This window comes from Centropristis striata, chromosome 9, assembly GCF_030273125.1.
Source record: "Centropristis striata isolate RG_2023a ecotype Rhode Island chromosome 9, C.striata_1.0, whole genome shotgun sequence".
NCBI classification, from domain to species: domain Eukaryota; kingdom Metazoa; phylum Chordata; class Actinopteri; order Perciformes; family Serranidae; genus Centropristis; species Centropristis striata.
Window position 1 is genome coordinate 24274573 of NC_081525.1, and position 476957 is coordinate 24751529.

The window sequence follows — 476957 nt, forward strand, 5'->3', positions numbered from 1 at the left end:
AAACATATAAGTGATTACACCCTGCATGTTTATCTTCTGCACTCTTGAACACTCTTTCAGCTGTGCAACATTATAATACCCGTCTTTATTAATTGATGAGCAGAGAGAGGATTAGGATTAGGTGCCTGTAATGTGCATTGTGTATTATAATCTGTCCGATGCATTAGTCATGGCCTTACCTAATAGAGAATAATGCAAATCCAGGGAAGCACCACTGCTGAGAGTAGAGCCGAAGGTAGACAAAAGGCAAAGCAGAATGAGATCACAGTGGAGCTCAAGTCTTCTTCACCCAAGGAGAGGGATGGAAGTTGTTAGAAGAAATGCCAGTTGACTAAACGGGCGTGAGCAGAAGGGAGAGGGGGAGCAGCCGCACGGACAAACTATCAGGCTTGAAGCGACTGTAATCAAGTCCTCGAGATCCCGTTGGCTATAGAGTTGAACTTATTCTGTGTTTGTCATACATTATAACCTAGAAGAAAAGGAGACAAAGGGGGGGAAAAAAAGAGGTTAAAAGTTTAGTTATTTTTCTGAAGTGGAGAGAAGGCAAATGGCTCATTTTTAAAGTGATGCTGCCTATTCTTGGCACCCTTGCAAGGATAGCGTGAGTCAGTTGCACGTGGTAAATAAGGCAACCTTGCACACTGGATGGCAGCTGAGAACACCCCCCCTCCTCCTGCTCCTCCTTCCAGCGTCCTTTTCACAAGCAGTTTTCTGAACATGCAGTGGAGTACACAATGTTTCCATGTTCCCCACATGAATACAATTTCAAAAACAGACTTATCCGATTCAGAACACACTGGTCACTTTAACTGATCCACTATCCTCGTTGTATTCAGGAAGAAAACTGGAATTCAGCATTTTATTCCAATACGCTGTCAACCAAAAGGATACAGCATGGATAGCTAATCCCATGCCTTGATACTACTCCCTTACAACAGCCTCCATTTAACGCTTTAAATCTTCACACCTGCTGATGCGTCCCACCAAGCCGAGCAAGACAGTTTAATCCGCCTCATGCCTTGAGCTCCGTCTCCACTCTCTCTGATGCAAGGCCACTCGGACTCTATCTTAAGTGACAAGCCCCTTTGACAAGCTCCTCCTTATAGGAACCCTAGCATTCAAGCACTGACCTATAAGCAAAATTCAGGAGGGAACAACTTGTGACAAGCGTTTCCATAGCCAGTCACTGTGAGATACAATGATGGTCTGTTATCTGTTGCTATGAATTGTGATTGGCCTTCATGGTTCTCCATATACCGTGTAACTCTAGCCCCACCCACATTTGCATGTCCCATCCAATAGAGATCTCTCTCCATCAAGATATTTTATTTTGCCATTAAAAGAGTTTGGCTCTTTGGGCTTTACGGCTAGTGGAATCCAAACAAAAAACACACAGAAATGGTACCAATCAAATGCTCAAAGCAAAAGTTAACAAAACTGACGCAAGTCCATGCCTAACCACCTCACCACGAGGCCATCTGTAGCCTGAAGCTCAGAAAATAAATTACACTGCAGGCCCAACAGTTTTATCACTTGCCAAATGGGGAGAGAGGACAAGACAGACCACAACAGCTGCCCATAGTTTGAAATTGAATCCACACTCCATGTGACAAGGCTTTCCTGGGTAGCCCAGCTTTGTGTCAGTGTTCTGTATCCAACTTGCATGCAATTCTACCTCATTAGAAAAAGCTGTGATTTACTCAACTGCTGCGCTTATAATGTTCTTGCGACTCTAGCTGCTGTCAGTGGCACATTCAGTTGGAACATGTGAATCATTGTGCAAGAATTTTTCAGTAAAAACCTCTAGCTATTGCGCAGTAATGTTAGTACTCATCAGTGCTTAAATACCATAAAACAGGTAAACGCAAGCCTCTACTCCTCAAAGAAACATGTGACATTCAACCTTGTCAGGAAAACAGCAAAGATATATAAAGAAAGACTTAATTTTATCCTTTAGAAGAGAATTATCTAGAACTGCTTCAGGTGTAGTACTTCAGCTGCTTTTAGCATGATACAGACAATGTGAAAGACACCCAGGCTTAAACTGTGTGCCCTTTGTATACTGCTGTATAACAGTCTCATCCACAGTCTGATGGTTTGAAGGAAGAGTATTAATACATTCTTGCAAACCCGAGGCCATAGTCTGAACAGCACTTTCATACTAAAATAATAGTTTATGTAACATTTATCTTCAGCTGAAATGTTTTTTTCCACTGTCATCACCAGAGTTTGAATTAACCAATTATTTTTGCTGCCCTAAAATATGCCTTTTCATTAAATAATTCCTACAACAACGACTATGTTTGTGTAAAAGATCCCAAGAAACTGGTTAAACAAGTAAATTAGAATGCTAGTTAGGTCCCAAACGTGAACTTTACATCACCCTTCTCTTCCCAGATTACGCAAAGCAGGTGACTTGTATGCAAAGCAGGTGACTTGTATGCCAGTCACCTTTAATCTGATATTCATAATCACCCACATAGCACAAATACATGTGTGCACTGCGTCAGATCGGCAAAACAACGAAAACACTCAATGCCCTACTAAACTCAAAACCACAGTGTGAATTTAATAATGATAAATCAAGTATCAGAGGGAAAACAGGAGGAATTAGGTTGAGACTGGATTACTTAGTCTCTCAGACTGCTTTTATTCTGGGGTTTTTGGGCATTGAACTGTTTACTTGATATTTTTTGACAAAGCATGGACAGCACAATGCAAAGGGACAATATAGACAAAAAACCTACATGGAGCTATGAAATTAATCACTTTACTGCTAAAAAGTAGTTGAGTTTTGTTTCCTTTCAGGGTATTCCCTAGCGAAAGATAATAATGTGCAGTGTGAAAGTTAAACTCACGTAAATCCCGTACTGCATGACTGTTTGGGGCTTGGCAAAGACACGTGAAGAGCAGATGTGTAAAACTACCAAGCGAAGACTGCTGGGATGTGTGCCAGAGGTTTTTTTTTTAGCTAAATGCTCAAGCATGGTGGCACATGCTAGAATATGGTCTTTTGTATTGCACTTTACAGCACAGAAAGCTATAATTCACCCTGTGTTTGTGTGTGGACAGAGGAACACTGACCCAGTTTTGAATTGTTATGCAATATCTGGCAGAAGGCTCCTTGTGAAAGCTCAAAAGCTCAACTCCTCTACATGTTTGGGTCCACCACACTCGCCTGTTGCCCTGCTCCCCTCTCTTTTCTCCACCTAAAACTTAACCCAGCAGTCTGCCAGGAAAGCCACGCCCTCAGCTTTCTGGATAATTCTTCAATAAAGTTGCCGCTTTAAATCACAGCAGTGATTAAATAATAATCTTCTGTAAACTGATAAGACAATCTCACACCATGGTCAGTGTTTCTCTGGGAATCAGTTAATGCCAATTCAGGAATGAAGTCTGGCTACATGAAGACACCCATCTTAAACATAGCACACTCTGACTAAGTATTAAATTGTTTCCTTCTCAGGAAATTGTTACCGTTTCCTCAATATGGGGAAAACAAGATTTGTATACAAACACTAGAGTAGGAACTGGGAAATAATGTTTTATGTAAAAGCCAGGCAGACTGTGAGCTGTAGAAGTGGACATTGGTGCATACGCTTGAAAACCAGGCAACAAAGGAGAGAGCACAAAGGCACCAATGAGAACAAGTGAGATTGTTCACAACTTTGTCACAGAGGGTAGCCCTGAATGTATTTTCTCTCTCCATTTTTCCATCTCATTAGTCAGTCACAAGAGCGCAGGCCTGACACTGAACAATCAATGCTTGTTAGATACCCTCCAGTGGTGAAGAGAGGCACTGCTGGATATTTCACCCAGTTTTACTGTGTGGAAATTTACAGCTTAAATTTAATGCATCTTGAACAAGGGAATCCAATAAGGGTGTGAAATTAGGAGGCAATAAACATTGTATAGGTTGTGCCTCTATACAAATACAAAAATCGATCTAAGCACTAACAGAATTAAGATACTATAACACCTTCAATTCAATAGTCTGTAGCAAATGAAAAAGAGGAAGGTCTCACATGTTGAGAAATCAGAAAACACCCACATTAAACAGCAACTCAGTTTGTTACCACTAATGGAAGTAAAAAGGAGAATGTTTCAGCATGACCATCCAGACACTAAGAATGCTTTATTACTATGCTATCTAGAAAAGTGCTATATAAATTGTATGCATTACTCATATTGAATACGCCATAAAGAGCCTGTTAAATGTTTAGTCCCGTTTAATAAAATCACTAATCTACAGTATGGCATTTGGACATTCTCCACGTGGTTGTAATAACCAGGTTACAAGCACAGTAGGTCAGATACTACCATGGTATAAAGCAACGTGGAGCTAAAGCACTTTTAGGAAATCTTAACCGTTAAGAATCGGCAAGACAATTTTCATTTACGAGACAATCGATACAGTGCAGCCAATAGTGCTCAACGTCGACAGAAACATTCAATATCCTGTCAAGACTGGTCACAGCCCATAAAGCCTGGCACAATAAGGAGGGTGAGCAAAGGACAGGATGTACCCATGCTACGTTACCCACCCTGCCATCCCCCAGTTGGTAAGTCTTACAATTGGCCATACAATATCTCGTGTTGTCTATTCGCTGCAAAGTAATGCCATTCATCTGCCTGCCTCCTCCTCTGGTGGAGTAAAGGACTTTCAATGTCCATTTTCAAGCTTTTCCAGTACCTTACGATGGTTGTAAATGGCATGTTTTAGATGAGTACTTCGATACTAAAATCTAAAGGCTAGGAGCAAAAGTAAGCTCACAAAAATCATCAACTGGCAGCTGGTGGAACTACACACTACCCAAACTAGGAGGAAAGCCCCACAAATAGGCCTACTTCAGGACCCCTCACATCCACTATGAATTTGAAAAACTCCCTTCAGTAAGAAGATACAGGGTAAAGCAACAAGAAACATCTCAGAAACAAGAAGACGCAGGCGAGACCCAGGCAGAGCGGTCTTCATTTTAGATAGGCTATTCAGTTTATTTATTTATTTATTTACCTTTGAAAATGCGGTTATCTATAGTCAGAATGCAAGAGAAATACACTAAGAATTTCCAGCATTTACAAGCACTTAATTCAAAATCCAAGCACTTTTCAAACCTTGAAATTCAACATTAAAATTCAAGCATTTTCAAGGATTTCAAGCACCCGTACGAGCCCTGAATGTACCAGGCCATAATGTGTGGCGCTGTGCCAGAAGTCATATAGCTGGGCTGTACAGACATCCCGCCACCACAATCTGGGTCAGCAACCAGAGGCCCCCGCCCCCCGCAAAAGACTCCGATTAAGTCGACTTTTACACGGATTAATACAAAAGCAGAAACACTATCTTAATAGCGAAGTAAGGTTACGTTGGAGAGAGATGGAGAGGTCTGGCAGGCTCGGAAGCTAGTTAGCTTTCTAGCTAGACAACCTGCTGCTTAGCCAGGATGGGGACCATGAGACAGCCATACCGGCTGAATGGATTAAACTGGACCAAGGTGAATACACTCGGTCGTTTGCCCGTGTCAAAGGCAAAAACCATTCACGATGTTGCTAGCTTGCAATATGATCAAAATGCCCGTGTCTTTATGGTTAAGGATCGCAGTATGCGGAAAGCGGTTTGTGACATTGTCCGCGCCAGCAACGCTACAATAGGCATTTCCAGCAGCTTCCACCCAACCAGAGCAAAGACAGCCCCTACCATTCATTATCAGCGCATACTAAATGTGAAGGAATATCTAATGGGTTTTTAACAACAACAACAACAGATTTAACGGTTTCTCTACATTCCAACAGCCACTTGACAAAGACATCAGCATTTCCTCTTTGATGAAAAAAAAAATCTTACCTGAGGCGTTTGACAGCAAACGATATTAGACATATTTAATGCGAATTCAGAGTTTGGTTGGTTCGGGTTAAAGCAAAGACGCAACGCGGCTACAGGCACGGCTCGTCGGGCTGGTAGTAAATGTCCGTTCCCTCTCTGTAGGAAAAGCTCGTCCGCTCTCAGTCTAGTCTGAACTAGCTCTGGCAGAATGACCGCTTGGTGACGGGAAAGCGCGCTCCCGCAAAAAAAAAAGCTGTACGACCGCCACGCCGCCTGTGACGCAACCAGCAGTGGGCGGACACCCACTCCGCTGAAAGTGATGAAATCCAGGGTGTAGCACAGTACACGAGTGGGAGATAATACACTTTACTCGGGTCTTTTACTTGAGTAAAAAAAAATCAGCAATACACAAGTATTCAAGTATGGCATACCTTCTTAATCATTTTGAGAAACCCACTACAGTCATCTCAGAGTTGCTTTTAAAAAAAATATTATTATTGCTGTTGTTTTTATTTTGTTGTTGTTGTTATTAATATTATTACTATTAATATTGTTATTTGGGGGTTTTGTTGTTGTTTTTTCCCCTTCAATTCACTTGACTTATTTTCTGGCACATTCGAGGCAAAGATATTTTCTCTGTACTGTTATATAATTTAAAGTTAATTTGTCCACAATTTAGAAATGTCTTCTGTGTTCAGCTGTGGTTGTTTGTGTGTTGGGTTTTGACAAGGGTGTGTGGTGTTCCATAAAACAATTTTATTTTGTCTGTGTACTGTTAACTGTTTTATTCATAGTTAACAATTGGGGAAAAAAATACTTGGGAAAAAAAAAGTATTAAGTATTATCAAAATATAGGCTACTTAAAGTAGCTACCCAAAGTAAGACTCATTATGCAGAATCGCCCATTTCAGAATGATATATTACTGAATGAGTGATGCTTTAAATGTTTGAATCACTTAAGTGTTTCAGCAGGTAAAGGTGGGGCTGATTGTAAGAAGTATAAAATAGCATCAAATGGAAATACTGAAGTAAAGTACAAGTACCTGAAAATTATACAATACTTGAGTAAATGTAGCTAATTCTATTGATGATATGCAATTCATAGTAAATGTGTAGTGTAGCCCACTCAGTCAGTTGTGGAAGAAGTACATTATGCTATTTAAGTAGCCTATGGGATTTAATCCTTTACTTCTTCATTAAAAGCTCTGCATTCATTATTTTATTGAAGTAATGGCCCCTATGCATATTATCTTATTATGCAGTTTATCACTGGATTGATTTTACCAATGTATATACAGAACTTTTAATCAGCATGTTATTGTTGTACTGGAAAAGGTGGAGCTGGTTTTGCATTCATTACTAAAGCAAAACAATGCAAAAAATGAATTAAATAGATACATATAGCTGTCAAACAATTAAATAGTGACAAAGTGGTATAAAGTAGGCAAAATGTAAATTCAGTAGAGTTCAGTAAATGTACTCTGTTACATTCAATCATGGCATACTGTTTCATCTGATAGTATAAATTATTCATTTTTTGATTTTGACTTTGGTGTAAACCCTAATGATTTTCCTTCATGTTGGTTATTGTTTGTCTCATGGTGATCACAAATGGGTTTTTTTCCTTTATCCAGTCACGGGGGGGAGTTAGTTTTCCACAGGGGAAAATATTCCATTAGAAATAAAAATGCTGCGTTAAGACAAGAAGCCTGTTGGCAGTAAAATGTAATACTACCCATTGCAAAATAGAAGTAAGGGAAGGAATTAAGGAAAATATATAAGAAAATCAAACTAAAATAGATCATGAAATGAAGATGCACAGAGCAAAACTTATTTTTTATGTGATGCAGTCATCAACAGTGAGGTAAGTGAGCTATGAAACAGCGCCCCCGTCTGCATACTATGACTATGCAGCTTGCTTAAAGACACCTCATGTCCTTAAGCAAGCTACAAAATCCTAGTATGGGTGGACTCTTGTTAAGCTAAATCCGAGTCCACCAAGTTTTCGGTTTAACCTGGGGCCTTAAAGTACTTCTCTGCCTGTTGCTTGTCATGTTTGTATATAGATTTCTTTTTAACATTTAGTGTTTCCTGTCTTCTGAATGCATTAGCCATTCAATTTACGCTGCCATGTTTCCACATTTACTTTCCATTTGTCATATTCCCCTCTGCATGTATCTGTTAGTCATGACAGCGCACTGGCATAAGTCGTTTGATGTCCATTAAGAAGGAACATCCTGGCTCAACACTCTCCACTACTGCACATACGTCATCCAGAAGAACCCATTCACCTTGCTGGACTGAATGGAGCTTAGCACTACCTCAGCAGGTCAGTAATTAGATTATAGAATAAGAATCGCTTCAGCACCAATGTGTCAGCCTCATTATACATGCATGGAGAGTGTGTGTGTGTATGTCTTTATTTGTCTGCACGAGAAGTTGTTTGGCACTGTGAAACAGCACAAGAGCATTTAGCCATAGCCTCAAAAGCACCCTGCCCATTGTGTTTAAAACTACAGTGTTAACAATTAAAGCCAGGGGTCCTGTCAGCGCAGATTAGGTTTATCAACACGATGTTATCTCTTCATAACAGGTTTTGTGCTGGTATTATTACCCCTTCCATTCATGTGGGGTTGACATTCCTGACAAGGTGAAAGAAGTTATTGCTGGCTCATGGGCAAGAAAATAAATGGCTGTTTTCCAAGGATGGTCACCTGCATCATATTTCACCCCTATTTCTTTTTTCTAGCTGTGTGTGTCTATGTGTGCCTGGATTGCAGAGGGAGAGCCACCATATAGACGGGCCAGGAAACAAACCAGCTTTAAGGTCATATCACCAACAAGGATGTTTCCAACAAAACAAACAAGGTAAGATACAGTGAGTGAAATCACTGATGCATCACTGTGCACGTGATTACCAAACACATGCTTATGAAAATGTTAATATAAAAACCTGTAGCTGGTATATTTTGTGGCTTGAATTCACATATTGTAATGCAGAGTACAATCCTTGAATCAGCATAACTTCCTCATTTCAAGGTGTCTTTCATTCACTAATCATAAGTTCTGTCTTTGCAAAAAGCTCCTTTGGGCCATCTGACTTCAGCATTCTCCTGACTGTCAGCAAAAGTGAATGAAGATCTCTGGCAAGCAGTCAGTGCATCTCCTCAGCACAATGTCTGGAGTCTCAGACTGAGAAGTGGTGATTACAGCTGATGGAGTGCAGCCAACCAGCCACGGCCTGACTTAGTTTGTTAAGTAGGTGTTTTTAGGAATTGGACTGGGACCAAAACGTGGGTAAAAAGCAGAGGAAATTAACAAATGAAAAACTGGTATCTAAAGTGATTTTGCCGTATACCTTTTCGGTTGAGACTTGAGGCAAAGAGGTGTGGAGTCAACTGTGATCAATTCTGAGGGGTTGGTATTATTGAATTGCTATAATTTAAGTGGGCATTGTGTTCTTCTTCTTTCATTTATATGAGTGGACAGAATACCATGAACACCTTGAAATATAGTGCAATCTACAGTAGCCACTCACACCCACACATAAATGCATCTGAAGTAGTTTCCAGAGGATTTAGACATTATAAACTTCACAAAAAATATATAATTTGCCTTATTGTCAGTATTACTCCTCCACAACAATCAGTATGACTTTGTTTTATCATATAGTACAATCAAGAGATAGCACATGGAAGGTGACTTATTGTCAAATACTAAATCAACAACAACAAACATTATGTGGGAGTGTGTGTGTGTGTGTGTGTTGGCTTTGTCTGATTCCAACACAAAGGATACGGCCCTTATTTTGCTGTGTCATCTTGAAAACTCTGGCGCCCCCTTCATTCTCTCATTCTACAGAGATTTGTTCAGTGAGGCAGCAGAAATGTGTTCTGACAAGGACACTATGAATATTTTAGGTATCTGGACCTAGCTGTAACACGTGGCTGCTACTGCTGTGTGCACAGAGTTGAGGCAAGCAGAAGTCTTGTGAAGAATTTAGAGTGACACGGCAGTGTTGAAAAACTTGCTTATATTCTTTTAAAGAAACAACTTTAATGCTGCAGTGATGGCCTTATCAGCTATTTATTGATTTTTTATTTCGTAAAGCTTGTTCTTTTCCAGTCCACAGAAAGTCACTATAGTGATTTCATTTTGCAGCAATTAATTTACTGATATCCTGTACTTTATCCTCAGTCTTCTGTCACTGTGGTAAATACAGCAGCAAAACTCTACGTGCATTTTGGAGTCATTTAACTGAACCCTCACCCTGGAGCACTGCAAACTAGAACAATGCCACGTGAGTGTGGAGTTACACAGTCCTCTGATAAGGTGCTGATAAACAGTGAAACTCATTAAGTTAATCTTCTCATGACAGACCTCGACGAAACAGAGTCAGAGGGTTTTCAGTGGGGCTGGTTAAAAGGTGAAGAGAACGCCATATCTTTTTAGTTTAGTGTCATTCTAGTTGTGGCCTGAGGTCTGAGACAACACATTACTTAGGCAACCTTAGATAATCTGTTATTTCCCAAGAATTCAGCCTTTAATGTTCTGTTAACACAGAATGGACACTCCTCTGTTTTCACCCTGAAAGTTCTTATAAACATGCACTTCCTTCCTGAAGGACTGACCCTTAAATTTGAGATGTCAGATGGACATACTGGTTCATAAACAACGATTGAGACAAAGGCTAAGTCCTAACACACATTGGTTAGAATTAAAATTATTCCTCTACTATCCAATAGTTAATAGTTAATAATAATATATAATAGTTAATAGTTAATCACACAAAAACACTGTTGTAACTCAGTCAAGCCATGTCAGCATGTGAATAAGACTGAATAAGCTAATATGGTGTTATGTGATCCATGCTCAAGCAGCTCTATTTTACCATATTTAGCTAAAATAAAATAATTAAAGGGACAGTTCATCCCCAAAATGAAAATACATACTTTTTCTTACCTGTAGTGCTTTTTATTAATCTGGATTGTTTTACTGAGATATCGACCTAGAGATGTCTGTTTTCTCTCCAATATAATGGAACTATGGCATTTGGATTGGAGGTGTACAGAGACGTCATTATCTGTATCTGTACCTTTATCTGAATCTTATTGATTTTTGTGGCTTCTAAGCATCAGAAATCGATCTAATGTTGGCATATAGCTAATTATAAAAACATATTTCCATATTCTCATATTGTACTTTTCATCACTCTGTAAACATGCAGCTGCAGCACAGACCTGTCAATCATGGCAATCCCCCCCGAAAATAAGAATGCAAATTCAGATGGAAATCATTTGTTTCTGTCACTTTATATTTGTCTGCCCAAATAATGTATTCAGATTCAGATTCATCCATAAATCGGACTATGTTGCTTAAGAAAAATGTTTTAATTAAAAACTCACCAGAAATGTCTCCTTCCAGAAATCATGACCCAGTTACTCAAGACTGCCTTTCTATGTGAAACTGCTCAAAAGAATTTTGGTTGATTATCCTAACTAGCCAGATTTGTCAAATGTTTCAAACATGTTACACACACAAAAAGAACCTAGAAAAAGCAAACATCAAAACAGGTAAGGGGATTTAAAGTAACTTTTTTAAAAATGACAACATTTTCCATACTGCTTTTTCAAAGGTGCATAGAAGTGAGTGTGACAAAAAAGGAGCTGTTAATTGAAACATTGCCACTTTACAACCTGCAACCAATCAAACTGCTTCTGTGTGATAAGTTACAGGTAACACCTTCTACTATAACTGATAATTGTGACTATGCAGACCCACAAAGGCAGATTATCTCCAAACACCCTCTCTGGTCTTTCCCACAGATCTGTGCCAGGCTCTCCTCTCGTCCCCAAAGGAGGGAGTCATAAGAGGGTCACAAGAGTGCCACAAGAGTTTCGCTTTTCTATCCCCTGTAAGTACACAAAATCTCTTTTCAAACCCTCCTGTGGTCTGACCCACTCTTGGGAAGTGGGTCATTTCAGTGAGAATGGAGCACAAGTACACACAAAGCTAGATTTTCGTGTAATAAAAGATTAGATAAGTGGCACACTGAACTGCTCTCCTAACCTAGTGTTGCACTGATCTTCCTGGAAGACACACTGGCTTTCTGTAAATGTACTAGTGGCTGTAATTAACTCAGAAACAACAGTCCGTGTTTTGATTAAAATATTGGATTAGCTTCATTCTGTTATTTATTCCTCTCGTCTGCCAGAACACACCTGTTGTCAGATTCTGTTTCTAGTTATCTTTTTCAAAATAACCACACTGTGATATTACTCCACTGCAAGTAAAAGTCCTGCATTCAAAACTTACCCAAGTAAAAGTACAAACGTATCAGTATCGAAATGTACTTAGAGTATCAAAAGTAAAAGTACTTATTATGCAGAATGAACCCACTCATATTGTTTAATATATATTCTAAGTACATTATTAGATTATTTGTTTAGATGCATTTATGTAAGTAACATTTTAATTTTGTAAAGATAGGGCTCATTTTAACTATTTAATATAGGCCTACTCTTATGAGGTTTAAAATATCTAATCATTTTAACTTTATCATGCATTTATGTTAAATCTTGATCTGAAAAGTAACTAAACATGTCAGCTAAATGAAGTGGAGTAAAAAGTACAAAGTTACATTAAATGGAAATACTCAAGTAAAGTACACATACCTCAAAACTGCATTTAAGTACAGTACTTGAGTAAATGTACATAGTTACATTCCACCACTGCTCAAGACACATCATCAGTAAACAAACAAAACCACTCTGAATAAGAATAGTAAAAACATTTTTTTGTCTCACCTGCTTTTCAAAAATGTCAAAGTATCACACGTACAATTTACAACTGCCTCCTGGACACAGGACCGGTATTTAAGAGCAGCAAGAAACAAAGAGGATCAATAGCTAGTTCAAATGTGCAATGATTCTAAAGAATATCATGTCAACATCTAATGATTGTTTTGTTGTGCTGGAAATCTGTATACAGATGTGAGCGTGTGTGCAAATGATTGGATGTTACGCAACTCATTAAGACAACACATGATCTCTCTTACTGCTCTTGCTGGTGACCTTAGATGGCACCAGTTTAAAAACATGCAAATCTGCAGTCTTGCATGCGACGATGTGTTTAGTCTTTGAAAATGTTTCTGTTTCTCTCCGTTTGTCTGTCTCTATTCATCCTTCTGGTTTAGCTGATAATTCTTCGATGCTTAGATGCTCATTTCTTTGAAACATTTAAATAACTCCAATCATCCCTTTTTCCTCTTTTATATCTCTAGCCAGTATTTTAATCTGATGCTGTCTCTTTTTTCCTTGTGACTGTTAAAACAGGATTATCTCAACTGAACTCATAAAACCTCATACATATTACACAGAGCCAGGAGCTCTGTGATCCAGGGAATTTCACAAGAAATAACATTAAATTTGAAAAGCTCAAAATCACATGGAGGCCTCAAGTCAATACTGCAGGAGAAAATGCAATGTATCATCAAGAAAAGCACATGTTCACAACCAGAAATTAATCTGTTGATATAAATTATTTATGATAAAATACACATCACAGGACTGCAGTTTCTGTATTCCTAAATGTAGGGCAGATTCCTCTGGGGTTTATGTTATCTCCAGGGCAAGTAGCTGAAAACAAAAATAAAGAGGCAAACATGGCAGCTCCTCTCCTCTTCTTAAATTGGAAACCTAATCCAACCTTCAGGCTCTGATCATCTCTTGATCTTTTCTCTCTTTGTTTACAGTCATAATAGTCATCTGAATGAATGGCAAGCTTAATTATTGATTAAAGATACACCCACATATTCCCATTCTCTAACATCCTCAGTGTAAAAATATAGTATTACTTGAATTAATAAGTTAAGTGCATCATTAGATCTTGAATTAAGTTAAAGCCAGCTGAACCTCACCCTGATATGCTGAATTGAAATCCATGCTACAAACCCTTTATACCCTGTGTTGTTTAATTCCCTTGTGTCTTTCTTAACAACATTTTAATCTCACATAGCTTTTTCTTAACGCTCTCCACCCATAGTGACAGCAGGGTGCTGAGAAATACTGCCAGCAGTACCTAATTAGTTGTGTACCAACGGCCAGCTCATCACACTGGGCTTTCCATAATGAGCTAGTTAGCAGCATATCCCCTTTGAGGAATAGTACAATGATACACATTAGTGTTGTGCACCGCTGGCAATGAAAGCAAGAAACCTGTTTTTAAAGTCATGGTGGACAGAAAACTTTATGAAAACCAGTCAGCTGTTTATAATGTTGTTTTAATTTGCTTTAAAAAAGAAAAGAAAAAGAATTACCTATACTAAAAGTATTCAGATTCAGAAGTAAAAGAAGTAATACCACACTGTAAAATTACTCCACTACAAGAAAAAGTCCTGCATTCAAAACTTACTTAAGTAAAAGTACAAAAATATCAGCATCAAAATGTAGTTGAAATATCAAAAGTAAAAGTATTGTTATAACTGTTATATATATTATTGGATTATTATAGATGCATTTATGTAAGTAGGATTTTAATTTTCTCAAGATAGGGCTCATTTTAATTTCTTATTATACTGTGATGAGGTTTAATTTAATAAAAATGTGTAATGATCTTAAATTGATCATGTTTTTCATGTTAAATCTTGACCTGAAAAGTCATTAAAGCGATTGGCTAAATGTAGTGGAGTAAAAAGTCCAATATTTGCCTCAAAATGTAGTGGAGAAGTATTGAGTTACATAAAATAGAAATATCCAAGTAAAGTACCTCAAAATTGTACTTGAATAAATATACTTATTCACATTCCACCACAGACTATACAATATAGTGAACATGCATTGAGAGAATCCGAATTGTCACTGCATACACGGTTAATCATTATTCTGTTCACACAGTTCAAAGGGAATTTTCCACTGTTAAAGTGAATCGCTTCCCTGGAGTGCCAACAACTGTGGCTTAAAGCAGGGCTGCTGATGTTGCAATGGGATTTTTCTGTGTTTGTCCTGCTGAGTGGGTTATCCCTCAAGCAGGTGGACATGAAATGTGGCCTAGAAAACATCATAGGTCAAACTTCAATAAGTGGAAACAGGGGCACACGACGCAAGCACATGTTGCGTGCACATGCATGTGGTCAAACACACACAGTGGCTGCTGGCTATCAGTGATATTCTGTTTAAGCGGTTTAACTTTTAACCAGTGTGCCTCCAGAGAGGAAGCCTTACATCACTTTGACCCCAGTCACATTTATCTAGTTACAGCTGGACTTATTGGCAGCACATCTCCAGTGTCACAGTAGCATTTTTTTTTTTTTTATCCCAGAAAGGCAGTTACTTTACACAGAAACCACCACCAGCTACACAGTGTTGTTTATACAGATTGATTGGAGAAGATACACAGTACATTGCATTACCCTATCATACTGACAAGAGAAACTGCTGTAGTGGCACATTAGAATCTAATTTGTACCTGAGATTCACCCTTATCAGCTCAGCTGTCTGGGTCGAGGGGCTTAACTCAGAATTAATCAAGAGCCCACAATGAACTGGAACATTTTCAATTTTCTACTGATTGACCGAAGAAATGACTGGACACAGAGTCACAATTCTAGTTAAATGTTAAAGCTTCACAATTGAGTGGTAGAATAAGTAGGTCTGGTTTGCATTTCCTTTACTGGGCAGGTGACCTGGTTTCTTTCTCTTCAAAGTGAATTTGGGCTGCAGCCTTCATCGGGACTGTACATTTTGATTGAAAGCTACCTTTTTTTTCTCCCTACCTTTTGTTTTAACAGTTCTTATTATGCTATCTATATACATACATAATTTAACTAAGTAAAGTACTAAACTAAAGTACAATTTTGAGGTACTTCACTTGAGTATTTCCAATTCATGTAACTTTATACAATCAATCAGATCAAAATCAAAATTACTTTATTTATCCCGAGGGGAAATTCAGTTAGTCTGGTAGAATCTCTGTTAGAATGAGACAGCCTGATGGCTGTAGGAGCGAAGGATCCTTTGAATCTCTCCGTCCTGCAACCGAGAGAGACGTCTACTTCATTACATTTTGCGGCAAATATTTAACATGAAAACATGATCAATTTACGAACATTAGACATTTTTATAAATTAAACCACATAACGAAATACTAAGTACTAATTACTGAATTTCCCCTTGGGGATGAATAAAGTAATTTTATTTTTATGTTATCCCTAAAGTTAGAAAAGAAAAATATTCAATTAGAGGGTCAACCCAAAACAACATGGGACCCTTTAGTACATTTGTTTGTCACATATTTCTGAACAATGCTTTTTGCTTCAAATAAAAATATGTTGAAATAATGATAAAAAAAAAAAAGAGCCCTACTTTTAATAATATCAATAATAATAATCCAATAATATATTTGGAATATATAAAAAAAATCTGCATCATGAGTACTTTTACTATGTACATTTTGTACTTTAACTTCAGTGAGTTTTGAATGTAGGACTTTTTACTCTTCTTACTATTCCTTAAGTAAGGGATCTGAATACTTTTTCTACCACTGATTGGTACTGATAAATTATCATCCAATAATGGGAAATGTATATTTTTACGTTTTGTTCCAATAATATAGCTGATAAATGATCATACAAAATATGAATTACAGTAGGTGTAGGTTGCTTGTCAGCAGTACTGAATATTTAATACATTGACATTTGACAATGTTTGTGAAGTTTTTTTATATAGTCTTTTTCAAGTCTTTTCCATACTGTATGCATTACAGTTTCAGAGCTCTTTGAAGATGTAGCCAGTGTAAGTAAGCAGAGTTAGCATTCTGTCTGAGAACTGTGGAGGTAAAAACTGCCACTGATGTTTCCTGTTTAAATTTGGCAGCCCAAACAGAAATAGAGACAGTAACCTTGATCATTCTTTGAGTCTGTTCTCTCTGTTCATTCAAGTGTACAATGACGAGACCATGTGTTTATCTTGTGGAAAATGTGCAGATCGTCCTTTGTGCTGCTGTTATTCCAGCAGCTTCTGTTTTATCCTTGTTGCCTATGATGTGTTTTGTTATGGCACCAACTGCAAATGTCAGCAGGCATATTCCACCATGGCAGACCATAATATTTACTTTAGAAATTGGATCATAACAAATCCATGACTGTCTCGCTCCACATCACATAAAAAATGCATAATTGAACATGGCACAACACTGTACATAACATTGCATTAAGGAAAATTACATATTCATGAATAATTATATAAGAATTTGCACAATATTATATAAGAAACATTGCTTCTATTATATAATACATAATTGTGTTATTTGTCTGTAAAAATTGCAACAACTGGCTTGTGGGAAAGGTGAATTTACTCCTTTCATACTTTTATTGCTTCAAAGAAATTAATTGATACTTTTATCATTATAACACTTTTATGTTTATATATCTGTCTTCAATATCCAAAGGTTATTAATAATGGCTGAAAGAGCAGACATTACAAGTAGCATGCAAGTATGAGACACAGAGTTATCTGATAATATTGTGACATTAAAAAGTGGAAATGTATTGTGCAGATCAAGTAAATAAAATTGTTGCTTAAGAGAGCCATGGGCAATATTTTTTTCATTCAAAGCAATCAGTAAGAGGACAGCAGATAAATTGTAGTGTCGAGACAGCAACGTGAGGTGCTTCTTAAGAGGAATTTACAGCCTTTTTTTTTTTTACAGATGTATTAATAATGCAATAGCCTCAGATGGAGCAGCTTCTTTAAAAACAGTCCTGTATTGTGACTGGCTTCCACGTGTATCTTGTTGTTTTTGCTCAATGTCACATTCCAGCATATTTTGCCCATGATCTTGTTTTGTCAATAACAGCAACTCACATTCTCATAATCCATTCCTTTTCCTAAAGGTCTCTTCAATCTGTTTTCATGTTAAATAGAATGAAGACAGACAAACAGTCCTGACTGTGAGGCTGAGGACAGAGTTGAGGTCAACTGGAGCGAGCATGTTTTCTAGGTCAGTGTTGCCATGCTTTCCGTGTTAATTAAAGTGGGTTAATACAATAGTATTTGATTTTCCATCACACTCAGCCAGTTTAATACATTTAAGCTAAGAGAAAAATCAAGAAAAACACTTTTTGCATTTGTTGAGCTAAAATGGAACTTTTTAGTTTCAGACTGCACAACAGATGCAGCATTGATGACAGCAGGCTGCAGAGTAATGGCCCTTTCTATGAATCCAGGATGGATTCATAGAAAATATATGAAATAGAAACAAACTTTGGATTCCATTCAAAGCTCACAAAAGGCACATTTAATTTAATCATTGAATATTTGGGTAATCTTCTTCTTTTTATCCTCACTATGCACATAGGTGCATAGCTATGGCCTGAGATAAACACACATCTAGAAGAAATTGTGGAGCCGAGAAAACAGTATTGGACCACAAATTCAATAATAGTGATTGTAAACCCAAAAATGATGAGATGACATAATCTAGTGTTAGACCTTTGTGCTTCATGCAGGGAAGAAACAAAACATCACCAATGAAAGATCTGGAAAAATATTGTAACGTTTCTCATGAATGTGTTCGAATGATTTACGAAATACGAGCATTCTGTAAAATGGTAGTAACCGTGACAACACGCCCTTAAAGTTGTATAACGGAAGTGGTTGTGTTGTGCAACAAAACTACTTTAGGAATAAGTAACAGGGTTTGTGTTAAAATCACTACTGTACAGTATGTAACTACCAACAAGATCTCCAAGCTAAATGACAGAATAGACCGTTTGTTAATGCCACCCATAATGACACATATGAGTGTTTGTCAAAAGTGGCTCACAGTACAGTGGAACGTTTTAAAAAATAGCAAACATGTCATTATACATACATGTATGGTTTGCAGTTGTAAAAAAGGCTGCAGTTTCTGTGAATTTATGTAGCAAAACTACCTAAACTAAGTTTAAGGCAAAAAACTTCCTGGTTTGGCGTTATAAAAGACGAAAAAAAGGTGAATAAATGTACGTAAATGCCAGAAGTGAAGTAGTAGTAAGGGTGACGTCACTACTATTTTATTCAGTCTATGGTCACTATCGTAAGTTACATAAAAAACATGATTCACAAAACGTGAGCCACAGACGTTACGTAAGTAACGTAAATTACGTTAAAAATAATCCCCTCTCTCCAATCCCAAGTGGCATCCGCCATTTAAACTGCAAATCACCGTCACAACTACTACGTCTGCAAGATGACGGTGGAGCATGGTCTAAAACGTGATGTTATATTTTGCTGACTGTACAAACGACCTATATTGATGTTAACTACTGTATGCAGTTATGTAGGTGACATAGACGGTGACGTATCTACATATGACAGCTAATTTTCAGGTTAACTTAAATGAATAATGTTGACTTTTGGTTTTACAGGGGACACAAGTACCTGTCTGCTTGGTCAAAGTCCTGTGTTTGTAGGACCCAGCCACCGACCAAACGGATCTCCCTGGTCTTGTACCTCGCCTTACTTCTTCACATTCTGCTTTACTCATCATATTCACTACGGCTACTGTCTATCAAAACAGTCAGAATAAGCTGTGCCTCCTGGCTCACAGTTGCGTGGGTTATCTCTGAGTTAGAGTGCATTATTTTGTGGGTATAACTACGAACAGTGAATGGGAACAACCTGAACAATACATCCCCATAGGAAGAACAGCATAGTAACGACTCTATTAGACATGCTGAACGTGCACAAGAGTAAAAAGAGTAAAATACAAAACTTTTTTTTTTTTCATCACTGGAATGCTGCTTTAGCAACACAAAATTCCTTCCTGTAAAGAGCGTGTGGGTGGTTGGGGGTGTGTATGGTGGGAAGGTGTGACACGAGAGAAAGAGGAAGGGAGGGCAGTGAGATCATTGGAGTAGAAAGAGTGATGGAGGACATACTGACACTGATGGACAATCAGTAAAGTAAGTCATCTGAAATCTTCCATAGGTGACAGATTAATAACGTGAGCAAAAACATATATCATTGAAGAGAAGGATAAAGATGAGGAATAAATAGAATGTAAATAGGCATGACAGATAGATATTCTTTCTTTACTTGTCAGTGCTCCTCCTGTCACGTGTATCGCAGTCTGTAGGCACATGCTTCAACATACATGCTCAGCCAGTTCAGAAATAAATCCCATGCCTTTTCACAGATGACCAAGGTCACTGAGATTATATATAGCACAGCACCTCTACCTGGAAAGGAATATAAATTGGCGTCACTGTGGGAATGTTATTGTTGGGGCGCAGTCTGCCTTTGTTGTCAGTTCTTTATTTCAGCGATGATTCATTTTTCTCAGAATTGTTTAATTTAGAAAAGTGATAACAAAACAAGAGATATCATAAGTCACCTGCTTCAATAGAATGTGAACATGGATACACGTGGATTACAGTAAATACACACACACACACACACACACACACACACACACACACACACACACACACACACACACACACACACACACAGTAGCAGCACCCAGCCTGATTAGAAAAACCTTGATGTGACCTTGTCGATACGCCTCTCCTCACATATTAATCTGCTCACTAGCCTATGTCACAGTGTTACCATGGTGAAGTATATTAGTAACTTGAAACCTGTACACGTGAGTTTCTGTGGTACCACTGAGGTAGACAGGATTGGAATATAAATTTGTCTCGCAAATACAGTAGCCTACGTTGTGGTCGAAGTGGCAGATTTCTTCCATGTGTTTTCCAACATGTGATTGTATTGTTTTGTTTTTGGCGTGCTTCTATTCGTTCCTGTGTGAGTGTGTGTGAAATGAGTGTCCGAATAATTATGTGCGTTTCTTTGTTAATTTATTTCCCCCTAGAAACACCCTTATTTATCTGGAATTGGTCAGGCACACATTTTAACACCAGATGCACCAGAAATAAAGACAGTAATAATGTTAGGAATTTGGAGAACTAAGGAAGGACATATCACAGAACCACTATTTATATACAAAAAAATTTATTAAGAATATTATAACCAATCTGCTGCATCCCTGCCAAAAACCATATCAATAATATATAATTTAATATCCCTACCAGGTATTTTGGTTCTATAACAGATATTGTTTCATGATCCAGTGCATAACTGTAGAGACTCCAGTCCAATGTAGACTAAATAAAATGGCACCATGGCTAGAAACATGTTAATACTAAACTATTTAAGTGGAAAGACTTTTTCTTTTTCTTCCATTTTTTTAAGGCCCCATGGGAGTTTTCCATTAACTTTATGGATTTTTTTGGTGACACAATTTCCAAAACAGACCAGAGCAGCAATCTTTAACTAGCACAGAAGTTAATGGTTTCCTACAAATATGCAGGTGAGCCAATGTTACAAAACAGGTCAAAATTTCAAAGTTGTGTGTCACATTTTTGGAACTACCAACAGGTGCAGTTGTGTCAACTAGCAAGCATATAGAGGTTAGCATGAGCAGCGAGCTAACATGTTTAGCTGTTAAAGACAGCCACTACAATTATGAAAGCACAGCATAGTTAGTATTAAATTCACTAACATATTGCTGATAGTTACTGCACTAGATTGAGTTATTTGGAAATATGTTGGGCCATAAATGTAATGTATTTATAAGCATACTGCAACATTAGATATTAAAGCTAATTAGCTATATAATACTAGGTAGATTTAGCTTGTTATTTTGCTAGTTAACAAGCTTTCATACTTTACAGGACATACAATTACAAGCAGGCATAGTATAAAAAGAACTCTCGCATTTTATGTCTGTCCAAAACAAATTTTATACAGTCTATGGTCCAAACTAACTGTCATCAGTTTCCTGGTTGTAATCACGAGAACTAGCAACCTAAGTTTTATTTTTACAGTAAATGGTTACAACAGAAGCCGTTTTGTAGCATGAGCTAGCATGAGCTAGCGTATATGCAAAAAGATAGCATGTTTGGTGGTAAGAGACACTCATTTTTTACATAATTATAATGTGGTGACCAATTCTTCTCTTTTGTCAGCAATACTTACATTTTAATATTTTACATGTTATATGACAAATGAGGAACTGTGGATAGTGTTATGAGCATATAGCTTACTTTGATACCCAATTTGCTTTTATGAATGTATATAGTTTTGACTGACAGGGATACATATTTCTCTGTTTTTGTATCATATGAGGATCTATATTATTGCTAATAACTCTAAATATATAATAAATATCTAAATATTTGAAGTTGTTCCACTTCGTTTTTTTAGGCCTATCTGTCATTCTCCTTACGGTTCTTCATCAACAATGGATGTGTAACTAACTGGAAAAGGTATGCAAGCAACTCCCAATTTGTTTTAAATCTTTCGCTTTTTGCTTTAATGTTCATAGTTGTCTTTACTTTATGTTATTTTATTTGTTTTTTTCTTTGTAGTGTGTGATTTATCTTTTTAGTTATTAATACATTTCCTTTATTTTTTGGCTGACTGCAGTTTCCTTTCTTCTTCAGATTCTTTCACCCTGGTTTCACCCTCATCCCCTAGACCAGTCAGGGATGTAATAGCAGGATCTTCAAGACACGTAACTCAAAGTTTTACAAACAATTCTGTGGTCAAAAGTATTTTATTAGTAGGAGTCCACGATATACACGGTAAAGTATAAAAATGAGGCACTACATAATAAGCAATGATTCTGTGGAGAGGCTGTAGGAAAATATGTGGTGGGACTGATGTCAACTTTGGTTCCACTTGACTGAGCAGATGTTCCATGCTGGAGCTTGTTTATTAAATTTCTGTTCAACTGTAAAAAGCCTGTTTCTTCAAACACGCAAACGTAGCATTTTCTCCAATACTCTTATGTAAGATAAACATCCACGAGTCAGCTTCCTCAAGGCCATGGGAAGTGAGACTTACTGATGGAACTCGTCTATTTTTTGACTGATGTTTCCTTGTGGGGGTGGTAGTTTCGAGACATTATGTTTCTCTACATACAGACACAAATGTGTTTGCACACAAGTGCCCTCTGTCAGAAGAAGACTTAGTGGGCTGTGAAAGACTTTATTGTCAGAAAATCCACTGTGATTGCGGTAGAAGTTACTTCAGCGGGAAAAGGTCAAGGAAATGTTTTGAGAAAAGGGCTGTATGGGAAGAGATAAAGTCTGCTTTCCCATAATATTCTAGGGCACATGTGTTTGTCTCCTTCTTGTTTTTATATCTTCTGTGTGTGAATGGATGTGGGCTGCCTACATACAGGTGCGTGGGTGTATGTAAAAAAGGAGAGAAAAAGGGACAGCACCATCGTCAACCAGGCTGATAAAGAAAGATACAGTGTATTTATTGCATAATACAGCCATTTGTAGTGCATGTCCTCGCATCCTCTTTTCTCTCTGAGCCGTTACTTTATTCTCTTCAACTTAAATCCCCTCTCAGTCTTCTTCATCCCTCCGTCGATTCCACCACTTCTCTCCAATTTTATTATTTATGGCACGGCCCTTTATTGTTTAAAGTATTTGGCCAGTTTTTGCCTGATTCCCCGCTGTTCTTTTGTCCCATGATTTCCACAGAAACATGCACGCAAGACATGGAAAAAAGTCAGCTGTGAAAAAGTGGAGTGACATCAGTAATAAGGGTAAGAGCAAGGAAGGGAATGGGAAAGAGACAGAAAGATGAATGGAGAAGAGTAACAGAAACTATCCAACAGTGCATCTATTTCTCTTATTTTCCTAGTCTTTACTATTTATTGTGTGCTTCAGACAGATTAGCAAACAGACAATAGCCAGTTGCCACAGTTCGATTGATCCCAGAGAGGTAAAGTGGAAGCTGTAATCACATAGTCATATGACTGCATGACCCACATTTCCCTTCATACATACATGTTGCAGTAGTATGTAACATGGACAGTATCATATCCTCCTAACAGCTTTGGCATTACTGTGTATCCATTTCTGCTGTGGGATTAAACTCAGTGGATTTGTGTGTGATTTTTTTGGACAAATCCACTGTCCCCAGAAAGCAGCAGTGACTGATCATTACACATGCCTTGCTTCTGTAAATTACTGTTACTTCTTTACGTCTTTATTTTTAATGCTTTTGACTAAAATGATGATAAACATAAACATCTATTTGTAGGTCAAATCATCACTCACATCACTCACCATCCCGTGTAAACATCTTACATCATTTTAAAACCACAGTAGAGTCAATATGAAAATATGGTGTATTTTTTTTTTAATTGAATCATCTGATTAACTATTTCAGCTCTCTTATGAAATAATCAAAGCAAGGTCACAGCCATGTAAAACGCATATACATTGTAGGTAATTATTGTTATTGATAATTAAAACCTGTACCCATGAGTTGTTGATGGTCATGTTGCAATTCTCAACACCAACATCTGGTGTCAATATTCATTTTTTAAAATTATATTAATGTGACAAAAGTGAAAATTTCACTAGTGGATTTTTTTCCACCAGTAAATAATAATAATAAAAAAAATGACCTCTCACTTGTTTAGAGAACATTTGTTTGAATATGAAACTTTTAACAAACTAATATAGAGAGAAAACTATAACCAAGCCAGAACTTGCTTTTCTGAAATAATAAAAAAATTCAATTGTAGGAGAACAACAGTTGCCACACATTGTTGCCATAGCAACAAAGCTCCCACCTTAGGTTTCAGCCAAAAAAAGTTGGCTTATTTTCCTATCTCTGATTAAATCAGTGGTTTTTATATTTATGCATCAAGCAGGCTTAACTAGACTGGTCTGACCTGACAATCTAAGAACAATCTAAGCCCAAGACTCGTCTTAAACTAAGTTTATGCAACTGGCCCCTGTTTGCAATAGTTTCATAATTTTATAATTATGACCATGGCAACCAAGGTAGTAACAGCCACTTAATTGGGGCAAACAGGTGCCTTTTAACATGTAAAGGAGCCTTGACAGCCCACTGTATGTCACAAGCCAGGACTCTGCTAAACCACAGTTTGCTCTGACTCTGCACCCTTATCCTCTCTTTTACTTTCTGATACGCCCAAACAAGTACATGCGCTTACACACGTATGCACATAGTTCTCTCAGAGTCTGTGATCCCGCTGAGTGAAAAACAAAAGCCTGAATTAACGCTTAATTATGTCATCGCCATTTACAAAAGCTTGGAAGGGAGGAATGTGCAGACCAAATAACGCTGGAGGAAAGAGAGTGACAGAGAGAGGTGTAGTCTGCCCGAATCCAGTTGGATCTGATTCTGACAGACGGAGAGGCTGTCACCTCATCTGTCTTTTACATTGTAAACCTGCCTACACAGAGTGAAGACTGTCTTAACTTTTCAGAAGTCAGATGTTCTGAATTCTTATACTTTAAGGAGTGTAACATTTCCACTGAATTAAATGTCCATTCACTTTTTAAAGCTTTTTCCTTGATGTACATATCTACTGCTCTCTGCTTCTAGGTTTGTTCATTCCTTTGTTTCATCATTTATAAACTCCTGATAAAAATAGCCAAGGAACAAAGAAATGTTTCATCACTGCTTGTGTGTGTGACTGACGTCTGAGTAGGTGAGGGAGAGAGAGGATGAGAAAGTAAAGAGAATGGGGACAATTGTTTGTTCACACAAACGCTGGTATTCGCGTGGTTACCCATGTCTATACTGTACAGTGTGTGTTTATGAAAGCGAGAGACCCAGAGTGGGGGAGAGAGAGAGATAAAAAGAAAGAATGGAGAGGGATTACAAAGGATATGTTGGTGTGTGTGTGCACAACCAGTGAGCCTCATTGGCCAGATGAGTTGTGCTCCCTACAAAAGAGTGACTTTAGTGAGATGAGAGGCAGTAAACCCAGGGATTAGGTCTGTTGGGCAATAGAGCACCAGGCCTCAGGGCGGGCTTTCTGGTTGGCTTACTGGAGGGATGGAGCCCATGTGTCATATGGATCATGTTTGGGAAACAGAGGGGCTGGTGTTTGTGAGCTACAGTCTGCGAGGCTGCCCTCATGAGCCAGTAATTTGCAATTTACCAGCTATAAAAAACTAAAACATGGGCAGAAACACACACTCACACAAGGGAAAAATACACTGCCTAATGTGATTCCATGGGCATGTGCAGAGGGATTATTTTACAAAATGATCACAAACAAATGCAAAGCAGCCCACACAAAGAACAAACTCACCTTTTCTGGCAGTTTCTTGTCTGTTTTGCCATTGTGGGTATTTTTGAAAACAGTCAAGAGGAAAAGAGGGAGGGAGGGCAGAGAATGAAAGATGATGTGACTGAATGCTAGAGGCAGAGTGCAGTGCAGGCAGGAGAAAGTTATTGATGTGAAACTGTATTGTGGCCTGAGTTTCTCACTCTCTGCCTTCTGTCATTACCTCAGCTCTCTTCCTCCTGAGAGGCTTTTGCACACCTCTCTTGAGTGAAAAATTACACTTTTTTATTCCCTAGAAATACAGAACAGCATTTATTTGACAAAATAAATATTCTGTAAATTTTGGTATGCTATATTAAATGTTGTACTCCTATTGATTACTCTTTAAAAGACAAAAGACAAGTGCATATAGTTGAAAAACTCATTTGTAAGTGCCTGCTGGTTGGCTGATGTTGGATGTGTTACCTTTCTCTGAAAAACAATAAAATTATTCTCCAGGGAAGGAGAAGTGTTCTTAAGATAAAGTAAATATCTTACCTCTTCACTCTTTCCCTTTATTATTCACTTTTGAGACCATTTACCTGCACAAGTTTAAATCTGTATCATACCTCCTTGTTAGTCATTGAAGAATTCTTGTCCCACCATCTTTCTAAAACTAAAACTTCAAAACAACATAGGGTATGTGAAGATAGTGGTGGTCTTGCAACTATAATTAGGGCCTCGGGGCAATCGCACCGAGCACAGTGCTCGGGGCAAAGCCAAAAAACACAACACAACGACAAAAAATTAGCGAAAAAGAACAATAATTGGAGATTTTTAAACGTCTACTTCTCCGGCATAATTTCACCTAGAGACTCCATTTAAACTTTAAACAGTAGACACAAGTCTTGTGTATCGGCGTATTAATCCACATTTTGATTGGTCATATAGTTTTTTTATCAATCCCTGTTCAATGACCATGATAATTTTTGGAGAAATTCTGAGATTATAATGGGTGTGTATTGCACGGAATGTTCATGTCACAGTGTGTGACATCATCGCCAGAGTGTAGAGGGAGAGGTAAAACTGTCAAAAAATAAATTTGAAAACTGCGCTCCAGGCCGCAAATTCCGCAAATTCCAGGAAGTTCAGGAAGAACTCAGGACGCTCAAAGTGAAGTCGGATCAATGATAGGTATTATGGTTTTGCCAAAAATGCTTTCTGTTCGAGGCCACAAATTCCATTCCTCTGCTGTCACTGAGCCGGAACAGGTGCCAGTTAATTCTGTTGATTGCTTTGATCTGATTGCCTTTGATCTTTGATGTGATTACAGTTACAGATACACAGACACACACATGCGCGTAATAGCGGACACTCCTCACACATGCATACACATGCTTCAAACACACAGGTAACTTTATGCGATTTTCACTACACACACACACACACACACACACACACACACACACACACACACACACACACACATTTTGAGGTTAAAGGGCATAGTTTGAAATCTCTGAAGAATCTCATCATAGTGTACACATACCGGCAGTAGCTCCCGTGTCCCTTTCAGAATTTCTGCAGAGGAAATTTTCTAGTTGATATATCATGTCTGTATTATCCAAATACTACAAGTAGAAGAAGGAGTCTCATGTGAGAGCTGGGTTGAAACTTGTTGCGCAGTGGAAAAGGAAGTTATGCAACTATAATGTCGAGACCATTGGATTATTTGATTTTGTCAGGTTTGGTAAGTCTTTGGAGAACTGCCTCAGGTCAGCATGCCCGCCAAGCGAGCAAGCCTTTCCAGAAGCTTAAAAAAGAAAACAACACGTCCTGGAGCATTTTTCTTCTGTATGAAAAGATGTTTAAAAAGAAGGTGGCCATGTTTTCCATCAGTATACCTACATTAACAGCCACGGGCAGAGGTCTTTCTATACTGAGTAGCAATTAGTTGGTAAAACCGAAGCAGAAGTGTGTACAATTCATATTTCATAAAAGACATGAATGTATATAAACATATATTAAAACCTAAAACCAGTCAAACAAGACAGTTATTTCTGATGCTTATTGTGGAACCAGTTGAGGAGCTGGTGAGATGACAACATGTGATGCATGCTACCATGATGCTACCACTCAACTAAGTAAATCATTTGATAGGTTGTCTTCGGATTCAGTTGTGGTAGCTTGGTGGTTGCCTTGGGGTAGTGTTTACAGCTGCATCTCAGTAGATTAGAATATGATGGAAAAGTCCATTTCCACTAGTTCAAGTCAAATAGCCCCAACCAAGTATTGAGTGCATATAGATGGATAAACTTTTCAGAGGCCAACATTTCCATATTAAACACACTTTTAAAAATTGGTCTTTTGTTATATTCAAATGTTTTGAGACACTGAATTTTAGGTCTTCATTAAATGTAAGCCATAATCATTATAATTAGAATACATTTTTTTTTAAAAAAAAGAAATGAAATGTTTCATTCTGTGTGTAATGGATCTATATAATGTGTTATTTCCACCTTTTGAATTAAATTACTGACATAAATAAACTTTTCCATGATATTCTAATTTATTTAGATGTACCGGTATGTCTTGTAATTACAGAGTAAATCTATTGTACAACTCAATTTCTCATTTTAAAGAGATTATTCTGAGAAATTAATGTGAAAAAACAATTTTCTCTTCTAATTTGATAACATTCTACCAGTTAAATTGAATACCCTACTGTAATGATTGATTGTCCTCTTTCTCCTTAATCATTTACACTTTTCTCCTCTAAAGGTCATTGAGGTTCATTTTAAAGTTTATCTGTTGAACTGGTTTGTTATGTGGAAACAAATGTACCGCCTTTGACTGAACTCAAACACCTCCCGCATCTGATAATCATAAGTGATGAATCACATCACTTCTGCAGAATTTAATCTGGTTTCTGATTATAGAGTAATGTTCGGCTTGTGTGTGTTTGTTTGTTGGCACATCTTTTTTTCAATGCTTCCTGCATTACTACTGTACATCACCACCTTAATTCCAGAGAGTCAGTTTTAATTAACAGTATTTCAACACATCTACTGCTGATTGTCTTTGGATGAGTGCGTCATTCAGTAGAAAGCAATGACACTGTAACTATAATAATATTAAACGAGTGTGTGAGAATGTGAGTGATTGTGTTAACAATCCCTTTATTATTATTTTTTCTTGTATAAACTTGTTAGGAACAGGATGTACCTCCAAGCTGTTATATCAGCTACGAAAAGACGTGATTTATTTATGTTGAGAAATGTGTTGTGTAATCACTGCCTGCATGCTAGATTTGTCATGGTGCATTTTCAAAAAGCTTTTGCCTCCCTATTTGTTTGCCATGCAAAATTCTCATCAGATGATGCTCCCTTCCTACATCATTTGAGTGTGCCTCGGTTTGTGAGGTTTGGATTCTTATTTGAATGTTTCCGTACAACTTTCCATCCACCTCCTCCAGCAAAGACCTGGTGAAATTACCTTTGAAAATAGCCAGACACTTCACTTGCCAATGCTAATCACTCTACAGAGCCATGCACTTTGAAATAAACTAAGGCGATGATTTTAATGCGATCTACAGCTTCACCTTTATTTCGAATATTTCTTTAAAATTGCCCTAATGTTATTATCCATTCTAAATTGCCATGTATTCAGTTTTACAGCCCTGCAAAAACAGCTAAATCAAATATTGGTGGAACACTAGCTCCCCCTACTGTCATAACATTTGAAAATATTTAATATGGTACACAGTTTTGTAGTAGCATTTACATTGTAGCCTAGATTTATGTTAAAGGATCAGATACAATGTTTGGTGCACCTGCCAAAGGGAGGCTTTTTAAAGTTAAGAAAAGAGAACAAAATACATGCACAAATACATACACAAAAAAATCTACAATACCACAGATTATATACATCCACAAAGGTTTATCCAAAAATATCACACTCACATACACAAACATACATCACAAATACATGCGCAAAACATAATAACAGTCAGAAACCTGCCTTGTGCCTTCAGATAGGCAGTCTCTTAGACCTCTTCTGGAATTTGTAATACACAGGAGAACCTTGCAACTTAAATGCTACTTAGCATTAACTACATTGCATTAACATCCATCATATCTCAAAAAGCAATTATCATAATTTACTAAAGCAGTTGTTGTTTTGTCTGTTTTTTTGAAGAAAAAAGATTATATGTACAAAGAAAACTTCCCAGCCAAAGAGGCCTTTTCATTTTTACATCTTACACCATGAAAAGCTATGTAAATAACAGAATTGGTTATGGTTTAGGGTTATGGGTTAGTTATGCCTTTGTTTCAGGGCTCTGGTACAGACCTTTTCACAGCTGACATTTTGACTTGAAATATGGCTACGTTCCCTTTAGCCATAATTTAGTGTGGCATTTAGCATGCATAATAAATGGCTCTACCTGGAAGGAGCTGTTGTTAATTTTGTTTACAACACCTGTGTTTTCCCTCTGAATAGTCTCAATATCTGCTGTGAAAAAAATGGCCAATGCTTAACGCTTTCAATAAACCTGAGGTCGATCAAATCTTACTTGCTAAGTGGATGTTAGAAAATCTGAGGATGTACCCAACTGGTCAGTAGTACACCCCTACAACCAGTTACTGTTTGTGGAGTCTCTTCTCCAGTCAAACGAGCTAGAACAGGCTCGAACAAGATTAGTTGGAGACCAGGATTACTGAAAAGTCAACAGGAAATGACAATTGAGTTTTTAAGTCCAACAGATGTGGTGGGCTGGATAATTTGGGTAACTGAGGACAAAGATCATCAGTGAAAACAGAACAAAGTGAAAAGTGACTCAATGGTTTCATCATACAACGACTGGATTTCAACAGTATTGTCACCTGCAGTGGTGGGATATACTTATATTGACTCACATACTGTACTTGATTACAATTTTGTGAACACGTCTTACACCACTAGTCGCCAGTCTGCAGTACTGCTACTGTCTAACCAACTACATCCACTTTATTAACTTTAAAACAGTGGAAAAGGTACTTTTATCCTTTCATTTTAGTTTTAGTTTTTAGTAAAAGTACCAATAAAAAAGTAAATAATAGTCCATTGCAAGTAAAAATCTTGCATTCAAAATCCTGCTAAATTACATCATTGTTATCAGCAAATTAGTTAAGTATCAAAAGTAAAACTACTGCATGCATTAAATTTCCCATGTGACTGATATATTATTCTAACAGTATCAGAATGTTATTTCTGATGCATCAGTGTGTGAGCAGCATTTTACAAAGGTGGAGCTAGTTTTAGCTCTTTTATATAAAATAAGCTACCCTTCAAAAGATCACAACATAAATCTGAGGGGTTGTAATATAATGAATGTAACACATCATTTTTAAAAAACTTTTCTGGAATGTTTGTTTTCTTCGTGCGATATTGGATAATTTGAACAGTCAACTATGTTAGAAGATTACTTTGGTGGAACTGATACACAGATCTGAAAGAACTGCACTGTTTTAATTTTAATGTGCTTTATATTATTAACTAATCACATTTTATTTTCAGATCTTAATTTAAGTAAGCAGTAAGTACAGCAATCAGATAAATGCATAATGGGGTAAAAACAAACAAACAACAACAACAAAAAACATTCCCTTCTGAAATGTAGTCCAGTGGGAAAAGAAAACAATTCAGTGAAGTACAATTAGAGCAAAACAGTACTTAATTACAGTACCTGAGTAAATGAACCTTAATTACTTTCCATCACTGCTTTTGAAGGACAAAATATGTTTTTCCCCCAGACGAATAGCACAAAGAAACCTTGCATGGATTAAACTGCAGTCTTTTTGATTGGGGTTCAAATATAAAAGACTAAATATTTCTCCATGTGTCTCTTATCAGTGTTGTCCACATTTACAACTATATAGAATAACTGGGGAAAAACAAGCTTTTTACCCTTTAATGTATCATGATGAATTGTAATTATTATTATTGTTGTTGTTGTTGTTGTTGTTATTATTATTGTTATTATTATTTGTTATTAGCAAATGTTATTTTGTCTTTTGCACACTGAATAAAATTCCTAAATAATTATGAGGTCAAACTATAGCCGCTGGGTGGCGGTAGTACAGAGCTCAAAATCACCAGAGAGCTGCATTTTCATTGTACTTGTCTCATACCGGCTTGTCTCACACAGAAGTTCAGAATGTCTGTCCGAGTTTTATGACTAACGTCATTTCGACATTAATTGTCCTTTTAATAATTTGCATGTAATCACTTCAGATTCTTCATTTATTCTGAAACACTAAAATCTATGAGAGCTACAACGCGTGCGGCACTTGCGTTTAAATCAGTGCATTAAAACCCATTTATGACGGTATATTTCTGATCATGGAAACTCTGCAGCTCTTTGTATAACGCCGTAACGTGTCTAAGGTAAAGTAAAACACGCACACGGTCCCTGGAAGTTGCCCAAAACATCTCGTCCAATCAGAGCCGCGCTGTTCTGCATGGGTAGTCTGTGCCTTGGATACTTTGTGGCCAGCTGAGAGGTGGTCTTTGTATGACAGAGCTGAACAAGGACTCCTGACTCTGCAGACAACAGACGACAGACACTGCTGCAGCTGCTGGGACGCAGAAGTTCAGTTCACAGAGAAGTGAGAGGCTGCGACTGCTGCGCACAGAAACTACAGAAGTTGAAGACGTGCACGAAAACTGTTTTTTTGTTGTTGTTTTTTGCTGATGTTGCGCCTTTTGTAAATTGTTCAGTCCAGTTTTGAGAGCCCGATGTCTCAACCTTTATCTCAAGACTCACCCTGAGGTTTCAACTGGCGAGAACTTAAACACCCAAGAAGTTTGCCTGAGAAGCATCTTGGATCTGAAATGGGCAGCACATTGGTGTGGCTGTCCCTGGCGCTGTCAGTGGCCTTTTCCGCCGGGCAAGACACGGGGACCGGGGCCACAAAGGAGGACATCCCGGAGGGGGCATCCACCCTGGCATTCGTCTTTGATGTAACCGGCTCCATGTACGACGACCTGGTCCAGGTCATCGAGGGCGCGTCCAAGATTTTGGAAACATCCCTGAACAGACCGCAGAAAAGTCTGTACAACTTTGCCCTGGTGCCCTTCCATGATCCAGGTAATGTAATGGAAGTATGTGGAGTGAAAGTGTAAGTCTGTAGTGATCACCTTTTGTTTTACGCATGCCTCTCTTGACTTTTTTTTTGTAAAAATGTTGGCACACTTTAGGGATTATTCTAGGTTTACTCTCTGCTGTGACAACAAAAGCACACAGAAATGTGAGAAATGTAATAGTTTGCTCACAATCCGCCCTTTGAATGCCTAATGTTCCTCACACCTCCAGAGGAGGGACTCTGGGGATTTTGTCTCCGCACACAGATGTTCAGCCTGGCGGTCACTATCATTAGCATTCCGCCAGAAATGGTGTATGGCTTTAGCTTTGCAATGCAACTTGATGATTGTCATCACCCCTGGGTGCTCTCTCATTCTCAATGTTATTAAGGCCTTGACAAAATGTCATTGGCTATTTAATAGTAACCCTGGCTTGTAGGTTAACTGTGCAGGCCTTTTAAAAATTAAAACGTTTTTAATAATTAGTGTAAAATATTCAGGATTTGGTTCAGATTTGAGACCTCCTGGTCAGTGGTAGCCTATTGTAAGATGGTAATGCAAAGCAATTGGAGAGCATACATCCAGTGTTTAACATCACTATGCCAAGTAAAATGTACCTTTACCGTCACAACCACAGCTTTACTAAAGTCAACCTTTGAAGTTTTGGTGATGTAGTGTAAGGATTTTAAAGTCCCTGTAATTACTATTTTCTGAGAGGGAGGAGAGGTCACTTACCTGCTTGCAAAAGCACCATCAAAGGCTGCCGTGATGCCATGTCATGGGGGTTTGTGTGCTGATTTGGAGGTGAGACATGCTAGATGTCCACTTGTGAAAAATGCTCCATCAACAGCAAGAGCAAAGGGGACATGCTTGAGTGTAGATTGCAAGGTCAACACAGACAGACAGCAGAAAGGGAAAATGAGAGTGTGTTGCACTCGCCTGTACGCATTTTTGATTAGAACCTACTCCAATGATTTCTTAACAGTTTTCCAGTATTTGTGTATCTTGCCAAAACATGATTTAAGACATTTTATATGTGCTTTCCTCTCCCTAAATCATGATATATGCATTTAAAATATACTCAGTTTAGCTTGAATTCACTTTGAAGCTGCAAAGAGAAAGTAGCCGACATGATGAATCAACAGAGGTGATCTGAGTGGTGAAGAGACAGATTACTTTTCCAGATGTTTGTTCTCTTCTGCAAAATTTCAGCATGTCACAAATTCTTATGAAGCTTGACTCCTCAATCATAGATTCTGTGCCTAGAATAATAATTATTTTCAAGGAAGAAGTATGCTCCGTATACACAGGCGGAACAAATGATAGATTCATTATTGGGTGCTTCAAGGGGGGGGTAGACGTTTTAGATCATTAGCAGATGATAAAAGAGCTGTGATGCATTGTATCTTGGACAAAGCAAAAGTGAAAGAATACTTGATTACAACCTGTGTCCAACTTTAAGGCTTGATTCATCACAATGTTATAACTACTTTCACTAGGAAATAATGATATGATTCTCCTCTTATAGGGAACTGAAGCTGCAACAGCTTGATTCCGAAATTCTACACTGACCTCTCTTTGTCTTTGTGTTTGTCCCTCACCACCAAGTGACGTTCGCTTGCTTCTTAAAATGTTTACGAGGATGTCAGAATGTGTTCTCCCAAACCCCCAGGGGAATAGAGGAATGGTTAGCGCAGCTTACTGCAAGCAGGGGTAACTAAACATTTCCCCAAATGTTCTACCCTTGCCTCACTTTTTGTCCTTCTCCGACAATATCCCAGTGCCTCGGAGAGAATCACTTTTGTTTTCATAAGAATTTTTATTTTGGGTTTGTTTCATTCTGACACAGATCAGTTTTCTTCATCCGACCCAGTGCAATAAACGTGACTCCCCTGTTTGATTTGGCTCCTTTTAAATCAGAGGCTGGAGCTTCCCCTTTATTTACACTGCAATCTGACACGGTAAACATTAGAGACTGTGTTTGTGTGTCTGTGTTTCTCTCTGCCTGTGTGTGTGTGTGTGTGTGTGTGTGTGTGTGTGTGTGTGTGTGTTTGAAGCGAGAGTGTCAGGAGGATGCCTGGATATTGGGGTCAGGCTTGTGTGGGAAGATCAGTCAGGAAGCCTCCCCCCTTTCCTCCATCCTGCAGGGACAGAAAGAAAGAAAGCAAGAGGATACTTCACAAGTCATTTTACTGAGGCACACGGGTTGTGTATTTAGCACTGTAGTCTGAAAACACTCCACTGAAACAGTGGCGGGGGGTGAATTTTCATACCCTGGGTACTTTTAAAAAAATGGCATTCACTTTATTGGATAATTCACAGTAAAATACCACCCTGGACTGAAATAACAGCTGTGAACATCCCTCTTCTGTAGCTACAATCCAGTGAGCAATGACTAATCTTTCATTAAGTAACCTAGTCTTAAACTGCGAAGTCAAAGGTGTATTGCAAATAGACTCTCTGGACTCATGGAACATTTATATGAGATTTTTACAGTCAAATAAACTTTATTTCACAACACTCCTACCATTACCAAGCCAGGAAATGCAGCATGTATCCCAATAATTAATGTTTAATTGTGCAGTTTCCAAATTAACCATATAAAAAGACTCAAAAAGTATGAAGAATGTGCTCTGAGGAGTTGACGTGAGCATGTGCATCTGTGGGTCCACAGATCTGTTTTCAGTGTCCTCTGAGTTTCTACGTTCTTCGTGGCTCTGCTGACGTCCTTACACACACATGCTTGTCCTTGTAAATACTGCCTTGCTGTGAGAGGGTGTGTTTGTGAGTCTTGTACATGCTTTTGTCAGTGTTTAATTAGCTGAGTTTAAGATGGGTCAGAACCTATACAGTCTATGGTCAGAACCCGTTGCCTTGGGTCAGTGACACTTTCTTGTTGCAATAGTTGTACACTCCAGCATAATTTGATTTGAGATACAGAAATGACTGTAAGGTTATAATTCTGACTCAGTGCTTTAATTTGAGGGTCTTTGCATCTACATCAAAAGTGGCACATTTTATCCCTTTTTCCATAGTGGTTAGCAGGGTAGTCCTTGCATTTTAAACATTAGAAAGAAAAGGGCAAGTTAACATACAATTAAATAAAAGTCACCATACTTAATATTTGGTTGGAAAACCTTTGCAGCCTTAGCCAGCAGATATCTGGATAACACATAACGGATGTCTGGGCCAAGACTTCCTTTTCTGTTTTCTGCAACTTGTTTTAGGACCAGATAACCAGACATGTCGGTTAATCTCTTGAAAGTGGCTGTGCACGGAATTCAGAGCATATCGATTACCTGTTCACAGCTCTCAACATGGTGGAGGCTGAGCTAGCAGCAATGCCAACAGCCCTGAAATGGCAACAGGAGACAGAGCTAACAGTTTAACCTGAGGGGGAAACCTGCGGATGGCTGCTACACTTCCACAACAATGCCACTGGTCAGGAAGGCGTTATCATCAATAACTGGAGAGTGGACGCAGACAGGGACTCGCATGGCCGGACAAGCAGTTAATAAAGAAGAAATAAACTCAGATTTAAACACACACAAATGGAGTGTGATTCTCTGACCAGGACACCATTATTCCACTATATTAGAAAGTAAAAAATGTATCTAATACAAAGATAAATTAACATTAGCTGATGCGTTCTGCCTCTTTTGCCCTCCACACCAACCTGCTCAAACTTGATTGGTCAGTAGTAGTTGGATTAAATGGAAACCAGAACATTTCTGATATCAAAATCTTGCCCTGTTGCCTACAGATTCTGGATTCAGATACCTTTTTATGGAGGATTATTGTAGTAGCAATTGTTTAATTCAAATCCAAATCCTGTGCTGGAAAACAGAGCCGAACCCGAAAAATTTATTTCTGTTCAAATCCTGGATGTGTTAAAAAAAAAATGCACAAGAAATGGTTCCAGACAGACAGAGGCTGGGTCATAGACTGGCTCCCAGAATGATATCTGATTAACATCAACACATCCACATCAATTTTGACCTTCAATCACTGACTGTTTTGCTTCTGTTTGGTGTCTCGTGTTTGTTACAGCTGAGTTCTGTAGATTGGTTACACTGAGTTGATGGCCAGCCTTGCTGCAATTTTCCAGCCAGTTAATTTAAGTTAGAGAGCGATGGACCAAAGCTTTGGGCATGGAATGATGAGAGGAGATGACGGGATCCCTTCTACCTCCACTGCATGATCAAAGGCACTCATCTCAGAGCTACCTTTGTTGGTGCTCAGCTTCCTTTTCCACCATCCCCTTTTCCCTTTGTTTCCTTCTTTCCAGAGCAGCAGTTTTTTGTCTGAACCGCCCCGCCCGTGTGAGATTACAAGGAGCCTGCGTTTAGCTGGACAGAGTCAATAATGATGCTATTAGGCAGGAATGCCAAAAGAGAGAGGTGGAGGTTTTGGGAGAATTAGAGGAGGAGAGAGGAGTGTGGCGGACTACAATGCGTGTCTGTGTGTTTCATGTTTAAGTAGAGCCGACCTGGAATATTAAAATGGCCTTTAATTTTTGGGACAGTACATGCACCCTCTGAAGTGCCCAGAGGTGCTTTACAGTTTAAACTATTGCATTTGTAATCCGTGCTCAGAGGTGATCCCCCTTTCATCTTGGAAGGCAGCACATACCTGAAGGCTGCTACACTTTGTCCATTCTGTTCCATGTTACCAGTTGTATGTTAAGGCTATTATGAATAAAGGATGTGCAGTCACAGGTAGTTGACCTTTGGATGCAGTGGTTCACATGAATGACCCATGTGTCAAACATGTCTGGTACCTTGTCCTCTCCATCATGTTTGATTTCTATCTTGAGGTCCTGAGGGTTTCTGTGCCCTGATTGTGACCTTCAGGGTTCTTTGACATCACTGTCTGGGCCCTCATCAATATCCTCTTGACCTTTTGTACGTGGGACAGACTGCAGCAGTGAAAAACTTGAGAAACAGAATGGGAACCTTAGATGACATATAGCTGTCGGGGTCAAGACATTATGATTCATGGCTGGAAGGGAAGTGTCTTTTCAGGCCAGTTTACTGTGTTACGAATGCATGCTTTGCTGCATATCTGAGATGTTTTTTCCCTGTTCCGGGGCAGACATGTTTACCCGACCTATCCCTAACTCTTGCCATGTGTCCACAACATAAGCAGCCAGTCACTCCAAGTCCATTTATCCAGGAGAAATGAGGACCTGAGGCAAGTCAGGTGATTTTGATTCAGCTGCTCATTGCTAGCTATACCAGCTGCAGACATACATACACTAAGTTGTATGTTAGTATTCGCCAGTCAGCATTTTCTGTGCTTTATTACTCATAATAATAAGCAACAACCTCAGCACTTTTACTGTTGCAGCTTTTTTATGAGGACTGTTCACAAATCAGCGTTTTTATAGTCAGTTTAGACTCTACAGATCGATGTCTAGACATTATTATTAAGGAAGCATTTTTCCCAAAGGACTTTTTTTTTTAGCACAGATTCATTTGATTTCATTGTTTTACGTCATACTGCTGGGCTCTGGAGGACTCATTTGGAACACATTTGATTTACGTTCGTACAGATCTTGTGCCAGAGTTGAACATTCCCATGGTTTGGTGTGGCATGACCTCATTTTCCTTACTGTGTAAGCTGTTTATGTACATTTTAGTTAAAACACATGTAGGGTTTTAGCAGCCTTGCTGGTGTGTTCAGAGCTACATTTACTCTCAAAACATTAATACTACAGTGATGTGCTTCTGCCCATAGAAACAGACACATGCAGTCTTCACCACATGTAGGGAATCCACTGATCTGGATGATCCTCGAACACATGTCATGTACGGTAGGGTTACAGCCTTGGTACAGATTTGAATCCTTGGGATCACTACTCAATATCATTATATTAACAGTGATCAAAATGTGTTCAGTCGCTCATTGTGACAAACCCACAAAGAATTGTCTCCAGTCTTTGTAGTTCTTCTTGCCATTAAAGAGCTCTTTAGTGTCTTTCAGCTCTTTCTTAGACAGTTTTCCTTGACAATTTTTTTTAAAAAAAGAATGGAGCTTAGAGAGAGCAAACCTCCACTAAAGCCTATGGAGCATTAATATGCTCCTGGAATGGTCCCATTTCCTGAAAAATTTGGAAAATTGTTTTGCTCATGAGCTTTAAGTTCTATTGTAGAAACAACATGAACGCCACAAAGAAAATGTTCTGTTTTTTACTGCTCAGTATGTAAAAAAAAAAAATGTTGATTGCAGTTTTCAGTATTTGCACGATGATGATAGTTTCTTCATCTCCGTTCATGATAATCAGACCAGTAATTTTAACATAATCATGCTGACAAACAGACAAACTCAACTGAAAAGATTACCTCTTGGTAGAGTTAATAAACCCACTGGAGTCTGCCATTGTAGCTCTAAATGGCAGGCACACGCAACATGAACATAATGGAGCATTTTTTTATTTCCCTCAGCGGTTAATCAAGAACAAAACAGGAAGTGTGAATATTGGACTTACATATGTCACTTGGCCAGAGACACGACTCCAAATGAATACTTATGTTGTTCATCGTCTCTGTTGAATAAGTAAATAGGAAACAGTTTGCTAACACTTTATAAGGTGATAATGTGTCAGTGTTGCTGCCAAAACAGTTAATTATTGTTGCCTTAATTAAATTATGTCTACCAGGCCAGCATGACTATACTGGAAAATACAAAGCAGGGCATTACGTGCTTGTAAAAGTTTAATGATCTTATTATCGCAGGACGATAGGTTTACAGCCATACATGAGCAGGACGTTGGCAATGTTTTCAGCAGTGGTGGAAAGTAACTAAGTACATTTACTCAAGTACTGTACAATTTTGAGGTTATTTTTTTACTTGAGTATTTCCATTTTATGTAACTTTATGCTTCTACTCCACTACATTTTGAGGCAAATATTGTACTTTTTACACCACTACATTTAGCTGTCAGCTTTACTTACTTTTCAGGCTGAGATTTAACCTAAAAAATACAGTTAAAGTGAGTTTTAATTAAACCTCATAACAGCATATTAGGTTGTTAAAATGAGCCCTATCTTGATGAAAAAAAAATGCTGGTTTCATAAATGCATCATAATATTAATCAAATAATATATTTGGAATATATAAAATAATCTGAGTGGTTGCATTCTGCATAATGAGTACTTTTACTTTTGATACATTAAGTACACTTTGATGCTGATAATTTTGTACTTTTACTTCAGTACGTTTTGAATGCAGGGCTTTTACTTGTAGTGGAGTAATTTCACAGTGTGGTAGTAGTACTTTTACTTAAGTAAACTCTGGTTTTCAGTATGCTTTCTGAAATTAAATTATTGGGTATGTAACTGTGGGCCATGTGCTGTGCTTGATGCATCTTGTCTCCTCACAGTTGCCTTTAACAGGTTTGTTATTTGTGTCTCAAGCTCTCCAACATTTACAGAAAGGCTGAACAACTGGTGGCATGTCCATGTGTCTGCACCAGAGGACAAGACATAAAGATAGAAGCAGGGAATAGACACAGAGATGCAAAACAACAAGGCATCTAAGAATGTTGATTGACATGGAGGACTGTGTGGTTTTTAATTGTGGCAAATGTGTCAGCCAAGACAAGTGTTTTGGGAATCTGAATTATAGGCTGCAAGGCTGAAGGTGAGGCTGCCCTCTGCCCCCTGCCTCTAAAGGCTATGCACTGGGGGAAGTCATGTATCATGAAGACCACCTCAGAACAGTGTTTCTCAACATTTTATTTACCATAGCACACTTGTTATGTTTCCTGAAAAATCCCAGGTCAGTGGGCACACCATAAAGCTCTCAGACATTACAAAATTATACACACATTTGTGTTCATTGCCCTTCATCATTTTGTATGAAACCTGGGCTTGTTTTGACGAAACAAGCCAAGCACATGCTGAGCTCATGGTCAGCAAAAGCCTAAGATAATCTACTTTTCCATCTAAATTTTCCATCAATTTTCTTTTTTATTTCACAAGAGACCTGGGCAGCTCTGAAGGCGCTCTTGTGGCAAACCGGTTGGAAATCAGTGCCTCAGACATCTGAGTGTGCATCTGTGTGTGGTCGGGTAATGCTGATCTGCTCAGCACGCACAATTAGAATTTCCTCAGTAAAACAAAAGAGGCACACAAAACAGAAAACACCACCCAATAACGTTTGAGCGCACAGCAAACAGTTTGTCATGGGCTCTACAGTTTGTGGTTGTAATATTGAGGTTGTTGCCTTTTATTTTAAAGCATTGTACTGAATTTATTTAACCATATTCATGCAATTAAAAAGCCACATTTAATTGTAAAGGTCATCTTTTTTTAGAGTGAATCATAGAGTCAGCTTCAGCCAAGTCTCAGGGATTTGGCCTGTATTTCTACAATGGAGACCATATGTAGAAACGTCACAACGTTCTCTGTGTGTTTGCCAGTTTTTGCCCTTTCAGTGAGAGGCATTTAGTGGCTTAACAGAGACAAGACAACCTGATGCCTCTGTAAGCCACAGCTTTGTCCTTTTCATCCTCTTCTCCAGCCCTCCGTCTCATTCTTAATGTGTTGCCAAGGCAATAGATTGAGCATCTGTCTTGCCTCTTGATGCATTATGAGTCAGGGAGATGTTTCACAACACAACCCATACAGGGTCGGGGCCAGTTTTGTAAGCAGTTTTAGCGATGCCAAGGAGTCACAACAAAGACGTCCACCATTTGTTTTTAGATGTCACTGGCAAGAGATCATTACAAGCAAAAGACAATAAAATTAAATCAGAAAATTACATTCTGAAATAGCATAGAAAGGTAAACGAATATGCTCTAGATGGATTTATGTGAAGATTACTTTGTCCAGACCGTTCACAGACCGAGGTCAAGAGCACGGTTGGCTCTGTGAACGGTCAAAAGTCAACCTTGAAGACAGGGTCAGACAGGGTCTCAGAAAAATATAACTCATTCCTTCTTGTGGGGCTTTTCTTTGAATACCGCAGAAGAGCACATATCTCTCATCTCTACCCCAGTCTCTGAATCAGTTTTATTTATACAGATAAAAAAATCACAAATTTGTCTCAATACCAGGGCTCAACAGTAGCAGTTGCCGTGTTACATGAGGAACTATTTCGACAAGTTGCCAGACATTTCTTGACCTTTGTTTGCTAATTAGCAACCACTTCCATAAAAACAAAAAAAATTGGGACATCAAATCACCCCAAATTAATATTTATTAATATTTGTTGCATAAGTGATATTTAAATATTGCTGTTATTCTCCTGTTCAGCTGTTTTAGAGACAATGAAGATTGACTGTGGGGTAAAAAGTAACCAGTCAACATCACAAACCAATGTGCAAATTAATTTAACTGACAAAGAACCAGATGACCTGAACAACATTCGTGACGGGACATTTTCATTATTTAGTTGACATACTGTATGTTTTATGACTGCATAGTATTACTCAAAGTGTAAGGTGACCAAAGATGGCAACCGTATTTTCAGTTTCAGCAACCTAGAGCTGACGCCTGTTTGCAACCTGGCAACCACTTTTAAAAGTGAGCGTTGATCCCTGTGTACTTAAGACAGTTATTTTGAATACGTGCTATGTACTCTTAGGCCATACACAGCATGGACAAATAATTTGTGAATGTTGTGTCCCAACATGAAAAAAATCTTTCTCTACATCTCTTTTGTCGCATTCAGACATAATGTAGTTATTAAGACAATAAAGAAGAAAGTGACACTTCTTGTTTTGAGCAATAAAAGATTCACTTACTTTTGCCCTCATCTTCCTTCCACTGTCGTCTGCGTTCTTCCCTCTGGCTGCTTTTCAGACACAAAGTCTAGGCGGTCACCCCACCACGCAGACAAGATTACATTCAGTTCTCTCTTTCATGTTTTTCTTTGTAGAAATTCTCAATTCCACACGTCAAATTCAGTCATATAGAGCTTGCGGTGAGAATTAGACGACCGCCAGCATGTGATAATGTTTACATGGATCCTTAAGAAAAGTAATCCTCATTGGGTTGCCTCTGACCCCACCTTTTCTCAGGCCAGATGTAAATGGAGCATCAAAAAAATGTGAAATAAGAAGTTGAAATCATCATTCAATTCCCTTACTTCACCGCCTATTATGCATTTATGAGATCTAGGTCATTTTTATGAAGATCACGGAGCGATAATGGCACGCAGATGGCCCGTGTTGACAGATATTTTGCACTCTTTGGTCGACCACAACAGTTATTTCTTCAGATAATTCTTGTGGGCTACCGCTGTCAGGGACTTTAAAAAGGATGATGGGGGTTTAAATGTATGTACAGGCCAAAACAGTTCAGTTACAGTATAATATGATCTTATAAAGTAATACAACATTAGTTTGAACAGAAATACGTCTCAACAGTTTAACGTTAAATACTGCACTTTACAGGTCATTATATACTATTTGGCATATCAAATGAACAGTATCATGTTGACTTACAATTATCTCAGTTCTTTTATGTGATTACTTAAATGCTATTTCTGCCTTTCTGGAAAGAGACAAGACAGGAAAAATAGGAGAAAATAAGGCTACATTTACTATTGTTGATACCTACAGCAGCATTTCTTTCTCCAGCATTTCATTGGTTTATTACTTTACCACACACACACACACACACACACACACACACACACACACACACACACACACACACACACACACACACACACACACACATTAAAATACACAAATATATACACGGTCACAACTCAGCTTAGGGCTAGAGAGACCACACATGAGTTATAACTACAAATATGTTTATTTTACATAACTTATAGGAGATTAGTGTGATGATAAAATAAATGTAACAAAATCAAACAGGGTGGAATTCAGGGGGAGAGAAAGACTGGCTGCCGCCAGCTTATAAAGGCTGTGGTTGAATAAGTCTTCACCTAACCACTTTTCCTTGACCTCGATGGAAAACGTCCTGAGATTAAAGAATGATTAGAAGGAGAATTCATATGGATTTATAACTAGACAACTATGGTGGCTGAGAAACTGACTGCACTTATACTCGGCTACTTCATTTTGCGACAGCGGATGTAATTCACATGGGTCTGCTGTGGTGAAACTTCTACTAATATTTCTGAAGGTGGACTTCTAAAACCGCATTTTAGATACTTTGCCTTAGTGGTGGGTTATATATTGAATATACTCTATGTATAGCACCTACGTGGGATTTCTTAAATTACTATATCGACTATTAATTGTCATGTCGTTTTTCAAGCCTTTAGCATGACGTTACAACCCAGTTTGGAACCAGTTTTCTCGGCGAGTGTGTCCAATGTGTGAGGTGTGTGTTTTTGTATCTGCAGAGGCCATCTCAGAGAGGTTGTACAGGCTGCACAGGCAGCCAAATACGACTCATATTTATTATTTATTTCGACTGTCCTCCACCACCATCTTTTTTTTTTATTTTTTTTTTTTAACCTTTATTTAACCAGGTCGGTCCCACTGAGACACAAAGACCTCTTTTTTCAGGGGAAGCCTGGCCAAGACAGCTTGCTGATTTAGAAGTAATGATTGACGGCGAGTTTAAATGGCAGGTGCCACATTTGGGGTGCGTGAAACAGGGAGTTCATGTCCCATGTGAAAACAAAAGTAAACGTTTTATGTAACTACCGGCATTTACGTACATTTATTTACTGTTTAAACGGTCTATTGTAACGCCCTAACTAGGATTTCTTTTGCCCTAAACCTAGGTCAGTCGTTTTGTTGCATAAGTTAATCAAAGCTGAAGCCTTTTTTATAACGGCAAACTGTACATGTAGGTATAATGACGTGTGCTTTTTTTTAGAGCGATTTGCGGTACTGTGAGCCGCAAAACGCTCATATGGGTCATTTTGACGAATGCCCATATGTGTCATTATGGGTGGTATTGACAGACGGTCTATGCTGTTGTTGAGCTGGAAATCTTGTTGTACTTAAACATATACAAAGAAAGAGTTCATTAGCAAAATTATTTTTCCACTGTTTCCACAGAGTACAGGGAATATATCAAACTGGTTTTTGATTGTTTCAATATTAATATGTATATATATATATATATATATATATATATATATATATCCAGTATATATATCATTTTTTATCGTTTTTTTTATTGTGCACTCAAAAATCATTCAAATCAAAATGGTTTATTCATTTCAAGAATAGCTTTTATCCGGGGGGTTTTCAAAAGAAATCTTCATCTTCAAGGTCGCCATGTTTTTCTGGTTGCCTGAATGGCCGCACCACAGAAACACAAAGTCCTATAAATGACAATCATAAATTTACACACACACGCACTCGTGGCACACACTTAATTAAAGAGTTACGCTCAGGTTGCATCCTCTTCTGCGTTCTGTCTCCGGCACCAGTTAAGTCAGACGGATGACTGGTGCAGAGTTCAGAGCTGTCATCTGTCTCTGGAACACGCTCCCCATCACGCTGTGCATCTGGGAGGGATTACATGCCTGTATGTGTGGTGTGCGCATCGGTCGGGTCTCACTATATGTTTATGTGTAAAAGGCTCTGTGTCATCATTTGAGCTCATGAGTGCCATTATCAGCGATCTGTGGTTTTGTGGTGCATCGTCCTGAGACACATCCAATCGCGTCAAATGAAGTGAAACAAAAGAGGCAGCGGTGCAGCTAGCAGATTTTAGCTGCCTGGTGGTCCTGCTCACTCTCTGCTGGTTGTGGGGAGAAGTTTCCATCACAAGTTCAGTTTGTGGTGGTTTGAAATCAGGCCCGTCTTTAGCTCCGTCACTCCGGGCTAAACCTCAGTCATTAGACAGCAGCTGGTGAAGTCAGGCAGGGTAAAAGATGCAGTTTAAAAGAGCCAGGGAGAGGAAGAAAAGAGGGAGACACATAGGGAGACACTGTTTCTTCACAAAATGTAGTGAAGAACAGGGTCAAGAGAAAAGAAGATACAAGAATGAGTGTGGATTTTGCAGCCTAGTGACTGACAAGTTTCCTTCAATCCAGAGGAAAAAGTCAAAGTAGAGATTTGATCTTTGATGCATTACAGAAAAATAAACAACCCTGATTCAGAAAAAGTTGTGCCATCTTGTAAAACTAAATTTTTTTTGACATATATTCAATTGAAATTTGTACAAATTGCATTTTATGCTGAAACTAAAAGACTTTTAGTTTTGTAAATATGTATATACTCTGAATTTGATGCATTCTGTGTTTCTTTACGTTTTACACACAGTGTTTCCAGTGTATATTTATTTTTTCAATTTTGTAGCAGTGACCACAGTGCTCTCTCGCCACGGGGACAAGCAAATGGAGATATTATTATAAAAACCGTAACTGCGCGAGCACTCTGTCAGCATTACTCCAGTTTCTGAGTGAGGTTGTTAGAGCAAATGACTAGCTAACTGGAAGTTACTGGAAGAGAACAAAGCAAACTGCGGCCCGTCAACCTCCACCTGTTTTCCTGGTGCATGTATTTACTAAGCGTTACGGTAAAAACGTGTTACACCCACCTTCAAAGTAAAAGCAAACACATGTAGCTTTCAAAATAAGAGCATATGGATGTGTTTACAGAGTCCACCTATACAGTCTATGAGTCCACCACATAATTTACAAGAAGACCCAAGAACCCTTATTCTCCTTTACAATAATTCATTAAAATATGCAATGATTAAGATGGAATAGTGGCATTAGAATCTGTGAAAAAAGGGCAGAGTCCCAACATCATAGTCTCAGAAAATTCTGTGGGAAACACTGGTTCTAAAGCTTGTTTTGCAGTCGAGTGTCATTTTTTATACTTTCTAAATTGCTGACACAGTGGCCCAGCTTTTTCTTTTTTAAATACTTTATGTGATGAATTCTTCTCAGACCTCTTACTGCTAGGATAGGGAAACAATAGTTAACTGTGGATGCGTTGGGCTCAGTGTGATGAAAGAACACATTTTTTGATTTAGCACCACTACAAGTGTAGTTATTGTTCTGGAGCAGTGAGGACATGGTTTTGTCACTGTCAACACCAGAAAAAAACGAGACTATATTTGAAATAAATGGAGATTATTATCCTGTGAGAGGGATAATAGCCACTTCCTCTACATTGTGCTTTCCCATTTTAAATAGGCAACACATATGATGAAAACAAAAACACAAGGCAGCAATTTCCTGTTTGGGAAAATCTTTCAGGCTGATTTCACCACTGTGTAAAGTGGTGAGTAAGTAAAGCTGGCCAATTTGAACTAATTTAATTAGGGATTTATATGTCTATCAAAAAGGCAGAAAGAAGATTTAAAAGGAAACGAAGGAATAAAATGTTAATAGTTAAAAAACAATGGAAGAAAATGAGAGTTAGTAATTGCAAAAGAATGTTAACAATTAAGTGCCGCACATTTTTGTTTGCATACAGCATACTCAGACCTTTTTAGTTTTGTTGCCCATTTCCAAGACAGAGCATATGTGTGCACTCTATTAAAAGTGATGGCTGCTCATACTGAGGTAATTACAGAGCAACATGTTGTTAACTTTTTTACCTGCAGTGTATTTGTTTGTATTTATCTGTGCATTTAAATGTCAAGAGTGTAAATGGACTTGCGTGCCTTACCTACCTCATATGCAGACATGTTTACTCCTTTGTATGCAGTATGTATGGTGCTGCACGCTTTCCTCAATGAGGCACACTAATAGCGCCATGTGCTGTTTCACATGTGTTTTCTCAGTGGGGCTGATTAAGTGAATTATGCCTCATAGCTGACGGTCAGGATGACAGCCACTCTCTTTCTGGCAGATTTTACCCTGAGTCAGCAGAATGACAGAAAGCAGTGTGTGTTTACGGCCTCTGTTGCTGTTAAGTGCTGTAACAGCAACATGTTGTGTAACCTGTTGGATTTTGTTGGACAGGGAAAGACATAGACCCTGCTTTATCTGACCATTGTTTGAGTAAATCACATAGAAATACAGTCTCTCATTAAATCAGGTTGAAACACTAGGCACGTATTGTTAATAAAAATCGTAAACCATGAATGAACTGGTGCCTGTAAATAAGAAAAAGAACAGTGTGTTGCTGCTTGTATTGAAGAACAGAAGGTTCAGTTTAGGAGTTCCTCAGGTCGCTGTTAGTCTTTATGTTCACAGCACTGCTATTCTGGAGCTTTGTGATTAAGCTTTTATAAACCAGAGTAATTGTGAGTTTGGAACATTCTAGTCTTTAGTCTAGTCTTCTTTGCCTTCAGGAATGAAAAAATGACAGTAAATGTGATCACTGTCGCCACTATATAAACTCCCCACTACGGCATAAGGTCTTGGAGGCAGAGAGCATACAAAGAGCATAACTTTCCCAAAGTGCCAGATCATATCATGGTTACAATTTTGAAGAAATGTCAGGACAGTGTCTCCTCCGATCGTCTGCCATGTACTGTAGCAGCTTGTGAAGCTCTCCTGTCTTAAGTGTTGCTGCCAAAATTCAAAATTTATTTGGTTGGAGACATTAACGGCTGTGACCTTTCAGAGCATTGGCCTTGGAATTCCTTGCTGCTGATGTTGTAAGGAAAGAGAAGCTCACTCCACAATGAATGCGTGAGTGATTCCCAGCAAATTACTTTAAGGCTGAATGTCAGTAGAGGTAAAACTGGGTTTGCCATTGGACAGTTGCCCAGTTTGTTCCATCCCATTAGACTTTCTGTGCGTGTTTAAGCTCACACGTGATCTGCAGATGCATGCTTTTACAGCCAGCATAATGGGTGAATGTTGTAAGAGTATCGAGGTGAAGTAATTTGTTTTTGATCGTTTGTTTCAAGTTAACTTGTGTGAAACAGGATGAGATGCAGGTCGACATTTTGATTTGTTTGTTTCGGTCATTTTCTCTCCTTTGTTGTTCTTCCTTGTCAGACGGTCGAGCATTCTTTCACTGTGAGTTCACTCTCTTGGCCATGTTTATGCCACTTATGTGTTCCTTGTGATCACAGAGAAAGCATTAAAACTATTTCCTGTGTGGCAGCCAAAAGTCTGAGTTAAAATTTCTCTGATATGTGTAATCATGTAAGAGGAGTAAGCATCCTATGTCCTCAAACATGTTTTATTTATAATATTCCGTGGTAAATGGAGAAAAAAAACATTTTCCCGCTAATTTATCCAAAAGGAATTTGTCCATTGCCTAAAAAAGTTTCCATTAGTTTGACTCTTTACACCTGTAGAGAAAATTTATTTTGGGAAATTAAGCTGTAAAGATTTCCCTTTCCTGATTAACCACAATTCATGAGCTACTCATAAGCAAGGCACTTAACCCCTAACAGCTCTAATGGATTGTGGAACAGAAAAGCTCCAAGGCGTGAATGTTTTTTAACTGTTAGACTTTGATACTGGCACAGAAAAGGAGTATGCATACTCTGGTTTTTAAAGTGTGATTAAAGAAAGAGAATATACTTAAAGTCTGGTAAAGTAAAAGCAGAGATTTGTATGAAAACATATTTTACAAGGTACAAAATAATAGCTGAACATGTAAAAAAAAAAGACTTAAAACTATATATGAATGAATTTTAAACTGTTTTTCTCCATTTCTGTGTTTAGGATTTCTTGAGTGTGTCTAAACTCATGGCTTGATGACACACTGGAGCTTCCTTATCATAACTCCTCCCCCCCATACTTTATAAGTATCTTTACCAACGGTGGCTAACGCTGATACATTTACTTATAACGTTTGCTAAAGCTTGTGTCAACAGTCAGAGAAATGGAAGATTACAATGTCTGAAGTGATATCCTAATTCTTTAGCATTTTATGAACCTAAAAATAAACCATTATCATCTACGGGTGGTCGCGAGAACAGAGAGAGCAGGTCTTTGCACTGCAGAACACCTAAACAGAAACACATGATTTATTTGCCGTAGTTTGAAGAAAGAACATTTTGAGAGAGACAGAGAGCCAGTGTGACAGCAGCAGAAAGTCAGCGGAGAAGTTGAATATCAGATACCAGGTTTCATCTTCGGTGGACACGCCCCCAACCTTTTAGTACAGAGAATACTGCAATTTTTCCCCTATATTTTAGAACCAAATTTTTTTTACATGTTGCAAATTTTTTCAGATTCAAATTTGGCTGGGTGTTTACTAACTAACACATTTTTCTGTGGTGTGGAAAACTAAGAACAGCAGTATTAGCGTTATCTTGATATGTCAAAGGCAGAGATTGTTACACAAGTAGAGTTTGAAGTGTTAGGTTTTTGTCATGTCACACTGTTCAGAGGTCATGAGTGTTATGAGAGCTATGGCTTTCACAGTGCTGGTGCAAGCAAGGTGGCTTTTGCCAGAATGGGCTAAAGAATACTTAAAACAGCCATGGGAACTTCTCCCATAAGGAAAGAGATGTCAGCTTTTCCATCTCTGAAAAGTTTGGCTCGCGATCATGTTCCGTTCAGTGAAGCCAGACACATTTCCATGTTAGTTTTAAAAAGCGTCTCTGATCATCGCAAATGTTCCTTCACTCCACCTTGAGGATTTACGAGGATGCCAAAATCTGGGTCATTGGGAAAAAGGCATCTTTCTCCTTTTGTGTTTTTTATTATAGAAATTGGAAAATAGTTGTTGAGTGAAGTGCTGAGTTGAAAGTGGCTGCGAAGAAAACAAAAATGCTTCTGATTATTCTTTGTATATGGGGTAAAGTTTTGTCAAACTCAACAGCGTTATTGTTTTACTTAAAAAGAAATTACTTGAGACGGAAGGAGAATAGAAAGTTATTGATGATATAAATGTTTAAAGAGTGTCAGCACTAAATTCAGGGCCTGGCCTCAAGACAAAGTTAAAGACTGTTGTAAAACAGTTCAAACTGTATCCTTTTTCAAAAGTCAGGGATCTGTTGTAATTGCCCTCTCTTCAACAAGGGAAACCTTGTTTTCCAATCTGCTTGCATGTGCAAAACTGCAGTGTGTGTGTGTGTGTGTGTGTGTGTGTGTGTGTGTGTACCTATGTGTGTGTGCTCTTTGCAGCCCCTCATCAGGCTCATTCCACAGCACAGCTGCAGTGGCTGAAGTCACACAGTTTGACTCGAGAAGGGGCTTAGCAGCTCATTAACGTATAGAACAAAGTAAGCTGAGAAACAGCAGCGACTACCGACCCTGGTGCTCTACTTTCATGGCACAGTGAAAGATGGCCTCACTTTGGCCAAATCCTAAGCACACATTGACATAATAATATTGCAATAACTGAATGAAAAAGTATTTCTGCTGCATTGAAAAGAAAAAGCTAATGACGCAAGGAATGGCCAAGAAGATTAGTCAATGAATCACTTATCACCTTTGTCTGCTCTGTCTTTTAGTATTTCAAGTCCTAATTATGGTTCAAGATGTGTAGTTAATAGCAGGTTTGATGTATGAGTAACAGAAGAAATGTTAAGCCTTTTGATCTCATGTTTTCCCAGTATTATTATATCACATTTTAAGACAATAATCCCAATCTTCATTGTAGTTCCTTTCATGTTTTTCCTTTATCATCTATCAGTCTATACGTGCCTTCCTCACGTGTCACCCTCTTCCTTTCTCTGTTAGTTAAATATATCTCCTTTCCTGAAGTTTTTTTTCTTCTCCTCACTGTAGTTTATATTGTGACATTTTAATCTGGACATCCGTACACATCTGCCAAAAGCAATATTTGGCTAAAGACAAGAATTTAGGAAACAGAAAAAGGTTTCAGTTATTCATCTGATGCAGACTTCAGCCTGTGGCCCTATTAATCACAGAGCCTCTTTCTGTTGTGTCTTTGCAGAGATTGGACCCGTAACAATCACAACAGACCCCAAGAAGTTCCAGTACGAGCTGAGAGAGCTGTACGTTCAGGTGGGTTCAGAGATCACATTCATCAAACTGAGGAAACGGCAGCAGTAGCCTGGATGCTAAAGCAGTAGCATAAGGTCATCTGGCCTTGATAAAAGCCACAGACTGTGGTCATACCAAACGTCTGGGTAGGTTTGCTGATTAAGACCAAGCCTCGTCGGTCAGTCTATGTTGGTCGATAAAAGAAGCTTCAAACATTGATTTATTTTTTGTTACTTTTACAAGAGACTGGGACAATTACTGTTCCCAGTTTGAGTTTCATCCTTCATATAATGCAGCTAAGGGTTCTAACACTCATGGCTTTGTTCACATGTTGACCTTACTGTTGCAAACGAAAAAACATCTTAATCCCATATTTATTTGCCTTTCTGCACCATTACAAACAATTGTAAACAAAAGCATACAATGGCTAGACAGTTAAACATAGTTCTGCCAAGTTGAAATTTCTGTGTAATCACTTGGAGAGAGAAAGGAAATGGTGCAAAAACCCTGTTGTGCACGTCTTGAGCAAAGAAGAAAAAGCTGGTACTCTGTCTAATTATGACAGAGAGACACAGAAGGAGATAAGGAGATTCAGAGGTCTGTCCTTTGAAGAAAAAGATTTTAGCAAATGTCTGTGCATCCTTGGCATGTGCTACAGTTAATCTGGTGTGCAAGCATGTTGTGTGTAGAATTGAAGAGATCCAGTTTCCTCTCACTTGCTGCTTCATTCGTGAGTCTGTTTTTCCTCCCCTCACCTCTTCACCTGTGCAACCCCTGAAGAGGTTCTGAATGGAAAAGATACCTTTTGGAATTGACATTTTTCTTGCAATTAAAATTCTCCTGACATAAACACCACAATGCTTAAGAGTGAAGATGTCAGGCAGCTTAATGTTTTTAAGCCACAAGAAGGAAAGTGCACTGAGGGGTTATCAGGCTTACGGTTGGCAGCAGTAGAGGAGTGGGGGAGTGGATTTTTGTCCAGAGGGGAGATGTTGGGGTTCAGTAGAGACAGAGGATTCCTGTCTCTTCACCTTCCGCCCCCCTTGGCCTAAAATCATGGGTCACTCCATTCCAGATGTTACTCTTCGGGGTGATGCGTCCTAGTCAGCTATTGAACCCCACAGACAGACAGAAATGTTTCTATTGGAATGCTGCAAAGGACATTTGTCTTTGACACCACCAACAAGAGGGAGTGAATAGTGGATGATGTGAAAGTCTGATTGAACACAAACCGTCTCACATTGTCTTTGACTGTCTTGGTAGCTGCTGTCTGTACGGCATATCCTTAAAAGCTACATCGTTTATAGATGTGGCATTTCTTCCACCAGCAATTTTCATCTTTTGCAAGACATAACAATGAGACTATTTATGTATTGCTGATTGGAAAGTCTGATATTAAGGCATTCACTCAAATGCAGTTTTAATTAAAATTGTAACAGACAACAAACCATTACAGAGTTTTGGGAGTTTGCAAGAGAATGTATGTGTTGGTTTGTGCTCAGCCACATGCCTTCTGGCTGTAATGTTGAACGTCTCCATGTGATCACAGCTAGGAGCCGACACTGCATTGATAATTATTACATACACTTAGTGGCCACTTTATTGGGTACTCTGTACAATCCCATGCAGTCCAATACAACTGTACTGCCATAAAATCTACTTGTACGATGCCTAAAATGTTTAGATTATGTTGACATTGTTATTGTACTGGTATAGAATAGCCATGAATTACATTGGACCGCATACCATAACTAACTCTAATAACTAAATTAACAGAACTGTATTGGTTGCTCACAAATTCACACAGAGATGTGTATATTCTCACCATTTGCTGATGATACCCTTCTGTTTCTCAGGGAGGCGGGGACTGTCCTGAGATGAGCATTGGTGCCATTAAAATTGCCTTGGAGATCTCCTTGCCGGGTTCGTTTATTTACGTCTTCACAGATGCCCGTTCCAAAGATTACAAGCTGACCCATGAAGTTCTGCAGCTCATTCAGCAGAAACAGTCACAGGTTTGGATGTAACAAGAATATACAGTATATTATATAGTGGTTAAGAGATCGAATTTATATATATATGTGTGTGTGTGTGTGTGTGTGTGTGTGTGTGTGTGTTTTTGTAGGTTGTGTTTGTGCTGACGGGGGACTGTGATGACAGGAGTCACATCGGCTACAAGGCTTATGAGGAGATCGCCTCCACCAGCTCTGGGCAGGTCTTCCATCTAGACAAGAAACAGGTCAATGAGGTAAGAGCATTACTGAACGGAAATTTGGAGCTGCATTTTTGTACAACTTTCTGGTAAAAGACGTGCTTTGGTCGCAGTATTCAGATCATCTTTGCTTGGCCTGGTTTCTGCCCCTAAGCTGTGTAAATTAAATACCAGTAGAAGGTTTTACAGCCCCTCTCGTTTTGCTGTGCCCACATTCAAGTCTGGACTCCAGATCAAATGTGCAGGAAACATTTAATTGATTGATGCGTACCGTAGCTCTTTTTAAGCTTTCCAAGAAGTGTAAATCAGCAGTCTTGGACCGGGCAGTGAGTCAAAGCCTGAAGTTTGAATAGTATGGCTGTTTTATTACTGTAAGATAAGTCCTTTCTCGGGGAGGAAAGGATTCTCGATTTTGATCAGTTTTCTATAAAACTGCGTGAGTCTTCTCGCTCTTTGTCTGTTTTCTAAGTAATACTCCCATTACTAATCATTATCTATTTTTTTACTGTCTCTGTCTCTCTGTTACATTTGTTCATCAGCAGCATCATTTCAACTAAAACACTGGCAGGATATTCAACATGTCTTTTACAATTTATGCCAAATTGTAAAAGCAAGAAATATCATTTTATGACTAGTTTTGAGAAACACCATGGTTTGTATTGTTTGCAGAACTTATTCTGAATGTGTTATGGCTTTAATGTGCAATGGATAATCATCCATGGGAATGGATGAACATTCATGACAAATCCAAAAGCTGTGCATTTTCATTGTATTTCTGCACATTTAAGTGAAACAATTATTTTTCCCTGTGCACCCAGCTTTACGTCAGCCTTTAAATGTACTACTCTCACGTCACAAATGCTTGTTTTACATATGTAGGGTTAAATAGTGTCTGGGTCTGGGTCTTACACAGTAGCTGTTGTGTTCTCCATAGGGACAGGGGGGAAACACGGGGCAGGACACGGGGGATTGTTAGAAACTTCCTGATGTAGGCTTTGCACATGTTGAGGGGATGACCTTATGTGGAGCTGAGAGGGTAAATGTGTGTGTGTGCGTGTGTGTGTGTGTGTGTGTGTGTGTGTGTGTGTGTTAGTAGGTAGATTATTCATATTTAAGAAAAGAGTAAACTAATTTTCTTTTATAATTTTAGGCCTGGTTCTCATCTATACTTCTATAGAGACAGAGAAAATGTCCATGCTATAAATTACGTATAATCTTCACATTTCCTTCCCATCTCTCCAGGTTCTGAAATGGGTTGAGGAGGCAGTGCAGTCATCCAAGGTCCACCTACTCTCCACTGATCACTACAATGGGGCCAGCAACACTTGGCAGATGCCCTTTGACCCCAGCCTGAAGGAAGTCACTGTGGCCCTCAGTGGCCCAGCACCTAACATTGAGATTAAAAACCCCCAGGGTATGATAAGTGTTACCATACATAAACAGTGTCAGTGGGATTTATCAATCAGGGTTTTTTTTTTACAGATGGGTGACAGAACAGAGAAAAACATGAGTGAACAACGTAGCAATTGCAGATGCTTCTAAACAGGGTACCAGGGCTCATTGAATGGTTTGATGAGCATGAAAATGATTTTAATCATATGTTTTGGTCGCAACAATCACCAGATTTCGACCCATCTGAACATCTATAAGAGATTTGTAATACAGTGCTCGAAACCACATCATAAAACACCAGATGAGGGAATAAATATCTGTTGGAAAAATGATCTGCCATTGCTCCAGTAAAATAAATCAGACTTAAAGAGTCTTTGACGAGCAGCATGGAACCTGTTGTAGCTGGTCGTGGTTGGCCCACATCTTACAAATGCTGAATTTCCACTCCATGGTACAGCTTGGCACAGCTCAACTCGACTCACTTTCGGTACCAGGTACTTTTCTGGATTTCATTTTCCACTGCAGATAATACTCCCTCATTGTAGGCAGGATTCTCAGCTGATTATCATAGGTTTGCCACATGAAACTGCTATCACAGCATCTGGAGCACAACACAAACACACAAACACAGTGTGTTCTCTGGCATGATTCCTTTAATTTGCAACCAAACAAAGGAACATCTGCACCTCGTCAGTTGACCACAGCACAATTTTGTGGGCTGCCATTTTTTTAAAATATAGGTTGAGTGAGTTAAATAATTGTGGTCTTGGCTGTTTAGAAATGGCAGGTCCATGTCACTCTAGTGACAGTTGTCTCTGGCTCGCTCAGAACCTCAACTGAGGTGGTACAATAAAAGTACCTGGTACTAGGTACTATCCACCACTTTACTAATAGGTAACCAAAAAAAATAGGTTCCAAGCAAATTGGGTCAAGTTCAACTTTGTGTACCGTATTATGCAGTAAAAATGCAGCATAAGCCACTTTAGGTTTTCTTGTTTATTTGGGGTTTTTTTGCGCATGACTGACTTGAAAGAAATAGTGTTCGTTTTAGTTTGTCCAGTCTTTGTAGGCCATTTTTCACAGACAGGACAGACCACAACATAGCAATAATTACAGTAAATCCCTATTACAATGCAGTAAAAAAAATCCCTGTGAATATAATTAAACCAAAAAAAATAGTTAACATTAGTGGTTATCCCTTGGTCTGTTATGATATTTGGTTAGATATTGATACAAACATTGATAATGGAGAATCAAGGTATATTTAGTGTAGCTTTAGTGGATTGTAAACTCTGTGTTTCAACCTTTTTTTTTCAAGGTTCCACAATCATGCAGGAAAAGTTGGAAGAGGTAGAGCATTCAGTTGATTCCAACATCATCTGGGGTCCACTAATTTAGCACATGTTGTTTTATTTACCTACAGTGTGCTGCTTAATGCTAAAACCATATCCTGCCTCTTTATATGTTGGCAACGAACATTCAGTATTTTAAATGTAACTTGAATCCATGAATCAAGAAATTAATTTGTATCAGTCGAAGCTGCAGAAAAGGTGAATAATTGTCTCAGTGTTCATGTTTGGCCTCCAGGGAAGCTGGTGGGGAAGAGTGACGGCCTGACTGAGCTCCTGCACATTCCCAACTCTGCCAAAGTTGTCAACATCAAGGACCCACAGCCTGGGATGTGGACTATCAAGGTAAACAATTCATTCTTTAAGGGAATGGGTGTAAAATTACAGGCTTCTCCTAACAATTCCCAGAGCAGAGCTGTCTTTCAAAAAGACTTACTGCAAATAGTTCAGTAGGATAACCTTGAAATGAGGTCACAGCTCACACCCCAGGAGGGAGCTGTGCCCTTGAGGAAGGTTCTTAAGATGAATTACTGCAGTAATATATCAGCATGTTGAGATACAGTGATATGTAATCAATTTAACATGCATGACGTCTGGTGAAAGCATCTCCAAGCAAACAAAAACATGATCAGAAAGACACATTTGAGCACTGAGATGATTCTTAAGACAGTCCTGGTAGATGAAGATAAATTATCTTCAAGGCCGCTGCTGTCAACACACGCTGCCACATTTCTGTTTGGGGCACCCTCGCTGTTGTTTTCCCCTTCGCAGAGTTCAAGCTGTTGGCACCCTGCTGTCGAGGTAATGCAAAAGAGGTCACACATTTCACTGCCTGCACTGTCACTGCCAGATGTTGGGAAATGACAAGCATTTTTACCTGAGTGATTTGTTGACGGGTGGCCCCTGTATTCTCTGTAGACTCCTTCTGGGACACTTTCCCTCATCCCTGCATAGCTGTGTTATGTGTTAGTGCACCATTTGATTTACAGGCGAAGAGATTAGATGAAAAACTGTGTCATCTCTGTGTTTCCTCTCAAAGAAAAGTACAGTTGGAGATGAGGATGCCTTAAGGACTGCATTTTCCATGATTTGTTTTGGCATTCCAGACTCTTTATTTTTGTACAACATGAAGCTTTGCTGATATGACTACAGTGTATGCCCCAGATAGTCAGCTATTCGATCTAAGGAGCCTGATTTGACTGCCAACTTATTGTCGCAGTGGTTGAAAAAGAGGTTATGAAACAATCAATAAGTTCTACAACATAAACGGCAGAAAAGGTCGTGTGTCAGTACCAAAAATTACAGCACGTATAGGTACACATCGCGGCACGCGTTTCACGGCACATATGAACGTATTGAGGTATTCTAAAAATAGCCCCCACGTATGGTACGTGGTTGTAAAAAGGCTGCAGTTTCTGTGGATTAATGTTTTAAAACCACTGGCCTAGGTTTAGGGCAAAAAACTTCTGGTAAGGCATTACAAGTTTATAAGTTTAAACAGTAAATAAAACGTAAATGCCGAAAATGAAGTAGTTAGAAGGGTCACGTGACTACTGTAAGGTACGTTCAAAACGTGATTCACGTAACTTACGTAAACAACGTAACCTAAGTTTAAAAATTGTTAACTTTTGTGTTCACACGGGATGCGAACCCCGCTCTCCTGGGTGAAAACCCACCATATAAACTTTGCTTGGCTGTCAATCACTACTACGTCAGCAAGATGAAGGCGGACACAGATGGTGAAATCAGAGACATAGCTTGTTTTTCGCTGCCTGTACACGCAACCTATATTGACGTTTTTGACAGGAGAACAGGCTGGAAACAATCAACCATACCATTCTTTATGGGGGTGTTGATGTCAGTTTTTTATATAGAATTGCTTGGTCTTTCACAATAAATAAAGATATATATTCTATTTCGGTTTAAATACTAGCCTATTAATAATACTGGATAAAATATTATATATAGCTTGTGCTTTTATGCTTGGATTAAGGCTAAACAACAATGGCAAAAGTCTACTGTTTCAAGCGCTAAATACTTTTTGAACGTTCTCTATTAAAATCAGCAGGGGGAGGCATGCAGAATACAGCTGACAGCCACAAACAACAAACTGCAGCTCGCTTTGTCTCTCTGCTTGACACCATCGTCACTTTTTTGGCCCTTTCCCTTCTTCACATGGATTGCAGCAATGAGAAGAATACAATTAGACGGAAAAGTTTAATTTACAACCAGAAAAAACATGCCGCCTGTCTATTTCTCCGCTCCATGTCAGTACTATGGACAGCGCTGCACCTACACACACACAGACACACACAGACACACACACACACACACACACACACACACACACCACACACGCATACAAACACACACACGCACACACACAAAACAAACAGGCTGTCCATTTTGAAAAAAAAAAAATACAACAACTAAGCAATAGGCACATGTATCTTAGCTAGCGATTATGTTCTTTTGGTATTTTTATATAGATACATTAAGCCTAAACTGCTTCCTTTCTTTTTCTAGCCATATATTTGAATACTTCTGTAATCACCTTTCAGAAAGCAGTAATAACATTATGACTCATTATGAGATATCAAAGTTAAAATCTGTTGTGGAGCATACATTGAATCAGTAATGCATTTTTGTTTTTGGACTAAATTTGATTTACTGTATAGGATGAAACAAGCCCTTTCCAGCTGTGTCTGCACTTAACCCACAGGTTAATCTCATGCTGTGGTCTGTCACTAAACACTGGCGTAAGGAGCCCCTTTTCTGTTCACACAGAAACACTGGCAGGAGCTCAACATTTCTTACCGTTGCATTGCTGGCTGTCTTTTTCTTCTTCGAGAAAACACTCCCCAGTATACTGTATTACCTCTGGCAGAGCTTCAGCTTTTGAGTGATTGTTTTCTCTATTAGTTAAATGAAACTTTGGGGTTAAAAGGTACTCAAAGGTAAAAGGTTATGAATCATTGTGTTCTGTTTAATATCAGACTAAACACCATGTCAGAAGTTGTTGATTGAGGTTCTTTTGCTTTCAGACTTCAGCAAATTAATATGGTGAGTTGTTTCATGGACAAGTGATGAGGGAAACTAAACAGGCATAAAAAAGAGAGACATTGCATCCTCCTGTCGTATTTACGGAAGAGGATTGGGGCCAGGTAGGAGTGAAAAATTATGAAAGGAGGATTTTTTTTCATCATGCAGTTTGAGAAAAAAGTTGAAATATACGATTTTGAGAAAAAAGTCGAAATGACGAGAATAAAGTCAACTTTTGTGTTTTTTGGAAAGTTATTCACAGATTAGTTTCTGTGTCAATAAGTCATCAGAGGAACATTGTTATAGAGAAACAGCACATCTATCCAAACAGTTTGGTAGACTGCAAGCTACAAGCTGATTTTCATCAATGTTATAAAATGAGCAATAACAACAATATTTAAGGATGTACTAGTACTAAGATTCCCCGTACACATAAATGATGTTAATGTTTTAAGCCACTCTGCTTTTATGTAATTTATGTGATTTTTTTAGACATATATTAGACTAATGAGGAAAATCAGATTGTAGCTTGCAGTTACCAAACTCAAAAAGTCGACTTTATTCTCAACATTGCATTCATTTTTCCCCTCCTCTCATTATTTTTTCTCCTACCTGGCCCTAATCCTCTTCCCTACGTATTTCTGTCCTGTGTTTGCCTCTCAGTTTGCTACCTGTCTGATCTGTCTTCATGAATCTCCTCGTGCATCTTTCTCTCAACATGTTTACTCCTCTAATTAGCTCCCTCAGAGAAGCACAGGGGGATCTTCTGTTCTCTCTCTTTTTAGTCCCAATACATCTTGTTTTTCCCATTTCTCTGCTTTTCCCACATCAGTTTCCCCACTTTACTTAAAATATATCTCTCTGTCATCTACAGCCATGTTTCCCAGGACATCGAAAGAAATGTGGATAAATACTTTAGGGGGGATTTCACTGTTCTGTCATGCTGGGTTTCAGTAAGGCTAATGGTCCGTGACACTGCAGTGGAAGAGCTGGGCCATAGATTGTGTGTGAAAAGGAATTTGATCCATTTTAATCTGCCTTTAATTGGATGTGGTGGAGTGTAGAAGGTGGGCTCACCCTAATATCACCCTCTGATTCTTCAGTTTTGCCCAGTTTGACATCCAACCTTAAATTCACTCTGTGCTAAATTTTCTACAACTATTACTGAGACTTGTTGTCAAATACTGTATTGGCAGTTAGTGCAGAAGAAATCATGTAATTTTCTGTGTTGCACAAAGAGTAAATGATACCACTTGTAAACAGTCAGACAGTTATCCTGTTGTCAGTTTTGAATGTGAAAACAGTCACCTCTGTTAGCTTTTAAAAAAGATCTTTGTTAGTGAACAGTTTTTGTATTTGTGCTTTCTGGGACAATAGTGTGTGTTAACACATGTTTAACTATATGAGTCATCCAGGTGAGACGCTGCAGTGACCTCAGCATTGATGAGTTCATTTTTGCTTAATGCGGAATTTTATAACCCATGATAATAGTTTAGATAGCCTGTAATTTTAACAGCAAGCAAACAGTTCAAAGGAAGGTGATTTGGCTTTGTGTCTGCTTTTTTTGCTTCTCTCTCTTCTGACATCATCTGTCTGATCTGCTAAACACACAAAAAAACATCATATCATTTAAATAATGGAAATAGAAAGAAGCAGGATGGCAATTTTAAATGACTTGCAGAGCTTTCTCCTGCCAAGTCTATAATAACACAAAGAAAAAACAATGTTTTTTAACTTCAGCATCTTTAAGTGAACCCCATCTTGTTCACTTGCCACTTCACATGCTGCCAATGTTTTACAGATTAGAGCAAAAAAACACTCAACTTTGATTGTTCATTGCTATGATATACTTTTCACATATGATGTGCTTTTCAGTGACCTTTTCCCAGCCACACAAGAGCTGATTGAGCTGAGTGAGGGTGTATCTGAGCCCTGTTCTGGTCAATCTGTCCGGGTGGGTGTAAAATTAGCAAATGAGTAGCTTTAATGACAGGAACTCTTCTTGTGTTGGGTAAGAGCATGACCTTTAAGGGACCTCTCCCCTAATTATGGCCTCGTTTACAACCAACTAATGACCTGGCATAATTCCATGGTGACCATTAGGCCAGGTTTGATGACCATGACTTGTATTGTTTTTCATGATGGCAGGCATTAGCATTTAAATCCGGGATCCCCCTTTGTCCCGGTACCACCACATTGTTTGAGCAACTTAACCTCTAGCTTTGTTACGTGTCTGCCAAAATGTGCTGCTCTATCTTGCGCTGTGCTTTTCTCTTCACGGAATTCAAACTTATGTCAGGTTGAGCTCAGTAATTGTAAAATACAGTAAATCCACACATTCTCTTTCATTTAAGGCAATTGCAAATGACAGTGTAGGTTTGCATGCCTCACTCTGCATTATGAGTCAATGTCTGTGACACCTTCAAGGTGTTTCTCCTAAGATGAGGAGTTTCCAACTCTAACCAACCTGTATATCATTGTAATTACTCTGTCTCTATTTGTGCAAGGCTTCAAAAGACCACACGAGGCACGCTTTGATTATAGTGGTCGTGTTTGTTTAATTAAAGTATGAATGTCAGACTGAATGGGTCATCTCTGGATCGTGGATGTTTTATAAGCTCTGGTGTTAGGCATTCGAAAGTCAGCCATGACGTACTTAGAGTGGGCTTGTCTTTACATGCAGGGATGGCTGGCATACAAAAGGCTGTTACCCAACAGCTCCACTGCTGTGTCTGTCATTTAGGCCACTCAGTGCTGCCTTTGATGCAGATACTCTTCTTTCTTTTTTGTCTTGAGATATACAGTAGAGAACGTATCACCTTCAAGTGTCAGCCTGGGTTTTTACCAAATCAGTTTGCAGCAAATGTCTACTACTACTTATTAAACTATCAAAATAATAAAGATGTGACTGTAAAGAGTGCTTGTTTTATATACTGTAGATGCTGACCCTTCACTGTATCATGAAGATATACAGAAAGATGTTTTTACCATGCAGTCCTGGACATATATCTGTAACCTACATTCCCCCTTTCTTTGATACAGACCTCTAGTGAAGGAAGACACTCCGTCCGTATCTCAGGTCTCAGCACCATTGACTTCCGAGCCGGGTTTTCCAGAAAGCCCACCCTGGACTTCAAAAAGACCTCCAGCAGACCAGTTCAAGGTCAGTGAGGTCATCCTTGACAAATAGTTAAAAAAAAAAGGACTCCACAGCTGTGGTTTGCTTTTTTTCACCTGTTGTATCCACTTACATCTTTTAGCTTCGGGACATTAAACTACACAGTGAATGTTATACCTTCTCTCCAGGCATTTCCACTCACATCCTTCTGAACACCACTGGGCTTTCACCTCCTGCTCGGGCAGACAGGCTTGAGCTCCTGTCAATCAACGGCAAAGTGATCAAAACTTTGCCGATCCGGTACTACCCTGATCGCGAGCCATTCGGCCTCTGGAACATCACAGAGTTCATTCCACCCAACGAGGCCTTCTTCCTGCGGGTGACAGGATATGATCGGGATGGTTTCCCGTTCCAGAGAGTCTCCAGCGTTTCCTTCTCCAGCATTATACCTGGTCAGTGGTGCAGGTTTTCGCCCAAATTAAGATAAAGATGTGAAGAATTTCTTTGTTTGCTGATTTCCTTAAGCTCTCTTTTAGATGCCCCTAAGGTGCTGATGCCAGCCACAAGTCATGGTTACTACCTCCAGAGAGGGGCTGTCCACTGCCAGGTGGAGAGCCTGATCCCCTTCACTTTGCGCTTCAGCAGGGATGGGAGGCGACTTGGAGTGGACCAGCTCTTCAGGTGAGCAGGGCTTGGGATGGCTATATGTGTCAGTTCAGATTAAGGTCGTTAGAAGTATTTAATTATCACATGTTTAAAAAGACCTGTTCATCGAAAGTCCCAAAGTCCCTAAAAAAAAACCCAGATCTACAATCAGATTTTCAACCCAAGGCTGCACAGATGAAACAATGGGGAAGAAAACTGTTTATTGGTATGTTTTCAGTTACATTGTCTGTATCACCACTGTGTGCAGGTTATTAAAAATGTTCATATTTTGTGAGACTTTTTCCTGTGGTCTTGAGACATACATTTTGGTATTGAGACGACCTTAGTTCAGGGTCTGTCTTTAAAATTCAATCTGTGCTGTAAAGTGCATACCACTGCCAAAACTGAATAACTGTCAATGTATGCTAGATCCATATGATGTCCTTTCAATATAAGGTCATTTTTGTCCATGTCTCATTTCCCACCTGTTCAAAGTAAGCAGATTAACACATTTTAAGGCCTTATCTGAACTGTGAAATGGGATACATCTGTTAAAGTCATTGTCACCTTTTATGCGTTTCAGAATATTATTTCAGCAAAATATAGTTGGTCAGAAATGTATTTGTTCAGCAGCTTTATGGGTTGTTCTCCTCTACCTGACCAGATTTTGAAATGAGCTCCACAGATGCACTGTGTTGTTGGATAGGGACGATCATGAAGAGTCAGCTTCCTCTCCTCTCAGCAGAGAGTTTGTTGATGATATGATAATCTGTTTAGTCATTGCTTGATAAAGAAGTCATGCCTTTGACCAATGACTAATAGATGCACATTTCGTAAAAAGCTATTGATACCCTCTGAGAGAGATAGCTCTCCAGCAGGCAAAAAGACAAACAGAACTGATCCAAACTGTGCTTCCTTCCAGCTCTGTTGGAGGTTAAAAAACTTGCATATTGTGTTTCCATCTCTGCACTCCTTTGTGACTTATTCCAACAGGATTTCCACCAGATCAAGGGATATAGTAGTTAGTAGCAGGTCGGATGGATTCAGCATTATTCTCAACAAATAGTGAAGATAAAGATATTGAATGTTCTCCCTTTTGATTCTAGTGAGTCCGACAATGCATCATGGGAAATAGGCCAGGTTACCCTGAAGGATGAAGGTTTCTACGAGTGTATTGCTATCAGCAGCGCTGGGACGGGAAGAGCTCGCACCTTCTTGGATGTTTCCGGTAAGCATGCATACCAAGAATCATTCAGGATGATAACAGGCAATTTTTCAGCTTATTTGGTTATACACTTTGTTGGAGGAAAGTATAAAATAATGTACGCATTTAATCCATTTGTGTGTGTTTAAAAAGTTGAAAGCAGTCATGATGATTCTTGGCCTAAGTTGAGCAAAATGTGTATGTATGTATGTATGTATGTGTGTGCGTGTGTGCGTGCGTGTGTGCGTGTGTGTGTGTGTGTGTGTGTGGAATATGCAGAACAAAAACTGAAGCTGTGTGTGTGTATGTGTGTTTAATCACAAAATGAAGTACCTATAGTCAAGTTCCAGTCAAACTGGAAGAGGTAAAGGTAACTAATCAAGATAAAAACCACGGCCACGGCACTAACAAGTCGTCCTCGAAAGCTCTGGCAAATCAGAATGGATAGGTGATGGTTTTGAAAAAGACACATGCAGGGATACGTGCAGGCCTTATCAGAAATAATGGTGGAGTTCTGCAATGGGAATGGCCAATAGGGGGACACAAAAATTATTGTTTCCGAGGCGTATGAGTTATCCCCTTTTTGGAAAGATGGGCACAAGTAGCCGACCAATGAGAATTTGTGTAGGAGGAGTTTTGCATGGTATAAAAAGTGTAACTCAACTGTAAGTTCAGTCAATCCAGGTCCGGACGATTGACTTGGGTTTATGTCTTCTGCACAAGAATAAACTCTACTGCATCAAACTCTGATACACTTCTTATGCTTGCATTTTGTAAGTTTTTGTAAAGTGTTTTGGGAAAGAAGTGGTGCTTTATGTTTGTGAGGCAATTGGTCCAGTGCCATCATCTGGCCCAGGCTTGGTCCACTGAACTTTTGCCACGAAAACCTCTAATGCAATAATTCCATTAAAATCATAATTACAAGCAGGCACACAAAATGCTGAGGTCCTCAGGTGTCCGCACAAAACATCTTTGTTGAGTACTACAGTGACATTAGTAACAAATGATGAACTAGAATCAACTGAAGCAAAATTAATTTGCAGAATATGAAATAAATTATATATTAAGACATTATTACAACATGTCAGAAAGACTCGCTACTTTACATAGACAGCAGTGTTGACTTTTGTCAATGGACTGTAAAACTGTAATTTATGTTAATTAACAGTGTATGGAGAGCTTCCCTCCATCAGTACATGTAATGAGCCAGGACTGTCGGACAGGAATGCTTAGGGGCTGGCAAACATTAGACTGTCAACACATGTAATTGGTGTGTGATGGATGTTTGCAGGGCGGAGAGCAATTTAAAGTCCAACTGAAATTTAATTGCAGTTTTGTCTGCTACAGTACAGCATACATACTGCATCTGTCCTGTGTTCTCCTCAGAAACAAAAAAAAATTATATATTTTTTGTTTCACCATCTAACCCACCTTATGTTTGTATTTATTTAAGGGAATGCTGTTTTTAGGTGTCTGTCTACATAGTTGGCTTCTTACTCGTCACTCTGTCTGCCCGTGACATATTTGTTTACTTTGTTTCTTCTTCTTTACAGTGTAATATTGGCACTCTGGCTGCTGTCAATCAAACACAGATATGCATATTGACCATTTCATTCTTTTTGATAATAAATGTTAACAACATTTTTGAAAAAATCCAATCCAATCCAATTTTATTTATATACCGCTTTAAAACAACCGCAGAGGGCCAAAGTGCTGTACACAGCGATAAATAAAACAACACAATAAAATAAAAATGAAATACATAACAAATTACATAAAATTCAATAAGATACACATAAAAGCAGCATCTACGGTGTCGAACGCCAAGGAGAAAAGCATGTTGATGTTATTTTTCACAACAGAAAGGTATAGATAATCCCTTGGATTTTTTGGACTTTAATGTGCTGTATCATGTTTAGAAACACTTACTGTACTAAGACACAAAATACCTTCAGTGAAATGGTGCAGCAACATGAAGTTTATGTCATGCTTAATAGGATTACAAACACGCTCACTCACACCAACTCATACACTTACTTATGGACATATGTTCGGTATCCAGGCGCCAGTTGATGTGGGTTGAATTTCACAGGGTTCAAGGTCTCTCTGGTTTCACGCAGAGAACCTGCATGATGGCAGAATTAATGTAGCTTTAAGGAAAATTTGACCCTAAAGTGATGTTGTAATCCATGCCTCATGGCGATCATGTCATGGAGTTTATGGTATGGTTTGTGTGCCTCATTTGTAGAGCAATGGACTGAAAATGCAATGTAATAAGAGAATACATACAAAGCTGTGAATAAATTCAAGGCTATGCACCAGGAACACAGTTTAGTGATAGTTTAGGTGGATATACTGAGGTTTGGGTGTATGGTCTCAGTACAACAGCAGAGCTTAAACAGAAATACTCACTGGTCACCACTGTAATAAATGCATAATAATTTACAGTCTACAGAGTTTGTAATATATGTAATAAATTACTTAAATGTTGATTTTGTGATCATCATGATGTCAAAGATTTGAGTGCAGACAAACCCAGTGGGATTATACAATGATTTATACCTCTTGCTTCACCACTGGGCAAAGCAAAAATTAATTTCTGCCTTTTCCAAAAATTCTCTGTAGTGCGTTTATTTTTCAATCTGAGCCCTTTCCATTATGAAACCCCAGAGCTGACACCACGTGAGTCCCAATTCAGTCAGTAAAGGTCTCCTTTTCCAAATCTGCAATCCAAAAAACTTACTGCTTCGTGAAATTCACTAGAGCTCCATCAACATGATGAATGCCAAGCAGAGAGGAAGAAGGAGGAGTGCAGAGAAAAAGAGAGTGCGAGGTAGTTGAAAGACGCTTTGTGAAACAGTAGAAGGAGAGAGGCAGCCAGGCAGGGATCTGTGTAATGTTTGAGTGTAACTCATTACTGTAACTCACCCACCATGTTCTCAGTCCAAAGGTGGAGAGGAGACTTAGTCTGTCCATCTTTTACCTCTTATGACGTCTCTAAAATTAGGTGAAATTAATCCTGCTCAGCCACAACTATAGCCTTTGTCCCTGGGCCAGTTATATTCTGAACAGGATGACAGGCCTCGGCATTTAACACTTAAACACAAAGAAACACACACACACACATAATACTCATTCAGCTGCCAAATTTATGTCATCCTAATCCCAAGGAGCTGTGCTGAAATCCCCAGCATCCTCCTTGTGTCAGAGCCAAAGCCTCTGCTACCTCTCTTCGCCCTCGTCTTCTCAGTCTCTCCACTTTTCCCTGCTTAGCTTTGGCTCACCCATGGAAAAAAAATATATTAAAGGCACACTGAGACATGGAGTTGAGAGAAGAGACAGAGATACAGAAAGAAAAGGATGAATGAACATCAGTCCAAATATTACATTAAATTATTACATTAGATTTTACTTGCACACAGCGAAGATCAGCTTCATGCACAGTTAAAAAAAACACACCCAAATGTACACTGTAGGCAACAGCAGTGCATCATATGAGGGTTAGAAATATAGGGTTTAATAACAATGTCAAACAACAGAGTTCATAAAAAATAAAATAAGTAAATAAATAACATAATAGATAAATAAATTAATAAAAATGTATAAATATCATACCAGCACCAATAGTAATTCCACCTATTTGACAGAATACTCATCAAATTCAAATCCCACCTCTCATTCACCCCCTAACTACCCCATCACACCCAGGACTGCTGTCGTTTCTCCTGCAAGACAGGAAATTAAAGGTTGCCAGATTTCTCAAACTCTTTACCTTTTTCTTGAATGATAAATTTCATTCTCACAAGATGAATTATATCCACCAGTTCAGAGAGCCAAAGTTTCAAAATTTGGACTTCTTGAAAATGTCACCCAAGATTTTGCAGCATGGCTGAAACCGGAGCAAGGAAACATACACGGCTCAGTGCATTTTTTGCAAAAGTTTTAAAAACTTAGCAGATTGGGAATCAAGACATTGGAATCCCACATGCAGCGTGACAAACACAAAATCACAAAAAAATCCACCAATAAACACTATACTCGTCTCCACTATGAGACAAAAAAGTCCAGTTTTATTTTTCAATAAAGATTTAGCAGAATTGTCATTTATCCTAAGTAATTGATGGTCTTGCTGATTGACATTAAAACATCTTAAATCTAGCTGCCTAAAGTGGTAGAAACCCCATAAATTGACCTTTCAAACGGTTGTGAACAGTTATGCCCTCAGGTTGGGCACAACTGTTCAAATTCACGTAGAAATCAAAGTTTGGCATGAAGATAGATATATTAGAGTAAAAAAAAAACTGTTTAGACTAAAAATCTGTTCTGGTCTGCTACTTTCCCCCCATGACTGGAAAATATTACTTCTCTACAAGTGTCAGCAAGAAAGTAACCACTTGTTCTGAATTCCTGTTTAGCTTTCTTTATGATGTAAAGTTCCTGGCAGCTGCCAACAACATTATGCCCTCATCCTGCAGAGCCGCCTCCAGCCATCACGACCGAGGGTAATGTGACCGCGTCTCCTGGCTCCCGTGCTGTCCTCACCTGCCACGTCGTCAGCACGGTCAGCTTCAACCTCACCTGGCTGAGAGGAGGTCATGATGCCCGTTTGGACCCACATGTGCACATCTTGAGCAACCTCTCGCTGCAGGTGTCTGCTGTGAGCCCAGATCATTCGGGCTGGTATGAGTGCATCGCTATAAACGAAGGAGGGGTGATGGCAGAGCGAACCTACCTCACTGTGCAAGGTGAGGAGTGTGTTTATATCTGCATGTGTTTTATATGATTCTGTGGTCAGAGAAGTGTGAGTAGTGACATTGAAAACATGTTATGTTGAAATACATGAAGGCGTGCTGTGGCTTCCAAAAGTTGGGGCTACCAGGCGAAAGTTGAATTTTGTTGCTGGTGTTTGCTTATAAGACTTTTCTTGTGCGTGATTTACACCGTGGGGGAACAGGACTCTTGGCAAACACAACCCCCTTCACAAATACATGATCTTCTCCAAAGTGCCCCCGGCCTTCTTCCCTCCCCAGCTCCCTATAATTCACCCTAATGCTTTATGGGATGTGTGAAAATTATTTATGCCTGACTCTCGGCAGCGCTAAAGTAGAGTTTTCCATCTCCAGACAGCTCTCATAGTCCTGTTTCTAACACTTAACTTGACACTGAATCAGGAACACTTTGTTGTATAGAGTATCGCTGGCTATCTGGCCAGCACCACAGAGCATCGGCCCGCGCCAGGCCAGGAAATGCCGATGTAATACAGCCACTAAAACCTGTCATTAGCAGATGATTTCAGCCATATCCCATTGACGTGAATCCAGGAGGTATAGAGGGTTGAAAGAACAGCAAAGAAGCTTTGTTTTACATAATCCAATCCAAACGAACATTCAGTATTTACTTTGTTATACAACCATCAGTCCCAGAAGAAGTTAATTCGAAGACCATATGCTACTTACTGTCGCCTAAATTCCCCCTTGCATGTGTCTTGCCAGGTCTTGATGCTTTGAAGCAAAAACATGTTATTCTTTCTCTTTTAGAATAAAAAATAAATGGTTCCACTTCACCTTAAGCATACTTTTCTTCTTGACCTGAATCTGAGAAACTGAAAAGTTCACTGTGATTGTAACAGTTTTCTTCACAATGTAAACCTCAATGACACAGATTGAAAGGTTGCAGGTTTAATACCAGTGCTGCAGACAGGTTTGGAGGGGAACTCTGTCATTTGGCTTGTCTTTCTGAGTGATAAGTTGCACAGCTGAGCCCAAATATTTTTCCCTGGTTTAACTGGATATTTTTCTCTTGACATATCTCCTCACCTGTTTGGCATTTTTCAAATCATCCTGTCACAACTTTCTTTGTTATTCTTTCCTTGAACCAATTTCTCACTTCTTCTTCATTATTACTTTTTTGGCCTTATTTCTTTCTCTCTCTAAAACAGCTGTCAGCAAGCCCTTGGGGTTTCCTAATTACCCCCTGGTCAGTTCCATCCTAGTTATTAGTCTCACTTTGAAGTGAGTGAAGTCTGTTGACGTCTTACAACACTTGGACGTAACACAGTGGAGCTTAGGGCATGACAACACGGCAACAGAAATAGGATGAAAATGTTGAGATTTTAGCTGTTTACCTGTTGTTTTAGTGTGGAGGGAAATCTTGTGGAGGGAGCAAAAACTACCTGAAAACACTATTTTGGATGCACACTAAGGGGAAAAGAGTCAGAGAAGAGAGGGTATTCGGATAGAAGAAAGGATGCATTGTGAGTGGGAGTGAATGTAGAGGAACTAGGAGGGAGACAGGGAAAGATGGAGCAGGTGATGAAGGGAGTGCTAAAGACAGGCTTCTTCCTGACATATTTAGGCTGCTGCTGCTGAGTCAGGGTAGAAAAATGTGCCTTAATCCTTAAAACAGAGGTGTCCCTGCCCCCCTCAGGGCCGGGTGGTCTTGTGTTTTGGAAGAAGCACGTGAGGAAATGAGCCTGACTTGGCTGTAGATAAAGTTATTCTGACACCTTTTCTTTTGACCTTGTCTGGGTCGTACAATCAACACAGTACAGCCTGAGGCACCGCTGAGATTAAGATCAATATGGTGGCATGTTGAGGTATTTCAATTTGTTTCAAGTCAAATCTGTAATAAATCAAAAGTATTGCCTGTAAATTTACTGTCAGCATCTGGTAAATGCCCTGTATTTCTTTCAAAATCACGTCATCACTGATTGAAGTTGAAACATCAGTGCAAAACTATACATTCCTTCACACCTACTGTACTCAGGTGTGTCAACCTTCTGACCCTGTGACTACTGGCCTTCTGTTACCACAGCGCTTACTCAGCCAACCTAAAAGACACTGTCTTACTTTGGTTTATAGCTGGCTTGAAAGCAATAACAAGTTTGACTTACAGTCTTACTTTTCGTTAAAGGAATAAATACTTCAAAATAAATCCCTGCCTGGCATCTGAGATGGACACAAATTGGAGTTTTGCTCTGTTTCTCCATTATGGTGACTTTTTCTCGCACTGTATTTTCTTCACTTTGGAAAGGTCAGGGACTCTGGAGAGAATTCTAGCGATGGGAATGGAATAGAGAAAACACGCCCTTGAAGAGATGAATTACAGTGCACATCATGAATCAATTGGAAAATCTTTTCAGATTCCACAGCTTCTCCATGTCTGGATTCAATATTCATCCCTGTTTTACCAATAAAGAGGAAATGAGGATGAAAGATACGCCTTGAAACATTATTAGTTGTAGTAACAGCCATCACTCTTTCTGCTACAGTGACAATAAAAGTTTATGCTCTGTTACTTCTTGTGGTCGAGCCTAAATTCATTCAGGGTAATGGAAGAAGTTCTTGACTTACATATAAAGGTCTAAAACATTAAAGAAATACATTAAGTGCACTGATATGTCACAATATATATGTTTAAAGATTTTAATGTGACATTTCTCAAAGCCGAGGACTATTTCATGATATATTTTTACATCGAGAAAAGAATCCCCAATTCACCTTTATACAAATTTAAACTGTAACCTTCACTTTCACATCTTCTTTCTGTGTCTGTTTCAATTCAATCATTACAGTAGATTAAGTTAATTGAGTGGCTAAATTTGACAGCATATTGGTTGAATGATTGATCTGGCAAATTTGTATTTTTTAATCTCTTTTGTCTAGAGGTGCCCAGGGCTTCAGTAGAGCCTCGGAATCAAACCTTCACAGTAGGAGATGAAATGCGGATCAGATGCTCGGCCAGTGGGTACCCGCCACCACGTCTGGTCTGGACCCACAACGACATGTTCATCATGGCATCAAGCAGGTGAATTCTCCTTTCACATGAGACATCTATGGACCCTGTCTTACACCTAGTGCAGGTGTCATTGCTAGTTTTGCAATTGCAATTTTTCTTCAATGCTATCTCCTCCCACATCTGGTTCATCCCAAGGAGCTTTGGTGGTTTCCTGCTGTTCCCGTAGATCCTCTGCTCGTGTGTGCACAGAAAACCACTCACTTCTTCAAGTTGCCACTTAAATATCAGTGCACCATGCAATACACTGATTGGCTTAATTCATGTTACACCCAAACACCTATGCTTGATTAAGAGACTAAATATAGTCTGTTTGTCCCTTTTTAAAGTAGCTGTTCACTTCAGATCACAAGCTCTGGTTTCACTGGTTTTACTTCTTTTCTCTCTCTTTTTGATCATGTTGGAATGTCCTAAAAATGTATAAATGTGTATCTTGTGTGTGTTAAGACACAGGATGACTCCTGATGGGACACTGGTCATAAGAAACATGGAGAAAAAGGATGGAGGAGTGTATGGCTGCCTGGCCAGCAACCAGGCTGGGACAGACACAGTGACCTCCATCCTCACTTACATTGGTGAGTGCCACAGAGTAACTGCATCCATCCATCCATCCATCCATCCATCCATCCATCCATCCATCCATCCATCCATCCATCCATCCAGTTATCCATCTATCCATCCATCCATCCATCCATGCATCCATCCATCTTTAGCTACACCAACTCATGTCAATCCCAGCTGACACTGGGCAAGAGTACACCACGGACAGATTTCCAGTCAATCACAGAACTGACACATACAGACAGACAACCATTCACACCCACATCCACATCTTCAGCTAATTATTAGTCGCCAGTTAACCTAAACCACGTGCCTTGGTAATGTGTGAGAAAACTGGAGCAAATGGAGAAAAAAAAACAGGCCAGAGGGCACATTCAGTCAGATGGAAGTAAATAAAACCGACAATTACATAAACTGCGATATGCAAATCCAAACAGCATGTTTTGCATTTCTCAGTTTGCTCTCTGTATCATACTGATCTGTCTATTGTCCAACAACTCTGCTTCCCTAGAATCTCCTGTGGTGACAGTGGCTTTGAGTGATATTCTCATTGGCATTGGAGAAACCACAGTGATGGCTTGTTCTGCATCTGGAGTCCCACAGCCTGACATCTTGTGGTATAAAGGTAACACCTGATAAAAGAAACAACATTTGCTCATTCTGAACAAGTGAACAAACACGCATGCAAGCTAAAAATAACATCCCAATCGAATTATAGAAACATTTATCACACAAAAAGAATTTTGAAAGTTTGGTTTTCTAATGTTTGCTCATATGCATAAAAAAACAACAACAAGCAGACCACCCTCGGCTGTTGCCTTTGTCCTGATTGCTAGGCGATGTCCAGCTGCACTCATCAGCCTTCTTGGACGTGGATGTGTTAGGAGGTACACTGACAATAAAAGAAACCCAGGATATCGATGCTGGAGGTTACTCCTGTGTGGCTGTCAATGCAGCTGGGACCTCATCAGGAAAGATCTCTCTCGATGTAGGAGGTGAGAGTGCCACCTGTACACTACTCAGTATAATGAACACAATAAATAGGAAGATTACTACTTGTAAAGCCTTAGTATAGATGTGAATGAGTTTGGTCGTGATAGAGCAATTGCTTGTTTCTTGTGTTGTAAGGTAACTGTGTCACGTATGCATCTTTGAGCTTTAAAGTCTAAACGGTGAATGAACTGACTGTTTTGGCTCACAGTATACACTAGTGTGTGATGTCTGCTTATAATGATACAAAGGCTGCTTTGGTGCTGTTACTGAACGATGCTGTTGCCAGGCAAGGGACACAACATGTCTGGTTTACACCTAAACAGGGTTACATAGGGGTGTGTCAACATCCATGTGTGGTTAATTGTGCAAGCAAGACCTCTGCACATGCACAAAATATAAAAATGACTGACATTTATGACTGAGTGTAGTTAATACACAGAAATTCATAAATCTTTTGTAAATACGACATTTGCATATTTTTTACTGTTTTGAATCTACTCATAGGTAACTCAATAATGTTGAATATTAAATAAATAAAAAAGATATTACAAAATAAATAATCATATGAATACATTTTGTAAAAAATGTAAATGAACTAACATTTTGTGAAATAAGACTTCTTTTACATTTCAATTTTAATAATTTCATCAATTATTTTCATGACAACTTAATTTTATTGGATTTCATTTTCATTTCATTACAGACATCTTTATTTCATATTGACCTTCTTTTTTTAAAGTTGAATAAAAAAAACATTTTTTTGATTTGATTTGATTTGATTGATTTGATTTAACTAAATTATAGCATGTCATCGGTTTGAAGGTGAGAAGGTCGGGACACCACTGTCATGAAAAGTGATTAAGAAATAAAAAGTGGAATAAAATAGAAGTATTATTGGGGAAAATCAGACTTGTGAAAAATATTCAAATCACAAAAATATATATAAAAAGATTTTTTAAATAAAAAATGATTGAAATATTGTTTATTTATTTTTGAAAGATATTATAGAACAGCTCCATATACATAGTGCATCTGGTCCTAAAATGAGCAGTGAACAGTCCGAGCTGACATGATGGACAGCTTGATTGTCTGCAGAATTCAATACAGATGGATGGCTCTCCCCTAAACCTTTTAACCTTTTCCATCTTCAACCCTGATCGTTCCAGCCGCACCCAAGTTCACCCGAGAGCCATCAGACGTGGCGTCAGACATCGGCTCCAATGTCACCCTGCTGTGCCTTGCCAAGGGGCACCCCGAACCACAGGTCACCTGGAGCAGAGAGGATGGACTTCCAGTTTTCAACAGGCCGCGCGCACACGGCACTATTACACAGAGCACGTCAGCTTTACACATCACCAGTGAGTTATTTTAGTCGGATATGTTCATACACATTAAACATGATAATGCCCCACATTTATGCTACATAAATACTTATTTTTCTCTGTCAGACCTGTGGGTGGAGGATGAGGCGGTGTATATCTGTGAGGCTCACAACCACTTTGGCAGAATCCATACCCAGGCCACAATCACTGTGACTGGACTGGGTAAGTGCTACATTTGCTCCTCTCTGTAACTCTCTTTGTCTCTCTTAACCTTGTGAAGCCCAATCAGTTTCAGGGTGTTTTTTGCTCCTGCCACATTTCACTCACTGTGACCTCATTTTTCATTGCAATATATAAAACCTTCTCCTCCATGGCTAGAACTCAAAAACATCCTTTTTTCAGTATAAAATGGTTAAAATGTCATAAATCATAAACACACAAGTTGAACTTCTTTGATCATTTATTTAACACACTTGTTTTATTTTTCAGTATCTAAAAGTGTTATTTATATTCAAGAAAAAATAGAAATGAACTCCACTTGCTATACATGTTGATTTTTTTAAAAACCTTTACAACCTCATCTTACAACCTCTTTTGTTAACTCTGATATCTGTTTTGTCACTTACACTTTATGTAAATGGTTAAGACAGCTTAGATTTGTTTATTGTTCTTAACAGAAGCGTCCATCAGACATGATTCATTCAGGTGCTGTCAGAAATTTAAAAATGAGACAATAATGTCTTCTACACTAGTAGAATAGTAATATATAGTAATAATTTTGGCTGTTCAGAGGGTTGTAATTGTGTTTGCAATTGGGCATTTCTCTGTGATTTATTATTGATTGATTCATTAACTTTATTATCCATAAGTGGAAATTCATTATGGTTTGTGATAAATGTGATAACTTTAGCAGGAGGTGAAGGAATACAGAAGTGTAGCTGAACTGTGAAAAGGCTCAGATTGGGCTGTCTGACACTTCAAAGTCTTGTGGAGCACAAATTGCATTTACACACTCACACATGCCTGCATTACTTTTTGCTGAATATGCATTTTTCTGCGTGTGTCTAATCAAACATCATATCTACGCACCATGTCCAGTACATTTTCTAAAAAAACATACAGTACCTTTGAGTGCCTACATCTGTCTGTATGTCCTTGTGGATGTGTGTGCGTGCGTGTACGTCTCTGTTTCAGTCTTTACATGTGAGTGTGAGTTCATTAGCACATTTCAGTGGGTGTGTTTGAACACATGGGCCTTGTTAACCACTGTTTCTGTTTCACCGTTTTCTTTACAGTGGAAACACACTGAGCTCTTATATGTGGGCCAAAGGTTAGAAACCACAGAACCACCCAGATGACATGTATTACTGCCCCACTGCCCCATTTCCACACTGACAATATTATCTCATGAGACGAACACACCCAGTGCAGAAGCAATTTTTAAGTAGCTTCTCTGGACAATGTTTGGAGAAGAGCATAATGAAGTTTGCATGCATGTGTGTGTGTGTGTGTGTGTGTGTGTGTGTGTGTGTGTGTTTAAGAGGTTGAGTTCCCAGGCCGGTCAGGGCGGTCGTCAAATTCCCCTTTGACAACACCCTGGTGTCTATCACAGCTGATGACATCAGCATTGTCCTGGTGGACACAGCCAAATCATTTAGACAAATGTGATGTCATCAAGTGTGTGTGTTTGCGTATGTGTTGTGTATAGGTGCGCATATGTGAGAGAAAAAGGGTGTGTGTTAATGCTTTTAGCAGCTGTGGAAAATGTATACTATATATGCTGTATTGTTAGTTTGTTTATAGCAACCAAGAGTTCCTTATTCATCACACAGCACACACACAAACACTAACACATGTGCTTCCTTTGAGTTTTGCTGGAGGTAAAGACCTTTGATCGTCAGTATATTATTTTTGTCTGAAAATCAATACAAACACACTTTTTTGTCCAATGTGTTGACACACTACATTTGAAACATTTGTCATATTTTCTCCATTTTTTGATTGTCTGGGACATGGGAATGTAGTGATTGGTTGGGTTCTTTTGGCTGTATGTACTTGACCAGTGTGTGTGTGTGTGTGTGTGTGCGTGTGCGTGTGCGTGTGCGTGTGCGTGTGTGTGTGTGTGTGTGTGTGAATATGAATCTACTATTTTTGTTTTTTGACACACAATTGCACTTAGGGATGTGCACCTGATTACAAAAAAAATCACAAAAACAAATATTCACAAACCTATCCATATGTATGTACAATTTATATACAACTGCAACTGCACGTATGGATGTGCACATGATTACAAAAATAAATTAAAGAGTCAACTATTCACAAACCTATCCATATGCTTATATACAATTGCACGTAGGGTTGTGCACATGATTATAAATCACAAAACAAATATTCACATACCTGTTCGTATGCTTATATACAATTGCATGTGAGTAAACAACTTAAATAAAGTAACAGTAAAATAATACTAACATGAATCTACTTAATCGTTTTCTAGAATACCTTCCTGCTATTCTCTGAGCCTCCTTTCATTTTTGTTTGCATTGTATCTGCAGTCTCGCCTGTCATTGCCGTGAGTCCGGCGGTACTCAGTGTGATCGAGGACCAGCAGGTGACTTTGCCCTGTGTGCTATTGGCGGGAAATCCGCTACCTGAGAGGCAGTGGCTACATAACTACGGCTTGGTGAGGACAAAGAAAGGACATTCTTTTAAAGGTCTTCCATTTCTTTTTTTTAAATAGCCATGATATCATTTGAACCTTTCATTTCAGGTGACCTCAGACCAGTATGTGACAGTGAGGAGGGATGGCAGTCTGCATATTGAGAGAGTCCAGCTTGACGATGCGGGCGACTACACCTGTTTGGCTGAAAACGTTATTGGAGCAACCAACCATACCACAACTGTCAACGTCTATGGTAATGTACAAAAACTTACATAGAAGGCAACTATAAACATGCATATGCACCACAATGAGGAAACATGCAGTGGTTTAGTCTTTATGGTACCTTGTGGAGTTTTTGGACCCATATTCTGTGTTGTATCGGCAAAAATTGTGAAAGTATTGTGATATTTCTGCGAACTGTACAGAGCCATAATTCAAATGTCTAGTTGATGCTAATGTTAGGTTTGTATATCATATCATTATTATTATTATGTTTTTATGCCATTTTTGTCTTCCTCTGTAAACATCTAATCAGTTGTTAGTAAGCCCTTCTTGTCTCATTACGCCTGACGGGATCATGAATTCAGTCATGTGCTGACTAATGTCTAATTATGTCTGTATCCTCTTGGTACAAAAAATTATTTTCTTGAAAAAATCACAAGGCAATACTCAGCAAGTATCCAGAATAAAAAACAAGCTTTAACCAGTCTGTTGTGTGCCACATTTTTGTCCTTTGTTGTGGCTCAAAAACTGACACCCTAGAATAATTACATACCATATATGTTATCAGCCACTAAAGTTAATTAGTTTCGCCTCACAACTAGAAGGTCCTTCGATTCCCGCCAGGACGCTGTGGGAGTTGCAGTCCCCACCTCCATGTCTCCAGCGCCCGTGGGGCAAAACGGCCTTACTGTGTGGAGTTTTCATGTTCTCCCCGTGTCCCCCTAGGTTCCCCTTACAGGGACCTCTCACAAAAACGTGCATTGATCCTGGTCGCTATAGTGCGACTGATGGTGCACTTTTCTAGATGACAGGGACAAGGAGAGCATCAATTACTGCCACATACCAGCAGTTGGTGCCAATATAAAAAGCAATATTGTAACAATAAAATGAAGCAATGTGCCTAAACAGAAAATCCATAGACAATGCTCTTGTTGAATCAGCAACATTTTACATTGTGTCTCTGTACTAAGCATTTATAAGCAGTAAAACAGTTCCTTTTACCAGTTCCTGTCATTGTACCAGGACACTTAATGGCACTGAGCCATGGTTAGTGTTATTCATCAATTGTGTGCTTTTTCTCTGAGGAGTAAGAACATCTTTACAGTACAAAAAAGGCCTATTGTAAATGTTTTATTAGATATAATAAAGACTCCCCCCCTGTTTTTCCTTTATCCTTGTATTCTGTTAACTCCTCCATTTCTCACTGCCTTGCTCAGTATATTTCTCTTACACTGCATGAACCTCATGAATAGGATTATCTTGGAGGTTGCATTAAAACCAGGAGCAGCTGAGGGTAATGGCACAGTGTGGAGCACAGTGAGAGGGGAAAATGTGTTCTCCATTTATACAAAAGTCAGCCATTGCCAGATTCTACCAACTTAAATAGGAATCGTCCGCAGCATGTGCATAAAAGCGCTGGCTGGCTCATGAAATGAGGTCAGTCCATTTCAGCTGTACATACACAAAGCACTGGACATTTACACTGTGTAGGTCAGTGTACAGTTAAATTACAATAAACTATGAGAAATACTTTCCATAGAGCCTACATAATGAAAACATGCAAACACTGCAGATAGAAGACCACCATGCAATACTGGTTTGGTTTGTGTACAACGTGTGTGATTTTGTTGTTTAGTTAAACCACATTTTTCATTCCCAAGAAGATGCTCCAAGCCTCCCAGGGCTGATCTTTTCCGCAGATTCCTGGGGTCGTAACAAACAACAAAAACAAGACAGTGAAGGAGGAAGGGAAAGGAAAGGAAGAAAAAAATAAGGGGACACACATATAGGGACACTATATATTGAGACAACTAAATGCACAACACATACAGATCACAAAATCCAAATAATTACTTGATGACTGTATGTATGAGCAAAAAAACATTTAAGACTAACTGTATCTTTTTTTTCCTTTTATTTCCAGTGATTCCTACCATTCAGTACGGTCCTCAGGTGTTTAGCACAATTGAAGGCACTCCCATCACTCTGCCATGCCGTGCCAGTGGAGTACCCACCCCTGACATTACCTGGGCCAAGGTATGTATTGGCATTACCCGGTTCAGTACAAAGTACGGCAAAGTAAGAGCCAGTTATTGTTTGCATGCTCGCTTGTTCTCTTGCCTTTGAAGAGACCATCATTTTCTCTACATAAATAGCAATGAAAATTAATAGAAATAGAAATGTGGGCTATTTTTATTCCTGCAGTGTTGCTGTGCAGCTTTGGGCCGAGATAAGCTAAACTTGAATGAGTCCAGATGTTGATGCACTCTTTTCAGCTACAAGGGAGCAGGTCCTTGTGTTGTTTTGTGTTTATTTCTTAGTACAATACTCACTCTGTTGATGTGCTCTGGCAAAGACAATAGTACAGGATGGGAAAATGCTTTTGTGAGGGTACATGTGTGTGCCTCATGTGCTGCTCCGTGAAATCAGCTCTACCTGTGTCCGGTGGCCTGTACAGTGTGCTCAGTCTTTACATGTGCACGTTTGTGTATTAGTGTGTACTATAAGCCTGTGTGTGTGTCTGGACAGTTCTTCCCTCTTTTCCATCTTTTACACTAGTTTCTCTGAGTTGTAAAAGCGATGCTGTTAAAGTGAACAGGGCTACAGGGACATATGAAACTAGACCCTGCTAAGTTTTGCACCAGCTGTGAAGATGTGATTCCCTCTGATTCCTTTTCTGTTCTCTATAACATCAATCAAGTAAAGTCAGGTTCAGACCCAAAAGCCCAGTCCAGAGACAACACAGTCCTGATGCATTGACATCACATTTGATTCGTGATTTGGTCTATTTTATATTAACCTTTTTTTATCCAACAGCAGCAAAGAAAATCAAATCATAAATTTAAAAACGCTTAGAAGGTCAAACCACACATCCTAACTCTTTCTTGGACACCAATTCAACTGTTAATAATATCTTCTGAGTTAACGAAACAAACTGTGGCCCCTGCCCTTTCCCTGCTGTGATTTGTTTTGTAGGGTGGGGAGCTGCTGTACTTGGGTGGTCCGGCCTTCTCCCTGGATTCTGATGGCAGCCTCCTCATCACCTCCCCCTCTGGAAATGAGACCGGAGAGTTCATCTGCACAGCTACCAATGCTGCCGGCTACGCCTCGAGGAAGGTCCAGGTCACCGTCTATGGTAAACCTCATCACCAGATAAAGACTGAATAAAGTTTGTAAAAAGAAAAAGAAGCTCTTTTTATGTAGGATTAAACAACAACAATTAGTATAATTACTATGATAATTGCCAAGAAGTCTAGCAGCTGGAAAACGGCATAACAATAGATAACATTTTTTTCACGCTGTCTGACCTTAAATCAGACTAAACTTTTCCTGTTTGGGGTCAGTTAAGATTTTCAAAAGAATTTGTTTTTACAACTTTTTTCAAAGTCACAAGTTTCCATACACTAAGATTACTATGCCTTTAAACAATTTGGGAAAGCCCAGATGATGATGTCATGGCTTTGGAATCTTTTGATAGGTTAGTTGACAACATTTGAATTAACTGGAAGCACACTTGTAGATGTATTTTAAGGCACACCTCAAACACACTGCTTTCATTATTTTGTCTTATTGTTCACAACTAAATTGTACAGTAGATTAGTTCGGGTGGCAGTAGCTCAGACCTTTGGGACTTGTAAACCTGAGGGTGTGGACTTATAGCTAGAAACATGCTCCTTTGCCACTTCGGGCATCATTAAGTACAGTATGTCTTCTTTTCAAAGCCAGTCTTAAGGCAAACCTTCTAAATGATCTAATACAATATGCATTCGCCGGCCCCCCTTCTATAGCAAATATGAATAGGCAAATGTGCTCAGTGAGTTGCTGTGCACAAAATAATGTGCTCAGCAACTCACTGGCTCCCCTTTTCTCACAGTTCAACGTATGCTGGCAGTGATGGAGGAGTGGAAGGAGATTTTCAAAAAATGTGCCACATCCTGCTTTTTACGCTTTAATTCAACTGGTATTCAGCAAAGTATAAATTGCATTAATATGGGTGAGAGCTATAGAGGCAATAAATGTATTATCTGCAGCCCATTTATCAGTAATTTCTACCAACCATTATTTTTGTAGGTAGAAAATTGGTTTTCTAACTTGGTGGGCAGCAGGCTGTATGAATTGGTTCTTTTGTCCAGTCCGTCCTAGATCCAATGCTGGTGGCGCCGGAGGCCCAGCAGAGCCACTGAGAATGTCAGTCATTGAGGGTGAGGATGCCATTTTGCCATGTGAGGTCTACAGTGTCCCACCTCCCACCATCAGCTGGGCCAAGGAGATGCAGCTTATCTCCCCGTTCTCTCCTAGGTAAAACTCAGACAGAACCGTACACAATACTGATGTTGATGATACAATTTCACTTAAAATCTCCTCTGTTTTTTTCAGACACACACCTTGCCTCTGTGAAATTCACACCAAGAATAGTATTGTTCATTAATTATAAATAAACATTTGATATATAATCATATTATCCTTGGTGTAACCTCAAAGTTAGATTTGTAGCTCTGAAGCACTAAGAGAACATTCATGCTGTCTACGTTGCCGCACTCTGTCTCTGGACCGTTCATATCCTCAGGGTGCAGTTTGTGGTTTTATAAGATGACTGAGTAATCATACTCTTCTCTGTGATTTGTTGTACCTACTGTGCGCCTGCCACAGCAGCTGTAATTGTGGTTGATTGTGGATTAGTAAGAATTACTTGCGTATCTGTTTACAAAAAATTTACTGAATAAGTCATTGAGTGGAGAGGGAAAAAACAGTGAGTGTGTGTGCTTGTTTTTGTACTTGGAAGCTTTCCAAGACTAATTTTCACTCAGACTTTCACTTAACGGTTTAGTTTATTGCTGTTTCTGTGTGTGTATGTGTTCCTCTCAGGCACACTCAGCTTCCCTCAGGCTCGATGAAGATCTTGGAGACCAGAGTGTCAGACGGTGGACTTTATGTGTGTGTTGCCTCCAATATTGCTGGAAACTTAACACAATCCATTGAGCTGAGTGTTTCGGGTGAGATCACAAATACTAACAAATATTTAATAATGATGCTATCACGGGCAATACAACAATTCCTGTTTGTATGAGTCTACTATGTAAGTTAGTACAATTTGAGATGCAATCCAGTGGTGAAAAGTAAGTAAATACATTTACGCAAGTACTGTACTGAAGTACAGTATTGAGGTACGTGTACTTTACATGAGTATTTCCATTTTATGTTACTTTATACTTCTAATCCACTATATTTTGAGGCAGATGTTGTACTTTTTACTCAACTTCATTTAGCTGCCAGCTTTAGTTCCTTTTTTTTAACATAAAAAGACATGTTTAGTTTAAAGTGATTAGACTTAAAATGATGCCCTATATTTATAAAAAATAAAACAACAAAAAAGCATCAATACAAATAATGTAATAATATATTTAGAATATGTAAAACAGTCTGAGTTGATCCATTCTGCATAACGAGTACTTTTACTTTTGATACTTTAAGTACATTTTGATGCTAATACTCGTGGTTTTACTAAGTAAATTTTGAATGCAGGACTTTTACTTGTAGTGGAGTAATTTCACAATATCGTATCAGTACTTTTACTTTAGTAAGGGATCTGAATACTTCTTCCACCACTGATGTTATCACATGATAAAACATGTGACTATTTCAATCAAAGCTGCTGACTGAAGTCACGTTTTCTTCCTGTAGCTGTCGTGCGATAGATGCTACCAGATACAACTGAACATCGAAAAATTAAACAGTGAAAACTAGCCATTAATGCCATTTGCAATCACACAAAATATCTGCTGAATTACAGCAGAACACACACTATAGAACCGATTTTGACGTACCTGCTTGATAAATAACTGAAGCTTATTAATTGTTCTGTTCTGCAGTGCCCCCCAGTATCCAGGCTGGCCCCAGGGTAATGAAGGTGCAGGTGGGTCACCCTGTGGAGCTGCCCTGTGTGGTGAGAGGGGTCCCAGAGCCCACCCTCACCTGGACAAAGGATGCTAAGAGATACCAGGTATCACCTGATGGCAGTCTGGCATTGAGAAATGTTGGGCTGGCTGACGAAGGAACCTACACCTGCACAGCCACAAACGCTGCAGGCAGAGATGAGGCTCAAATTCAGCTTCATGTGCAAGGTTGGTTTCCGTCAACACTTTTTTTTATATTTGTCTTTTGTTTTTTAAAAAAACATCAACAATCAATCATGAATAACGCTTTTTATTACTTGTCATGGTAGTGTTTATTAAACAACCCTAATTCAAAGTTATTAAAAAACATTACTGTATTGTTTAGGCATATGCACAAAAAAAATGTTCAAGTGCCAAAGTAAGCTGTTTGTTTGTTCAGTTGAGTTTAGAATTCTTTCGTTGAATGAAGGCTGTTTAATACGGCGTAATTTTTGCAAGATGCAAACTAAAACTGTTGCAGATGCTTTGTATTGTGTAAAGGTGTATGTTGCAGTGTGTATTTATCATTGATAATGCGTTTGTGGGTTTTCAGTGCCCCCTGTGGTCGAGGTATTGGAGCCCCCCTTCAATAGTCCCCTGCAGGAGAGAGTTGCGAACCAGCGTATTGCATTCCCCTGTCCTGCCAAAGGTAATGGAAAACTTCCACCAAGCCCCTGATTTATGAAGAAGATGATTTATCATTGTGTTTCCGTGTGGAGGATATAAAACGTACTTATACTCCTTATAAAAGTGCCGTTTAGTGAAAAGTTGGTTTTACTGAAAGTATACACTATGCTTTGCAAATAATCATGATTATATCAAGTATAACGCACCATTCTTATCCTGCCTCTCTTTTACAGGTCTTCCTAAGCCAGTAATTCGCTGGTTGCGAAATGGCCAGGAACTGACGGGAAGTGAGCCCGGTGTGTCCATCCTGGAGGACGGTACGCTGCTGATTCTGGCCTCTGTGTCACCGCTGGACAACGGAGAGTATGTCTGTGCTGCGGTCAATGATGCTGGATCCACTGAGAGGAAGTACCAGCTCAAAGTTAATGGTGATTAACCTGGTCTCCGTGTTTCTGACCTGTGACTTTATAAATCACTGAAACATCCATTTGACTCTGTGAAAACTAATGCTTAAACCTCGGTCATCATCTTTCACATTCCCACAGTGCCTCCAGTTTTTCGTGATGGAGAAACGCCAGGCAACGTGTCACTGGTCCTGAGCCAGTCCACCAGCTTGGTGTGTGATGTCATAGGAAGTCCAACCCCTGTCATCACCTGGTACAAGGATGGGACTCCTGTACGTGAAATCCCATGAGTAAACTGTTTTTTTTATACAAAAATATTCACAGATGATTCTTCTGTTGAAGGACCACTGGGTAAGATTTAGTGGCATCTAGCTGTGTTTCAGATTCCTCTCCGCTCACCCCTCCCTTTCCAAGCATGAAGAGAATCTACGATGGTTCATTTCAGTATAAAAACATTAAAAAAGTACTATTCTAGAAACATGGCGGTACAACATGGGAGACTCCATGGAATATTGTAAACTATTGAAAACTCAACAATTCTTGATTATTACTAATGAAAATACATTTCTGCCACTAGATACTCTTAAATCATAACACTGTTCCTTTAAATGTTAATAAACGCATCAAAGACACAATCAGAAATTAAGTAACATGCTGCATTATAATTTCCATAACCTATACTTAAACTGTGGTCTTATAAGTCATCTACAAAGATTGCATCACAAAACTTTGCATGCATAAAAGTAATGAGAAACTATAACGACTTTCCCTTCATTTATTAAGTGCTCGTAAAGACTCTGATCACAGGGTACACTGTCCAAGAGAACAGACCTGAAACCACCTTGGATCCTGTGTGTATGAGTGTGTGTGACCAGACAGGCCAGCCATGGTGGCAGCATGGTCAAAGCTATAATGGCTGAATAATTATGATAAATTGATGCGAGAACAGAGAGTTAGCACACACTTTGCTGTAACATCCCAGTTAGCTGGCGGCTTTTTGTTCCCTTGGCTGCCTAACAAATTATTCCTGCAAGGCACAGATGGGAAAATCAGAGCACTTACTTTAATCTGCAAATTATGAGCAATCTGTTTTTGGTTTGAAGCAACAATTTAAAACTTTTCATGTTTTGTAAAATTATATTTCCCAGCTGAATAGATCATTTGCTCTCAGACAGCAGGTTTTTTTTTTAATTCTGTCTGATTTGTAAGCTTTTTATTATCTTAAATCCTTTTATCATGATGTCGTACAATTAGCCCTGTAATTAATGTCAGGCATCATTTCCCAACTTGTAACTTATACTGTTGTTTTTGCTTTTGTGTTTGATTCAATTTATTCATATTGATCGACAGGTAATTGCTAGTAACAGCATCCAGTTTCTTGACATGGGAAAAACCCTGCGACTACTGAATGCAGCAACAACACATGCAGGCAGCTACAGCTGTAAAGCCATCAACATCGCAGGCAGCACAGAAAAGGACTTCTTCCTGGATATACTGGGTGAGTAAGGCCAGTGAGCAATTGCCTTTGGAAACTCCCAAGAATTATGGGGAAAGAGTTGTGTGGACATACAGAACTTGAAATTAATTCCACATTAATGGAAACCTTTTAAACCCTTTGAACCCTTTTAATACATAAATGCAGCCACATGTGCAGGACCTAAGCCTTCCCGTTTAATCAGTTTCTTGGTAAGTCAGCTAATATGCAATGATCCTCTTTCTCTGTGTCTCAGTCCCACCGACCTTTGTAGGATCAGACTCTCCTCGAGATGTCTCTGCCATTGTCAAACAGGAGATCATTTTGGAGTGCAAGGTGCAAGGAGCGCCCTTTCCCACAATCCACTGGTACAAGGACAGGAAGTAAGCACTTTGGAATAAAAGTATATTTACTATTATGAGAAGAATGATCAAACAAATTGAATAAACTGAGTTAAACTTCTGTTTCTAGGCTGGTGTTTCTTGGTGATCCCAACCTAGAGGTCACCAACAGGGGGCAAGTTCTGAGGATTAAAAGTGCCCGTCTTGGGGACAAGGCCCGCTACCAGTGTAGTGTCATGAATACAGCTGGCAAACAATCCAAGGACTTCAATCTCAGTGTGTATGGTGAGTGTGGATTGTGACGGATCCTACCCAGTCAGACACTATATGCAAGGCCTGCTCTTTATACTGTAAATCTGTAAGTATGTTCACAAACCTAACACCGTGTCCTAAGAGCATGCAAGCCTCTGGTTATTGCGTAGCTTAACATCAGATTTTTTTCTTTCCAAACTGAACCCATAAGTGTGCCCTTCTGTTGCATCTTGTAAACAAGCCATGTACCTATGAGCTGTTTGCTCAAGATCAGACTGGAGCCATAATCATGTCAAAGATGACAATACTTTCTGTCTTCCTTTATTTGTAGCCTACTTTTTTAAACAGAAAACACACGTTTTATATTGTGATACTTACTAGAAATGACATACATATTAATGATGGTAATTTACCAAAAGTTATTTACCCTAGAAGAAACTTTTCGCTCCCTGGCAATTTTACCCCTTCTAGCTGCCACATTATTTAGATTTTTGTAGTAAAATGAGGAGGTATTGTATGGCTATTTCCTCATTTCAACTTCATGATTCAGTCGTTTTTCGTCTTTTGTGGCATTTTCAACACAAGCTACGGGAATAAATATACAAAATTTCAGCTCAAAGTAGTCAAAGCATTATTTGCACTACCTCTTTGTCAACAACTTACTGTTACCTCACACCTAACTTGAAGTATTGCAAAGCATACCGCACAACGTGCACTTTAAAGACTATTTATACCTCTACCTGCTTCTCTCTTGCAAACCTGTATGTACATACCTGTATATGCTTTGTTATTTGCACATATTGTTCTTTTTCTATACTATTTTTTAAAATTCTATTTATCTTACTGTCTTCTCTGGCATCTGACTGACAGCAAAGGAAAATGTTCATTGTGCAAGGAAATGTGTTTTTATTGTGTATATGACAATAAACTTTGAATTGAATTGAATTGCAATATGAATGCAATCAAATTGGTTGGTCTTTGGTTCTGACACAATGTAACATAACTGAGCACATTTTGTACCATTCTTCCAGTGCCCCCCTCCATCAAAGGTGGCAACATAACCACAGAAGTCACAGCCCTGCTGGACACAGTGGTAACATTGGAGTGCGAGGCTCGTGGAGTGCCTCTTCCCACCATCACCTGGTACCGAAAGGGAGAGGCCATCTTGTCCAACCGACAGGTTCAGTACGTTGAGCGAGGCCACTACCTGAAGATCTCTCGGGCGCAGGCGTCAGATGCCGGCCAGTACACCTGCAAGGTGACCAGTGTCGCTGGGAGCACTGAGAAGAGCTATGAACTGGACGTCTACTGTAAGAACCTGATCACCATCACACATTTTCTACACACATTTTCTTTTTTACTTAACTGTGCTTTATGTCAGCTTGAAAAAAAACTTTTAGAAACTCAACTTAACTGAAAATCCAGCTCACATTTTGACATTAAATCAGGTTTTTAACGGAGGAGCTCTCCAAACATAAGTTCCCATTGTCTCTGCATTTGCAATCCTTCTCATATGTTCTGAGCTCTGAAGCTTATTATTGTATTAATCTGAGCTTTAAGGCATTTGGTTTCACTCACAAGGCATAAAGACATCTGCAGCAATAAAGAATAATTTCAAACAGCTGTGGAAGGTCGGCAAACAATTTAATGTAAAAAATAAAATCCTTGATCATTGAGAAGCACAGAAATGGATACAGAGCAGAGGACCTGATGCATAAAGCTATTTTACATGTTGTTGGCTGATGAAAGCCAAAGAGTGTGAGATGTAAACAAGTCACCAGTCAAGTATAAAAGTCCTCAAAGCTTTAACCCTTTGTTCTTTTCTTTTTTTATGCATCTTTCCCCCCCAGTGCCTCCTACCATTGCAGGGGGTGATGATGGGCCAACTGAGAGGAAAGTGGTCCTCAGTAAGCCTCTGATTCTGGAGTGTGAGGCTGGGGGGCACCCTCCCCCCTCCCTCACATGGCTGAAGGATGGAGTTCCTGTGCGTGACGGTGAAAGTGTCCGTCTTCTCGAGCAGGGGAGTAAAATAGAAATTCTCTCAGCTACGGTGTCAGACTCAGGGCGTTACGTGTGCGTGGCTACAAGCATCGCTGGAGAGAAGGAGGTCAAATACGACGTCAGAGTTTTAGGTATAGAAACACACAAAAACAGCTTTTAACTAGACACTAACCTGCACACACTCAAGACTCATGTTTTCTATCTCTATGTATTAAAATAATATAACTTTTCTAGGAGGTTGGCTTTTTTGTGTGCATGCAACTTGTAGCTATATAATCATTTTAAAACCTTGGCATGACCTCATTCTTCTTTCCACAAAAACTGCTTTGATGCACCTTAAATTCTAGTTAGTTTATGACTCAAAATGTAAATGAAAATAAAGAAGAATTTGTCTACATGCATAGTATATTAACATCAGTCCAGCATTTAGTTCACCACATCTACCAAAGACAGATCAAAGTTCAAAAGATTTGATTCAGCCTTCACCAGGTAAAAAGACATGGGAAAGAAAAGACTTCAGAGATGTTGCTGCTGTGGCCCGGATATATGTAGAGGACTTATCTTGTTCCATGTTACCGAAGCCATACTGTAATGTGTAGAACTATGTGGCGTCAGCTGTCATCATAAATCAGAAACTATCCCTATATCACTCTCAAAATGGTGTAGTAAGACTTAATCATGTTAGTAAAAACCTAATTTGCTTTCATTCATTTCTACCTCTAACTATTTCACATTGCTTATCAGTATTTGTCAGAGGAACAAGCAGTGGTTTCGTCTGGGTATGAAACAGGTGGAGATGTCTAAATTTGTCTTTAAACACTTTTGTAACCACATTGTAGACAGGAAGTACCCTCTCCAGTTTCAAATGTCTATGAGCAAACCTAGTCACTCCAACAACTGTAGCCTGTCATGTTTAGTTTATTCTTCAACAACTCGTGCCAGTTGAAAAAGCATTGTACCGTTGTCGGCAGGATTCGAACCTGCGCGGGGAGACCCCAATGGATTTCTAGTCCATCGCCTTAACCACTCGGCCACGACAACTCATGAAGCAGAAATCCGAGCTGATACTGTTTTTTGCTGCTGAGTCGGTTGCTATCGGCACCATGTGTGCATTCCACATGGGAAACACACACCTGCCATTTCACTGTGGCTTTGCATGTCTGATTGATAAACTCACAAGAGCTCTTCACAAAGAAAATTTTGTTTCAAAGCAAGAGACCACAGGCAGAAGTTTTTATCTTTGCATTGCATATATCATTTTTATTGATCTTTTCTGATATTATTATTATTCTAAGCAGCAGAAATAGAAGAAGAATAGATCAGATATAACAGTTCCAAACCTGTAACATTAGAATTGATTTAAACAAGTTTAACCCAGCCTTTAATTCATTTGACGTGGTTTTCCAGTCTTTTTATACATACTTTATTTTTCATTTTGTTATACATTTTACAAAGGAAGTAACATACACAGACAAAAGCTGAGAAATAAATAACAGCAAGTAAAAAGATCAGATTCTCTTAGTGTTTTTTGTAAGAGAAGGGAAGGGGTCAAACCCAGGACCTGTTGTATTTCAGTCTATTTCTGTTTCCTCCATATGTCCTCCGGCCACAGCAGTCAGAGTTGTTACAGTATGCATGCACATATTCACAGCCACATCTTCCTACCTTTATATACACACATCTACATATATACATTATTATGAATTCTATGAGTTACCCATTTACTCCAGTTGTTAGTAAATTTGTCCATTTGTAATTTTAGGGAGAAAGTTAGCTTTTCCATATTGTATTTCTTTTACAATTCCAATCCATTCCCCTATGGTTGGGGGTTCTTTAGTCTTTAGCTTTTTTGATGGCTGTCAACATTATATTGATCAAATACTTAAATTATTTGAGGGTGAGATATTCCCTAGGCATACTGTGCAGAAATCATATTTATTCAGAACCCATTGTTAAATTGATCTTTCCTACTATTTCCACCAAGTAAGGTTGGTTTTCAGTCTAACATTGAAGGAAATATCCATTTTAAAATTCTGTATGTATTTATTGTGATTTCCCAAAGTCAAATACATTGAAATGTTACTTTAAATGTCACAAACATTTATTTTTTAAAATCTCAGTTCCACCTTTCATCGATGGAGCTGATGATGTGACAGACAGCACGGTGATAATCAACAGCCCTCTGGAGCTGGAGTGTCACGCCACAGGAACACCTGCACCTGTCATCACGTACGGTCTCCATTTCATGCAAACAAATTCAAATCCATATGCATACACACTGATTTTCACTGTAAAAACTATTTTTTTCAGGTGGTATAAAGATGGGAAACCAGTCAGACAGGGTGAGGGGTTGCGGGTGGCAGCCAGTGGTCGACGGCTGATCGTTTCCCGTGCTCAAGTCTCTGACACGGCTCGTTTTCAGTGTGTGGCCACTAATGAAGCAGGAGACCACGAGAGGGACTTCAATGTAGTTGTCCATGGTAAAATATCAAAATTTTTGTTTTGCAATAATATGTTGTTTTAAACAAATTAATGTAGTGGATAGTTTTGCATGAACTATAATTGTAATTAATTTAATTTGTGCTTTAAATGCAAGCCACATGGACAGTCCCACTTTGGGTAATTTCCGCCTTCTTGTTATGTCTTTTTTTTCCCCAATTTCCTGTAAATTGTTTATAAGAGAATAACTTCATCCTATTCATCTCTCCAGTTCCTCCATCCATTCATGCCACCGGGCCTGCTGAACGATCAGTGGTTCTCCACAAGCCCACCAGTCTGGAGTGCATTTCCAGCGGCATCCCTCCTCCCAGCATTACCTGGCTTAAAGACGGCCGACCTGTTGACACAACACAGGGGCATATCAAGGTTTGTTTCCTGATTGACTGAATATTAATACGTTGATTTGGCATGACACAGCACAGGAGTAGGCATAACTATAGGCCAAGCCCATATGAAGACTGATGCTGCTGAAATGCACCAAACACTGTAAGTTGTTCAAAACATCACAAAATTTACTGAATTTAAAAAAAAAGCCCAGACACACTGTTATGTTTCATGGTGGATTTTAATGTTTTTTTGGGTCATTGAAATGCAACACTAAAGCTGTGTGCAGGAACATTAATTTAAATGCACAATATGTAATTTTCTGCTGATAGGATTAAAAGAGTAACAAAAGACAGAGTTTGGTTATATTTTGAAGTAGTGTGGGATGACGGGAATTTTTGTTTTCACCACCATTGCCATCATTGCAGTCAGTTTCTCCCGGTTAAGATTCCTTCAGGTTTTTTTTGATTAGCCGAAATTATTCACAGACGTCTCCTCATCTCCAAAACACGCAGACCTGGTGATTAAAACACTCAATAAAGCAGTTTCACATTAAAAATCAGAGTTTCTTTGATGCTGTTCAGTTTGTTGATGGATGTGCTAGGGCCGAGCTGCTGCTAACATTTGCTGAGCTTAAGATCCAGATAACTAAAGTCCCTCATCCGGTTGAAATGTAGTGTTAAATACCACCAAGATCTAAAGAAATGTATCGTAAAAATGTGGCTTAAAACTGGATAAAAAGCAAATTTATGACAGATTCTGGCAGCCAACCAGAACGCTGATGCATGTGCAAAGAGGATATGATGCCATTGGCAGGTGTTCAAGGTCTAGTCATTCATAGACATTTTAATACAAAAAACATGTTATACTTTTAAGTAAAAGTTTTGTTTTTTTGTTTTAACTGGAATTCAATTACAGTTGAATCTTCTGCATATTGGGTTAAATGCTTAGATACTTAAAGACACAGAAATTAATCGAAGTCACGCTTGTAGTGGCCACAAACTAACAAATTCTTTATGTAGAATTTACTTTAATGCTCACAATTTAACATGAAAAGTAGTTACCATTCTCAATTCTCTGTGTCCTGTTTGTGTCTTTGTCTTTCACAGCTGGAGTCGGCAGGAAGACTGCTAAAGGTCACAGAGGCGAGACTAGAAGATTCTGGGAAATACACCTGCCTGGCCACCAATGCAGCTGGTGAAGCCCAACAGCACATACGGCTCAGTGTCCATGGTAACTTAAAGATACACACAGCACTATCTGTGCATGTTTCTGTCCCTTGTCTCACTCATCTCCTGGTTTCTATCATATACACTTCCCTCCACGTTCTGTGTTTAGGGACTAGGTGGAGACAGGAGAGTATCATCTGATAAATTATTGTTCTTGTGTGTAATACTCAGAGCCTCCCAGCATCCCCCACTCTGGAGAGATCATCAACCAGACCATCCTGTCAGGCTTTCCCACTGAGCTTGAGTGCAAGGCCACAGGCAGCCCATTACCTGGTAAGACGCCTCACAAACTTCCTCCTCTGTCCTGCTGCGCTCACTCGCAGGCTCCAGGGCGTCGTTTCCTCTGACTGCTGACTTGGAAATAACTGTACTGCTGCTTTTCTTATCTTTAACCATTAATGCAACAGCGGAAAATTGATCTCAGATGACTCCCTACAGGCAGCTTTACTCTTTTCCCACTGCCTCTTGTTCCAGTGTACAAGTTCAGTACAGATAAGAAGCCACATTCCAGTGTAACTGAACACTATTTTTTGGGGGGACGTTTCTCAATTTGACAGCAGGTGTTTCATTCCAACAATCTGATATCTTTGCGACCATGTTACATGTGAAAATGTTTTATTAGATTTTAAGCTCCAATGTTACTCAGCTACTTTGCGTTGTCTGTCTTTACAGGATTCAAAAATTATTGCCAAACCATGCAAAGAAAAACATGAATATTATTTTACATTGACTATGTCTTCATGCACTTATATTCCAGTTTTTCCAAAACCAAAAGACAATATTCGTACAAAGCTGTTTGCATGGCTAATGAAATTAATATTACACTGTAAGTGCATACCACAAGCCTACTACACAAGATATTCACAGCTAATAACATTTCACAATCACTGATTATTTGTGTGTAATAACTATTAACTAGAAAATTTCCTCTGGGGAAATTTTGAAAGGGCCACGGGGGCTACTGCCGGTGTGTTTAAACAATGATGAGATTCTTCAGAGATTTCAAACTATGCCCTTTAACCTCAAAATGTGTGTGTGTGTGTGTGTGTGTGTGTGTGTGTGTGTAACTAAAATCACATAAAGTTACCTGTGTGTGTGTGTGTGTGTGTGTGTGTGTGCACACGTGTGTGTTTGAAGCATATGTATGCATGTGTGAGGAGTGTGCGTGCTAACGCGCATGTGTGTGTGTATCTGTAACTGTAATCACATCAAAGATCAAAGGCAATCATCGTTTCTATGTATAAATTATTTCTGTAGAGTGGAATTTGCAGCCTGGAGCGCAGTTTTCAAATGTATTTTTTGACAGTTTTTTCTCTCCCTCTACACTCTGGCGATGATGTCACACACTGTGACACGAACATTCCGTGCAACACACACCCATTATAATCTCAGAATTTCTCAAAAAATGATCATGGTCATTGAACAGGGATTGATAAAAAACTATATGACCTATCGAAATGTGGATTAATACACCAATGCACAAGACTTGTGTCTACTGTTTAAAGTTTAAATGGAGTCTCTAGGTGAAATTATGCCGGAGAAGTAGACGTTTAAAGATCTCCAATTATTGTTCTTTTTCGCTCATTTTTTTTCGTCCGTCCCATTCATTTCAATGAAAAATTTTGGGCAGTTTTTCGCGACGTAAGTTGCGAAAAACTGCCCAAAATTCGTATTCTGTAGAGAAAAGTAATAGCACACCGATCCCGATCAAACCGCATGTTTTGATATATAATTTGTCCTGTAACTCTTCAAGTTGTAGGACTAGTAGCAGGACAAAATTGCGTCCGGAAGAGGAAGAAGAAGAAATCCACAGTATAACAGTAGTGCTCGGGGCTTCGTCCCATACAGCTATTGCTGTATGGGACCAGTGCTCGGTGCGATTGCCCCGAGGCCCTAATAATAAAAATCACTTCCCTGCACTCTCTGTCATCTTTTGAGCTGAAACTATCTTCAACCCAGAGTAACACATTTTTGAAAAAAATATGTTGTTAGCCAATATGTGTATAATCAGTTGATTGTATAACATGTATTAGATGCTTAAGAATTACCCTCAAATAACTGATTCAACATTTCTCCAATATCAAGGGTTCGTACGGGTGGTTGAAATCCTTGAAAATGCTTGAATTTTAATGTTGAATTTCAAGGTTTTAAAAGTGCTTGGATTTTGGATTAAGTGCTTATAAATGCTTGAAATTCTTACTGTATTTCTCTTGCAATCTGACTATAGATAACCGCATTTTCAATGGAGAAATATATATAAACTGAATAGCCTAAGACCGCTCTGCCTGGGTTTCGCCTGCGTCTTCTTGTTTCTGAGATGTTTCTTATTGCTCTACCCTGTATCTTCTTACTGAAGGAAGTTTTTCAAATTCATAGTGGATGTGAGGGCTCCTGAAGTAGGCCTATTTGTGGGGCTTTCCTCCTAGTTTGGGTAGTGTGTAGTTCCACCAGCTGCCAGTTGATGATTTTTTTGCGCTTACTTTGCTCCTAGCCCCTAGATTCCCATACCAGTATGTTTTATTAGCAAACTACTTTTAGTTGTTGAAAGTGTAATACCATTGCTAGTGGTATGGTTAAGTGAAATTACCCATCATCATGATTACCCATAATCATCTCAAACATGCCATTACAACGAAAAGTGCTTGAATTTGACCACTGAAAAATTGTACAAACCCTGAATGTCATACCCTTCAATAAATCAAACTCTCCAGCTATGAAAACAATGACTGTGCCAAAGGCTACTTTTAATTAGGTTATCCCATTTTGGAGGGGGAAAAAAACAGACAAGACTCATTGAGAGAGAGACAGAGAGAGACAGAGAGAGATTATTGCAAAACCATGCAAAGAAACGCATGGATATTGTTTGTCATTGACTATGTTTTCATGCACTTATATTCTAGGTTTTACAAAACCAAAAGGCAATATTCCTGCTAAGCTGTTTGCATGGCTAATTAAATTAATATTCCACTTTAGGTGCAGCCATGTATACTCCAATTCTAAGCTGTGTTTGGAATGGGTAGATGCCCTAACATGGTGTTTATCAGGTCAAAAGTGGATTGGCTGGAGCTGCTTGTGCTATTTTTCCTCAAAATAAGATATTTGTACATTTTCACCGCAGTGGCAGACTTTTTTGACCTCTGTGAACACAGCCTCCCTCTAAAATTCCTGTGTGTGTGTGTGTGTGTGTGTGTGTGTGTGTGTGTGTGTGTGTGTGTGTGTGTGTAAAGTTGTATTCAGTGTCTTTATGGAAATGTTAGAACCCCACATGGTCGAATAGAACATTTTGTGACTTGTTTATGAGGCACTTAATGTTAACAGAGTCAAAATACTCTGATCTGCTTATGTGTTAAACTCAGGGTCTTTAAGGTCACCCGGGAGGGTTTGCTTACTTTTTTGATTTTTAAGACAAAACATGACACAGCCTTTTGTTTTTATCCATCACATATCTTGAACAAATGTACACAAGGTCTGAGATCTGTCCCAACTCTAAACTCAAAGCTAAACAAGACTTAAAACTTTTAAGTTTTCTTCACTCAATTTTGTGTCATTTCACTCTAACTGCATTCCAACCTTAGTTTTTTAAAATGTATCATTCATACCTTAATTTTGATTTTATTCCATCATGTTCAATTTTTGATTTATTTTCCGCTCTGATATCATTCGTTTTGCTTTATATAAAGCATTTTAAATTACCTTTGTGCTTCAGCTATCACTTGGTACAAAGATGGCAGACCGTTGACAAGTGCGGCTGGGGTGACGATGCTGAAGCGCGGCCAGGTGCTGGAGATCGAACGGGCTCAACTGTCTGATACTGGAATATACAGATGTGTGGCGGTCAACCTGGCTGGAGTTGCTGAGATATCTCACAGCCTGCAGGTGTATGGTGAGTGACTGTGAGATAATTATTAAACTGAACTTGCTGATGCTTAATGAGATCAGTCAAGTAGATATCATAATATTGTTTCTCTATAATTAGGAAAGTGACAAGGTTAAGATATGCTTCAGTTATCCACCATATCACCTTCCTGACAGCAGCATTTTAGTTCTTCTGTATTTTACTGAATGGCATACATTTATTCAATAATTTCCATTTCCTTCCTTGCAGTGCCTCCGGCCATTTCCAGCCGAGGTGGTACAGTAACAGTTGTGGTGAACGAAGCTGCCAGGCTGGAGTGTGAGGCCACCGGAGTTCCTCTGCCCAGCCTCACGTGGCTCAAAGACGGTAGCCCGGTGACAAGTGTATCACATGGCATACAGGTGTGTGCAAATTTTTCTGATCATAACAATTTGAACATTATACGCCCTAGAGGTGGTGGAAAAAATCGATGCAGTATAGTATTGCAATATTTTGCGTGTCAATTTTATATCAATTCATGGCCGCCAAGTATCAATATTTAGCGCTCCGATGGGCCGTCAGTATTTTTGCCGTTTTTTCTCGGAGGCCATAGCAGGCTCACTTTAAGAATATATTGGATATACTGGTATCATATGAAACTAGAAGATCTAAGGAATCTATAGGCAGGATGTGCTTTGTGTCGGGAAATTGTTGAAATAACACTGCAAAGTTAGGCTTTTTGTATGTTTTGTTCAAAAAAATTCAGAACAGTCAAGGTTTAAGTTGATCAAAGTTTAAGAAAATGCTGCAGTTGTTGTTGTGTTTGATATCAGTTAAGTTTAATTTGACTGAATACATTGTTGGTCAGTCTGTGGGTTTGACTCTATCCTTCTGCTCGCTCCCTCAGATCAAACACATTAAATTTATTGTCTGCCCCACACACCTGCCTTAAGACCCGAGCATTTGATTCCATAGCACCCAAACTTTGAACGCTCTGCCTGCACCCTTACGGTCTGCGGTGTCTGTGGATTCTTTTAAATGTCAGATTAAGACATATCTGTTTAGACAGGCATTTAGTTGACTATATGTACCTGGTCAACTAGACGTCTAGGTTTTAATTATGTTTTCATGTTGTACTGGGTTTTTCTGTGTTTGCCTGTATGTTGTCTTATGCCCTTGTAAAGCACTTAGTGACTTTTTGCCTGTGAAAAGCGCTTAATAAATACAATTTACTTTAATTTAATTGCAATAATATCATATCGTGACTCAAGTATTGGGATAAAGTCATACCGTGGGGCCTCTGCTGATTCCCACCTCTAATATGCCTTAAATTTTCTGAAACATGTGTCAAAGCGTCATGGTATTATTCTGAAGGTTTCTTGATGGCTGTGTTTGTGTGTGTTTGTGTGTGTGCAGTGATCTGGTCCCTGACCTGTTTCTGTCTCCCTCTCAGGTGTTGTCTGGAGGCAGAGTGCTGACCCTGAACAGTGCACTGGTTAGTGATACAGGCAGGTACACCTGTGTGGCTGTCAACGCCGGAGGAGAGCAACACAGAGAGTATGACCTGAGAGTTTATGGTGAGTAAACCAGCTTTTTTCAGTAGTTGTTGTATGCATGTATTATTAAAACAACACACACTCCATCTCTCCTTCGTCAGTATTTTGTCATGAAAATATTAGATTAGATTAGATTAGAATATACTTTATTGATCCCACAAGGGGGAAATTCACTTGTCACAGCAGCAAAAACAGAAGCAAAAGGTGTAAATATAAATTACAGGAGGGAAAAGGTAGTAGTTTGATTAAAAAATGAAAAATATAAATACAAGAAAATGTATAATGGCAGGTTTTAGCTCCAGCTAAGAGTCAATGAATCCATTATTCAATTGACAAAAAATAAACTGGTTACTATTTTGAGAATTTTCAAGAGTTTCTAATTCCAGCCTTTCAAACGTGATGATTTTTGCTTTTATTTGTCTTGTATGAAAGTTAAAAAATATATATTTTTTAATGTCAACCTCAGCTTGCAGAGATTTTCCGCTTTTCTCTGACTTACAAAACAATTATTCTTTTATTTGAGAAAATAACCAGCAGACAAATCAACAATGACAATCAGTCTTATGTTTTGAATTTTCAGCATGTTGTTTACTTGAGGATCACAGACTTCTCTTTAAGATTCAAAAAGCTGTTTTTGTCGATCACATTCAGTAGTGATAAAAATTGTATTCGGTTAGGAGCTCCAAACGATCATAAAAACACACCTAACATACACTTTGCCAACAATGATATAATTTTCATCACCATAATGACCCAGACTTTTAAAAAAGCTACCTGACACATAAAGTCAAGCGATAGATGAAAAGTTTTTTAAAATATTGGGATGCTTTGAAATGCGTGAGAACTTTCGTTTTAAAATAGTTGTAAAACATAAGCTTCATTAGGCAAGTTGCTGACAGGTGTTGAAAGGAAATTTATGTTTACTTCTTCTCAGGAATTCCCGTTCATAACTTTAATGTCTTTTCCTTATTCCTCTTCTAGTTTTAATGGCTCTGGCCAGCTGTAGTATGTCTTTCAACAGAGCACCAAATTTGGCCCGAAACATGAATTAAAATACTGAAACAATATTTGAGAAAGGCCTCGAGCAAAACATGTGTATGGAGAGGAAGTTTGATTTGACCAAGTTTAGCATTTCAATAAACCTTGTCAGTTTCCCGCACAGAGCTGAGCTTGATGGCAGATCAGTTGTTATACAAGTCTGATCAAAGTCACTGTGGTGAAAGGAGACAAGGAGTTTACATGTGAAGTCTGTGCTTGTGTGTGTCTGTCCCTCTATGTCTGTTTGAACATATGTATGCAGAATACAAACATCCACATGACGAGCGTTTCCGCAGAAAGATCAAAAAGAGCTTGTCGAGAGAAATAAAGGCAGATTTGTTGGGGTAATTGCAACCATTCTTCTGCAGCTTCCTGTGTCTGGCCAAATGCTGAGCTGAGGGCCTGTTTGTGTCTTTCCCCGATGACCATAATGCAGGGCAAATGGGGTCATTTTCTAGACCATGCCAGATTCTGTCTCATGAAAACTGATAAACGGAAGCTAGGATGGAACAAAACTGCCACTGAAAGTAAATGTTATATTCAGGAGTCCACTCTGCTGTTAGACTGACAGAGGCATTGTGATAAATGGGGCGGAGACCTCCAGATGTTTGCTGCTGAGTTGTTGCACAAAGTTGTCAATCTGTCAATCTCTCTGACTTATAAATGGATCCCAGAAATGATGTAGGAAATCTAATTAGCCACTTTCAGGAACAACCCATCCTTGTGATGTCACTTAGAGAGTCACAGGGGAACAAAAACATTCTTGTGGGACTTTTTTGCTCTTAGATCATTATGCATGTTTGCAATTTCCATGGAGATTAGGTTTCATGAACATCTTGGAAATGAAGCTACTCTGATTGATAATACCACAAAAGAAAATGTTGAACTGGTTTGATGATGCTGTCATGGCCCAAAATAGAATTAGTTCCTAAAGAGCACCAGATGCCCAATTTAACAGAGCCCGTGCATCTCAGGAAGCAATTATTCTGTTTGCATATGAGGTAATATGAAGAGTTTACAGCATTTAGAACGGCCTAGCGGGCAAACTTTCAAGGTCAATTAATGTAAAAGAGCGTTTGAATAGTGCGCATTATAAAGGGTGTCATTTTGTAAACACACTTCTCTTTAATCTGTCAGAGGGACATTTTCAGTAGCTTGTCTTCATGTCTGCCACAGTACCACCTAACATCAAAGGTGAGGAGGTGAATGCCACGGTGATGCTCAGCCGGCCAGTGGAGCTGCACTGCCAGAGCGATGCGATCCCTCCACCGACTCTGTCCTGGCGCAAAGATGGCCGTCCACTCTTCAGGAAGCCGGGTCTGACTGTCTCAGCGGATGGGAGTGTGCTCAAGGTACAGCAGGGTTACAGACTAAATAATAAATATGTTTCTCTTAAACTCTATGAGAGGTGACAGTGTTTTTTATATAACTTTAGGTACCTTCTCCTAATCAAAACCTTTTTTACATAAATATCCTGTTTTTTGGCTTTAGAGTTTGTCCGTGTATTGTAACCAATCTCATGGTTTGTGTATATATCTAATATATATATATATATATATATTTATGTCAGATTGATAGTGCCCAGGTGCAGGATTCAGGCAGGTATTCCTGTGAAGCCACCAATGTTGCCGGCAAAACAGAGAAGAACTATAACCTAAATGTCTGGGGTGAGTTTTTCTTAATTTTTGGCTTCTATTTTTATTGTTATTCTGTTAAAAGGTTTGTTACTGTGTTTGTTTGTTATGTTAATGAGATCTTGAGGTTGATTTTTTCATTCATTCATTATCCTTAACCGCTTATCCGCACTCGGGTCGTGGGGGGCTAAACCCAGCTGACAGTGGGCGAGGTCGCCAGAGTATCACAGGGCTAGAGACAGACAACCACGCTCTCATTCACTCCTATGATCAATTTAGAGTCACCAATTAAACCAAAGTGCATGTTTTTGGACTGTGGAAGGAAGCCTGAGTACCTGGTGAGAACCATGCTGACACGGGGAGAACGTACAAACTCCACAGAGAAGCCACAGGCCGGAGTTGAACCAGCCTTGAACCTCTTGCTGTGAGGCAAGAGTGCTAGCCCCAACACCATCGTGTAGCCCTGAAACACTGAAGTTTAATAAATTGTATGCAGACAGCTGATAAAGTTGAACCAACTCTAATAAAGACTGCATGGGCCTGTTCTAAGTTCCATGGTTGATGTGTTTTTATATCAATGAGCTCATATTTAAAAAAAGATTGTTAGATTGTTAGAAAAGTTAGAAACATTCTCTATGGGTACCTTTTTAAATTTTGCTCATTCTTAACTGAAATGCACCAGCATGTTACTTGAATGAGACGTGAGCGCCTCCTTTTGGTGTCCTGTTATCATTACAGTTTCTCCCAGCATCCGAGGCTCAGAGGAGGTGTCTCCTCGCACTGTGACTGAAGGAAGTCTCGTCACTCTGGTGTGTGAGTCCAGTGGCATACCGCCCCCCAGCCTAACCTGGAGGAAGGATGGTAAGTGTGTGTTTATTTGTAATGACACATAAGAGAAAAAACAAATATACTATATGAAAATTGTAGGATGCACTGAACCCTGTGTTGGTGACGTGTTTGAGCACCATATCTAACCCTTTGTGTGTGTGTGTGTGTGTGTGTGTGTGTGTGTGTGCGTGTGTGTCTCAGGCTCTGAGCTCAAGTCGGACCAGCGGCTCAGGGTTTTGTCAGGAGGTCGTCAGCTGCAGATCTCAAGCGCTGAGAGGACAGATACCGCCTCCTACACCTGCACAGCCTCCAGCACGGCCGGCACCACTTCCAAGGAGTACAGCTTGCAGGTTTATGGTACGTATGTGCCTCCAGATCTTTAAAAGTCTAGTGATCAAAGTAATTTCAGTTGTTGTTCTGCCTTTTAAGGGGACTGCCCTTTCAAATTTCTTTCCCTCTGGAAATTTTGGTTCCAGATTGCTCCAAGTTACAAAAACAGTTGCAAAAACAATCACAATATAGGATAATATAAGGAAAACAACTAACAAAATAGGTAACAATAACAATATATAATATAAATATAAATATAACAATATAAAAAAATAAAATAAAGTGTCAAACAAGTAAAGTGGGTAGAGTGCAGATGACATGGCAGGATGTTCTATACAGATATATTGCACATGATGTATTGCACATGATAATGACCATAATATAGTCAGTGGTGTTGAAAATGGTATTGCACATGATGTTAATTAGTCAGTCCGATATATTAGCTTTACTCCCTACAGAAAGGAGGAGTTATACAGTTTGATTGTCAGACAGTTTGCCACAGGAAGAAAAGACCTCCTGTGGCATTCTCTGGTGATCTTTGGTAACCTCAGTCCTGGGTGGACACGTTCATTCTTACCCCTTTCCTTTGTGATGCTATGACTTATAAATAACTTTATATGTAGTATTTTGGACCAGGGCTTAATTTGAGGGGTCTGATGCCTACTTTTACCCCCCAAAAAAGCTTGTTCCAAATGCATGTCATTATATGTTTAAAATGACAAAACAACATGCGGATAACTATATCTATTTACACTTGGCTGACAGTTTGAGTGAAAGGTATATTATCTATGCAGCAAAGAGAGCACATGCACCAACTCACCTGCTTCTCTCACTTCAGTCCGCCCTTCCATCAGACGCAGCGATGGCGACTCCGATGACGTTGCTGTAACAAAAGGAGGCGATGTGACGCTACAATGTGCTGCAGAGGGCGTGCCACGACCAGCCATCACCTGGCTGAAAGACGGGCGGCCTATCACGGGCCAGCACGGAGCCAAGGTCCTGAACGAGGGGAGGCTGTTGCAGATTAAAGATGCAAAGGTGTCAGACACAGGTCGCTACACCTGTATCGCTGTTAATGTGGCAGGACAGGCCGACAGCAAGCATGACATCAGTGTACATGGTATGCATTATCAATTGGTTTTTAAGTTGTTGGTTTTGTGGGAGTTACAGGCCTTCTCAAGGTCTTACATTTTCTTTCTCTCCTCCTCTTGTTCAGTCCCACCTAGTATAATTGGTCAGGTGCAGTTGCCAGAAAATGTGAGTGTTGTAGTGAAGAACCCAGTTGCTCTGAGTTGCGAGGCTTCAGGCATCCCTCTTCCTGCCATCACCTGGCTGAAGGATGGTCAGCCAATCAAAGCTACGAGCTCAGTGCGCGTCCTCTCAGGTGAGTTCCTCTTTGACTTTCTGAGCTTAATAAATTCATTTCATTTTTCATTTCACCTTCATTTATTCAGGGAGGGCCAATTGAGAGCAAGCTCTCATTTCCAATGGCGCCCTGATTACAGTACAAATACAATTCAACACATTACACTACATATCCATAATAATATATACTCAACAGAAGCACAATAAATTCAATGAGCACATGCACATTCAGAAATCATAAGATCAATAAGAATGTCTTGAAAATGATTAAAAGGAATCAGTGTATCCAACTGAAGCTCTTCTCTCTAAAATTCTTTCTTAGTTTAGGGTGCACTTCATAAAAGAACAGAGTCAAGGAAAGCAAGCCACCACAACTACATTTTCAACAGTGTAACTTGAACTGTTTTGCTTTCTATCTGGGTTTCAGAGGCCAAGCAGTTGTAATACATCACCATTAATAAGATGTAATAGGATCATCGCAACAGAGGCCAAAGACAACAGAACCGAAAATTGCGAAAGGAGACAAACAAAATTACTTTGAAATGTGTTTTTAAACATTCAACAAGATGTATTGGGTTCTTCAAATTTAAAACTGTGACCCATGAATTTCCTAAATAGCTTGTGCAGAACTAAAAGTACGATTCTGTGCTCAGTTGACCCATTGGCAATTGATGACGGCAATTACTTGGGACCAAAATAAATGCCATAGTTTAGATGTTGATGTGCAAAAAGTAGTAGAAAAGGTTAATTTAGGGCTCATTGTGTCAATGTTTGTCACTTGTTTTCTCAGGTAATTCTCAAGAATCCTGTTAAAATATAGATGTTTTTAAAGACAGATGCAATAAGTCTTTACCCTTATGAAATGGGTTCACAAAAGGGATCACAGCTGTGAGTCTCAAACAAATTATATGAGGGGTAATTTACTTTCAACAGATTTGTAATGACGTCCATGGGATGTTTTCATTTGAAAAAAGGGCTGGTTTGTGCTGACATAGCCTTTGAAAACATTCCACGATGACAATAAATAAATGACAAGAATTGGCCCATTAAATCTCTCTAGGGGGACGGAGCCTGCGTCTAATGCATGCTGCAGTGGAGGATGCTGGGAGGTACACCTGTATTGTGTCTAACAGCGCTGGAGAGGAAAGGAAAAGCTTTGACCTGGACATCCTGGGTAAAGATATCAGAAACCTTTCATTTAACATGAATCTGAGAAAAGAGAAAGATGTGATGAAAATGTATCTTACTGTTAAAGCTTTTTTAACGAATGGGGAGACAGTGAGAACCGTGTAATTGATTTTCAGTCTAATTCAACAGTTCCACCAAGCATTGTGGACGAGGGAACTGTAGTGGATACTAAAGTCAAGGAGAAACACAACATCACTCTCACCTGTGAGGCGTCAGGTAATGGATCTCTGCATTGATATCTAACCACATGTTCTGCTGATTAATATTATCTTCATCAATCCTTAATCTAAATGACATTAAAGATAATCTATAAAAGCACCTAAAATTTTACAGGTAACCCTGTGCCAGAGATTAAATGGCTCAAGGATGGACAGCTGTTGGTGCCTGACAGACGCCATCAAGTTTTGTCTCACGGCCGTTTCCTCCAAATTTCCGGGGCTCAAGTTGCAGACACTGGCAGGTACAGCTGCCTGGCATCCAACAGTGCAGGGGATCGCAGCCGGCACTTCAACCTCAATGTCCTGGGTACAGCCATGATTCGTTTTAATCTTTTCTAGAATGAAACTATTTGAGATGAATTAGGTCGTGTTCTAGATTTAATTTCTCTGTTCTTCCCTCCTTTTCTGCTAGTTTCTCCCACCATTGCTGGGTCAGGTCCTGACATTTCTTCAGAAGAAGTGACGGTAACTCTAAGCAGCCCCACCTCTCTGGTGTGTGAAGTCCAATCCTACCCTCCTGCTCTGATCACCTGGCTCAAGGACGGCACTCCGTTTGAGTCCAGTCGCAACGTCCGAGTCCTTCCAGGTTTGGGATCACATGCACACAACAACACATTCTAACTAAATGAATACAGTCGTATGGTACATCTCTTGTCATTCATCACCCATGCTTTCACAGGTGGGCGCACCCTGCAGATTCTCAATGCTAAAGTAGAGGATGCTGGGAGATATACATGTGTGGCTACCAATGAAGCTGGAGAGACGCTGAAGCACTATGAGGTCAAGGTTTATGGTGAGATTTTGGCATCTTTGAAAACAAGCTATATCTTTCCTTAACAGAAAATAAATGAGAGTACAGCTTTTCGTATTGCAAATCTTAACTCTAGCACATTTCATATACTTATATGAACAAGTAATCTTTTTTTTTTTTGTGCAACATATTAGCAAAGAAATGTAAAAACATACTTTTTAACCACAACTTGCTCAGTTAAAACACAGTTAGACAATGCTAAATAAAAGAACCAAGGACCAAATTGAATGTTCAATGAAATGGATCAAAGACCTTCAGAAAAATAGGATGATATTGGATATTGGATTGATATTTGATTTATCAAAGAAAAACACAGAGCACTGAGGTTTCCCTCATTTATGGTGACGACGAGTACATTTACAAACAGTACAGAAATACAAATTCAAAATACAGATAACAGACAAGATAAATAAAGTAAAAATGCTGTTTAAAGTTACCAAAAACAGTTGAAGACAGTTGCAGGAAAGTCTGCAATCAAGCTACGGAATTGAAAAAATGTTATGGGCGTATTAATCCTCAGTGTGAGTTGAAGATCATTCCAGGTTGCGGGGGCATTAAAGCAAAAGGCTGACTTCCCAAGTTAAGTCAGAGTATAAATACTCAACAGATTATATTATCATGTCACAGTGATGCAATAATGATAATCTGACACATCTTTCTTGTCTCCAGTTCCCCCTCAGATCAATAAGAATGATATCCCAGGGGAAGGACTGGCCCCCAAAGAGGTCAAGATCAAGGTAAACAGCACACTGACCCTGGAGTGTGCAGCTCAGGCCTTTCCTACCCCGGCTCTGCAGTGGTACAAGGATGGACAGGTAGAAATCTCATTTAATTCCATTGGGGATTATGGGAGAAAATAACCCTGTAAAAGCTGCAGCTACATTTTTCTTCTCCGTAGATCCTGCGGGCAGATGACCACGTGTCCGTTACAGCCAACGGTCGCATTGTTCAGATCAAGCATGCTCAGGTGTCAGACACTGGCCGCTACACCTGCGTTGCCACTAATATAGCTGGAGAGGATGAGAAGGACTTTGATGTAAATATACAAGGTGAACTGGGTTGACTGATGCAGATGTGTTAACTGAGACTATTTGTGCATTTCATGGGTTCAAAGAGTATTCTTGTTGTTGAGTGTGTTTTTATTATAATACTAAAACTGCATATTGAAACTGGTAAATAGCTGCAAACTTACTTTCTGCGTATAATGCCATTTATGTTAAAGTCAGCAGCCTCTGAGAAAAATGTAGATAAATGTTTACGTTTCCAACAACATTTTGAAATCAAAATTCCCAAAAGTGCTCAAAGATGAGCTCAAACATTTCTCCTCTTTTTCTTTCACCCTTTTCAGTTCCACCTAATTTCAACAGGCCTGGTGGAGTTGGGGACACCACGTCTTCCACGGGCTTTGGAGGGGATGTTCGAGATGTGATTCTCAACAATCCTATCTCTCTCTACTGTGAGACCAATGCTGTCCCCCCTCCAACACTCACCTGGTACAAAGATGGACAACTGCTGACCTCCAATGACAAGGTTCTGATCTTGCCAGGTGAGATAGACAAAGAAAAGAGAGAAAGAGAGGGAGCAAAACAGAGAATGACTTCATACTAACCTTTGCCTTTTTTATACTCAGGTGGGCGAGTGTTACAGATTCCCAGATCCCAGGCTGAAGACTCTGGCAGGTACACGTGTGTGGCTGTCAACGAAGCAGGAGAAGACTCCATTCAGTATGATGTGAGAGTATTATGTGAGTAAAATATTTTTACATTGTGGTACAATTATCAGTCAGTTAAATAGATTTTTTTAATGCAGAACAGTTTGAACCACTCTTTGTACATGCTCATTTTCATTCTATGTTTTCATGTATTGATTGTTAATTATTTTAATTTAATTTATGCTTCTTGAATGTTGTGGTACATGCTTTTATCTTTCTGTTCTCCGCTATAATTATAATTTACCAATTCTTTGTATGTGAAAACCTACTTTCTAATAAAAATAGTCTCTGATTTCTGATTCTCATTTTGTATTCCCATCAGTGCCCCCGACCATACGGGGAACAGACGGCGATTTGCCTGATGAGGTCACAGTCTTAGTCAACAAAACTACCCAACTGGAGTGTCATGTGGATGGAAACCCTGCTCCCAAGATCACCTGGTTTAAGGACAGCCAGCCACTCAGCTCTGATGGGACACATAGAGTTCTGTCCAACGGGCGAACACTTCAGGTAACAACCATCAGTGGTGGAAGAAGTATCCAGATCCATTACATTAGTAAAAGTACTATTACTATTACTGTTAAATTACTCCCCTACAAGTAAAAGTCCTGCATTCAAAACTTACTTCAGTAAAAGTACAAAAGTAAGAGCAAAATGTACTTAAAGTATCAAAAGTAAAAGTATTATAAATACATTTTCTAAATAACTTATTGGATTATCATTATTATTGACGCATTTATGTCAGCAGCATTTTAGTTTTCTCAAAATAGGGCTCATTTTAACTACTTAATATACTGTTATGAGGTTTAATTTAAATGTCTAACCACTTTAAATGGATCATGTTTTTATGTTTGTATCATGTAGGATTACTCCACTACAGTAAAAGTCCTACTTACAAAACTTACTTCAGTTAAAGTACAAAAGTATCAGCATCAAAATGTACTTAAAGAATCAAAAGTAAAAGTACTCGTTATGCTGAATGGCCCCACAGATTGTTTTATATATTCCAAATATATTATTGGATCATTATTATAATTATTATTGATGCATTTATTTAAGCAGCATTTTAATTTGGTAAAGATGGGGCTCATTTTACCTACTTAATATGCTGTTATGAGGTTAAATAATAATATTTTTTTTAAAAGTTTAATCAATTTAAATGTATCATGTTTTTTATGTTAAATCTTGACCTGAAAAGTAACTAAAGCAGTTGGCTAAATTTAGTGCCGTTCAATATTTGCCTCAAAATGTACTGGAGTAGAAGTATAAAGTTACAGAAAATAGAAATACTCAAGTAAAGTACAAGTGCCTCAAAATTATACTTAAATACAGTACTGGAATAAATGTACTTAGTTACCTTCCACCACGGACAACCAGGAAGCACAAATTCTCATCAATGTCCATCGCCAAGTTATCATGATATGTCTCAAAAGTGTTCCCTTCCTGATTGTACCGGCGATATCAAGTCCATGCGAGTTTAGGACAGACATTGGGATTGAGTCTTTCATGCCATAACCATTTTTTTGCATTAAACTAGTTAAAGTTATTTTTAATGTACCACTTACCTTTTTAAAAGCCACAGAAAAGAGGCCCATGCAATAAATGCTACATTTATGAAGCTTATCCTGTAAAAAAAAAAAACACATATACAGTACACTGTAAATATGGCTCCATCACTGGTATACTCAGCTATGTGCAGTAGATCTGTGTTCTCATTGGATCCGATATGTCTCTTATCTTTCCCAAACATCAGGTGTTGACTGCTCAAGTATCAGACACGGGTCGTTTTGTTTGTGTGGCCGACAATGTGGCTGGAAGTGCAGAAAAATCCTTTAACCTTAATGTTCACGGTGAGCCACATGCAAGACGGTAAATCCCTTTTTTTTTTTGCATTAAAACTGTTTGCTAAACTGAATGTTCATTTTCCTTTTAGTGCCTCCCACCATCATCGGCCTGAGTCCTGAGACTGTGACTGTGGTGGTGAACAACTTTGTGTCTCTCTCCTGTGAAGCTACTGGTTTCCCTCCTCCCACACTGAGCTGGCTAAATGACAGGGGCCCCATTCAGGCCAACGCTAATGCACTCATCATGCCAGGTATATATAATGAACACTGAGCAGTGTGTGACAACTGCTGCTAATTTGCATTAAAACATCATTTATTTGTGCCTTCAGGTGGTCGTACGCTACAGATTCTGAAAGCAAAAGTATCCGATGGAGGAAAGTACAGCTGTGTGGCCATGAACGCAGCAGGAGAGGCTTATAAACACATCTATCTCACTGTCTTCGGTCAGTTCACATTCACTGTGTTTAATGTACACTGCGCACCTGACTTTACATCATAAACTGACAGTAAATGTTCCCCTTTCTCCTCTTAGTTCCTCCAAGTATCAGAGACAATAGTGGGGACTCTCCTGTGGTGGTAAACGTGCTTGTTGGGAAATCAGTAACTCTGGAGTGCGAGTCTAATGCTGTACCTCCTCCCACCATCACCTGGTACAAGAACGGCAGAGTGGTGTCAGAATCAGCAAACCTTCTCATCCGGGCAGGCGGACAGATGCTTGTGATCAAAGGCTCAGAGGTAAAAAATTAATGGATGCCATGTTGCTTGCTGTTGTTCTCTAATGTGTGTTGTTTTTTGCATCTTCCTCACATGTCTTCTCTGTTCTTTAGGTCTCTGATACGGGACAATATGTTTGCAAGGCCACTAATGTTGCTGGACAAGTGGACAAGAACTTCCACTTGAATATTTATGGTAGCTCATTGTAGATATTCATTGATTAAAAATCTGGAAATTCAACACATTGTTGAAACAATTCTCAAAACCTACAAACTATATTAAAGAAAAAATTCTCTGTCTCTTTTTCTCTTCAGTACCTCCCGGTATCGATGGCCCAGCAGAGGAGAGTGTTGTGGAAACGATTAGTAACCCAGTCACCTTTGCTTGTGATGCGACTGGCATCCCTCCTCCCAGCCTCGCTTGGTTGAAGAATGGGCGATCCATAGGTAACACAACACAATTTATTATCACATTTATGTCAAATCACCTGTTGTTTCTCAACACAAGAAAAAAGCATAATTAAGGGTGGATGAGGCAAAGGGAAAGGGGTAAAATTGAATCCCTCTCAATTTTAAAAAAAGAGGCTGAAGACCCAGTTCCTTACGGAACATCTACACACATAATTGACACACAGAACAAAAATAAATAAAATAAATTTACAACATCTGCACTCACTACTGAAGAGTACTTGTGTCCTAAAAACAATTACGTCCTAAAAGCTTATTCTTGTGTTGTCTCTTGATTTCATCCTTTCTTGTGTTATATGATCTCTGAAATATACTTCGCTTTGGATAAAAGCATCTGCTAAATGACATTGTAGATTGTAGATCTTACATCACTAGTTTCTCATTGTAATTGAATATATAACAAACATGTGAACGTCATATTTCCTAGAGAACTCAGAGTCTCTGGAGATGCACATCTTCTCAGGAGGAAGCAAGCTGCAGATTGCACGGTCACAACTTTCTGACAGCGGCACTTATACGTGTGTGGCCTCTAATGTGGAGGGCAAGGCCCAGAAAAGCTACCACCTCACCATACAAGGTATGTGTACATGCATAGCCTCAGTTTATAAATGATTTGTAACCATTTTCTAGAAACACGTGTCAAAAGAAAGAAATGCAAAAGCTTATTTGTTTCCAGAGAATATTGCAGCATATTCTTATCAGGTTGTATGTGTCAGCTGTATTCTATCAAGCAAATACCATGTATTAAAAGGGTTGTGCTAAAACTAGTTACTCTCTCTTAGTCCCTCCCAGTATCTCTGGATCTGAGCTACCCAGTGAGATGGGCGTCCTGCTAAATGAAAGCATCCAGCTGGTCTGTCGAGCCAGGGGAACCCCAACTCCAACAATCCAGTGGCTGAAGGATGGAGAAGTCATCAACAATATAGGAAACAAGGGGCTCAGGTAATAATTGCTGAAAGAAATAAATCAGAAAATATGGGATTTCGCAGTAGTGAGATCAGTCCAATGATAACTGATGTTATAATGATGATGTGGTGCTGCCTATGTGTTCAGGATCAGTCCAGATGGCAGCACACTCACTGTTATTGGAGCTCACACCACTGATAGTGGCAAGTACACCTGCGTGGCCACCAACACTGCAGGAGAGGAGGACAGGATTTTCAATCTGAATGTATATGGTGGGTATATTATTTTTTTATTACATGTATCCTCCAATACATCACTTTTCCTTGATATTCGCCTATGGAGCTCTTTTTCATGTCACTGACTTTCTTCTCTGTGTCTTTTCAGTACCTCCTTTGATAGATGGCAACAGTGAGATAATTGAGCAGCTGACTGCAGTTCTGGACAGTTCTGTCAACATTGAGTGTGTTGCTGTAGGCTCTCCCCCACCGCAGCTCAACTGGCTGAGAAATGGCTTGCCTCTGCCAGTGTCCTCCCACATACGGCTCCTTTCTGCTGGACAGGTGCTCCGGTAGGTCAGTGGACAGGGCTCAAGAAGAGTTTGTAACACACGTTGCTGCACATAAAACAAATTTGTGTGCATCTTATGTGTGAGAAAATGCTGTTTAGTATTTTCCCTTGTTGCCAAGTTGAAATTACTGCAAATAGTTAGGTTGTAATAGTGTAATACTGAGATATTATTGTATTTCATTATTTGTAAAATTTGCAATGACAGCTTTGTGTTTTCACTTGTGCAGTTATGTTTTTCATGAATTAATTCTCTGTTAAAAACCTGCTGAATCCTGCAGGTTTTCCTTCCATTAATTCTGTCTAGAATAAAACAATTTAATTGTAACGGACTGCATTGCAAAACCAAAATTTGTTTACATCTTTAGGGAGAATTCAAATGTAACAGGATACTTATATTTTGTACCTTTTGCATCTGTCAGGATTACACGAACCCAGGTGTCAGACAGTGGCACCTATACCTGCGTAGCATCGAACAGAGCAGGAGTGGACAACAGACAATATAACCTCCAGGTGCATGGTGAGTCTGAAAACATTACTTGCTTGTAAAATAGGAGGAAAACTCACCAAACACCATTCAAAGGGAACTGTTCACAGGAAAATAAATCGACTGTATCTTTTATTTCTCTTCTCAGTCCCTCCCAGTCTGGATGGAGCAGGCAGCACGGAGGATGTGACTGTGGTCAGAGGAAACTTGGCTTCTTTGCTGTGTATTGCTGATGGGACCCCGAGCCCGACTCTGTCTTGGCTCAAAGAAGGTGTCCCTCTATATCCTGACCCCCACCTCAAATTCCTCAATCTGAATACCACTGTGCAAATCATCCAGGCCCAGGTCAACGATACAGGACGCTACACCTGTGTGGCTAACAACACAGCTGGACAAGGTAGCCGCCACTTCAACCTGAAAGTGCTGGGTGAGTAAAAGCAGATTGTAGTTCTTATTCTCCAGCTTCTGATTTTAACTCATGGATGAGAAAATAAATATTGTTTGGTTTATGTTTTGTTATTCAGACCCTCCACGCATCAAGGGCTCTGGAGTCCCAGCAGAAGTATCCGTTGTGGTTAATAATGTCCTGGAGCTTCAGTGTGAGGCCTCAGGTATTCCTGCACCCTCACTGACTTGGCTGAAGGATGGACGCCCGCTCCCTCAGACAGACAGTCTGCGCCTCCTCCGGGGAGGAGAGGTGCTCCGTGTGGCCTCAACGCAGGTCAGTGACCAGAGATCGTTACAGTGAAAGTTAATATGTTTCTCTCTCTTCTGTAAAATCTAAAACTGTAGTTTCTTTGCATCATTTACATAATAAAAGACATATTGAGATTTACTGTTTTTTTACACTTTACTCAGTTGGAAGACACAGGCAGATACAGCTGTTTAGCCAACAGTCCAGCAGGAGATGATGACAAGGAGTTCCTGGTTCGAGTGCATGGTGGGTAGCACAGATTTGTAATACATATTGCAGTGTGCACTGTATTTTATTATGAACATTGTGGAATCAATCTATGACTTGAAGGTAATTAACTCAATTCCAAAAAGGTTGGGACATTGTCTTAAATGTAAATAAAACAGATTGCAAGAATTTGCTGATCCCATGTGACATATATTCAACTGAAAACTGTAAAAAAAAAAAAAAAAAAAAAAAAAAGACAGTATACATTTTGTTCAAACTGATATATTATTTTGAAAGTATACACTTTCTTTCATATACAAAAAATGGATGATTCAGTCGATCTCTACTTAGTAATGAAATAATTTTTACTGATTTCTTTTTATATCTTTCTAGACACTTAATAAATAATAGATGAGATGAGATTGAGCTATAAAATCCATGTCAATGTTGTTCTCTTTTTGGTTTTCCTGTAACAGTTCCCCCTAACATTGCGGGGGAGAGCTCACCTCAGGACGTGTCGGTGCTGCAGAACCGACAGGTGACTCTGGAGTGCAAATCAGATGCTGTTCCACCTCCAACTCTGACCTGGCTCAAAGAGGGCCAACCTTTGCAGGTCAGAAAACAAACTTACTAACAAACAACTATCCACACAATTATGAATTCTCCTTAAACGTATTTACAAGTTACTTCCTTTCTTTGTGTAGGCCTCCGCTCGTGTTCGTATTCTGTCTGGTGGTCGATACTTACAGATCAACATGGCTGAGCTCAGCGACAGAGCTCAGTATACCTGTGTGGCCAGCAACATCGCTGGCAAGACCACGCGACAGTTTAACCTGGCTGTCAATGGTACAGTTAACTATGTGCTAATAAAAATACTTTTCTAAAATGTTATCTTTTTTCAAATTCAAAACTAATTGGTATTAGTGATAAAGCTGAATTTACCACCTAGCTACAAATTAGTAAAAAAATAAAATAAAATTTAAAAAAACATGCAATAATAATAATAACTTTATTCATATAGCACTTTTTAAAACATTCAACAGGAATACTGTATAAAAGTTTTTGGGCCCTGACAGCTGAAAGCAAGGTTTTCTTTAGTTTTAAGTCTAGATCAGGGGAATGTTAGCAGAGTTTTTTCTTGTATGACCTGAGCTCACGTCGTGCTTTAAAACTAGTGAGTAGTGGTGAGTAAAACCTTCAAATCAATCCTGTAGTTAACTGGAAGCCAATACGGTAGTCAGTAGTAGTCAATTCTTGAGAAAATAAAATGCATTAATAACTCTCTCCATGTCAGAGAATGATAGCAATGATCCAATTTTTTCAAACATGTCAACATCTTTCCCCTCAGTGGCTCCGACTATCAAGGAAGGCTCACAGACAGTGTCAGTGCACATCAACAAGCCTGCAGTGCTTGAGTGCATCGTAAGTGGAGTGCCACCGCCTCGAGTAACCTGGAGGAAACATGGTGCCATATTGGCAGGAAACAACCCCAGGTAAATCCGCAAGTCAAAGAACCATGCTGTGTTTTTGCTGAAATCTCAAATGAGTAATATTGTCATCATACAACAGTAATAATATATTGTGTTAAAGCAGCTGTATGCAGTTTTTTTGAAAGTCTCCTCATGTGCTAGATTTCCTAAACAGAGCCAAGAGGTGCAGTAGTCTAGTTGAATTGTAATATTTATATATATATATATATATATATATATATATATATATATATATATATATATATATATATATATATATATATATATTATACTATATATATATATATATATATATATATATATATATTACAATATGCATATATTAAATTTACTGTATATGCTTTAAATAATAGAAGTACATTTTTATATTTAAGCACAACTCAATTTTTGGCATTTCCTCTGTGCTGTACCTTATCCTGTTTGTATAAATGTGTGCAGGTACACATTTGCAGAGGATGGGTCATTACACATCCACTCTGCTCAGGTGACTGACACTGGTCGCTACCTGTGTATGGCAACAAATCAGGCTGGGACACAACGCAAGAGAGTGGACCTGCAAGTATATGGTGGGTGGTAAATACATGCATTCAAAACACATGAATATTTTAACACTGTCTGAGTCGCCCAGTATTTTTATGGTCCTCGGTTCTCATCTTTCAGTCCCTCCTTCCATCACGGACAGCCGCACTAATGTGACGGTTACAGTCAACGTTCAGACCACCCTGTCTTGCGAGGCCACCGGCATTCCCAAACCCACCGTCAGCTGGATGAAAAACGGTCGAGCCATCAATACTGACCAGAACCAGAATATGTACAGGTTGATCCAGGTTTTCTCCCTCTCTGTTTTCTAATTTGAGGTTAAAAACTCACAAAGAATAAACAGAATCTTCAGAGATATTTTATAAATAATCGGCTTAGACTAATAGCTTTGGAAAACATTGTTAAAGTAACTATGCTAGAAATATACACTACCGCTCAAACGTTTTGGGTTACTTAGAAATATCTTTATTTTTGATGAAACATACAGTCTAGACATTGTTAATGTGGTAAATGACTATAAAAGCTAGAAAATTTCTTATGAAATATATATTATATATTGTCAGCAACCATCACCCCTGTGTTCCAGTGGCACATTGTGTTAATCCACGTTTATAGTGTTGAAAGGCTCATTAGTCATTAAAACACCTGTGCATTATGTTAGCACAGCTGAAAACTTTTTTGTGCTGATTTGAGAAGCAATAAAATGATCCTTCTCTTGGCTAGTTGAGTATCTAGAGGTAAAGTTGGAGATTTGTACAGGTTAAAATAATTATCTCTACCCTTGTCAATGTCTTTACTATATTTTCGATTCATTTCATGAATAGAACTGTTTTGTTTTCATGGGAAACAACAGACTTTTTGGGGGACCCCAAACTTTTGAGCGCTAGTGTGTATCTAATTTATTTTGCCATTTCTTTTGGGTGGACATCACAGTAAAACTAATTCCAACATTTTTGTTATTTCCAGATTACTATCATCAGGCTCCCTGGTAGTTATAGCACCAACAGTGGAGGACACAGCACTGTATGAATGTGTGGTCTCTAATGAGGCAGGGGAGGACTCCAGATCCATCGACCTCACTGTCCATGGTGAGCAACATAGCATCGTTTTACAAACTGAGTTGATCTTTCTGTTGTAAACAATAAATACAACAAATACTTTTCTAACATGTTCTGATGTATGTCCCTCTAGTTCCTCCATCTATAGCAGATGAACCCACAGAGCTCATTGTAACCAGACTGTCCCCGGTGGTCATCGCCTGCACTGCATCTGGTGTCCCAGAGCCCACAATCCACTGGAGCAAAGACGGCATGAAGCTCCCTAATGAGGGACAGGGCTTCAACATCCTGCCAACAGGTCAGAATCATTGTCATGAAAAATGTATGCGACTTTTATTGGGTACAGCTTTACAAACTGCCTCCAAAAATACTTAAAATGTGGTTACTGCATTAGATTTATTCATTATTTGGTGTGTGTGCACAGGTCCAGTAGAGATCATCTCAGCTGAGCTCAGTCATGCAGGACGCTACTCATGCACAGCCAAGAATGCTGCAGGCTCCACTCACCGCCATGTGCAGCTCACAGTGCAGGGTAAGAAACTCCCCAGAAACAATATATTTAGAGACACACTGCTGTGTAGAAAGCAACACGCCAAAAATATTAATTGGTCACAACTTAATTGCTTTTTATATGATACTTGTGGATTCTAATTAAGTTCAAATGCTGCTTTCATTAGTAATACATGTTCAGTGTATGAATTTTACATTTGTCTATAACTACAGTACATTTTAATTATTTTTTCTTTTTGATCTTTCTGAGCATCATTCTATTCCCATCCCTCTCCTCAGAGATCCCAGTGATCCAGTCTCATCCCTCCACCCTGGATGTGATCCTGAATAACCCCATCACTCTGCCCTGCAGGGCCACAGGCTCGCCCAGACCCACTATCACCTGGCAGAAGGAGGGCATTAATATACACACCACAGGTAGTTAATCCTGTTTTCATACAGTGTGTGTGTGTGTGTGTGTGTGTGTGTGTGTGTGTGTGTGTGTGTCAGTTATTATAAATAATCAGTCATAACATCATGTCTCTTGCTTCACGCCAGGTGGAAGTTTCACAGTACTGCCTAATGGAAGTCTGCAGATCTCAAAGGCCTCTGTGTCGGACTCTGGGACGTATATATGTGTGGCTCAAAACCCTGCAGGCACTGCGCTGAGCAAGACTAAACTCAGAGTACAAGGTGGAGCACACACTTAGGTCAAAGTAACTTGAATAACAGATGCATTATGTAATGTATAGCTTTTGTGTAGAGAGCTGTGAGAAGAATTCTACAATACTAAATACTAACACTAAATACTTATACTAGATTGTAATACACAAGCCCTGAATTAAATGCTAAGAATGAAAGCTCTAGGATATAATTTGTCTTAACATGATACTATGAACATTTCTAGCAGATCAGACTGTCCTGTCTTCCAAGTACCAACCTGCACTTCCTTCAAACATTTAAATTCATGTTTGTCGACATAATTGTTTATTTTGCTTATGATGTCAATACATATTTAATTTTTGTTAATAATTAATGCCTGTTGTGTCCTGTAGTCCCTCCTGTGATCAGCTCAGAGACTCAGAAGTACCTGGCACCTGTGGACTCCTCTGTGACGCTACAGTGCCAAGCTGATGGTTCCCCTCCCCCGTCTGTCTCATGGCATAAAGACGGGCAGCCGCTGACGGAATCTGTGCGCCAGCGGGTGCTCAGTTCAGGATCTCTTCAGATCGCTTTCATCCAGCCAAGTGATACTGGACGATACACTTGCACTGCTGCAAATGCAGCGGGCACTGTCAGCCATGAGATGAGCCTCACTGTGCAGAGTAAGTTTCAGTCAATGTTTTAAACCAAGACAAAGACAAAGACTTTTCTATTTTTTGGTGGACAGCATATTCCCAAACTTCATTTATGTGTTTATTTTGTATTTCTATTTTTTTAATCTGTGTTTTTATTTTATAGTTATTACGTGAAATCCATTGTTTGTCTTTTTTTTCATTCTTTTCCTTCCATGACCAAGAAATCTATGTTTCATTGTCTTAAAATTAATGTGACAATGACTTCCTTTGCAGTTCCACCTTCCATTCGTGGTGGAGAGCTGGACATAGCAGTGGTGGAAAACAGTCAGGCTCAGCTGGTGTGTGTGGCGGAGGGCGTCCCTCAGCCCAGCCTGTCCTGGGAGAAGGACGGTAATCCTCTCAGTGAAAGCACTGGGGAGTACACAATCCTGCCCTCCGGAGAGCTGGTCATAGACATCGCTCAGGTAAGGGAAACAAATGAATACACAGGAAACATATATTTATGTTTGTCGATGTCTGTAGATTACTGGGAAGTAAATTGTCTTGCATTAAATTCAGCTCAGGTGGCTAAAGTGACTTGCCTTGCATCAAAATGGCGCATTTAAATACTTTCTCCTCATCTCCTGTCCCTCTGTACCAGCCCAATGATGCAGGTAGTTACACGTGTGTTGCCACAAATACAGTCGGACAGGACAGTCGGACAACGACCCTGGCCGTTCATACTCACCCCGTCTTCACTGAGCTGCTCGGAGATGTTGCCCTCAACAAGGGAGAGCGCCTCCTGCTGGCCTGTGGAGTCAGTGGAATCCCCACACCCAGAATCACATGGGCCTTCAACAACAACATCATCCCAGGTACAGAGCAAGGTCCACATTGATCAGAAAAATGTTTTATTATCTAGGGAAAAATCAAATAGCTCTCTAAATCCATCTGAGCAACTCTTATTGTCAATTACTGCCTTTTAGTTCACTACGACCACATGAACGGCCACAGTGAGCTAGTGATAGAGCGAGTGAGCAAAGACGACTCTGGCACCTACACCTGCGTGGCAGAAAACAGCGTGGGGACCATCAAGTCACTGGGCTTTGTCTACGTCAAAGGTAAACCACGCTGCCATGAAACTATTTCACTCAGCTTTTACTTATGTAGCTGTCAACATTTTAAGCCCACTATATTTAGAATTCTGAATGTTTAACAAATGCTTTTTAACATATTTAATGTAGTTGTAAGCAGATATAAATGTTTATTAATGTATTTGTTAACACCTATAGCTGATGCTGGTGTTTAATCAGATAATGATTAAAATATGTTTTTATAAGATATAGTGTCAAGAAATATTGTCATAAACATCTAAAATGTTCTTAAAGCTGCATACAGATATATTATAGTGTGTTATAAAACATTTATTTAAATGCTGATGTGCTGTTTATAAATGCTAACCATGCTGATTTTTAGGTAAAGTTTTACCAGATAAATTTAAACTCAACCCAAGTTGGTGTCTCCATAATGTTAACTTCTTTTTTGTTTTCCAGAGCCTCCTATCATTGATGGGGACCTCCACTCCAACCGTATTGAACCTCTGGGTGGAAACGCCATCCTGAACTGCGAGGTTCGGGGAGACCCCCTGCCCACCATCCGCTGGAGCAAAGGTGGAATAAACATCCAGATCAGCAACCGCATCCGTCAGCTGGACAACGGCTCTCTGGCCATCTATGGCACAGTGGTAGGAAAAAAGATGAGACTAAGACCTCTTGTGTGAAGTACCCAGTACATAAAGTTGATAAAAAAAAGTTATAGTTTGAGGTCTCAGGTGGCTCAGTGGTCAAAGACCATACTTCTAAACAGACCATAAAACAAACAAATAAACAGCCTGCTCACTGCAGGACTCCAGTGTTCATTTATTTATACCTTGGTGGTCACATTTTAAGCACAATTGCTCTTCATCAGACTAAAGTGAACTGCAGTTGTGCTCCAAACATCACCACTGAGGCATAAATAAGTCAACACTGAAACACTGAATTTTTTAAAATTATATATACGTTTTAGCACTTTTTGTGAACTTATCGTGATCATGAACTGTGCTTTCATTAAATATTCTACAGAGTGAAGATGCAGGCAACTACATGTGTGTGGCAACAAACGATGCTGGAGTGGTGGAAAGGAGTGTTACACTAACCTTACAGAGTAAGTATCTATATTATCTGTGTCAGTCTGATTTGGCATAAAATATGGCATTTGTTACATGAACAAAATGTGAAAGTTATTTTAACTTACAGTAGAGAACTTTGCCTGAGTCCTATTTATTGCAAAGTTAGATTACCCTTACAAGGAATTGTATTTTTCCTTTCCTTTGGTGCATCAACAAGAAACACAAACATAGAAAAGAAAAAAATACAACAAAAATATTTAAATAACACAGTAGAAATACTACAATATCTATAATCTAATTGTGTAAAATGGAAGAGTTAGACAGGGATGTGCAATAATTTATCATAGGGGATGTGTCGAGGTTCACAGTATTTAGAATATGTAATGTACAGAGAAAATAGTCTAAAAAGAAGTACGTATATAGATAAATATGAAAATTTAAGGGTCCTGAACAAACTATTTCACTCAACTTAATTTTACTTATGAATTTTAAGTCCACCATTCTGAACATTTAACAAATGCTTTATAATACATTTTGACATAGTTGTAAGCAGATATAAATGTTTATTAATTAATTTGTTAACAACTATTACTCCTCCTGTGGGCAAAGTGGATGTTGGTGTTTAATCATATAATGACTGAATAAATAAAATATGTCTTTATAAGATATACTGTCAACAAAGATTGTTGTAAACACCTAAAATGTTGCAGCTGAAAGCAAATTGCAGCAAATCCCCATCTCTGCAGATAATATTTATTTATTGTGTGCTCCTTGTGGCAAGTAAACTAATTTGGACGTGATAAATCAGTGGAATTGCCCTTTAAATGTTTACTCACACAGATATGCCCTTCTACCAGGTGCACCCTCCATCACAGTGGAGCCAGTGGAGACAGTGGTGGATGCTGGCACCACAGTTGTGCTCAACTGTCAGGCGGAGGGTGAGCCTACCCCCATGATAGAGTGGTCCCGCCAGGGGCGCCCCCTGCTGGGCAACGACCGCTTCTCTGCCCTGTCCGACAGCTCGCTCAGGATCAGCAGTGCCCAGAAGGAGGACACAGCTGAATATGAGTGTGTGGCCAGAAACCTGCTGGGATCAGTGCTGGTCAGGGTCACTCTTACTGTACGAGGTGAGCTGGACATTGTGGGGGATTATTTTTGTTCTGCCAGATTTTTCAATCAAATTCAATTTTAAAAGTATTCATCCTCTTCCAAGCCTAGCCAAGCTCTAGCCAAATGGTCTAAGACATGCTCTGTTAATGATCAATTATTTGTTTTCCAGTTCATGGGGGCTTCTCAGAGTGGGCAGAGTGGGGTCCTTGCAGTGTGTCCTGTGGTATCGGGTCACAGAAGAGGCTGAGACAGTGTAATAATCCTTTACCTGCCAATGGAGGACGCCACTGTGCAGGATCGGACACAGAGACACGTAGTTGTCAGGGAAAGCCTTGTCCAGGTGAGAGCGCTTGTAAAAATCAACCTAATATCAGTACTTGTGGAGTGCAAATGTAACAAAATCTCTACCTTTGTCCCTCTTCAGTGGATGGGAACTGGTCAGAGTGGTCTCTCTGGGAGGAGTGTTCTCGTACCTGTGGTCAGGGCAACAGAACCAGAGTCCGGACCTGCAGTAGCCCTCCGGCTCAGCATGGAGGCAGGCCATGTGAGGGAAAGGCAGTGGAGGTCATCATGTGCAGTGTCAGACCTTGCCCAGGTGATTGACCAAATACCTTTTTCTATTAATCCAGTGAAAGACTGTCAGCTGCGTGAATAGGTGATATGAGGAGGTGTGTCTAATCTCAACTCTATGTCCCATACAAGCAGTTGTATAAAGTCACACTTTTCTCAACTTGTAAATATTAAAGTCAGTATTTAATTTAAATCATTTTTCAATGCTATTTATCTCAATTGTACACTGCCTTAAATAAACTACACATTTACTGTCAACAAAATTATTGGAGACTTTATTGTTCACCTTGATTTTAACATTGTCTCAATAAACAAGCCTCCATTGTGCAGGATTAGGGACCGAAACACTAGTGGAATAACTATTTACATCCTTTACTCACGCAAAAGTAGCAATAACACAGTGTAAAAACAGTCCTTGTTTATGTAAATGTATGTGAATATTATTATTTATTATATTACTGAATTATTTTTTAGTCTATAATTCTAAATGTATCATTTTAATGTTTTAGCCAGTTAAAGGTTGTTTTTTTTTGTATGTAAAATTATTATCAGTTAAGTAACTTATAAATAAATGTAAAGAAATGAAAAATGCAATATTTTTCGAAAAAGATTTTTGAGGTCAAAGTATAAATCAACAAATCAAACATTGGCTTGAATAAACTTCTGTCTGTATACGCTCCTGCAGTGGCAGGTAATTGGGGGTCTTGGCTACCATGGAGCCCATGCAGTGAGACCTGTGGGAAGGGTATGCAGTCCAGAATCCGCCTGTGCAACAACCCTCCTCCAGCATTCGATGGGCCACAGTGTGAGGGCACAGACACCCAGACACAAGTGTGCAAGGAGAGACCATGTCCTGGTGAGTGCTCAGGGATTCAACTTTATGATGAATCAGATTGAAAAAAAGTCCAAGTGACTGATGCTCCTGCTTTTTCTTTTCTTGTGCTCTCCAGTTGATGGGAAGTGGTCGTCCTGGGTGAGCTGGGCAGCCTGCAGTGTTTCATGTGGAGGCGGGACTAGACAGAGGACACGCCTCTGTTCCAGCCCCGCCCCTCTGCACGGTGGCAGGCAGTGTGAAGGCAACGACGTGCTCATTGACTTCTGTAACAGCGACCCCTGCCCCAGTGAGTCACAGAAACTTTTATTCTGTTAGATTTCACAAATGCGGCCAAAAACAAATCCTCCATTTGTGTATATTTATCTATATAAGTATTCATAAAACTGTCTTGTTTCTTCCCACTAACGTACCAGCACTTTTGGCTTTCACTTTTCTGTCTCCGTCTTTGAACTTTTGACTTTGTTTCTCTCAGTCAGTGGTAACTGGGGCCCGTGGAGCAGCTGGGGCAGCTGCAGCAAGACATGTAACGGAGGTCAGATGAGGCGCTACAGGACATGTGACAACCCCCGACCTGCCAATGGTGGGAGAGCATGTGCAGGTGCAGATACACAGATACAGAGATGCAGCACGGCCAACTGTCCTGGTGAGTCAGCATGTTGGAGACTGTCAGGGGAAACTGTGTCAGAGGTCAACAGCACTCTCAGCACTGTGTCGAGAGGTTCCTTCACGTGCAAAATGCTCTTGAAATGGAAAAATTCTAGACTCAACATGGGACAAGAGAAAGAAAAAGAAAAATGTCTTCTTTTCTGTGTGTTCCATCATTGGGCAAACAGTTTAACATAACTTTTTAAGAAGTTGACTTACTTACTTACCACAAAGACTTAATTATGAGGCAACTGGGAGACTCTGCCTCTGACTCTACGTCTGTTTTTCAATGATTTGTGTCTCTGTTTGTACTTACTGTATGTTTTTTGCGGTATATCATTGTAGTTGATGGTAACTGGGGTTCATGGCAGCCGTGGGGTGAATGCTCCGCTACCTGTGGAGGTGGACAGAGGACACGTGTCCGTCTCTGTAACAGTCCGTCTTCTAGCAATGGTGGTCGACTTTGTCCTGGAGACTCCTCTCAGCTGTCCAGGTGTAACAGCCACGCCTGCCCAGGTGAGACATTTTTCCGAATATACTGTATATTGTAGATTTGTGCTGTTGATTTCAGCTCTTGAAGCGTTCTTAAATACCTTGTCTTCTTTTTTTTTTAAGGTGGACCCCAGAAAGCACGAGGAAGCATCATAGGGAACATCAACGATATTGAGTTTGGCATCGCCATCCTCAATGCCACCATCGCAGACAGCAAGTCTGGCGGCAGAATCATCAAGGCCACTATTACTAATGTACCGAGGACATTAGGTCGGTTTTCCAACAGTTTCATACTTTATTTTACTTTTATACTTCTCGGTGAAATGTGCTCCAAATATTACCTTCCTCTAGTGCAACTAGTACATAAAAAAGTGCTCTTCTTTCGCCTTTAATTTCAAGGTCCTGCAATGAGAAAGCTCATCTCACTCCTGAACCCGATATACTGGACAACTGCACAGGAAGTAGGCGAGGCTGTTAATGGCTTTACGCTAACAGGAAGCATCTTCAGGCGGGAGACACAGGTGGAATTTGCCACAGGTAAGACAGAACAGGCCTTTTAGTGTTTGTTTTATTATTACAAATAATATAAATACGCAGTTAATGAGGTAGCGATCATGATTTTGTCTGGAACCTGATAAATGTTTGTGGTGTATTGTTGTTAGGTGAGATCCTGAGGATGACCCACATTGCCAGAGGCCTGGACTCTGATGGAGCGTTGTTATTGGACATTGTAGTGAACGGACACATCCTGCAGCTGCCCTCACATGCTGAAATCAGCATCAAGGTAAATAAATAAGCTAAACAGGTGATTAGACTTTGTGCTCTACTGGTAGGTATATTTATTACTAAGTTTAAACCAGATAATATCATAAAATCTAAGGGAAACCAATAAAACAAAACATTTTGAGCCTCAGTTTTATCCAGTTTTCTACAAATAACATATCCATAAGATCACTGCAGATCATTTTACAAACTACTACTTTGAAGTTGCCTCACATGTACACTTTGTCGGATTCAGGACTACACAGAGGATTACATCCAGACCGGCCCGGGCCAGCTGTACGCTCTGTCCACCCGCATGTTCAGCATCGACAGGGAGAGTGTGCCCTACTCGTGGAACCACACCATCTCTTATGACGTGTCCAAGGGCAAGATGCCCTACCTGGTGGAAACGCTGCACGCCACAGCTATCAGTGCTCACTACCACCCCCTGGAGGAGATGTTGGAGTATAGCATCCAAGCTAGTATTGCCAAGGGTGAGATGATGGGAATAATGTTTCTGTTCTCTTAGTTCTGTATTGTTTCCTCTGTTGGTCTCGTCAGCCTTTATATATGATGTTTCTTTTTTTACCCTGCATGTTTTTGTCTCACCTGTATCTAAATTAATGCTGAAATGTTCACATGATTCCAGGAGAGCGCAGTAATCAGTGTCCTCAGGGATTCACTTTGGTGTCTGCTGGGCCCTACTGTGCAGGTGATGTTTTTGTATCCTAACATATTGGGCTGTTTGTGACTCAGTGAGAATAAGATGAACAACATTATAGTCTATGGTTGGTTAATAATCGTGATATGTTAAGTTAAAAATGGGGGAAAAAAGTTGAAGGCAGACTGTTAAATCTGCAAAATAAATTGACAAAATTTCACCCCCAAAAACAACAACCAGGGAAGTGCTCAGCTAGTTTTCTGATAGCTGATATATTTGATATATTCATCCAATGGCCCAATCCTAATGCCTAGCATTACTTTCTCATTGTGGCTTAATTGGGATGCATCTAATATCTAATTATAATGATTTATTTATCTAAACCTATTAAGGTGTATAAGGGGTCATAATATTAATATGTCGCTATCTAAAGTCCAGTCCATGTTCAACTATGTCCCATAAGTTGTTGCAGCAATTTTTTGGTTGATAACATTTGTTGCACACATTTGTTGCTAAATAATGCAGTTTTATTCAAAAAACCCTCCAGAATATAACATCAATATGCCAAGACCTTTGGAACAACATAGAAGAATCCATGCTGTGATTTGGGTTCAAAAACTTAAATCATTTTGGAGATTTCTGTAGTTTCAGCGATTGGATGACGAGCACTTCTGTTCGTTAAACTGCTGAGAAACCCCCTTATTGTCAATATACCTAGGAAAGCTGAACACACTCTGAATGCTCTAGTTCTCTGGTTTGTGGTTCATGAGGCTGTGATTATCCTCGACGTCACAGCAGTTTATTTTATACAGTGAGGTCAAGACTCAAGAAACGCTACAATGAACTGCTTTCCAGTGATACCCAGTTTATGTAATTCAAAGCCCGTTAAGGGGCCCCAGTCTAAATACTAAGTAGTTAATGTATCATTTATGTGCTGCAGATGAGAACGAGTGTGAGGTCAGGAACCCCTGTTCTCACGCCTGCCACAACGCCATGGGCACCTACTACTGCTCCTGTCCCCGAGGCCTCACCATCTCAGCTGATGGCCGGACCTGTCAGGGTACAACTCACGTCTGATTCAGTGCTGCAGCAATATTGTTACACACACAGATCATTGTTTAAATGTCTCACTGCCCTTCATTCTCGTAGACATTGATGAGTGTTCACTGGGTGGGAACGTTTGCCACGATGGACAGGACTGTGAGAACACGATTGGCTCTTATCGCTGCCTCATGCGCTGTGGGCGTGGCTTCAGGAGAACAGCTGACGGTCTCAGCTGCACGGGTACATCAACAAGCTTCTATTCATCAGCCGAGCATTTTTTGTGACTGTTGCTCAAAGCTTTTTTACAATTGTCGTCTTTGTTGGTCAGATGTGAACGAGTGCCAGGAGTCTAATCCATGCAATCAACACTGTCTGAACACGATTGGCAGCTACCGATGTGCCTGTGAGCCTGGCTTTCAACTCAGGAACCGACGCTGTATAGGTAAAACATCTAAACCTCTCCATAGTGTTTAAAATCATTCATGATAAAAAAAATATACTATTTGGGGCTTCTCTTATATTGAATGGCCCTCTATTTATCAATAATTTGCTTTCTCTGTGTTTTTTCCTTTTTTTTGTTTATGTGATTTTAATTTAAAGCACTTTGTACGAAAAGGTACTAAACAAATAAAATGTATCATTATATAGCTGACTTGCTTGAAAAAAAAAACAGCCACATTATTTATTTGAAGGAACTGGACTTAACCTCTTTTGTTCTCTCTCTCATCTTTCCAGACATAAATGAGTGCAGACAGAGGGTTTGTCGATCGGATCAGCAGTGTAAAAACACACGAGGTGGTTACACCTGTATCGACCTGTGCCCCAATGGTATGACTAAAGGTGCCAATGGGACATGTGTAGGTGAGTGTTCAAAAACATACAGTATTTATTGTTAACACCAGACAGCTTTCGCTGAAGTACAAACTTTTTAAACGGTACAGATTGGGAGAGATTTTAATTCTGATTTACTTCTACTTCTACTTTGTGCTGCAGACATCGATGAGTGCAGAGACGGCACTCATCAGTGCAGATACAATCAGATCTGTGAGAACACCAGAGGCAGTTACCACTGTACCTGCCCACGTGGCTACAGATCTCAGGGAGTCGGGCGGCCCTGTGTCGGTACGTGCATACTTTATGTCCCTCATAAATCCAAATTTTTACTCTACATTCTTCATTTGCAGTGATCAGGCAGGTGATGCTTCCATTTTCTAGTGTGTGATACTGTTTGGCTAAGCATATTTACCAAAGCATACAGCATGTTAAGCCATTAAAAAGTGTAAAACATTTTGCACTGCTCTTTCCCGCTACTTCCCAACAGCTTGCTCGCTTCTGCCAGCGTACTTCTCTCTTTGTGTCAGTGATTTGCTCCTGTTTAAAGTCTAAAATAACTCTGCTGTCATCTGCAATATAGCTCAGATGTAATTTGCTGCCAGTGCTTGCTTACATCTCTAAAATGCTGCAATTAAAACTGCTGACTAACTCATAACATGCAAATATTTAATGCATGGTTTCAGGTCCTCTAAAGCTCTACGCTGATGAAACATCGTTTTACCTACACAGAGAATAGGAGAAAGAGTAGGAATGGGCTACACAGGAAGGGAAACTGAAGATTAATGTCTCCCTATTTGACACATAAACTATAAAAAAGACCAGCACCATGACCTTCCAGCTCTGTTTGTCACTCTGTTTCCTTTCACTCTTCCAATTTTCAAACTATTTCCTTTATGTTTGGATCTGGCTATTTCCTGGAGTTGCTTTGTAATGGCATACATTCACTTTTCCCTTTATGAGATCTTTAACATCGTACACTGATGTCTGTCTTTGTGAAATACTCATTTGGCATGAATTGGATTTCGTACCTGATATCAAATGTGAATTATATTTGATAAAAATTTACTCAGGTAAATTTGACACTAGATTCAGATTCTGTTCTTCAAAGCATTACTTGTATTTGAAATGAGAGAAGATAACCTCAGTCTCTCATTAAAATTAGACAAATGTATTTTTAGTCTCAATACATTTCTGTCTGGGACATGAAAATGTATTGTTGTACAGTGGGGTCATTGACATGTACCCTTTTCTCCCCCCTCATTCTCATCTACCTCCTCTATTTTCATGGCCCACATCACCTCATTTGTTCTTTTCATTCCTCTAAATATCACCTTTTACCTGTCCTGCATTCTTTTTGCACCTTTTTCTCCTTCCTTCCTATCACTCTGTCCTCTTGTCTTATCCTGCTGCTGGTCTTTCTTTGTGCTGAGGGCAGACATAAATGAGTGTGAGCGGCTGCCACAGCCCTGTGCCCACCTGTGCATCAACACGCCCGGCAGCTTCAAGTGCACCTGCCCGCCGGGCCGCCAGCTGCTCGGGGATGGCAAATCCTGTGCTGGTCTGGAGCGTCTGCCCAGCTATGAAAGTTACTCATTTGGCTTCCGAACATCACAGTCCTCTCCTGAGGGCAGTTCCTACCAGCGGCTGTACCACAACTTGGCCTCTCAGAGCTTCCACTCCTACACAGCCACCACAAGGGGGCGAACCAGGAGCCGGAGCCGAAGAGAGATTCCCATGCATTCCTCACTGCAGGGCTCTCCTGCTTGTCCACAGGGGTTTGAGTCCAGAGGTGGCTCCTGCTTAGGTAACAATAGAGGGCAGGCAGGGTTGAGATGAGGGAGAGGATGAAAGTTGTTAATAGAGAAACTCTCTTTGCTTTGCTGCTTGTAGGTTGGCTGTAAATAAGAGACTGTGAGCTGTAAAAATGTGTTTTTATACATAGTTTATGTTCTCTGACTTGCTCTCCATCGTTGTGTTGCTGTTTGTGTATGTGTTTGTGACACCGACAGACATTAATGAGTGTGAGTTGAGGGATGCCTGCCAGCACGAATGTATGAACACACCGGGGAGCCACAGGTGTCTCTGTCCTGCTGGTTACCGCCTCATGACCAATGGCAAGACCTGTCAAGGTGAGAACCACAAGCTACCCCCCGTTCCCTTCCATCACCATCAGTTCATTTTAATAAAGCTTGTACTTTAATGACGATAAGCTGTTTTCTCTCCCTTCAGATGTAGACGAGTGCCTGGAGCAGAACATCCAGTGCGGAGTGAACCAGATGTGCTTTAACATGAGAGGAAGTTACCAGTGTATCGACACACCCTGTCCACCAAACTACCAGAGGGATCCAGCTACAGGGTACAGCTTCACAGATCAAATGTGACCTCTAACTATTTGTTCAATTTAGGGGTTTTGCAGTTATGGAACGATATTTGGAACACATTTATGATTTAAAACTTTAAAAGTACTGTGTATTAACATGTATTATTCGCTTGCCAACGTGTGAACAGTCTGTAACTTTCCCAACTTTTTCACTTACCTACTGTTTTCTACTCTGGACTATTTTGCCTGGATGTGACATTTATGGACGGCCCCTAATGTTTTTCCTTTCTTCAGCTCCCCTATGACAGTGTGCAACATTAGCTTGTTTACTCGCTAACATTATCTTTCACAAAATACTATCCGGAGTGGATATGTTAGTGGGCTAGCTTGCCAGATTACTTCACCAGCCAACAATAAATGATGCAGCGGTACAAAGCAAAACAGCTTTCTACTAGTCAAGGGTGATGTAAGGCAGAGAAGGCCAATTAGCTTATCGTAAGCTAAGGTAAGGTTAGCCATCTAGATCAGGGGTCTCAAACTCGCGTCCCGCGGGCCAATTGCGGCCCTCGTGACGATATTTTGTGGCCCCCACCTTGATATGAAAGTTTAATGTGAGTTTTATATGAATGGCACTTTACCATGTTGTGTGTGGAAGGTCCCTTTATTTACTTTTTTTGGTAATTTTATGTCTTTTTTAAAATAATTTTGTCTTTTAAAAAAATATAATTTTGTGTCTTTTTTAATAATTTTGTGTCTTTTTTAAATAATTTTGTGTGTTTTTTCGTAATTCTGTGTCTTTTTTGGGCAATTTTGTGTCTTTTTTAGTAATTTTGTGTCTTCTTTGGTAATTTTGTGTCTTTTTAAAATAATTTAGTGTTTTTTCAAGTCATTTTGTGTCTTTTTCTGTCATTTTGTGTCTTTTTTTGGTCATTTTGATACTGGCTCCAGTGGCTCCCAGGTAATTTGAGTTTGAGACCCCTGATCTAGATGCTTCATCATCAGTATCTGGGATTGGTTGCCTTGTAACATTAGCTTATAAAAATCAATCAAAATACAGACGAATCCCAGGGCAGGCAAGCTTCTAAACAGCAAACTAAAAACTGGTTTCTATGTAAATTGTTCCTTTACTTCCAAGAAGCTTTTTTTGAGAAATACGTTTCTGTCTACAAGAAATAAAAGGTCTGAACCCAAAAAGTCTACGTAATATTTTCTTTTTAATTCAAAAACCCTTAAAGACACGAGGTACACACTTGCAATTTTTAAAGTGAAGTTACTCTATCTATCTTAGACAATATTTATTATTAATCTGCACATTTTTCCCTCTGTATCCCTAACTGAAATCTGCTGCCTTTGTGTCCCTAGGTTTTGCCTGAAGAACTGCCCACCAAACGACCTGGAGTGCGCGCTGAGTCCTTACGCCCTGGAGTACAAGCTGCTGTCTCTTCCCTTTGGCATTGCAGCCAATCAGGACCTGATCAGACTGGTGGCGTACACACAGGATGGAGTGATGCACCCGAGGACCAGCTTCCTCGTGGTGGACGAGGACGTCACGTTACCTTTTGCCCTGCGGGACGAGAACCTGAAGGGAGTGCTGTTCACCACACGGGCGCTACGAGAGCCCCACACGTACCGCATGAAGGTCCGTGCCCTCTCCTACAGCGAAGATGGAGGCATCGAGTACCAGACGACCTTCATCGTTTACATCGCCGTCTCTGCCTACCCCTACTGAGAGCACTTTAAATGACACAGATGAAAGGTGCGGTGATAAATTGCATCCTAAATGAGTGAATGGGTGTGGTTTTTGGAAAGGCAGCCACATCAGTAAACAAACTGAAAGAAGACTCTCTCAGTGTGAGAGAGGCCAGTGAGTGCTTACAGTCCTGAAGACGAGAGGAAGTAGATTTAAAGTGGATACAAAGCATGCCACTGGAGGCTAACAGGTGGCTTGGATGAAACTGGCTATTTATTAGCTTTAATACCTGGAATCATCACCTCAGTCTGTCAGGACTTTATCAGTGAAATGTTTGATATTTTGCCTTGTTATTTTCCCCTGACCCTTCAGATTTATTTATAAGATCAATAAGATTTTGCTCCTGAAAGCCGAGGCGTCCACCAAAAGTAGGCTTCAACCCTACTCAAGTAATCTTAGCTAGCCTTTTATTTACATCTACCTATTATTAACTTATTGGGAAGTGCTTGAACAAGAAAAAATGGACAGTTCCCACCTTTGTTTAGTCCTTGTGTCATCAGTCACCAAAGTGGAGTTGTGACTGTTCAGATACGGTGCTCATTTCTACGACAGAAAACGTGACTGTCACATATTCTGCATCCTCAGGTAGCAGCCTCTCATACACACAAGTGCATCACATAGAAACCCTTTCTGATTATTACACTGATTACATCATTAATGTGCCATGTACTGCTCCATCCAACAGTTGATGCCAAGATGTATTTTATTTTTATGACTTGTACATATGTTTTTTTCTCATAATGTATTGCCATACTGTACTTACTGTATCCATTTTGTAATAAAAATGTAATAAATGAATATACACTAAAGCTATAAGCTTAATGTATGTCTGCAGTTCTACGGCATCAAACAGCCCTGATCCTTATTTAGCATGTCAAATTTATAAAGGTTATAAGAATTACACTGAAGAATATAAGGGCCAACTTAAGGGTAAAATATGCATAAATTCATAATATTGGCAACCATCTTTGTGCATCCGCAGACTTACCTCCATGCCACATTTCAGAGGGCAAATTTTTGTGGATCCACCAACAGACAGAGCGAGCTACAGAGCTGCTGGTGTATATATATGTATGTATATATACAGTATATGTATGTATGTATATATATATATATATATATGTGTTTAGAAATGTATGTATATATATATGTATATATATATATTTCTTCATTTTTCTTCCTAAAAAACATGTAGCTGTTCAGGAAGAACTCAGGACGCTCAAAGTGAGTCGGATCAATGATGGGTATTATTGCTTTGCCAAAAATGCTTTCTGTTCGAGGCCAGAAATTCCAGTCCGTCCACCTCTGGCTGCTGTCACTGTTCCGGTACATTGGCAGTTGGTGGCAGTTAATAATGTTGATTGCTCTGCTCTGATTGCCTTTGATCTTTGCTCTGACACACACACACACACACACACAGAGGTAACTTTATGTGATTTTAGTTACACACACATACACACACACACAGAGGTAACTTTATGCGATTTTCGTTATACACACACACACACACAAATACGCGCGTAAGCGCGCACACTCCTCCAGATACATGTAACACATACACACGCACACACAAACATTACTTGAAAAGGAATGCTTGTTGTAGGTGTGCTCCTTGTATATTATATAGTATCATAACATTACTAGTATTAATTGTTTGAAATCTCTGAGGAATCTCATCATAGTGTACACACACCGGCAGTAGCCCCTGTGGCCCTTTCAGAATTTCCCCAGAGGAAATTTTCTAGTTATTTTTATTAGATATTTTTGACCAGAACAACTTGACACACTGAGCTGCATCTCAAATGAATCTTCTGGTCTACAGCTTTCCGATGATCTGCTATCTCCCCCTAAACATCCACTGTCCACAACAACCAATTCTAAAAAAAAAAGGACCCCGAATGTTAAGTGACTAGTTTATAAAATTGTAAATATTTCAACCCTTTTTTTTGGTTTGTCGTCATGGGGTATTCAGTGTAGATTTGAGAGAAAAAAAATTTAACATTTAAATGATGCTTTGCACAATTCTTTGTGGAGGAACTGTCATTTGAAAGAACAAATAATTCGACAAAGAATTTCTTTAGTTGTGTTCAACCCTGGGATGCATTATAATAGAACTATGCATATGGAAGTTGGACATTAATGGACCCTGACTTGTATTGACCACACTTTGTGCCAGTTCATGTAAAATATCAAAGGTCAAGACAAATTTATGATCAGCATTCATACCTTTTTATTTTTGTCGAAAAAGCACAAACATAAAAAAGGAATATCGAGTAAGGCAGTTTGTACATCAGTTTGGTAAGTTCCCTCGTCTTCTCGCCGTCGGCTGAGAAGAGCATCTCCGACTAGAAATACATGAAGAAGAAATCAGGCTGTTCTTTTAATTTCCATGTAAAACTAGACTTTACTGCATTAGAAAAAGGAATCTAATGTCTGGATGCATCATCACTGATGACAGTATTCAAACATGAAAAGCCATGTCTAAATATCAACTGGTGAGAACTCGTGAGTAAAACACAACTGTGACTTTTGTGTTTTAGAAAAAATAACATCCATTGAGACATTTCACTCAAGTGTTTGACTGTTAATAAGCAGAAAAAAAACATTGTGCTGGAGATCACTACAGAACTTTTTTTCTGTTCATATACTGTTTATAGTTATAACTTCACCACTTTGTCTTAAAAATTCTTCTCTAATACACAAGGGCAAATAACTCATCAATGTATGCTACAATATTTCCATGAAATCAAAAATAAATCATTTGGCAACAGACGTAATCTACCCTGTAAGGCAGATTAAACTTTTACACTTCCAGTTTTCCTCCTTATTTTTCATAAAATGTTTAACCGCATATGTGGTAATAACACTGTGGCCTTCTACTGCCAGATGACACCATGAATGGAGGATTTGTTTTTGTATATTTAAACCCAGATTCAATACAAAAATCACTTGTTTTTCCAGAAGACACAACACGTACAAAAGACAGGTATGAAATGCTTGAGAAAAAACTGGGATCATGCAAACAATATATATATATTTTTTTCTTTTTAAATCACAAAAACTTTTTTTTAGAGAGAGAAACAATAATTATTATCTTAGTCTCTCCTGCACACTGATAGTCAAACCTTTTTAAGCAGTGTTTTTTAATTCTGATCAAGTAGTGATTTGGCCTTGAAGCGAATAGAATTATGTTGAAACAAAATGTTAAATCCTAGATTTTTTTTCTGTTAAATACCAAAATAAAACAGTCTGAGAAAGGATTCTCTTTGTCATTTTCCTGAAAGTACAGAACAAAATGCAGCTCCTGTAAATAGTACCAGCAGAGCCACAGAGGGTGCATGAAAATCAGCCACACAGGATGTGAGGAGCTGTAAAATGGGATTAATAGAAGTGGTGGTGGTGGTGGAGATGCATCGTGGGTAATAATCCTTAACTGGGGCAGCATGAGAGGATGGCTGGATGACACCAACCCCCCCCATCCTCCTCCCTCCTCCACTCCACAGAGGAAATGACGACCCCCGTGAGCAAATCCACCACCCTCCATCTGTGACTGTGCTTTTCAGGAGACTCCCGCTGCTAAAGCGTTAAAGGGAGAGGCAATGAGAGGATTTACTGAGAATCAGGCTTTTATTCCATCAGGAAGTCTCTGCGGAGGAGATGACACGAGAGAATGATGGGAAAACAAATAGTGATGAGAGTTTTCCTGAGAGAAGCAAAGCTGAAACCCTCCGTGTGGAAGTCTGTGGAGGACAGTGTGTGGATACAGCAGTGGCTCCCAGCCCAAGATGATCCAGTAAATCACAAGAAAAGATTATTTAGAGAGGTTTTTTTGTAGCATGAATATGTTTTCTGTGTTTTTCCAAGATGCATCTCCTACACTGGGAACCACTGGTGTGTAGAATGAGCACAAGCTGTATTGAAATGACATGGACTGTAATACCAGGGGTGTGAAGTTATCTGTAGCACCCTGTGAGGAACGTGTTTTAGCCGATTGAGATCATGCATGAGGAGAAAGAAGAAAAACACTTTTTTAACCCAATCCGACCCAGATTTGATTTAGTTTGTTTTGTAGTAGGATCAGGATCACATTGGGTTAAAAAACTCTTTCCTTTTAGTCTCGATGCCATCTGTTAGATTACATAAACAGTATGCGTCAGTGATGTGGAGTGAACGGAGCCTCTTTTAGACCGTCTTCCTCGCTGTTAGTACCCTGACAATGCTGCCCACTCCTCCGGCTGCCAGAGCCTGCAGAGAAAAGACATGGTCAGAATATTGTTATTAGTACTGAAACTGAGTCTCTTTTTAACACTGACGGCTCATCCTGCATGCAGAGCTGTGGCCACAGTTAAACCGTGGCCTCAAACTACAGACCCCAGACATGATGCGGTTTGAGAAACATTCATACGTTACTTCAGGGATAACTGTACATCATCGTCCATCTGTCAACATTTATGGTTAGAGTAAAAGTTTGCCTGAGTCCAGACCGTACAACCTGTCCAATCCACTGAAATAATTTTTCTGGCATTGTGACATGAAACTGCGGTTTCTCGGTTGAAAAGCAATTGATTCAAGGAGTCTGGCTGGGGCTGACGATTGCCCATCACCACCATGGGCAGGAATAATGCCACTGTCAAGCTGTTGTGAAGCATGTTTACATAGACAGCATGGAAAAAGAAACCTATTTATAATCCTACATCTAATAGAAAACAATGTCACTTTACTTTTCAAAAATTTGAAGGAACCATGTCTTCAGACGTCAGGCTTAGATTGTCATTGAGGTGTTTTAATTGAATTAATGCTAAGCACCATCATTTCAACTTCTATCTCTAGTAAAGCCACTCTTATATAGAAATCATAAGTTTATCTCCAGTGCTTTTAGGCAACATTTCTCCATCTCTCTTTCCTTGTCACATTCTGATTATGTCAGACATTGAGGTGTCAATATTTACCTTTTCATGCCACTGCAGTAGGACCGCACTGCTGTTTTCTGACGGCCTCTCGAAGCCTTTGTAGATATATTTCATCAGCAGGTCCACACCGTTCTTGTCAAGGGACTGCACCGCTTTCTCAATGTCGCTGCTCTTGAAGGCGCTGAGCACCTTCAGCACCAAACCCTCGGCACGATCCTGAAAAAGAAAAAGTTCAGTTAATCACCAGCCTGGTTCATCTCTCCGCTGTAAAGGAAAAATCTGAACAAATGTTTTTTTATTAAAGTCATCCTTCAGCAGGATAAAAGCAACAACAATGTGGCAAATATCTGAGCCATTATTAACCTTAAGAAAACCAAACACACCTTGACGTTCTGGTTCTTTGTGTTGATAGGTGGGTTCTTGAGGACTGCATGTAAAGCCTCTGTGAGATTTCCTGTGCAGGAAGGGTTAAGGGTGCAACACAGCAGAGCAGGGACACACATCCTGATCACAACACTGGTTACAAGCCCCAATATGATACATGAGCACAGTGTGAAGCCTTCACTATTCTGTGTTTTTAGCTCCTGACTGCAATCCAGTCAGACCTCTCAGTCCAAACTGTTGCTGAAATGCCGCAACAGTTGGTATTGTTTCAACCGTGTGTGTGTGTGTGTGTGTGTGTGTGTGTGTGTGTGTCGTCATGGCAACATGTGGTGCTGGGGACACCTGATGTGGTGAGAACACAGAATCACAGAAGCAGGTCTGTGTTCAGATTCTGTCATCACATATAGTGACAAAAGTATCCAGTTCAATTTCGTGTTGTGCTGGTGTGTTTCTATCACAGTATGGTCTGTAGATTTCTAACACTAAATATGATCCTGAACGATACTCTCGTGTCGGTTTGTAAATATAAAAAGTTGTTTCATCTTTCCTTCTGTCCTTACTGGATGTGAAGACGTACTATCATATTAAAGCAACTCACACATAACTGTTCAGGCAAAATGCATGCTATAATGAGATTATTCCTCTGAAGTTTGTCAAATCCAGTGTCTTCCACAGTTACAGTTCTTATAGTACAAAATTCCCTTTGCTCAGCTCAAAGCACAAAGAGTGAAATTTGTTCTCTTTACTGTCAGTATGGAGCAGTGAATCATGCAGGATTGTAAATGAAGACATGTCTGTTTTTTTTATGTTCATAATTAGAATATTGTTATTGCCAGGCTTAAAAAACATTAATCTATTTTTCTTATCACTTGTAGTGCTATTTATACATCTAGATTGTTCTGGTGCAAGTTGCCAAGTGTTGGAGATATCCCCTTTCTTATAATGAATAACTGGGTCATGATATCTGGAGACACTGCTGTTGAGTTTTCTAAATGTATACGAGTACCACACTTAAAGTGACATGTAGTTAACTTTGTATTTGCAAGCATCTCCAACACAAGACAGAATAAATTGATAAACATAACTGCAGCTAAGAGATAAATTGTGTAATTTTGATTTTGGGGGTGAACTGTCACTTTAATGCTCCTGCACTGCAACATGAAGTGGGAGGTAACTGCCTTATTCAATGAGGAAATGCTGCACTTGAATGCCTTATAAGGTCTACAGGACCGAAACTGCTGACTTTACAGAAACACTTCAAAGCCTCTTTAAAACTCATACCCAAAATGCTGAGAAAGAGGAAAAAGTATTTTTAAGCACGAGTCAAACCTCTGCTTCTGCAAAACTCAACTAAAGTAAGCCGACCTGCAGAAACACAATGAAGTTGTACAAATATTCAAAGACACAGCGGATACTAGATGGATTTTAAAATTAAAATGTGAACAAATGCATACTAGCTTGCAGTTAATATACATAATAAAAGCCTGTCCTGTCTTGGAGCAGAAATCCCTGGAATGTGACAGACAGGCAAGTCTGGACAGTGACTGGCCTACATGCAAAATTCCCCATTCATACAAGCAGCATACTGGATATATGCGGAGGAAATATGCGGATAAATCAAAAACACACACTGGCTATGGCTTGTTTTTCCTCTGCAGATCAGGTATGCTAACAGACACACGGGCTAGCTAATCAAGCAGAGGATATTGTCTGATGAGGGAGTCCACCTCTGCCTCGTCGGGACCCAGCTGGTTTTCTCCTCCGTCCTCCTCGTCCACAAATTTGTTCTCGTCGTATTCGTCCACGTCCACTCGCCTGAAGCGGGCCGCCGTGGTGTTCTTCGACATGTCGGCGGCGGGTTTTGGGTCTAATTCTAACCGAAAAGGACAACAGTTCAAGCTCAAGTCCGGCCTGTGTTTTTTTTTTTTTCTAACGGTGCTTTTCTTCTTTGACACGGCTGTCACCAGCAGGCAGCTTCCTGACTTCTTCCCTTTCCCTCTGGGTGGTTTATGCTTCCGCGGACACGACGTCGCCCCCTGTGGACACAACGTGAAACTGCAGGTGGTTGTGTGTAGTTCTTACTTTAAGCCGCTAGAGGGCGACAAAACATAAGTAATGTAGTTTCAACAACTGCCCTAAAAATCTTGTTTCTCTCGAAAGTTTTGTTTATTGTCATTTTCATGGATCAGCAGTTCAGTTTCGATGTTTCACAGCCAATTTACAGACGGGTAAATCTACATGGGTAAATATACAGGGAGACAGAGTAATAGTGATCGTAATATTTAGTTTAAAAAAATAAATAAATAAAATAAAAAGACATACAATGAAAATAATTACAATAACAATAACCAAATAAAAAATAGAGATAAAAAAAGAAAAGGAAAAATAACATATTTTTAATATCACTATTGCTATATAGTAAAAGATAAAAGGAGATTAACAATTCCATACTTTTCAAAAAGGAAAAGCATAATTGTTAAATGTATACCCTGGGTTAACATTTCCTAAAACAACAAGGACATGAAGAACAAAACTGCAATGAAAATCTTGAAGATCTCAGGTGCTAATTGGGCTAATATACATTTGTGATAGATAGAAATTGCAAATAAATAAACTGAATGTAAACAAGAATGTGGTATGTGCAAGATGAGAACTAATATAGATTACAATGTCTCAAGTGTTTCAACAATCTCTGCTTCTCCATTTACAGAACATCTTCTGTTTGGCAGCAAATGCTACAGCCAGCCCTTTATTAAAGTCGTGATTGTTCAGACATTCAAACGGGTAAATCTCACTGAGATCATGAAATCCTCGAGTAAACCTGTGCACAAAGAAACTCATAAACAGTATAAAGCATAGATGAAATGATTTGTAGTCTACAAATGATATAAGGTTTGACACTTAATAATGCACACACTCTCACATACACAGGGGCACGCTAGTATTTTGGTTATCTGGGTTTATCACACACTTAAAGTGTCCTTCTGAGGAGCATTTCCAGTGGAGAAAAGGTGATTAAGTGTTTTCAGAGTGTCCTCCTAGTGGACAGTGTTCCCACAGTCATGAACCCTGGCAAAGGTCCTGTGGACAATTTTCCATGTAATAAAACTTAACGGCAAATGTGATTTCTGTGCTTTCGTATCTGTTGATTTAATGTATTGATGCATGAATTTCTTAACTTCTAATATCACATATATTTCCTCATTTTTTTCTGTGACCTGTCTCTACCTTCTTATTGAGTTGATAATTCATTAAGAATACATTTTTTGATACTTTGGAATTTTTTTATGGCTCCTTGGGAAAAATTCATGGAATAGTTTTTAAATGTTGTCCATGAAAATATCTGGGAACCCTCAGTGAAGAAACTGAGGTGTAGTGTACTAATGGATGGAGAGCTCAATAGTCCGCCTTTATAGACCAATTATTTGTGTACAAACCATTACAATGCGTAACAATGGCAATAAGAATACTGATTACTAACTAATAAAAAATAGACTACTTTCTTACAGGAGTTTTTCTTTATTTTACTGTTGAAATGCTGTCTCGATATTATAATGACTTGTCGCTCAGGGATAGGCAAGTATAAAAAATGGATATGTAAAAGTGTTTTAAAAAATTGTACAAAAAAGTCAAAAAATCAAGTTTTAGTCTATTACAGGTAAACCATATAATACATTGATCTGAAATAATTCATATCAGAGTATTTCAATTATGTTTATTGTGATACTTTATACATTTACATTTACAGTGTATGTACTTTACAGTGCTTACAGTATTTAATGTACAGTATCTAATTTACAGTGTATGTACAGTATTGACTTTACAGAGCAATACAATACAACACAATTACTGTGTTCTAGTTTCATTAACATTTCCCAAAAAAGGGGGTGGAAAGACTTTTATTGGCACCTTTTTGGTTTTGGCAGCCCAAAAACAGAAAACAATTTACAAAACAGATTACAACTCTTCCTGTGACTAAAGTTTTCTTGTTATTTAAGCTTACTTCTGCTTTCTTATGCAACCGATCCACTGCATGCAGCTGGTGCTTTTTTTTAGTTGTTTTTGCCCCTACAGACAACCAGAGTCCCCCACTGATTTCCTCCAATTGCTGCTCTGATAAAAGCTGAGTTTTCTTTGCTGGAATCCAAACAGATGATTTTTGTTAGTTTGTGTGCGTTATTGCTGAATCATTTCATCCACTGAGCGTTTCACTGCTGTGTCACAAGTATTTATTTAAACCCAGACCCTAATGGGTAGACCACCACGTCAGCTCTGTGATGTCAGGGTCTCCCTGCGTCACATAAAGCTGCATTTTTGTCTTCTGCAGGAAGTAAGACACACTTTCCATGCACACACTCATCTTTACTGGAGCGACAATCTGGAATGAACACAAACAGACATATCCGGCTGTCAGACCGCGAGACAAACGGGTGAAAGTTTTGGCATGTTGTAATCTTTTCTCCCTCAACCTCACATGAGCTCATGTTAAACTCTGGCAGGGAGGCATGTGATGTTGCTATGGGTAACAGGCACAACATGTGTGTATATCCTGACCTGACCAATAGAAACTACTTTGTTACAAACTAACTTTTTCTGGGAAGTGGAATTTTTAATTTCCTTATCTGGCCTGTCTAGACTACTGGCCCTTTGCCTCAGGAGGAGAGAGGATAACCTTTAATGTATTTCCCATCGTGGACCTCCCATTCCTCCTAACGCAAGCATGCGCATGCATGGAAAAACACACACACACACACACACACACACACACACACACACCACACACACAACCTTGCGTGCATTGGTCATGAGTGTCCTGATTGCGGGCTTTGAGGAGCGCCCCAACCCGTCTGTGCTATGTGAATGACTCAGCACATCAAAAGGCAAGGAAACAGGCACATACATGACCTTCACGTGAATGTGAAAATTAACGAGCCCTGGAAAGTTTCAAGATGGAGGCTGCTTCCCCCTCCTGCTGTATGGTGCACGCTGGCACAGACAGGCGCTGCAGAGGGGATGAAAGCAGAGAAAAATGGCCTCTGAGAAGAACTTTGTGTTCTGCAGATTTCAGTGTCAGATGAGCAGGGCGCCGGGCCAGGTGCTTCCGTGCCAGAGAAAAGGACTAACACCAAAGCAAAGTATCCTAAGCACTTAATTAGTACTTTCATAGGAGAGGAATATTGCTCTTGGATGATGATTTAATTGGGGAATGTAATGAATTAGCTGGAACTGCGTTGGAGCAGGTCTTCAGGCTGGGAGCGACTGTGGGTGGCTTCCTCCTCTCTGGTGTGTTGTTTAGCAACGTCACGTTCAGATTTAGAGCTTTTTTGAGATTATTTAATGACATTATCAGTCATCACACAATTCCTGAATGAATATAAAGCAAGCTGGTAATGATTTGGACATAATAACTGATAAAAAGGGACAGAAATACATTTTTTTCTATCCATGCATTATGGTTTTGTTTCCACAGACTTTGAGATTTAGCTCTTTACATCACAATGCACCATTTAATGTGCCGTTCTGAAGCCACTTTTATAAAACTCATACAGTCTGCATTAACAAAGCATTAATCTCACCACAAAACACTTCATACAGGTCTCAAAATAAGCTCACTCGACTAGAACACTTGCAACAGTTTTTTCTTCAGAAAGTCACTTAATAAACATGTAAAAACTCTAACAGGTAGCATAACATTAATAATGAACCTTTATTTTTGTAGTTTGAATAACTAAAAAACTATGTATTAATAATAATAAAAGTAATTCAAAAGTAAAAAAACAAATACGTCCTGAGGAAATAAAAAACGAAATGATCCAACTAAAAAAACTTTGGACTTCTTTCACATGCTTGTTTAATTAATCACTGATAATTAAAAAAAATAGACAAATAAATTAAACTAACAGATTTTCTTACTTACCTCTGGCTCATAATTAGGCTCTATTGTTGCATTTTATACATTATGATTTTCTTTACATTTTTAACGTCTTGTTTTCATAATCAGTTCTTGTTTGCTGCACATTCAGTCAGTATTATCAAAGAGGAACTCAAGTCACTCACTAGGATGGGTCAAGGTCAAAGAAATGCCTGATCCTGAACTTCCCGTAATGTGGCGGGACCCTGCCTTAAGAAAGCTCCCCTCTGGAGCCAGCCAACTATTTTCAAAGGCAGAGGAGTACCCTGTACTAGTAAAATGATCCTTAAGTGTGAAATGCTAATATGAAAGTATGCTTGTTTTTTCATGTTTGGGGGGACACAAATAAGCAGGTTGTCTGGAGGGACCCCAAGAAATATTTTCTTTTCTGGATCACTTTATGCAACTGACTGCAACACTTACTTTTGAAGTTTGGTTGCAAACCAAAACGCCTTTAATGTTTTAATATATGGTAATATGAAAGTAAGTTAATTTGGAAAGTTTCACATGCGTCAGAGTAAAAATAATGTCAACATGCTCTGAGCAGGAATTGAACTTTAAGCCTGAGCGATGTTAAAAAGCAATTAATCAGATTTTTTTTCTTCCATTGAACCCCCCCACCCCCAGTTTTACTGGAAGAAGTTTTATGATGTTAATTTTCTGAGATAAAATCACTGAGGGTCTGAATATCCAAGTCAGGCAGGAAGACAAACAGTGGGATCCCTGTTCTCTGCCTTGAACTACAGTCCAACACAAACTAAAGCCTACCTTTCATAAGGTTATATTATCTTACAAAATACAATAATATATATACAGACCCATCCTTCCTCTGAAACTTTAAAAATCTATGGACCAAACAAAAGGAAACCAAACCCGCTGGAGCCGTAGTGTTGTTTCAGGAGGGGTCTCACGGATAACAAAAGGGTGTCAAATGTTTAAAGAGAAAACATAAAACACAACATAAGTTCTCTCTTTTATTATTGTCCTTTTTTTACAATGCACATAAACATTATGTATGTCATGCTTTGCCAGTTATTATACAAACAGTTAATTATCACAGGAGTATTTTTGTCTTGATTCCTTAGAACTGACCGCTTAGCATCTTACAGGTTTGTAAACATTGTTAAAGATCATAAAAAAGTAATTTGACAAAAAATATTAGAAAATAAAATAGCTACAGCTCATGTATGCATTCTAAATTAACTAACAATTTGCTACAAATAAAAATAAAAGAGTGACATGAAAGCTCACAGTTTGACAAGAAGTCAAATAAAATAATGATTGCTTGTTTTGCTGCTTTGAGTATAAACGTTCAACATTTTGGGAATGTGCTTATTTGTTTTTTTTGCAAAATCACCTTAACGGAATAATCGGTACCAATCTCATGTCTGTCTTTGCATATAAAGCTTCAGCTGGTTCGCTCAGCTTAGCTTAAAGGCTGATCACATGATCACAGCGGAGGCACGGTGGGAAAGGAACCGCCCCCCTCAGGTGCAATCACTTCACCTTAATGAGAGGCTTTACATGCTTTGTTCTTCTTTTTTTAGTTGCGTGTGTGTCCCAGCTTAAACAACACACAAATAGAGACACAAACAGAGAAAAAAAAATGCTCTTCATTCTGAGTTTGAACCTCTGGGTCTCTGAAACTACTCCAGCTGTTAGATTGAGGACTGCAGAAACGTGTAGGCTCTCTATATGGGACAGACAGATATGAGGGGTATTGAATAAATGAAAGCGAATTTAAAACTTTCCAAACACAAGACAATGCTGTGAACTGCAGGAAACATGAACATGCAAAACTTAACAAAAATAATCAGAAAAAAAAGAAAAAAAATCTGCATAAATGCAAGTTGCAAAAGTTCTTGGGTGGGGAATTTCTGCAGAAATACTGCAGAACACTTGTTTCTTTTAAACCAGCAGGGCTGAAACACAAGCATATAGGGGTTGGAAGTGCTTCAGTGTAAAATTCCACTGCTCTGTGTGCAGCCTGTGGGCCCCTGCAGGTATAGGTGTAGTGTGTCAGATTCCAGGCCTCCACTGCTGCAGGGGGGTCTTGTGCTCACACCCGCCACCTCCACCCAGCCTGTCCTGAGCACCACCATCATAAAGGGGCGTCGGAGGCGTCTTGCAGCAGTTTGATTTGCGAGAGGAGGAAATGGCCCGTGAAAAACAATCTGCCTGTAGCCTGAAACAACATGATCAGGAAAATAAACACACCTAGAGATAGAGAGGGAGAGGAAGCACGCCGTTTCTATGGCATCAAGTTTTGTTTTTTCCAAAATGGTGGCTTTTATACGAGACACTCCCTACCTTCCCTGTAGGTGAGTAAGCATCATTGAGATGTTTGAGGTATCCAGAGAGGGTGCACTTGGCGTGTGTAGGAGTTGCCATTAAACAAAAACCAATGGTTACAAGCTCCTCGTCCATGTTTTCAAACTACATGTTTAGACGAAACATGGTGATTTGCATATCTTGTCAATATGGAAAGTTGAGCTGACAAAGAGTTACAGCTACAGGTGAGGTTTCTTACATTGCATTCACACAGCTGAGCTCTGAGTAACATTTAGAAAAAGGAAAAATGCAAATGCATCTTTTATCTAGGCAGCATGAACTGAACTCAAGAGGCATCAACATGTTCTGGGAATGTTGCAGCTGGAGTAAAAAGTTCTCATGATGCATTTAAGTGAATTAAATTATCTCAAGAGCATTTCATTCACACATTAAGAACTAAAAGATTGCTAAGGATTCTCAGTAAATGTCAAAAACAAAAGAAAGGATCCACAAACAATGTCCTGTTTCTGATGGAGCCAGATTTTAGCAATCCAGTCACACTGCAGTGTTTAAAGTGTTGATTTTCAACATCCAGTCTTTCTAACAGCCAGCAGAAAATATTGGGACATCAGCAGTTTGTGGTCACAGCAACACACCAACAGCTTCCCCAGCAGTCACAGTCCTGCAAATAACCCAGGTGATTCAACTATGTTGAATATGAATGCAATCATAAGGCATTTACCAGTAAACGTGAAGGTTCTTTACAAAATGAAAGGTAGGAGAAGAGAAAAGATCAACATGATAGCTTTTTCCAAAAAGAAAATGCTATACTTTAAGACTGAATCTATAAAAAATAAAAACAAATCCCTAAAGTCCACTTTTCCAAAGACTCAGATCGGGCTACTGGTTATCATTTTCCATCGCGCTCCAGGTTCTTTTCAGAAACTTCTTTTTTGGGATCGCACTGAGGGAGAAGGGAATCGAGAGGCCCGAGGGGCTATCCTTCCGGGACGCGATGCAATCCTTGATAGCTTCTTTAATCACCTGCAGGCAGAAAATTACATTGATTAAATCAAAAATTCCATACTGAATATTGTGTCATCACTGACAAAAAATGTTACCTGAAATCAGTTAAGTTATACTTTAAAATTCAGATGGTTCTATCAAATATAATTTACCTAAAAAGAGGTCTTTTGGTTCACATATCAGCCAGCGATGTTGAGATATTTAGGACCAAATTATCTATTATTATCTAGAACAAAGTAGCGGACTAACATGATTAGAAAGTGGTTATTGACTTCACTTAACTATCTCAAAGATCTGTTTCATTCTGGTTGGCAGCACCAATGGTAATAAGCAGTCATTGCAATGTGTTTGTTGGCAGACTATTGAGGCTGAAAACCAGGCTGGTGAATTTATTTAATATATCTTCATTAAGCAGGTTATGATTTATGGAAAGAGACATTGCTGTTGAGTTTTTCAAATGTATTTTTTTGGCGCTTTGTCATCTAGTTGTATTATATTTGAGATATTGCAAAATCTCTACAGCCGATACCTTCAACACTAAACAGTTTGGTGCAAGTTGCACAAAAAGTGTTTATTTACAGCACTTTGTTGCAGCTGTGGTTGTTTTAAATTGCTTTACAAATAAAGTTGACTTGACTTGAATTGACTTGACTTGAGGTTACTGTGACTTTAAGAGAGTTTTTTGGGCCACGGGCTTTGAAGTAAGTTTCCAGTATTTGAGGCTCACTGCAGGACCGAGCTAATTGGTTTCCTTACGCAGTTATAGTTATTGATTAGAGGAAATCAACATTGAACACTCGTGTATGAACAGAACTGTGGAATAAAGATTTTTGTTTTGCCGTTTTTCCATCTGTGGAAGCTTTTTCCTCGTCAAGTAGCTTAACACGTGTAAAACCAACGTCTTCTGAGATTCAACCACTACAGTTATCAACAGATTCTTCTAGTTCATATGACACCAGTATCATTTTCTTTTGAATTAACTGCATTCATTTTTGCAATGACTTTTGAAATATTTAACACATTGAAAAACGTACACGTTAATTTTGACAGCACTAGTTAAATCATTCGGCTTTAGATGTGATTAAACAGAGATTTAAAAAAAAAAAACACTCTTTGAGATTGAAATATATAAAGATCTGTATGCACAACTCAGTTTGAAGTCTTGTGCTGTGGGTTACGTTGAATCAATACTGCATAAATTACCAATGTTTAGTGTTTCAGGCCAGATCTTCTCATATGTTGATAAAATGTAATGGATGAAACATCCAGCTGACCTGAGCTCACCTTCCGGTGAATTAAAAGAAAAAGTTGAATCAGATTTACTGAGCAGGGAAGTGACTCAGACACGTGAGTGAAAGTCAGTGTGACCTCTCACAGTAACACACCTACTGTAAACTAGTCTGAACATGTACTATCCGGTTTGAGGCGAGCCAGGGGGATTGGAAAACTTTGATGTTGCACAACAAACTGATATTTGTGTGGTGACAACACAAAAATGTAAAACTTCCCCACTGACAACACTGAAGGATGGTGGGTTTGGATACAAATTAGTCAGCTGATTTAACAAAGTCCTGAATTAGTTTTTAGGAACTGCAGACATCACTATTGTTTCCTGTTGTTTTATATAAGAAGTGTTTGCATCCCTGCATATAAACATCCTGCTGTGAAGTTGTGAGGACAGAACTGACCTCCAGGTTGTTGAGAGTGTTGAACTCCATGAGGTCGTGGAGTCGGGTGAAGGCCTCGTTGGAGTACTGGAAGTTAAAAGTGGAGAATGGGGACTCGGGGTCATCAAAGATGTCAAAATCAGCCAACTCCTTCTCCATCTCAGTCTCTCTGGGGACACCTGAGAGTAAATTAATAAGCAAGAACAACAGTTAATGTAACTTTTCTAAAGTGATGATGATGTCATCCTATAGTTTGTCTGTTTGTCAGGGAAATGGACATTCAAATATCCATATTTTCCCACCACTATTTGGACCTCTCCTCCATGATGGTTTAAAAGATAAGGTCTGAAGTTAATTCTTCACCTTGAAAACAACAACATAATTGGGTTCGACTGATTGATTGATCATTTTGAGGTGAAGAAAGCACCTTAAAAACATAACTTACAAGCCAACATGAATAGAAAAGTTTAAGAAAAAAAAAAAGGATCTGTGCAAACCCCATGTGCTGAGGAATCTCACAAGTTGTAATCAAAAGCTAAGTCAAGAGCTTCAAATTTTACATTACCTTTTGGTGAAGACTATATAAATTCTTCCTTTTTCCCATTTAGCCAAAACAAAAAATTACAATATTATAGTGCTTTGTTGAGAAAAAAAAATATTGTACTTGCAACCCCCCTATCCATATAAAAAATTTTGAGAAATGAGTCTTACATCTATTTCTGTATTGTTTTATTGTCCACTTATTATTTTGTATACTCATTAATAAGGTTATGAATGAACTTTCCTGCTAAATATTCAAAATAGCTTCCTCTTTTCACATCTGATTCAACATGTACTTTTTGAGTAAAATTGAGAAAAGATGAATGAGCAGGGGGAAGTTATTGTTTGGAATTCCATGCATACGATAGTAAGTCGACTCCGTAACCTCCACAAACGGGAAGTCCATTTATGGTATATTTCCTCAGATGTCTTTTGGGTTTGAGTGCAAAAGCTCATGTAACGTCCATAAACGGACTTCGGAAGTATGTGGGACGATGACCTACTGAATGTAAAGCGGCAGCAGTTGAGCTAAGGTGGAGATGTGTAGATAGTGTGTCTTTGTGTGGCTCATGATATATTTCCTGTTTACGCACAAAGCTCTCCCACTAGAGCGAGAGATTCCCAACCAGCACCTGGCTCCTTCTGGAGCCATAATTCACCCGAGCAGCTCTTAAAACACTGAACACACTGTGGTCCACATCTGTGTGTGTGCGCACACACTCACTCACTCAGTAAACTGCAGGTATGCCTAAAGACAGACACACCATTTCCACTACAAGCCCACACAGAACCTTCTTTTTTTTACTGGGGTCACTCGGATGAGGGGCCCGACTTCTGACTGAAAAACTGCCTGACCGACAATGGTTAAATTACAGTGTGCAATTTCAGGGAAGAGATGCCTCATGTGCCATGACGGGAAAAGAGTATTATTATAATGATACAAAGAGCCCTGGCATAATTTCCTCCTCACACATTGTGTGGAAACCTCCCAATTTGCACATTCTTACCAGGTGCCTTGAATTTCCTGAAGTTGATGTTTACAAGGACAAAGTGGATGATAGTCGGGCAGTTCTTTTCTCCTTTTTTTGGTTTGAACACGTAGCATTCCTTCAGGCCCTCGCGGTCGAAGACTTTGGGGTCGATTTTGGGGAATGGAAGCTTGTTCATTCGAGCCCACTTTTCTGCCAACAAGAGCTCCTGTGACACACATTTACAGATTTATTGTTTATTGTTGTTTGCACTTAAAAACATACAATCATACAGAAAGAACAAGAAACAATTCAAATGTGCAAGAAAGATCAAACAGCCCAAAAGGCTTATAAGCGACCCTACCTATTAAACCAATAAATAACTATACTTTACTTAAATTACATAGCTAGATGAAAATAAAAAATAAAGTTTCTTATGTTATTCCACAGCACCACACCTTGATAGACAAATAAGAATTTAGCAACAAGAAAGGAATATGTAAGTCATTTTTTTCTTCTTGTAAGATGTGCATGATAATGAGAATTAAACTCAAATTAACTATCAATAAAATTAGGTAGAGATGCAGAAAGGCAAATGACCAGGGCAGGAATTTCACGAGGGCCACGTGGCCTTGATGCCCCGCCCGAACTGCCCCAGTTGGTTTTGTGGTTTTCCAGTCTGCCTCTTTCCTGTCAACACAGCTTTGACACCTGCAACTTTTGAGAAAAAAGCTTCTTTTGATGATATTCATCATCAGCGGTGGGTTTGATTGAAGCCTGGCATGAACCACTCGGACGGGCTATATCGACACAAATCTATCATTGGCCAAGCAAGGAGACTTCATCAAACGCACTAATCTGTCCCGCCATAGTCTCATGTGCTGCGCTAACGTCACATTTCAAGCTGTTCAAGTTTTTTTTACATGATTTATAATATAAAGTTATTTTGCCGTGTTGCCGAGTGTCTGTCACCCGTCGGTCAGTCAAACCCCGACCCACCTCTCGGTCCTCCTCCGAGACATGCGAGCATTCACACACTTACACACTCACTCGTCCCCACATGATCGCTCCGTGTCTCACTGCCTTTGCGCGCCGAACTAAATACTATCAACCTGTCCGGGCGGACAGAGGTCCAAATTAGAGTTAAAGTTGTTTTAATCACACTAAACTGTGACTTACTGTTTTGAATAAGTTCCTGTCGCTAAACGCATGCAGCTTTCAAAATAAGAGCGCAGTGTGTTAACAGAATTTACAAGAAGACTGTCAAAATAAGATGCCTTAAATAAAATAAACAAGAACCTTTATTCTCCTTTAAAAATAATTCTTAAAATATGCAATGATTAAGATCAGTGTATAAGATGGGATAGTGGCATTAGAATGTGTGAGAGGCACCAAATGTGGGCTTTTAGGGAAAAATTCTAGCCAGCTATTTTTCCACAGTGGCTGGCTACTCCATGTCCTAGTGGAAAGCATGTTGACAGCAATTAAAAATGACAGAGTATAGGATAACAAAGATTCTATAATACGGTATCTCCCAACTGTGAAAAATGTTATGTGAGGTGTTTGCTCTCATTTAGCACTCAAAGAGCACCAGATTTATGCATTTTACTTTACAAGGAGATGTTTCTTTACCTGCTTGACAGTTTTAACCGAGACTCCAATCTTCCTCAGAAGCGTCATTACCAGTCCTTAAATTAGTTTCAATATGAACGTGGACTTCAAAAACATTGTTTTATTATATGGCCTTGGTGCCCTGGCTTTGTGCCCTCAAGAAATTGACAACACAAAAAGCCAAGTGGCCTTGCCCCTAAAATGACGAAATTCCAGGCCTGCTTTGTACATATAAGAAACCCTGTGTGATAGTTATTAACCTCATAAATTGTAAGTAGGTGCAATTGTTTAAATAATGGTTTAGTTGGGCTGAATAAGAAGAGTTGGTGGCAGTTCTTACAAAAGATTTCTGAAATCTATGGATTGCTTTTTGCTCATTCATGACTGTTAAAGAGTTCAGGCTCTGACCTTGAATGGGGGGCTGGAGTCGCTGGGTCGTGCAGAAAAGTCGAAGGAGATGATGAGGTTGACGGTGCGTTGTGGCCGCAAGATGAGAGGGTAGGGAAGGTTGTAGGTGAGGCCGCTGTCCACTATATGGATCTTCTTGCTTTTCACATCCAGAGGTTCATAAATACGATCAAACTCATCTGGGTCTGAGAAAATCATATTAACTCAAATAAATTATGCAGGAACATGACTGAGAACAATTTTTTGTCTGCTGACAAATTTTATCCCACGTGACTGACCAATTGAACTGTGAAATGACTCACCATTCAGTGTGTGTGTGTGTGTGTGTGTGTGTGTGTGTGTGTGTGTGTGTGTTTTTCAGTGGAAGTAGGGCTGGGTTTCATTTGAAAAGTTTTCAAACCACACCTGTGTTTCAGCCACATTTGCAAAGCAAGCATTTTTCAACACATTGTTTAATTTTTCCAGCCCCGCAACTTAACTGTTCTGGTTCATTCACTGCTATTTGCACCAAAATAAACTTAAAAAACAAACTAATATTTCCTTCAGGAGTTGGTGGAGACCAAAGTGAAGCTAAAAGGACACAACTCTAAATGAATGCCTATGCTGCTGCTAGACATCTGTTATGTTAGACAGATGTGTTAATAGGCAGTTGTTTGTTTTGTCAGGACGCTGACTGCTAAATTTTAATATGTTAGTGCTTTGTTTACAAGTTTGTGTTCTCCTTAAAACTTCCAGGCAGGATTAACAATAAGCTGGAGAATCAAAACCAGAATATGTCAAATTATGTTGTGCACTTAATACCACCCTTCTTACCTGTGACAGCGTCCACCTCCTCCTCAGGCGTGGCGGCGTGGCACAGGACCTCACCAATCGGTGAGAAGGGCATGCTGGTGTTCAGGTTCAGGCCCAGCATGAAATTATGCACCTGGCCACACAGTGAGACGTATTGTGTAGAGAAAAATGTTGTTGTGAATTTGAATATAGGAACAGGGGAAATAAAAATACTGCTTTGAAATAAACATATCTGGTTACCTTCCCGGCCCGGCCCTCTCTTGTGTTAAATAATGCTGAGTCACTGAAGAGCGACGTGAACATTCGTTGAACCCAGCTAGCCTGAGCGGTGCGACTGTACTCGTCTTCTGCTTCCTGGTTCTCCGTCCCACCTGAGCACCATCAAATCAGAATTTAACTGTTGCCCCGAAAATTTTTGCAAAACAGTGGTGGTAAAAACTGTTGAATGTGTGAATAGTGTAATATAGAAAGTTGTTTCTGGTGCACAATTAGTCATGATAATTAAATATTATGATCCAAATGTGATTGTTGTGGTAGTCTACAGTCTATGTTCTGGCCTTGCCCAAAGCTTGGAACATATATTTTTTCAGCCTTGCACAATACATGATTGTTTTTGCAAAACTTGTCTGTGCAGTGCACCTGCCACAAAGTTTCACAAAAAAGTAGTTCTGTAATACAAAGAAAATGACACTCATGTTATCATATCCTTTCTCATGCATTATTTTTCTCTTCCTCTTTCTTTTTAACTATAATTTACCAGAAAACTGTCTCACACATGCCAAGAAAAAGCAATAACTTCCTATTATCCATGTCAGCCAGATTACAGGAATTCTCATGAAAGATTTTGGCAGAGGCCTTCTCGTTAGCCCAGTCATCAGACAATATGTGTACATTACAAAGCAAAAAAGTTGACAGGTGACAGTTGCAAGTGACAGCTCGTATGTTGGGTCTTTTTTCTTCTCTGACAGAAACACCAGTCGCTGTTCTGATGTAGCTGAGTCACGCTCACAGCAACATACAGCAACATAACCACAGCCACCAGGAAGAAAAAAAAGTGTTAGGGTGTCGACTTTCCCTCAAACCCGACAATGTGTCAAGATCTTTACTGACACCAGTCAAAGTCGCATCTCTGTTACACCACTACATATTCAATTATACTGAACAATAAGGTGTCTGTTTGTAAGCTCCTAGTATGAATCATGAGTATCTCACTTTTAAGTGGCTCGTCGTCATTGTCCAGACTGTCTTCTCCGACGATGTGCTGCGGTTTGATCTGCTCTGTAAAACACAAGATAGATTCACTCATCAGGTTACAGCTTCAAAAGGCACTTCTTAATCTAATTAATACCACATATTAGCACTGAACCTAACAGCAGGCTTTTGTTGGGTTGAGTGACATTATCAAATTCTCCGTCTATTGTTTATATCTATCAAAATAACCCTCAGAGAAATGCAATACAGCTGATAAACTGATGCATGCTTTAACTGGGTGGAGAAGTTTTCACACTTTTTCACACACAATGCATTGTCTGAGTGTGTCTGAATCTTTAAAGGTCACCCCAAACAAATGCATTCAACCAAAACAAACATCCGATGAGTTGTCAGAATATTCGCAGGAAGCTGATACCTTCCCACTGTTGTGGTAACATCACAAAAACACACACTCATGCCACGCAACAAATCAGGAGTGATTATTTTAGCTTGGCTATTTTTAAAGATCTGGGGATTCCGACAGGTGTCAAAGTGTGTGGGAATAATTTTGGCATGAGACAAAAAGGCAAAAAAATACACACAACAATAGGATCTCAGGCATGACTGAATGTCAATGGAAGGGTAGATCATGCAGGGTGCATCATCATTACAAGTTATTTTATCAGTAAATAATAACACACTGAAGACAATGACATTATGTGGGAAAATGAACTCCTTCACTACACAAAGTACCCATGACTAAGTACATATTTCAGATGATGTTTCAAGATCCATCATTTTAAGTGTATCGTCACATATACTGCAGGAGTGATACTCATTGTACTGTACCTGAAATAATAATTGATACATTTCCAAGCCAGAAATAGAAAAACAGTCGCATTAAACCACATTTAGTGGTTGCAACTTAATTTAAATTAGACCAACCAAAATACACAAGACTAATATCTGGAAGATCTAAAAGTGTTTGATCAAATAGAATGAAAGGAAATGCAAATTTATGTTTTCAAAGAAGACAATAAAAAACAGTTGTCAAGTTCTGTCTCCTCTTTTCAATTATTCCTTTTAATAAAATATTTGAGTCTTTTTTTCACATGTACTTAGTCCTTCTAGTAAAGCAGTATTGTAATTCTAATTATTTTTGCAATAATTTATATTATTGTCACATTATTTTGGATGTCTTTATTTCCAAACCTAATCCATTTTCCTATTTTCTATTAATCTAATCTCTCTTCACAGATTGTTATTATTATTCCATATTCCAGAGTTATTATTATTTTTCCTTTCATAGACTACCTACTAGTACACGCTGATACCGTTACCTAGTTATTAATTTATCTATCCAGAGCTTTCAGTCTTATCACATGATCTCCTCAGCAGGTCGAGAATTAACCTTCAGTCACACAATTGAAGCAAACATGGTTCACAAATGCTTTTTTTGAACATCTATATTTCTATAAGAGATGAGCAAAAACTGCATTAGCTGTGGAAGATCATGAAGCGTAACTGAAAGCCAAAAAACAAATGTATTTAATTGATTATTATAAGCATTATCTAAAGGTTACTTATCAGAACAGTGTAACTCAGGATAAAACACAAAGACAGACAGATTACCTAGCTCCTCCTCCATGGTGCTGCCTCCGACCGTGTCTTTGACTCCCAGCACTCTGTTGAACAGGATGGAGAAGGCGCTGCCCCAAACACCTGACGGTGAAAACAGACCTTTAGTAGATTCACTAAGGCAAACTGCTCTGACTGTTTCAAACGTAAACGTGTTTCTCACCCATCAGAAAATGAAGAGGGTTCTCCTCGTGTTTCTTGACAGCTGTTCCCATGAAGAACTTGCTTCCAAACAAGTCGGGGGTCATGAAGGTGCCGTATTTTGCCATCCCAATTTCATACGGACTGAACTCCACCCAGTCTGTGGGTTGAAAACCTCAGTGTTAATGTCACAGAAATGTTGGGAACCAATAGGATCATCATAGTCATCAAGTACCTGTCAAAAGACGCCATGGCCTACGAATACTATTATCACCAATACGAGACTTAAGAAAAAATCTTTGTTTGGTACAAATCTTCACAAAAAACACACACCATGATCATTATTTATAAAACAAAATGCATAACATCTATTCTTAATTTTAATATAATATTAATAAACAGTGCTTAACAAATTTACTAGCCAATGGTTTATGCCCCAGTGACCTAAATTAACAGCATTAGTAATTACCGAAATCCTTTTTTTTATGTTTCTGTAATGGTTAATACACCAGAATGTAGAAGCTCTTCAACTGAAATTTTAATTTCAATGCTTAAATATAAATATTATTGTTTATCATGAATTTTCAAATTTACTGTTTCACAAAAAAAAAATGTTTAAAAAATAAATAAAGAACATAATTTTTTCTTGATTAAGATGTCAAATTAATTATCTAATTGCATTCCTGAACAGAAAAAATAGTTTGTTTTGTTGAATGTTGTGCTTTATGATTAATTTCTGACTTCTCAGAGAAGCACAGTGAGCTGGCTCAAATTTGGGAATAAAGAGAGTTCAGTTTGTTATTTACCAAATAAATATCAATAAAATTTTTAGTATTAAACATACTTTGAAATATTTTAAAAATATTTGTTTTCTCATTTTAATGACAGGCATTCAAATAGATTTGTTAAGCACTGTGTATATATAATGATGATGATGCAAAAATGATCACTCCCCCATTATGAGTCATATTGCAAAAGCCGTCAAAATAATCACAATATGTTCTAGGCCTGTAGTCAAGACCAACTTAATTGAGTCCACGTTATGTCCAAGACCAGGTCCAGTCAAGTCCAATTCAAGATCAAGTCCTATGGCAGTCGAGTCCAAGTCATGACTATAACAGGCAATAATGTCTTTCCAGTGGTGATATAAGGATTAAGAAAGGACAGTGTGCTGTAAACAAACAATCTGTAAACAAAATCTATCTTCTCACATCAAAGTTGGCAGAATCAGCCAGGCAAGCAACAACTGATCCTGAATCAACAACCAGGAACAATCTGATCAATAGATGAACCTGAGTCCAACCAGGAAAGAGACCAAGACAAGTGCAAGACTTACTAAAGCCCTGATATTCACATTGGGAGAAACCACAGGTAGGGTCACAACAGGGTTATTGAGGCCTTGGCTACATTTCTCTCTGTACAAACTACTCATATGACATTAAACAGCAACAGGCTGTCACATATACAAACACTCAGGCATGCAGCACAAATAGTTGTACAAAACGCACACAAACAAACAGACGTGTGCACATACAATAGAAATACAATAACCTCTGTAACCTTCTAGGCAGTAATTGCCCCTTAAATGTGAAGAGAATGTCACAGCGTTACTTTACTTAAGCTTTTGACAATGTGGTATTTTCCATTGAGCCATGTCATAAAGAAACTGGGAATTATAGGTAAGAGGAGAGTCTAGAAAACACTGAAAAACAAGTTTTGTCTATTTTAGTCACACTTTAGTGTCTACTTTGAAAAGGCCAGTATTTTAAATTTAGATCTGATGCTAGATTAGGATTGAATGTGGCCACACCCTGATTCATATCAAAGTGACACTGCACATTATTGGTATTTCACCACATAAGCCAGAAATAATAATTAGCATACCAGTTTTCTATTGTCGTCATAATTGATTGGCACAAGTCTTCTTCACCCTAATGCAATACTGTCATGAAAGATCTCATTAAAGAGTATTGTAATCACTGTTTTCTTTGGCTTCAGGAGCTTTTATCAGTGACTGAAGCAGTTTAAAACGTAATGTTTGTCCTTCTTTGCAACATTTCAATATTAAAAACAACCATTAGATTTTGTGTGTAATGTCATCCAATAAATGATATGAAGATTCAATTTGACTTGCATTCTTGTGTTTATTGTTTAAAGTAAAGGCCAGATAGTGTATTTTCGCTGGAACTACATTTTCTATTCAAATTTTAGTTCCATGTGAAGCATAGTGTATCTTACTACACAGGCTGCTTCAGCAATGAGGAAGTACCGTACGGCATGGGAGTAACCCAGAGGCTATTATGGCCTTGTGCACAATACTCAGTTCCTCGATATAGCACAGTTCCTATCCGCCACCACAGAGCCGTCACCAGATGACAGCCCACCCCATTGTGACACATCCTAGGTTGGCAGAGCAGCATTATAAGGAAATAAATACCTCTTGGTTGCTTTGCATGTGGCCAAACTCATCTGATTCTCTCTAGCAACTCATTGCATATGAAAAATAGCTGTGTGACGGACATGGTGTACTTGCAACACACCATTGAACATAAAGGTGCATGCAGATATTTTAAGAAAGACACACATTTACCTGCAAACATGAGCTCAGACACATCTGGCTTGACATGCAGACATGTGAAGAGAGGAAGAGGACTCTGGGCCTGGTTTATTTTCTCCTGGATACTACTCAGTTTGATGTCCATCCTCTGGTGAGAGAGAGCACAGTCTTTGAGTCATTTACACCCACAGTCTGCAGGTCGTTGTCATCAATGTGTGCATGAAATTATTGAGAAAGACAAAGAGAGGAAGAGAGGAAATTAAACATAGGGGACTTCAAGGGAGAGGATGACTGATGCAGTGCCGAGTAATAAGGAGATGGAGAAAAGAGGAATTCCATTAAAAATAAAACAAACAGCGGCGGTCAGGCGGCTCTTACCGCAGGTATAAGCGTCTCTCCTATGAGCATACCAAAGATATCAGTAAAAGTAACAGGCTGCCCTGAAGCCTTTTTCGACCAGAGGGCCTGGATGTAGCTGGTGATGTGTTGAGGAAGCAACAGCTTCAGTGGGTTACTGCTCACTCTCTTCATCAGCTCAGGGTTGATGTCCTTTGGGCCTTTATTTGGAAATTCTGGGTGGGAGTAGAGAGAGGCCATGTACCTGCAGGGAAAAACATACAAAGTTACAAGTGAGATTGTAATGAAATTTCAGGGTAATGTAAAATGTTGTCATATCAGTCAACACCCATGTAAAGTCCCCTTCCAGTTATGTTAAATAGAAATGCTTGGCTATGATTACAGAATTTTTATTGTTTGTTACAAACGAAAGCACTTTTCTTTCTCCCTCAGCTGTACATGTTTATGATTCCAGACTCAGATTAGGAGTCTATTGTGCACGAACATCAGCAACTAGCACTCATGTCAGAATGATAGGTGGAGTTAGGATCTTTGTAACTGTCAGTGGCTGACAAACCAGAGTGGTTGTGAAATGTACAATAATATCTTCAGCGATGTTTGTGTGTATTCGCTCTCTGTCTGCACCGGAGGTTTTGAGTGTCCTTTAGGGTTTTTCATTGCCAAATGAAGTGATGACGTATTGACTCTAGCTTGTCTGGGGGAAGTTTCAGATTATAGTGAAGTGCCCAGAGGTCTCCCCCTTCAATAGAGGAATGTGAAAACACCTCTCAAGTGACAAACTTTGCCCAGATAGTATACAGTAAAGTCAAGGTCAGATCATTTTATGGTTACGAAAATATAAGAAAATCACTTTTTTGAGTGGAGGCGGACTTTAAAAGACATCCCTCTGCTCTCTACAAGGTTTATGAAAGCAGTACTGCACTTCTAAAGAACTTTAATCCAAAGAGTCTACAACTATGAAGATGGAGACAGAAACAAGCCAGAGGTGCTCCTCTGATGACAGCGTCGTACCAGCAGAGGAAGACAGGAACGTTTGCCAGAGAAGGGAGGAGACAACATCAAAACAAAGTCAGAAACAAGAAGAGGCTAAAGAGACATAAAAGTGATAGCAAAGAGATAAAATGAGAGAAAGAGTCAGAGTAGGAGAGGGTATTAAGAGAGAAAAGGAGAAATAAAAACTGACCATGTAGATCCGGAGAGGCCGGCAACATATGTGGCACAATCCAGGACCCCAGACTCAAACAGGGCTTTCATAACACCTGAGAAGCCGACCATGGCTCGGAAACCGCCTCCTGAGCCCGCTATGGCGATCACCGGCACCTGCAATACACACGCAAACACAGAAAAGGGCACGGTCATGATGTGAGGAAGAAGACAAAGGCATGCTTAATCGCATAATTACATACTACACAGTTCAGAGTGTGAGTCTCGCATTCATTCTCATTCTTTCAAGTTGAGTAACTTCCCTCTTGTGCCTCTATACGGTGAGGGCGCCAGTTGCGTCATACATTTGCAACATTTTTTTAATTTCTCCCTTGAGAATTTCAACTATTTCATAATTGTCATTGTGCAATATTGCTTCCTTTCTGCATTTTGTGTCTAACGCAGTCATTTGTGAATATTCTGACAGACATATTTCCACAAGAGACATCCTGGAGAGGGAGTTGAGGGATGTTGGAGCATGGTGGAAGGCAGTAGCTGGTTATCTCATTCCTCTGGAGCTTCCAAAAAATGCTGAGGACATGAGCAGGCCTGGCTGGAGATTACAGCCAGCGCCAAGGGCGTCTAGCCAAAACCACACAGGCGAGAAAATGAAACTTCACTAAAGCTGAGAGTAAGGGTGCAGAACTTGCAGGTTTGTGAGACTTACTGTATGGTTTGTGAGAAATGTTATTTAAAAAGCTGAGAACACGATTTGTGAGGGGGAAAAAATGCACCATAGTTCTGAATTTACCAAGTCAGCACATCTGATTATATTACATTAGAACAACAGACCTCAAGGATTTGAGTGTTTTTCATTTTCCTTTTTCTTTATCTTCACTAGTAAGTGTGCTACAGATCACAACAGTGAGTCTGTTCACATATTACATGTACAATGTTCAGAGACTACAGCAGCTATAGACAGGGTTGGGGAGAAGGGTAACAAATGTAACAAGTTTACATATTTTAAAATGAAAAGTAACTGTATTCTGTTATGGTTGGTGGTAATTTGAGTTCAGTTACCGTCTCTAAAAATATATTACTTGACAAGATTACTTATACCCCCCTGCTAAGGAGGTTATGTTTTCTGGTTCAGTTTGTCTGCAGGATTACAAAAAAGACTACTGGCCTGATTTTCACAAAACTTGATGGGAGGATGTAGCATGGGCCACAGAGGAACCCATTACATTTTGGAGTAGATCTAAATTACGGGGCGGATACATAAATTGTTTTTCACTTTTGTTAATACTGCGAGATAGGGCACAGCCTTGTTGGAGCTCTGCTGTCCCTGAGTGTCCTTCTAGTTTATTTTTGTTTTATTTTCTCTAAAATTCATATGAAGCACACATTTCCCACAGAAGTAGCAGCAAATATCTTTAGTCTAAACCTAACACTACCTTGGTAAGTGGGTATTAAAAGGTTAAAAAGACGCTGAAAGGTAACTTCTTCTAGTTTCTGCAAATGTGCTTGTAGCTATGGCATATGACTAAAACAAAGCTGAAACCTTAAGAAACAGAGTAGGAAAGTAATTGGCTTCATCAGCATACAGCAGCCTCTCATTGTTCATCACACATGTAATATATCGCCCACATATTTACATAAATGACTGAAAACAGTTCACATGTTAATCTCTGTCAAAACTTGACATTGTTGCTCTGTTCCCACCTCTTCTGGAGAGCTGGGGAGGAAACGAGGCTTCTCCATGTCTAGCAGCTTCTTGATGCCCAGCATCACTCTCTCTCTGCGTGTCTGTCTGAACTGCTTCTCTTTGTCACACAGGGCCAGGCTGAACCGCAGGTCCAGTTTGGTACTGCAGCAACAAACGACAGATATTAGATTTCATAAAATCTGATAGTGGGATGACAAACAGTTACTCATATTTTATATTTTCTTCTGACAGGCAGATAGAGGATATATCTTTCTGTGTACATAACATGCTTGACCGATGTTGAAATTGAGCTTCATGTCAGATAAGATCTGCCTCTGAGAGGTCCGGTAAAAAACATGCATCCAGAGACTAACAGTCATGACCTCTCACCATTTACTGCTCACTGTCTCATTATTACAAACTCTTCAAACACGTATGGCATTCACAGATCCTCCCACTAACCCCTTTGCAGTGATGTTACCGAAACTATGATGCATTTAAACCCTTTATCAGCGTACACAACTATCCTGTTTTACTTAGTCACGCTGCTTTTAGTTCTTAATTTACTTTCTGCATGCCTTCAGGTGAATTCCTCTGGATTCCTGTGATGCATTTGTAATTGGGCCTTCACTCACACATAACCCTTATGAGGGAAATAAAATAAAATGCTATGAGAATACTGAGACAATTTGTAATTTTGAAGAGGATACATACCAGATCTCGAGCGACATCTCTAAGAATACTTTGGTTGCCTGTCAAAACAAAGAAATATGAGGTTATTGTCCAATAAAGGAGCAGATGATTGTGGTTGGTCTGTCAATAGGCAGTCACAAACAAAATCCATGTAAGTGAAAAGGAAAATGACAGGAAGTGTTCATTTAAGGCCCGATAGTACAGGCAAAAAGATAATTTATCATGCACTTGTCAACTGTGAGATTTGGAGCTATTTTGCTTCCATAACCTGTCACCGAGCATGAAATCTTTACTTCAGTAGCACTTGCATAAAATAAACATTCCAGTTTATTTCCTATCTACAGTATATTCTGAATGTTTTTACAGAGGGGCTTGTTAATATAGCTTTCATAGCCTGATTCATAAAGCATTTTATTCCTAAAATCAAGGCAATTGATTGTAAATGAGTCTGATTTATTTTTATATTCCCTCTGTAAAAAACCTTTAACTCTAATTTGTCAACAAAGAGAAACACAAATTCTGAAACAGATTTTATCTAATGTTCAGATTTCTGTTCTGGAAATGTATGAAAATTAGCACATGCCATAACAAAAGAGCATGCCTCATTTGCATATTCAAACATAACATTTCAGAAAACGTATAATACAAAATATAATTGTTTTAATGTAAGTGCTCAACGGTTGTTTCATGGTGATATCTATTTTTATCTTATTCACCTGAAGTGTCTCACCCTAAAACATTTTTTGTAAATATTTCATTGCATTATTCAAACAGAAATGTAATTAAACGCTTTTTTTAAGTGTATCTTTTCATTAATCTATTATAATTAACTACCGAAAAGGAGGCTCTTTCAACAAACACTCATCTCTGTACACCAGTCTACAATATGCTATATTGTATTTTATGTAATATTAAATTTCTTTGTGATCAATCTTCACATATTACAATTCTTTGGAAAATTTGGTTTATAACAAATATTTAAAAGAAGCTCCTGTAAGTTTCAGCAGCCCTCGAATGTCTTACTTTGCCTATGAGGAAAGACTCCGTCTTTTTCTGGCCTATGTGGATCTTGGAGATGTCATAGGTGGTGGTCCCAAGCGTCTCATCCATCACATAATTGGCATCCATTAATGTTAACTGTGTAAGATAAACATCAGTTAGATGGTTGAATACATTTCAAAAGCTGCATGTTAGTTATTCAGGTCTGTGTTTAAGTCCAATCGAGTTTTATGAACTTATGAAAAACTGAAACGATGATCAAAATAGACTTGCAGAAAAGGCTGAAGCTACTATAATGATACTATTTATCTCATCACTACTCTCCTGCTTGTCTTCCTGTACTGGTAAAGATTGTGCTATAAAATAAAATTAACCTCCAGGATGTTGTGCTGGTTGGGGTCTAAAATGAAGTGAAAGGTCTCGTTCCATTTCGGGTTGATGTCATTGTCTATGTGCTTAGTCCTCTTTCTGCTCTCCGGGGCCGTTGGGATGAAGAGCTCCACATACGGATCTGGGGTGTCCACTGCAGACACACACACACACACACACACACACACACACACACACACACACACACATTCATCAGTATTACTGAATAGTACATACAAACATAAGTACATCTGTGTTTTTTGTGTGTGAAAAGTTTGCGTTGATCTGAAAATGATCTCGGTGAACATTTTCTCTGCACAGAAACAATTCCAGGGAAAAAAGCACAAACACATATAGCATGCAAAATATGTTTGGCTTAAGTCCGTAGAATTAGGGGAAAATCTGATTGCAATTATTTTGACTGCTAATTGTTATTTTTGTACCAAAGATTAAACCAAAGATTTTTTTCTTTGTAGAATACAAAGTGTAGGCCAGGACATCTCAGCAGCAACACAATAATTAATTCAGAATGGTATTTTTCAACACATATTTTGCTTTTAACAAATATTGCGTCTCCTGTGATTTGGAAACTGCACTCCCCCATATTGCAATTTTGATAGAATTCTAAATAATGATTGAATAATATCCCTAGGTTAATGGTTAGAATGACATGACTTCAGGGGTAGGGATGGGGGATATTTTTGAGACTCACACAAATCACCGAGCGCTCCCTTAGTGACGCTCTCAGCTCCAACCACCGTCACTGTGAATTTGTGAGAAAACTGCTGCTCCACCTGCAATACAACATTCAGTTCAGTTCATTGTCTCATGGGAAAATCCCACTGAACACAATGATTACAAAGATTTAAATAACACGGGTGAGGAAGGAGCAAGACCCGTACTGCATGGTCTGGTTGTGAAACATGATGTGGGCAAGTCTACTGCAGATTGACGTGTCAATCAGTGAGAACATCTGGGGTTTTGGCAGGTTGACACAGGCTGTCACATCTGATGTGAGTTATCGAGTTCAGGGTTCCAAAAGGTGCTCGCACTGATCAAAAATGACTTTCTCCTTGTATTTGGATTATTGGGGTAACAATGAGATTTCCTTTTTGTTTTTATTTCATAATTTGTAGTTATTTAATTGCTTCCATTACTACTGAGTAATTAGAATAAGTTAGTATACAGGCATTGTTTGGAGGTAATTCATCTTTATACAGTGTGTGCTTTGTTCTTCATAGATATCAATCGCTGAACCCTCATGTTGGATTAAGGACAGGATTTGTTTTGGATTTTTGTGTTGTTGTTTTTTGCTGCGTCAGCCTCACAGGCAACTGTCCAGCTTCTTAAAAAATCTCAGCATCTGTTAATGTTGACTGCAGTCAAAGGTGTGGCCATTCATAAGGGACACAAGTGACCTTAAAAGACTGAAGTTTGTTTGTGATTGCCTGTTACAACACCCTAAGCTATGCAGGAGAGATCCTTTGGTTTCAACTATGCATTTACATGTCTTCAAAACAGAAAGTGTTGTTAGACTTTTAACAGATATAAACTGTTCTTCAGGGCTGTGAATGCAGCTATCAGATTATCATACCAGATTGTCATCTGCTAATCTTTGCTGCTTCAAGCAACATGCATTAACCCTTTTTTCACCTGCTGCAGTGATTAAGGAAAAAGGCCTTGCTGTTGAGATCTGGTTTGGAGCAATAAGTGTGAAATGTATGTTCCTGCTCTGGTGAAAAACCAATAAGTCCTGCTCTCTGAGGATTTGTACCTTGACTGAAACCACTGGAGATGCACAAAGATCATTGATAAATTCAAAGTTTAATTTTTAATTTTTAAAGAAGTTCTTAACCTGTAGTTTCTTCACACCGGTAATAAAGGCTTAGATGTAGGAATCAAAGATGGATGATTCAATACTTCACAGTTCTGACCAAACCTAAGTCATTTTGTTGGGTTAACAATAGTGATGTCAAAGAACAGTTCTGTCCCTTCAATTTCCTGCATAGCGCATCAAAAAACTATCAACAAAAAAAACAACATAGTATCGAGCATTTTGCAGAATAACTCAAATTACATTTGTGGACACAAATATAAAAGCTTTTATAGAACCAAGACCTATAGCTGTTTACTCTGCAGTTCAATTACAAAATGCATGCATTAGACTGTTATATTTTATAAAGAAATGGAAAAGGGTTTGGGGGCAGCTATGCAACCTTTACTGCATGAGGGTGAGGCTGTGTTTTTCTATTGGCTGTATCAGAGTGTGCAGAGGCTGTGCTTGTTAAGTCAATGTCTTAGTATTATCGGCTACATTTTAATATCTAAATACTGTCTTCCAATAATTTATCAGCCCAGTATATATCATCCATCCCTAGAAACCACTAAAATATCTTTCTCTTTTTCAACTTGGCTTGGTTTTACTGTACATATCAATACTTACAATTATATTGTTAGCCATTGTGTGTTCTCAGTTGAGTTAATATTAGGAAAACCTTCGTCACGATAGAGACTTTAACTCAGGGGAACATCTCAATCCAGAACTGGAGCATTTGGAACCTGGAGGATGAAACAAAAACATTTAATACCAGTACAAATGCAGGGGTAAAGCTTTAAAGGACAGATATTAAACCTTTTTTTCCCCTGGGTTTCAACACGCATGCATATTACTGTAACTTCTCACATAACAGCCACAGCTGCTTTAGAAATATATATCAGTGAGGCCTTTTGCATCTTGTCCAGAGCAAGGGGAAGTGTGCAGAGCCACAGACTCATGATAGCACGACTGGGCCAATAGCAACCATTTATGTGTGCATGAGTGTAGAGAGGACGATGGAAATAAAAAGAAATGTATTTTTGAAGCCAAAGGCGACTGACATGACTGAACAAAGACGGTGTGTGTGCAGCATACTGTTCAATCTGATGTATAGACAGGTGTGAGATTATTTTTAAACAACATTAAGGCTTTCTCTTTACGATAGCTGAGCATACATGCGTTGATAAGAAATTTGCATAGAGGATGTCTGTGTGTATGAAAGCGAGTGTGTGTGTGTGTGTGTGTACTGGTGATAGCACATCAAGGTCAGTGAGCCTTTTCTCAGCTGTTCACCAAAGCGTATCATTACTGAGAGGACTGAGAGCACGTAGGGAGTCTGTGTGTTCACAGCACTGGTCACGTAGTTTGCATCAGTGGTCCAACTTTTGCAAGTGCCAGTTCACTCTGCCCTTGTTCGTGTACAATGAGTGCATGCTGGCTGCTGAGTCCTGTGTGTGTGTGTGTGTGTGTGTGTGTGTGTGTGTGTGTGTGTGTGTTTGTGTGTTTGCCAACAAAACACACAACCTTCACAGCAACTACATTTTCATACAAGGACGCAACAAGTGATAAAGACGCAAAACAGCTCAGTAAATTATAGGTTTTAAAGGCATAGAGTGAATCTTCTGCTGTATAACTGTAGTCCTACCTGAGACATAAAGGGTAAAGTTAAAAATATTCTATCAATAATGTGTATTTCCCAAAAGAAACACAACAGGGAAAAGTCATTACAGGGTAACTCTTATCTGAATTACAGGCTTCATACAGACTTGTTATTAGGCCACTATGAACAGGTTTTGCCTGATTCTTAGTAGTTAGGCAGAATAAGGTCAGATCTGACAACGCCTGATGGTATGAGTTTGCAACATGATAGTATTGCCTAAGATAATGTAGGACAATAGAGGAAAGCTATGAATCTGCAATGATGTAATCATGAAACATGGGAAATAAATAATTAGCAATATTAAGACTTTTATAGGCATCTACAAGCTGCATCCTTGCACTTTAATCTGCCACATTTAGCGCTTAAAACGGAGCAATAATGCTTTACTAATACAACGGCAATAATAAAGTGGCAAAAAGGCGTTCTTTTGGTTTCCTTATCCTAGCTGCGTAAAGTGAACTGCTCACGAAGACGCAGGTTTAAACCACCACTAGCAGCAGTTACTGATACTGAACTTCCTCTTCAAACTCCTGCCCTACCTGCATACAAACAAACGACAGGCTACACTGTAAAAGAAGATAATTGGCAACGTACCTTAAGAGAGCAAATCCTGAAAAATATGTCATGATGATCGAGAGTGTGGTGCCACCACTGCAGGCTGAAGGAGGAGGTGCTTGTGAACACTCGGCAGTCAGAGAATCACCGCCTGCGATGTCAGAGTTTTAAATGGGAAATTTTACAAACACGAAATACACGTATATGACTAAAAATAACTGTCACCTAAAAGTGTTAGTTTAATGATAAAAAATAAATCCAAACAAAGGAAAGAGTTACGGAAAACTTTGGCGAGTCATATTTGACTCATCGGATAAAGCTGAAGCTGACTTCTGTCCTCTCCAACTCTCCAATTGCGCATCAGTGCGCACTGCCACACGGGGGCGGTAAAGACTGACTATGCTGACGGAACAAACTTTTTTTTTGTTAATTACTTATAAATTTGACTGTGGAGTGACGCTTAAGATAAGCATATTAGTAAAATATTCCCTTTGAGATGAGTCTAGACATTATCAGACCCTATTTTCAGCCAAACATTGACAAGAAGACCATTTGTGTTTGACACAATAATTGTTTAATAAAGTGATTACTTCTCCGTGCAATATTACCATAAATTGTTTTCAAGAAGCACTGTTTTTATATAATAATAATAATAATAATAATAATAATAAAAAACCTGGATATGATGCCAACATAGACCCTTGTCTCTTTCATACGTCTGTATGTAAAATATAGACATTCGTCTAATCATTTTCATTTCATTACCTGTTCTTTTTGAGAAAATTTCAGCAGGTAATTTCTAATTAATCAGATAGTTCTACTACGGTAAATATATTTATTTCCATATGTTTGCTCCTTAAGAGTTTAGATTTCTTAAGTTATTTGAAATGATATCATTATCTTGGATTAGTCATCCTCTTTTTGAAATGTCTATATAATTAACATATACATATTAACATATGTAGTGGAAATGTATGTTTAATATCGTAAGAAAGGGGTTCGAATCCGATCCGAGGTCTTTTTGCTAATGTCTTCCCCTCTGTATCCCCTCGTCCAGTCTCTATGTTTCTAACAAATAAAGCATGACAAATGCCGGGAAATAAATATTTAATAAAATAAATAAATAAATAAAAAAGTAACTTATCATAAAATATATATTTTTAATATAATAAAATACATTTCTGTAAACTAATACAGCATTGAACTTGCTGTTTGCATAGAAATAAATATAGTTTTAGATAAATAAATAAAAAGTTGGAACTGTGGAAAGTTTTTGTTAATAATGAATTTGAATATCTCTGTCGGGAAGGAAAGGGAAAACGGGCTCAGGAACACGTTGCCAGTAAAATCAGATTGGTGCCAAAATACACAAGAAAAATTTCATTCATACTGACAAATTTAGGTTGTGAAAGAAAAGATATTCCTTAGTACTCAGGTATGAGTATGAGGCTATTCATAATCTGTATCGTATAGTAGCGTGGTGAGGTGACGTCACCCTCTCTATAAAGGTGCTCCCATGAGCAGGTCTGGACATTCAAACTTCCAGCCTCAGAGCGACTCCACAGCGGCGGAAGAAAAGGAGAGAGAGAGAGAGAGAAGGGAAGAAAAAACGAGATCAGACAAAAGTCTTTGGAGTATGAACAGATTTACATTTGCGGTTTTCCTCTTGGCACTGGGTGTTCTTGTCTGCGAAGGAGGTGAGTAGAAGAAACAGAACTTTAGATCTAACAGCTTTAACAAAATATAGCCCGCTTTTGTGTGTCTAAGGTTTTGTTTTTATATTTGTATAATTTGTGTAGGCCTACCTTTATATCAGAAGTTATAAATCACGATGTGTGGCCTGGTTATAAAAGAATATTATAAGCTATAAAGCTATAACGTTAAATAATGCCATTACAGTGTGACTTCATTGGCTTAGTCTAGCCTATTATATTATAGGACGAACATTGAAATGTTTTTTTTTATATACTTTGAAGCATTTTGTTGTCACAGTTTGTATCTGTTAGTAACCGCCCAACATTTTCTGTCACAGGTAACCCATGTTGCTCATACCCGTGCCAGAACAGGGGCTTTTGCACTGCGCTTGGAAACGATAATTACGAGTGTGATTGCACACGAACAGGATATTATGGACAAAACTGCACCACACGTAAGTCTAAATGACCCAAATCATGAGTAAAAAAAATCTGGTAGATTGTTGGAGTGATTTGATCAATAATTAACTTTTCCTTCTTGGCTTTTTACAGCTGAATTCCTCACCTGGGTCAAAATATCCTTGAAGCCTACACCCAACACAGTCCACTACCTGCTCACCCACTTCAAGGGCTTCTGGAACATCATCAACAACATCTCATTTCTGAGGGATGCCATCATGAGATATGTGCTGACATGTAAGTGTCTCTATCTGAAGGCAAAATGAGAAGATGGCTTGGTTCCATAAAACATTGAACAACTTGTAAAGCAGCTTTTAGAGAAGCATTTGTAGCATTTATACTAATAATGAAATGCTTCCTTTTAATCTCTCTATCTCCAGCTCGAGCCCACTTGATTGATAGTCCTCCAACTTTTAATGCGGACTATGATTACCTAAACTGGGAGGCCTATTCCAACATTTCCTACTACACGCGCACCCTCCCCCCTGTGTCAGAGGATTGCCCAACCCCTATGGGAGCAGTAGGTGAGTACGCTCTCCCTGTTTGTGGAGAAACAAGTTTTCTCAGATTCTTGAATACTGAGCAAGAGTGGCTAGGTCTCATTACATCACGAGCAGTGCACACATTGAATAATCCCTTCTGCTGGATTCAGAAAGAAAAAAAAAAGATTTACAAAAAACCTGCCCCAGCAAGCCAAAGCTGAACCACATTGAACATGTCTTAGGAATTTACAATGACACATTACCTCAGTTTTCCTACAAGTAAAAGTAAATTATAACATTTCAACCACAGTAATGTATTTCATCCTAATCAAATTGGCCCTGTTCTGTGTCATAGTGTTGTATTCTTACTGTAATGTCCTTAATTGTTTCCCCAGGTAAAAAGGAGCTACCTGATGCAAAACTTTTGGCTGAGAAGCTTCTGATGAGAAGACAGTTCATCCCAGACCCTCAAGGAACCAGCCTGATGTTTGCATTCTTTGCACAGCATTTCACCCACCAGTTCTTTAAATCTGATATGAAGAATGGACCAGCTTTTACTGTCGCTAAAGGCCATGGGGTAAGCACAGGAGATTTCAAACCTGATCACATTTTAGAAGTAAAAAGAGAGAAACATTAATCATTTGTATTAATGCTGTTTTTGCTTTCAGGTGGACCTCAACCACATTTATGGAGATAACCTGGAGAGACAACACAAGCTCAGACTCAGACAGGATGGCAAGCTTAAATTTAAGGTATGAGAAGAGAAAGATTGATAGTAGTTTAAACAGCTGAATTTTTTTTTTCAAGTGTCTAACAATTGCTTCCTCTCTTGCATAACTGCAGATGGTGAATGGAGAGGTGTACCCCCCAACTGTACAGGAAGTAGGCGTTGACATGCACTACCCTCCTCACGTTCCCGACTCTGAACGATTCGCAGTAGGCCATGAGGCATTCGGCCTGGTCCCCGGGCTGCTGATGTACGCCACCATCTGGCTTCGTGAACACAACCGGGTGTGTGATGTGTTGAAGGAGGTCCACCCCGACTGGGACGACGAGAGGCTCTTCCAGACCACACGGCTCATCCTGATTGGTGAGTTAATGCAGAGATAAATAAAAAAAACAGTTGTTGTGTTGCAGCTTGATATTCAAAACATTAATAAGAAAGGCGTGTGGCGCCATAGTATGAATATAGTTACAGTGGGAGTTATGCAAAGAGGAAGCTGTACTTTTTATTTGGTTAATCATCAACGAGTAACCCTGTTGTCTCTCAGTGAAGCATTTGACCTCTACTGTGAGAAACGGGAAATGTTCAGCTTTTCAGGACTTCACTGTATGTTAACAGACTGTTACTCATCTCCAAAATGCTTTAAAGATCCCCTTTAAACATGTTTTAAGACATAAAAAGACTACTAGAATAAAAAAAATTCCTTCCTCTTCCTAATTGGAAAATAAAACATCTATGAATGTGTGGAAGTTTTCTATTAAAAAGTTTAAAAGATGTCTCCTAATTCACTAAAAGTTTATTGCAATTCAAGTGTATGTGCAATTCAAGTTTCTTCAAAACATTTTTTAAGTGAAACATCTGCATCAAATAAATCATGTAAACACTCTTCTTTTAGGAGAGACCATCAAGATTGTGATCGAGGACTACGTGCAGCACCTGAGCGGCTATTACTTCAAGCTCAAGTTTGACCCCGAGCTGCTGTTCAACCAGCGTTTCCAGTACCAGAACCGCATTGCATCCGAGTTCAACACCCTGTACCACTGGCACCCTCTGATGCCTGATTCCTTCCACATCGAGGAGAGAGATTACAACTATAAACAGTTTGTCTTCAACACCTCCGTAATTACTGAGCACGGCATCGGTAACCTAGTGGAGTCTTTTACCAATCAGATTGCCGGACGGGTGAGAATTTTAGCAGCATTTAGATTTAAATTTGCATCATGACATTTGTTTTAAAGATGATAAACTGACTTTCCATCTTGTTCATTTTTTTAGGTTGCTGGTGGCCGGAATGTGCCGGGGCCGATCATGTATGTGGCCATTAAGTCCATTGAAAACAGCAGAAAAATGCACTACCAGTCTCTTAACGCCTACAGGAAACGGTTCTCCATGAAGCCCTACAGCTCCTTTGAAGACATGACAGGTGAGACAAAGTCACAAAACTTCATTCTTGAAGTCGGAAAGAATGACGTCAGAACATTAGTGAAAAGCTTATTATCAACTAAATGAAATGTTGCCTCAAGCCAAATTATTACTCCCTTCACAGCATTGACAGAAACTGATTGCAGGAATTAAGTGAGCAACACACCCAAATGCTACTGACCTTAAGATCAAAGTCACAGATTACTTATTATCAAAGAAATGCTGTGGACTTAGCTGTAGTCCCCAACAGTTTAGGAGGTAAGGAATTTATTTCCGTGACTCTTAGAACCAGTGTTCATTTCATCTTGAGATAATGTAAGCAGATTGTCATCACAGAGAGCACAACATAAACAGATGAGAGAGGCCTCCTGCTTCAGAGAAGAAGATTTAAATTTCACAAGGAAAGAGCATTTAATGTTGATTAAAAACTAAGTGTGATGTACGAGGAGAGAAAACTATCATCGTGTGTGTGCTTGTATGAGAGACAAGAAGAGAGATGGATTTTATCTACTACTTGCCGGATTTTAATTAGTCAAAACATTAAGCTCATATTTAGACTAGCAGCAAGCTTTGCAGCTGCTGCACCAGTGAGAGAAGCCAGCTAACTAAAAATATGTCCTCCTTTGTGTTATGCAGGAGAGAAAGAAATGGCCGCACTGCTCGAGGAGTTTTACGGACACGTCGATGCTGTGGAGCTCTACCCGGGTTTGTTGGTGGAGAAGCCCAGGACTAATGCCATCTTTGGGGAGACCATGGTGGAGATGGGGGCCCCTTTCTCCCTCAAAGGCTTAATGGGAAACGCTATCTGCTCCCCGGAGTACTGGAAGCCAAGCACATTCGGAGGCCGCGTGGGCTTCGACATCATCAACACCGCCTCCCTACAGAAGCTCGTCTGCAATAATGTCCGTGGCCCCTGTCCCGTGGCGTCCTTTCACGTGCCCGATGTTAAAGACACGGGGTCCACCACCATCAACTCAAGCACAGCCCACTCACGCGGCAGTGACATCAACCCCACGGTCATTTTGAAAAAGAGGACTACTGAGCTCTAATTTTTTAAAATTTAACTTTATAAGGTCATTCTTTTTTATGGATTTATTTATATATTTATTTTTGTATTTATTTTATTCTATTTATAAAATAACATTAAAAAGTGCAAAATAGATTTTTTTTTTAATATGCAGTTTTGCACATTTTTGTCTGATTATCAAGAAAACAGTCTGTGGTTGTGTTTTATTTATTGAAAGATTTGTTGTATGATAAGTTATTGTTACAGTAATGACCTCAGACACTGCCACTTGATACTTGAAGGTTAGTTTACAGTTTCAACTACATAGTAGTGTACAGTACATTCCTATTGTCCCTTCTCTTCCATTCATGTTCTAAATTGTACGATTGTCCCAGGACACCACAGTAATCTGTTTTTGTATCAGAGAAACAGTAACATCACTATGTTCATATCCTATTTAAATATTGTTTTACTGATTTTTGTTCCACTTCAGTCTGTTTACTGGCTTGGGTATTTTGAACGACATTAATAACTACGCTGCACTGTTGTTTAGAATTTCATTGTCATTCTATGGAAATTGTTACATTCAGCCCTGTACTGTAAATAACCAGTTTTGTAGTTCTGTTCTGCCTATTGACTTGCAAAGTTGACACTAATAAATGCCTCCATGAAATGGAGCACATTTCTCAGAAATCAGCTGACATTGTTATTATTTTTACTTTGTGACTCCAATTGTGGTCTTGGATAAACTCTCTGATGCTACAGGAAGAATCAAGTTTTTCTGGTTTAATGAACCGATGCAATCCAAAACAATGCTATCCAACTACTGGATGAGAGGAAAGCACACAGCAGTTCTACAATGTTATTTAGCATACACTTTTAGCTAAAGCAAGGTACATTTGAGAGTTAACATAACACAGTTTGGATTGAATGCACACTCTGAAAAATATCTTTTTTTTGTACAAAACAAAAAAATATTTAAGATTGGAGGTATATGGCAATGGCAAAAATAGTTTAAAAAATAAATAAAACAAAGGCGGCCTGTTACCGTTCCTCTCTCTCTGCCAGTCAGTAACACACTACTGTTAAGAACTCACACACTTTGCAAACCCCACATCCCTCAGATATTTTAATGTAGGTGTGACAAAAGATGAATACATAAATCAATTGCACATCTTCAACGTTTGCCTTTCCAAATTTGTTTTCTGCCTTTCTATGGTAACCGAGAGCAGAAGAAACTGTAGTCTGCCATCAGAATATTTGTACCCTTTCAAAGGTTATTGCATGTTTAAATGAAAAGAAATACCGGGGGGGATTGGGGGTTGAAAGCAATTTGAAAGCATTTTCAAAATCACCTAGTAATTACTGTTATAAATCTAGATATGTATTCCTGATTTACAGATAGAATAAGGAGTTATAAGTTGCACATTTAATGACTATTGTTGGTGTTTACTGGAATTACTCAATTATTTCTTTACAGTTAATATACAATTAATTGATTACAGAATTGTAATTTACCACTGACAAAAATAATGCACATAGTACATAATTGCAATCTGGTTTTATTATGTAAAATAAGCTGAATACTGTTTAGATTGATTGATAGGGACTGCACAATGACTGAATGTGGCTTTTCTCTGAGGAGTCTGCATGTTCTCCTTGTGTCTGCATGGGTTTCTTGCTGGTTTCATCTCACAGTTTCACAGTCCAAAAATGTGCAGGTTAGATCAGTTGCTCTCAGGTGTGACTACTCAATATTCTACTCAAATCTGATCTGCCCTGTACAACGACATCTATTGAAGGTCTGTCCATCCTGGGAGGGGGATCCCTCCTCTGTCACTCTCCCTGAGGTTTCTTCTTCTTTTTCCCATGTTAAAAGGTTGTTTTTTTTAGACGTTTTTCCTTGGGGGGTCTAAGGACACACGGTGTCATACTATGTACAGTCTGTAAAGCCCTTTGAGGCAAATTTGTGATATTGGGCTATATAAATAAAATTGACTTGACTTGACTTTAGACCTTCAAACCTTCAACAATGTGCAATGCATTTGCCTAAATGCCAAAATGTTGCGTGCATATGATAAGCTGATCCATTCCCATGTTCATGTTTGGAGTTATTGGCACCCTCTATCAGTCGTTATTATGAATGATGCTGAAAGCATTAGGGAGGGTGGGAGCAGTGGTGGTTGGGTCAAACAAACCCCAGACTTTCACCCAAGAGAATGGGTTTTTTGTCCCATGTGAAATAAAAGTAAATGATGTGATTCAAACTTGACTTAACTTTTGTGCATCACGTTTTTTCGGAACAATGTCTTCCAGTAGTCACGTCGTCATTGTTACTACTTCACTTCCAGCATTTACATGCATTTATTAATGCATAACCAGAAAGCTTTTTGTCCTAAACCTTGAGAAGTGGTTTTGTAGCATAAATTCAACAAAACTTTTTTACAACAGTGAAACCGCACGATGTCCTGCAACCGGTAGGGTCTCAATTTTTAGAAACGCTCCAGTACATATTATATATATTATATATATTATATATATTTTGCCTTATGCACTGTGTCTAATTTGAACACACCAGGTTGACTGGGTTGGTGACTGACTGGCAACCTGTCCAGGGCGTAACCTGACTCTAGCCCAATGTCAGCTGGATTGGCACCAGCATTTAAAGATAAGCTGGTATAGTGAATGGATGGGTAGATAGAAAGAAGTTCTGGAGAAAGACACTGAAAAGACCTTAAGTTAAGAACATCTTGTCTACTACTCTCCACAAGGTCCTATGCTCAAGATTTATAGCTGTAGTCATGTACACTTACTGTACATATAAACATATTATCTAAAGGTTTGAAAGTGCAACAACAGACTATGTTGCACCAAAGGTCAAATAAACAACAAATAAATTATCTATGCAATCAGATAAATGTCATTACTTATTTTTCATGAGCCATTGTTTTAATCTTAACCTGAGATTTCACTTTTCTGCACATCAGTTAAAACATGTCGACGCTTGTCAGGCTGGAGGGGGGCTGCCTGCTGTCAGATGAGACGTGATCTGAATCAGCTGAAGAGGAACAGATCAGGAATTTCTCACCGGTACCTTCCCTTTTCCTTTGAAGTTATTGTAAGTCAGTTAAGTAGAGGAAAGATTTTGAATTGTTGTTATTCCTAAGGCAAAGTAACAGGTCCTTGAGTAATATTGCTACTGTACATTCCCAGCAACAGTTTCTGTGTACTGTTTCTGTTTTGATAGTTCTTTGTGTGCGTGATTTTCTATTACTAACATAACGCGTACATCGCGTGTCAATGAGGAAGTGATGCTTGTAGTAGAGGCTGTGGTATTAAGCACATCCCTAAAATTTTCCATTGCTTGATACACATGTTGCCGGGAAAAGATGCAGGGGGATAAAAATACCATTTTACTGTATATGAGGTGTGAAGTTTAGCACAGGGTCCAAAGGCATACAGGAAAACTTGCCTCAGCAGTATAGGCTGGCAGTGCTACAGAGGAATAAAGTTATTGTTTGAGGGTGCCCAATCCAAAACGAACATAGTGGAAGGAATGTCGACGTGACTGTCGGCACGGCGTGGTGAGCCAGGCCGCAGGGCATCATCCCATCTAAACACAGACAATGACAAGCTAAATTTTCCCATCCATTCACACATTTCTCATAACCGATACAGAGAGCACATTTACCATCTCCCCTCACACTGGACGATTCAAGCTTTAAACCACACACACAGAAGCGTGGAAATTACATTAATTAAGTCATGTGCATCCGTTGTCATCTTAACTGAACCTGATAAACGGTTCCTCTTCCAACTCATAATCTTTGTCCCGCTATTCAAAGGACCAGGCGTAGGATTGCCCGTCAGAGGGATTGGCCCATCACGGCATGAAAATGACCTAATTGTGTGTGCAAATTATTTGTTTTCCCCGCCGTCAGTTGCCCGAGGGTGGGTATTATTATTCCATTGCGCATCAATGTGTGGCGTACTCAGGTCCCGGTCTATGAGATTGAGCAGGAAAGCACATCTTGCTTTGTGTGGGTGTAATGAGCGTGAGCAGGCCTTGGGCCCTGGTGTGGAAGTAGATCAGGAGTCTTCAGTGTGTGTTTTCCCCCTGACCGATTCTGGACCTCTCTGGATCTAGACCCAGTGTGGAGGCTGTGATCCAAGAATGGAGTTACGTGACGCCTTGCATGTGGCTGGAACTGGGGTCAACTGGGAGCTGGCGCCGACCAACCCCTCACGTGAAGCACTGGCAATGACGCCCGGAAAGCCACTTGTCGCTTCCATAGATTTCAATGACATAATCACAGATGTAGATTGTCGAAGAGTTTTTCTGCAGTTCATTTTAACACAACAGTATATCTATTTGTAGTTGTGTTCACACATAATTCTAATGTTTAAACAGATATCTTGAGTTGACCCAATAATGCACAGTTTTTAATTTAAAAAAATATCAAACGCAGCAAAACCAGATACGTTGTCTCTTCTTCATCTCATGGATGTATTAAAGAACTGGATACTGGACCCAAAGATGGCGCCTATTCAGTCCAATGACAATTGCTCATCTGTTGTATATGCCAAAATATACAACAGTTGAGCGGGAGGCTTCCTGCGTTACGCAGCCTACTGTATATGCAGTGAAGTGTTTCAAGCTCTGAGTTTGCATTGTTATGACGCCATAGATGCTTTTTTCCTTGGCTGGGAGAAAGTTTTACAAAGGTAAAACCAAACATTCACAATAAAAAGATAGATCATTGAACTTGCTTGTAGTTAAAGGTGTCCTGTCAACAGTTTTATAGACTTTCTCTCTTTTACTAATTTGGTCTGTGCGGGAATGCTTTAATGCGGCAGAATATCTTTGCTGTAATACCACGAGTGGCCACTGGGACAAACTGGCACCAATGTTGTGTTGCAGCGCCCTATCCACTTCTTATTATCCATCCATGATTCATCTTACATGTCAAAACCTTTGGCCTTCACATTACCCACAGTGCAACTCAACTGCCTACAGTTTGGGAGGAGTGTTTATACAAAGCAGCCAATGTTAGCTTCAAGCTGAGAACAGTAGCGGGCTATAGAGTTACATGCATAGTGGCTTTTCAAAATAAACTTCTGTGTTCATTGGAAATGGTAAACTAGCAATTAAACCACTATCCATAGAGATAGTGTGGGATGACTCCGAATAGCAAAATTGTCTCTTGGTTTCAAATGTCGAAGTCCAGTTAATGTATTAATCGACTGATCATTTGGGCTCAACGTGAATTCATTGTTTTCAATGAGCGAGATGTTTTGTTGCTGTTAGGGAAACTCAACTGCCAGGGGGGAAATCTCCATTTGTCATTGTCAATGATGTCACTTTCAAAATGATGATAGTTTCACTTGACTCTTGACACAGTCACACTAATAACATTTTTTTCATACTTCCATGAGCATGTGATAGTTTAAGTCATAGTGTCTGCTGTAAGGAAAAGTGTCTGAGCTGTTGGTCCAGTAAGATTCCTTCCCATAGCCAGCTGTCTGATGAGTGAATTTCTGTGGAAGGTTACTCTGTGACCAGCCACTGCTTTAATGGTGAACCTAGTCATTATAAAATTATTCTAATGAGCAGAAAGATAAATCAGGAACTTTCTACCTTGCAGGCCACTGCAAGGTAGAAAGGGAAGGGCAAGAGATTAAAAAAAAAACTACACATACAACAAATTATTGTGCAAGTAAAAAGAAGAGAAGATGATTCATCTGCATCTGCAGGTGTGTTTACACCCATTTGTCTTTGGATTTTGGCATGCTTAAGATGACATTCCCGGCAAGATAAGGTGAAAATGATGTCATACTGAAACCTGATCAATAAATCCTGCACCAGTAACTCTAACTTTTAAATATAACTGTAAAGCCTTTTGGCTCAGGGCAAGGTTATTTCTTATCACTATTCTTGACAAACAAGGAAGTTCAAATTCAAGGACATAAAGAAATTATTTAAAGAAACAAAGAACGAAAGAAAGGGAGACAAATTATAGGCATGTTAGTCCAAAGTAAGTAAGAAAGAACAGATCTGTCTCTATTGCCTTCACTCTTGCCAACCTTCTGCGAGGAGGAATGCTTGGCACCTAATTGTTTCCACTTCCAATCGACCCACATGCCTGACGTGTACATTACAGGTCCCTTAGACATAAACCACAGTATCTCTATGACCGATCCTTTTAAGGTCACATGGGGGGTTGGAAGCCCTCACCATCAACAACTCTGTCACAGGATGAGAAAACAACAAAATAAAAGCATAAAAACAGCTGTTAAACGGCCCGTGATCACACAAACATGCTGTCATATCATATCAACGACACATACTCAGCCATGGCACATACTTACTCACCCATCAGACATACAGACACACCAGACGCATCACTGGTATACATCATACAGGACCATTTGAGGTAAGCAGACTGAGCAGATGACATCACACACCAAACATGTTGATCTGTGTTTATCTTACTCCACTCTCGGATCTGTACTTAACCTGATAAGACTCAATGACAGAGTTTTACGCATAACACCTTCACCCTCAGTAGTCATATTATGATTCATCATACACGTTAAAAGAAAGGCTCACATTTTTACACACCTAACGATTAACCACCCATGTCAACATGTACATTAAAAGAGTTATTGGTTGATGTAATCATTCAATGGAGGGGGCAGAAAGTCTGCAACGTTTGGCTGAATCTCATGTAAGACTTCAGCAAGTTACACAAATCAATAAAGTTATCGTCTTTTTAGCATGAAATTTCCTCTTTCCACTTCAATAAACAAGTTTCCTTGCTGAGTCAGTGCAGAGGGATAGAAATGTTGGGAATTAAGGATGCCTCTTTTATGAATAAATCATACCTTATACAGGTCGTCAAATATGTAAATAAAAGGGCGTTATCATAAATGCTATCTCTTCCATAAGGATATCAAATATGTAAGGATGAACCTGAGTGGCACTTGGGTGGATCTCACGGTTCAAAAGTGTGGTAAGACGGCTATCAGAAATATTAATAATTATCATAAATAATTATTAATTATAAGAAATTATATGACTTGATTTGCTCTAAGTCATAGCTCCACTACCACTCTGTAAAACAGAGAAATATATAGCCAATTCACCTAAATCAGCCTCATAAAGTTACTAACCTATCAATTTGGAACACTGATTAATAATTATGAATATAATTACAATTAAATTACCATATTTATATTTAGTAGTGGTTGAAGGAATTGTGAATTCTTTCCATGGAAGAGGTTAGAATATTGTTCATAGTGTACAACATTAAATAGAGAGCATTTGTATATTCCACAATATAATCACAACAAATATACTTAAAAACACACATATAAATCAAATCATTAATTACAGGTCAAATCCTTTGTACTTACAGTCCTTGCGGATTGCATATCTACGCCCAGTAGCATTACTCACAGTCAAGTTGAACAAGGGGGAGAAATCCTTTTCGATGGAGGGCATGGAAGGAAGTTTGATTCCAGGTTGATTTTCAATCATTTGTTTTCTTGCAAATTAAGTTGCTGTTTCGTCCTTCTTGTTGAGGTGAAGATTTCTCTGGCAGTTGCAATGAACTTTGCGTTCATTAATGCAACCTTGGTGCGCAGGGAAGATAAGAGTTGCAGTTGTTCAGAATTACTTCTGGTCTCACCCTCAGATGCAGAGGATCTCTGCAGGGGGTTGACGAAGAAGGTGGGGGCTGGTAAATCCAAGGTCTCTTCCTGGGTGGAGGTCTTGTTGCTTCAGCCAGCAGTGATGAAATAGGTAGTGGTAAATGAACCCCTATAAAAATGGCTACTCCTCAAGAGAAGGCACAATGTTTATCAAGGTTTATTGAACCAAAATCTACTCCTTATTTTGTAATATGTGTAATTTCCACATATTTTTCTGTTAATTTGATTTTGTAATAATTTTTTAAGTTGTAAAGAGACTTTATGGACACCCTGTGTATCACATAATATCGAACTATTCCTTCAAGCCCATTGAGTTACTAATTACTTTGGAGAACATTTTTTATACAATAATTGTAAGAGAGTATGATAATGCATTGCTCTCCATAAAGTTACCGACTAAAGGTGTTGTACTGTGTGGACAGCAAATTACGTGAGTTAAATTCTTCTGTCAAATCAATCATTGCGACATGTGAACAGTGAAATGGGGAATATTTATCTTTGATAGCTGAATACAGTAAAGTCAAGTTATAAGTTAAGTTTGATTGCAGGATTTTTAACTGACAGTGTTTCCTTCCATTTTTTTTTTCCATTGAAGATTGGACAGGATTTATCATCAGTGAATAGGAAGCTATGTGACATACTAGGGAGAAAAGCAGAGTCTTTCAAAGAAAAGCTTTGAACTGATGAAATAAATTAAGAAGAATAATCCAGTCCTGGCACGATTGTGGTTTCTAGAAAGTGAGTAGCATGTCTTCATGCAACTTATGAAGCAATCGGAAGTATGACTACAGAATACTTTTGAAATTGGCCACAAAAATGAGCATTGTTGTCATGCCCACAGTACTTTACTGACACTGTCTGCCCAAGGGGAAAAAAAGCATCAGTGTTTCAGCAAGTGCCCCAAAATGACATATTTATATGTTCAAAGTCAAAGGAAGCTCGAGTAAAATGGTCAACAATGTATTTCATTTATTCCCCTCCAAAATATCCGATCTTGCGATATAACATCCGTTTGTTAGCAACTACACAGCATTATTAAAGTTTTTATACTTATGTTTTGGTACTCACAGCACTTGATTAAGGTTAAGGAAAGATCACGGTCTAGTTACAAAATCTGCAGTGACTTGAAGCACGAGACACAGTCTTACATTATCAATGTAGTGCTTCATTCACTCAAAAAAAAGTTGCCTCTGAGTAACAGCATCAGTTTTTCAGCAAGTGCCCCAAAATGACAAATTTATATGTTCAAGTGTTTAAGACTCAACCTAAGCAAAGCTTCTGATGTCATTGGAAATGATGCACTTGCTTACGAACACGAAAATGAGAGCAAAAACCTCAAATAAAATTTTTCACAGTTGGGTGATACTGTATTATAGAATCTTTATTGATATCCTACTGTGACATTTTTGTAATCACTGCAGGTCATTTTCTTCACTGGGATTCTTTTTCTCTCTATTCCAAGGGCACTTTATGGTGTTTTCTAACTGAGCATCTAATTGTGCTTTTCTTCTACGGGTACAGGCATACTATTAATCCGCTTTTTGCTTCGTTGCGGATTTTAGTACCACTCGATGTAGCTGTTCGTCATAGCGACGCCACATGAAAACAACACCTCTTTCGCATTCTCCGTTTGTCGGCTACCAAAGAGAGACACCATGGCACTAGAAGGGCACTCATTAAGGCACACTATCTTTTTTTTTTTGCAGAGCTGGCAGAGCGGTCGCCCGCTGATGGTCAGAGGTTCGATCCCTGACTGTGGCAGCCTACATGTCGAAGTATCCCTGGGCAAGATGGTTGCACTGTTGGAGGATAGCCTTGGCCACCAGTATGAATGTGTAGGTGAATGGGTGAATGAGCGCAGTCTGTAGTCTAACGCACTTTGGATAAAATCGCTATATAAGTGCAGTCCATTTACCATAAATCAAATCAATTAATGCAACTAATCCTGGTGTTGTCATAGAATCCCTCAATAATTTTGCTTTCAAAAGAAAAATATATTTTGCTTTATCTTGTAAATCTCTGGGGGACTAGCAAGCACTTGGCAGAAGCTTATAGGTATCCAAACAAAACATAGAAAAGCTCTCTCTCATACAGAGACACATCCAGACACACACTCATTGATGCCAGTAGTGTCATTCATTCTGAAAGGGACGATGACCTCTCTGTCACACAGACTGGTATCGGTGTGTCTCAAGTGACTAACAGCATGTTATAATTCACTGTTGAAATGTCAGTTATTTCATCTGGTGTCTTGAAAGTGTTCCCATGTTAGTAATAGGGTGTCTCCAACTCTCATACCTTGACACACCTTGTCTCATCTATTTTCTCAGCCCTTTCACTAATTTGTCTCTGAGACAAATTATGGTTTATTCAAATATCTGCTGTTTCTCTCTTAGCTAACAGCTGGAAGCGGAGGATAAAAGGTCAAGTGCAGCTGCTTTAAGTCATAAAACACTACAGTTTAAATGATAGCAAAACACAAGCAGCGACTACAGATTTCCAACATAACCAATTATTATAACGACAACCATGTGATTCGCATTTGTACCAATTCAGTGGCTGGCTAGAAAATCTGTCAGTACTTTTCCCTTTCAAAGTATAAAACACATGTTTTTCCATTTCATGTCTTCCAGGATGAAAGACGAAATGACGTGTTTGCGTTTGTTGGAAAGCTTCATGAATCAGACTCCACAGGGATCCAGGACTTGGCAGGACAGCGACCGGACACCCGGAGACTCAGCACATTACGCAAAGCCATGCTTAATTGGTGTCCACAATCGGCACGTAACTTGATGGAGAATGTGTGTGTATGTGTGTGTGATATATTTGTGAATATCTAGCAGCTCTTTACTTCACATTCATTAAGCTCTCTTAGACTAACATTCTTTGTTCTTAATTTTTTTTTTTTTTTTACTGCTGTAGATGCTTAAGCTTGAGCTAGTTCTGACTCTTTTTTTATACTGTTGTTAATCTAGAGCAATGCATCATATTCTATTAGATCAACATGTTTATAGTGTTGCTATCCTGTGAGAACCATGTATCCCTTTAAGGTCAGCTTTACATGGCGGCAGAAACACAGCCCTGGCTTCAGTGTTGTGAAGTTATTATTGAAGTCACTTTTCTTCCATGCGTCATGTTTTTACGTTACCAACGTCATATGTCACTTTCAGTACTCACTTTGTCCTCAAAACAACTTCACTCCCGACCATGACGTGCATTATAAAACATAATTTATAACGCAAAATAAGGAACTTTTTTGCCCTTAACTTAGATAAGTAGTTTTGTAGCATAACCTGAAGGAAACTGCGGCTTTTTTACTAAACTTAACCGCTTAGTTTTCAGTGACCGGCCATTGAATGGGCTGATAACGACCTGCTGAACCTACTAGCAGGTGGAGCAGGCCCCTTCTTGCCCATACTTCAGGGAATGAGAACTACTGATGTGCATCATGTGATAACGTTTCATTTCGGTGTACCCGAAAAATCTTGAAATTTGGACAGAAAAGGTTTGAAAATTGTAATCTAAAAAGTAACTAAAGCTATCAGACAAATGTAATAGAGTTTAAAGTTTAAAGTTACATAAAAATTTGATTCTTCATGTAATGTACAAGTACCTCGAATTTGTGCTTACTTGCGCAGTATTTGTAAGTAAGAACTTGATTAATGTACTAAGTTGCATTACAGCCCTGTTGATGAGTTTCTGGAGTATTTAGGTGTGTGTGTGTGTGTGTGTGTGTGTGCATTCACATCCTTCCGGACATGACTAAGAAACAACTATATTAATCTTGTCAATACAGTTTCTAAAGAGTCCCATTGAGTAATCCAACAATACTGGTAATTATGGCTCATTGTTTAAACCCTCTCATTAAATGAAAGCCATCAAAGTCCTCTATTATCATCTTTATGTGTTTTTCCATTTAAAGGTTGAATTTCTCGCTTATCAGGACTTGTATTTCTCGCTTATCAGGACTACGTGACATATCAGGGTGAAAGAAAAGTTGTTCTGAGGAAACCTTTGACTTTAACGGATGACTTAATTTTCACAGAAGTATAATCATGTTTAGTCATGATTGTGATTTCAAGAAAATTAGTAGCATGTCTTTATGCGAATTATGATGCAATCGAAAGGATGACAATAGAATACTGTTGTAAATTGGAAATATGAACATTGTTGTCATGATAGTCATGATAGCAATACTTTACAGAGACTGACCGCCCAAGGAAAAAAACAGCATCAGTCTTTAAGCAAGTGCCCCAAAATGACATATTTATATGTTCAAAGTCTCATTAATGTACCCGGGAAATCCAAGTAAGATGTTCATCAACAATGTATTTCATTTGTTTCCCTCCAAAATATCTGATGTTGCAATACAACATCTGTTCGTTAACTACAGCATGATTAAAGTTTTTATGCTTTTGGTACTCACAGCACTTGATTGAGGTTAGGGAAAGATCATGGTCTAGTTACAAAATCTGCAGTGAAGCACAAGACACAATCTGACGACATGAATAAAGCATTTCATTCACTCAAAAAAAAGTTGCCTTTGAGTAAAACTCAGATAGCGAATAAACAACTTAGCGATATATAAACAATATTTCCCAGCAGAATCACTGTTTCCTCTCAATGCCTTCTAATTTTACCTTTAAGGGAGTGAAGTGAGTCAGACTTATCTACCTTTATTCTTTTATAGTATCCATTTGCCCTTAATCCCACTCTGTACCAGTTTATAGGATACAGCCTTTCCTACACTGCTACCGATCTTTCTTAAAAATACAAAAAGTCTAGCGATGTTGGTAACAGTGCAAAAAGTAAACTTTTTAGATTAGATTCTCATTGACTTAAGAACTGTGTGAGAATCTACAAGCAGATTATTGCTGTTTCTTATTTGTGCTACTCACACACACATTGAATCTGTGGGCAAATCGAAGTTTATCTTATCTCAAACTCTTTACAAGTTCTAACCTACATCCCTGACTCATGTGGCCTCTTTAAAAAGTTGTTTATACCAAAGGAATTGAATGAAGCAGTGGTGGGTGAAGTATTCAGGTTTTTTTGCTGACGTAAATGTAACACCGCCCCACTGGAAAATTCTCATTTCAAAATGTTACTTCTGTAAAAGTTTGAGTGTCTGCAGTAAAATGTGAAAGAAGCATCAAAAGTAAAAAGTACAAGAGTGTTTTGGAGGGGAATTCTGTGTCATGGGCTTCTACTTTCTTTATCACACTTTAACAAGAGGAAATAGAAAATAGAAATGTTGGTGGTTGTAGTGTTGATGACATTTTACTTGTTTACAATGATCAGCTAAAATACCATAGAGAGAGATATTATAATATTTTACAGTCCTTTGTGTTAGTGATACAAATTGTTAAATTACTATTAAAAACAAGGAAATTATAGAACTCACTATAATCTGTTTTGCCTTTTTAAAACAAAAGTGGGCTTTATTCCAAGTGAGGATGATGATGATTATGATGATGATGATAATGATAATGATAATGATAATGATAATGATAATAATAATAATAATAATAATAATTGTTATTATTATTATTATTATTAGTAGTAGTAGTAGTAGTAGTTCCAGAGGGTGGGAGCTGAAGGCAAAAAATAAAAAGGGCACAACATTCATCATGCATGATGAAATAGTCCTCATCCTTGATTATTATTAGCATTAAGTTAAAAGGAGATCCAGATCAAAGTAATCAATGAAATGGTACTGAACCAAACTGAACCATCTAGGGGGGTCCAGGGGCATGCCCACCCCAGGAGAAAATTTGTAAATTTTTAAGTAAAATGTATCAATCTTGTGCACTTTGAGAGCTAAATGAGAGCAAAAACCTCTCATAACATTTTTCACAGTTGGGTGATACTGTATTATAGAATCTTTATTGATATCCTAGTGTGACATTTTTGTAATCACTGCACATCATTTTCATCACTGGGATTCTTTTTCTCTCTATTGAAGGAGCCCTTTATCATGTTTTCTATCTTGGCATCTAATTGGGTTTTTCTACAACGGGTACAGGCATACTATTAATTTGCCTTTTGCTTCGTTGCGGATTTTAGTACCACTCAATGTAGCTGTTTGGCATAGCGACGCCACATGAAAGCAACGCTTCTTTCGCATTCACCGTTCATCGGCTACCAAATAGAGGCACCATGGCACTAGAAGGGCACTAGAAGGGCACTCATTAAGGCACATTATCATATTTTTTTTTGCACTAGAGGGCACATGATGATAATTTATTATATAAAGGGGCACCCGAGAGGGCACCCAATCATTTTTTGCACGTGTAAAGGACAGCCAATAAGGCACTTCCTCTTGATTTCACCACTCTTGAGGGCACTTTAGCGCGCTTGGCACTTTAGCGCTCAACCATGGAGGCACAAGGGGGGGAGCGGTCCGCCACTGTCAGAGGACCTTGGGTTTCGGGATGGTGTGTAGGGGTGGAGGAGGTCAGTGAGATATGGAGGGATTTGTAGATCAGGAGGAAAAGTTTGTGTATTCAATACATGGTTCGATCCTTGACCGTCGCAGCCTACAGGTCGAAGTATCCTTGAGCAAGATACTGAAATTGCCCCAAATTGCTCCCGATGCTGTGTTCATCGGTGTGTGAATGAATTCCCAATGGTGGCAGGCGGGACCGTTTAGGGTAGCCTCTACCACCAGTATGAATGTGTGTGTGAAAGGGTGAATGAGCGCAGTCTGTAGTGTAAAGCGCTTTGAGTGGTCGCAAAGTGACTAGAAAAGCGCTATATAAGTGCAGGTCCATTTACCCCTGACAGGACTCCATTTGATGAACTGATAATGAACTCTATAAACGCTGCGTGATGGTTATAACAAAAAAGCAATAAATAAAGGGCTGAAAAGAGGTTTAAAATTAGATGCATTTGGCTTGAGTGTTTTCCACAGAAATCTGTTCAAAACAGGGAAGTTGGAACACTGACAACTGCATATTCTTGATGACATGATAGGACGACCATGTGTGTGACTCCTCGGGTAACTAGTTACCTGTCACATTATCTCCACAGACAGAACCTGCCAAAGTTTCCATGACATGTGTAATCCTTGCATGGTGTTGTCACAACACGCCAGGTGACAACTGACAGAGACCTCAAAGCATGTCATTACTGCAAAATATACTTCCTCATGTTGCCTTGGATTTTAACAGAAGGATGTGTCTGTGTTGTCATACAAGCATGTGAATGGAACTCACACTAAGCGTAGCAAAGTCAACTATGTCCTTGGAAGATTTACCAAAATAATGGTACAACAATGTCACACCTGTAACAGAGCACAAAACTGTAAACAAACAACAAACTGAAGAATAAGAAGAAGATACACAGTTGCCCATGAAGTTGGTACAAAATATTTTTTTTACCCCTTTCCACGAAATGATTGTGACAATGTGATTTATTCTCGACAGATAAAGTGTATATCTTCTCAAAACTTTATTAATCAATCTCTTCCAAACATATCACAATTTAAAAAACCCACAGTTAACAGAGAATTGTGTCTGAAACCAAAATTATTCCAACTTTATGGGCAGGGAAAAAATAAATCAAAGTTTAAATTGTCAAAATGAAACATAAACATGTGATTTACTGTACAGAGTTTTTTAATTGGAAAAGGGTTCCCCTTGCATCTCTCAGCAGCTGCTGGAACATTGATTTGTTTGCACAATTACAGGCTGAAAATTAATTATTGAGCTCAAGTCCCTTCTTTTCCCTTGGAGGATCTAGCATGTGGTACTTTTATATTTTCATATTTACTGAATAATAGTTATGGGATTATAATGACACATTTCATGTTTCATTTCACATTGTACATGTAAAATGTACAAACCCTTGTCAAAATATCCCATGAAAAGATTCAGAGGAAACTAGCAATATGTTTGTTTGTCTCCAATACTAAGTCCACTGGCTCGGACTGAAAACAATCATCTTGAAAACAACCTCTCTTCTACTGTATATGATTAAAAAATGCCTATTAATTTCCTAAAAACCCTGGGTATTGTAGTTTTTAGCAAATGTTACTCTGACAGTAGTAAATAGTGCATTTGTTGGGGACTATTTAAAGCTGCGGATTAATACACATGGTGCACTAATATAGTCGGAGAGTATATGTGGGATCAATTCAAAATGAACTCACGCTCATATTTAAGAAACATGTCACCCAGTGCACAGTGGGACTCATTGATGTGTGTTTTTTAAAGATTTTGGACAAAAATTGCACACAGGAATTAGCCGTGCTGATCTTTGGATAGTTAGTTGGATCAGTTGATTGTTGGTCTGTTGACAATAAGTAAAAATACAGAGCATTACCAGCCTAGGGTATCTAAGGTTAAGTTATGTTTGTCTATTTAGACAACACGTACAGTGGTTTCCGAAGCAGCTCCTAGTGATTGAGTCAATGACATAATGCTTATAAAAGCATATAAGAAAGCACTTTGCACGCTTGAAGTGGATGAGTCATGTTAGACTAGAAACAGCATGTAAACACGTTTAGTCTGAAGAGGGAGTGAAGAAAAGAGGAGTGGTGGGCGGTAAAGGGAATGAGGAAGAACTATACCTGAGAAAGGACAACTGATTTGTCACCAGAAACTACTATAATCAGAAACATGACAGTTGCACCGATGTTATCTCTACTGATGTTCAATTTGGTATCGGGGCTCCCAGGTAGACAGACAGGCAGACAGGCAGACAGACAGACAGGCAGACAGACAGACAGGCAGACAGACAGTGACATGTGCTCCACCGTCACAGCTTGATGACAGACAACTCTGGGGTGCTTACTAATTTCTAATGACCCAATGATACATTTTACAGAATTCATTGTAACTTTCCATTTTAACTACTGTTTCGCTTTCTATTCCTATTTGTTTACAGTCAATCTTTATGCTTCATACCGTATGCACATTACAAGATGCTCATACGGGCCTAAATGTATCTTATCTAACACTTTATTTCACTGGCTATTTTAATTGATAGATTTTTGTTCATTTTCCCCCTGCGATATCTGCAAATTGTAAACATTGATTGCTGTATGTTGCTATGTTTTACCTGCTGATTTAAATCATCTACCCCCTGTGAAGTGCCTATCAATATTTACAATTTCGTTTGAACACATATTTGAGTCATGATAAGTAAAAATTATAATAAATTAAAAATCACCATGCACAGAACAAAACTATAGTAATATCCCACCCCCCTCTCTCGTACACACACACACATACACACACACACACACACACACACACACACGCACACACTCTTGCTCCCTGATATCAGCTTCTCCTGCAGCTCCTCCTAGTGGCAGCTTTGATTACATGTACTACAACACTATGTAATGTTTTTAAAGTGTGCGTCACTTTTTCCCTCTGAACTTGAAACAATCAATAGGGGCTCACGGTTTCAAACAGAAATACCAGCATTACTGTGGGATGACTAATATTTATGAATGGGGTTGCGATAGAACCAACAGTGGCTGGAGAGGGGGGGGGGGGACTGCGACGCATCACTCCCTCCCTCCCACTCTTACGCACTACTCGCTGAACCAGCTTTTGTATTACGCAATACTAAAACAGACAAACACGCATACAGACTGAATCAGGGGTCTTCGTGGGATATTTAACCACTAAACCACAACTTTTTTTTTTAAATAATAGAACCCATATTTTCCCGTCCCAGATGACTTTCTCTTATTTCTCAGTCAGGGATGGTCATGAAAGTGATGAATAAAAGAGGAAAATTACTGACCAATGCTGGGTGTTTCCATTCAACAGCGGCTGTTTTGAAGTCCATACAGTCAGCATATACTTTGCATTACAGACATACATACATTACATAAGAATGTCTTCAGAATGACACATTAAAGACAGGCATCAGGAAAACAGGAAACGTGTCTGAATTCCAATTGCAGGGCATAGAAAACATTTATCATTTGCTCTTGCAAATTATTACTGGCAAGAAAATAACAGATCTAAAGAGACCTTAAATACCACTGAGAATAGACTTTATGGAGTTATGAGAACGTGGTTAAAGAGAGTCCTTTTGATTATGATTTATTTCAGATGTGCAAGAAAAAAATAGCCGAACATTTTTATTCTGTTATGTGAGCATATAGACAGTAAAATATGTAAATGGATGAATCCAACTTACTTTTATCAGCAATAAGGCTCCAGGCGTCACGTGACTCGTCTTCTTTATGTCATTGTTTTGGCAGGAAAAGTTTGCCATGCAATTTGTGTCAAAGGACATTGCACGCTAATTGCAAACCTGTTGGATTCAACATTACTGACACCTATAATTCCCCCTGGAATGATTTTTACAAACAGCCAGAACAAATAATGTTGCAGACCGGTGACCTAATCATTTAAGACTATATCCACCAAAAATAAACATGGAAAAAAACATGATAATAGTTGCGTTTCAAACAAAGGAATATGTCATGTTACTGATTGATAGTTTTTATTCATTTTTAACTGCCCATGTAGTTGAGGTGAAAAATAATCTTGAAGCAAAATGCAACTCTAAAAAACTGACTGAAAATACTTTTACCAAAACAATTCAAGACTTTAGACCTTCCTCTATTCAAGTGTATTTATTGATTTTGTATGAATGCGTAGGCAGTTTTTGATTCATTTTGCTAATAAAAATCTAGACATATTATTGATAAAAAAATTACAAAAGCATGAAATATAAATTAAAATAAATAGGCCGAACAGATCAGGCCCAAAATTGCAACAACTCTTGTTTTAAAAGCTGTTTACAAATTGCAATCTCCACAGTATGAATGTATGAATTTGAACTCTCTCTCTCTCTCTTCATTTTTTAAACAATTTTAAGAGAGTGAAACTAACTGGTAATAAAAGTAATTGTAAATTACAATATGAATGCTTTCCCTTAGCTTCATAAAAGAAATACAGTATGGATTAATTTCATGTTGTGATATTTTGTCATTTCGCTTCAACTTTGTTTGCAGGACATTCGTGCCATTTCACACGCAGGGAGAGCATTTAGGAAAGAAAAACCTTTACCCACAATGAATCACTGAAGACACAAAGGTCATTTTCTAATTTTCTCCGTAAGATCAGACGAGTGTCCGTGCATTTCCAGTGCTCACAACAGACACTGAGGCAGACACACACACGCATAGAGACATAACATTCAGACAAAAAACATCCTTTTCTGTGTGAAACCATATGGGTCTATCATGCCATTGATTCACCCTCGTCTTCATTGCCTGTTTCAGTTTATCCATTTCAAACCTGTCCCCAGTCCATTGACACTTCCTAACAATTTCCATGTGTTTGCTCCAGAGTTGACATGCACCCAGTGCCTTTGGCATTCACTTTACTTTTACTGTAAGTGTAGCCTGGCAAAAGCAAAGTATGGGGGTGTTGGGTTCATCCACTTTTAAAGGGTTGCTTCACTGCATGCAGTTGTGGTTTAACTCGTCCAGGTTGTGAGATACCTGTGACAAAGATATCTCACACCCCCTCAGTATAGTTGATAATTTATTTATTCTTTCTTATCCACAGCCATGGGGTCACAGGGTTAATTTACCCTTTAATGAATCAGAGTAAATTAAAAAAGATCAAAGAAGCTGCTTGGTATGGTGTCAACACGCAATCAACAGAACCTGCAGGGAGAGAGAGAAAGGGAGGGAAAGACGCCCTGGGCAGAATTGACCTGAATTAATCAGAAAAATTAGTGTACCAAAGAAGTGATGTGAGGAATGTGGTGAAAAGAATGTGTGGAGGTGGAGGACTTGTAGAACCCTTTCCACACCTGTGTACACCTGGCTGCAGGAAGTGGGTGTGGTTTGGGAAAATTTTGTGGAAGACACGTTGTCCGAAAGTAGCTCTTTATTTGCTCGCTCTGTAATCCAGACGGGAAGAACCACGCCTCCGGAGTGGAGTTAGGAGAAAAACTCCTGGTGTTCCTCACTGGGAAATGAAATCTCCTGAGTCAGAGCTGCAGAAATGTGTTGGCTGTGGGCCTAAAAATAAAGAATGCTGGACTTTCAAACTGCCTCACAAAACAGCTGTCATAACATTGGAAGACTCTCAATTCTTGAGCGTAAGGGTGATTAAAATGTCAGAAGGAAAACCACATCTAAGTCAGCATGGCCACAGGAAAATTACAGAACTGTAAAAGTTTTCCTTTTTAAATACCAAAAAACCAAACACAAACTCATCAGGCATGTCTGTCATTGATGCTGGAAAGGTGCAGTGTGAGTGTTAGAGAGAGGGGTCAATGAAAGGGCAGCTATGCATATACTTGCACTTGGGTGAATTGTAAAGAGATTACATCTTATTTGTCAGGAGTAAATGCCAAAATAAATATGCTATTCAAGAAGTTTGTTATTCTAAGAAATGTCAGTGGTTTCCTTTTTTGGTTTGAACATTCTTCACTCCGACAGTCGCAATTAATCCATGACATGTATAAAAAGAAAAAACCTGTTAGAATTACATCTATATAAACCCGAATGAATGATCTGAGGTAGTATGAAAGTCAAAAAGAGAATGACATTGTGACCTACATGGCCATCACCTGATAAGATCTGTATGACTGGGCCGCCTGTGATTTCCTCCTGTTAGCATTACTAAGTCAGTGATGAAAGCCATTGCCTAATTTAGCTGCTCCCAACACCATCACCTCATTTATGGTATGCACGCATGACTGAGTCACCTGATGAATATCAGACAAAAAGGACCCGCCTATTCTACCTGCAGTGTAACACGTGAGAGAGACTGAGGATCTATTAAAACACAGTGCAGCAACATTCTCTTCACTTTCTCTTTTTATTTCTCTTAATTCTCTGTTAACAGAAAAACATGATTAACCATCCAAATATGCTCTTGTTTTTATTATTATTTTTAACAAGGAAAAAAAACAATATTCACAAACAAATAGACAACAATTAACCCCCCCTGGCGGCAAATTTTCAAATTTGTTCTTATGAAGGTGTGTTGTATGATTCTCTCTCACTTAATCATAATTATTTATTAGCATTAGTAATGCTCTCTTAACACTATATAAGGGCAGGTAATGTGCTGTGAGCAAATACTCTGGCACCTGTCCAATTATTGAAGAGAGGCCACCAAAAAAGGCTTTAAGAAAAAGCAGCAGTGAAATTTGCATACTATTAAAAAAAACTCCAGACCTGGCGGAACAGGAAAATCAAAAATCCAGCTAAAACTTCTAATAATCTAATATATAAATGTATTAATCTACACTCAACAGTTACTTCATTATGTACAGTCTAATGTGATCCAGTACAACAGCTCTGCCATGAATTCAACTTCTACGAAGCCTAAAGCATTTCATCATGATATTTTGTTTTTATAACATTTCTCACAGTCCCAACAGTTTTGAAATCGGGAATTCTGGTCCATTCACGCATGTCAATCAGGTGGCAAAAAACATCATCACCTCTGCAAACTATAACCTCAATAACATGTAGTTAAATTAAAACCTCCCTGACCGTGCCAATCCAAACTTCTCTTTGTAAAGGCAGTATTTATGGCAGAGCTGTTGTACTGGATCCCATTAGATTGTAGTGTACAGTGACTGGAAGACTTTAAATTTGATTAGATCATAGTCATGGGATTGAACAAGTTTTTACTTCTTCCCACCCCTTTTCAAATATATTGTGGCATTTTTATAGAGTGCTTGGTGGACTTATCAGTACAGGAGTCACTAGGGCTGACTCCTGTTGATGCATTATTATTATTGTATTGTTGTTGCATATTTGAAATAAATCATTCATTCATTCATGCGCTTTTTTAAATGTTCCCATCAAATTTGTATACTGGGAAAACAAGAATTCATATCACAACCACGTAAGACTGTGGATCTGAACAAAAATAATAGGACATTTGCTCACATACTGCTTCCTGCATGAGACCCATCTTTTCTTATGAATGTAACTCAGCAGCTCTGTAGATTTACCTTGTGTAGCTCAAGGCATTCTAAAGAAAACAGTAACATTCTCCAACCTCAGTGTGGAAGTTTGGCCAGCAGTGACTGGTTGTAATTTTTGGCTTTCTGCAATGAGGAAACTCTATACCCTGAGTTCCACATAGAAAGACGTCATGGAGCATATGGTTCATATCAATCTACATAATCTGTACGTTTAAGTACTTATGGGGACGCTGACGCACACTTATTCACACACACCTCATTTACTGTAAATTTCTCCTGCCCCCCTTTATCAGTTGCCCCAACTGCTAATCTGAGTTTTTAGACCTAAATACTTTGAGCTATTGAGATTGGTTACCATGGTTGTTTGAGTTTATTGTCTCTGTACTCTCCAGGCCCTGCGTGGAGGGGACATGCTGGTAGACGTAAATGCATATTTAGAAACCAAACAGAGACATACTGGTGTTGGTGAGTCATAAAGAAATAGAGAATAAGAAGGTCTCTGAGTTCAACATCTCTTTTCTTTCCCTCAGATTTTGCATACTTTGCACATTTGGCTCAGTCTACATTGCCTGCAGCATGGTGTTCCATTAAGCTGAACTTGAACTTGAAGCTTGAACTACTAAACTTTTCTCTCTTTTATTAAAGTTTTCACATGGAGAGAGAGAGGAAGAGAGCAAACAGCAACTTTATATATATATATCTATATATATATAGATATATATAGATATATATATATATATTTAAAGTTGAAATAAAACAACAAGAAATCCGGGAAGGTGCAATGTGTAATACTGTATCCACTGCAAAAAAAGCATTATATATTGTATATTTAAGGGCACAGCACCAACAACATTAACTTAAAATTTAAGTAGTTAAATTAGGTGATTTGGTACATTTATGTAGAGATGTAGACATTTGGAGAGGCAAGAAAAATAATGAAATCATTATCCTCTACTGATCTACTGTAATGTTATACAATCTGTGGGAGTTAATAATGACAATAAAACATGTCCAAATAATGATTGAACATGTAATTATGTCCTAATCTTTACATTAAAGCCTCAAGAACCGGTAAAGGGGGACAGGAAATTATATCAGATGTATAAAGCATTAAAACAATTAGTTCAGAAAACATTGGCATGATTTTCAGGCTCATGTGCAGTGAACTGCTGAACTCCATGCAAGCTCTCCCAGCAAAAGACCCAGAATAACCCATGGTACGTTAGCTCTGTGGTCACCAGTGGGGGCAAATCATTCTAGACGTGCCCCTGTCCTTAAAAGTGATCAATAAAGTCTTAAAATCAATTCTAAATCAAACATGGAGCCAATGAGGAGAAGCCAGGAAAAGGGGTGATCTCTGTTTAAACCTGTGGAACTGTCAACCCTTTAAAGATCACCAGCTTAAAAAGTTTTATAAATCTCTTTGTAGAACATAATTACTCTAGGCCTTGATCACGAAGGCACAAGGCTGCCCTCTAGCTTTAAAAAAGAGGTCTAGTTTAAAGAACAGGTGATCTAGTTTCACCCTGTTGTCTAGTCAAAAGAAGTGATCCAACGATCCATGATCATGTAACAGAGCAACCCTGAATGGGACACAGTCACACAATCCTCTGTATCCACGGAGACACTGAAATGCATCCACCATGCAAGACTTCCTTTAAGAAGGGTTTCTTCTTAGTAAGACTGCTTTGGGCCATGTAGACCCCGGTGGCTTAACAAGTACATCAGTTCTTTGCTGTTTGAACATATTATCATGTGAGTGTGGTTAGATACGTAGCAAGGCTAAAATTGGACTTTAAGCAGTCGCTGACGGACTGTTTTAGAACAGAAGGTGCTAAATAATCTGCTGTATCCATTTTTAGCAACCTATAGGACTGAAAAGAATGAAACCTCAGCTGACACGCATTCACTGTGTGCCTGAATAAAAAAGACTAGTAATCCTTTAAGCCAATAAATGCAGGATGCAGTCACAGAGACTCTGGACAGAAGTCAAACACCGTTGCATGAGCTGTCCCCAGAAATTATCCTGTGGGTGTGGAGAGCATTGACCCTTCCTATTTGCACTGCAGTGATTCAGCATCAACTAAAGGAAACCTCACAATGGGGCATGAAGAAAGACAAAGAATTAGGAGTGACTGAGGTATTTCTTTTCACTCTGCAACGTGTGGGAACATATATCCTGAAATTTATCGGCTCAATGTATTGTTGTTCTAAGATGAAACCTAAGAATTAGTAATATACATAACTTTCTACAGGAAAAAATAAAACTGTGCATCCATGAGCATAATAAAACACTCTGACTCACAGGAAGATGTCACACACACACACCCTTATATATAATTAAAAGAATACACACCTTGTGGGTGTCGGCAGTGATAAGACTAATCCAATACTTTGTCTCTAATATAACAGAAGTGGTGTAATGTAACTAAATACTTACGTACAGTATGTAATTACAATTTGGGTAGAGTATTCACATTATAGGTCTACTTCGCTGCATTTCAGATTTTTATTCCACTACATTTATTTGACATACTTTTCAGATCAGTTTACAAAATGTGCATTTTTACCCAATCATACATGATATTATATGAATGTATTAATATAGATTGTGCATTGCTTTTATGCTCACAAAAAACATCTTATATAAATATATACACTTTATTTTTTAAATTAAATTTTAAGCTACTTATGAGGAAATATAAACAGAATTACTTTGAGAGGAAAGGAGAGACTACAGTGTGACTATTGTGTTACAAATCATCAAGAAGCACATGATAAAGCATCATTAGACATCCCCTGCCTTCAGCTACCAGTGAGTTGTTGTCTTTTTTTTTTTCCATAAATTTCCCATCATGTGCTTATTTTCATGTGAAGTGCTGTGCCTGGAAGAACTTTGAATTCCAGACAAGATGACTTTATTTGAGGGTTTATCTCACGTATAAAGTGTTTGAATTAACTCTAGAGCTGTTGCTATCATATGCAACACAACAGCTCTTGTGTACTGCTCTTGAATAGAGTATTACACAAGATTATCGGCTGCCTGATCAAGTGATTTATTAGACAGAGGTTTTGAAAAATAAAAAAAGAGCTGTGTTCTTTCTCTCTTGCCTCTTTATCTCTCTCTCTTTCTCCTCATTGTGTGCCATCAGGCCTTTATCAAGAGGCTTCTAATTCCTGGAGTGAAATCCTCTTAAGCTCCATGCTCTATTTCTGTTTAGTCTATAGGGTCTTTTTTGAAATCTCCATTAGACCAAGCTCATTGGCTGGAAAAGACGCACGCATGCACACAAAAACACACACCATCCAGCAACAGATAGCTCAGTGAAGTGATCGAGTGTAGACCAGTGCAAGGTTAGAGACAAAGGGAGGACTTCACTGTGACTGTGGGAGGTAAGAAAAACTCTATTGATAACTCTTAATATATATGAAATGGAGTGGATTCAGCTAAGCTTGTATTTGAAATGTGTAGAAATGGAAGTTTAGTTTTGAATGGACGAATAAGTTTTCAATCTGTATGTTTTTTCCATTCATTTAAGACATATTTTGGGGGGCTTTCTTGAGTTTTTTTGTATATAATTTGCCATTTACACTATGTTATAACATTAGGGAACATGAAGAGAGGTTTTTACCGATTCTTTTTTTTATTTCCGTATTTGTTTAAATGTCAAACCTTCTGCACAACATGAGAACAAGAGATTCTTTCTTTTGGTAATGAATTTAGTCATGGGTCTGTGTCTAATTAAAGGTCAGCTATTTACAAGAGTTTCTGTCTCTTGCTCACACACATACATTACACACAAACATAAGTTAGAACACTAATACGTGACTTCATTCACTCATGCTAGAACTAATCGTGGCAAATCTCTGCTTGATTGTACTGGATTTGTGGGTAAGAAAGGTGGCCACAAAGATCATGAGCCACGGCACGCAGAAAGGAAGACACTAATTAAAGCACTGGGATAGACCTTTTCATCCAATGAGATATAACCTCTTCATACGTCACACACATCAACTGGTGCAAAACCTACAGACATTACAAAGCCGTGTTAGGCCGAGAACGTACTGATGAGTTACTATGGCATTGTATGCATTTTAAACAATTGCATGAAATCTTATCTTAAATCATATATCTATATTCATTTATTTCAGTTTTACTTATTTTAATGTAGCATCAATTGTGTTATATATATATATATATATACATATATATACTATTTTCATTAGATTATTAAAACAATGCTGGAGGCCTTTGGTTTCGATCATCTGTTCCATCTTAAAAGCCTTTGGGGCCAACAACAAGCCAGAGAGTGATCTGTTGCCGCTCAGTAATCCTCTTACACTGCATTAATTTAATTAAATATCATGGGACTTACTTTTTAGCCTGTAGGTTTGTCACACTGCAAGGTTTTAATCCGTAGTGATACAATTATTGAGTAAAAGTTACAGGCCATTAATAATTAATTAATTCCAACATCTAAGGCCCCACATCATGCAAACCATAACCACATCATATGAGCTAACCCCTTCCACTTTTTAATTTTTTTTATCTTACAGGTAGCTTACCAGAAAAATGTCTGACAAACTGATGGATTTGGAAGAGACCGCAACCCATACAGGTGAGTCGAAGTGGCGCTTTCAAACATAATATAACTTATTATTGTTATTAATTAGTTATTCATTTATTGTAAGTTTAACTCTGACACTGTGAGGTGACCTTGAGGGATATGAAAGGCACCTGTAAATAAAATGTTTAATAATAATAATAATAATAATAATTATCATTATTATTATTATAACAAAGTAACTGAATATTTTTTACCACTTGGTGACGTTTCTTTGTGCGATCTATCTTGGTCAATAAAGGTTTCAGTAATTAGTCATGAAGAAGCCTTCATTAGGATTAACTTTATAAACAGTAAAGCAAATACATTGATGACAGATCAACTGGCTCTAAACACAAAACAGGAACACCAGCGCATTGTAGAGTGGAGATCTGTTGAGCTTCATCATTTTAACTGGCGCTCTAATCCTGTTTTTGTTACGCAACAATGTGCTTCCTTAAGGGCTGAGACGAAGCTTTAATCCCCAAATTAAAACACGTCACAATACCCACCAATGACTCATAGCTGCACATTTTCCTTTTGCAAATCACCCTGAAATCCCACAAATCATTGATTATTATTAACCTGCACTGGAAAGATGTCGCTTCAAAAATGAGAATATATTAAAATAAAAATGTATATAAGGTATCATTTTCTGCTTGTAATAAGTGCAAAGAAACTGCCAGCGGAACAAATGACAATTCACCTGTTAGGTTTAATAACTTTGAATAGAAATCAGATAAATGGTAAGACTTGGTAAGATTTTCCTTTTTGCAGTGTATGATATTAAATTAATAGTTATAGATATACAACTACGAATATGACAATAATAAATTAAGTTTCATAGCATTCATTTACAGCTTTCAAGAAGTTTAAAAAGATGTGGGTAAATGAGAGCCCCTTCTGCTATTAGTTACATATCTTTTTTTTTTTAAATTAATATTATTCTGACCTGACCAGTTATTATGTTTACTGCAAAATGTGAAATATGACTAGAAGCTGAATATGTGTGTGGCGTATTTCTTGTAGTTGCGATGTCCTGCTTTTTTTTTTTTTTTTTACTGCACTATTATAACATGATCTTAAAAACGTTAATTCATGAAAACATTCTTTAAACAGACAATTGTCTTTACTATAAAGAATTTTGAACTATTACATGGAATGAAATGATAAAGAGGAGAATTAAAACATAGTGACAATTTAAGAAAAGGCTTTCAGATCACTACTCCTTAAAACTGAATATATGATGCTATTTTCCTTCTTCATAGGTCCAAAAGGAGTCATCAATGACTGGAGGAGGTTTAAGCTGGAAAGTATGGACCAGGACAACTTGCCACCTGCAAAAAGGGAACTGCTGAGACAAATGTCATCCCCGAGCCGGCCGAAAGAGGACTCCAGATCAAACGTAAACCGCAAGGTCCAACCTTACAGACTTTTACTTTTACTTTGCTCTTGATAGTAATCTTTGGACACTTATGAAACAGCTATATCTGGAAATGGATTTCCACTTTAACATTAGCACAGGTTCATGCAACAAAAGGAAGTCAAATGAGAGATTCTTTGGGTTCTTTTAGAAAACTCTTGCTCACTGAAAGGATTAATTTGCAAAACCAATATAAATGCTAACTATTGTTTACATTTTTTTTTTCAGATGAGCGTCCAAGAGTATGAGCTGCTTAAAGAGGAGGATGAGGGATGTCTAAAGAAATACAGAAAGCGGTGCATGCAGGAGATGCATGATAAACTCAGCTTTGGGCCCAAGTTTGAAGGAGTACATGACCTGGACAGTGGAGAGGCCTTCCTAGAAGTCATCGAAAAGGAGCACTACAGCACAGTGGTGGTTGTCCACATCTACAAGATTGGGGTCAAAGGTTGTGAGGAACTCAACAACTGCCTTGACTGCCTGGCCACAGAGTACCCCACTGTAAAGTTCTGCAGGATTGATGCTGTTTCATCCGGGGCTGCTGAGCGTTTCTCGGATGAGGTTTTGCCTACGCTGCTGGTGTACAAGGCCGGGGAACTACTAGGGAACTTCCTGGCCTGCACGCAGCACTTAAACGAGGAGTTTTTCGCCACTGATGTGGAGGCCTTCCTCAACAGCTATGGCCTGCTGCCAGAAAAAGAGCTGCCTGATGTTGAAGATGAAGAGGAACACGAAGTAGAGTAAACAAAGAGTTTCGCTGCTGATGAAGAAAGAAAGCTGTCTTGGAGTTATTCTTTTGGGCTACTGCAAATAGATTAACTTCCATTAGCTCACTAGTGTGGAAGGATCATTCTCTAAAGGAGATATTTTTACATCAAGTTGGTGAAGAACCCCTGATGCCCCAGATATGGGTGCTCTTAACTATGAGTATGGGTCACAGTACAGAGGGGAGAAACAACATTTATTTACGAAAATATATCACAAATTTCCTCACCACCAACTAAACAAAAGCCAAAACCAGCTTACTGTAATTTAAAATAATTGCACTGTTTTATTGTATAATGATAGACAATATTATATACTGTATGTACTTGTAAAAATGTATCAATGCAAAGATTTTTTGTAGCATTTGTTTGGGTTGATCTGTACACAAGTAATTTATAAATACAGGGTTTGTACAAAGTGACATCCTCAAATGTGATACAATATTTAAACACATGTATACTTCAGGTCACTGTGGTGTTTTCTGCCAAGATTTAAAAAACAACTTTAAACAGTTAAATAGGAAAGAGACTCCTAATACCTAAGAGGCCAAAGCACTCTGGATGTGGAAACATTTTTGTGTAAACATGTCTTCCATCTGTCCAGTACAACATTTCCTACGCTTGCTTCTTAAGCCAATGTGGTGGGAGGTGTATATTGTGTCTGGAAAAAACATCCACGAGTATCTGGTATTTCGCTGTCATCATCAACATCATCTTCAATGTCTGTATATTTTATAGTGTGAAAGTGGGAGAAAGTCATGGATGTGTACAGAAAAAGTAAATAAGTCTTGGATTTTCTTAGTGTGATATGACACATCACGACAGTCAATATCATCCTTATATAACTATACATGTTGTCAGGAATACATAATAATAAAATTACACAAAACAAAAAGCTTGCATTTCTTTTTTATTGATTTATTATACTAGAAGCATAGATATAAAGCATATATATGACTAGAAGTGACACAAGACGCTATAGGTCAAGAGTGTAATCATCACTTTTTACATTCTGGCTTTTCCTTAATTATCAAACGAACAGGGTAAAATGTGTTAATTGACTGATCCTTAGTCTCACCCAGTGGCGGACTCAGGGGGGGGGGGGGCAGGAGGAGCGACCGCCCCCCTTATGCCTCCATGGTTGAAAAAGCGCGCTAAAGTGCCCTCCAGAGTGGTGAAAATGAGAGGAAGTGTCTTAATGGCTGCCCTTTACACGTGAAAAAAATGAATGGGTGCCCTCTAGGGTGCCCCTTCATATAATAAATTATGATGATGTGCCCTCTTTTGCAAAAAAAATTGATAATGTGCCTTAATGAGTGCCCTTTTGGTGTCATGGTGACTCTCTTTGGTAGCCGACGAACGGAAAATGCGAAAGAGGTGTTGTTTTCACGTGGCGTCGCTATGACTAACAGCTACATCGAGTGGTACTAAAATCCGCAACAAAGCAAAAAGCAGATTAAAAGTATGCCTGTACCCGTAGAAGAAAAGCGCAATTAGATGCTCAGTTAGAAAACACCATAAAGTGCCCTTGGAATAGAGAGAAAAAGAATCCCAGTGAAGAAAATGATCTGCAGTGGTTACAAAAATGTCACAGTAGGATATCAATAAAGACTCTATAATACTGAAAAATGTTATGTGAGGTTTTGGCTCTCATTTAGTTCTCAAAGTGCACAAGATTGATGCATTTTACTTAAAAATGTACACATTTTCTCCCGGGGGGGGTATGTCCCTGGACCCCCCTAGATGGTTCAGTTTGGTTCAGTACCATATCATTAATTACTTTGATCTGGATCTCCTTTAACTTAATGCTAATCGAAATCAAGGATGAGGACTATTTCATCATACATGATGCATCATAGCTTTTTGCGCTGCTGGGGCCTTTTTATTTTTTCGCCCCTGCCCATCAAACAGTCTGAGTCCGCCAATGGTCTCACCCCTTTTCACTCTGTACTCCAATAACAGCTGACCAAGCTTGTGCTGCCTATCATTTTCTTCAGATGTTGAAGCGGGGAATGAAAACGTCCTAATTGGCTGCATTCCAGTGCAACAAGTACATATACCGTGTTACCAGACAAGTGGACAGTACTGTATGTACAACTGATTTAATGAGACTCCAGCTGTTACGACTGTTTAAACGTCAACTTTCTGAAAGAGCCAGGTTAGCCGTTCTCCCTGTTTCCAGTCTTTGTGGTAAACTAAGCCAGTGGCGTCCCTAGGCTTAATTTAATTAGCCCCGAATATTAATTTTCCCCCCAAAAAATAAATAATATTATTTTATTTTTTTTAAGATCACTTATGTTGATGCTTCGATAAAACAGTGTTTTTGGACAGATTTGAGTAACAATTAATTATTTTTTTTTTTAAAAAGCCACTACTTTGGCTTTGGCACACAAGTGGTTAACACCTCCAGGTCGCACGTGACATCATTCACCTAAAACAGCGACGTCAGGCAGTAGGCGCACTTGACAACAGCAAGCTGTTCAGCTGAAGTGTAACAAGATATCATGTCACCAAAAAAGAGTTCCATGTTTCCCCGCCCCCCCCAAAGTTGGTCAGCAATCAAAGAGGTAATGGGAATAGAAATATAATAAATAATATAATAATAAAAAATAATAAAATAGAAATTATGTAAAAATGTATAATTTCGAAAACAGTGTTGCAGCTGGAACTACTAGAGGGAAGTAGCTAACGTTAGCTAGCTAGCAGCTAGTTGAAATTACATGGGAAAAAAACGATATTTTATTATTAGCATCTGTCTGTAAATGCAATTGTAGTGTGTGAGAATTGTGTACCTAAAAAGAATTAAGCTTGGGCTTCTTCTAGACTCTAGAAGAAGTCCAAGCTTAATAATTTTTAGGTACACAATCTATGAATCTAGAGGGGAAAGTAGCTAATGTTAATGTTAGGCTTTCACGTCGAACTATCGTGTTTATTTTCTTTTTCATGCATGATAGCAGCTACATTACATTACATTACATGTCATTTAGCAGATGCTTTTGTCCAAAGCGACTTACAGGGATCCTGCACAGCCTGCTTCTTTTACTGTAGCTGCTAATGTGTTAAATGGAAAAACAATGTGTTGTTATGTTAGAGTTCGTTTTTTTTTTTTTGCAGAACGGATGAGAGGAGAGTAAAATCCTTTTGACTATTTATTTAAGACAATAATGAAAGCGTAAATGATGTACATCGACCTTCTCTGTTCAGAAATCACAGGCTGCAAAGCAGTTAGCTGTAACCACCTCCCAGAAAAAGGATCCCTAACTTACTTTTACACAGAGTTTTATAATATGAATGTGCAATTATCTGATTGGTCAAAAACTGTTGGGGCAGCACCATGGTTTAGACTCGGCCCGCCCATTACGTAGGCACGCAGGCTAGTCCTAGCCTCTTGGTGCTTCAGCTTCCGGTCAGCGCCCTGTGGAAGGAAAAAAGCTAACAGCACACTATTGTATCTTGTCTAGTGTTCGTCAGTATCAATCTCCACCTGGGCCCGTGGCCTTGAATTGGAGCACAAAGAGTGCTTCAGTTTTTTATCTGCTTGCCCTCAAAATATGTGGCGATGTGCAAAGCGTTATCAGTGTGTCCTTTCTTTCGATACTCCTTATTTCTGTGTGCTGTGCCTGGCATACAAATGTGTTTTATAAATGTGTCTAAGCAGCATTCTTGCTAAAAGTCATAATGTGATTATTGCTATTTTTTATTAATCCCTAACAATCCCTCCTTTTACACCTCTTTGAGGTGTAACAAACCAATTTTGTCCCTAGTGGAGGGAAAAGTTATAACTCCCTCCTTTTACACCTTTTAAGGTGTAACAAACCAATTTTGTCCCTAGTGGAGGGAAAGTTATAACTCCCTCCTTTTACACCTTTTAAGGTGTAACAAACCAATTTTTCTGTAGGGACTGTCGGGGATTTGTTTTTTAGTTGGCAAGCATATCTAAGTTTTAACTTATTTACAAAAAGTAGTTGAGAATGAGTGAGAGAGAGGGAGAGAGAAGGAGAGAGAGAATGAGAGAGAGGGAGAGAGAAGGAGAGAGAGAATGAGAGAGAGGGAGAGAGAAGGAGAGAGAGAATGAGAGAGAGGGAGAGAGAAGGAGAGAGAGAGAAGGAGAGAGGGAGAGAGAAGGAGAGAGAGAGGGGGAGAGAGAAGGAGAGAGAGAGAGAAGGAGAGAGAGAATGAGAGAGAGGGAGAGAGAAGGAGAGAGAGAGAAGGAGAGAGGGAGAGAGAAGGAGAGAGAGAGAGAGAGAGGGAGAGAGAAGGAGAGAAGGAGAGAGAGAGAGAAGGAGAGAGAGAGAGAGAGAGAGAGAAACTCAGCTGATCCTTTGTATTCTCTGTTCAAGCCATCCGTTGTGACTTGGAGCTTCTAACCTTCTCATTGATGACCAGCTGGTATCTCTCTACACACTCTTATAAATAAAACATTGGGTTAACAAAAACAAAAAACAAAAAATATGTGTTAACGTTTTCCACTAGAATATTTAAGTTAAGCCAACTGCTGGATATTACATTAATTCAAAGCAATGTTTTGAGTATTGTGAATTACCTTTTCTAAGTAACAGAAGTTTTAACACAGGTATGTCCAGGCGGATACCACATGTGCCATTTGACCTTTTTCAGGTACCAGACTGGAAAATTAATACTATTTCACTTATTTATCACTATGATTATTAATTCCATCCAAATACAACTGTTTTTGAGGCCTCTATACATTCTCACATTCAGCCCCTTGAGGGTTCACAGGTTATTACGCACCGTTTGTGTGGTTTGGTTGAAGTGGTGAAATTAGCAGCAGCACTAAAGTGGACATGGCCTGTTTTCAAATTTTTGTTACATGCTCATATAATTGCTTGGGGATTTAACCATGTTTCATTTGGGTGACAATGCTTGGTAGAGGTTTTTAGCTGAGTTTCTCCCCAACATTTTGGTGTGCTTCATGTTAGGATTGGTGCTTCCTAGCAGACGCAGATCATCTGTATTGTGCATGCATCTCATGCTGCCACTGTACGGGGGATTTTCAGTTTGAAGAGGTTAAAAAAAAACTGAATTTGGAAAAAAATAAAATACAACCAAATTTAGGAAAAATAAAACGGCCCCTACATAAAACGACTGGTTTGCAACATGTCAAATAAACAAGCCAAAATGGAGGCCTAGCCTCTTAGCAAGCAGTGGCTATTACTGGAGCCAGTTGGCAACATTAGCTAGACATGATTAGACTATGACTCAGATGAGAAGAACCTACACAAGTCATGATATTATATTGAATCAATAGGCATAATTTGTGTGTCATCCAAACTTAATAAATAACAATTACAAGTAAAAAGCACATTGGTGTAATCTTCTTCTTCATCTATTTAGGTACAACACGTCTTAACTATGACAGCACTCACGCCACCTGAGCTGGCTGTCAATATATCTAACACCATACGATGTTGGAGGATAGGGCAGTAAGTTGATGTCTGGAAGCATTCAAGGCTGTGACTGTTAGGCTAACAAATTTCATAAGTTCCCATCTATTAATTTGAAACTAAGGTGCAAAACTCCTCCCAGTCCTGCTGGGAGAATGAAAACTTGAGTCACTGGCCACTGAGTCAGAGCTAGTTGTCTTACTGTGCTGTGAGAACCATACTACTGTCTCAGGCCTAAAAAAAAAAAAAAAAAAAAAAACTACAGTGGAGAAAAACACATTGGCTACACTAGTGAAGTGGAAAACTAGTGAAGTGGAAAGTTACATTTTCTCTGCACAGCATTATAATTATCCAAATATAACAATATCCCCTGTTGACATGATCTCATCATGTCAATCAAACGCAGGTAGGACTGTCTCTGATTTGTGTTACAGCTCTGTAGTGACGCTCAGCCGAACAGGCCCCCAAACTGCAGGCCAGCACCACCCCGAGACACAACACAAACAGATTTTTGATTTGATATCACAATCAACACAAACTGTATGTATGCACAAATGTGTAAGCTGTTACTTCGTTGCAGTTGAGCAGCAAGCTTTCTTCATTGCACAGGCGTTTGGAAATCCATAAACAGCTTTAATGTGTGACTATAAAATAATAATAATAATTAAAAATAATTCTTCATTACTCCACTTATTATAATTCTAAATTAAACATTTTCTCTGGTAAAACCTACGTGATGTAAATACATTCTTTATGTAGCCTTCAGCATATTCACCTACTGTAATTCCTCCCAAAAACCCAATCTCCCAAACTTTCCCAATTTCAAAACTATGCAACTTCAACTGTATGCAACTGCTGGCCCGATACCACCAAACAACACAAACCCCACCCACATCCTCCAAGCATACTTCATGCCAACCATAAAGTCTGCTTTAAGAGCAAAAATGGCTTCTGGTGATTTTACTCTATCGATCAGTCACTAATCTACTGTTTATCTTCCTATCAGTTATATTTCTAAAAAATATTAGGCCTATAAATTAGTGTTGCACTACCATTAATTATTCTACTGGGCTTTTTAAAATTAATGGGTGTAAACCCAAACTAAACATTACAACAAATTACTAACAAATTCAGCAGTTTTCAAATGATCATTAGTTTTGTTTGTGAATTATCAAGCTAGTTTTTTTTTTTTTTTTTTTTTTCTGATAATATTGAAGGTAGCCTTTATTTTAGTTAAGTTATTGTTAAGACTCCTATTATTTAAGTGAATCACAGAAAAGTCCTTCATTTTTAAACTAAATTTCCCCTTGGAAAATACTCACAGTTTATTTTCTAACTCATAAAGTTTGTAATCTTTGAAAATCAGAAGGCTTAAAATCTGTGTATTCACACATTATCCTATACCTGATTTAATGAAGTGGGACTTTCTTCTATAGTTACTTAGCTATATAATTGGATGTCCAGTTCAAAGCTGTTTCTTACATCTACATCTTAGAGAGGCTTCTGAGTAGTGTGGGGGGGCATGAAGTGAACAGGCTGCTATGCCTGCTCTGTGTAAGACAGAGGAGTGTTATCTTGTGGCTTCCTCTGTATCTCTTGAAAAAGTTAGTCTTGTATCTGCTCATAAAAAGTGCTGACAATTGTCTCTTCACTTACCATTCCTGCCATTTATCAACGTTTTTTTAGACATTAGACATTTTAAAATGTTTGTACACGTGCTATCAGAGGTTTGTGAATGGCGCAGTGCCCAAGTGAGGGGACCCAGTCAAGAATCTTCTACACAGGAGCTTGATGTCCCTGTGCGCTTGACTGCTGGGAGTTCTCTCAGTCTTACTCACTTGTTTTAATTCACCAATCCTCCATAACACCATACACTAAAATTCCCTTCTTTCTATTCCAGTGCCCAAAAATACAAAGCTACTTGAGATCTGTGATCAATGTAGGAATTCTCGATCAGTCTAAAACTTCTCGATACACTTCATTCACACAGTAAAAATATCTTTCAAGTAGTGAAACCCTCCCCACATTCACATGAAAAATAACAAACTTGTCGTTGTGTCCTCACAAGAGCTTAATCTCTCCCGCTCCACAGGAGATTCTCTCTTCTGCTGTTTATGAAGGAAAATAGTTAATCGCATGGTATCTCCACACAAGGCATCTATAACACATATAGTATGTTCTATAGTTTTGGTAGACAACCTGTGCAGAGGCAATTCATTTATAAGATGAATTTTATGTCTTTATATTTCCAATTGTATCATTCTAGGACATTTGTTCACCCTCCCCTTATGTGAGTCTATGTGTTTTCAAACTTTACATGTGATCACACTCCCGTTAATTTTAACAGTTTTATGCAATTACTATCATACATTTTGGCGGTCAGAGAATATCCTTAATCAAACAATTTTATTTTTTGTTGTGCCCAATGTGCAGAAATGTCAGATAGTGAAGGGGTTTTCTGCTCTCCTTTTATTTGGGGTGTAAGTCTGGTGGGGTAAGCCCCCTACTTCTACCTCTCCTAGGGCGATGTGTCAGGGGACAAGTTCTGCTCCAATGGCCTGGCTGCCCACAAAGAAAGCATGCGTTCGACCAGCCCGGTCTTGGCCTTACCCCTCTAGCAGGAGGCTGCAGTGGTTCCAGAGGTTGGACTGGTGCTTGCCCTGGATCAGTTTGGGGCAAGGGGGGCGTAGGGTAGCTGTCATGTACCAGGGGACCAGGTGTGGCGGTCTGTAGCTCACCTGCCTTTTTTCTGTCCATGATTTATCTAAATCTGAGTTGCTTCGTCTGTCAGCTTCCTCCACTGCCCCTGCTTTAAACTCCTGTAATGTGTTAAACTCCTTTAACGTGAGTTCAGAAGGATCTAGGCTGCCTTTCTCTGTCTCTGTCTCTGCCATTTCCACCTCGCCTGCTAGTTTCTTGTGTGTGTGTTTATGTATGACGTAAGGTCAGAGTGTCTTGTGAAGGGCTGTGTGTGTGTGTGTGTGTCTTCCTGCTATCTGCTATCTGTCTTCTCTCCCTGCTTGTGTGTGTGTATGTGTGCAGAGTCTGATGTCCTCACAAAGCCTGTCAGGAGAAATATCAATGTTAACACACCACAGTATGCATTTTAGGTTCTCTACAGTGGCCAGTCAGTGTGTATGGGGTTCAACCGAGCCACTTGACCCAAACACCACTGTTTTGCCAATAGCCAACCAGTTTGTATGGAATTCACCTGAGCAACTGTTTTTATGAACAATCACAATGTAACCAACACGGTGCAAGCATAAAGCCTGCCTTGTGATCGTTCAGACACTATTGGTAGCTAATAGACATGAAATTTATTGATTGTATGTTAACCCTAGCAGGTAGAACATAACTTTCAACAAATTTTGCAAAAGCATATATATAATTATTATTAGTAGTATTAGTATTATTATTAACACATTATTACTTAAACAGAAAACACAATAAATTCAAATAAAAAATGGTGACTTCAGGTGACCATTAAATTAACTCAAACCAAGAATGGTGACTTCAGGTGACCATTAAATACACTTAAACCAAGAATGGTGACTTCAGGTGACCATTAAATACACTTAAACCAAGAATGGTGACTTCAGGTGACCATTAAATACACTTAAACCAAGAATGGTGACTTCAGGTGACCATTAAATACACTTAAACCAAGAATGGTGACTTCAGGTGACCATTATATAAACTCAAACAAAAAATGGTGACTTCAGGTGACCATTAAATTAACTCAAACCAAGAATGGTGACTTCAGGTGACCATTAAATACACTTAAACAAAAAATGGTGACTTCAGGTGACCATTAAATTAACTCAAACCAAGAATGGTGACTTCAGGTGACCATTAAATACACTTAAACAAAAAATGGTGACTTCAGGTGACCATTAAATTAACTCAAACCAAGAATGGTGACTTCAGGTGACCATTAAATACACAAACAAAAAATGGTGACTTCAGGTGACCATTAAATAAACTCAAACCAAGAATGGTGACTTCAGGTGACCATTAAATTAACTCAAACCAAGAATGGTGAACCCATACTCTTCCATTATTGTCATTCAATCTTCATCATTAACTTATAAGTATTATTTCATTTTTATCATCCTTCAGTTACCTCCTTTTCACTCACATAAATTTAGAATAATCAATTCACAGGAATTTGATTCTTTTAGAACAACAGGTTTCCTGCTTACCTTTTATCTGAGGATCCTCAGTGAGTGAATGGAGGGTCGCCGGAGAACGATGTCCGGTCCCAGACAGAAAACTCCAGTCCGGATTTCCCAATTCTCCTCTCAGGTCCTTTACTGCACTGTAATCCCGGGTTTCGGCACCAATTGTTAGAGTTCGTTTTTTTTTTTTTGCAGAACGGATGAGAGGAGAGTAAAATCCTTTTGACTATTTATTTAAGACAATAATGAAAGCGTAAATGATGTACATCGACCTTCTCTGTTCAGAAATCACAGGCTGCAAAGCAGTTAGCTGTAACCACCTCCCAGAAAAAGGATCCCTAACTTACTTTTACACAGAGTTTTATAATATGAATGTGCAATTATCTGATTGGTCAAAAACTGTTGGGGCAGCACCATGGTTTAGACTCGGCCCGCCCATTACGTAGGCACGCAGGCCAGTCCTAGCCTCTTGGTGCTTCAGCTTCCGGTCAGCGCCCTGTGGAAGGAAAAAAGCTAACAGCACACTATTGTATCTTGTCTAGTGTTCGTCAGTATCAATCTCCACCTGGGCCCGTGGCCTTGAATTGGAGCACAAAGAGTGCTTCAGTTTTTTATCTGCTTGCCCTCAAAATATGTGGCGATGTGCAAAGCGTTATCAGTGTGTCCTTTCTTTCGATACTCCTTATTTCTGTGTGCTGTGCCTGGCATACAAATGTGTTTTATAAATGTGTCTAAGCAGCATTCTTGCTAAAAGTCATAATGTGATTATTGCTATTTTTTATTAATCCCTAACAGTTACCTAACTAGCTAATGTCAGTACATGGGTGCAAATTAATTCAAAATGGGTCATTCATTTGATGATCTGTGGTTAATGGATTGCATCGTTTTCACCTTTTTCACCGGTGATATGACAGGTTAGCAGTGCACCCCGTACTTAACCAAGCATTTGTCTATGAATGCAAGTGTAGTGTGAATTGTGTGTTCGGCTTGCGCATCGGCTTGACTCTTAAGGGCTGAACCCCGGATGTGTCAAAATCCTAGAAACGCCCCTGAACTAAGCTAACCATCTGCTGGCTGTAGCTTCATATTCAGTGTAAAATCAGGGAATAGTACTAATCTTCTCAACTTAATCTTGGCAAGAAAGCTAATAATCACTCTCCCTAAAATGCTAAACTATTACTTAAAATGTGAGTCCTTCTTAAAGACACAGAATTGCAAACCCCACCTCCTCCTCTATCCCCACCATAATCTTAAGATTGTCCCACAAGATTCAGACGAGAATGAGGCTCCATCATGTAACTGCTGACTAGGCTGCAGGAGGGGGTCCTTACATAACCCCTGTGTCTCCAAGGGCCTGCCTTACACTTTCTTTAGGGATATGTCCCTATATCAAGTAATTTACAACTGAAAAGACTACCTTTTTTTTTAATACATTTAGAGAAGAGTTGTTTAACACACACATGCAGGAAAAAATCGTACCCATAATATAGTGTATTCTAAGACACCAACAAAAAGAAACTTGCAAAATTCATGCATGCAAGGTTTCGTGCCACTACAGAAGGAGTCTCCTCTCCTGCTGAAGCAGGCCGTCACATGTTAAATAACCTCATCTGTTAGTTTTGCAGCATAACTTGACTCTACTGTGACCCCAATGAGCTGCAGGCATGCCAAAACCACAAGCAAATTAAGATTTTTAAGACTTGCCGTACTAACCCACAGTCTGATATGTCGTGAATTAAATTAAGTTGTCTCTTATCTGGAACTGCCAAACACATTACCACACAAAAACATCCACTGCTACTGTAGGATGCAGAGTTTTACAGTAAAGGTAGACCATTATAAATGCTTATTGAAAGTATGAGCCAGTTCATCTTTGTCCTATTAAAGGGCACAAATTATGCTCATTTTTAGGTTCAAACAACACACATTATTAGGGCCTCGGGGCAATCGCACTGAGCACTGGTCCCATACAGCAATAGCTGTAGGGACCAGTGCTCGGGGTGAAGCCGGATTTCTTCTTCTTCCTCTTCCGGACGCAATTTCGTCCCGCTACTAGTCCTACAACTTGAAGAGTTGCAGGACAAATTATATATCAAAATATGCGGTTTGATCGGGATCGGTGTGCTATTACTTTTCTCTACAGAATACAAATTTTTCGTGACGTAAGTCCCAAAATTTTGCATTGAAATGAATGGGACGACCAACAAAAAATTTGCGAAAAAGAACAACAATTGGAGATTTTTAAACATCTACTTCTCCGGCATAATTTCACCTAGAGACTCCATTTAAACTTTAAACAGTAGACACAAGTCTTGTGTATTGGTGTATTAATCCACGTTTCGATAGGTCATATAGTTTTTTATCAATTCCTGTTCAATGACCATGATCATTTTTGGAGAAATTCTGAGATTATAATGGGTGTGTATTGCACGGAATGTTCGTGTCACAGTGTGTGACATCATTGCCAGAGTGTAGAGGGAGAGAAAAAATTGTCAAAAAATAAATTTGAAAACATCGCTCCAGGCCGCAAATTCCACTAATTTATATAGACATGCTTCAAACACACGCACGTGCACGCACGCACGCACGCACACACACAGTAACTTTATGTGATTTTAATTACACACACACACACACACACACACACACACACATTTTGAAGTTAAAGGGCATAGTTTGACATCTCTGAAGAATCTCATCATAGTGTACACACAACGGCAGTAGCCCCCGTGGCCCTTTTCTAGTTTTTTCTCTACTGTCTGTCCGAAATACTAAATTTTGCACCACCCGAGATGACTGTGATTGGTTTAATGAAATACAAACAAGCTGATGCGTATCATATATCACAGATATATAGGTGCAGCCAGATGGTCTGGCTATGCAAGTGAAGCATTAAGTTAACTTTTACTAATTTAGCATCTGACTACTTAGCTAGCTACCTTGCTATTGCATCTCTGTGGATAAAGAGATAAATTCTCCAAGCGGACTTCCGGACTTCGTGCTGCCGCCCAGCATACTGCGAGCATATTACTACTACTTGAGTACTGTGAAAGCATTGTGGGATTAGCAAGATAGCTACCTAGCTAACCAGCCAGTCATATGCTATAGTTTGCTAACCATGGTTTCATGCAACACTGGTTACAGAAAATTCATCTGGCAGACAGCAGTGTGCTTTCATGTGCTTTAAATTATACTCAACTAATTAATGACCGGCTAGTTAGCCAGCTAGTTGCTAATTCCATCAAACTTTGAGCTTCCAGTCACAAGGACACACAGTAGGTCAGGGTCAGGACAAGGCAAGCAGCAGACATTTTAAATGTACCTATATATAGTATCGTTGTGACATCACAACCTTACGTAAGTCTGTGCAGCTCATTTAAATGCGGTTTCTGAATATGGGCCGTTAAAAACAAATATATATAATACATTATATTAAAAAAGAATATGTGGAAAGCTTACTTTTTACAATTTGGGTGATTTAAACCTGGTTAATTCATATTTCTTAACATACCTGACAGTCCAGACAGGAGATGTTTAAATGTTGTCAGCTTCCTTTTCTCTTCAACTGGTGCAGCCTCATTTTTACCATGCTGCACAGACAGAGAGCAGCATTGAATGCTTCATCAAAGAGTCTTAATTGGTAATGCGTAGTGCAGACCTTTTCTGAGATAATCAGGCCAATCCTTTTACAGGATTAAGGTGGTAGCTTTACTAGTAACCTGATGCTATTCTGAGTACTTTTACACCTCTTTAGGTCCAAAGACCAACATAGGGTTATAGTCTTTTAAATGTCACTGTTAAATTGAATAATATGTTATACTGAGTATGCCAGCTTTATACTTTTGCAAAACACCTTAAAGCATATTCCAAGGAGATACTTTTGTGTGGTTTCATGGACGTATTTTCAATCATCTCTGACATGTTGCCTGCAAAGGAGCTCTTGATGTCTAATTACTCAAAATGCAAGAGCTAGTCAACTGCGACACGCTAACACATATTTCTCCAGGGATGTACATGTGTCTGTGTTTTCACAGCATTGCATCTGGCACGGGTTGCATAGCCTCTAGCTGGTGGTAACACCTCATATTCTCACAGTAGCGTGTCTAAGATTTATCAAAACCTTTCGGTTACCTCCCACCGGAGCTTTCTGAAGAGTGTGAGGTTGTCCTGAGGTGCCTAAACATGTCAGTCAGACTGGCTGCTGCTGACCCAGACTGCAGTACTTTATGCAAGAGTGGAAGCCAGCTAGACAAAACACCCGCATCGTTTTCACTTTTCAGAGACTGACGGTGCAGATGCGCCGCCACTGGCCCACAACGTTTTCCATCAACTACAGCAGCTTCTGCCCAGGAATATGCCTCTGAGCTTTATACACTTTTCACAGAAATGTATAGTACCGCAAGTGTGGCATTCTTTCAACAGGAACCAGGGGTCAGTGAGTTGAACAGAAGCTGTTGTGAGTCCAAGCAAGGGTTGAGAGATGATTCACTACAACACGGCATGACTCATCTGTAAGCTCAGAATAAACAATAAACAATTAAGAAGTGAGAAGGCGTATTTTGCATCAATATTCTTTAGAATATAATACAGCCTTTCTTTAACACGCAGGGTTGCTGAACAATCAGCATAATGTTGCTGAGCAAAATTCAGAACAACTTTTGCATATTTCAGGTTTTTTCAAGTGAACTTCTTCTTGGAAGAGGCCACAAAGCATGATTTGACTCATCCATCCCCTCAAACTAATGTTTACTTCAATGTTTACCCCTGCAAAGACCACCTGATCCTGCCTCCAAATTTCTGACGTTTTGCTTCCCTCTTTTGTTTATACTGCTGCGCTAATTGGAGAACTTTTGTGATTTTTTGGTGTTTGGACTCTTGGAAAGCCCAGCTGTCACGCTCTAGTTCACCCACATAAAAAACAATTTCACTGAGGTGATGTCATGACACGGCAACGGAGACCTGGTTTGAGGCGCGCATGGCCCCTGTGACCAAATATGGACAGCGGATGTGGGTCAGATGACATAACTGTGCTCACTAGCTTTCATCATAACTTTAAACCTATTTTAAGTAACTTTGTTTAGGTATTAAGTAAGTTACTCATGACTCATGTGGTGAAGTCATGTAAATGTTATCTTTTGACTCATTTACTCAAGATTAAACTTGTATGTATTTAAAAGAAAACATCTACTTCTCATATGAATGGGATGAGTTGATGCAATGCAACCACTACACAAAATACTATCTTGTTATTACTTAAACAAAGGTGGAGTGAGCAAACAGTTAAAGATAACAGAGGGAGGATGGAAGAGATAAGAATCGGGGGTTTGTGGATGAGAAATGAAACTGTAACTGTGGCAGACAATAAATTACAGAGCACATACCACCCCCACATCACAGTCCGTGTTTGGGTTGGTCTTACTGATGTTTCTCACGCTATAGGGTGACTAAACTAAGAGGTTGAATGAAAACAGATAAGAAGCTCCATCTGATTGGAACAAGATTTATGTGTTACCTCCTTTCATTTCTCTAAAACATCTGTTTTCTCTTATCTTCAAACAATCTATGAATAATATCCTTGAATAATACATGAAATATCAAAATAATTTTCTCTTAGGTGCAGGTGAACGTATGTAGGCCTTTATATTGTATATATGTAGCCCTATATATTACATTTTTTAACATACACTTGAAACCCACCTATCCAGCCAATCATCTGGGTTTATATACATTAATGTATATAAACCCAGATTATATATTTCTTATACTTATGTCACTGTTGTTCAATTTTACATTTTTTTTGTCTTATTTTTCTACAATTTTACCCTTCTTTTTTATTTTATACCTCTTTGTGTTTTTTTATCTATTTTAATTTTTTGCTTTTTATTATTATAATTATTTTGTCTTGTTTTGTCTTTTAATCTAATTTTTATTTTGTTTGGTTTTATCATAATTACTCTTCCTATAGCTCTTAGTTTTTTTATTACATTTGCCAATGCATTTATTACATGCCAAATACATTTACTGACTTGAAGCTGAATTTTTGCTCTAAAAGCCTAAATTTGGTGCCTCTCGCACATTCTAATGCTACTATTCCATCTTAATCATTGCATTTTTTTTTTACGAATTATTGTGAAGGAAAATAAGGGTTCTGTTTTATTTAAGGAATCATATTTTGACAGTTTTCTTGCAAATTATGTGGTGGACTCTGCTAACACACCCATGTGCTCTTATTTTGAAAGCTACATGTGTTTGCTTTTATTTTGAAGGCAGATCTAATACGTTCCTACCGTAACACCTTATGGTGTGTTGAATTTACACTTAAAGTCGGAAGTTGTAGTTCGGAACAACGTCGAAAATTCTGACATTCGTCTAGACCTTGAACTCAAGAGGTTTATCTTTTTTAATAATCACATGTTTGTTATTACATGAACAATGCAGGAATGGCAGAAGGGAGAGGTGGATGAATAAAAATGTCTTATTCATTACACATCCAAACTTCTTCTGAACTTCAATCACACTGATGGTGTCAGGTCACTGCTGCATTTGTTTGTCAGTTTTCTAAGCAACTTTTCAGCATGAATCACTCCCACAAACGCAGGGGTGTTGATTGCAGGGTGTCCGTGTCCGTGTTTCTGGGTTTCACTCTTATGACAAGTGCTGGCAATAACCCACATGGCTGAGTCAGATTGGGTCGTTTGCATAGCAATGTTGCTATAGGTTACTGTACATCTTGGTATCCAGGCGTGACAGCCAAGTGTAATAAAAATAGTTCTGCTGCCTGGAGCAAATGTCTGCTTTAACATTTCACAGGTTCGTGCCATCAGTCTTTTGTCTCTTAGAAGTATTACCATGGTTATGAACCAATAAACCACTGATGTACTTGTCAAAACTGGTCCAGACAGGGTCTAAATACCTACTAGGTATATGTCACCAGGGACGCAGTTAATAAATGACTGAAACTTAAACTGTGGAAGTAAATAAAGCCCAGCTAAGAGTGAACTCAAAGTATGTCAATATAACTAAACCTTTAAAGTTGTCGTACACATCCAAAGAAAATATGTTTTGATTAATTTAAAAAAACATTTAAGATTTTTTTTACTGTATATGTTATCTGCTTTTGTATGACTCTTTAAAGGGTTTGAAGAAAAGGTCCATCATTACAAAACCCTTCAATGACAAAATGTGTGCTGTAAATGAGAGAATATGTGGCATATGTTCAAAGCCAAAATTTTAAAAAGTACAAATCCCTAAAGCCACCAAAAGAAATACTACAGGTCACAAAAAAATTACCTTTTGTTTAGAAATTGAAATGCCAAATATTATCTGTGAATTATATCCACCTAACTTATGGTGAAAATTGTGTTACAACATTTTTTTACCTTCAAAATTTAAGACATTTAGTGAAACAATTGTCAGAAAAAAAGCTTTTAAAACTACCCTGTATCTGTTGTATGTGTAAATTTAGAACATGAGCTTTTCTTAAACCACATGAATTTCCAGAAAAAATCTCAAGGATATGACCCTGCCGTTTTCAAGGGCAGCTACGGTGCCACATGGTTCTAATATCATTAGCATAAAGTGATCACCAGTGGTGTTGTGGATGAGGTGGGTGTACTACATGCAGATGGTTAGGTTACTGAGGAGGAAGTGGGTTTACTCTCCTAAATATTCCATTGGCTTTTTGGCTGATATGTGGGTAGATTGTAAACCTACCATACCCTCCACCATACCACTGATCATCAAGATTCTGATCTTTTAATTACATTGTCGTTGATGCTGCTGTAGTGTGCGCTGTTTTTGGAGCGTATTGTAATATAATTGAAATTAATCAGAGGTCAGTCTGCTTTGTCATCTATGGACTTCCCAAGAGTGCACAACTTCTTCCCCAAAACAATCCTGAGCTGAATAACATCCTCCTTCTAAGTAACACTCATAATGATACCACACACACACACACACACACACACACACACACACACACACACACAGTCGTCTTTTAGTGTGTTGGTGCCATCTGCTGTCCATCTTTGACTGAGGTCATCACTAGAGGTCAATACAGATTCAGAGGAATAAAATTAATAAATAAATGGTTTTAATTCCAAATGATAGGCTATTTAACTATCCAGTTAAAAAAATAATAATAATCAAAAATAAACTAAGTAACTACTCATTCTATCCTGTAAAATTATTTTTTTCAAGAAACATAGATTGAAAGATCATTCCAGGCCTTGGAAACAGAACTTAAAAAATCTCCTTAAACTTACAAGCTTTCTTTTAAATAACAAAAAGCTATCTACTTTTTATATACATATATGTACAACACTTTTCCAAGTGTCATGAATATTGGAAAAACATCTCCACATACTAAAGCCTACAAATTGAACTATTTAAATTATTTTACAACCTCTACTTACAACCTCTTCTGTCCTTCCTCTCTGCTCTGTGTAAACAGCCTGTAGTTCAGTCCAATTTTCAGTAAATATTTGTCATGTGACTGTCAGCAAAATCAATCAAATAATGAGTTATTCCAAATAGTTTATTTTAAATGAGACATGTAGAATAAAGTGATTTTTTTGTTATGAATATCACAATTTTAAGCTTTGTTTTGGTAAATGGTCCGTAGAAAGTCCAAACTCCGATGATAGTAACAATTTGTACAGTTTCTTTCTACTATAAATGGAAGAAAAATAGAAAATATACTTCAAAATGCTTTCTCTTTTTGTGACTTGTGAATTTTAAAAAATGTATAAGGATATTCCACTGTACATGTGTTTGTAAGCCTATGTTGTGGTTCGCCAAGCAAAAAGTTAAAATAAAGTTAGCTCATCACAGAATCTGGACTTGATGGCCCCACGTGTTTGTTTTTGAAGTTTAAGTGTGAGAACTACAACTCCCATGATGCTCTGGGAGCACGGACAACTCAAATCGCAAACTGCGCATGCTCAAACAGTTTGTTGTCGGAAAAATGGCGGCACTGCTGCTGCAGGAGTTGGAGGCTTCAGAGATAACCAAGTTACCAAAAACCATTCAAAACAAGCTTGAGAGGATTCTTTCGGATCAGCAATATGAAATTGATTCTTTGAAAGCACAACAAGAACAATTTCGGGTCGACAGCGGTAAGATAATTCGTAGTATTGTGTTCGCTAGTATTGCTAACTGTTTTGCTTTGCTCATCATGCTCGCATGCCGGTCAACAGGATACGTTAAAGTTAATAACGTCGCTTTGGACGTACTAACATATCAGCCTCACATTGTTTATTATTCCACGTGTCTTTTAATTACTTTGGAAATCTGTAGTAACGCTAATGCTAGGCAACACTGTAGGCTAACAGGTGCCACATTTTGACGCTAAAGCTAGCGTTAGCTAACCTACTGAGCTAAGGGTAATGTCAACAAAATGTCACTGAACAGTAGACTAAACTGCATTATGAGTTTATACTTGACATTTTTTTTTCCATTTTAACATTTTACGTTTGTGTTTCTGCTGGCTGTCTTCTCACAGAACAAGACTTCTTTGAAAAGGTGAAACAACTGACTCAGTGTCAGGAGGATTTTTTGTCCCTGACTCAAGAACACTATAAACTCAAAGAGGAGTCTAATAAGCAAGGTAAGCATGAATGTTACGCCCTAGTCTAGGGGTGCCTAGGACATAACATGAGAACGCCCCATCTCCTCCAACCCCAAGCAGCTCCAAGTATATATTGTTATATAATTAGTATATATTAGTATATATTGTCTTAGTATATATTGAATACATATATACTGCTAGTCTTCAGGGTGGACTAAAGTCAAAATAACAAACAATGATTCTGTCTAGGAAATAAGAACTAAAGCGTGGCCGGTTGGGATAAGAGGAGGATGAGGAAATGCCTACTGCCTGGCACACTCCTATTTGCAATTCAAAGACTTGTTTGTTTTTCTCAAAAAAGAGAAGCAAAAATACAGGTCACACACAGCAGTCTGCAAAAATGGCCGCAGTCATAACAGTGAATGTATTGCAATATTATATACAGATTTAATTTCAGCATGATATCTGTGTTCTTCAAATCTCCCCTTTTAGAGGAGGAAGTTAAAAGTCTGCGTGACAAAAACAAAGAATATGAATCCACTCAAGAAAAGCTGTCCTCAGAGCAGGTAAGGAGAACAAAATGAATAATCCCACAATTGGTTTCAGTCATATTACTATTTGGTTATATTCTCTTTCATGTCTCATGGAATTTATAATAATTAACACAAACTATGTTCATTGTAGTAATGACTTACTTGTCACAAATCGGGATATTTTATCAGTCCCAGAAATAGATGATGTCTACCCTTATTCAACCTGTCTCCTTATTTAGTGCAGCATTTCTGTGTATTCCAGATGTTAATACATGCCAGCATTTGTTGTATTCCATTTGATATGAACAAGCCTCTGTCTATACTAAATACTTTGAATGAAACAAATATGTTGAACTCCAGTTCTTGAACTGGTTGGGGTTATATTGAGCTCATCACATTTTCAAATATAATCAGCAAATTAATAGTGCTTGATTTGTAAGTGATACCAGCAGTCACTGTTGTTTAAATAATGTTTGTGGGTGGTGTTTAGACTTTGCTGTCAAAAGCCAAAGAGGAACTGGAGGCAGAAAAGCGAGAACTTTTGCGGACACTGGAGAGAAGATCCTTGGAAGTTGAACATTTAAATGGTATGGACAGTTAAATTAGTCAGAAGATATATGTCAAAACTTTTATTTCTGTTGTACATACTAAGCTTCACTTGAACATGGCACTAATGTTATTTCTGTTGCTCCACCAGACGACTTCAGGCAACTCAATGATAAATTGGTGGAAGTCAACACCTCTAAGATGACTCTGCAGATGAAGCTGGATGAACTTGAATCAGCTGAAGTCAACATAAAAGTGAGCTATATTGCTATATTTGCACTGATTAAATAATATGTCAATATCACATTTGTTTCTAGAGACAAGTGACTTTTTTAAATACTTTTATTTTACTGCACATTTATCTTAAAGAAAAGTAACTGAATAAAGTTGTGTTGTTTTATTGGTGCAGTACAAAGAGAAGCGTATGGAACAAGAGAAGGAGCTGATGAATGGCCAAGCATCTTGGCTGAATGAGGAACTGAAGGCTAAGAGTGAGGAACTGCTGTCCATGTCCCGACAGAAGGGAAATGAGATCCTGGAACTGAAGTGCAACCTGGAAAACAAGGAAGATGAGGCATGCCTCTTTTTTTATTAAAATATGTATGGTTATAAAGCTGAATGACATGGAGAAAAAAAATTGTTGGCAGTAACAATGAATGCAGTGATAACAATAGCATGACAATATAAACATCTATGTTATATCTTGAGCTGGGTGAGATGTGCTTTCACAATCTTAATGTCTTGAGTTTATTTAAGCACCCTTTTCAGTCATGAATGATTACAGTCGACTCCTTTGGTTATTATAAATATGTTTTTTGCTTGTGACTTTCAGTTGAACAGACTCCAAGACCAAGTGGCCAGTTTGAAGACTTCAAATGAGCACCTTCAGAAACAGAATGAAGACATAATTGGCAAACTCAAAGAAGTATGTGTGTGGTATTTCTAACAGCCTATCCCAAGTTTAATCCTGTCTTGGTTTACATAGAAACAAGAATCCATTATCCTCATATAATAAATATCCTGCAACAAGCTAAATAGTATTATAGCACCTGGTGTGATGTTTAATCACTGCAGCGGTTCTTTGCTCATTGCAGGCCAAGGAACAACAAGCCACCATGGAGGAAAAATTCAGAAACGAGCTGAATGCCAACATTAAGCTCTCTAATCTATACAAGGTATGTATATGTATGTTTCTAATGTAGCCAGGGGCAGCTGCAGCTCAGTTGGTAGAGGGGTCACCCGCTGATCAGAAGGCCGGTGGTTCGATCCCTGACCATGGCAGCCTACATGTCTGTAGGTGGCACCGTTGTAGGATAGCCTCAGCCACCAGTATGAATGTGTGTGTGAACGGGTGAATGAGCGCAGTCTGTAGTGTAAAGCGTTTTGGATAAAAGCGCTATATAAGTGCAGTCCATTTATATATTCATCTGTCTGTTTATTCCAAGAAATGTCAGTCCATGAATTTTTTTCACATTTTCAGTATATGCCGGTTATAGTCCATTTGCCAACATTTTGTCAACTCTAACTATGTTGTTCTGGTGGCAGGGAGCAGCAGGAGATTCTGAGGCAAAAAGTGAAGAGCTGAGTCAGGCAGTGGAGGAGCTGCATAAGCTGCTGAAGGATGCTGGAGAAGGTGCAAAGTTATAACAGATTGACAACCACTACCTTTCCATTACTTAGTACTTGTGTTCTTCCTAAATGGAGAGAGTCTGAATATGCTAAGAAGAAATTGTACTTCAATTTGGAGTTTCCTGTTGGTGTTCCCTGACATTTGCTCTGTTTACTGCCGCAGCCAACAAGGCCCTTGAGGAGAAGTTGCAGGAGATGAATGGTGCCACAGACAAGAGTGTTGCTGAGCTAAAGGAGAGAATCCAGGGTCTTGAGAAAGAGCTGGACAATGCAAATGAGCTGCTATCAAGTTCTAAATTTAGAGGTGCGTTTAGTTGATACCAGTACTTCATTGCATATAAAATAAGCCAAACTCAAGCCTGGTAGGGATTTTCTTTATGTAACCTGTGCTCTTTCTACTACTCCCTGAATGTCCAGGCCCTATTGGTACCACACCTGTGCTCACAGAAGAGCAAATGACAACAATGTCTCCAACAGCAGTCGCTGTATCCAAGATAAAGCCCGGCATGAAGCTGACTGAGGTATGTGTAACTTAATTTCAACAACCAATATCTTTATTTAGAAACTCAAACTAGGGTTTGAAAAAAGGCTGTTGTTGTTGTTTTTTAATACGGATGAGATGCAGTGGGTTTCCAATTTAACTTGATAAAATGAAGTCTATAGACCATATTACAGTTAAGCTTATGTTTGTTTTTAAACATCTCATTGTTTGATATATGCACCACAGAGGACTGTTGCAGTTCTTTCACAATGATTTGAAGACTTGCTTGTCATAATTGCTCAGTATTGAACGAACAGTGGCCAGAGTATGCAATGCATATATTTCCCTTTTGGAGTGTCTTTTTGTGATACAAGATGTGATTCGTATTTTCAGTTGTACACAGCATATGTGGAGAGTCAGGAGCAGCTGCAGCTGGAGCGATTGGAGAACAAGCGGGTCAACAAGTACCTGGATGACATTGTGCAGGAAGTCGAAGCAAAAGGCCCAATCCTAAAACGGCAGAGGGACGAACATGAGCGCATGCAGAAGTCAGTGGCCAGTCTTTCTGCCAAGCTGGAGCAGGCTGTTAAGGTAGGTTTAGTTGTATGTTCACTGGATTTAATTTTTTTCCATTTATTTACATTTCTGTTTTCCTACCACCATTTATTTGTTTGTGCTTCATGTATGTGTATTTACTTCAGGAGGTGCACCGTCTGCAGAAGGAAGCAGATGAAGCTAACAAGCGGTCCTCTGTTCTTGAAAGGGACAACCAGAGGTGTGAACTGCAGCTGGGAGACATGGCTCAGCAGGTGGGTGCTCACTCGACTCCAAAAGGATTCTCCTGGTTATTTTGACAAGAATTACAATGTTATCAGATTTCTTCAAATTCTTATTTTTTGACCCATCCTTGCTTTGTTTTATTTTTCCTGTCAGGTGCGTGTGCTGTTGATCGAGCTGGAAGAGGCTCGTGGAAACCATGTACTTCATGAGGAGGAGGTGAGCTCAGCCGACATCAGCAGCACATCAGAGGTGATCAGCCAACACCTGGTGACCTTCCGCGGTGTAGAGGAGCTGCAGAAGCAGAATCAGCGTCTTCTGGTGGCTCTCAGGGAGCTCGGTGAAACCCAGGAGAAGGAGGAGTTTGAGGCCACTGGCAATAGGTATGTTAGAATGGAAGCATATTTCTTTTTGTCTTGTCAAAAAAAACAATTGGTCAGATAACTGTTTTGTTGTTGTTGTTTGATGTCTTACTATCCATTGGCATCGAAACTGGGGGAAAGGAATGCTAAAGAACAAGAGTGCCAAGCATTAAAAACCTTTTAAAATTGCATCTCAACCTACATTTTAGATTGGTAGTCCCATCGTTAAAGTAACCAAAGATGTCAAACTATCAGCTAATAAAGATGATCTGTTACTAGGGCTGGGCGATATGGCAAAAAAAAATGAGCATGATATATTTTGTCATATCGTCCGATCTTTTTTTTAATTGTTTTTAAACTGCCAGTTTTAAAGCAACTGTACTGAAAACTAAAGAAACTATAGATTAGTTCAATATTTTATTAACATACGAAGTAAATAACAAAGCAAGAGATGACGGAGCACACACAGCCCAAAAACAGAGATAAATAAGATCACATTGCAGCAAGTGGGAAATTATATTAAAAGATATGTCATGTTGTGAACACTAATTACTCCTTCTATACACCACAGACCTATGTATTTTTTTTGCCTCAATGTGGTCCTAACATGGTAATCATTTAGCTAAAGAAAAGTTGTTGAAAAATTTGGGCTGTGTTGATCCATCTTTTAGTCTTTTTTTAGCCTTATTATAATAATATAATACATGTAGCATACGCCATGTTATAGCATTTTCAAGAAGTTAAAATGTTTTTGTCATGTCACACCTTTATCTCACATCTTGACATTTGTTACAAGGTCAAAGCCAAAGTTTTAAAACACATTTTAAATTTTATGGGCTAAATACAATACATAGGCTTTTAATACAATGGAGCCTGAGTCTGAATGGCTTAAATCAATTAGTTTCCTGAGTTTTTACAAAAATCGACTGGATTTTTATTTGTTTTACAGGGTCACTAAATGCAAAAGAAATATCAAAACAAATGTTTGCTTCCTGCCAAGTAAACACACAGAACAAAAACCATTTGTTTACACAAGTTTTGAATATTTCATTGCGCTGCTAGATCATAACAACACCTGAATATATATAAAAAGCGTAAACTTATTTGATTTAAAGATAGGAGGTACACTGTGGACATTGTTCTGTGAAGTACAGTTCTAAATATATCTGGTTGTATGTATATAAACAATATTACTTGAAAAAGCATAACTTAACATCTGTGTGTCACCTTCATGTCACCAACAAAACTTCCTCACATCCACATCAGCTCTATAACTATCTCACTTTCAGCACTTGCATCCATTTATTCAACTTTTTCATAACTATCCTTTGTAATGCCTGACTGTTACAGGCGTGGTGAGCTGGAGCAAAGTTTGGAGAAAGCCCAGTCGGAGCTAGACTCCCTGAAGGAACAGCGTGGCCAACAAATTAAGATGACTGAGTCCATTGTGAGGCAGAGGGACATGTACCGCATGCTGCTGGCTCAGGCAACTGGAGTCAACTTCCCACAACAAGGTAACAGCCAACAGATAAACCAACTTAAATCCTGTTTAATTTATGACAATGATCAATTTAAAGTAGTTCGGTTTTAGTCAGATGACATAGGCTTATAGTGTTGTGAGGATATTTCCTGTTTGGCTGAACATCCGAATGTTTTTCCTTAAGGTACACCACCCGAGGAGTTCTCCCTGACCTCCACCCCCCGACGCTCACCTGCAGCCATTCCCACCACAGGAACACCCACTGCACTTGTCTCCATGGCAGCAGAGTCTACTGAAGCCTTGGAGGCCAAGGCAGCTTTGCGACAGGTGAGCAATCGTCTATATAAGACACCTTCAAGCCTATGACTCTTACCAAGGCTACAGTCTGTGCACCCCATAGTGCATGTCAAGTAGTGCCCAACACGTGTTTCATAGGAATTAGTTACAGGCAATTTTTGCTTGATGGTTAATTTACTGCAAAGTACTCCCATGGCACTGAACATAGAAAGGATCAATATTTAATGTCATTGTCACTCACTTTACTGACATTTTCCATGTCTGCCACTAGATGGCAATGTGTCTTTATTGACCGATCTGCACTTACTTAAATGATATGGCCCAATGATTTTTTGATCCTAGAGAATTTATTGGACTGAAAATGGTTCTTGTGTCATTATTAGAAAATGTAATTCAGTGGTTCGATAGGGATGTGATTGGCACTAGTCAGACCCAGATTTCACTGAGGACCACCACTAGTTAACTTTTGACAAAGCATGGATTTCTCAGACAACAAAAACAAACCATTGTTGATATTAAATAAAAATGTCTGGTTGCATTTGCAGTTGCAGGAAGTGTTCTCCACCTATAAGAAGGAGCGTATGGAGAGCGACAAGGGAATGACGGAGCAGAACGAGAAACTCCAGGAGCAGCTCTCCGATCTCCACTCCCAGAATGCAAAGATATCCACCCAGTTAGAGTTTGCCTCCAAGAGGTAAGTTATTTTGAAAACCTTCTGGTTTTCTCAGCACTTCATATGTTTGAAGAATACACAGGAGAGCACAAAGGCAGCTAAAAAGAATGTCTGTCTCCCAACAATATCAGGTATGAGATGCTGCAGGACAACGTCGAGCGCTACAGGAAAGAGATTGCTTCCCTCAGTGAAAAAGGACAGAAGATGGCTGCTTCCACACAAAAGCATGAGCAGACCATCCACACTTTGAACGAAGATTTGAGAGCTGCCAAAGAGAAACTCAACATGGCCGAGGTTTGTCTTTCCTCCAGCAAGCTTCTCCTTTTTCATGGTGATGCTTGTGCTAAAGTTTGTTTTCTTTATCATTACGGTGAGGGGTATTACAGTCGTGCTTGATTTGAATTTGTGACTGAGCCACCTTATCTCCTCCTGTGTCTTAGGGCCGTGCTGAGACCCTGCGTAAGGAGAGGGACATGCTGAAGCTGGTGGAATCCAGGCTGAATCAGGAGAAGGAATCGATCATGGGCCAACAACAGAGTCAGAACCTGCTGCTGACCAACCTCCAGGCCATTCAGGTAATCTAAGAGTATGCAATTTGTCTGTCATTGTCTTCTGGAGACATAAACACAGTTCTAAATGATAACTGCTGTTTTATTCTAGGCCACCCTCGAGCGTTCAGAGACCGATACACGTCAGCGTCTAAACAGCCAGTTGGAGAAGCAGGAAAGGGAGATCTCCCAGCTGCAGAAGAGGCTGGAGCAAGAAGTTGAACAGCGCCACCTGCTCAGCAGAAACCAGGAAGTAAGCACAAAGTTGAATGTCCATCTTGTCTTCTGCTGGTATACAAAAGTGTTCCACCTCAATAATGTCTGCCACAGTCATGTCCAAAGGTGTTGTGGTCTACTAGTAATTCAGCTTTAAAGAACAATTTACTGCCCAGTTTAATCTTGGGCACACCCCCTTTACAAAGGATAAACATACGTTCAGACCCAGAATAACGATATTCAAGAATTCATCTGTTGCTTACTTCTCTTCTACATATTTTATGCATAGATTCAGCTGATGGAGGCGAAGAGGCAGCTGGAGCTACAGATAACATTACACCAGAAGACCAAGGAGCTGCTGAATGCTGCTGAGTTGGAGCTCAACACCCTCAGGCTGCAGCTCGGCAGCGGCGAAGCACGCCACATCCTAAGCACTCCAACCACTCCCATTATCAGAGGTTGACACAAGCACACAACTGCATTCCGGCAAACGTATAATACACAACAGCACCACACGCGGAGGAACCCATCCATGTACAGACAAATGTATAGCAGTTCCACTGGTTGTCATCTTAGCATGTGACCTCAAATTGAAACAAAACTATTTCTAGGTAAACATCACTGAAAGTTAAATTGTTTATGGCTTTTCTTAAAGTCACTCTGTGTAATGAGTGTTAACAACAATCACCATTTACATGCTGATTAACGGTTTTTGTAGGTTAATTACACAAATAAATTGCTCAGATTTAGTTGAGTCAATTCACCCCGTTTTAAACTTGACCTACTTCCTATTTTAGTATCTAGAATACAAGGATGCTTTGGTGTAGCTCATGTTCTGCCAGTTTATGTGAAACAGGATCCAGTAAAGGAGTAAAAGAGCCATTTTTTAGACATTATAAAAAGTCTGAGCCACTCTTTCAAATGTTTGTGGGTTTTAAGATCAGACTGTTAACAATTAGCCTGGGTATACCCATACTGCCTTGCACGCTCGATTTCATTTCGAACCTGCATGCAGTCTGGAAACTATGGCCGTTTCTTAGCCCTGTTTTAGGGATCCAATCACAGAACGGGGAGGGACGGCAAGACGATGACTCATACTACTAGACAGATGGAAGCTTGTATTTTTGTAGTTTTCTTACAGATCCAACATGGCTGCAGCAGACGCGAAACTCTCTTTCAATCTAGCTGTAGACAGTGTTTTAGATAGTTTAGAGCCAAAGTGTATTTTAAAAGAAGAACAACGTTTGACTTTACACTCCTGTTTCACCACGAAAAAGGATGTTTTAGCCTTGCTTCCGACAGGATTTGGTAAAAGCCTAATCTACCAACTAGCTCCGCTACCGCTCACTACTGTAACACCGGTGATCTCGCTACGAGCCGGGGGACAGCGGAGCCGCTGAGAGAGCTTGTCTATTGCCCATAAAATCAGTAGATGTGTGTGGCTGAATGACATGAGGGGGAAATAAGGCGTAAAAATAAATAATCTTGCAGAAAGCGAGAACTGGAGAAGCAAAGCAGCAAGCAACACTCTCTCACACACACACACCAACACTGCCGGTAGACTGTGAGCAGCCAGAGGCAGAACATGTTGCAGAAAAACGTTGCAGAAGCAGAATTGAGCATTTTAGTCTCAAAGTAGAGATGGGATAGTCTGGCTATGTAAACATCAATTTCTGTCACTCTACATACGTCATCTGGTATAACTGATACGATTGGCTAGGAGCTACGTACAGACGCTTATGATAGACATTCGTAGCGCCCAATAAACTGCTCTGGACGATCATAAACCACGGCCCGTCTACGGAGAAATGAATTGCTGGTGTCCAGACTATCATCATTTGTGATATAGTCTGCCGTTAGCCAGGCTAGTTAACAATGTAATTACTACACAATCCATCCTCCTTTCCTAAAATCACATACTAATTGTGCTGGTTATTAAATTTTATCTTTTTTCTTCTACCCCTAATTCTTCGTGCTTTCAGGACTGCCGGGTTCTGATCAGGAAAGAGAGGACTTACAGGGCCGCCTGCGGCTGGCTGAAACCCGGGCCGAGGAGCTGACAGAGAGCCTCAGGGCATGCACGTCCAGCGTGGAGCAGTACAGAGCCATGGCTCAGAGCCTGGAGGAGTCGTTGGACAAAGAGAAGCAGGTGCAAGACAAACCCAATGCTTATCAGTGTGTTCCTCTTCATAAAAACATTGACCGCAACCACAAAAACATTTGTTTCAAAATAAAACCTATTAATACTTGTATGAGCAATTACATGGTAAGCACATAAACATATGTTCCATTTACACACACCAGATCATGAAAGCATACAGTTTATATACAAAAACAGAGTGTATTCCCCCACATTATCAGCACAAACAACTTTAAAATGCAATGTTTCATTTTCAACAAAGTGAGGGCTGACATGCAGAAATCCATTGACATCACTATTGCATGAATTAATTTTTATATTCACCTGCCTACCTTCAGACCACACAAGGTTTGTCAGAAGTTGGTAGCATTGCTTTTGCCAGTGAAGCAAATTACTTCCATGTTTTACTATTTGTTTCTTTCTTCATCACAAATGTCACAACATTTTTTGTTACTAGAATCCTGATTTTCCTAATTACACACTTTTGTGCATTAGTATTTTTAATTTAAAACAAGCCAAACAAACATTTGGAAATGTTTAAACTTTTGGTGAAGACAATTGTTGTATTAAATGTTCATATTTGACCAGGTAACAGAGCAGGCACGCTCATCCATTGAAGCTCGTATGAAGGAGGCTGAGAAGCAGCATCACAGGCTGGAGGAGAAGGTTCTGGAAGCAGAGAAAGAGAAACAGAATTTGGAGGAGCAGAAGAGGAGAGCCCTGGCCTCCCTGGAGGAACAGGTATATTACAATTTTACATCATGAGGCATGTCTGGTACGCATATTGAGACACAATGCAGAGGATTACAGTTGACTATAATGTCACCCTACCTTCTGGTGTTTAGTTTTATTCGACATTGTACACGTAAGGACCTGTTAATTTTCTTGCTGTGTGTCTGTTAGCTGAACAGTCTTAAGAAAAGTCTCAGCAGTGCTCAGGCAGATCACCAGGCAGTGCTGCAGCAAGTGGCAGTAGCTGAAGCCCAGCAGAAGCAGGCTATACAAGACAGCCAGGAGCAGGTAAGCAAGTATTATAAAATTAAATGTAGAGAAATGTGAAAAACCTATTTATTGGATTGGATGTTTCAGTTAAGCTGACACAATCACCTGTTAATTTTATTAAAATGAAGTGAAGGTAGTTTGGTACTAACAAAAATGGTGAATTTTAATTATATGCAATGATTGTGTCAAACTTGTTTTCCCATTTCCAAGGCTAAGCTGGCAGCCGAAGCACAAGATAAGTATGAGCGGGAGCTGATGCTTCATGCAGCCGACGTGGAGGCCCTGCAGGCTGCTAAGGCTCAGGCCCTGCAGGCTGTGGAGCTCAGACTCCAACTGGATGAGAGAGCCCAGAGGGTCAGCGCTGAGCTGCTGGAGGCCAGGGTCTCTTGGGAGGAGCAGGAAAAGATCTTTAAGGTGATTTCATGGATGTTTAGGTGATGGCAGGAATGTGGAGTTTACAAAATCACAGGGACATCCATTAAAACCCAGAATAGACCTTTTAAATGGATTGGGTCACATTTCAAGGTCTCATGGTTATTTTTTCTCCAACAACTTACTCACAGTAAAAATAAGCAAATACGCGTTTGATCCTAATTTCTGTCCTCGTATTATAGGAGGAGATGTCGAAGATGGAGACCCGCCATGAGGAGATGCAGAGGCAGAACACACTCCTGCATGAGCAGATCCAGACGATGAGCAGCAAGATGGCTGAGAAGTTGCAACGTGCTGCCAGTGAGAGCCCCATGAACATCTCCCTAACTGAGGAGGGCAGATCTCAAGACCAAGTCCTTGAGATTCTTAGGTAATGCATGTTCGTGTAAATCACACAATGCTTTCTTGCTCTCCAGGAGTCTTGCATATATAATCTGTAGGAAAAAATAAGATAAAAGGTAAGTCATCACAATCCCTACTAGTGTGCTTGTTTGACCAATTATACTATCTATGGTCTCGTTCCTGTCATTCTATGTGTTTCACTGTTTCTGACATCCTTATTTGTTCACCATCCCAGATTTGTGCGTCGGGAGAAGGAGATTGCAGAGTCTCGATTTGAGGTTGCCCAAGGGGACAGTTTGCGTTATCGTCTGAGGGTGGAGCACCTGGAGCGAGAGCTGAAGGAGGTGCAGGACGGCTTGAGTGCTGCAAAGGAGAGGATGCAGGTCTGTTTCTAATTATTATTATTTTTTGTGAACTCCTGTCCACTAAAAATCCTATGTGTGGGATTTCTTTATCAGTCAGTTTGAGTTGAATGTTCGTAGGATAATTGTGAATCTCTTTGACATTTTAATTAATCTCTGTAAAGAAATCTATTTATTCACATTCCTCTAAGCAGGTCAAGGTGCTATCAAGAACTTTTTACTTAATGAAACGCTCTTAGTGATACCTTTTATAGATAACAAATGTGACTTAAAGACCAATGCTAATTCTATTCAAGGTGACAGCTAAGACCCTGGCTCAGCATGATGAGCTGATGAAGAAGACGGAAACGATGAGCATCCTGATGGAGTCCAACAAGATGCTGAGAGAGGAGAAGGACAAAATGGAGCAAGAACTGCAGCAAACCCAAGCTAAGGTATCACTTGGTTTAATAAAAGTGTAGTGTACCTCATTTTGCTGAATTTAAGACACGGTACCCAACCCTAATACACTCTGAGTGAACCTCAAAATCCAGACCATTTCAGCTGATCTTCTGTGTGTTACAGATACAAAAGCTGGAGTCAGACATCATGCCACTGAAGCAGGCCAACTCTGAGCTGAGTGAGAAGAGCGGCATGCTGCAGGCGGAGAAGAAGATCCTGGAAGAGGAGATCAAGCGCTGGAAAGCTCGGACCCAGGTCAGTGAAAAAGCAAGAAAGAAAATATTTAATAATAAGGGCAATTGTAAGAAGGGCAAATCTGTCATTAGAAAAGCAGATTATCTTGTGATGACTGTTTAATTGTTGTTTTATAATTTCACACCACTTATGCAGCACCATTTCTCATGTTCTTTAGAATTTGGTGAGCCAGCAAAAAGATTCAGATCCAGAAGAATACAAACGTTTGCACTCTGAGAAAGAGGCACATGTCAAACGCATTCAGCAGCTCACTGAGGAGACCACCAGACTGAAGGCAGAAGCTGTCAGGTAAGGGGTATTAAAAAAATGTGATAATTTAATTTTTATTGACCAGCAGATGAAGCTTTCACCTTTTCTTCTTTTTTTTAATTCAGTCCTACAGATTCTTTTCTTGGCACTTTAGCAATCTCTCAATTTCTCTCTACAGGACAAATAATCTAAACACAAGCCAGATACAGAGCTTGCGAGACAATTTGAGTAAGATAACTGATGAAAGGAATAAGCTGAATAAGGATGTGGAGACCAAGAACCAGGAACTCCAGGAAAAGGTGCGAACTATCACCCAGGTCAAGAAGATCGGACGCCGCTACAAGACTCAGTATGATGAACTCAAGGTGCAACATGATAGGGTAAGAGCCACTCCATTTTAAACATTTGCCTTAAACAAACTCTGTTGTTCTGGTTTGAGAAAATTAATCTTTCACACTGTGTTTACTCTAGTTGGTAGCTGAGGCTGCAGCAGGCCCAGCCCAAGAAGAGGAGGCTCGTCAAGCCACGGTTCAGGAGCTGCAGAGTCTCAGAGATGCAATGACTCAGGCTGAAGCCAGGAACAGAGAGCTGGAAGGACAGCTTGAGAACATCAACCAGGTTGAACAACAAGTCACAACCAAAACCTTTGACTGAACCGCCTACTGTAGTCTATCAGGCAGGACATTAATTGGTATCATGTCTTTCTGGCCTGTGGCAGGTGGTTGCAGAGCGTGAGACTGAAGGGCGTAATGCCCAGGAACAGTCCACCAGGCTGCAGGCAGAGCTGACCCGGTTGAGGCAGGAGCTGCAGGATAAAGCTACTCAGGAGGACACGCTGAGACAGCAGATGACTGACAAGGATGACAAGACCAGAAAGGTCATGCTTAATGCCAAGCAGAAGATCGGCCAGCTCAAGGGTGAGTGTTGCCAACATAATACCGCCAATGGACCTATGATAAATTCCTTAATTATGGATTTTATTTGAATCTCACACCTAAATGATTCATGTCCAGGCTCTAATGACCAGCTTCAGAAGGAAAACGAGGAGCTAAAGCAACAACGTGAGGAGCTGGAGGTGCGAGTGAGCGCTCTCAAGTCTCAATACGAGGGCCGCCTGAGTCGACAAGAGAGAGAACTGAGAGACCTGCGAGGACAGCAGGAGAGGCAAGAGCAGAGAGATGAGCCACCTGAGGCAGGACCCAGCAAGGTAAAGATCTGCTTTAAAACTCTCAAAATGTTTACAGAAAATACTCTATTAGCTGAAGCTCAACATGTTGCAGTGGTTTATTTACTAAAAAACCTGACGTCAAGAAAAGACATCTTTTGCAGTGTTGTACACAACAACTGTAGATGTTGTTTGTGAAGAGTGTGCTATGTCTACAAATGGTTGCAGCAGTATGAAATTTTCATGGTATGATAGCTGTCTCAGGAAATATCACGGTTTCGTAGTATCATGTTATTGGGTATTGCACAATTTGTATTATTATCATCAATTACAATGACCTTTTAAAAGAATAAAAACGGAAAATATTTTGAGTGGGTACGATGACTTTAAACCATTTTTAATGAATGTATATGCAAAAAGTCTACTTTTTTTATTTTCTTATTTTCATTTTCAATACCGTAGATAAGCAAATGTCCACGGTATGACAACTGTCAATTGTTATACTATGTATAAAGCAATACCAGTATGTTGCTGCAACCCCTAGTGTCATCATATGGGACAAGTGCTCCTCTGTCGGCAATGTCTTATATACATAATTAATAAGTTGATTAGATAGAATCAGAGCAGCATGTCAATCTACATTGTGACAAGTTTGTTGAAACTACAATATCATGACTCTCAGCATCTTGTTGGTGTCCATCATGTCTTTTGTCTTTCTATCCTGATGTTCAGACCCAGGAGCAGCAGAGGAGCACAGAGCAGAGACAGATCAGTCTGAAGACGACACCAGCTGCAGACAGGGGCAGGTATGATGCACAACCATACGTTTCTAAAAATGTACTTATGTAGAGTTATTATTCACATCCTGATCGTTGTCTCTTGCTCTTTGTCAGTGCCAGCACATCTGAGCCTCCAACTGCCAACATTAAACCAACGCCTGTGGCTACAGGGAGCAAGCAACCTGTCAATCCAGGAAACAAACCCACTCCGAGAGCAAGCATCAGGCCAATGATTACCCCAGCCACTGTACCCACCCCGACACCCACAGCTACTGTCATGCCCACCACACAGGTGGAGACCCAGGAAGGTAAGACATTAGCTCCCAATGTAGGAAACTGCCACAGGAGTGTTGGCCCTAAAGAGGGATAAGACCTTTTTCTTTTCATGTTTTAGATCTTAATAATTCAGCTTTCCGCTAACTTAAACTCCTCTACAGCCATGCAGTCGACTGAAGGCCCACCAGTGGAGCATGTGACTGTGTACGGCAGTGCCAGCGGCTCGGTGCGCTCAGCCAGCCCCAACGTTCAGACAACATTAGCGAGCCCCATGCTGACTGTACAGCAGACACAGACACAGGCCACAGCGTTTGTCCAACCGACTCAGCAGCAGAGCATGACCCATGCCGAGCCAGCCAATCAGGAGCCACCAACCGTGGTCATTGAGGCAACACCTAGCTCGCAGGTGGAATGGCCCTCAACATCCTCCACCTCCTCTGTGTTTGGGACTGGTGAGAAACTTTTTGAACATTTAGATGACTGTAGGTTTGTTGTGATTTGGATTTTTACATTTTAAAGAGACGAAGCAGAGGTATATGTGCATATTATAAAGAACTAATATCATGATCCTGTTTTGCAAATTTTGGTGAGAAAAAAAAAATCAGTGTGGTGTTGGTAAAGTACAGACGCTCAATTTAAGAATTGTGTTGTACAAGTTGGTAAACAAATACACTCACTCATAAAATCTATTCATACAAGGGTTTGTTTTGTTTTTTTAAAGAAAACATGCCTTCACATCGGCCAGTGTGGTTTGGGGTTCAGAGGGTTTCACCACTGTTTAGACATATAGTGATATTAAAAGAATATTTTAAACTCTGTAGGGAGTCTAAATAATATTCATGCCCTATGTCTAGTTTCAGCAACACCAGGCACCTCCTCCATGTCCAAGAGGCCTCGTGAGGAGGAAGAGAGCGCCACCATGGTCCCTGACACAGAGTCCACCCAGGAGGAAACCCCTCGGGCTCCTATATCCAAGAAGCTCCGCATTGTCCAAAGAGTGGGTCCCGAGGTGAGGAGGGGGGTTACAAAGACAATTTTATAGGCGTTTTTGTTGTTTTTAAATGATCTGAAAATCACGTAGATGTTGTGTGTTCTCCTCAGGAGGAGGTGGTTGTGGAGGACAGTGCTGAGGCTGAGGGGGTGGTGCCAACAGACAGTCAAGACGGTGCAGAAGCAAGCCAGGTAGGCCATCACTTAAAGTCATGGTTTCCACGGCTTCTTGAAAGTTTGGGGATTTTCGGGGGGCTGGATCAAGGCCTTTAAAGGTTTTTAAAACTGAAATAAATGGACCTGGGTCATTGAAATTGCTTTGATTTGTATATTTTATGCAAGAATGAAAATTTGTAATACAGTGTAACGGGCAGGATTAATGGGGTAATTACTTGTTGGTACGGCATATATCACACCTTTCTTATGGAAAATGTTAGTTTGTCCAAATTAGAAGAATGCATGTTGTTCATAGTGTCCATTTTTCTGCCCTGCAGACAGAGGAGTTTCCAGTACTGGAAGAAGGAGATGAGGGAGCAGCCTCACAGTCCATTATGACAGATCAAGAGGTCACCCTGACCCAAAGTGAAAACCCTGAGAGGATGCAGTTGGAAGTCATCGTCATAGTTACAGACACAGAGAGTGAGGATGACCAGGAAGAGGAGGAGGAAGAGGAAGAAGAGCAGGTAGGGAGTTTCTGTCAAGTGTTTGAAAGCTGAATGTAAAGTGGCATTACACACCAGTCAGAATTTGTCTTTAAAATTAAAAAAAAATTGTTTCCCTGCCAATTATGATTTAATCACTGCCCAATGTAGGACTACGATGAGGAGGAAGAAGAGGAAGAAGAAGGGGAGGAGGAGGAGGATGAAGAAGATGAGGAGGAAGATGACGGCGAGATGGGGGAGGAAGGAGAGGACAGCAACGATGGCAGTGGAGAAGACAACGAGGCTTATGAAGGAGATGACACAGAGGTCTGATTACCTATGACACACAATCTTGTTACAGTTACAACTTTGACCTTTTTATACATCTGCACATACACCCACCGCTTTCACATCCAGCGCACCACGTTAAACCTTCCCACGCTTACAGTCTGTGCGAGCTGGAAAAGGTACATGAAGCTCACTCAGTTTTTCCACGCTGTTTTCATTTCACTGTCACATGCGTTTATGCCTCTGTGTCGTAACCTTCTGTCTGTGTGAAAGCTGAGTGTGTGTTGACTTTAGTTGTTTACTTTTTGACTCTTGGTTGCGCATGTTCAGTGGGATGAGTCACTGTCTGCAAAAGGACAGTTAACGGTCTTTCACTTTTGACCTACACGTTTGAAAGTTGTTTGTAGTGGGCAATCTGTAAACCACTGTCCTGTGAGTATGGGTAGGGGTTTTACATTAAATAATGTATTGATAACTTGTGAAGACAGTTGTTAGAAGAAAAAGGGCCAATGTTTTATTACTAAGCCTTTAAAATCGAATTGGTATATGTCATTATGAGACACTTTGGACAAGGAATGGTAGTAATTAACATTTAACCGACAATAAGTATTAATAGATCAAAATTCTATCAGTTAAACATTGTATTATTAGAAAATACATTTTAAAACACTGAAATATACTGACACGCAAATTACTGTGCTACTTTTATAGTCAAATTATATCTTACATATATATTTAAGGAACATATCCCATCTATAGTCCCCAAACACAAAATCATCTTAATAAAGATGTTGATCTTTTTAGAAATAATTTTATTTGTTGCAGTGTTGTATTTAAAATATTCTATCTTGTTTGTTTGTGAGCTTTAAAAGGTTTTGTTTTGTTTTGTTTTTTGAAGCAGCAGCACTTATAAGACCCTCTAATTTGTAAACAAGAAAAACTCAAAGACACACTGAGTCCAAAGAATAATAAAGACATGTGGAATGTAATTAAGCAGTTAAACAAGGTGTACAGATAGATCATAAACTACTGGTTTTGTCCAATTTGAAATTGTTAGAATATATAGGTTTGCCTGCTGTCCGTGTGGGTTTTGCGTGGGTCATTTTAAACAAATACATATGGAAGTATATGGGTGTTTTTACTCTTTTTTTTTTTTTCTTTTTTTGGCCTTTTCTGAAGGGCATCTTTGTTCCATATAGAGAGGAAATTAATAATAATCTGTATGTGGTGCTCTGCCAATACATCCTGGCATCTATAGTGTTTTCCCATAACTGGCTTCCACCAATCCTCCCAAATGGTTTTTCCTTTTTACTTATCTCCACATTTCCTCTTTTTCTCACTTTACTTTTTTATTTTTCCCCTGTTGAACTTCTTTAAATTCCCCTTATGGTTTTCTCTTTCACCCATTCTCTTTATTGTTCCCTTGTGTTCTTTTGTTTCTCAGGGAGCTGATGTAATGGACCCGGGCACAGAGACAGAGGAGAGTCTGGGGGCGTCTGACTCCACCCAGAGACCCGCAGATTCCCAGACATCCAGCTGTAAGATCCAGGAAACCATGTCAAGCGCACATACGTAGATCCACCTCAGACTCTCCACATGCGCTCACAAACTGTCCCGCCATCCAATTAGTTATCTGACATATTACGATGACTGAGAAAGATGTAATATGTTGTTGTCTGTCTGAAGGAAAGCGTGGTATATGTGTTTCCAAAAAAAAAAAAAGTAATTTCCAGGAAGGTCTCATTAAGGATGCTTTACTTTCAGAATGAAGCTGATGTTTGTTATTTTTGGCCCCATATAGCTAGGGATCAACATAAAAGTCAGCTTGAGTTATTAGACCAGTGAGGGGCTCATGATTGAAAAAGTTAGGCAACCAGCCAGATTGTCAAATTATTATTTTTTTCAAATTAAATGGACCTCTGTTTATTTGAGCGTTTTCAACTGTTGTTTCAGTCGAGGGCAGTACGATGGAGTCCTTCTCTACAGAACAACCAATCACAAGCTCTGGTACACGGATGCCCCAGTCGCCACGGAGACCAACACACCAGATGCCCCCTCGCCTGAACATCACCCCGACATCAGATCTGGGACCACCTGCTCAGGTTCAGGTATGAAGGAAGAATAATCTGGAGTTTACTTTAGATAAAGACTATTGTTTAGGGGTTTTTTTTAGTGTCATTTTTATGCAAATGTACTCTTTCACTGTATTGAATGTCATCTCTGTGTGTAAATCATGTAAAACTCTAATCAGTTTTGTAAAATGCAACTTCACAGCGTATCCCAGTCCGCCGTCAGTCGGTGGGCAGAGTCCCTCAGCTCACCTCCGGAGTGCCGAGCAGTTCTGTAAGTCCTTTATAACATTTACAGTCATCGCATAGTTTATACAAATGTTCATATGAAAGTTCTGTGTCTGTGTTTCTTTGTGTGTGCATGTTTGTATCCAACACTTTTCTGCCGTCTCTCCCTCTGCAGCAGCACTTCTATGACGATGATGACAGGATGGTTCCCAACACTCCCACTCTGGTGGTGCACCGCTCTGATGGGTTTGACCAGGCCATCCAGTAAGTCTCACATACACGGACACAGATAAGAAAGTCAGATTGTCCAGGAACCATATAAATGAATTCTGTGTTTATTACACATACATGATAATATATGATTATTGCTGGATATTATTGATATTATATAGTGTCTGGTTATAATTGTTTTCAGGGTAAATTCTATGCTTTGTAGGTTTCCTTTTTGAATATATAGCTTTTAGTTTATGCAGAAACATGTAGCTAAAACATCTAACTTTTAGATAGCTTTAAAACCTTCATACTGACCTCTACATTATTTTCAAGGACATGTTCCTTTTGTTTTTATAGACGCATTAGTGAATATTAGTTATATAAACAGGAAATGTGTTATGGCGCTCAAACACTTGTTTTTGTTTTGTTAGTTCTCCTCAAGTGGCAGGTGTGCCTCGCTTCAGGTTTGGTGCTTCTGACGAAGTGCCACAGACCAGCTCGTCCTCGCACTCTGACCTGGGACAGCTCGCGTCTCAAGGAGGTATTCCAACACTCACGCCTCTTTTTCTTTCTTTTTTTACCACTGCAACATATAAGTCCTTCACTTCTATGAAAACGGCATAATCATGGCTAGAAGTAGGGTAAACTCAAAAATGTCTTTCGTGCAGTATTAATACACATATATATACAGTAATAATGCTATGAATCATGAGAACAGAATACATGTAAGAATTTCTTTGATACCTTATTTTAAGAAATTAAATGACTTGGAATCTATATACAACATTTTCCAAGTGCCCACAAGTGTAACCAATATTTTAAAATAAAAGGGGTCTCCTCATTATATACATAATGGACAATTTACATGTTTACAACCTCTACGTAACCTATTTTCTCCTCTCCTCTGCTCTGAAAGAAGCCTGCAGTTCAGTTGTTGAAGGTTTTTTGTTTTTTGTTTTTATTTACACAAAGTGAAAGCCTTTTTTTCTTGTCATTTTTAGGTCTTGGGATGTTTGAAAGCCCCTTGTTCCTCGCAAGTCATGAGGAGGAGTCTGGTGGGCGCAGCGTTCCCACTACACCATCACAAGTTGGAGCACCAGGTATCTGCTTCTGTCTCAGTCAGTCTGATGTAAAATTATCTGTCCTGTTTATCTATAGACCTTTTCATCAGCATACTTACTTTCTGTTTGTGATCTGTAGGCTGCATGGATAGTGTCAGATTTGGTAGTGCTATCATATGATTAAACTAAATCACTGAGTATGTTTTTTTTTTATGTTTTTCTCTTCCAGTAACTATCTTCTCAGAGGCAGCACAGTCTGACACCACTGAGCACGCATCCCAGTCTGTTCCCATGGTGAGCACGTCCACATCAGGCCTGGTCGTGCCAGGAGCAGCCGGCACAGGGGAGGACCGAGACGACGTCTTCCTGGAGCCAGACAGTGATAGGTGAGGCTCCTCTCTGCTGTTGGCCAATCTATCATGTGCTTTTTTCCCCCCTTTTGGCTGCTGTTGGAATTCACACGTCTGGCCATTAACAAGCCCACCCCTCTCCTTTCACTGCAGTTTTCATTATTTGTTGACATGTAGGCTTTATGTCAGAAATGTTCTTTATTCATAAAATATCTGTTGCTCTGCTCCACTTTTTGAATCAATAGCTGAATCAAATATGAAACTTGATTGTATAAGTTAGCAGTTGTCTTCTATATATGTTTTTACAGGTCATTTTAAGACTGCATGACTATTGCTCAAGATGTGTTTAAAAGGTCATATAAAATGCAATAAATCACAGGTACAGTTTAGCAGCTCCACCCCATCTTTCTGCTTCAACAGACCCCCACCTTTGTCATAGTGTTACTTCACCATATACTAACTAAACAGAATCCATTCCTTAAACACTTACATGTACATATAAATAAATTTAAATGTGGCACAAATCGTGATAGACTGCAACACAAAAAAATACAATATATAATAAAGAATAAGAAGTCGAAAAAATGTGCATAAATTTAATTTACACTTAGATAAATAAATAATAAACTAATAATGGTTAGTTATAAAAACTACAATACAATATTGGTGGAATTCAGTACACGCTAGTTTAACTAAGAACATTTATTCAACTACTGTATTTCAGGATAGATTTTTGCTACTTTTATTTTTGCATTTCCATCTAATTTAAAAGTGTATTTTGCAGGAGTTTCTCCAAACATTAATACCGTATCTTCATCACCACATACTGTATATAGTATAATCATATACCGGTGAAAAGACAGGAAGCTATGACAGTATTCAAAAACAGATACAGAAGGTTCTGTGGATATTTCTCAAATATGGTTTTAAATATTGATTGCCAGAAAGTTCTTTGTTTCAGGCATCTGTGAAGGGTGGCTAGTTCTTTCCTGCATGGGTCACACATAAGATGAAATTGCTGTTTACTTTGCTCAGATCTTATGCATGTTGTGTGTTTATTTCAGGACCAGTGGAGAAGTTTCTGTAGACCTGGTGGTGTCACAGGGAGATATGGAGGAGCCAGGCCAGCAGTCTGACAAGGCCAGCCTCCCCTCCGCCAACCAGGAGCCCTCCTCCAGCTCTGCAGGTGCAGTGCAGCTACATGCAGTGCAGATCCCGCCTCTGAAGGAGAATTTATCTCAGTATGTATGTAAATAGTGTTCATTTCTGATTGCTGTTTTTTTTTTTTTTTAAATCTAGATACAAGTAGTGCTCAACCGAAACCCTCTAGACCTGGACCCAGCAGACAGCTGCAGCGCTGGCCAGAGCACCGCGGTGGCCGCATGAAGAGAGGAGGTAACACATGAGGGCACACGCACAAACTGGGCGGTCATGAAACTAATATTGCTCATGAGCTTGAAATGGTTCCAGACCTAAAGTGGCTTTGGGTTTATTTAGTCAGTGGCTCATTTTCAACTTGTGAGAGCTGGACAAAATAACATACTTTTATTGGAGTTAGCCACATAAGAAGGCTTTAACAAATGGATTATACACTTTTGTTCATGATATGTTGTAAATGAAAGCAATAGTAGTCAATTTAAAAAAAGAATGGAATAAAATAAAAACATCAGCAACGCAGTAAAAAGCTGCATCCACAGTGAGAGGTCCGGTTTTCTCTCAGAAAAGTGACACCCCTTGTTTGACAGTACAAGTACTGTCTGCTCAAACAGCCAGCACACTAACTGTGATATTGACATCCATTGTTGGAAGTCCAGTCGGGGACCTTTCTTGTACATTATGCCACGTCTCTTCAGCATAAAGCCAGATAGTATCACACTCAGCCAGTTCATTTATCTTTGATTCGAATAAGCAGCAGACTTCCAAACACACGTTTAAAACAACACTTCCATGTTTATTTAAAATCAGATCACACATTAGATTTCCAGTTTTGTTTCAGACAGAAAAAAGAAAAGAAAATATAATTGTTGTTTGATGAATGAAATTACTTACTGAAACTAACTTATTTTTCACGTTTCTTGGCAGCTATTTATGTTACGTTATGTTGTAACTATATAAAAATGTCAATCCTATGTTATAACTATTGCGATATTGTGGAAAAAAAAGAGAGCGGCACTCATTACAGCAATATTTATGTCAATTGTTCTGATCGAACCACAGGTGTGAGATGTGATAACATGGAGTGTACAACCATAGGCTTTACCTAGTGGTTGTTTCATATAGTCTATTTATTTATTCTTTATCCGGATATGAAATGACCTATATCAAGCTCAAAGATTTTACCCCTGGTGCTCACAAGTCATTTGTTTCATTTTAATTACCCGTCTTAACATTTAATACACGTTGGTGCATTATAATTAATTTATATCTTTTAAATCTTTCTTTAAACAAAAGTATTTTCTGTCCCAACAGGCCAGGGGTTTCCTTCTCGGGGTGTACACGGGAGACGATTCGCAAGATGAAGAACTCGTCAGAAAACGTGACAATGAGAACTTAAAAACATATTTTCCAATCAGTGTGTTCAATTGCTGTAATCAGCCTTGATAATGTTCCTGATACTGTTTTAAAGCTTTCAGTTTTGTTTTTTATTGTTCTTGTAAAGTACCTTTTTGTAATCAGTCCATGCTGAAGCAGTGTGTTGTATGAAGAATGTAATAAACTTGAAAACTAAGGGGGAAAAGCCTTTGTTTCATCAGATGTTCTTTGAGCATTTGAAGAAGTTGTTGCTTTGAGGTGATGTGTTGACTGAAGGAGGAGGAGGAGGAGCAACGACGGGACGTTCACCATTCATCCTCACATTGTAGGATTTGGCTGCAGAAGAAGCAGAACGGTTCATTTAGCATTTTAATATATTCAGGATAATACTTTTTATCCGTCTGCATGCCAGTTTCCATTTTAGTAAACATGAATTTGGAGCGAGCAGAATCTCATGCATCTTCAAACAGTCCTGACCTCAGAGTTTTCAGGACATTAACTTGGACAGCTTCTGGCTGCAGCAGGACATAAATTTAAAGGGCTCAAGTGTTTTTTGAATGACATAAACGACTAGACGGTAAAACCCTCCCAACATGACACATTACTGCGGGTTTTAAACTATTTTACTCAGGAATTATAGAATTCTTTTAGATGATGGTTATTAAAATCAAAATGGAATCTTCTACTGTGCTTACTTCTTAAGAAACTTAAGCTGTAGGTGAATGGAAACTACCCTAAATGACCTTTGCATCTGCCAAATGCCCCACCCCTCCCTGCACACACCCTCACACACATGGTCCTCGTTATGCATGACATGCATAAGACAGACATGTTGTGAATGTATAACAAAAGTGTTAGTGCAGACCGAAAAGTGAAGGATGTTTTGCTCTTTTGAAGATGAGCAATTAAATATTTTTGAAGGAAGCCATCTTTAAACTACAATTACTACTTAACAACCTCCATCTTTTATTTCACTCACTAGGGTGTGAGATGAGCTAAGCCAAAATAAAACCAAAATTTTCCTCTTAAGTAATGACTAATTTACTAAATTTTGGCCTTGATGTGCAAAACGCAGAGCTTGTAACTTGTTTTCCAAAATATTTCCCTAACACTAAAGTGATTTTAAAATAAAACTGAATCCACTCTAAACCTCTTCAAAGGACAGATAAGACTATAATTTACAGGGAACAAATGCAACAGATCTTTTTACAGTCTGAAAAACAATACTGTGAAATGAAAAAGTAAAATATAAAAAAAAACCACTTCAATCACTTCAAACATTTTGCTTTTTTGTGTGTGCAAAGTTTCTGAATTGATGTGATGGTTTGAAGGAAAGCAAAAGTAACTCTGTGAAATAGTTATGTCATTAAAGCCTTTAGGCTCGTGATTCATAATTAATGCATATTTTGATATTCATATTGCTTTGAGGTGTACGGCAGGTACCAGGGCGCTAGAAATGCAAATTTGAACCAAATCCAACAGGAGCAGTTTTATTTTGCACTTTTCTGCCTTTTGTTGTGGGACAACATATGGATCCACTTCTTCAATATTTTCTGCATAAAATATTTTCTTACGGCTATCCATTTCATGCATTTTTATTCTCCCTCTGGTATGGGTGTCTAAAAAACTAAAGCCCTTTTGAAGATTTGTGCCTTTACTAACTTTGGCCGCCACAACCTTTGAAATCCAAATTCTACCCCTGGTTAGTAGCAGTTATTTTCCAGTAGTGATTAAGCTGCTGATAATTTTCTCAATCATCTGGTCTATAAAATGTCAAAAGATAATAAAAGATGTCCATCCTAGTTTCTAAAAGTCCCACATGCTGTCTTTAAATGTCCTTTTTTGTTTGTCGAAAACCAAATCTGTTTCAAAATTAAATAAAAGCAGGATATCTCCATATTTTACAGTCTGAAAGTCTGACATTTTTGCATGAAATTACTTTTATGATTTATCAGTTACCAAATTATAAACTCCAATGAAGACATGACTTACATCTTGAGAAGACGTAGTACTTATATCCCTCTGGTTCTCTGTTGTTTGGGACGGACACAGCGGCTGTGATGGTGGTGGGGAAACCTCTCCAAGATGTCCGGATGTTGACAGCCGGCCCGAGAGTAGACACTGGAAACAACAGAGTAAAGAAGTTAAATTCAACAGTTGCAGTCCCACAAACAGTGCACAGACAACTTATTTCCACTTATTTAAAAACTGGACGTCCCTGCCCCTCTCACCTCCACACATGCAGGACTCACTTTTTCAGAGTACGTGTTGTAACTCAAATAAAACATGTTTACATGAGTTACAGCAAATCTGTTAAAAGGCTCAGCAAAAACCCAGTACACCCATCATGGCTACATTTACACAGGATCACTCAATTGAGGAAAGTAAAATGCAAGCTGTCTTACTGTCCTCTCCTGTGTGCTCAGCTGCTGTAGAATAAACCACAACTAGAAAATTTCCTCTGGGGAAATTCTGAAAGGGCCACGGGGGGTACTGCCGGTGTGTGTACACTATGATGAGATTCTTCAGAGATTTCAAACTATGCCCTTTAACCTCCTCACACATGCGTGCGTGCGCGCGCATGTGGGAGGAGTGTAGGCATGTGTGTGTGTGTGTGTGTGTGTGTGTGTATCTGTAATCACATCAAAGATCAAAGGCAATCAGATCAAAGCAATCAACAGAATTAACTGACACCTGCCAATGTCCCAGAAGAGTGACAACAGCCAGAGGTGGACAGATTTTCTGGCCTCGAACAGAAAGCATTTTTGGCAAAACCATAATACCTATCATTGATCCGACTTCACCTTGAGCGCCCTGAGTTCTTCCTGAACGTCTGTGAACGTATGTTTTTTTTAAAGAAAAATGAAAAAATAGCTTTGTTAGAGCGATCTAAAAAAACTGTTATAATTCCCTTTTTCAGAAATCTTCCTGCGTTTTTAATATGGGAGCCAATGAGGCTGTTGTTGTGTGTTGGTGGCGCATCTGTGCGTCCTACGCCCAAACTATTTACTACTATTTCTCAAAAAATTATCATGGTCATTGAACAGGGATTGATAAAAAACTATATGACCTATCGAAACGTGGATTAATACACCAATACACAAGACTTGTGTCTACTGTTTAAAGTTTAAATGGAGTCTCTAGGTGAAATTATCCTGGAGAAGTAGACATTTAAAAATCTCCAATTATTGTTCTTTTTCGCTCATTTTTTTCGGCCGTCCCATTCATTTCAATGCAAAATTTTGGGCAGTTTTTCACGACTTGCGTCGCAAAAAATTCATATTCTGTAGAGAAAAGTAATAGCACACCGATCCCGATCAAACCGCACGTTTTGATATATAATTTGTCGTGCAACTCTTCAAGTTGTAGGACTAGTAGCGGGACAAAATTGTGTCTGGAAGAGGAAGAAGAAAAAATCCACAGTATAACAGTAGTTATACTGTTACTCGCCCCGAGCACTGGTCCCTACAGCTATTGCTGTATGGGACCAGTGCTCGGTGCGATTGCCCCTAATTAATAAAAGAAAAGTTCCTGTGCACACTGGGGTACTTAAATTAATGCTATTTTATTAATAAATTACATTAAAAACATAGATAATGAAGCAAAAATGTTTAACATCTTTGTTTTTAAAGTAATTTTTATTTATTAATAAAAGTGTGTCTATTCAAGTAGACCTATCCTGGTATGTACTGGAACTTTTATTAATTTATTGTTTATTGGGGGGTTTCAGTTCTCCTGTCCTACATATTTTGTTTTCTTTTGTTTTTTGAGTACCTGCTTGTCGAACCATTCGGTTCCGGATTGTGTAAACGGCGTACTGGACTTTCCTTCGGCATGTTGGACTGGTGCCAGACTGGTATGAATATTTCTGGACCAGTCCACCTGGAAGAAGCAGACAGGAGCCAGTTTCAGAATGCATTCAGTAATTCAACACATACATTAGCATACAACATACATAGCATGACATACAGTGCAAGATTGATTAAATATAGACATTTCTCCAGGTAGATGCGTAAACACAAGAGCATGCGTGTGAATGAATATGAGTTTATGTATGATACCCGTGTAGGGATGGCAGGTATCCCACAAGTCTTCATTCAGATTTATGAACTGAGTTTATGCAAACCTCTTCTATGAAAAGAACTCCAAATTCTTTCAACCACAGCTAAATATTAATATGGTAATTTGATTATATTTTATTTAGTTAATTAGTAATCAGTTTCCAACTTGATAGTTTAGTAACTTTAAGACTGTGATGGTGACTGGGATGTTGCCCCAAGGAACTTTAATTTATCTAAAGTATTCATGTTAATTTTGTCAATTTGTCACATACTTGACAACCCGTGAGAGGCAATTTGTATCTGTAATCAGATAGAGTAATTTCTTAGTATTAGTATAATGTTCCCCTGACTTGAATTTATCAGCTAACAGTTAATAATAGCCTACCAACTGCTATTTACACTATCAACTATTTGATTTACTGTTACTTTATTTTTTTGTATGTTATATAACTGCAGTATTGCCACTAAAATAATGATAAAGATAATACATTTGATTTGAAAATCACTTTAAGAGGTGCTCTAAGAAAAGAAACGTAAAAACAATAACTGTAAAAACAATTTTGATAACGATATCAAAAGAATTTCTTAGATTGCAATTTTAAAAAAGGAACTAAAAAGATGAAGCATGACTGTGTGACGGCAGTTCATCACCTCTCTTGAAGAAGTAAACTGCCTCCCTCCTGCTCTGGTACTGAGGCACAGACAGAGCAGCTGTGATGTGACCTCGGAGTCCGTCAAAGCCTGTTTCGACGACCTTTGGATAGCTGGGGTCCAAGACGTCATTTTCAAATCTCCAGTACTGGGATCCCTGCAAAAATAACAACCCGGAAAAAATAAACCTCAGGCAACTAAAATACACCTGTCCAGCTCTTAACTTCTGAGAGGAAACGTCAGATCAGAGAAGAGCCGAGGTTGTATATTCAGCAGCAGGAATGCATCTCGTGTGCAGAAGGTCTCATCCATGAAATCCCTCAAAAATTCAGCTTGGTCAGTTGCATGAATTGGTTTTGGATCAGATACTCATCTGACGTATCTCAATGTACCTTGAAGATGTATGTTTTGCCCTGGCAGTTGCAGCGGGTGAACACAGTGTCGATGGGGGACGGGATGCCCCACACCTGTGTGATGCCACGGGCTGGACCAGCAACCATATTTCTGTCCAGAACCCAGAAGTAGTGTCCTGAAAACAGTCACATAGTAAGTGTGGTCCACTGTGCAATATAATTTAAATGATACGACTAAAAACTTCAAATTATATTTAATTTTTAGATTTTGTGGACTGTTTATTTTATTTAAGATCATTTACTAAAACACCAAAGTCCCAATAACATTTTTTAAAATACTCTATTACAAGTAAAAGTCCTGCGAAATTAAATCGTATCATCAGCAAATTGTACTTAAAACATCAAAAGTAAAAGTACTCTTTATTGCAGAAAATCAGCCCCTGTCACTGATAGATTATTCTATATTATTACATTACAGACATCTTTACATTTTTAATACTGATACATTAATATGTAAGTAGCATTTTATTGTTTTAGCTTGTCCTGGTGCAGCTAGTTTTAACATTTTATAAAGACTTTATATAGATATTTTATATATTTTTTATTATATATGTTTGGGATTTTTTTTTGTTTGTTTTGTTTAAGACTTTATATTCAGTTGTTTCCAACCTTTAGGCCTGGCCCCCAAGAAAAGATCACAACATAAATTGTGAGATGAATATTGCATAATTTTACCTCGGGCTCGTTTAAATGGAAATCCCCTTTTCATGGAACTACTAACAACTCAAGTTTTTACACAGTTATTGTATTTTGGAAATTCATCATAGTTTGTTGGGTTTTTAAATGTAAAATCTGAATTTCAAGTGTAAACTGCAGTTGTGAGATAAATTTAATTATGTGAAAAAAAAGTACAAGATTTCCCTCTGAAATGTTGGTGAGGTAGACATATTAAGACTTTATTTCATCTAAATAACTGGTTGAAAATGTGTGAACAGATTTATAAATTTTATTTATAAGAGTAAATATGGAGAGAAGTATTGACTTACGGATGGGTCTATGTATGTGTAGATCCACTGATTATTATGGTATTTTAATGTTTAAAGAAACATTTATAAAAGAGAATTAAATGGTGGCCGTTTGTTCTTTCTCAGTAAATGAAAAGAAAAATGTGAGTTCTTGAATACTTAATTCATTTCCATCACTTCTCTCTTGTATGTCCATTAACTGGTATTTGGCTTATCACATGATACAATCATTAGATTAATTATTAGATGTAATGATGATCTGCCTGGCTGGCACTCACCTCTGAAAACCACCATTGTGCCGTTCCTCAGCGTGGTGACTCCACTCACTGGCCGCCCACTGCACAGATTTGTATCATTGTTGTCATCTGAGAAAAAAAAAATACAGTTTGTGAGAAAAAAGACCATCTGTTTGGATAAACAAGCCATAAGAACAGAAAGCATGCAGTCACAGACTGAGTTCCTGGGTGTTAAATATAATTTTGTGCTCCAGGAGCTGTTTCCATTCTTTAAAGTGTCCTTAAAGCTTTATTTACAATTTCAAAGGAGTGATTCATTTACAGTCTGGGAAAACAGCCACCTCCGTCACTTCATACAGTGGAGTGTATGAAGCCCATTTCAGCCTGAGGCATAATGACAAAACAACCGGGCTCATAAAGCAGCCGAGAGCAGTAATCATAAATATAAAGGCCTCCATTTCTGCATTAATGTTAGACTTTGTGAAATCATTTAGATTACAGCAAAGCCAAGAACAACATTTTGATACTTGCACTGCAATTTCCCTTTGTAGATGAACCCATTTGTGCCCAAAGACTATATTTACAGCAGTATGATGAGAAAAAAATGCCTGAACATATATTGTGATTGGTCTAAAGTCTTAAAATCAGTTACTTTGGGTACGTATCTACGGTGCAACTTTTACATTTTTAGTTCAAATTAAAAATCTCACTTTTATTATTCGTCAAAGTCACTTTAAAAAGTCACTTTTTAAATTTGTCTTAATTGTGCTTTAGTAGTTTCTGAGATACAGCCATTTTCCTATAATAATATATGGGAAGAGTTCATCTGCAAAAACACTTGATTTAATTTTTAAATCCTAAATGAATTGTTGTTTTTCTTTTGTTGTTATTGTTGTTGTTGTTTTGCTGGAGTCCAGGCAATATCAATTTGACTTCTGTTGGGTTGTTTCAATGAAACATCTCTAAAGCTAAAGGTTCTCTAAAGTTTCGGCAATCCTAACCACTGCACCACCGTGTAGCCCCTACTGTTTTTTACTAAATTATAATTAAATATGTAGAAGAAACAGAATTCCCATGTGCCAAAAGAATAATTATAACCTAGTATGATAAGAAAAAGGATTTTTTCCACCAAACAGTTCGACTGACTTTGGAAATGTATTGTGCTTTGTGCAAACCCAGAGAACACTTCCACCAAAGGAAATCAAAATTTCAGTAGTGGGCACAAATGGGTTAACAGAATGAATCATTGAGTTTTTTTGTTTTCTCTGGATGTTTAGAATCTCAAACAATGACATAAACCTTTCTCACCTGCTTGGTAGTCTCTAGTGTCCTCTATCGCCTCAGGTTTGGAGCTGGGTTTAGCCGGAGTGGGTTTAGCCGGAGTGGGTTTAGCCGGAGTGGGTGTAGCTGGCAATGGCTCGTATGGGTCAGGCTTGTCCTGGGGTTTAGATGTGGCTTCAGGTGCTGTGGGTTTGGTCGGGTCTGGGGTGACATTTAGCGTATCAGCAGTGGTTTCTCCTGCTGTAACGTCATCCTGCACTGCGTCTGTGGATGAGGGACTATGGGTCGTCAGCTCCATTCCTGCAGGAGAGTCACTGACGGAAGGATCTTGAAGGTCTTCCAGAGGAGATGGAGGGCTGGTTGTGACGGTGTCTGAGCTGTTCTCAGTAACATCTGGTTCAGGGTTTTCAGTGGTTTTCTCTGGGATCGGTTTCAGGTTCATCATCGAGGCAGTGATGGTTGTGACCTGAGAGTTTTCCAGGACTGTGGAGGATTCCTGGGGAGGTCTGGTGGCTATTGGGGCTGCAGAGGATGCTGTGTTGGAGGGTAGGGTTGCAACTTCTGGTTCATCAGAGAAAGCTACAGCCACATCCTCAATCTGCTCTACCCCCCCAGTCTCTGGGGTGTCACCTCTCGGAGGATGCTCAGTTTGGGCTGCTGATGTTGGCTGGCTGGAGACGTGATCAGCTGATGTTGTGGGCTGAGGGAGAGTCGTTCCTGTGTCAGATGAGCTGGAGGCATCACTGGCATCTGAAGGAGAGCAAGAAGCATGTTAATACTGACAGGAGAGCCACGAAAGTAGCTAAACCAGAAATATATGAAGCTGATGATTGGGCTGACATTATTTATATATTTACAATGGACAGAATTACATTTACGTTTTATATTGAATTGCAACAGGGCAAGTTTTTTTTTTAAATTGTAAAGTTGGCTTGTGTACATCACATCTGTATGGCCATCATTTTTCATCATCATGTAAATTATCTGTTAATTTACTTTTTATTTCCTACAACAAAGGGCTCGGATAGAACAGGATAATAAGTCCTATGAGAATTATTATATTGTCTCCATGGATCTTAGTATAACTCAAAGAGATGATAAAAAAAATGTTAATGAGTTGTCAATTTAAAGTGACAGCTTTGAAAAATAAAAACTTTAATAAATGAGCAGAAATGTAATGTTTTATACACTGAAAGCTTTGATAAGCATGTAATGGATCATCTTCCTTCAATCTCCTAGCATGGTTGAATGATGATTTTTTTTCTTGCCTTCTTCAGCCATACATGAACCATTTCTCGAAGACATCATTGGTTTCAGCAGATAGTTTGCCGTTCTTGCCCTAGGAGACTAATATTTGGTGCAGAGGTCAAGTGTTTTACGTTCGGTGTGTGTGAATGCATTAACATGTGGATTCATGTGCGTATGTGGTTGCAGCCATAGTGAATATGTCCTTCTTTATATAGTCTGCCACCCTCCAATTTGTTCTCTATAGACATCACATACCTGTGCTTTCTGTTGGGGCTTCTTCAGTAAAGGGGGGGTAAAGGGTGGAGGGGTTGTCTTTGGCCTGCGTTGTTGCGTCATCTGAGAGAGTCGTCTGTGTCTGAGGGAGGACTGTGGATGTCTCTTTACTGAACTCCAGAGCGTCTGGATCCTGTGTGGGTTCAGCAGACATTTGATCCAGCAGGTCAGCTGTAGATGATCCGTAGCCGCTGGTGCTCTCTGGGATTGGACTTGCCTCCAGCTGCCCGTCTTCATTGTTGGAAAATTCATCTTTGGGAAAAACCTGGCTGTTCATATCTAGAGGAATATGACAAGCGGGAAAAGGTGCACACCTTAGTGTCAAACTCGTAACTTTACTTTGGTGGAAAAACATTTAGTTAGATTTATTATCCATGCATGTCACTGCTCACCATCACTGAGATCGTCTTGTGGATATGATGTTGGAGTGACCAGTGGAATCAAATTGTCATCTGTGGGCAAATAAGGCAAAATCAAATATACTTTTTAATTAATTGCAATTGTTAAGACACTATCTTTGTTTTTCCTGCATTTGTTTTCTCGAGCGTGCACATCGCTGACTCTAAATGTGTTGACATTCCAGACGGAAATGTCACCACATGTCTTCCTCCTGAGAGAGAAGTAACACGGACGCAAGAGCATCTCCACCCACAAAACTATTCCAAGCCAGCTACCAAATTAAAACCTCCAAGAAAATGTTCTGTCATCCTTTCTTGGCTTCGTTTAGTGCTTTCCTCTCTTGTGACTGAGCCTGTGCCCGTAACCCTCCTACACACTCATGACAACACTGTGTCCTTGTGTTTCTTTTGGCCGGCGGGGCTTGTGCTCTTGGCTTGTTCTGGTGAGACTTGGCCACCAAAGCAAACCACAGCAACAGAGGCACAGTGTGGCTGTCAACCGTAAACCTCTTCCTGCGGGCCTTCTAACATATGCTGTATTTAATCCACAGAATTCAGCTCATAAATATCATTTCAAGTGTTATAGTGTATAGATTTGTTAGATTAGACCACCATATATGAACTGATATAGAATGAAACATTAAGATATTTTTCCTAAACTATAAAGCCTTTTGTTAAAAGTCATGACTTTTTAAATGCATGAATCTGAAAACTTTTCAGAGGCCCCTGGCAGAATGCCACAGACCCCTTGAGGTCACTGAACAACACTTACACCAAAATTTTTTTATTTTATTTTATATTTATTTATATTTTATATTTTATATTTTATTTATTTTATTCCTTGTCGAGCGAGACTAATATCAACAAAGATCTGATATATCTGTATGTATTGGTATCAGCGTCTATGTTGAGCGATATGAACTGGTATGAAAACATTTTTAGAAAACACATAATGCAGAAAATGGAGAAATGGTGTCCAGCAGAGCATTGGACAGATAAAATGTTCTTTCCTTTATCACCTAAAGACAGTTTAACGCGTGTAGGACTGCCTCTTCATGGATAATTATAAGGTTGGTAATGTAATATATTGTATAATAAGGTTAAATATGCTGAAGGAAAGTTATTTATTTAAGCAAGCAGTCTCCTGAGCACCGCTACAGAGTCACATTGGTGCAAAATTAGCACAAAATCCACATTAAAAGAGGGTCTTTCTTTATTCTATCTCATAAAAATCCTTTTATCCACTGCCCTATCAGTAAAAGGTGAATTTTCCCCTCTAAAATCAGTATCAGCTTTAAAAAATCCCATATCATTTGGGCCCTACTTCCTTGAGTGTAGTTAGAAAAGGATAGTCACCTGCATCGTTTCCTTCGCTGAATGTAGAAGGTGTTGCTTCAATCACAGTCGGCTCTATTATAAATAATAATGAATAAAAGTTAGAGAGTTAACTGTAAAAAAAAAATGCCTTAACTCCTAATTGAGTGAAAATATAGAAAAAAACAATCTTTTATCTAAGTCAAATATACCTTTGGGTTTGTTATCATTTAAATTATCGCATGAATTAGTCTTCACTGGTGCTGTTTCACTGGCTGCTCCATTGATTTCTTCTGTGGTAGTTAACCGAGACAGAAATTATTGTCAAATTTAACCCAATGCAGCAATGCAGATTACTGCATGCATTGCATGCTGATCCACATGCGGGTGGACATGCTGTGTCAGACTGATCCTGGCTTTTTTGCACTTTACCATTCATGCAAATGTTTTACTTTAAGATTATAACTGTTGCATGACAGTGAAACTGAGAGAGGTGAGGGCTGACTGTAACATGCAGCCATGCTGTCACACAACCTATATTTGCTGATCATGTTTCAAATGACCACCAAATATCAACAGAAGACACATTATGTGGTGCTACTGATAACTGTGGAGGAAATCATGCTGACTTTATTAGACATTTCTTACCTTCTGCATCACAGTGCATCTTGTAATCAGTACAACACTGTTTGTACTTAATGCAGTCAGAGTCGCAGCTACACAGCCGGCCTCTTTTGAAGCCTTCTCCACATCTTCCTTTACATGAATTTTCTGTTGCACACAAACACAACAAACATGTACAATAAGACTGAACGGTGTTGATTATATCAGACGGATTTCATTATTACATTTTTCATGTGGAACATTCAGCCAGTGTTGCTCCCGTAAAGAATGGGGATTGGTAAATGTCAGCACAAACTTGGAAAATAAGTAATTGAAACACTAAAAAACACATTTGATGGTTCATTAAATAGCTGGAAGTTTTAGAAAGAACCCATAGAAGAGAACAAGAGAAGGAGCTCATTTGCAAAAAGTGATAACTCTATTTTGATTTATTTTCCTTAGTCTTTTTATTTTTTTCTGCGAATATCCAGGGAATATTAAACAAACTGCTGTTGGGTTGTTTTTCAAATTAATCAGAAATAAATTAATGTGCACGAGTTTAGAGTCAACTTTTTTTCCCCGTTATGTGTGTGCAGGTATATGCAGCTGTACTGTATTTCTGTATATATGTATGTATGTATGCATGTATACCGTACAGTATATATACATGTATGTGCACATCATACTAGCAGAGTTTATTTCACCTTTTCTCATTCATGTTATTTTCTTTCTTTTACATTTACTGTTATTTTTCTTGTAGTAGTATTATTATGTTTTCACTATAAAACATATAAACTATGCAGGGATGCTTTAAGTATTAAAAACATCATATGTAAGGAAATTTATGACAACTCCTGCAATATAGTATTTTAACACACACACACACACACACACACACACACACACACACACATACACACACACACACACACACATATTTGATGAGTATAAAAATGCCATAAGTAAAACTAGATGTTCGGATTTTAGAGATTGTAGGTTGAAATAAGATTAAAAAAAGATATGACTTTATTTATCCCGCCGTGGGGAAATTTATTTGTCACTGCAAACTCACTTGTGGTGCACTGGGCTTCAAAGTCTTTGCAACACTCTCCATAAAGCAGGCAGCCATAGTCACACTGGCACATGTAACCCCTGTAGTACTCAGCACCACATCGACCTTTACAGCTCGCTGTTTATGAAAAAGAGCACATGGAACCAGAAAAAAGTCAGAGGGACATAAGGTCCAATAACATCGTAAGGACATAGTGTGTAAATAATACAACTGTGCCAGATATTGATCTCTGAGGTAGTGACAAATACAAAACATACAGGCATTCCCCCTCTGGTAAATAATTATTCACAGAGTGAAGAAGTACAAGAACAGAAAAACACTCCAGGAAAATACCTTCATTATAAATAAAAAAACATTCTGGCAATCAGAATAGTGAATAACACATTTCAGTTCAAATCAAATGTCACACAAATGATACTCACTCTGAGCAGCACTGAGTGTCAAGGCACACACCAGCAAAATAACAGCACAAAGTATAGTGGAAGTCATCCTTGTGTAGATCTGAAACCCAGCATGAGACACACAAAGAATAAATAAAGAGTGCATTCATCCTGACAGATGAATGAGGGAGTGAAAAGGTGACCTACCTCGTTTGAGCCTCAGTCAGAATCCTGCTGGAGGTTAGACTCGGCTGCTTTTAAAGGGCTCAGAGAGACCGGCTGACTTCCTGTTAATTGGCGGATCCGGTCTAATTAAAAGTGTGATGATCTCACAGGGAGGGAGGATCCTACCGTTCAGACCAGACCAGACCAGACCAGACCATAAGGTCCAGACATCATGATCCCCCCACAAACAGCTGGAAGCACATCAACACACATCTGTGCCAGACAGCGGTCTGACTTCACACACTTCCGAGCAACAGAGGAGGAAAAAAAAGTGGTAGTGACTTGCTGTTCAGTCACAAACTGTTCAACTGGACACCTTGACATCCTCACAGACTGGGTTTGTCAAATCAAAACCATATGGACAGTCAAGTTCACTTTAACAGTCAGCTGGGTGGTTTATTATCCAGTATTTAAAAGAAAAGCAGTAAAAAGGAAAAAGATATATGAACGCTTGCAAAGGTAGAAGAAGTTTCAGATGATTTTCTTCATCTTCATCTATCTTGCATTTAAAATTTAGTAAAAAAGTATGTATTATCATCAAAATACACTTAAAGTATAAAACATTTTTAGTATTCATTATACAGACTGAGCCCCATCAGTGTTTTATTATAAATTAATGTGATAATAAAGCCTTACTTTTATATTCTAGCTGAAGAAGTGGAGATCATGGTTCCTGCTTTCTATACTTTTGAGCCTTAATGATGCATGATATGATATAAACTGATCATATGTTTTTTTTTAATGTTAATTCATAGTTGGAAAAGTAAAGCTTTGTAATTAATGTATTGGAGTAGAAGTTTACAAAGTAGAAGTTTAAAGTAGCATAGAATAGGAATACTGACTATTTACAAGTACTTTAATTGCATATTTAAGCACAATATTTTGAATTTTCTTATTTTACTTCTATAATTAAGTTTTGAAGGTAAGATTTAAAAAAACATTTTTTTAGAAACCGTAAGGCTTTAAAAAAATTCCCACCTCCATTAAATTACATTTAAAAAAAATGCAAATTCAAAAGTCATGTCATCCACCAAAAATAATTTAATGAACAAAGGATATTGTTGGCAAGCAACAGTAATCAAGCAATTGTATAAAATAAAATAAAATAAAATAAAATAAAGAGAGAATGTTTCTTTAAATGTTACTTTTCTTTTAAAATCAATTAAAGACAAACTATTGACTGTAATTAAATGTAAGGTCTGTGTCATCAATGAACAGATGTTTTCTGTTATGGTATATAATCAGTGAGTTTACATGCACTATAGTAACCTGGTAACTGTTGCCTTAATGCATTAATCCTCCAGTGTGTGTGTGTGTGTGTTTGTGTGTGTGTCTGTCTGTCTGTCTGTCTGTCTGTCTGTCTGTATCTAATAATTTACATTATTTCTACTAGATATAATGTTTACAGATCTACTATCGATACTTTTTCATCACAGGGGAACAACAGGCAGGATCCGTCAGAGTCTAATTACTGTGTTGATGTATTTTAATAATTTAGGGCTTGTCTGCACTGTGGGTATTTTGTGGTTGGAAGTGCTGATGGATCATATCATGCCTGTGGTATTTTCCCATCATGTCATGGTCCAATTAGAGGAAAGGGGCTCATTAGTGCGCTTGTGTCAAGGCAATAACGATAACAGGATCTGGTAGATATGACTGGGTCGAACAAACAGTCAAGAAAAACCCAGACGCCACTGCAGCACCATGAAAAGAGGAAGTATCAAGCCCTTGAGATCTTAAATTTAAAAACACTCACCCAGAGACAACTCATGCCACTGAGAGGTTGACTGGGTCAAGCTGGAAGTGTAGTAAGTAGAGTGATAGCGCCCCCTTGTGTTTGCAGGGAGTTTATTACAGTTATCCTCAGTCGCTTTGGTGCATTTCTCACATCACTATTTACATTTGCACAACAGTTAATGCATTTCTCAAAACAATTAGTACAAACTGCAAAACCTAGTTGATAACCTGCAAAAGCGTGTCACTCGCTCAAAAAATCAAAACTTGCTAAAAAAAAACGGATAGGTCTTCCTCAAAAGCAAGTATTCATGTCAATGAAAGTGTCAGTGTCATCAAGATGAAAAGTGCTGACACCATTGTTTATGAACAAGATAGTCAAATGTCTCTGTCATTTTTTCATTATGACAGTTTACTCTGTAAATGTTTTCCAATGCAAAAGAGTCAGATCTTGGTGATGCTACCTGAAAATGCTCAAGACAGCACTTTATACTAATTGCACAGCCGTTTGAAAACGACTGTAAAGTTACACATTACTGTATTTGGTGAGGTTACTGAGTACAACACACTGAATATGTATATATGTGCTCTTTGCAATTCTATTTTGTTCACAGCATTGTTCAATAGAAAAAATACACCGTTATTTACAACAAACATAAACTCCCTTTGGGTAGAGCTGTGCACAACTGTAAACAATATTGCAGTGTATATTGGAGCTGAACATTCAACATACATAGTACTGTATATCATTCATGCACATCCAGATGTTCCTCTCTGTCTGGCCACACCTTCATCTACATCACAGCCAATATCATCTCTTGCAATGCAGCGAGGAAAATATCTCCTCGAGTGGCGAATCCACCCACCCCCCCACAACCTCACCCTTCTTCTACGAGGCTGACCTTCCACACACTATGTCCTGCTTGGTTCATATATGCTTGTAAAGTGTTTATGGGTTTATGGGATTCAGCTCTGAGTGATTGTAGAGAAGTGGCTTATCATTGGTTGCAACTAATGCGTCACACAGCCCTTCTCATCAGTGAAAGCTGTGGTTCATCTGAGAGACATTGTTCAATTTAGGAGGCATTTTCAGGAAAAAAAAAAAAAAAAGGATTTAAAACAATGTATGAAATATGTTTGACAGATGTTGACAACTAGTTCAACATTTTTGTGTGTAATGACTCAAGCAATGAAATGAGGACTATTAGTTGGAATGACTATCCAGCATTCACAAGTATAGTTAATTTTGACTGACATGACATAAGCAAATAATAAAGTTATAAAACAGCAGAGAATGTATGAAAGCAATTGATGCATGTCCAAAAACATTTGCAATTTGTTGGGAGGGATGATGCTACTATGATGTGCACAAATGACTAAATGTTCTGGAGGTTGAACTAACTGTTGTGCGAATGTTAATAGTGATGTGAAAAATGCACCAAAGCAATTGAGAAAAACTGTAATTTCTGCAGTAGTTTGACATCTAACAGCTCAAGAGAAAAGACTTTCTGCACTCAGTCTCTTTGCAAAACTTTTAACTGTCAAGCTTGTAGTCCAAATTAAAGTTGACAACTGGAAGTTTTTTTTTAAAGATTATTTCTTTGGCATTTTTATGCTTTATTGAAAGTGATAGAGTGAAAGGGGGTGATAGAGGGGAAGACATGCGGCAAAGGGAGCTCAGGCCGGATTCGAACCTGCCTCCGCCGCAGAAAGGACTCAGCCTTAGTGGTAAGCGCTCTACCAGTGTGAGCCACCAGGATGCCCCACAACTGGAAGTTTTGCACCTGTCTGGAAGATATTCCCCCCTTAAAAGATAACTGACTTGATGGTCTCCTGCTCCTATTAGTTCAGACAATTTAGAAAGTGAACGTGCTGTGATGTCGCCCAGAGGCAGACTGGAGGTTATAGAAACCAGAGCGTGAATGTGGTAGAAAAGGTATGAATAAATGTATGATTTGTGCATTGTCCATGTTCATGGTTTGGTATTTTGAGAGGCCCTTAGAGTCCTTCACTGTCAGCATGCAGTATGTGAGGAGGCCCTTTGTGCTGGAGGCTGTAAATGTTCCAGACTCCCATGGTAAATATTCTGGATCGAGGGTTACACAACATTGTTTTGCCTCTTCCAAGGTGGTGTGATTGTATGTGGTTCTGTATATGATGTGGGACGAACTATATAGAGCTGAATGAATTTAATGTTACCTTTAGTTTATGTTGTATCAACAGAATATAGGACTGATATTAAAATAAGGACAACTGTGGTTCGCGACCTGAAGTACAAGTTTTGCTCCTCAGTGAATGAATGACTGACAGCATGCTCCTTGAGTGGGGAAATCCTTAAAATATGTGTAAAATGTTTATCTCTAGTCATGCATCTTATCGTTGTAGTTTTTCTGCACAATCTGAAAAATATAAGCAGCATTAATGTTCAATCTTTAAATGTACCATCTGACCATCTTTTTCTTCATGTATAATGATATAATTAACAGAACATAACATTATTAACACAACAGATAAGTACAATTATCTTTTTGCATTTCTCCAACGGACATATCTGTATATAGCCTCCCACTGTATGTAGCTATTTCACTTTATCTTATCTTATTGTTAGTTTGGTCTTTTCCTATTTTATTTGTATTTTCATATTTTTTCTTCTTTTTTTTAAATTTAATTCATCGCTCAATCAGGATTTCCCTGGTGTGTGATCAGTAGAGTTCTTATCACTCTTTCTATCTTATAATTTCTGATTAATCTTGATATTTTCTTTTCTTTTATATATGCTATTTCAGCTGACTGTTGCTGCATTGCTCTCTTAATTTTGGATGTATCTTAGTTTGCTTTAGTTTGATTTGCACATTTTTCAATCTGTCAGTTCATGTTTTTTTTATAGTGTTTTATTTTTAGTTTGGGAGCAGGTCTAATGGCGGCTGGCTTCCTTTTTTCTTTCTTGTACAGTATTTTATGCCTTTACATTATAAAAAAGTATTACGATATTAAATGACACAGTAGAATATCAATCTACTGAGGCAAGAAGAAGAAGACTATTTTTCCTTACTATGAATGCTAAACAGGACATATAATAAGTAACGCATACTTTAAGGAAGACTTACTGCATACATGGCAAGTAACAAAGAATTCATTGTGGAAATTTGCATTTTTTGTAGGTTTGTTTATTCTTTGTTGCAGGCCAGTGAATATCAGTAAAACTGCTGTTTGTTTAGATAAGAAATCTCAAAGTTTATTGATTTTCCTATATCATTCATATTTATTGTACACTCAAGGGAAAATCATTCACAATGATTTTAGTTAATTCATATTTCTATTGGCTTTCATCTGTTATTGCAAATGAACTTTTCTCTTCTACAATCATGCAGAAAATAAAAAGGTATCATTGACCATGGGTGTTAACTTTAGCTTTCAACTCAAAAAGTGTCCTGATGCTTCACAGACATGAGCAGCAGTGTCCCTGATCACCTCCCTGCAGGGAAACAAGCCCACAGAGAGGCACCTGACACAGAGGGACAGCCAGCAGAAGGCAGTAATATCACCAAGACGAGACACAAAGCACTTATTATCACAGACGGATGTCGTACACACCGGATCTCCCAGGGAGATGAGAGGACCCCCTGCAGGGAGAGTCAGCTTCTTTTTCTGGATCTAAAACTGCGCCTGTGCTTTGTCAGCAGTGGCGGAGGCCATCTTCTGTCTTGGCAGCTTTAATCAGCCAGCCTGTTCAGAGAGCTCGACAAGAGGCAGAAACACGGAGACACACAGGAGGAGGAGAGGTGATGCAGAGCTTGTGGGTGTTCACATTGGGACTTATTTAGTAGATATATTTTGCTCTTGCCATTGTTCAAGTTTAGTAGAGGATCAGAAACTTTCTGGCTGGGTGCAATTCTGCAAAAAAGAACAAGCTGATTTGTTCAAAGAAGGATATTTTTTAAAAGCCTGCTATTATCAGAGGACAAGAGTTTGTCTAAAGCTCTAGTCTTTTGCAGTTTAATTCCTATTCCATTTAAAAAATAATAATTTAAGCATGCCACATTAGGCAGTCAAAAAATCGGTAATCACACAGCTACACTGCCAATTATTTGGTTCTTACCAAGATTAAAAAACTTAGATTTAGAAGTGTTAGATCATTTATCTTGTTTTAAGAGTCAATTTCCTTTTTTTAAGTGTTCAACATGCTTATTTCTAGATCTAAGTGAAATGATCTGTCCATGCAGCAAGATAATTTCCCTCAGATTTTGTGTTTTTATCTTGTTTTTAGTCACCCCTTTTTGCAGTGTATGAAATGACCAATCCACTGAAAGCCCTTCATCTGGTATCTGCAAAATCTAGATGAAATAATGAAAATGCTGTCGCAACAAATTGTCTACAGTGTGCTGATGTGATGAATGAAACATGATTACAAAAGACCTTTAGAGGGAGACAAATGAGAGCGTATCGGCCAGGGCATGAAGCAACACTCAGGCAGGGTAAGAATAGAAACACCAACAGGTGACAGACACTGATGAGACATAATTAAATTCGAGGCTCATTTAGTTTTATCTGAGAGATTTTTACCGTTGATTAAAGGCTTATCCTGCATTTCGCTTGTGCAAGCAGATGGAAGAAAAGGACACTGCCAGCAGACTGTTTACATAAAGAAAGAGCTTGTATACAACCACACAGCTTGTAATTCACCCTCTTGTATGTCATCTGACACTAAACATATGGATAACTAATACTCTGCATGATCTAAATGTTGTTTTGTTTATGTCTTAAGGGAATTTAAACCATCACAGACTATAATGTTGTCTTCCTGGCTGCAGTTCAATGCAAGACTGAAGGTGGGAGTGATGATAATCTAATCTAACCATCTCAGGTACTTCACAGGAAATGCATTCTAACTATAACCTTGTGCGGTGCAACCTCGCCGACTTTGACATTATGTTCTGCTGCACCCCGTCTTAATTTTAATATTGCATCACTAAGCACCATATTGAGCATCAACACCTCCAGCAGAGGCCTCTCACCGCTCACGTCTTTGATGTGTAAGAGCACCTGAAAGGACATGTGAAGCAGAAGCTGTGAGTCATAACAGCTGTGTCTGTGACAGGGCTCCCAGCGCCACCAGTTGCATGATAGAAAATGGCCATATTTTTAAATATCATTGGAAAAAAGCAACTTATGAGCTGCAACCTCAGTCTAAAACCACTTTAAATAAATTCACTACCTGGTTGTTGGCTGTGAGAACATAATACAACACAATTTCATACATTTGCAAAGAATTGAGCTCCTATAAGTCTAATACATACAAAATAGCATAAAACACAACTGACCCATTTTAAAGGCTTGCTTTTATTTGATAGTCTTTATTCAATGTTGATTTTCTTTTACAGTATTCAGTGATTCACAGTAAAGCTGAAGCTCTTAGTTGATACACATAAAATAATCTTCAGTTATTTTGGTAATCAATTGATCGCAATTTTTCCATGCAAAAAGTGCAGGAAATGTTGGTTCAGCCTCTAAAATATGGAGATTTCATGCATTTTTCTGTTTAATATCATATTAATCTGAATATCTTTGCATTTTGGACTGACAAAAAAGGACATTAAAAGACATAATTTTGCACTTTAAGAAGCTGGGATGGACCAAACGATTAATCAAGAACCTAACTGATGTCTTTATTCATAAAAATAATCATCAGTTGCAGCCTGAATCCACAGATGTTAAAATCACTTCCACTTTTCTGACCAGTTTCCTTGTTCAGACCTATAATCAATCCTCAGTTTTTCCCCTGTGACAAGTCATTAAGGAAAGGCTCCATGTGTGAAGTACAGCACTTTCTTGGTTAAGACCAGAAAATAACTGCACCTCCAGGACTTCTGTCAGCATCTCAACCATCTTATCTGATTACCATGAGGAGGTTAATCCAAAGGTACATATTTTCCTGTCACTCACTCCCTGAAATATATCCTGTGCAAGTATGATTGACATGCTGCCTTATAATCATTTAATCTGCAATTCTATCACATGCATACATTTTGTGATTTGCAGGTCAAAAACATTATTTTAATGTAATTTAAATAACCAGATTTCATGCAAATAAAAAAAAAAAACACTGCTTACTATAGGATGTGTGTAAATGACATATTTCTGCTTGAAAGTGAGCCATCAAGGATGACTATTATTTCTTTGCTAGAAATGCTTTGCTTTAATGTATGCTGTAACCTTTTTGGCCTACACAAATCATTATTCAGATTCACTATGACATTATTATTATTATTATACTAGAATTTTTTTTTACCGCAGCCATGTTATGAGCCACGTAGTGAGGCACATTTCTTAGTTATCACACTGGGACAGCGGGGACCCTGGAGCTATAACAGTGACTGAAGGAAAGGCCTGTCCCAAAGACACAAAACAATTTAACAAAGAGATTGTGTTGTGGTTAAAGATGACAGCTGTTGTGACTGTATGCAAAAGGTTGTGTATATGCATGTCTTTCTGTATTTGTGGTAAATAACGTGGTATATTTAGTGGATGTACAGAAGTCAATATGACAGATCAGCATTGATTGGAAAGTAACAAGGGGGAAAAGCTCTGTTCCTCTGCTTGGTTATACTTTCCTGATGTTGCCTTTTTTTTCCCACCCCTAAAATCTCACTGAACCAACAGTAGGTCAGTCATTACACTCATGAGCCAAACAATGTGCAAATCCACAGAAAAATGTAGAAATGTTTAAATTCTAGAGCTAAATTTTCCAAATACAGTATGCCAGGCTACATTGAAAAAATGTACAGACGGAAATATAAAAGATATATATTTAAATTTGACAAAAAAAGTTAAGAAAAAAACATGCAGTCTTGAGTTTGAATAAGTGTACAAATAAATATTTATTTATTTCTCAGCTAAACAGCCTCTTAATAAATGCAGGTGAACTCACTGACTATACCACAACATTAAATATTTGTTCATCGATGAAAAGAAACCTCAAAATACAAAGAGTCTGAATCAGGCTAAAAACAACTATGCAAGCAATTTGTTATAAATAAAACAGTTGCAGGATAAAGCAGACTGTCTGCATGTGCATACAAGCATGTTTCTTCATTCATATTTAGCCTCAGTCTGTGAATTAGTGTTGGGTATAAATACATATGACAGGTGGAGACAATTAAAACCCATTCAATCATCATCAAGTAGTTTCACTGAGAGGCTGGAACAGGCTGATACTGCCAGACAGTGTCGAGTTTAAAAAAAAGGGGGTTACAGAAGTTATTAAATGACTAAACTTTGCTTGTTCTTTGTGCCTAATCTTCTTCCAGAGAGGGAGGATATAGAAGCCACGTCCTTCAGCTCCCTCTCATTTCTTTTTACACGGTCTGTATTTTGTGGGCGTTGCCTCTGAGACAACTACCCAATCGGCTGCTCGAATACTCTCCAAGTCCCGCCTTTTTATGGTTGCTATGCCTACTACGCGTTTCTTCCTGACTGACGGATTCGGTGGCCAATCAGCATCGAGCAAGGCGGGAGTTTGCGAGCACACTGAAAACTGCCTGGTGAATTTCTACTACTACAGTCAAACCGCTCAGGGTGCATACAAGTGTCGGACCGTGGCTGCTGGAAGCACTGGGGATGGAAAATGTACTATAAACGCAGTTGGAAAAGTCTAAACAGGTAATGAGTCATTCACTCTCTTTTTTTATTCCCTTCTGTTACGTGAATATAATTCAGAAATTGTTGCGAAAGACTGAGCTAATGCTAGGTTAAAAATATCGAGTTGGTCATGCATGGCTGTGACATTGTTGAATTGAAACTGGCAGCACTAGTAGACACGTTTGTTTGTTTGACACATGAACGGAGGGAAATTTAGCTAACACCGGGGGAGAAACTTAGCGACAGACAAGTAAATGTGCAATCTGAAAATATATTGCATTTTAAACTTTCATAGATATTTTTCATTCTCACAAACTAAGGTATCTTTCTATGGAGGGATCCTGAATTAGCATCATCTGCAAAGGTTGGACAGGGTTGTATTGGACTGAATTTTGGTATTAGTCCTACTGACACACATCAGCCAGGGTATTTCATTAATTCCTTTTCCTGCTTGTTGGTGGATTTTAGTCCGTCATGGGGTATTTTACTAGAGAAGTTTATACAATCTTATGAACCTATGACTTGGGCTCTACCAAGACATGTTTTGGAGGCTAATACAGATATTTTATAAACATGTTCTATTGTGACCAAGGTATGTACTAGGTTAGGCATTTTACAGTTTGCAAAAACTTGTCAGTGCTTTCTTGTGGATTGTTTATATTGACCTCATATATTTGCAGTCCTGTGCTGCAATGTTTGGCAGCACTAGTATATAGATTATATTAGCTATGATATAAATATGATTTAAACTTAGATTATTTTAATGCTCATAAACTAATATATCTTTCCATAGCGGGATCCTGCCAAGGTTGGGCAGGATTTTATTGGACTGAATTTTGGTATTTGTCCTACTGACACACATTAATTTGGCATTCTGGCTCCCAGTCAGAGGGTATTTCTGTCATCTGATGCTAACTTAAAGTCATTTTTGTCAGTGGGTGTGAGACTAAATTATACTAGTCAAATAGTCCTACTGGGGATTTTTACTAGAGACGTTTATACAATTCATCTTATATTGTGACCAAGATATGTACTAGGGTGGGCATTTCACAGTTTACTAAGACTTGTCAGTGCTTTCTTGTGGACTGTTTATAAATGACGTCAAACACATCTTTTAATTTCTGTGCTGCAATGTTATGCTTATCGGCCAACACATGCCCATTACTGATGTATCTGTGATAAGGTGGCATTGGCTGATAATATCAGATGTAACAGTCAGTACTAGCTGCCTTGAATGTTGCTTGGGAAAAAGTAAAAGCACTGAATATTTAACTCAGCAAGCCCACAAACAGAATCAGAACCAGTTCTGGGTTTACTGCTGGAGATCACAGATCAGAGACCCAGAGTTGGGTTTCTAGGTTAGATGGAGAAAAAGCAGCTCATGCCTATAAATATTCCGTCCAAGATATCCTATGTGAACTTTTAGAGATATGGCCGGTATGTGATGCCTTCATTGGAAAAAAGTACTCATCCTTGAGACATCCTGCTCCAAACTCTTGCAAACAAATCTACTCAGGAAAGATCAGATTAAACAGAGCTTTTGATAAGAAGTTGTTTGACTTTAACATGATAATTCAGTTTGATCCTGTCTTGAATGGAAATGTGCTATCTTACTGTGTTTTATTCTAGTGACTACCCTGGTGCCTTTTTCTATCATGCAGTATCATTATCTTTATCAGATAGGCCCCTTTTTGTTTTAAAAGACACAATATGTAAGCCATAAAGATAGACCCGCTCTTAAAAATACAAAACAGGAGTGAAGCCTGGCAACACTATCAGGTTGGACTAGTTGGCCTTTTAAAATGATGAAATAACACTTAACAACCACTTAATTTGTTAAAGTTTTCACAGTATATATCAATAATATGTGTAAACATTGTATTGTAAATGTGTTTATGTCTCAAATCTTCATGGTAAAATGATGCATATTGGGGCTTCACTGTGGCGTACTTGTCTGTGACCTCAACATCCTTGATTTCCTCCCTACATTTCCTGTCTTGCTCTATTGTATGTTTTCAAATGCAATAAATATGTGATAAAAATGTATCTTTAAAAAAAAATAGATTATCTATGATGTCAGTCAGTAGTATAACTCCACTTTGCTGGATTCTATTAATATTTTACAGGGTGAAATATCCCTAAAAGTAGTATTGATCGTTTTGGTGAGTTTAGGGTTTTGAGGTAGGCACATGCTTCATTGCATCTCTTTCTGGAGGTGCAACCACTGTCTGTCTACACCAAAGCAACCAGACTGGAATTCCCCTTTTAACTGCCTGATAGTTTAATGTACAAACCGCTATAACACACACCAAAGTATTTACATCTTCACACTGCAGCACAGCTTTCTTCTTGTGCTACAATAGACTGTCTGCTGGTGTTGGGTTTTTTTTCCCGCTGCCTCTGAGAGTAAATGGCAGGAGTTGAGAGTTGAGTGCTGCCAGGTCTTTGCGATATCAAAGACGTAAACATCGCTCTCCCTTGTGCCTTGACTTCAACAGGAGCTAGACCTTTTCTGTTCTGAATGCTCAGAAAGTGAGTCAGGACGAGTGGGATGAAGAGAAAGGAGACAGGCTGAAGAGAAGGTGTTCACTATCATCAAATGAATAAAAGGGCACCGGTGTTTGGTTGAAGAGTTATGTTTTTCTCACCTCTTCAGTTTACAACCTTGGCAGGTCATGGGTGCTGGGTAGTTCTTGGCGATCGATATTCATTCAAGACTGTTTTCTTGTGTTTGTCTGCTGAGGCTTGTTATAATGTGTATCTAAATGTATGATAATACCACAGCTTATATCTCAAACTAGAAGGACTTGTATATTGGCTTGAATAACAATGCTTTGCTATATTATTTTTGTTCATTTTCATTTAGCTTTTTGCTGGGTTACCTCTGCTGCAGAGGTTATGGGTTCGTTTTGCTCTGTTTGTTTGTCAGTGGAATTGCAGAAAAACTGCTGGCCAGATATTCATGAAACTTGGTGAAATGTTGTAGGATGAGTTGATGAAGAACCCATTACATTTTTGAGCAGTTCTGAATCACAGGGTGGATAAACAAACATTGTTTTTCACTCTAGTTAACATTGTGAGTTGGTGGCCGTGGACTTGGCAGAGGTCTGCACACTCTATGTGCTCTTCTAGTTGATTATTCCTTATTGCTGATGAGATACAGAAATGTGAGCTTCAGTGAGAATTAACCCCAAATATTTAAAGCTTTGAAGGGGCTGGGGAGTACGGTAACTTCTCATTCAGCTGAAGCTTTGAAGCGTTCAGGTCAGCCCTATAAATATCTAAGCAAATATTAGATGGACTGCTATGAAATTTTCTACATTCATAGTATAAAGAAGATGAAGCTTAATGAGTTTTATCCCCTGATCTTTCCTCCAGCTCTATTGTGAGGTTGACATTTGTGTTTCAGAGTTAAATATTTCAACCAATATTGGATGGATGACCATAAAATATGGTGTAGACATGTATGGTCTTAAAAGTTTTGTGACCTTCTGAATTTTGATCTTGTGCGACCATCCAGTCAAAGGTTAATTTTGTCTAATACAATGGTTTAGCTTTTGTTGAAGTTGGTGAACATCTTGCAAGACAAAGCACCATAAACCTTAAAATCTAGCAGTTAATCTTAAATGTAAAGATCTACACTCAGTTGGAGCTTGCACATTATATTGGCTGACTGAAGGAGCTCCGGGCGGGACGCTATTGTCACTTTACCAAAGATTATAATGAATGTTTTATGGTAACACATTGCATTGTTCTACTAATAGGTCAACAGTGACCCCACATTGGGTGACATGTTTACTGGATTTACAGTAATGCCAAGACATTGGTGGAGTAATGAAAATGTAGATGGGAGTCTGTAAGAGTGCTTAACATCCAATATAAAGCTTGGGTATTTTCAATTGCCAGTGTTAAAACATTTTATTTTAAATGTGCAAAGTGGAGGTCATTTTGAATTTCAAACACAGGATTTGACAGCTGGTGTTACACTGTCAGATTGACTGTCTGTTTGATATTTATACAATGACTCATTGGTGTGTTTTTCTTGAATGGTGAACTTGTTGTATTCTGCAAGATATATTGGTACGATCACAGCAAATGAGTAGAAAAGCTTTCTAAAACCATAAGAAGAAAGGACACTTGTGAGTCACTCCAGTTTAGATATGCAGTTACAGTTAGGCAGTCAGAGAAAGAGGCTAGCCATCTGATGTCATGGTAAAAAACACCAAAACCAAAACCTGAACCTTGCTTTCTACAGTCACAACCAATTAATAAACCACTAACACTTCTGTAAAGCCTGATGCTCTTTGAGTCTGAGTTTTACATCTCCAGGCACGAGCAATTGCAGCTCACAGAAAAAAGGGGAAAGACAAGGAGAGAAAAAAAAGTAAGCGAATATGAATAGCTCCCCAACATTCATGTGCACACTGCATAGTTAAGCAGCCGGACTCTTCACCTTCTCTGATGTCTCCTCTTTCCCACTCTTGACCCATAAGGATCTAATTACTTTTACTTATTGGGACCCTGCCTCCCCCATCCCCTCCCCTGCAACACATTGTATGGTGCCAATGACAAATATTAATTATACATGTGCAGCCTCATATGTAGGCTAGAGTGCTGCAAGGCCTTCCTCTGCTTTGCCAAGCAGGGCAGAAGCCAGGGGCAGGGAATATGAGGCAGGAAACAGTAAAGCTAACCTGTTACAAAATGAAAACACAAACAAAACTCTTTCAATTTAGAGCTCTGGAATTTGCAGAGCAATACATTTCGAGTGTAATGATGATTACACATCTAAAAGTTGAGGTGACAACAGCTAGTGCCCTGCTGTGAAATTGTCTACCTTGCTAAAAACTACAATGTGCGCCTGAGGTTGTGATTAGGCCCAGCCAAGTTCTCCTCATGGCAGATGGGAGGATCCTGGGGCAGACTGGACCTGGATCTATTTCTGGGTTACTGGATCATTTTAGGAATAATGACACACATCACACACAAATCACACACACATAATGATCTACACATCATCGGTATCGACAGAAAAGGCTTTAATATGAAATATTGGCCAGACTTTTCTGCCAAAATGACAGGCCGGTAAGATGATGCGTGATGCTAGTTAGGCTTGGGCATTATACGTTTTTTTTTAATGCTGTCATAGATTTCACCGGGGTCTACAGTATATGACGGTATTTGTTTGTGTAAAAGAAAATATGGCCCAAAAAAGAAGCTTTGTGTGTGTCCCATAACGGGCACAGATTTTAGTTTTAGTCCTGTAAGTTGCCATGTTTTTCAGCTAAACTGTCTAGATACTGATCTCTAGTGGTGACTGCTGTGCATTACACATAGAGAGCATGGCTACCAGTTTAAATAAATTGAATAAGCAGCCTCTCCATTTTTTTTGGAAGGTAATGAAAATCCTACCGTCTGGATTTCTGAATACCCTGGTATACCGTAATACCAGAATATCGCCCAAGCCTTGTTACAGTGAATGTGTACATTTTGACAAAGCATTGTATTTTGTGTTTGCACCTGCCAGTGGGCCGTATGAACACTATTCGACTGTGTTGTATACAATATCAACATACTCTTATGCTTTTAGAATATCCCTGGAATGCTGCGGTCTAGAGTCTTACTTAAAATTGCTTCTATACTGTTGTAGCTTTCCAATGAGCATGCCTGTGCATCACAGTGCTGAGGCTATACTGTAGATGCATTGTTGCAAAACGAGACAAAGAAATGAAAATAGGAAATAATTGGCCAAAATGAGTTGAAAAATATAGCCAGAAAACAAATATTGTGCATCCCTAGTTCATTTTGTGCTCTGCTGTACTCAAAGGAAAACAGTGATTAGTAGCGGTGAAAGAAAATTATTTGAATTTGCTTAATGGCAGCATGGAGGGTGAATTCAATTTGAGTTTATTTTCATTAAAAAGGAATCAGCCTCAGCCAGGAGGAGGGAAACCTTGAATATAATGACATATTTATTCATGTAAAGTTTTGACTACATAATGATGTTCATGATTTAGTTCATTTGGTTCAAAATGCTGCTTTTTTACTGTTTGCTATTCACTATTATTATTCAAAGAAAAAATATCAGATAACCACAGCTGAAACAATTAAGTTCAGAGACACTATAAAGCTACAGCATTTCAGCTCAATCTTACTTCTTTAAAAGTAAGTTATTTAAGAGAAGACAACTAAAAACATTTTTACCAGAACCCTGCCTGGTTTCATTCCTCACCCTAACTAGTTCAATCTTTAGATTCTGTGTCAGGAATGATTTGCACAAAACAACTTCAATTGGAGGTTTTTATTTCAAATAATTAACTTAAGACCTACCTCAACCAATAACCTGTTCTAACTGTTTTGGTAAAATAATGTAAAAAATAAAATATATTAACACAAATAAAATAAAGAAAATAGAGAAACTACCTAAGGAACAAAGCCTGATTCAGATTCTGTAGCCTATTTAGTGCACAGCTTCATGTCCTATCAGAACACCTAATTTTTCTTGGCTTCCTGAAAAACAACTCAAGTGCTCTTCATAAGGGACCTCCTTGGGTTCAGGCCCATTTATGGATAGTCTTGCTTGAGAAACAGCAAAAAAACAGCCACAGACAAATCAGAATTAAAATAGGCTACTTTCCCCACTCGTTTTTTTTAATTTTTTTTATTTAAAGTCTAAACTTCTCTGTTTCCACCTCACCTGTTGTTTCAGCAGCTGCCTGTCTTACAGGAGCATTTTGTCTGCTGTCCTCCTCTATTTCTCCCTGAGCACCACTGTTTGATGCCTATAGAACATTCAGATAAATTAACGTTTATGAGCCATTTGACTGTTCAACTTTGTTTCAGACTGATACCTCCTCATGCTGCTCCTTGTCCTCTTGACGAGTCCGTTTTTGCCGTTAAAAAAAACTTTCAATACTCATCTGGATTAAAGCAGGAAACATTCAGAAAAACTACTGATAACTACAACAATAATATTATTCATAATAACTTAAAAAATGTGGTCTATTCTTTTTGATTTGACTGTGGGCATAGTAGTCTACTCTATCCCCTCAAATATTAGGGCTGTAAAGTCCTAAATTCTTTAAATATATCACTTTATTATCATTTTAAACCCTTTTAGGTGAGAAAGTAGCCATTTAGATCCCCAGTGCGTCGTTAATTTGTCTAAATACCAGCTGTTTACAATTTTGTTCGGACGAATTCGGCGCTACTCAAGCTAGCCGTCGTGAGCAACGCACTTCCGGTTACATTCACAAAAATAAAACGCCCGTTGCCCTTTATAACGTTAGAATTTGTGCTTTTACTTTGAAAACAGGAAGCGAACCTACCCTCGATGTAGCTAGCTTGAAGCAGCCGCTTTGACTGCTCTCGTCCATAGACTGTATATAAATAATGGTTTGTGGACTGCCCGTTGGAAGCCTCGAGTTCAGCGTTACACTCGTCGCCATCTTGCGTCGCCATCATGTTTCCGATAAGCAGAGCAGACCATAATTGGACTGTGGCGGAGCGCGAGGGATCTGACGACACTGACTACACGCCTCTCTACACCGGCAACCCGACTGAGAGAAGCCGCTGCTAATTCATGTTAGCATTAACTGGAGCATTAACTGGGATGTTAGTTTTGGCTAGCAAAAAAACAAAAACAAAATGTGTCTTTCTTACCTCAGAAAACTGAGCAGCGACTCCTTGGAGTGTCTGTTAGTCCAACCAAACACTGAACAAGACATTTTACTGAACAAAACTTTCAAATAAACTGTCATTAAGTGAAAATATAGTGTGAAAGGGTCAAAGTTATGAGACCAAACCGCTAAACGTCCTCTTTTCTATCTATATAACGTTATATATAACTTTATTGACACGTTGCCGTGGATACGCTCTGCTTCTCTCCTGGTGACGGCTCGCCTTGTCAGTGACCTGTCAATCAAAGCTAGAAAAGCCCCAAATCATACGATTCTTTATCTTCTATTTTCTTCTAAATGGGGCCATTATCGGAACTATTGACATCAAATTGTCTTGAAGAAGATTTTTTACTAGCGATTGAGACCGTAATGTTGTCCCTGAAATTTTTTTCTGAGGTAATAAATCAAGTGAGAAGTTTTCAAATTTAGCACTGAAATGAATGGGCAGATTTCTTTTGCAGCCAAACTTAGCACCCCCTACTGGAATTTTCGGTGAATTGCAGGCTTTATGCACTTCCTGGTGGCTTCCATGCTCAGGCACAGAGATTGCCGCCTGCTCTCGTCCCGTTAACGGCATTTAAGGAAACCATTAAATATGCCTTAACGTTACCGGAGAGTCTTGACAGCTCTAAGACCGGCCCGGTTCACTGTAAAACATTTATTTATTGATGTGAATGGTGTGTTTTCTGTGTGTTGGCTAACGTTACAGACGTTACAGTTTTTTTAATCCCCTAGAGAGGAAAAAAAAAACCAATGATTTTGTGGCGGTCGGTCTCTATTCTGTGGCGGTGCGCCACAGAATGGTCTATGTGTGGGAAACACTGAAGTTCATTAATCAATGGACAGAAAATGAATCTGCAACAAGTTGTTTTAGCTTCTCAAAAGGATTTGCTGCTTTTCTCTCTCTGACCTCATTGTAAATCGCAAACCAACAAAACAAGTCATTTCCATACAAGTTGTACTCTGAAAATTATGGTGTATATTTTTGTGTGTTTGGGGATTTTTGTAAAGCAAAGATTTCAGTTTCATTTATTAACGTCTGACAAGGCAGGTGCAGCCTTTCAGTGAATCCTGAAAATACAGAAAATATAAAACAGGAAGTAAAACACATAAACCCTTAATGTTAAGAAAACAAATGGCAGATTAATCAATAAGGACAGCACTTATTGTTATGGTTATGCTTGTGTATTTCAAATGCTGTCTGATCTTTTTTGATATAACAAATGTCATATAAAAGGAGTTGGGGGAATTAATGATCATTAACAGAAAATGATCTACAAGTGTTTTGATAATTAGTTGATAATTTAAGTTCAAGCTCTTCTCCAATGTGAGAATCACTTTTTTTGTGCTGTTTTTCATTATTTAAATTGAATACTTTAGAGTTTTGGAGTGTTAGCCAGACAAAACCAGCAGCATTTTTAAAGATACTTTTCAAATAAACCCTGACGTTATAGTAAACCGTATAATTTGGGGATTTGGACTGTTACAATTTGATGATGTAAGATAGCCATTTTTCACCCTTTTTTGATGATTAAGTGTAAAAAAAAAATCAGCACATTATAATAGCTAAAACACTTGTAAGTTGCCGTCCTCATTATATTGTTGCTTGGCTTAATAGCGACATGGAAAGTTGTTGGCAGTGATTCCAAGGTTTTTCAAGTATAAAAATGAGAGGGAGTCTGGTTAATAGGTTACTAAATATAGAAGACCAAGAGATGTAAATGTGTCCTCAGTGTCTCCTCAGATGCAATAAACTGCAGTGTTGTTAGACTCGTTCTTAATCCACAGCTGCAGACATGCTCATCTGTAGCTGTGTGTGGACGTCGACGTGTGTTGTGGGAGTGTCTGCTGTCACGCTGTGTGCGCTCTCACACAGCTGGTCATGCCAGAGCTTGGAAGTGATGCCCGCCTGGCACGTTGTCATAGAGTGGACTGGACTGGGGCTGCATGCTGCAGTGACAAAAGCACATTCAGGCCAGGACAATGGGGAGCTGACAGCCTGGGTTGTGTTTATCACTCTGCTCCCCTCTCTCTCTCTCACTGCCCTCCTGTCTATTGTGTTTGCTGTTTCACTGTTTCTCCCATTCGTTCTCAAGCACTGAAGGCTCGAGCACGCGCTCACCCAGCAGCCTGTATATCGCTTTAAGAGAATAAGCTCTGCGCAGTGTTGCAGAAGCTGCTTTAGTCATTAAATACAGGGTGTAATTCTGTCATCAAGTTGGCGCTGATGTGATTGTTGGTTCCAGGATGTCATTGTTGAAGTGCAGGCTCTGTTTTAGTGTTTTAGTGCTTTTGTTGATGCACTCATCTCTGTGGGCTGTGCCGACAGTTTGTGAGTGCTGCTGAATTATCTGTTGATGATTGTAGCAATCATCTTTCTCTTCGTAATAGACACAAAATGAATCACCACCACGGTACTGCTTATCGAGTCGGATCAGGGTCTGATGCAGACAGCTGATATTTTGACTATAAGTGTATTGACTGACGCTGCGGTTTCTTTGTGAAATTTCTGACACCTTAAAAACAAAAATATTGATCAATTCCTCAGAGTCGCAAGTTGATTTGTTCCAATTGCAGTCCAACAACCCAAAACCAAAATGCTTGACCTCTGCAGAGATCATACAAAAACCTTTCAAAGCTTTCAATGGATCTCACTTTACGATGATATTTATATAAAGAATATTTGGTATTTTCACCTGATAAATGACTTGAATGATTAATCAATGAACGTGAAATTGTTATAACTGAACTAGATTGACATTTTTTTAACGTTCATTTTTCCGTTTTCACATTCTTAAATGTGACTCTTTGCTGATATACTTGGTCATGTATGATACTAAAGTGATTATTGTTTGGTTTTAGACTGATGGAACAAACAGGAAATTTGAGGATGCCACAATGGTGTGCTGGGATATTATAATGGGGCTTTATATTGACCAAAAAAGCAATCCATTAATCAAGAGAATACTCAAAGTGATATTAATAAAAATATTCCTTTTTGTGCTCAAAGAGTTTATGATCTCCCTCCGTGTGTGACCTATGACTTGTTACCTAACGTGACCTAAATGTGAACTTTTGGTCACGTGATGAGCTCCTTTCATTGCATGAAAACCATGGGTTACATTGAAAGCACAGAATAAATTGAAAGTTGACCCTTTGAGTGTCACCATATGTTGTCTCCAAAGGTCAAGCATTTCACCGCTGCTGGTCCTCCTGGAGTTCATATGTCTGTCCTGAGAATCAATGGTGATGATGCAGACAGGTGGATTTAGCCGTTAAAAGAGAAATGTATAGAGAATAAGCATGCAGAAATAATCTTTTTGTCGTGCTCCTTTTGTGTCAAATCTCTTCTGACTAATGGAAGGAAAACGCAATTGAATGACATGAGTGCAGATCAGCTGAAAGCCTTTATTGGAGCTTGACTGATCGTTTCAACCCACATAGGTTTTATATTCACGAAATAAACTACTAAACATCCACAGTGAAGTCTTGCACTAAATTACCAGCCACAGCAGTGAGTCATCCCATGCTGGTATATATGTGGCAGAGGAGTGCAGAAGGCTGTCTGGTGGCAGTGAAGGGGAAATTAGGCCTGACACAAAATGATCTCTCCTCCACGCTTCGCCAAATCAGGTTTAAAACTAATACTGAGGGACAGACGAGTCGATCTGCAGTGCAGTAGTCTTCTCTGTAAGCCTCCAGCTGCACCATAAATTCAGTCTGTTTGCCCTTGTCCTACCTCTTAGTGCCTCAAACCTGCAGTTGAGAAGTAGAAATCTGACTGCATTGTTGCTGTGGTTTTAAATGGTAATGACTTTCAGGATTTGAGAAGCATGTTTGGACACTAGGGGCTGCAACATTTTAATTTCCCATTAATCTTCTGTTGATTATTTTTGTGATTCATTTACTTAAATAGTGAACTATGCCTATCACAGTTTCCCAGGGCCAAGGGAAATTACTGACATGACTGGTTTGTCAAAAGTATTGATACTTTTTCAAGGCTGCATGTTTAAAATGATTCTGTCTAAAGAAATTATACATTCAATAGTATCAAAAGTACCGAAGCTATTAACGAAAGCAGATGTACAGTCAGAATTTCAACCTGAGGCTGTATAGATGAAACAACGGAGAAGCAAACCAACTGGTCCTCAACCTGTGGCCGTAGTGTTGTTCTCTGCACAAACCCACCACGGTGCTGGAGGCAGAGCAAAACAAAACAAACTAGGACTGCAAGCAGTACTGAACGGGCCCTCGCAGAGTGGAGCCGTCGGAGGAGGGCACGTCGGGGTAGGGCACGTCGGGGGAGTCCCTATGCGTCCCAAATGGCGTGTCTCCTACCACTGTGCTCGGGGTATGTGTAAAACATAATACTTGCTGTAGCCAGCTGGGGGCGCTATGACTGTGTGTCAATATTGACATGTGGGTGTGTCCAGGGCTGGCCCCTCATCATGTGTGAGAAATTTGGGACAGATTGGACAATGTATGGTCAAGTTATACAGTCTTGTGTTTCATGGCGAGACGCCATATTTTGCCGCCATGCCACGCCCACATAGTGTGACCGTCGGTAAAGTTTTATACAACTTTTGATCCCAAAGGCTTTGTGATGGTGCTGACCAAGTTTGAAGAGAATTGGATAAAATCTGTAGGAGGAGTTTGTTAAAGTATGTGACCTGGAAATGGCCAAGAACGATGACAAGTGCGATATTTAAATGAAGATGGCGGACTTCCTGTAGGGTTTTAGGTATGGGTCCAAGAGGCTTTTTGGTGCGTCTCCACATGAAACACGTGTGTACCAAATTTCGTGTTTCTACGTGAAACCTACTGCTGGGGCTAGGCGTAAAAGATGTTACTTGCTGTTGCCAGCAGGGGGCGCTATGACTGTGTGTCAATATTGACACGTGGGTGTGTTCCGGGCTGGACCCTAATCACGTGTGTGAAATTTGGGACAGATTGGACAATGTATGGTCAAGTTATACAGTCTCGTGTGTTATGGCGAGACGCCATATTTTGCCGCCAGGCCACGCCCACATAGTGTGACCATCGGTAAAGCTTTATACAACTTTTGATCCCAAAGGCCTTGTGAGGCTACTGTCCAAGTTTGAAGAGAATTGGATGAAATCTGTAGGAGGAGTTCGTTAAAGTATGCGACGTGGAAATGGCCCAAAACAGCAGGAAACGCCATTTTCGATCCAAGATGGCCGACTTCCTGTACGTTTTAGGGTATGGCTTCTTGAGACTTTTTGGTGCGTCTGGTCATGATATATGTATGCACCAAATTGCATGTCTCTACGACATTCCTGTGCGAGGGGCTGAATTTTCTTGACTTTCAAGGGGGCGCTGTTGAGTCATTTTGCCACGCCCATTCCCGGGACCACTAGAATATGTAAATTTCAGCGGAGATTTATGTATATTCCAAAAATGGTGAGTTTTTGAATATGATAAAGCCCCCAAAAAGGCGATTCCAATTCCAGGATAATAATAATAAGAATAGACGGACCAATTACAATAGGGTCCTCGCACCGTTAGTGCTCGGTCCCTAACTAGGCCTGTAAACAGGACTGAACGGGACCGAGCCGAGTGGAGCAGTCGGGGGAGGCGATGTCAGCGGAGGCCACGTCGGGTACGGTGCAGTGGTCTCAGTCCCTATGCGTACCAAATAGTGTGTCTCCTACCACTGTGCCCGGGGCAGGTGTAAAACATGTTACTTGCTGTTGCCAGCAGGGGACGCTATGAGTGTGTGTCAATATTGACATGTGGGTGTGTTCAGTGCTGGACTGTCATCACGTGTGTGAAATTTGGGACAGATTGGACAATGTATAGTCAAGTTATCCAGTCTGGTGTTAAATGGTGAGACACCATATTTGTTACCATGCCACGCCCACATAGTGTGACCGTCGGGAAAGATTTGAATAACTTTTGATCCCAAAGGCCGTGTGATGGTACGGACCAAGTTTGAAGTTGATTGGGTAAAATCTGTAGGAGGAGTTCGTTAAAGTATGCGAGCTGGAAATGGGGAGAAAAGCTGAATATTGCGATATTCAAACCAAGATGGCCGACTTCCTGTTGGGTTTGAGGTATGGCTCCAAGAGGCTTTTTGGTGCATCTCCACATGATTCATATGTGTACCAAATTTCGTGTCTCTACGTGAAGCCTACTGCTAGGGCTAAGTATAAAACATGTGACTTCCTGTAGCCAGCGGGGGGCGCTATGACTGTGTGTCAATATTGAGTCATGGGTGTGTTTTGGGCTGGACCCTAATCGCATGTGAGAAATTTGGGACAGATTGGACAATGTATGGTCAAGTTATCCAGTCTGATGTTAGATGGCGAGACGCCATATTTTGCCGCCATGCCACGGCCACATAGTGTGAAGGTCAGTAAAGGTGTTGATAAGTTGTGTTCCCCAAGGCCTTGTGATGGTACTGACCAAGTTTGAAGTCAATGGGATTAAATCTGTTGGAGGAGTTATGTAAAGTATGCAACGTGGTCATTTGATGAAAGGGTGCGTGGATAAAGCATAAGGGGCGGGGCTTTATGAAATATTGTTATGTAGAAGTGTTAAGGGCTGGACTCTGATGAAGCATGACAAGTTTGGAGCAGATGGGACAAAGTATGTAAAAGTTATAAAGATCTGTTGTTTTTTGGCGAGACGGCATATTTTGCCGCCATGCCACGCCCACATAGTGTGACCAGCGGTAAAGCTTTCAATAACTTTTGATCCCAAAGGCCTTGTGATTATACTGACCAAGTTTGAAGAGAATTGGGTGAAATCTGTAGGAGGAGTTCGTTAAAGTATGTGACATGGAAATGGGCAAAAACAGCAGGAAACGCCATTTTTTATCCAAGATGGCCGACTTCCTGTACGTTTTAGGGTATGGGTTCTTGAGACTTTTTGGTGCGTCTTCCCATGATACACATATGTACCAACTTGTGTGTGTCTACGTGAAAAAAACCTATATTGTAAGGCTGTTTTGAAAATTTTCAGGGGGCGCTAGTGAGTCATTTTGCAAGGTCCTTTCCCTTGAATACCAGAATACGTGAATTTCATGGGAGATATATGTGTATTCCAAAAATGAGGAGTTTTTGAATATGTTTAAGGCTCCATATTAGCGATTTACTTTTGGTATGAATAATAATAATAGACGGATGAAAAACAATAGGGTCCTCGCACCTTCGGTGCTCGGTCCCTAAATATAACAAAAAATGTGTGACTTCTTTTTCATTTTGCTGTGGTATCGGTAGAGGTATCAAGTAAGTGGGTATTATATTTAAGTTTCTGTTGGTATCATGACAATCTTAGTCCAAAAAAAAGATGTTCAAAATACAACAGGCAAATCCTCACAACATAGAATTGGTTGAATTGCTGGAGCATTTAACTTTTTATTTAGCACCTTCACCAAACTAGATTTTTTAATTTTTTTAACACTTATAAGACAAAAAAGCATCAGCCTGAGCTCTGCTTTGTGTTTAGAGCTAATAAGTAAATCTAAGCATGCAAATAAGCTAAACTATGACAAACATCATAAATATTATTGTCTCTTAACATCAGCATGTTAGCATTGTCACATTGTATTTAGTTTATTGGATTTAGTGCATCCTCACAGAGCCATTTCATTGGCTGTAGGCTAATAGGATACTTACTTAGACTCGGTGCACACATTACAGCGCAAGTCATTCATTGCTAGATTCAGACTGATGTTGTTTTCACCCCCCACCTATGGCCATGTTGGTCGTAAACTGAGGTGTGATCGGGTGAATTGTTGGTTCAATACTGCTGAGGCAGTAGAATGCAATTGTGCTATTGACCAACAGAAATATGGTCTAAAGTAAATGGCCTAGTATGTTTCTGTTATTTAAAGGGTGCATTATTCAGAAAGTCAGATGTTCACTCTACTTTTTATATACACAGGGACACTCACAAGCGCTCCTCCTCTTCAGTTAAAGAGGTTATTGGTGCATTTGTTCATATGCAGTCAAATAGAGTTGTTTATAGGACGGATGATTGGGGAGATGGTGGAGGAAGAAAACCTGCTTATTTGCCAAATGCTCAATTAAAATAGCAGTGTACTTATGCTGGCCCAGCTGGCTAGTAAAGGAATTGGGAGATGATACTGACTAAATACAACCCCCTGACTTTGCATCCACATTCTGCACTCTTGAACTAGCAATAGTGGCGTAGGACACACCCTAAAAGCCGTGCTATGCAATTTAGTCCATGTGGTATAGAGCGCTTAAATAGGGACCTTGATCAGTCATTAAGACTGTTAATTTGTTTTCTAGCTATCAAGTAATCAACAAATTGTTTTTCTCGTGGACACTAGTTTGAAGCCTAAACTGAAAAATCTACCAAACTATTATACTCCGTCTTTGATGTTTTATATTTTATATTCCTCTCTTCAACCTGGCCTTGAATGTGTTGCTTGCTTTTTTGGGAAGCATTTTTATCTATCTTACTAATGCCACAGCCACTATGTAACTTCACTTTTTGTCTCATCTTTCATCTCGTCCTTCACTTGTTTGAAGGCTTGTTTATGTTTACCTTTCTTATTCTGCAATTTGACAGTGCTTGTTTTATCTCTCTGAGTCTCACCATCCACCCACCTTACTTCACTCCGCTCTATTTTTCACCTCCACCTGTCCTTTTTCTTTTTTGTTCAATTCCTCTGTGTCATTTTCTGTCTCCCTCCTGCTTTGCTTCCTGAGCTTGTGACAAATGTGCCTGTTCGGAGGTTAGTGAAGCATCTTTATTCCACATTCGGCTGTGTCATTACATTTAACCCAGTTACATTTTTATTTTGCTCTTTGAGCCTGAGGAGGAGGCACTTTCACCAACAGTGAAAGGAGAGACACTGGGTGTAATTCCTGTCCGGCCTCTCTCATCTCTTCTCTCATGCAAGAGAAGGGAGGGAGGAAGGGCAGGTGGAGGTGGTAAGAAGGCAGGAGTGTGTGTTGACCTCCCCATCCTTCCTCCCTGCCTCCCTCCCTTCCTTCAGAGAGACATCTGTTAGTAGATCGCTCTCTGGCAAAAGAAAGAAGAAATAAAAAGCAAGTGCTTATGGGTGAAGAGGATGCACCATTTATTTCCTGCAGGAATTAAATGGGATGTGGATGTTGTTTGTCTGCGTTAGAGAGTGTCTCGCTCTTCCCCATCTGCTTTTCTTGAGTCACATTTTTTTCTTGTTGTGAGGCAGCGTGAGGGTGGCAGCAAGCAGGAGAAGGGGTTAGAGTGTCACTGTTGATAAGGCTGATTGGCTTGTATCTTTGACTGACCGACTGTCTGTCTGTTGACGATGCGATCCTCACCTCAAACCTCAAACTTTCAGTTTCTTTTTATACTTTACTGTCTGTGCTGCTGCTGTCTCTCTGCTTGTGTGACTCTCTGACCTGTCACACATGATCATGATCATCTAGATTAAAAATAAGGGTTGATCTAGCATTATTTAATGTAAACAGATTAAACAGGATTACAAGAAATGGGTAGTATGTCTTTTTTGCATTTAATGTCTCAGAATAGCTCCTCTTTTTTGTAAAAGCAAATTGAATATGATTTGGCAAAACATAGATTATGTTCTGGATTTTTAGCAATGCTTGTGGTAGGGGTGGACGATCTGGCCCTAAAAGAATATCAAGATATTCCAGTGTATTTTTGCAATAATGATATTCTTGACGATATTAGAAAATACTGAAAACATATATAGAAAATATGATTTGTTTAGTATGTATAAAAATATAAAAATCTTACAACAAAATAGCAATAGACCAAAAATCAAAAATGTAGTGTAAAATGCAAATCTCAACAGTTGTACTCTTGACTCTTGAGTATTAGCAATTAACAGCAGAAAACCATCTAAGGGTTCCGGGGGCATGCCCCCCCCCCCAGGAGAAAATTTTAAGTAAAATGCATCAATCTTGAGCACTTTGAGGGCTAAATGTGAGCGGGAATTGGGGAGGGCAGCTTGGTAAATTCAGTGTGTGTGTGCGTGTGTGTGCGTGAGTGCGTGTGTGCGTGCGTGTGTGTGTGTCGATGCGCCCGCATGTCTCGGAGGAGGACGGAGAGGTGGGGGTCTGGGTTTTGACTGACTGACCGGTGACAGACTGCTGAGCAACGGCAACACAATGCAAAGAAATCTTTATATTATGAAAAGTGTAAATACACTTTCAGTAGCTTGAAATGTGACGTTATCGGGCCGCCACAGTCTGGGTAATTAATGGGAAACCTTTACACCACTAAGTCAAGAAGTATGAATGTTGCCAATATTGCGATATGCATTTTTTTAATCATATAAAAAATATACCGGTATTATCTTGAACCATACGATATGGCACACCCCTAGCTTGTGGTAGAGCTGAAGAATGAATCAAAATTTATTAAAATCGCAACATAGACTCTCCTTGCACGGCAGCAGGATTCACAGGAATATGTGTCAACCATTCTGATATAAGTATTGTGGTGCTTGCTCCTCCCAAAAGAAGCACACCATGATCATTTTATATATTAGATATATATTTATATTTATTTTATATATCGATTTAAAAAATATATTGATATATTTTTAAATGTGATATGGAATTATACCATATCGCATGTATTGATTTAGTTCAATTTTTTTTCTTTATATATATATAAATACTGCCCTTACTAGGGTTTGTCATATTTAGTTCTTTGGTAATGTTCGTTATTCTTTTATAATATAAATATATTTATTTCAGAAAAAGATTGGTCTATTTTATTTCATAGGCTATTTTTATTTAAGATTGTATTATTTAAATGTAAACGTTATGGAGCTTTGATTTTAAAAAAAAAGTTCACTTAAATAAACGGTTTCAATAAAACTAATTGTGACATGTCATATTTGGCTTTGACCTTGACTGAACATTTGATCTCACTTTGCGATAAAAATATTGGGATGTATATCGTATATCGATATTCAGCCTAAATATATCTGGATATGACTTTTGGTCCATATCGCCCAGCCCTATTATATATATCAGTCAAAATAATTATATTATATTATTATTATATGATATATTATTATATTATAACAATTATATATATTTCAGAATTATTTAGCCCGAGCCAGTGGTGGGGTTGTAGGAACGGCAATGTTGAGCACCTTGGTCCAGACTGAAATATCTAAACTCAATAACAACTGGGGTTGAATTGTAAAAACTTGGGTGATCCATTGACTTTTAATTAGTAAGTCAATACTCATTTAGCAGCCAACATGGCTGTAGACTCTTATTCTTGTTCCGCCCCGAGGAGGATCCTGTTAGGTCGAAACCAGTTGACATTTTAAATGATATAGGAGACTAAATATAGACTATTTAATTTACCCTTTACTTGCTTCTTGCTCTGCCTAAGAGTGCTTGAAGACTCTTTTTTTTCAGTGACCATTTTTTCATCTCCAAAAGCAGCTTAAGATTCCCTGGATTTAATGCATGAGGAACTGTTCGAGCACATCTTAGTCTCTGCTGCTTTTTGGATTTGGATCCTCACCTTTCTGTTGTCACAAATCTGCACCTTTGCTATCTATAGATAATGAAAAAGTTTGATGATAATGTGGAAACCAGCTATTACAGTTGTAGATCTTTGTGTAGAAGTCTAGTCCTCCCTGGTCCCAGTTTACTGCGTTGATGACCAGACATTTTCTAAGAATCCTGGGTCTCTTACAACATCTTTCTTGCCTTTTCTCAGAGTACAATTTAGAAAAAAGGCAATTACTTTCTGTCTTTTAAGTGCTAACATGCAGCATTGAAACTAATATGAATTAATCTGTCTGTCAGTCTGTGCCCTGATTACACTGAAATGTTAATTTGCACTCACAAAAATGTTGCAACTGTTGGCTGAAACTCTCTTATTGGAACAATAATAATTTATTTTCTCATTTATCTGAAAGTAATATATCAGCCACCAATTTGTAAAGAGCCTGTCTCTTATAGGAGACACTGTGGGACTGAGGCCACGCTAAATCAACCCGTATATATATCTGGTTCTCAAAGTTTATTATTTGTGTCTGCAGTAGGTTGAGATTTGCTGCTGTGATTGCACCATATGTGCACACCAAGATCCCAGCGTTTAATTTCTGAATAAAAAATGATCTTGAGCTAGAGGAATCAAGGTCACAGTGTGTCCCACTTCCTCTCCGGGCTTTGTTTGTCTCGGAGCTGATTTCAGCTGAATGTTTAGTTGGAACCAGATGGAGAATGCTGGATGTCAGCTACTTCTATACATCCCACCGTGGCTGCCCTCCGCATGGGGTCCCACTGCACACCTCTCGCCTCGTCTTTGTGTTTCTGGATTGTGCTGTGTCAAAACAGTGAGGATTAAAGCAATAATTAGCCTCGATACGTTTCAATATGGCGCGCCAGGCTGACACAAGGAGAAAACAAGAGGTTTCTCTCATCCCTCACCGTCCCTGGTGTGTCTGTCCTCCTCCCTTTCCCCTCGCTCTGCTCCCCTGACAACCATCTGGTGGTTTGGTCAGGATAGCTCTCCCCCTGCATGGGTATTTCACCATGAAAATCTTCCCAAACAGCATTTATTGGCAATAAACTGATGACCAATCTCTTCACCTATCGCTGTGTTAATTTGATTTTTAACCTTTAATTTGTTTTATTTAAGGCTGTGTACATTTTTTATTTTCTGTAGAATTTGGCAATATATATATATATATATATATATATATTTGTGTGTGTGATGTCTCGCTGACCATGTGGCTTGCGCATGGCACGAAGGTGTGCATCCTCGATTTAGACATTTTTAGAAAATTTTAGAATTAATTTTTCAAAATATCATTATTTACGTAGGACGCGACATTGCGCTGTTTCTGATCAGACGCCTTTTAGGGGAGCTCTGCCCCATTGTGTGATAGGCCTACACCTGGTCAGTAACCCAATTCGCTCTGGATTTCCACGCCTGACTCAACTCATCTGTAAGTCTATTTAGCCTATCTGTCTTTAGGAGTTTTAAAGTGCGCTACAAGGTTTGATTTTCCAATAACATTCAAATAGTTTCCAGCGAATATCAATGTTCAATGTGTATGTGCTGGATGGTGTGCGTACCTTATGAAAAGTAAGTGTTTCATGGAGTTGCAGATGTTGTAGTTTGGCATGTAATGTCTGAATACATACTTCCTATGGGCACTGCACTAGTATACTCAATTTAAAACTGTACAAAGACAATATATTTCATGTTCAAAATGATAAACGTTAATTTAATGAAAACATGAATCTCTTAAAGATCCAAGTTTGCTCATATCACACTTTCCACTAAATAAATTGTCTGAATCTCATATAATAGTTAAATGTAACCAGAGGTTCAACCAATCAGCCTATTTTAGTGCTAAAACTGTATTGAATATGGCATAAAAACATCACACATGCGACATGCACTTATATTTAAAAAATGTACTTTTTTATTTTGTTTCTTATAATTTTTCGGTATTTTATGTTAAAAGTACTTCAGGTTGTGCTTTGCTAGCATGTACAATAATCATCATCAAACTATCAACTAATTGGATCAAACATCCTTGTCAACGTGTAAAAAACAACAACTTTAGTAACAATTTTAGTTCACATTTCACATCAGAATGTGCTTCAGCTTCATTGTTGCTGTAATATTCCACTTAAAATCAATAAACAGTAATAAAGAGTTATCACTGGGCTCTCCTCTGTAATATTTTTGTCCTTCATCTTACTCCTGCGTCGAACTAACCTGCTCTGCCAAACAGAATGCTGTCTGTAGGGGCCTTCAGTCCCACCACTGAGCTAATTAACAAGGTGTGAGGGGGTGTGTGTGTGTGTGTGTGTGTGTGTGTAATAAGTCATGCTGTGTTTGTTTGTGTGTGTTGCTCCTGCCTAATGCCAGGTCACCAGGTCTGGGCTGAGTCTGTGCCAATGCAATGGGCTCATCGTCAATGAGCACACACGCACACACACACACACACACAAGCACACGCACAGAGTCAGCAGAATAACAGATAACAGAAACCCTGTGTGAGGGCAGCCCTAGGGAAACACGTGCATTATACATTCTCTTGGAAAGGGCAGGAACAAATTCCCGTGCTTTTGCATGAGTATGTGTCCGTGTGTGTCCGTGTGTGTCCGTGTGTGTGTGTGTCCGTCCGTGTGTGTGTGTTGGTTGGTTGGTTTCTGCGTGTGTGAGTGGGGGGTCAGATGGTGTATGCTCAGCTCCTGCTTCTGTGGATTCCCTCCTGAACATCAGCCAATTAAAAAGGTTGTGTCATGAAAATGCTGCAGTCATGACAACTCAAACTAAGGAGGCATGTTTGTTTTGTGACTTTGCAGTTTGGAGTCAGATTTTCAATAGCTTAAATTGAAAAAAAAAAGAACTTGATAAAATCACAAAAAAATCCTCTTTATCCTAATAATAACTCCTAGCTGTTGTGAAATTCATTGAAAATGGCTTATGATTGTCTCCAGAATTGTCTTGCAATGTTATCAAAAAGTGGAGCACATATGTCAACACAAGTTTGTGTACTGCACAAATTAATCTATCCTCTGCTACTTGAAGTAAAAGGCCAGCTCATGAAATCTGTCACATTTTTTGTCTAGAAACACTTCATTTCAAGTGGGTTTTTCCATAGAAAACAGTCTTCTGGCACACAGAAATGTACTCAAGTTTTCGATTTGTTTGTGACAGAAGATAAGTTAGCTTGAACCATAATGGTAATAACACCACAGCAGTAATCGCTTGGTAGCTAAAGGATAAATGAGAACCTCAGCCCTCCATATAATAATAATAATAACATTTTGGTGGAATTAAATGTAATAAATATGCAGATTTTGCTGGCTTTCAGGCTATCGATTACCCCCATTTCCAGTCTTTTTGCTTAGCTAATTTAACCAGCAGACAGCATTGTTTTACTGCACAAGAGTGGTATCTTGTATAACTTGACAAGAAATCAAATAAGCATATTTCCCAAAAATGTTCTTTTAACAATATTTTTGAGGTTTTTCAATTATAAGAACACATTACACATTAATGAAATGGTCAGTCTCGACAGCAAATATACCATCAAAGAATAATAAAAACATAGTAATTTAAACTGAAGATAATGTACTTTACATCAATTACAGTGTACTCAAATCTTGTAGATCATATTTGCTATTACACTCTATGAGCTTATTGTTCCTGCACCACCCCAATCGTTTGCTGATATATATATATATATAGTATAGTAAAGTAAATGCCATCTTTTCCAGCATATACATCATAGTTTTTGAACAGCATATAAACAAAATAGATGCTAGATGGAAATGAATGTGTGTGTTATTATTCAGTCAGCCAAAATAGGAAAATGATGGCCACAGTGAGCGGATCACCTGCAGTGTGTGACAGAAGGTGACTCAGCCAATCAGAGAAGAGCACTGCAGCCTCCAGATTCACAAGCTGTGATCATCTCCTCGGAGGCTACATCCACCTCCTCTGCCTCGTTCCCTCCATCGATTTATCTCTTCTCTCCTGTCTTCCCTCACCTCACCTTCCTCCCCCATCTCCCCTGTCACTCCTCCTCCCCCTCCTCCTCCTTGCTGCTTCCTTCCTCAGCTCCCTCCATCCTCCGAGTTTATCGTTTGAAGTCGTTTGCTTGGCTCTCCTTTGTCCTCCCTCAGGACTTCCCTTCCTGCACTGAAGGTGTCTCTGGAGGTTTTTTATAAAGTCAGGACTCTCTGGAAGCTTGTTTATGTGTAATTTGCAGGGACTTTCATGCTGTAGTTTACTGTGCGGAGAAAGGGCTGAACATAAACATTTTACAAGCAACCCAAAATGCATTTTCCAGGTTATTCTCCCAAGCACTTGAACTGTGATGCAGAGAAAATGGAGCCCGGGTAGATTTAAAAAAAAAAGAAAATGAATGTCCCCTTCTGCTCTAATACTTCTTTCTCTCCACCTCCTTCATAGATCGCTGTGAGTCTCTGAATGAAGATGGCCGTCTTTAAGAACAACTTCTGGGTAAGTGTCTCGATAACTAAAAGAAATGAGACAATGAATTGATGCATATTATGCAGTCTGACACATGCCTGTGATGGCTAAATTGATCAGGCTCTTACCTGCTTAGCTACATATTGCTTATTCCTCTGTTAGAGCTGAATCACAGCCATGAGTCACTGAGCTTTTAGATATTATTTTATTATATTCTCAGCCAAGCAGCTAAGCTCCTGGCTCCCTGCTGCTCGTCAGGTACACACAGGAAGGCCGCCTCTCCCTCCTCCGCTCACTTGCAAATAACAGAGATCGATTTTGTATTCAGCAATCTGCGTATTTTCTGCTACATGGAGAGCAAAGCCATTCACATTATTCTTGTAGGCAGAGATGAAGCCACTTTCTGTAGAGTTAATTATGTAAGAGGCTTTTTTCTAAAGTGGTTTCAAAGGCTTTTAACTTGCTATTAGTAACGATCATTATCTTATCTTATTTCAGGGAAATTCAGAAAGCACAGTTGTTTTATACTTATTTCATAAAACTCTGTGGCTCCTAATACGTGTAACATTTTTCTCATTAAGGGCAACATGCAACCTGAGTCTGAGTACCATTACCATAACAATACTTGTTTTGATACCTTAGTTTGGGGGAACATGAATTTGTTTTAACAAGAAAACCTTATGTGGTGACTGGGGCTGTGAGCTTGGTTGAAAGTTGTAGAAAAAGCCAAGCCAAGTGCATCTTGTGTAAAGAGAGGGTGGCATTTGTTTTGGTCCAACCTTTTTTTTAATGCCCCCAAACTGGCACCAGTCATGTTGTCCGTTGGTCTGTATGTTCCATTCTGGTGAACGTGATGTCCCTGCTATGTCTGAAAGGGAATTTCTTAAAATGTAGCGCAAATGTCCACTTGGACTCAAGGAAGGTCAAAGGTCAAGGTCACTGTGACCTCACAGAATAAGTTTGAAGCAGATCCTCAAGAATTGATCCACTAATTATGCACAAAATTTCATACATTAGGATAAAACTATGACGTGATTATGTTTTATAGCCAAGAGGTCAAAGGTCAACTTCAAGTTACATCACAATGTTCTGCAAAAACACTTTCTGGTCATTATCAACAGCATGACGCGAGAACAGCAAGTGAAACATTTTGTTGGATGCCGACTTGATGACACACTTTGAAGCCGTGCTGGTTGTATAGAACTTCTGTGCTGCTAGGTTGGACATGTGTGCGAAGCATCCACGTTTTAGAATTTGTAGCTTCTTTGCAGCAACATCCGTATTTGAAGCCTTGTCTACTGTCATGAGTCTGAACAGACAACTTGACTGGTCGGCGGAGGCATATAACCGTGAGGAGGTGACTTTATACTTTATTTATAAGGAGTAATATCTGATGAAAAAAGATGTAAATAACCCTAAAGGTTTAGAGACAGAAAATTTGACCGCTAGTTAGGCCTGGGCAATTATATGACTGCGATCATTTTCAGGTCGATTACAGCATAATTCTCGATCAAAAAGGTCAGAAATGTGCTTGACAACAGCGAATCAGTCGACCTTTTCCTGCTCCATGACTGTTTGTAAGTTGCCGGAGAAGTAAACAGAAAGACCGAACGTGGTGAGGGTAGCGAAATAGATGTCAGCCATGACTTGGAGCAATAAACGAAGGAGGCACAGGTGAATGTTGAGAAAGACCAAAGGAAATTACAATCTATCCGCCGCTGTATCGAAAGAAAACTTCACAGCACAGCAAATCACATACAGGTATGGTGCTTTCAATAGCGTCAGAATGGCTATGGTGCGTGGGACATATGAAAACTTACAGCAAAACAAGGCATTACTGAATGGAACTTAGTTCAATAAACAAGTTAGCAAACTATTACTAAGATCGGACGATATGAAAAAATAAATCATGAAACATTTTTTTCCTTATTTTCCAGCCCTACCGCTAGTCAGTTTGATTTTATTCGCCTCAAACAGCTAATGTACCAACTGTAAAGATGTTACCTGTATCTTCTGTAGCTTACCACCAACTCACCCACTGTATATGTTGGCATTAGTTTACCTGTGTATGTGTGTTTGTGTTCAGCTCAGCCTCCCACTGACCTGAGAACTCTTTCTGTTATTGATCTCCAGTTTCTTTTTCTTTTGTCTCTGTGTGTTTATAAAGTACGGAGCCCCCCAGGGGACACGGGGAAAAAAAAAGATGGGTGAAAAAAAAAAAAAATGATGGGTGAAAAAAAAAAAAAGGACGGACTTTTGCGAGATCCTGAGATACTTTTGCGAGATCCCGAGATAGTTTTGCGAGATCCCGAGATACTTTCGCGAGATCCCGAGATACTTTCGCGAGATCCCGAGATACTTTTGCGAGATCCCGAGATACTGACGAAAGAAGAGGAGCAATGGAGGAGCGATATTCGCCTATTTTCCGGCCTTCTAACTGGAATAGCGTCACGAAAACCGCACCAATTTCCCCCAGGATGGTTTTATTTTGTACAGAAAACTAAGACTGACATTTCACAGGCTTGATCAACTCCCCAAAATCAGCGAGTCTGGCGAAAGATTAAAGTAACCGGGCCGAATATACGTCCTAGTGCCCAACGGCAGCCAGAGTGCTTAGGGACCGTCGCAAAAGTGCAACGTCTTTCTTTTCTATTTTTAATAACTCACTGGAAATTCATCTAATAAACACCAAACGACTTCTGATGTGTTCATGAACTCACTGTGGACTTCCCACACCCTTTATTTTCAATACACACCTTTTCAATTCCTTTTATTCAGTGTGTACAATATTTAAGCCTTTTATTTTGTAATAGCTCTCTTGTTTTTATAGATATCAACACCAAACCACTTCTGATGTTTTCATGAATTCATTGTGGATTCCCCACATCCTTTATTGTCGTAAAACAAACACTTTAAATTTCAGATACCATTCCTTCCAGTGTGTCACCAATCATAAGACATCTGTAAGACAATGAATAAAAATGTAATTTACGTATTTAATTACTGTGCAGCCCAATTTATATATGACTATGTTCAACAAAAGACAAAGACTGCTCTTAGTATTTTAACTCCTCACTATTGCTTGCTATAGTTGTTCTCGATTTTCTGTTTTGGAAAGCATCACAAGCTGATGGTCAAGTACAGATGCATACTTGTGGCTGTAGTAATCAAATTTTTGTTTATTCACTTTGGTTTAACAGCTTGCAATTAATGCTAAACTACCTGAAAGGTTGTATGTGTCATGCTTGAATGACAATTTGCATGCTTGACCTGAATTAACAGCAGCAATTTTGAAGAAAAAGAACAGTGAAGTCAAAATAAAAAATGAGAAATGTAAAGAAATGAATGATGTCTAAGAATCTTGTAAGGGTTTTAAAGGAAAGCAAGAAGCTGTGGAAGCTTCATAATGAGTTCATGAACACATCAGAAGTGTTTTGAAGTCGATATGTAGAAAAACAAGTGAGTTATTAAAAAATAAAAGCCTTAAGTATGAATAGAATATACATGCTTATTGCTCCTTATATCTAAACAACTTGTAAAGGTTTTGCTTGAAACTAAAGGGTTGTGACTGATTCAAACAGCTATCAAATAAGAAAGGCCTTATATATGAAAGAACTATACACACATATTACTTGTGCCTTTAAAAAAGGGGGTTTATTGAAAATAAAGGGTTGTGGGAAATCCACAATGAGTTCATGAACACATCAGAAGTGGTTTAGTGTTGATATCTATAAAATCAAGTGAGCTATTACAAAATAAAAGCATAAGATATGAAATAATTATATATACTGATTACTTATGCCTTTTAAAAAAATTGAAAGAGTTTTTAATGACAATAAAGGGTTGTGGGAAATCCACAATGAATTCATGAACACATCAGAAGTGGTTTGGTGTTGATATCTATAAAAACAAGAGAGCTATTACAAAATAAAAGGCTTAAATATTGTACACACTGGTCTTCATCCCGGACATATTTGAGTCTAAATGTGTCTTTCTATTGACAGTGTGTATTTTGCCTTTAAATTTTGCCTCACGATCTGTCTGAACATTCATTGTGACTGTGACGATGCATTCAGTGTCAGCTTACCAATACATGGCACTTGTGGATACTCTAAGGACATATTTTGATTAGTACTCAGATGGTATTCAGGTTTGATACTCTGATGCTCTAGTCTCTTTGTCTGTGTAAAGTCAAAATTTTGTAAACACAAAAGCTCAAAATCATAATTTGGCATAAACTTTATACCAGGTGTTCCTGCGGCTCTCCAGTTTTCTGACATATTAATATTCTATGACTGTAAAATCAAAAATTACCATAGTGTTGAATCAACAACTCTCCAGTGCACTGTCAACAAAAGACTGATCATTACAAGCCTAACAGTGTTAGGATTTACAATACTGTGATAGAATGCTTTACAAGTGTACCTAATAAACTGCTAACTCATTATGAGCAACACTAGTTAATTATGCCATTATTTAGGTTAATATGTGCAGTAATTAATAGCCTCATTAGCAGCTTTCCACAGATGTGTAAAGTGGAGGAGGGAAATCTTTCTTCCACCACCCCAACACCACCTTCATACCCCAGTGACTTTGTCAGGTCTCTTCCTCTTGCTGTTTTTTACTTCTCTATTCTCACTTTCTTCTCTCTGCTCCGTCCCGGCACACCTGGTACATCTATTTCAGGTGTGCCCTACTTCCTCTGCCTTGCCTCATCAGACTTAGAAAAGTCCTCAGTAATATTTTAGCAAGGGAACTATAAATTCATTAATCCAGACACAGAAATGAGATTCAAGTAGGACAATGAGCACATTGACCTGGAGAATATTAGAACATTTAAGGTTCTTATATAAGATTATTATTCATCCTGTATCCAGGTTTTTGTACCTGAGGCAAAGATGAGATCATTCCCTTTTGCATCTGTAAATGTCAGATATCGAGTGATATCTCAAGCATAAATTCAGCTTTAATCCAAATGGTGGACAATCTCTTCTTTGAGTTCTAGCATCTAAAAAAAGAAGCTGGTGAGATAACTGGAGGTGTTTATAATTATAGGCCGTTACATTAAACAAGACAATGGTACTCAAAACTCAAGTACAAGTGCATTTTTTCATCGATGAAGAAAATTGTGAGCTCAGGAGTTAAAGATGTTGGTGTATTTGTGCAGCCGTGCACTGTAAACATCCATCTTTGATCCATGGATATTGCAGTCTTTGTGCCGTGGGCAGAGTAGCAGACAGGCAGGTCTGCAGGCACAGATGCAAGCAGAAAAAAGCAAGAAAATGAGAGCAAACTGGCAGGGAGGCAAGCAGCAAGACAGAGTCATGCAGCAGAATTTCAGCCAGGCAGGACGACGAGGTCGGAGAACTGCTGTGTGTCTGTATCACAGAGAACATTTCAGGCTTTGTCACAGAACCTCTGAGATACAGCTACATTTCCTAATAGTTTAATATGTTATTTGTGTGCCTGCATGTGTTTACATATTCACAACGGTGTTTCCCACCCAGCCTGCCGTTAGACATAAATTGCGTTTTAATACAAATCAACCCTTCAGTTAATTAGACAACACAGGCTCTTGGGGACACGTCGCACACACACAGAGCCTCGTCTTGTTTGGCTCAAGAACATTCACAGACGTTCACAAAGCCCCTTCATAGCCCGCTGTCCTTTCCCATTAACTATATAAGAGCGGCGGTCATGGCTCACAGGGGGACCATCGGCTATAATTAAGTACATCCGTAGTAATTTAAGGCTCCGTTAAGTCTCAGGAATAGAATTATTTAAAGGATGGGTGCTGCTTAGGTATTCTTGAAATTAAGAGTTTTCAGAAATAGCAGAAAGAATTTATGCAACACAGTTTCCTCATGAGAGGTGATGGAAAAGTTGGTCAAAAGGTAAAAAAAAATTGTCATCTGTACTTGCTGATATGATATCTTAAAGTTTACTGTGGGGCAATAAGTTTGGGGAACTTTATTTGCCTGGAAATGTGGGAATATGCACTGCCAAACACTGTTCCTGTTTGGTCAATAAAGGCAACATGATATACAGTATAAACAATGCAAACAACAAATATAAACAACAAATATGAAGTCAACAGCAGCACACGGTTAAGATTTATTATTTTCCTGCGGGCTCCCTATAGGATAATCCTGTCCTAGTCAGCAAACTGAACTTTATGTACTGGTACCTTTTGATAGGCCAGATTTTATTGTTTTTTAGCAAACAAACGTAACTTTAAGATGATCTCATCTACTCAACTGTTAAATCTGGGATATCTTTTTTATTTTAAAGAAATGAAGGAAACACACACTGATAAACTATTTTGTGGTTATTTATTAAATATTTGGAACTGAATTTAAAGCTTCGCCTGAATTGAAAACGTCACATTTTAGATTTAAAGTACAAATAAAGTTATCTGAAACAGTAGATAATAAATAAGTTGCATTTCTTGCAAACAGTTTTTCCTCAGTGTTTACATTTGACTTCTTTTTGTTCGGTGACTTCTCTCTTAAAGCCAAAATGTGTCCAAATGACGGACATGACATTTTTCTTGGGTATAAGCTGCTTGAGTTGCTCAGTTGGCTCCATGTTTGAGTTCTCCTCCATGTTGCTTCCATGCTGCATATTGGAAAATAATCGTAATAATCATCATGGGCAAGATTACCTCGGTTACAGTTTCTTAATGTCTGTTTTGTTTTCATTTTCAATAAAACGCCCAGTCCTATTGTGCCATCAGATGTGAGCCAAACTGCAATTTTTGTCTACTGTTGGCATGTAAAACTAATGAAGACAGTTAAAAAAAACAAAAAACATAGTAGATATAGTTTGTTTTTTCTACATTTTTTTCTTTAGTTGTGAGCAGTGCCTTTATTTCTGCCCAACAACAGAACACTCAAAACTATACTGTACTATTGACTTCCACAGAAATGCTGTGAGATTTTTTGGGGGGCTCACGTTTTAAATAATACAATAAACGGAATAACTTGTCAGCTGAGTACCACTGTGCATTTGTGCCTGAAATGCTTCACTGCAGTAGACAGTAGCCTCATTCAGGTGGGATTTCAGTTTGGGGAAATGAACACGAGACAGGTTGAAAATGTTTGGATTCATTATTAAAGTGACCTGTAGACGGCTCTTCAGTAATATTCCCATTTCTCCTCTCAGTATATAGACACTGTATTCGCTCTCTGCTGTAACGAACAGACCATGAAAATTCCTAATTGTGCGTCTGCATGATATTCAAGGGGGATTTCAGTGAACTAAGAATAACTGAAGAGATCAGCAAGCTGTTCTGTTTTTTGAGGCTGTACAGTATACAGTATTGTTTTCTCCTTTAATTTCTTGGAAACCACTGCCTCTTTGCCCGCAGATAGAACCACACACAAACAACGCCCAGTGGGTTTTTATTATTGCCTGCTCTCAGTTTAATGATGCCAGCGTTGTTGCCCTACCGTCACTTTGAGTCATGGGGTTTTTCTCGCGGGTTTAAGAACAGTAAAAAAAAAATTGCAACTTTTTCTCCTTCCCATGTGTCCCTCTATCTGTTCTCTAAATTTTTCTCCCCTTCTCCTCTGTGCTTTATGTCCGCACTTTGTGTTCTTTCATATTCTTTCCTCACAGATCTGTTCTGCGCCAAAATAGATTAAGAGCCCAGATAGAAATCGATATAAGAGTTACTATATTTGTGTTCATGCTCCAGTGTGTGTGAAAGGAAGAGGAAGTAAAACAAGTGAAATAGATACTTTCAGTCTGAAATCACTGAAGAGAGCTCAGGGTTGGTACAAAATTATTAACCATCAGAGATTTCACCACATGATGAATTAACTTAATTTTAAAATATATATTTAATGCAATGGATCATTCTTGTGTGGATAAACTATGTCCTGATATATTGCAATGTCATTACAGTTAATCACCTTAAAAAATTGCATGTTCTTTCAACAATCATGACATTTAGATCATAGATATAAAATGATATTTTTCTGTGCCACAATTCATAATGATGCTCTTGTTTTGTCATGTGTTTAATGAATCCAGCGCACCCCAGCTTTTTCTCTGTGGCGGTGCACCTTTGCCTATTTTTGCTGAGTTACCGTCTGTAATATGTGAATATATCTTTATGTTTTTTGCAGTGCACTTCAACATATCTGATACATTTTTTTGTCAATTTTCTTTATATATTTATATATATATAAATTTATGTGTGTTATTTATGTTCCCAAATTCAATGATTAATCTTTTTTAAATAATTGTTATGTCAATATTGACCAAAATTATAATTTTTAATAATCAAGCAGTTTTAGCATATACCATGAGAGAAGTGCATCCTTTCAGGAATTATTGTTATGTCCTGCTCCTCCTCTACAACACAGCAGCATCTTAGACCAGCAGAGGTCAAATTCTGAGACCGGCCCACACAGCAAATTACGTCCAGAGCCATCAATGATGACAGGCTGCTGCTACCTGCTCCTGATGTTATTGACACCTCTCTGCTGTGGGACTGTTCGGTCTGCTCGACCTGCCCAGTCAGCAGAAAAACTTTCTGTGAGTCAGCGAAACTCGCAGCAGCACTGACAGACCGGTCGGCCGGCTGGCTGGCTGAATGGCTCGGTGATTTACTGTCTGATGGTGGAAGGTTTTCAGCTTCACTTTTGACGGCTGCCTGATTTATTACAGCTACATTGTGCGGCTAACAGCTGTATCTTACGCAATCTGTATTTATTTTTGTCAAAATTGTGACAGAGAGTACATTAGCTGCCATTTAGCTATATTAATGTCAGCCTTATAGAGACTAATTCACCCAGGTAAAAGCACGAGAATAAAAGTAAAATAAATACCTTTTAAATAACGGACAGAAATTGAAGTGACAGAACTGCAAATTAAATGGGTAGGGGTAGAGTGAATGTTGGACCAAAAACAAAAGTAGCACATTTTCAGTTTACCTTACAAATGAAGCAACATACATGTATTTTGCCCTTACAGTTAATCAGTTATACACCTTTTTTTGGGTCTCACTCTACCCAGGCATGTGGGTTTTAGACATTAAAGCCAGCAAAGTAGTGAATATTTTCATTAGATGATTTATAATTCTGTATTCATTGCACAGGGCAACATTTATATTTAGTTACATTAGTTATATTCCTGAATATAATGTTTGTCTTAACACCCAATTACATTTTATAGATTTAGTTTTAATCTGGCATGACTGAAATTTTTTTTCAAAAAGTTTTTTAGGTGCTGGCAGAGTGCAGGACCAATATCTTTTGTTGAATTTAACATTTATTTTTGCAGGATATAAAAGACTTAAGAGAGCAAACCAGGAGAAGATAAAAGCTTTACTGGGAGTGAACTTTGTGTTTAGCTTTTATCTTATTCAGAAATTCAAATGTCTGAAGTACAGTTAGAGCTGAATGTCTACAACAGTCATGTTAAACAAATTAGATACAGAATGAGCAGCTGTCCAGAATGGAGTACAAAGGCCTGTGCTGTTTATATATTGCATTTCATATTTTATACTAGCTATAGACTGTTGCTGCCTTTACATGTTAGTCGTTAATAAACAACCGTCCCTCTCTGATGGACTTGCTGAAAGATGATCTTGTTAGCGATTGGCTCAAGAGACTGGCAGAGGAGCTGATACACACACCCAGGGGCTGGGCAATTAATCGAAAATGAATCAAAACCAACATTCAGAACCTCTAACCAACGTAATCTTGCCAATGACAATTATTTCAATCCTTTTCCGACATGGAAACCACATGCAGGAGAACTCAAACACAGATTTCAGTTCCAAATATTCAATAAATAACCACAAAATAGTTCATCAGTGTGTGTTTCCTTAGTTTCTTGAAAATCTCAAAGATATGCACTCTTTCATTAGAAAAATACCCCAGCTTTAATACAAGGTCGCCAATAAAGTTGGAATAAAATTATTTTTTTTTACCTCTTTCCATGATATGATTGTGACAATGGGATTTATTCTTGACAGATAAAGTGTATATCTTCTCAAAACTTTATTAATCAATCTCTTCCGAACATATCACAATGAAAATGAAACCACAATTCACAGAGGATTGTGTTTGAAAACCAAATTATTCCAACTTTATGGGCAACCATAAGTTTAGTTGAGCATATTTACAGTAGAGACCATGCCAGTGAACTATGAAGGCAAAAAAACAAAAACATAATCTGCGTTATTTGTAATCAAGGTAAAATGTTAAATTAATGGTGATATTGATACTGGCCAGCCCTACACACACCTCCACTTTGTTGTATGGATCTATGGGTCAGGCAGGTACATGTTTTACATATAAGTATAAAAGGAAAAACCTCAGAGTCACTGAGCTCATTCGCCTACATGCAGCATATAAAGCAGAATTCCAGCTTTGTATTTTGTCGTTTGTTCTGCTGAGTACCTTAGTTTCATGTGACAGAGCAGGAATGTCCTGAGACACTGGATCCAGTCTCAGACAGAGACTGTAAGGGCAGATTGGACAAATAGCCAGAATTGAAGGCACAGCTCTAGATATATGGCTGGAGAATCAAGCATTGTAGTATAAGTAAGCCTGAGCCAAGCTGAGCAACACTCACTTTCCTGGTCACACATATGTTGAAACTGAACAAGAAAAAAAACACACACAAAGCAAAAAAATAAATCTTAAAGAAGCAACTTTTCCCACTAGGAATAGACAGTGGTGGGAAAAGTACTCTGCTGTTTTACTTTAGTAAAATTAATTAAGTGCAACAGGCGGCACTCAAACTTTTACATAAGTAAGTAAGGACATCATTGCTAACATCATAATGTACTTCAATTATCAAAAGAAGAAGTTATCATTATGTAGAATATATTATATATATATATATTATATTATATTATATTAGTGGTTGTATTATTGATGTATTAATGTGCAAATCCCCTTTTTAAAGTTGCAGCTGGTAGGTGGAGCTACATTATATTCTGCCAGGTAACTTGTGAACTTCACCAAGGGATCATTAAAGTCTTATCTTAATGATACATACCATAATGTGTTTGTTGATTATGCTTTTTATTATTAACCTGAATCTGCAAATTAACTAAAGGTATCATCCTGTCATTAAACCTTTTTATTTATACTGGCATTGAGTCGATTACAAAAAAGAAAAGAAAAAAAGGTCAAAACAGCAACAAAGGGATTTACAGATAGAGACAATGCTATATACTTATACTTTTTTAACAGTTATCAAAACTTTCCAATTAAGGAAATACATTTGATGGATAAATACATTTGCATAGTTAATTTAAAAAGTCTTACAAATGTGCAAGTAGTTACGTAGATAATTACATCAATTAAAATAATAAGTAACAGAGGTTGGGAGGTTTAAGATCACTTTTTAAAAAATGTCCCAAAGGTATAAGTAAATATATTTTAAAGAGGACCTCATGCCTCTTCAGGGGCTAAAACATAAAACATTGAACTCCTTGACGTTATCTTTACAGTTTAATCTAACTTGAGTTAGTTTTACAATTGTGAGGAAGTCTGTTTTCGTCCTTTTCAAAATAAAAGCGTCCGTTATCAAAACAGGCTTTTGCATAGTCCTGTATATATATCTTTTATTTTGCCCATGTATGCAGATCACTCAGATCACAGTGTAGTCTGCATCATCGAAGCATATTAAATGATGAATGAGTTGATAAAATTAAAAACCATTCGGTGAAATCTACAAACATCGTCATCTTCTGTTGCAGTCGGCTGATTTCCTTTTGCACACACTGTCCTTCAAAACCAAATTGATAAACAGGCCGTGCAGGTTTTCTTGAACATCCAACATTTATTCCCTCAGGATGTTTGAGAAGAGACCTGCAACCTGTTCTCTAATTTGATTTTGATATGCTTGTGCTTGTTTCACGCTGGTCCGCACCTCTCTTTGTGTGTGTTCTCACAGAATGAAAGTACATGCTGTCTTAATCCATCAGGTAAAGTCTCCTGTTTCAGTATGTTCTTTTTGTACTTGCAGCACCACTTTTACAGCATCCTTTTTTATTTAGGTTACATTTGTCTTATTTAATTTAAACAAGGCACTCAATACCCCAAATGTGTTAAAAAAAGTTGATTTTTTTTTTTTGGATACTTTAGGAGAAATGTCTCTGAAAACAAGTCATTTTTTCAAGTTTGAAAATCAGACACAACCAACAACTGACAGCTCAGTGAGTAATGTGTTTATCCAGTCAGGTGTAGGAGGGGTTCATGCTGGTTTCTGTGTGAAAGAGACAGCTGTCAATCAACTATTATTCAGTCTTTTTGAAAGCCCATTGTCTTCATAGCACAATGAGGAAAGCAAAAATAGTGGGCTGGTGTTGGTGCACTTAGCTCTAGACCTTTATGTATAGCTGAGCCTAGAACCTGTTTTTGTGGATAAAATGTTTGCAACCGTTAGGGGTGGGCGATATGGCCCTAAAAGATTATCACGATATTTCAGAGTATTTTCGCGATAACGATATTCTTGACGATATCAAAAATACTGAAAAATATATAGAAAATTATTTTTTAGTCCGTATAAATAAATAAAAATTGTACAACAAAATGAAAATCAATCATAAATCTAAATGTAGTGTAAATTGCAAATCTCAACAGTTGCCAAATACAAAAAAATTACTTACTTCAGTATTAGCGAATAATAATAAAAAATAACCTTCTAGGGGGTTTGGGGGCCCCCGGGAGAAAATTTTGTACATTTTATAGTACAATGTGATCAATCTCGTCCACTTTGAGAGCTAAATGTGAGCAAACACCTCACAAACACATCATTGCCTATTTTAATTAATTATTGTAAAGGAGAATAAAGGTTCTTCTATGTTTTATTTAAGGCATCTTATTTTGACAGTCTTCTTGTAATTTCTGTGGTGGATTCTGTGCTCTTATTTTGAAAGCTGCATTTGTGAAGCGACAGGAAGTAATAGTAGCTTTTTGTGATTAAAACAACTTTAATTGTTAGCTAATGTTAGCTTGCGGCTAACGAACGGCACAATGCAACAGTGTGTTTGGACCGTTTGGACCTCTGACAGGACAGGTTGACAGTATTTAGATCGGCTCACGCAGACGCACAGAGAGAGAGAGGGGACGGGACTGATACCTTACAGACAGGTAGGTGCTTGTTTTGAAGCGCAGTGGGAGGGCAGCTCGGTATATTCAGTGCGTGCGTGCGCATGTCTCGGAGGAGGACAGAGAGGTGGGTCGGGGCTTAGACTGACTGACGGGTGACAGACACTCTGCTGAGCAGAGACACAACGCAAAATAACTTTATGTTATGAATAGTGTAGATATACTTTCAGTAGCTTGAAATGTGACATTAGAGCAGCACAAGAGACTCTGGCGGGCCGCCAAGGTCTAGGTAATTAATAGGAAATCCTTACGCCACTTTGTCAAGAAGTAGGGCATGTTGCCAATATCGTGATATGCATTTTTTTTACCCATAAAAAAATATACCGGTATTATCGTGAACGATACGATATGGCACACCCCTAGCAACCGTACATTTAGTTCATGTGGAAACTTCAGCTGAGATCTCTTGTCTGTGGTCGACTACACAACCCAGACATTCAAGGCAAACATGCAGATGAAGATGTGATATTTGTTGTAGTGAAGCAGCTGGGATGCAGGCCCTGCAGCACAGTTCAGCCCAGGTTTTCTCGCGGTCTGTAATTAGTTTCCTTCAGGCCTGAGGGGAAGTCTGAAGATGTGTCTAATTAGAATCAAGTAAGAGCGGTTAGATCGGCAAAACTCTGGAGAGGCATAAAACACACAGGCGTACACTCAGACAATAAATATAGTGATTGAGGTGGAAAACTGTGGCAGTTGACACAGATCGTTTAGAATTGACACAGATCGTTTAGAATTGTTTGAGAAGCAAGTTGATGTTGGGGTTCGACAGATGGCGGCTTGTTGGCCAAATGTGGTTTTGATCCAAATTATTTAGCTATTACCTGAACTCTTACTGGCCATCTAAACAAAATGTTTAAGTCTATTCTTATTGAACAAGTTTTGATTAAAAAAAAAAAAAAAAAAAAAAAAAAGATTCAATGGAGCACCTGCAAAAGAGAGTCATTATCTCAGAAAAAAACTTTAAAAGAGTTCAATTTCCTCAAGTCTCTGCTGGAGCTTTTTCTAAGGTATGGCATTGGAAACACAATGGTTTCTTTAAATCAGAATAAAATGTCCCTATAGTGATTGTGTTCTGTGCCGTGTGAAAGGCTGTTTCATCATGCTATGGACAGCTCCTGCTGCTAAAATTTGTTGTAATAAACATAACAGATGAAAAATAAACCCAACAATATGCATTACTTTTGTCCAAACAATAAAATAATTGGCTTATATTATTTTCATACCAACTATTGCTAATCATAACAACATTTTTTTTTCTCCGCAAAAGGCTCACAGGCTTTGCACTGAAAAGATTAAGAGTTTGCTATAATGGTTAATTATTTTTATTTTTTTTTAGCTTTTGCACGATTCTGAGAGCAATTGAGGACCTCACTAACCCATCAAACATAGTCTAATTTTTCATCTTGTGTCATATATTAAGGTATATTATGAAATGTAAGGTTAAAATGAACTACTGCACTACTTATTTTGCCAAATGATGGAAAATATGCTGAGTAGCTAATAGATTTTCTTCACTCAATATAATTGTACTATGAGAATGTATTTTACTCCAGAAAGACTGAATAAGATTAATCCAAATATTCCTGACAGCTGTGTTAAATGCAATGTCGAAAAGAGCACCTTATTACATTGTCTGTGGGATTGTCCTGAGATACGGAAGTTCTGGAATGAAGTTATAAAATGCATTTCTCAGATGACCTTGAATCCAGTACCTGACTGCCCCATACTTTATATTCTTAATTTGTACCCAAAGGGTTGTATGTTAAACAACAGAGAGAGAAAATTAACTGACTTATGTTTAATACAGGCTAGACGCTTGATTTTTCTTTGTTTGAAAGATGTCAAGAGCCCTTCTGTTGGTCGCTGTCAGCATGTCTTGTCCTTGAAAAGTTAACATACATACACACACATTGAAAAAGAAATCTGCCAAATTCAAAGAGATTTGGAATCCCTTTCTTGCATGGAAACTTTGGAAACCTGAAGGTGATATGTCCCTAATTGTTGATATCTTAACCATGTGATGCTAAGCTGTGTATGAATATGCAATGTTGTTGGGGGTGGGGGGAGTGGATTCCTTTTTTAGTTTGACTTTGATGCTTTGTCAAATGTATTAAAATGTAAAAAAAATGTTAACTGTTAAAACTCAATAAATACACGTCTATAAAAAAAAAAAATACATATTGTAATCTGTTGAGTAGATGGTTAAACATTCACTAACCATTGGGCAGAAAAGTAAATTTTTTACCCTCCTACTGCAGAGGCAAATGTATAACTCAAAGATAAGTCATATATATATATATATATATATATATATATATATATATATGTTGCAGAAAATACAACATTTCATTGTTTTATTGAGGTAGAATTGCAACACGTTAGTTTGCAGTGACCGCAGTGTGCTGAAAGAACTGACCCTTGGCTGAACCGAGTTGTTGACCCACGTTAATATGTTTTTTCCTTTGCCAAGCCTTGAATTAGCATTTCCAAGTGTTTTTGCTTGGATGTGAAAAATACTGCAAATGTTATTGTTTTGCTTTTGAGATTAGAGTGTGAAGAGCAGCACACCTGTTTTTAAAGCTCAAAGTGTAATGGCCCTGACCACCACAATAATAAACAGTTTGAGGAACCAGCGATTCTCGCCTCTTCACAGAGCAGTGCTGGCATTTGATTTACTGAGATAAAATGATAATTTCCCTGCTGCTCACCATCCCCCTTAACAAATTTCTGCAGATCCCCCACAGCTCTCAGCAGTCTTCAAAAGTCTTCATGAGAAAGTTGTCCGTGTACAGATTTTACACCTCCCCGTACACCCCCCCTCCATTCCTCTCCTCTGCTCTCCCATCATTCCCATCATTGTCATGTTAATGGGCTCCATCGTGCGCGACCAAAACGGTCAACTTAATTGATGAAAAAGAGATCACCAAGAGGGGAGAGAAGAGGGGGTTTGCATATATCAGACATGAGGGATTTTCACCCACTGAAGGCTTAAGGAATACATTAGGGCACTTGAAGACACTTGTAGGAGACTATCTGTCACTTGGTTTGCAGCTCCCATGTAATCAACTATCGACGGTTTGGCATGACTCAACATGCACAAGTACCAGCTCACAGCCGATTGCTCAATCAAGAACATACACACTTAAACACGTGCGAGTGCAGTTGTGTATCGGAGACGAGGGACTTGTTTGTTGCACCTGCCAGTCTGAGACGTGTCCTCATACAATGAGTCGTATTATGAAAGCTGTTTGGACTGTTCTGCCCCCTCAAATCTTTGACCAGAGTCAATATGTTTATTCTATTTATTTGGGTTATTCATACATCTGCAAAAAAACTACAAAACTTACAAAAATTACAAATTGCACCTTTAACTTTAATGACCTAAAAGTATATCATTTCTATTTGGAAAAAAAGAAAAGAAGTAAAAAGAAAGTAGGGGCAGTGGGCAAGGAATTTAATTGTGTGTAAAAATGTTCCTAAATACTGTGTATCTACTGCAGTAAGCCTTCTCAACACAAACATCTTTAAAACCAGGTCACAAATAAATAATTTAATGTCTAAGAAAACAAGGGACTGTAGTGTTTAGCAAACATTTCTAAAAATGAAGTAAATTTATGGTGGAATATTTTCACGTTTATATTAATAAACATTTGGTGACATTTCAGTATTTCCAGCAGCAGCACAGCGTTTGTGAAAATTATTTCAAAACAAACTTCACACACATAATCCTTCACAGGATCAGTAAGTGAAAATTGTATTTATTATGTAACAAATGAATGATGAATATGACAGAGACTCAGAGAGCGCTGAATATTGTAATTCTGTAATTCTGTAATTCCAGCCCACATTTCCCAGTACTTGATTTACCAGTCCTCACCTCAAGTTAATTGACAAAGCTGGAAATGTTTGCCATAGAATAACAGAGCTGCTTATGGGAGAATTGTCGGTATGTGAAAGCTACGAGACTCATAATAAAACTAAGAGAGCACATTCTGAAAATGTGCCGCTTTCTAGAGCCAGAATATATAAGAAGGAAGTGGTTTGTACAACGTGCTGTCTGACCATATGAGAGATCTAAAGTGTTGATGGTTGCTCCGAAAAGCCACACCAGAGGACGGGGTGAAAAGATGATAAATAAAGTCTCTCCTGGAAGACATTCATTGTGTTACACTTGGTTGTACTCACAAAAAGTGACAGAAATAGTTGTAGAAAGAGGCGTGTGAAGTGAGTGCCAATGTTGGACTCTCCCCAAACCCCCTCCCTCCCAATCTGACGTCAGGAAGGTGTTGGGGGAAGGGGGTTTCAGAACGAAGCTATTTGACCATCTGACGAACACTTCAGATGAATGTATTCTGGCAGCTTTAGGCATGTCAGAACTGGAAACTTGACAGTGGCATGAAGTAGCGATGGGATGTTGACAATTATCTAATCGTTATGTCATAGGGCTGGGCGATATGGACCAAAAGTCATATCCCGATATATTTAGGCTGAATATCGATAAACGATATATATCCCGATATTATTATCGCATTAAGTGAGAGCAAATGTTCAAAGCCAAATATGACATGTCACAAGTAGTCTTATTGAAACCGTTTATTTAAGTGAACATAAATACTGTATAACAGGAATACCTTTTTTAAATCAAAGCTCCATAAAGTGCACATTTAAATAAATAAAAATATATCTTCAACAAAAATAGCCAATGAAATTAAATAGGCCAATCTTTTACTGAAATAAATATATGTATATGAGAAAAGAATAACGAACATTACAAAATAACTAAATATGACAAACCCTAGTAAGGGCAGCATTTATATATAAAGAAATAAACATTTTATTAACTATATTGATATATGCAATATGGTCTAATTCCATATCGCATTTTAAAATATATCGATATATTTTTTATATCGATATATTGCCCAGCCCTAGTTTGTCATGATGATAAAGTCTTTTAAGCAGGTATAATAAGTAAATATTAGAGCATCTGCAAAACTAAATACATGCTGGACAGGTAAAATTCTGCTGCAATAAAGACTGAGCACAGAGACAGGTTTATATTTGCATTTTTAAATATTCAGCAAGACTTCCCACTGACTCTTATCATTATCAAATACATTTTGCAAAAACATTTGAGCACTTTGATCCATGCACAAGCTCTATTTGCATTCAGCCGACAGACTAGCCTGCAAGCAACAGGTGCTGTGTCTCGGTGTGCAGAGGCAGGTGTGTGTGTTTTTTGAAGGCTGGCAGCTCACCTTTCTGTGGCAGGGTAGAGTTTCAAACAAAAGGCGTCTGCCAACTGCCCCTGCCCGTGGACAACCCTGTCCTGCCTGCAGAATGCCCATTGTTTATGAAACGCTGTGTCAAAGCTTTCAACTATTGTGTAACAACAGAAAACCCTATCCTTCTGTGAAGAAGGGGAGAAAATAGAAATAAATGTGATTGGACATGGATGAGATAGAAAACAGCTGATATTGGGGGTTTTTCATGCTGTTTTTAGTGTAATTGAGCCGAACAATAACTCTGTAAATTAAGCTGAAAGTAGCAGCTGACGTTTCTGTTCAGGATGATGTAACTTAACTTAAAAAGGCTGCAACATAAGCAGCAAAATTGTTCGACTTTTTTAAATGTCACACCACAATGACAGACATTACATCTTATTAATACTGCTCACTCTCCAGGGGAACCAATACTCTGACCGGGTGCAGCCTCATCTATTTTTCTCATGTTTCTGTTTAACTTCTGCACCGCTGCTTATATGGTAATGTAACGTGTCTCCATCTAACAGCATTCAGATGCTTTATATTTTCTGTTAACTGTAGCTGCCGTGTATGACAAAATTACTTCAACTTACATTACAGACTGTAAATTCTATCATTTATTTTTTTTTGCCTTACTACACATTGATGCAAATTACAGTTGCCAGTGATTATCTTAACTGCACATTCAGACACATGTCATATACCACTTATATATTTAAATATGTTTATTTATTGATGTTCATACTACAATCTGCAATATCTGTAAAAATGCAAAGTACTCCCAGGAAAACAAACAAACACAAAAATGTATGTATTTACTGTATAGAATGTTTAAAGAATCTATTATTAGGGCCTCGGGGCAATCGCACCGAGCACTACTGTTATACTGTGGATTTCTTCTTATTCCTCTTCCGGACGCAATTTCGACCCGCTACTAGTCCTACAACTTAAAGAGTTGCAGGACAAATTATATATCAAAACGTGCGGTCTGATCGGGATCGGTGTGCTATTACTTTTCTCTACAGAATACAAATTTTGCTCAAACTGCTCAAAATTTTGCATTGAAATGAATGGGACGGCCGACAAAAAATGAGCGAAAAAGAACAATCATTGGAGATTTTTAAACGTCTACTTCTCCGGCATAATTTCACCTAGAGACTCCATTTAAACTTTAAACAGTAGACACAAGTCTTGTGTATCGGTGTATTAATCCACGTTTCGATAGGTCATATAGATTTTTGTCAATCCCTGTTCAATGACCATGATAATTTTTGGAGAAATTCTGAGATTATAATGGGTGTGTATTGCACGGAATGTTCGTGTCAGAGTGTGTGATGTCATCGCTCAGAGTGTAGAGGGAGAGGTAAAACTGTCAAAAAATAAATTTTAAAACTGCGCTCCAGGCCGCAAATTTCACTCTACAGAAATAATTTATACATAGAAACGTAGGGAAATTTGTCTTCTCACTCACAATCCTCTGGTAAAGCTGTCAGAGTTATAGTTTGGGCGTAAGACGCACAGATGCGGCACCAACACCACCAACAGCCTCATTGGGTCCCATATTAAAAACGCAGGGAGATATTTGAAAAAGGGATATGGAACAGTTTTTTTAGATCGCTCTAACAAAGCTATTTTTTTTCATTTTTCTGGAAAAAAAAACATATGTATTACATTACATTACATTACATGTCATTTAGCAGACGCTTTTGTCCAAAGCGACTTACAATAAGTGCATTCAACCTAATGGTACTAGACATAGACCATAGGAATCGAGTAAGTACATAACTTTAAGAGCTAACTGTCATTGCTACAGGAGTGCTATATGTTAAAGAAGAAAAGAATAGAAAAGAAGAAGAAGAAGAGCAATTTTTTTTTTTTTTTTAAATATATATATGTGTTAGGTGACCATGGCTTAACCGAGGTATTGTTGGAAGAAATATGTCTACAAAAAATATGTAGACATTCAGGAAGAACTCAGGACGCTCAAAGTGAAGTCGAATCAATGATAGGTATTTTGGTTTTGCCAAAAATGCTTTCTGTTCGAGGCCAGAAATTCCAGTCCACCTCTGGCTGCTGTCACTCTTTCGGAACTTTAACAGGTGGTATCAGTTAATTCAGTTGATTGCTTTGATCTGATTGCCTTTGATCTTTGATGTGATTACAGTTACAGATACACACACACACACACACACACACACATGCGCGTAAGCACGCACACTCCTCACACATGCATACACCTGCTTCAAACACGCACACACACAGGTAACTTTATGTGATTTTAATTACACACACACACACACACACACACAGGTAACTTTATGCGATTTTCGCTACACACACACACACACACACACACACACAAATGCGCGCACACTCCTCCACATGTTTCTCTCTCTCTCTCTCTCTCTCACACACACACACACACACACACACACACACACACACACACACACACACACACACACACACACACACACACACACACACTTTGAGGTTAAAGGGCATAGTTTGAAATCTTTGAAGAATCTCATCATAGTGTACACACACCGGCAGTAGCCCCCGTGGCCCTTTCAAAATTTCCCCAGAGGAAATTTTCTAGTTCTTTATATTCTTTATTCTGTCTTATATATAAATGTGCCTGTATTTTGAGCTGCTGTGACAACTAAATGTCCCCACTGCCAGATAAATAAAGTCATCTTTTATGTTTTATGTTTCAAATCAAGTATTTAAGTAAAAAATACAGATATTTTCCATTCAGAAAATACATGACATACAGGGACTAAATTAATTGATTAATGTCACAGCAGTACTTTTGAATTTGAGGTCCAGTATTTTTATGATCAAACGTCTGACAAAGGGATGGTTGAATATTGATGTGTTAACAAGACAATCTTTAAAATAATTCATAAATAAGTCAACTAATCAAAGTCTGTGTATTTCTACATTGTATTTGTCACACTGAAATATGATAGACCCCAGGAAGAATAGCTACTGCTTTGCAAAAGCTAATGGGGATCTAAATAAAAACAAACAAACAAACAAAGTAATCATTACATGAATTGATTAAAACGAATTGTTCGATGCAGCCCTGCCTCCGAGGAGCAGATAGTTTGTTTTATCTAATAAAGCTGTATGAGAAGAATGACATTCCTGCCACCACACTGATATATTTGCAGTGAATTAAATTAAACCTTTGGTGCTCACAACATTGAAAAATGACATCAACTCAAAACTAGAAACATTGTGCACATAATCCTCAAGATAATCCAACATCTTTCATTTCTACGTCTCAAACCAGACTCTTCTCCTCTGTAGCGCCCCGGTGGTGGAACGAACTTCCAAACTCCATCTGTTCCGCTGAGTCCTTCTCAATCTTTAAGAAGAGACTGAAGACCCAACTCTTTACTGAACACCTTCACTCTTGATCTACACTGATGACTAGACAACTGAATGATCTTGCGACCTATAAAACACTTGTGTCATAATGGACTCAAACTTAACTCTTGCTATGTTTCTTGACTTCATTCTTGCTTGTGTTGTATTACTCTCAATTGTACGTCGCTTTGGATAAAAGAGTCTGCTAAATGACATTGTAGAATTGTAGAATTAAATATGTGTCATGTTTTTCTGTGTGTTTTGGGGGAGCTGACCTTTTGAAAACAGCAGATTTGACATTTGTCTCAGAAGATGTAAATATTACCATAACCTGGTCATTTGCTATTTATTATGGGAAAAACAATATGCGGTCAGGCAGTTTGTATGCACATCCTGACCAGTTTGACATTTTTTAAATTGCTTGTTTTGTTTGACAAACAACTCCAAACTAAAAGATATTCAGTTTATTATCAAATGAGAGAAAGACGAAAGAAAAACATCACGAGACAAGAAGCTGGATCTGGAGATTGTTTGGCCTCATTATTTGAAAAATAACATAATTGATTACCTTAAGATTTATCGACTAATTGATTAGTCCACTAATCCTAATCTGCACGTGGGATTAAAACTTTATGATGATTGAATGAATGCAGTGTTGCAACACTAGCAGATCTCCAGTGGGACAGAAATATATATATATATATATATATATATATATATATATATATATATATATATATATACACACAGTACAGGCCAAAAGTTTGGACACACACCTACTCATTCAATGCATTTTTCTTTATTTTCATGATTATTTACATTGTAGATTCTCACTGAATGCATCAAAACTATGAATGAACACATATGGAATTATGTACTTAACAAAAAAGTGTGAAGTAACTGAAAACATGTCTTGTATTTTAGATTCCTCAAAGTAACCACCCTTTGCTTACTAGAATATAAGACATGTTTTCAGTGATTTCACACTTTTTTGTTAAGTACATATATATATATATATATATATATATATATATATATATATATATATACATGTTACCTTTTAAAAAATAAAAAGGTGTTTACAAGGTGCATTGATAGACAAAGCAGAATGAAAGATGATGAAAGATAAGAATGCTAAAAGATAAATGCAATAAAAATACAAAAGTAAATAAAAACAAATGCAGATAAAAAGATCAGTAACTATATTTGGAAAAAAACTTCTTGGAAAATGAGCATCTGATGGCAGCAGTGATGCTTTAGTGGCTCACTTGGTGTTTTCTACAGTCCAGCGAATGCTCCTTTTGTTTTGCATGCTCACTGTGAAAAGTGTGAGAGTGTGTGTGTGTGTGTGTGTGTGAGAGAGAGAGAGAGAGAGAGTGTCTGTGTGTGTGTGTGTGTGTGTGTGTGTGTGTGTGTGGTTTTGAGTGACCCTTCCTTGGCATTCCAGCCATTCCCCTGGTACCTGGGAACTGGTCTGTTCTCCTCCGACGGGGTATTTTTAGGTCCTGAGAAGCAGCTGCCTATGTCTCTGTCTGCACAGACGGCCCAGCTGTCTGACTGAAAAATGTGGCGAGGCTCAAAAAACGACATGTCTAACATCTATTTGTGACAGTGCTGCTTCAGTCAGGCTCTTTTTCGGATTATGATGGTTTAAGTTAACGCAGGTGCATGTGATTAAGATGTGATGGCTGTGAGGTGGTGCTGTAGTCTGTGTAAATCTGCTTTCCTGCAAACTCGACAACCTTTCTGTCAGCAACAACCCAGAGATGTGGTTTTCTCACATTTTCGAGTCATGTTGGCTTTTTTTCTTTCGACACATGTACAGCGAAGAGTGAGGTAATTTCCCTTTGCTCTGCAGCAGTAATTGCACTTTAGAGTGAAATGTCAGCAAAAAACATGTTGTGTTGAGTTTCATCACAGCCATTGTTTATACCAAAACCACAAAATGCCAAATGCTGCAAAGAGAAAGTAAAAAGTAGAGTGCCAGTATTGATGTTATGCATCAGATACCCACGGTGAGGCAAACATGTTGACACTGAATAAATACGACATTGAAAAGCCTCCATAAACCCCAGAATGAGTTTGTTCTACATACACAGGGACTTGTACCTATCAGCATACAGGTAACCAGTGTCAGTTAACTGGTCCTAATGTTGATATTCTAATGAGAATCATCTATACTGTGAAAGACGGTTTGTTTTTATGAGTAATAAGGTCCACTTAAAAGCACTATTTCATGCAAAACAATTTAGTTTTTCACGTAAGAGTTGTCTTTATTTTTATTATCTGGAGTCTTCTTCACATGTTTGTAGATCGGATGCAAATGAAATGATCAAATTCATTTTCAAAATGGGAACAAACAATTGTTTGTAATATCATCTTGTAAATTAGTGGCATATGTTTAGTGTATCTGGGTAGAGTAATACATAATTCACCAAACAGGACCTAAAGTGAGACACAAATACACAAGCACAAGATGATGTTGAGTTCCTAATGAATAACAATAAATCAAGTTTGTTAGAGGGTTGGTTTTAGTAGGTTTAAGTAGACATAGTGCTGTTTAGTGTTAAATGCTCTGTATGTGGCTGATAGTGAAATATTTCCTGGGAGCCTCTGGTGAGTCTGACTGTCTGTGTTTTTGAGGAGTATCAGTGGCAAAATGTAATAAGGTTTAAACTCCAAACAACTGTGATATTGCTGTACTGGAGCTTGAGCTGACATCACTCTCGTTAACTTTCTAATGTTGGTTTGGTGTTCCTCTTTTGGGTGCTAACAGACTGTGTGTCTGTGTCTGTGTGTGTCTGTGTGTATTTCTACCTTGGCAGGGGGAGAAAAATGCCGGCTTTGACGTGCTGTACCACAACATGAAGCATGGCCAGCTGGCAACCAAGGAGCTAGCCGAATTTGTCCGTGAGAGGTAAGGTTTGTGTGTATTTGTGAATATCTGTGTGGGAGGTGGCGCTAGTGATGGGACTCGGGTGGAGAAATTTTACATTCCTGACTCTGTATACTTGGAAGGAAGGGTGAGGGGCTGAGCCAAGGTTGGGTGAAATGTTTAGAGATGATAAATGAACTGTGTTGGATTTCATCTCTCGCTGTGTGTTTCAAAATCCTGTCAGAGAACACTTTAACAAGTCTTTCTTTGTTTAAGCTGCTCAAGTCGTCCCTCTGTGCTCTGATCTCTGACCCCTGTCCTCACTACTGTGCTATCTCCTAAACACCCACACACAAGTCTGAAAACGTGGATCATCCTTGAGCCCAGAGGTTTAGATTTTTATCTCCGTTTGCAACTGCTGGGCTTAAATAATCTAAATTATTTTACCAAATTGAAAAGGACCTTTTACTTGTACCTTTTAAATGTGAAGTGTATGTGAGCTGAGCAGCCAAACAAGGATATGGTGGAACTAAATAACCTCATTAACTGATCTTACATTTTACTTATCATGCTTTATAATTAAAGGTGGAGTCAGTTATTTAAATCCAATACATTATTTGTCTGCCCCTCAACTGGTAACTTGAAGCTGGCTCCAAAAGGGACGCAATCCCCATAGACAACTTTACAGCAGAAATACAACCAATCCTTATAGACCTTACCTTGCATAGTAAATGGATTTTTGTTATATCATAAGATCATACAAGATCCTGAGATCGCAAATCCAACTTGTCAGGCTTCAAGTAATGCATTTGTGTCCAAACAGCCAGTTGTTCAGCCAATCAGCATGCTGTGAGGAGCGACTGGCAGCTACAGGCATGATTTAGGTGTGTGTGTGAGGACTGGTAGTGACGTAGACGCCAATTGACCAGTGGTGTCCAACGATGGCTTCTTCTTGGGTCTATGTTAGTAATCTTTCTCCAGAACATCTGAATCTACCTTTAACTAGCTATACTACAAGAGCCATACTTGTGGGGTGACAATATAAAACTTGTGATTTACACACTATAAAATATCTGCAACAAATATTAACCGTAGAATCAAATTAAATCGTATTGTTCTTACACGTTATCGAATCGGTTTGTAATAAAGGTATACCGTTTTTGAATCGTATCGTAACCTGTGTATCTAAATGCGAATCGAATCATTTATCACAGAGAGATATGCAACCCTAATACCTGGATAATAAGTTGGACTTGTCCTTAAACACAGATTCTCTCTACAAAAAGGGGCAGAGCCGCCTCTTTTTTTTTTTTAATGGAAGCTCAGATCTCTGGACATCTGTAGTAAGATGCTGCAGATGTATAATCAGTCTGTGGTGGTAGTGTGTTGTTTTATGCTGCAGTCTGCTGGGGAGGCAGCATCAGACACAGAGATGCAAGGCAGTTGGACAGACTGGTCTAAAGAGCTGGTTCTGTGGTTGGAGCACGGTTGGACACACTGGAGGAGGTGGTGGAGAGATGCACTGTCAAGATGTTCGAGTCCATCCTGAAATACGCTACACCTCATCCGCTACACAAAACCTTAATGGACCAAAAAACCAGCAGTGGACGGCTCCTCCCTCTCCGTTGCAGGACGGAGAGATTCAAAAGATCCTTCACTCCTACAGCCCATCAGGCTGTCTCATTCTACAAGAGTTAACAGACTAACTGAATTTCTCCTCTGGGATAAATAAAGTAATTTTGATTTGATTTGATTTTTGATTTGATGCTTCCTTTTTATTTCCATGCTTTTTTCATGGATCCTGCACTGATGATGATGTTGACTTTTTTTTGCCTGGGAGCTGTTAGCTTTAGCCTCAGTCTTGTAGCACAACATTAAATGCATAGAGACCTGTGAGACCCTTTTACAAGATTTTTAATTTTAATTAAATTAGCTAGCTGGTAACTGCTGATACAATCTGCCAGCAACAAGTGTCCTTTCTGTCTGCAAAATCGACATTATCTGGCTAGAAACGGGGAGCCTGCTTTTATGTACCTCAGTCTGACATCAAGGACACATTATTTAAAAAAATAAAACAAAGTAGTTGTAAATCTGCCACAGTTACAATTGTAAATGCATTAATGTTGTGGAGAACTAAAAGCTGGACAGGCTTCCCAGTAAAACCTAAAGGGGGGCAGTCAATTACCTAATTAAAGTTGTCGTCTCAAAGTGGGTAGTTTATTCCATTAAATACTCTGTCCTCTAATTAGTGATTATCAGTGAGTAAATTGAGGGTAGTAATGAGGTTCCCACAGGAGTTTTTGCTCTCACAGCTGGAAGTTAACACGCACACTGAGCGCTCTGTCAGACCAGAGATATAATCCTGACATTGATACAGAGCGCCTGTGCACATTCCTCGCAGGGGGAAATTCACTTATCTGTTCGGACAGCAGCAGACAACAAATCAGCAGTCAGGAAATGAAATAGGGCCACTGTGGGTGAAATAGCTTGTGATCCCGCAGGACGGAGGAAAGGCAATTGTTTTGATAGATTTCCTCCATCTTTCTCCCCCGCCACTTGCCTTAAAGGTCGTTTTGATATAAGACACCGTATAAAACACTCAGTTAAAGTACCGCAACAACTCCAACCACTTCCTCAAGGTTCCTCACTGCATGTTCTTTTCACTATGGTCAGTTTAATGGAGACATATTGCTGCTTCTTGTTAGTGGAACACAATTGATAAAAGAGACGCAGTACATCAGGCTGAAACAATGACTATAGGTCTAAACAATCAGTTAATCAATACATGTACCGATAAAAATGAATCTGTAACCATTTGGCTGATAAGTCAATGGTTTTAGTTTGATTTCAAGTCAAAATGCATTGAATCATTCCCTAGTTCCAGCTTTTTTTGTCTTTTATGATAACTCAATATTTTGTTTTGTTTTTTAACATTAATCAGACAAACCAAGACTTTGAAGATGTCACTTTAGGCTTAAGTAAATTGTGATTGACATGTTTCTCTATTTTATAGAAGTAATGTTTATTTTAGCGAGAAAATAATGGATACACCTTCTAATAATTAGTTTCATATTAAAATAAGTTATTTTGTCAACAAAGAGGTGGAACAGCTGAGCTGACATGTGTTTAATGCAGCGACAACCACCAGTGACAAACAAAGTGGCCCTTAATTATACATATCTTTAATGTTGAAATTAGCTATAGAGACCAAACCTTTTTTCTTTTAATCCCAGATGGGGTGTATTTCTGCTGTAAAGTTGGCCATGAGTCTCTTTCGGAGTCGGCCTCAAGTGGCCAGTTGAGGAACTGCATTTTTTGGCGCATCCAATTGGCTTCACTTTTCAGCTCCGGAGGTTGCCGTTTGGAGCTAATTTGGCAGAAAAGGAATAGAAGTCGGTGAGGGTGAGTCAGAACAGTAGAGTTGCGGACCCCAGTGAGAAACAATGAGCTGGAAGTTGATAATACTATAAAGATTGAAACTAAGCTGAGAAAAAGCTGCAGATTTGAGTGATAAAATCAGTCATTATAGCCACTTTGAATAAACTCGTAGTTTGGAGTCAGTGTGCAGGTGTTTCTCCTTTTTTCTATCAGGACAAAAAAAAAAATTAAGAGCCTGCTTTGGGCTTAATTGATTAAAATAAAAAATAAGTGTTCTTGAAAATGAGAAAAATATAAACCGTAAAGCATATGAAAAAACAATAAATATAATTGGAAAGAAAAAAAATAGTTGTTAGCCTTTCTTGTGATGCAAGTTGAGTTACGACACAATGTCAGCATCACTGCTCGAGACCGATGGTCTGTTTGTTCATGACTTCCAGTAGCAGGTTGTTCTATTCACCCGCAGGATATTTGGATCAATGCTCCTTCTCTTCAGGGTCTACAGATGGTTATTAAAGTTTTATACCCAGCCTTGCAAAACAAGTCCATTCATCATTTAAATGTGGCTTATTGCAACACTTACCCCGCACTGATGAAAATGAACCTTTATCTGGCGGACTCTGATGGTGGATGCCCGGAGTTTGGGCCAAAGTGAGCTCCAGATAGAGAACATAACTTATGAGGCCATTAGCAGAGGCAATAGCCTCATGAGGAAGTGCTGTTGGAGTACATTACTTCCTCCAGTCCAAAAGTTATTTAGAAGAATTTACATTTTAAAGAATGCACACAACATTACTCTTCCTGTTGTGCTTCTGGCAACTTAAGTAGAGAAACAAAAAGAAGATAAAAAAGAGGTGCATTTTCTGGCACACACACATTTACATATACATGTGCCACATGCATTCACAACATTTGTGTATCCCTGATTTTAAGGTTTCTCTTTCACAACCCGATATTGCAGTCACTGTATTGCTGTATTGCTTATTCTGCTAATGATGATGTGTGTGTTTGCTTCTGCAGTGCTGCTATAGAGGAGACTTACTCCAAATCGATGAGCAAACTGGCCAAGATGGCGAGCAACGGCAGTCCACTGGGGTGAGTGACGCCATGTAAACACAGGACACTACAGCTTCAACTTCAGCGCCTTATGGTGATTTATGCTGTTGGAAGGTGTTTGTTTCTATAAATATACAAGTAATGGTCATATGGCTGCATATGAGATATGTATGAGTACCATCTGCGTCACCAAATGTTCAGCTTTATGATTAAAGCTATGCCGTCTCATCTATTTGGCTTATAATGTCAAATATATATTATATGACTTAAAACGTATATATCTATTCATGAATTGTTTGATAAAACAAGAAATACTGCTAATCGATTCCTGTAAGTGACGGCATAGCAAACGACAAAGAGCACATTTTAATCATTAAAGGCTCTGGAAAAAAATGTATTTCCTGTCCTGCATCATCACACACATTTCCGCTGGAGTTAGAACATTTTTAGTTCTCGCACTTGAGAAATTAAAAATCAAAAGTTCTGAAGAAGAGCATGACGCTCTAAACGTCACCTCAGCGGTAAAATAACAGAACGTTCATGGGAGCATTATTTAGTGTGCAAACTGTATTTCTTCTGTCCTAGTATTTATTGTCTGGATAGGTTTTTTTGGTTAAAGAAAACTTTTGTTGTTGTACCTTAGTTTGTTGAAGAATATTGGATTAGAAAATAGTCTCAAGTTAGACTAGATTTCTTGCAGTGCTGATTTAAGTGGCTGTATGGTATAAAATATTGCCTTAAGCTACTGTACTCATTATGGAGTCAGTTATAAATATACCAAGGTTTTATGTCAGTGTGGGAAAATTAGAAAAGCACACACTAATTTGTCTTTTTTAAAGAAATATCTAGCCAAAAAAAATGTTTTTTGCTCTTAAGGAGTATTTAATTGCTAATGACCCCAAAACATACATGCATGACGATTTCTCTGTCTTTTATGCGGTCTTCTGTCCTGGCTTTTATCGGACGGGGGTGTTTTTTGTAAAATTCAGTTTTTGGACTTTTCTAATTGGTTAAGTGGGCAGAGCTCCGTCCACACCCATCCAATCCTAACAAAGCAGTTTTTGAAAGTTAAAGTCTTAATAAATCATACCAAAGGATCTTTTTCCTACTTCAATTGGAAGGAAAACACTTCAGATACAAAATGGGTGATAAATTAAAGGAAACGCAACATAAAGTGTCACAGAAAGGATTCATTGGAGGAGGGCTTTAAGAATAGTTTGAGACTCTCTGTCTCTCCTTTTTTATTGGTTGAGTCTAAATGAACAAATGTAAGAATATTGCACTGAAGCTTTGTTTAACAATGTTTTGTCCAATAGAATAGTGTAACTCTTAAATGAAGAGAGAGTTTGAACCAAGCAGTCTCGTATGCATGCTTGATGCTTTTGTTTATATTTTGTAGGACTTTTGCTCCCATGTGGGACGTGTTCAGAGTGTCTTCAGACAAACTGGCCCTCTGCCACCTCGAGCTGATGAGGAAGATGAATGATCTCATCCGGGACATCAACAAGTACGCGGATGAGCAGGTCAAAATTCACCGCAAGGTATGTGCCTCTGATGAGGATGCATTGCTCCTGTCCTGAGAGAGAACTGACTGATTTTTGAGCCTCTGTGAGTTTCTCTGAGGATAGACTTTTACATTTTCTCATTGCTTCATCGAGATCTCTGTCATCCTGATCTAATTTATCTCACAGAGAATCCCATTACTGTCTTCTCCCTCCATGGTAATTACTGCATTTCCCCTTAAAGTACAATGATGATCTGTACAGGATGTCCATATGTTTTTTTTCTTTTTTTCGATGTGTCTGTGGGCTTATCACCTAGACAAAGGAGGAGATGGTGGGGACAGTGGAGGCGGTGCAGGCGCTGCAGGCTCAGAGCGGCCACCTTCAGAAGTCAAAGGAGGGTTACCACGCCAAGTGTTTGGAGCTGGACCGGCTCAGAAAGGAAGGAGCTCCACAGAAAGAGCTGGAGAAAGTGAGCTACCACTACCTTTTTTTTCCTTTTGTTTTTATCATTCTTTTTATTTCAGTTCAGTATGGACATTACAGCGTGAACATTTCTGGAACATTTTTACATTAAATGAAGTAACTTCACATACAGCAAAAGTACAAAAGACAAACGAAAAACATCACATTCAAATGGAGGGGGGTGACCACTGCTTTCTATACCAATATCACTTTCCTATACTTTTACTTATCAATTAATCACAACAATATGCAGTGGAGTACGTCTCTACTTATTCTAACGGTGCGTTCAGACCGGACGCGTAGCGAATATTTCGCGCGACAAGATTACATACAAAGTCAATGCAAACACGCGAATAGACGCGAATTTTTGCCGGCGGCGCGAATCGCGAGTTTCGCGCGACGCGAATTAAACAACGCGAATTCGCGTGAGTTCAATAAATTCAACTTTGGCGAAATATTCGCGTGACGCTGTGTCGGGACAGCCTATCAGCGTTGAGATTCTGGACGACAGTGTCCGAGATAGCTACATACATGAGAGAGAGGAGAAAAGAGGCAGGAAGGAGGAGTGGGTCGGCAGGAGGGACAGGAAAAAGGTGGAAGTACTCTGCGGTCCTCTCTCCGTGCTGAGTGCGCCTCCGGATGATGTCACTCGCCCAGACACGACGGCGTGTTTTCCGACGTATCTCGGACTTCCAGAGCAGGTACAGGGACGCTATGCTTGTCATGGTTGATGACAGAATGAAATGGAGGGAATTATTTGGCGCTAAATAGTCTCTTGGGCGAAAATTCGCGAGTTATTTACTCGCGCGAGTGACGCGAGTAAATTCAACGCGACGCGAAAATTCGCTACGCGTCCGGTCTGAACACACGGTAAGGGTAGTGTGATGTGTGCCTCAACATAATCCAGAAAAGTTCCCCATATTTTATTGTAGTTTTTTGCTGATCCTTTCAAAGAGTATCTTATATTTTCAAGTTTGAGAAAATAAAGTTCATTATTGATCCAGTGTGTAAATGTTGGGGGTTTGCAGTCCTTCAATTTGATCAAAAACAGCCGCCTGGCCAGAAGCGTGAGAAAAGCAATGCTATTTGCTAGTGCCCTATTTAGACCTAGATGATCAGGTGTAACACCATATAGCCCAATTAAAGGGCATGGTGAGATTTGCTGTCCCAGGAAGCCTGACATTGTGCTAAAGATGGATGACCAATAATGGTCTAGCTTTGGGCATGACCAGAACATGTGATATGTGATGCTGGGTTGCACTTACATCGATCACATAATGGGTCTATATCAGAAAACCGTTTAGATAGTTTGAGTTTAGTCCAATGGATGCGATGCAGAGTCTTGAACTGTATTAACCCATGTCTTGCACAGATTGATGAGCTATAAACTCTGCTCAAAGTGGTCTCCCAAAATTTGTCATCGAAAGATTCCCCAAGCACACCTTTGCATTGAGATGTTTTGATGTTAGAAGTGAATGAAGGCGAAAGTGCTGTCCCACTTCCTTTATTATCAAGATTGTTTTCAGAGTTCAGACAGAACAGCAGCTAATTAACTGTCCTTTTGTAAGAAAATGAAAGGGTTGCTTCACAGTTATTAGGCAAAAAGACATGTTTTCTCACTTACCTGTTGTTGTGTCTAGCCATGCAGATAGTTTTTGTTTTATTTGTTTAGAATTTCTCTCTCTGAGTTTCTGCCTTCACCTTGGTAAAATGAAAGTGAGTAATTTTCAGAGTCAAATGTCTAAGCAGGAAGTAGCAAAGGATCACACTGCTCACTCTTTCTTTCTTTCTTTTTTGGATTAAATTGGCAAAATCTTGTCCAACAGTGTCCAACTGAGGGTCAGCTGGGTCGCATTCTTTATATATATAGCTGTTTTAAAGTTCATAACTTTCATAAATGCTGAGATATTACCAAAGAAATAGTTCCTACGAGCATTTCTGAAGGCATTTTTTTGTAGTGTGGGAGGACGTATCATTATAAAAATATAATAGGTTTGTTTTTAGGAGGTCTAAGAGTCAGTGTTGTACATGATGTAATAAAAATCCATAATTCACAATAGCTGATAATATAGGAATAACAATAATTTGACAAAACAATCTCAACTCGAGATCCACTTGTTTGGAAGCGTTTACTCTGCTGTCATAGAGACGGATCTGCTTACAGCACTGTTTCACAATTTAATCTGTACAGTAAATAAATCAAATTTTCCTGAGCAATGTGAGGCTACCAATAACCCTTGTGTAGTCCTAATATCCTATGCACTCACCTTGTTTCAAGGGTAAAAAATGACTCGCCATGACTAACTTAACTCCTAAAATAAAGCAGAATTGTTGTATTTAGAACCCCAAATCCATTTTCCCACAAAGAAACAACCTGTCTTTCATCAAAAACTGTGAATATCTGGATTTTATCTCTTCACAGTTCAGAAAAACTGAAGGGGAAAAATGGCTTGAACTTTGGCATTATAGTTATACAGATTAGCGGCAAAATACTACCCATTTCCCCGAAGTTCAAGGTGTTTAAACGACAACAATAAATAGAATAGAAAAGTCAAGGAAACACAACACTTTACAAAACTTTCACATCCAAGGTTGTACACCTTTCCTCCATAGTTGAGGTTTTAATGTGAAAAGATACCATGAATCTAATGACTTCGAAAGTCGTTTAGTCTGCAAACTTGAGAGATGCATTGACACAGAGAGATAAGAGTTTTTATACCAATACTTTGATTTGATGATTTTTGTAGAAATCATAAATTTAAAAAACAGAAATGTATAAATTTGTAATAACAGTATTAGGGATGGGAATACTTAATGGATGATAAATTAATAGTCGTTAAGAATTTGGTCGATCACATGGAATTTTTTTTATCAATCTGTGTATTTTTTTATTTTAATTTTATCTATGACTGTGTATCAGTACTCACTGAACTGAAACACGGCCGAGCGTTCAGTTCTGCAGCTACAGTTTGCAAACTGAAAGTTGCAATAACAATTATAAAACACACAGAAACACAAGAGTATTAATTTGAGCAAAACTAGCTTACTGTATCAAACCTTGCTAGCATGAATTATTAAGTTTAATTATATCCAGAACTTATTTAAACGCAAAACACACTTAAATATGCAAGATTACTGTGAAAACTAACCTCATGTCTCTTTGAGGGCTAAAACAAACCATTGAACTGCTTGACTTTATATTTACAGTTTAATCTCACTTGAGTTAGTTTTAAGATTGACAGGATCAAATCTCTCTTCGCCCTTTCAAAATAAAAGTGTCTGTTATCAAAACAGGCTTTTGCACAGTACTATCTAATATATTTTATTTTGCCCATGTATGGATATCGATTAATCGATTAATTGATCAATAACATTATAGATTTTCGAGTTGGCAGGTTTCTCCCAAACGCCCATCCCTAAACAGTATATATAAGTGCAGAGCTACTTCATGTGTGTCCCAGTTTGTCATGTGGACATGATGAACCGGACAGAGTCCGTTTCCTGCCTCAGTATCTTTGTAAGCTCTGGGAAGTCCTTGTTCTTTTTCTATATCTTGTGACCCTAAAATCCATCATATGCCTCCTCATATGCGTTTCTTGTGGTGCCCTCATGGGACAAAAGTGTTGGTTCATATTGGATTTAAATTAATTAGATGCATCCTGTCTTGACAATTGTGGAAAACAACATTTCCTAACTGCTCAGCTCTGTGAATAAATTGCAGCTGTTGTTTTGTAGGTACGGAGTGAATAGTGAATGGAGTTTTTGTAATCATAGGACAGATATGATTCTCATTCACTCGCCGAGCGATTCATTTTTATTCCAGGTTTGTGAATGAGAGTCAGTAGCTAAAGGCCATCATTTTTTTCTTTTCCTTTTCTCTCTCACTAGGCGGAGCTGAAGTCTAAGAAAGCGGCTGAGTCATTTGCATTGTGCATCGAGAAGTACAACCGCGTGGGAGGAGAGTTTGAGCAGAAGATGAGCGAGTCCTCTCAGGTCAGCTCTGACCCCAGCGGGGCCGAGGGCCACTTTTTTCTGTCTCTCTCCCACCCTGTGATGTGGTGTTTTTATGTATTTCTTCTTCTCTTGGGCTTTATCATTCTGTTTATCTCCCTGACTCACCCTCTCTGTAAACTCCCACCGCACAAGAACTGCAGCTTATCCTTTCATTTATTATCCTATCATGCCTTCCCCAAAAATGGAAACCTCGTCCCCCGACTCCTAAACAGCAACCCACTCGCACACGCACACACATCCTGCCCCCTGCTCATTACCTTTAATCACTGCCTCCACACTTCCATGGTTACTGCTGCTGTTTCCATGGAAATCTTCAACAAACCCCAATGAGTGTCTCTGTGTTTTACATTTGAAATGATGACTGAAATCCTTGTGACCAATTATCTCTTGTAATAGCTTTGAGGGGGAAGTTTCGGTCATTAGTAAGAAGGTTTATGTGGTTCCCAAGGAGAAAAATGTGTCAAAAGATCAAAGAAGAAATGGAGGGAAAATCAAACACAAATACATCAGTAAATAAGAGACCAAGATGCTTTTTTTTCCTCAAACATAAAACAAGCAGAGATCACAAGATAAATTCTCTAAGGGCACTTTTACAGCTTGCAGTTTGGTTGATTTGGTTCGGATCAAGGGAGAATAAAAGACACATTGTTTTGGTTTTGGTTTTTACAAAGAGCTGTAAACATGAAGTCATACAGGCTGGTAGCTCATTAATTGGACTGCTTTGGCAACATGGACCCATGAAGGGCGGTACCAAATGGCTTTCTTTTTTCTTTTTTTCTTTTCCTTTTTACATTTGCAGCCTCTATTGAGGTTTTCGAATGAAACTTAAAATGTTTGTCATTATATTTTATGATGTTATCACTCAAAACTGCCAAGTTTTGGCAAATGATTTTTTAAGTAATTTGCTATTTATTTACTATAATTTACTGCTACTTAATAGTGTTAGAGCCAAAGAACATTATATTGTGGTTCTACACTCACCGGCCACTTTATTAGCTACAAGGTGTACCTAATAAAGTGGCTGTTGTGGTCTTCTGCTGCTGCAGCCCATCTGCTTCATGGTTGGACATGTTGTGGTTCAGAGATGGTCATCTGCAGACCTTGGATGTAACAAGTGGTTATTTGCGTTACTGTCGCCTTTCTATCATCTTGAACCAGTCTGGAAATTCTCCTCTGACCTCTGGCATCAACACGAGAACTGCCGCTCAGTGGATATTTTCTCTTTTTGGGACAATTCTCTGTAAACAATAGAGATGGTTGTTGATCAGCAGTTTATGAAATACTCAGATCAACAGCCATGCCACGTTGAAAGTTACTTAAATCAACTTTCTTCCTCATTCTGATTTTCCACTTCAGCAGCTCGCCTTCACCCATTCTACATGCTTAAATGCACTGAGTTGCTGCCATGTGATTGGCTGATTAGATATTTGCGTTAACAAGCAGTTGAACCTAAGTACACAATAAAGTGTATAGATGTAACTTATGGTGTTAGATTACTGTTTGGGAAGTATGCGTATGCCAATAGTACGCGTTTAAGGTAGATGTCTAAATTCATCTGTTGCTCAAAGCTCAGTCTTGACTTTCTTAAGTAGGACTAATATGCTATGACTTCTGATTAAGTGAAGACTTTGTCAAACTAAAATACATGGCTAATCTCACTACATTGAAGAGCTGAGATGCAGTGGCAGCGCTCCATACATCTGTTAACTCCTCTTTAAAATAAGTATTTATTTCTGTTAAACAGTCTCACTTATATTATTGTAATCTCAGAGCAAAATTAAGAGTTATCCAAAACTACAGACCAGTCTAAAATATCTCTGTAACTGGCCCCTGGAGTGGCGGCACATGGCAGATGGTAATGAAGTGCCCTGCTGAAGGCTGACAGCAGTTGCGAAGAGTCAGTGGAGAATGTTTTATGTTTGCACTCTTTGCCCAGTTAATTGGAGAACAGAAACTGGCAACACTCTGCTCACAAACTCACTTCTCCGACAAAAGCCAATGGCACTATATCAAGACAATTCCCCTGAACCAGACAGCGACAAATGAGTTGGCTGAATTAAAAGCAGGATCAAACTTAAATAGTAAATCCTCTTGAATTATCGCTGGTTTAAAGACCTGGCAACCCGGTGCCTCTTCTGCTGGCTGGATGTCTCTCTTTAGCTGCTGCTCAAATCTCCTTCAAAGGCTGGTTTCACTTTATTGCATTCATGTGGAGGTTAAAGATTCGGTTTTATCTGATTCTGGTTCATCCTATGTCTTTTCTTCCTTCATTTTCTCTTTATAAAGGGACAAAAATCTGACAGAAATAAATCATAACTATAGATCATCTTGGAAATTGGGCCAGGGGAGTAAACTCTCTACTTATTACAACGCCTACTTTATGCCTCCTTGCATGGTTGCTATCACAGTCAAAAATATGTGTCCACAGACAGACATAAACTGTCTCCAGGGCCACATTTTGCCATGATGACACACACACACACACACACACACGCACGCATGCACGCCATCCACATGCTGGTCACAACCACAGCAACAAATAATAAAGCACAACAACAAATAAGCAATAACTTTAAACCAGACAAACCAGACAAAAAACTAAGTAAAAAGACAGCCTCATATCAACAAACATATCCAGTATATCACCAGGTCTAACAACATATTTATAATTAGACATAAACAAGACGCAAATCCTTGTTCTCAGTCTAATTTAATTTAATTTATAGCGCTATTTTCTTACTGGGAAATTACCCACGTCTCAGCATAATTACTGGGAAAGTTGCATTGCTTTCCTGTAGCTTTGATGTGGTTTTCAAAGTATTTAATGAGAACAAAAAGGTCAATGAAAGATTTCAACCCACAGAGGAAGAGAAATTAACCAGCAGTGGAGTTTTGAGGTTTTCACATGGTAACATTTATTTGTGTGTGTACATTTTTGTGAGTGCAGAAGTTTCAGGAAATCGAGGAGACCCACCTGCGGCAGATGAAACAGCTGATCAAAGGTTACTCCCACTCCATAGAGGACACACATGTTCAAGTGGGACAGGTATGTTGTAGCCAAACTACCAAATACATTTATTTTCATTAATCTGTATATTTCTATAAGATGTTTTTTTCTCATATTAAGATTAAAGTATATGGGAAAGCATCCCTGCCAGTGTGTTATTCTTTATGACACAAGAATAGAACTAATGTTAATAGTGAATCATGTACCATCATTACAAACATTACAACATGTTCAGAGGGATACAACGGAAGCTATTTTTGGGGGACTGGATCATTTTCGAATTATTTTTTATTTTTTTTAAGAGAAAACAAACATGAAAAAAATATTCTCCACAAAAAAACAGAAAAAAAAACATTCTAAAATCCTTTGCAAAATTTAAACAAAAAAAGAAATTACAAAAAAAAATAGTTATAGTAGTTATTCAATTTCTTGTTCATTTTAAATTTGTCTTGATAATAACCAAAATCATGAGCAAGAAAACCATGGAAAATGGCTAGATATCAGCTCTTAAATTAAACTCTTATGAGCTATTTTTGTTGTTATCATTATATTTGTCCAATCAAATGTACCTGTAGTTGTACCAGGCATTAACATGAACCAGAAAATTAAGAAAACAAGGGTGGTCTAATCATTTTTTCCATGATTGTATGTATATAAATAAAATGTTATATACATATTTTACTTTAAAAAGTTTTCACGTGTAGCTTTGATAACAAAACAATGTTTTTTATGTCACCTTTTCTGATATTACAAACAATCATTGTTGTTCTTCCCGGTTGCAGGTCCATGAGGAGTTCAAGCAGAATGTGGAAAATATCGGCATTGATAATCTCGTCCAGAAATTTGCAGAGCTGAAGGGCACGGGCAAAGACAGGCCAGGTGCAGTTCAGCTCACCAGGATGAATGTTTGGCTTGTTTCCAGCAGGAGTGAAATAAACACACAACTTCAGCGGCTTACATAACAATAAAAATATGTAAACACCCACACTAAAACCAGTATTGCGGAAGCAGAAATAATTGATAGTTACAAAATACAACAGATTTGACTTTACATGCATTTTTTAGTGTGTTTTCTGAATGTCATCTGCAGCTCTGGTTGGTTTTGAGGAGTACATGACAGCTTTGGCACCAGAAGGTGGGAAGAAGAGTCGAGCAAAAGCCTTCAGGATCCCTGGGCTCGGCAAGAGAGACAAGGAGCCAGACTCCACGTGAGTGTGTGCACAGACACACACACATGTTGTACTCCACAAGCTCCTGAAAATGTACTTTTGTCTTTAACACAGGCTTCAGTCTGAGATACTACTGAATAGTGAAACCAAAATACATGTGTGTTTGTTTGTATTTGCAGAGACTCGGCAGTGACGGAGACACCAGTGAGTATCAGATATATTTCACACCGAAACACTGCAGCTCCCAAACCACTTACTCAATTATCAGTCCTGTCTGACTCCTGCAGACACTTCTGCACTGTGAGAAGAGTGTATTTAAAAAAGAAATTTGGATGAGGGTGGAAAGAGAATGAGTGTGTCTGTTTGTAGAGAGGTGAGCAGGAAATCATGAGTATGTGATAATGACATAACTGACGGTGTGGGGTTTCCCAGGTTTATTTCCGGTACTTCTGAGAAGAGGTTTCTGAGATACTTTGGCAGCAACAGTGTGTGTGTGTGTGTGTGTGTGTGTGTGTGTGTGTGTGTGTGTGTGTTTGGGTGTGTGCGTTTGTATGTGAAAGGGCTATGGATGCTGCCATCTAACAGACTGATGTTGAAACGGAGAGTAAACAGCAGATCACAGAGCCACTGGTGCTGCTATTTGACACTTTCAGGACATCAGGGTTTGGACCGTAGTGTGACAGGTACTCGTAATGTTAGCAGAGGCCACTTTTAAACATGTTGCATAACAATATATCCACATAGACTCTTCTTCTACATTCAACACTACTAGAAAGTTTACCAAGAAAACTAGCTTTAGATCATAATGGAGTGCCAATTTGTGTTTTCCACAAATGTATTATTTTGAAAGGATGTTGACTAAATAGGATAAAATAAGAACTTTATGCAAAGGAACCACTTCAAGCTGCATTTATTGATTTTGGGCTAGCTTAGAAGATGTTGGATAAATTTATCTACATGTTTGGCCTTTTGCAATTATTTACAATAGCAGGACAAAATCATTTGTGACTAGCAAACCATTGTGTTTGACCCTTCGTCAAATACATTCTACCTCGGAAAGTGGTTTGAGTAAAACAATTACAATAGGTGATTGGATCTTGGTGATTGTTTACACTGACCACATGTGATGCGATCACACACATTTAAGTGTAAACAGGATCTTTGTCAGATTTGATTCCCCTGTATCAGTGTTAACAATTGCTTTCTAGCAGACCAAATTATCATCTCTTCGGAATCTATCTGGAAAATATCTGTTTTTTCAGCTGCTGAATTTTCTTCTATGTTCAAAGCTGTCTGCTATTTTGTGTTGAGCAAGTAGCGTACAGTGAGATTTTAGAAAATTTTTAAATGAAACTGCAGCCCATAAACAATGCTATTCAATGCTAGAGCAGTGAGAGTCAACCAGAACAGTAAAGCTGCAGGCAGACACATAAACAACGAGATGAAACTCAATATAAAACCCCGTAAAGCCGAGAGGAGCTGCAGATTCAGGTGATAATTCTGTGGAGGTTCCTCACTATGAGGAACCTCTTTGACATTGTTTTTGCATTGTCATTTGTATCATTATTATTAGGTGTTTAACGGTTCGCAAAAGTAAAGGTTCAGTTCATACCTTGGTTTAGGAGTCTGGGAGGTTCTGTGAAACTGTGCAAAAAAACCCTGAATGCATAAATGTACGGTTCTTTTAATTAATTCTGGACAGAAAGTGGTGTCAAAGTGTCACTGACGGACACAATCCTCCTGCTGGAGACTGAGGTCACATTTTGCCCTCTGGCAACTTTGCTAAACTATTTTCATCATAAATAATGAACTCTTCTGTATTATAACAATACTAAACACTTTCCCAAAAAGCAACAGGTCACAATAGGGTAGGCCCATTATGCTATGAAATAGCTGAAAATGGCATAAAAAACAGAATAATACAAATTAAAAATGATCCATTAGGAATAGTGTTTCACTTTGTTCCACCTTGATTATGTTATGTACACATCTGGATGATGCCGTTGAATTTGTGTTAGCATGTTATATGTGTTTCCATTTGGACACCCTAAAACGGTGGGGCAGTGTCGACCCTCTGCCCTCATTACACACAATTCTTTCTCCGTTGTAGCAGACCAGGAGCCCACAGGCGATTGTTACAGCTCTGTTGTTTCATTAGCGATTGCCGTAGCACGACTGACTCGTTTTGCTAAACTAAGCATATGTTGCTAATAGCGTGCGGATAAAGGACTTCCGCTTGAGAAACTTTTCACATTACATACATTCATCGACATACCGTATGTACTGCTTGCACCAGACCTTCACCCCCTGACAGTTAATTAATTGTATATAAAGCTGCCCTAAATCTATGCAAGGTACTGTACAGGTTATAAAACACAGATCACATAATAATCCAGCCTACCAACTGCTTTTTTTAAAAGAAGGCGGTCCATCTCTAACCACTCCAGTGTGCATTATATCTGATAAAAAAGAAATGAATGGCTGCAGTTACACTAGCCATGTCACTTGACCTGCTAAAATACGTTTACTGAAATCAGATCTTATCAAACACCATCTGTTTATGTCCACACTCGGTCTAAAAATAGCTGCTCCTACGTTGGCTGGAGGGTAACTCAGGCCTCCCTCATGTCTTATTTTCAAGATCGTATGACTGCAGCTGACATGTATCCAGACATCCTGGCTTGGAGAAATCATTTAAATCCAACTGAAAGCACACCTGTAGCTGTATCACACAGCTTTGTTTGGCCTGGTGGAAATAACAGTTATTGTAGTTAGTCATTAACTCAAACCTTCAATGAACTGAAGCCTCTTAGTAGTACATGTTGGCTGCAGAGAGTTGCACAGTATGACAAAGCACTTCTATGAGGCTGAAGTGCCATTTGTCTCCTTGTTGCTGACCCAGCTGGTGTCTGACTCCCCTCTCTTTCTCCTGTGTGTGCGTGTGTGTGTGTGTCTGTGTGTGTGTGCGTGCGTCCGTGTGTTCATATAGAATTCACCCCTGGAAGTAGACGACGAGGGATTTGTCATCCGACCTGACAGCACACACAATGATATCCTTTTGTTTGCAAACACATGTCCCATCAGGATAATTCACCAGAGAGCAAAACTAACAACGCTACAATCAAAGACTGTTTTATTCCAAGAAAAATACTCAGAAAGTTTTGATTTCAAATCCAAAAGTTTTGCTTGCTGTTGGGCTGAATATTCTTGGCGAGACTTGCGCCAAAGGATGTAACGGCCAGTCAGAGAGCAACCATTGATGGTAAACAGGAGAGGAAGTTTCGAAGCCCACAGAGTAGACGGAGCAGGAGTAAACAAACCTGCTAGAGGCACAGGTGTAAAAACAACAACCTGAGCCTTCCTTTAATGCACAATATGTATTTTTCTGCAGCTAGCTGTCTCTCAATCAAAACAATTACAATAAATTAATTTTTAATGTTGTGAAGTACCATGAGAGTCCACTTCTCCTGGTTTGGATCCCTTCTGTGTTCATTGTTCAGGTGAGGTTTCCAAAGAGGTTTCCTCCTCTCCAAAACAACAGACCAGGTCATTGAAACCTGTAAAAACACTAAATAAAGTAGTTTCACCTTAAAAATGTATGTTTCTTCGACGCTGTCTGGTAGACACAGGATGTCCCAGAGGGGCTGTGATCGAGCTGCCGCTAACGTTTGCTCATTTTGTTTCTCTTTAGATCCAGACATTGGATGACCAGGGTTAAAATATAGTCATTAAAAAACAACCTGTATTCAAAAAGTATGTAGTAATATTTTGGCTTAAAACTTGATGAAAAGTACATTTTTATTACAACATCTGGGAGACAAACAGAGGACATGATGCCACATATGTGCGACTTAATGAAACAGACTGTTACCTTGATTAAAATTACGGATTTCTTCAAGTTAAAAAAATGTTGGAAAAAATGTGGGTACACATAATGTAAATACAACTCAACAAAATGTAATTTTTTTAGGATCTTGCTTCACAAAAGTTGCATATTATACCTTTATGGTCACTTTATTTGGAAACGCCTACAATACACATTCCAGTTCATAAAGATGTCTGAAATATGTCACAACTAACTCCCAAATTAAAACCTCATGAGATCACTGAATAGAGTCTGAAAAGGCTCCTTGCTGAGATGGAGGCATTTTAAATGAAGCGTGATCAGAAGGTCGGAGGTGAGAGCCGCGTTTAACCGATTTATTCCACATTCATGGCCTCATTAACTGTAGAGCTCCAGGCAATTATAGAGGTCTCTGCCTTATTTGTTAGCACAAATGGCTAAATGCATCCCCCTCATTACGTACAGATGAGATAAACGCCTGCATGGGATACGGATGAATTGTAACCTAACACTCCACGTCTTGACCCCCGATCCATTTATCAGTTGCAGCTCTCAGTCCTGACAGCTCAGAGATAACAACGCTTCCTGACTTTGTAGTCCCCTCATCGAGTCCCTCGCCTGCTCAGAATAGATGGTTCACATTCATCAAATGCCCTCATGCAGCATACAGTATGTTCCTCAGCTTCTCTGAATCTTCTAATAAGCACAAACACACCTCACATGACGCACCGCAACACTGCACTCTGCTTGTTTGAACTTTTCTCTCTGATATCCTGATTTAATCAGTGAATCAAAATTACTCTCTTTGCTCTTCAAGAAAGCCACAGTATTTGTCCAAATAGTAATATTCACAGATGAACACAGGTAATAAAGCTTGCACCTGCTGGTTTGAAATGTTCTCTCATACATTTTTCAGTCTCTTAATCCTTTTTTTTTCTTCTGCAATATTTTTACAGTTGCTTTGTAATTTTGTAAAATCTGACACAGTCCATGAAATTTACATTCACTTTACTAATAAATACTTGCTGCAAATTCAGCATTAGGTTAAAAGGTAATAAATCAAATCACTTTGGCTCTTTGCATTTATTCTCCACAGTGAAACAATCTAAAATAATGTAACATAATCCAAAACGTGTCCTTTCTTTGCCTCTCTAAGTGCCAATAACATTTTATTTTCTCGATTATGGAAGAATTATCCTATCTTTATTCAAGAGCGTAGATTTTCAGTTTGAGAGCATAATTTGTCTTTCTCGTGCTCAGATTTGTTCTCCTCATGCTCACATTTTGCGCTCGCACTCAGATTTCTGCTGCTTTCTTTCAAAATGTGTGCGTGCACTTAAAAATCACATGCTTGTGCTCACATTTCTTCTTCTTGGACACAAACATTTTGCTCGCACTCAAATATGTCCTGTGCGCGCTCAAATCTAAAGTCTACGCGCTCAGATCTCAACTCTGCGCTCTCAAAACTTTTGTGCTCGCACCCAGAACACGCACGTCCTCTCAGGTTGAGGTGTCTGCTCAGAATTAACCTGGTCCCGCCCTGCGCTGTGTTTTGCGCAATTTACCATATTAGCCAGCTATTTGAATCGTCACCTATTTAAGACGCAGCATATTTATGTAGAATTAATCTTAAGTAGTCCTAAAAAGAGTTATCGTAGTTTAGATTATATATATATATATTTTTATAACAACAGCAACATTTAGCAATGAACTTACTTGAGGTCTTTGGCCATCCATCTCGTCTCCCATTCATTCGCTGCCGCGCTCCAAATACCGCTCAAAGTCTCCTTCTTGTGAAAGCATTACCAACATTAGCCTAATTACGCGCTCCCTGGCTTTGACCCCGTAAATAGGACGGTGATACACTGCATTACACGCACAAATGTTATCCTCAAATCATTATCATCATCATAGCGTATTTTTCATTATACCTTTTTAATCACGTAGCCAAGTCTATTTACCCATCATCTCTTGTTAAACGTTTCAATAAGAGAAGCAGCTGGTTACACGGATTGTATTACTGTTACATTAATTTATCAATTAAAAATTTAAATCATAATAAGACATGTAGCAAGAGTGCAGCGGACGGGATGCGAACCGGCTTCCCATGGTTTAAAATGCAACAGATGGTAGCATCCTTCCCCACTGGACTATCGTGACACCACTGTATGATGAAAAATAAAAAACAATAAATGTATATATATAAATAATAATTAAAAAAAAATATATATATATAATCTAAACTACGATAACTCTTTTTAGGACTACTTAAGATTAATTCTACATAAATATGCTGCGTCTTAAATAGGTGACGATTCAAATAGCTGGCTAATATGGTAAATTGGTGTATTTTAAGAGAGAAGCAGTTTTACAAACAGACCATATACCCGCCCCAACGGAGCGCTCAAAAAGGCGAGGGAACGCACCCAAGACGGGGCCACAATCTAGCTGTCTCCCTATTGGCTGGTGAAACACACTATTTTAAGCGCAGGGCGGGACATCGTTCAGTCTGAGCAGACACCTCAACCTGAGAGGACGTGCGTGTTCTGAGTGCGAGCACAAAAGTTTTGAGAGCGCAGAGTTGAGATCTGAGCGCGTAGACTTTAGATTTGAGCGCGCACAGGACATATTTGAGTGCGAGCAAAATGTTTGTGTCCAAGAAGAAGAAATGTGAGCACAAGCATGTGATTTTTAAGTGCACGCACACATTTTGAAAGAAAGCAGCAGAAATCTGAGTGCGAGCGCAAAATGTGAGCATGAGGAGAACAAATCTGAGCACGAGAAAGACAAATTATGCTCTCAAACTGAAAATCTACGCTCTTGAATAAAGATAGGATAATTCTTCCATACTCGATGACTTCTCGTCCAACAACACCACTTGTCATCCAATGTACTGTATGAGCTTTTTCCCCTTGACCATCCCTTCTCTCTGCACGCTGCTCTGAGGAGAAAGAAAACAACTTTTACTCCAGTGACTCGGACTTCGATGACGAGGAGCCCAAGAAGTTCCACATCCAGATCAGACCGGTCGCCAGCAGCGGTCGCAGTAACCCCGCCGCCACAGAGAAAGAGCTGAAAGCCACGGTCGGGGCGCTCACTCTGCCGCCAAACAGAGGCATCCGGCAACAGGTTGTGTTTGTTTCGGTGTTTCTGTCATGATCTGCTTATTTGTCAGGAGCACTCTGAAGACATTTTTACCAAGATGCAGAAATCTAAAACTGTGTGGTAAATATTCTTAACGCAGGTTCCTCTTACTCAAGTATTCACGGTAGGGATGGGAATAATCAGTTGATGATTAATGGTCATTAAGAATTTGATCGATTACGTGGAATTTTTAATTGATATGTGAATTTTTTAATTTTATCTCTGACTGCGTATCAGTACTAACTGAACTGAAACACAGCCGAGTGTTCAGTTCTGCGGCAATACGTGAATAAGCCAATGAGCTGAGAATTAAGTTGGATGAAGCTACAGTTTCCAAATTGAAAGTTGCAATAACAATTATAAAACACACAGAAACACAAGAGTATTAATTTGAGCAAAACTAGCTTACTCTATCAAACCTTACTAGCATGAATTACTAGATTTAATTTAATCCAAAACGTATTTAAACACTAAACAAAGATTACTGTGAAAACTAGCCTCATGCCTCTTTGGGGGCTAAAACATAAAACATGAACTCCTTGACATCATCTCAACAGAATAATCTCACCTGAGTTACTTTTATGATCGACAGGAAGTCTCTTTTCATCCTTTCAAAATAAAAGCGAACATTATCAAAACAGGCTTTTGCATAGTACTGTACATGTATGCATTTTTTAAAACATACTGGAGTATGTTTAATAACATAGCGATGAATTGATTGTTAACGTAATAGATGCTCGAGTTGGCAGGGTACTTCCAAACATCCATCCCTAATTCCCTCATCTAGATCCATTCTCTAAAGAGGCTCTGGATATAGTTCACTAGATGGACCTCATTTTAAGAATATTTACCTCAAATACTGCATCCTCGAGGTTAAGAATGAATTACCATGCTCAAATCTAAAACTGATGACCAAAATGTCCTTAAAAATTGTAAAGTATTCCAGAATAATCCAGAAGCCAGCAAAATTCTGTAACATTGTTCTTATTGTAGTTGAGTCACTGAGAGACGGATTTATTCATTGTTGACAGTAAGAAAAATATAAAATAACACCTCCTTACACGTCCACTGTATTGACCAAATCTGTCCTCCTTGCTTCACTTTCAGGTGTCCATGAAGCGACATCTCTCCAGTAAGTTAAGTCAAATGTGTCTGAATCAGTTTTTAAGCATAGTTTTCATGTGCAACAAATCTCTGTCCTGCACCATAAAATAATATGACATATACAGTATGTTGTAGTCTGTCTACTGTTTGTAAGAGTACAGACATCTGTAAGCTGTTGTGTCTCTGCAGGAAACTCGAGTACAGCAGGAGGTCGCACAGAAGAGGGTGAAGGTGCCTCTCACAGGGGTGAGTCTGATATCTATCTATCTAGCTGCCAAGCTTTTCTGTTTATATATTTCCTAATAGAGGCGAAACATTTAGTTAGTTAACAGTTTAGTTAAAGTAAGAGTTTCATCATTACCCACATTCATAAAGACAGTCAGTAAAAACACTATATTATGACATAAACATGAACTACACCACAGAATTAAAAAAAAGACTAAAATGGACAATAAAACATAAATTTAACTTACAAATGCACCAAAATATATTTATTATAGCTAAAACTATTATCTCTAAATACAAAACTGCAAATCTATTATTATCCACATATAGAGGATTTGTGATCTCTTATATCTCAATAGTCAATAGAGTAATCAAGCAACAGAAGATGATATATATTTGATTTGTCACCTTGGGCTCTGGGAAGTTGTAATGGAATTTTTTTCAGTGTTTTTCCTAGGGTTTTGCAAGACTTAGGTCCACATATTTGGGAGTTGGGTGTCCACCCTCAAGAAAATTGTATGTGTTTTCAATAAAAAAGAGGAAATGCATTATTATTATTATTATAACCACATCTGTGAACCAAACCCAAAATGCTTTTACAAAACTTTGCTGAAACTGTTTACTGGGGACCAACTACAATCATTAGATCTGGAAATAGTAATTTAGTTACTTTTGATGCTCTCCACATTCATTTTACACTCAAACAGTCTTGTAAAGGTTCTGTTGTTTTAAAGACGAACAGATGATTTGATTATGAAATGAATAATAATCAGAAACAGTTGTTAGTTGCAGCCTTAATTTTCTACCAATTTACAGTGCAACAACTAATTATTATCATCCAGCATCTGTCATGTTACCTATCATGGAGATTTGAAGTTTATATCCTTTTATTTGTTTGTTGTTGTAATTCGAAAAGGATGAAAATCATTTCTCACACACACAACCACCTCTGTAGGATTAAAGTGATTATTCTCTGTGCAGAGCCTCTCTACCTCCGGCCTGTTTAGCCCCCGTGTTTCTCCTCCAGGCAGCAAATCTCTTCGTTGGCTGACCTTGCATGAACAGCCACCCTCCATTAGTCACACCCGGCCCTCTGCTCGTGCTCCACAGCATGTTTTATCACCGACGGGTTCGTTAGCCAGCAGAAGGTTAGGCCAGAGGCTACAACCTGCTGCTTCACAGCAGCGGGGAGTCGGTCTCTCCCTCTTCAGTCCAGAGATGGCAGGATTAACGATAAGCGTCTAATTAAATCGGTTGTTCTGCAGTGGCAGCAGCAGTGCTGGCTGGAGCTGAGTGAGACCGGGCTAATTGCTGGTATTTATCTCATAGAAGGTAATGGCTGATGGGTTTTCCCTCGTGGCGCCCTATCTCAGTCGATCTCAGCCTCCCATCAATGCTGTGACGAAGTACATCGAGCTGCTGATTAGTCCTGATTAGGGAACATCCTCTGCAGTGAGTCATGGATCTCATTGTGTGTGTGTGTGTGTGTGTGTGTGTGTGTGTGTGTGTGTTGTCTCGTTACAGATGGAGAGCAAGAGGGCCTACGCAGGTCCACCTCCAGTCCCGATCACAGCAGGTGAGACAGCTCTGCCCTTCACATGTCCTATCTGTCTCTGAGCGGGGGGGGGGGAGAGAGACAGAGAGATTTGGAGGTTAAATTGCGTCAACAGTGGCCTTTTCAGTGGTTTGAAGCTCTTCAGGTTCCTCCTCACAGTCACCATCCCTGTTTTATTTTTGTCTGTCTGCCGTCTTACCTCCATCACTTCACTTCTCTCACTGTTCTTTCCTCTGTCTTCAATTACTCTGCAGCTCAGACAGACCACCATTTTTTTTAACTTGATTTTAGTTGTTCTTAAAGGAAAACCAAACCAGAAAATAGACCAGTAGATGCAGTAGATGGAATATGTGGTCAAAAGTCTGTTGACTGTCCTAAACATATGTGGTCTTATTGCAAAATCATTCATCTGTTGCAATAACTGGCTGCAGAAAATTTCCTCCCATTCAGCCACAATAACATGACTGATTTAAACACTGATGTTGAGCGATAAGGTTTGGCTTGTAGTCAGCATTCCAGCATTCCTTGTTAAAGTATGTTGATACCAGCACACATTTTCTTTTGCACTCACAGTTTCAGTTGAAGCGCTTGATCTTGAGAGAGAATTCAGTTTCGTTCAAACTTTGGCTCTTTTCTCAGCTCCATACAGCTGGCCAGTCACGGTGTGAAATGGGAGTGAATGTCAGATTATTGGTTCGATTGAAAGTTACAGAAATGGTCGGACACAGAGGGAGAAAGACAACCTACACATAAAAAGAAAAAAAACCCTCAGGATTCAGGGTTTAATTGCTGTTTTATTCCCATTCCCTACAATCTTCACAGTCCCCCAATTTCCTCTTCTCTCACTTTCACCCACTCTTCTGTTATCACTCAATCACGTCTCCTCCTCATCACTCCTCCGCTCTCCCTGATCTTCTTCCTTTATTCCCTTCACGTTTCTCCACCAGGTTGAGTTCAACAGCGTCGGGTTCAGACAGTCTGTTCGGACCTCCGCTGGAGTCGGCCTTCAAGTCCAAAAGCTTTGATGGTCGGGAACAACTCAGAGAGCAGAGTGCTTTTGGTGCCTCTGAATGTAAGTTAACTGTTCTTTTGTTAAAAGATATTTTCTTTGTTTATGTCTTGGTCCAAATATAAGACGACATCCCCTTTTTCTAGCTGCTGTTGGTAATGAAAATAAACACTATCGGACTAGTCCAGGTGGATAAAATCCTCATCCTTGAAGTCTTATCTTTTAAGAGAAACAGGGGGAAAAAAACCTTAATCCCACATTTCTGTAGCGTATCCAGGTTTGTTCTCACGCTCTCAGCATTTAGCATTTTTATTAGACTTTTTTCCTCTTTTTCTTTTATAAACAAGATTCAAGACTTCCAAGATTCAGACTATTTACAGGGCAAGTGCACAGCAGAACAAAATGACATTGCATACCGTTCACGAATGTAATGAAAAATTGCCAATTAATTTAAAGTAAAGTGTTAATTATGTCAATCACGTACTGTACACAATCCAAGCCAACAGAGTAAAAATAGAATTGAGCTGCACACATGGGTTAAAATTGTAATTGTAATTGTAATTATAGAATAAAATCTCAACCAAGCAGCAACCTCAGTGCCTTTTAAAGTGAGTAGTCAATGAGGAAGTGCCTGAAACCTGCATTCTTTCTAATGGCCAGCAGCGGTGACTACACTGGTTGCAAAAAGAAGACGATTTGTATCGAAGTAAATAGGATTATGACCCTACTCCTCACTTTATTTGTTACATCAGTAAACATTTTCATAATGAGTTTATGGTCTCAATCGTTAGTTTTCTTCAAAACAACGAGATGTTTACTTTGTAAATTATGCTCCCATTTAGAGTGAAATAGACGATAAAACAGGGTATGCATCATGGCGTGGCTTCCGTATGACTGACAGGTCGCTTAGTCACAGTTTGTTCACTTAAGAATGTATTGTTCAGTGTTTGGTTGGACCCAATGACCTTCCAAGGCACAAAAACAAAACCACCGGGTTACAAGGTGGTGACTGCGTCCACTGCCATCATACAGTCTATGACAATAAAAATTGGATAAAACGGCAATGACACAGAGGCTCCCCACCCCGACACACCCACATGTTCAGTGGCTGTGTTTTAAATTGTAGTTCAATGAATAAATATTAGGCCACAATCAGAAAGGGCACATAAATAAACACAAACACTACGTAGTTGCAGCCAAGTCGATTGGCTTTCTTATTTAATCAAAAGTGAACCCCCAAATCTGAACAGATGAATGGTCGGATGAGAAGAACTTAATCTCCTCCAAATAAAGACAGGAAATCACATTGAGTGGATGTAGATTTTCATTCTCTCATAATAAGCTATAAAGTTTTCTTGGTCTCTTGTGGCTGTTTCAGAGCAACCCAAAACACTGAAGATGAAATGATGGAATTAAATATTACCTCCAAAGCCCATGAAATATTTTCTTTTCTTTTCTTTTTTTTTACATTTGTCCTATGATCCTATTAAGGCCTTTTAAAGTGAACTAGCTGAAGTCTGCATCAATGGAACAGTCTTTAATCCTCCGTCCCCTCGTCCCAAAACTCATCAGATAGCTTTGAACCAATTTCCCAACTCAGAGCCTGCTGTAGATGAAAAGAACAGATTGGGATATCAGATGTTTACAGGTGGTGATGTGAGGAACGCAGTCATAGGAAGTGTGTCGGAGGTTACGTGTCAAACTGCACAACAGACTGCTTAACAACATTTTTAACCTGCAGGAAACAAAAGGAAAGACTGTGAGGGAGGTTGTAGCTGGATGAAAGAGGCAAAAGAGTTCTCTGCTTGTGATCCTTTGAACTGTGTTTGTGAGGTTTTGCTCCAATTAAAGAGAGAACACCTGCCTTATGAATATGTAAATGAATAGTCCTTGAATTTAATATGACCTCCACTTTTCCATCAGTAATTACATTTATTGTTGTCCCAGTAGTAATTTTATTTTATTTTGAATTACAATTTTGGGTTACAGCAATTATTTATACATGTGTATATATATAAAAGATTATCAAGGTTAAATTATTATTTGTGCTGATTCCATTTCAAAGGGATGCTCTCATACTGTCTTTTGTCATAAATCTAGTGACTCTTTTCCTTCACAGCAGAGTGTTTTCACACATTTGTGCTGAATTACTGACTGAAATATGTTGAATATTTATCAGATTCACCAAAATGATGAATATGTATTTAGGTTTGTGTTTTTTCAGTAGATTGTGGCGGTGCACTACAATTTATTTAATCCCATTTATTTTGGTCTAATTTATTTTTATTAGTTATATATTCAATATTTATGTTGTTGTTTAGGTTATATTTAATAGTATTATTTTATTTATATTTGATGTCTATTTTATGAATTATCTATTTTTTCATTTATTGATTACATCACATATTATTTATATTATTCAATATATTAGTTTATTATTCATTCATTATATTTAGAGTTCAAGAAAAGTAAAGAAATACTTTTTATGTTGTTTTAAGTTCAATTAATGCACAATGTTTCCAGTAAGTCAATAACCACAATCTTAATATTGACCAAAACAATCGTAATCAGGATTTTTGCAGTAATGGAGCAGCCCTCCCTGCTGGTATCAGTCCCCTCAAATCTTGTACTGATACTCTGTAATGTGTTTGTCTTGTGTGTCAGATGCTGCGTTCTCATCCGACTCCTCCTCGCCAGAGAACGTGGAAGACTCTGGCCTTGACTCACCTTCCCATCAGCCCCTGGGGCCCTCCCCTGAGCCGGTGGGCTGGGCGGCCTGGCCTCCTGTGTCACAGAGTAAAGAGCAGACACAGACACTGGGACGACCTGCGGACCCTTTCCTCTCTGCTTTGCGTGACCCGTCCCCTGGTCGGAGTCCTCATCCGCAGGACGACCCCGCCAGCGTCTGGTCCGTCGCCTCCTCACGTCCCTCTCGTGTCCCCCCAGATATGGACCCCTCGTCCATGCGGTTCCCTGCTTTCCCCCAGTCCCTCCCGCCGCCTGAGATGGAGTCATCGGTGTGGAACTGCAAACACATCCCCCCCGAGGACCCTTTCCTAGCTGCGTTTGAGAGGACTGTCACCCAGGAGACTTTAAACCTGTCTGACGCCTGGGCGCGCCCACCGCCTCGCCCCACCCAGGAGGGCAGGGGGATGGAGGTGCGAGGTGATCCATTCACCATCGCACTTGCAGACACTAAGACACTCCCAACCTCCTCCTCCTCCTCGTCTTCATCATCCTCTCATCGTAAAGACAGAGACAGGAAACGAGACCGGAGCCTCCCACCTCCTGTTACTTCTGATGACCCGTTTGCGATCACGATGATTGGCAGCCCAACGCACCAGTCATCGCTGGCTGCAGCAGCCGGGTTGATCCCTCCTCTTAGCAGCAGTGGTGGCATTGGCGCTGGTGGGGGTGCTGGTGGATCAACAAACAATAGGCTGGTACTGGATGCTAATTCAGGCTCTTTGCCCACAGCTCAGACCAAGAAGGAGCTGATGCACTGGAACTCTGTCCACAACCCGTTTAATGAAAGTGTCTCTGGAGGGCTGAGCAGCTCCAAAACACAGGAAGGAGGAGGGAAAGGAGAGGGAGGAGGAGAGAGGAGAAAACTTCGATCATCAGACAGCGAGCCACGCAGGAACGCCCCTCCACTCACGAGGCATTCAGGACCACAGGAGGATCTGTGTTTTTCCACAGATAAAGATCAAGACTGCCTGGATCTGAACACTCAGATATTATGCAGCGTCAGCTCACACAAGGGTACTGGTCTCTTTTTGTCTTTTTTGGCCAATAACATGTTTTCTTCCCAATCATTTATTTTGATAATTTAACAAACATTATCAGAAGATAAAGTCCAGAGAAAAGAAGGGTGGCACGATTAGTAACACAATTATTAGGAATAAATACATATAAATGAAAAAAAACAACCACAGTACAGATAGTACGTCTGGATGTTCAGAGGATCCCGTGTTCTCAGAAAGATATCCTACTTATTTTTTTCAAAATAAAGTGCGCTCTGCCGGTTGTGATGTTCAGAATTAGTTTAAACAAATGAAATGCTCAGCTCCAAGCCAGATGCATTTCTTCTATATATATTATATATGATATATAATATTTTATAAAGAGAATATATATATATATATATATATATACTGCAGCGCAGACTCATAGAAGAGCAAGGGGATCACAGAGACACACAGCTGCCTGTAGTATTCCTGTAATATTCCTATGATCATTCAGTAGCATCCGTGCTGCTTAAAAATCTGCCGCCACTGTGGAAATGTGTGTGTAATAATTTAGCAGAGACATGAGCTTTCTGCAACAATGTCCTTTGGGAGGTGTATATGTGTGTGTGTTTGTTTGTGTGGAGGCAATTAACAAATCACAGACTGGACACATACTTTTATATTGATCAGGAGCCAAACTACCAACGGTTAAATTGGGATACATTGTCATTATTATTGCATTCGAGCAGTTTAATAGAGATTTCTACCTGAAACCTAATCTCTCCATCAAGACAAGCTTAATCATAAATTTAAGGCTTATTCAGCAAAACCTTTTTCTTTTTTCGATAATAGATTTTTTGAAATGCATATTGCCGGCTGATGACAGAAAACTATCCTATTAGCTAGGATAGTTTATGGTGATTAGTCAACTATGCATCTATTTAATCACATGCTGTCAGAGTGAGGATGATGGGCTAATTTTAGAGCTGAAACCATTAATTAATTAATTAATTAATTAGTAAATGGACAGAAACTATTTTTATAATTGATTAATCGTCAAAGTAAGTTTATTGGCAGAAATGCCCACAATTATCTGTCTCTACCTTTATAAAATGGATTTGTTGCTTTTTTGTGTCCTGCATGAAAGCAAACTAGATATTTTTGTGTTTTGGATTCCTGGTGATTTGAACCTTAAGGAAAATATGATATTGCCACTTTTTTGGGACATGTAGACAAAATGGCCATGGAATCATATTATAAAAATGACCATAATAAAAATGCATACATTATAAAAATGCCCATTTCATCATTCAAGCATATCTCTTTCTCAGTAGAGACATAACAATTTAAAGTATTTACACTTAATGCCCATGCTTCTAATTTTGCCACCCTGTTATTTTTTTGTGCTGACCAAAATAATAAAAACATTATAAGTTGTCTGTACACCACAAAGTCTCATTAGCAAGTATATCAAATGAATAAAAATCTGACTTTAAAAGAGCCAAAGAAATCCGACACATCAGATCAAAATAATGTCATAACATCATGAAGTCACACAAATTAACAAAACACTATCATAAATGTGAGGCAGGATTTTTTTTGTTCTCTGTGAAGAATATTCAGACAGGATGCATAGTCCCTTAATTAATCCAAGACAAATTAAATGTTATTAATTTTGTGCCAGTTTGTATTTGGCAGCGCTCTCGTTCAGCTCGTCGCCGGCTGTTCTGAACACGACTTCTGACTGATTTCAGTGGATGTCTGTTTCCTATAATCTTGTTTGACTGTGTGATTTCAGATTTGGCTTTTAGTCACTTTGTGTGTCTCTTTGTGTTTGTAAGGGTCCAAGCACAACTTCAGACAGGACACAACTGAAGTGGTCACAGCTGCTCCTCAGAGAGCGACCAGAGCCAAGAGGACTTCAGGCCGACTCAGCGGCTGTGAGAGAGTGAGTCAACCACTCAGCTGATTTTAGAAATTCATTTTCTCTTAATATTGTGTTGCTTCTTCCTGTGACCAGCGACCCTACAGCTCGCTATGTTGGTTAGTCCACAATCTCCCTGCACTTTGGCAGCCACAAGTTTTGGGATTGCAGAGGGCCGGACCATTACTCTGAACTTAACTCTGCTCAATATTTATTTAATCGCTTTATAAAATGCAGTAAATTATATGGTTTTAATCTGCTACTGGTAAGAATACATGTAATTGTAAGACTATGTTAATGTGGAGTAACTCAAATGTAGCAGTGAAAAACATTTAAAAACTCCAATCATTATCTCACTTTTCCATTTATTTAAAACACCACATACATATAGAGCATGTTTGTTGTGCAGTAAACCAGCAATTTATTATCTTTATGTATAAAGCAATAAGTGTTTTTCACAAGGTAACAAGGTAACTCAGTGTTTTTTTAGCACTGTAATTATTACCTTTTGTGATTGTTCTTATCAAAATTATAAATATCATACATGCATATGCATGTAAAGTAGATAAAAGATAACAGTCCCTATTTTGTGTCAGTGGATGATCCAGTAGGGACATCATCAATATAAAGCTATTGTTGCAAATAATAATAATGATAATCATAATAATAATAATAAACCTTATTTGTATAGCACATGTCACACATGAAATGCAGTACAGCATGCTTTATAAGGAAATTGTCTGACATATACAGAAAATAGGGTTAGAATGCCAACATTTGTGGAAAATAGGATTGAAAATAAAACACTTGATAACAGTATTAATAAGATGAAAATAGAAAAGACAGAATGCATTAGATGGAGAATAAAACCCACTGAATAATAATGATAACTTTAAAATTATTAAACCAGTACCCATTTTTGCAGCATGCAAATATACATCAATAAACACTGCAGCAGCATCAAACCGTCTCTATTCTCTTCTGCTCTTTTCTTTTCTACATCAGTGGTGAAGATTTAAATTTTTAAGACAAAAACTCACAAGGTGCCCTATTTTAAAAAAAATGAGATTTCTGAGACTATAAATACCCACAGCAGAACCTACTTTTGTTTCAGTCCCGGTCTCTGTGTTCCTCCCCGCTGCCGGAGCCCAGCCCTTCTCTCACCTCCTCCTCCTCCTCCAGCCCCAGTGAGTGGGGCCCTCAGGCCAACGACTGGCCGGGTCAGAACCGAGCGCCCAGTCCTGCCAGGGTGGGACAAGCCTCACCGCTGCCCTACCAGCACCAGGACCACCAACAAAGACAGCGCAAGTCTCATATATTATATTTAAAACAGGATGTTTGAAAGTGTCGGCATTATTTATGTTGACGTCAGTATTCAGCAGCGAGGGAGACGGATACACTTAGAGAAATCCTTTGGGAATTTGGGAAAAATCACTTATTCATGTTCTTGCAGGGAGTTAGGTAAAAGATTGACTCTACTCTCATGTCTATTCAGTAAATATGAAACTTCAGCCAGGAGACAGTTAACTTAGCATAAAGACAAGAAGTAGGAGGAAACCAAAACCAAAGAAAAAATCCAGCTCATTATTCCCTGGAAAAAATTGTGTTTTTTTTTTTTGTATGAATGAAACAAACAAGATATATAACGTACTAGCTGTACCCCTTATCCAGGTATTTGTGCTCAGCATTTTACGTGTGACTCTCACAAGCATGTGCTGTATGTGTGCTGTAGGTGTAACCAGTAAAAAGATACATTCTGCAGCACATCTGTTCAGCAAATGGTCTTCATACACGTTATGTGTTCAATGTAGTATGGGTGTAAGTCTTCGGGGTATTTTCCAAAACATTTCTTTAAACTCACTACACTTTATTAACGGCAGAATTATTTTCTTTGTCATCTGCAGTGCACCTGTCCCGAGGTCCCAGTCCTATTTCCCTCAGCACCCAGGAGGCGTGGCCGGTGGCAGCAGCCATAACAGAATATATCAATGCCTACTTCAAAGGCGGACAACACAACCGGTTTGCATGATGCTACTAATAAAAAATAAATTACTCCAAAAATTTGACTTTTAAATTTAAAACTTTTCACACATCAAAGTCTGTTCAGTTGTACTGTATAAGGTCTGTATAAATGATGTCACGTGTGTTTGGAGCTGAAACTACAGTAGAAGATGGAAAATGAAAAAACATCTGGAAGTCAGAAAACTGAAGCCTGATTTGACATAACAAATCATTGTGATAAACTGACTGCGTAAAATTTGGAGGCGCTCCTCTTTAATGCCTTTTTTTTTTTTGTCTGAGGGCTTGTTCACAGAATTACAATGACCTTAATGAGATCAATTTGAACTTGTTTTGTGTTTCCTTTTTTCTTCAGCTGTCTGGTGAAGATCACAGGCGACCTGACGATGTCCTTCCCTGCTGGCATCACACGGATTTTCACAGCCAACCCCAACGTTCCCGTGCTCAGCTTCAGGCTGGTCAACATCTCAAGGATCGATCACTTCCTGCCAAATCAGAAGCTGCTCTACAGGTCAGCCGCCTCCTGCATGTCAAACTTGTTTCTGACTGTGCTGCGATCCTCACCGTCCTGTCTCTGTGTCTCTGCAGTGATCCGTCTCAGAGCGACCCAGACACCAGAGACTTCTGGTTCAACATGCAGGCTCTGCAGCTCTTCCTGCAGAGGGAGGCTGAACTCAACCCTCAGGCCTCGTACTACAACGTCGCCCTGCTAAAGTATCAGGTCAGGAGTTAAAATGCTCATCCTCCATTTTTTATATTTTTTGCACATTTTAACCACTGAAATATAGTTCCTCCCAGTCAGACACACAGTTTAATTCAGGTATTCTTCTTGAAGACCCCATCCAATGAAAATTAAGTGTTAAATGTCGTGATTCTGTGTCCATTTTTTTATGCTACAAGACAAGTCCTGAGAGAAGTAAGCAGTCAACATGTTGAGAGCCATGTAGAGGCAATCAATATGCTCTCAATTCTGCCAACAGCCACTTTAGAATGGAATAGAATAGAATAGAATAGAATAGAATAGAATAGAATAGAATAGAATAGAATAGAATGGAATGGAATGGAATAGAGTAGAATAGAATAGAATAGAATATCTTCATTTGTCATTATGAAATTCATGACAAATTAATTGCAATACTCAGTGCAGGGGTACACAAATATGTACTATGTATAAAAACACAGTATAAAACATAAATAAAACAGATAAAAGAGATTAAAAAAGATAAAAGGGATAAAAATTATGTTTATTTATAAACATTCAGTACTGATGGTTTATTTTACACGGCTGTAATTATTTTATTGGAAACTTTATGCTTCATATCTGTTTTCTATTTCCTTGTAGACAAGTTTCACATTTCTGCCGTGCTATGACTGGATGACTTTGTGCTACTGTTCATTAGAAATGTATTAACTGAACACTATGTCACTGCGTTACTGTAACTAAAACGTTTTATAAATGCCAAAGAAATCTTGGTATTCTTTTAAGATGTAACCAACTATGATGATTGGTACTAAGAAATGGTAAAAACAAGTATTTTCTCGAAAGTTTTTCGCCAGTTATCAGGAAATTATCCCATTCAGTTGAATTTAGTCAATTAATATTACCTTAACCCTCCTGTTATGTTTGTTTGTTCCGGAACAGCAATAACGCGAGCCATGTTTAATTATCCGAAAATGTCAGATACTAAAAAATCCCAATAAACATTGTTTATATTTTATTAATAACTCCATTACTAACCATTTCAATCAATATTTAGTGCATTGGTGTTCTTTACCTCTCAAAGATCATGGTTCAATGAGGATAATTCACTCTTTATTTATAAAAATTGGATGTTAAAACTTTTTTTATGTACAATGGAAAGACCTACATATAAAATGCATGACAATGATTTTTTCCTATATTTTATTTTACACTTTTAATTTTCTTCTTTTTGTGAAAAAATACTTTTAACTTTTTTTATTTTTTTTATTTTTAAACTTTGAAATGGGTCAATTTGACCCGCAACATAACAGGAGGGTTAAGATGCCACCAAGGCTGATCTGGACTATTTATATTTCTTTGTTTTATATATAAATTTTAAAAGTCTCCATTGTTTTTTCAGGTGTCATCTCAGGACCCGGGTCGGGCTCCCCTCCTTCTGTCTGCAGAGTGTCAGCGCAGCGGCACCGTGACCCGCGTGTCACTGGATTACCACTGCTGCCCCGCCACCGCGCCCTCCACCCAGCTCGCCGCTGTCCAGGTGCTGCTGCCGTTAGACCACACCGCCACAGACCTGCAGTGCCAGCCGCCCGCCTCCTGGTGAGAGACGATGTGATAATGGACAGATAATGAGCAGCTTCTGGTGACTGTTGGCTGTCAGTGGCCTGTAACCGGTTTCACAGGAGTCTGCCCTGTTATTTACCTGATTATTATAATCAACAAGGTTATTGTAACGCACAAATACAATTATGAATGAACCACTTAATCAGAATATTTGAACAGAAGGCCACTAAACCACACAGGTGTTATCACAGCAGTGTGTATTTTACACACTGTGTGCACTTAAGGGCTCCATCTGAAGGTTATTTTCATTATTGATATATCTGTATATCTTTTTTTTTTATTATTACTTGCTCAATAAAATGTCAGAAAATTTAAATGATATGATAAAGTAAATGAAAAAAAATAAATAGGGGAATAAATTCAAAGGTAAATGAATAAATATGCTAATTAAAACATAATTTCAATTCATGTCACATTTTATAAAATTATTTATGCCTTTTCTCTAAGTATTATAGTAAGTACATTAAATGGCATATTAGCTTTTTTATTTAATTTTTTTATTCTTTTTTCGATTTTGGCAGCTTCAGTCCTCCATATTTTACATTGTACAATAAAATGAACTGTTTGTTGTTGCTCTAAAAATCACATATATGTTTTGAGTATCCACTAATAATCTGTGGTAAAGTGTCATTTAGGAGTTTGAGGATGACTGTGCTGATAACAGGAGAAAGGTGGAGGAGCAGGTTCGGCCTCGCTGACTCTTTATTTTGCTCTTCAGGAACGCTGAGGAGAGACGGCTGCTGTGGAAACTGCCCAACCTCTCCCCGACCAACCACAGCAAAGGTCAGAGCTCTGCTGATGCTTCTGCCACTCTCTTCTCTTATTTCTTTTACTTTTCATTGAATGAGGAAAGTTTAATAAGAAGCAGGAGAGGCAAACTTCAACACAAAGGTGCACATATAAAACAAGCTGTCAGTTAGACGTCAAGGTGTGAGTGTCTATCATAAGCCGCCATCTGATTCTCATATTTGCCTCCTCATTGAAATTAGAATTATTTTCTACTTCATTTCCTTCTTGTCGGGTTCGCATCTCCATATTGTGTCAGACAAAGGTAGAAATGAGTAATTAAGATCTCTGCACTCCACATCCTCTTCCTTTTTAAACTAAAGTCTGAAGCCATATCATTACCTTTTAGCAGCAGCATTAGCATTTGAACGTGGCAGCTGCACTCATCAACTGACACAAAGACGGGCATAAAATGTCTTTTATTTTGCGTCGAATTGATTGTTGCTCATATTTCACAAAGTCAATGGTGCGCAGATAAGAGGCGGCGTATAAAAGAATCTTTCAGGGCTCTAATTTAAGATGGAAAGTCTAAAATTAAATCAAACGTGAACTTAAAGTTTCCTTCACCTGTGTCAGACACCCACATTTCCCCCTTTTTTAAATTCTTATTCAACTTTTTTTCATCTAATGATATATTATTTGTGTGAAACTGCAACCCTGGAGAACAAAGAATAAGACTTTTTATAGTCGTCAGTGATGGATGGGATGTTAAAATGTTTAGATTTCAAGACATCGCTCATTTGAGTAAATTTGAAGGTGACCATTCTCACTCCTCCCTGTCCCTTCTGAAAAATACGGTTTTCCTGTTTCTTTATCACTAAACTGTTACTTGACATGAGTGTCTGTCAGTGTTGAGTAAGTAATACATTTGTTTTACTAACAGTAACAAGGACAGCAATTATAATTATAATTATAATTATAATAACATAGATGTGCTAGCATTAATTAAAAAAAGGCTGATGAATAAAAAACACATTGCTGCTGATCTGTTGCCCATGTGAATCCATACAAGACAGACAATTCTGTAATTGAGGAGATTTAGGGTTCGTTTCTCCGTTTCTATGTTCAGTTGAGTTTGCATTCGTACTATCACCATTTGGAAAAGACGCAAATGACAACCTTTCTTGTCCTCTCTGCTCATTGTAAACAGTTCAGTAAAAGTTTTGCTGAATTTTTGTTATGTGACTGTTTGTCTAAGCTGAGTCATTCGTGGCTTTCCATTTGCGCCCTGGAGGGCAGAATTTAATGTTTTTTACAGGATGTGATTAGTACGAACAGTTTATTTTTGGAGAAATCTTAAACTTAAACTGTCGGAAATTTCAAAATCTAATGATAATTTCTGTTTTCAGTTGTTGGCAGTGATGAATGATGTCATTTTTAAGATTAAAACAACACAAAAAATGTGTCCAGCACTTAACAATAGGACACAACAGTTTTAATTTCAGTAAAGTGCATGAAGAACCTTCATCTTTACGTGACCCACTGTGTTTATGGTCTTTATCATTACTGTTGACTGTTGCTCATGTATCTGTGTCTTTCTGTCTGCCGGCGGTGTCCCAGGCTCAGGGACTCTGTGTGCCAGCTGGCAGTGCCTGGAGGTCCCCCGCGGCCCTCCACCCAGCCTGGCTGTTCAGTTTGTGGGCTCAGGGGCCTCGCTGTCAGGCATGGACGTGGAGCTGGTGGGCAGTCGGTACCGCATGTCACTGGTCAAGAAGAGATTCGCCACAGGTGACACTAACTCACACACTATTAAATAATTAAACACGTATAATATCTAATATAAAGCAAAAAATGCAAACATTTTGTCTCCAGCTCCTAAAATGTCAGGATTTTGTACTTTTTTCAGGTTTATGTGATTTTACATTGAATATTGATTAGGATTTAGGTGTGTCTGCAGGGTTTTAAAAAGTATTAAAATTTGATTTGAGATGCTTAGTCATAGTCAGGCACTAAGTATTCATTTCTCAAACACCATTTTCCAAAGTGTTTCAGATTTTCTTGGTATACTATACGGCTTTGAACATACTATACTATTACCATTATCATAGTACTTTTCAACATCAGTCTTGGACAAACTACACTGACTTTCTTCAACATACTATAATATGGCAGGGTTTATTTTACACTATTAACGTGATCAATGTGCTATTCTGCAGTGTTTTTAGGCATTTTTGGGCAAACAACTGTATGACAATTTTTCAATTTTAAAATGCCTAAAAATGCTTAAAATTGGTCAATGATAGTCTGTTGATGCATATTGGAGCATACTATGCTCAGAAATTACAGAAAAACACCATATTATGCAAATTCCAAAAACTGAAAAAGAAGTTGTAGTATAGTACGTTGATTTCTGTTAAAAATTGTCAAATGTAAAAATGCCTAAAAATGGGTCAATTGTAGTCTGTTGATGCATATTAGATCATAATATGGCTAGAAATTACAGAGAAAAAAAAATGATTATGGGATGTCCAAAAATGACCCCTCAAAAAAGGCATACAATAGTATGTTGATTTTTTTTTTTCAAAAATGGTCAAATTTTAAAAAGCCTTAAAATGCTTACAAATGGTGCAATTATACTCTGTTGATAAATGTAGCAAAAAAACACCATATTATGGGATGTCCAAAATGACCAAATTTTAAAATGCCTAAATATGTTCAAAATGGGTCGATTATACTCTGTTGATACATATTAGATCATAATATGGCCAGAAATTACAGAAAAACATCATATTATGCAATGTCCAAAAACTGGGGAAAAAAGTCATACTACAGTATGGCGATTTTTGTCAAAAATGGTCAAATTGTAAAATGCTAGAAATGGCCCAATTATAGTATGTTGATACATGTAGTAGTATAGTTTGTTGGCTTCACTAAATAATTATAGTTACTGGAAGCTTTTTACCCATATTTACTGTGTCTACTGTAGGTTGACCATGAATCATATTTTTGTCTTACAGGAAAGTACATGGCTGGCTGCTCCTTGTGAATCGTGTAAAGGACCATCACTGCAGGTTCAGAGAACTTTGCACTTTTTTCCAGTTGAGAGCCAGACAGACAAGAGATGATTCGTGGTCAGACTGATAGCTCAGCCTTGAAGGACGATGTGCACTTACTTCTGACAGTGTCCTGCTGTTTTAGGACCAAGCCTTTTCTTCTTTTCCTCTAATTTAAGTTGTGTGTGTTGTTCACTCAGTCCTGCCTTTAGCAGGAGGAAAGCTCTTTTTCTATTGAATCTCCTCTGTTCTGTGTTCTGAGACTGAAAACTGAGCTAGATGTCAGAACTTTTCTTGAATTACAGAGGAAAGGAAAATGAAATTTGTCTGAAAGAGTTGCCATGGAAACTAGGATTTTTAAATTATGAAAATATTGAATGGGATAAATCTCTGAAGCAACTCAAAAGATCGAACAAGTCAATTGTAAGCAAAGATCTCCTACCAAACCTTAAAAAAATTAAATGTTTGTAAATCTGCTGTTTGTTGCAAATAGAGGTTTTGTGATGTTGGTGTTTGATAAAAAAATGAATGTGCTCAAACGTTTTGGTTTACACCAGTTTATTACACATTGTGACCAAGTACAAAATACAGCTGAACTATGCAGTTTATTACAGACCATCATCTGTCCTTAGGATAGTTAAAGTGTAGTCAAGAACAGGTTTAAAAATGCACAAAAATAAGGATTCAGTATACTTGTAAGAAGAACCAAATCTAGTTCAATAAAAAATAATCCTCCGACAAAAATCTAAAACAGCCTTACAAAACATTACAAAGTACACACAGAAATTACATTTTTCTCCAAAGCACTTGAAGGCAAATTACTGTGACAGGCACAAGTTACAAAAGCCTTAAATAACTCAAACTCAAGGATTCTTATCGCTACAACAAAATCATCGGGGGGGGAGGGGGATCAACCAAACCAATTTCAACACAAAGCTGATGTCAAAATCAAATCAGAATAGTTCATATAAATAGAAATTTCTCTTGTGACAGTTTCATAGTGGGCGCAGTAACGCCAGTAATAATTGAATTTCACACACTGAACAATTGAGATTGGAAACAAATTCATCACACACGCCAGTCTAATCGATAACACATCAAAGCATTTTCTTCTGATACAATGTGACCAACAAGGTACAGTGTGAGGAGAGATCAGGCCACAGAGCACACACTTTCTACATCATACAAAGATATATATATATATATATATAATTTATTATGGACAAACCCCCCAAATAACGCACTGTATTTTTCTATATTTTTTTAATCTAATCCATACGGAACATAAGACTTTAATCTGTAACAGCATGAGGTCAAAGTATCTGAAGTCGGGGAGCGTGTGCCGGCTCAGATGCCAACGAGATCCTCTTTCTGTCTAAGAGTTTTGGTTTTACAGGTCCGTCGCTCTAATGTGTATTGACTGATCTTGCTTGGATGAAATGTACAATTTTTTTTAAAATCAGAAAATGAGGCTCAATGAGACATAACAGTTTCCAGTTGAACATCCCATCTCCATTTAGTCGATTACTCTGGATTTATTGCTGCGGCAGCTGAGTGAACCGCCACAGGCACACGAGTCGCTGAATTACAGAATGTATCCGTACAGCTCACAGAGGAGCGATCACAGGATTGAAACCATTTGTTGAGAACTATATACATGAAAGGAAACAGGAGTGGGAGACACAAACAGTGGCTACATTTTTCTTTAATACTTGCCTCGTGCCATCTGAGCCGCACAGCATAGAAATCTATTGAGGTAAACATCTTACACAGCCAAGGTAACGTACTCTTTCCCTGGCTGCGGTGAGACTATGAGGCTGGTGGGAACGACTGAAGGAAAGGTCCTTTGGGTCATTAGGTTGCATGTTGTTGTTTACTTTTATTGTTGTGTGTTTGCTGCGAGCTGCAGCAGAGGCAACAAGGAGTATACACACCTACACCTAATAATCAATGTTAAAGGTGCTTTGAATGTCTGAGGTTTGGAGACGATACATTCATACTGCGGTAGAGGCACAGCTGAGGGACAGATAGACATCTGTAGTGGTGGTTTCAAGGTTAGCGATCTAAGGCACTCAAATGACACTATGGCACAGCTAGTTAAGAAAAAGAAGGGAAGAATCACAAACACCACACACCACCACTCAATGTTACACATCCAATAAAAAGGTACTGCACAAAGTCATTCACAGTTGCAACAAAAACGGAAATTAAATCAGACCTGTGTTACACCCCTGTGAGTAAAAAAACAAAACAAAAAGAGACGCAAGTTTCCTGGGAGAAAGATCACCGTCCTTACAAACGCTAATGAGGGGGGGACTGACATTGCTACTTTCTTCTCTATGTACATTGCACACGCTGACTGCAGGAGGACGCAGTGTGCTCGGCCCAAAAAAGCTGCTGCATCCCAAAGGGCCACTTTAGGGTCACCCTTACAGAGAGAGATGCTGGTCCTTGGCTTTCAGTCCGGCCCGTTTCATCACTGGACTCACATCTCCTGCAAAGGGTGGCTCATTTCAATCCTCTCCCTCTTTACAGCTGGTTCACTCGGCCCTCTGGACGCATCAGCATCACTGCCCAGGTCACTCATGTCATCAGAGAAGGACGCGTCTATTGACACAGGGAGAGAGAGGGGACTGTTAGAGTTTACTTTGATATCAGCAGTGACCCAAAACCCAGACACTGTATGCAGACATACCTAGGACATTTTTTATGTTTTGGGTTTTTTGATATATACTATGAAATTCTGTAAATAATGAAGGCTTACCTTTTTCCATTAGTGACGGCATCATAGAGGTCAGGTCACTGAACTGTGATTTAAGAAATTAGAGAGTATTAGCCCACACAATGTCAGTGTTTTGAGCAAACTGAGCAGTTGTAAATATCTTCTTTCTTACCTCTCCCATGACAGCAATAGGAGTTTCTCCGGTGGCCTGAGCCACACGGTGTTCCACCAGGTAAAACATGTACTCATCATACAGCAGGCGAATCAGGTGGAAAGAGCCAAAACTGGCTGCACTACGCAGGGTCAGGTCTCTGATCACCATGGAGCTACAGAAAGGAAAAGAAAAAAAATCATATAATGCCATTTGTAGTTATTTTAAGGAATTTAAAGTGTACACAGTCTTGTGTACTGCTTCCCCCTCACACCTGTAGAAGGACCATTTGAGCAGGAACTGGCGTGCAGCTTTGGGGAAGCTGGGGCTGCCCTGGTGAGGCTTCAGGACCTGAGAGACCACGTTGTCGAGCCAGGTAGCCCACTGGTCCAGAGAGCTCTGCTGCTGCAGGGTGACCTTAAAGTCCTGCTCCAGACGCTGAACCACGCTCTCGTCACACTGACACACCCAGGACGCCTGCTCCTGTTAGACACAACAAACACACCCAACCACAGTGAGCAAGACACACACGACATGTCGACACGAGTTAACAGTCTGCCCCATCTGACATTTTGAAGTCTTGAAGAAACAGGGAAGCTGTCAGACATGTTTACCTGGACGTTGGCAAAGTCCACTCGGTTGAGGTCAGAGAGCATCTGGTTGATCTGGGAGGTGTTCTGGAGGACGGCACGGGCCGCCTGGGCCAGGTGGTTCAGACTAGTGTAACGTCTCAGCGTCTGGGCAAACGCACTGACCACCGCCACCTACATCACAGAACCACACAGTCCATCAACACCCTCAGATATCATGTTACTATGTTTTTATTTGTTATTATTATACCCAAATTATGTCAAACAGAGTGGAGTAGTTTGTTGTGATGGTTTTTAATCGACCTCTTTGTACAATTGTGTGAAGTTCAAATGTGTGTTGCAAAATGTTTACAGTATGTGCAGCACAAAAACCAAAAGCAGTTTTGCCGAATTAAGTATTTGCATGTGGGACTTCAAGCATTACTACTTGTGGAGTAATTACTAAAGGACCAAGTTACTAAGTTATATATGATGGCAAGTTACCATCAAGGGCTTTATAATAAATAAAAGCAAAACAAAACAAGTAAAACTAGAATATAAGACAAAACAGAGGATATGTTAAGACTTCTGGCACTGTCATGTTTGTTGTGTGACCAGATAGTGCAACAATTCATAAATTTAAAAGATTTACTCATATTCCAGTCAGAAATTAACATTGTGTTAGCATGATGCTATATCTTCCACCTACATGAACATAAACAATGTGTAATGCAGAGATGCAATCACTAGATGTGGCAGGGACTGGGCACAGTAACACATGTCACTCATAGATCACAAAGCAGTCACATGAGATGATTACAGGTGACTGTAAAGACTGGAGGTGTGAGGAGATTTGCTTGTTACCTTTGTGCGGATAATCTCTTGAGGAAAATTAGTCATGGCGTTGGTGAGCCAGCCCTCCAGACTCTTGGCAAAGTTACGGATCGCTTGAGTTAGAGTGCCTGAAGAAACAGAACAGCCTGGATTACAAACTGACAAAATCCCATGGTATCCTTAAAACTTTATTAAACACCTAATCATTTGTAATTTGTAATCATTAATTTAATGGCAGGGCTGATAGGTGAATATTTGACTGTTGTTACCATGGCATTAATATATACATGCCCAACACTGGACTTTAATTGCATAAAAAGTAAAATAAGAAATAAGATATTGTTCTATGCTTAGGCCACCTTGTTACTTTTATTTGCACTGAAACTTTAAATGAGGTCAATAAAAATCTTGGCTAATGTGTTAACAAGTCACTGTTGACTCATACAAAAGAGGTGAAAAAACAGCCTGGACTACAAACGGACTTTACTACATTTAACTACGCACAAAGCTTCGTAAGTAAAGTTGTGGAAAAAAAGAGCCAACTGCAATATAGATCAAGAACTGTATAAACTGTAAAACTGGGTGTGGTGTCACTGTATTGTGGGTGCAAAGAGGAAATCCTGTGAGAATGAGAATTAAATTGTGCTGTTTTGGCATTACTTCATATCTATTTAAGTGAGGTGATTCCGTCGTTTTCGGACCATAGATAAACCCATCATGTGTCATTTTCTGGGGTCTAGGTGTCTCTCAATCAAAACAATAACAAAAGAAAAATGGATACTTGCAGTATGTTTCTCTCATTTAGAATTCCTTTTGACTTTTCTGTTATGGAGCCAAATTATCTGCAAAAGTCTGTTTCCTCCAAATCAAATGGACTTACTTATATAAAACACTGAATAACGCAGTTTCTTCTTAAATATCTGTTTCTCTGATTCTGTTCTGCATGCCAGCAGAGCAGCTGGAGTTAAGCTGCCACTAATGATGGTTCAGCTTGTTTCTCAAATAACTAAATGTGGCTTAAAACTGGATAAAAAAAGTAGTTTTTCTGGCAGACAACCACCATGTATGTGCAAGGGAATATGATGGCATTGACAGGTAACCAAGGGGAGCAAGTCCTTGATTACAATTACAGATTTCTCTGGTTAAAGAATTGTTGGAAACATCTGGGATAATCCAAGTACCAAAATATATAACAGGTCTTTTTGTTTAATGCAAAAATGTATCATATACTTTTAAAATCATAATGAATAAAAACATCAGTGGTACTGACTTGGGACAGGACGCAGCACATCAGGGATTAGGATCTCGACCAGAGCCTGGTAGAGGATGTGATCACAGCTCCTCATCCATAGTCTGACTGGTTCATATTTACACAGAGCCACAAGCTTCTCTCTGGGAATCACACCCTCCATGTCATCATCACTGCACACAGACGGGAGGGAAAAAAATACATACACCAAATTATAAATGCAGCTGTCTTTCAAATAAAAACTCAGCCAAACATTTGCGCTCTTCCGAGAAATATAAACTATATATACTGTGGTGATGTGAGCCACCAAGTGCTAATTTGTTGCCAGCTGCTCTCTTTGTATGTATTTATACAAATCCTGCATAATTAGCCATGTACTGTGGTTTAAACTCACCTGTTTCATAATCAATTTTTCCTTCAATATGGGTTTGTCTTCTGTGGAGTTTTTTTGTTGTTTATATATTGTTATTTTCCTGTTCTCTCTAACTCTATATTTTCTAAATGTCAGCATCAGGAAGGTGCTTTATAAATGAAGTTTACTTACTAACTTACTACTTATTTACTTAGAAACAACACAGTGGACAAAAAATTAAATAAAACAAATATGCATCCAAATTATAGTCTTTTTCCACACAACAGCAGAATCATGCCATGTCTAAACCCAAGCATAAAGTAGAACTTGAATATTTGTTTGAGGAATAAAACTAATTTCGTACACATTTTAATCCTCTACATGCGTACCCTTATTCAAACATAAGTTTCACATTATAACAATATATTGTTACAATAACAATGGGCTTACTTATAACATTATGACTTGAAACAATAAATGCCTCACTCAGAAGTCATCCTCAAGTAAACATAACACTACTTTAGAAAAAGATTTAGATCGTGGCTGGCCACGGTTTTCCATGTGGAGGCTCATTAATGCACTAAATATTTCTCAGGGAGAATGCAAAAGTACCTTTTTGTCACCTATATATTTGTCTGCTTCGTAAAAATCACACTTAATGTCATAGTAAGATGTTTGTTTTAGTGATCTGACCTATTGGGGATGGTGGTATTTTCGTCACTAGATGGCGGTGTTGAATACCAAAAGGTCTGCCAGAGTTTCTCAATGTAGTGGAACTGGAGGTTCATCACCACATCCAAAGTAGCCTGCAGGAGAGCAGCGAGCAAGGGAGGGGGAAAGAGAATGAGGGGGAGGGAGAAGAGAGGGAGGAAGGGGGGACAAAACATACAGAGCTGAACCATGGCAACCAGACACACAACAAAGTTTCTACAGGCAGGCAAGCAGCCTCTCGCTCACTCCAGGCCCTCCTGGTTAGACAATGAGCCAGCTCAAACACAGCTCCCTGCACATTAATCATCAGGAGGATCTTAAAGGCCACATTTAGGCTTCATCTGGAGCTTTTTTTTTTGATGATTTCACAGAGTATTTTTTTTAATCTTGGTTTCCTTTACAAAGCAGATTAATCTCATAGATTTATGCATGCATTCGCGTCCTTTTAGTAGCGAGGCGCTGACCTGAACTAACCCATGTGATTTCCTCTTTCCTGTTCATATGTATGAGGCTCTTAGAGAGCAGAGTAAACTGCACACAAGTGAACACTGCAAGAGCGCAAAGGAAACACTGCTGAGCTGGTGATCTAAAATGATAAACTATAGTTTCAGGGCTTGGTCAGAGGAAAAGCAGTAACCTGGTTCTAAAAAGAGAAAACTCAACACATATCAAAGTAAAACATAAAAGCCAGTGCTGCAGAAGTAGTTGAAGGCATTTACCAGAGGAAACATCAGCCTGATTCCACATGAAACAGAAGTCAAACTCTTTTGTTTTTGGTCTCAAACTGTTCAGTATATCTCTGCGTTGAGCTTCTATCAAGTACGAGCGTATGATTCACACCGTGCCCAGAGATTCTCTTCTTTCTCTATCTGGCAGGACATGCACTTGCCGCTGGATCTTGTTACACAGCAGTGTAGGCTTCAATCACATGATATGTTTTTGCTTCCTCTCCAGCCGTTGCCATGGCAACCTTGTTTACGGTTGCCCCAAGCAACAGGTCAAACACAGAACTCCAAAACAAAAAGGAGAATTCCCCATCCCCTCTAAACAAGAGCGATTTGCCTCCACAGTTTTGCGCCACACAGGAAAAACAACTTGCCTAAGAAAAAAAAAAGTGTGGAGGAGAAATAACACATGTTCACATGCACGGTCACAGACAGACGAGTGGCCTGAGGCACAGATTCCCAAATCTTGAACCTTCACATCTGTGCGTACACATGACAACTACTGTGGTTTAAAGTGTGATTTATTACTCATAAAGTATTATTAAACACCTAATCATTTGTGCTTACACATTAATTTAATGGTAGGACTGATACCTGAATATTTGGCAGTTGTTACCATGACATTAATAAATACACTTGCCTGACAGAGGATAAAAAGCCCTGCTCAAAAACTAAAGTAAAATTAGAAATACGATTTTGTTTTATGCTTACGACAACTTTTTGGTGTTGTAACTTTAAATGATGTCAATAAAACTCTTGGCTAATGTGTTAACAGGTCACTGTTGGCTCACAAAAAAAGTGAAATGCATAAACATTAAACACGCAGGGCAATGAGAGCTGTGAGAGTGACAGAAATACGCTGGCAGACAAAGACAGGAGCCCATGTGCCTGTCCACAGACAAGGCAACACAAAGGCCCAAGGGGAGGCCACCACAAAGACACCAAGATGTCCACCCAGCGCGCTGAAAGGTTAATTGGCATGTCTTGAAAGCTGCACAGAGATGAAAAGACGGCTGGAACAAAGGGAGCGTGGTGAGGCTGGACAAGGGGAGGGCAGGGATAATATGATAAAGCCAGAGCTTCGCTGCTTTAATCACAGTCTCTCTCCTGCCTGTAAAGCCCCCAAATTTTAATGTTCAATATTATTTCAACTCATTGCTAGTCTGTTTCATCCTGGAGGGTTATTCTTCTGCCTTCTCAGATTCATTGTCCTACCGAGAGAGTATGAATTAGGCCCTGCAGCGTGTGAAATGTCATTACGCAATACACTGTTTCGCCATAGCTCTTTCTTCATACGTTTTCCTAATACAGTTCTTCATAGATGTTTCTGTCAAGGACACCTGTTCACTGCTGTCATTTGCTTTCATTGTGCCTCCTGTTTCAGGATGTGTAGCTGCCTTTTTACACCACGATAGGGCTAGCACTATTCTAGGTTTTTCTTTTTGTCAAGAAATCTCATAAAAAGTACAAAACAAACAATAATAATATTTTTTGAGTGACATACTATTTACTTTTCTTTAAAATGTCCACAGTACCAGGCCAGTGTGTCTCTGCTTAAAGTAAATCTTTAAAAATAGAAAACAAATTCAGAGCTTGATCGTTTTAACCCTTGTATGACCTTTAAAATAAGCAGCTCTGATGTCCTCAGAGGGCAAAAATGTCTGTGTCAAAAATGTCATAAATTATATTACTCTCCAGTTTTTTACTACCAAATATTAATTTATTTTCCCATTTTTAACCCTTTAAATGCTAGTGTGTTTACATTATGCCACTGGTGTTTTGTATTTAAAAATTGCGCGGAATGTGTTATTATTTTCTGTATCCTAAATGCTAGGGGTAATTTGTTTTCACAGTCTAGGTTATGGCAATGATTGACAACAACATTGGTTTTGATACATTGTATGAAACACTGCAGTGCTTCATAACACAGCAGCCATAACCCTTGTGGAAGCCAGGGAAAATAGCAAGTATTGGCCCCATAGGGCAACCATGGCTCTAGATTAAAAGCATGATATGGTAGAATGCTTGATTTTATGCTGTAATGACTGTTATTTATAAATTGTGGTTTTATTGGGTTTCAGTGGGGACATTTTTGCCCTTAAGGGTCCAAGTGTCTGTATTTTGGATACAAAGTTTTTAAAGCATTATTATGGGGGCTGAAATTGAATTTTTTTTAAATAAACAAAAAAAGGGACAAAAACAAAACTCACACCCTTGCCAAAATGTATAACATATGCCTTAAATTGCAAATGCAAAAAAATTAAAAAGCTAAGTGTCCTTTAGTTTTAGGCGTTATTTGTCTTTCAGAGGTAGACCTCGGTTGCATCTCAAATTAATCTTAAGGCTCACAGCTTTCAGATGGTTTACACCACTTCAATGTGGCATCCACTGGTGACCTGTTGACCTTGTTCCATTTATATTCACACGTCAAAGTGGCGTTAGTTACAAACTTTCAATAGAGATGTACCTCGCAGTGGTCTCTGTAGAGTGTCTGCAGCTTCTTGATATCATTCATGTTGATGCGCTCAGGCAAAGGCTGGGTGCCCAAGTCAGGGGAGGGAAATGGAGGCAAGATGTGGGACGTATCTGCATAAAGCAAAAAGGTAGACAGGTGTCACTCATTTCACTCATACTGACACACAGACACAAAGGCTAATACATTCTGCAGACAGAAACTATACAAAACCGTTTGGGTAGATCATTATGTTTCAAAACAGAAACACTTATCCTATAATTGTCTCAACAGACAAAATGCCTGACATTTAATTTTATCATTGTGACAGTTATTACAGGTGTTTATAATTAATGTTTGAGTAAAGTCAACATGTAGCTAAATGTGATTCAACTCTGATTTACTTACGGAAAAAAATCATTATGAAAAATGAGATCAGAATGAGCTCAGAAGATAGAGGTACAAAGTGACTTACAAACACTTGTCTGATCTTAAGTGTCAAACATTTGTAGACAAATAGTTGTCGTGGCAACCACACAGCTCATGTCCTTACCTATGTACTGCTGGTGGTGTTGACTCTGAGCAGCCACGGACTGCTCTGGAGTGCTGTTACAGTGCTGTGAGCTCCCACACAGGCTGTCAGACATACCGTCCACCTTCTGTAGAGGTTTGAACCTACACACACAGTAGAAGACGGGACATTTATGTTAGGTCTTTAAGGGTGAGGGAAGCAGGAATAAGTAAAAATGTACCGTATGTGCCACTGAGTTTTCATTCCAATTAAAAACCTGCAAGATAACTCCCAGGTAAGCACACCTTCAACAAAAGCTATTTACTGAAATATCAACGGGGAGTGTTAAACCAAAAAATAACATCTGCAAATGGTTTGTGTTGTTATTCTGGTTTACTAATATTATTATACCCACAGGGGTAAAATGTTTTGCCTATGAGATGCGTTTGCCTCAGTTGGTGGGTGTGTCTGGTGTGAAAAGTGATACCGACTGTACATAGTTAAAACACAACACAGCAGTGACATACACACACACACACACACACACACACATTACAGAAAGTACTGTAGAGAAAATTAAATCAGACTCAAAACCAATTTTCCACCGCCTACTCTGATTGAAAGTTTAAAGTCTGTTATACCTCTGAGACAACATGTGGTCAGTAGAGTGCTTTGTTGTACCTCTAGCCACATCTTACAGTGATGTCATGGTGTACTGACACACCCTGGAGTACACTTTTGCATCACTGCAGCAAGGTAAGAAGTTAAACCGATGAGGTCAGCAAAGGCAAACATTTTTTAGCTACTCTTTATACATACGTGAAAACCTTTGTTGCCAATGTTCTATGAGAATGCATGCTTTCACACACCAGTAGTGTAAGGAATGAACAAAACAAAAATGCAAAATAATATAATGCAAATTTGCAACTGTTGCTCCTTTGACCGTTAACAGCATGTGGCTGATGTAAGTTGTTGTATAGTCTCAAGCTACTGTAGGCTTTTTATTTTATTTTTTTCTTAACAGTTTTCAAGTTTCCTTTTCCCGTGCACGCCATGTTTACCTTTTAGCGTTGTGAAGGCTAAAAAAAAAGTAAATATCTTGTAACCATTTGGTCATAACCATAAGTTATATATATATTAGGGGTGCACCGATCGATCTGCACCAATTTCCTTAATTTTGCTTATCTGCCTTGATAATAACCCCCCACCGGCAAAGCAGTTCTCCCCACTTTGTTGCTAAATTTAGCAACTTTTCAGAACCTCTAAGCAACTATTTTTCAAGAAAGTGACTGGAGACAAATCCAGCCACTCCTTCTTAATATTCTTAACGAGCCGGAGGCCGGCTTGTTAAGAGTCGCCGTTAGCGGCAGTTAGCTCTGTAGCAGTACAGTGTGTATGTGTTGCTGCTGCTGCTGCTGCTGCTGCTGCTGCAGGAGGTGTTCACTTAGCGATCTCTGATTGTTTACAACAAGCACCGGACACTATGTGCACAGTAAGTGATGCTGTTAATTCACAATCACTATGTTTATGATCAGCGGAGACTCTGTGCATAATTAGCCATGCTACTTTCAGCTGCTGACACTGTGCACAGTTAGCGACAGCGAAAACCATACGTCACCTCCGGAGTCTCTAAATCCCTCTGGGGGCTAATTTGTCCTGCCGAGGAAAACACCCTCTCCTCTGTTTGTTTCTTCTTCTACAGCTTGACATCTAGCCAGTAATACAACTTTTTTTTCTTCCAGATATGATGAACTATTAAATTTTTTATGATTTAATGACTATTCAAATATTCGAAAATCGATGCCCATCCCTAGTTAGGGCCACAGGGCAATCGCACCGAGCACTGTTGTTATACTGTGGATTTTTTCTTCTTCCTCTTCCGGACACATTTTCGTCCTGCTACTAGTCCTGCAACTTGAAGAGGAACTATATATCAAAATGTGCGGTTTGATCAGGATCGGTGTGCTATTACTTTTCTCTACGGAATACGATTTTTTTGCGACATAAGTTACGAAAAACTGCCCAAAATTTTGCATTGAAGTGAATGTGACAGGGAAAAGAACAATATTTGGAGATTTTCAAACGTCTACTTCCCTGGCATAATTTCACCCAGAGACTCCATTTAAACTTTAAACAGTAGACACAAGTCTTGTGTATTGGTGTATTAATCTATGTTTGGATAGGTCATACAGTTTTTTATCAATCCCTGTTCAATGACCATGATCGTTTTTGGAGAAATTCTGAGATTATAATGGGTGTTTATTGCATGAAATGTTCGTGTCACACTGTGTGACATCATCGCCAGAGTGTAGACGGAGAGAAAAAAATGGTCAAAAAATAAATTTGAAAACTGCGCTCCAGGCCGCAAATTCCACTCTACAGAAATAATTTATACATAGAAACGTAGGAATATTTGTCTTCCCACTCACAATCATCTAGTAAAGCTGTCAGAGTTATAGTTTGGGCGTAGGACGCACGTTATTGTTTTTTAATAAAATAAGATTCAAACATTGAAGGTGTATGCTGCGAGTTATAAAAAAATCGGTATCGGCCAAAATCGATATTGGCAGATTCAAAATCGGTGATCGGCCAGAAAATTGCAGTCGGTGCACCCCTAATATATATACATATATATAATGTAGCCTTTTTAAAGAAGAATTTTAAAATGTGACAGTTGTTAGAACATAAAACAAAGTCTTTGATCTTAGAAATCAAGACTCAATTGTTAGAGTCTAACAATGGCATAGCCTTCAGTGCTGAAAATAAATAAATAAATAATGTTACGTAATCGTGACCTTAAAATTGTAAGTCTAATCAAATCATACATTTGGAGAATTGTGACACCTTTACTGATGGTAGCAATGAGTCATTGAATTGACTTGTGTTTCCATAACAAAAAACACGAATACATTGTGGCAGCAAAGAAAGTAGGCCTGTTGAGGAAAAACATTCATACAAACAATAGCAAGAAAATAAAATGAAAAGGGCAAAGAACTTGTAGAGGAAATAGATAAAGATAAAGCGCCCAGTAATGGTGAAGACAGTGAGGCAGCTGTCAAGGGGTAAATGGCATGCAAAATATTGTCATGGGACAAAATAACTAACAACATGGCTGAATGGAAAATTGCTTTAAGTTGTGAGAATTGTGACAAAGGAAAAAAATAGTTAAAAATTGCAGACAGAGAGAGAGTGCTGACCTCTGTTTCTGGTGGACAGGCTGCTGCCTCATGGCCATGTACTGGGTGTCTTCCTGCAACCGGTTCAGCGGTGAGTCTGGCTTCACCCGGATGCCATAGTAATGATACTTAGAGTTGCCTCTGGTAGATTCATGAGAGAAAAGCCAGAAACCAGTGAGGAGGAGAAGCCTTGCCATCAGTGTAATCACTATCATTATCCTCTTCCATCAGCTAGTCTCCGATGCCTATAAGCATCGTCATACTCGTCACATCTATAATGATTACAAGATTACGGTTATCAGCATCTTCAGTAGAGAAAAAACAAGCTGTTCCTGTTTGTACCTTGTGCCGAGGCGGCGGGTTCTAAGGCCCATGAAGACCGAGCGGATGAGCTTGCCGAAGGAGGCTGCGTTGACCGGATCCAGTTTCTGTTCCTGACAGTGCCTTAAGTAATGGTTATACAGGGAGCACCGGGGCAGGCTCACTCCCTCCGCTGTCTCGTAGTTGTCCAGCAGCCACTGCAGCTAAAAACACAGAAGAAGACACAGTTGAACAATCAATGAGCCTAAGTGAACAAACTCTTCTCTGTGATTGTTACCTGGCCAGAAATGAAGAGGAGCAGTGCATCTTATTAGCACATCAAAAGACAGATAACACACACACACACACACACACACACACATAACCACCTCTTTTACAAAGAGACCATTGCACTTTCGCTGTAGCGATGCTGAGGCTTTTATATTCTTGACTGAAGCAGTAAGTGACTACAGCATAAGGAATGGCTGATTGAGTGAACACTCAAACATCTGAAGTGCTATTCATCTCCAAGAATTTCAATATTGTGGAGGACAAAGTCATAGCTATGTCTTTGACAGCACAGTCCTAAAGAGTTTGAAGCCCAAATTAGACATTTTCAAATCAGAGCTAAAGCAGATACTTCAGAAACTAATGATTGTGAGATTGCATCTTAGGGTTAAAAGTTGGCATGTAGGATAAGAAATTGAAACAACAAATGCCCTAAGTGAGTAATGGATGGGAATACTACATGAATATTATTTAAATTTCATTATAATTGACTGACAGCCTATACACCAATCCAGTACTGATATCGGGCTAATACTGACTCAAACAGCTGGATTGGGTATCGGTAAGGGCTCAGATGAAAAAAAAATGAGTGGCCAACAACAGATGTGATTTAAGGCAATGCAATGGTGGGATAAGCCCTACTCATGGCAGTTCAAGAAAGGTTTCTTGAACTGTCATAGGCTAAGAATTCAGAATCATCCATATGCATCAAATCCATTTTTTGTGCACATTTTTTCGCCTATACATACATTTATTTACATTGCATTGTGTGTGTTCTTATTGTGCAAATAAAGCTTTTTTCAAAGCGTTCTCATTTGTTAGATGACATTTCTTGGTGCAAGCTAATTTTCAGGCAATTTTTAAGAAATTCTGCTATTAAAAAGTCATGGGGACATGTCCCCTGCATCACCAGTATAAATGACACCTATGGTAATTGGTGACAATTCAACTCAATCCTATGTTTATATACTATATTAATTACATACTAGAATTTTAATACCCGTTTAAGGTTTAATACATTTCTTCCTGCATTTTAAAGGTTTACACTTAAATTGTAATTCCTGTTAATTGTGACGATTTTTTTCCGTTGCTGGTGCACAATTTGATATTTTAATATCAATTAATAATTCAGTACATTTATTTCTATGTAATTATTTGTTACATTTTGTCTGATAAAGTAATGATGATGTCGCCTTACACATGAAAGAATGTTCCTAGTCAGCACCTTAATAATAAACACTGGTGCCTGCCCAAACCCAAAGCCCAGGTGTTACTATTGGTTTGAGGACTAAAAAAAAAAAGTGTCGGTGCATCCCTGCTACCAACAAAAGGAAAAGTTATACTGCAATAAACTTCCGTGACAGGCATGTCTTGGTGTACTTAGAAGTAAGCATAAATCATTTAATTTTAGTCCATGCACAGGGCGCTAATAAATGTGTATACAAGATGCATTATTAAGCAAAAAGTGATAGCAAATGCAAGTTCAGATGAAGGATGAAAACTAATTGAGACAATTATGCATGTCAGTGGGATAGTGCGAAGTAAAGCTAGCAGTAGGTAGTGTGTTAATCTTTGCATAACACAAGTCGAACACACTGCCTAAAGGTGAAGCTTTTGTTGTTGTTTTTTGTTTTGTTGTTTTTTTCTCTTATGTCCTTTTCAAAGAAAGTTCCTGGTTGACTTACATGGCTGTTGAGCAGGCTGCTTTTGTGACTTGCAATTCCTTCAGACTTTTGGAGGTTTTCAATCGCCATTTCAAGCTAAAGAAAGAAGAAGCATGCAAACAAAAAGAGAAAAAAAGGACAGAAAAGAGGGAGGAGACGGGAGAATGAGAGAAGGGGACAGAAATAAGCAGAGGTATATGAAGAAAAACACACACAAAAATAAAACAGATAAAGGAAATAAGACTGTTAGCGAGCAGCCAGATCTCTGCATTTCCATTAAAATCAGTCAGTGTTGCGGCCAAATCCATTATTGGTTGACAAAAGCATGCAAATCAAGGGACTCATTGGGTTAAGCTGCTCAGTGTAGGTTTGCGGTCAGACACTCTAATGTATGCAAATAGGAACCACAAAAAGGGGCACAGGTCATGTCAAGTTTGAGGACAATAGGTCAGCAATGCCTAACCCCAACCCACCCCCAAAATTTTTATAAGAAATAATATTTGTAAAAAACAAAAAATCTGAGTAAGTTGTACCTACAACATAAGCAGAGTGTCATGGCATAAAATACACTGGCATATTATTCTGTCTTTGGACCACAAAAAATTATGGAGTCCAACTGGCGGGCAAAGTGAATGACAAAACCAGGGACATTCTGTTGAGCCGTAGAAGAAAATCAAGTCAAAAAAGAAAAGATATGTGGTATTGCAGCCAAACTGGAGACACAGAAAAAAAGGAAAAAGAAGCAGGCAGTGTTCCAAGCTTTAAGAAGGCTCCAGAGGGCTCATGGCCAAATGGTAATGAGCCCCAGGGGTTGCTTTGTTTCGCAGGGCGCTCAAGTGCCTGTGAAAACCTCTGAAACAAGGCAGTGCTGAATTATTTAAGCCAGTGTCCCGATTCTACAGGCTCTCTGTCCTGTACTTCTCTGCTCTCTGTGTGTTACTGCAGAGCCAGGAGGCCCCAACTCAGGTTGCCGTAAACGCTGTGTCTCCCCCTGCCTCCCAGGCTCGTCTGGGAGGCTTTCCAGTCTGGACACAGGCTCAGGTAGCAGTGATGACAGTTAGCACCAGTGTGCATCTTACAACACCATATGGTAGCGGGGATCTCTGCTCAGTAAGCCAGGTTGTACTGGTAACAATGTTTTTGCTTACTTTAGAGAAAAACTTTTTGGCCACATAGCAGTTGAGAAAAGACAAACAATCTCCACGGTATATTTTGTCAGTCACTCAGTCTTTGTTGGCTGTAAACCTCTGATTTACACTTTGTTGTTTTTTACTGACACGTTAATCCCACTCTATTGGAAAAAATTGCTCCAGAGTACCACAGAAACATCGGTATGGGTGTTGCTCACCATAGCTGAGGAGGAGCGCGATGAGTGTGATATGTGGTTGCGGCTTCCTTCCATACTTCCTCCATGAATCAGGTAGGTGCTTCCGCTGGAGATGATGTGGCTGCTGCCCACGTCCATAGCGATGCCCACCATGCCATGAGGGGGCACCCCGCCACTGGCAGAGGAGACCACTGTGGTGACATGAGCTCCACCGGCCTGCGAGTCAAAGTAAGTTCCCCCACTGCTCTGCCCGTATAACTGAGCCTCTGGGTTGTAAGAGTAGGCTGTTCGTCTGTGGAGAGATCGCGGCAATTAGCAAACAGATATCTTTCCATGATTATTCTAAAGTAAAATTTCATGACAATTGATAACTTTTAGGAGACAGATGAAGAGCATTTATAATATGATTTTCTTTGTGCTCAGATACAGGGATAGAGTACTGTTGATACATTACATAATCTTGTTTACATGGACAAATATAATACTGATTTCATCCGAATATTTGGCTATGCTGGAGTCAAATAAAATATCAAACTGTGTGAAGAAAATCAACTTGGCTTCATTAGCTTTAAAGGGGTTTTGATTAGAGCCTCTTTAAAAGCAGTTGGGTGTTAAAATGATGAGAAAGGTGTTCTGGAAAGTCTTGTTTTTTCATGCTTTTCATCAAACACCTATTCATTCATAATTCATAATAAATTCTGCATTTAGAGTGCAGCTAAAAATGATGGATAGTGCTGTCTGTTAAATTTGAAAAGCAAAATGTTTTATAGCACTTAAGCATCTTATATCAAGTGTCAATTTTTAACTATGTTACATGTTGTGAACAAAAATGACTTGCTAATATCACACAAATGAAGGCAATATGAAGGCTTACATAAGTAAACCAAGTCATATGAATATCAAAACTTTATTTCATAGTGTACTTAGAGTACACAATGAAAAACATGCATCACATTCATTTATTATAATTGTGGAATAATGTAACATTGCTTACATAGTTCCATTGGTGTAAACTGCGTCTCCACTATCTCCTACATATTGGACCTGTGATGGGTAGACATGTTGCACCTGTTGAACCTACACACAGACAACAGGAAATCAAAGCAGGGAAACTAAGTTAAACTGCAACTACATTTACATTTAGTCATTTAGTAGACCCTTTTATTCAAAGCGACTTACATGAAGAAAAAAGCAAACAATCAAGGTATAAAAGCAAACAATCAAGGTATATAATAATATAACTAGTATTGGAAGAGTTACTGATTCTTTTTAAATCATAAAAGTACCACGTGAAATTAAATTATTTGCTTGTTCGTGTAGGCATGTGCACACCTATTACAGTGTGTACATAAAGTGCAGTGAAAAAGTCTGTAAACCCCTTGGTTTTTGCATTAACATCTGTCCAAAACAAAAGCCTTAAAATATAATTTCAACATTAAAAACACTACATACTGTATACAGACCAAGTAACTTTGTGTAGGGGTTCTATAAAGTGCTTAATAAGTGTTATTTTAAAAAGGGGAACAGGAGTGATATAAAGTGATGTTTGAAGTTTGAACGGGAAGAAAAGTTGCTAAAAAATGATTTGATTAAAATGCACATTTTCCCAAGGACATAATTGTGGTTTAATAAAGACAAGCTTGATGTGACAAACATCACAACTGGTAATGATATACTGATGCAGAAGAAATGGTGATGAACTGTCCATCTGCGATTGGCTACTGCTGTGGCATTTAACATTAACCTAATAAGACTGGTAACTTAGACAAGCTAATAGCAGACACTCAGGTCAACTCCTGAATTTCACTCTAGATATCACACAGTCACAGTGTCATATTGGGAATTGGTTTAAGCCTGGGCTTTGCAGCAAGTTCACACTAACCATGGGACCAATGGAGGACTGTTAACATAAACATCATCACAAAAGGAGCAGCTGTAAAGCGAAGCAAAATCCTCCACATCACACACATTTATAAATGACCAACCATTGAGGCAAATTGTTATTTAAAAGGCAACCAAAAGCTGTAGAGAGGTTATTTTCACGTTATTCATGTATGCAAGCAGTGGGCCAGGCTCAGCCAGAGAAAGACACTTTCGCACACCCATGAGAGGCACAGGAAGCAGGAGAAACAGTTTGGCACATGCTCGGGACGAATGAGTGGGCTGCCATGTTTGGGATTTTCACTCTGTGTTGAACACAAACATGGTTTGGTAACTGTTTAACTTATGTACTAAGGCCATACCCAGGATGCCCAAGTAATTAATCAAACTAAAAGTAAAATTATGACTAGAATGAGAAAATCTTGTAAGTAATATTTGTAAGTGACACAAAAAACAGGCTGTATGATTATTTTTTACGTATTTAATCTTTTTCTAACTTTATTGTAAAAGAACACACAGTATAGGTCTCCAGCTCAGTCACAAAAGTAAAAATAAGTTAATCTAAAATAATTGTAAAACACCAAGGGGTGTACAAGAATTTTCACAGCACTGTATAAGTATGTACAGCACTGTGTACCTGCTGAGCGACCTGTTGAACCCTGGGTACTGAAAGCTGCTGTACTTGTCCTCCCTTCTGAGCTGAGCCTGTAGCTTGAACCAGCACCCTCTGTGTGGATACAAGACATAACTTAATTACATAGGTATGCACGTACAATCACACACATAATTTTAAACATATGACAGTTGAAACAAGACGGGCAAATATTTAAAATAAAAAAAAAATCACCCTCAAGACTTTAAGCTAGTGCTGATAGATTTATGCCAGTAATATGAATATAAATGATAGCACAAACCCTTCGGTCACACACCTACTGTCAGCACAGGACAGTGGTGCGTGACAAGCACAACTCTGTATTTCTCAGTGTATTCCTCTGATTGTGCCTTTTCTTTTCATACACCATGCATGAGTTTTTTCAAAAACCAGTATTTTATGTTTGACAGTTTGACAAAACTGTTGAGACATAACAGACTTTCCTCATTTGTCCTGTCATTACAGAGGCAGCAGAGTAGTACAATACCTGCTGAGAGGCTGGGACAGGCTGGACCACAGGGGCCTGAGCTGATGATGACGTTCGCAGCGCTGACACGCTGGTCGTGGTGTCTGACCCTCCCTCTGAGCTCTGCATACTGGGGAGAAGTAAAGAAGCAGAAAAGAGAAAAGTCATGAGTAGGGGGCAATTTAATACTAGACTGAAGAATGCAGGTAACACTGAATCTTAAAAAGAAAACACTAAGAGCATTTCACATTTATACAAATGGACAGCCATACTAAACAAATGCTCATCCTCCCTTCTTTCTTGGAGCTACCAGGGCTTTCATTGTGCCCCAGGGGGTTTCTGGCTCTACCAAGTCAAGCGGAGTCAGTGAAGCTTTCAGAGCCCCAGAGACTGCCCACCTTTGGCCTTAATCACTGGCAAAATAAGCAGCCCAACAGTTTTACACGGACACTCCTGGTCCTGCTGACAGATCAGACCCAGGTGGAAAAGTTACAGTACAGGAGTTCAAGTTACCAACAGGACTGAACTGCCTCCTGAGGACCAAAGGCACTGCCGCCACTCAGCTTTCCACTTGGTGACAATGTGCACAGCATAGCAAAGGGGAACTAAAAATGGAGTAATACAAAGGCTCTCTTTAAAAAAAAAAAAAAAAAAGGACAGAGAGGGAAAGAGCGGGAGTAAGGCAGGGACAAGAGAAGAATGGAACTGCAAGGGGGAGTAAGTAGATAAAAAAACAACTTCCCCACTCTCTCAGAAAAAAAAACGAAGGGGGAAAATGAGAAAAATGGCAGTGGGGCTCCAGCCCCTGCCAGGGTCCTGATGATATCCAGCGATTGTTTCGTACGAGAGCTGTTCTCTGAGGGCTCCAATAATCCAGCTGATATGAGGAAATTCCTCAATGCTTTGTAAACGTTTGTCAGTTACTATGGTGAGGAATCCATGACGACCACCCCCAACTCAACCCCCTGCTCCTTTCCCAGTTCACTCCTCTCTTTTCCCCCTTTATAAAGCTCTTGCAGAGGAACTTTTGAGTGTGACCGCAAAGAGAAGAGGGGGAGGAAGATTAGAATAAGGGAGAGGGAGATACGGCGCTGTTGGGGGGTGGGATGAATAGATGAGCAAGAGCAGCAGGAAACGTCAGTAGGTGAACAAGAGAATGGTTTTTACCATAAGCATTACAGGACAGCAAGACACAACCTGCTCTAGACATGCTGTGATTACATATTGTCATAACACAAGGCATGCTCTACAATGTTATTTTAATTCATTGGAATAGATCTGACGAACACCACTTAGGCTGTAGTAATCTGGAGGCTGAGCTATTAGTTACAAGCAACAGGTGCAGCCATCCTTGTGTTTTGGCTTTCTTGAGACCCAACATAAACTTTCTTATGGGGCTGCACCATTAAACCATTTAAACTTTTTGCGATTAAAGCCTTTGCTTACACAAGAATTAAGAAGACTTTCCTGCATCCTTTGCATCAAAGCAAGTGCTCTGAATTCATCAACAAATAACTAGGCTGTATCATATCAAGTGACAAAATGAACTTAGACAGCAACAAATCTAACATGTGACATTAGAGAGGAGAAGAACAACAAAGGAAAAAATGAGTCACAATCAAGGAAACCCCAGTGATCTAGAGGAAGAGGAAATCAACTCACCCAAGCCAGAGTTTCAATGAAACATTGTACTTACACCAAAATTGGATTCACATCCTCATTTGTGGAACATTTTCAGGGTTAAAGACTATGCTGATACAGGATAGCACCACTCATTTACAACCACCTAATTGCTACCACTAAATACAACATGATGAAGCTATCACAGATGCTACCGCAAAATCTACCACCCATAACCAAGCCGTTTCCACAGTCAAAAGAAGATTGCAAGGGCAAGTGTGCAATCTCTGCACGAGAAAATAGTGATTATCCTTTTATCCAGAATAGTGCAAGAAAACTTGATTTAGCTGCATCACACTACATGTTGATTAATAGGAGAAGAGACTCTGGCACTTTTAGTTTTTATTTCTGTATAGCTATCCTCCAATCACAGCTTCCTATGTTAGTTGATGTAAAATACAAAATACAACATTGTGAAATATTAAAATTTTGACCTTAAAAATACCTGAAAGAGTCAAGGAAACCAAACAGATTGGACCTATAACAGGTTGAATTTGTTAAATGACCAATAGCACACAGTGTCACAAAACAAATGTCTGGAAACTAACCAGCTTTAAAAAACAGTAAGGTGGGGGGATACTTAGGGTAGTAGGGCAGTACTGGATGTTACATTAAAATCAGAGTGTTCCTTTAAGATAGAAAAACAACAGATTTGGGTGTGCCACCACTGGCATTTTCCATGTGAGATTTTGCCACAGGCAAAGACGCTGCCTGCCTACATGACTAACAGACTGAGAGGAGGAGGTTTATGTTGAAATTCCTGATATGTGTCAGTCTTCACACACACATGGTCCTAAACACCATTCCGAGTTTACCATGAGCAGCCCTTTTAGTCCATCTTAAATGAATTTGGTTGCACAGGGCACTATTAGCACTTATATGCAATGGCTTTCATATTCCATATTCCATTTCTTGTATGTCAAAGTACCAAAAGACTATTATCAGAATGATGTTAACAAGGAGGGAAGATTTTAAAAGCCGCTGCAATGCTCAAGCATCATTCTAAAGCAAGGAATTTGTCTATGGAGTGTCACTTGAGTTATAAATATACTTGCAACAACCTTGTCATTTATCTTAGACTTGTCATTTTCTCCAGAGGAAGTGACACAGGCCTAAGGGCTTCTTAATGCCATTGATTAGTGAGCGACATGGCAGGGTGGCAGGGGATCACAAAAGAGAGCCCTGACCTGCACGTTCTGATTCATTAAATCTCAATTAAAGCGCTGGCTTTAATAGATATGGTGAAGTGTGCCAAATTATTGAGTTGGAGGGGGAGAGACAGGAGTAAAGGCAGAGAGGAGTCTTTCTGCTTAGTGTTCAGGGAAGGTTAAAAGCCACACAAATTCCCCACCCGCAGCTCTGAAAGGCACAAAGGTAGGACACAGCAGGAGACTAGCAGTAGAAAACTGCTACTCTGGATAGGCTGTTGTCTGGGGCCAAACCTTTCTGTCTCCAACCCAGAGGTAACTTCACACATACAAGTTCGTTTTCAAGTCTGGTCTATGGGCCTGGTTTTATTCATGCAAATCCCAGATGAGCACTTAACAACATTGCAACAACAGCCACTCCTTTTAAGAGTTACCTGAGTTTTAAAATATAAAAGGAAATAAAAAAGACAAATTTTAAAGAACCCAAAAGCCTCACAAAACCACATTAATGCTATAGTCTACAGTGCAGACAAGATTTGAACATATGTCACTGACAGATCTAACTTAAACAGGGCTCAATCAGAGAAAAACACATACAGATGTTCAATTAAAAGCAGGAGCCCACAGTCTTGGCTCATGTTTGAACTGGCCCACATTGTTTGCAGAGCAACAACGGTTGCTAGTGGCAACACCGTCCACTCCCGTTTCCAGGAGCCTGTTGCTATGCAACCAACAGAATACTTCCCAAACCAAACAATGCCATCCCCCCACCTGATCCCTCTATCTCACGCTAAGTAGAAACTTACAACAATAAATACTATGTAAGCTATTAATTTCAGACACCAGGGGACATAGAGGGAGACTTACTCCTGTGTTGTAGTTATATAAAATGTGCAGACTTTATGCTGGTTAAGACTTGATTAAAGAGGATGGGATGAAGTGCTCTGTTTTGTAACTATTCTGTGCTAAAAAGAAAGAGGAATGTTTAAGTCATCCATGAGACAACAGTCTATTCTTCAAGGTTGCTTTACACTCATGCCACCCAAAAACAAGACTTCCAAGTCGAGTCTTTCCAAAGTTTCTTGGGCAGAAGAGATAAAACAGCTTGGGCAAAGCAATACTTTTTTCAGGGTAAAACAAAAGAAAGTAAAAGCAGGCACTGGTTGCTTTTAAAGCAGCAGCTATGGATAAAATGTATTCAGCAATATGCTGATCTTTCCCTCTATCACACCTTCAATATGTACAGGGAGGGAGCAACAGGGTCTCGCTGCTGAGGCTCTAATATGTGTGCTCTAATTTAAGAATTACATTTTTATTTTTCAATTTGGGTGTTTTTCTTTGATTTAATTTAAAAAAAACCTATAAGATCACAGAGACACGCGCTCACACAAAGAGCGAATTAAGATATGATAAGAGATTTCCACAACAGAGGCTGTTCTTCAAGCCTGTCTCATTAATTCATGGCTAATCCAATCAAAGCAGCTCTTGGGGTCTGCAGATGGCAGAGAGAGAGAGAGAGAGAGAGAGAGAGAGAGAGAGAGAGAGAGAGAGAGAGAGAGAGAGAGAGAGAGAGAGAGAGAGAGAGAGAGAGAGAGAGAGAGAGAGAGAGAGAGAGAGAGAGAGAGAGAGAGACAGAGAGAGAAGAAATAGGAGGCCCAGACCACTGTCTCTGATCCAAGCTCCCCCCTCCCCTCTCAAGCTCACCTCCCCACACTGGTCATCAGCACAACCTGTCCAGTCCGTCACCATGTGCGCTGCAGGCCCGACAGCCACAGAGAGAAAGATCAAACCGTTTCCATGGAGATTGTGTGTTCGCCCATGCTCTACACTAGCAACTTCCTCCCCCAACGCCCTTCTAACCCTTTCCAGATTTCCACTGCCCCCACCTCCACCCACCCCCAGCCCTCAAGCCCTCATCCTTAACATTTAACATCATGAGATGAAGAATGAGTATTTGAAACTGAACATTTTGAGAAGTTCAACTGGAAAACACAACAAAGAGGAGCAGGGAAGGAATAGGCGAGACGGTCACAACTGGAAATGTAATCAGGCTATACTCATACGTGTGGGCATCTCTCTTTTTCACAAGTATTTATGTAATGTGATCCAAGGTTGTCATACTGATGACACAAAGGAGGGGGCTTAAGTCACATCATATCATATCATATATATATATATTTTTTAATCCTTCCTTAAAGCCTCTTCAGCCAATTTGAATATAATCACAGACAGATTCAAAGCACATAGTATGGGCAGTGTAGAAAACTTACACTCTGGCCTACACTGGTACTTTTATTATGTACACAAGTCAAATGCTGGTTAATGCAAATATCTTATCAGCCAATCACATGGCAGCAACTCATTGCATTTAGCCATGTAGACATGGTCAAGAATGAGGAACAAAGGGGATTTTAGTGACTTTGATGGTTGTTGGTGCCAGACGGGCTGGTCTGAGAATTTACGAAACTGCTGATCTACTGGGATTTGGGATCACGCATAACCATCTCTAGGATTTACAGAGAATGGTCAGAAAAAGAGAAAATATATCCACCACTTGTTACATCCAAGGTATGCAGAAGACCATCAAACACTGCACTGCAACACGTCTTTGATCTTAATTGAAGGCATTCATTCTGTTATTCTACAATATTGGAAAAAAAAAAACACAAATAAAAAACAAATATCCTAATCCCAAAATGATAAACCAAATACCTGCCCAATGAAAAAAAATTGAAAAATGTTATATTTAAGTCCAGCACTACAAAGCTGCTGGATCTAGATCTGCATCAAAATTGAATCAGTTATTTCTTGGCCCACTGCCTACATTTTAACCTGGCCTCTAATATTATTAAACCTGACAACAACTTAATAAGATTTCCTGCCAACCATTAGACAAATAAAAAGACTGCAAGTTTGCCTTCTTGCCGTAAGTAATTCTGCGGTCTCTTTGATTGCATTAAATCAAAACCAATCACCAATACTGACAACTTTGAATGGTTAAGTATCCTAAAGCTTTAGTCTAGTCCAGGCTTGTATCCTGTTCTTTGGAAGTAAAACGGTTCTCACTCCAGCACAAAACCCTTGCATGAACATTATTTAAATCTGCTTTCACTTGCTCTTTTAAACAGGTGTGTTTCTAACCTGTGGAGTTTTATTTCCCAGGGAACAACATTCTGCAAAGATGATCTCAGATGCTGGCAGCGTGCTGCCTCAATCTTGACCGAAGAACCTGAGATAACCATTTTGTTGCACTTAAGGAGGCTGCCTTTTTGGCAAGTGTTCTCTCCACACAAATATGACTCTGAAAATCTTTGTACTGTATGTACAGTATGCTTTCAGAGCCGCTACTTGACACAAACAATGAGTCATCAGTTAATGCCAGAAATTTGAGACAAATCCAAGTGTCTGTTGTTGTCACACTTGAATCTTGCACCACATTGAATACTTGCTAACAGACTCAGATTTAAGTATTTGTTAACTTTTTGAGGCAACAAAAGCCTGTACAAGAAATAATATTAAGATATCAAACATGGGTTAACATTTGGCAGGTTATACCAGAATAGATGTTTTAAACACAAACAATTTGACTTGTCACAGAAGGAAAAGCACAGTTGGAATTGATAATGTTAACAATGTCTCAGTTCATTTAATTGTCCCAGTAAGCTATTTCAGTGAGCCAGCATGTACAATACCAGAACCTCCCCGTCATGGAATGCAACCACTATTAATGTAAATAAATACACCTGTGCTTTACCTGCTGTGACATGTCAAAATGTGTTGGTGGATGAATTTTACACAAGAGGCAGGTCTTCAACTGTGTTTTTCTAATTAAATAATACTACCACTGTAGCCACACTTGCAACATTTGAATCTCATTGTGTTTAATACAGTGCTGTCTTGACACTGATGATTCAACATGGTGCAATGTTACTGCAGAAACTTAAGAGTCAAAACTCATCCTTAAGCCATTTTATTTTAGTCAACTGGTGAGCAAAGTAAATCCATTGCAATCAAACTCTCATACAGAAACTGAACAAGGTCTGGATTTTAAATCATCTATTCCTCAGCCAGCAGCCAGATCCAGTGACATGCTGTAGATATTAAAAAATATGAGTTACATAATAACAGCAGCATTCACACCCTAATATAGCAAATCCTATTCAGTGTCATTTCCAGAACATTAACCATTAAATTACTTCAGGATCTGACAAGTGTTCCTGCTTTGCAATTTGCATTAAGATGGAAATCACACATCATACAGTAAAAAAGTGGTGACAGCATACAGTTGTGAGATTGTGTCTTTTGGTTTACAAATCGGTTCTCTTTAAGTTCAGATTTTTCAAAACCTCACCTAGTTGTTCTTTGTTCCTATTGACAGAATTTAAAAAAAAAACTGCCAGATTGATTGACAGCTTTGTCAGTTGCAACACTGCACTGCAAGCCCTACTACAGCAGTTACAATACGCAACACGCTTCAGTAGGACAACACAAACGCTATAAACTTTTACAGGAAAACAATTAGCATACAATGCTGCTTCTATGAACATTGCAAAATTAACATTTCCTCTCATTTGAATGCTAGTGAACAGGAAAAGAGGGTTCTCAAAGATCAGGAATTGGACCTCAGGACTGCACTATATAAGGTAAACACAATTTAAGTGAAACTGGGTTGTTTCAACCTGTGACAATGGTGCCCTCTGCACCAAATCTCCTAATTAAAGAGCGTCTAAAAAAGCTATGCTCAAGACCCAGCTAATTCAATCTAAAATACTGCTCCTTTGCAAATCTGGTCAAATCTTTCTCCACTAAACCTAGGCATGGTTCTGGTAATTACTTTGTAGCAGGTTTACACTGACAGAAGTTCTTTTTTAAGCCAAATAAACATCTCTTAACAAACTAGCATAAAACTCCACAAAAGAAAGAAAAGTGAGGAGAGGATGGGGGGCTGCTGCTATCCCTGCCTGAAAGAGAGAGGGAGGGGGGGTCCGCCATTGTAATGCAAATGTCACTGCCTTGTCTGCTGTTTGTGGCAGGAAATTTAATTAGCAGTTGTGTAGCTACGATACAAACAGGTGGAATGTTAAGAATGCTACTGATGACACACAGACAGACAGAAGAGACAGACTGAAAAACATTTCATTTCACAACGAGTTTCAACTTGTTGCCACCGCGAGAGGGCCAATCAGTGGCAACATTTTTTTGGTATATGACAAGATTTGTTTCTTTGTATCCTAGCAGCGTAAGCCTACAATGATTTCCAAAATCTTTGTAGCTGGAAGATGTGATGTGAGAGTCACAAGGACACTTAAACTATTTTTCTTTCAACAGATTCTTATAAACCGGTAACAGCAAATCACTTGAAATGAAAAGCCCTTCACAAATAAGTGAATTATGGAGCTTAAGAAATTGTAACATTTCATGTGAACAAATGGCACTATTAATTTCCACTTAACAAGCCCCACAAGGCATTCTCCTCTCACTTTTTCGGCTTTGCTCTGTGATTTCCTGACATGCCTTTGGAGTTATGGGATAACCCATTAAATCTGTGTTAATATCCTACAATGAAATGTGCAAAAGCAAGGCATTTCAGTTAGCACAGCAGGAGGTAAATGTAACTTGATATGAATATGATCAAAACTGTAAACAGCAGTTACAAAACCAATGGCAGTGACTGGGTACATGGTTATATCTGTAGCAGGCTATTGGATTGAGAACTTCTCCCCGGGGCAATAGTAGGCCTCATCAAGATAAGCTAAATACAGCATGAGCAAACACACATTCACAAGCACATCCACACAGCACACTCATCCATGTGTACACACACACACACACACACACACACACACACACACACACACACACACACACACACACACACACACACACACACACACACACACAGAACATGTGACCAAAAGCTGTTTCAGGTCACCCGCTGCCCAAGAGACCACTGCAGCTGTCCTATTGATAGCTGGACTGTACTACACACATGGGTCCATTTAACACTCAAAATGGCACACGGTTAACAGTGGACAGACACAGCTATGCACAATCATACATGCAAATCCACAGATGGCTCAAAAGAAGGATAGAGGAGAGGAGGTTAGGCCTAAAGAAGGGGCAACATTTCCTGCAAATCACAGGGCAGTGTGGCACTCGCAGCTGAAAAGGACCAAAGCACGACCACGAAAGCAGGCTGCACGCTAGACCAAAGGCAAGTGAAACTCGGGATACAGGCATGAGTAATTTAAAACAGAAACATAAAATAAATAGTATAATTTTACCTCCTCTTTCGAACTTACATTGTCATTAATAATTCCCAACACAAGCCAGTAAGAAGTTTCTTAATAATTGTCCAACCACCAACTGCTTTCCACTTTGTTTAAGTCGCTTCTCTGAACACCATTTCTTTCTAACCTGCCTCTGCAAGCCAAAGCTATTCACTCTTACCACAAAGAGAGAGATGAAAATAACCTGATTAAAAACACTGACTTTTAAAAGAATAACATTTCGCCCCCTGGCCCACTCCATCCCCTTTCTTTCCATGACTTGGGTGTATTTGTATATCAAGTTGCCATGTAAACATAACAGTGTCACGCTCAAATTGGGAGGTGGGGATGGTGGGGGTTACACACAGAGTTTCGGCGCTGTCATCTCTTTATTTTCTTTGTGGCTGCGGCGAGTTGTCTGACCAGTCAAAGTTAAGATTCTTTCCCTGAGACTTACTTTAAAACAAGCAGAGTCTTCTGTTAATGCACATTCAATTCTTCCCTCAAAAATTACTCAGACCATACTCAGACCTGCATTTTGACCCCTTTTCACATAAAAGGATACAAAATAATACAAATCCTAAAATCAATCATTCAGCTCTCTTCTTTCACAACACGAATGCTTTATATCCATGCATATTTGAAAGTTTAGAACTCAATTAATTAGTAGCAAGCAGAGAGGGTTTTAATTAGATACATTTTCATGCTGTAAACAATTCTTCCTCATGCTTCAATAGCAAGAAACATTACAAATGACCGAGCACCTGACAGCTGTCTCTGAAAAGGTAGTCCATAAAATGTGTTCTCTTAGTATTTCTCAGGGGACATAAGGAGACAGAATCCCAAAAGGAGGGTTTGCAACAGCCACAGCCACACCGTAAAGCTAATGAAAATGGGGATTCAAAATCATTGTTGGGGGTGCGTTCTCTTTCTTACAAGAGTACAGATTGATATGAGCCTTCAGCTCTGAAAAGGGGTCCAACAGAAACCTTAATGAGACATACCACTTAACAATGCGTCTGAGAACAACTTTGCCTTTGGGTATAAAATCAATAAATCTGGAAAGATTAGTAGATGGAGCCAAATTACTAGTGATGAAATGAGTGAGAGGATATAAATCAGATCCAGTTATTAATTCAGCTTAATATAAAATGTAACTTAAGTATAGTGTATAAAATGTATCTTAATTAGTGCCCTGTTTTTTTAAAACACAGAAAACAGTACTTCAATCACTTAATCTTTCACCCAAGACTGTAAAAACAAGACGGAGCTGTATAAAAAAAAAGAAAAAAGAACCATCATAGCACCACCTAGCTGTAACATATCCAGTAATTCAAAGTATGTCTGATATATTACAACACCAAAACTTTGTGAAGTACCAACTTTGTTCCATTTAGATAGCAAACGTTGTATAATCTGATTGACAGAGATGAGTTCATCTTGTGAGTTTACTATCTCTCTCCTGAGATAGAGACCAGTGGAAGCAACAGGCTTGGTAACGTTATAACGTCGCCGGTGTTAGTTCATGAATCTGGCCTCGACTGCTTAATATTTTAATACCATTTATGATATTCCTTGTGAGTGAAAGTCACACCGAAGGAGTCGGCAAACTGTCGGCTGAAATTTAAGTTATCCCCCTGTTGAGTTCACGCTTGCTCGCAGCAGACGTTTGTTGCAGTTGGAGCACCAGGACCAACGCTGCTAAAGCTAAGCTAGCCACATTTCCACCTGCTTGAATACGACTCTCGCTAAAGACACCGACAGTTAAGTTTGTCCGTGTCGTGACGAACACGACAGAGTCGCCGTCAACATCACGACAAATGGTTGATCTCACAGCTGAACTCGCACTCACCGCTACTGGTTGTTAGCATTAGCTGTAGCCTTACCATCCATCCTGCTGGGATTGAACTGGAAGTGCGTTCACAGCTCCACACACACTACGCGACGGAGCAACAAGTGTAAAGTGATATTGAATCAATTTTGAGCTGGAGTAGCGTTGCCGCTGTGTATAACGTCAAGCAAAGTGTAGCAAAACAAGAAGTAGAGGTGAAACAGATATTTTTCCAGGTACTAAAAGCTGGTGCCAGCCTAAACTATACGTTAGTTGAATTGAAAGTGGAAAGCCGTTCTCAACTTGGGGCGGATGCCACAAACAAGGGAAAGTTGTGTTGTGGAAAAGACTGCAAGGAACGCACTCGACCCCAGAGCATTTTTCCTCCAAATTAAGAATACTTGAGCAGCTAAATTCTGTGAAAATAATAGTCACCTTTGCCTTGAGAAAAGTTCTGCCTGGCTCTGCTCTCTCCCTCTCTCCTCTCGCTCGGTGACTCCAGATGCTGCTGCTGCTGCTGTTGCTGAGTGTTGCGCCCGTTGGTAAGTAACTGTCTCCACGGCTACAGTCACTATGGCGCGACAGGGTCTCGAGGCAACTGTTGCTACCCTCGAATGCCTACGTCAGGGCCCTCACTATGCTAGGGAGGGGCCAAAGGGAACAGAGCCCCGCCCACTTCAGTAGAGCTGTAAATCAGGAGTGAACCACTAGGAGGCGGTCTCAGCCAGGGAACTGGTGAAAGTACACTTTATTTATAAAATCTGTTCATTATTGTACTATATAACTCAGGGATGGGCAACTTAAATGCTGGAGGGGGCCACAATTTTTCATCGACACTACCACAGGGGGGGCCACGTATAGAACAGTGCACTGAACCAGATATGATGAAACTGCAATTTTAAATATGTTTACAGTGCAGTAACTTAACAGTATAAATAAAAAAATAAAAAAAATAACCGCTTACTGAGATTTCTTTTTTTGCCAGTGCAAGAACAGCAGACCAACATTAATTGCAATAAGTAATTGTGTGCATTTTTAAAATGCACTTTTGAGATTTCATGCTCAAATGCATGTAGTTCTACTGAGGGCCACTTCAAGTGAGGGTTCCGGGCCTCCAGTTGCCCATCCCTGATATAATTAGTATCAACAGTTATGTAATAGTTATGTAAAGCTGGCGTTTCTTTATTTACATGTTAATGTAAACATGTTAATGGATTAAAATAATATATTATAGTATTTGGTGGGAATTAAATATTTAACATCTGGATACAGACTGTATTGGGAGTCCCCATTACTTGTGACACAAAAGTCAAATACAGTATAAAACTATATCAAAATATGTTATGTGAATTGTGCATAAAATGCGTAATAAATGGATTTGTCAGAACTATATCCACATATTTTGAAAAAATGCAGTCTTAGTATTGCCATATTTTTTAAATACAAAAAATGCAGTGGTTTTACATGTTTTTCAAATCACCATTGGTGGAGAGTTACTAAGTACATTTAGTCAGTTACTGTACTTAATATTTTTATTTAATGCTTCTTTATACTTTTACTCCAATACATTTCGTATATAGTTAAGGAGTTACCAATTTTTGATAGGGAATATTGTCTAGATTTCCTATATCGCAGCTGATATATGTTTTTGTGGATTGTACACCAATTTTAATATGACTATGCAAAGGACAGAAGGTTGCTTTCTTAAACAAACAGAAACAACATGAATATTAAACATTATTAAACATAAAAATGCCAATGTATTACATTGTCAACTACATCACCATAATATTATTTTATATACCCACTCTCTTGATATACATCTATATTACAACACTTTAACACAGCTCCAATAAAAGAAGCAAATATCTGAAATATTCTAAAAACTTAACAAAACTGCTGTCTCATTTTTTTTTTAAAAAGATACATTGTACATATATTGTGTTCTTTGTTTCTATTTTTTCCTTCAACATATTGATTTATTTCTACTAATGAATAAAGCTCCCAGCATTATTCTTCCATTTACATTTAGTTTGAATAATTTTGTTCTCATACATGTATATATGTTAATGCATGCAATGTAATGTACTTTTCCTCTTGTAAAAAGGTACAACCAGTCATTGCATTTCAGATCTTTAGCACATGGTGGCAGCATATGTCTATGGTGTGACCAGGATTGTGACACAAAATTGTAACAGTTTGTGATATGAATAGATTACTTATCATGTCTTCTTGATAGACAAAAGACAAACGCTTTACTGAGAAACCTTATATGCTTCCTTTTGATCTTTTTGTTGATTCGTCCATACAAAACATTAGTCAGATTACATAAAGTATTATGAGTTTACCAAGGGTTTACACAGTACATTGGGATATATGTTCGCCAGTGGTCTGAAGACATATAAATTTAAGGATTCCTGTTACATTCCTATTTAAAACAGCGTAAACATTCTTTACACAGCCTACTGTGATGTTATGTTGGTCAAAAATATTTTACATAAAAGGTAAACTAAAGTATCTGTTACCAGTACCGGTTCACCCAATACACACACTACGCACATTGTGTAGGGCCCCCCAAACTAATAGTGGCCCTGTGAAAAAACAAAACAAAACATAATATTCATTATTATGACAATGGTGCTAAATAGGCTAAATAATAATCTAAATCACCTACATTTGAAGTATATGAAAGTAAAACAAGTGCAGCCAATTTGATTGAGCTGAATTAATAGTAGCCTTATCTATATTCTTATGCTTAAGTTTCTTACAAGCAGCACAGACTCCAGTGCAGGAGTCAGTGCAGGCACAGATGAGATGCAGCCGCCTCAGGCAGTACAAGGGGGGGATGAGTGGAAGCACTGGGTGTCAGGTGCAACTGTTTGGGGTTCAGTTAGGAGGGCCCCTTCGCAGAATTTTGCCTAGGGCCCCATGGAGGTCTGAACCGGCTCTGTCTGTTACAGAAATACTTCATAAGGTAATTCGATAAAAGAAACTTAGCAGAATGCTGGTTGGTAGCTGAGTCTATATAATGGTTGTTTTTGTTTGTTTGTTTGAAACATTGATGGTTGTCACTTATAGATGGACAATCAACACCAATACATGCTACCGGGATCTATGGATGATATGTTGCTTTCTTTGCTTGAGGGAGAATGAAATATTAAACATTTAGGCACGTTGTTTTGGACCCATTTCCACAGTCTTGAACACATGCCTGGTCCGGGCCATAAAATAAAATTTCCCCCGTTTTTAAATCCTAGCCCTAGAATAAATTACATTTCCTTTTGCTCTGTCTCTTTGCTGTGTCCCTTTGGGCTATGATCCATGTGATGCAGGATGAACGTCAAGTGGCAGCGTTGTCTGAAGCTATAAAAATGACAGTTGTCTCGAACAGGTGTCACAGTGCAGAGTCTGCCAGTAGGAGAAGCACTCACAAGTTGCTCTGACACTCACAAGCAGTCTATTAACACCAAAGAGCCTCTTCTCTTGGTAAGTAATCCTACTTTCAGGTATTATTACCATTTATCTTATTAGCATCAGTATTGTTGACTTCATCTGTTGAGGTATTATTTGTGTGTGGCAGTTACAGTTACTAGAGTTCTGATTAAAACTGTAAAAAAATATATACTAAGCTAAACTTAAGGTGTACCACCGCGAAGCCGTTTAACTTGAATTTAAAGTGTCACATCTTGCTTATCATCACAGGGGAGTTTAACGTTTCAACGACTAACAACTAATATCACTTTCTCCCGTTCGTTTTCTACATGAAATGTTAGCCATTTTTGTTTAAAACCGGGAAACATAACCAGCCGGGACACATCCAATAGCAACGCCGCAGCAGCTGCACCAACGGCGGGTCTCCAGAGAGGAAACCCCGCCCCTTGGTTAGCTAGCATCGGCTCCACTAACGTTAGCCCCAAACTCACTTGGTTGTCATCTTTAAATCTTTAAAACCCAAAAATAGTATGATGTTTCCTGCTCATAAACTATGCTAAATGGGTATGTACTGGATAGTTTAATTTGAACATCTCATTCTTCCCAATGCAAATTATATTATTTGGCTAGCACTCAGCAACAACATGTCCCATGAGCCTTTGCCTTTAGCACGCTGCCAAAGCCTTCTGGGAGCTGTAGTTTTATTTGGTAGTTTTTTGGACGCTAACACTACAGTCATGGAAAAAATTATTAGACCACCCTTGTTTCTTCAATTTCTTGATTTTATTTGGATTATTTATTTGGACAAATATAATGATAATTACAACAACAAAAAATTGTCCATTAGAGTTTAATTTAAGAGATGATATCTAGCATTTTTCAATGGTTTTCTTAATAACCTAAATCAATATCAAGAAAACCATGGAAAATGCCAAGAAATTGAAGAAAACAATGGTCTAATATTTTTTTTCCATGTCTGTATAATCCTTTGAAATTCGACTGTCCAAGTAAGTTTGTCTCCTGTATATATGCATTTATTTCTTTGAGGATGAATATTTTATTAATTTATCTAAATATTTATTTTGTTGTTTATAAATGTATTTATCTAAACTTTATTTATTTATTTATACTTTGTCAGAATAAATATTAGATATCTGTATTTGTTTAAGTTTATTTGTGTGTCTGATTTGAAGTGTCAGATTTCATTATAAGCATGTTGGCAGACTATAACTGACACAACTGCAGTGTCAGCCATTTTCCAGCTGTCGCTATCTTGATCCTTGGTGGCAGTTGAATATTTAACATCTGGATACAGACTTTAGTGGCATTCCCCATTATTAGTGTCACAAAACGTCACACACGGCATACAACTGCATCAAAATATGGCATTTCAAGTGTGCATAAAGTAAAAGATAAATGGATTTTGTCAGAAATATCTTCACAGATTTTGAAAGGATGCAGTCTTACTATTGTTATATCTTTAAATACATTTGTTGTGGTTTTACATTTACAAGTACATTTACTCAATTACTGGACTTGAATATTTTTTATTTACTGCTTCTTTATGCCTTCTACTCCAATATATTTAACATGTAAGTTTGAAGTTACTAGAGCCTGACCAATATGGGATTTTTGAGACAGATACAGATACCAATTTAAAGGGGGAAAGATTGACCAGATTACCTATATGGCAGCTGATATGATTCATTTCTGTGGATTGTGCACCAATTCTGCACCTATATGACTATGCAAAGGACAGAAGGTTGCTTTCTTAAATACACAGAAACAACAAGAAAATAAACATCATTATACATATGCCTGGTTTGTACAATGTATTACATTGTCAACTACATCACCATCGTTGTAGAAGTAGTCCCACACTTTTCGCTCTCACGTTTGAGCCATCTGTAGGTGATAGAGGATAGAACATTTTATTGTATCATTTCTAAATCACCCCAAGCATCATTTACCGTATTATACTCTAATAACTAATAACTAATAGTCCCTCTACTACTTGCTCGACTAGTAACTTTACACATGATTTTACATTCAAAACACATGATCAATGTGGTGCTTTATATGAATTAAATCACCAAACCGTATATAAAACACAATTAGCAGCAAAATTTGTTGTAACATATGATAACATCAACATGCTCTTAAAATGCTCTGGCATTAATTAAATAATCCAGTAATAGGCTATAAAATGACTTATTATAAAACACTGAAAAGAAGCCATTTTTTGTCATTTAAATACATTTTGCTGCAAATAAGTATATATGTATAGTAGATAAGGAGCATAGATGATAAATCTTTTTCCACCACTTCAAATCACACATCCTTGTCAATTTACTTCAGTGCTCGGGGACATAATCTTGGTTGTGGTATTTCTTATGTGAAATCACACTATTTTGTACATGTAATCATGAACAAATAACACAGGGACGGTTTAATGTTCGAGACTGATAAGAAATCCCTCCGTATCTCTTATATGTCTGGTAGTAGTGTAAATGTTCAATTTTTTATCAGTGGAGTTTGATATTTGATTAAACAGGGAAAGTCACTCCACAGCACTGCGTCAGCAGAGTGTGGGATGAGAGAGGAAGTCACTGACCGACAGTAACCTCAGTCAGTGCAGGGTGCATCAGCACTAAACACATCCTGCAGCATTTCAGCGTTTGCGCATGAGTACACCAGATCAGCCGGCTCTGCATGTCATGTGATGCTGTGGTGTGGTGGATCTGCGTTTTCGTCTCTCATGGCAATTGGCTGAGACTGATCTTTCTATATAGTAGTGATGTGAGCATCAAAACACGTGGGATAATTTTTAGACTGATATTAAAAAGTGTGCCACATGAAGAAAAAAAAAAAAGATCTTCAAATAACACTTAATAAACTGATGTTGTGCACACAGAGACACATTTTTTTCATTGCAAAGTGTATGTTAATGTGTTTCTAGACATCTGAAGGTTCAACGTTAAGCTTTAATTTTCTCTATACAATACAGGACTGGACAATGAAATTAAGGTGTAGTCCCATCCATACATTCAGATAACGAAATGATTATAAAATAATAAAATAGAATAAAGTATTTTAAAGTAGCAGTAAATAAAAATAATATATATATATATATATATATATATATATATATATATATATTATGTTTGTGGATATTTTCTTGTGAGATTAAATGCAGATTTGAGGAGCAAATGTTCTTTCTGTCTGTTCCACTTGACATATTGAACAGTGGAGGTGGGAGTTTAGGGGAAATAGTGTGAAGGAAATTCCCTTCTGTCTGGTTATTTTTCAACTACTAGTGTTGCTGAGTATTTGCTTCATTCATTTTTTTTTCTGTGTAAATCATCAATGTCTATTTATTCTCATTTGTGGTGACCCACAGAGTTAAAAGTGTAGAAACAAAATGTCTTCATAGGTGTGAGTCTCCACCCACACTTCTCAGAGGCAGGCACGTTTACAGTGGGTCATGACCTGTTTTGCATTGTACATTGTCACTCCTTTATTGTCATAGTTGTAGAGAAGTTAAGTATTTGCCAAGAGCAAACATTTTTTGGTATGTTTTAAGTTGAGTTCCTCCTTATTCACTTGTTCTTCCCTAGAGCGGTTGTCTTTGTTTTAGCACCCTGTATATCAGGTTATGTCTTAAAAGAACTAGAAGAACAGGATTGGCTTGTCAAGCTGAATAATTGGATAATTGACAGCTTTTATTTTCAACAAGAGGGCTAAAATTAGGTTTGCAAACAATGTTATGAGAAATGGTGTCAGAGTGTTGAGAAATTCAGTCCATCAGTGGTGGTTTCTTAGTTGTTTAGGTAAATCTAAAAATAATACAATGCAGTAAGCAAGGTTTTTATTCATTTATTAGAAGCTTTGAACCCATGTGAAAATGTTACAAGTGCAAGTAAAATAATTTAAGTTAAATTAGCAAATTGCACTTATAGTATCAAAAGTACTCAATACAGTTAATGGCCCCTGTGATTGTTACATTATTAAATATTATATCATTAGGTTATCATCACTAATACATGAATGCTGCTGTAGTTGGTTGACCTAATATGTAACTTTATTTATACAAGCCCAAATCTCCCAATCATTCAGTTTAGCATGATTTAAGACAAGAAGAAACAGAAAAAAACCTCACATTTAAAAAGCTGGAAACATGATATGTTGCTTGAGAATCGTCCAAAAACAATTCACCAAATAGCTGCTATATGAATGAATGTATATTCTGTTAATCAACTAATTTATTAACCTTTTCACCTCTAATTATACAGCTGTCTAATTTAATCTATCACACTGCATCATATTTTATGAGCTCATTGCATGTATTGTGCATTTACATTTTATATTTTAATTTGTGAGGCAAGCTGTGAAATAGATGTGGTGGAAGAAAATAGTGAATTCCACCACAGCTGTTTCAAAGGTTTGGAAGAGTGGAAAAACAATTAATAATTGTTTTTAAAAAAAAGGCGCAACATTTGCTTTTTCCAGCTTCTCCAGTATAACAATTTGCTGCTTTTGTCCGTTTTATGTAACTGTAAATTGAGTATTATTTAAGTTTTGCACAGTTGGTTGGATAAAACAAGCAGTTTAAAGATGCCACCTTGAACTCTTAGAAACTAAGATGGATATTTTTGCACATTCTTCAAGACAAAATTATGAGTTGATTGGTTTAAAAAAAACAATATGCAGATGATTTAACAATGAAAATAATCATTATTTACATCTTTAAAATGTTGAAAATGGCCGAAAATAAAGGAAGATAAGAATAAGGAGGAAGATGATTATTAATGTAGGTCACAGGATGTGGGCGGATGTGTGCATTGTGCACAAGAATAATTTCAGTAAGTGGAAAGTCATAAAGTCACAGCTACAAAGGTGATCTGGCCTCAGAAACCTTTGCTTCCAGTTTGTCCGATAGTAACCCAGCAGCACTGCAACGTGTCTTTTGAATGTGTGTGTGCAATATCTCAGTAGGGGGATGGTGTGTGAGTTTCACAGCATCATCTGGTGTGTGTGTGTGTGTGTGTGTGTGTGTGTGTGTGTGTGTGTGTGTGTGTGTGTGTGTGTGTGTGTGTGTGTGTGTGTGTGTGTGTGTGTGTGTGTGTGTGTGTGTGTGTGTGTGTGTGTGTGTGTGTGTGTGTGTGTGTGTGTGTGTGTGTGTGTGTGTGTGTGTGTGTGTGTGTGTGTGTGTGTGTGTGTCCCCTCAGAGACACTTCCCCCACCTTATTCATGGCTTGCGTGGCCGTATATGGAGCACGGATCTTGTGGTGTGAGCAGTTTTAACCAATCAGGTTGGTTTGGGATGGAAGAGGAGGGGGGAGTGTGTCTGGAGGAAGCTGGCTGGTCTGGTCTGGGTGGGGTTTTTTAGGGGGAGGGACCAATTGAGCCGGCTGGTGTTTGAAAATGAATGATATGCTTCTCAAGTTGTAGAAACACTGGGCTGCTGGCGTATTTGTGTGAGTGTTTAGCGGCAAAAAGCATTTTACTGAAAGAGGAAAAAGGAAGAGTGGACGATCTCAGAGAAAAACAGAAATTCAAACCGGGAAAAATTAATTGTCAGCAATGCAATGTAAGTACCTCAATTTAAATGTTTTATTTAACACAGTTGAGGTGTTCCTCTTACCTTGGACTCCAACTGTCTCTCAGACTGATCAGTTTTGGAAAGAAACCGCTATTAAGCAAAAAGCTTTCTTTTATGTGTATGATACTACAGATTTTATATGAATTAAGAGCAGTTTTATCCTCTGGTTGTATGCTACATAATATCTGCTTTCCCTTGTTAACATTTGGCTTAACCGTTCCCTTTACAGTTTTAATTAAATAGCCTAATTTTAAGCCTGATTTGAGCACAGATGTCACATACTAATACAATATATAATTTTTTTAAGTAGAGGTGAAACGTAAAGCTCTCTATAACATGTGGTCATCTGCTCTATATAAAAGGGTGTAACCCAAGCAGCCGGTCTGTGTGAATTTGCCAGATGTCAAGTAATGTCACAGGGAGGACTTTCCACCCTTTCTTTTTTTTAAATGTCTGCAATAGCTTACAAATATTTGATCAAAAAGCTTGACATGTTATCTGTATAGTGAGGATGCTGAAGATTACGCCCAGTCATAAAGCGATCTCCTGGGGACTGTTCAGAGACAGCAGCTGGCCGAGGATGCAGATCATTCAGAGGATGTACTGATAGAAACCCAGTTCATCTCTCTTCTTCTCTTGTTTTGGGCGGCAGCATTAGGTTGAGACAGTCTAGTGGCTGTTGTCTTGGACAAGGGGAGAGTTTGCATTGTAAGAGAAAGACAAAACAGAAGGGAGGGGTGGGGGTTTATTTGAGCTGTTTGACGGGGATTAACCTAACTGAAGTTTGGAGGCATGTTGGTATTGTGTTGGGGAGAGCCCCTTGTTAGGATTCATGGTTTTGGCTGAGGATGGGGTTGTGATAGTTGTCTGCTTTCTATATTAAGAAGAAAAATCTACATTAATCAGCATGTAAAGTGTTATCTTTCCAACTGTTGCATTTTCCCTTTCTGGATGGAACAGCTGTTGTTACGCAGACTCTGCTCTACATTTATAATCCTCTCCTGATTGTGTACTGCAGTTGCAATAATGATGTCAGTTTGCGCAGTGCTAAATCAGATAATTCATCCTGGGCATTAACTGTGCTGGCACATGATGAAGAAACTTAACAAAACCAGGCAAGAAAGGATGAAAGAATGTCTACCTGGTGTTAAAAGGAATATCAAAGGGTTGAAATGATTAGGTAGTTAATTTGAATCAACAACTATTTGTTTGAGGCAAAACATTTGCTTTTTTCAGCTTCTTCAATGGGAAGATTTGCTGGTTTTCTCTCTTCTCTATCAGATATCTTTTAGTTTCTGTTGACTATGATCCAGCAAAACTAGACTACACCACTTTGGGTTGTAGGAAACTGGGTTATTTTAACACAAATCAAAATTATATCAAAATCCGTAGAATATTCAAATCACAGGAGGCCCAATATTTATTCACAGTCAAAATAATTTAGATTTTTTTCCAAACTGTTCAGCCCAATTTAATTTTTGTTTACTGAAATTTAATAGACAAAACTATTAAAGTGAAGGGGAAGCCCACAAACATATCCCATGGGGTATTTCAGGGAACCGCAGCATTAGGGGAAATGTGTTCTGATAAATCTGAAAGTGATAGTCCACCACAGCAGTCAGGGTTTATTTTTGGGCAAATTGTGGATAACCCTTGATGACAAATGCTTGATGTTGTAAGGTACTTGTCAATGCCTGACGAAAAGCAGATGGTCATCACACCAGAGCTAAATCACAAGAATGCATCTCAAGTTTTAAATCGTGATCTAAATGTGACGAGGTCATGTGATGAAAGCTCATCAGACTTAAATGGACACAGTGTTGAGAGGGAAGGAAAAGGGGGTTAGCAAGAAATAGCCTTGGGTTATTTGCAGTGTGATGTTTGACGTTATGTTCATCTAGATTGATGTTACAAGTGACTGAACCCTTTCTCAACATCAGTGTCGCACCCCTCACTCTTCCCATCCCTTCACCCCCCCCCCCCGCGGGTTGAAGACCACAACAATGACAGAGCATAAGAGGAGGAGGGGGGTAGATATTTTAAAGATGTCTGCCCAAACCACACCCCAGCCCACTCCATAACTGCCTGCAACCACTCTCAACATACCTCCCTTTCTTACTGCTGGACACAAAAATGCACTAACAGCTGTGTCCTTGATGAATCTGAAGCTGTATTGGAAGGAAAATAAAATGGCAGTGGTGAGATCACCCTGTCACATCTGTCTCCTTGGCTGAGAGACCTTCAGGACTCATTAACAAAGACTCCTTGGGGTCAGCTGGCTGCGTGCCACATGACTTTACAGAATTGATTTTCCTTTTACAATACGTGATGATGGTTTGTGGCGATGGCTGCTGATTCCTCAAAGTCCAGAATTTCAGGAATGCTGGCAACTTTGTTCATCTCATTTTACTCACACATGGAGAATGCCATTTTATCAGTTATTGTTGTTATGTATTTGAAGGCGTGGTTTGACTGCCTGATGGAAAATATTTTCGTTCCTGCTCTCTGACCTCTCTGGAGCCCAATTGTCCATGACAGGCGAGTCATGATAGGCTGCTGCCACAATAGGCAGACGAAGCCGCTGGTATGTGTTTTCAGCCCCCTTAAATAAACAGTCCGGCAGTGGCAGCAGCTCGGACTTGTGATTTACTGAACAGAGGGGCTTGAATGAGCGGGAGCGTCATGGAGGTGTGGGTTTCACGGTAGTGGTGATGGTTTCATTGTTTAGGAGGCTTTGATGTTGTTTCCTGTGATGAGGTAATGGCAGAAAACGATTATCCCTCGAACACTTTTGAAATGGGTTTACGATTACTAATACGGGAGAAAAAGAGAAGGGCACTGAGAGAGCGCAGACCTCAGCCAAGGCCTAATCTCGCAATGTAAAAAAATAAAAATTGTGTATCCACCCTGTGATTCAGGTCCTTCCAACAAGCTCCATGAAAACTGGGCCAGTAGTTTTTCCGTAATCCTGAGGGAAAATACAAACTGAAACCAAAAATATAACCTCCTTAAAAGTCAGGTCCTCCATGGCATTTATGCCCTCAGATGTAGAGAGAGATATAGTTTATTAATATGCCCTTATTGGATTTTGAAGGTGGAGCAATCTGGAAACATTGGTGTTTTGTTGACCAAGCCGAGCAATAAAAAAGGCAATCCATTATTAGCAGCAAGACAATGTTATCTTTGGCAAGACTTTCCACTTTGCCAGCTCCATATGTTCCCCACGCTGTTGCCATACAACCAAATTTTGTCAACAGAGCAGTCGTAGAATACACAAATACAAAGTTTGTTTATCTGCTCATAAAGTCAGCCATAAAGGCTGATAAAATGTCAGCTTGATATGCATTTGTGCATATGTCAGCTCCTCCTCTTTCTGTATGAATTCAGTCACTACATGTCGTCAATATCTAGAATCTAAAACAAGAATTGGCATGTAAATGTAAGCTTGACTACAACTGCTAGAAAAAGTCCTGTGACCTGCTGCCAACAACACTCAGGTGTGAGTCTTGTGAGTACTAGAAGCTGCCGGCTCTCACACATTGGTGTTACGCTCTCACAATTAGACCAAAGGAGCTATTTTTGTTTCTTTTTAAGTCATAAGTTACCTTCTCCAAAGTGTGTGTGTGTCTTTTTTTCACATCAAGAAAAAGGCACCCTAACCCTAAAATAATGACCCCAGTTGTAAATTCTTACAGTATTTTCAATCGAAAACTAATGTTTCAGGAGCATATTATTCAGTAGGATGCAGACAAATATTTTAGGTTCTAGTTGTATTATCCTCTGAATCTAGTGACATTATAGATATAATGAATCAGTTTTTCTCAGAAGATTTGGATGCATGCCACAAAGAGGATTCACCATTATACAAACAATGAATTAGCAAAAATCTGCCAAAACAAATTGTAACTCAGTGTATTAAATCAGAGCTAAAAGTTGATTGAAAATTTGTCAGCAGCTATTTTGATAATTGTCTTCTGGTGACAGACATTTACTTTCTTTACTGTTTTCTACCAATGTAAACTGCATATATTTAGGTTTTACGCTTTTGGTTGGATAAAAGAAGGCATTTGAAGACTGTATTTTGGGTTTTTGTAGGACCGTACTGATCCAACTTTTTCTGTCCAGATACTGACACCTAGGCTTTGGGTATCGGTCAGTATGGGTTTTTACATTAACGAACTGTTTAGCTCACTGTGTGGAAGTTTCTAGGATCATTCTTTTATGTGTAAGCAACATTCAGCTTGACTTAAACATTAAACAAAAAAAATGCAAAAAATTAATACATGGATATAAATTCACTGAAGTGTAAATGCAGCATAAGTTTAACAGTAAATAAAATTCCAGTACATAACCTATATAAACATAGAATTTAATTAAATAGATCTGCTCATTTTTATTTATTTTTTTATTATTCAAGTCAGTATTTGCCTGATGTCAGTGTCAGATCAGTGCATCCTTAGGTTTTATCATTGAGAAAATAAATCAATGGACTCATTGATAGTGAAAATAAGTCTGAGTTGAAGCCCTATATTAAATAAAACCACCATTTCATAGCTCAGAATGAATAGCCCTCGATATGGGCATTATTTAAAAGTTCTAAAGGTCGTTCTGTTCCTGAGGAGGGTTTTTGTGAAACAGTTTTTGCTCTTCTGCCTGAACGAGTATTGGGATATGTTTACACTCCATTGCTTATGTACATATGGCTTATGTCTAGTCATCTATGACAAGACATTACTTGTTGCGGATGCTTGTGTGTGATGTGTTTGTAAAATATACAGTTTAGCTAACGAGCCCTCCCACTCCTCTCCCCTCCCAGTGACCGTGTGTGAGCCCACCGCCATGTCCGAAGCCGTGGTGATGGAGCCTCCCAGAGCAGGCGGCTTCCTGGAGTCCTCGTGCAGTGTAGGAGACAGCGCAGCCTCCCTTGATGATGGCATCGTGGATACAGCAAAGTACGTCCACACAAACACAACTTGACACCACTGTCTCAAGAGCCTCAGTTCCCAAATTGATTGTTAGAAGACGAATCTGAAGGGTCAAACAATGAACAAGTTAGAGACAAAGAACAAACACATGTTTCTGTTAAGTTATTCCTGTTTATATTTTAAAGTTGTTAATTTTTGTGCTTAACTCTCTTTCAACCTCTAAAATGATTCCAATGAACCAATTTCAGAATGTTAAAATCAACCTTTGCCTGAGCTGCTCACAGAAATATGTTGGTGAGAGTTTGAGTTGTTTATGCATTTGTTTTAAAGGATCATGAGCTGAAAATGTTGGGAAGTTTGGAGTGAGGTGTCAGGGACTGCAAAACCACTAGCTTGATCACTAGTTGATGATGCTTTTTGCACAAGCATCTTATCAGATTTGAGACGCAGAAGAAAGCCAAATTTACCACCCATGTTGAGCTTCAGCGGTAATTCACATAATGTCAGTAATCGTGTAGTCTCATTGTGTCTGGGATTACATTCCTGTCAAAGTAATCATAGTGGTTTTATCCCTTTTGAAGCTTTATTTAATGCAATAATAATATAAACTTTACTTGAGACTATTATTGTGAGTATTTATACAGTTGACATGAAGGTTTAATCTCTACTCTCAGGGTGATGATGATGATGCGTGTGTTCGAAGTCAGTTTTCCTCGCATGACTCAGAGCAATTTCAGATTTCGGCCTCTGGTTTTCCCCTGAGTCCACTCTCCTGTGTTTAGTAACATGTACTTTCCTTTCCCTGTCTACAGTGAGTCTTCAGAGGAAGAGTCTGCGGGGGAAAGGGAAGAGGAGATTGGTGCACATGATGAAGTCGTCAGCCGCACCAAGACTACAGAGGTCCCTGCTGAAAAGACCTCAAACACGCAAACAGGTGAAGAAAAGCCACCAGAGTTTAACTTTCATGTGTTTACTCTTTCCTTGTCCCTCCCTGAACTCTAACACTCGAGAGAGAGGTGCAGCCGGTTAAAATTTTGATAAGCAATATACAGAGAAGGGTTGTAAAATTCTGGTGATATACAGGTGCATCTCAATAAATTAGAATATCATAGAAAAGTTTATTTATGTAAGTAATTAGATTCAAAAAGTGGAAATAACACATATAGACCCATTAAACACAGAATGAAACATGTCATGGCTTAATTTATTTAATTTCTTCTAATTTAGTGATTATGGCTTATATTTAATGAAGACCTAAAATTCGGTGTCTCAAAAAAAAAAAAATATTATAAAAGACCAATTTTTAAAAGTATGTTTAATATGGAAATGTTTGCCTCTGAAAAGTATATCCATCTATATGCACTCAATACTTGGTCGGGGCTATTTGACTTGAACTACTGGAAATGGACTTTTCCATGATATTTTATTGTATTGAGATGCACCTGTACAAGGCGAGATTTCAATTTTAAATATTAAAATTATGCAAAAAATACTAAATTCAAAACCTTCCCTTGGAAATTTTCACAAAATTTACCATAGATTTTCAGACACTTTGCGACTCTATTACAGAAACACCAAAGGGCTATATTCTAAGTTGGATGCAGTCTCTGTGTTGGCTCTGATCGCTGAAGTCAGCATTAGTGAACTTGTTTTTTCTCTGACCTTTATCCCTGAGGAAGTGGGCCAAGCTAAAGTGAGCGGACTCCACATTCTTTGGCAGAACAAACTCAACTTCCCTTTTCCGGCCGACTTTTTCCAGTCCGCACTGTGACATTCCTTCCTGTCTGAGTCACTGAGGGAGAAACCCTGGCATATGCACTTCTTATTCCATGATATTATATTGGTTTCACTTTGACTATGATGTTACGGGTAATTTCATAATTATCATTAAAATAAAGGCAGTGCAGAATCTTAGTATATTGCTTTGGTTTCATAAGTTTATACACTGAAATCATCTTTTCTGTTAATCTCAAAGCTTATCTTGAACTATGACTCTACATGTCTGCTGCTGAGTCCATAAGAAAAGATTCCTCCTGCCCTCTTATCTGCTCCTGATAACCAGCTGTTAGTGTTTGGTCATATACCACCATCATTTAGATTATCCGTCTGCAAAATGACACCATTGTGATATTGAAAACATCCTGCTGCTGTTGGGTCATGACACACTTTTCTTATCGAGTGTAGATTCACAAGATGCTTTTTTAATCAGTGATTAAAAATAATCTGCTGTTTACTGCAATCTGGATTTTATTTTTGTAGCTCAGGCCATCTGCTGTATCGCAAACAATATTATTTCAGTAACTAAAGTTATGTTGAGGTCTCTGAATGGTCTGACATTGCAACAAATAGGTCAAGCCGGGGAAGAAACACGGCTGCAAGATGATCATGTTCTGAACCACTTTATTTCAAGAGAGAAACAGAGTTTCAGAACTAAAAAAAAGTTGCTGAGAGTCTCTCACTGCACAACTGTGGCTTCTACAGTGACCCAAAGTTGAACCAGGAAGTTGTTGCTCAAATTAGGGGGTTTTACTTTACTGTTGGTGTTTTTTATTTTCACTTTTAAGCAAGTTGAACCTGATTCATATTTTTTTAATTGATTCTCAAAAATTACTTTGCTGCGTGTTAACAGAGTATTAAACCCCATGTTGTTTTCTTCTTTAACAATAATTTTAAATAATTGAAGATGTTCTTAATGCGTTCCATCTATCATAAATTTTGATGGAAACATGTATGTCATTTATACTAACAATGACAAAACACTTAATTTAGAGTGGTTTTAAATGCACTTAAAAACTATTTATATGACAAATTGGATAAAAATGTGTTTCATGTGAGAACATTTCTTTCTCCAAAGCAGCCCATTGGTTTGGTTTAATGGTCAGATAATACTGACTTTACTGTTTCAAAGGAAACTACATCCAGCCAAACTGAAGTGATGATCAACTAATGAAGATTAAGGGAACAAGCAGAAAGTTTAGCTCTGAATATTTCTCAGAAAAAATTTTAATCTCTTAACAAACAAGCTTATTTTTCTGGTTGTCTTTTCCTTCCAGTGAACTCTCAGCGTCCAAACTCCCTGGCGGTACCAGCAGCAGGGGAGCCCGGCCTGTGGACGTCACAGGGTGATGCTGAGGTGAAACTGAGGATAGGGGATTCTGGTCTGGCTGCTGAGACCCCTCTGACCATCAACCAGATGTTCACCTCAGCCGTGGAGCGCTTTGGGGACTACACAGCTCTGAGCTGGAAGGAAGGAGAGCAGCAGAAGAGCATCAACTACAAAGAATACTACCAGACCTGCCGCACTGCTGCCAAGAGCTTCCTTAAGGTAGTTTTTGTATTTATTGACTTTACTTTTATAAAAGGATCAAAGTAACATCTATATGGTTAGAGCAGTACAACTACTCTTATTACATCATTGCAATCATCTTTGGGAGAAATTCATGCCCATGGTTTTTGTCAATGGAGCCAAATTTTCATGTTACCTCACAGAACCGCCCTCATCTGTTAGTTTATTTGTATTATTGTGTGACTTTTAAAGGGTTTGTTTGAAATGACCAAAGTCACATAGAACTAACTGTTCGAGGCAGCAGTAGAACAGCAACTCCCATGTTCTGCAAGGTAAAATTACTGTTTTTGTCAAGGGAGTCTGGTAGCTTTAACAAGAGCATTGAATGGCTTAATTCCGACCCGCACAAACTTAAACAGTCAAGCAGAGAAAATAAAAAATAAAATATGGGAAAATGTTGCATTGGAATCTGGGAAATCACAATAGACATTTTTTTACAAAATTATATAGAAATGCCTAAACACACAGTGGCTGGTGGTAAATGTGTTTCTTATAGTACAGATTAATTTATATGTGTGTAAGTGTACTATTTCAGTACAGTTAGTTAGTGTTAACGAAACCCAGAACGATTTAGCATTCCAGTCTAGTGCTGGAAAAATCAGTGTTGCTCAATTAAAGAAATTCCCTCATTTCATAATATATAAAAGTTCTCAATTACACGTCTTTATCCTACATTAAAGGTGAGGAGAGAATTATCTACAAAGTGTTTGCTCCCTTTTGTTTCTATTCACCCTGGGCAACATTTCTCCTCTAGTATAAAAAGGTCTTAGATTTCTATTTAGTTTTGAACAATCGACTTCTGTTGTCGCTGTTGTTGAAACGAGTCTAGACAACACACGCCGCATCACAAAGGAGTCGGGGTGAAATGTGAGTGAGGCGGCTCACTGTTCGTACAGGACAGAGCACATTATTGTATTGTTGTGAAACTCAACACAGTAAGTCAGCACGTAGACTCAGCAGAGAGTCATAAAGACATACACGTGTCTCACTGTGCTCAGAAAATCACGTTGCATATGTCAATGTTCAGGTTCAGTTTGTCGTGCTTCAAACTCTGCATTTTATTACAATGACCTTTTGAGTTATTTAAAAAAGCTTGTCGTATCGGTTCTTGTTGTGGCAGTCGCTTGTGTACATTCTGCTGTGTATGTTTCCATAGTAACAGCTGCTGTGGCAATGTGCCTTCGGCCACCCTGAGCACTGATTCGTCTGTCTATCAGCTGATGTGCTGCAGGCGGTTCAAAACTGTCTCCAAGTCTTTCAAGAATAAGGACAAACTTTGTTTTAAACATATTTCAGTGCATCTATGATGATATAACCTTAAATGAGGAAAGAATAAAAATTTTTTGTTCAAAACCTGCGGAGGACAGTGTAAAGTTTCACCTCAAAACAATAAACTATATCGACATTTACTGTCAGAAAGGCTTCACCTACACAACAGCACCTCCTAACCCTTTATTTATCCAAGCTGTCTTAAAAAAATAAGGGGGGGGGGCATTTACCATTATTATTATTTTCTTTGATTTATATTTATATATGTTTATTATTTTATTTTAAATGTTTATTTTTTTGCATATTTTTAAAAGAAGTTTATTAATTATTTAATTTATTTGTTGTATTATTTAATTTATATATTATATTATGTTATTTAAATAAAACATTTTCCCTGACTATTTTATGTTAATGTTTACATTTTTTTTCAATTTCTCTGCAAAAACTGCCCCCCAAAATATTTTTAAAATAAAATGAAAAGAGCCTAGAATATAAATAAATTAAATGTATTTGCAGGATATGATACCAATGTTAATCCTAAAACCTTCAACAAAGTGTTACTTCATTTATGCTCAAAGTACGTTTTGTTCTTCTACAGCTTGGTTTGGAGCGATACCACGGTGTTGGCATCCTGGGCTTCAACTCCGCTGAGTGGTTCATCTCTGATATTGCAGCGATTCTGGCAGGGTGAGTTTCATCTTTTTCTCCGAGTTTGTCAAAGATTCACAACACTAATTACTTTCTACGCTCTCGCTTACGAGGAACGGAGCCACACTACGATAGTACTGAAACATAAACAACATTGTTTATATTATCTTCGCCAACTTGTTTGGTTGGCTAAAAATATTTATTGATCCTTGTCCAGAATCGCAGACTCCACCTTTAATTGTGAGTCGTTATGTATGTTACGTGTGCATGTCTTTCATACCTGAGTGGTGTGATCCAAGACTTGAAATGTGAGCTAGCTAGATCGTAACCTTCTGTTGTCATTCAGCTCAGCATGCAGTTTCGATGCTGAAAGACAAAGTGATTAATAGATTATAGCATATTGTCTATCAGGAAGCTTATGAACTGCAGACAAACACACTATAATGCCCTTTTACAAAGGGGACAAGAGATTAAAGTCACTGAAGTAAAACACAGCTGGTATCAGGAAAAATAACACTTGCATTTAGGAACAAAATGCAAAACAAACTACGTAGCCCATTCTGCATGTCGAGCTCTAGATACAAGTAAGGTTGGATGGAGCCTGTCTTCTGCAAATCAAACCTTCATTCAGCTAAAAGGGACCGAGAAATTGACTCCATCGGAGAAACCAAAAAACATTTTATTTTGAGCTGAATTCATTGATTGGTTTCAACTGAGCATCTGTGAAAGGGCAATGGGGATTTTTCACACCCTCCGCCCAGCTACTTACTGCATTTCCCAGAGGGCTGATTACAAAAGTGGACTGAGGAAAATGAGTTGGTTTTACAGAAGATCACTACAGCACTTTAGGTTCTCCTAAAACTGCATTACACTGATACTGTTTTCAGGTTCCCCACGTTCCCACGCCTGCTGTGTGCTGCGTGCTGACGCATGAAAGCAAGACTGTAGTGAAACTATGTTTTACTTGTCAAACTTGTCCTGATGACCCAGATCATAGGTTTAGTTTATGAGCTTGGTAGTAGTCTGAAGTTAACTGAAAGTCATGCTACTGGAGAGCCAAACAATGCTGCCAGGTCAGGCAGTTTCTATCGTCCCATCTCGCTTGGAGCAGTACCGTTAAATAAACACGAGACAAACACTTCTTCTGCTGATGAATGTTAATCAGTATAAACTACTCTACTAGAGATCTGTCAAAAATAACCCAGCACAGATGCATTTAGGATGATTTTGAGACATGTAAGATTTTCCATAATTTCACAAAAGCAGAGTTTCATCTGAATAAAAAGTCTGCCTGTCTTTTTGCCTGCTGCAGTGGGTTTGCTGTTGGCATCTACACTACCAACTCTCCTGAGGCATGCCAGTATGTAGCAGAAAACTGCAAGGCCAATATCATTGTGGTGGAGAATCACAAACAGCTGCAGAAGATCCTCCAGGTGAGAATGAGCCAACTATGAATTAAAGTTATGAATAGGAAAGCATGAAAAGGGGAAGGTTAAGTTACAAGCAAGTGGGTTTTTACTTTGCTCCATTTTGTTGCCTCCATTTATTATTGTGTTAACCATAATTAAAGATACAAAGAAACATGACTTGGTGGCATATTTCTGAAATGAAAGGAGATCGAGTGCCAAAAGGAGAAATGCTTTTTGCAACTTTGCATTGCAACTTTTCTATTCCCTTTGTATAGATCTAAGGGCTGCACAATATTAGTGTTCAGTATCATGATATTAACAAATGTCAGTGTGTGAAATACATACTTTTATATGTAGACTTTCACACTTTCTGCCTTCAATCATGCAGAGCAGTACAGCTGTACCTATCGAATGAACCTCACTCACATACATGCAAATTTTGACTAACAAGACTCTGAGGAGTCCTTGCAAACAGGTTGCCTGCGTTCTTACCAGAGCCCTTCCTGTGTCGTCTCTTAGTGTGTACACACTTCATACTAAAAACCTGTTTATAATTAGTATGGTATATGGTAATTACTACAATTAGCATGGATTTGGGACACAACTATATAGATAGAGATATATGCATTTTAATTTTGGTTTTAACACTGACTGTTTAATAAGCCCCTGATCAATGCAGTATTTGTGTTGACTTTAAATAATTAAATATTAAAGCCAGTAGTGTAGAAATTACCCACATCGTCTTGTTGGCTGTATTTATGTACTTATCTAATTGTATTCTGTTTGTTTACAGGTCGAAGACAAGCTGCCACACTTGAAAGCCATTATCCAGTACAAAGATGCACTAAAAGAGAAGAGACCAAACCTGTACACAGTGAGTACACAATCTGAACACATGAAGACATGTATTTAGTACAGGATGCATCATCTAAGCGGTATTGTGTGTGTACTGCAGTGGTCGGAGTTCATGGAGCTCGGACGCGACGAGCCCGACGCACCCCTCGATGCGATCATCTCCAGCCAGAAACCCAACCAATGCTGCACGCTCATCTACACCTCAGGGACCACGGGCCAGCCCAAAGGAGTCATGCTCAGCCACGATAATGTGAGTGACAAGTTGGCCTCCTGAAACACCTGTTTCATAATGGGTGCAGAAGTGGCTGATGGAATGTACTTTATAGTGAATTTACAAAGCACTAAACTCACACTGCTTGTTCAGCAGGTTTCTATTCAGGTATGGCTTAGCAAAATACCTCAAATAATTAAAATGACTCCTCCTATCAGCATGTGTTGAAGACATCCACGTGAATAGATAGAATGTTGCTAAATGCATTTCCTCAAGAACTGTACTTAAGTACAATTTTCCGGTATTTGTTTTTCCATTTTACGTCTATTCTACTACATCTCAGAGGGAAATATTGTACTTTTTGCTACATTACATTTATTTGATAGCTTTAGCTGTTTTGCAGATTAAGGTTATTATTAGAGAATATAAATCAAATTATGATATTATCATCAGTTAAACTACCTAACAATATATTAAGTAATTTTAACTAGTCCCACCTAACTGCAACACAAGTGGTTCTTCTTTATAAATATTTTTATTGAGCCAAAGAGGATTATCCATTAAGTATATTTTTGTGTCAATGCTCATTTCCATTCATGTGAAAGACAAAAAATATATTTGTGTGTGTACACAGATATGAAGCAGATTATGTAAAAGACATGGGATTGGACTTTAAAAAATTTAAATAAGGGGGAAAAAATAAAAACAAGACCTAAATGTTTACTTGTTATTTAAATAAATTGATTAAATAAAACAAATCATGAAACTTTTTAAGTTTAAAGTTACAACTTAACTTACATTAAGGTTTCTAGCAACATTGATTTTATACTTCTGTAAAAAGAAATTCTGTATAAGAACTTTTTGAAGTACTTTCTAGTATATTTTGATGCTGGTTCACATGTCATTATACTAAAGATTTTGATATAAGTAAAAGATCTGAGTAGCTCTTCCACCACTGGCTGTAGTCTGATGAACTTGGCACCTGGCTGTCTAAAACAATTAAAACTTATTCTTGTCAAAGTTCACTTATAGGAGGTGTAAAACACTGTTGTCATAAACATTCCCTGTCTCTATGTGACCTCCCAAACATAAAACAATCCAGAAACCTCATATTAACTGTATTCTTCTCTCCTCTTCAGATAACATGGACCGCGCTCTCCACCAGCCGTCACGTGCGTCTGTCAGACGCCACTCAGTTTCAGGAGTGCGTGGTCAGCTACCTGCCGCTCAGCCACATCGCTGCTCAGATGGTCGACATCTGGTGCACCATGAAGGTCGGAGGGGCAACACACTTCGCTCAGCCGGATGCACTGAAGGTGAGACATCAGACGTCTTCATACGTGTTGAATAATGCATACAAACACATAAAATTTATGGCACATTATTTACTTATTTACATTGATTTAACAAACAATCTGAAAAGATCTGCAGCTGTCACAATTATACTCATTTAATGCAGTAGATCTTTGATATATTTAGTTAATAATTGCAATAATAATATACATAATAATGAATTGTGAATTCTTTTTTAATCTCTTTATATCTCTAGAAAAATACGTATTTCTTCACAAGAAATGGCTAAAAACTATGTTTTGTAGAGAACTAGAGCAAAAATGGTGGAAAAATTGTCTTAATATTTTACTTTAAGTTAATTTTTGCCCCAACTTATATTTTATACCTAAGCCTCAACTTTATTATTAACATATTTACCTCTGTTCCTCAAAAGTTAAACAGGATACACTTAAAATTCCATTTAATTTTAATGTGATTTGTTTAGATTTTATTACTTCTTTATTTGTTTATTTTATGCCTTGGATTTAAACATTTTAAGCAAATTATTTAAAGTAATTATTGAAGTATTGTTGGAGGGAGCTAAGAATTTTTATTGCCAACAACTGTTTCTCTGTAATATTTGTAAAAAGGAGTATTTCATAACATGCCCTTTCATGGCAATTACAAGATTTTGGTGTAAAAACCACGTTTAGTCCGCTGAGCTCGTTAGTCTTTCCTTCCAAGGGCTTCTTTCATTTCATAGTAATCGCCATCACCCCGACAGATTCATTGACACGAGTGTGTAATATAAGTAGGAGGCGCAGATTAACAGTTCCAGTAACAGCTAAAGGGATTTCCTGAGGGCGGATACACCAGAGTGAGATAAATGGATATGAAGAAGCTCCTTTTTCTTTTTCATGTAAAAGTTTTCGTTGTGAAGGCAGATTATAATTTTTCTGCTCATTTACATGCCATGCGAGCTGTAAACTGCACGTGATATTTGTCTTTAACACTCTTTCTTTCTTTATAATCAGGGCTCTCTGGTAAACACTTTGAAGGAAGTACGTCCCACGGCCTTCATGGGCGTCCCACGTGTCTGGGAGAAGATGCAGGAGAAGATGAAATCGGTCGGGGCCAAGTCTACAACTGTACGCAGGAAAATTGCCGCCTGGGCCAAAGATGTCGGCCTGCAAACTAATCTGACCAAGATGAACCAGTACGTGCACGTTATGAAATTACAACTTTATTTAGACTTAAGCTCAAGTCACTCGCAGTTCCTGTTTCCATGCTTTGCTTTTGCCTTTTTTTTACCAAAATGTTATTTTTGGTAAGTTTTTACTTCCCTCTTATAATGTAATTACAGGAAATGAGACTCTCTGGATGCCGAGATAACCAGAAATGACACATGCTTAACCAATGTTCCTATGTGTTGGATGCTGGATTTATGTTAGCCTCGAGTCATTACCCAACCAGCTTTAGGAGTCTCCAGTGCAGCTCTGCACTTTTTTTTACTGTCAGATTATACTCATGCTCATAAACAGTTCTTTTATAGATTATTGTTGCTACTCCCTTCTAGAAAGTTCAAATAGGAGAAGACCAGTAAACAGAAGGGTAAATTGATTTTTTTGGCCTCATTATGGCACTGTATGGAAAGGGAAAGGATCACCAAAGTTATTACAATTCATCCTCAAGGGAACATGAACTCCTGCACCAAATTTTATGGCAATCCGTCCAATAATTGTTGAGATATTTTCCTCAAATTCACAAATGTCAACCTCATGGTGGCGCTGGAGGAAAAGTCAGGGGATCATTACAGTCAGCAGGGTTAATCCTCTCAAGCACAGAAATGTCCGTACAAGATTTCATAGCCATTGATGCAGTAGTTGTTGAGATATTTCAGACTGGCTGACACTCACACTTGCTGTTTTTTTTGTCTCTCCTCAGAAGCGGAGCAGCCGGTCGCACACCACTCAGCTATCAGCTGGCCAAAAAGCTTGTGTTCAAAAAGGTGCGTAAGGCTCTGGGCCTGGACCGCTGCAACAAGTGCTACACCGGCGCCGCTCCCATCACCAAAGACACCCTGGAGTTCTTCCTCAGCCTGGACATCCCGCTGTACGAGCTGTACGGCATGAGCGAGAGCACCGGACCTCACACAGTCTCCATCCCCAATGCCTTCAAGCTCACCAGGTACATTTTTCTTTTTACTTCAGTCTGATTTGACATTTGAATTTCTTTGGCATTGACAAATCAGAGCAGACGTGCTTGATGGTGAAGTATAAACATGTTGTTTTGTCCTGCAGTTGTGGTATAGAGATCCCAGGGTGCAAGACGAAGCTGCACAACCCAGACAACGAGGGAAACGGTGAAATTTGCTTCTGGGGACGTCACGTCTTCATGGGTTACCTCAACATGCCTGACAAGACGGAGGAGGCTCTGGATGCAGAGGGCTGGCTGCACTCAGGTGACCTGGGCAAACACGACGAGAAGGGATTCCTCTTCATCACCGGAAGAATCAAAGGTACTTTATTTATATTCCTTTGTAGAGCTCAATAACACTCAAAATAGGTGGATTTGTACTGAATTCTCCTTTAAAAAATGTCCAGTTACAGGAGATTGATTCTCTGTAAGCTTAAGGAACATTTTTCTTTATCAGCGATCAGTTAAGCGTGTCTGCTGCTTAACCCGTGTGTGTCTTTGTGTTTGATTTTTAGAGCTGATCATCACAGCAGGAGGGGAGAACATCCCTCCTGTTCCCATCGAGGATGCGGTGAAGGAGGCTGTGCCGCTGATTAGCAACGCCATGCTGATCGGAGACAAGAGGAAGTTTCTGTCTATGCTGCTCACCATTAAGGTGAGTCTGAGAAACTGAGACCTGGACCTGGAAAAGGATTAAAGAGCATGCAAAAGACTGGAAAAAAATAGTCAGCACATTAGATAATGCTCCATTGAACATACAGTATATTTGAGGTTGTTTTGAGCTTCAAGATCTGCAAGATGCATGAAGCTGCTGATTCAGGACTAAAACTGTGTGTCTGTGCAAAAACAGAAATATGCATATATCATCATAGAAGCAGTTGTACATGCAGCTTTATGATTTTTTGTTTTATAAATCTTCACTCCTACAGTTAGCAATACATTGGTGTGTAGACTTATCTCTAGTTAACAGAAAAATATGCCCAGTCCACCTCTAGAGTGATCTTAAATAAATTACATTTACATGCACAAAATATGCAGTTTTTTGCCCTAAAAAAAAGTAGAATATTTATTTTCATCAGCCATGTAAACAGCTTTATAGGAATATATTACTGTTAAATGCAGGCGTGCGACATGTTTATCACGTCAAAATATGCTAATATTAATTTATATAGATCATACGGAAACAGAAACAGACTTTGCATAGTGCTCCACAATTCAGGACAAAATTATCATTGACAGGGAAAATTTAAACTTGGTTGTAAATACAATGATCAAAATCATCACAACTAATTTAAAGTCAAGTTTATAAACACACCTTTGACATTTTGCAGGACACTGTAGACTCCCATCTTCACTGAATGTCAATTTTCAAACAACCTAAATGGGGCTTATGGCTCTCAACTTGCATTTCATGTCCAGTTATGTGGAAAACTTGGCATATGCATGTTGTTTTTTTGTGTCATTTATAAATCTGGCACCTTATGTCGACTGATTATGTTTGTGCACTTAAATCACAGTTGAAATAGAGGACAGCTAGGCACCATAATGAGCAGGGAAACTCTACCAGTGCAGATAACACAGGCTGTTGAACACAGTGAAGGATATCAGATGCAGGCTGAAGATGCAACACTGTGTCCTTATCTGAACCTTGTAAACATCTTATCTATATGCCTTTTTATCTAATCTCAGAGTCTATATTTGCGTCTTAACTGATAAAAAAAAATAAAAGAGCAACAGTAAGTGGAAAGTGACATTTCTTTTTACATGCTGCCATCAAGTGGATGTAATGAAAACTGTAATTTGAAATGTCTTAATGCTTTCAGCTGCATAAAAAAAGAAAATTTAAATATTATGCAATAAAATGTAACCTTTTATATGTCTTTCTCTTTAGTGCCAGGTAAACACAGAGTCAGGAGACCCAGAGGACGAGCTGACACCAGAAGCTGTTGAGCTCTGTAAGAAGCTGGGCAGCAACTCCACTCGAGTCTCTGAGATCGCAGGAGGCCGAGACCGGGCGGTCCACACGGCCATCCAGGAGGGAATCAACCAAGTCAATGAGAAGGCAAACTCCAACGCTCAGCGCATCCAGAAGTGGATCATTCTGGATCAGGATTTCTCCGTCACAGGAGGAGAACTGGGTGAGTTCAGCTGACTGTCATTTCATACATCTTAAGCCTCCAATGTGTGGAGTTCATAATGTAGAGTCTAATTGTTTCCTAAGACACGTATGTAAGGAAAGGGCATTAGGTAACTCAGAGTCATCAGCCTTTTTAGATTGAGTGTCACATGGTGCACGTTTTTTAAAAATTAAGTATTAATTTAAAATGACTTAATGAATAATTAAGCCATTTTATGTGCAAAAAACCTAAACATTTCCTCAAATTCCAGTCTCTCTAATGTGAAGATGTGATGTAATTATACTCAGAATATCTCTAGTTTTGGAAAAGAACAAGCCATTTTTAACACATCGCTTAGATATCATTTTAATATAATATTTTTTTGCTGACTTTTTATGGACAAAATTAATTCACAATTGTAATTGGTATTAAGAAGTTGCAGCTTTAAAAATAAGCAAAAATTGCATTTAACAATAAAGAAAAAAGACGAAGGAACACTGTCCTTGGGTTTATCACAAACATGGACATGAAGGGAATGAAAAATTGTAATCTGAAAAGTTAAAACTGTCAGACAAATGTAGTGCAGTAAAAACTTCAATATTTCCCCCTGAGATGTAGTGGAGTAGATGTTTAAAGTAGAAAAAAGAGAAGGAAATACTTCTGTAAAGTACAGATATTTCAAATGTAAACTTAAGTATAGTACTTGAGTAAATGTAGTGATTTACATTTCACCTTTAATTATTTGATCTGAATTTAAAGTTAAACCTCAGAAACAACGCCCTCTGGCGGCGGTTAGGAGCTCTACAGGACAAAGCAACTGCATTTAGACTAAATTATCTTGCATAGTTTGAACTAGTTTTAAGAAGCCACGTCTTTCTTCAAAGTGTTTTAACGATATGAATTCTCTACTCATTCCTCAGGCCCGACCATGAAGCTGAAGCGGCCAGTGGTGCTGAAGATGTACAAAGAGCAGATTGAGAACTTTTATAAGGAGCTGGCGACTCCAACAACTCCAGACGCCCCGCTGCCTGCCAAATAAAGAGCTGCTCCTCCTCCACATGCACGGGGAGTCGCCCCACATCCTTCATCCAACAACCATTTTCTCTCTTGTGAAAAAATGTTTTGATTGCCTTACGTTTTGGTCGTTCTGTGCTGGTTTACATTTGTGTGGATGTTGTACAAAAAGGAAGCAGAAATAAGAAGCCATTGTAAAATAGCTTTATGATTTTGAAGATGTTATCAATAAGCTGAAGTCAACTATTTATTTGGATTACTGGGAGGAACAGTAATATCGGATAGATGAAGTAGCAGCAGCTGTATGTAAGAAGTAATTTTGTATTTTTCTTTTAATTTATTTTGGGTTTTGCCAAAGTTTACATGGGCCAAATGAGCTTCATCAAATGAAGAAACATTTCTAGGAGAGATTTGTAATTCACCAATCATATCCAAATGTTAACTGGCCTTTTACATGTATTTGGTGCTTTATTTTTCTTGTTTTTGTCAGCTGGGTTTGAAAATAAAACATTTATTTTGTACATGTTTCAATAAGTCAGATGTTTTCTGCAAACGTAGTTGCAGTTTGAAAGGTGTGTTGAAATTTATCTAATGACGGAGCATCCAAATATCATTTTTCATGCTGTAAAAATGCGTAATTGAAGCCATATCTCTTGCCTTTTGTAATCGTAATGCAGACCATTACACACCTGCCTGGTTCTGTTGAATTGTCTCCCAACAGCCTTCTGTGTGCAGACCTGCTGTGATTTTTGTGCATTATTGTAAATATGTTCTGCCTTCATCATCACTTGTTTTTACTTTACAGTTTTTTGCAGCCCAGAAATCTCATGCATCATTTTTTTGTGCTCAAACATGATGGGGGGGGGGGGATTGTACATAACTTAATTATATGTAGCTTTATGGCGAATATATCAACTGGTCTGTTAATGCATCACACATATAAATGTTCAAATGCTCGAGGTTTTGACCCGGAGGCTACATGTCTTTAGCCTCCTTGGAGACATTTCACACATCTTCAAAGAAAAGGAAGTTTGAAAATGACGCACAGAGAGCGTGTTGCACTCCAAAGAGCTGATCTTGTACATGGTTATTGTGTATATTTATATAATGAACATATTGTACGTATTTGTAGCATTCAAGTGAAGGGGGTTTGGTGGTTCTGATTCGCTCAAAGAAAACTGAAGTTCAGGGGAAACAAAGCAGAGCAATTTCAATGTTTGTGTATCAAGAAATCAAGGAAATGACGGTGATTCAGCGAGCCTGGATTCACCCGACCTGAACGAACTGTTATTGTTGTTGTTGTGAACAATATCAGGGTTTAAAGATTGACATCTGCATGAAGCTGCAGGAGAAAAAGGAAGCCTGTTTCTGTCTACTGACATGAATGTTTGTGTGTTTGATGTGTTACGGAATAAAAGTTGATTAAGCTGAAGCTGAACTGTTCTGTCTCTTGCTTGTAAGTTTCATTTTGTGTGCTTGCTTGCAAAAGCACACTAACTACTATTCACCGGGCTTATTTCTTATTCTTCCGTGTCATTTTTCGGTCGACTACTCCTCCCAGAGTTTTGGCCACACATACACAAAAAAGGTATCAAACCGACCGGCTCGCCCATGACAAGTGTGATATGCTTTTCTAAGGGTTTCGACAAATGGTTTTCAAATTATTGGGCAAAAACACATCAAAAAATCCCCCCAATGTAACCCTATGGAGAGTCTAGAGTGGTGATGTCATCAAGCAGAGTGTAGAGGGAGAGAAGAAATTGTCAAAAAATACATTTGAAAACTGCGCTCCAGGCTGCAAATTTCACTCTACAGAAATAATTAATACATAGAAACGTAGGCAAATTTGTCCTCTCACTCACAATCATCTGGTAAAGCTGTCAGACTTATAGTTTGGGCGTAGGACGCACCGAAGCGCCACCAACATGCACCAACTAACTACCAAAGCATTTGTATTTGTAACCCAGCCCATGTGTGGGATGGGCCTCTCCACACCCTGGAACTCTGCGTTGTGTTGTTTATGATGATGTAGGGCGGAGGAGGGACCAGTCGGACATGGGTGGTCGTTATATTTGCGGCTCAACTATAGCACATGACACAGAAATGCAGTGCCACCCACCTTCCTACAAGTGCTGATTGCACATTTTCGTGCTTTATTTCTTACAGTATTCAACGGTAGATAAGGTGTCAACGCACAGCATAACATAGGCCTGCATCAGACAGAATTCTCACATTAACAGCAAGTGGTATGGGATTAGAACACTGACAAAAATCGCGCACTTGTAATGAGACCCGCGCGATCGCAAATCAAACATCCGCGGGCGCATATTGTTTTTTCGAGCCGTACTGCTCTAACTCAACAGACATGGTGTTTTTTCATAAAACACGAGAACTTATAACTTGACCATACATTGTCCAATCTGCCTCAAACTTGTCATGCATGATGATGGTTCATCACTGACCAGTTCTACATAACAATATTTCATAAAGTCCCGCCCCTTTTGATTAGCCACGCCCCCTTTATTAACTAATGAACCGTTTGTCCTAGATACTTGTTTGAGGTGTCTGTGAACTCAGGACAGAGTCCCTGTTTAACTGCTGATTTAAGCCACGAGAATGACGGTCCAGAGGCAAGCACACAATCAAAATTTCTTTAGAAATGTTTTAGTTTTTTCTACATTTATCATTTCATTATTTTACTAAATCTCTTAAAACCATGTCAACGCTGGCAACAAACTAAAGCAGAATACTACAAATAATTAGTTCTATAGTTTTTGAGACATTCAGGGACACCACAAATTATTGATATTCAACTATAACTCATTATTGATGAGGACCAAATTAACCTTTTTTGATTCATCTTTGAACTGATGTAGTTATGTTGTGGCCACATGTAAAATAAGTACACTTTCAGGAAGCAGAAGGTTTAAAATGAAGCCTCATATATGCATGTTGGCCTCACAGTTCTCAGGTCCACAAAAGTTTCTGCTTTAAAATAAAATAAAACCCACTTAAAGTTCATAACCTGTCGTAACATTAACACCTGAGAGCAGGAAAGGCTAATATGCAGTGGGGGAAGATGGAGGATTTAATATTTCCTCACTGTGACCGACCTAAAGCTAACCGACATCACTATTGTTAACAAAACAAAAACAAAGAACAGCTCTGACTCTTAATTCTCATTTCTTTTTTCTGGTAAAGCACAACCCTGATTCCAAAAAGGTTTCTGTGAATGTAATAATTTGCTGATCCTTTGTGACATCTTCCATTTGAAATAAAGGCAATAGATTAATTTCAAGTTGATATGTTGTTTACTGTCAGTGTCCCAACTTCTTCGGAATCAGGGTTTTGAAATACAAAAATTAAAGTACTCATTACGGGCATTATTGGGTTATAATAAGTCATATATGTTTTCATAACTTTATTGTTATAAATGGTAATGGTGGAGCTGGACAGGATGTGAATTTACCTCCAAGTATCAATAACGTTTTATATGAATCTATAACAGGGGTAGGCAACCTGCGGCTCCGGAGCCACGTGTGGCCCTTCAGGCTGTCTGCAATGGCTCCCTGTGGCTGTCACACATATGATATGAAACTAAATGGTTATTCCTTTACATTTTAATTCAAATTTATCATTGGTTTAGGCCCATAGCAATTTCTATTCTTCAGTTGTAAAAATGTGTAGCTTATATATGGCAATAACATTTTTTTAAAATGTGCATCATGGCTTAAGAAAGTCTACTTAAACTCTAAATTTTTCCAACTTCAGGTCTAGTTTTGAGTTTCCCTAGCTGGGCTAAGTTTAAATTCCAAATCTCCTGAGATATTTCTTCAGTGGGTAGCCTCTCATTTAGACTCAGGTCGTCACTGCTTTCTAACAAAATCCTATTAATAAATTCTCAATATGACCGATCAGTAATGTTAGTAGGCTAATATAGATGACTTCGGCTGTTTTAGCTTCATTCAGAAAAAGGTTTGCGGCTACATTTCGAAGATTTTTTCTTCTTTTTCTTCCTTTGTTAGTGAAGGTTGCCAACCCCTGATCTATAATAAAATAATATAAACTATGTTTATTATAGTTCGCATTATAAGTCTGAATCTGCAAACTTAAGTTCCCTTATTGATGTAGTGGAGTAAAAGTATAGAGTGACAAAATGAAAATCCTCCAGTACAAGTATTTTTAAATTGTACTTGAGGATAAGTGCAGTACATGAATGAGTGCTGTTCTCATCACTGCAGACATATGATGTAAAGACAAAAAATATATGACTTCAAATGTATTTACTGAGAATACTTAAAGTGTGTGTGTGTGTGTGTGTGTTGCTTCGATTCTGATACAGGTCTCACAGTTGGAGAATTATCTTCGGACTGTTGTTGTATATTTGCTGACGGTACAACGTAAAAAAATACCAAAATAATAGTGTTTATTGCTAAAATACAGCAGTCAACACACAAAAAACTTCAGTTTGATTCTTTAGTTGCTCAGAGAAATAAAAAGTTACTTACCTCCCAGCACGCCTGCTGAGTTTTTCACCAACAATACAAAAGTGAGAAAAGACTTACAGATCGTTTTCACAGCAAACATTCTGGCCATAAGTAATGTTGGGAGTTACACATGTCAACATGTCTGCTGCGAAACATATTGACTTAATTAAAGACAGGTATGTGAAGCCAGTGGAGCCAATTTGAGTTTGAGGCAATTTGAATGAGTGAAAACTCAAAAACTCAGTTCATTTGTACCCATTTGTTATACTTTATCATTTCAGTGTAATCACTCAAAATTTCACCATAATGCTAAAAAAAAAAGATAACACGGATAACAAGGAAGTGCAAGTTATTGTTGTAAAAAAAATGGGGTAAGTGTAGTAAATTTATCGACAAATTGCATGCCTAGATTACAACTAAAACAACCTCACAGAGAATTCTTCTGTCCATCTTTTTCAGTGCTGCCCTAACCAGTGGACCTGCGAAGACACGCTGATCACAGCATCTATCGTTATTTGTATCATTTTCCTGATGGTGTCAGGGTTTCTTCTTTACTCAGCTTACATTAGGGGGTTGTTGTGTTCAAAATAAAAAATGTTAAAAAAAAAGATCACCATATCATGGTGCAAAAAAGCCCAACATCTGCCTACAAACCCCCAAACAGAGTTTGCATAGAAGGTTAATTTGTTCAAAATAAAAACTGTGAAAAAAGTTCATTGTATCGTCATACAGAGATGGTGGGTCATATGTGATTTTATGTGGTAATACAGGAAAGAAGTTCATCCTATCTGCTGTTGTTCATCAGTGTTGTTGAGTTTAATAAATGTTTATATACATGTATTCATTTTGCTAGTCTGCCCCCTACTTCTCAAAACAACACATTTTTTAGAAATATAATAGAGGTAAGACGCACTGTGTCCATGTTATTTGTAAATTGAATGTACTTATTCCCTTTTTCCCCCATAAAATTTAACTCCCATTATTTATTTTAGATTTAATTTAATCTTAACTGCACCGAGAGGCCTTCCAAGATTTTTATTGTACCGTTGTATAATGACAGAAACTGGTTGAGACATTAAAATGAATTATCTTAACTAAATTTATTGATCAAAATTTTTTGCAAATTGCCCATTTTATTTTCCCAGTACCCAAAGTCACAACCTGAAATAGCTCTTTCTGTTTAAACCAAGAAAAAAACAGTAATGTTAACATTTGAGGAGCTGGAACCAGTGAATTCTTGCCTTTTTCCTTTAGAAAATACTTAAACAATGACTTGATTTAGCTTGTTTTAGCTTTAACTGCAATATTGACGGATTTTGCAGTATGGTACATTTTCTGAAAAGCTCATTAAGAAACGGTTTATAGAAGAAAAAAATATATAAAGCAGGATTTTTTTGGTTTATCCTGAAATTTAAAACCTGCATCACGACCAGTTTTGTTTGGAAGTCAGTGTGAATTTGCAGCATCGGCACATAAGTTGGTATGAACACTTTTGGTAAAAACTGACACTAGTTTTTCATCAATGCAGAACTGCGTCACAGAGCACAATTTATTGATCAGCCTTCTCCAATAAACGTCCCTCCCTATAGACGTTTCCTCGATAGATGGTCAATGCATCATGAGCATTACTGCGTGTCCTTTTAACCCCGCAGACTGCACTGACCGCCACATGAACTCCTCATGAACTCTGCACACGCAGCCGTGACCGGGTCACGCGGTGGTCAAAGACGAAGGGACACACGCCGGGGACAACAGTACTTAATGACTTTATTAATAATATGATTTCAAAATAAAAAATAACATTAAAATAACATGTTTTGTCCTTGTTAACAACTTGCATCATATGGCCACATGGTGGCATTGTAATGCCAAGTTTTTTATTTTCAAAAAATACCAAATTGTTCTGCACATCCAGTTCATTTGTTCTGCTTGGACCACATATATGGAACACATTTCGGACTCCACCCTCCCCCCCAGTTTAAAAAAAATCAAACCTTTATAAATACAGGCAACCCTGTCCCCTTGTCACAGACACATTATGACGACCACTGACACAGGAAACATCCCGTCTGCACATGCCCCCTCCCACCCCCCTCCACATATTTGCAACCATTTGCTTTATATTTTTGCCTTTTCCTCGTCCGCTAAAGATCCACACAGTAGATATTCTACCTTTGCTGTATTATACACGTATTATATATAATATAGTCTCAGCTGAAATTCTCCACTCCCCCTAGACCTGCACAGAGTTGCAAAGTCAGTGGGGCCGGAAGTGTTTCACCAACCAAGTCGCCACAATAAATGTCGGCATTTTTACGTTCCCTGCAAACCACAGATGGGTTGAATTTCAACATTTCTGCACCACAAATATGTTGAATATAAACGTTTCTGTATCTAACACTTTAAAAGCACTTTGGTTAGGGTTAGGCACCAAAACCATGTGGTTAAGGTTTGGTAAAAAAGAACAGGGATTAGCTTGAAAAACACAAATTCCAGGCAAAACAATGGTATGTGAACACAAGTCTCCCAGTCCTGGTGGGTTGGTTGGTGCCATCCACCTGCTCCTGTGTCTTATCACATTGCTTCTCACCAGACAAAACAGGAAAATGTTAAAGTCTGACCCATCTGTGGTTTACAGAAATGTAAAATGGCAACATTTTTTGCTGGTTTCTCTCCATTCTTTATTCCCATTAATATCTTCAATGATGCTCAACATAGAAACACCTTTTCCAGGCAATGTAACGGTTTTACAAGTCTTGGTTAGGATCACCAATTGTAATTATTCAACTAAGTTTCTGAGAAATCATGTTTTATTCTTTATTTTGTCTTGGTGAGTGGCTCTAAATGCTACATGAGCCATATCGGTCGATACCGCGGAGAAAGAGCCAGTCGGCGGCACAGATCCTGAAATTAATTCCAAGTGGTTTGTTTGCAGCTTTATTGGCTAATGTTAGAAAAATCGGTTTTCTTAACAGCTTTAGTTTTTGCTGCTGCAGAACTTTAAGCTTGCTGATTTGATGTTTCTTCCTGCAACGCTCCTAGTTAACCAACTAGGGCTGTACCAAATGTCTTTTTTTTACGTTTTGGATCAGCTGGGAGTGAGAAGGTGGGACATGGGTGACGTCACGTCCCTGTTTTATACAGTCTGTGGATTTAATCTATCTTTTTTCAAAAACCTATGACTTCTGAACTTTACAACACTGTGGAGTTACTGGACATGTTTGATCACATGAGGTGTAAACAATCCTCCGCAGCCACCACTGGAATCTAATGCTAAAAATAGTATAATAATAATATTATTAGTGTTGCTGGATTTTTATCTGCAACTGTGCAGAAATACCGGGTTTTAACAGAGTGAAAAGACATTTAAAAAAAAAAAGAAGGGAATAGAATTTGAATGTCAACGTTATGAATGAAGCTTCAAACTATTTGGTACAGCCCTAAATAAACATATACATTTTAAACATGTTTGAATCATTTGGACTCAATGGTTATCAGGAGTTCATGTTGATCAAAGCGGTAAAAGCCAAAAGGGGGGGGGGGGGGGGTACCAGCGGCGCTTGCAACAGCTCCGACCCACTTCACAACTCTGCTGTTTCCTATGACGTGTTTCTTCAGGCTCAAGTTCTCTTAACATAATAAAAATTAGGTGACCGTTTTTGTTTGGGTAAAGACTGAAACACTCAAATCATAACCGGACTTGACAAAAAATAAACGTTGTTTAGCTCGACAGAGTCTGGTCCAGTTTTTCCTACTGGAAGCAAAGGGTGATAAAGTTTAGCTCATCCAGCAAACATTTTCCTACACCTGCTTCTTGGCGTTCAGCTGTCATCAGAATCATGACACACAGAAACATACAGGGAACATCCCCCCATAACGCCTAAAATAGATCCAACGGGCATGTTTGTTTGTGAATAATAGTGACAAATCATGCCAAAAATGAAGACAATTAAATAAGAAACAAACAAACAAACAAAAAGGTTGGCAAAGAAAAACAAATCAAATTCATATCGTATTGCATGTAAATATTGTATAAAATCCTTAAAAATACAGTTCAGGTAACTACTTAAGTACTGAAGTCATCACAGCCAAAAGTGCAGAGGTCCATAAATAAAACATTGACTGTGGGCAGACAGTGGGGCTTCTCTCAACGAGTCCCCAACGTAACCTCCCCTTCTCAACCACCACAACAAGGGACTGAATGAGTGCCTGGTCAAAGGTCAGAGTTCATGAACGAGGACTTAAAAGTTCCCACATCGATGCACAGAAGAGAGGACAGGAAGGTTGGTTTTTAAAATCTCTCCCATCGCTGACAGACACACTCGCAGTTGCACAAACGTCACACTCACACAAAGTTGCAAAGTTCATTCTCAGTAATCACGGCCTGAAGTTCTGTTGACAGAGGCACACCTAGAAGATGAGGGTGGGACGGGGGGGAAGAAGTGAGGGCAGGAGAGGGCTGGGGGGGTTACTGCAGGGCACATAAGGCGGCAGGAATCCAGGTTTTGTCTTTATCTTTTTTTTTTTTTTTTTTTTAGACACATTTTCTGTGCTCAGACGGCGTTTACAGTAAGGGCTAGAGGAAGAGTGTACATGTCGCTGAGCCAGGCAGGCAACAGAAGAAGAGAGAGAGAAGTATTAAAGCTATCGAAGTGTCAGAATAAAAACACTGTCGGCAGGAAGAAAACAGAGGAGGGGAGGGAGGGAGCTCAGTGAAGGTTTGTACCACAGTGGGCTGGTGTCGGTGTCAGTGTCAGTGTGTGAGTGTGTGTGTGTGTGTGTGTGTGTGTGTGTGTAAAGCCTAGAGGGGCCACAGGAACTAACACACCAGGGGCCTGAATCAAGAATCAAGTTCACCTCATTTTGGCTTTCTTTGGGCTTTCTGGCTTCACAAAACTTAAAAAGCACTGTTGATCCTGGAAACTGGTCTCACAAAGCTGGCTGCTGGATCTGTTAACCCACGATTTACCCAAAGTGGGTCACAGTTTGTTTACATCAAAGAGGCACAACAAGAATAATCACATTATTACTAGAATAGTGTGTTCACACCAAATGCAAAGCAAATTTTTCACACTATAGCCTATCAGTAAGATTCTCCTGCGTAGCATCGTCCTGATCAGTCTAAAGTCCATTCAGTAAACAAGTGTTTTTAAAGTTGTTTGCTTGCATCTTGCAAACAGACCTGAAAAATTATGAATATAAATTGCTTTACAACTCTGCATCATGCTGCAGTTATTTCAGCATACTTTGGATCAGTTTATCACAGTAAAATCAAAGACAAAATCAGTTTAGTTTGGGTTCACACTGTGTTAGTGGTGCCGTAGCAGCAGTCATCCAGATAAAGTTCCTGGAGAAGGCGTTAAAATTCACTGAGCTGTGTGTACCTCTGAGTGATGTTATGAACCCAGACGTGTTTGGTTTTCAAACTAACCTGAGACTTCCACAAGAGGTACAAAGCAGCAATAGTGGTTATTTTGTTCACAGTTGGTGACGGGAAGAATGGGTGGCCTTGCTTACACCGGCTAAAATTTCACTTCACATTTGGTGTGAACAGCATAAGATAAAACTTTTAAATCTCAGGGGAACTTTTGTCAGTGCAGTAAAAAGTAACATTCTGCGAGGTTTAAAAAAAAAAAAAAATAAGATGTATAAAAAGAACAACAAAAGTAGGCAACATACAGTAACTGTGACAATATTTACACATAAAAAAGTGAACACAATGGTGAAAAATGCAAAAATCAAATGTTAAAAGTAATCAGACTCTAGCCAATAGTGGACATTATTATATATCGGTTTCATTAAATTGTACATAGACTTGTTATAAAGGTGATCTTAAGTAACAAGGAACTGATTATTGATACTTGTGCTTCTATCTTTCTTCAAATTCAAAGTAACTGCAGCATAAAGCTGGAGGCTAACTGCAAACATTAAAAGGTTTTGATGTGATCCTCTAAAGTGAAACTTCAGTGAAGCAGTACTGATTTAGTGATCCTGCTCTGTGAGACCGGTCAGCCTGGTTTAAAGGGAATATTGTGGTCTTTTTCAACCTGGACCCTAATTCCATACATGTTTTGTGGCTAATAGACTAATGGGGACAACATTTTTTGAAATTGGTCCAGTATTCAGCTGCAGATGTAACCCTCCAAGGCAAATACGCACCATCAGTGTACATGCACTTAAAGTGTTTGTTTTTGCAGCTGAAAGGCTCAGATTTGTATTATAATTTTGACAACATTATTGGAAAAGACCCTACACAGAGACCTTAAAGCATTTCCTTCTTCACCTTTCGTTTCTAGAAAAGTCAAGAAATTTTAAAAAAATGTTCCCCATTAGTCACTTTGACACAAAAAAAAAAAGGAAAATAGGATCCAGATTAGTAAATACCGACGTTTTCCTTTAATGATATTTGTGTAACCTACTGATCTTGCTTCTTGATGCAGGCCCCCTGAGAGAGACATTTCAGATATTTGGGGAAAAGAAAACATGAGGAAGGTTTTCTTTAGCTTATTTTTCTGCCTACATGCCCTTTGTTGATGATCTTTAAGTGCCTGGTAACTCAGTATCAAAACACTCAGATATTTCAAACCGATTGAAGAGGGAACCCCGACCCCTTTCAACGACAACCGTCCCACGAAACACACGACACAGCTGAGCAATTTAACGTGACCACACAGTCACCTGACGCTTCCTTTTTTAAAACACTGAACCTAATCTCAGAAAGCAAGAACATAAAAACATGACCACCGCCGGGGAAGAAAAAACGGTGGTCTTAAGATTTCTTGAGGGCTTGATGAACAGAAATGTCATTGATAAAAGGCCTACAAAGACACTGGAGGAGGAGAAGCAGGGATGGAAGCCATTAAGACAATACTGGATATTCAGGCATCCCTATTAACACTTGTTTCCCCGAGGGGGGTATTGGGGGGGTTTCAATCTGTGTGACCATGGCTAACAGAGCGCACACCCCCCCCTCACACTGCAAGTTGCAGAAAAAGGCACTAGAGTGGGGCTGTTGCTAGCCGTAGAAAAGTAAAAGCGATATACATTCATAGCTCACAGGTTATTTAACCGCAGTCTGGGAATAAATACACAAAATGCACTTGTAGAAAAATAAAACGTAAAAAAGCGTGGCCCCTATTTTTTCTTTTTCCTTATTTTTGGATACTGGGAGAGAAGTATGGCTACTTTTTCACGGCTTTTTTTTTTCTTTTTAAACCCCCCTCCCCAAACCCGACCCCACCACTTAGAAGGCAATTCAGGAGTGATCCTCCACTGCTCTGGCCGCGAGCAGTCGAGCCCTTTCATGCACGCCAATATGAGAATAAGGGAAGAGGAGGAGGAGGGATGGAGTGAGGGGGCTTCAGGGGGAAGAGGGGGGGCTGTTGGTAGGAGGTCAAGGCTCAGCTTTCAGTGCAAGGAGGGGAAACTCAACAGAACACGTGTTTTCAAATGTTTCGACAACAGAGAAACCTCATCCAAAACAGAGTCTCACACACACACACACACACACACACACACACACACACACACACACACACACACACACACACACACACACACACACACACACACACACAGACACACACACACACAGACAGACACACACACACACAGACACACACACACACACACACACACACACACACACACACAGACACACACACACACACACACACACACACACACACACACACACACACACACACACTTCCCAGTGTCCTCGTGTACAGCCTTAAAGGGTAAGTTCAGGTTTTTTGAAGCGGAGTTATGAGGTACTTCTCGATAATGACTGTATTACTGACAGTAGATGGCGGTCAGCACGCCCCAAGTTTGGAGAAGCAGGCAGGAGTGCAGACACACTACGATGCGTCTCCACCTCCCCCCTTGATGTCATTTGGAGCGAAAGTCCACGTATCAGTGAGACACAGTATCAAGTTCCTGCCCCTAAAACAGTAGCCCGACCCAATCAGAGCACAACCAGACCTGTCAATCATAAAGTTACACGCCCAGCAAATAACTAATTAAATTCAAACCTATCTGAAAAAACAAACACTGGAACAAAGATCTGCCTTAAATGATAGAAAACAAAATGTTATTTTTGTGTACTTTTGAGTTTTTAGTTTGGCTCGTACCATTAAGGGAGCAGGATTTATCACATATATTGCAGCCAGCAGGGGGAGATGGAGATGTTTTGGGCGTCCATCTTTATATATATATAGTCTATGCTGTGTAAGGGGGCAACAGTAAAACACATTTTAAAAACATTTTAGTTGCAGTTTATGATACATTTAGAATATTTTTACTGCTTTATGTGCCGCCAAGACAGCCCTTTCCAAAGAGAAGCCGTTTATTTTTCTTTAGGTGGCTTAAATATGCCTAGCTGCTGCCCCCATGCACAGCGTACATCGCTGAGCTTCTGTGTCGGTACTCCTGCCTACTTCTCCAACATGGGGGCGTGCTGACCTCCATCTACTGTCAGTAATACACTGACTATGGATGAATCCTTGAACAACCCCGCTTCAGCACTTCTGAATCCCTTTAAGTATCAGGACCTGGGAGACAAACGTGTGCATGAACCTGGGCACCACTTTCCTATTTAGCATTTATAAGCACTGTGAAGATTTATAACACTCTAATTTGGATATAAGGACCATTTCAAGTGTTTTATTAAGGTACAGTAGGTTTGTATGTTACCATATTGTCAGTCAGTGTATGAACGAACGGCCATGTCGGAGGAGTTGTAGTATACTTGTATACTACATGTATACTTATAGCTGCTTGCAACTACATTACAGTGTGTTATAAACCGTTAATTCATAATTTACACGCTGCTTATGAATGCTTAACAGGGAACGGGCCTTAAAAGTAAATTATGACATGAATCTGTATTTGTTTGTTGTGTGTGAGAAGGAGGGAAACCGGCTGTTGTTTGTGCTCGAGCTTCACGAACAAAGAGAAGTCGGTTACCACAAAGACAACATCTCCTCTTAAACCTCAGCATGTGCACACACACACACACACACACACACACACACACACACACACACACACACACACACACACACACACACACACACACACACACACACACACACACACACACACACACACACACACACACACACACACACACACACACACACACACACACACACAAGTCAAAGAGTATGTCGAGAGAGAAATGAGCTCCAGCTGACAGCAGGGGGAAGGGGACTGAAGTGTTCTGCCAAGTAAGGAGTGTGCGTGTGAAGGGGGAGGTGGTGGAGGAGGAGGAGGAGGGGAAGTATTGGGTTTGTAAAGGCGGGAGTGCAGGAGGGTGAAGGAGGGAGTGTGGGGTGCATACCACAGCTCTGCACAGACCCCCCAAAAAAGAAAGATGTGTAGTGAAAATCCTGCCTGTAGACGGAGTTCAACCACTCCGCTCCTCCTCCTCCACCACCTCCCCCCCTCCACACCTCCTCCTTCCTCCCTAGCATCACGTGAAGGTGTCTTCATGTGTGCTTGCGTTTGTTCGTGTGTTTCTGTTTGTGTGGTAGTTGTTCGATGGTTCATTCGGGCCTGTGAGACAGCTAGCTGCGACGTGATGTGGCTGCTCGTCCCCTCCTTATAAAAAAAAAAAAAAAGAGGAGGCGAGGTGGTGGCGGCGAGTCTACCTCCGTCGCTGCCGCCATCCACAGGCCGGTTTCCCCACGCCGGTCTCCACTGCCTGTCACGTGGCCGTTGCCTCCAGGTAGCTCTGTAGTTTGCGGACGGTGGACTCGTCCAGTGAAAAGAGGTCAAAGTCAAAGGTGGTGTTGGTCACGTTGAAGTGACCCGTCTCCTCGATCAGGTTCACAATCTGGAAGAGATCAAATGGCACCTTTTTTTCTTCTGATCACATAATTCTGAAAATAACTCTTTTCTCAATTGGGACGTTTACTTGGTTCACTGAGTGAAATTATTATCACCATTTTATTATCACATAGAATGTAATTTAAAATTTTTCATTTCACGATCGTACCGGCAAAAATATGACAGATAATTCTGGTCTGAATTGTCCTGAATGGTTTTCTGTTATTATAATAAATTCTTTCCAATTCTATAAAATTCTGCCAAGAATAACCTGTTTGCGTTAATAAGATCCTGTAAAAACATTAAATTCTACACTCCACAGCGCAACAAGGAAGCCATGAATGACTCAGCTGAGACCTGACAGTCATGTGAAATAAAAAATTTTGAAACTTCAAATGAACTGCAGGGTGTTTACAGCAGAGAGAACAGAGAGGATTACATTACATTACATTACATTACATGTAGGATGGTCTAAAAGGTCGTAAAAACATAAATAATTTAACATGTATAGCATGTGTAGCCACCATGTCCACCCAATATTGGAAACACTTGTGGGCACACAAATGTTGTATATCAATTTTATTAAATATATATAGCCTAGTTATCAGTAGCCTCAGCCTCCTACAGACCGTTGAAATAATCCCACTGTTAGTTCATAAAAGTCTCTTTGCAGCCTGCAACTGGACATACTGCCAAATATCATAAGCATTACCGCCTACAGCAAGCAAGGGAAGCTGTTTAAAATGAAACATATTAACTATGTTATACTTCAGATTTATGCATTATTCATTGAGAAAGTCAATATATATTTAAACAAACATTTTTAAATGGTGGACTGTGCAGTGCAAGTACATCATTTCTCCTACTATACTTTAAAAATTGAATATGGTATGATGTTTATGGGATCAAATAAAAAAAATGGCATGATCACTCACCTGCTGCAGGACGTTACGCTCCCTTAAAGCCATCAGTCTGCGGTGGAGGTCCACCAGTTCTTCTGTGTAGGCCTGCAGAGTTGACAGAGCAGAGACAACATGGTTAGTATGAAAGTCATGAAATTAAAGAGTCATAGAGATGTGACTTTTTAATGGAAATCTAAACTTCTACATGTATATGAGAGAGAAATGTGGAAAAAGCTTGTTAATTGGGTTATATTCACAGGAGGTAGCAAACGTGTCCCTTATAAATTAATAAATCTCATTAAATGATGAAAGAAATTACTACTGAAAAATAAATCCCGACAATGACTAATGAATTTCAATTAAAGGACATCTCTGACTAGATACAGACTTGACAGTTCAACATTTGCACCTTGTCGTAAATCACGTGAGAGCTTTTTTCTTTAGGTCATATCTAGGGGTGGGCGATATGGCCCTAAAAGATTATCACGATATTTCAGAGTATTTTCGCGATAACGATATTCTTGACGATATCAAAAATACTGAAAAATATATAGAAAATTATTTTTTAGTCCGTATAAATAAATAAAAATTGTACAACAAAATAAAAATCAATCATAAATCTAAATGTAGTGTAAATTGCAAATCTCAACAGTTGCCAAATACAAAAAAATTACTTACTTGAGTATTAGCAATAATAATAAAAAATAACCTTCTAGGGGGTTTGGGGCCCCCCTGGGAGAAAATTTTGTACATTTTATAGTACAATGTGATCAATCTCGTCCACTTTGAGAGCTAAATGTGAGCAAACACCTCACAAACACATCATTGCCTATTTTAATTAATTATTGTAAAGGAGAATAAAGGTTCTTCTATGTTTTATTTAAGGCATCTTATTTTGACAGTCTTCTTGTAATTTCTGTGGTGGATTCTGTGCTCTTATTTTGAAAGCTGCATTTGTGAAGCGACAGGAAGTAATAGTAGCTTTTTGTGATTAAAACAACTTTAATTGTTAGCTAATGTTAGCTTGCGGCTAACGAACGGCACAATGCAACAGTGTGTTTGGACCGTTTGGACCTCTGACAGGACAGGTTGACAGTATTTAGATCGGCTCACGCAGACGCACAGAGAGAGAGAGGGGACGGGACTGATACCTTACAGAAAGGTAGGTGCTTGTTTTGAAGCGCAGTGGGAGGGCAGCTCGGTATATTCAGTGCGTGCGTGCGCATGTCTCGGATGAGGACAGAGAGGTGGGTCGGGGCTTAGACTGACTGACGGGTGACAGACACTCTGCTGAGCAGAGACACAACGCAAAATAACTTTATGTTATGAATAGTGTAGATATACTTTCAGTAGCTTGAAATGTGACATTAGAGCAGCACAAGAGACTCTGGCGGGCCGCCAAGGTCTAGGTAATTAATAGGAAATCCTTACGCCACTTTGTCAAGAAGTAGGGCATGTTGCCAATATCGTGATATGCATTTTTTTTACCCATAAAAAAAATATACCAGTATTATCGTGAACGATACGATATGGCACACCCCTAGTCATATCACCCATCGCTAATTACAAACAGACGATTTTTATTGTATATTTATTTTCTGCTGTAGTGTGTTCATAGGCTAAATAAATCAACTTTACGCGACTGACACGAAACATACTGTTAGCAGCTTCTGGATCGTTTCTTTTTGCGCCTTAAACGCAAGTGATTAACTTGCCTTTTCTCTTTTTAAACTACATCCTGAAGAAGACGTTGTCCTATAAATTAAATATTGTGATTTTTTTTCTCAAGAAAAACTTTGACACTGAGCACATGTTTTAATGTGAAGGAGTGATACAGGATCAGTTTACCAGAGTTTCATTTTATCACTTCATGAATCATCTTGTTACAAAAAAAAAAAAAAAATTCTTTCCAAGGGTTCATAGGCCAGAATCTGTCTGCACATCTGGATCAATTCACTGTCCGTTACTCCATCTTGAAACTATTAATGCACTCATTGAATGTGGACAAAACACTGCGTGTGTGTGTGTGTGTGTGTGTGTGTGTATGTGTGTGTGTTAAAGCATAAAAAAAGTTTGATTTACCCTTCCTACCTTGTCGTATCCCTTCTTCAACACCTTCTCTGAGCGAAACGAGGAATCTGGACTCTTTCTGCCTGAAACCTGCAGAAGAGAAGAGCAAGAAAGAGACAAAGGAGGACACAAAGAAGAGAGACGGAGGCAGTGATGTGAGACCAGGAAACTATCTGGGACACTGATGACAGTTATTACAGCAGAAATGTAAGTGGAAGCCTGAAACTCTGCAGTTCTCAAGTCTTTGCTGGATGTCTTTAGGCTATTCTGTGTTGGGTTGCAATTAAGACATTAAAAATACAACAAATGCTGAAATTCAAAATGAGTTGTCTCCATCTTAAATGCTGTTCGACTGTTTTTATGAGAACAGGTGGGCTGCAAATTCCTCCAACATGTGACACTCAAACCAAACACATGAACCACCAGAGCTGACAACAGAAGACATTTTTAAATTGAGGATGAATAAAGTTGAAATTAACATAATAGATTACAATATGTATTAGGGATGGGCGTTTGGAAGAAACGTGTTAACTCGAGCATCTATAACATTAACCATCAATTAATCTGTGTTTTTATACATACTCCAGTATGTATAAAGCAGTAGTAGCACTAATAATGTAGCAGGGAAAAAAGGGAAGAAAGCAGATAAAAAGCGTGCATTGAGGCAACTTTAATACATCCACAAAATTCTCAGTGTGTTTGCTTGCGTGTTTGAGTGTGTGTGTGAATATAAATATTGAAGTGCGCTGACAATGTTTTGTTCTCTTTATAAATATATATATATTACATTTTTTTTTTACATAAAATAATAAATATAGAACAAAAATAGGACAAGGGACAGAAATCAATCAATAAATAATGCAATATCATCCTTAATCTCTCAATTCTTCAATTAGTCTTCTGCTCTAAAATGTCTTTAAATCTCAATAAAAGTCTTAATATCCTACTTTTAATACAAAGTCATGTTATTTTATGTTTTTAAATGACTCACAGCAAATATTGATATCTGTGATTATATAAGGTAATTAATTACAAATCATGTACTTCATTAATCATGTGACAGCGTTACAAAATACATTTCTATTGTCAATATATATTCACAAAACCATGAACATGCATAACGTAATGCTCTAGGAAATTCCTGTTCCAGTTGGCTGAGGATTATTATGACAGCTGACGAAAACTGGATGAAAAAAAAAACCTCAGTAATGTTCAGAATACATAAAACCAGGATCATAAAACAGTCGGCCTGCAGTCGGTCTACGACGTCCAAGTTTGGTTTCAGTGTTTATCTTCCTCTTCTTCAAACTATTTCCGTCCCCGTCGATACATCAGCGCAGTAAAGTAAAATAAAATGATGTGTGTGTGACTCACTTTGTTGTTGGAGGAGCTGTGTTTCTGTGGGGGCGGGGCGGGGTCTCGACTGGGGCTGTGCGAGCCGTCGCTGCTGTCACTCTCGCTGTCCAGGCTGAGTCTGAGAGGGCAAGGTCAAAGGTCAATCACACACAGACTGACAGACAGACAGACTGACAGACAGAGCACATTCTCACGCTGCTTGTACTCGGATGTGTGCAGTTTAGATTATTATTGTTATTTGATGCTAATTTGGAGTCTGTCATCATGTTAATGAGGGAGACACAACAGCAGACATTTAAAAACAAACAGAGTAAAAAAATCTTTACGGTATTTAGCACTGTGCAAGATCAGTCCAATAAAATCTGTGTCAATCTGTACGATATCAATTTGAAGCATATATTTATCAAATTGTGATAAAGGACAGTGGAATTGCAGTAATATGATTGATGGTAAGTAGAAAAACAAATCAGATATAATCAGCAAGTTCTATTCACCTGTTTTTTTTGTGCATTTTAATTTTGCACATCTAAGAAATGTAGGAAATTAAAAAACACATTAGTGTGGATGAAGCCTTATTGTCATCAGCAGTATATTTCAATGCAAGTTATACTATATATTACAGTAGAAGATGGAAAATTGCATGTATTTTGATTTTCTTTTGCCAATTTTAAATCTTTAAATACAGGTGCATCTCAATACATTAGAATATGATGGAAAAGCCCAAACTAAGTATTGAGTGCATATAGATGGACATACTTTTCAGAGGCAAACATTTCCATATTAAACATATTTTTCAAAATTGGTCTTTTGTAATATTAAAATATTTTGAGACACTGAATTTTGGGTCTTCATTAAATGTAAGCCATTATCATTATAATTAGAAGAAATTAAATAAATTAAGAAATTAAATGTTTCATTCTGTGTGTAATGTATCTGTATAATGTTTTATTTCCACTTTATGAATTGAATTACTGATATAAATAAACTTTCTATGATATTCTAATTTATAGAGATGCACGTGTGTGTCAAGAACTTTGCGCTTTCTTTGATTTGAAGCTTGGCCAAAGACGTTATCATGCAAACAATACACTTTGACCATAATGCCACATCTATGCTTTAAATTTTTTTAAAGAGAAGCAGAGGACAGCGTGGAGCCCATCGTCAGGAGCGAGGCAGATCAAGGAGAAATGTTTCTGATTGATGACCGAAGATAGAAAGGAGACTGACCGAGAGTCGCGGTTGGGGGGGTTGGTCTTGATGGGCGTCTCCTCCTCTGAGCTGCTGTCGTCATCGTCCGACTCTTCTGACTGGATCTCCTCCACCATCGATCGAAGGGGGCCTGAGAGAGGAGCACAGCGTGTCAAACAAACCAGAACACATTTCACCACAACCCTTTCACCACCAGAACACATTTACACGAGCACTAATTAATTAAAGATTATCTCTGTGAATAGATTCTCTACCTTGTCCTTGTTTCTGTCCCGGCTCAAAGTCCGAATCTGAACTGGAGTCAGAACTCGAACTGGAGTTAGAAGCACTGGAAGCAGCCGATTGCTGTGAGAGGAGAAGAGGAACATGTTAAGAAGGAAAACAAGGGTTCAACAAAGAGTTCAGGATCACCCTTTTTTTCCCCGTTTTTTTTTACTTCCCGATCCCGACTTTTTTCCTGACTATTTTTGGGGAACATAGAAATGACATAAAAGTTCAGTTCTGATCAGGGCAAATTTAATTCTGTACTTAATCAAATCAGCTGTATTCTTTATCCATTTTAACTGCATTAAAGTGGATAAAAATAAGGCTCCATGTCTGTTGGATAAATGGATAAAAATACAAATTAATTATTTAAGAGCAGCATGAACCTGGAGCTGGAATTAATCCATTTATGTTTTAATCAATTGGCAGAAACTTTAAAGACAAATATTTCAATAACTGCAGCAAAAGTCCACTGCTTAGTTTAAATATCTCTTTTGTGAGGGTTTGCTGCTTTTCTTCTTCTAATGAGATAGTAAACTGAATATATTTTTCTAACTTTGGAATGTTGAACAAAACAAGACATTTGAAAATGTTACATGGAGCTTTGAGAAACTGTAGCAGGCAATTTCACTTTTCTATAGTGCAGGTTAAGCGATAATCGTTTCAGTTGCAGCCCTGAATATGAACTATTATTGATGGTCATAATAATAACATTTTTGAATAGCATGACATCTTAATCTTTCCTGAAAGCATTTTTTAAAACTTCCAAAAAGTCAGAAAATGTAGCTGCTGTGAAGCCTCTGTACCTCTGACTTCGATGATGCTTCATCCTCTGAATTCGACTCTTCTGACTCTGGAAGTTTCTTGGGCTCTTTGGGCTCCTGTGCGTCATTCTTGCCTTTTGGCCAGCGACCTTTATCCTTGGGAGGTTTCTTCTCTGCGTATGGCTGGCTGGCTGTAGACGAGGAGGAGACGCGGGGAGAAGTTCCTGTGAACGCCCCGCCGCTTGGCACCTTCGGCCCCTCCGAGCTGCCTTTCTTCTGTTTCTTCGCGCTGGGTTTGGGAGACTCGACAGTGGAGGGTCGTTTCCCCGGGGCTTTAGACTCTGCGGGCCCTCCCCCGCCTCCTCCCCCGCCACCACCTCCGCTCCCAGCCCCCCCTCCTTTGGGGGACATGCCCTCCATCTTTGACTCCTTCAGGGTGAGTTTGGGCTCCTTGAAGGCAGCCTTGGGTAGAACTTTAACTTCATCTTTCACTTTGATCTCCGACGGCTTTTTTGAAGATGAGGATGAGGATGAGGAAGGGTCGCGGCCACTCTTGCTGCTTCCGTCTCTGTCGTTGTCTCCTTTTGATGTGGCTTTGCTCTCAGAGTCTTTTCGGGGCCGTTCACGGTGCTCCTTGGTCAGTTTGTGCGGTTTGGGTCCTTTGCTGCTGCCACCACTTCCCTCTTTGCTGGGCTCCTGGAGAGAGAAAACAAAAGCACTGTCATCGACAATCTGCTCTTAAAGCACTCAGGCGAAAACTTCATAAAAGGAAAATCAGAAGCACAAAGACCTCGCCAAGGTCTCGCCAGTCTAGTCTGTACTGTAATCACTTTATTTACTGTGAAGGAGATGTCAAATTAAGCCCTTTGGTCAGCCAAAATACCAATTCTGTCAGTAATTAGTCTAAAAAACAGAAAAACAGTTGATTCCTCTCTGTGCAATAACGAGATGAGTCTACAGCCACACTAGCAGTTCTGTGAGACTGTACAGGGCACAACGGTGCTTTGAGCTAAATGTTAAAATCACAGACTGCATAAAAGAAGTGGACGTGGCCACTGTGATGTCACCCATTGGTTTGTGGAAGACTGTTTTGAAGCCTCGAGATTGACATTTGGCCGCCACCATCTTGTGCTGTGTACGTACAGTACAGCTGCTACGTACTGCTGCATGCAGTGTGCATACAGTTGGGACTTCATTATAACATGGCACCTTGAATGTTGACCCTCTGAACAATATTTGCATCTCAATACATTAGAATTTCATTGAAAAGACCATTTCCAGTCGTTCAAGTCAAATAGCTCCAACCAAGTATTGAGTGCATATAGATGGACATACTTTTCAGAGGCCAACATTTCCATATTAAACATACTTTTTAAAATTGGTCTTTTGTAATTAAAACATTCTGAGACATTGTATTTTAGGTCTTCATTAAATGTAAGCCATAATCATTATAATTGGAATAAATTAAATAAATTAAGACAATGTTTCATTCTGTGTGTAATACTTTTTGAATTGAATTACTGACATAAATAACTTTTCTATGATATTCTAATTTATTGAGATGCACATGTATGTGCTGCGCAGAGGATTGTGGGTCAGAATAGCCAGAAGACCATACAGGCTTCCATACTGAAAATGCTACCAGATGTAGGAGGATGTACATCCTGCTATTTTTGGCATACTAATTCTGCATTTCAGACAACTAGGAACTAAGACATTTCTGACCTCCTACCAGAGAAAGTCCACTGGAACGCTGCTCAAAGTCAGAAAAGCCATCTACCGACTTAAAAAAGAAGGAGTTATCTGACCTCATCCACAGAAATGCATAATAAAAGCTAAACCATCAGCTAGAAGGCAGCTTAAAGTATATTTGTCTGTATTTAATTAAACAAACAAAAAACTGTTATGTGTATGTTTCCAAGAAATTGGCATAAAATAAAATGTAGGATAGCTTCAGTTAGCTCATGGATGGTTTCCCCCTCCACTGTTTTTGTTTATTTGTGAAAGAAGGCTAAGCTGCTGAGACTCCAAATGATTGCACACCTGCCAAAAAAACATTAGTTTGTCATGGTCAGCCATGTTTTTTTGTTTCTTTTTGGCGTTGTGCACCTGAAACGCTTTGAGGTTGGAAATTGGAGATTTCAACTGGGAAATCCCGACCTCCAACTTTCACTGGAACACAGCGTATCTACTGGGACATACTGAATCTGTCTCTGGCATATTAAATAGGTGTTTAACCAAGTACCATTCAAGGTCCTTCTTTTTTAGAATTGGTGGTTGTGGGCAGTAGATGTTTAGGGGGAGATAGCAGGTCAACAATAAATGCCACATAGAAGAGGGGGACATCATCTGAAAGCTGAAGATTAATTTGAGATGCAGCTCAGCATTGTGTGTCAAGTTGTTCTGGTCAAAAATATCCAATAAGAATTAGTTAATGAATGAATTATTAATTTATGTAAACCTAAGGTGAATTAGGGTTCATAACATTAAATCATCTGAAGTCCATTTCCATGTTCAACTATGTCCCATAAGTTGTTGCAGCAATTTGTGAGTTGATATCATTTGTTACAGACATTTAGTGCCGATTTATGCAATTGTATTAATATTGAGAATGGATAAAACAAAAAACCCTCCAGAATATAACATCAATATGCCAAGACCTTTGGAACAACAGAAGAATCCATGCTGTGATTTGCGTTCAAAAACTCATTTTGGAGATTTCTGTATTTTCAGCGATTGGATGACGAGCACTTCTGTTCTACAAACTGCTGAGAAACCCCCTTATTGTCAATATACCTAGGAAAGCTGCACATCATCTGAATGCTCTAGGTCTCTAGTTTATGGTTGTAAAGTTTCATGAGGCTGTGATTATCTGAGAGGTCACAGCAGCTCATTTTATACACTGAGGTCGAGACTCAAGAAATGCCCTCACTGCAATGAACTGGATACTACTGATCTGTCAGTCTCAGCTTTCCACTGATACCCAGTTTATGTTATTCAAAGCCCGTTTAGGGACCTCAGTGTGCACAAATATTCAAATACAGCCGGCGGAAATAGCAAATTTGTACTACATGAGAAAAACTATGTGGTTTTTGCTTCAAACTGCATGTTATCAGCATAAAGTAGGCATGTATGTAAAGAGGAGGCTTGTGGCAACACTTCATCACCATGAACCGTCAAAAAACAGCCTAACTTTGCATTTCAACAACTTCCCGAAACCTGCACATGACTTGATGAATTACATGGTGCCTATAGCTTCCTTAGATCTTCTAGTGCCATATGATACAAGTATCACTAGTATATTCCTAAAAGTGAGCCCGCTATGGCCTCCAGACAGTTGGAAAGGATAAGTATTTAAATGGTGGATATTTAAATTTATAATGTAATATAATATCCTGTTGCATCAACAGAAGTGGCTTTTAACAGAGCTGATAGATGTGGAGGATGACATTTCCACTTCATTCACTCATCAGCAAACAGCAGATTACAGGTTTTCAAACTCAATATGTTGATAAAAGCCTTTTTTTATGATGAACTCAAACAGACTGGAGGATCGGACAGAGTGGCCATGTGCGAGTCTTCATAGGAGGCTCTCATTGACTTTTTTTCTATCATCAGCAGATGGACACAGCTGGATGAAACCAAGTCCAAGCCGGTGCTCAACACACACCCACACATGCCACAGTTATAATGTGGACCAAAGAAACTTGTCTTTGTATGTGAAAATAAAGGAGAATTTTAGTTTTACAGGATATTTCTGGTGCCTAACTTCAATTGTGCTGAAAAACTCGTCATAAAGTTTTCTAAATTATACCAAAATCAGATTCTCTCTATAAAAAACATCAGGAGGAATCTGCAGAACAAACTAAAGAGAAAATAAGAACTGTGCAAAGCTACAAATCAAAAACAAATTTAATTTCAGTCAAACATGAAGATCACTGCACTGCTCTGTGAAAGGTGGCTACCAAAACAGTGGCAACAATGGAAAATGTAACAGGATCAGTTTCTCCTGATATTTCCCGTCTCCTGGCAGATAAGCTGTTTGAGTAATTCTGCATACAGATGCTCAAAAACAGCTGGCTATGATTAGAAGTGTGAGTCAGCCTGTTCTCGGGGCTAATTCAACTATTTTGTACAATGCTCTTTTCAACATTTTCAACCATATATTTAAAAAAAAGTCAATAAAAATTGAGTGGAATGATCAATGAAGTTGTGACACTGTCAGGTTAAATATAACTGGTGGGTTTGTTGGCAGTTTAACCAACCTTTGACACGTGAGAGGTCTTGGTCTTCTTGGGGTCTGAGAAGGCAGAGAGGGGGATGGTGGGGAGCATCGGGTAGTCTGGACTGGGCCTCGACACGGCTTCAGCCCCCTCTGGAACGACTAATACCTGAAATTAAAGAGACAAGAGTTATGGAGCTGCAGCGTAGAGCTTATAGTATTATTTATTTACCTCAACCCAAGACAGAACCAGGTTTTTATAGAGTTGTTTTTCACCAAAGGCAAATGTTACATGACTCACAGTAGACGCGCGTCTACGGCGTGAATCATCAGTGCAAAAACAAATGTTTAAGAACATGAAAACTTTGAGGGGGAAACATCCAATCAAATCTGCAGATATTGGTGCTGAGAAAACAGACTGGGAAGCAAACAAAGAAACCTGCACACAGTCCATCACTTATACACCTACACAGAATTATTACCCACCCTTGTTTTCTTCAATTTCTTGTTCATTTTAATGCCTGGTACAAGTAAAGGTACATTTGTTTGGACAAATATAATGATAACAACAAAAATAGCTCATAAGAGTTTAATTTAAGAGCTGATATCTAGACATTTCCATGGTTTTCCTAATAATGATTTTGGTTATTATCAAGAAAACCATGGAAAATGGCTAGATATTCACATTTAAATTTAACTCTTATGAGCTATTTTTGTTGTTATCATTGTATTTGTCCAAACAAATGTACCTTTACTTGTACCAGGCATTAAAATGAACAAGATTTTTTTTTTTTTTAAATAGAAATGTATACATTTATTGGCTTATTTCTTTATTTCAGGATTTATAGGAATATGGGATTTATACATGTATTTCTATAGTTTATGTAAATGTATTGGTTCATTTATTTTCTTTCAGAATTTATTTTGTAGCCATATTAATTTGTATTATTAATATTGTAATAATATATGTAATATTTATTTAACTATATTGACTGTTTTTTATATATATATATATATATATATATATATATATATATATATATATATACATACACTGACTCATTTATTTCTTTTAGGATTTCTTTATTATTATGAAGTATTATTTCATGCATTTATTTAATAGGCTTAAATACCTCTTAGGGCCTTTTTTTGGGGAACTAAAATGCTTTTCAAACATTTGCAGAAATAGCAGCAGCTCCCACTTCACAACTCATGGTGGTAGTTGCTACTGCATTCGTATTGACAACTATAGTATCTGCTGTGGACTCTAGTCAGTCCATTGAACCAGCCGGTGTGTCTGCAGCCTCACCCCTCCAGCTTTGATCAGCTTTCTCCTGAATTCTTTGGTGGGGTTGTTGAAGGTGAGCTTCTCACAGCGCAGGTGGTTGACTGGCGGGTTCCCCTCCAAGTTGAGGAATAGGTCGTAGTTGAAACACACCTTTTTTGGCTCCTCCTGAAGAGAGACAAGAGGATAAAAAGACTGTTTAAACCTCCTCTAACAGCATGTGTGACACAGACCGATTTGTGTTTGTCTTTCTGCATTACACAGACTTATTTCACAACAAAAGATAAAAGGTGAATGAATGAACTATCACCGGGGCAGTCAATAAAACAGACAGACACATAGCCGGAGCCGACACGCTGATAAGAATCAACTCACATTCCTCAGAGAAGCTGCAGAGAAGGGGACAATTAAAGCCGGGGGAAAAGGCATTAAGACACGCTCAAGCGATTTTATAAACTCTAATGTCGTCTTGTAAATGCAGATGGATTAATGGATGCTGATATTTACACTCCTCTTGCCTTTTAAGTGTTTCCTTGATCTTCTTGACAGACCAGTCCATTGTGTAAAAGTTAATTGCATATAAAAGGAGGATGTAACATTTTTGGGTGCAGTCCAAAGGTTTAATATTATAAAGAGCTGCAGGAGACGAAGGCTCACTAATGTGCACAAACCTCTTAAGCATTCGTCCTTATCTTATAATGAGAGTAACGTGGCCCTTTCTTTTTTCATCATTCATTTTAATGGCTGATGGAGACTTAAAGGTGCCGGTGTATTAGTGTTTGCACATTTTATTTCTCTCACTTAAAGAGAGAAATGTCCCTCTCGTAAAAGTTTTACTAACACAAGCATGCTCTCTGGTTGGCTGAGCGTCTAAATAAGAACTCCTGTGAAGAGCGTGTTAGAGCGGGAAGGCAAAGAAATAGTCAAAACAGCGTTTTAAACCATCACTGTACAGCACTCAAAAAAATATATACATGCACTTAAAGTAATCAGATTATTCTTTTCTTTGGAGAATAACCTGATTTCTGAAACATCATCGTGTTTCTTTTATCAAGTTAGGGAATTAACCTGGCTAGATTTATGCTGGAAAAAAATGTCTTTCTCCCAGTAACCCAGATTCTTGTGTGCAGGAAAAAGCAGTCAATGCTCCTTCATTCTGTAAATATTTTGGTGCGGTTCACAAGTGTGATAGCCACATTATTGTAAATATTTCAAGATATAAAGCCCACAGCTAAAATAATTTTGTTTCAGAAAACTTCTTCTCTATAAAAACAGCAAACTACACAGTGTATTATGAGTTTCTGGTCAATCTCACCTTGTTCTTAAAGTAAACCTCAATGGGCATGAGGAAGCCTGCGTAGCCCGACTCCTCCACTTTGTATGGAGGCTCCTTGCATACTGTAGACAGACAGAGACACGTCAATGAGTAAATGAGGGATAGACAAATATTTTAACTAAAGAAAAAAACTCCTCAATGTTTTTGTTTTATACATTTGTAAAAAATTAATGTTGATGCTGCTTCAGAATTTCATGAAATGTCATAAAGTTGCAATTACACGCCTCTGTGCAGCTGTCCGCTCCACTGAACAGGATGTCCATCACAAAGGCACGACAACTAAATAAACCAAAGAACAAGCACAGCATTTTCTCCTCAGACAGAGAGAGAAAACAGGGATTCAACTGCTGCATTCCCGGGTTCGTCTAACCTCTGTAACAGCGAGGGTTGGATACCGTTCACATTTGAACTGATACGGCTTTATGGTGACACCATAAAAGACAGCAAAAGTGGTAGAGAACTTTCAGCATAGTTTTTTTTTTCAAAATAATTCGGCTAATGCCAGAGATATAATTTTTCTCTCAACCAGAAGCACTGTCAGTTACCAAAATTACACACAATTGATTTAACTTGAATTGGTACTCTGTGGACCCCGAGGTTCAAGTCGTGTCAAACTGATCCATGTGGCTGCAGGTTTTTGTTCGAGAAGGAGCACACCAGACTCAACTCATTCAGCCACCTGAACCTTTTCACTTGTATCTGGTGTGCTTCTGCTTGGTTGGAACAAAAACCTGCAGCCACACCGGCCGTTCCATGGGTCAGTTTTACCCCTTTTCAACCAAGGCCGTTCCGGGGCCTTTTCCGAGCCGGCACCTAATCTTAAACCAGTTCCTCGCTTTTTCGACTGCCAAAGAAGCAGCTCTCTGCCAGGAAAACCGGTTCCAGAGCATCACCAACTCTTCGCTGGTCTCGAACCATGAACCACTTAAGTCAGGGGCGGGGGGCAGGATTATTGTGACCAACAAAAATGTGTATCATTCATTATATTTCATTTGTTTGACTGCAAAGTGATTGATAGGGGTTAGCGTTAGCTTACAACAAAGTCCACAATCAATTAATGTTCAATATGAACAGAATCGCTGCCCTTAGCATTCAAGACAAGCATCACAAATGTGTTGTACATGTCGTGTTTGGATGCCAATGTAGGCTCGCAAAGCCATGAGCAACATTTGTATAGAGACTATGTAGTCTGCCATTGTTGTTATTATACTTGCTGAGATGTGGAGATGTATACAGCGACGTAATAAAGTGTCTGTCGGGCAAACAGTTTCTGAGACGGCTGGACCAGCACCAGCTCCAGCCCAGCAAAAGAACTAGGTTCGCGTTGGGTCGAAATGGGTATTTCACACCCCTGTTCCTAACCTTAATTCCCTAACTCTAACCAATCACTAGAGCCATATCTGCCTGATTCAAATGTCATCTTAAGTCATCTAAAGAGTGGAGCAATAAACTGCAAAGTGAAAATAAACTGCTATATCAGGCTATATTGAGAAGACAGACAGTCAATGTAAACATATACAGCTTGACAACAGCATTAATACTCTTCTACTTGTTTCTGTTTGAAATTATTTTCTGTATTTTGTGTTTTAATTTCTTTGTGCTGTATTTATTACTTACTGTCTTTTATGCAGCATCTGAAACACTTAATTACCATGTTATGCTATGAGAACAAGCATATTTCCTTTGTGTGCAAATGTTGTTATCTGTCCCTCTCACCTCTCTTGGGTTTGGGGAAGCTCTCGTGCAGGCGGAAGACAACTTTCTCTACAAAGTGCTGGATGTCGCCGGTCTCTGGCCCTCGGACAAACACCATCCAGTCGTGGGTGAAGCCTTCCGATGTCACCTTCTTTCTCAGCTGGGCTCTGTGACCCAGCTCCAGCTTTACCTGCACTGTGCACTAAAAACAGAGACGGACAGAAAGACAAGAGTCTGTTGAAAAACACCTTCAAAAAGATACAGAAAAAATTTAGTTTATTACTACACTAGGCTGGTGGATGTGGGAGAATATATAAATGGTAAATGGTAAATGGACCTGCACTTATATAGCGCTTTTCTAGTCGCTTTGCGACCACTCAAAGCGCTTTACACTACAGACTGCGCTCATTCACCCTTTCACACACACATTCATACTGGTGGCAGAGGCTACCCTAAACGGTCCCACCTGCCACCATTGGGAATTAGGGATCGAACAACCAACCCTTCGGTTGGGGGCCAACCAACTCTCCCAACTGAGCCACAGCCGCCCATATACAAGCCAGGAATAGATAAATATGTGAACTACAAAGGTAGATTTAGAGGCAGTAGATTTACTCAGATAAAGAATACGACGAAGATGCAGAGACACAACATTTGTCATTTGTTATCTACACATTGTGCACATTGTGGTGAGCAGAGAAAGGTCAAATAAGTGCCTTGAGATTGCTTCTTCCTCTTCCTTATTCTTTCGCTTAACTTTAAACTGCAAGTGGATTCCTCATTTCCTCCTGATCAGAAAGATTTACAGGCAAATTGAATGCTTTTCTTTTCCGTCTACGGTAAGCTCATAAAACCTGCATAAAGTGTCACATATGATGTATTTGTAAGCATAAATGGCTTTTTTATTTTAAAAAACACAGGTAACCACATTTTTTGGTTCTCTGCATGTTTTCTCTTATCAATAATAAAACAACTAGGGTTGCACCTAACAGTCCATGGGCTTTACAGTCTGTGCAACATACACCAACTATTTGTTATTATCTATTTATCTGCAGATGCACTTCTTCATAAATAGATTGATATTCTGACATGTTATACATTGAGGAGAAATACCATTGGTCCAAACCCCAATGATACTAATTGTACTATCACATAAGATCAAGAAAAGCAGCACGTCTTCAAAATGAAGATGCTGAAATTATTGTTTCAGCCCAACTAGTTGCAGATTAATTGCTCTACTGATCGATTGTTTCAGCTCTATTCAATTTCAAAAGCTTGTTCTTGTACAGAATTAAACATTCAAAACTTGTTTCTATGTTCACATAACTTCCATCGGATATTACATATTAAATCATTTTCTAAGAATCAATATCATAAATAAATGTAACAGACTAAAAAAAGTTGAAAGATGGGAGAAAATGTGAAAAGTTTCTGTTTTCCATCATCACGTAAACAAGATATCACAGTTTGCCAGCAGGTAATTGGGACATTTTTACTGTTACCTGATGTTCTGATGTTTTATAAACCAAATGATTAAACCTCAGAAGCCTACCGGTGGGGTTCATAAAAAAGAAGCCAAAATTACTCCATTTATCATGGAAATCATTGTGGGTTTTCACATTTTTGATGAGAATGATTCATGTGTGACAAACACCGTCAGGAACAATAACCAAATCTAAACTTAAAACTCTTCTCAGTAGAACTGTGTAGCAATGACTCAGCTGATACCAACAGTCATGTGACAGAAATGATGTGAGGATCAAGCCAAACTGCAGGCTGTTTACACAGAGCAGAGAGGAGAGGACAAGAGGTTTTAAAAATGTAAGTCCAGTCCAATATGTAGCATGTGGAGCCCCCATTATTTCCAATATTGTTAACAACTGTGGGCAGTTTTTGACATTTCGTTTTTTTTTAATAGATTATCCAAAAAAATTCAACCTGCATTTTTTCTTTCATGATTTATGATGTGTTATGCTACATTAAATTATTTATTTTTTTGTGATTAAAATAATCCTTTGATAGAGCCCTATACTACAGACTTTAAAGTTTGAGATTAAAGTGGCTGATACATGCTGCAACCAGAGGTTTCTTCAGACATTAACAGCAAAGATGGTAGTGAGATTAAACCAAGGGGCCATTTATTCATTGGTTTCTGATTCCACCTTGAACAAAAAGCTCTGAATTTGTATTTTGGAGTGTGTAGACTTTATACTCAAGAGGAGAGGCTGAACACGGTCTGGCCGAACACAAAGCTGGACGGGTGTCTGGACGCTCCCCGTGGAATGGGAGTGATTAGCTGCCCGAGCCGACGGATCTCAAAAGGTTTGTCCAGAAGAGGGGCACATTTTTGGGCTAATTCTCTCTGCCAAGAACAATGACAGCAACGGGACAAGTAAATGACACTGTGCTGGTGGTGATTGGCATAGCAAGTGAAGAGGCTATGGAGATGGGAGTGCAGAAGGGAATGAGGAGGTAGACGATTGGGGGGGGGGGGGGGGGGGGGGGGGGGGACAGAAAGGCACTTTATGTCCAGGGGACGACTGAAGAATGTGGGGATTTGGCCCCGGCACAGAGCAGCTCGTGAGCTGGGACTGAGTGGGGGGATTAGAGGGGACAGGATTGAGATGAGCTGGTCTGGCACTCCCTGGCTAACTCTCACACTCACATACACACTCGCTCACACACACACACCTCCCCTGCCTGGCACTCTGCCCAGCCATTCTGTGGCAGTAATGCCCTTAAACTCCAGACTCCACCACACCCACAGCGAGGAGCCGTGGAGTCCCTCCAATCATCAACAACACCCCTCCTCCCCACCCCGACAACTCTGCAAAATCAAGACTGTGATAGGGACAACAGAAAAATCAGGATGATAATGAGCCAAAGAGAAACATGTCGTCTCTGTTAGAAATGAAACAATAAAAACTTAAAAAAAACAAACATTCAAATTTCTCCCAGTAACCAAATAATTAAAGAGCCCAGGAGGCAACGTACGGCTGAGAAAAATAGAGCTAAGGCGATTAATTGATCAGGTGGTCGACACACTAATTAGTAAGGAACTATTGTCGTAATTGATTAATTGTCTAAGAGCTAACCTGGCTATCATGTGAACTCAACATTTCTGTTAGCTCTATATTCTGGCCCTTTCCCAGTTCAACTTCATTCAAACAAATTAAAATGTACCCGGCCAATCAGGAGCTGCGCCACAGACTGCAACATAACCGGGTCAACAATCAGAGTCTACGTTGCAGATGATGACTTAAAAGACAGACTGCTGCTTGGCAAACAGTAACGACGGCTCCCGGAGGCCTTTAATTTATTTGGCAGTAAACTTATTTTCACAATAGCCGTGCTCTAGACAAAAACAAGACATTTAGGGCTAGGTGATATGGATAATAAATGACGATATATATCATGATATAGAATGTTTTTTCTCACACTTTGTAGAGTTAACAATTTATCAGTTAATCATGAAAATAATTGGCAAATGTATCAATAATTAGATTAACTATCAGTTGTTGCTACAGAGAAAATATTAAGGCTGGGCAATATATTGCTATTATATCAATATAAACTAAACTAGATATGGGATATGGAGATATTGTATGAGTTTTCTTTTTCTAGTATTATAAGATGCATAAAATTATGTTATTTTCTGAACTTACCTGTTCTAGTAGTTTTATTATTTGCCACTTAGTCTTGATATGCACATTGCTGATCAACTTTTTAATAGTGTAAATATTTTGTGAAATCACCAATAATTAACACTACAGTGTTGCAAGAAATTTGGATAAAACGCTGATATTTTATTTTCCCCAAATCACCCACTATCTGCAACTAAAAATTGTTTAGGTTGTCTATAAAATGTGATAAATGCTGATTACAATTTTCCATTTTATGAATTGCCCATCTTGCAATGATGTCTAAAGTGAAAAATAGTTCTTCCTCAGCCCGTCATACACCCTTCCAGCAAGTTTCATTCAAATCCGGGCAGTAGTTTTTCTGTAATCTTGCTGACAAACAGAGCTGAAGGTGGCGGGGGTATAAGTGACTAAGCTCTAAAAAAATATAGACGGGAAAAGATCTGTGTCAAACTGTCTAAAAATATGAAGAATATGCATCTAAGAAAAACTTACTTTTATCATTTCTATCAATCATTCTATCATATCTATCAGAGCATTGACAGCCCAGGAGGCAATGTTAGGCTGGGACATACACATTGATGGAGATGGACATTATTTGAACTGCAACACACTGCTTGAAAAACCAGGGACAATCATCTAATAACTGTGATTAGGTTCCTCAATCTTTCAATTCTACTCATGTCAGATGGACAAAATGACTTGTGGCAACACACTTATTAAGCTTTTCTCTATAAAAAGCAACAAAACCACCAACAACCCTCTCTCTTTTTTTCTCCAACACAGTGCTCCAATTGAGGGGAAATACAAATTTTGGCAGACACACTGGCTCCCATGAAAACAATGAACTCCCAGCTGACATGTAAATAACACCCCTCATGATCATGTTAATCTCTTCCAGCTAATAAACGATTACAATAAAAAAAATACTCAGAAAGTTTCCCTCGGAGGCGGGAACACACACACCAACAAACAACCGTGACAGCAGCTGTGTTTTGATAAAGCTGCAGGTTAAAGCTAAATCCTTGATCATCACACCAAACCGCACATCTAAAAGAGATGAAACAGTTACTTGTATTGGAAAATGGTCAATCCCAGAGAGCCGCGGGGGAGTCACAAATAGCCTATGTGTAGCACCCAAGGAAAACAAGTGAGAATTGGAAATAGGGTGTGTGAATGAGTGTGCAAGGGTTACAAAAAGCTGCATGACCACTCACCCTGTCATCCCAACTCTGCAATGTTCATAAATAGCAAAGATCTTAGTATTTGCATACAAAGTCACAACCCCGCTCCAGTGTCCACGCATGGAGTACTTCAGCTCTGTTAAGTTGCTGTAATGTGCAATAAATACATTCAAATTACAGCTTTTACAGACTAAATCTGACTCTTGTCTGGATTAGGACTGCAACTAACTAATAACTAACCTATTTTCAATATTGATGAATCGGCCGATTATTGACTTGATTCAATCGTCTGGTCTATAAAATATCGGGATGAAAAATTTCCATCCCAGTTTCTCAAACCTCAAGGTAATGTCTTTAAATATCTTGTTTTCTAAGTCCAAACCCCAAAGATATTCCATTTAATATGGTACAAAACTAGTCACTTAAAAGATCAAAATAGCTGGTGAGATCAACTAATTCATTTATTCATTATATTCAGGATCTGACAGACCTTCTGGGGTCCACTTATCTAAAACTAATGCAGGGTTCCTAAACCATTTCCAAAGTCAAACTCAAGCACTTTTCAACCATTTTAAAGGTTTTCCAGCACCTTACAGCTGCAGCAAATTAGATATTTATCAGCATTTTCACTAAGTTTGTGTAAGGCTTAAGAGCATATATTTGGTGGTGTGTTTTGGGGTCCTTCCCCAAGAAAATTTAACATTTGTCAATGAAAAATATGCAATTTCACATCACTTTAAAGCCATTATCATTACCGTTTCTGAGTAGAATAAGCGTCTACACATTAAAACCTGTTTCACAAGTTTCATGTCTCAGCTGTTTGTAAGTAGGTTTGGCATCCTATGTAACCTACATTTAAGTCATTTAAGGCACATTATTCAAAATCTAAGCATTTTTTTAAACCTTGAAAACACGACATTCAAATGGAAGGATTTACAGCATTTATTAGAACCCTGATTAGAAACACCTTAAAGAACAAAGCAATACAACTAATTAAGACCACAGCCTACAGCCTCGAAAATGACCATAAAGTTGGATGGAAAGCTCTCTTAAACAGATTAAAATCAACTAGAAGTTATAACCTTTATGAAGGTAGGTTAGACCAAATTACTTTTAGCTACCTGCACCAATAAACAGGCAACTGTGCATATGTTTAAGTAATAAGAATGAAAAATCCAATGCAAATCTCTCACATAGTCAACATTCATCACAGAAGTACAACCACACTATTCTTATAACTTGTAGCAGAAGACTTCCTCTGGATGAACACTCACACATCTAGTTAAAACTTCAAAGGGGCCAACGTTGAAAGGGGACTAGCTCCAAGAAAGTGGCTGAGCCTCTTTCCGTGGGTGTGTGTGGCCTAACCATCTGAAATATATAGTCCTGCATAACCTCAGGCAGTTAAGAGAGTAACCCGTTTTGAAGCAACATCTCCCTCAGTTAGCAGATATGTAATTTGATTCACCCACTTTTATGTTTTCTGCAAAATAAATGATGCCATAAATCTTAACTGTGCTAATTTATACATGCAATAGTATTACATTTGAAGAAGCATACCTTAAAATTATGTTTTATATTGCTTTGTAATGATCAGCCAATGCATGGGTGGTCATTCAAGTCTGCACACAGTAAATTTGTCAGCTTTTCCCACCATGCTGCATGCATTTTTAGTCTACAATCAAGAAATGTGGTGAGCCTTGAACATTAACCAACTGTTGGCAAATAATGCAAAGAAGTTGCACGGTCGTTGCTGGCTTTATTGGCCGCTGCATGTGAGGTTTCAGGCCGCTGGCAGTGGAGACACCACCCCGCCTCTCCAGCCCAACCTGGAGAGGACAAATCTTTTTCCCCGGCGCCTTGTAGCGGCTCCTTAGCCTTTAGCACAACGGCCGACACTCTCCTGATAGGTAGACTAGCTTAGCTTAGCTACAACAAAACCTCGACTCAAATTGCATTTTGTTTAACAGCGTGCATGTGCGTTTTTTAAAATACAACAGAGCAGATTACAGGTGTAGATCTCTTTGTGTGCCCGGTTGTGGCTACAGCTATGCAGCGGTGCTGAGTGGTGTGGTAGACTGAAGCTAGCTAGCGGTAAATACCGATGTATGAGTGCCCAGCTAGCATAGCTCCAGAGCCAAACAACTACGAGTTCATTAGCAGCAGGAGCATTTTTTTTCTTCTGGCTAGCAGAACAGAGGATTCATTCCTGTCCTGCCGGCACGCTGCCTGCTGGCATTTTCTCCGTGAAAAGTTCACATACCACAAGGAGACACAAAAGCCACAGTACCTGGTTCTCCATGTTTCTCTGGCCTCAGTGATTGTTGTATTTATTTACAGCGGCGTTTGTGGAGCGTCTCCCCAGCCTCTGCTCCTCATTGTGTGTCAATCCAGCCCCAGAAGCGGAAGGCAGACGGCTCCCCTCCCCTTCCAGACGGCTGCTGGCAGGCAACCAAAACAGAAAGCTCCCTCGGCCAATCAGCGGCCGGGGAATTTAAGCACTCTTGAAAGCAGCCAATCAGAGTGCTTGGAAGGCGGGGCGGCCGCGGAGCTGCAAATACAATTAAAGCATTTTCTGGTGGTTTTCTCGAGTGACAGCCGGCTTGTCCCAATGGCTACAGCTCTGTTTCAATTGTAAAATGCACATGACGCTAATTGATTAATCGGGGTTCGATTGCATAGCTTTCACATTTTAGCTTATTGCTATTAGTCTGCCAAATGGAAAATCAATAGCAGTATCAAAGGGCCTATATCTTACTCATACAACTTGATTTCCATTTTTTTGGCATTGTGCATACTTTGAATTTGTAACCTATCGATGGAATGTAACTAAGTACATTTACACAAGTAATACTTAAGCAGGCTACCATTTTAAAGTACTCTCTGTTTTATATTATTTTATTCCTCGGGTCTTAAAACGAAATTAAGTTTAATCATATATGCATTTCCAACTTGTATTGTATTAGTATGTGCTTAAAATGAAGTTGAACGAAGTTAAAAACAAAAATAAAAAGAAGAAATTAAGTTACAATCCTGGTGGTGCATACACATATCACACTGTGAATAAATATAGACATTATCTATATATAGATTATAAGTCAAAACCTGCAAAAACAGTCAGATAACTGTTATTGCACATGTTGTAGTAGCCTACAACTAAAAGTAATGTACACTAAACTATGTTTTGGTGGCAAATATAGTAGCTTTTACTCCACTTAATGTATTACTTTTACTTTACAGATTTAGATTATAGATATAAATACGGTTCTACCTTATCTTAATATGTCTCACAATCCTTCAATGTTTATAATAATAGTTGTGTGCATGTACAATTTCCCTTTTTCATGAACAAATTTCTGACAAACTCTAAGAAAATGCTTGAATTTGCTCATGTTCTCTAGCCAGTACTGTTCTTCTAAAGAAACATAAACTCACTTTTACTCAAGTAAAGTGTTTAACTACAATTTGGAGGTACTTTCCTGGATTATTTCCAATTTATGCAAATTTTTACTTTGCCTCAACTTAATTTCAGAAGGAATAAGGTTATTCGTCTTTGCAATCAACTTTTTAAAAATAGCTTTAGTTACAGACTAACGACTGAACACCATATGAAGCAGTTAAAATGAGTTTCACCCTACATTAAAGTAGTCTACTGCTTACGTATTAATGCATCACAAATAATGACAGGGGCCATTAGTACATGCCTAATGGATTGTTGGATACTGTGGGTTTTTTTTAATTCAAATATTTTTTAAAAATTCAGGAATTCTTTCTGATAAAGTATTTTTAAGTGGTATTCATTCTTTTCATTTACTAAATTATCTGGATATCTCTATTAGCATACAGCCAGCAAAAATCAGTTTGCCTTTCCTTTTCCAACAATACATGGCAGTCTGCGTAAGAAGCTAATTTCGTTGTATCCTCATGTTTATTCATAGTAAAACATAAATCAAAGGTAAAACTAAATTGATTCAAAAGTTATTGCACCATGGATTTTTTTCCCATTCTCAAACTTTGCCAAATGTGGGTACCTGAATGGATTTGTAACAACTAACACTGCAGGTTGTTACACTGATCATACTCTCCGCCTCCGTTTAAAATTTTCATATGAAAAGAAAGCAGTGCGTCTTCTGATTGAAGACATCTCTTTTATACAGAGTCAGGCATTGAGGTCCCTTTGCAGTCAAGTCTCTGTGGTGCTCAGACTTTGATGTGAGATTATCGGGCCTCAGCTATGGGACAGAAGGTCACCACTCTCTCACTGGCTTGGTGCCTCCCCTTCTTCCCCTGCCGCTCAAACTGATCCAGTCTGCCTCTCAGTCAAATCTGAGTAAAAGAAGTCCCACCTGGCTGTCAGACACACGAGGGTGTCCCACTGCTATTGAGACATCAACCTTTAAATCCTTCTTTTCAATATGGAGGAAGAGGGAGAAATACAAAATGAAGGCCACAGGTTTCACACTCAAAACAGTTTTAATTCTTTTAAATTTATTCTTTTAAAAAAGCATGGATTTGAAATGATACAGTAGTATATAAAAACATTACATAAACACAATTTTAGGTTTTTGTCTTTTCAGCTACTTTTTTTGGTAGCAATCTGACAGTTTTTACCAAAAAAAAAAGTGTCCCCCATACTTTAATTAATGTAAACCCTAACTCCTCTTCCAAGTTTTAAACGTCATAATTTGGAGGGAAAAACCCCCAACAACAATAAAAACACAACTTCATATAGTCTCTGTAGACACGACTGGTTCATGTCAGTCCAGGAAAGACGACAGTCAAATAGTCAGAACACACATCTGACAGTCTCCACCCTGCCACACAAAGTAAAAACATGTTGGACATTTGCAACAAATTATGCACAATGGATCTTGACCTCTTAAGGAATCACAGCTGAGAAGAAGAGACAGGGCTTTCTTTGGACACATGGAGATCAGCTGGCGGCAGCCTGCAGACACACACAAAGTTTCTTCAGAAGTTTTGAATCTTCTAGATCTACTATTATTTGTTGTTCCCCACAGACAATACTAAATAATCTCCTCAGAGGATAGGACGTCACTCTTGAACAGTCAAATGCAGAGAACTGTATTTGCATATGATTGTTTTGAAATGTTGCTGCTCGGCCTGCTTCTGTACTTTATACAACTAACAAACATTTCTTGCCCTTTCCACCTCTGTTGTCTGCTTTCAAGGTGGCTTTGCTCTTAGTCTTTTCAGAGCTGTTCATGAAGTGTTTTGGTCGACTTGTGCAGCTTGGCTACTGCCATCACTTCTGTCTTTGCTGGGTTGCTGACATGAGAACAAATTTGAATGCATAAAAGCACCGTCTTCATCTAGAAAACACAATCATCAATGTTTCAGGTTTAGTAATCTATAAGATGAAAGTGCTACTGGGATGGCTGTGGGATAATACATAATATTTTCTGCATGCAGCGATCAAGTATATGAAATGTGTGTGTTGACATGCTGACGAACCTCTGACACGTGAGAGGTCTTGATCTTCTTCGTCGGGGGGGAAGGAGGGACGTCTGGACCGGACCTTGTCGCAGCCTCAGCCCCCTCTGCAACCAACACCTGAAAATGTAGAGCCAACAGTTATGTGTTCTGTTTCAGTCATTTAGCGATCAATCAACCGGTCAGTGTGTCAGACAGCCTCACCCCTCCAGCTTTCACCAGCTTCCTCCTGAATTCTTTGCTGGGGGTATTGAAGGTGAGGGTCTCACAGCGCAGGTGGTCACCCTCTGGCTTAAGGAAGAGGTTGTACTTGAAACACACTTTTTTCGGCTTCTCCTGCAAGAAACAGTAGAAGTATATTATTAAGATAATCTATGTCCTTTTTTCATTCTTGTGTGACACAAAATTGTCTTTCTGCATTACTGCCCTACATACAGCTCTCGACACTCACATATTTCACAACAAAAGATGAAAGCTGAATGGATAAACTGACACTCTACAAGTCGATAAAACAAACAGACAGTTATCTTATTTTAGGGTACCGACTTCTGCTAAAATTCCTGGAAGAAGTTCAGTTGTAGATAATGGGACAGTTAACAGTGAGAAGAAAGCATGGAAAGAGCAGTTTGTAGGATTTAGGGGGCTCTTTAGGCAGAAATGGAAAAATAATATTCACAACAAGGTTTTAATTTGTGTATCTGAAACTAAAATTGTTTTATGCAGTATACCAGAACATACACTGGCTCTCGGGGTGTTTTTACATTACCTGAAGGCTAGTGTATGTTCTACTACATCGTTGGAAGGTGAGGGAAGGGGTATTCAGTTGATTGCAATCTGAAACCTCACCACTAGTTGCCAGTAAATTGCATTCGTAAATTCGAATGCGATTTACTTTAATCGTAAATTGCATAAATATTTTATCTTCTTAACAGATTTGTCCATGTATGTCACCTTGTTCTTCAAGAAAAATTCAATATGCATGAGGAAGTTTTCGGAGCCCGACCCATTCACTTCGTACGGAGGCTCCCTGAATACTGAGACACAGATGTCTTGATGAAAAAACTGGTAGATGTAACAGTGACATTAAACTGATAATATTATCAGTGCATATATGTATATATATATATATATATATACACACACATACAGACCATTCTGTGGCGGAGACCAACAACCAAAATATGATTACGTATGTCTTTTTTTCCCTCTCTAGGGGATTAAAAAAAAATCATGGTTGGACAGAAGAGCAGCGCTGCTTTGGGGTCTGTAACATTAGCCTATGCACAGAAAACACCACATTCACACCAATAAATAAATGTTTTACAATGAACCGGGCCGATCTCAGAGCTGGCAAGACTCTCCGGTAACGTTAAGGCATATTGAATGGTTGCAGCAAAAAAAAAAATATATATATATATATATACACACACATATAGACATATATATACGCACACACACGTATATATATATAGAAAATGTATTCAGAATTTATCACTCCGTCATACTTCTCTTTGGGTTGGGGTAACTGTCATGCAGGTGGAAGACAACTTTCTCTACCAAGTGCTGGAGGTCCCCAGTCTGTGGCCCTCGGACAAAGGCAGTCCAGTCGTGGGTGAAGTCTTCTGGTGTTTCTTTCTCCCTCAGCTGGGCTATGTGACCCAACTCCAAATTCAACTGAACTTCACACTGAAAGGGGTAGATTAAAGAGAGTAAAATACTGTACTGAATAGGCCAGAGAAAGAAAAAGGAATTTAATGACATCCAATGCCAAACACCATCCTTGAACAGAGACAGGATATCTGGTATCACATGACCAAAATTCCATACTTACGTCATGTAATAACAATAGAGGTATATCAATGACAACTGAGCAAACTTCATCTGCAGTTTCAGACCTTGAAGTGTAGTTGAAATACCAGGACAAAGTACACAAGTGGTTGTGCTACAATTAAACTGCAGGTTCAAACTAAATCACATCCACCCATATATAAATATCTAAAAGTTGCCATTTTTATATATATCTATTTCTTTCTGGTGATTTCTGTTATGGCTAGGGCTGTCCTCAACTTAATAGATTCTGAGTCGACTAACACTCATATGATTTTGTCAACTAATAAATTAGTTTATTTAATTGACAGATCTGTTAAACTGAATTTCCAATAAAGAATCATGCAAAACCACTAGTTTATATCTGTTTACCAGAGATGTTCTTGGAAGTTTCTTGGAAATAATCACTTAGCATGTTAAAATCATAATAAATGACTAATCAACTAAAAAACAACTGTCCACTGAAACCAATTAATCAGCTACCAGAACAAGAGGGTACATCCTCTGTTTTAAGCAATATCCTCTTTGTTGCTGTATAGTAAATGGGGCGACTAAAAAGGATGCTCTTATCTTACCAATAATAGAGACTAGGGTTATGCTAACTATTTTTGGAAAGGAGTCAAGCCCAAGGGCCAGGGGGAGTCCTTAAAAACCCATATAAATCATAGCCTACATTAGGGCTGGGCGATATGGACCAAAAGTCATATTCGGGTATATTTAGGCTGAATATCGATATACAAGATATATATCCTGACATTTTTATTGCAAAGCGAGAGCAAATGTTCAGTCAAAGTCAAAGCCAAATATGACATGTCACAAGAAGTTTTATAGAAACTGTTAATTTAAGTGATCATAAATACTGTATAACAGGATTACCTTTTTTTTTTTTTTTTTTTTTTTTATAAATCAAAGCTCCATAAAGTGCAATAAATAAAAATCTTAAATGAAAATAGCCTATGAAATAAAATAGGCCAGTCTTTTTCTGAAATAAATATATTTATATGAGAAAAGAATAACGAACATTACAAAATAATTAAATATGACAAACCCTAGTCAGGGCATTTTTATATATATTAAAAAATTGAACAATATTGATATATGCGATATGGTCTAATTCCATTTCACATCTAAAAATATATCTATATATTTTTTATATCGATATATCACCCAGCCCTAGCCTACATCCTACAAGGGGATATTAAGAAAATGGTGTGTGTCCTTTTTGTGGGGAGAATAGGGGAGCTGAAATCCTTTGACGAAGAATCAGTTCCTTTTTAGATTTCAGTGTTTCCAAAGTAATTTGCTGTGTTGTTGGCTCTAAAATCTTGGTGTAGATTTCTTTCTGACTATATCTGCTATTTCTTTGTGACTATATGCCACATGAATCTCAGCACAGGCCCAATGGCTTGGTTTCTGGGCCTTGTAGACCAGAAGCCTCCTCTTTTGGAGAAGGATCTGTCCCTTTTGGAGGCTGCAGGAGAGGAGAGACAGCCAGGTAGAGAAGGAGACCTGTTGTCTCCTTGAAGACACAGAGATGAAGAATTGTCTGGAGGATAGTTTTCTAATGAGAAGCAGCTTGACTACTCATCACTCAAAGATCTCAGCATTGGCACAAAGTAACAAAGTGAACTTCCTCAACATTTTTTGACAAAAGAAATTTTGACTCAAGGTTTACTCAAGAGCATTGGCGGTTTTACACAGGGGCCGACAGGGGCCAGTGCCCCTGTAAAATTGCTCGTGGCCCCCGTTGTGGCCCCTGTGCTGAACAGATAATTAATTAATTAATTTCTTACGGCGACATGCGCTGGCTCGAAGACCGGAACTAAAGACATATCGACGGCGCGTTCTCCACGAACTCCTTAAAGCGATACACGCACACTGCCACCTGCAGTTGTAAGACGGATTGCAAACTTTGAACGAGAGTCGACAGCTGCACCCGCCCTGAATGGACAACTGCAAATATTGGAAGGTAAGGAAAACTATCCAATTTAATGGCAGTGTGTTTGTACATATCAGTGTTTTACTGTTTTTGTTCACTTCAATAATAAAATCCGTTTTTTATTGCGCTTAACCACGTCTTGGTCTTGCAATGTTTGTGAATAAGCAAAGCCATTGAAGTCATTAAACATGATGACATGTTCACCAAGTAGCTTTATCTTTCTTAAAATCTTTCTTTCTGTTGCACAGCAATAAGTAACTTATATTGGGGAAATAGGTGAAATAACCGACAGCATTTAGCCTACTTGTTAAATGAAAAACTTGCATAGCCTTGTGAAACGAGAAGGCTACAATCCTCTCCGTTTTCTTTTTAGTAGGCTATTATCATGAAAAGGAGCAGGAAGGACATTACGTCCTTTTTTGCCCCAGTAGGGAAAAAGCCCCATAAAGAGAGTGAGGGAGATGGAGATGAAGGGAGAAGTGAAAGAGCTCAGGAGCAGGTGGAGAGAGAACCAGAGGAGGAGAGAGAGCCAGAGGAGGAGAGACAGACAGAGGTGGAGAGAGAGCCAGAGGAGGAGAGACAGACAGAGGAGGAAAGTGAAAGGCAGTCTGAGAGTCAGGAGGAAGACTATGAGGGACAACCAGATTCACCATGCATGTCAAGTACAGCACCATCAAGTAGGTGTGTGTGTGTGAGAGAGAGAGAGAGAGAGAGAGAGAGAGAGAGAGAGAGAGAGAGAGAGAGAGAGAGAGAGAGAGAGAGAGAGAGAGAGAGAGAGCAGTGTAGACTAGTTAAATTAATAATGATAAATTAATGTTGCACTCTCATATTTACTCATCTTTCTCCAGATATCAGCAAGTGCATGGATGACACTCCAGTGCAGCCACATATAAAGAACTTTCCTAACACATTGATGGGAGACAGGAAGCGCAGTTTCCGAGCCAACTGGTATGAAACACACCCCTTGATGCATTTGTAGATAGGTTCTCAAGGAGCAGTGATGCCGGTAACGCGTTAATTAGTAACACGTTACTCTAATATGACCACTTTTTTCAGTAACGAGTAATCTAACGCGTTTTACTATTTCCAAACCAGTAATCAGATTAAAGTTACTTATCCAAGTCACTGTGTGCGTTACTATTTTTTGTCATTTTCCTTAGTAAAACGATATATTTGCTTTCTTCTTGCGCCTCGGGGAGTGACGTCGATCGGCAGTTTTGCAATCTATTTTGCGGGTAAAAATGGGTTTGGGTGGGTGGATAAAATTGGGCTGTTTTCGGATCAGTTCTGCGGGTTTTTGAAGCCGAAACACGGGCACTTCAGATCCTTTTTCTGCGACCCTCTGTTCAGCAGGCAGCAGTCTCACTCACTCATTCACTCACACACACACTACAGCTCTGGCTGACGTGCCCCCTAAACTCACAACAGACACTCCCACTACCTTCAGGCTACGTTAAGTCAATCAGTAAGGATGACTATATGGCGCTTTATATCCAACACAATCATGATCTAGTCTGTCCTTAGCCTACAAAATAAAGTTTGAGAAATGTCTGCATGGAGCACAGCTGCTTACAGGTGTGCAGCTGACAGGTGTGCAGCTTACAGTGACAGTTTCCTCATTGCTACCTGAGCCACCATCCGATCCTCCTCCTTCAGTTTTTGCCCGTACGCGCCCGGTATCTCATCTCTTTCTCTCTTGCGATTCACACAGCACAGCTGGACAAAGTGGTCTATAACTGCCATTCATATGCAGCAGTCAATATGATCGCTATTGGCAGTCCGGGGTATAAATGCTCAGAGTTTGTTTCATTTTAATATATTATTATATATAAGTTGTAAGCTTCAGAAACCATCAAACACATATATTTAGGAAAAGTCGCCGACTGAGAGACATGTAGTTTTAATGTAAACAAAGTTATTTATAAAAGAAAAACCCAAACGGTCTGTGAGACTGTCTTGGCCGTTCTAGTTCACTGTGTACATGAGAGGTTGTTGTCGGCAGCTGCTGAATGTAACTAATAAAGTAACTTGTAATCTAACTTAGTTACTTTTAAAATCAAGTAATCAGTAAAGTAACTAAGTTACTTTTTAAAGGAGTAATCAGTAATCGGATTACTTTTTCAAGGTAACTGTGGCAACACTGTCAAGGAGTCACAAACGCAGAATCTTGTTGTTGTAGTGTTTCAGCCTACTGTGTTGATACTGTGTGATATAGACCACTGTATGTGAATTTATTTTTTTCTGGTTTCAGAGAGATGATGGTTTCAAGGTTTATTGAGCACACTTTATTTTATGTTTATTCATTCATTCATTCAATGTATTAATGCTCAATGTATTTTGTTTTGGATTTTAAATAAACAAAAAATTTTGAACGCTTAAATATTGCCCTGTTTTCTCCTTATATGTGCCCCCCTGAAAAAACTCTGGCCCCTGCTCGGCCCCCTGGTAATTTTGGTCTAGAACCGCCACTGCTCAAGAGCACAGACTAAAAGCAAATAAACGCTGCAAACTTCAACAGTAACGTTATTTTGTGTGCTTGCTTGCAAAAGCACACTAACTACTATTCACCGTGTCTATTTTTAGTGCCACGGCTGAGCAGCGAGGCACTCATCTTCACTGCAAGCAGTGAGGATGAGTGCCTCGTGCGAAGCACGAGGCATCTCTTATTATTGCTCATTAGTGCCACGGCTGAGCAGCGAGGCACTCATCTTCACTGCAAGCAGTGAGGATGAGTGCCTCGAGCGAAGCTCGAGGCATCTCTTATTATTGCTCATGTTTATTATTATATATTTATTTATTATAGATTATTCTTCCGTAAAAACTTTGGCGCGTAACTAGTCTCACAGCTTTGAGAAATCACAAAAAGTAAAAACGTCAAAAGTTGCGCCCTAATCGGGAATCGTGTGGAATGACTTTTTTTAGCGATCGGCGCGCACGTTTTCGCACAACGTGCACAAACGTGCACTTTTCGGCCCATCCGGAACGCATTGCGCAAACTTTGGGGCCTCACCATTCGCAAACCGTTGCTCGTAAAATTCCAAACCGATTTAGAAAGTTGTAGGGCCTGAATTTAACTCTAGTCCTGTGAAATTTCAAAGCGATTGCACGTATAGTTTTCGCACGAAGTGCGAAAACATTTCCATTTTTCCAAACTAATGGGGAGGGCGTTTTTCCCATGTGTGTGTATTGCGCGGAATGTTCAGACTCTAGAGCGGTGATGTCATCAAGCAGAGTGTAGAGGGAGAGCAGGAATTGTCAAAAAATACATTTGAAAACTGCGCTCCAGGCCGCAAATTTCACTCTACAGTAATAATTTGTACATAGAAATGTAGGAAAATTTGTCTTCTCACTCACAATCCTCTGGTAAAGCTGTCAGAGTTTTAGTTTGGGCGCAGGACACAGAGAAGTGCCACCAAAACGCAACAACTGCCCCATTGAGTCCCATATTAAAAACACACAAGGATTTTTGAAATAATCAGATTTTACCGTTTTTTTAGATTGCTCTAACAAAGCTATTTTTTCATTTTTCTTAAAAAAAAATATATGTAGACGTTCAGGAAGAACTCAGGACGCTCAAAGTGAAGTCGGATCAGTGATAGGTATTATGGTTTTGCCGAAAATGCTTTCTGTTCGAGGCCAGAATTTTCAGTTTGTCCACCTCTGGCTGCTCAGTGTGGCAGAACTGTCTCCACCTTCAGTTAATTTCAGTTGATTGCTCTTCTCTGATTGATCGACTCCACCTGGCCACGTGGTTGCTTAGCTACCAAAGCCTCCCCAACCCCTCCTACTCCCCCCCCCCCCCACTCCTCCAACACAGACATTCTCACTGAACAGATTTGGCGTTCTTTCATTAAACACGAGACCTTATAACTTGACCATAAATTGTCCAATCTGCTTCAAAATTGTCATGCATGATGATGGTTCATCACTTTTCAGTTCTACATAACAATATTTCATAAATTCCCGCCCTTTTTGATTAGCCACGCCCTCTTTCTTAACTGATGAACCGTTGGTCCTAGAAACTTGTATGAGGTGTCAGATTACTCAGCATAGCGTCCCTGTCAAACTGTTGATTGATAACCCCGCCCCTTTTGATTAGCCACGCCCCTTTTACTAACTAATGAACCGTTTGTCCTAGAAACTTGTATGAGGTGTCTGCTAACTCAGGACAGAGCCCCTGTTTTACTGGTGATTGAAGCCACGCCCCCTTTGAGTAGCCACGCCCCTTTTTACTAACTTGTGAACCGTTTGTCCTACAGACTCATATGAGGTGTCTGTGAACTCAGGTCAGAGTCCCTGTGTGACTGGTGATTAAAGCCACGCCCCCTTTGAGTAGCCACGCCCCTTTTTACTAACTACTGAACCGTTTGTCCTACAGACTTGTATGAGGTGTCTGTGAACTCAGGACACAGTCCCGGTTTAACTGCTGGTTTAATCCACGAGAATCATCCGGCAGTAGTCCCGTGGCACTCCAAAATTTCCCTGGAATTTTGTTTCTAGTGTTTATTATTATTATTCTTTATTATAGATTATTCTTCCGTAAAAACTTTGGCGCGTAACTAGTCCCGCAGCTTTGAGAAATCGCGAAAAGTAAAAACGTCAAAAGTTGCGCCCTAATTGGGAATCGTGTGGAATGACTTTTTTTAGCGATCGGCGTGCACGTTTTCGCACAACGTGCACAAACGTGCACTTTTCGGCCCATCCGGAACGCATTGCGCAAACTTTGGGGCCTCACCATTCGCAAACCGTTGCTCGTAAAATTCCGAACCGATTTAGAAAGTTGTAGGGCCTGAATTTAACTCTAGTCCTGTGAAATTTCAAAGCGATTGCACATATAGTTTTCGCACGAAGTGCGAAAACATTTCCATTTTTCCAAACTAATGGGGAGGGCGATTTTCCCATGTGTGTGTATTGCGCGGAATGTTCAGACTCTAGAGCGGTGATGTCATCAAGCAGAGTGGAGAGGGAGAGAAGGAATTGTCAAAAAATAAATTTGAAAACTGCGCTCCAGGCCGCAAATTCCACTCTACAGAAATAATTTATACATAGAAACGGAGGAAAATTTGTCTTCTCACTCACAATCCTCTGGTAAAGCTGTCAGAGTTATAGTTTGGGCGCAGGACACAGAGAAGTGCCACCAAAACGCATCAACTGCCCCATTGAGTCCCATATTAAAAACACGTGAGGATTTTTGAAAAAATCAGATGTAAGAGTTTTTTTAAATCGCTCTAACAAAGCTATTTTTTCATTTTTCTTAAAAAAAAATATATGTAGACGTTCAGGAAGAACTCAGGACGCTCAAAGTGAAGTCAGATTAGTGATAGGTGTTATGGTTTTGCCAAAAATGCTTTCTGTTCGAGGCCAGAATTTTCAGTTTGTCCACCTCTGGCTGCTCACTTTAGCAAAGCATTGTCAGTGACAGTTAGTTTCTGTTGATTGCTCTGCTCTGATTGGTCGACTCCACCTGGCCACGTGGTTGCTTAGCTACCAAAGCTCCCCCCCCCTCCCTCTCCCCTCCTCCAACACAGACATTTTAAGTGAAAACAGTTAACTCTTTTAACTTGACCATACATTGTCCAATCTGCCTCAAACTTGTCATACATGATGATGGCTCATCACTGATTGTCTACATAACAATATTTCATAAATTCCCGCCCTTTTTGATTAGCCATGCCCCCTTTCTTAACTAATGAACCGTTTGTCCTAGAAATTTGTATGAGGTGTCAGATTACTCAGCATAGCGTCCCTGTCTAACTGTTGATTGATAACCCCGCCCCTTTTGATTAGCCACGCCCCTTTTACTAACTAATGAACCGTTTGTCCTAGAAACTTGTATGAGGTGTCTGCTAACTCAGGACAGAGCCCCTGTTTTACTGGTGATTGAAGCCACGCCCCCTTTGAGTAGCCACGCCCCTTTTTACTAACTAGTGAACCGTTTGTCCTACAGCCTTGTATGAGGTGTCTGTGGACTCAGGACAGAGTCCCTGTTTGACTGGTGATTGAAGCCACGCCCCCTTTGAGTAGCCACGCCCCTTTTACTAACTAGTGAACCGTTTGTCCTACAGACTTGTATGAGGTGTCTGTGAACTCAAGACAGGGTCCCTGTTTAACTGCTGATTTAAACCACGAGAATCATCCCGCAGTAGTCCCGTGGCACTCCAAAATTTCCCTGGAATTTTGTTTCTAGTTATTATTATTCTTCCGTTTCTTCCGTGTTGTTTTTCCGTCGACTACTCCTCCCAGAGTTTTGGTCGCACATACACAAAAAAGGTATCAAACCGACCGGCTCGCCCATGACCAGTGTGCTATGACTTTTCTAAGGGTTTCGACAAACGGTTTTCAAATTATTGGGCAAAAACACGTCAAAAAATCCCCCCAATGTAACCCTATGGAGAGTCTAGAGTGGTGATGTAATCAAACAGAGTGTAGAGGGAGAGAACGAATTGTCAAAAAATAAATTTGAAAACTGCGCTCCAGGCCGCAAATTTCACTCTACAGAAATAATTTATACATAGAAACGTAGGAAAATTTGTCCTCTCACTCACAATCCTCTGGTAAAGCTGTCAGAGTTATAGTTTGGGCGTAGGACGCACAGATGCACAAACAAAACACATCAACTGCCTCATTGGCTCCCATATTAAAAATGCAGGAAGATTTCTCCCCAAAATTTTTTTTACAGTTTTTTAAAATCGCTCTAACGAAGCTATTTTTTCATCTTTCTTTAAAAAAAATATATGTAGACGTTCAGGAAGAACTCAGGACGCTCAAAGTGAAGTCGGATCAATGATAGGTATTATGGTTTTGCCAAAAATGCTTTCTGTTCGAGGCCAGAATTTTCAGTTTGTCGACCTCTGTCTGCTCACTGTGATGGAACTGTCAGTTAATTTCAGTTGATTGCTCTGCTCTTATTGGTCGACTCCACCTGGCCACCTGGTTGCTTAGCTACCAAAGCCTCCCCCCTCCCTCCTCCAACACAGACATTTTAACCGATAACTGTCAGTTTACTCTAAGTGAACAGACCTAATAACTTGACCATACATTGTCCAATCTTCCTCAAACTTGCCAAGCATGATGATGGTTCATCACTGACCACTTATACATAATAATGTTTCATAAATTCCCGCCCTTTTTGATTAGCCACGCCCCCTTTCATAACTAATGAACCGTTTGTCCTAGAAACTTATACAAGGTGTCAGATTACTCGGCATGAAGTCCCTGTTTAACTGGTGATTGATAACCCCGCCCCTTTTGATTAGCCACGCCCCCTTTCATAACTAATGAACCGTTTGTCCTAGAGACTTGTATGAGGTGTCTGTGAACTTAGGACAGAGTCCCTGTTTAACTGCTGATTCAAGCCACGCCCCCTTTGAGTGACCACGCCCCCTTTTACTAACTTGTGAACCGTTTGTCCTACAGACTTGTATGAGGTATCTGTGAACTCAGGACAGAGTCACTGTTTGACTGTTGATTTGAGCCACGAGAATGATGGTCCAGAGGCAAGCACACAATCAAAATTTCTTTAGAAATTTTCTAGTTGACAGTAACGCCTGAGGTGGCGTTAAGGAAGATTAGTCAACGTTAGCAAACTCAGCTAACGCTAACGGTGACGGATAAGCATCCTTCTAGCATTAACCCAGAGCCAGACAACTAATATTTTAACCCTTTATTTTACTTTGTAGAAACGCCAACTTAAATGGTAGTGACACGCAGCCACTGTAACGTTACCTGACGGTTCATGTTTCTCGGGCCTCAGTTAGTGATGGGTCGGATCGTCCCGATGCTTCGGAGCGTGTGTCGAGAAATCCCGGAAGTCTTTGGTGGAGCGCGTATCGACGCTTGTGTTGTTTAGGACGAGTGACGTCATTGATGACGTTCGAAGCCTCGGTGGTTCAGGAAATGGTTCGATTACTGGCGGGATTTATGAACCTATAAGTACTGCAATGGAGCCGCTCACACTTTGTGGGTTTGTGTTGGCGATTTGTTGGTTTGTGAGTGACATAGATATATATCTTGTACTACAAATATTCCCATGGAACCTGTGAGAAAGAGAAAGTTTTCCTCCATGTGGGAACACTTTGAGCAGATCTCCCCGAACAAGGTAAATACACTTTCAGTATAATAATAATAATAATAATAATAATCTTATTTTTGTATGCAATGTACTATTTTTTTTTCTTCTTTTAATCCAAGGTGAAGTGTTTGTTGTGTGCCAAGGAATTGGGATACAACAATAACACCTCATCCATGTTGAGGCATTTTCGTGCTTTGCATGAAAACAGTGAGGGGAATGTGGCTGGACCCAGTCCAGGTAAGTCATTTCAAATATCCACTGTATGAACATACTTTTCAATTCCTAACACATCTTATAATCAACTATAATAATGTAATTTACATAACTAATGATATATTTTTAAAATGCAAAACATGTAAAAACATGTCTTCTTTTCTCTCCCAGTGAGCAGAAAGAAGGACCTGGACGATGCCTTGGTGTCAATGATTGTCAAAGACACCCAGCCTTTCAGTATAGTGGAGGACACAGGATTTAGAGAGTTTGTGGCTAAACTAGATCCAACCTACATCCTCCCAACAAGAAAGGTTTGTTTGGTGACATAGATGAAGCATGAGAGTACTATTGAATTCAATGCATTGATTATTATTTTCTTCTTTTAACCTTTCTTTTGACCTTTCCTTTTGGTTGTTAAGGCCATGGTTGAAGAGAGATACCAGCATGAGAAGGAGAAGGCCAAAGCTGAGGTCCAGAAAGTAGCTGCAGTTAGTTTGACAGCAGACATGTGTACATCTATAAACATGGATGCATACTTGGCTGTAACGTGCCATTTTATAGATGAGACAATATAAACAATCACTGAGGCCGCCTCAGTATATATATATATATATATATATTTCATTGATCCTGGCTGAATTTAACCGCTACTTAGTTTCTTAAAAGCAGCGGCGCATAATTCATCATGGAAACATGTTCTGTGATTTTTTTATTTTACAGTACAGTGCAATAACAGTTATTTATAAATAACAATAACGGATAATAGCGGACTTTCGGTCCCTGTAAACACAATAAAGAAATGTATAACTTTCTGAATGGCATAGCAGCGTATTAACTTTACACATAGTACATCATCATCTGATGCATTTATATGAATTAACAATTAATAACTTTGGCGACTGAGACGGCAAATTAGTGGTTTCTCCACTAATTATAATCTTTGTTTAACAATAAACGCAAAGGTGTGTTAAAGCTGCCTCCAATAGCTTGAAAATCATAACTGTTAACTGTTGCTGCTAGTCACTGTAACTGAACTGTAGTTGGCAAGCAGTTAGCTGCTGTTATTGACACAGACCTACCGTACAGGAGGTCGCTTTCTCAAACCCTCGGCCATTCAAGGCATAAAGATGTCATCTTGAATATAGTTTCCTCAACTGTTTCTTTGTAACAGCTGTGAAGGCCGTGATTTTCTGTTTTAAATTGGGCTCAAGTTGTCAACATCGACATCTTTCTACTTCTTCCCTCTCTCAGCCAAACACGGAGCAGGAAATGTAAGCAAACTTGAAAGAAGCCAATCAGAACACTCGGAAGGCGGGACAGTCCCAGAAGTGAACTCGTCTCCACCATAGACATATGTCTCTGGTCCCGAGAGCTGCTTTGTTTGGACCACATTGCCTACATGATGTGATGATATGATTCTTGGAGGTTTCATGTAGATTTAAGCCATTTAAACACATAACTTTTTAATCAACTCTTTAATCATCACATGCTTTATTTAATCAACTTTTTAAAGTTACTACAAGGTGTTTATGAAATATTCTCTAACAGTTATGCATCTATATGACTTACATAAGCAAACAAGACCATCAGTGAGAATTCTGGCTATTTCTATATATTTAAGATTTACTTACTTTATTAATCCCACAATGGGGAAATTCAACCTCTGCATTTAACCCACCCTTTTTTAGTGAACACAACTTGCAAGGAGCAGTGGGGAGCATTTCAGTCCTGTCGGTTCTTGGTTCCGAAAAAAATGAGCGAAAAAGAACAATAATTGGAGATTTTCAAACGTCTACTTCTCCGGCATAATTTCACCTAGAGACTCCATTTAAACTTTAAACAGTAGACACAAATCTTGTGTATTGGTGTATTAATCCATGTTTCGACAGGTCATATAGTTTTTTATCAATCCCTCTTCAATGACCATGATCATTTTTGGCATGAGATTATAATGGGTGTGTATTGCATGAAATGTTTGTGTCACAGTGTGTGACTTCATCGCCAGTGTAGAGTGTAGAGGGAGAGAAAAAATTGTCAAAAAATAAATTTGAAAACTGCGCTCCAGGCCGCAAATTCCACTCTACAGAAATAATTTATACATAGAAACGTAGGAAAATTTGTCTTCTCACTCACAATCCTCTGGTAAAGCTGTCAGAGTTATAGTTTGGGAATAGGACGCTCTAACAAAGCTATTTTATTTTGATCTTTGCTGTGATTGCCTTTGATCTTTGTTGTGATTACAGTTACACGCACACACACATGCGTGTAAGCGCGCACACTCCTCCAGATACACATGCTTCAAACACACACACACACACACACTCACGCACACACACACACACACACACACACACCCACACACAGGTAACTTTATGCGATTTTCATTACACACATACACTCCTCCAGGTACACTTGTTTCGCACACACACACACACACACATACACATTTTGAGGTTAAAGGGCATAGGTTGCTGTATAAATAAATACTTGAAAAGGAATGCTTGTTGTGTGCTCCTTGTATATAATATAGTATCATAACATAGTGAGATATAGCGTAACTAGTATTAATTGTTTGAAATCTCTGAAGAATCTCATCATAGTGTACACACACCGGCAGAAGCCCCTGTGGCCCTTTCAGAATTTCCCCAGAGGAAATTTTCTAGTTATTCTTATTGTCTGCAGCCAGGCCCAATTCCCTGCAATTCCCTCTTGCCGACTGTTAGAGAAATGCATTGAGGAAACCTTTAAAATTAAATTATCTGACTCCAAAAGTAAACCTTACCAATTCTCTGCGCAGATCGTTTGATGGGGAATGATGAGCAGGAGACGTCCAAGTTCTTAGTTTTTACATTTTATTACAATATGTCAAGAAATGTGCAGCTACAGAGTCTCTGGGTTCAATCTACACGTCCATCACACACGTGACATCACATAGGCTGGTCAGTTCATGGAGGTTGGACCCCCTTCTGTCCCTGAAACCCAGTTTTATAACCTAACAATGTTTACTGATAATGTCGGTAGAATCTCTCCAGAAGGTGCGTCCCTCTCGAACCATTGATTTGTCAGTTTTAATCAATATAGGGACACGTCTTGTTACCAGGCAGTAATCTTCTCTGCCCAGTACATCATGTCCGTGTCCTGACCTGTTATCAAAACTTGTTAAAACAAACTTCCTGCCTTGTTATGACTTACAGAGATATAATTGGAGACACAGATTTTGCAATGTCCACATCAAATCTAAAATCTAAAATATGAAACATAAAATATATATTTTTTGTGATTATAGAATCTTAATCAGTTCAAGCAAATGGAATATCTGTATTTAAAGTAATCACAGTTTCTAAACCAATATTAACACACGATCATCATCATTGTATCAAAAGCATATTGCATGATTAATCCATAATTGCATAGAGAGAGGGCACACACAAAGTTATTCAATTACGCATGCATTTGATAGTGACGTTCGTCACACAGATAGTGACCCCCATGCACAGTGACAGAAAACAGAGACAGAATAACAGATTATTTCTAACACGGCCTACTCCTTCAGCTCAGACTTTAGGAAGGCTGTTGTCTAATTTCATTGGCAGACTAAACAGTGTCAGAACAAAAATTACACACAGCAGTAGGATTTATTACCATATAATATGTAACAACATTTTAAAAAAATGCATTTTAATCACAGTGGTAAACAAGTTGTATAAAATTCCAATGTTGCCATAAAGCACATGAAACATGTAAAATATATGCAAAGAAATAGATACTTCAATATAATTGGTATATCTATAGGCCTAATATCATGTTGTTGTTTTTGAAATGTCCATTTTAAATGTATCATATGAAAAGAAAGCAGTGGTCTTCTTATTGAAGACATCTCTTTTATACAGAGTCGCTTGCAGTCAAGTCTCTGTGGTGCTCAGACTTTGATGTGAGATTATTGGGCCTCAGCTACGGGACAGAAAATCACCACTCTTTCACTGGCTTGGTGCCTCCCCTTCTTCCACTGCTGCTCAAACTGATCCAGTCTGCCTCTCAGTCAAATCTGAGCAAAAGAAGTCCCACCTGGCTGTCAGACACACGAGGACATCCTTTAAATCATCAACCTTTAAATCCTCATTTTCAGTCACTACCCCACAGGTTTCACACTCATAACAGAGGATTATTGTAATTAATAGTAAATGTTTTAAGCTTACCAACAAGTTTAAAGAAATAAGAATGCAAATCCATAATCATCATTATCATTCTTTCATGTTTGATCCACACTGTACCATGACCATTCTGTCCTGACCGGCAAGGTCTTCAATAAAACATTTTAATAAAAGATATTTCTATTAAGAATTAAAATGTCTAGATTAGTCATTTTTGGCTAAAATGAAGCAATGTCTGTTTCTGAACCTAGTACAACCTTAAGGTGGACACATGTTTGGACTTTTTCATTAATTGTTGCTAATTGCTCAATTATGAAGGATTTTTAGAGACATGAAGAGAAATATTTAAGTCATCTGTGTCAAAGTTTAATGGCAATCTTTATTATTATTATTATTATTATATTTATTTGATTTGATTAATTTAATTTGAAGTGTGTTCTATGTCTTTTTGTGCACTGAAATTTTCATCCAGCTGTCACCATTTAATATTCAAAGATTGCTTGTATTAAAAGCACTGGTTGTTTCTGAGTATTTCATCACCCACAAGAGGTCACTATTGAACACTGAAGTCCAGAGAAAGCCTGTATGCTTTTCTGTTGTATCTATTGTATCCTTCAGGAAAGATCATGTGAATACAGCCATTATGCACCTGAATATTCTCAAAACATCAACAAAATCAAGAGCTTTTTTAACAAAAGGCCCTTCAACAGTTCAGTGATGAATCAGTCAAACAAAACAAATAGATTTGCATGTAATTGTTGTGGTCAGTCATACGAATGCACTTTAAAGGAATATTTCACAGAATCTGAATGAGATGAGTGCTCTTGAGAAATAGACTTGAGAATAATCTGATATTGACCTATCATGTATTATTATACTTATGTTAGACATATTTAATGATAAATAGATGAGTAAATCTAAGACAATATATGTTAAGCATGTTGTAAAAGAGGAAATATATAAACATAAAAGGAGAAAAGGAGAGAATGTTACAGAAAACAAAAAACAATATATATATATATATATATAATTGTTTTTTGTTTTCTGTATATATGTATAATATGTTCTAAGTGTTCCTGTATGTCTGTGTTCTATTGTGAAAAAAGCTTAATAAACAAAGTTTAAAATAAAATGTTAGACATATTTAAAATGATATAAGAAACTACAGCAGTTTTAATTCACTTTTAATTAAAATTTTTTAAAAAAATTATAAAAACTCAAAAAAAAAGTTTTGCAGCTCAAACTAAAGTCTGTGAAAACACCATGCGCAGAGGTATTTTAAAACTCCATGTAAACTGCATTTGAAAATAAACAAGATCAATTTATTTATATTTACACACATAACTTACAAGACATACATACACTTATCTCATTTTCTCAGTCATTCGGGGTGCCTATTGACATTTTGTAAAACATTCAAGGTTCAAACGCTAATATATGACAATCATCTCCTTAAAATCTTAAATAAATGTCTAAAAATCAAACTAAATCTCATTATACACACAGAAGTTCAACATCAGTCAACTCTAAACACCAACTGCCCCCTTCAGCTTTGTTTCCAACAGTATTTGTTTTTTTTATTTTATGTTTCCATTCAAAACACTCATTACAATTATAGAAATATTATATAATGTTCTGCATTTTTTTCTGTTATAAATATACATCTATACCATAAAAATTCAGTCATCAGTGTGACCATATAAATAATTTATATATTTAAAAACTATACGTTTGTATTAGCTCTCTGTCTACAGTCATTATTGGTTGAAAACATAGATGGTTTATAAAACAATTAGTCTCTATAAACAGTTATCTGTAGGCCTATATGAATGCAGAATCTGTTGCCAACGGGATTTTGTATGCCATTTGTAGTCATTTGTAGTCCGAGTAGTATTGACCAATCACATTTGAGAGGACTTGGTTGCATACAAGTAAACATTCCATGTGAAAAGCAAAAGAGGCAGAATGCCTTGGCCAAAATGCAATCTTGCAACCCGTCAGCTATCATCTGACAACAATTAAGCTTTTTATTAGCTCTTTTTAAAATGTATCTGCCTTCATATGCAGATATCCGTTTAAAGAGAACAGCCGAAATGCCTTCTGGACCATAAGTTAAGTTGTTTATTGCCAAATTGATAGTACAGCTAAGAGTTATGACGTCATGACCCCTTTGGCCTTTAAACCTGTGTCCAGTAGGCCCATTCATAATTCATCCACTGTGTAAACAATCTTTTGACTGGGTCAGAAAACAATCTTTACTTAGATTTAATTTATGTCTTGTGTTTGCCTGTGAATTAAAGGGGAAATTCAATTTGGGATTAATCAGGTCAGATACCTTATTTTTATTTTGATGACCTTTCAGATCACAGAAGGTGCTGCTGAATAAAGGTCACTAGATTAATGTGCTGTGATGGCTTTCAATTCCGCACTAATGGAATTTAACAATAGAAATGTTCTAACATACAACTTTAACTTTGTTAGCACCGTTTCCGTGTTTTGGTTGTACCCTTGAGGACAATGTGAGGTAATCCAACAGCCCATTTATCACAGGGCCAGTACTGTAGTCCAGGCAGAGAGTATGGTATCTCATAGTTTGCATCCAGGTAAGCTATCAGGGTGCTGCCATACGCCACAGCTATCACAATCAGAATGTGCCTGCAGGAAACATATAATGCAGATCAATACACGTGACCATGTCTTTGACAGAAACAACCCTGTCTCCTAGATGTTACATGTATGTACTATATTCTGCATGAACAGATTATGCTCTCACAGAATATTTCTTCCAGTATATAAATATCTTTGTTTTTCGACCACACAGAAGATGGAGGGAGGTGTTCGCAAAGGAAAGGAAAGGAAAGGAAAGGAAAGGAAAGGAGAGGAGAGGAGAGGAAAGGAGAGGAGAGGAAAGGAGAGGAACAAGAGGACAGGACAGGAAAGGAAAGGAAAGGAAAGGAAAGGAAAGGAAAGGAAAGGAAAGGAAAGGAGACAAGTAAGCCAGGATTTACCGGAAAGGAAAGGAGACAAGTAAGCCAGGACTTACCAGATACCGTGCAGGTAGCAGAAGTTCAGCTTCTGCCAGAAGCTGCAGCCAAAGCGGTCACTAATCCAGCAGGAGATGGCGAGCACCCACAGAGCCACCGACAGCTTGGCCAGTCGCAGAGCCTTCTGGTCAGTGCAGCTGAGAAAGAGAGACCATAACGTTACCATAACGAATCAAAACTGCACTGAGAACAGTTACAGATGGCCAAAAAAAACACACATACCATTTCATCTCGACAGCCAGAACGTAAAGCATATGGAGGCCGAAGCAGTTTAAAGCGTAGGCATTGGCTGTAGGTTTGACAAATGATGACAGTGTGGAGATGACAGTAACCACCAGGACGAGGCTTGAGAATGTGGACCTGTGTACGAACAGACAGAGAGAGAAAAAAGGCTTTGAGGCAAAGGTTCAAAAGGTTTGGAGTAAAATTCTGCTGGTGAACCAGAACTCTCTGGTGCTGCTGTTGAATAAGACTGCTCCTAAATTTCAGTATTTGTTCAGGCTTTAAATGAAGACATGCTGTCTGACTTCTGTCCAAAGCTTTGTGTCACAGCAGATCCACACTAATATGTTAGATATTAATCAAAATACTTAATCACATTATGCAAAACCTGAGCTGCGCAGGTAGTGTATAGTGGGTTCTTTCTCAGCTTCTTCATTAAAAACAGCTGCCGGCTGCAGCCACAAACAGCATTATGAGAGCACTTAAAGTGAACCAAATAAAAAGTTGACCTCTTACACCCCTGTGTGTGTCTGGTAGTCCTGTTCAGTAATCTATAATTCAGGAGGATCCACCCATGACTCTGATTAACTGTATTTAGGGCATTGGGACTCTCTTCAGGAGCTCATTAAAATTTAATTAATCTTTCCCACCTTGTGGTGAAACATTAACACAGGCCAGGTGGAGCTTTATTCTTTCACAATAGTGAGAACCCATTTCTGTCACATGCAGGTGAAGACAGCATGACAATGACAATGACTACAGTTGGGGCTGTCAAACAGGCTCCACAACCAGCACAGGTTTGGTTTCAGAGTGGCGTGCCTCAGAAACATATTGTGTCATTGTTTTTCTTTGCCTTATTAAAGGATTATTGAGCTGTGTGTGAGTCCTTAGTAACACATGGTGATGAATAGGCTGAAAGATAACAATCTCTTGGACTAACTGATTTTAGTTGACTAATTTACCTGTCTTTTATAAAAGAAGGGAAGAGTCTGCGAGGGAACCACACAGAATATCCCACTGCCAATACCCACAAAATGGACAGCTCATCCAACATCTGGCCAACGAAACTGAGTGTCATGTGGAAGTATGCAGAGAAGAGCCCTGCAATAAACAAACAGAACTGTATTTTTAATGTGAAACAATTCACGTTTTCATAGAAGACAGAGTGACAGAAGAATAAGGACTGGTGGCCGGTGGTTGCAAGATAAATCTGATGACTAAATGGATAGAGGAAAGAAGCGAAAACCTTATTTCATCTGCACTAATCTATGCACATTAAGTTTAAACTTTGAATTGTTAATGTTTTGGTCAAGAAAATTATGAAAATGCAACAACAAACTCCCAGATTCCAAAAAGATGTCTTAAAATATCTTCTCTATATCTATAGTAGAAGAGGAAGAAAATCTGAAAATATTCACATTTGAAGAACTGGAACAGCTGGAATTTTGCCATTTTTGCTTAAAAAATAATTTCAACGAGTGATCGATTATCAAAATTGTTGCAGCTTAATAACAGAATGCTGGTGTTCCTCAGGAGTCAAATGTGGGGCCATTTGTACCTTGCATGTATGCAACAATGTTCAATCTGTGTGAGGAAAATTTACGCTGAAAAGCCATTCACAGTGATTGACCCTAATGTCGAATCAAAACTGAAACAACACCTCACAGGTACAATGATTCATGACTCAGAGACGTAAAGAATATCAACTTTTCTTGATATTCGAACTATAATAACATTGGATGTAAGCACCCATTGATTTGTTGACTCTGGTTTTGAAGTTCAAGGTTGCCATTTTGGCTGCCTGCATCTTGTTTTTTCACAACCCAAAGTGTTCATATATTTAAAATGAACATCTTGGGTGTCATTGAATAAAACAGAAAGATAAACAAGACAATTTTAAGTTGACCACTGCCATTAGAGAGAATACCAGTTTAAGGTTCATCCGCTTCACTTTTGGATACAAACAAGATAACGTATTTAAAGTGTCGAGTACAACAGAGACAAACATGAACTAAAAAAGTGACTGACCTACAAATATCATCATGGTCCAGACCATGTGAATCGCCAGGTTCCTCTCTTTGGCGTAAGGGTGCAGAAGGTAGAGCATGATGGGAGATATGATGAAGAAAAAAAAGCTGCTGACCTGCAGAGAAAACATAAATCAATCAACAATCTTCTGTGAGATCATGAATAACAGACATTTATTTTTAATTTAAAGGGGAAAAGTATGACTACAGCTTGATTATAGATATTCTCCTGATAATATAAATGTTTCCTGAATTATATATTGACATAAAGGCTGCAGTATTGAGATAAAGTACTTACAGTGTTGAAGTACTCCACTACATGTTCAGAGTGTTTATAATTGTCTTCACACCAGTCGATTTCTGAACTTTCATATGAGAAAACTCCGGCCATCTTTTCACTCGAGTAGAAACCTGTCAGACACAGAGAGGATGGACGGATAGATAGATAGATAGATAGATAGATAGATAGATAGATAGATAGATAGATAGATAGATAGATAGATAGATAGATAGATAGATAGATAGATAGATAGATAGATAGATAGATAGATAGATAGATAGATAGATAGATAGATAGATAGATAGATAGATAGAATAATAATAAATAACCAATTATTTCTGACTGTACACCTGCAGTTTTACAGGCTTTTGTTGTTCTCCCTGCAGATAAACTGGTTGTGTATTTAGGAGGCCTGTGAGAGTGTTTGTATAGTTGGTTTATGGAAATCAGTTTCTCAGAGTTGTATCTATAAAGGTATTCAAATCTGACTTTGCGCCCTTTCAGAAACCCCTATGAAAGTAATTTGAATAGTCGTTTAATTGTGCTGAGAGAGAAAAACCACAACACTCTTGGATAATCTGTTTTAATCTGTATGTGTGTTACTTTACTCAAAAAAAGTTGAGATAAGTAACAGGGAAATTCCTGTGATTTATTTATTGCACTTTATTTATTGCAAGTTACTGGACTGGACTGGAATAATGTATTATTCTAGGCTACTTGCTTACTGATTGTATTTTTTTTAGTAGCGTCGGTACATTTGGTAATTCTGGTGCTTATAAATAAAGGACATTTCATAATTTTAAACAGGTGGTCTCAAATAACGATTGACAAATAGTTATGGTATATTAAGCGCCAATATGATAACTTTTTTATTTATTGTTTTCTCAGTTTTCATTTCTAGAATTGTCTGACAATGAAATACATTGTCATACATAATGTAAAATAATGATAATTGAAAAAGAAATAAAAGCTATTTGTTTAAGAAGCAGTCTATTAGATACCTTTGTATCATCATATCAGTGCAAAATCAGTGCACAATCCACATAGAAATTTTCATTCCAGCTCAAATATTCACTATATATCAGTAATTTATTATTTTGTCCCTAAAAATGATGATAATAATATCATCAAGTTAATAAATAATAAATGGATTGGTGGTTATGACACAATAAGTCAAAGATCCATTATTAAGGATGATTGTGTTTATATGACACAAACACACACACACACACAATAAAGTCACTATTGATCACCACGAAAGCACTCTCAGTCACAACAGAAACAACAACAGGAATATTCTAGTGATTTCTTGTTGAAGGTGTGACAGTTTCACACCCTTTCTAGTCGAAATGAACCAGAAAAATCGAATCATTTTTAAATGAATTTAGGAAAGGTGTTAATTAATGGTTTAGTGATCAGAAATGAATGGCTCTTACCTCCCATGCTGCTGCTGCTGCTGTCAGTGCTGCTCTGCTCTGCTCCAGGTGGTACAACAGGTGCATCAAGACTCTCCCGATCCTGTTGCACGAGCCTGTGACGTCACTAATGAGCGTGCTGAACGGTTTCACGTCTATGAGCCAACAACATGTCATCAAAGAAAAATGTCTGGAATAAACTGACTATTTTCCCATTTAAATATTGTCCTTTAAAGGGAAAACACTATGAATAAAGACAAATACTGTAGAAACTTTAAATTGAGGTAAAATAATTCTAAAGGCGCTGTAAACTCCACAATCAGTGCCTCAGTATTTGAGCATGTCAGCGCAATTATTGGGCTACATTTCATAGATTGTTTACATGTCAGAAACAGGACATGAAACATCATAAACAGAACATGGATGGACAGACTGATGGCAGCAACAGCAACAGGTGTTACAGGTAGCTGCAGGTTTTCTCTCGAAAAGAGGTTCAGCCGGTCCACCTGCCTCCGCTGCGTCAATTTCAAAATAAAAGCATGAAAGTTCTGAGTGGACGTGTGTGTGTGTCTGTGTGTGTGTGTGTGTGTGTGTGTGTGTGTGTGCGTGCGTGCGTGCGTGTGTGTGTGTGTGTGTGTGTCTGTGTGTGTGTGCGTGTGTGTGCGTGCGTGTGTGTGTGTGTGTGTGTGTGTTACTCATTCAATTAAACCAGAAAACTTGCACCACACAGTTAAAATACTTCACCATAAATACAATTTCAAAAAGTATTATCACATGTGACTATTGAATATTTATTATGCATTAAAATGCTCAACATTTGTGAGTGTGACATTCCAACAATGCATACTTGTGTCACACAGGTAAAATTGACTTGAGCTAATATTTATGTCAAAGTACGTGTCAGC

General features: G+C 38.8%; 15 protein-coding genes, 4 long non-coding RNA genes and 1 other non-coding gene across 29 annotated transcripts in view; 9 read left to right on the forward strand and 11 right to left on the reverse strand.

The window, feature by feature from the left end:
* Positions 1 to 6033, reverse strand: part of ivns1abpa (influenza virus NS1A binding protein a) — a 14505-nt gene extending 8472 nt beyond the window's left edge. The window contains exons 1-2 of the mRNA XM_059340716.1: positions 5846 to 6033; positions 180 to 469 (exon numbers count right to left, since the gene is read on the reverse strand). The gene's annotated coding sequence lies outside the window, so the exon portion shown is untranslated. The remainder of the gene's footprint in view (positions 1 to 179; positions 470 to 5845) is intronic.
* Positions 6034 to 8018: 1985 nt separating this feature from the next.
* Positions 8019 to 11667, forward strand: LOC131977423 (uncharacterized). 2 transcript variants are annotated; one of them, XR_009394889.1, is made up of 3 exons: positions 8019 to 8153; positions 8574 to 8692; positions 11650 to 11667. It is a non-coding gene; the product is annotated as an uncharacterized LOC131977423 (long non-coding RNA). The 2 variants fall into 2 exon arrangements; XR_009394890.1 differs by lacking the exon at positions 11650 to 11667 and adding an exon at positions 8907 to 9071.
* Positions 11668 to 32596: 20929 nt separating this feature from the next.
* hmcn1 (hemicentin 1) lies at positions 32597 to 132649 on the forward strand. Its single transcript, XM_059340370.1, has 105 exons — positions 32597 to 33050; positions 51759 to 51829; positions 53665 to 53823; positions 53934 to 54056; positions 55263 to 55434; positions 57000 to 57106; positions 62846 to 62966; positions 63110 to 63373; positions 63458 to 63602; positions 64673 to 64794; positions 69246 to 69515; positions 72435 to 72576; positions 73012 to 73139; positions 73637 to 73750; positions 73962 to 74120; positions 75285 to 75476; positions 75567 to 75662; positions 77999 to 78126; positions 78214 to 78358; positions 80252 to 80364; positions 81304 to 81463; positions 82461 to 82626; positions 83194 to 83321; positions 84198 to 84449; positions 84814 to 84909; positions 85121 to 85315; positions 85433 to 85563; positions 86642 to 86789; positions 87022 to 87148; positions 87237 to 87391; positions 88390 to 88668; positions 89209 to 89490; positions 91480 to 91588; positions 91670 to 91839; positions 92070 to 92224; positions 93292 to 93415; positions 93583 to 93684; positions 97118 to 97294; positions 97517 to 97668; positions 98700 to 98823; positions 101017 to 101192; positions 101411 to 101507; positions 102213 to 102335; positions 102504 to 102659; positions 103471 to 103752; positions 103849 to 104016; positions 105058 to 105171; positions 105315 to 105401; positions 105519 to 105710; positions 105816 to 105989; positions 106083 to 106196; positions 106884 to 107029; positions 107113 to 107263; positions 107563 to 107760; positions 107845 to 107958; positions 108248 to 108435; positions 109679 to 109775; positions 109859 to 110020; positions 110099 to 110212; positions 110302 to 110504; positions 110597 to 110678; positions 110798 to 110929; positions 111378 to 111527; positions 111733 to 111892; positions 112004 to 112128; positions 112241 to 112424; positions 112843 to 112940; positions 113056 to 113334; positions 113432 to 113628; positions 113766 to 113847; positions 114285 to 114421; positions 114513 to 114654; positions 115157 to 115301; positions 115737 to 115864; positions 115959 to 116115; positions 116805 to 116926; positions 117030 to 117194; positions 117321 to 117428; positions 117686 to 117823; positions 117944 to 118078; positions 118957 to 119147; positions 119324 to 119537; positions 119649 to 119783; positions 120216 to 120406; positions 120786 to 120867; positions 121690 to 121959; positions 122112 to 122282; positions 122367 to 122537; positions 123198 to 123368; positions 123463 to 123633; positions 123820 to 123990; positions 124338 to 124508; positions 124608 to 124754; positions 124884 to 125021; positions 125147 to 125268; positions 125503 to 125740; positions 125896 to 125958; positions 126848 to 126967; positions 127057 to 127191; positions 127280 to 127393; positions 127687 to 127812; positions 127945 to 128073; positions 129795 to 129914; positions 130015 to 130141; positions 131468 to 132649. The coding sequence occupies exons 1-105, from the start codon at positions 32795 to 32797 to the stop codon at positions 131832 to 131834; spliced, it is 16236 nt and encodes a 5411-aa protein (XP_059196353.1). The 5' UTR covers positions 32597 to 32794; the 3' UTR covers positions 131835 to 132649.
* Positions 87367 to 89412, forward strand: LOC131978160 (uncharacterized). Its single transcript, XR_009394938.1, has 3 exons — positions 87367 to 87391; positions 88390 to 88668; positions 89209 to 89412. It is a non-coding gene; the product is annotated as an uncharacterized LOC131978160 (long non-coding RNA).
* trnas-aga (transfer RNA serine (anticodon AGA)) lies at positions 90319 to 90400 on the reverse strand. Its single transcript has one exon. It is a non-coding gene; the product is annotated as a tRNA-Ser (tRNA).
* Positions 132650 to 134097: 1448 nt separating the features above from the next.
* On the reverse strand, positions 134098 to 139134 carry arpc5b (actin related protein 2/3 complex, subunit 5B). Its single transcript, XM_059341680.1, has 4 exons — positions 138856 to 139134; positions 137149 to 137220; positions 136805 to 136981; positions 134098 to 136100 (listed from the first exon to the last, which is right to left on the reverse strand). The coding sequence occupies exons 1-4, from the start codon at positions 138994 to 138996 to the stop codon at positions 136038 to 136040; spliced, it is 453 nt and encodes a 150-aa protein (XP_059197663.1). The 5' UTR covers positions 138997 to 139134; the 3' UTR covers positions 134098 to 136037.
* Positions 139135 to 144021: 4887 nt separating this feature from the next.
* pla2g4ab (phospholipase A2, group IVAb (cytosolic, calcium-dependent)) lies at positions 144022 to 167466 on the reverse strand. Its single transcript, XM_059342090.1, has 19 exons — positions 167207 to 167466; positions 165580 to 165695; positions 163849 to 163930; positions 163142 to 163290; positions 162792 to 162905; positions 161790 to 161827; positions 161093 to 161237; positions 159411 to 159547; positions 158249 to 158471; positions 157904 to 158018; positions 155336 to 155473; positions 155167 to 155256; positions 153556 to 153621; positions 152584 to 152714; positions 152365 to 152476; positions 151552 to 151736; positions 149572 to 149761; positions 148046 to 148203; positions 144022 to 146375 (listed from the first exon to the last, which is right to left on the reverse strand). Exons 2-19 carry the CDS (start codon positions 165595 to 165597, stop codon positions 146232 to 146234), a joined length of 2235 nt encoding a protein of 744 aa, XP_059198073.1. The 5' UTR covers positions 165598 to 165695; positions 167207 to 167466; the 3' UTR covers positions 144022 to 146231.
* Positions 167467 to 168741: 1275 nt separating this feature from the next.
* ptgs2b (prostaglandin-endoperoxide synthase 2b) lies at positions 168742 to 173627 on the forward strand. Its single transcript, XM_059341120.1, has 10 exons — positions 168742 to 168864; positions 169200 to 169316; positions 169414 to 169557; positions 169701 to 169844; positions 170198 to 170379; positions 170471 to 170554; positions 170646 to 170892; positions 171422 to 171708; positions 171802 to 171949; positions 172585 to 173627. Exons 1-10 carry the CDS (start codon positions 168804 to 168806, stop codon positions 172995 to 172997), a joined length of 1827 nt encoding a protein of 608 aa, XP_059197103.1. The 5' UTR covers positions 168742 to 168803; the 3' UTR covers positions 172998 to 173627.
* A 24351-nt stretch (positions 173628 to 197978) lies between these two features.
* pdcb (phosducin b) lies at positions 197979 to 201885 on the forward strand. The gene is made up of 4 exons (XM_059341121.1): positions 197979 to 197992; positions 199157 to 199218; positions 200472 to 200620; positions 200855 to 201885. Exons 2-4 carry the CDS (start codon positions 199173 to 199175, stop codon positions 201368 to 201370), a joined length of 711 nt encoding a protein of 236 aa, XP_059197104.1. The 5' UTR covers positions 197979 to 197992; positions 199157 to 199172; the 3' UTR covers positions 201371 to 201885.
* Positions 201886 to 204526: 2641 nt separating this feature from the next.
* LOC131978117 (uncharacterized) lies at positions 204527 to 207042 on the reverse strand. The gene is made up of 2 exons (XR_009394932.1): positions 205256 to 207042; positions 204527 to 205188 (listed from the first exon to the last, which is right to left on the reverse strand). It is a non-coding gene; the product is annotated as an uncharacterized LOC131978117 (long non-coding RNA).
* A 1096-nt stretch (positions 207043 to 208138) lies between these two features.
* On the reverse strand, positions 208139 to 211762 carry LOC131978116 (uncharacterized). Its single transcript, XR_009394931.1, has 2 exons — positions 210998 to 211762; positions 208139 to 209858 (listed from the first exon to the last, which is right to left on the reverse strand). It is a non-coding gene; the product is annotated as an uncharacterized LOC131978116 (long non-coding RNA).
* Positions 211763 to 219929: 8167 nt separating this feature from the next.
* tprb (translocated promoter region b, nuclear basket protein) lies at positions 219930 to 243976 on the forward strand. The gene is made up of 51 exons (XM_059341143.1): positions 219930 to 220089; positions 220476 to 220580; positions 221034 to 221107; positions 221565 to 221661; positions 221772 to 221875; positions 222030 to 222194; positions 222453 to 222545; positions 222715 to 222795; positions 223166 to 223253; positions 223413 to 223553; positions 223667 to 223770; positions 224124 to 224321; positions 224432 to 224539; positions 224664 to 224890; positions 226220 to 226383; positions 226534 to 226676; positions 227192 to 227340; positions 227451 to 227613; positions 227760 to 227894; positions 227980 to 228120; positions 228373 to 228541; positions 230066 to 230232; positions 230812 to 230964; positions 231127 to 231243; positions 231436 to 231639; positions 231840 to 232027; positions 232235 to 232382; positions 232658 to 232795; positions 232926 to 233057; positions 233215 to 233345; positions 233485 to 233686; positions 233778 to 233924; positions 234025 to 234223; positions 234320 to 234513; positions 235204 to 235277; positions 235365 to 235558; positions 235688 to 235978; positions 236381 to 236535; positions 236628 to 236708; positions 237011 to 237199; positions 237329 to 237484; positions 238890 to 238983; positions 239399 to 239553; positions 239720 to 239788; positions 239918 to 240006; positions 240387 to 240496; positions 240957 to 241055; positions 241246 to 241402; positions 242431 to 242552; positions 242666 to 242761; positions 243836 to 243976. Exons 1-51 carry the CDS (start codon positions 219939 to 219941, stop codon positions 243883 to 243885), a joined length of 7101 nt encoding a protein of 2366 aa, XP_059197126.1. The 5' UTR covers positions 219930 to 219938; the 3' UTR covers positions 243886 to 243976.
* On the reverse strand, positions 243308 to 257197 carry prg4b (proteoglycan 4b). The gene is made up of 14 exons (XM_059341144.1): positions 257001 to 257197; positions 256836 to 256914; positions 256414 to 256530; positions 255387 to 255509; positions 254781 to 254834; positions 253419 to 253478; positions 253009 to 253305; positions 251533 to 252255; positions 250267 to 250353; positions 249003 to 249139; positions 248611 to 248767; positions 247673 to 247780; positions 245891 to 246019; positions 243308 to 244234 (listed from the first exon to the last, which is right to left on the reverse strand). Exons 2-14 carry the CDS (start codon positions 256900 to 256902, stop codon positions 244116 to 244118), a joined length of 2178 nt encoding a protein of 725 aa, XP_059197127.1. The 5' UTR covers positions 256903 to 256914; positions 257001 to 257197; the 3' UTR covers positions 243308 to 244115.
* Positions 257198 to 266331: 9134 nt separating this feature from the next.
* fcho1 (FCH and mu domain containing endocytic adaptor 1) lies at positions 266332 to 354448 on the forward strand. The gene is made up of 27 exons (XM_059340501.1): positions 266332 to 266411; positions 289991 to 290041; positions 314615 to 314706; positions 319063 to 319137; positions 320498 to 320639; positions 320920 to 321072; positions 324954 to 325058; positions 328027 to 328125; positions 328869 to 328965; positions 329177 to 329294; positions 329435 to 329459; positions 332245 to 332305; positions 336035 to 336228; positions 337351 to 337375; positions 337537 to 337593; positions 339097 to 339148; positions 340075 to 340199; positions 342801 to 343898; positions 345706 to 345812; positions 346903 to 347092; positions 347693 to 347807; positions 348163 to 348318; positions 348396 to 348528; positions 349910 to 350106; positions 350849 to 350913; positions 352477 to 352644; positions 353874 to 354448. Exons 2-27 carry the CDS (start codon positions 290009 to 290011, stop codon positions 353900 to 353902), a joined length of 3711 nt encoding a protein of 1236 aa, XP_059196484.1. The 5' UTR covers positions 266332 to 266411; positions 289991 to 290008; the 3' UTR covers positions 353903 to 354448.
* A 1148-nt stretch (positions 354449 to 355596) lies between these two features.
* Positions 355597 to 385393, reverse strand: rfx2 (regulatory factor X, 2 (influences HLA class II expression)). 3 transcript variants are annotated; one of them, XM_059340502.1, is made up of 18 exons: positions 385303 to 385393; positions 373961 to 374069; positions 373459 to 373548; positions 371935 to 372017; positions 370962 to 371232; positions 369635 to 369709; positions 367704 to 367885; positions 367383 to 367502; positions 364228 to 364349; positions 363690 to 363808; positions 360480 to 360592; positions 359456 to 359607; positions 358216 to 358313; positions 357397 to 357546; positions 357057 to 357265; positions 356804 to 356957; positions 356674 to 356716; positions 355597 to 356516 (listed from the first exon to the last, which is right to left on the reverse strand). In XM_059340502.1, the coding sequence occupies exons 2-18, from the start codon at positions 374066 to 374068 to the stop codon at positions 356395 to 356397; spliced, it is 2211 nt and encodes a 736-aa protein (XP_059196485.1). In that variant the 5' UTR covers position 374069; positions 385303 to 385393; the 3' UTR covers positions 355597 to 356394. The 3 variants fall into 3 exon arrangements, with proteins under 3 accessions (XP_059196485.1, XP_059196487.1, XP_059196486.1); XM_059340504.1 differs by lacking the exon at positions 373459 to 373548 and having other exon boundaries at positions 385303 to 385391; XM_059340503.1 differs by lacking the exon at positions 369635 to 369709 and having other exon boundaries at positions 385303 to 385391.
* Positions 385394 to 388267: 2874 nt separating this feature from the next.
* acsbg2 (acyl-CoA synthetase bubblegum family member 2) lies at positions 388268 to 414595 on the forward strand. 2 transcript variants are annotated; one of them, XM_059341653.1, is made up of 15 exons: positions 388268 to 388353; positions 398718 to 398853; positions 399639 to 399760; positions 401880 to 402151; positions 404040 to 404128; positions 405402 to 405522; positions 406292 to 406372; positions 406454 to 406603; positions 407704 to 407880; positions 408871 to 409052; positions 409781 to 410023; positions 410137 to 410354; positions 410548 to 410687; positions 411924 to 412170; positions 413070 to 414595. In XM_059341653.1, exons 2-15 carry the CDS (start codon positions 398741 to 398743, stop codon positions 413186 to 413188), a joined length of 2274 nt encoding a protein of 757 aa, XP_059197636.1. In that variant the 5' UTR covers positions 388268 to 388353; positions 398718 to 398740; the 3' UTR covers positions 413189 to 414595. The 2 variants fall into 2 exon arrangements, with proteins under 2 accessions (XP_059197636.1, XP_059197635.1); XM_059341652.1 differs by lacking the exon at positions 388268 to 388353 and adding an exon at positions 393738 to 393889.
* A 6232-nt stretch (positions 414596 to 420827) lies between these two features.
* On the reverse strand, positions 420828 to 449804 carry mllt1a (MLLT1 super elongation complex subunit a). 2 transcript variants are annotated; one of them, XM_059340968.1, is made up of 12 exons: positions 449700 to 449804; positions 442606 to 442786; positions 440869 to 440951; positions 439578 to 439721; positions 438312 to 438437; positions 434089 to 434742; positions 433273 to 433363; positions 433037 to 433148; positions 431828 to 431927; positions 430475 to 430543; positions 428417 to 428488; positions 420828 to 427488 (listed from the first exon to the last, which is right to left on the reverse strand). In XM_059340968.1, the coding sequence occupies exons 1-12, from the start codon at positions 449709 to 449711 to the stop codon at positions 427360 to 427362; spliced, it is 1773 nt and encodes a 590-aa protein (XP_059196951.1). In that variant the 5' UTR covers positions 449712 to 449804; the 3' UTR covers positions 420828 to 427359. The 2 variants fall into 2 exon arrangements, with proteins under 2 accessions (XP_059196951.1, XP_059196950.1); XM_059340967.1 differs by having other exon boundaries at positions 430466 to 430543.
* A 2072-nt stretch (positions 449805 to 451876) lies between these two features.
* On the reverse strand, positions 451877 to 464476 carry LOC131978407 (protein ENL-like). Of its 5 annotated transcripts, XM_059342048.1 has the most exons (6): positions 464355 to 464476; positions 454369 to 454549; positions 453815 to 453897; positions 453068 to 453199; positions 452885 to 452983; positions 451877 to 452742 (listed from the first exon to the last, which is right to left on the reverse strand). In XM_059342048.1, the coding sequence occupies exons 1-6, from the start codon at positions 464364 to 464366 to the stop codon at positions 452623 to 452625; spliced, it is 627 nt and encodes a 208-aa protein (XP_059198031.1). In that variant the 5' UTR covers positions 464367 to 464476; the 3' UTR covers positions 451877 to 452622. The 5 variants fall into 5 exon arrangements, with proteins under 5 accessions (XP_059198031.1, XP_059198029.1, XP_059198032.1 ...); XM_059342046.1 differs by lacking the exon at positions 464355 to 464476 and having other exon boundaries at positions 454369 to 457356; XM_059342049.1 differs by lacking the exon at positions 464355 to 464476 and having other exon boundaries at positions 451877 to 452357; positions 454369 to 457350.
* Positions 464477 to 464599: 123 nt separating this feature from the next.
* Positions 464600 to 465488, forward strand: LOC131977166 (zinc finger BED domain-containing protein 4-like). The gene is made up of 4 exons (XM_059340371.1): positions 464600 to 464727; positions 464820 to 464937; positions 465085 to 465224; positions 465333 to 465488. The coding sequence occupies exons 1-4, from the start codon at positions 464659 to 464661 to the stop codon at positions 465486 to 465488; spliced, it is 483 nt and encodes a 160-aa protein (XP_059196354.1). The 5' UTR covers positions 464600 to 464658.
* Positions 465489 to 470237: 4749 nt separating this feature from the next.
* Positions 470238 to 476090, reverse strand: acer1 (alkaline ceramidase 1). Its single transcript, XM_059341586.1, has 7 exons — positions 476074 to 476090; positions 474656 to 474768; positions 474359 to 474473; positions 473293 to 473431; positions 472331 to 472468; positions 472108 to 472245; positions 470238 to 471719 (listed from the first exon to the last, which is right to left on the reverse strand). The coding sequence occupies exons 1-7, from the start codon at positions 476078 to 476080 to the stop codon at positions 471542 to 471544; spliced, it is 828 nt and encodes a 275-aa protein (XP_059197569.1). The 5' UTR covers positions 476081 to 476090; the 3' UTR covers positions 470238 to 471541.
* Between the last annotated feature and the right edge of the window lie 867 nt (positions 476091 to 476957).

What these genes read in the sequence shown, in the direction of transcription:
- rfx2 (XM_059340502.1), bottom strand. Translation starts at nt 374,068, where the DNA reads ATGCAGAGCTCAGAGGGAGGGTCAGACACCACGACCAGCGTGTCAGCG. An exon ending in TCTACAGAGACCACTGCGAG is followed by an intron (nt 360,593 to 363,689) that starts GTACATCTCTAT and finishes GCTCTCCTGCAG; the next exon opens with GCTACTTTGGATGTGGTGAT. An exon ending in TGGACTTTGCCAACGTCCAG is followed by an intron (nt 357,266 to 357,396) that starts GTAAACATGTCT and finishes TGTGTCTAACAG; the next exon opens with GAGCAGGCGTCCTGGGTGTG.
- ptgs2b (XM_059341120.1), top strand. Translation starts at nt 168,804, where the DNA reads ATGAACAGATTTACATTTGCGGTTTTCCTCTTGGCACTGGGTGTTCTT. An exon ending in CTGTCGCTAAAGGCCATGGG is followed by an intron (nt 170,380 to 170,470) that starts GTAAGCACAGGA and finishes TTTTGCTTTCAG; the next exon opens with GTGGACCTCAACCACATTTA. An exon ending in CCAATCAGATTGCCGGACGG is followed by an intron (nt 171,709 to 171,801) that starts GTGAGAATTTTA and finishes TCATTTTTTTAG; the next exon opens with GTTGCTGGTGGCCGGAATGT.
- tprb (XM_059341143.1), top strand. Translation starts at nt 219,939, where the DNA reads ATGGCGGCACTGCTGCTGCAGGAGTTGGAGGCTTCAGAGATAACCAAG. An exon ending in GAAGATCGGCCAGCTCAAGG is followed by an intron (nt 234,224 to 234,319) that starts GTGAGTGTTGCC and finishes ATTCATGTCCAG; the next exon opens with GCTCTAATGACCAGCTTCAG. An exon ending in ACGGTGCAGAAGCAAGCCAG is followed by an intron (nt 236,709 to 237,010) that starts GTAGGCCATCAC and finishes TCTGCCCTGCAG; the next exon opens with ACAGAGGAGTTTCCAGTACT.
- prg4b (XM_059341144.1), bottom strand. Translation starts at nt 256,902, where the DNA reads ATGACTTCCACTATACTTTGTGCTGTTATTTTGCTGGTGTGTGCCTTG. An exon ending in GCAAAACATACATCTTCAAG is followed by an intron (nt 248,768 to 249,002) that starts GTACATTGAGAT and finishes TTATTTTTGCAG; the next exon opens with GGATCCCAGTACTGGAGATT. An exon ending in CCGAATGGTTCGACAAGCAG is followed by an intron (nt 246,020 to 247,672) that starts GTACTCAAAAAA and finishes TGTTGTTTCCAG; the next exon opens with TGTCTACTCTCGGGCCGGCT.
- LOC131977166 (XM_059340371.1), top strand. Translation starts at nt 464,659, where the DNA reads ATGGAACCTGTGAGAAAGAGAAAGTTTTCCTCCATGTGGGAACACTTT. An exon ending in AGCAGATCTCCCCGAACAAG is followed by an intron (nt 464,728 to 464,819) that starts GTAAATACACTT and finishes TTTTAATCCAAG; the next exon opens with GTGAAGTGTTTGTTGTGTGC. An exon ending in TGTGGCTGGACCCAGTCCAG is followed by an intron (nt 464,938 to 465,084) that starts GTAAGTCATTTC and finishes TTTCTCTCCCAG; the next exon opens with TGAGCAGAAAGAAGGACCTG.
- acsbg2 (XM_059341652.1), top strand. An exon ending in CTCAGCCGGATGCACTGAAG is followed by an intron (nt 407,881 to 408,870) that starts GTGAGACATCAG and finishes CTTTATAATCAG; the next exon opens with GGCTCTCTGGTAAACACTTT. An exon ending in CGTCACAGGAGGAGAACTGG is followed by an intron (nt 412,171 to 413,069) that starts GTGAGTTCAGCT and finishes CTCATTCCTCAG; the next exon opens with GCCCGACCATGAAGCTGAAG.
- acer1 (XM_059341586.1), bottom strand. An exon ending in TAGTGGAGTACTTCAACACT is followed by an intron (nt 474,474 to 474,655) that starts GTAAGTACTTTA and finishes TTTTCTCTGCAG; the next exon opens with GTCAGCAGCTTTTTTTTCTT. An exon ending in GACCATGATGATATTTGTAG is followed by an intron (nt 473,432 to 474,358) that starts GTCAGTCACTTT and finishes TGTTTATTGCAG; the next exon opens with GGCTCTTCTCTGCATACTTC.
- pdcb (XM_059341121.1), top strand. Translation starts at nt 199,173, where the DNA reads ATGTCTGACAAACTGATGGATTTGGAAGAGACCGCAACCCATACAG. An exon ending in AGAGACCGCAACCCATACAG is followed by an intron (nt 199,219 to 200,471) that starts GTGAGTCGAAGT and finishes CCTTCTTCATAG; the next exon opens with GTCCAAAAGGAGTCATCAAT. An exon ending in GATCAAACGTAAACCGCAAG is followed by an intron (nt 200,621 to 200,854) that starts GTCCAACCTTAC and finishes TTTTTTTTTCAG; the next exon opens with ATGAGCGTCCAAGAGTATGA.
- mllt1a (XM_059340967.1), bottom strand. An exon ending in GGGACAGAAACAAGGACAAG is followed by an intron (nt 433,149 to 433,272) that starts GTAGAGAATCTA and finishes CTCCTCTCTCAG; the next exon opens with GCCCCCTTCGATCGATGGTG. An exon ending in CCCCCCAACCGCGACTCTCG is followed by an intron (nt 431,928 to 433,036) that starts GTCAGTCTCCTT and finishes TTGCCCTCTCAG; the next exon opens with ACTCAGCCTGGACAGCGAGA.
- hmcn1 (XM_059340370.1), top strand. Translation starts at nt 32,795, where the DNA reads ATGGGCAGCACATTGGTGTGGCTGTCCCTGGCGCTGTCAGTGGCCTTT. An exon ending in TAATGCACTCATCATGCCAG is followed by an intron (nt 110,021 to 110,098) that starts GTATATATAATG and finishes TTGTGCCTTCAG; the next exon opens with GTGGTCGTACGCTACAGATT. An exon ending in CATCGACCTCACTGTCCATG is followed by an intron (nt 116,927 to 117,029) that starts GTGAGCAACATA and finishes ATGTCCCTCTAG; the next exon opens with TTCCTCCATCTATAGCAGAT.
- LOC131978407 (XM_059342046.1), bottom strand. Translation starts at nt 454,624, where the DNA reads ATGTCATTAAATTCCTTTTTCTTTCTCTGGCCTATTCAGTACAGTATT. An exon ending in AATTTTTCTTGAAGAACAAG is followed by an intron (nt 453,200 to 453,814) that starts GTGACATACATG and finishes TGTTTCTTGCAG; the next exon opens with GAGAAGCCGAAAAAAGTGTG. An exon ending in AGACCTCTCACGTGTCAGAG is followed by an intron (nt 452,743 to 452,884) that starts GTTCGTCAGCAT and finishes TGTGTTTTCTAG; the next exon opens with ATGAAGACGGTGCTTTTATG.
- pla2g4ab (XM_059342090.1), bottom strand. An exon ending in GAGAGACGCTTATACCTGCG is followed by an intron (nt 158,019 to 158,248) that starts GTAAGAGCCGCC and finishes CTCTCTCACCAG; the next exon opens with AGGATGGACATCAAACTGAG. An exon ending in CCCTCTTCATTTTCTGATGG is followed by an intron (nt 155,257 to 155,335) that starts GTGAGAAACACG and finishes TTTCACCGTCAG; the next exon opens with GTGTTTGGGGCAGCGCCTTC.
- arpc5b (XM_059341680.1), bottom strand. Translation starts at nt 138,996, where the DNA reads ATGTCGAAGAACACCACGGCGGCCCGCTTCAGGCGAGTGGACGTGGAC. An exon ending in TGGACTCCCTCATCAGACAA is followed by an intron (nt 137,221 to 138,855) that starts TATCCTCTGCTT and finishes CCTTCCTGCACA; the next exon opens with GGAAATCTCACAGAGGCTTT. An exon ending in CAAAGAACCAGAACGTCAAG is followed by an intron (nt 136,982 to 137,148) that starts GTGTGTTTGGTT and finishes TTTCTTTTTCAG; the next exon opens with GATCGTGCCGAGGGTTTGGT.
- fcho1 (XM_059340501.1), top strand. Translation starts at nt 290,009, where the DNA reads ATGAAGATGGCCGTCTTTAAGAACAACTTCTGG. An exon ending in CACAGAAAGAGCTGGAGAAA is followed by an intron (nt 321,073 to 324,953) that starts GTGAGCTACCAC and finishes CTCTCTCACTAG; the next exon opens with GCGGAGCTGAAGTCTAAGAA. An exon ending in ACCTGACAGCACACACAATG is followed by an intron (nt 332,306 to 336,034) that starts ATATCCTTTTGT and finishes TTCTCTCTGCAC; the next exon opens with GCTGCTCTGAGGAGAAAGAA.